The sequence below is a fragment of the Dermacentor variabilis genome, chromosome 6 (genome assembly GCF_050947875.1).
Source record: "Dermacentor variabilis isolate Ectoservices chromosome 6, ASM5094787v1, whole genome shotgun sequence".
NCBI lineage: Eukaryota > Metazoa > Arthropoda > Arachnida > Ixodida > Ixodidae > Dermacentor > Dermacentor variabilis.
In genome coordinates this window covers 35,962,770-36,539,485 of record NC_134573.1, presented here as the reverse complement: position 1 = coordinate 36,539,485, position 576,716 = coordinate 35,962,770, and the positions used below count along the sequence as shown (strand labels likewise).

The window sequence follows — 576,716 nt, the reverse complement described above, 5'->3', positions numbered from 1 at the left end:
AGCGCCACTATACGGCGTCAAATAAAAGCTATTAGAAATAATTAAATAAAATATACAATTTTATGATCAAAATAGTAATTTTGTCTTTCGTGTATTCGCGCTTAGTTACAATGTAGAGGTAATTTTGTAAGCACCAAACAACTAGTTGCGTTTAGTTTTGAGCAAACTAACTTTACGTTTCCATCCACTCTAAACCCCAGCGCCGCTCCTAGGTGCACGTGTGTGGTACCCGGATTTTATTGCGATAGCAAATTTATTGACACTCCAGGCGCATTTTCGCCGTCGCCATCGGCGTCGCGGTGATGTTCCCTATAAAGCCCAAGGCGATAAAAACATGGCGGCGCGTAGTGTGCTGTATTGGGAGTGAAGGCACGCGAGGAAAACCGACCATCGCGGCTCAACCTGGCGCACGCGAAGGAAAAAAGCGAAGAGCAAACGCGCCGTCTTCCGTCGCGCGAGAAGCCGAGGGGGGGAGATGGAAGGGAGGAGGGGCGTTGTGCTCCGGGATCAACCGCGCATTTCGCGACCGGGCGCAAGAGGAAATGACGACCGGTACTTAATGTCCCACGTCATATATGGAGGAATGCGGTGAGGCAGCGCGGAAGATAATGGGTGGGAGGTTGCGTCGATTGATGCTGCTGCCGGACTTGCTCACACCAGCGTTTTGACCGCCAGTGTCCGCGCTCATCTGGTGTGATGTGTTCATGTTTGCTTTTGCGGGCTGACACCATGCTTGTTATTATTTCAGTTAGTAAGCGAATGTTTCTAACTTTATAGGGCGGATAAAGCTACTATGCTTACTTCGTATAGCTGTGTACTAATTTGCTATCGCAATCGATGCTTCGCCTTTTGGGCGTAACTTAAGAGTTTTAACGCCGAAGCTGTTCTTGCCCAGCGTAAAATGGACCTCGTATCACAAAGCTCCACCGACGCCCACCGTCGCAGACACCAATGGGTCGCGAAGCTCCGGGCGAAAAATGGTTCAGTACAAATATTCACCGACATCAAAAAGAGTAAATATGGGATCAGCGATTGAAGTGTTACTATATTTGGAGGGAACAAAGAATGGGAAAGAAAGAAGGCGTTTTCTAATTCAAGCGAAACACAGTTAGATGAATTCGATGAAAATAAAATTTCTGGTTATTTTTTTATATTTGTGACGAGTTAAGAAAATGCAAGTTTATTTACGAGGGTCGTTCAACTCAATCGGGGACTTTTTTTTTCTTTCCCAGTTTAAATGGATGCCTCAGATGGAGGTATTCTAAGCAGTAGAAACTGGCACCTCTGTCCTGCTACTGGTAGACGGCGCTTATTTCCCGCGCTTCTGGATAGACTGTTATTCAACATGGCGGACAACAGTGTGAACGTCTACCTGGAACAGCGTGTTGTGATGAAGTTTTTAGTGAACGAGGTCGTAAAACCTGCTGAAATTTACAGAAAACTTCAGGCTCAGTACGGTGATGTGACACTCAGTCGCAGTAAGACATTTGAATGATGTAAGCTTTTCAAAGATGGCCGTATCTGTATTACTGACCATCGCGATCGTGGTCGATCACAACCCACAATAGTCATTCCTGAGAACATTCAGCGCGAGGAGCAGCTGATCGTGGACAATCGTGGCATAACATGTCGTGAAGTTGCAAGTGTGTGTAATCTGTCGTTAGGAACACTGAACACAGTAATTCATGATCATTTGTTCCGAAAAATCAGTGCACGCTGGGTCCCAAAGCAGCTGTCTGCTTTTGACAAACAGAGAAGAGTTGAAGTCTGTAGAGAACTGAAGGAACGCTATGAAAGGGAACGCCAGGATTTTTTGAATCTCACCATGACATGTGACGAAAGATGGGTTCATCATTTCACCCCAGAATCCAAAAGAGCATCGATGCAGTGGAAGTATACGGGATCACCACTTCACAAGAAATTTCGAACAGCTGCGTCGTCTGGTAAAGTGATGGGAAGTGCATTCTGGGATAAAGAGGGAACCATTCACGTAGATTTTTTTACCCCATTGTGTCACTATCAACACTGAGTATTACTGCCGTGTTCTGCGTGTTGTGCACAAGAGTTTACGGAAGAAATGTCCCGGTTCGATCACAGAGGGTGTGGTCTTTTGCAAGACAATGCACGATCGCACACCGCTCAACGCACATTCCAAACAATCCAGGAACTTCGCTAGCAGATATTACCACACACCCCCTTGAAACAAAGTTATAGTCCTGACTTAGCACCAAGTGATTTCTACCTGTTTCGGGCCCTGAAGGAATTCCTTGGAGGAAAACATTTCAACACTGATGATGAAGTGAAGATTGGTGTCCTACAATGGTTTCATATTAATGATAAATCTTCCTATGCCGAAGCATTTCAGGCGTTTGTATCTTTCTATGCCGAAGCATTTCAGGCATCGGTTAAGTGCTGGGATAAGTGCATAACTGTACCTGAAGGTTATGTGGAAAAATACATCCACTTTGCACACTTTGAAGTTTGTTCTTCTATTTGTTTTTAAAAAAAGTTCCGGATTCAGTTGAACGGCCCTCGTATTTTGTTAATATCATGAATACATTTCTTTTCAGCGCCCATCGTTACACGGGACGTTGACGCCGCTATTACTCGTAATGCAATGCGGCTATTGAAATGTGCAAGGAAGGCGCGCTTGTAAAGTTCACCTGTTGAAATACGCCCCCCTCACATGTTGTGCTTTTTTGCTTGTCGACGTTTGTCTGAATTTGGTGACGCAGGTAGCTTTATCACTTCTTAACCTGTTCAGTCAAAAGTAGTAAGTTATGACAGCCAGATAATTGTTTAGTTGCTTTCGTGCGAATGCGCTGGCCGACGGGCTTGGCGTCCGACGATAGGACGCCAAGCCCACTGTACACTTAAAGCTTTCGTCGGCCTCCAATGAAAGTATGTTCTGTGCAGGGATGCAATATCGGCAACAGTTCGGCTGGCCTTTTCCTTCATCGAATGGCGGGGCATTTGAATATATAGGTCTAAAAGCAGGCCAACATAGCAAATTTCGCGTCTTCAAAAACAAAATGCCATAACTTCTAGCCTCACATTATTTTTTTCTTCAACCAGAAGTGTTTCGTCCACATACAGATTGCGCTAGGCTCCATGAACCGCCGATGAACCGCCATTTTTTGAACGTATGGGTTCCTGTGGGAGCTTCGCTAGCTGGTGTAGTAACCTTGGATACACTGCGCCCAGCGGCTTCGCCACCGCGCGGATATCTGCGCATGTGCCGTGATAACGGGTTGGAATGCGCACGCGCTTGACTTTGAAAAGGATATGAAAGCGTGTGCTCGGCGGCGCTCGGTTAATTAACGCTATTCGGTGGCCTAGGAGAGTTCCTACTACCGAACAAGAGGCTGCCCATCGCGAAGGTAGACTGCGATGCAAGAGACACGACGGGCCTGTCCGACCTAATTGGCCAGAGAGGTTGAAACCAGGAGGTGGCGACTACGCAAATAACCAGAATATGCCAGTCGAGAGAGAGCCAGGAACGCTGCGGAGCATCGACGATTATGCCAAGACCCTGCAGCGCGGGAGGTCGAGTACGAGCGCCGCCGAACTCTCGCTTCAACCGCGGGCGCCAATTCTAGGTTTCAACGTGAGTTTGTCTCGTTGAAGTTTGGACATTCCTGCCAAATGTGCGATCGACTGGGGCTTGACTAGACCCTACCGATGCTAAACACGGTTCGGTCTGTCGAGAAACGTGCACAAGGCATGTGTGTCCTGCGAAGTGGTTTTGGCAGGTAAAACCCCATAATAAAAGAAATGTGTGTCCTGCGAGACATCTTCCCGGAGGGCAGCGACCACGACGAGATGCGGCTGTGTAGGACCTGTCGAGAAACGGTCTTACGCGGGAAGGTGCCGCTGTTCAGCGTGACAAACGGCTTCAAGCATCCACCCAAGTTAGCGGGATTACCGCGTTTGAACGTGGTGGAGGAACAAATGGTACCCCTCAAATACCGTTCATGAACATTGGCATGAATACGGCATTCACGTTGATGACTCTACGTCGCTCTATAAACGGGTAAGCTCGCACTCCCTCGCGCGAATTGGTCGATCATAGGTGCTAATAATTGGTGAAAACTACTTGAAGCCAAGTTTCAATCTAGCAGCGGCCAAGTTTCAATCTAGCAGCAACCAAGTTATAACCTTAGCAGCAGTCAAGGTACAACGTAGCAATAGCCCGAATAGCTCCCTAATCGACCAGCTTCGCTGTTTCAAACCTCGCGCGACCGGGTGTGAGCTGGCCGGATTTTTATACCCTCATTTCTATACAAATGACGTGGCTCTCCCTCCTCTCCATTGGTTGCGCCATCACGTGCGCAAAAACACCAGCAATGGGCCACGCGTTTAGCCAGTCAAATAGCTACGAGACGACGCGTGCAATGAACCAGGGCGCACCAGCTAGAACCGCCATGACGTCGGGGAGGCGTGTTCGTCTCGCACCCCGCAGACCCGGACCCGATTCCCACCCCGACTGTAACCTACGTAATTTTCTTTTCAAATAAATAAATTTCGTTCGTTTACAGAAACTCCCCTAAGAAATTTAGCGCCAATCTGAACATTTCTTAGGAGTTTCGTGCCGTTGGCTGCTTTCGGTACCACCATTTGTTCACACCACCGACGTAAACAGATTTTCGTGTAATTGGGAACATAATGCGTTCTCAATTAAACTACCCGGCATTTCCTCGAGTAGAACGCCGCTTTAGTCGTTACAGCGCAACACAGCATGTCCGAAGGAGCAGTGTCAAGATGCACGATAACGCAGTCTGCAGGGCGGTATCAAATTATAACAATTAAATAACAAATTAGAAGGGAAATATTGCTATATTATACCATAACAAATTAGAAGGGAAGAAGACACCACGCCTTTCACAAACACACTAACAAGCAAAACAACCCGGTGACACCTAAGCACGTATGATTTGGGAATGCGAAACCATTAATGTCCACCTAAACGCCGCTGACCTTTGCTTCAAGTTACGAACCCTTCGGGGGCAAGCGAGCGCGTTGAGGCTCTTCGCCAACGCGTCCTAGATAGCAAAAGGTCGCTTCACTTCAATCCGTGACTCTATACCCCGTTTCATACATCAGGTGCAACGCTGTGGAAGCTACGCAAAAAGTCCGGTCACCATGATTTATCACTCCGCGCGTTCCCGTCTCTGCTTAGCTTGGCGCAAGGAGCCGTTTGCTCACGCGAGCATGCACGTGAGGCTGCCGCGACGGCTAACGAAATGGAACAACGAAACGCAAATTGATTTAAAACAACGTATTATCAGCCGTATGAGAATATGGTTTGTTTGTGTAAATTGTTTCTTTTCTTCATTCAAAACAGCTGATGTAAAGAAAGTTTTCCCAAAAATCAGGTCAAGAAACGCCGAGCTATTTCTAACTGAAAACGCAGCCAGTGCAAAAAGTATCTCTAGTTTGCACAGCGTTGCACCTTATGTATGAAACGGAGTATATGCTACCTTGCCCGACTGTCATGGAATGTAATGGGAACGCTCTCGAGTAGGCCGCGGTGATTTTGACGACATAGCTTTCGTCAAGCCCTGCTTAGCAATGAAAATTTTTATCGACGAAGCATTACCTCATATAGCAGAGCGCACAGGCCAGCACCTCGGAGGCGCTGGTTTAGAGCGTTTTGTTTTGGACTTATGGAGGCGCAGCTGTAACCCAAGCGAGAGCTTGTGCAGACGAGGAACGCAGGGTTAAAGGGATTCACAACCAATTTTTAAGGACCTAGTTTTTTATGGCACAACGCAAAGCTCACCCTCGGTTGTCTTTACATCTGCAGCGGTTACTTCTAATCGTGCATGAACATTTATTAAGAAGAATTTATTGATCAGAGTAGCCTCAAAAAAGTACGAGTCACTCCTCCAGCAACGCTAAGAAGTGAAAGCGATGTTGATAGGACGCCTCGCAAGTTGTGAAAGCCGGCTATCGTTCTGCTGCTTCTGGAGTGGCTGTAACCGCGGTTATTCACCTACATTTGGCCTTTTCAACTGCCTATGAACGCATAATGCTGGTGCAATAAGTTTGCGTTGTCGTACAGACAATTCTTATATTTGTACCGCGTTTTTCCCCCAAGTACACGCCTACGTCATAGCTGGCTGGCCCCCGTTGCCATTGTTCTGTCGATAGACGAGCCAAGCCAACTCGCCGAAAACGAAGGGAAAGGCAGCGCCACTTTTCCGCTCACTACAAACGAAGGCTCATCGGCACATTGTAAGTTAAGAAAAAATTATAATAATAAAAAAGTACTTATAAGTACTTCAATACTTAAAAGAAGAGCAGCAAGCGCCTGCACTAGTGGAAGGTCACGTGGTGGATCTCTTAAACAGCTTCATGTTTTTGCCGCTTGGGGCACCAAACGTACTTTTAGGCGACTTCTAGTGATGAATTAAAATATAAATATACGTTTAGGGAGAAAAAAAACATGGCTCCTTATAGCCACCGGCATAGGGAATCATTTCATCAGCGGGGTGCCACCTCGATTCGCGTTCTGAACAGTTTTCTGTCCCTATAACAAAGTCTGGCGAGTGCGAGGGTGATGTGGTTCACGTGGACGTCATCTGCCCTTGCAAAAGCTGGCCCGTTAACTCACCAGCAGGAGCACACTTTCGCCCGCTCTGCTCCGTCGAGGCGCGCTCATGACTTGGCGTCGCAGCCGTTGGGAATTTAAGCGGTGTCTCTCGCTTGCTCCGACGACAGTACCCGGCTTTTTCGCTCAATGGGCCATCTGACGCATCCCCATAAAAAAAGCTTGTTACAAAGCGGGTCAAGCAGAAAGGAATCCAACAAGAGCGTGCACTCGGCTGATACTGGGAACAGGAGACACGCCACGCCTAGTGTTTTTATCGTCGGTTAGCTGACGTGAGCACCGGGAAAAAGATGTGAAGTGAAGTTAACAGACAATATCTTATATTTTTAATTTTTTCGCGACTAAATCTTTGGGCATATACCTTTGGGTATAAAAGAGGTTATACTATGCGGCTCATTCTTTCAGTTACCTAACGACAAGCCACTGACACGCCAGATGCATGCTCCATATGTCAGACAGACCAACCAAGTGATCGAGGCCGGCTGCACCTGTGAAATTTTGGCCCTTAGGCGTCCAGGTTTCTTTTTTATGTAGCACTGGAGAGGTAATCTGTAGGAGTCCACCTAGCGGACATGTCCATTTTGTCTGCTGTTGAAGTTCTGATTGGCTGGGCTGGTGTGAGCATACGCAGCAGCGAGGTGCCTCAGCCAATCAGCACATCAGCAGCAAACAAAAATGAGATGTCGACAAGGTGGACCCTTATATAATACGTTCCGTGGTCTCACGGGCTCTCATTATATTTTTGCGTTCGTGTTGTACTTCAACAGGGCACTCCTGCGGTATTTGACCAGGCAACGCCGATAAGTTTTGTTTCGCAGTTTGTGCTACATTGGTGGCTATTAGGCTCAGGTCACACTGTGCGAACTGGTTGTTGTGACGCATTTATTGAATGAAAGGTCGGCCGCTGTGGTGCAGTTAGTTGGACATGTACTGAGTCTTACTGGGACATGTTTGCGATGCTTTCTATGACCCCAAAGATTGTTACACCTTATTTCGGTGCTTTTAGCACTTTTTGGGCGCGGTGGCTGCAGCGGCCGCTGTGACACAGCGAAATACAAGTCGGAACGAAAGACAGATCGGCCACTGTGGCACAATTTATTTGGAATTTTCTAAATCTTACAGGACCAAGCTTGTCCCGTTTCTTATGCCCACCGCCACCCTCAACGACATTTATCTTTTTTCGGTACTCTCGCTTGTCGAAAACGCGATGAGCGGTTTCCAAGAGTAATTTAACATGAGTGTGTTGCTTGTGCCGGGAGATGAGTGTGTTGATTGTGCCGCCAGAAATAACGCCGAGGAAGTCGAAAACGAGGAGCATTAGCCTTGAAAATTCTGTCTTCTGAACTACTCAAAAAAGGCTTTACACCCATTCATTTGTTGAGTGCTCGTAGAAGGCACTCTGCGAGGGTGTGCCTGGGACCCTTTGTTGTGTCCACCTTTCTGTGCGAGTATACAGCGTACCATCGCGTCGGCAGAGGCCATGTAGTGTCGAAAACGCGCAGTCACCCGTGTATTTCTGCGTTTAAAGAGTAGGAATTAAGGCCCGGGAATAGAGGAATGCTTGGAAATCAGATGTCTTCGTCACATTTTATGTATGGCATTGTTTGTGAATCGTCAGGTAAAAAGGAGACAGGAATGAAGGCGTAAAACTATATGCTTAGTGCGCCCTCCTTGTCCACAAATAAAGGCTGTGGATGGCTTCTAGTTTTACTGATTGGCATAGCTCACTAAATTTAGCGCGCAGTAAGGAGACCGGCGACTAGTAGTAGTGCGCGAGAAAAACTAAAAAAGAATAGAAGCACGCGGGTTTTCGACAAATATTTCTCGCACATAATCTCAAGGTTACAAGTGAATACTGCCATCAGGTATCAGAAGACATTTAAAAAGTGTAAAAGGGGACCTTTCAGTACAAATACCTAACTTTCGAACACGATCTTTTTGAGACGTAGCAAACCCTGTACAAATAGCTACCTAGACTATAAGATAGCTTAAATGACAAAAATATGTCGTTAGAAAATCTGACATACAGGAAAAGTTCGTTTCGCGATGTGATATACTTCAACAAAACAGATGGGTAAGCTAGTTGGTAGTGCATGTTCATAGTTTTTAGCACAAAGGATGCACGACACGGAGAAGGCGTATTTATTTTTGAATTGTTCTTTTAAGGTTACTGTAATATTGTTCCCACTTACAGTACGCTTTATTTTTAACTGTACTGTTAATATTTCGTTTACTTTCTTTCATTCTACAGTGAAACAAATGATGAGTCACACGTTCATGTATCACGTATATTATGTGTCGTAAGGAGGACATGCTTGCTGTGCTTTGTTGCGTATTGATTTTTGTTGCAAGGTACAGCGCTTTTTGCTCTAACTTGTTTTTCCATTGTAATTTTCCCTTATTTATAATGCAAAGACGTGTGCTTTCGTTTCTGACGCGCTCCAATCAATGTACGAGGGCATGTGGCTCTTTCAAGTTGTCGTTTCTGACATCTTTTCCTGCTTTTTTCCTCTGTCATGTACCCAGTATATGATGCAATAAAAATCATTATGAGACATGTGAAGGGATGTTTCTTGAGGCCAGGAGAATTTCACGCGACGGGAGAGTAAAAATTTTGTCTCTACGTTCATGCGTGGTAAAAATATGTGACACAAAGGATGTCACACCAGTCACGTTCATCTTTCCTGCACCAGCCCGAGCATGCGCAATGCTTTGAGCCTAGTTTGCTCCTGTCGCAGACAAAAATGTCCTTTGAACAGGTATTTTCACAAACGTTTGAAGCTCTCAAGAAAAATAATAATTGGAAGTCACAGCTCCAGTGGAGCGCTACGATATGCAAGTGATTGTTGTTGGAGAGCACAACGGCACCCATCAACTGTGGTAATTTTCTCAAGCAAAACGTACACCGTGGGTTGTGAATATTAAAATTTTATATGACACTGCATCTTTAGAGATGATTTTCACGGACAAGATTACATTGCTACGGTATGTACAATTTTACACATGTACATGACTTGACATAATGCCTGTCTGTTAACTTCTTAGGGTTTTCACCGTGTCTTGACCGGTGACGTCATTGATGGTTTCACCACTTCAGGCGGAGTAAGCCCAATGTTCCTCACTGCTAACATCAATGCACACTTTTTCATGAACCTAGGTACCCTATGCCTGTAATTCGAGAGCGCGACAGGGGCACGACACCGCTCGGCACACCATGCTGATCCACGTATTGTTCCAGGTGCTGCTATGCTGGCCCCTTGTTCTCCCGTGCACATTACCGGACCCGTTACCATTGCCGACGCCACCTTCTGTCAACGCAACTGAACCCGTCGTCACCAACCAACCCTTCTCCGCCACCTTTTCTACTGGAAATCCAGTTCCAGCGCGCACGGAAGTGCCCGTCAGGCAACACCCCGCCTCGCCTACGTCACTTGTCACAGGACCGCACCAAGCACTACTTAACCGGGAATGGAATGGCGCCTGCGTGGGGCACGACACCGCTCGGCACACCATGCTGATCCACGTATCGTTCCAGGTTTGTTACCTCGGCAACTCAAAGGATTTTCGTAGTAGTGACCACTTTCTTATTGCGGTGTCTTGCCCCATTCACGTAAATTGGCGCTATGTGATTTGTTTATGTAGTGACATGATTGCTTTTGAACTGCTTTCCGAGCTTATGCTGTTATTGTCAGGTGATGTCGAGTTGAATCCAGGCCCACTTGCTGCTACCGACCTCACCCCTTTGTTAGAGGCAATTCGAGCAGAAATCGTAGAAATACGAGCATTTCAAGCAAACCAAGACAATATATTATTGTCCCTTCAATCACGCGTAACACTGCTGGAATGCACCAGACAAACACCAGGCAATGATTTTTCAAAATCCCAAACAGCTCAGATCGGCAACGATATTGCAGCCCTAAAAACTGCAAGCATAAAAACTAGTAATAGGATGCGACGAAATAACTTACTATTCTTAGTGTTGTGTGCGCGCGAAACCAAGCACGCGTGTTATCGCGTGCTGTCTGCGCATGCTCTCTGCCCGGCTATCTCTTATCGGGTAGCCCGTGCTGGTTTTAAAAGACCGCTCGCACGGGCCCACCGCGCGCAGTATGTAACCTGTTGGCTGCCTGCCAAGTAACAGGAATAAACGTTCTTTCGACGCTACGTCTACGCCGCCCAGTTCTTGGATGCCAGACATGACATATTGGCGACGAGGATGGGATGACCGCCGTACGGAATTCGCAGTGTGAAGAACCTGGCCTCTGTGTAAAAGCTTCCCGCCACGAAGATTTCCCTGCGGTGAAATTCCTGAAACTGGCATCACGGCAGCCGAAACTTCCAAGTGAGTCATGAGTCACATCGGCCACATTGAACCTTTCGACGAGACCACGAGTGACTGGCGCTCGTACGAGGAAAGGTTGAAAGCCTATCTTTTGGTCAACGATGTTCCAGTAGCAAAGAAGGTTCCTGCGTTCCTGAGTCTCATCGGCGCGAAGACCTACGCGCTGCTCAAGTCGCTGACGGCACCGGACGCACCGTCGTCACGAGAGTTTGACAGTCTCCTGAAACTCCTGAGCGATCACCTGGCACCGCAGTCGTCTGTCATCGCAGAGCGTGCTAAATTTTACAAGCGGTCACAGCGAAGCGGTGAGTCCATTACCGAATTTGTCGCGGAACTTCGAAGGCTGGTGCAGAGTTGCGAATTTGGAAGTTTCTTGGATGAAGCGCTCCGGGACTGTTTCGTTTGCGGCCTGCTCCGCGAGGACATTCAGCGTGTGTTGTTCACGGAAGACAAAAAGCTAACCTTCCAAAAGGCCGTAGATAGAGCTCTTGCCATGGAAACTGCAACGATTAGCGCGGCGTTCACGCATAACAGCGCATCCCCGGCGTACGAAGTGAATAAGGTTCGAGGCGAAAAGCAGTCTGTGATGTCGGCAAGCTGCTTCCGTTGCGGGTCACCCAATCACTCTAGCGAAGCATGCCCTCATATCGGCGATACATGTTACAATTGTAACCGAAAAGGGCATATTCAACGCACCTGCAGGAAAGGAAAGAAAGCTAGGGAGGCAAAGCTCCGGAAACGTGTGAAGATGCTCACGTCCGTCCGAAACGAGTCGTCTGTCTCACTTAAATCATTCAACGCAGACCCATTTACTGTACCCGTGAACGTTGACGGTGTCCTACTGACGATGGAGCTTGACACCGGCGCAGCCGTATCCGTCATATCATGGCGCGAATTCCAGAGGTTGTTTCCACGTAAGCGACTTCAGCCAGCATCGTTAAAGCTGCGCACGTATACTGGGGCCATAGTAAAACCGAAGGGTCTGGCGAAAGTCGTCGTGCGCCACAACGACCAGTGCGTGGAGCTTCCCCTGTACGTCGTGGACTCTACAGGACCGGCACTCCTCGGCAGAGAATGGTTGCAAGATATTCGTTTGGATTGGAAGAACCTAGTTTTTTTTAATCACCTTGGTCTCTCTCGAGAAATATCAAAGCACTGGCAAGAAAAGCTGGAAGCCATGCTAGAAAGCCATTCCGAACTTTTCAAGGATGAGCTAGGTACCATCACGGAAGAGCAGGCCGAGCTTGTCCTTCGCGAAGGGTCACAGCCGAAGTTTGTAAAGGCAAGAAGCGTTCCCTTTGCTCTGCAACGTGCAGTAGAAGCGGAACTTGTGAAATTGGAGAAGCTTGGCATCATAACGCCTGTTGCTACAAGCGAATACGCAACGCCCTTGGTACCGGTAGTGAAGAGGGATGGAAGCCTCCGACTGTGTGGCGATTATAAAACCACCGTCAATCCCTGTCTAGAAGTAGACCGCTACCCGCTACCTCGGATAGATGACCTTCTCGCAGCGCTTGCAGGAGGGGAGGAATTTTCGAAGATTGACCTGAGTAGGGCCTACCAGCAGGTAGTTATGGCGGAAGGCTCCCGGAAACTACTGACGATAAACACGCATAAGGGCTTGTATACTATGAACCGTCTGGCTTTCGGCATTTCGTCCGCCCCAAGCATATTTCAAAGAATTATGGACAACATGCTGAAAGGGTTGGAAGGAGTCAGTTGCTACCTTGACGACATCCTGGTCACAGGCAAGACCAAGCGAGAGCACTTCCGTAACTTGGAAGCCGTCTTGTCAAGATTGCAGGAACGCGGTGTGCGCATCCGGCGCGATAAGTGCTCGTTCTTTCAACGAGAGCTCCGTTATCTGGGCCACGTCATCAACGCCGAGGGTGTTTGCGCATCGCCTGAAAAGGTACTGGCACTACTAAATGCGCCTGCTCCAAAAGACAAGCAGCAACTGCAGTCATTCCTTGGGATGGTCAATTATTACGGCAAGTTTGTTCAGCGTCTCTCGACTTTGGCACAGCCGTTGTACAGGCTGCTAAAGCAAACAACGGAGTGGACGTGGGATGCGTCATGCCAGCTTGCTTTCACGGAGATAAAAGCAGCTATGGCTTCCCCTCCAGTTCTTGCCCATTATGATCCGAAGCGACCGCTTCAACTTGCCTGCGACGCATCTCAGTACGGTATAGGCGCAGTTCTTTCGCAGAAAATGATAAATGGATCAGTTCGACCGGTTGCCTACGCATCCCGCACCTTGTCAAGTGCCGAAAAGAACTACAGTCAGATCGAGAAAGAAGCCCTTGCCCTCGTATTCGGCGTAAAGAAGTTTCACTTCTACGTCTACGGTAGGTTCTTCACGCTTGTGACTGACCATAAACCACTGCAAACAATTCTCGGCCCGAAAACAGGCATTCCCGCGATGGCAGCTGCCCGCATGCAGCGTTGGGCGCTGACGCTGTCAGCCTACAACTATGCTCTTGAATTCAAGAAATCTTCCGATAATGCGGAAGCAGACTGTTTATCGCGCTTGCCGCTCGACAGCAGCGAAAAGCAATCAGAAGAAGAAAGCGAAATTTTTTATTCGCTTCGTTTGGAAACGCTGCCTGTCACAGGCCAAGACATCGCTCGTGAAACGAGGCGTGATCCATTACTAAGCAAGGTACTGAACTTCACAAGTGCTGGCTGGCCGTCGCATGTCGCTGAGAAGGAGTTGAAACATTTCTTCGACAAGCGTTTGGAGCTCACAGTTCATCAAGGGTGTTTAATGTACGGCATGAGAGTAGTTGTGCCTTCAAAACACCGAGCCTTCTTGCTTGAGGAACTTCATCAGGGTCATCCCGGTATCGTAAGATGCAAAGAACTCGCGAGGAGCTACGTCTGGTGGCCTGGTATCGACGCGGACCTTGAGCAACACGTGAAGAAATGTGCAGAGTGTCAACAGCAACGGAACGAACCAGCACCGGCTCCGCTTCATCCATGGTCATGGCCGACTTCGCCGTGGCAAAGAGTTCACTTGGATTTTGCTGGACCCATGAAAGACAAAATGTTCCTTGTTGCTGTGGACGCACACTCAAAATGGCCGGAAGTTTATGTCATGCAGAGGACTACGGCGTACCACACAATTCAGTGTCTCCAAGACCTGTTCTCGCGTTTTGGCGTACCCGAGACCATCGTGACCGACAACGGACCACAGTTCGTTTCCGAAGAATTCAAGAGCTTCGTCAAAGGCTTCGGTGGTCGTCATATCGTGAGTGCAGCGTACCATCCAAGCACGAATGGCCTTGCGGAGAGATTTGTACAGACAATGAAATCTGCGTTGCGGAAAGGACGACCCCAAGACTCCTTGCAGGCAACCTTACAGACGTTCCTGGTGACGTACCGCAACACGCCGCATGCGACTACAAGAGAAACTCCAGCAAACCTTTTCATAGGTAGACGACTGCGCACGAGACTCGACGCAGTCAAGCCTTCTGTCGGGGGAAGAGTGGCTCAGCAACAGCTCTCCGATATGGTGCGACGCAAGGCACGTGAGCGACTTTTCAACATCAATGATGAGGTCCTCGTGAGGAATTACAGAGGTCCTGAGAAATGGGTCCCTGGCACTATCATTCAGCAGTCTGGCCCCGTTTCATACAAGGTTCGCGTTAGAACGAATCATGGGGTGCTCATTTGGCGTCGTCATCAAGACCAGCTACTGCTCAGCATCGACAGCTCAAAGCAGAGCATCACGGAAGATTTTATTCCAGATTTCAGGGATCCTGAGAGCGCCAACGAGCCATTTCCAGCTGCGGCCCCTGCGGCAACGACCGACCCTCCAGGGGAGCGACGCTATCCACAGAGGGACCGGCGACCTCCTGACAGATATCAGCCATAGCATTAGTTGCATTGTATAATGTGGCAAAAGGACTTTGTGCTCATTAGGAGGAAGGAGATGTTGTGTGCGCGCGAAACCAAGCACGCGTGTTATCGCGTGCTGTCTGCGCATGCTCTCTGCCCGGCTATCTCTTATCGGGTAGCCCGTGCTGGTTTTAAAAGACCGCTCGCACGGGCCCACCGCGCGCAGTATGTAACCTGTTGGCTGCCTGCCAAGTAACAGGAATAAACGTTCTTTCGACGCTACGTCTACGCCGCCCAGTTCTTGGATGCCAGACATGACACTTAGGATTAGACGATTGTGTCGGTGAGTCATGGAAGGAGTCCGAAGATAAAATACTGGCATTGTGCGCAGATAATCTAAACATTAAATTAGAACCCAACTCTATTGAGCGAGCGCACCGAATTGGTAAATTTTGCGAATCAAAGAAGCGGCCTATCATTGTAAAATTCACCCATTTTAAGACAAAAGGCAACATCCTCTCTCATGGACGAAAATTAAAAGATACCAGCTATGCCATCAGAGAAGACTTCGAGGCTACCACGCGCGTGTCTAGAGCTCAACTATTACAGTTCGCCCGAACTGAGAAATGTGCATTCAAACTCAGTTTCGATAAACTTCATATCGGTAGTAAGTGTTTTTTCTATGACATCGCATCTTCCAAAGTTGAGGAATGCACACCACCAATGCGTCATGCGTACACGCGAACCATAAATTCTGTAAGTACACCCAAAGTCTTGACCAAATGATGCCTCCAGAATACTAGCTCAAGTCCCACTCCAAAAAGGCTGCCTAAATTTTTGAATTTCAACATAGCATTCACTAACATACGAAGTCTAGTGCCAAAGCGAGATCAGTTACACAGCTATATTAGCGACACAGAATCCGATATCGTCTTGCTAACAGAAACGTGGCTGAGCTCGGACATAGACGATAACGAAGTTTTTCCGTCTACCACTAACTTCACATTATACCGTAACGATAGACAAGGCCGAAGGGGAGGAGGCGTCCTTATCGCTGTTAGAAAGACATTATCATCCTACCTAATATGTCACGATAGTAACCTTGAACTTACATGGGTATGTGTCTATAACAATACGATAAGAACAGTTTTTGGCATTTGTTATAGACCACCTGATAAACAGCAAGCTTTCATTGATTTGCTGTCCCAATCCCTAGCAAACATTAAACACAAGCTGCCGAATGCACCAGTTTTTCTTTTCGGAGATTTTAATTACCCCCAGATTAACTGGAGTAGGCTGTCTGTATCAACAGGGACCTTTTCCACTGAAGCAATGCAGTTTCTTGAAGTAACAGAAGACTTTAACCTCCAGCAGATGATAGCATGCCCCACCAGAGGCGATAACATACTCGACCTACTTCTTACAACTCACCCGGACGACATTTCCGCCATTACCGCGATACCTGGCTTCAGCGATCATTGTCTCCTGCATGTTGTTATTCGTCTTCCACTGAGTAAGAAATCATCTACCCAAAAACTAATCTCTGACTACCGGAGAGGTAACTATGAGGCCATAAACAGTGGACTAGAGTCATTTTGGCAAAACTTTCAGACCACTTTTTAGTCACGCTCAGTGAACTCCAACTGGGAGCTATTTAGAAACACAATGTTAAAGCTAAAAGATAAGTACATACCCACTATTGTCGTAAAATCAGACTATAACAACCCTTGGTTCACTAAACGTGTAAAATCTCTTCTCAAACGTAAAAAACGTCTCTACAGGAAAGCAAATCAAAGTAATAGCACTGCAGCGTGAGAAAGGTATCGCGCATGCGTAAAACTGTATATTCAGGAGGTTAGTCAAGCTAAAGATAAATTTAACAGTCACGATCTACTCTCCATTCTCCAATCAAATCCACATAAATTTTGGCGCATGCTCTCCACTAAAGACAGATCTAACACCATCGAACTCGTTGACCTCGATGGTGAACCTATCCATAATGATGAATGCGCAACCGCCCTAAATAACTACTTTTCTTCTGTATTTACTGCTCCCATTCACGTACCTGACCAGCCCACACTTACTGCTTCAGTGCAAACTATGCCAGACCTAGACATATACGCGGAGGGCATATTTAACCTAATCAATAGCCTTAAACCATCATCTTCCGCTGGCTGTGATGGTATTAGTAGTAAACTTCTGAAGAACACCTCTCATGTGTCAGCACAAATACTCTGCGTACTATTCAAACAATCGCTAGAGACGGGGACCGTTCCAGGTGACTGGAAGAAAGCTAATATCTTGCCCATTTTTAAATCAGGTGACCGCTCAAACCTTACCAATTACCGCCCAATCTCCCTTACAAGCATTTCCTCAAAATTACTTGAACACATTATAGCCTCAAACCTAATGAAATTCCTTGAAAGCAAAAATTTTTTCTACCCATTTCAGCATGGTTTCCGAAAACACTTATCGTGTGATTCCCAACTCGCCGAATTCGCCCACGACATTCTGCTTATCATGGACAGGAACCTCCAGATCGACGCCGTTTTCTTAGATTACTCAAAAGCTTTTGACAAGGTGCCTCACGAGCTCCTACTGCAAAAACTATCTGGACTTTGAATCTGTAATAGCTTACTGAAATGGATTGAACAATTCCTATCCGGGCGCACACAATACACTTCCACAAACAATCACCGCTCACCTCTTACCGATGTGACTTCGGGCGTCCCTCAGGGCGCCTGTCTGTCCCCTTTATTATTTCTAATCTATGTAAACGACTTGCCTACTAGCATACATTGTAAACTACGACTTTTCGCAGACGACTGCGTAGTTTACAACACTGTTAACTCCTCTGACGATGTTCTTTGCCTGCAGCGTGACCTCGATGCCATCTCGTCATGGTGCGAAAAATGGTACATGCCTCTCAACTTATCGAAATGCAAATCTATGTCTTTTACCCGAAAATGCAGTCCTTTTCAGTCCACTTATCGCATTAGCTCTGTCAACATCAGCGCCACTTCATCTTACAAGTACCTGGGTCTTATTTTGACGTCATCACTCTCTTGGATAACACATATCGAAACAATACGCCGCAAAGCTGCGCGCTCACTCGGGTATCTACAAAGAAATCTAAAGAAGGCATCCCCAGAGGTAAAGAAGTTGGCATACTTGACATTTGTCCGTCCACAACTTGAATTTGCTTCTGCTCTCTGGCATCCATCTCAAGATTACCTAGCCGCATCATTGGAATCCGTTCAAAACCGAGCCGCCCGCTTCATCACTTCACATTATTCACGGTACACTAGTGTCACTTCTTTGAAACAAACGATAGGTCTGCCAACACTGAAGTCTCGCCGCATCATATCACGTCTTTGCTTGCTGCACTCTTTTTTTTACAATCCACGCTCAAGGCACCACCTTCTTAAACCACCATTACGAACTTCCTCTCGCATAAGTCACAGCTCTGCCATAGCACGTTTACCCAGCCGCTCATCTGCCATGACCACTTCCTTCTTTCCTGATGCAATCGTTTATTGGAATGCGCTCCCTGACAACTTCGTTACCTGTACTGACCGCAAAAAATTTCGTGAATACCTAACAAATCGCTTTGAATAACTTTCTGTTCCCAGTGTACATCGTTCATGAACCCATCATAAACCTATCGGAATAGTCTACCCTTGTCAACCCTTCCACGTACTCTTTTTCTTTTGTTTCTTTTATTGCTAATGTATTGCCGTGTTACTTCTTTCAATTCGAATTTTTTCTTTGATTGTTTAAAGTCGTACAAAATCAGCGATGTGTTATTTTTCTTTTTTTCGGTGTTTTGCAAGAAACCACTCCTACACGTGTTTGTATTGCCCCCCCTTGTGTAATGCCTTCGGGCCTTCAAGGTGATAATAAATGAAATGAAATGAAATATGTCAAGCGATACGTGATTTCACATTGTTCCATCGGCGCTATCAGTGGGGAGCATTGTCTGGGTATTTGACGACAGCTAGTGTGCCCCAAATGCAGTCCTAGGTTACTTCTTTAGACGCATTACACTTCACTGCTTTCGCAATCGGCCCACGAAAACAGCCGCTTAACCGGCAGGAAAAGTTTGTCTACATTCGACAAGAATGATTCGCGTTAATAGACTCAACGCGGCTCTTTGTATTTAGGACCAAAACATAACTTACAAAAATTTGATCGACACTTATTTTGTGTCGTTCCACTTAAGCTACACAGCTCACCCTATGCATTATTTTTTCAAGGCGTTTCGTACTTTCGCGGGGGACGTGCATCATGCCATTCCAGTTGCAACTCTATACTGCAGTCACTGACATACGCGTGCGGTTTTGGTTGTCTGAGTGGCAGAGCAGGCATGCTACCATGTCGGCTTTCTACAGCAGTACACCGAAACAAGTCCCACAGCCCGTTAACAATTTGCATGTGAAGAACTGAAACGCTGTTTCGTATTTCGTGAGGCCTGCGATTGAATGCATATTCCACATGAGCCGTCATGGCAGGAAAGCGCGCTGGTTAACATTACCAGGTCTAGATAGATATAGATTACAGAAGGCATAGACACATACCCAAAAAAATATGGGAGTGGAGAGTCCCCGCAGTAACTCAGTGGAGTAGCATCGCACGCGTTATGCGCTAGATGTGGGAATGGCTCCCCCCTAAGCAGGCTGTCATGTCGTTCACCTTCATGTTCCTTTTCCTCGTTATTTCTACATATCAATTAAACAAAGGCAGCGATGCTACAATGCGCTTTGTCTACCCGCATTCTCTTACGACTTGAAGTAGTTGAAACTAGCAAGAAATTTTGCCCATCGGTTTCCCTTATTCTCCTTGCACGACCCGCCCTGAGAACCTAATCGCTATGGCTTTGCAAAGCACAAGGTCGTCGAATAAAACCCCGGCCACAGCGGCCGCATTTTTATTGGAGCCAAATGCGAAATGGTCTGCGAACCCTGTACGGGGTACCCGGTAAAGAATCCCATGTAATGAAAATTAATCAGGAGTTCCTCACTACAGGCGTGCCTCATAATTAAATCGCGGTTTCGGAACGTAAAACCCCAGCAATGATTATTTTTCGTATTTTACATTGAGTTGGCGCTTTCAGCAGCGCTGGTATACTGTGAATCTGACGCATTCAGGATAGCGATCTAGGAGAGTTGGTGACTATGGCGAAGGTTGTTTTTATTTATCGCCACAGCTCGCGCAACAGTTTCATTTATGAACATGTTTTTCGCCTCGCAGTACTGCAGCTCTCACTAAGCATCGCTTCCTTCTTATCAACAAACAACGACTGATGCGCCTAATTTCGAACCGCTACGCCTGTAGCGCCTAAACAGCCTACAGCAATATAAGCTTTTAACTGTTAGCGTAATCATGAGAAGCGTTATAGTATATTGGCGCAGAATCTGTTTGACGCCTGGGAAGTCAAAGGCTGAAGATATGCTACGACTGAGAGCGTTGCCTTTCCCCGTGGCTATGCCGTTTACCACGACGCGATCAGCTAAGATTGGCTAAGCTATTGATAACCAGGCCTCTAGCATGGTCACACATTGCTCGCTACCTAATGTGCGGGTTATCAGCACTCATGGCCAAGCACAACAGCTAGCACGTAGGCCAGTGCAAATGGTCATCGCTGCTTTTCGATTTTGTGACATGTATGTCCCAGTAATGTAGGAGATCAACAGCGATACGTATTCGTAATTACGAGTAACTCACGTGGAGGCTGGTAGATCTCCCGCGTCGGTTTGGTCGACCTCGGAGGTAGGCCGACACGACGTGCCAACCTAGCAGCCTCGACACGTTTATCCGCTTCTTCTTCGAGCTGAGCAGAAAAACGTGCACCGAGAGAACATGATGGAAGCATTTTTAACGAAATATAAAACACACAAATTAAGTTTATGCACAGTTATTCGTTTATCGATACCCTGATCTCATTGACAGCGGCTTATACCTAAATGTGTGGGCATAACTATAAGAAGAGATCGACTGTATCACAAAGAACGGACATGGAAATGTGGCCACGTAGGCAGATGGTTTCTTGAGGTAAGACGTTATTTATGATGGCGAACGTAACCTACGGGGTGTTCTAGCTTAATTTAGCAGGAACATAGAAACATGGAGTGGTCATGCTGCTGTCTTCGGCACCAAGCAGAAACGAAGACTGCCAACGTCGCTTCCGTGTTCATATAGTCATTACCCCTCATCCTCCCTGGTGTTCTTGGTAGTTAAGACACAACGGTTAATCTTACAAACTAGGCCGAATGGAGTGGCCCACAGGGACATAAGAGAATTCTCAGTCCGCAGCCAATGTGTCGATGAGGGAACTTGCCTTTGTCAAGGCGACAACTTCTCTCCTGGGGGCCAATCACATTGCAGTATCTCTCTATCCCCCACCCCTTGCGTTTTATGCGGGGGAACGAAGTAGGAAACAGTGCAGTGAAGGCACGATAACTGGGCGTATTCAAAAGGAGGCATTAGTAGTGATAGGCAGGGGATTGTCGCTAAGTTGCATGTTCTGATAAGACTTTGGTGGACAAGAAGTGCGCAAAAGATATTTCCCCCATCTGCATGCTATCTTAGACCAGTTCGCTTAATATGCGCAAACAGCAGGAACTAAGGAGACGTAGGCTTTCGACAGTTAAAAACGAGTTAAACAATGAGCTTTGCTGAAAGCGATCGACTAAATTATACAATGTACCATTATGGTATTCTCACGTTGTAGTGACGATGAAGAAAGCAGCATAACTGGAAATGACGAAAGTAGACATTTATTAGGCGAAATTGTGCTATGCTCAAAGAACGGCGACAGCGGCGAACACAGTCGGCGATCGTCGAAAATCTGATCAGCGGGTCGCGCACGTCGGCTTTTATACATCAGTCGTCGAACGTTCCAGACTAGGCTGGGACCCGCGTGTCTTCCACAAAGTTCTACACAATTTTCGTCACACGGTTAATTCAGATAACACAAGGTTCAGTAAAACAGACAGCGGATAGAACCATCGATAAAGTTCGAGAAACTTTTGATACATGCAGGCGCGTCCTGCGCTTTGCAGTAACGTTTGTTAGGCGCTGAAACGCGGTCGTCAGAGAAACGAGTAGACGTGTCAATACCCCCTCCTAAAGAACATCGACGCGATACTGCAAACAAACGAAAGTAATAAACAAAAATACCCCTAGCAGAGGAACAACAAAATAAGGATGTTCGTCAGCGTTCGTAAAAGGGCTTAAATCGCACCACGTGAACCACTTGAGATCGTGCGCGGCGCTTCAGTAAATGCGAAATACCGTCCGGCACGACCTCATAGTCCAGTGCTCCAATACGTCGGATGACTTTGTAGGGTCGGAAATAGCGTCGCAATAATTTTTCACTTAGTCTTCGTCGGCGTATCGGGGTCCAAACCCAAACACGGTCGCCGCGCTGGTACTAACCGGTGGTTCTGCTGGTTCTTGATCCGGTGGCGGGTGAGCTGTCGAGCTTCTTCGGCGCGCTGGAGATTAGTTGTAACGTCGACATTTTCTTCGTCGGTGATGTGCGGCAGCATGGCATCTCAGAGTCGTAATCTAGTTCCTACCGTAAACCAGCTTGAACGGCGTGATCTGTGTGGTTTCTTGCACCGTCATGTTGTAAGCGAAGGTTACGTATGGCAGGACGGCATCCCAGGTCTTGTGTTCGACGTCGACGTACATTGGTAGCATGTCGGCGAGGCTCTTGTTCAGGCGCTCCGTAAGGCCATTCATTCGTCTGTGGGTGGTAGGCAGTTGTCGTCCTGTGCCTTTAGTGGCTGTACTTCAGAAGAGCTTGGGTGAGCTCCGCTGTAAGGGTCGTTCCTATGTCGGTGATGAGGACTTCTGGGCTGCCATGTCGCAGCAGGATGTTCTCGACAAAGAATTTCGCCACTTCGGCCGTCCTACCTTTCGGCAGAACTTTCATTTCAGAGAAGCGGGTGAGGTAGTCCGTCGCCACGAAGATTAACTTATTTCCGTTTGCTGACGTAGGAAAGGGTCCTAAAAAGTCCATGCCGATCTGCTGAAATAGTCAGCAAGGAGGCTCGATTGGCTGTAGTAATCCCGCTAGCCTTGTCGGTTGTGTCTTGCGTCGCTCACAGTCTCGGCATGTCCTGACATAACGGCCGACGTCGTTGGTCAGGCGCGACCAATAACATTTCCTGTATCAATGATAGTGTCTGGGAGAATCCGAGGTGTCCATCTGTCGGATCGCCATGTAGGGCGAGCAATACTCCTGGGCGCAGCCCTGACGGGACAAGAAGGTAGTTGGCGCGGACTGGTGAGAAGTGCTTCTTTACGAGTAGGTTGTTTTGGAGCGAGAACAAAGACAAACCTCGTTTAAATGCCCTAGGGACAACGACGGTGTGACCTTCAAAATTCGTGCAGAATTTCGTCGATTTGTCTTATAGCTTCAGGTACTCGCGTCGAATCTCGATAAGAGCTTTCGCAAAGTGGTCGAGTGCACTCTTCGGTTATTATGCGAGGCTTTACAACTGGTGTTTGTCGAATCCTCGATGACGCCGAAAAGCAGTTTTTGTACGTCGGATCAGGCATCTGAACTGTTGCTGCTTAATCATGGGGAGATATGGATTTATGTCGGAGTCTGGTTCGGGATCTACGGTCGTTGAAGCAGATGCGGCAGAATCCGAGAGGACAAACGCGTTGCTGGTTTCCATAATTTCCTCGATGTACGCCATCATCATACCTTTGTTGATGTGCTTGAACTCCTGGCCGAAGTTTGTCAGCTTCACTTTCGCTTTCCCTCCGTGAAGTCGAGTGATTCGTCTTGCGACGCAAGTTTCGCGGTTGAGCAGTACACGTTGGTCGCCCTCGATGGCACCTTGAACTCTTACGGGTGTTTCGGTTCCAACAGAAATAACAATGCTGGAACGAGGCGATATGCTAACTTAATCTTCGAGCATACTCATACCATGGTGACTACGACAGCTCTCCGGCGGTATCGCTTGATATTCCGACAGCGTTACCGACTTTTACTCAAGATGGATGATTGCGCCGTCTTGGTTCAGAAAGTCGATGCCGAGAATGACCTCTCGTGAACACTGTTGGATAATAACGGAGGTGGCAGGGCAGGTCCGGTCATAAACCGTAATTCTTGAAGTGCAGATTCCCATCCGCGTTTTTAGATTTCCTCCAGCTGTCCGGATTTGAGAGCTTTCCCATGCAGTCTGAACTTTCCTCAACTGGGCGGCAAGGGGTCCACTCATAACGGCTGGTGTTGGGCTGCTGAGCACGAGGTCGCGGGATCGAATCCCGGCCACGGCGGCCGCATTTCGATGGGGGCGAAATGCGAAAACACCCGTGTGCTTAGATTTAGGTGCACGTTAAAGAACCCCAGGTGGTCAAAATTTCCGGAGTCCTCCACTACGGCGTGCCTCATAATCAGAAAGTGGTTTTGGCACGTAAAACCCCAAATATTATTATATTACTCATAATGGCGTATTCGGCACCTGGGTACACTAAGGCGGTGACTCTCGGCGTCTCGGTAATTCTCGGCGTCAGATAACCGCTGCGTCGCGTTGACTTGTGGCTGGAACGTCGCATCATTAGGTCTTTTGTCGGCGTATTCTTTGCTTCTAGGCTTCGTCGGGATGGCGCCGTCTCGTTAATATATCGTCCTGATCGTTTTTTTTTTGCGTCTTCGTCGACAGCGGAGGATCTTCGTCAGTTCGACTAACAGTAATCCCACCTCTTACTGTTGCTGCTTTTAGTTTTCCGGATATGGTCTCGCAGACGGGCCCGGGCTGCGCCTGTGTATGGTGGGCGATGCGGGGACAGGTAGCGGCCTGGTGTTGCCTGGTGACGGTGAACGGCATGGTCGTCGAGGGCTCCACTGTGTGGCAGCGAGATAGCCGGCGATGTCACGTGGGTGTTCACCTTCCTGCGGGCGCGGTGCTTTGATGGCGAACCCTCGTAGACCTATCTCGCGGTAAGAACATCGGCGGTAGATCATCAGCGGTAGCAGAACTTCTGCCCTTTTTTTCCAGCAGCGCTTGTGAAGGTCCTCAGGAAGTTGCTACGCAACAGGTCCCATGTTATGAGGGTGGGCTTCCCGTTCTCGAATCAAGTCCTCGCGGCATCTATCCAAGAAGAAGTACACATGGCGGAGCTTATCCTGAGAGGACCAGTTGTTGAAGGTTGAGATCCTTTCAAAAGTTTCGAGCCAGGTTTTCGGATCCTCCGACGAAGCTTCACAGAAGCTAGGGGGGCTCCCTAAACTGCTGAAAATACGCTGAGTGACGCTGGGGCTGCAATTGTGGTTGTTCAGCCGGCCACGGTCTTCCTGGTCGTGTCAGCCAAAAAGTGCGTGCTCCGGGGGCAGTCTTTGCAGTGCCCGGCTAGCTCACTGTTCATGGGCGTCGTTGGTGTTGTCTTCGGGTTTCGGGCTTGGATCACGGCTTTGCGGGGGGCGTTCGATACACGAACGAACTAGCACCTCCACCAGATGTCACGTTGTAGTGACGGTGAAGAAAGCAGCATAACTAGAAATGACGAAACTAGCCTTTTATTGGGTGAACCTGTGCCCTCAATAACAGGCTACGCTCAAAGAACGGCGACAGCAGCGAACACCATCGGCGTTCGTCGAAAATCTGATCAGTGGGTCCGGCGCGTCGGCTTTTTATACATCAGTCGTCGAATGTTCCAGATGAATGGTTGGGACCCGCGTGTCTTCCACAAAGTTCAACACCATTCACGTCACTCGGTTAAATCAGATAACTCAAGGTTCGGTGAAAAACAGACAGCGGATGGAATCATCGATAATTTTCGAGGAGCTTCCGATAGATGTAGGAGCGTCCTGCGCTTTGCGATAACATTTTTTACGCGGTGAAAACGCGGTCGCCCGATAGAGATATTCAAGTACACGTGTCAGTATATATGAAAAGAGAGCAACAGGTAAAGGTTCATGTATTGTCGAAAGACTTGTGAAATACAAGACTTTTATCGAATCTAAATAAGGGCAGATTTGTGAAACGATAATAAAATATTCTAGGAGAAAAAAAATTGTGTAGACCTGCTTGGTAAGAAAAAAGTAAAAGAAATGTAGGGTTATGACTAGCTCTATCACTGCAAGTCGAAGACTGGAAAAACATGAAGCGCCGTTCATATTCTTGTCAAGCATAGATTTCTGCGCTCCATTTGAATATCAGTGCCTGTTAATTGGAAGTTGTGTGTATGAGTACATACCAAAAAGTATAACTAATACTTGTACACTTCCATGTAACGTGAACCAGGCATTCCACAAACACAAAACACCAAGTGCGGAGCAATGGGAGAGCTGGCTCACCAGCCGCGAGCTAGAGGCTCAAAGAGCTCTTATAGCGCACGCGTGCGAGGCGGCCCGGCTCAGTGGAGCCCTGGACTAGGGGCCCATCCATGGCTGAAGAGGACCCAAGCTTCAAGAACGAAGACTTCGGCCTCGACCCGCTAAAACCTTAAAAGAGTCAATAAAGTTTTCCATTCCATTCCATTCCATAACTAATACTTGTCTTGATTAGCAAGGCTCAGAGCCAAAAATAATTTTAGTTTTTTGAACAGTCTGCGAAGAATACTGCATTCATTGTGATCATTTTGTCATTTTGTGTGCTCCTGCTTTTGAAAGATTGATTGAAGTTGGATAAAACCGCCTGCATTAATTATTTCTATCTCATGTAATCTTAAGAGTTAGAGGTGGCGTTTCTCACCAGGAATAAATTTCCTTCCAGAAAAAAATATGTTTACCGTACATGAACAAAATCCAGTCCCGGCTGACATAATGTGTCGCATACTCTGGGCGGCAACTTGAAGCATCGTACAAGATGCTTTGTCACCTCTCAGAAGCGTCGACAACAGCGTTGCTATGCACTTTACCTGTTTCAGACGTTGGTACTGGTTGCGCTCGACCTGCTTCAAGAATCCGTGCTGCGTGTTCAGCCCCGGTGAAAGCGTCTGTTGTTTATCGGGGTCCCTCCTGGCTACGAACATGGTTGTCGCTGTCACCGCGTTCCTCTCTGTCTCTCTGAAGAGTCTATCGTGCCGCGTCTGTGACAGCAAAAGCGCACCAACCTGCAGCTACTACTGCTGACAAAGAAGCTGTCACAAATTTATATATTTATTTATTTATTTATTTACTTATTACAGCGAAGCTTTTCGTCCGTCCGTCTGTCGCCACTACGCCGAAAACTCTGCCTGCGCAACCTCTTGCTCATGCGCGAAGGAAAAAAAGAGAAAGAGTCGCGCGAATGGCTGCGCCAGTTGTGGCGTCGTTGCTCTCCGTCACAGCCGAGCGCACGAGCAGAAGTTTCTCTCACGCTCCGAAATTGGTAGGCAGTGCGTCATACGTACTCCTGAGGAGCAGGCAACTTTAGATCAACAACGCCGCGAGTAGAACCGGGACCTAGCTCGTCTACGTCGTGCCGATGCTGCAGCCAGGGCACAAGAACAGGCTCGTGCAGCAGAGCGCAAGCAGCCTACCAAGCCGGCAGCCGACAAGCCGTGGTTTAATGAAACGTCGGGATTAAAACGGTAATAAACACTGGAGCCGGACGTTTTAGCTTCGCTGGTTAACCATCTGTACGGAGTGCTTGGGCAATGATTTTTCTATTAACTCATTTATTTACCTATGTATTTATTTATTTCTCTAAAGGGCAGGTAGGGGCGTTACATACGGGGAAATTATAACAAAAGGAGAATAGATTGTAACTTATTGACAACAACTACCTATCCGCTAACAAATAAGAGAATGCCCGGTACAAGACAATAGATCTACTGAAAACTGCAGTTAACATAAAAATTATTGGCATATACGCGATGACGCAAGCATCACAATATTTCTTATACATAGTACACATAATGTAAAACAATGAAGTGAGAATTACAATAACCTAATAACCTATCAGAGGCCCTGCAGTTGGCAGGCGCTCGGTACCAACTGTTCTGAGCCAAAGAGGGGATCAGCGTTATAAAAACTACAAGAAACAAAACACAACACAACCTTACTAAATCTAAAGAAGTATTAGAAGTATGAAAGAAATAATTGCAATAGCAATACTGTTCATAAGAATGTGCTGCTGAAGTGACTAGCCAATGTATCATGATTTGTAAGACATACAACATCTTCTGAGAGCTCATTCCAGTGTTTGATGGCAACAGGAAGTGGCGAAAGAACTAAGTGGTTAATCCGTGCACATGCCGGCTCCACTTTAGAGGAATGGTGTAGCTGAGGAAAAAACGCAGTGAGACAGCATGATGTAACGGTTGCCGAAGGGTGAACGACTACGATAAAGATTTCGGGAAAGGAAGACAGTAGCACCTGACGCCTGTTATCTGCAAGCGAAGGTGAGTTCAGCAATGGTTTTATCTCGATTACGCTAAATGTTCGATAGTACTTCTTTACAATGAAAACGAGAGTCTTTGTTCTGAGGCGTTGCTAGTTTTCTGATGAGGTGTAATTGATTAGGGTTCCACGGTTTAGATGCGCACTCTATTTTTCCAACATACTCATATAGTGTAAATTAGTAGTTTTGTATCGGTATTAGCAGAGTGTGGGTTGCACTTAATGAACCCGACTGCACGAGATGCTCTGCTAACGGAATCAACTATATGGTGATTCCACGAAATATCACATATTATATTAATTTCTGCTTATATTACACTAGGCGCCGTTTTAATCGGCATGGTATTTAATATGTAACGGCACTGAACTGCGGTGTTTGATGTAGTAAATACCATGGCATTTCTTTTTAAAACATTTATTTATTTTTTCTCAATTTTGCATCATTTGTTCTTTAAGATCCTCCTGAAAACACGTCAACATCTGAGATGTTAGTGACAGGTTTGTCTATCGTGCAGTCGTCCGCACACACTGGGATTGTAGAGCATATGTTAGCATTCTAAGTCCTTCACGTATATTCGAAATAAAATCGGTTCGAATACAGTTCCCTGGTGGCACCCCAGATTTGTCTTGGGCTATGCAATATAGATTTTGATTTACAGAAACTGTCTGGGCGGTGAGTTGCAATGTTTTCGATCCACTAGAGAGTTCTCGTGTTTATATTTAGGTGCGAGTGTTTTTTTTTTTTTCTAATAACTGGATATGTGGAACTTCATTAAACGCTTCCTTTTAGAGGAAAGGGGGGGGGCGAGTTGGTATACATTCATAATGGGAACATCGCAAGCAAGACAACGACGGAGTCAAAGGACACAGGACGAGCGCTGTTTACTGCGTTCACAAAAAACACGGCCCGATGTACAAGAAATATACCGTATTGAAGTGGAAAGCTGGCCGAGTTGGTATACATTCATAATGGGAACATCGCAAGCAAGACAACGACGGAGTCAAAGGACACAGGACGAGCGCTGTTTACTGCGTTCGCAAAAAAACACGGCCAGATGTACAAGAAATATAGTGTATTAAAGCGGAAAGTTGGGCGAGTTGGTATACATTCATAATAGGAACAGCGCGAACAAGACAACGACAGAGTGAAAGGACACAGGACGAGCGCTGTTTACTGCGTTCACAAAAAAAAAAGCACGGCAAGATGTACAAGAAATATACCGCATTAAAGTGGAAAGTTGGCCGAGTTGGCATACATTCACAATGAGAACAGCGCGAACAAGACGACGACGGAGTGAAAGGACACAGGACGAGCGCTGTTTACTGCGTTCACAAAAAAAAAAAGCACGGCAAGATGTACAAGAAATATACCGCATTAAAGTGGAAAGTTGGCCGAGTTGGCATACATTCACAATGAGAACAGCGCGAACAAGACGACGACGGAGTGAAACGACACAGGAGGAGCGCTGTTTACTTCGTTCGAAAAAAAACACGGCCAGATGTACAAGAAATATAGTGTATTAAAGCGGAAAGTTGGGCGAGTTGGTATACATTCATAATAGGAACAGCGCGAACAAGACAACGACAGAGTGAAAGGACACAGGACGAGCGCTGTTTACTGCGTTCACAAAAAAAAAAAAGCACGGCAAGATGTACAAGAAATATACCGCATTAAAGTGGAAAGTTGGCCGAGTTGGCATACATTCACAATGAGAACAGCGCGAACAAGACGACGACGGAGTGAAACGACACAGGAGGAGCGCTGTTTACTTCGTTCGCAAAAAAACACGGCCAGATGTACAAGAAATATAGTGTATTAAAGCGAAAAGTTAGGCGAGTTGGTATACATTCACAATGAGAACAGCGCGAACAAGACGACGACGGAGTGAAACGACACAGGAGGAGCGCTGTTTACTGCGTTCGCAAAAAAACACGGCCAGATGTACAAGAAATATAGTGTATTAAAGCGGAAAGTTGGGCGAGTTGGTATACATTCACAATGAGAACAGCGCGAACAAGACGACGACGGAGTGAAACGACACAGGAGGAGCGCTGTTTACTGCGTTCGCAAAAAAACACGGCCAGATGTACAAGAAATATAGTGTATTAAAGCGGAAAGTTGGGCGAGTTGGTATACATTCACAATGAGAACAGCGCGAACAAGACGACGACGGAGTGAAACGACACAGGAGGAGCGCTGTTTACTGCGTTCGCAAAAAAACACGGCCAGATGTACAAGAAATATAGTGTATTAAAGCGGAAAGTTGGGCGAGTTGGTATACATTCACAATGAGAACAGCGCGAACAAGACGACGACGGAGTGAAACGACACAGGAGGAGCGCTGTTTACTGCGTTCGCAAAAAAACACGGCCAGATGTACAAGAAATATAGTGTATTAAAGCGGAAAGTTGGGCGAGTTGGTATACATTCACAATGAGAACAGCGCGAACAAGACGACGACGGAGTGAAACGACACAGGAGGAGCGCTGTTTACTGCGTTCGCAAAAAAACACGGCCAGATGTACAAGAAATATAGTGTATTAAAGCGGAAAGTTGGGCGAGTTGGTATACATTCACAATGAGAACAGCGCGAACAAGACGACGACGGAGTGAAAGGACACAAGGATTGCGCTGATAACATTGTTCACAAAATACACGGCCCGATGTACAAGAAATACACTGCATTAAAGCGGAAAGTTTTGCGAGTTGGTATACATTCATAATGGGAGCAGCGCGAACAAGACAACGACAGAGCGAAACGACACAGGACGAGCGCTATTTGCTGTATTCGTGCGCGCCTGGCTCGGATGCCAGGCGCGCACGTTCGTCCGGCTCGTCCGGCTCGTCCAAGTTCACGTCCAGTGTCCGGATGCCAGGTAACTTCACGTGCCCAGGTCCCATTCGCCAGGACAGAAGCTCTGCTCACAGCATTGTCGCCAAGGTACCTCGACCAGCTCCGCTCGTGTCGTTCCTAAGCCCTTGCTTCTCGCCACTGGTCCCGGTTGGTCGTTCTGCAGCTTGCAAAACCGACCGGCAAAAGGCAACACCCAACACGAACAAGTGCCCTTTGTCTCCCGTCAAACACCAGACAAGGCCATAATCCAAATAAACCTAACTAAATTGCTATCCCCCTTTTTGCTCCCGCTGCAACAAGAGGCAGGTGTACGATCTAGTACACAAGGCTCAAATAACCATTTTTCAGATGAACAACACACCAAATATCAGGAACAATGAATAATCAGCAATAATAATTACAAATAGAATGGTCCCCTTGAAATCACTTGGACCGAAAACACACTACTGAGGGAGCAAATGAGGTCATTCATTTTTTCCCCCGACCTCCCTGCGAACAGGACAGGTCGTCGCGAAGAAAGAGAAGTTAAGTAACGAGTCGGCCACTGAAAGAAGCGAGGCCTAGAATGCACGACCTAGAGCATCTGCGTTCGCGTTCAACCTTCCCTTCTTATAACGGACAACGAGGCTGTGCTGCTGGAGGGTCATGCTCCATCTCAGCAAACGGTCACTTTTAGAGGACATGCTGCTTAACCAAGTTAGAGGGCAATGGTCCATTTCCACAAAAAACTTTGAACCGGAGACATAACAAGCCAGCTTCTGAACGGCCCACACAACGCAGGCGCACTCTTTCTCAGAGGTACTGTATGCCTCTTCTCTACAACTTAGTTTGCGACTTAAATACAATATTGGTCGTTCATGACCACTAGCGTCTTCTTGGCATAGCACCGCTCCAATGCCGCGATCACTCGCGTCGCATTGAATGATGAAACCTTTCGAAAAGTCTGGTGCCGTCAGAGCGGGCTTATGGCTCAATGCTCGCTTCAGCATTTGGAACGCATCTTCTTTCTTTGAGTCCCACGTCAACTTAACGGGCTCCGACTTCCGAAGGGCTTCGGTTAGCGGGCTGGCAAGGTCAGAGTATTCTCTCACATAGTGTTGGTAATATCCAGCTAAACCTAAAAAGGCCCGTATATCCGTCTTCTTGGTTGGCCGGGGATAGTTCAAAATAGCGGCTACCTTGATGTCGGATGGTCTACGCCGGCCGCGCCCCACCACATGGCCCAAATAAGTCACTTCACCGCAACCTAGGTGACATTTAGCTGGTTTCATAGTAAGACCTGTCTCTTTCAACCGGCTCAACACGACTCGCAAGTGCTCCAGATGTGATTCCCAAGTGTCCGAAAATATGGCAACATCATCGAGGTACGGCAATGCGAACTCGCCTAAACCATGAAGCCCTCTGTCCATCAGGCTAGAGAAACAATACGGCGCGTTTTTGAGGCCGAAGCTCAACATTAGTGGGCGGAATGTTCCAAGCGGGGAAACGAAGGTGGCATAGCGGCTAGCCCGTTCCGTAAGGGTACTTGCCAATAGCCTCGCACGATGTCCAGGGTAGATAAATAATTTTACTTCGACACTGTCTCTACCCTTTCTTCCAGGTTCGGTATCGGATATGTCTGATCTCGGGTTATCGCGTTCAGACGGCCATAATCGACACATGGCCTCGGATCTTTTCCTGGGGCCTGGACTAGTATCAAGGGCGACGTGTAGTCGCTCTCAATTGGTACTATAACCCCCAAGTCACGCATGCGCTGAATCTCCTCAGCCATGATTTTTTTCTGCATGGGCGAACAACGGTACGGTTTCCTGCAGATCGGTTGCTCAGAGGTTAACTCGATGTCATGCTCTCGGACCGTTGTTCTTCCGGGACGGTTCGAAAAAACATCCCTAAACTCTGAAACGATTCCCTTTAAATCCTCCTTTTGGGCGGCACTTAGACGCGCTTCCAACGTCAGCTGTTCCACCATTAGCTCTAAACCACATACCTTCATATCAGCCGTCGTCAGGATTTCGGCCCCTTCCTCATCGTCAGCATTTATCGTCATGCTTATAATCACGTGACGCTGAATGTAGGGTTTCATCAAGTTGCTGTGGTAAATTTTGTTGGGCCGTCTCCCTAATTTAACTTCGTAGTTGGTATCGGAAAGCTTAGTTACCACCTTTGCGGGCCCCTCCCAATTTACCGCGAGCTTGTTTTTTTTTCGACGTTCGCAGCAACATCACTTGGCTACCTTCTTCGAAGGTGCGTTTTTTTGCTGACTTGTCGTGGTATTCCTTTGACAAGGTCTTCGGCGCCTTCATGTGGCTCTGTACAATATCTTTGGTTTTCCCGAGCCTCTGGAGGAGGTCGAGGACGTACGAGACTACATTTGGGTCGTCGGCACTGCCTTCCCAAGACTCTCGCAGCATGCGCAACGGAGTTCTTAGGCTTCGGCCCTATACAAGTTCCGCGGGGCTAAAGCCGGTGCTGTCATGGGGAGCCGATCTCAAGGCGAACATAGCGGCGGGCATGCAGGCCTTCCAGTCACAGTGACTCTCAAAGCACAGGGCTCTCAATATACGCTTCAGCACCGAGTGCATCAGCTCTACTGGGTTAGATTGCGGGTGATGGATGGAACTGTGCACTACTTTAATGCCGCATCTTTCCAAAAAAGTAGATGTTAGGCAGCTGGTGAAGACGCTGCCATTGTCGCACTGAATCTCGGAAGGAAACCCGACGCGTGCGAACATTGAGAGCAGAGCGTCCGCGACCTGGGAGGAATTTAGCACCTTAAGAGGTACTGCCTCGGCGAACTTGGTCGCGACACACAGGGCGGTCAGAAAATACCTACAACCGTTCGTTGATTCTGGCAGAGGGCCTACAATATCGATTACTAGTCGCCGAAAAGGTTCGGATATGACTGGCACCAACTTCATCGGTGCCTTCCACTTGTCAGTGGATTTGCGGATTCTCTGGCAGGTGTCGCAAGAGCGCACGAATCGTTCGACATCCTTCCAACAATACGGCCAATAAAACTCCTGAGCCATTCTAGGCTTGGTCTTTTTTAAGCCAAGATGCCCTGCCCACGCATTTTCGTGCGCGAGTTCCAGTAACTGTCGTCGATATTTTCGGGGAATCAGAAGCTGCTCATATTTGCGACCCTGCTTATCCGTGTAGCGGCGGTACAATAAGCCAGATTCCTCGTAAAATGAAACCCTCTTTCTTTCACTCCCAGTTTGACGCTCTTCATCAGATCGGCTATTGAACAGTCTTCCTTTTGCTCACGAATCAGAGTTTATCTTTCGACTGCAGCCAGCTCCTGCCAGCTGGCGGAAACCGGAGCGAGTGTGGAGCCTGCGTCGCCTAACTGCGGCGTCGTGTCCATATCGCGGCTAGCACTGGACGCGTCACTCCCAGTCCCTTCCAGGACACGCTCGACCAGGCCAGCCTCCGGGCTCTGCCTCTCCCGTGCCTGCTCGCCACTCAAGTTACCTTGGTCAGTCCGTGTGCCGCACCGCTGTTCGCTCACCTACTCAAAGTCAAGTTCCCTCGACAGCTGGCGCACTTTGGATCGCGTGAGGGCCATGTACGCCACGTCGGCAATGAAGGATTTGCCCTGATCCTTCAGCAGCTGCTCCGAGCTATTTGAGAAGAGGTAGGGAAAGTGCTCCGGGAGGGCGTCAGACACAGCGGCTTCTGTGTTAAGTTTCCCAAACTCTCCTTCAATGATAACCGTTGCGATCAGTAAACAGACACTCTCCTCCTCGGCCACTTGCCGTATCCAAGTGCACTCTTCCGTAAAATTATTCGAGGAGACGAAAGACGGGTGGACAACGTCCATAGCTGCTGCAGAGTCCCGAAGTGCTCGGCACTTCTTGCCGTTTACCTTATTATTCCGCATATATGGCTCCAATAGTCGTATGTTTTTGTTAGTTTCCTGTATTGTTGCAAAAGCAATTTTCTCTGGGCAGCTCGCAGCGATGTGTCCTTGCTTTTTGCAATTGTAGCAAGTTAACGGCTTCCGTTTTTCAAAAGAACGCGTCGTATCGTTTCGCGGCTTGGGACCATCGTTAGCATTCTGAGATGCATTCTGTCCTTCGCTTACAGTTTCTTTGGTAAGGGACTCGTCTTTCCGAAACTCGCGACGCGTGTTTTGCTTCCGTTCGTCGGGCTCCCCGGAAAACCCATCTCTCCTATCTGCTTTTTCTACGCGCACTGCCTTGCTGTGGAAGCTGCGGCAGGTGTAATACTCTACCGATAACTCTGCTGCCTTGTTTAGCTTAACCTCATTTAGCCTATCTTGCAGCCAGAGCCTGACATCCTCATCAATGCAACGGTAGAACTGCTCCAACGCGATGCATTCGGCGATTTTGTCGCGGTCATCGTAAACCTCTTTGCCCTTCAGCCATTCCACCAGGTCGGCTATTAGACGAAACGCGAAGTCAACATTCGACTCCCTGCCCTTTTTTGCATACCGGAACCTCTGCCGCAAAGCTTCGGGCGACAATTTGTACTTCCGCAGTAGCGCTTCCATCACATCACTGTAGCTCTCAAACGCCTCTTTCAATAAGCAAGTTATTACCTCTGATGCCTCCCCAGGAAGCAACGCTAACAGATTCTGTGTCCAGAGGGATCGCTCAATGCTATTCCGTTCGCACACGTGCTCAAACTTCTCAAGGTATTTGGCCATATCCTCTCCGACGACAAAGGGTGGAAGTTGATCGCGTATTCTTGGAACGTTAGAAGTGAGACTAGGCGCCGGCGATTTATTTCGGGTCTCCAACTCTTTCATTTTAAGCTCGTGCTCGCGACGTTCCCTCTCTCTCTTTTCCTCCTTGTCCTCCTCGCGACGTTCCTTTTCTGCCTCCACTCCCGACGTTCCTTTTCTTTCATTTCCTCGTCGCGACGTTCCTTTTCTGCCTGCCGCTCCCTACGTTCATTGATATCCGCCCAGGCCACTTCGGCTTCCTCAGCCGTTACATCCCCAGTCCTCATGACCTCAAGGATCGCATTCTTTCTTTTGGTTGAGCCCAACTCAATGCCCAACTCCTCACAAATTTGGAGAAGTTCTTTGACCTTGTACTTCTCCATCGTTCACACTGTCCTCCTGCTGTTTACCCTTTTTGAATATACCTGCCGTACGCTACTATAACGCTACTAGTAAGACATCCGCAAGTATTTCACACACTGCCCTGTTTACCCCCTCAGCATCCCCTGGTTTTCAAAACACTCTCACTAGGCTTGAAACACACAAGGTTAACACAATGCAACACCAAATCCTTCCCTAAGCTACTATAACCTGTGTCAGAGAAAGTCTGGTGTTTGAGGTAAACTTCAGGCACTCACCGCGCCAAGGTAGCCGATGCCGGTCAATCCCGTAGCTGCCATCCACTGTTACGACTTTGAGGTGGTCCCGTAGCGCTCGTCACCCGTTTCGTGACAGAGCGTTGGTAGCGAAGACTCCGAGTCAGGCGCCAGTGAGAATAACGAAAGGGATTTTATACATTATATACAGGTCATTATACAGGACAAGATCGGATCGGCACGGGGGCCGAGAGCTCACAGCAAACGCGACTGTTCCCGCTCGGCGACGTCCGGTGAGACTGCCACGCGTGACACATCTCACTCCACTCGAGAGCGGCACTCGGCTCCCGGTGGGTCGGTGGATCCGGTTTTCCAGGCGGCGGCGTCGGGACTTATAAAGCCTCGAGAAACGATTGTTACTCAAACGGCCCAATACAAAGCCAGCACTCGACGGTCGTCCGAGAGGTCAAACCAGCGACCGCGCTGGCCACCCGCTTCCAAGTTGCCGTGCGCGTTGACCTCCAGGGAAAAGGAAATACGAAGTCGGGCTGTCTAGCACTTTGTTGCACGTTTGGACATGTCGATTGCCGATGCTTCTCTGCAGGACGCCGCTGCCTGACGGCTGAGCATCTTGAATTGTCAAGGGAGAATTAGGGCGCTGTGCTTTTCGGCGCAGCCCCGGGTTTGTCTAAAGGGCGTTTGCAGGAGAAATTCTGCATCTTGTAGATTCAGATTCCGAGTAATGGCACAACAGTATACATTCACAATGAGAACAGCGCGAACAAGACAACGACAGAGCGAAAGGACACAAGACGAGCGCTATTTACTGCATTCACGAAAAAAACACGCCAAGATGTACAAGAAATATACCGTATTAAAGAGGAAAGTTGGCCGAGTTGGTATACATTCACAATGAGAACAGCGCGAACAAGACGACGACGGAGTGAAAGGACACAAGAATTGCGCTGATTACTTTGTTCACAAAATACACGGCCCGATGTACAAGAAATACACTGCATTAAAGCGGAAAGTTTTGCGAGTTGGTATACATTCATAATGGGAACAGCGCGAACAAGACAACGACAGAGCGAAAGGACACAGGACGAGGGCAGTTTACTGCGTTCACAAAAGCACGGCCCGATGTACAAGAAATATATTGTATTAAAGCTTAAAGTTGGGCGACTTGGTATACATTCACAATGGGAACAGCGCGAACAAGGAGACGACGGAATGAAATGACTCAGGACGAGCGCTGACTGCCTGAATCAGCGCTCGTCCTGTGTCCTTTCACTCCGTCGCCGTCTTGTTCCCGCTGTTCCAATTATGCATGCTTTCTTGTAATCTATAAACATGCCATGTACTTTCGATGAATAATGCATGGTGTTATGGAGATCAGTTTTAATTCGAACGACTGTGTTTCTCTGGAATGTCGCTTTAGAAAGCCATGCTTATCATGAAAGAAAAATTTTGCTTCTTTACATGCTTCATAACTGCTCATGCTACGATATGCGCTAGTAGTTTGGAAGCGATGTTTGTTAGCGAAATAGGGCTGTAATTTTAAGATTTTAAAGATCGCCGTATTTTAGTGGGGGATTAACGTGGGTGGTATTCCAGTCGTGTCACAGAAGCTGAGTATCGATAGAGTGCTGGAACAAAGATGCTAAAATTTGGCACATTAGCTTCAGAACTTTTGGTCATGTGCTGTCGGGACCTGGTGAAGAGTTAATAGGTAACCTATATATAGTTGCTTATATGCACTGAGAGGTGATGTCTATATCAGTTATCTGAACACTTAAGGATGTAAAGCGAAGTTTAGAAGAAACGGGCCCTTCAACGGCAAATTCCTCAGTTGACCCTGCAAGGGAAAGAAAAGGTCCGTCCTTATTGGTATACGTGTCTGTGGAGAGTAGCTGAGGCTTATCACCATGTGAAGCTTCTTTTTTTGCTGCTTTGATTGTAGAAATTTCGCTGTTTGAATTACATTTTGACAAACATACGCATCTTCGTGGAACAGTTTCTCATCTCGATCAGATCCCACTCGTCTTGCTTGTGAGCCTAAGCGCATGTTTTAGTTCATGCAGCGTTTGACGTTCGTGGTAAACTATATGTTTTAGTAGGTAAGGTAATTACAACCAACGGAATGTATATGTGATTTAATGATGTAATTTTGTCCCGAATGATTTTCCAGTTTTCATCTATTCCGCTGAGATGGAGTGAACAGAAGTCCGCCGTAAGGGTTTCACTGGCTAACATTGTTTAAGAGTTAAACCTAATTGTTTACGGCAGCCTTCTTATTAAATCAAATTCTGCGTTTTCACGTGCCAAAACTACGACTTGATTATGAGGCGCGCTATAGTGAGAGACTCCGGATGAAGTTTGACCTCCTGGGTTTCTTTGACTCGCACCCGATGCACGGAACGCGGACATTTGCGCATGTCACCCCCATGCGGCCGCCGAGGCCATGATTGGAACTAGCGCCCTCGGGCTTAGTAGCACAACGCCGTAGCCACTTGCCACTACGGTGGGTCAGACTTTTCATGTTCACACAACAGAGAACATAACAAATACGTGGCAAGTACACATCGCTCCTCAAACGAGCGACAGGCTCACCTACTTGACGCTGCAGTTGTACTTCGGGCGCCTCGATTATAAGAACCAAGAGTTTGGCTGGAACACACCGTAGATCCGGGAATACTGTGGGCGCCGAGCTGAAGGACAAGCGCTTTCACTTCTTCCTCGGCGCACGGTCGCCTGCACGCGCTCTCGGCATGCAATACAAATGTTGCTTGGCACATGGGGGTAGTATGGCTAATGCTAAACAGGCGTGGCGTCACTTCAATTCGGCAACAGGTGCTGAAATGCTGTTGTTGCTGTACCATCGGAGTGAAATGCGCGTTGAGAAAGTTCAAGTGCAGTGCTTACACTGGCGCTGCAACTTTCTGCCGCTTCTTAAAGCTCAAGCGCACTACCCACATTTGCGCTGCATGTTTATTTTGAATATGCACGAAGAAGTGCAAGCATTCTGATATTCTTTTTGCGTGTTTCGCGTGTTTATCGCGTCAATGACATCAATTTGGTCGAAGCGTAGAGTAATATAGCAAACGTAATGAGTGGACCCACCCGTAGGTCCCAGGCTGTCCTTGGCCGTCGGCGCACCTAGCGGAATTGGCGAAACGCACCAGCCTCCAAGATGACCGCCTGACGCCACTAAATCTCGGAGGCCATGATTTCATTTTCGTTTTCCTTTTTTTTTTTTTTTTGAAGCGAAGCTCTCTTTGTCTGTTCCTTCGACTTTCGCACTGCTGCTGCTGTTGCCCTTGCAGACCGCGTCGGGGGTGGTTCAGAGCCTGTGTATACACGACAGAAGCATGGCAGAGAGAAAAGGCGACACGAGAAAGAAACTCGTTTGGACCTTTCTATCGCGTCGCATGTGCACAGTACCGAATGTGCACAGTGCCGCTTTTTAACAGCTGTAGTTATCTATGACCCCCGTTAAAGCATGCAGAAACTGCCGAGATCACTTTCTGGTAACGTGCAAAACTAGAGGGAAGTTAAACAGAACGGGAAACAGGACGGTGGTAGGGGGCAGAGAATGCGTAAAACCGACACAGATGCGAAACAAGTGAGTAACAAACTTGCAACGCTTCGCTCACAGTTCCCATACAGGCCTTGGGGGGAAGGGGGGAGATAGGGAGAAGGTGACGTGAGAAAGCATGGAAACGCTACTAATATGGACACGACAGCGATTGCGGGCAAACTCGATAAATTGGTAATTGATAATAGGCGCAGAACGTTTCTGCTGTTTCTGAAAATTAACATCATACAAATTTGTCCGGTGGACGACCTATGGAAGGCGTGCAGAACCACAGCCGCCTTAAAGCGCACCGTAGGGTCTAGGCGACACTATGGAAGTGGTCACACGTCAGATCAACACTTTTCTGCACACCGCGGTAGCTTTGCGGATATGGCGTTGCTCGAGGTCGCGGGTTTGATCCGGACCCCGGTAGCCGCATTTCAGCGGGGGCAAAATGAAAATAAAAACGCTCGTGCATTTATATTTAGGAACACGTTGAATAACACCACGGGGTCAAAATTGTTCCGTAGTCCGTCACTAATTCGTACCTCATAAAATTGTGGTTTTGGCATGTACAATCCCATAATACAATTAAAGTTTTATACTCATGCCACCACGCGACATGCAAGGTGGGGAGATGACAATGCTGAACCCTCTACGAGGTTATTAAGCAAGGCACACAACGATGTCTCAAGCAAACACCTCTCCCTGTATGTTCTGTGTTCTACGCAGGCAAACCGCAGTGGTGCACGCAATGTATTGTTTCACATCAACTCATCACTCTCGTGTTGGACTAATCGTTGAATGAAGCAAACGTTAGCCGTCTACATCGCCACTAATTGTCGCTAATCGAAGCAAACAGCATATAAAGCTTCGCTTACATTGATTCGCACAGTGTGTGGGATCCGCATATCTTTTTGTGTGTGTGACCAGTAACGTTGCATGCATCATCGAGTGATTTCATGCAAGTGCTTGGGCTACTGTTTATATTTGTGAGACGAGCGCACAAAGCTGTTGTTTCACTTTTACTTAAGTTTATTTAAATTCATATTCGTTATGTTTCAAACTGCAAATTAGCGAAACAATTATTGCAACTTATAATGAGGAAGTAGAACTTTATAGTTTATGATATTGTACTTTCAATAATCGACACTAAGAGGACTATCGTAAATAAATCTGTCGTTTTCCTTCAGTATACATCAGCTCGCTGGACAGCAAAAACACGAAAATAGCAGGCAACACTTCGTTGCAGTAAACTCGAGACAAAGTCGCCAGACACACAAAAATGGGAAAAAACTGCGAAGTGCATTTAATGAAGAATACCCGGAAATGTCGTGATGGCAATAAACTTTGCACAAGCATTGCAACACAGACAAAACACGTTGTAAGCATACTGATAATGAAGAAAAAAAGAACTACACAAACAACTCAGCAATTAACTCACTCAAAGTGGGACTGTTTTAGAAGTACTATGTGTTTCTTCAATCAAATCAAATCAAATGGTGTCATATTTAAGTTTCCAAAGAACAGATTCTAGAACAATGCCTGCCATAACGTTGTTGACAAAGCTACAGATTGTTGAACAATTGATGAATTTAAATATACAATGCAAAACATCCTATTTTCTGATCACGACATGTTCAACGAATGTTAATGGAGTTTTAAATTGTTCGATGTCAATAGGGATGTTATAAAGGTTATAGTCTAAATTGTAACTTAAATTAGTAACACAGTGTTATTATTTTTTTGCAGTGGTGTATTGTTTTATTCGCTTCCTATTTTGGAAACACTAGTATACTTTGCAGTGTGTTTCAAAATTTTGCTCTAATTAGATTCGTGGTTTCTGCCTTATTATGTGTATTTGGTTTTGCTAGTATTCATACTTGTGAACTGTGACTTCGGCTGCTCCATCGAGGTAAAGGCCTTAGGGAAGAAGTTTACGCCCTCATTTTCCTTACCTTGCATGCAGAAATTGTATAAAGTTTTGCTCAAATAAAAAACTTGCACCCAAAAAAAGTGATCAATATTGTCACGTGGTGGTGACGTTGAAGAACACAGTAGAACACAATAGCAATACTGTGAAAGACAGAACTAAATTTTATTGGGCGAACCTGTGCCCACAAAAGCAGGCTACACTTATAGCACAACGATAGCGGCGAACACGGTCGGCGATCGTCGAAAATCTGACCAGCGGGTCAAGCGCGTCGGCTTTTATACATCAGTCGTCGAATGTTCCAGAGTAATCGCTGGGGCCCGCGTGCCTTCCACAAAGTTCTACATTATTTGCGTCACGCACACATGCGATCAGATTACACAAGGTCCGGTCAGAGACAGCGGATAGAAGCATCGATAACATTCCAGAAACTTCCGATACATGCAGGCGCGTCCTGCGCTGTGCGATAACAATATTTAGGCGGTAAAACATGTCGCCCGATAAAGACAAGTACACGCATCAATACCACCCTCTTAAAAAGCATCGACCCGATGCTGCACACAAACGAAAGTAATAAAGAAGCACTCGTAGCAAAGAAAACAACAAAATAAGGAAAGTTCGTCAGTGTCCGTAAACGGGTTTAAGACGCACCACGTGGACCACTTCAGATCGTGCGCGGTGCCGCTGTGAATGCGAAATGCCGTCTGGCACGACCTCATTGTCCAGTGCGCCAATACGTCAAATGACCTTGTAGGGTCCGAAATAGCGTCGCAATAGTTTCTCACTCAGTCTTCGTCGACGTATCGGGGTCCATACCCAAACACGGTCGCCGGGCTGGTACTCGACGAAGCGTCCTCAGAGGTTGTAATGTCGGCTGTCAGTACGCTGCTGGTGATCCGTAGGCAGGCGAGCTGTCGGGCTTCTTCGGCGCGCTGGAGATAGGTAGCGACGTCAACAGCAAGTGTAGCCTGTTTTTGTGCGCACAGGTTCGGCCAATTAAGTTAGTTTTGTCTTTCATCGCCGTATTCTTCGCTTCCACACTTCGTCGGGACGGCGGCGTGTCGTTATGCTGTCGAGGTAGTTTCTTCGGCATCTTCGTCGGCGGCGGAGGATCTTCGTCAGTTCGACGAACAGCAACCGCACCTCCATCGGCTGCTGCTTTTAGTTTTCAGGATATGGGCTCGTTGGCCCGCCCCGGGTTGGGCCAGTGTATGGTCGGCGCTGCGGCGACAGGTAGCGGCTTGATGATTGCGAACAAGACGGTCGTCGGGGGCGCGCCAAATGTCCGTCTTCCTCGCGTAGGTGCGCTGGGCGACGGGTGGTTGTGCTGGCGGTGGCGGCGGCGGACGACGGAACTGCGGCGTGACAGGGCCCTGGCGCGGTCGCGAAGGGGGACATTGATGGCGTGCGACGGTGGCGTAGGTCATCGCTTCTGGCTGGGGCTGCGGTAGTTGAGGTTGCACCTTAGGAGCGCCCAGCGATCGCTGAACCTCATCTTTCACGATGTCAGCGATCGATGCTACTTGAGGCTGCGACTAAGGCAAGACCTTGCGCAGTTCTTCGCGCACAGTGGCCCTTATGCTCTCTTGGAGATCAACGGAGCCTAACGCTTGGATGGTGCACTGAGGCGTGAGCACTTGGCGGTTGTATTGCATAGCGCGCATTTCATACGCTTTCTCAAACGTCGCAGCCTCTGTGAGGAACTCAGCTACGGTCTTCAGTGCGTTTCGGATTAGTCCGGCCAAAAGTTCTTGCTTTACGCCTCGCATCAAGAAACGCGCTTTTTTTTTCTCTTGGGACATTTCCGGGTCGGCGTGCCGGAAAAGACGGGACATCTCTTCTGTGAAGATGGCGATGGTCTCATTGGGTACTTGGCCTCGGGTTTCCAGCAGCACTTATGCCCTTTCTTTTCGCACAACGCTCGTGAACCTCCTCAGGAAGTTACTACGGAACAGGTCCCATGTTGCTAGGGTGGACTCCCGGTTCTCGAACCGAGTCCTCGCGGCATCTTCCAAGGAGAAGTACACGTGTCGTAGCTTATCCTCAGAGGTCCAGTTATTGAAGGTTGAGATCCTTTCGAAGGTTTCGAGCCAGGTTTTAGTATCCTCCGACGCAGCTCCACGGAAGCTAGGGGGCTCTCTCTATGGTCCGGGCTTGCCTGGCTATATTGCAGAATGGCTTGGGTGAGCTCTGCTGTAAAAGCCGTTCCTCTGTCGCTGATGAGGACTTCTGGGGCACCATGTCGCCGCAGGAGGTTCTCGACGAAAAATTTCGCCACTTCGGCTGCGCTCCCTTTTGGTAGAGCTTTAGTTTCAGCGAAGCGGGTGAGATAGTCTGTCGCCACGACGATCCACTTATCCGCGGGTGTGCACGTCGGAAACGGCCCCAACAAATCCATCTCATTCTGCTTGAATGGTCGACGAGGACGTTCGATCGGCTGTAGTAACCCTGCTGGCCTTGTCGGTGGTGTCTTGCGTCGTTGACAGTCTCGGCATGTCTTGACGTAACTGGCGACGTCAGCGGTCAGACGCGGCCAGTAATATTTTTGCTGTATCCTCGACAGCATCCAGCAGAATCCGAGGTGCCCAGCGGTTCGATCGTCGTGTATGACGTGCAGTACCTCTGGACGCAGCGCGGACGGTACAACAAGAAGGTAGCTGGCGCAGACTGCTGAGAAGTACTTCTTCACAAGCAGGTTGTTTTGTAGCGTGAACGAAGACAACCCGCGCTTAAATGCCCTGGGGACAAGGTCGGTGCTCCCTTCCAAATTCTCGACGAGGCCTTTTAGCTCCGGGTCTGCTCGCTGCTGTTTTGTGAAGTCTTCCGCGCTTAATATTCCAAGGAAGGCGTCGTCGTCCTCGTCGTCTTGCGGCAGGGGATCAATGGGAGCGTGCGATAAGCAGTCAGCGTCTTCATCTTTGCCATCTTAATACGGCGCAATCATCGACCTGAAGTGAAAGTCGATAACGATGTCGGGAGATGGAGTGATACCGCCGGAGAGCTCTCGTAGTCACCATGCCTTAAGCGTGCTCGAAAGTCAAGTCAGCATGCCGCCTCGCTCCTGCATTGTCATTTCCGTCGGCACCAAAACACCTGCCCACGTAGAAGGCGTCATCAAGGATGACCAACGTCTACTGCTCGACCGTGAAATTTGCGTCGCAAGAGGGATCGCTCGACTGCACGGAGGGAAAGCTGAAGTGTTACTGACAAACTTCAGCCAGGAGTTCAAGCACATCAACAAGGGCACGACGATCGCGTACATCGAGGAAATTCTGGAAACCAGTAACGCGTTTGTCCTCTCGGATTCCGCCGCATCTACCCCGACGACCATGGTTCCCGGACCAGACTGCACCATTAATCTAAGCCTCCCCATGAGTAGGCAAGAACAGCTCAGAAGTCTGCTCCGACGATACAAAGACTGCCTCTCGACGTCATCAAGGATTCGACAGACACCAGTCGCAAAGCATCGCATAATCGAAGAGTGTGCTCGACCACTCCGCCAGAGCCCTTATCGAGTTTCGCCGCTTGAATGTCAAGCTATAAGAAAACAAGTCGACGAAATGCTGCGAGAGGACAACATCCAGCCGTCGAAAAGCCCGTGGGCATCCCCTGTTGTCTTGTTGAAGGAAAAGGACGGAACCTTACGTTTTTGCGTCGATTATCGTCGACTGAACAGGATCACAAGAAGGATGTACGCCCTCTACCACGGATAGACGACGCATTAGATCGGCTCTGCAACGCAAAATACTTCTGGTCGATGGATCTCAAGTCTGGCTACTGGTAAATAGAAGTAGAGGAGAGAGATTGCGAAAAGACCGCCTTCATCACGCCAGACGGCCTCTACGAGTTCAAGGTCATGCCATTCGGACAGTGCTCGGCGCCTGCAACGTTCCAGCGCGCCATGGACACGGTGTTAGCAGGATTAAAGTGGCAGACCTGTCTTGTTTACTTGGATGACGTCGTCGTCTTCGCCGGAAATTTCGACGATCACCTTAGGCTGCTAGCGACAGTACTAGAGGCCATCAAGTCGTCAGGGCTTACTCTGAAGCCGGGAACATGCCGCTTCGCTTACGATGAGCTTCTGTTCCTAGGCCACGTCAACAGCAAGTCTAGAGTTCGCTCCGACCCGCAGAAGACAGCTGCCATCACAAAGTTCTACATTATTCGCGTCGCGCACACATGCGATCAGATTACACAAGGTTCGGTCAGAGACAGCGGATAGAAGCATCGATAACATTCCAGAAACTTCCGATACATGCAGGCGCGTCCTGCGCTGTGCGATAACATTTGCTAGGCGGTAAAACGTGTCGCCCGATACAGACAAACAAGTACACGTGTCAATATGACACTGTTTATTGAACTTCTACGAAGGAGGGTGAATTAGGGTAGAAAAGTTATGTGAATGGTTGCGTGGCTGCATAAACAGTTGGTGACGCAAAAAGATAACCGTCTCTACGTGCAATCTAGTGATTTCCTCATTAAAAGCTGCAAGATATTGGCATCTCAGCCAATCAGGCACTTCAAGTGTACCGAGGGTCTTCACCTGCTCTTTTAGAAGTATTGCAATCGTCCTCTCATACATGGACATTTAAAAAAATTAAATTACGGGGTTTTACGTGCCAAAAACCACTTTCTGATTATGATGCACGCCGTAGTGGAGGACTCCGGAAATTTCGACAACCCGGGGTTCTTTAACGTGCGCCTAAATCTGAGCACACGGTTGTTTTCGCCCCCATCGAAATGCGGCCGCCGTGGCCGGGATTCGATCCCGCGACCTCGTGCTCAGCAGCTCAACACCATAGCCACTGAGCAACCACGGCAGGTTACATGGACATTTGCCCTGAATGATGCCTCTAGGCTGTTGGGTGTTTTTGATGAATAAATATCGGAGATTCCTGCCATAGCCAGAATCACAGAGGCAGACGGAAAGCAATATAGGAAATTTCAGAGCTTTTGAATGTATAGATGCAACGTTCCTTCGTGTAATCCATATTTTTGTGACCTAACACAGCGACTTTCTCTGGCAATAATGCATGCCATCAAAAAAATGGCTGTCGACGAAGGACTGTTATAAATGCTAAGAAACAAGAAAATTTCTACTGTAAGGATTCCATACGCAATTAAAACATGACAACAAATATATTCATCCCAACATAGGACAGCCTACAACGCTCGTACGCACATAACAATGTACATAGGTCGAGACATTTGCGCTTTATTGCCATACTGAGAAGAATGCACGCGCACGGTTTAGAAATCGCTATATTTGTTTTGCGAAACTGGTGCACGATAGTTTTTGCAGAGCCCGCTGCGCGCAACCTTCGTGAATAAATCGACATAATGCACTCTGCACCGAAACCCTTGTGTTAATACGTCGCACTTCTTAACGAATCATTTCATATTTCTTTCTTTCAAACTTCGTCAATATTTCGAACGTGCTTCGCAGCTCGGGCCCTGTGGAGTCACTTTTATTCCTGGAATCACCACTAATTCCTGCGCATGATAAAAAAAGAATGCAAAATGGAATTCGACGTTGCAAATTTGCAGTAGCTCTGTATTGCTTCAAGGCCAACATGCCCCCCTCCGCCACTCGCTCATGCTGCTGAAAGTGACACAACAATATACCAACTGAATAAGTCTTTAACATCGTGCAAAATACCTTCCTCCGGCCTTAGCATGAAAGGACAATGAAGCAGTAGTGTCACACACTGGCGGAAGAAGCCAACAGCTATGCTCGAGACATTGGCAGCGGCAGTGGCATCGAAAGACACCGTCCTTAAAAATCTGCCCTGTATCATTGCAGCAAAGCAGCCGACGTGATCCTGCCGGGCCGGGGTGATATCGCCGATTTGGACACACGTGCAAAAAGCCTGCCTGAAGACACGTCACAGCGTTCACATCGTCGTTGCAACGAGGGGACGCTGCCGTCAACGGATCAACCTTATAAAAGAAGCACGGAAGGAGGCGAGCGACACATTGGCAGCGGCAGTGGCGCCGAAAGACACAGTCCTTAAAAATCTACCATCATTGTACGTTAGTGCTTATTTCCATCCATTAAAAAAATTCCTTTTCGCACTTCCTAGTGCTGCTGCTGCTGCCAAGGTGTATTCTTCGTGCATAACATTGTATCTCGACAGCTTTGATTGTTTTGAACATGGCGGGAAAGGATGCTGGGAAGCAAGTTACAAGCTTGAAAGAACTACGTGACTTAGCTAGAGCACTTGAGACTTTCCGGCGTGATATTAGAGCGGAGACGCGGGAGTTTAAAGAAGGTATTTCAGAGCTGAAGGATGGCGTGTCCTACTGCACTGATATCTGCAATGACGTAAATGATACGGCCGCCGACATAAAAAAACTTGGATGGAAATGCAGCAACTGCTGAAACAAAACGTGGATTTGAAGGCTGAAAATGCAAAGCTAACACAGAGGTGCGAGGAACTCGAGCAATATCAGCGCATAAAAAATCTGGAGGTGAAAGGAGCCCCCGCTGGCTGCAACCGTGACGCAAAAAGATAGGCGAGAGAGTGGGGGAATGTGTCGAAGATGACGACGTTGACACGTGTCACGGGGTTCGCATGCCGAAACTGGGCGCCCAGCATATAATTGGGCGCTTTGTTAGGAGAAGCAAGCGAAAGGCTCTGCTGCCAAAAAGTAGGAAGCAGAGGCTCAACAGCTCGCTGTTTGGTATGGAAGAATGACAACCAATCTTTGAAAATGAGCACTTGACACATAAAGATAAAAACTTGCTGGCGGCTGCGATTCACACAAAGAGAAAGCGCACTGGAAATTTGTATGGACGTCCGGAGGCAGGGTGCTTCCACTAAACAATGACGAATCCCCTGTTATCGACATTGCTGATACGCCAGATTTGGAGCAAATCCACAGCGAGTAGGAATAGTCTTGCCATCTTTCTTTCTTTTTTGTTTGTTCGTTTGTGCTGTTCATATCTCGTATGGCTGAAATTATCGACAACTGCAGATATTATATTGTCTATTAATTTATTAGCGCGTTATCCAAAAAAAAGGGGCTTACCATAATACACATTAATTGCAGAAGCATAAAGGGAAATACAGATGATATAGCAGTATTGCTATCGTCCATATTTTCTGATATTGACATTTTGATCTTTGCTGAAACTTGGATAGCAGATAAAGCACATGCACCACACTTTTGAGGCTACAGTTCAGAATACCTCTGTCGTGATGGAAAAAAAAGGTGGTGGAATAGACATTTATTTCAGGTTTACTTTGTCTAATGAGATCCTTGAACACGTATCAGTTACGACCGCAGACACTGAGTGTCTGAGCATGCGCATTAGCAAATTTTTAATTATTGCCCTTTATCGTCCATCACAGGGGCATAAAAATAAATTGTTATAATTTCTGTAAACATTACTTGAGACCACTACTTCTCCTAATACTCCTTGTGTCGTTATGGGCGACACCAACATAGATTTAATTTAAGGTGAGCCAAATGCGAAAAAGTTAGAACTTGTTTTTTCCACTTACGGTTTAACAAACTACATCACAAAACGAACCCGGATTACTAATCACAAAGCAACGGTACTAAATATATATGCCTCGAATGCAAACCCATGCGAATCCAAAACTGGGATTCTATCCTCTCACTTAAGCGATCCCCTCCCTGTATTTTTTCCTTCATTTGCTCCAGGAAAAAACAGCCAACCAACTAAACGGCTGACAACTGAGCGACTAAACATGACGAAATGAGGGAAACGTTTTTTTTCACATAGTTAAATAAGTTGATTGGCACGATGTCTATTGCAAAGAAAATGTAAACGATCCGTATGATACATTCATAAAGTTGCTTCGCGCTTGCTATCTTGCTGCGTTCCCAGTAAAAATATCTTCTAGAAATAAAAAAAGCAAAGGAAGCCATGGGTTACCTCAGATTTATATTATCGTATCAAAGTAAAAAAAGTAAGTTATATTATGACTTTGTGGGCACGCGGGCACCTGATAAATTCGAGCTGTACAAAATATAGCGGAACGCCCTCACGTCTGATCTGAAAAAAAAAACAAAGGACTAATACTACGAGAAAACGTTTGAAAGAATTTACAACGTCCAAAAAGGATATGGGTCGTGGTGAACTCGCTCACTTTCCGGAAAGCATGTTACTAATGTTTGTGAGGAGCTTACCGTAGATGGAGAAACGCTGCGCGGGGAATTATTGGCTGATGCTATGAATACTCACTTTATTATCGCCGCTTCCTATGTATCTTCATGTGAAACAGAATGAGATTATGGCGCTCTCAATGCAAATACAATCTTTCAATCGATCTACATGCAGCCTACGGACCCGGTAGAAATATCAAATGTAATAAAACAATTAAAGAATAATGTAGCGCCAGAGATCGATGAAATATGACCACCTGAAATAAAATTGGTTGCGCCGTTGATTTGTGGGGTACTTTGTCACATCGTTAATCTTTCTCTGGAAAAAGGCATTTTTCCGAGGCAGTTAAAGACGACGAAACTTACTGCATCTATGAAGGGGGTGACGTAAACAACTTATCAAACTACCGTCCCATATCTATACTTCCCACAATATCAAAAATTTTTGAACCCGTATTTATTAAATACTCCTGGTATTCTTTAAAAAACATCAACTAATAGCCGAAAATCAATATGGTTTTCGAAAGCACAAATCAACTGAGCAGGCCCTAGTAAATATCGAAGACAAAATCATCGAAAATATGGAAAGTAGGGACTATACGCTTGGTCTGTTTCTAGACCGCAGGTAAGTCTTTGACTCTATACAATATTATTTATTACTAAACAAATTATCCAAGTATGGAGTCCGAGGCGTTGCTCTTGATCTTCTCAGAAGCTACTTATCAGGTCGTTTTCAACTTGTTAAGAATAACGGAGCATTTTGAACGGAAATGAGAATAAAACAAGGCGTCCCTCAGGGCTCCATACTTGGGCCAGTATTATTCATCATCTTTATAAATGATATGGTCTCTGTCCCTGGTACCTCTGACGTCATCATGTACGCAGACGACACAAATATATTTTTTTTCCTCCCATAACCGTGCAACAGTTGAACGTCATGCCAATGCATATCTTTTTCATCTATCCAGATGGCTAAAACAGAACAAGCTGACATTAAATGCTTCCAAAACTACATACATGATATTTCGTACTACCAACAAACCATTGTACAGAAACCTAATTCTAAGATTTGAAGAAAGCGTAACTAAACAAGCTGAAAAACAAAAATTTCTCGGGGTATGGTTTCATGACAAACTAAGTTGGACTACGCATATTAATTATCTCATTACAGGGTTAGCACGTACAGGTTGATGTTTGTACAGGCTAACCCACCTTATACCACTCTGGCTAAAGCGAACTCTTTATTATTCTCTTTTCTATTCCAAACTTACATGTGGTTTACTTGTCTGGGGTGCCACCACAAAAACAAATTACAACAAGCTTGTTGTAAGCAGGATATTATGCGGGCTGACGAGTTATACTATTTCAAGCTATTGCCATTATTACACAAATACAAACTCTACACAAAAGATGAAAAAATTCCTACATATTGTCTAAGATTCCAAAAATGACGCACTCCTAAAATACGAACTGAATACGGACGACAGAAAACGGTATATCAGGTAGCTGCTGTATCAAATAAAGTCAAAGAAAAATTGGATTTCAGTACCAGTATAAATATTTTCAAAAATAACATAAAAAATGTAATAATCCTTTCAGAATTAAACTACTCTGAGAAATAATGTTCGCTGTTGTTGTTTATCCACATACTATTTGATTTCTTTTGGTGTGTGTAAACATGCAAAGGTGTGCGATATGCATGTGTTTATACAAACATCTTCGCATGTTGTATGAATATAGTTACATATTAAAAAAACAGGCACGTAAAATGTATGTTCAATGTATATATGTACTTCATACATTATGTATGTAATACAGACATGCATAGACATAGATACTGTTCTTATAAAAATGTAAAATGATTATATAGTGTTTGTTTTTTCGTGTTTTTGTTTATTTGTTTGTGATGAAAGCGTGACTGTTATCTTTGCCTAAAACCGCTTGCAAAGCTGTAAACGGTCAGAGGCCTTTGTCAGGCATTTTAAGCCTTTAGCCTCTGCCTCTCTAGCATGCTCTGTATTAGGTCTGTTGGAAATAAAGCATTCATTCATTCTTTTTACAGATTACGGACGCCACGAGCCCGGCCATGGGGTCTGCGCGGTTTTCGCACTTGCTGGATGATTTCCAGTGTAGCCACGACGCGTAAAAAGTATGACAGTATATTTTTTCGCGAAATATCACTAGAAGTTAGCAGATTTCTTATTTGAATTTTCGAGCTCAGTTTTCGAATTCAAGAAGTGAGCCCTTATATTAATACACTGCTGTAGTATTGTAGCTTCTAAGAAATAGTACAAAAATTACACCGAAATCCTTGCCGATGCTTTGGGAAACCCGAGGATCCAGAAAGCTACAGTCAAGCACGAAGTTAAGAACATCTAAGGCCTCCGGTGGCCTATTCCAAGCCGTGACATAGTAGTTAGTACCTGAAGATGGTTGTTAGTGCCCCCTCTTCCAGAAATTAGAAGACATGAGTCCCTCATAGTTTACGCAAATAAACTTTACTGTGCGTCACTATACATTCTCAATATGACCAGGTATAATGTAAAATGACTAGATGTGTCCTTAAATTCCACAAGCACCTACGCCAACAACACAACATTATATACACACATGTTTACGCTTGTGCCAGCCATCCATTCTCCTTATCAAAGGCTGGTCAATGTCGTAAATGTGACGTGCTGAAGACGGCATCAGGCGTTTCGTGTGCAGCTGGCCACAAATAGTCTCCGTGCGAAGCTTCTTGCGCAGTTTGTTCTGCAGGTTTTTTACAGCAGAAAATTCCCGCTCGATTGCTGCACAAACGCGGAAAGTACACAATCGCAGACCCAAACTCGGTCAATGCAGGAAATGTGACACTTCCATCACAATGTTTCTGAGTAAACACCCCGCCAAGAACTCATTCAACGAGGCATCTTTGCTTGCAGGGATATAATAATTTCTTAATTGTTGTCATTGGGGGTCCAAAGCTTGCAAGGCTTTGCCGGAGACCAAATTCGCGAAGGCTTGTACCATTGGTGCAATAGATGAAGCAGTTTCACTCTTGGACACAGTAAGATCTAGAAGTTCCCAGTTTTAAAACGGACTCTTGAAAGGGGATCCGCGTCAGAATTCGGTCGGCGCTCTCAATATGACAATTAGTGGTAACTCGACATTCTCTGGGTGACATGAATGCAGTTGCTCGCCCGCCCACGTACATGTCATCTAGAAATACAAAGCACTTGTAGGTAGGATCGCTTGCGATCACAATCCATAATTGTCCTCACACAGGCTTCTGCACTCCTCAAGAGCTTGTTAAATTGTAGAGCATTTATTTGCGTTTGTTCAGATTGTGAAAGAGAGGCAGAAGAAAGCCGAGGAAGAATAAAAACAACTTGCTGAGAGGGCCTTCTCGCCTATGCTAGATTCTTTCCAATGGGAGGAGCCGTTCTGTGGAAACCGCTGATGCAAAATATGCCTCTAGGGCGTCATACTGTCCTAGAGAGCGGTCGACTGCAGCAAGCAATGAGAGCCACCCTGTTTGATTGTGATGAAGAAGCTTGTGGAGCTTCAGATCGAGAAGAGCTTGAAGTTTCTTGAACGTGCTCATTTTTTTGGGACTCGAGTTCAAGTAACTATAGACGCCCTGCAGGAGATCTTCAACAACACCTTGACAGTTCGAACAAACGTATGCTGCACACAAATGAAATGAATGACACGTGCACTTAACACTAAACAAGCCGGGAACTTCCTTAAGCACAACCATCAGAGATTGTTTGCTACCCATCACGAGACTTGGCCATCTGCACGAAAGTCCATTGGGTTGTCTTTATAAGCAACAGCTGCTCTCTGAAAGATACCGAGTAAGGGCAATATCAAGGCCACCGGCGCTCACATCCGTCACGGGGATGAGATAAAAAGCGAGCATCAGTCTTTTTCGAAAACCCCTACCCTTGTAACAACACACAAGTGCTTCTTGCAGTTGACGTCCGTTGCCTCGTCAACCATGACTGAAGATGTATTTTCTCGAAGTAGCTTCCACAGCCACGATTTGCTCTTCTCGCCTCTCTCAACCATGGTTATCAGTTGTCTTGTTGTTCTACAGTACTCAAGCTGCTTCGCAATATCGGAGTGCGGGCAATTTTTTCTCGCCAGCTCTTGCTACAGATGGCCAACCAATGTAAGGGGCAGGTTGTTCTCTGCGACAAACAGAGCCATTCTTACTTCAGCTTATTTTACCTGTGAATAAATAGCAATCCTAGGCTTTCATTGCATCAACGTTGGCTGAGACCTAACTTTTCTTGTGTTGTCTTCATATCTTGCAGATTTTAGCTGCCATTCCTACACTGTCTTCTCGGTAATTAGGTTCGCATCGCATGTCTTGCAGTACGCATAACGGTTGATCTTCTTGCTTGGTTGCTGCCAACTTTGAAACACTTTCTCACGCTCTCAATCTTGCATGTAATTTTGCTGGTATTTTCTTTTTAATGGTTTGTGATTGCTCTTCTTTCGATCCTAAGACTATGAACTGGTGTCACTGTCACTTCTCATTCTGCTTAAGCTGCCACTATACCTGTAATGAAAGTATCAACGCACTTAATGAGGGGCAGATAAGTGACACATGTATGGCTGCCAACTGCCACAAGCAATGTCACCACACTCTCAGGCATCTGTGATAGTATGAAGACAGTAAGACAGGTAGACGAGCTAGAACTGAAAACCAAGCTGTTTAACGTGTGCCAAGAAGAAAACGAGAAGAGCGCCCGGCGGCACAGGAAGCGCGTTCGTCGAATTTTCTCAACGGCTGCGCCATTCAACTTGTATGCTGGCGCCACCGCATTCTATAGCAACTAAAAACGATGTCCGTTGCGTAAGCAGTATATTTTCTTATTCATAAACATATTTGCTCTCTTTACGAGTGAAGTACGATAACTGAAAGCTGAGTACGTCATTCATAAACAATACGCGAGCAATATCTGTCCTATGCAGCGTATCGGCGTTTATAATGCGTGCCGCCTGGTTTCCTGCGTCGGCCAAAAATCTGGCACCAAGGTAACCTGAAGAATTTTGATGCTTTACGGGTCCAAACCACGATATGATCAGGGGGCATATCGCAGGGGGGGGGGGGTACTCCGGCCTAATTTCGACAACCTGGGGTTCTTGAACGTGAACCGAATGCACGGTAGACTGGCGTTTTTGAATTTCGCGGCCATCGAAATGCCGCTGCAGCGGCCGGGATTTCTTCTGGAAATCATATCCAGCTTTTCTGGACACGTACAATCTTGCACCGCAAGCAGTCGCCGCGCGAAGCATGGGCGTTTTTAATGGACCGAGGGGGTTTTTTCGCAAACAACTAAAAGTGCATGTAGATTATTGAACAGGTCAGGTGACATGCATGCTATAGAAGACGGTCCACACCAGACACATCCAACGATTATGTCGCGGAAAGTTATAATTTTTTTTACCAGAGCGGTCGATGATTCAGCAAAAGAAGGCTATGGAAACAACATGGATTTGTACTTGATTTTCGAGAAAATACGGCCACTGTGATAAAACTACGGGATATATCGTAATACTCGCTGCAGCATATATAGTTCAGAGCAAGGTCCATCTAAATTCGTCGCGAAGCTAAGAAAGAAACTGTGCCAAAACCTATCGCCAGAGATATCACTTAGTGGTGCACGATTGAAGCGCGACTAGGTGAGGAGGACAAACACTGAAACTAGAAAACCTATTTGAAAAAAATCGAAATTTTTTATCAGAATACTGTCATACGAATAAATATTACGTTTCACATATTTGTGCTGTACTAAAACAACAAATGTTATTCTTTTTCTATTTTACGAATTATTAGTTTGTTCCTCATGACCCCTGGCAACCCGCGATTCTGGCGCAACTTTGGGCAAGACTGTCCAAGCCAGCTATTATGTCGTGTGGTATGGCATTGCTCACTGCAGGCACAAATAAAGTTTGCTCCAATCCAATTCAATTGCTCACTTCAAAGCGGCGGTTTCATCCGAGTATTCCTTGCGTGTTTGTTCAAAGTGTGGCGTACGCTTCACTTCAAATTTTGCGTGACCTAGCACAAGGCACTCATCGGCGAAAAGTGTGAGTGGAGGCTTTTTGTTATCGTGCAAGTTCACGCTGCGGCGGCCCACACGCTGTGTCTCGTCGTGACGATAAATGCGAAACGCTCCTCGAAGACACGTCGCGCTATCTTTGTTCGCTCTCCGTAACACAGGCTCTCAATTTCCGGCGAGCAGGAAAATTAGCAAGTCGAATGTTCTCAAAATGATAATGTGGGGCAATGCTGTGTTGACTGATAACTGTTGGATATGAATACATGGTGTCACGCGGAATAACGAATGATTCTATCAAAAGATTTCGCGTATGTTGGTATACATTGCGACATGTTTCACGCATTGAAACGTGTTTTGTTTGGTTAATGGGTTGCATTACTCTAGACGAATAAAAGTGAAGTTGCTTTTGGGACCTCTGTGGCGCTGCCATTTATTTCCAGCCAGTTCGGACACCTTCCTAAGGAAACTACAGGACCAACTGCTGCCCAAGAGCAGCCATATTATGTTTACATTAAGACATGCGCCTACCCTATAGTTTAATGACACACTGGCGTTTCAGTTGTGGTAAGCTCGCTTCAGCCTAAAAAAAAATAACATCTGGCGTAGCGGTCAAAAGGCTGGAGGGTAGAGAACTTAAAATTCGCGCCAAGCAGCCTAATATGTTGACGTCACTGCCATTTCCGGTTGCGATGTTACTTTATTTTTCATTTTTTGCTTGCTGTTGTCCCCACGAAACGTAGATGACGACCGTTGCAATGAGCCGCCATTTTCCTGACATGCGGGCTTCTATGGAAGCTTCGTTACCAGTTTACATAAACATTGGCTTGGAGACTCATCTTTATACTGATGCCTTTCTCCACTTCCTAGACGTGGCGTAACACCATTCCCAAAAGCAATTTTTAAACGTGGTTGTGAAAGTTCACGTGGTGTCTTCAAAAACTAGAGCGTACTAATACGGAAGCGTTGGAAGCCGTGGCCGAGTAGATTAATCGCTCACGACTATCACCCCGCATCAGATTGGCGGAGGTTCGCTGCCCCTCTCCGTGTTGCTTTTTTTAACACAACGTAGGGCTTAGTTCCAGAGTCTCCCACTAGATGGAGAAAGGCAACGCTCAAGATTCGGTTCCGGTTTTCACTTTTTCAGTGGCGCTCTTCCCATATTATGTTCTATTTTTACTTCCTAAAACGTAGCAATGTGTTGCTCTTCCTTAAGTCATGGGTTTTCTAGTCACAATTTATTCCTTGAACAACATAACTGCACGCATGCGCTTGTCTTTGTGTTACGTAAAAAAAAAACGTTCGTGAATGCACATGCACAGGAATTCTGAACATTGTCCCTTCACCATTCTGTGGAACTTCATGGCAATGCAAAAATGTAACTGAAAGGAGAACATTTTTAGAAAAATTTAATTTAAAATATCGACCGACTATCAACAAGTTTGAACAAGCGCTAAATTTAAAGCGTCAAGCGATTTATCAAAGCTGGTGTTCGAACGGTAATTACAGAGCAAGCGTCATTCAATCTGTCAGCACGCGCAGGTTTTTGAGGCAGCAGGGAGCGAGAGGGGGTGTGCAGGGTGTTCGTTTATGAAAGGGAACACGCGAGCGTATGGCCTGTGCTCTGCGGAGGCTGCTTAGAGCGCCAACAACAGGCAACAAGGCAAGCACGTCCGCTTGTAGCGCCATCTACTGACGTCCAGGATAAGCCGACACGGCTTATAGGCAAGCGGCTGGGGACTGCCTCACACGCCAGGTGGATGCGCAACAGGCGGGTCTTGCAACGCAGCGCCTGCTGCTAGCAAACCGCACTTGGTATGCTAGCACATTGGAAACGTGGAAGGACCAATATATGCCCGCTAGTTAATAGGCACTCCCAGCGTATTTTCTAGCGTAAGCATTCTTCGGCAAGTACCGCAGCAAGATCTGTCCGCCCCGTGAAAAGTGTAATGCCTTGTGTCTGCCCAAAAATGCGTAATGTGCAAAGTTAAGACATTTACTTGGTATGCTGTATTAATAGTGTAAATGTAGATGATTGGTAGCTTTATCAGCGATGAGAAACAACTGAAAGAAAGATTGATTGCAGAGAATAACCACACAGATACATAGGGTCCACAGAAAATCCATGGGGAAGACTATAGTAGGGGTGGGCCAACATAAATTTAGGAGTGGGCCAACTTAAGTTTGGGGCTGGACCACGAACTTGAACTTTGGAGGTGGGCCAACTTGAAATTTGAGGGCGGCAAACTTTAAATTCGGGGGTGGGCCAACTTCAGATTGGGGTGTAGGCCAACATAAGTTTGGGGTAGGCCAATTTAAATTTCTCGGTAGGCCTGTTTAAAATTTGGGTTGGGCCAACTTGAAATTTCGGGGCTGGACCAACCTGAAATTTGTGGGTGGGCCAGCTTAAATTTAGTAGTGGGCCAACTTGAAATTCGAGGGTGGGCCAACTTGAAATTGGGGGGGTCCATATTGAAATTGGGGTGTAGGCCAACAATAATTTGGGGGTTGGCCAATTTAAATTTCTTGGTGGGCCAGCTTAATATATCGGGGTGGGCCAACTTGAAATTTTTGGGGGTGGACGAACTTGAAATTTGGAGAAAGTTGGCGTTTGGCAAACTTGAAATTTGCGCGTGGGCCAATTCAAATTTGGTAGTGTGTCAAGTTGAAGTGTGGGGGTGTGCCATCTTAAATTTCGGGCTAGGCGTATGCACACTTTGACAACTCCAGTAGAAGTTTTGTTTACATTTTTGCAGTACGGAGCCTTGGCTACCCCCTCCCCCCATAGCATAAGTAAACGTCCCCTGGCACGGAGCGGTTTAGGAGAGAAGTGTACTCAAGTGACACCTAAGCTAAGGTAAATAAACGTAATTACTTTGTTATTCATTATTCAGGCTTAGTTATTTCTATAATGGCTACGTTTGTTTCATCACCTAATTAATTAGCCTTAGTTAAATTATGACCACGACGTTTATATCTGTAATTATTAATTTTTTATTAGGTCTAACTAATCTCAAGGCACCCTTAATTCTTGATTATGCTCCGTTAATCTAACCCTAGTAACTTTTGATTACTCTTATAATCTAACCCAAATTGATTTTTATTAGCCTCAGTATTCCCAATTACCCGTTATTAATCACCATTACACTTAATTTTGTCGTAACTGATTGTATTATACTTTATTAACGTTACTTACACTTATACCTCTGAGTACTTAATATATGTAGTCAAAATCATAAATCTTATTAGCTTGCATAGTTATGAGGCATTATCGTATATACCTCCGTAGGACCTCACTTATATCTATGCATGCAGTATATCGTGTCACGAGTTACAGACAGATAAACTGGACGGGCGGACAGGACAATCTTCCGAGGGAAGAAGCCCTAGAATGCTTACGCATTAATATAGGCATTCCAGCAAACCTAATATATAGCGGGCGTATATCGACGCGTCGACGTTTCCAGTGCACTTGCGTATCCAACGCGGTTTGCTAGAGCAGGCGTCGCGCTGCAGGCCCCACTCCTTGCCTAACAGTCATACGAGGAGGAGCGGTAAATTCCAGCTAAATATATTAGGCGCTTGCCTATTCACCATGCCTGGTTACTCTGGCCGCCAACAGATGACGCCACAAGCAGACCTGCTCCTTGCTGCCACTTGCTGGGCACGGACCACGCGCTCGCGTGTTTCCCTTCATAAAGGACTACCCTGTACATGCGTGTGCACGCCTTGAGCGTGCGCGCGTGTTTGTGTCCCCGCTTTTGAATCTGCGTGTTCCCGAGTGTGTGCATGTGCGAGCATACGCGTGTTTGTGTACATTTCCGTGTGCGTGCGTGCGTACATATTAAGGCGAACACCTTATATGCCTCATTAAGCGGAAAATTCGGTGAGCTTCCGGCGCGAAAAATGTGATAGCAAGGAAACCACGTCCTGGACCTGCTGTGGCTCCTTCTACAAAATCCTACGGTGAGCAGCCACGGCGTTGAACGGACGCAGTCGCTGCTCAGTCGGACGGACAGCATCGGTCGGACGCCGTGGCCCAATCCCAAAATTCACTTTGCCCACTCCGAAAATGGACTTGGCCCACCCACAAAATTTGGGTGGCCACCTCCAAAAAAGACTAGGCCCAATACGAAAACTGAGCTGACCTATGTTCAAAACAGACTTGGCCCACTCTCAAAATCGACTTGGACCACCCCAATAATTTGGGTGGCCCATCCACAAAATTTACTTTGCTACATTAGAAAAATGAGTTGACGCACGTTCAAAACCGACCTGATCCACTCACAAAATTCACTGAGCCAACCATCAAAATTCCGGTAGCCCACCCTCAAAATTTAGTTTGCCCAAATCGAGCGCATGAGCAAGTTATCACATAGTCCCATGACTAACTCACAACCTTAATGTGCAAGATCACATGAGCAAGTAATGACGTCTTGTGACAATGTTACGCGACATGGACGTCGAAATAGTACACTCTTAAATATGTTCGCACCTTTTCCGGCTTATCTTGTTGCAGAACGATAATCGTCATCTGCCTTACTTGCACTTCCTTTCTTGAAAACTACGCTCGCTACCTTGCTGTCGAGAATGCCATGTCACGCTGATAATGCAAATGCCCTTCTTGACATAGAAGTACCAGGCTCACAGCGTTAAAGAAATGCGGGCAGGATATAAGACGATTATTGTTGTGGGACAACCCCAATGCTGCAATACATCTTTAAGAGAGTATGGACGTCGATATATTCGACGTACCCAGAATGCTTTGACATTCAATGGACGTAAGGAAACCTAAGTACCTCTATAACTATCTTGCGCGTGTGCGCATGCGTTGGTACAAAGATACAACGTATGTTGCATCTCTCTGTTTGCGTACGTGTGTGCGCACATGAGTATCTGTGTACGTGGGTGTGTGTATACATGTGTGTATGAGGGAGCGAACGATCGCGGATTTGCCTGCTTATACCTGCTCTCGTAGACGAATGGGATGTAGAGTTTATCACACTGAACGAATGACATTGCAGCATTATCTCTTCCAAAAGGCGAAACTGAGAAAAAGAAACGTGCGCACCAGTTGTGCAAGGCTGGAGTCAAAACGGAGCTTGCAATCACCTAGCTTTTCCGTTGCTTGCCTAAGTTTTTTGTAGGTTTTGGGATGTTATGCTAGGTTTCACTAAGTCGTTCGTAGGCTTGGAATGGCCGCCATTGGAATCTGAACCTGGCAACGTTGAACCCTAGAACGATATCTTGTGAGGCGAGTCTAGCAGTGCTATTGGAGGAATTAGAGAGCAGTAAATAGGATATAATAGGGCTCAGTGAAATTACGAGGACGGAAGAAGCATATACAGTGCTAAAAAGCGGGCACGTCCTGTGCTACCGAGGCTTAGCGGAGAGACGAGAACTAGGAGTCGGTTTCCTGATTAATAAGGATATAGCTGGTAACATACAGGAATTCTATAGCGTGAACGAGAGGGTGGCAGGTCTTGTTGTGAAACTTAATAACAGGTACAAATTGAAGGTCGCACAGGTCTACGCCCCTGCATCCAGCCATAATGACCAGGAAGTCGATAGCTTCTATGAAGACGTGGAATCGGCGATGGGTAAAGTCAAAACAAAATACACTATACTGATGAGCGACTTCAATGCCAGGGTAGGCAAGAAACAGGCTGGAGACAAGTCAGTGGGGGAATATGGCTCTAGGAATTGCAGGGGAGAGTTATTAGTACAGTTTGCAGAACAGAATAATATGCGGATAACGAATACCTTCTTCAGCAAGCGGGATAGCCTAAAGTGGACGTGGAGGAGCCCGAATGGCGAGACTAGAAAAGAAATAGGCTTTACACTCTGCGCTGAACTTGGCATCATACAAGATGTGGACGTGCTCAGCAAGGTGCGCTGCAGTGCCCATAGGATGGTAAGAACTCGAATTAGCCTAGACAAGAGGAGGGGACGCCAGCAACTGGTACATAAGAAGCCGATCAATGAGTTAGCGGTAAGACGAAAAATAGGGGAATTCCAGATCAAGTAACAGAACAAGTATTCGGCCTTAACTCATGAAGAGGACCTTAACGTTGAAGATATGAACGAGAATCTTATGGGCATCATTAAGGAGTGTGCAATAGAAGTCGGTGGTAACTCCGTTAGACAGGGTGCCTGTGAGCTATCGCATGAGCCGAAAGATCTGATCAAGAAACGCCTATGTATGAAAGCCTCTAACCGTACAGCTAGAATAGAAATGGCAGAACTTCCGAAGTTAATCAACAAGCGCAAGACACCTGACATAAGGAAGTATAATATGGATAGAATTGAACATGCTCTCAGGAACGAAGGAAGCCTAAAAGCACTAAAGAAGAAACTAGGAATAGGCAGGAATCATATGTATGTGTGAAGAGACAAAGACGGCAATATCATTACTAATATGGACGAGATAGTTCAAGTAGCTGAGGAGTTCTATAGAGATTTATATAGTACCAGTGGCGCCCACGACGATAATGGAAGAAAGAATATTCTAGAGGAATTTGAAATCCCACAAATAACTCCGGAAGAAGTAAAGAAAGCCTTGGGAGCTATGCAAAGGGGGAAGGCAGCTGGGGAAGATCAGGTAAGAGCCGATTTATTGAAGGGTGGTGGGCAGATCGTTCTAGAAAAACTGGCCACCCTATACACGCAATGCCTCATGACTTCGAGCGTACCGGAATCTTGGAAGAACGCTAACATAATCCTAATCCATAAGAAAGGGGACGCCAAAGACTTGAAAAATTATAGACCGATCAGCGCACTGTCCGCTACCTACAAATTATTTACTAAGGTAATCACAAAAAGAATCAGGAACACCTTACACTTCTGTCAACCAAAGGACCATGCAGGATTCCGTAAAGGCTACTTAGCAATAGACCATATTCACACTGTCAATCAGGTGATAGACAAATATGCGGAATATAACCAACCCTTATATATAGCTTTCATTGACTAAGAGAAAGCGTTTTATTCAGTCGAAACCTCAGGAGTCAAGGAGCCATTACGAAATCGAGGTGTAGACGAGCCGTATGTAAAAATACTGAAATATATCTATATCGTCTCCACAGCCACCGTAGTCCTCCATAAAGAAAGCAACAAAATCCCAATAAAGAAAGGCGTCAGGCAGGGAGACACGACCTCTCCATTGCTATTCACAGCGTGTTTACAGGGGCTATTCAGAGACCTGGATTGGGTAGAATTGGGGATAAGAGTTATAGGAGAATACCTTAGTAACTTGCGGTTCGCTGATTATACTGCCTTGCTTAGTAACTGAGGGGACCAACTGCAATGCATGCTCACTCACCTGGAGAGGCAAAGTAGAAGGGTGGGTCTACAAATTAATCTGCAGAAAACTAAAGTAATGTTTAACAGTTTCGGAAGAGAACAGCAGTTTACGATAAGTAGCGAGTCACTGGAAGTGGTAAGGCAATACGTCTACTTAGGGCAGGTAGTAACTGCAGATCCGGATCATGACGCTGAAGTAATCAGAAAAATAAGAATGGGATAGGGTGCATTTGGCAGGCATCCTCAGATCATGAACAGCAGGTTGCCATTATCCCTCAAGAGAAAAGTCTATAACAGAGCTGTGTCTTACCAGTACTCACGTACGGGGCAGAAACCTGGAGGCTTATGAAAAGGGTTCTACTAAAATTGAAGACGACGCAACGAACTATGGAAAGAAGAATTAAAGGCGTAACGTTAAGGTATAAGAAAAGAGAAAATTGGGTGAGGCAACAAACGCGAGTTAATGGCATCTTAGTTGAAATCAATAAAAACAAATGGGGACATGGGCCGGACATGTAATGAGGAGGGAAAATAACCGATGGTCATTAAGGATTACGGACTGGATTCCAAGGGAAGGGAAGCGTAGCAGGCGGCGGCAGAAAGTTAGGTGGGCGGATGATATTAAGAAAATGGCCACAATTAGTACATCACCGGGGTAGTTGGATAATTATGGGGGAGGCCTCTGCCCTGCAGTGGGCGTAACCAGGCTGATGATGATGATGGTAGGCTTTGCTAAGTTGTTTCTAGGTTTTCCGAGGTCGAGGTTATGGCAGTTTTGGCTATGTTCGTGGTCTACAAGATCACGTTGAACCAAGGTAGGTCACGCACGTGACAGCTGTGCCCAAACTCCATGCCCAGAAATTCGCGCTGGGATCGCCCGTTTGCGCCGCCCATGTCTCGGCGGGCTTGATGCAGCAAGTTGTCGAGCAGCCGCAGGCCGGCATCACTTTCTCAGCGAGGTCGAACATTCAGGTGCAGACCCTGGCGTTCCCTAGACTGAAACACAAGATCGTCGACTCGGCGTCCCCTCTTCTCGGCAGCAGCTTAGACGCGCTATTCCGGACCAGCTCGTCGGCACCGCAACGCTTCTCGTTTGGCAGTACGGGGCTCTTCCTTGAAAGCCGCTTCGACGGGCGTCCGGACATTCTCCGGTTTTCTTATGCAGCAGCACGTACGCCTACAGTAGAGGAGGCGAGAGGTTTGTCGCCGCGCCGGCTGTTCCGAGATTTTACCCGCCTGTCACGTCATGAGTACGCCCTGCGCGCTTGGGGCGCGAGGAGGTTACGTGACTCGGTGCTCTCCAAGGTGATTGTTAGGCAGCGCGAGGCGGCGCAAAGGTGCGTTGAGTTTGCTGTTAACGCTTCACGGCGGAACTAACAGCTTAAACAGCTCAGCTGTTAAAAAGTGCCGGAGACATGAAGATCGCCGCTGACTTTCACAATCTGCACGGCTGCGTGAGGAGCTGCCCAACTGTTCACCTTCGTTATCGTCCTTCCCTCGCCGGCAGCTAATTGTCTCGAATGCCAGCGACCCGTTAAACCGGCACCATCATAGGGTCATGCATAACTTCTGCGACGAAGCAAGCTATCGCTGGGGCATGTTCGCTGCTATATTGACGTTAAAACATTGAACTGCTTGCCTTCGAAAAAACAGCGTTAATAAAAAGCGAGAGTGGACTGTAAACCAGCAACATGCTCACGGAGCATAACTATTGATGAAAACATCACAACATCCTAGGTGCGGTAAGCTACCATTTACAGACATGCTTTTCTGTATCAGTTACACTTTCAAAGAGTGTTTGATTGCAAAATATTTGTGCACATAGCTCTTATGCAATCAAGTTTAATCAAGGTTTCCTTGCTCGGCTGCATAATATCGAGGACGGGCTCCAAACTACTCATTTTCTTTAACCACCTAAGATCAATAATTGAACATATAATTAACGTAGCTTCGGTTATTGTGCACACATTGCCTCAACTTCCTCCTTTTCTAGAGGTTACAACAGTATGAACAATCGAATGATGAAATGTCACCAAGATATATGTTTGTTTACTATTGTGATTTGGTGCAGGTAAAAATAGCCGGCAAATTTATGGTGCAGTAGGCTTCTTATGAAGCATGTGTAAACGAAAGATTGGACAGTTTTTCTTGGCGCTGACCAAGTTCATGAACTTAAGCTCAGGTGCTCAAGACTGCACTTCAGCCTTTAGAATGAATTACCCTACGTTATACAAGCAGCATCTGAGCGCTACGGCACATCACAGAATGTGTGCTAGAACGTTGTCTGCGCCCCCGATTACATTTCTGAGTGTTGCTGACGTAAGGATTGGTTTCATGTCATTAGGAAGCAAAAGTTAGGGGATGCTTAAGCATCGTGTTTAAGAGTGTAATACGATAGCGTTTCAAGGTCCCTGACTGCTTCTTTCGCTTACCCGATATACGGCCGGACTCCACTTTTTCAAGAGCCGTTAAACGCCAAGGATCTGCCATACCAGCATACTTTGCCCCGGCTGACCTTCCACATATGCCCCCATGGGTAATGTCCAAAATACCGGTACGTCTATCGATTCCCGGCATTTCTAAAAAATCGCGAATACCTACCGTCGGCCTCAGACATTTAACACTTGAATATATATCGAAAGAATATGACTCCTCGGTGAGCGTGTATACGGACGGATCGGTCTCGTCGTATGCGTCTGGTGCTGCTTTCGTCGTGCCTGCGCATCAAGTCATTCGACGGTTTCGTCTGCATAACAAGACGACTACAACATCTACGGAACTAGCGGCAATCAGAGAGGCCGTTCAATATATTTCGCGACAGCCTCCTCAAATATGAACAGTCTTCAGTGACGCAAAATCGGCTCTTCAACTACTTATAGTGGTGTTGAAAGAAAGCGCTTATAGAGTGTTGGCTCTTCAAACTGCCGAGCTCTAAACTTTAGCGCAAGAAAACGGCCACCACATCACATTTCAGTGGATTCCCAGTCACTGTGGTATACAGGGCAACGAACTGGCCGACGCCGAAGCGAAGAAAGCACTCGAAGAACGGGAGTCACTGCTTTCAATTCCTTTTCCAAGAGCGGACGCCAACTGTCTCCTCTCCAGTGTCATCCGAAAATTGACAGAACAGCACTGGGACAATCCCGATAATCGCCACAGACGACTCCAGAGATTGGACCCTACCATGAATTTTAGGCTACCACCGAAAATTCAACGCAGCTGTGCCAGTCTTCTGCACAGACTAAGGCTGGGGGTAGCGTTTACGCGCGGATACGTGCACCTCATGCGACGCACCGAGTCTCCACACTGTGAGGTGTGCAATGTGACTGAGACTATAGGTCATGTGCTTTGTGACTGCCCTAAGTACTTGGAAGAGCGTGAAGTGTTGGACAACGACCTTACGCGTCTTGACAGCGCACCGTTGTCGGAGGACGTTATTTTAGGCCCTTGGCCAGATGCTCAATCGAGTTTCAAGGCCATCCACGCATTACTGAACTTTTTAAAATTAAGGGCCTGGATTGCATACTTTGAGCATGCCAAATTCCTTGCCATATGTTCTACATCTTCCTTCTATCGTCATCGTCACCCATCATGCACCTCTTTCTTCCCTTTTTCTTTCCCTCTTCCCCTTCCCCCAATGCCGAGTAGTTGGCTAGAGGAATATACCTCAGGCTGACCTCTCAGCATTTCGTATCATTAAACTTCTCTCTCTCTCTCTCTCTCTCCAGGAAACTGCAGCTTATCTAACCGTAATGCTTACCAGGAAACGCTGGTGGCAAATGCTATCTAAGAAGGCAAGCGTTCTGTAGAAACGCGGCCGCTTGCTTGGGGAGAAGAACGACGCTGAGTCTCCTGTATATAACGCAGATCTTGCTGTCTTTCGACTCGGACGATCATCGCTTTTTTTTCGCTGTTCCTTGGCCTTCTACCCGTGTGCGAGAAGAGGCTCTCGCAGCACAAGATGGTTTTCGCCTCGCCCGGAGAGCGCCCGCCGCGCGTTCGCCACCGTCGCTACGCCAGTTTGAGCCTGGTGACACGTGGCCCCGCGTCCCTCTACAAACACCGGTCAAAAGAGGACCTGGAACTCGGCGCCACTCGCATGCTGGGCGAGTGGCTCAGTCAACTGACCACTTCCGTTGATCTGGCTGTGGTCCCCCCCCCTAGCCTGCGGATACCCCATGAGACGCCACGAAGCCGGCAGCCTCCGAGGAAGCCTCGGAGCCCCTCGGCGATGGTTCCCCAGCACATGAGGAGCCCCATGCTTCAATCCTACTCCCTGTCTCTGACGACGAGGACATGGACCTGTCCTGTTCCAGAAAACGCGCTCGCGAAACAGAGAGCGACGACGAGGAGGTGGCCGTGCGTCGCAAGCAGCCGTCGAGCGCTGCCCCTAGCTCGGAGCAGCACGCGGCAGCCAGCGACCTCATGGAGCAAGCCCTTCCGGCAAGGGCGATAGCCACCTCCTTCGCGCCTCCTCCGAGCGAGGACGCACCTGGCACTACCCCCGAAGCGCCGTCTGCTCCCGATGGTGGCGCGTCCCCCGTAGCGTCGTCTGCCAGCAGTCCGGCTGCACACAAGAACGCTGCCGACGCGATGGAGCTGGCAGAGGAGACAACCACCGTTTTGTCGCCGCTGGGCCCCGTGCACCCCGCCGCGCAGTTCTTGAAGGACCCGCCACGCCAGACCGCTCCGCGGATGAAGCCGAAAGGGAAGAAGAACAAGAAGCAGAAGCAGAGAAAGCCTGCTGATGTCTCGCCTTTCTCTCCCGAGGCAACGGACGACTCGCGGCGCCAACCTGCTACCTCGGTCACCCCTAGCGCGCCTGCAGCGGCAGTACAGATGGGGACACCACCTGCCCGTGAGCCAACGCCAGACGGCTTCACTCTGGTGCAGACGAAGGGGGACAGGCGGCGCGCACGGGCCCTGGAGAATGCTGCCCTCCTGGTGGACCCTGCGGTCATCGGCACGGTGCTCTTCCGTCCCGCGGCGCCTGGCGGAGCCTTCCGAGGAGCACCGCGCCTCGCACTTGCCGCGGCGCTCTCTTCGCGGCCCGGTATATCAGCGGTTGGCGTCAACCACACGCGCAACATCGCGGCCGCCGACACTACCACCCAGGAGTGCCTAGAGGGATTGCTCAAGCTCACCGAGCTGCACGCGATCCCTGTGACTTCCCGACTTCCTGCCGAGTGCTCCAAGAGCACCGGCTTCCTGCACGGTGTGACCGGGCTGCCTGCAGACACGGACCTACTGGGAGCCATCGAGTCCAGCATCCCTATGCTGTCGGCAACGATGGACGATAGCATCGTCACGATACGTTTCGCGGGACCGGTCCCCCTGGAGCACGTACGCCTCTGCAAGCTCGGCTTCAGGGTGAGGCCAGCCAGGCCCCACCCAGTACAGTTTTGACAGTGAGGCCGCTTTGGGTACGTCCTGGAGTCCTCTCAGTGGCCGACCTACTGCATCTCCTGTGACAAAAGGCACGCGGCGAACATCTCCTGTCAGGCCGTACGCTGCAGGAACTGCAGGGGTTCCCATACGGCAGACACTCCTGCTTGCCCCAAGTGGCAGGAAGAACGCAAGGTAGCCACAATCATGGCTTCCTCCACCTCACCATTGTCGAGGCGCGCTGTCAGGGCAGCAGTCCGCGAGGAGCAGCGGCCTCAGCACTCCTCACCTCCGGCGAGGTCCTATGCCAGCGCGCTGAAGGGCCCCAGCCCGGCACCCAGGCCTCCGGTACCAGCCCCTCGTGCCTCCTGCCGCCAGGGGACACAGGACACTGCCGCGCCTCCTGCCCAGACTGCCGTGGATCAGCTGGTAGCGAACCTGCTGCTCATCATGGAAGCAGTCAGCACAATGCTGCCAGCTGACCACCCACGCCAACCCATCTGCCTGCAGGCAGTGGCTTGCCACCAGCCAGCCAACCACCATGGCTGATCAGCCAACAGCAAGGAAAAGTAGCCGCCGCCCGAGTGTTTTCCAGTGGAACACGAACTCTCTGCGGCGGCGCACGCAGATCTTTCCCTGCATCTCCTGCAGAGAGACTACGACGTGCTTGCTCTGCAGGAGGTGTACGTGCTGGCCGAGGACCTGTGACTCCCGGGATACGCCGGTTACTCAGGCGCCACCACCTGCACGACACGCGGCTGCACAGACGCGCCGTGCCTGGACGACGCCCACCAGCCCGGCAAGTCACGGACAGCCATCTACGTTCGGTGCAATCTAGCGCACGCTGTGGTTCCAGTGGTCGACGTCGTAGGAGGCCCTCTGGAGTGTTGTGCTGTCACGGTGCGTCTCGGCAGCCAAGACACAACCGTGGCGAGCATATACATACGACCAGGAAAGCCATGGGACTCCTACATCCTTGACCAGCTAGCTTTAAGCCTCGGGAGGAAGGCAGTCCTGTGTGGCGATTTCAACGCCCACCACACAGGCTGGGGAAGTCGCCGCTGCTCCAGCCGAGGCCGCAGCCTCCGCGACGCCATCAGCAGAGCCGGACTGGTGATCTGCAACAGCGGAGGACCCACCTATGTCCGCCGAGGGGCGAACTCAGCCATCGGTTTCTCCCTCACCACAGAACAGTGCTCCTACTCCTGGGACACAACTCCGGACACTTGGGGTTCGGACCACTTCCCCATTGTGATCACCGCTGTACATGGAAGGAAACCAAAAACCAGAACTTTCCACGTCATAGACTGATCTCTGTTTAGGAAGCACTGCAGTGAAGCGGCCGATCGCTGTGACTTTCTAGATGCCATCGCGGAGTGCGCCCAGGCGGCTACCGTTCTCTGCGCTACCGGACACCCCTGCCCCGGATCTCCGCCCACTCAATCTCCGCGCCTCCAGGCGCCACACGGAGCGCAGAGCAATTTGGACAGGGAAGGCAGAGCAATGGACTGAATACAGACGGGTGGATGCTCGCTGTAGAAGACAGGCCCGGCGCAGGAGGAATCAGAGCAGGGTGAGCCTGTGCTCCAGCATCAAGGACCGTTCAAGGGGCCCGCTAGCCTGGCGACTACTCAAGTCACTCACCGGCAAGAGGACAAGCCGTCAACCCGTTGTCACTGTGGCCATCTCGCTAGGAATCAGAGAAGAGGCCCTTGCGGAACTTCTGGCAGACCGGTTCGCCCCTCCCGTGCAACAGAGTGCAGCCATCTTACTGGTCGGACACTCCCTTGTCCGGCTACCCACCTGTCTACACAGCATCCACCCTACTTGGACGTCCAGCCAGGTGGATGCCCTCTGCCAAGAGCCACTTGCCCTGCATGAGCTCCAGGCAGCTCTGAGGCGAGGAAAACGCTGCAGCGCACCGGGAGCAGACGGTGTAACGCCACAGATGCTCCGTAACCTGGGAACCAGCGAGCAACAGCGCCTGCTCGAGTGCTTCAGTGAGATCTGGCAGTCAGGGCAGGTGCCAGTGGCATGGCGCACAGCATTGTGGCACCCATCCTAAAGGCCAGAAAACCGGCTAGGGAACTGTCATCCTATCGACCGGTGTCTCTCACCTCCGCTGCCTGCAAGGTGATGGAGGCCATGGCTCTGGCACGACTGGACTGGGTGGCCCGTGCTCGCGGCTTCCTGGCAGACCAACAGACGGGCTTCCGGCGGCGGCGGTGCACTGCGGACTCCATCGCTGACGTGGTGTCCACCCTGGAGGACGCCAAGGCCGGCGCGGACCTCGTGATTCTCTTGCTGACCGACGTGCAGGGTACAGGGCCTTCGACAGCCTCCGTCACGCAGTTGTCCAGCAGGGCCTGGACCTCCTCGGCATCTGCGGCAAACTGCGGGAGTTCCTCTCGTCGTTCCTGCACAAACGCACCCTCAGGGTACGTGTGGGTCAATCGAAGAGCACCGCCCGTCCAGTCGCTGCAGGCGTGCCACAGGGGTCAGTGGTGAGCCCCTTCCTTTTCAACCTCGCCATGGCACGGTTGCCTGCTGTCCTGCCAATCGACCATCACTTCCCCGTGCAGTCCTCAACATACGCGGACGACATCGCCCTATGGGTGCGGGGACCACCGCAACTCATGCGCAAGGCACGTGCGGCCCTACAGAGAGCCCTGGACACTGCGGCTGCCTACTTGTGCAGCATCGGCCTTACCATCTCGGCCAGGAAGACTGAGGCCTTGCTACTGCACCCCAGTGTATCAGCCCACCGCTCAGCTGGCCGGCTGCGGTTGGAGCGCGTCCAGATCCCATGGAACAAGACAGTCACCTACCTGGGCCTGCGCATTGACCATCGGCTGAACTGGCTACCGGCTACCAAGGCCCTGTGCGCCCAGGCGCTTCGTGTCCGCAAGGCTATCTCACAGCTCCTTGCCCGTGGACAGGGCTGTACCACCAGGTGGGCCTTGCAGCTATTTGAACCTGCAGTCACTTCACGGCTACTGTATGCCCTCCCTCTTGTGGCGCTGTCCCCACCCCGCCTGCGGAAACTGGAGCTGCAGCATCGGTCAGCAATACGGCTCTGTCTTGGCGTTCCCCGAACCTCACAAGTGGCCGCCGCTTTGGCTGAGGCAGGTGACTTGCCCCTGTGATTACTCTCCCTACAACAGAGGCTACGCCACATTGATCGCTTACACCATGCTGCAGATGGTCAAGCACTCCTGATCCGCCTACGCTCCCGGCCAGCATCACTATGGGACGGCTGTGTGACCTCTATAAGGAGGTTATAGGGGACGCGCCTGCAAACGCTGTACAGCCTCGCCCACCACATCGACCACCAATCCCTATATCGACGGAGCTGCCAGGTGTCTCGAAGAACAGTTCCCCAACATGTGCCCTGAAGCAGATGGCAGGCTGTCTCCTCCAAGAGAGACGTGGGGACCACCTTCACATCTTCGTTGATGGATCCGTGATACCGGAGACTGGCTCATCCACAGCAGCCTGCGTTGCAGCGGCCCTACGAAAGGGCAAGCTGTGCTGTCTCCCGGGGCGCGCAAGTTCTACCTCAGCAGAGTTAGCAGGACTCCACCTTGCTGTGGACATACTTGCAGAGGAGCTACCAGTGACCCCGGCAGCCATCTCCTGCGACTCCAAGGCGGCGATGTTCTGCCTGCAGAACCCCGACAGGGCTAGCATTGTGGTAGCGCTGCTCTCTTCAAGACTAACGGCCCTTCAGGACGCCGGATGCTCAGTATCTCTGCATTGGTTACCGGCACACGTGGGGATCCCCGGCAATGAAGACGCGGACACTCTGGCAAAAAGTGCCCACCACTCAAGCGTCAAGGCTTGCAGCGGTGGCGTAGAGGTAGAACACCCGCCTCGCGTGCAAGAGGTCTGTGGTTCGAATCCCGGTGCCGGCAATTTTCCACCGGATTCAAAAAAAAATCCGCGTGTTGATAAAATTGCACAAACAGGCCTGGAGTGTGGCCTGATCCCGGTGACCAGAACCGGTAACGCACTTCCTCACCAGAGCAGGATTGGCCACCCTGGTGCAGTACTTGGCCACAACCTCCTATGAACACAACAATCAAACCCCGGCCCTCAGTCCCCAGCAGCTGCGAAGCAACTGACCACGGCGGCGGTCAGACCTGCGACGCAGCAGAGGGTGCTAAGAATCACTGGCTCCGGACAGGCCGCCATTGGACTATGAACCTGGCAACGTTTAACGCTAGAACGTTATCCAGTGAGGCGAGTCTAGCAGTGCTATTGGAGGAATTAGAGGGCAGTAAATGGAATATAATAGGGCTCAGTGAAGTTAGGAGGCCAAAAGAAGCATATACAGTGCTAAATAGCGGGCACGTCCTGTGCTACCGGGGCTTAGCGCAGAGAAGAGAACTAGGAGTCGGATTCCTGGTTAATAAGAATATAGCTGCTAACATACAGGAATTCTATAGCATTAACGAGAGGGTGGCAGGTCTTGTTGTGAAACTTAATAAGAGGTACAAAATGAAGATTGTACAGGTCTACGCCCCTACATCCAGTAATGATGACCAGGAAGTCGAAAGCTTCTATGAAGACGTGGAATCGGCGATGGGCAGAGTGAAAACTAAATACACTATACCAATGGGCGACTTTAATGCCAAGGTAGGCAAGAAGCAGGCTGGAGACAAGGCAGTGGGTGAATATGGCGTAGGCACTAGGAATAGCAGGGGAGAGTTATTAGTAGAGTTTGCGGAACAGAATAATATGAGGATAATGAATACCTTCTTCCGCAAGCGGGATAGCCGAAAGTGGACGTGGAGGAGCCCGAACGGCGCGACAAGAAATGAAATAGACTTCATACTCTGCGCTAACCCTGGCATCATACAAGATGTGGGCGTGCTCGGCAAGGTGCGCTGCAGTGACCACAGGATGGTAAGAACTCGAATTAGCCTACACCTGAGGAGGGAACGGAAGAAACTGGTACATAAGAAGCCGATCAATGAGTTAGCGGTAAGAGGGAAAATAGAGGAATTCCAGATCAAGCTACAGAACAGGTATTCAGCTTTAACTCAGGAAGAGGACCTTAGTGTTGAAGCAATAAACGACAGTCTTGTGGGCATCATTAAGGAGTGTGCAATGGAAGTCGGTGGTAACTCCGTTAGGCAGGATACCAGCAAACTATCGCAGGAGATGAAAGATCTGATCAAGAAACGCCAATGTATGAAAGCATCTAACCCTACAGCTAGAATAGAACTTGCAGAACTTTCGAAGTTTATCAACAAGCGTAAGACAGCTGACATAAGGAAGTATAATATGGATGGAATTGAACATGCTCCCAGGAACGGAGGAAGCCTAAAAACAGTGAAGAAGAAACTAGGAATTGGCAAGAATCAGATGTATGCGTTAAGAGACAAAGCCGGCAATATCATTACTAATATGGATGAGATAGTTCAAGTGGCTGAGGAGTTCTATAGAGATTTATACAGTACCAGTGGCATCCACGACGATATTGGAAGAGAAAATAGTCTAGAGGAATTCGAAATCCCGACGGTAACGCCGGAAGAAGTAAAGAAAGCCTTAGGAGATATGCAAAGGGGGAAGGCAGCTGGGGAGGATCAGGTAACAGCAGATTTGTTGAAGGATGGTGGGCCGATTTTTCTAGAGAAACTGGCCACTTTGTATACGCAATGCCTCATGACCTCGAGCGTACCGGAATCTTGGAAGAACGCTAACATAATCCTAATCCATAAGAAAGGGGACGCCAAAGACTTGAAAAATTATAGACCGATCAGCTTGCTGTCCGTTGCCTACAAAGTATTTACTAAGGTAGTTGCAAATAGAATCAGGAACACCTTAGACTTCTGTCAACCAAAGGACCAGGCAGGATTCCGTAAAGGCTACTCAACAATAGACCATATTCTCACTATCAATCAAGTGATAGAGAAATGTGCAGAATACAACCAACCCTTATATATAGCTTTCATTGATTACGAGAAAGCGTTTGATTCAGTCGAAACCTCAGCAGTCATGGAGGCATTATGGAATGAGGGTGCAGATGAGCCATATGTAAAAATACTGGAAGATATCTATAGCGGCTCCACAGCCACCGTAGTCCTCCATAAAGCAAGCAACAAAATCCCAATAAAGAAAGGCGTCAGGCAGGGAGATACGATATCTCCAATGCTATTCACAGCGTGTTTACAGGAGGTATTCAGAGACCTGGATTGGGGAGAATTGGGGATAAAAGTTAATGGAGAATACCTTAGTAACTTGTGATTCGCTGATGATATTGCCTTGCTTAGTAACTCAGAGGACCAATTGCAATGCATGCTCACTGACCTGGAGAGGCAAAGCAGAAGAGTGGGTCTAAAAATTAATCTGCAGAAAACTAAAGTAATGCTTAACAGTCTCGGGAGAGAACAGCAATTTACAATAGGCAGCGAGGCACTGGAAGTCGTAAGGGAATACATCTACTTAGGGCAGGTAGTGACGGCGGATCCGGATCATGAGACGGAAATAATCAGAAGAATAAGAATGGGCTGGGGTGCGTTTGGCAGGCATTCCCAAATCATGAACAGCAGGTTGCCATTATCCCTCAAGAGAAAAGTATATAATAGCTGTGTCTTACCAGTACTCACCTACGGGGCAGAAACCTGGAGGCTTACTAAAAGGGTTCTACTCATATTGAGGTCGACACAACGAGCTATGGAAAGAAGAATGATAGGTGTAACGTTAAGGGATAAGGAAAGAGCAGATAGGGTGAGGGAACAAACGCGAGTTAATGACATCTTAGTTGAAATCAAGAAAAAGAAATGGGCATGGGCAGGACATTGAGCAGGACAATGAGGAGGGAAGATAACCGATGGTCATTAAGGGTTACGGACTGGATCCCAAGGGAAGGGAAGCGTAGCAGGGGGCGGCAGAAAGTTAGGTGGGCGGATGAGATTATGAAGTTTGCAGGGACGGCATGGCCACAATTAGTACATGACCGGGGTTGTTGGAGAAGTATGGGAGAGGCCTTTGCCCTGCAGTGGGCGTAACGAGGCTGATGATGATGATGACGATGATGTGGCAGGAACAAATTTACTGTTCTTCAATGGATCAGCGTAGTGGGTACTGGGAGACTGAAGTTGACGAACGGCACCTGCGAAAATCACACGCGACGGTCTCTATGATGTTAAGGTCCTCCCTTTTGGATTGTGTTCCACCCCGGCCGCATTTCAACGCGTTATGGACACAGTTTGATCTGACCTCAGGTGGCACTCATCTTTAGCGCACTTAGACGATGTAGTTGTTTTTTCCACCACGTTTGAACAACAAATCGAGCGACTTGAGGCGGTTCTTCAAGCTATCCGCACCGCCTGCCTGTCTCTGAAGCTCTAAAAATGTCACTTTGGATACGAGGAGCTTAAATTTATAGGTCATATTGTCAGCAGTCCTGTCACCGAGAAAGCCATGGCAGTTGTTCTGTTCCCAATACCAAGACAAAGCACGATGTCCGCCTATATTTAGGGCTTTGTGGGTATTACCGCTGTTTTGTGCCCAATCTTTGTGAGATTGCTGAACTTTTGCAACCACTCATCGGGAACGACGTCACATTTGCTTAGGGCCCGGCACAATCCGACGCATTCTATGCCCTTCAGCTACATCTACAGACACCACCGATCCTTGGTCACTATGACACAGAGGCCGACACAGAAGTACATACTGATGCTAGCAACGTTGGTCTCGGAGCCACACTCGTACAATTTCAAGCTGGGGTTGAACGCGTTATTGCCTATGCCTGCCGAACGTTGTCCGCTGCAGGGGAAAACTACTCAGCAACTGAAAAGGAATGTCTGGTTGTCGTTTGGGCTACCGAGATTTTCCGGCCATACTTGTACAGACGCCCCTTCCGCGTCGTCAGAGGCCACTGCTCTCTCTGGTGGCTGGCGAATGTCAAGGATCCTTCAGGCCGTCTCGCAAGATGGAGCCTTCGCTTGCAGGAATTTGACGTGACAATCGCCTATAAGTCTGGCCAGAAACTCACGGACGCCGATTGTCTCTCCGGCGCCTCCGTCGAACCCACACCTCTAGATACTAACGATTACTGTGGTTTTCTTTGTACTCTTCCGGTCTTTAAACCTAGCTCAACAGGATCGCCAAGATTGCGATCTCCAGCCCTTGGCTGAATATCTTGAAGGAAGCCGCCCACAACTCCCGCGGCAGTTCGCCCGTTATTTGTCTTCTTTCTGCCTACACGGCGACATCCTATACAAGCGGAACTTTCAGCCTACGGGAACCGTTTTCCTCCTCGTTGTTCCCGCTTCTCTCCGCAACGACGTTCTACGTGCGCGCCACAACGAACCTATGTCCGGGCATCTTCGTTTCACGCGTGCTCTGACAAGGATCAAGCTGAAGTGCTACTTGCAAAAACTCCCGAAAACTGTGAAGCAGCATATCAGAAGTTGTCGAGATTTCTAAAGTCGCAAAGTTCCACCACTGAAACTAGCCGGTCCGCTTCAACCTGTACAACCTCCTCGCTCACCTTCTGAACAAGTTCAGATGGGTTTACTCCGTCCATTTCCGAAGTCTTCGGCTGATAACCGCTGGATTGTTGTCGCCACCGAATACCTCACTCAAGACTGCGAAACACCAGCCGTTCAGCAAGCTACCGCTTCAGATGTATCCAACTTCTTTGTCAAAAATATCGTCCTTCGACATGGTTGCCCCGCTTTCGTTATCATAGGCAGTGGTATGGCCTTCACCGCACAGTTGGTCCGGGATATTCTGCAGATGAGTGGGACAATGCACCGTACGGCAACTCCGTATTACACTCAGACTAACTGGTTAACTGAGCGTCTCAACGAAACGAATGCAGATGTGCTTTCTATGTATGTTGCCACGGATCATGAAAAATTGGGACGAACTGCTCCCGTATGTGTCATTCGCGTAAAACACTGCGATTCAACAAACCACCGGGTTTGCTCCTTTTCGTCTAGTCTACGGACGCGACGTCACCGCTATGCTCGACGTGATGCTCCTACCAACTGTGTCTCAACCTACTACACCAGATACAGATGCTTTTGTTCAGCGTGCCAAAGCAGCGCGGCACCTTGCACGGCAACCAATTCTATCTCGACAGTCAAAATCCCCGTCGATACAACATACGCCATAGAGACGTCAGATACAACCCGGAAAATCTCGTGTGGGTTGGAACCCCTATACATCAACGAGGCCACTCAGAATTATTATTGCCCTGAGACTTTCGACCCTGCATAGTTTTGCATCGCCTAAGTCCTGTAAACTATGGAGTTATTCTAGTCGTAACATCGCACCACTCCCGTAGACCACGTTCTTCTGAAATCGTCCAGGTTACCAGGCTGAAGTCCTACCACTCGCACTGACTCCCATTCACAAACTTTGTAGTGCGGCCCTTGTCGTCACGTGCGTTGTCTTTCTCATTTCTTTTATTTAGTCCTTGTGGCATTTAACATCTCCCAAACTTTTTTTTTGCCTACCTTTCGTCTAGTCGCATCGAGAAGTCGTCTCTCTTTTTCTTTCTTGGGGAGGCAGGGGTAATGGCACGCGCTAGTAACGCTAAAAGCCGAGGATGGAGTGGTAAAAGCCGAGGATGTGTGGTAGCTGCTGCAGAAACTAACAGTAAACGGCCATTCGCTTGGAACTGACTGCTTGCCTTTACCTCTCGACACAATATCATAAGCCAACAAACAGTGACACCCCCCGCCGTGGTCCCTTAGTGTCTATGGTGTCGGGCTGCTAAGCACGACGTCGCGGGATCGAATCCCGGCCACGGCGGCCGCATTTCGATGAGGGCGAAATGCGAAAACACCCGTTTACTCAGATTTAGGTTCACATTAAAAACCGCACGTGGTCCAAATTTCCGGCGTCCCCCACAACGGCGTGCGTCATAATCAGATCGTGGTTTTGGCATGTAAAACCAGATAATTTAATATTTTGAAACAATGGGACATCGGAAAAGACAACGGGAGTTACTTGTACTTACTAACTGAATAAAAAAAGATAATTCCGTCAACAATGATGCCTTTAGGTAGCATGTGTGGGTTTATTGGTCAATTTCCTCCACCCGAAAAGATCACGTACTCGTTACACCTGCGGCAGAAAGAATGTTCCACATCCGCCGCCAAGATTTCTGATCGGTGGCGCTTGCTAAGACTGCCAGGGTTAGTTCTGTTAGTAACACATAAGTACCCCAGAAAATGAATGGGAAAAACGGAGCCATGGTAGCTCAACTAGTAGAGCATCAAACGCGTAATGTGAAGGCGTGGGATAGTTCCCACGCCTGCGGCAATTGTTACTGTGTATGCATTCATTTTTAATCACATTAATTTATCATTTATCTTTTCAATTAGTACGGGCAAGTAATTACCCCTGGGTCGTCTTTTGTGTCTTTGAGCTTCTCTTGATATGACTGCTAAAAACCGGGCCCCTCAGTTAACCCCCTTTACTTCTGCCCCAATATATATATATATATATATATATATATATATATATATATATAAATATATATATATATATATATATATATATATATAAATATATATATATATATATATGAGTGTGTGTGTGTTGGAATTGGAGATGTTTTCAAGTAATAATTACCCTTGGAGGGGTTAGCGAAAGAAACCTGGAAAGGCAAGTAGTGTGAGCATCCGGCTAGCAGATGAAGAAACGCTGGTACCTGGGGAGGGTAGAAAAGGAGCATCAAGTTGGAATACTTGTAGACAAGATGCACGCCAATTCCACAGCGAAGTTTTATGTCAACTGGATCCTTTTACCTAGGAATGCTACATTATTTTGGCGCCACCTGCAATCCACTCACGCATGTGGATGACATTTTTTTCCTTGAGTAGACTTCCTCATAGGTCTTAAGTTCGAGTTACCAAGCTCAAGATGAACTAGCGCTGGAAATAACTCGTTAACTGAGCTCAGGAAACTTGTGAACCTGGTCTTGGAGAAGGCTTCCGTGGACACTGCTGGATTACGACGGAAGGGTGTGTTAAAAGGAAACTTATCGTTGGCGCCTTCGGCGAACTAGTTCTTCAACTGATGCGTAGAAAAGACTCTGGATCACGGTATTCGACGGAAGAGGTGTGCCTCGTTTTGAAAGCTCTTGAGATGCAGTAAGAAGAGATTGTAAAACAAAACAAACTGGTGACATCACTTATAAGCTCTCTGAATGTTGAGAAGCCGGTACAAATTTGTAGAAAGAGATGCATTCAACGGTATGTCTTTAGGGCCATAAACCTCGTTTGAATTCTATGAATGTAACGCTGTGAAGAACAACTGGCCCTGTTATGAGGACACCATTACTAACATGCCTAGTTACTTGAGAAGTGTTGCACGCAAGTGGTACGATCTTCACATTATTAAAAAAGCTGACAACCCTTAGCACCAATAGAAGGAAAGATTCTGGATGACGTTCCGAAGGAAGTCATTAGAAAACTGGGACACCGCGCATAATTTGAAGTTCAAGCAGGGATCCCTCGTTCAGCATTTGTTTGAGAAACGTCACCTTCTTAAGCTGGCCGAGCCTATGCTTTCATATTCAGCCATAATAGTTAAGTATTCACGGACTGCACGCTGAAGTCCTGAATCTACAAGTGCCGATAGCATAGAACTATACATATGTTTCTGGAGTGCCTTCTGGACATGCCATCTACTTCCGAAGAGAAAATAACTACTAACTTAAGCAGTTTCTCCAGACGCACAAGTGCAGATTTGATCCACACCAGTGCGGATCCTGTGCCCAGCCGCTTAAAAGGCGACAGGGTAGTGATGAAGGCGTCGGCTGTGCGATTTACACCAGCAATGTGCTTCCCTCGCGGCGGTTTATGACCGCGATAAGCAGACGCAGCGGCAGCACACGTGGCTAAATTTTCTGTTCGTTTGTGAACGGAACGCTTGGGAGCATTGCAATCACGACGCGCTAGCGGGCAGGTCACTTGGTGTTTTTTTGTATTTCGCGGGCAACCGCAGCAAGCTGAAAATCACTAATACTTAATAGACAGAAAAAAAGAAACTGTTTATTCCGACATTTTGCAAACCACTGTGCTGCTTTCTAATTGGATTTTTTTTCTTAGCTTCGGTGCTTGAGAAGTTCGTTAATTATTCTTGAATAATTATATAATTAAGCAAAATTCAATATTATGGCGTGGCACTAGATACAAATATGAGCAACATGCCATTGGTCGCGTCGCCTGAGATTTCATCGGCATATTTTTAAACTCTTGCTCAAGTTAGCTGAAACGCCCTGTTTATATTACATGGACACAAACAAGATAGCAAAATGTGTCTACAACATATTTTCCTGATGATCAAGTACTGAACGTTATGGCCGAGAGCGGGCGTCTGTTTAAAAGCGTCTTCTTCATCGACACTCCTCCAGAGCAATGGTACCTGGCTGCGTAAGCACTTTCACCGTGCTTGTTATGGTGTGGACGAGCGGTAAAGTTTAAAGCGGGTATTCGGCGAGGCGAAGGGAGAGGAAGACTCGAGTGGATCAGTCTTGTAAGTGAAGTGTGTTACGCGTCTTAAGACAAGGTAGGCTCTGGGGTACCGGGAAAGCAATCTTTCAGAGTCAAACACGCCGAGTCGGAGTCCATAGGAGCACAAGGGCACAACGAGTATTGATAACCTCTCGATGGCGGGCGTCATAGTGGTGCACCTGGTTGTCTTGCGATATAGTAAGGCGATGGCAAGCAATATGGCGAGCCTCGTCAGCCCTCGAAACGGCACCGCAGGCGTCAACGCAAAGTCTCCAGCTGCCCTCTTCTTGAAGCGAACTACAGGAGAAGCCCAAAGGTTGCAGAGAGGCTCGATTATATCCTTGGCGAGCATGTTATAGACCTCGTTGGATTTACGTGGCTCTCAGCTAGAGATACTCGGAATACCCGTCGGTGCATTGAAAGGGCATCAACACTGTCTAGGCAAAGCTTAACAGCGCAGCTTTGACCCAGAGGACAGTCACAAATGTCCAAGATATCCCGATAAGAGGAAAGCATATGAAGGAGATTGTCAGAATGATGCAGTGAAAGGTCTGGAGCGATAACGTTTTTAAGGTCGGTAGGAGACAGATCTGGTGAAGAAGAGAGGATATTGGCTGTGTGCGAGCAAGCAACATCAGGTGGAAGGCAAGGCCGAGGTAACGTAGTCGCTGGAGGCAGTTAGCGTAGCGAGGGAAATGCCCTCCGGGAGCACTTGCGAGTGCAGCCCGAAACTCGCCAAAGGAAGATAGTACGATTGTCCCGTAAAGTTAGAACAGTGTGTGGAAATCCCACACTGCGTGAAGAGAACGGCAGTGATGGTAGCGAGCTTGTAGTCACTGTCGGGTGCCGGTGGGGAAGGCGTAACAGCAACACGAGTCACGGTTTGCGGCGGCGAAAGGACGCGCTCAGCAGAACAGAGCCGACTCCTGAGCAGTTCTGGTTGATGAATTACAGTTGGTAGGTCAAGCTGTACAGCACCTGCGGAACAATCGATGAGGGCGGAGTGGGTGGATAAGAAGTGAGGACCGAGGACGGCATAATTGGAACATCGGGCAAGGACGTTGAACAAACAGAAGTTTCGCGTGTGGCAGCGCTGACACGTGCCCTGCAGAGGCCAGTTACGGGAGACCTACGACCATCCGCCACACGTACAGGGCGTGATGGGGCAAGATTCATATGTTTCTTCAACTGCTGACGGAGGTGAGACTACGTAACAAAAACAGGGGCGTCGGTGTCGATCAAAGCTCTAATAAGTAGGCCATCCACTTCAACGTCGTCAAGTCATGACTAGTAGCGAGCATCGACAGAGGACTTCGAGGGCAGAACGCTATAGCAGCGTCGCCTCCTGGAGTGACAGCTGTCAGTTTCCCGAAGAAAAACGCCGGGAGTAGGACGGGAACGGCGTGGCGCAGGTTCACGACACGTTTGGCGTCCTGGTGAGCGCGAGCGGCGTTATTGGGCGGTGCTTGTAGGGTTCTCGGCACATTTCTCTGGTTCCACTCGGGTTGATCATGATGTTACATGCAAGCAGACACAAGAGAAAGACGTATTTGCAATATATTTACGAGGCGATGAAGCTCAGAGTGCCTGCCAGATCCAAAGCACCTTCTTAATGGATGCTCCTCAAGAAGAACGGTACCGAGATAGTATACATATCATGAAAGTAGCAGTTATGCGGATCCGGTATTTGCTACGTTGAGAATGTGCATACGCGCTTAAAAAAGCGATAACTAACATTTCATTTGATATTACGGCCAGAGTCCTGCATGCATCAAGAGTGCAAATATAATCACACGGAGTTAACTTCTTCATTTTCTCTGTGAGGCAGAGGCATATCAGTGGACCTTGTTACAGGAAAAAGAAGAAAAAAAATCTGTAGTGAGCAGCCCGAGTATTCTACATTCACCTACAAAAGGTTCCAAAACCACAAAATTTGGGCGTATATGTAATCAACAGAAACATGCGCACTTTAAGTGGCACCCATGCAAATGCACAAAAAAAGTGGTGTGGAGTCGGGTAGCGCGACATCATCAAATCTGACATGGTCAACGCTGACGTCGGCGGCGTGCCATAAAAAGAAAAACAAACAGACACGACAGTGCCGCTGTCTGTGGGCTATGCGGGAGGACGGTGGCGCGCGCAAGTCTGGTTCATTTGCCTTTTGTGCAGGTTAAGAGTTATTATTACCTTCTTGCCCGGCGTACTCGATACATGGCGTTAGTCGCGCTGCCAAGCCCACAGTGTGGCTTTGTGATATTTTGTGATTGTGCTCGTGTTCGGGAAATCCTGCTACCAGCAGGTAACATCGAAGGAAACCATGGCCCTAACACCTGATTTACTACAAGACAGGCATCTTGCGACATTATGTAAGCGTTGAGGGAAATTCAAGCCGGGCAAGGAACATCACTAAATGAAATTAACTTAATACTTTCCAAATTGTCCCTCCCCCCTCACCCCGAAAATGCTTTTGATGACTTGAAAAGCGACTAGGCGATATCGAGAGTCTTTGTTCATCGATCTTACCTTTTACAAAACAAATTGACGACGCTGAAGTTCTTGCTAAGCAGAACACTGTGCAGGTGAGTGGCTTGGACACGAGAATGAATAAATCTAAAGAGAGAGCTAAGCACTCAAATCTTGAATTTTTTGGTTTGAAGGACAGCGAACCCGAAACATTAGAGCAATGTGAAAAATTAATCTTTGCATTTGGTAGTTCGTTGTAGCCAAGGCACATCGAGCGTGCCTACAGGTTGGTTCCAAACAAACAAAGATAGCCCAATCGTTGTCCGGTTTGCACCCTTTAAAGAGAACGACCACAACTTTGTCACCTAGTGCGCAAATGAAGCGCTCCGACTTCAGTGTGAGCTAAATTTCTTGCCAAACAGCCGGCTTGGAGGCAAAAACACGTAAAATTATGAAAATCAGGAAGAAAACCGCTCAAACTTCGTCATAACAAACTGGTAATTGCGAATGCAAGCTACATTTTCCATCCGATCGAACCTAAAGTCGTTTCACAGTCCCGATAGCTATCGCCTGATGCTCCTGCTCACAGAAGCCTTGTGCATACTGCTTTCTCACTGATACATACCAACATCAGAAGTATCTTTCCAAAGCGTGACTCTAATTCACATATAGCCGAAACAACTGATTCTTACCTAATCATTCTAAGCAAAACTTTGCTTAATTCATTTCTTCCCAATAATGCCTGGTGCGGGTTCTTGTTTTCCCGATTTTGATGCCTGCCGTCGTGACTATGACATTTGATCTTCGACCTTTACTAATAACTCATCCGGTTAACTCCCCTTACATGATGCATTTATCAACTGAAAACCATCACGCTGGTATTCACACTGCATCGAAGTGCATCCTACCTAATCCCGAAAATATAAAGAAAACAATAACAATAAACAATAACAATGAGTTAACTACTCTGCAATAAGTAATTTGCTGTGAGTTTTTCAAGAGTAGTTTCTCACCGACATTGCCCTCCGAAATATTGAAGCTAATTGGCACCTCTTAAAACTAAGCTGGAGTAACCAATCTTAAGATATGTCCTCACCATGACGATCAGCATATGGTCGACCTCCTTGCGATTCAACGCTGCGATGAAATCTGTTAAAAAAATAATAGTTTCGTCCGAAAGGCGAAGCAAGGATTGCGACAGCAAATTACCAGACAGCTATAAGAAGTAAGGATCGTTAAAAGGTAAACAAAAACCCGGGGCACTACGCCGACCAAAGCAACATTTAAAAGAAAAGAAGACGTTTCGGCTCCCACACGGGAGCCTTGCTCACAGGTAAAATAAACAAATGTGTTCGAGCAACTCCCTTAAATAGTCCTGAACTCGTGACGTAGGCAGCGCGCATACACGGACGGCAGGTTGCCATGGCTCCTGTTCAGAGTGTGTGGCCTTGTCTGAATCATGAGCGACTCAAGATAAAGGCATCGAAATATCTCTTTTATCCTGGCAAGGACACGTGCCTTCCCCCAGTCGATTGCGTAGCCGCTTGAAGCGGTATGCTCTTCCAAAGCACTGGATTTCACATTTTCTTTTCTGTCGTCATAATATTGCTGTTTAAAATGCCTTTCAAAGTCTCTAGTTTCGCCAATGTACACGTAGTCGCAATCTGCGCATGGGAGAACGTACACAACACCTGGTATTTTCTCTTTTCGTAATTTGTCCTTAACATTGACGAGTGATTGTCGTAGTTTCCGGTTTGAAATGTGCGCCACTTGAACATTGTATGAATGCAGAATATGGCTTAGAGCTTCACTTATGGACGGGATATACGGTATTCCGGCGCGCTTTTGACTAGAGGCAGCATAATTCCATGTACATAATATACCAGCATAATACCATATATCCCGTCTACAAGTGAAGCTCTATATAGTACGTACGTGAATGTACTAGTCGACACTCTTTCCTCAGATGTTGAGAAAGCATCTGACAAAGTTTCTCACAAATGCGTGTTAGTAAACCTTGGGTGCCTTAACCTCGATTCGTTTCTTTTTGAGTAGATTTGTGACATCCTAACCAACCGCCAGCAAGAAGTTTCTCCCTACCTTCCTGTCATATCAGGCATGCCTTAGGGTATGGCCTTTTGCCCACAATTATTCAGGATATATATCAACGACTTACAAAATAGAGTTACTTCTAACATCAGGCTTTTCGCAGACGACTGCGTCCTTCATCGTCCCATTAACGAGATGTGTGACATTCACTCAATACATTCTCTCCTTCATTGAATAAAATCTTGTTTCACAAGTGGCTCATGTCATTAAACACGAAGAAACCATCATTATTTCTTTTCATTGTGGACAATGTTGCTCACGGCCCATTTATTTAATTAAGAACTCTGAAATTTCATGCGTAAGTATATAATAACAATAATAATAATAATAATAATAATAATAATAATAATAATAATAATAATAATAATAATAATAATAATAATAATAATAATAATAATAATAATAATAATATACACATCAGCCTGTTTTAGGTCCACTGCAGGACGAAGGCCTCTACCTGCGATCTCCAATTAAGTATATATGAGTACTTTAGTGTTAATGTTTCAACAAATTTGCCATGATTGCTTCAAACCATTCATGTTACTAATGAATCTAAGGGCGTGCGTGGTTGTCGGCGTCTTAACCTTTTTTGAGCACCTCTTTCCTTCGGATTTCTCGCCTATGAGACATTATTCATACCGAAACTTGAATACGCATGCGTTGTTTTGGGCCCTGACCAATGTAACCTTAATGAAATGCTAGTATCTGTACTGAACCATGTAGCCCAATTCATTGCTCATGCCACCCAAGTGTTACCGAACTAACATCTAGTGCAAACTTTGAAAGTCCTTCATCGCGCCGCAGCATAACACGTCCGTGCCTATACTACAAGTTGTGCTAGAAGTGTACTGCTGACATCAAGCCAGCCCATGGTCATTCAGAAGGCACCAATTACACACAAGCTCTATACCTGTCATCTGCTGGAACAACGGCGAACCTTTCTTCATTTCTTTTTAAGGATTTAACAAGATTGTAATGGCCTTCTCGCTAATGTAGTGCTGCACTGGCTCAGCACCTATTCCGAGGCAGCGATTGAGAAATTTTATAACACTTACCGCATACGTAATTGCCCTCTCCTCATGTAAAACCACTTCGCTGGGGTACTTGAGGTATTGTAAATAAATGAATGAATGAATGAATGAATGCAATAATTAATTAGTTAATAAATAAATAAATAATTAATAACATTTGGCACAGGATGGAGGGCAGATGCCAGAGGGACATTTCTCTCTCTCGCTATTTCTTTTTTTTGTTGAAGTCACTGAAACTGTTTTAAGACCACGAAGACGGTCATACAGTTATATAACGTCAATGCTCTCCGTCCTACCAACTATATTCCATTGCAATATTCGTATGCGGCATATGCTCAGGAATTTTGTGATTGCGGGCAAACTGCATTCTGGCAAATCGCCGTAGCCTTTGGCGTCGGCCATTTGCTTTCCACGCGGAACCCTCTAGTGAAAGTTTACATCGAGTGACTTTGGGAGCATGTATTGCCGTAGCTGTTGCCAACGCCTTTACGTATATAGTCAAGTTTCAAGTCAAGTCACATTTATTGCAAAAGTCATGTTGGAGTTACATGGTAATAGTATTACAGCTGGAGGTCACAGAGTTTGAAAAAAACTGCCAGGGGCCTCCTATGATTACATAAATACGGTTACTATACAACGCAGCAATCCATGGTCATGTGAAGAATGCGAGTTATAAGTAGGCAAGTTGATTATCTATAACAGCAAAATGGATACATAGCTTATTGATAATGCGAATTATTGAAAAAATAACATGAAACATATTGGAAAACGTATGAAGAATCAGAATGACAGTGAATATTGTACATCAATGAAATGATGTACCCGCCTCCTTAAGTTAGCAATAAACAGGGAAATCTGTCAGTATGTTTTCTTTAAAATACAGCTGATCAAACCGATAGTTAGGCTATTTGCTAATTATAAATTCTAACGATAATAGTGCAGGACCACAAAAACAGATTCATGCTGACTCACAACTGCGTCCAGCTACATCCACGCAGCTGTGCCAAACAATCTGCATGTGTTCGGAAGAGCCAACTGCCGCAGAGAGAAAGCAACAGTAACTCATTGTTTGTCCTCTTGCTCAAGCAGATTATGCGCTAGGTGTAATTTATGCCCAGTAAATACATGAATCAGTAGTGTGAGGTGTCTTACTTTAGGTTGGGACTTCGCAGTTCTTGTAATCTTGCTTGTTTTTATTTTGTTTCCTTTGTGAGCATGAGTGACTTGGTTGTCTTGGCACATGTTTTCAAAACTTTTTGTTCATCACTGCGAATTACGAATTTTAATTTACACATAAAAATCCCTGCTACTAATTTGGTAAGCTTCGAGCTTAATTCTCCCAACTTTTATATGTTTATCTACAAAGTAGTTTTATCGTTCATTGAGGCATATCTACGCAATGCACAGTGGGCACCCAAATTATAAATATCTGTTCTTGCTTTCTACCCTGCTCTGGTGTTTTCTAAACCTAGCATTCGTGCAATGGCATACGCAGCTGCATATGCAGCTATATGCAGTCATGCATATGCAGCTGCAGGCTACGTATTGGATATTTATTTAGGACTGTTTTGCTTGGTTGGCTATTGATTCCAGTTTAATATTATTGAGTACTGTCTGTAAAATTAATGAGGTACTGTGATCCCGTGTGTAAGGAGGACGTCTTGCATAGGAGCCGCGATGTAGTGACCGTCGGGGACTGGTGGGGATGACACGAAGTCAACGTAAGTCAGTGCCGAAGGTAGCAAGCGAACGAAATCAACGGAACTGAGGCGAGTAGGGTGTTGTTCAGCGGGATCCAGAACAGGCAGGTTGAGGCGGAGAGTACTGGTGGAGCAATCGATGAGAGCAGAATGTGCAGAGAGGAAGTCTAAGCCGAGGATGACGTCGTGGGGACAGTGAGCGATCACTGTGAATAGCACGATTGTTGAGCGATCGGCAAGGAGACGCGGGCGGTACACATACCAATTACGGGGGCTGTTCCGCCATCGGCGACACGGACAACAGGCGTCGTGGCGGGCGTGATAATTTTCTTGAGCCGGTTACGAAACTCAGCGCTCATTACGGACAAATGAGCCCCAACGTCTATGAGTGCAGACACAGAAACACCGTCGACTTCCACGTCAAGAAGGTTCAGATGAGTGGGCAACGTCAGTAGAGGATTTGGTGGCGTAGGGAGCAATGCAGCGTCATCTCGAGGCGCTGAATCGTCTAGTTTTCCGGCTGGGAGCGGCGTCCGAAGGAAGTCGGCGAATAGGAGCGACGGGGCTGTGGAGAGCGAGATTGTCGTCGTTGGGGCGAAGGCGAACGAGAATATGAGCGGTTCGGTGCAGGAGAATCAGTGGCGGCGTTATCGGAGCGTGCGGCATAGGGACGAGAAGGGCCACCTGGGGGGCGAGAGTAGGCAGTATAAGTAGGCCGGGTCGGGAAACTCCAGCGACTGCGACAGTGCCGAGAAATGTGCCCGGTTCGATGGCAGTGGGAAAAAAATGGGCTTGTCGTCTGCAGTGCGCCATTCAGATGGGTTGCGGAAACGTGGTGGGTAAGAAGATGCGGGACGGGGCGGAATCGAAGAAGCCGGGCGGGTATCAGGACGATTGGCCGAGCAGATGGTGTGAAGACGCATGTTTTCGAACTCTTGGCGGAGAACTGCCTGGATCAGTGGGACCGTGACTGCAGATGTGTTGGTGGGGCTGGAGTTGAAGGCAGCCGGATAGGCGGCCTCAATCTCACGCCGGACGTTCCTGGTAACATCGGCAGTGTTGTTGGGACGAGGAGCATCGGCACAGGAAGATGTCGCTGGGGTGTTGGGCAGGTGGGCAAACTGCTGGTCAATACGTCGGCTTTTAGCGAGTTCCAGGCGGCGGCACTCTTTTATAACAGCATCCACCGTCGCTACGTTGTTGCAAATGAGCAAGTTGAAGGCGTCATCGGCAATGCCTTTGAGGATGTGGGCAACCTTGTCGGACTCAGTCATGTGGGTGTCAACTTCGCGGCACAGAGCCAAGACGTCCTGAATGTACGTGGCATAGGGCTCTGTTGACGTCTGCACACGGCCGGAAAGCACCTTCTGCGCGGCAAGTTGGTGACCGTAGGGGTTTCCGAACAAGTCTCGAAGCTTTGTCTTAAGTGAATCCCAACTGGTGAGCTCATCTTCGTGCGTGCGATACCAAACTACAGGTGTGCCACCGAGGTAAAATACTACGTTGGCGAGCATAATAGTAGGGTCCCACCGGTTATTGCGGCTGACGTGTTCATACAGGCTGATCCATTCATCGACGTCGTCGCCATCTTTGCCCGAGAATACGTCAGAATCACGGGGAGCGGGGAGAGTGATGTAGGTCGTCGAGGTGGCAGTAGGTGTCGGAGCCGGCGGAGTCAGGTTGTCGTCGCCGGGAGCCATGAAAAAAGGCTCGACGTACCGTCCACTGCGAAGCTCCGTGACGAGGTACAGGGAACGTCCACCTCCACCAGATATGTTACGGAGGAAGACGCAGACGAAAAGCTATGTACAAGTATATTTACAATAAAATACGCTGCGCTTGGCCAAGAGGCAACAGCCCGCGCTAGCTTCTAATCGTCGCCGTCGTCATCTTGCTGATCGGCTCTTCATTGGAAATACTATCCCGTAGCAATAGTGACGCTCTGGAAGAATTTTCTGGAAGACAATAGCAAAGATTGATGAAATATTAACTTATTCTTGCTCACCTGCCATGTGCTTTTGGCAAGTTTATTATGGATTCTTTGTTATCCTATGTTGTATTTTCCGAGTAGTCTTCTTGAGAACAAGTCGTAGGCGTGTATATTAGAGCAAGAGTTGTTGGCACATTTTGAAAAGCGGCTCGACACAGCCATTCAAGAGTGAAACGACTTACATGGATAAGTTATTTTGCTCTATTTGTAAGAGTCCTGCACCACGCACTAAGGGTAACTTGACACACACTGCTGGAGTCATCAGACTCATCTAGAATAGTTACCTGAATCATTCTTGCAGTGGTCATGTGACACTTTATCTTGAGTTATCTGGCTCATCTAGAATAGTTAACGGACTCCCTCAGCAATAGTCTTGTAACCCCTTTGAGAGGGTTAGGAGACTACTAGAACAAATTGTGCATGACTATTGTGTGTGGAGTCACGTAACCACCTTGTATCGAGCACAGATAGTCTCGGGACTCTCTGCCGAAGGAGAGTTCGGGTGTCTCCCACAAAGTGTTTCGTATACGTAGGGAATCCAGACTTCGAAAAGAGTAAGGGATATTTTTTTTTCCTAGTGTGTGTGCTTCGGCTCATGCTTTATTTCGCGGTCATATTTGTTCACACTTGCGCTCTATAACTAATCAGCCAGCATTGTCAGCTGGCGCTCAATGGCACTAATTTATTCACCTTACACTTACTGATACTCAGCCACACTTGCGTTTATTTACACTCGCCTAAACTATGTGACTTTCTACTCTTGTGAAAGTAGCAGAAATAGGTAAAAGGGCACCTGAATGTGTGTCTAGCTGTAATGATAGTACAGCACTTGCAAGTGCTTGAATGCCATCCATATCTGATAAATATTGCAAACACTTGTCTCTTTCAGCACCCCACCCAACTTTTGTGCTGAAAAAATACCGGCTTTTTCTTTGTGTGTTTCATGACAATCATATGATATTTGCGACCTTCATTATTGGCCTGATTTTCACTTACCTGTGCTCTGGTGCGCTCTAGTTGCACTGCAGAGCCAGGTGTTCTGTTTTTTTTGATGACGTTGTTATTACTGTAGACATATCCTGCTTTGATCCAGTATAGAAAAACAATCAGTTAGGTGAGAATAAAAAGAAAGTGCAGAAATTTGTTAATCTTTGTAACAAACGCTCACTAAAAAGGTTTTATTAAGATATACCTTGGGGAAAGTCAATACGTCAAAGCTTAAAATCAACACCACATAACAATTCCTAGACATGAGGGAAATGTTCAACTTGTGATTTTTTTTCTTTTATAGTTTTTAAGCAATGCAGCGCTGCTTTGTGACAACATTATGAAAGGACGCAGGTACTGAAATGCAATGATTTTTCAGTGACATTGTGAATGACATGCGAATATGTCCAACCTTTCAAGCTACAGCTCTGTTTAATCGCTTGATCCTGGCAGGCAGCTACTGGAAATTGACCCTGGCAACCTTTCACACCCGAAATCTGTTTGCGAGGCTAGCTTAACAGGACTATTTGAGGAGCTATGAGACATTCTTTGGGATATCATTGGCCTTAGTGAGACTAGAAGAACCGGTGAGGCTTATACAGTGCTGACAAATGGCCATGTCATCTGCTATAGAGGTCTCCCAGTCAAGAAGCAATAAGTGCTAGAATGCCTAATCCGTAAGGACATAGCGGGCCAGATTAACGAATTCTGTAGCAATAATGTGAGGGTAGCAGTAGTCGTAATGAAACTTAATGAGAGGTTAACATTAATGTAGTACAAGCCGACGCTCCAACATCCAGTCACGATGATGATTAAGTAGATAACTTTTATGAGGATGTTGAATTAGCCGTGAGAAAAGTGCAAACTCATTATACTGTAGTGCGCTACTTCAATGCAAGAGCGGGGGGAAAGGCTGGTGAACAAGCAACTGGTCACTACGGCTTCGATTCTACGAACGCTAGAGGAAAGATTCTGTTAAGATTCGCAGAAAAAAATATGCTGCGACTTATGAACACCTTTTCCAGGAAGTGTACCAACAGAAAGTGGACCTGTAAAAGTTTAATGGTGAAACAAGAAATGAAATTGAATTCGTGCTTTCTGCCAATGCCAGCATATCGCAAGATATATAAGCGTTAGGCAGGGTAAAGTGCTGTGATCATAGGTGAATGAGGGTGTGCATTCACCTCAGTTTGAAGAAAGAAAGGGTAAAATTTGTCAAGAAGAAACAGGCCAACTTAGAGACAGTATGCGTGAAAGCAGACCAATTCAGACTGGTACTTACAAACAAATATGCAGCCTTAGAAGAGAGAGATGAATGTGATATATAGGTAAGGAATCATACGGTGACGAGGCTGGCTTCAGAGGCAGCACTTGAAGTGGGAGGCAAGGCACCAAGGTAACCTGTACGCAAACTCTCCCAAGTAACAAAAGACCCAATAAAGAAACGACGAAGAATGAGACTGTCCAACTCAACAGAATAAAAAAAATCGCGGAACTGTCAAAACTGATCAACAAGGCGAAAATAAGAATATTCGAAATTATAACGCGAAAAAGACTAATGAAGCCGTAAAAAATAGAGGCAGCCTGAAATCAGTGAAAAGGAAACTTGGCATAGGACAAACCAGAGGATATGCACTGAAAGATAAGCAGGGTAATTTCATCAGCAATTTAACAGGTGTAGTAAAAGCAGTGGAAAATTCTGTACTGACCTGTACACTACCCAGAGGTACCAGGATTCCTCCATTCGAAGCAGTAATGAACAGGTTGCAGCAACTCCTCCTATAAGTAACGATGAGGTCAGAAGAACCTTGCAAGACATGAAGCGGGAAAAAGCGGCAGGAGAAGTTGAAATGTCAATCGATTTTTTCAAAGGTGGAGGAGACATAGTGCTTCAAAGCTGGCGGCTCCTGATACGATGTGTCCATTGACATCAAGAGTCCCAGAAAAGCGGAAGAATGCACATATTATAGTAATCCACAAAAACGGAGACGTGAAAGAATTGAAAAATTATAGGCGCATTAGATTGCTTTAAGTATTACATAACACATTCAAAAAGATAATTTGCAATGTGGACATGGCAACTCTGTCGTGACGATGACACTTAATGTGCCGCTCTTCGTGTAGATTACCGCTGGATGGCTTATTCTCGCTTCGGCCTCGGGAACAACGATTTACACAAGCGACGGATGCTGCTGCCATGGCGCTGAAATGGGAGCTGAGGTGCCGCTTCGTTTTGACAACGCTTTCGGTTTCTTTTCTACGCCCAGAACAATCTCAGCTGCTACGCAGGTAGATGACGCCAACAGAGCTAGGACCGCGCAAAGCTACGATGACGTCACTCACCTATAATTGGATCGCCTTGTCGTTCTGTTTAAAAGAACTACCAGCGCCTGCTTTCTTCAGCATGACACGGCGACCCTGTCGTGATGATGCCACCTAATGTGCCGCTCTCCATGCAGGTTGGTGGTCGAAAAACAGGCTTTTCTACCAATTTCTTATGTCTTATTGTGTTGCCGTGTCCACAAATAGTGCTGGATTGTTTGAATGATGTGTTTTCAATGGCAGGCCTGCTACTTATGCTTTCCTCAGATAATTCCGCATAAAAGAAGAAAACCCTGGGCCTCCGCTAGAGGGTATGGTTAAAGAAATGCTTCATAACCAAAACTAAATTTTGTCAATAATTACTGAAATTCAACAAAAGCAGTCATCATTGGAATTAAACATAACCCAAATTCAAAGTAAACTGGTTGATATCGAAAAGAAGTTGCAAAACATGGACCAAACTAAGAACAGGCTTGCCAAAGTAGAACGTTGCGTTAAGACGCTAAATGTGGACGTGGCTGGCTTCAGAAGAGAAACGGAAGACTTGAATGACCGCTCTAGTCTAAATAATCTCGTCATAAGAGGAGTACAAGAGGAGGAAGAATCTAAAACAAATGAGATTTTGATGAAAAAGTTGAAGGAAGATCATGTTTCAATGTGCTGTTTTGAAACATGACCCAGGCATCCTGGTCATTACAGAAAAATGGGGACACACGGATATATGCGATGGGGAAATAACACCTCTCGGGTACACAGTAATAAAATAAGATTGAGGGAGAAGGGGTGGTGGTGTTGCCGTTATGATGAAAACCACAATTAATTCAAGATTCTGCCAGTTGAGAGCGATATTGAAGGAGTCCGGATGAAAACTAACTTAGGCAGTCGTAGAGTTGTCATAGGTGGTGTGTACAGCCCCCCCCCCCCCCCCGCTTGCCCCATAGATGCATTATTGTAACTTAGGAACTTTATGCACTCGAAGCTGCACCAAGGTGATAACATTCAGATCCTACGGGACATTAACTTAACAGGGATTGATTAGCTGTCCCATTCCCCTGGATCGGTAGAAGTCGCCAGTTGTGAGCAGCTACTAGAGCTTGCGTTTTGTTACGAGCTAACACAGGATGTAACGTATTACACACGAGTATGCGGAACAACGACCTCGATTCTTGATTTGGTTTTTATATCGCCACGCTTGTTATCTTTTCTTGTTTGCTATGATGTTGCAGAGGGTCTATCGTACCATAATATGGTTATGTTATCTTTAAAAGTTACTTCAGACATACCTAGTACTGATTCAAAGAAGTTCATTCTAGATTTTCAAGATGCTGATGACGTTGGTGCAATTGACTTCTTAGAACAGTCCCTCGACCAGTTTTAGTACATTACCACTCCGGAGCCAGTACAGACCTATTGTGGGACAGTTTTTCGAACATTGTACGACAGTGTATCGAACGCTTTGTCCCCAAACGCCGCAATATTGTCAGAAAGAAAACTCCTTGGATGACGAGGGAAATTATACATATTGAAAGGAAACTGAAATGGAAACGAAAAGCCCGTCCGCAGAACCCCACCTCGCACTATGAGGAACCCATTCGACATGTAAGTAAACAGTTAAAGCAACCATTAGGGAGAGCAAGGACAGGTTTTATAGCACCACACTTGAGAAATTTCTTGCAGAAGACCCCTGAAAATTTTGGTCCTCCGTTAATCTTAAGGATAAGCGACCACACGTGAATGCGAGCCAAAATAACGATGAACAGGTTGTCAGCTTTAGTGATTTCTTTCTCCTCTATTCTTACGTGAGATAACGGCATGGTTCCGCACATTGTAGATACCTCCGATAGGGCCTCAATAGAGAATATAGTAATTAGTGGAGAAGGAATTCTTAACTTGCTCTTCAACAACAATATAAAGGAATCACCGGACCAGAGGAAGTATCCAAAGAATTCTTGTACAGGTATGTGAAGTGCGTTTCAAAATATCTTGTCATATTTTACTCATCTTTTACTACTTGCCGTTTCCCCAGTCCTTGGAAGCGGGCCGAAATCGTACCCATGCATAAAGGCGGCTCAACAGCAGACATCAACAACTACCGGCCAATTTCCCTTACCAGCGCGTCTTCAATATTACTGGAGCGTATTGTATCGAAATATGTAATTAAATATCTGGATTACCATAAGGTATTATGAAGCCGTCAACATGGGTTCAGAAGGAAACTTCATGACAAATCAACTTATAGAAATAGTACATGACTTCTCCCAAACCATTTTCGTATGGCTAAGATTCTTTCCCCGTCTCAGATGACTTTCAATATACAGCGGGTACGGGAAAGCTCGATCACCCACTGTTCTCACGAGATCTCCGCATGGAATACCCTTTTTCTATAGAAGAACTAGAAGCTGCGCTGGCTTTTTGCAGGCGTTCTTCGGCGCCAGGTCCTGAAGGCATTATATACCATGCCCTGTGTAACCTAGGAGATCAAGCTCGGAAGGCACTTTTGCTCCTGTAGAACAACTTCTGGTAGACGGTTACAGTTCCGCAAGAATGTAAATAACCTCACCTCATTCCACTTCTCAAAGCTGGCAAGTCGCCTTTTGACATTGCTTCATACCGTCCGATCGCACTTGCCAGCTGTGTCACAAAAACAATGGAAGGAATTATTTGAACACATCTGCAATGGTACTTGGCGTACCATAAAATCTACCCAGATGCTATGGCCGGAATCAGGCGTGGCCGTTCGTCAACAGACAACGTTGTTTACTTGGTAACATTTGCGCAACACCAAAAGGCCTGTAGAGGACTATCTGTTGCTCTGTTTCTGGACGTTAAAGGGGCTTATGATAATGTCACCCATGAAGCCATCCTATGCGCGTTAGAAGCGTTTGTACTTGGTGGTAAGGTATATATGTGGGTTGGCAACTACTTACACAGGAGATCATTCTACGTGCACACAAAATATGGCCCGACATCCGAGCATTACGGTAGCCTAGGAGTCCTTCAAGGTGGAGTGCTTAGCTCGACGCTTTTCAATCTGACCCTCAGTGGATTAGTTGACAACCTGCCAAGCACCGTACGCCTTTCCGCCTAGGCGGACGACATCTTCGTTTGGGAATGAGGTGGACACGACTTCAGCTCCGCGCTCAGCTACACAAGGCAGCCTCTATGACATCTTGCTACCTTAGTCAAAAGAGACTTGCAATTTCATGCGGAAAGTGCGCAATGGTTGAATTCACGAGGAAGCCAATGTCTGTTTACGGCATATCTATTAACGGACAACTTCTACCATACAGCAGAAGTCACAGGTTCTTGGGAGTCGTAATTGACAGAGACCTGTCTTGGACTCCGCACGTGAATTACGTTAAAACGCGGCGGACTACTATCTGTCACCTGTTCAGGTTCCTTGCAGGAAAATGTCGGGGAGTATGTATAGACGCTATATTACAGCTGTACATGGCGTTGTTCGTCGGATTCCTGCGGTACAGCCTGCCAGCAATATCGAACACCTGCAAGACTAACCTGCGTACAATTCGGAGCATTCAAGCCTAAGCGCTTAAGATACGTCTTGGCTTACAACGCAATTGACATACAAAATCGTGAAACTTCACCATCATGTCCAAGAAAAAGGTTAGGAGGTTGTTTTGCAATCAGTACCTGGCCATTGTGGAATCAGTGGCAATGGTTCCGCCGATTACGCTGCTCGCACAGCACATCAAGAAGAGCACAGCGTTCCAATTCCGCTTTCGAATACTGTTACATCGTAAGTCGGACACTGCGCTTGACGCAGGCGAGGCAGACACACGCTGACAAGCTGGAAGAATGGACGTTTATTTGCAGTGCACGTCGGAATATAAAGACAGGTTAGGGAAGGAGGGGAAGGGAAGCGAAGTAAGAAAACATAAGATAGGCAACCAGATTGGCACGTGTAGCTGTAGACTTCAGCTGAGAAATGATAAGAAGAACACTGCAGTTATAACATTTCTCCATCAATAATACTGAAGACGCTGCACAGGTCTGCGCTCTCGTGTTGAGCGTCGTAGTTCCGGAGCCACTGTAGGTTCACCGTTTCTCTCTCGTGCGTCCAGGGGTTGGGGTGATGACTGACGCAGTGGTGGTGACGTTTCACGAGTTTCGGCTTTTGCCTTTGGTTCGGAAGTTTCTTCCGGAGTTCTCGAGATGGACGAGCTCTCACTTTCCCTGTGGCCTTGGGTAGCCGTTGGGTCTTTCCTTGTGTGAACTTGATCAACGTGTCGCCGAACGAGGCCCTCAGGCGTTTCCACTGTCACCATCCTAGCTCCCTCTGCTGACTTTACCGTGCCAGTCTTCCACTTATCACCTTTACCAAAGTTACGGACGTAAACATTTGTGTCTGGTGCAAGAGTCCAGTCATCCGATGTTCCCAATCTTCCTGCAACGAAAGGAGGAAAACATGTGTCGAGGCGGGACCGGATTTGGTAGCCAAGAAGTTCCGAAGGAGATTTGCCCGATGCAAGGGGTGTTCTCCGGTAGTTGAAAAGTAGTCTGCAAAGGCAATCTTCTAATCTGCCCTGGTTCATCTTTTTCACCCTATCTTTAACAGTTCGGACAGCTCTCTCTGCTAGGCCATTCGACTGTGGATGAAACGCAGCCGTGCGCAGGTGGGTTATGTTATTGTTGTTCGCAAAATCAGTAAATTCTTGACTAGTGAACTGCGTACCATTATCTGAAACAATGGTGCGAGGGATGCCGAACTTGCTAAAGAAGCTGCGCAGGCAAGTAATAGTCGAAGATGTGGTCGCCTGTTTCATTGGTACGGCCTCAATCCATTTGCTGTGAGCATCTACGAGAACAAGGATCATGTTTCCTTTGATTGGCGCCGCGAAATCTAGATGCACTCTTGACCAGTTCTCCTGGCAGGTCGGCCAGTTAACTGGCGGAGCAGATGCCGGCATTGGTCGATTTTGGATGCAGCTTGTGCACCCCGCTGACAGTTGTTCTATGTCGTGGTCCATTCCTGGCCACCAAAAAGCTGACCCAGCGATTGATTTCATCGCCGATGATCCTTGATGTGCCTCGTGCAACATGTGCAACATTCTATGTTGTGCGTTAACTGGAATGACAACTCTACGGCCCCAATACAGCAAACGGTAGGCCAATGACAGTTCTAGTTTGCGGTCGTAAAAGGGGAGTAAGCTTCATTCTAATGCTTTAGAGCTTGGAGGCCACCCATCTCTTGTGTATTGCACGACCTTTGAAAGTACTGCGTCACCTGCCGTCAGCGCCTGCAGTTCCTCTACCGAGACCACCCCCTCCTGGACAGATGCGAGTGCCAGAACGTAGTCAGCTGGCTCTCCTTCCGTGGTTGGCTCCGAAGTTTCTTGTGGCAGCCTTCTAAGCGCGTCCGCGTTCAGGAGCTGCTTGCCTGGCGAATACTGTAACTTGTAGCGAAATCCTCCCAAATACAGCGCCCAGCGCTGTATGCGAGCAGCAGCCAGTGGCGGAGTGGGCCGATCCAGTCTCAGCAGGCCCAGGAGCGGCTGGTGATCTGTGACAAGGATGAATTCTCGGCCTAGAAGATAATCACGAAACTTCATTACTCCAAATACGAGGGCCAGTGCTTCACGTTCAAGTTGCGAATAATTTTTTTCTGCTTTCGACAATGTCCTTGAACGAAATCCGATTGGCTTGTTGACGTTCCCTTTCGTGTGAAAAAGCACTGCGCCGATACCTTTTTGCGATGCGTCGCACTCTAGTTTCAGCGGTTGTGCAGGGTCGCAGTGAGCCAACACACCTGCTTGCTGCAAACACCGTTTTGCTTTATCGAACGCCGTTTGTTGCTCTTGTTCCCAGAGCCAATGTCTGTTCTTTTCCAGCAGCCGATACAGTGGAGCGAGCAGAGACGATATGTTCGGCAAAAATTTTGCGTAGAAAGTGATCATGCCAAGAAAAGAACGAAGCTCGGCTACATTTTTCGGGCTAGGGGCATCTGTGATAGCTTCGACATTCTTTTTTATTGGGTGTAACCCTTGCTGATCGATTCGATGTCCGAGGTATGTAACGGACACTTGCCGAAACTTGCATTTGTTGAGGCGCAGTTTAACACCATTCTCGCGGAAACGCTGTAGAACGGCTTTGAGCACGTCGTCACTTCCTGCTCTTTCGGACACCAAGACATCGTCCAGATAAGCTTGCGCGCCTGATAAGCCTTGTAGAACTGTTTCCATTCTGCGTTGAAAAATGGCTGGCGCGGAGGCAATGCCGAAAGGTAATCTGTTGTAGCAGAAAAGACCATTATGCGTGTTAATCACGCATAACTTGCGCGATTCCTCATGGAGAGGGACTTGGTTATAAGCGTCACGCAAATCTAGTGTGCTGAAATGTTTTCCACCGCTTAAGGACGCGAACATGTCATTGATTACTGGCAATGGGTACTGCTCCAGCTCACATGCCGAATTTAAAGTTACTTTGAAGTCGCCATAAATCCTAACGGTGCCGTCCTTCTTAAGGACGGGTACAATGGGCGTCGCCCACTCGGAATGCGGCACTGGTGACAAGACGCCTAATGCCACGAGTCTATCAAGCTCTTCAGATACCTTGTCGCGTAGGGCGAAGGGAATAGATCGGGCCTTACAGAACTTGGGCGTGGCTCCCTCCTTCAGCTGTAGGTGTGCCGCGGGTCCTTTGATGAAGCCCAGATCCGAGCTGAAAACATCTGGAAAATCGACAAACACGTCAGCAGTGACCTGCGTGGCGGTAGACGGCTGTGCGCTCAGCGGCTTGGCTGAGAGGCTGAGGACGGGGGAGCCTGCGTCGCTCAGGAGGGAAATTAGGTCTCGACCAAATAAGCTTGGACCGGGGCAATCTAGCACCGCCAATGTGCATTCCACAGTTGTACTGTCGTACGACACCGGCAAGAGGAGCTCTCCAAAAGCTGGCAATTTTCCGAGGTAGCATGATAACTTCATGCGTGAAGGCCGGAGCGAAGGCCAAGTGTTTTTGTGCTGCTCAAATAGCTGTCGGGACACGACGCAGACCGGGGAACCCGTATCGATAAGCATTGACACGTCCACACCTCCCCATGTGAAGGTGCATCGCATTGGGGGTTTCACATGTACCTCCAGCGTCGATTTTAGCGTCCAGATGTGCATGCTATCCTCTATGTCTTCATCTGTCTCCCCTTCCTTAACAGCCAGTACTCTGCCACGAAAACCCCGGGCTCCTTCTCGGGTTCGAGATCTTGCGCTTTCTTCGTTCCGGCTTTTTACTGCTAGGTGACCATGTCGACCGCAGTGATAACAACGAGCATTACTCCAACGGCAGGCATTACTGTTGTGTTTTATGCTGCCACAACGTCCACATTCGGCCAGTACCTCTTTCGTTGAGGCTGACTGCGCCTTAATTTTAAGCACCGCCGACGTGTCTGCGGCCATTTTATTGGCGTCCTTATCTGCAGCTTCCGCCGACAGTGCCATCGTTTCAGCTTCCTCTACGGACAGATCTTTCTTTGTCAGGAGTTGTTTCTGCCGTGCACTCGATCTTATGCCGCACACAATTCTATCCCGTAGCATTCGGTCGAGCATGGTACCGAAATTGCAGTTGTCCGCAATTCGACGAATTTCAGTAATGAATTCTTGGACAGACTCACCATCAAGCTGGCAGCGGTTGAAGAAGCGGAAGCTTTCGGTAATCTCATGGCGCTTGGGATCAAAAAACTAACTCGTCCAAGACTTTCACGACGTCTTCGTACTCCAAAGAATTCGGCTTCTTCGGCGCTACTCGTCCTGCTAATATTTGAATGGTGCGCGTGCTTAGAGCTGCCACCAAAAGCGCCCGTTTCTGTGCCGACTCCTTCACGCCCACTGCCTCAAATTATGCCTCTGCCTTGATACCATAGGCCTTCCAGTTGTCTCTTTCGTCGTCGAAGTCGGGCAGTTGCTGGTGTGCCATCGTCGAGTCGTCGCCTCGTAGCGTAGCTGCCGTCCTGTACTTCAAGGTTTTGCCAGGGGTTTTGCTTTCCGTTTCTCGTCGCCACTGTTACATCGCACGTCGGACACTGCGCTTGACGCGGGCGAGGCAGACACACGCTGACAAGCTGGAAGAATGGGCGTTTATTTGCAGTGCACGTCGGAATATAAAGACAGGTTAGGGAAGGAGGGGAAGGGAAGCGAAGTAAGAAAACATAAGATAGGCAACCAGATTGGCACGTGTAGCTGTAGACTTCAGCTGAGAAATGATAAGAAGAACACTGCAGTTATAACAAATAAAGACGCCGCAAAGCAGCTTCGACACCTGACACGGAGTCTCTCACTGACCGAGAGAAACTCGCCAAACTTACGACTTACACGACTGCGCCAATTAAATCCCTCACTGCAACTCCAACCTCCACTCGAAATTCCTCGACGTGAAGCTACGCTTCAGTGTCGCCTTTGGTTAGGAGTTGCCTTCACAAAGGCATACTCTACATTAATTGGAGGGACCGACAGTGCAGCCTGCGAGGTCTGCGGCACCTAAGAAAATATCGACCATCTGCTGTGACGCTGTCCACGATATGCCCCAGAAAGAGAAGAACTTGCCAACGCTCTGGCCGCTTTCTGTGCAGGTGCTGCTGGAACAGCGCCCCCATCGCTCGTCGGCCCATAAAGTGGTGAAGGCGCTTTTGTGCTTGAGGACGACGGGCTTGTGCGAACATCTGTGATTAATAATGCAATTTCTATAAGACCACACGCGTCAGCGAACTCACCACTAGTTGCTTTCTTTCCTTCCCTCCTCTCTCTCTCCTCGTCATCATTGTTTTCCCCTTTCCGATTCTCCCGGTGTAGGGTAGCCATCCGGACGTTATTCTGGTTAACCTCCCTGCCTTCTGCTTTTCTCTTTCCTCCTCCCTTCAGAGGCATGCTCTGGAGGGCACACTAATAAAGCATGTGACTAGACGGTTTGTAACTGCGAATGATTCGGCCGCATGGCTATTGTATAAGGCCAAGAGTGCAGCCTTTTCAATATGTATTCATTCTTGTTCGCGCAACGAAGTGCCATGCTTTCCAGGTTTCCTAAATATAACACACTGGCGACAAGGACGGGACACTGGTTGGACACACTTCGCCAATGAAGCTATATAAACGGCCTCTCGACCTCCGGCTCTCGACGAAGCTGCGAGCAGCTGGAGCACGCGTCATGTCCGGAGGAGGAGGAGGAAGTAAACTTTATTGCTCTAGAAAGCGTAATTCAGCGGTCAGGCCGGATGCCTTCATCGTCTATTGGTTGATTACGATCTCCGGCCTGGATGGTTGGCGCCCCTATTCCAGGGCACCACTGAGCGTGGCTGCTGATCGGGCATGATCCACCAGCCTCCGTTGGAGGCTAGGGTCGCCGCTGGAGAGCACGCTCTCCCACTGCTCCGCACTCGGATTTTCTATTTTGTGGAATGCCTTATTCGTATTGCACTCCCATGTGATGCGATAAAGTGAGGGTATAGCGCCACACCACGGGCATGTGTACCTGTATTGACTTAGGAACATTTTGCATAGTATATGTAAATTTAGGAAAGTTCCTGTCTGCAGCTTTCCCCAGTAAACTGCCTGTTGTTAAGTGAGTGTATTGTGGGGCGGGGGATATCTGATCCTCGTCCCTCTAGGGTAATTTAGTATGCTAGAGTACGTTGTGATCACTGCCATGAAATCCTCAGGATCTCTGTTTAGGTCCGCTCGGTTTGTATACTCGCGAGCGATCCTATCAACCCTTTGGCTGCCCTCCATCTCAGTACCCTGGTACCCAAAAGATGCTGTGTCTAATGCGTTTATTCTGTTGACCAGCGCGGAGGAAGATTTGGAGCGCTTTTTGACGAATTCTGCCATTAATGTAGTTTCGGCATGCTTCCTTGGAGTCTGTTAGAATTATAAGGGATCTATTTAAGCGGTAGCCCTCCACAGCTGGTAGAGAAACAACCATTTTCTCTCCCTCGGTCACCGTATAATCCCGTGCCGTCGCGAAAGCGATTTCCCTATAGAGCGAGTCTATTACTGCCGCGACGACTCTTTGTTCTGTTTCCCTTCGTTCTCGAGAATATACCGCGGCGTCCGTGTATACGGTGTTCGCCTTGGTTGCTAAGTATTTTTCTACATATTTTGCCCTAGCGTTCCACCTGGCTTTGTGGAAATTCGGGTCCATGTTTCTTGGCAGGGCACCTTGATGGTGCTGCGATACTCATCGGGTAGGTTTGCCGTTATTTGTTCTTCACTTTCAATTTCTTTGTGCCCCAGTTTTTTTAGGAGCTTTCTGCCCGTGCTAGTCTGCTGGAGTCTGAGTAGCTGCGACGATAATTGGGCTTCTTCGAGCTCCTCGAACGTGTCGTGGAGTCCGAGGGCCAGCAGCTTCTCTGTCAGGGTGTTGGCCGGCAGGTGAAGCGCTGTTTTGAATGCTTTCCTTATGAAGGCGTCGGCCTAGTCCCGTTCGCCTTTGTTTGTGTTGTAATATGGGAGGGCGTACGTGATCCGGCTGATTATGAGGCTCTTAACCAACTTGACCGTATCTTCTTCCTTCATGCCGCTTGTTTTTTGCGAGACACGGGTGATCATACGGGCCACCTGAGCCATCGCTTGCTTGAGTAGGTTTATGGTGTGTGTGCAGCGTTGTTTGCTCTGCACCCACATTCCCAGAATCCTGACGGCTTCTTTTTCTGGTACCTTCTGTCCTTCTAGGGCGACGCTTATTTGTTCTTCCGAGTGCTTTCCTCTTCTGACTCTCAGGAGCTAGGACTTCTCCGTCAAGCAGGCGAGGCCTCTTTCCCTAAAGCATTCTTCCACGCATGTTGCTGCGGCTTGTAGTCGTTCTTCTTTTCGGCTGAGCGAGCCTTGGTTAGTCCAGACGGTGATATCGTCGGCATAAATGGCGTAATGTATGCCGTCGATCTCTTCCAGCTTCCGGGCTATCCCAATCATTGCCATGTTGAAAGGGGTCGGTGAGATCACGGATCCCCGCGGGGTTCCTTTGTTAGGCGTGTGGAACTTGTCACTCCGCAGGTCTCGTAACCCCACCGTGGCTGTTCTGTTTGATAGGAACGCTGTCACGTAGCCGTGGATGCTTCGCCCACTGCTGAGATCATCCAGTCCCTTGAGGATGGCCGCGTGGCTGACGTTGTCGAACGCTCCTTTGACATCGAGTGCCATTATTATGTTTTCTCCGTTGTAGGGGATGTTGTTTAGAACCCCCTCTTTAATTTGTAGTGGGATGTCTTGGGTTGATAATTTGGTGCGAAAGCCGAACAAACTGTGGGGATACAGATCTTCGTTTTCCATGTATTGTTGCAGCCTCTTTGTCACGATTCGCTCGTACAACTTGCCAAGGCGCGAAGTGAGTGATATCGGCTGTAGGATTTCTACTAATAGCTTTTTCCCTGGCTTTGGGAACATAACCACTTCCGCATGTTTCCATTCCTCTGGCTGTGTCCCAGCTGCCCAATGTGTGTTCAGGAAGTTCGTCAACTCTGTGACCACCTCATCACTTAGGTTGCGAATTAGTGCGTTCCTAATCTTGTCCGCGGCTGCTGCTGTTTTCCGGGTCGATGCCTTAACTGTTGCGAAAACTTCCTCCCTGGTGATGGGTCTGTCTAGGTCGGGGTTATTTTCGCCTCGGTATCTTTCCGTGTACGCTTCGGGTTTATCTTGCCCGTAGCACTTTACACGGACTTTTTCCTGTAGCTCTTCTTCTGTCATTTCAATTTGACGTACTAGTTTTTGGATTGCCTCGTTACTTGCTGACTTGGTCTTTGTTGGGTCCACTAGAGCCTTGAGGATACGCCAGGTCTTTGCGGTGCAGAGGGTTCTATTCAGCGAGTCGCTAAACTTTTGGCAACTTTGTCGCGTGAGTTGCGCTGCGTATTCCTCTGCCTCCTTGGTAACCTCTGCTATTTTCTTCTTTATATTCTTATGTAGTCGTTATTTCTTCGACCTTTTGGTTAATCGAGCCTTGCCTCCCATAGCCTGACGAGTCGCAAGTCCACCTTCGTTGTTTGCTGTGACCTTTCCACCTCCTGGGTGTATTGTTGTATTGCCTTAAGTTGTTTGCACCATTCCTCTATGGAGGTTACCCCCCCCCCCCCCATGTGCTTGCATGCTTTGCGAAAAGCGTTCCAGTCGGTTATTTTGGCTGCTCCTATCTTGAGCTTAATAGAATAGCAGAGGCTGGAAAACGCCCTACCCTGCTGGTGTCGTCGTTGAGCCACAGTGTCGTCCGTATCTTGCAAGGGCACCAGACCGCAGTCCCCATCAATTTCCTGACGTATGACGACGTTGTAAAATGCCTGGGGGAATATTTCATCTCCTCAGACAAACGAAATAGCAGCAAACTAGGAAGAGCAGGACAGCATGCGGGACTACACTGCGGCAATAAAACTGGCCGCATATTCTAAATTCAAAGCGACGCTGGGCCATATGCTGCGAGAGCGCATCGTTTCCCGGATCCGGGACAACGAAACACGCCGGTACTTACGGGCCCGTAAGAAATTAAACCGCCAAGAAGCCGTAGAATTCGGCTTGTCTGCTGAGAGAGCGAACGAAGACGCTCGTGACATGCCGGGCTCTTATGCAAGGGCTGAGGGCGTCGTCGTCAACGTGGTACACCAGTAGACAATGGAAGACACGGAAGACAATGGAAGAAGAATCACAACCTGTCAAGTCATAGTCTTTCGTGCTACAGATGCAAAGGGGCTCATGGAATGGCATCGCGCCGACATCGCAGTTCTGTCTGCCACCATTGTGGCCAACGTGGAAATATTGAAAGGGCTTGCAAATGGGAGCGCACGGCCGCAGCTCGGGAACGTTCCCTGTCGAAGGAACGGAATGTGAAAGCGAAGAAGAGATGCTGTATTCTGTGGTCGCGCAGTATCCGGACAACAAGAACACTACGCAGCCAATTGAGCACTTCTCAATTTGGGAGGGTCGTGGGCTGCGAGTGGTTGCCTATTCGGAGTCACTGGTAACCGTAATTCTCAAGAGCTTGTATAAGAAGCATCGCAAGTGGCGGTCTGCTTTGTAGAGAACCTGATTGCGCATTTCATGTTTTCTGGGACTGTTGCCGGTCTTTGTCAGACTGGATGTGAAGGTGCAGTTTGGATAATCAACCGTGAGCAGTTCGCTTGTAATGGTGGACCATCAAGGGCCTCTCCTGTGCGGAAGAGACACGATACAGACATTTCGCCGAGCAGCTGTGTCCCTCTTGGAAGGAGAGACGTTGCTGTCCCTAAATGTTGCACACGGCGACCCCCCGTTAAGCGAACTTAACGAATTTTTGGACATTCTTCAGAAGCTTGGGTGCCGTAAGGGACCACCGCGGAAACTGCACCATAAATAAGGGTCCAAACCCCGGTTTTGTAAGGCTCGGACAGTTTTTTATACCGTGAGAACCTAAGTAGCTGCCGCAATCGACTGGCTCGTGGTAGAGAGAGTGCTGTCACCGTTTAGTGTGATTGAATTGGCAACGCTACTAGTACCTGTAGCGAATAAAAACGGTGACATCCGGCTGCGTAGAGATTTTAAGCTGACTGTCAACCAGCAACACGAGTGCAGCAGTACCCACTACCAAAAACTAACAATATTTTTGCAGTGTTGCCAGGAGGGGAGGTATTAAGCACTCTTACTTTGCAAAGTGCATACAACCAGCTTTCCCTATTTGAAGAAGCCAAGAAAATAGTTCTGCTGAATACACACAAAGGCTCCTTCTCGTACGACCGCTTACCATGCGGCATTGCCTTTGCGCCGGCTCTGTTTCAGTGATGCATAGAAGCATTGCGACAGGGCATTACAGAACTGAAAGTTTACCTTGACGACATTATAGTAGCAGAAAAAAGCACACGACGCCACTGTACTAAGGCAAGTGTTCGAACGACTGCGGGCGAATGGTCTCACGCTGAACAGGGAAATGTGCCGGTTCGGGTCACAACCTTCTGCAGGACAATTTGGAGGCAGCGCTAGAAACGCCGCCACCTACATCGGTAAGCCCACAAAAAGAATTCTTGGGACTGGTCACGTGCTAACCAAAATTTCTGCCCAATTTGTCCTGCAGTTTACCTCTGTTATACTGGCTCTTGCTTAAAGGAGTGCCCTGGTGTTGGGGGGCCGCGCAGGCGGCAGGATTCCAAAAAACAAAAAACAAAGCGCGCCATGAGCACTGCAAACTTTCTCGTTCATTACGATTTTCTGAAGCCCCAACGCCATCAGTGCGACGCGTCTGCAGAGGGAATAGGAACAGTTCTGTCTCAACGTAATAATGGAATGAACCAGCCCATTGCGTTACGCTGGAGGGCACTTACGTCAGCGAAGCGCAACCATTCCCAATTAGAGATGGAGGTACTAACGCTCATTTTTGGCGTTGTCAAGTTTCGAGATGAACACTTTGGCGACAGCTTCACCCTTGATACCGATCACAAGTCTCTGATTGGTTTGTTAAGTCTAGCCAAAACAATTCCCCGAATCCACGCTGGGCGCGGCACAAAGTGGCTTATCCATACGACTTGAATACCAAAAAGGGTAGCTAAATGCAAATGCCGAAGCTCTTAGCCGCTTACCTTCGCACTGCGCTATGAGGGCTGTGAAAATGTGCTGGCCGAATATGTCCTGCATGCGCAGGCGCTAGAGGATTTTGCTGCTCTGCGCAGGATGTGTCCGACGACACCAACAAAAACGACTTCCTTCAGCAAGTGAAGGCGTCAATCTTACGAGACTGGCCCAGGCGTCTGGGTTCACTCTTAGCAAATCCGTACGGAGGTACGAATTTGCTGAGAGTGAGGAGGTACTCGTCTGGAGTCACCATGCGGGTTTGCCCGAAGCAGCGCAGGCATTCGTCTTTAAAGAGTTGCACGACGCGCACCCTGGAATAACTTCAATAAATAACTTTGCGCGCTGAATTGTTTGGCGCCCAGGGGTGGACACATATATTGAGAAGCTGGCAAAACGGTGTTCCCAGTGTGTGCAGTGCTTGCCCATGCCCACTGCGCAGCTCGATGTGACCTAAAACGAATAGACGCTGGTACGCTTTACACATGGATTTTGTCGGTCCTGTGGAAGGGCTGATGATATTCGTTCTCGTCAATGTGGAGAATAAATAGATCGTGGTGATGCCCCTGAGGACGGTGACTGCGGTAGCCACTGTAGACACACGTAGGGTCATTTGGCCTACCACAGACTGTCGTGCCCGATAATGATCCGCTATTTGCCAGCGCCGAGACGGCGCTTTTCTTCTCGTAAAATGGCGTGCACCACATAAATACTGCCCCATACTACCCTCAATCAAAAGGTTTGGCGGTACGGGTAGTAGGCACTATCAAAAAGGGGTTAAAGAAAAACCAGAGGGCGACTTTGCAAAGTCGACATGCTACATTTTTTTACTTTACAGGACCACACCGACTCGATAAGAGCAGTCGCCTACGGAACTGCACTTAGGATTCCACCCACGGACTCGCATAAGCACCTACTTTCAAGAGTAGGACAGAACGGGGAAGAATACTACCGTCGACGGTGTCCCAGAGTGCAACAGTTTGGGCCCGGAACGCGGGTGCGGATTCTACAGTACAATCAGCTTGGCCAAATGTGGCTACCGGGAACAGTGACTACAGCAGGAGGCAAGCGTTTGTTCACAGTCGACAAACCAAATGGGGTGCAGCGAAGGCACATGGGTCAAGTACGACCACGCGAATCGTCGAACCAGCCTAACAAGGAACACTGCACGAAAGACAGACCTAACGACTGTCGGCCAGAAGCAGCCTCCATGCTTCACCAACCCTCTCGCCCTCGGCGTATAGCACTATGTACTATCTCGTTATACCGAGCACTCACTGGTGGCGCAAAAGCGCTGGCGGCTCCGAGTACAGCGTTTCTTCTGCTGAGCACTGTACTTGATTACGTTTCTTCAGTTGAACGAAAGAATGAATAACAATAACAATTAATGAAAAAGTGTACTCACAGGTACCCAATTACACACTATATATATATATATATATATATATAGAAACGAGAAGAAAGGGAGTTAACCGAGAGGCCCAATTTTTATTAGTCATATCATAAGAAGCCAACAAACACTGACACCAAGGACAACATAGGGGAAATTACTTTTGCTTAAGAAATGAAATGAAGAAACGATAAATAAATGGAAATTAAGGTGGATGAAAAAACAACTTGCCGCAGGTGGGAACCGAACCCACAACCTTCGCATTTCGCGTGCGATGCTCTACCAATTGAGCTGCCGCGGCGCTGTTTCCCCATCAACTTTCTTGGGTATTTAGTATTTAAGCACAAGTAATTTCCCCTATGTTGTCCTTGGTGTCAATGTTTGTTGGCTTCTGATGATTATGACTATATATATTGCCGACACATCATCTATGCCCAACCACTTTGACGATAAAGACGGCGACCTCGTCTGTGAGAGCGAGGCGCTAAAGCAGAAGTCTGGGCTGAGCGCTGGCCCTAACTCTCTCGAATAAATACCGCTCTCCGCTCTTGTCTCCAGTGAGCCGTGACACTGGTGGAGGTGCTGGGTATCGCATCATCACCTAATGATAGGGACGACTCCTGCGAGTAGCCCTGCGTCCAGCCCTTCAAGACATCATCCACGCGTCGAGACACCTGTGCACCGCGCAAGCCGCCGCCTGCAAGGTCTGTGCCAGGAATTCGGCCTCTTCCAAGGAACTTTGTCAGCCACCTCACCGACTCAGGAAATGGCGCTTGCAAGTCCAACACAGGTGACTATTCAAAACAATCTAGTCCCCACTAGCTTCCATGGTGACACGTATGAAGACGCCGAAGACTGGCTGGACCAGTACGAACGCGTAGCTACTAAAGTCAGTGGCGTCCGGACCAGAAGCTTTCCAATGTGTACTTCGCTCTTGAAGGTAGCGTAAGGACGTGGTTCCAAAACCGCGAGGCACATTGGACAACGTCTGACGAATTTTGCCGTCGGCTAATTGACACATTCGGAAGCACTGATCGCCGCGATAATGCACAACGCCTTCTCGAGTTGCGCATTCAGAAGCCCAACGAAAGTGTTTCTAGGTTTGCCGAGGACATGTCTCGTTTGTTTTGCCGCGCGGATCCCAACAAGCCTGATTCGAAGAAGCTGAGCCATCTCATGCGCGGCGTCAAAGCACAGCTATTCGCTGGTCTTGTGCGTAACCCGCCTATAACAGTAGAAAAGTTCATTAAGGAAGCCGCAGCAAGCAAGCGGGCGCTGCAGCAGCGTTGCCGGCAATACGAACGCCTGACTAACGATGCGCCTGCAGGCGCCGCAGTGCTGACAGTGACAGACGAGACCTCGCTGCGTGAACTAATAAAAGGCATTGTGCGCGAGGATATTGCCAAGCAAACTGCGACACCGAAGGAGTTCACTGTTACTGCGGTCGCTGAAGTTGTCCGCCAAGAAATCCGGCAAGCATTTGCATCACCTGAGCCACTCCCTGAACCGTGTCCCGAGCCACGCTTCGAGCCGCGCGCATAGAGCTACGCAGACGCTGTTCGTCGCCCGCTTTCCACCGGGCCAGTACTGCAGTACCATCTGCGGCCACCCATTGCTACCTGGATACAGAGGGAGCATTTCAGGTGACCCCAGCTTCGCAGGACCGACGTATGGCGCACTGCTTATCGCCGACCATCGTGTTTTCAATGTGGCGAACCAGGGAATATTTGTCATTTTTGCCCTCATCGCCAGGGTGGCACCCAGGAAATGTCACCTGCCACTCCGCGACAGTTTCCAAAGAGACATCGACGCTTCGACGACAGTGTCACTCGGGAACAAGGCAGCTCAGCTAATTTCCGGTCGCGCTCGCCGTCTCGGTTGCGTTATTCTTCGCCGAACCGTCGCAGTTTCGCCGACGTGGTGAGAGGCCGCTCTCCAAGCCCACAGCGGGGAAACTGAAATCGGCGACCTTCGGGGGGAATGTTGCAAGTCGTCGAACCGCCGAAAGTCCCCCAACATTACAGAGAAACGAGCAGAGCAACCCGGAGAAACGGAACGCCGCCGAATTTGTGAGTGCCGACCTACTCTTAACGATTGATGGGCACGACGTGACAGCTATAGTTGATACTGGCGCAGACATGTTGATAATGAGTGAACAGTTGGCAGACCGGCTTAACAAAGTCAAAATGCAATGAACGGGCCCTTATATTCGAAATGCCGGGGGCCAGATAATGACACCTATAGGAAAATGTACTGCACGACTCCAGATAGGAAATACAGCTTTTGTCGCCAGTTTTATTATTTAGAAGAGTGCTGCAGATCCCTCATCCTTGGAATGCACTTCTTGCGTGAGTACGGCGCTGTGGTTAACATACGGGACGGCGAGATAACCTTCCCAACTAGTACAGACAGGAGCCAAGACGAAGAGTGCCAACGTACGTCGTTACGTGTCGCCGACGACGACGTCTGCATACCACCACTATCATGCAGTCTTGTCTCCGTCTGTTCCGGAGAACAATTTAACAAGGACGGTGTAGCCGAACAACTAACTGCACTTTTGTTCCATCAAGGTGTTGCCATCGCTCCCGGTATCGTCAGCCTAATCTGTGGCCGCACAAAGGTACTACTGACAAATTTTACCAATGAACCCCTGCACATCAGCAAAGGCACCGCTGTGGCGTACTTTGATGAAATTGACCACGGGCAACACTGCTTTGCTGTAAAAGAGGAATCGACCACCGATACGATGCCACATGCACCCGTCGTCGATGTTGACCCAGGTTTAGCGGCGCAACAGAAACAAAGTCTCAGGGAACTGCTTGACGATTTTAAGGACTGCTTCTCCACAACCTCCCGAGTACGTCAAACTCCACTGACGAAACACCGCATCATTACGGAGGAAGCAGCAATACCCATCCGACAGCATCCGTATCGCGTGGCTGAGAAAGAGCGCGAAGCAATACAGCAGCAAGTCAAGAAAATGCTAGAAGATGATGTCATCCAGCCCTCGAAAAGCCCTTGGGCATCGCCCGTGGTACTCGTTAAGAAGATGGATGGTAGCCTGCAGTTTTGTATCGATTATCGCAAGCTCAATCGGGTTACAAAAAAAGATGTGTATCCCTTACCACGCATCGACGATTCCCTCGACAGGCTACGGCATGCACGGTACTTCTCATCGATGGACTTAAAAAGTGGATACTGGCAAATAGAGGTCGATTAGCGGGATCGCGAAAAGATGGCTTTTGTAACGCCTGATGGGCTCTATGAATTCAAAGTTCTCCCTTATGGTTTGTGTTCCGCCCCAACGACGTTCCAAAGGCTAATGGATACTGTTCTCTCAGACCTTAAGTGGAAGACTTGCTTAGTCTACCTAGACGATGTCATTGTTTATTCTGCCACATTTGATGAACATCTCAGACGGCTACGGTCGGTTCTTCAAGCCATACGGTCTGCTGGGCTTACCTTAAAACCCGAAAAGTGCCACTTTGGCTATGAAGAACTACAGTTTTTGCGCCACGTAGTAAGTCACACAGGGGTCAGACCTGATCCTAAGAAAATCGGAGCCGTCGAAAAGTTTTCAAGGCCTAGAGACAAAAAGGCAGTGAGACGCTTCCTGGGCCTATACGCATAATACCGGTGATTTATTGCGGGTTTTGCACGCATAGCCTGACCGCTCACCTGCTTAACCAGAGAAGATGTCACGTTTGTGCGGGGCGAGGTGCAGGAGTGGGCATTTAACGAGTTGCCGCACCGCCTACAAACTCCACCTGTTCTTGGCCACTTTGACGTGGATGCGCCGACAATGATCCACACCGATGCCAGCAGCGTAGGTTTAGGCGCCGTCATTGTTCAACGGCAAGACGGTGCATAGCGAGTCATCGCTTACGCGAGTAGAACATTGTCACGTGCCGAGTCGAACTACTCCACCACATAGAAGGGATGCTTGGCTGTAGTATGGGCAGTTACCAAGTTCCGCCCGTACATATACGGCCGCCTATTTCAAGTTATAAGTGACCACCATTCTCTCTGTTGGTTGACCAACATGAAAGATCCATCTGCACGTTTGGCATGCTGGAGCCTACGGCTTCAAGAGTACGACATGGCAGTGGTCAAGAAATCGCCAAGTGTCGCAAATGGGTCGCAAGCCCCAAGGGTAGCGTTGGCCTGGTGGCCTGGGGCACAACTGGAAGCATCCGAAGGTCCTGGCAAAGCATGAGTCGACTGCTAACAGAACAACTTGTTTATTCTAACATCGCAAAAGAGCGGCCGGTCAGGTCGACCGAAGTGGAGAGACGGGAGACCACGCTACTCGACGGAAGAAATCGGAGCCTCCCTCGGCGTCCGGGGCAGCTGCTTTTATACTCTCGGAGTCGAGGGCAAGAAGGAACGGCTCGGGATGGGGCGCACGTGACGGCGGGGCACGGACACGCTGAGAGACACGTTGAGACAAGAAGTGACGCATCCGCCGGGCCGGCGCCGGTCAGACCTCCTCGCTTCACAGTTGGGGAGCTCCTCTCCCCGGCTGCGCGCTTTGACAAGCGTGGGCACCAATATGCACACACACTCACACACACACACGAAAACACGTGGCATTGAAACATGCCTGGACGCGCTTGGCAGGATGCGTAACGGCAGTGCTGAACGGGCCAAAATGTCCGCCGCTTTGAATGAAGCCCCGGCGTCCGTTGCATCCGCGCCGGCTATACCGCGCGTCGTAGGCGAAACGTAACAGAAGGCAGCACTTAGACTCTGACTGCCTTTTCAGGTCGCCGATCGAGTCGTCAGGCGGAGACGATGACGAATCCGCGGGTTTTTTGGGAGTTGTTCATGCGGCCAACATCTCTCAACAACAGCAAGAAGACCAGCAGCTCGCGTCACTTATTAATTTCTTAGAAGCCCGCACCACAAACAAGGCCAGATTGTTCTCAAGGCACGTGTCATCATTCTGCCTACGCAACAGTGTTCTTTTTAGGAGGAAATTCTCTTCAACAGGGAAGAGATATCTGCTAGTCGTCCCTAAACCTCTCCGCAATGAAATTTAGCAGGCCTGTCACGACGAAGCTACCTCAGGTCACTTAGGCTACACAAGAACATTAGCACGGATCAAAGAGAAGTATTACTGCCCACGGCTCGCAGCACAGGTGAAGCAGTACGTTCGAACGTGGCTTGACTGTCAGCGACGAAAAGTGCCACCTACGAAACCTGTCGGATTATTACATCCCGTTCCAGTACCGGAAAGACAGTTTGCACAAATTGGGATGGACCTTTTGAGCCCATTCCCAATATCTGTTGCCGGAAATAAATGGATCATAGTTGCGACAGATTACCTCACGCGATATGCTGAAACCAAGGCGCTTCTTAGCAGCACAGCAGCCGAGGCCGCACAGTTCCTCATCGAAAACGTCGTCCTAAGGCACGGTGCTCCAGCGGTCATCATAACCGACAGCGGAAGCGCGTTCACGGCTGAACTTTTGCGAACTGTACTCACCCTTAGTGGCATGGCATACAGAAGGACGACAGCCTATCACCCGCAAGGCAATGGACTTAGGCAGTGCCTCAACAAGACTTTCGCAGACATGCTGGGCATGTATGTCGATGTGTAACACAAGAACTGGGACCAAATATTACCCTATGTAACGTTTGCTTATAATACGGCCCGGCAAGAAACAACAAGAATGACGCCATTGAGTCTCTTCCAGGGTCGAGAAGTAACTACATTGCTGGATGCTATGCTTCCTCATGATTCCAGCGATTCCGAGACTGACGCCGCAGATTTTACAGAGCGCACCGAAGAAGCAAGACAGCTCGCGCGCGTTCGCATAGCCAGCCAGCAAGACCGTGATGCCCGACGTTACAATCAACACCATCTTCTGTGTCGTCTACCAGCCCGGCCAGAGAGTCTGGGTTTTGGCTCCATTACGCCGCCGAGGGCTCGCGGAGAAACGTCTGCGCCGGTACTTCGGGCCGTACAAGGTTCTACGACGCCTTAGCGACGTCAACTATGAAGTCGTTCCTGACAGCCCATCCTGCTCGAGGCGCCGTCACGGCCTGCTTGAGACTGTGCACGTGGTACGCATTAAACCTTATTTTTCTGATTGACATGGACACTCTGTGGTTTTCTGGACACCAGATGCTACCCACCCAGCGTCGGGACGATGCTTCTTCTGGAGGGGGGCAAATGCTGCGACACCATCTGTGCCCAACCACGTTGACGATAAAGACGACGACCTCGTCTGTGCAAGCGAGGTGCTAGAGAAGAAGTCTGGACTGAGCGCTTGCCCTAACTCTCTCGAACAAATACCGCTCTCCGCTCTTGTCTCCAGTGAGCCGTGAAAATATATTACAAATATAGCAATAGTAACAGCGAACATATCTTCCTTCAATAAAAGTGCGAGTATCAGCTGTAGTAAGAGAGTAGGAGAAAGTTGGGTGATTTGGAAAGTTTAGTAGTGCTGATTTTATTCCACGAGGTATTTGCGCATGTTGGTATTACTTAGGTCCGGGATACTAATTTTCGCGTTGATTTACTCAGCTAAGATGAAGAGTAACTGGTGGTGCAGCGTTTTCCATCCGTAGTTAGTCCGTCTAGTTGGTAAAGCTGAGTGGTGTGTGCGGAGGTGTTGGCATGTGGTTTATAATCAGCCTAACGACGCAAGACTACGAAAGCTGTCCTGGTGCTTTTGAGCTCCATTTCGTACCTAAGCAGTAACCTGTAGTAGACAAGCGACATGTATTCAAAATGTCCAACAGAAAAAGAATTCCTTTCGTTTTGTGTCCTTAAGCTTGTCCACAGATTACCCGAAGTAACCGTTTCTGTAAGACGGATATTTTGCGTAGGTTTGATTTTGTGGTTGTTACCAGCAAAACTATACATTAGTTCAAAAAGGAACCGAAAATAGAGTTATACAAGATTAATTTTACTTCTTTCGGCAAAATACTTCGGAGGTATTCGGAGGCCTACTTCTCGGGATGCTTTTAAGAGGATATCGTTGACGTAGCCGTCTCACTGCATGTAGTAGTAGTTTAAACTTTATTTATGTTATGAGCTTTGGGCGCTGGGTGAATCCTTCAGTGCAGGGCTCCAGTGGTCTCTGCAGTTCACTGTGCTTGATCGAGACGAGCTTTCTGGCTCTATAAATTATCCCTACTGCCTGCCTGTTACTCGGCATTTACGCCGTAAGGGAACAATTGAAATTTGGAGGCCGTAGCTTACATGTGTAGGTGACCGGGCAAGAACTGGCCTCTCTCCGCACCAGCGACACGTATTCCCATACAGCGCAGGGTGTTTCTTACTGAGTATTTGGAGGTGTGTATGTGTTTGTCTGTAGGCGGTGCCATTCCCTGGCGTGCTCTCCCATAAAGTCGGGCTGCGGGCGGCTGTATATTTTTCTCTCTTTGGTTTTCCAGGATGTCATGCGGGTGGACCGGGGGTTCTTCGAATGGCCCGACCGGTGCTCGGATACTTATTCCTTGAGCAGTTCGGACCGCCCTCTCTTTCCCCTCGAGTCCAGAGCACGCCGGGCACCACACTATCGCGTGATGCGATTGTAGGGTGGTGCCTAGCATTCTGTAAATATTGTGTGGGATGCTACCCGTCATGAATTAACGGCATGCTGCCTGGCAGTCTATCAAGACCAATGCGGATTGTTCTTTTACCTCTGCATCTCGAAGGGTCATTGCTATGGCTGCTGCCTCCACTGTGGTGGTCGAAAGGGTCCGAAGTGAGGATCTTAGTGCTCTGAACGGATTGTGGGCCGCTATTGTGAATTTGTCTGTTGCCGCTCTACACGTGTCCGTGTACTATATGAATATCTTCCATATTTGTTTTCTAAAGCCTCTGACCGCGCTTCTGCGTTAGTGGTGTTCCGTGCTCATGTTATTTGCGATTGCTGAAGCTAGAATTTTTCTCTTGTTTCTCTGGGTAACAAAACTGTTTATTCCCCGCCGTACTGCGGTCTCAGAGGTCATCCCCACTTTTTCAGCAGAGACGACCTTCCTTGCTTCAGGACTTCTCTGGGCCATGAACACCACCGGGGCGTGTTCTTCATAGGTGTTGTACTTACCAAGAGCTTCCAATTTTTCGGTACTCGTGGTTTTTGGTAGCCGCAAGGCAACCATATACGCTGCCGTGATGATTGTGGTTACGTTTGTCGCTTCGATCTTATTTAGTTTTTGAAAGGCGAGGATATACATCACCCGGCTTAAAATAAATGCTTGAACGAGTCTGACCGTCTCCACTTCTTTGAAACCTGTTCGTTGTTTAGTGACTCTGTGGGTCTTTCGGGCCACAATTGCTGTGCTTCATTTTAATGTGATCAGCGTGTGCTAAAACCTGCCGTCCTGTTGTATCCACAGGCACAGTATTCTTAATTTTTGTGCCTGCGTAATCGGCTGCCCTATGTCATTTCGAATATTGTTTTTTTTTTGAATTTGTGTGTAGGTGTGTTCGACGCGCCTGCCGGTCTTGCCGTTCTTTTTTTTTTTTGCTTAAAGCAGGCGGCGCTCTATGGAAAATCAATAGCTTTCATTCACTCTTCCTACCATCTGGAGAATTCTCAGTTGTTGACCATCTGTGTTCAGCATGGCACACAAAACATCACTTTCTGCCACATAAATAATTTAAAAATTTGATGATAGCTTCGAACATTGTATCCTTGCATAGGAGCTCAACGACAAAACGACATTCCGTCCTAAAAGGCGGAAGTTGTTTGCAACTTGCAATATAGCAACAGTAACAGTTTACTTATAAAAAGAGAGCGCGTATGTAGTAGCTAACGACGAAGAAACAAATTACAGTACCCGTCTCACGAGATTGTCGACGGTAATGCGCTTATCATTCAAGTAATTTAGTGACCTGGCAACGTTTAACGCGCCAATCCCCTCGAGTGAGGCGAGCTTATCGGGGCTCTATGAGGAATTACGAGGCGTTGCGCGACATATTGTTACGGAAGAATAAAAGAAGAGAAAGGAAAAAGCAGATCGCGAGACGCTTGCTGCTGCGTGTTGTTGCTGGTCATCCATCTTAACTACACTAATTCTGCTTGTGTATATATATTGTAAATACAGTCTGCCTATGCTCGCAACATCCCCGTAACATATTGGTGGGAGGTGCGGAGCTCCTCAGGGGACGTCGCACCACCGTCCTCACCATGAATGGTGGTGAGCACACGGGATCAAAGTCGATGCCGCCTCCAACGTGACCATCGCCAGCTACGTCGCTGTCACTTTCGGCAGTGGTTGTCCAACCTAAGGATCCTGGAACTTTCTGCAGGAACGATGCGCCGAAATCGAGGGGTCGGTGGCTATCAACGAGCGCTTGAGTGAAATCAACATATGGGACCCTACGCTTATGCTAGCTAACCTGTTGTTCTACCTAAGAGGCACGGCAAAGGTGTGGCACGAAAACTATGAAGAAAAGCTAACCAGATGGGGCCAATGCAAAGAGAAGTTGACAGAGTTGTTTCGCAAAGTAGCCGCAAAATTGCCGCAAAGCAGGAACTGGCCTCAAGTGCCGAATCCCCAACGGATTCCTATGTCTCGTACATCCAGGACCTACTGGCGCTTTGTCGTAAAGCAGATCACGACATGACAAAAGCTGAGAAGGTCGGACATGTGCTGAAGGGCATTGATGACGATGCATTTATTCTTCTCATGTACAAAAGCTGCTCTACAGTTGATGCTATTATCAAAGAGTGCCGACAATTCGAGCAGGCCAAAAGACTACGCGTCTTGCAACCATTCGCCACACTTCTCAATACTGCCGCAACGTCGACGTGTGAAAATCAACCCACACAGCGGCATGTGTTGCCATCAGATGACGAGGTGAGAATCGTTCGACGTGAACAGGGGGTGGTGGCGCTCGCAGTTTTCTGTTCGCGTGGCACTGATGCTACCCCCTTTTCAGTTCCCTTCGTACAATGCATCATTCGCCAGCAACTTGAAGACATCGGTTTAAATCATCTCTGTGCTCTCGCCAGCCCCGAGAGCCAACTAACGCCCTTCTCCTATATTCCCTCCACCCCGACTCCTCTCTTCGCGTTATCGCAACCCGACTGAGTGCAGAATTGCGGACGACTAGCCTATATGTTTCACCTGCCGCCGCATTGGTCATTTGACCAGATACTGTCACAACTCGTGGCCCCCAACACCTCGCACGCCGACCAACCTGAGCCGTTTTAGTGGAAATGCCCGCAGTGTTTCGCCCACCGCCGCGTCTAACAGCGCCGACAGCTTTTCTAGGAACACGTGGTACAGTCGCTTCCATCGCCACGCGGAGATTAGTCTCGTAAACCTCAAACGAGTCGCCCATCTTCTCGTTCCCTGCAGCCACGTCGCCTTTCGTCTCCTGTGGCTTTTGGCCACACCCATTCGAAAAACTAAGAAATGCAGCCCTCGGAGGTGGTGCTGCATTGCCTACTTCTACAGCAAATACTCTATCTGTGCCCACAAAGAGAAGCGTAATTGACGATAATATAGACGGCGTACCAGTCCAAGCACTCGTCGACCCTGGAGCCCACGTATCTGTGATGAGTGCTAGCATATTCTAGTAGACGTTTAAAGGAGGTCCTAACTGCAGCAGCTGCCCGAGTGCTTCGTGTGACCGACGGCGGTGTGCTCGTTGTTCTTGGAATGTGTACTGCGTGTTGAAGTATATAGCTGGCCGGCCTGCTTCTGTTCTCTTGGCGGTGATCGACAACTGCCCTCACGACGTTATCCATGGCTTGGACGTTTCATACAATCACTCTGCTCTCATCGACTGCGCATCCGCCGTTCCTCAGTTGGAACTGCCTCAACTCGCCGATGCTCTGAGCACCGCTCCACCACACTAGTGCTCGCTTCACGATGTGCGTCTGTCCCCCGAGGCAGTCATTTACGTCACTTTCACCGCCCAACCACGAGTTCCTGAGGGTGAATATGTGCTTCGCCCCATCGTCGACGGGCTTCTGAACCGCAACCTTACTGTCTCGCTTGTGCTGGTCACGGTTACTACTAAGGACGACGTTCTACCGCTTCTGAATTTCAGCCTCTGCCCTCAAGGGCTTCCAGCCGGCATGTTCTTGGCCAGCGTGTTTAGTCATTCCGAATTTGACACTGTGAGTCTGAATTCCGAGAGTGGTTTAATAACACCAATTGCAACTCACAGCTCTGGTTGTGTAACAGATGACATCGCGAAAATTATTGCCCCTGACCTTACCTCTGCACAGGCCATGGACATACGTCTCCTGCTCGTATCGTATAGTGACATCTTTGATTTCGGCTAGAAGCCTTTAGGCCAAACATCTATTGTTCATCACCGCATAAACACTGGAGACACGAGTCCTGTTCGTTGGTGTCCCTAGTGTATATTGCATATTGAACGTAGAGTCATATCTAATCGAACTTGGACAAAATGCTCCACAAAGGAGTCATCGAACCTTCAGCGAGCCATTACACTTCGCCTGTGTTGTAAAAAAAGATGGTACTGGAAGTTATTGTGTCAATTATCGCCATTTAACAAGATCATGCGAACAGGCGTCTACCCACTACCACGCGTCGATAACGCCTTGGACTGCTTGCACGGAGCCAAATACTCCTCGACCATCGATCTTCGATGCGGCTACTGGCAGATTTCCGTTGATGAAACAGACCGCGAGAAGACCGCCTTCATCACGCCGGATGTTTTATATGAGTTCAAAGTCATGCCCTTTGGCCGATGCTCCTGCGACATTTTAACATATGATGGAGTCTCTTCTGCGAAGCTACAAATGAACCACCTGTCTTTGTTTCCTTGACGACGGTATTGTTCTTTTGAGAGTGAAGCGGTCCTTGCTCGGCGTAAGATCGACCGCGTATCACAAAACTCCACCAACGTCTACCGACGGAGATGCTGCGCGCGGCCGGTCTTGCCGCAACGCCGGGATCGGCGCATGCGCCTTGATAACGGTTAGGAATGCGCGTGCGCTTCACCTTGAATAGGATGTAAAAGCGTGTGCTCGGCGGTGCTCGGTCAAATAATACCATGGGGCAGCCTAGGAAAGTTCGTACTGCCGAAGAAGAGGCTGCGCATCGCGAAGCTAGACTTTCTGGAATGCAGGAGAAACAACGGCAACGACGCGCTGATCCGACCTACTTGGCCAGAAAGGCCGAAGCCAAGAGGTTGCGACTATGCGAAGTCCTAGAATACGCCAGTCTAATTAACCTAAGGATCGCTGCCAAGCATCGGCGATTACGCCAAGACCCTGCAGTGCGGGAGGCCCAGTATGAGCGACGCGGAGCTCTCGCTTCAACCGGCGGTGCGAATACTCGGTTTCAACGTGAATTCCCGTCATTGCTGTTTGGACATTCCTGCTGAGTGTGCGATCAACTGTGGTTTGACCTAAACCTATCGACGCTTAACACAATTCGGTCTGTCGAGAAACGTGCACAGGGCACGAGGGTGCTGCTGGACATCTGCCTGGTGGCCAGCGACCACAACGAGATGGGGTTGTGTAGGACCTGTAGAGAAACGGTCAGGATAATGTCATAGGAACTTGGATGATGTAGCAAAAGCGACAGAATAATTCTATACTAACCTGTACAGTACCCAGAACAGCCAGGATACCTTCATTCGATATAGTGATTGACAAGGCACACACACTACTTCTATAACTAGTGATGACTTTAGAAGCTCCTTGCAAGATATTACCCGAGGGAAAGCGGCACAAGATGGAATAACAGTCCATTAATTCAAAGACGGCTGGCATGTCATTGTTGAAAAGCTTGTGGCCTTTTATACACAATGCCTTACGACTTCAAGTGTGCCACAGAAGTGGAAGAATGCCAACATTATAGAATCCATATGAAGGGGGACGTTTAAAAATTGAAGGATTATAGCGCTAAGAACTGGGTAATATTGCATAAAATATTCACCGACATCATTTACACTGCAGCCAGTGCAACACTTCAATCAACAAAGCGAAGAGGCTAGCTGCAGGCAGGGATGTTCTACAATAGATCCCTTCCTTTTCATCAATCAGGCAACTGAAATATCTGCGGTTTTCCATCAACCACTCTATATGGTTTTCAAAAGATGAAGCGCCAACAGTAACGACACACTAAGAAAGACCAAAGACAGGAGAAGGCATTATTTGCAACTGTTTATAGAAGCCAAAGGCGGCTGATTATATAGCCACGGAAAGAAGGGGAATAAAAAAGAGGGAGCACTCATTATGTGTATGCGCATGCACGTGAACGTTGGGGATGTATATGAAGGGAATAAAAATTATTAAAAATCTAAAACTTATCTGAAAACATGCTTTCATTTGCGTAGATATTCACAGACGAGGTACTGACACTGCCGTCCCCTCTTTTCTCAGTCTGGTTGGCCTCCAACAACCAATGCACCACAGACTCTTTGCTTTTAAGCATGGTTGTTATATCATGAAGCCTTGCCTCACATACCTGCTTGTTCTCATTCCCGCAGGCCTTGCACTGATGCGGCGAGTTTGGGCCATAAGCATTTTCAATGAAAGTTTATGCCCCCGAAGGCGTTCATTAATACATCGGCGAGTTTGGCCGATATATTCTTTGCCACAACTCAGCGGTCTGCGGTATACGACCCCTTCTTCAGACTTCCCAAAAGCTGTGTATGTTTATTAAAACACTCTACCTTTTTATAGTCATCTGATACAATCAGGCGAAACAAAATATCAGGTTTTCAGGGCGCGGAAAAAACACAGGAATTTTGTATTTCACGGCGACTCTTTAAGATTATGCGCCACTTTATGGCAATGCGTCATCACCATTTGTTTAGCTTTCTTTTCAAATGTTCGACCTTCTTCACTGCTTGTTTTCTTTTTTTTCACATTTTTCAATAACACCTCCTAAACTGCGCTCAAAACCACACAAGAAAAGCCAGCCTTCTTCAACTTCAAATTCTGTTCGTCAAATGTTCCTTGCGCCTTACGACAGCATATTTTTTAAGGGCGGATTCGAGGCACAAAGTGGCACTCGCACATTTAACAGCCTTGGAGTGAGTAGACTCATGCGGCAACAATTCCTTGCGGGCAGGGGGTTGGTACACCCCTCTCCCCATGGCTATCTAGTCTAATCAGCCGCCTTTGACTTCAATAAACAGTCGCAAGTAGCGCCTTTTCCTGTCTTTGTTCCTTCTTAGTTTGCTGTCACTCTTGGCGCTTTATCTTTGAAAGCTATGTACCAACTAGCCCCACAACGTGTTTGCTCTATTTGGTATTCATTAATTATGAAAAAGCATTTGATTGAGTAGAGATACAAGTAGTCATAGAGTGGTATAAAGTTTCTAAACAGGGATAAGGTGCCTCAGAACGGCTGGCCAACGCTGCTATAGAAGGACCTATCTTCGTCAAAGGTGGCCTCGTCATCCTCGGAATGTTAGTTTCAAAGGGTTAGTGCAGTGACGTCGCGTGCATTTGTTGTCGGTGGTGGTTGGTTATAGAGGGAGAGACTTCAGAAGTAATGAGCGCTGTCGCCTGACGTCTATGGGCGTCGTTCCCAAGACGAGGGGACAAGAGCGGAAGAGTGGAAAGGCGGGGAGAACAGAAAAGAGACAAAAGGCGAGGGAAAATACGGAGGTGGGACAAGAAGAGGAAAAAAAGGAAGGGAGCATGAGAAGGCGTTGGCGAAGCGAGAGGTTAGGGAGCATTCTAGGGTGTCGTTGGCGGCATGTTTTTGTGGCATTAAAAGAGCCGGTGAGGCGGTCAGTGCACGAGTAACACAAAACACAAACAAAAAATCATGAGTTGAAAGAGCCCCAGTAGCCCAACGTAGGTGTCGTTACGGCGGCGTAAATAAATGGCAATACCCTGTGTGGCTGAGGCCCCGTAAAAGGTGCACTGACGTCTGGGACTTCGGAATGTCTTGGGTAGGGTGTTTCAAATATATATAATAAACAAAGAGAAAAGACGTGGGGGAACCGAACCTGGAATAACAAATAGGAGGGTGACGTGTGCACAAGTGCGCCGGGGCAGGTGTACATGGGAAAAGGGGACTCGTATAGTTGATATAAACGTAAAAACATGAAAGAGTATATTAAATTGAGTGGTAGGCAGTAAGCAAATTTCGAAATGGATGAATAGGTGATGTTAATAATTAAGGTTAGCTGGTGGCATAATGTGTTTTGTGTCTTGGTTGATTATATGAGAATTTCAGATTTAAGTTACCGCTTTTAAAGATTCTAAGTGAGCACGTGCCAAATTAATTCCCGTCGGCTGTAGGCAATTAAACTTGTGTATGAGGTATGATTCCGTATATTCCCTTTCGCGAGGTGAACGGAAATTTGTTTGTAGTATATAGAGCCTTGCTTTGTCAAATATATGACCATGCTCATTAAAGTGGCTGGCTACTGCTCCAGGTAAATTGTGTTTTGTGTCTCCCCGGTGACCGTTGAGTATTATATGAATTTGTTGTCCAATCTTACCTATGTATTGTTTGCTACAAGCGGCACAGTCTAGACAGCAGACTACCTTGCTTAATGTGCATTTGAACAGTTACCTTGTGTGCGTAATTCGACGCTGTACTTTTTACTGTAGTAGTAGATTGAATGTGTGTACATGTAAAGCACTTGAGGCGGCCACAGGAATCAGTTCCCAACTTCGTCTTTGTTCTTAGTTTGGCATACACAAGAATATCTTTGAAATTAGTGTTGCGTCTGTAAGCTACTGTGGGCGGATCGGGAAAAATCTTATTAAATTTCTCGTTGCTGGTGAGAATTGGGCAGTATTTACTGAGGATGTTATTCACGTTTGGGAGTGCATTTGAGAATTTAGTAGCAAGAAGAGGCGTTGTTTTTCTTGTAATCCTCCCGCAGGGCTTGAGGACCTCGGCTAGATGAAGTTTCGTTGCAGCGGTGTAGGCTTTTTGAATGTCACTGTTGGGGTGGTTCCTGTTTGATGGTGTGTCTTTAAGGTGGCCGAGTCTATCTATGTGGTCTTGGTTTTCAACGCAAATGAGACGTAGTCGTGTGGCTTCGCCTTTAAAGATGCCTTGTTTGCAATGTCTGGGATGGTGGCTCGTATATTCTAGGTCGTGTTGTTCATCGAAAGGTTTCCTATACCGCGTTGGCTTTAGCGCCCCATCAATGTATATTGTTGTGTCCAGAAAGTTTATGCGCTCATATGAGGTTTCTGATGTGAATTTTATTGTTGGATGAAAAGAGTTTACAAATGCTACATATTTATCTAGACTGTCTTCACCATGTCCCCATATTATGAATATGTCGTCTATGTATCCTATGTATGTGTGGCGCTTGTCCGTGCAGCGCCACAGCAAATCTGTTTCTAGAATACCCGTAAATATGTTAGCGTAGGTTGGTGCAAAGGGCGTACCCATGCTTGTACCATGGATCTGTAGGTAGGAACTCCCCTCAAATATGAAGTAGTTGTGTGTTAGAACTAATTCAAGGCGAGACAAGTAGACTTCAGTAAAGTGTTGTCGCATTGTGTTTATAGAGCGTTTGTCTTATTGAAGATAAAACACCAGGGATTGAAATGTTGTGTACAGGGCCGTGACGTCTAGTATTTCGAGAATTATGTTGTGAGGTAGTGTGCCTTTAGTATTAATCTTCTCTATAATTCTGAGCAGGTTGGGCGTATCTTGTACAAATGACGGAAGTGCTTTTGGCAAGTCACCAAGGAAGTGCACCAAGGAAGTGCGTAAGGAATGTGGAGATGCTCTCTGTCTGGATGTTGTATTTTGATACTACCGGGCGACTTGGGATAACAGCGGTGAATAGTTCAGTGGATGGAATTTTATGACTTTTTGGAAGGAGATAGAAACGCCCGCCAGTTTTGTTCCTTGGTTTAAGCAATTTGTATTCTGACGGTGTTATCAATTCATCAGCCAAAAGTGATTTCTGCCTGTTGGTAATTGTCACTGTGTAGGATATTGTCGGATCGTTATCTAGCTTACGGAAATGTTCTGGGTTGTTTAGTTGTCTGTAAGGCTCGTGCTTTTATTTTTCTATTGGCCAAATAACTACACTTCCACCCTTACCTGCTTCCTTATTAACAATGTCATTCCGGCAACTAAGATTTGAAACGATATGACTCTCAGACGCAGTTATGTTTTTAGGTCGCTTAGATGCCTTGGATTGACTTATTATTTCTTTACTGACAGTTTTAAGGTATATGTCAAGTTCTATCACTTGTTCTGGTTCGGGAGTCCAAATAGAGTGGGCTTTAAGTGGTGTCGATAAGGCACCTTATCCCTGTTTACAAACTTTATACCACAGTGTGCAGTACTCACGTACGGTGCAGAAACCTGGAGGCTTACGTAAAGGGTTCTACTTAAATTGAGGACGACGCAATGAGCTATGGAGCGAAGAATGATGGGTGTAACGTTAAGGGATAAGAAAAGAGCATATTGGGTGAGAGAACAAACGCGAGTTAATGACACCTTAGTTGAAATCAAGAATAAGAACTGGGCATGGGTAGAACATGTAATGAGGGAAGATAACTGATGGTCATTAAGGGTGACGGACTGGATTCCAAGGGAAGGGAAGCGTAGCATGGGGCGGCAGAAAGTGGGCGGATGAGATTAAGAAGTTTGCAGCGATGACATGGCCACAGTTAGTACATGACCGGGGTAGTTGGAGAAGTATGGGAGAGGCCTCTTCCCTGCAGTGGGAGTAACGAGGCTGATGATGATGATAATGTGCTATTGTACCTGTCAGCCCCTGTCTTGAAGTAGTCATAGAGGCATGGCATGATCACGGGGTGCAGGAGGCATAACCTTAGAACTATCTACAAACATTGCACCACTACCTTGCATCCCACAAGTAAAAATTTCCTATCAAGCAAGGGGTAAGTCAGGCAAGGAGAGACAATCTCTCCAATGGTATTCACTGTATCCTAAGAAGTATTCAATCTATTATACTGGAAAGAGAGGATGCACGGCTAAGGTTTCAGCAGCCGTCGGTTTGTAGATGGTATTGTCCTGTTCAGCAGTACTGGGGTCGAATTACATCAAAGGACTGACGACCTTAACCCTTAATGTGTAAGAGTGTGCTTGCCGATTATTATGCAGAAGACAAGGATAATGTTCAATATTGTGACAACTGAACAAGAATTCAGGATTGAGACAGCCTATAGACCTCGTACGTGAGTGCATTTATACAGAGTGTTCCACATAACTTGAGCCAAAGATTTAAAAATGAAAGGCGCGATGGAAGCGCGTTGAACTAAACGCATACTATTTGCAATAGCCTATAGTAACTCAGACAATCTTTCTTTGCCCCATAACTCAGTAATTTATTAAGTTTAATTACCCAACGTTTTAATTATTGGCTGAGGACCCCAAGTACGAAAAGCACATTGGTAGAGCCCGTTGAGAAGCGACCGATCGAGTTGTTTCCTTTACGATACGCCTCACGTAGCCCTTTTTTTCCGGTATACAAAGGAAGCCTGTGAAATATGAAAAAAGGCACGTGATTGAACGTTTGCGCAGTGGTATTGTGCTGCTCTCAAGGGTGCATTCGGTGAACAAGGTCGGCTGCGTCGTGACAGGTGACGAGAAGACTGCATGGCGTTCTTTACCTCATTGACAGCGCTCGGCCAGCAGCAGGCATTTTCGCCGTCCTCCGACGGCAACCGAACATCTTCGCCGAACGCACGCTTGAGAGCAGCACGATACCACTGTGCAAGCCCTCCGTCACTTCGCTTTTTTCATATTTCGCGGGCTTTGTTCGCAAGCCGGAAGAGGGGACTATGTGAGACGTATCGTAAAGGAAACAACTCGATCGCTGGTTTCTGAAGACCTCTACAAATCTGCGTATCATACTTGGGGTCCTCAGCCAATGTAAAGCAGTCGGGTAAATAAACCTAATTAATTATTGAGTTATGGGGAAAACCAAAAATTATCTTAGTTACTATAGGCTACTGCGAATAATAAGCGTTTGGTTCAATTCGCTTCTGACGGCCTTTCATTTTTAAATTTTTTGCTCATGGTGGGACACCCTGTGTAAGCCAAATACTCCCAGCGCACCCTTATCATGGGACGAAAAGTTACAGAAGAACGAAAATATGTTGGAGTGCATACGGAAGGCGTTACATAATCTTTAATTGGAGCTTACCACAGTTGTTGAAAAACAGTGTGTAATGGTTGCATTCTACCGGTGCTAACAGTTGTGGCGTACATTTGGAGTTTAATAAAGAACCTGTAGAACAAGTTAAGGACCGCGCAAGGAGCAATAGAAGAAAAAAATGCCAGCCAGGCTTAATGTTAGGATACAGGAACAGACTGGTGTGGATCAGAGAGAAAACGGGTACATGCGATATTCTAATTGACATTACGCGAAAAAACTGAGCTGCGCAGGCCATTTAACGCGCACGATAGATAACCAGTGGACTATTAAAGAATAGGAGCCAAGAGAAGGGAAGCGCAGTCGAGGACGGTGGAAACTAGGTGGGGTTATGAAATTAAGAACTTTGCAGGCCTAAGCTCCAAAGAGCTAGTTCTTCACGGGTGTTGTTGCAGATCGCAGGGAGACGCCTTCGTCATGCAGTGAATATGAAATTAAGCTGATGATAATGGTGGTCAATTTAACTACAAACCCTACTGCTAAATTCACCTTTATATAAAGTCTCTTGTGGGAATTCTCAGACTTTGTTATTTTGTCTATATGCGACATACAATGTGTTCGGCATCGGCGTATTTTGGTATGGCACTGCCTTGGCAACATCGCCGATGAGCATAACGGCATGGCGGTCACAAAGTGACAACGATGGAATAGTGAAGAAAGAATTTGTAGATGGAAGGATGAATGCGGTATGATTACGGCAGCACGACAATGTCGACGTAACAGTTTAAAGTAATCACCATGGTATAACGATGACAGCCTGGTAACGACGACACTTGGAGAACAAAATGGGGAGTAGCGTATGACGAGAACCAGACGACGAATCTGGAACAGCGACAACGGCGCGGCTACGAGGCGCAACAATGGAACCATGACAGCGGCTGCCTGAAGATGATGCCATGACGGCATTGGCGTAACAGCGGCAGCAAAATCACGATTGAATGATGACAGTATTATTGCACTAGAGTGATGGAGAAGGATTCACGTCGATAGAACGGTGCAAACAGTATGTTGACAAGAGAATGAAGGCAGCGGGATGATGTTTTTGAAGTTATGACGCTGGGAAAGCTAGAGCGTGATGACCACGGCTTGAATGAGGTGACATCACGACGAAGTTATATTATAACGACGAAGTTATAACAGTGACGATGAAATGTCCACGACGACATGAAGATGACGCTATGACAATGAATGCGTGGTGACGGTGGTAAGAAAACACTATGAGGACAATGGGATGACGATTACTGTGTCACGAAGACTGTATGACTAGAATGACGTGACGACGATGGCCTAAGGGCGACGGAATGTCGAGATCTTGACGAGGAAGCTGAAGTGGTGGCGATAGACTGACCAAAGTGACATCACGGCAATGGCACAGCGATGAACGCCTGAAGCCTGCATGATGACAATGGCCGCCATGAGTTCGTGTCATACGTTATTGGAATGCCCTATCACATGATGTCGTGCCTATAATAAACTACAACACATCTGTACATATGCTTAATAGTTCGCTTAGCGTCGATTATAATTTGTCTGAATTCTTATGTCTACAACCTTCTACTATATTCTGTATACGCGGGTGTCAGTTATTGTCTGCTTCATTGATGTTCCTGTTAATTACTGTTAACCTCTTTCACTTTAACCCCCCTATATTTACTGTAACCCCCCGTATGTAATGCCCGCAAGGGTCTTTAGGGTATGTGAACAAAAAAATGTGAGGATTTCTAAACATGCTGACACTAAATTTCATTAAAATGCAAGCCATATTTTTTCACCGGCGGAACAAACAGGTTTAAATGCCTGCCCTAGTCCTAAATAATGATGAAATTGAGGCCACACTGTTTAAAAACACAAGGAGCTTCTTTAGGAGAAAATTTCACCTGTTGTACGCACGTGAAAACTTTAGTTAAAAGCTTTCGTAAACTTTCCCGACATCGGTAAATAGACTGGTTTATAGTACGGTGTTTTCATTATCCTTAAGTTGCAGTGGTATCGCCTGGGGAACAATAACGCATGCGGAGAAAGGATGCCGTGCAACAGAAAGACATGGGTGACAGGATAACGACCAGGACGAGCGCAACAGCACAGCCGTGGCCTACTGGTAGAGCACTCGCCTAAGCTGCGGGATGTCGCGGGTTCAGTTATCACGGCCGCCGGCCACCCACTAGTTAAAAATGGGCACAAGCGTACTCCTGCCTAACGTTAGGTTTTTCTTCAGGGGTGACGCACTTGAGAAAGGGACATGTGCCCTAAGCTTCCGTCAGATATATCGTGGCCATAAGAAGAAAGAGTTCGGCCGGTGCCCATCCAATCGTTTTCAACTCCCGTAGTTGCCGAGAACCAAGCCAGGAGCGCGCATGTACCTACTTTCACCCGTAGGCAACCGGCGACCGCACTCGACTGCCTCCCACAGCATCGACGGGTGCTCGACCTCGTCACCAATGTTGTGGTGGCCACATTTCGCCCCCCCCCTCCTCCCCACTGTGGGGAAATGGCAGAAAGTCCACCTCGGAAATCTGTGCTCGTTCGTATCGCCGTCGTTTTGCGCTCGCGGGAGCATTTCAGAGGGACCTAAATACCTCATATTTTAAGAACAGGCCCCTGCGTTGTGCAAACAGCGCAGTCAGCGAAAAAAACGCGGTCGGAATTTTCCTTATCAACATTGATAAATATACGCTTATCGAACGATTAAGGTTGCTACAGAGCGGAAGTGCTCAAGTAAACCGCACAATATCCTCTATAGTGAGGCGGACTCAGCAAAATGGAAAAGGTCCTTGTGCGGCAATGTCATTACGCACCGAGCGTGCAACCCTGTTTCTGAAATCTCCTGGCTGCCCCAACTTCTGTAATTTGACGCGCCTGTCATCACTAGGCGCGAGAACTCGCTCGGCGCGAGAAGCGATAAGGGCAGCGCAGGCCGCCGAGCCAGTTCCTCGTCCGAGCACAATCGCCCGTGCGCGTTCCTCTGCAGCTTTCGTTCTTCGATGGAGGTTAAACTTTGCACAACCATGTTGGGAGGTGAGTGTTAGTTTCTTCCTGTTCACTATTCTAAGGATCATACAAAAACGGGCCCACGTTCGGAAATTTTTGCGCACACTACTATTGTTCGTGCCAGGAAATCCTGATGCTGAACATATGAATAGTAAAGGCTGGTAGTCATTGGAATACAGCACATACGCACCAGAGAATTTTGGAGTACGGCCCCTGATGTTCTGCACAGGGCAGACAAGCGCAATTAGGGCTGTCAAGGACCAGGCACCGTCAAAAGTGTTAACTTTTCTACGCAAATACGGAAGTTTGGCAGGCGGCCCGCTTGTAAGCATTCTCAAGAGAAAGGCCTTCCCCCCTTTCTGCCATGGTATTCTAACATGGTCTGCATAAACTGTGCGCCCGAATGGGTATTCCAAATGATGCTAAATTTCCTGTGTGCTCTACCGGCAAAAGTTACGTCGCCGCATCATTATTAGTCAGGTTGAATCTTGTAATAGCAATGTAAAAAGATATAGGAAAAATAGTTTTCTTTGTGCTTTTCCGATGCGTGTAACATTTATCACACTCGTCATTAGACAGTTTTAGAATAGCGTTTGTCACCTTACGTATGTTAAACGTAAACACCTTTGCGGTACGTTACGGTGCGTGTCCTTTCAAGTGCTTTAGTTTACCTTACAGAAACACAAAGGTAAAGATAATGTTATAAAACAAGAAGCCGTTTGCTGCCTCGTGCCAAACGTGTCGAAGCCGTGACGGTCCATTTGCAACCATCATGCTGTCGCTAAGTGGACGCTTCAAGTTAGGCGTACGGGCGGCTGAATCACCGAACGATATCAGAAAATGGACGTGCTATGTGCTCATCACCACCCTTTCAGGTGAGATTAGAGAAAGCAAAAGCTCATTACAATAGCTACTAGCGATCCATACGAGTGAGAGCGAAGCCATCACGAGTGCTGCCCCATGTTCCGCAACGCTATTTCTTAGCGTTGGTTAACATTAAGGGCGTTAAAGTCGCCAAGTAACCTACGTTATCACAGCGCGCGTAAAGCGCAGGAACGTAGTAAGGTTCCGCGCAGGCGCGGTGAGGCCGACGCTATTCGTTTGCGACGTATTGCTTTTACGCTCGGTTGCAAATGCTAAACTGTCTATTTTATCGAGCCAGCTACGTCGGAAGTCTATGTTTCACTGAGCAGTAGTAACATCGGCTACGCATGCTTTTATCAGACCTTTTCAAGTTCCAAGAAAGCCCTGACTTGCTGCTACTAGTTATATTTGTTGTCTGGGAACACCAACCGGGAACATGAGTGAGATGTAGATACGAGTAGCACCTACTGTGTGTTCACCAGTCTATGGTATAGTTTCAAGTAAGATTACTGCTCTTCTCTCTTATCATTTTTTCCGCGGATCTCTAGAGTTTGCTTCCACACAAACCAGACGATTTCATTATATATACGTTGTTTTACAGGAAAATGTGTGAACAAATATGCATATCGACAACGCCGTGGCCTATTTTTCACGACGGTTCGCAAAGAGAAAAAAATTTAGACGCTGTTGATTGGATGGCACGTAATTTGTCCTCTTTCACTTCATGAAGCTTGAGGAAAGATCACAATTATTAGAAAAAATAGCTCCCTCCCCAGTTGTAGTTACACAAAAAGTCTGAGTTTTCGAATTGTGTTGGCACTGAAATTTTCATATCACTCATCTGACGCTTCGTCATCTCCACATGAAAACGGACGTGTAGTAACTTGAAATGCTTCATTGACCAAAAAGACTAGTTCAAGCTGATGTCAAGGAGTGCAGCTGGCAGGAACTATGGCTCTTGTCTGATTATAGAGTCACGCTACGATATTTTTTGTTAAGCCTATATGGCGTTCCAAACCGAATAAAGGATGTTTACGGAGCCCTATACCTGGAATATTCATTCACGGTATAAAAGTCTACGCAGATAGAGCAGCGAATACTCGGCTGGCCATGTATCAGCCTCAGTTTGCAGATTACGGCATCTGTTGGATTTTCCGACTCTGCGTTAACGGTCGCAACAACTCTCGTGCCAACAGACGAACTGTATGTAGTAGGCTAGCACATTAGAGAAGTCGCGGTGCACCGTCGCAATGGTCAGGCCGTACAGTTGACCGGGCAATACTTGTATGCTGACTTTAGGTTTCCATTCCCCAGGCATCAGAAGCCTGATAAACAGAAGAGAATGTACAACACTGACAGTTTACATTGCATTTCGCCTCCGGTGCATGAGGCGTCTTCCATGAATGCCTCCTGGCCAAATGTGTGGTCAACGAAAAGCAAGCGTGGATACAAGTATTTCAAAAGGCGCGAGCCAGCAAGCCGGACTGGATGGAAGGAGATTAGAGGAATTATCAGGGGCTCCATTCCTGACCGCACCAAGGAAGGGCAGAGGTGATTTTGAAGCGTGGGCTCAAGTTGCCGCCCGCCCGAGTACGTCGATATGCAGCATGCTGAAACGAGCGCTACTTTCTGGTGCATGTACCATGCGAAAAGCGCAACACAAGGCGTTCCACTTCCGAGGCGCATGAGCTCACGCTAACACGCAGTCAGATGCATATGCAATGGGTCACACAAACCGAGATCAGATGCTACTCAATTAGGCATAAGGTTTATAAGGATCCTTCAAGCCCTGTTACAACCTGCCTATGTAAGCCTAATGGCAAATAATTGTGCCAAATTTATATGACCTTGTAAAGCACACACAAATCAATGCAGTGAAATCTGTATTGTTTCGTTTACTATAAAAAAGAAATAATTGACGAATTAAAGTTTTTACTTTTAATATACCGCTAATTAAAAAGATATTGCAGCTTGCGACAATGACATAGGTAATATCATTACGTGCAACAGTTACATATCGTCTACTACAAACGGGACTCACTGAAGGCAACCGCACTGTTTCGGAATTGGCGCTGATTGGATAGTTGCTTCGGTGCTGTTGTATTCTGATCGGCTGAAGCACCCAGTGAGGAGACCCCTTTCTGTTGCTACAGTGGCAACAGTCACGTGTGATAAACCTTATCTGTGTAACCTTAACAGCACAACTTGCAACTCTATATCTTGGCAGACTGAGCGAGTGAGCTTTTAGTGAGGGCAACGTTTACCGCCTACTTGAGTCTCTTAGCGCAAAGCAGAAAGAGCACTGTGAAATTGTCGTGAGTAAAAGGTGGCAGCGCTTCCCTTAATGGCAATTCAAAGTGACCTTCCTTTTTTGCGCTACATGTTGTAAAAGGTGGCACTGTGACCGCATACCACTAAATGAATTTTAATTTAATAGAAAGTGTGACAGGGTCTTGCGTCATCTTTTTTTATTCAGATACCCTAAAGGCCCTTATGGGCATTACATAGGGGGGGGGGGGGGGTTAACAACAGGATATGTCAAACACAATTAGGGGGGGGGGAGGCAATATAGAACACCGTGGTAAAGATCACCGAATACAACAAGAAAATATAAAAAGAAAAAAAGGAAAGAGAATTGCATACATGATGAAAACAACAACAACAACAACAACAACACTCCGTACAAAGCATGTAGATACACTTACAATGCGTCAAAGGCATAAAATTCTGCTTTTACCCAACATGCGTAAAACTGCGCTTCAAATTACTAACAAATGAGTCATGATCACGTATAGAAGCAATTTCTTTTGGCAGCTTATTCCAGTGATGAATAGCTAGAAAGAGTGGTGATTGTCGCAGGAGATTCGTACGTGCAAACATGGGACGCACTTTGAAGGGATGGTCGAGGCGGGGAAAAATTTTTTGTGGGGGTTTGATATGGGATGCTGTAAAGGATGACGGGGTATGATACAATCTGTGGAAGTGGGAAAGCAGGGCTAACAGTCGTCGTGTTTCTAGAGACGGTAATTGGAGGGACTCTTTGATAGCCGTGATGCTGGATGTTCTAGAGTATGTTTTAGTGATGAAGCGTGCTGCTTTATTTTGTAAAGATTCCAGCTTGTTTATTAGGTAAGTATGATTTGGATTCCATATTATGGAAGCGTATTCAATCTTTGAGCGAACTAGAGCTGTGTAAGCTAATAATTTAGTTGACTCATTTGCTAAATACAAATTTCGCCTAATGAATCCAAGTGTTTTATTTGCTTTCGAAATTATTTCATCAATGTGATCATTCCATGTAAGGTTAGAAGTTAAATGGACTCCCAAATATTTTAATGTAGACACATTCTCTATGCATATGCTGTTCCTAAAATATGAACTTAAGTGAACGTTACTGGCTCTGCTAAATGTCATTGTTTTAGTTTTAGAAACATTAATTTCCATTTGCCATTGCTCGCACCAAAGTGAAATTTTGTTTAGGTCGGCCTGTAAAATATTAGTGTCTTCAGAGGTGATAATTTGTCTGTAAAGAACGCAGTCATCTGCAAACAATCGAACTGTTGAGGTCAAGTTGTTACTGATGTCATTAATGTAAATTAAGAATAAGATTGGGCCAAGTACGGATCCCTGAGGAACGCCAGATTTAACTTGTGCTAAAGCGGAAAAGTGATCATTTACGGAAACAAATTGGTAGCGATCGGTTAAAAAACTTGAGATCCAATTTATAATTTTACCATGTATGTCAAGCCGGCTAAGTTTCATCATTAAGCGAGAATGGGGAACTTTATCGAATGCTTTCTTGAAGTCAATAAATATGGCATCGATTTTTATGGAATCGTGAACAGCTTGATGAAGATCAGTTATAAGTTCAAAAAGCTGTGTTTCACAAGAGCGTCCTTTCTGAAATCCATGTTGATTGTTAGAAAAGATGTTATGTTCAGATAAATATTTCATAACTGCGGAAGATATGATATGCTCAAGTAATTTACATGGAATACTAGTCAAGGATATAGGTCTATAGTTTGAGGGCATTGATCGGTCACCTGATTTATAAATGGGAGTGATACGACCGACCTTCCAGTCATCTGGTACAATTCCTGTATCTATTGATTGCTGGAAAAGGGCGGCTAATACGGGAGATATTATAGGTTTAGTCATTTTAAGCATCTTTGTGCAGATGCCGTCTGGACCTGGCGCTGAGTTATTCGAAAGTCGATCGATGGCCGATTCTATTCCCTCTGGTGTAATTATGAGATCATTCATAGATGAGTTAATTGAAGGAAACGTAAGGTCAGGTGGAATTGGATTTTCGTTTGTGAATACAGAGCTGAAAAACGAGTTTAATTCAGTCGCAGCTTCAGATGGTGAGAGTAGCTCACCGTTATTAATGATTGGTATAGTGGATTGAGAAGAGTGTTTAGGGTTAATTACTTTCCAAAACGTTTTCGGATTGTTCATTATCATGCTGACGATGTCACCGTTAAAAAACTTGTCTTTAGATGCTTCAATTTCAGCTTTACATTTATTTGATTGGTCTCGGTATCGCTGCCAATCCCCATCCGAGTGGGACAACTTAGCTTTAGAGTAAAGGCGTTTCTTTTCATTTATTGCTCTCTTTACTTGGGAAGTGAACCATGTGCTTTGTGTTGATGACGTTATTCTAATTTTGGGAACGTGCTTTTGTTTCAGTTCAATAAGCTTTCTTCGGATAGCGAGCCAGTTATCATTTGTATTGCGATAAGCCATGGTTTCCAAGAACCACACAGAAAAATATGACAGGTCTGTAAGAATCGCGTCGATGTTTGCACGGGAGCAATCGTAAATAGATTTCGTTGCCTTTTCTGGTTTACTACTTTGTAATTGGTATTCACAGTGTACTACGTTGTGGTCGCTAATACATTCAAGGACGTGAACAAGCATATTTTCCGGTTCGGTTGTGAGAACTAGATCTAGAATAGCGTTTCCACGTGTTGGTTTGCAAACTATTTGATGCAGATCAAATGAACAAAGAACATCGAGAAATTCCTTGCATTCGCTCTTCCTTGCGCAACCTAGGGGCGTACACGTCTGCCAATTTATTGTGGCGTAGTTGAAATCGCCAGCAAGGATTATAGGTGAAGTTGGATACTTGTCTTGGATTAAAGTTAGGGAATGATTAAGACTCTCGATGAATTCAGAAGTAGCATCAGGCGGACGGTAACAGACCCCGACTGCGCAAGTCACAGAGGTACAGACCTGAAGTGAAATCCACAAAATTTCAATATTTGACTGTGTGTCAACAACGCGAGCACATAGATTAGATTTCACGGCAGCTACAACACAGCCTCCCCGTGCGCCCACCCTATCATTTCTAAATATAGTAAAGTTTCTAGAGAGCGACAGCTCGTTGTCCCCAATATCGGGTGTAAGCCAAGTTTCTGTCCCAAGAACAATATCTACAGAACAAGCCTCAATAAATGCACATAGCTGGTCCTGTTTGTGAAACATGCTTCGAAAGTTGCACAGCAGGAGTGACAATGAATCACCTTGATTAGCATGACTGTGTCAATCATTCTGGTTAGTTTCGTCCCCTCGTGCGCCAGCAGTAGGTTGCTCATTCAGCCGACATACTTCGGCTTCATTGCGCGTTGAAAGACAGGTTACTTTGTTTTGTGATGAATCAAAGGTGTAACATTTGTTTCCAAGAAGAAGTTTATCGTAGACCACAGTATATTTTTCGTTAGGCTTACGCACATCGCGAGCGAAATCTCTGAGTCTTCGTCTGAGTCTGAGTCTCTGAGTCAACCAGCCTTCGTAGACGAGACCACGAAGAATTTGTTTGTTAGCCTAGTTACGCAAAACGATAAGTGGCCAGTGATACCCACTTCATTCCTTCTTGCTCAATCCAAGAGACGATACTTATTTAGGCTAGGTTAGGCCCTTTTAAACTTTCCTGGAAGCATTGAGCCTCGCTGAGTCGCTTTCAAATGCCTTTGAGATAGTTTACGATAGGAGAGCACAATATTTTATCCTGCATTGGCAGTGTATGCAAGTAATTTATCAATACCGACGCCAGATGGAACGAGCTAGAGCTGGATCGGGTCTTTATCCTTTGCTTTCTGACAGTAGTGGCGGATATAGTGGAAATTTTCTGCGATGGTAACGCCGGGACAGTTTGTAGAGTAGTCTTATGTTTATTTATAGTCATTTATCATGTGATCTAGGTGTCCGCACCATAATAAAGAAAGAAACATATTCTGGTTGTGTTCCAATACCACATGCACAATCTTGCATAGTAGCCTACTTTTAAGGCACTCAACCCGAAGTACTTCTCCAAAGCATTCGTACTACCTTTGCTGTGGAGCACTACGTGGCCGTTCTACAAACTGTCTCAAGGACAGTTACTGAACCTGATGTTCACCTAAATATTGTATGCTTGAGGCGAAAACATTTTCGCCGAAATAACTCGCGTTGGCGTGTTCTTAATTATATGAACCCAAAAACCAAATTTCACGGCAAAAATAAAACGCAGTAACCGTACGCTTAGTTTTTGAGCAATAAATCCCGAGCTCGCCTAAAGTCATCTATAAAGCCGATTCAGCTTAAGCAAGTGTCCGTCTCGCAAGTGACCTGTTTGGCGAACTATATACCTTGGAGTAAGGTGATGTGAGGCTTATCTTGAATATATTGTTAGGCTTTTCAGTATTCTTTGCGTTCCATCAAAGTACCAAAGTCACGCAATCGTGAAACGTCACTACATCGTTATATTTGTATTTCGCTAGAATAGAAGCTTGGTCTTGTTGGTTTTTCATCCCGGTGTTAAAAGCGCAAAACGTTGACGGCACACGAGACGTGAAGACGGCACCAGAAGCGTTGACTTTCAACAACGTTTATATGAAAGAACCACGGCTTCTTATAAATTTGGCCACACACGTCACAGACACGTCATTGCGCATCATGCAGCATGGATATTTTTGTACTCAAGATAATGATTGTATGTGCAAAATCTCAAGTTCTGTTTTTGTTAGTAACAAGGACGGCGTGCTAACACATCGGTTATGAAGTCTTAAGGCTAAAGACTGAAGGGCATAAACTTAGCGTCGGGCAGGGGAACAGGCATTTAGTTATCCACGTTAGGGAATTGCCTTTCTAAAGCTTGTGCCGCAGAATTCAGACGCTGTGAAGGGCTGAAAAAACACAATGACCAGCTAGTTCGGGAGAGAATTGAGGCAGCCGAAATTGCCAGACTTCGTAACAAGTGTGTCAGCACGCCGTCCTTGTTACGAACGAAAATAAAAAGAACTTGAGTTTTTGCATGTGCAACCATTATCTTGAGTGCAAAAAAGTGCGTGTTTCACATGATGTGCAATGACGTGTTTGTGACACCGGTGGTGGAAGGTGTAAGAAGCCGTGTTTCTTCCAAATAAACGTTGTTGAAAGTCAGCGCTTGTGGTGCCGTCTTCTCGTCTCGTGTCCCGTCTGCGTTTTGCGCCGTTAACACCACGATCCTTAAATTTGTGCCAATAGGTCACTGTCGTGAACAGCAGTGATACACCTGAGCTCGACTTTCTAATGTGACAATAGCAGCAATGCTGCGAGCTAAGAGAAAGTCAAGAAATGGCTTATCTCATTTTCGAAGACATGATTTACGTTCGTCGATCCTATGTGAGATGAAGCAGCCCAATGAACGGATAGACCCGTGCCCTCGTCCTGTCCGGCCGCACTTCGTTGCCATTATCGGCAAATTTTGCCGCCTGCTGGAGAGGAAACTTACAAAGACTGGCGCCGAGGAGCCGTCACTGCCTACCGTCTATGCTCATGTTCTCGTTCAACAGGCGCTGGCGGCAATCTCGAAGCGCGGTCACTTCTTCAGACAGAGTAACCTCCATGCTTTGCTGCGCCTTAATGTAGCACGCACATCATAGGCGTGAGTCCTTGATATTCGCCTTCACGCACAGTAATGTCTCTCCGTCGATACAGCTAAAAGAGAATGATTCTGACAAGGCAGCACAAGCCTGCTTCGCTACTCTTCAGACTGTTGCGCCTTCTACTGCTTAGTTCATTCGGCCACTTGTAAATCACACATAATAAGTTGATCAGTAACATCATTTCTTTGTGAAAGTCGGCAGCTACGAAAGCATCTGAAAGGCCTCGACCTGCTGTGCCACATCTGGTACTGTTGGAAGCGTCTGCGTTTGCCCTAATACAAGTACGCCTCTAATGTACCTTACGACGTAGCTTGTTTCTAATCTTGGAAGCTGCATGTCAGTTGTGAGTAATAATTTATTCCCAACTCTCGCACCTCCTCTCCTATAGCAAGTAAAGGCCACTGAAAAACATGCAGTAAAGTTTTAAAGAAAGTAATGAAGCTTGTAATAGTTATATACCAGCACAATAAAAGATATCTTGTGAAGTGTTAAAAAAAGAAAATTGGAGCCTGTTTTATAAAATTTGAACTTGGTGGTTGTGACAACGAATTTTTTTTAAATACAGTTTGCGTGTCTTTACACCTGCAGGAAATGCTTTGCAAATATGTTTTTGCATTTCCCTGCTAATAATGAAAGCGCTCGTAGAAAGGAAGTTAGAAATTTGTGAGTAGGCCAAATGCTGTGTATCATAAAACATTCAGAATATAGGTTTAGTTAGAAGTATTCTTTCGAGCAACAATGCAGCCAACAAATGGCCGCCTAAGTATTGAAGCGACTGTTGATAGCGATATTACAATTTCCGCAGATTTTAGAGTTAATAGCTTGAAAAACACGCAAGTTATGCAGGTAAGATGTGTTACATATACCGGGTACCAAACAGGTACGGAGTCAACAATATATCCATAGAAATTTTACTTCTGAAGCTCGGCCGCCACCAGTTTGATTTCTGCAATTTTTTCTTTTGCCACATTTTGCTGTGGCCAAACTAGCGTTGATTTGAAGTGCTGAGCGGTATCTCTAGATCCAGGGACAGCGGAGGAGGGAGGGCTGGGTCGGAAGAGGCATGTCGGGTAAATGAGCAAGCATTTTTTAGGTTAACCGAGCGCACGCACCTTTTTTGTGAAATACGTTCAGACTTATTCGCATGATTCACAACTGGACGTGGCATTTAAACACCAAAAAACCTGGAAGAGCCGAGAGTGACAAGAAACGTTGTTGGATCTCTATCATTGAAGTGACACAGCCGTTAAATACAGCTTTTTTGTCAGCCGCACATGACAGTGGCTATTTCAGCAACTGCTTATAGCGAATATTTAAACCACTAGGATTCCGGGATTTATTCGTCTCCGTCGACAGAAAGCTCAACCAGTCAGAGCGAAAGGCGCGCAGCGCGTGCGCTGCTGGGGTCGATGCAGCCTCGCCAGATGGCGCTCGCCTTCGCGCATCCTCGAGGTAAGCAGGCTCGGTGACCATTTTTCACCGCCCCGTGTTAAAGTGGATGCCACTAAATGATCATCATCAGCAGCAGCAGCGGCCTCACCGCCATCCATTCAATGAAAACAGCGATGAGACAGTGTCAATACAGGGCCAGAAAATACCTGGGGTAAAAGAACACAAATATCTTGGTATATGCACAAACAAAAGCAGTAGATATCTGGAAACACGTGAAAAATAACAAAACGCTAGGAGAAATGCGGAAATTATGAAACACACAGTGCTTTGGGAAGATGATAGGTGCGAGGTGCTACGAGGTATGTGAAAATGTGGAATGGTTCCAGTATTTAAATTTGGAAATGCGGTTGTTTGCTTGAAGTCGCGGGTAATATCAGGACTTGATAGAAACGAATGGTCAGTGGGACGCCTCGCATCGGGCGCTTGTGGGAAGACTACAAATGAAGCTGTGCAGGGCAATGAGGGCTGGGCAAGTTTTGAAGTGAGGGAAGATCACCGTAAAATTCATTATGAAGAAAGACTGAGGAATATGGAAGAAAGTAAATGTGCTGGGAGATTGTTCAGATATTTGTACAGAAAAACGTTGATTCACATTTGAGGTAAAGAACTTGGAAGCTTACCAGGAAGTGTGCGACTGGTATGGGGAGAAATATGGCAACAGAAAACGTCAAGAGGAAAGCCAGAGAGGATGAGACAATTTCAAGGGTGGCGACCACGGAAAAACCCGCTTTGTTTATTTGCTTCACAGGAAAAAAGATGAAATCAGGGCCGGGTGCTCTTTAGTTTTCGAGTCGAGATTAGGATGCCTTAGAACACGCGCTTACAAAGCGAGATACAACAAAGAAGTATGTGTTTGCTGAGCTAAGAAAATTGTGGAGGATTATAAAGTGTGAAGATGTCAGCCCAGCGATTGATTTCGGCACCTCTGGCCTCCATGAAGCCATTGGGTTCAACGAGATAAAGGGGAAAGTAAACATGTCCGCAATACAGATTAGTAAGAGGCAATTCGAAGATTGATGGAAGAAAACTAGAGAACCGACAAACAATTGAGGCATAGAAAAACAAACATCCCAATAGGGGTTGAAAAAATTTGGTAATGGGAACTCTTAGTGTGCTTTTTCAAGAGGATAGGCAGGCCATTGAGCAATATAATAACAAGAGCTTGGCGGCGTAACCCATCGTCTCGAAGGGAACGCTCATAGCATCCATCCAACAATCCGCCAAACGGTATGCCTGTTGTCGGATGCGCGGAACATATGAGCTGGCACATCGCACCAAATTTAGCAGGAAGGCTGTGCCGAATCCTCGCCTCCGCGCACTCGCCAACCGGTAGGGCTCCCAAAGCCAATAATTAGGCCGCTTGTCTTTTGGAGCCCACGGCAAAACCACAAATGACATGGTTTGGACCTTGTTCCAAGTCATAGGCTCACAGGGTAAAATTTCTTTTGAACAAAGCCTATGTACTATGGATAAGTATAAATTGAGGGCTGAAGAGCACAAGTATTTGTACTTGAAAAGCGTGGACAGAGAATCAAGGAAGAGGTGAAGAAAACTGGCAACCAAATACATAGTAATTGAAAGTGCAAATAGGTAACCAGGAGTATTAAAAAGAAACAGAGATAATCCAAGCGAGTGAAGTTTAGGGAAAGAGTGAAAACAAAAAAGATGATGTAGGCTTAAAACAATGAAAAGAAATTAGGTGAAAAACTTTTCACGATAACATGAAAGGAAGTGCCGTGCTATTTGTGGCTCGAGCTGGTAGCTTATGAATATGAACATACCAGAGCACATATTCCCCACTGGATGGCGCATGTTTATCATTGTAATCACCATCATTATCATCAGACATCACATTTTCTACAGCACCAATGGATAGGCAATATAGGACACTGTAACGCGTCTGTTTTTAATGTTTTGCTCGCTTTTTCACTGTTATAAATCACTCAAATGTAACTTGGAGATTGCCGGTTGATTTATTGTCGCGTCGTTCTTCCAGAAGCCTCTCGTCCAAACAATAATGATTTTTTCAGTTTGGTGAAGCAAGATAATGTATACCTGATACGGAACAAACTTGTAACAGATTAGGAATACAACCTAAAATATTATACTCTTATGTGGTTTGAAGCCATAACGTTGACGGCCTGCAAAAGACCAACGTTAGCATGCCCACTATCATCTTATGCCTGACGACTTATGAGTATAATCATGTTGCTCAAGTTTGTTGCCTGAATTCTAACATACATCAAATGCACAAAATATCAGCGCACTGTGTGCCAACTTCAAAGCCAGTTTTCCCTGTGTAACGTTGGCGATGTTACAGTTGTTCTCAGATTCATTCTTTACCAGGGCATAAACTGTTGAAAACGCGGAAGACATGCAATCTGTAGTGCAAACTACATTGTGCAGTGAATCTTGTTGGACTTCCTGTATGATACAGGTACGTAGCGTTCGTATTAATGAGTTACTTCTGAATATTTGTTACATGCAGTATGGCAGCCCTCCTCGTTATGAAATAAAAGTGCAAGCTACGTTGGATGATTTGAAGGCAGCGATATGTTTTACTTGCGTGTGGGTCAAGGTCATCGGCAGCGTACTCCCACAACAATCAGCGAATTATGGTTCCATCCAACTGCAGCAAAACCTTCCACAATCAGGTTTTGTATAAATTACTTATATCCTCAGGAAAAAGGAGACAGACGTTCAAAAATTGTTACGTCTACCCACATTTATTAGTTCATATTTTCATAATTGCGATAATGACAGGTATACTTAAGCGCAAGCGTTTGTTCCGTTTGTCTGGGTTAGCAGTGAGAAACACATCTGTTTAACGTTCCGAATGAGACATACTTGTCGCTGTAGCCTTTTACTGTGGCTGCAGTGAAGTGCTAAAATCTTGGCTGGCCTTGCTCGCCCGCTGATTTTGTTACTCTCACTACGAACGTTGTCGTCCAGGCCACCGCCTTATTCTGAACTTGACCATACGCAGAGGGCAAAGAATGCTTTCTCCGCAATTCGAGCCCTTGTGACTGCAGCATTGTGCATTTGAGAGCTGGCCACACTAACCATTGTGCTACCTCCTTATCACGTATTGCTTTGGGGAGGGTCCTAGTTCAGATTTTAAAATACAATTAAACACACAGACCGAGTGTCTGCTGGTTTTTGTTTTACATCGCACAGCAGCAAGAGTGATGTACTTCCCTTTCATCTGCTTGTTCCCACGTCCTGCAGTCGCGCGCGCAGACACCTATTTCTATGTCATTTTCTATCGTGTTCCAGCGCGCAATCATGCTCTGTGATCCGCATGTGTCTGTCTCAGTATTCGTGTAGCGCAAGACTTATACCGCTAGTCAGATGTCCTTGTGTACAGCGCGTAAAATCGTGCGCTGCGCGAAACGAGGCAATCATAACAGCTCGTGTGCGACGCCATCAGCGGAAGTGCGCAGGGCCACAAAACAGCGAGGAGAAAAAAAAAGCGAAGGTGGGGCCCGTGACGTAAGCGTCACGCGATGCTCGACGTCCGGTATGGAAAAACACAGGGAAGGAATTTCGCTTGCGGAGGCAAGACGGGCCAAGTGGAAAGATTGTATCGCTTGGCAAACAAAGGAGGCCGCCTCCTGGAATCATGGGTTCGTGTCACTGAAACATTTCTATCTCGGTTATTTCTACATGGCGATTTGAAATGTTTTTGCCTCCGCACGCTCCCTAGCGGACACGTAACAACTGCCAGCGTATAACCAAAATTTTCTATGGGGCTTGTTGAGGGGCTCTTCAGGGCTGGATTCAGGGTGCATAAATGGGCGTGCATAAAATGTGGTTCGTTCCGCTCTAATGAAGTGCATTGACGTGCAAGTGGGCAAATTGCCCTTGCACGCAATGTGTTTGAAATCGATAGGCGGTTGTCTTCTGCATGAGCTGAATGAACAGATTGATCGAAGCCTTCGTTGCCGTTATCAAATTGACTTGGTAGCCGCTGAAAAATTATTTCATGGGCTTTTTCAGTAAGGTGGTGTATGGACTCGGTGATTTCGAACACCAACTGTTTATGTGGACCGCACCGTAAAGCTGACTGGAAACAGTCCAGTGCCGTGTTCGAGCGGCAGAAAATCGACCATTTGTCTGTTGGTTCATCGTTATTGAAGTGGAGTACGACTCGAAGCGCTGCGAGATCTGCAGCCGTTGACGAGGTTAAGTCAGACGTTTAGCTCAATACTGGTGGCTTTCGCTGGAATGACGACAGCCGCGGTAGAGTTCTTTGGCAGGACGGAGCCGTCGGTGCATATCTTAGTGTAACTCCTATAAAAGGAGTAAGGTAAGCTATTATGGCGCCGACGATGACATATTGGCTTTTTCCGGACGCCCGGCATTGTCAGGTTGATCTGTGGTTGAATGAGGGACCACAGAGGAGCCGAATGCGTTGCGGCAGGTGCGAAGCAAGATGGCATGGCTTCACCATTTGCGGGTTCTGTTTGCCAGAACTAGGCCTGCGGTGTCTTCGCAGGTAGGGAGGCAAGATGGTGGCAAAGACTACGGGCGAAGTTGCTACGGTGCACTCTTAGTGCTTCAACTGTTATGTCGGTCTTGATGAGGTGGTCTCTTGCGATTGCAATAGTTGCCCCCGTTTACGCACTTCGCGAAAGACCTAGAAAAACTGAGTGCCTCAGCCTGAACGCTTTGAATACTACATAGGCTTGCTTTACTTGCGTTTCTCAATGCTGGCAAGCTGTACCGCAAGAAGCCGAGAAAGAGTACCCTATATAGTTGCAGCATAGCGCTTGTGGACATTCCCCAGTTCTTCCCAGCGAAGATCTTGAGGTGAAAGACGTATGTCAACCGCTTTTTCTTGTACAATACATGGAGGCTTCATGAGCTATATCTATCAATCGCCACACCTAAGAATATTTAAGACCGTACAAATGGTATCTGCTCATTGGGGCAAACTACCTGAATTTCCTACGGCCAAAAATGTAATAGAATTTAAACAAGCCAAATCCCAGGGAAGATGAACACGACGATAGGCAAAGAGGGCAAGCAGGCCGAGGTTGCTCTCAGGTATAAATTCGTATACTCAATAGGCTAAAGTGTGAGACTGGCTGAGGGGCTAAAGATAAGAAATCCATGTGTTGCACCTAGTGAAATGTGACGTGAACAGCTTCGAAAACAAAGCTGATGCTCTGGGCAAACACTTTGAATGCGTTTACAGTTCCAGTCGTTATCCCGAGGTATTCCTAAAGCACAAAAAATAGCAGAACGCGAGTATATACAACGCCAATGCAGACAGAACGAATCCTATAACCTGCCTTTTAACATTGCCGAGCTGAGAGCATTCTAGACTATGTCAAAGCTCTGCGCCTAGACATGACAGGATCATGCGCGACAACAACAAACACCTCCACAGTGATAGTCAAATACAGCTACCCGCACGTTTAATGCTATATTGACTGCTGGGATCCTTCATACTGCATGGAAATAGTTCCTTGTCGTGCCGATTCCAAAACGGGGCCATAAACCCCCATTAGTAAGTTATCACCCAATCGCTCTCACAAATTGTATTTAAAAACTTTTTGAAAAATTTATAAACCGCTTACTTCTACCCCTCCTTCAGTCAAACAAAATTATACATACATATCAGCGTGGTTTTAAAGGACGGTCTCCAACCGACCATCTCGTGCGCCTCGTGCACATCGAAGCAAATATTCGCGACGCCTTTGTACACAGACAATCCATCTTATCTGTGTTTCCCGACCAGTCCACGCTGGACATTCGCGGTAGTATGCTAAACAATACGGAAACTGCCTAAACAACAGCAAAGTTCAGGTGAAAATAGGTAGTGCACTATCCCTTCCATTTTTACAGGAAACTGGTGTACTTCAGCGAGGCGTACTCAGCTGCACATTAACGCTGAGACGAACACATTCCGTGCCCTATTATTACCGGCTATTTTTTTTATTTAGTCTACGTGGACAACATACATATAGGTATCAAGTCTTGTAATCTCGCAGTGTGTGACAGGTATGTACAACATGGCTTGAACAAGATGTACAAGTGGGCAGAGAAAACTGATTTAAAATCAACCCCCACAAAAGTTCTTGTGTTCTCTACACGAAAGAGAGGCCTGGTTTCAGATCCTTTTGTAGAGCTGTGTGGACAACAAACACCTGTAACCAAAGAGCACACAATGCTAGGTTATATACTTGACTCCAGGATGACTTTCATTCCACACATAAAATATCCTAAAGCAAAATATCTAAAACAATGAACTTACTGAATATTCTATCCTACACAACATAGGGTAGGGATAGGAAGTATTTAATTATTCTTTAGAAGAGCCTAACATGATTGTGACTGAACTATTGTGCCATCGTGTAAAACTCTGCTGCCCCGAGCGCGTTAAAAATACTAGATCCCGTCAATCATATAGGTATCCGCTTAGCCAGTGGCGCTTTCAGAACAAGCCCTGTGGAACCTTTATGCGTAGAATAAAATGAGTGGTTACTCCATTTGCAGAGAACGTATATAAGCTTCACCTATTCTTTCAAAGTACGCGGGACATCCGTGTTCTACAACCGTTCACCACTTGACGTGTGCAAAACTTTTTCGTAGCTGACCATCTATGAGAATACCTTTCGCACTGCGTGTGAGAAAATCAGCGAAGAAATGGATGTCCCACTTGCCAAACATTGCCCAACGCCTACAGCTAGGGCTTTACCTCCCTCAGAATGGCAAGGAATAGAATGTAATGTATCCTTTGTAGAGACCGCAAAGCACACTCCTCAGCTCGAAATCATAATGCATTTCTGTGAACTTCAATCGAAGTACTATGCCTCTCAATTTTACCCCGACGCGTGAATTCACACGCTGGCTTATCTTACGCTGCTGTTGGTCCCTCTTTTTCTAACTCTGACGTATTGAACACTCTAACAAGTACCTTCACTGCGGAAGCCTGTCCGCTACAATCGGCTGTAACACATCAAAAACAATAAAATTTGAGAAAGCAATAATATTTACCGACTTGTTCAGTCTTGCAAAAACGTTAATGTCTACACATGAGGATAAAAATCTTGTTTTTATTGTACTTTCCTCATTCTTTCGCAACATTTATTTATCTCATAGATATCTACTAATATACTGGGTTCGTGGCCAAAGAGGAATCGACAATAGTTTGCTTGCAGAAGAAATCATCAAATCAAGACTATCGCAAAATAATTATTGTTCTGCTGCTGCTCTGCCACAGATAAAACCGTGTTGAGGGGTAATCTCAGGCCGTGGAGATATATGCATAGGCTAGCGACCGTCAACGCTTTGTTTTTGATAGTGGTGCTCAGTACATCACCGATGACAGTCCGTTGTGCGTGTTTTACGTCAGCGACCAAGATTGTTGATGCCTCTCAGCTCGGCGCCACGTCGTTGTTGCGGAAAAATAAGTTGGGCGTGGCCCAACCGTGGTGGGTGCGCGCACAAGTGTTACATGCATCGCACGGTGCGTGACCTCTGGTTTTGATTGCTAGGCGAACTCGTGATAAACTCGTACATCGCGAAACCCCCTCCGAGTTCAACTCGGGAACATGGCGGCGGCAGCAGCAGCTTGTGCCATTGCATCCAGAGGCGGCAAGCGTCTGTATGACCGTTTGGACCCGTTCGCGTACGTGACCAACGTGGAGTGTCAGCGTCATTTTCGCCTCTCGAAGACGTGAGTGCCCCGGCTCTATGACGAGCTAGGCGAAGACTCTTGTCTGCAGAGACAGCGTGACGGGCTTCATTCGCTCACCGTCGTAGAGCAAGTCCTCTGCGCCCTCCATTTCTACGGGACTGGGAGTTTTCGGGGAAGCGTCGGCGCCGAGCGTTACATTGGACGTCATCAAACTACTCTGAGCCGCTGTGTCAGAGATGTGTATAACGCGCTTATCGACGCGGTAGTGCGTAAGCGGTGGCTGGCTTTCCCGAAGACTGCGGCTGAGCGGGCATATATAAAAGAACGCTTCCTATTTCGCGGGAACATTGCAAACGTAGTCGGGTGTGTCAACCGAACGTACATAGGAATTAAGGCGCATTCATCGTCAGCGTTACTGTGATTACCATTGAAGCAATGTCTAGACGCCATATTGCCAAGTTTGTCACTTCGGGGTAGCTGATTTAAATTTTGTGTTACCGACATTTCACACGCGGCTGCCAATGATACTGGTTTCTTCGCTGGTTGCTGACTTTTTGCCGATTGTTCTACTTGTATGTCAGGGTGCCTTCCAAATGGCTCACTTTCTTGCAAAAGAGTTTAATTAAGTATAAATAGATAAATGGATATCACAAATTGTGCGAAGTACCCTATGAATGCTAATCTCATAAAGAACTTCGGGTTCTTCATTGGTGAAGTTACTTAATATGCATAATGCTGAATTTTGGTCATGCGTCATCTGCCGGCCGCACTATAAAACCGCGAGGTACTGCACAACTCCTTGCAGCGCAAGATGCGGATATTGTGCCAAGCCGGTTGTGCCTGTGCATAGGTGGCGAAATGAAAATGTATTGAGAACCTTAGTGTGCTGGCTTGCATGAAGAAAATACTTCAGAGTGTTTGCTCTGTTCACTGTCGATGCATGTGCCAGAGGTTCGGTGTATCTTCTTTTTTTTTGGGGGGGGGGGGGAGGCAGCGCTATTCTGGATGGACAAATATATTTTCGTATTATAATGGGGCTCCAATTCTTAAGCATTAGAACAATGCACATCCAATGCTCAGCAGAACTCGGTGTGCATGAAGATGTCATGAACCACCAAGACAAAATTACATATCGGGAGAAACGTGCTGCAGATGCCAAAGAAAAGTGGGTCTTTAACCCACTATGATAAAATAAAAATTAGAGCGAATAGACGTTTTGTACAGCTTTAGAGCAATGATTACACAAAACGTGATATGCTCAAACCTGTAAAAACTTGCCGCAATGCCAAAGTAGGATTAGCGACATGCAACATATTTTGACATTGAACATGTCTTGTAACTGCTATTTTTATTGTAAGCCTCACTGTCACGCCTTTCCCTCAGGCACTCCCTTTACTGAAATGTGGCACTGTCTTTCCGTTGGTAGTATGATGATGGTAACGGCAGCATTAAGGCTGGTTAATGCTTGCCCCTTTGATTCCTGTGAGTTTAGCGGTAAAGAATTTGGGACGTGCACACACCTGTGCTGCAATATTTAACGCTTGTGTTGATTTTTTAGAGCCAATTTGCGTTGGGACATTTTCAAGATGTGTGCCATCGTGCCCTAATAACTAGAGCATTGGTGAGGTTGAGGACTGGGTGTATTGGTGTAGAAGCTTGAAGTTGAATTGCACAAAAACTCAACGAGACACAAAGAGAAACTCTGCTGTGTCTGTTAATCTTTGTGTGGCGTGGAATTGTTGCGCGATCCAGCTTGAAATAGGGCATTGGGCTTCTTTGGTGTAGGACCGAGGAAGTCTGAGCTGTTCAACAACATGCCAGTGCCTTGCCACATAATTATGGAAGTCTGAAGTTTTGCAACAAAGCTCTGCTTTCAAATCCACCTGCTTATTAATACAAGCACTGATTGAAAAAAAACTTCATACAAGAATAATGGTTACATGAATGGCCTTGGAGAGTGTAATTTTCATATTGACACTGTTAACATAATAGGTGCCACACCGCACTCAACAATTGTACTGGACAGAGCAGTTTGTTTCTTATGTGAAGCACAAGCTTCCATTACATTCTGTACAGATAACCAAGCTCAGTTTGTTTTGACGTGGCACACAACATTCACTGTAATCTGTTTTTGATTTTAAAGAAGTGCCAAACGCTACCTCTCTTTCAAAGACGTCATGGGAATATTTGGCAAGACCTTTTTACAGCTCCTCCTCAGCCAGCTTTGCTTGGATGCCTTTATAGATTTCTGCTCCTGATCATTGTGTGCTATCAAGTTTCAAAAGTCTATGCAACTGGTGCAAGACATTACGTGATTCTATAGTCGGATACAGCTTTAGGAGGACGCGGAATCTGCACTTCAAAGGCAGCTGCCCATTGGCGCAGGCAGCCTGCACCAATGGGCACGCACTCTAGACTGACGTCGTGCCGCCGGACAAACTAATACCCGCTCATTGGAGAGGGACTATTTCTTTAGACGTGGAGGCAATCCGCTGCTGCGATTTGGTCATCTGGGCAGAGCCTCTCCTGTCTTCTGAAGTTGTATCTGACTGTAGAGAATCCCGCTTTTCATACAGCACAAATGGACAAAGTGTGCAATTATTTGGACTATGACATGAATACATATCAAGTGAGCTATGCAAGGGCTTAAAGGGAAGCTGAAAAGTCTGTCGAATTCAATACGACGCTCATATACGGATGCGGGAACCTTATAAACCATGTAGGTAAAATTTGGTGTTTTTTTTTCAATTAGGAGCGACGTAATCGTCGGTTGAAATTGCGCTGTAGCTCCGCCCCCCCTTGAGTGAGCGAGCGGAGGAGACCGGAAACCGCGGTGTTGTGACGTCAACTCTGCTTCGGTCCTTCGCAGCGTCCGCGACCGTGCCTGACCGCGTTTGTTTCTGCGTGCGTGCCATCGTAATCTGCTTCGATCGACCCTGCATTCCTTTGTTGGTGCGTCTGCGTGTATGTAGAGTGGTAGTCAACGTGCGTGGTAGTCAACGTGAGTGGTAATTAACGTGAGTGGTAGTCAACGTGAGTGGTAGTCAACGTGAGTGGTAGTCAACAGATGAAGGTCACTACACGTACTGCATGAACCGGGAAGCTTTTCACGCGTTTAAACCGTCTTTCTAGATTGCCGACAGCTTTGGACAGCGCACAAATGCCGACGATCACATCCCCGCTTACGTTCCGCGAGGAGGTATGCAGGAACACAACACTACAGTCGTTTGACCGGAAACGAGCTCACTAGATCGGCGAAAGATCGGCGAGATCACTAGATCGCTTTGCAAAAAACATACTCACCAATGAGCATTTCCAACACGAGGAGATCCCGAGACTTTGCTTTCGTTCGCGTCGAAAGCACTGACCGCACCAGCATCGTTTGCTTCTTCGAGAGGCCGGCTCTTCGCAATCGGCTCGTACATGTAGGGAGTAACGCCGAACTCCTCAGAAAAACGCAGTCTCTCTAAATTTTCCATTACCGTCTCAGAAAAACAGCACCAAACTACCTGGCACTGCGCTTCATGTGTAGCGGCAACGGTCGGCAGTGGCAGAGTTGACGTCACGATGCGCACCGACCAATCACAGGCGGAAACGAGACGCTCGAGCTGGGCATGTCCACTGCTGCACTTTTCGTCGAAATAAAATATATTTGCGCTTTCTTTCGCTCAATTTCGATACGATATTCGAATTCGGAGGTTTGAAAACCATTATGTACAGATGTTCACTCATTTTTTCTGGAAAACCTTTCAGCTTCCCTTTAAACTGTGTGAAAATTAGTGCATGCAAATATATGACATTGTTAAAAAATACGTGGTATCGAACATGCATGTAATGGCACGTTTGAATCGGGGAGCGTTGCATTCATATTGACACGCGTACTTATCTTCATCGGGCAACCACGTTTGGCGGCCTAACAAATGTTATCGCGCAGCGCAGGACGCGCCCGCATGTAAAAGAAGTTTCTGCAATGTTATCGATGGTTCCGTACACTGTCTTTCACCGCAACTTGTGTAATCTGATTGCATGTATGCGCGACGCGAATGGTGTAGAACTTTGTGGAAGACACGTGGGCCCCATCGGGTATTCTGGAACATTCGACGACCTATCTATAAAAGTCGACGCGCTTGACCCGCTGATCAGATTTCCGACGATCGCCGACCGTGTTCGCCGCTATCGTTGTGCTATAAGTGTAGCTTCTTTTTGTGGGCACAGGTTTGCCCAATAAAAGCTAGTTTTGTATTCCATCGTATTGCTGCTTTCTTCACCTTCACTAGCACGTGACATCTGGTGGAGGTGCTTTATGCTCATGTACCGTACGCCCCCGACAAGCCGTAATCCGAGCCCGGACCGCAAAGACAACACCAGGGCCACCCCGGAACATCGAGCAAGCCGCCGGCTACAGCAGCTGCCCCAGGAACACGGAATTCTAACAGCGACGACCAAGAAGATCGTCAGAGTAGTTTGCCCAGAGACGACCAAGAAGACAGCCCCAATGGCAGCCGGAGCAGCCCCAATAGTTCTGCAGCAGCCCAGGGAGCCACCGACGTTCCGCGGTTCCACATTTGAGGACCCGGAAAGCTGGCTGGAGTCGTATGAGAGGGTCGCTACATTTAACAGTTGGGACAGCGACGACAAGCTGCGGCATGTCTATTTCGCACTGGAAGACGCCACCGGGACCTGGTTCGAGAATCGAGAAACCACCTTAACGACGTGGGACCTGTTCCGAAGCGGCTTCTTGCAAACGTTTACAAGCGTCGTGCGAAAAGAGTGAGCCCAAGCTCTACTGGAGACCAGAGCGCAGCTGCCGAATGAGACGACTGCGATTTTCACTGAGGAAATGAGCCGTCTTTTCCGGCCCGCCAACCCGGAAATGTCAAAGGAGCAAGAAGTCCGCTTCCTGATGCGGGGCGTCAAGCAAGAACTTTTCGCCGGACTTATCCGTAACCCGCCGAAGACCGTAGCTGAGTTTTCTGCAGAGGCATCGACGATCGAGAAAACTCTGGAGATGCGCACCCGGCAATATAACCGCCGGGGGCTCACGCCGCAGTACGCCATCCAAGGACTGGCTTCCGACGACCTTCAGGAGACCATAAGAGCCATTGTGCGCGAAGAACTGCGCAAGGTCCTGCCTTCGTCGCAGGCCCAAATGGCTTCGATCGCTGACATCGTGAAAGAAGAGGTGCACCGATCGCTTGGAGTTCCCGAGCAGTGGGAGGCCGTGCTGACTAGTTCGGACCCTCGTAACCAGCAGCAACTGGTGCGGCCGGCCCGGGAGACAGCAAGAGCCGCAGGAGCCCTGGACTAAGGGCGCCTCCCGCACAAGCAGAAAGACACCTGCTTGTCCTTTCTTTTTAATAAATGTTTCTCCTCCTCCTCCTCCTCCCGAGCTGCAACCACAATTACCGCAGCCCTTGCCAGAAGCGATGACATACGCCGCCGTCGCACGCCGTCAAGGTCCCCCTCCGAGACCACGCCAGGGCCCTCCAATGACGCAATTCCGCCGTCCGGCGCCGCCGCCGCCAGCACGCCCACCCGTCGCCCAGCGCACCTACGCGAGGAAGACGGACATTTGGCGAGCCCCCGACCGCCGCCCGCTCTGCTATCACTGCGGAGAAGCCGGCAATGTGTATCGCCGATGCCCATACCGGGAGATGGGACTGCGAGGTTTCGCCGTCAACGCTCCGCGCCCGCAGCAAGGTGAACGCCGTCGCGATATTGCCGACTACCTCGCCGCCACTCAGTGGACCTCTCGACGACCATCGCGTTCGCCATCGCCAGGCCGCTACCTCTCGCCGCCGCGCCGACCATACACTGGCCCTGACCGGGGCCGGTCAGCGAGCCCATATACCGAAAACTAAAAGCAGAAACCTATGGAGGTGCGGTTGATGTTCGTCGAACTGACGAAGTAACTCCGCCGCCGACGAAGACGACGAAGAAACCATCTCGACGACCTAATGACGACACGCCGCCGTCCCGACGAAGTCAGGAAACCAAGACTACACCGATGAAAGTCGACTTGACGACGTGACGTTCGAGATTCAGTTCAACACGACGCAGCCGTGTTCCGACGCGAAGACCCAACTGCAACGCCAGAGAAAGAAACACCGACGTCAACTTACTTCTCGATGGCCACGCAGTCAGTGCCTTAGTCGACACAGGGGCCGATTACTTCATAATGAGTGGACACATCGCGCCCAAGAGAAGATTAAGACTGCATGGGAGGGCCCCCAAATTCGGACCACTGGAGGACACCTCATTACGCCTACTGGAATCTGCACGGCAAGAATACCCCTTCATGACCGGACTTACCCTGCCACCTTCGTTATCCTCCAACAGTGTTCACGAGACGTCATTCTCGGCATGGACTTCCTGAACCAACACGGCGCAATCATAGACCTCAAGTCAAAATCGATAACGCTGTCGGAAGATCACGCGATACCGCCGGAGAGCTTTCATAGTCACCACGCCTTGAGTGTTCTCGAAGATCAAGTGAGCATCCCGATTCGCTCGAGCATTGCTATTTCGGTCGGCACCGAAACACCCGCTGATGTAGAAGGCGTCATCGAAGGCGACCAACGTCTACAGCTAGGCCGTGAAATTTGCGTCGCAAGAGGGATCGCTCGACTGCATGGAGGGAAAACTGAAGTGTTGCTGACAAACTTCAGCCAAGAGTTCAAGCACATCAACAAGGGCACGACGATCGCGTAGATCGAGGAAATTCTGGAAACCAGTAATGCGTTTGTCCTCTCGGATTCCGCCGCATCTACCCGGACGACGATGGTTCCCGAACCAGACGGCGACATTAATCCAAGTCTCCCCGTGATTAAGCAACAGCAGCTCAGAAGTCTGCTCCGACGATACAAATGCTGCTTTTCGACGTCATCGAGGATTCGACAAACACCATTCGCCAAGCATCGCATAATTACCGGCGAGTGCGCTCGACCACTCCGCCAGAACCCTTACCGAGTTTCGCCGCGAGAACGTGAAGCTATAAGAGAACAAGCCGACGAAATGCTGCGCAACGACATCATCCAGCCGTCGAAAAGCCCGTGGGCATCCCCTGTTGTCCTGGTAAAAAAAAAGGACGGAACCCTACGTTTCTGCATCGATTATCGTCGTCTGAAGAAGATCACGAAGAAAGACGTATACCCCCTCCCACGAATTGACGACGCATTGGATCGGCTCCGCAACGCTAAATACTTCTCGCCGATGGACCTCAAGCCTGGCTATTGGCAAATAGAAGTCGACGAAAGAGATCGCGAAAACACGGCCTTCATCACCCCAGATGGTGTCTACGAGTTCAAGGTTATGCCATTCGGACTGTGCTCGGCGCCTGCAACGTTCCAGCGCGTCATGGACACGGTGTTAGCAGGATTGAAGTGGCAGACCTGTCGCGTTTATTTGAATGGCGTCGTCGGCTTCGCCTGAAATTTCGGCGATCACCTCCGGCGGCTTGCGACAGTACTGGAGGCCATCAAGTCGTCAGGGCTTACTCTGAATCCGGAAAAATGCCGCTTCGCTTACGATGAGCTTCTGTTCCTAGGCCACGTAATCAGCAAATCTGGTGTCCGTCCAGACCCGCAAAAGACAGCTGCCATCGCACAGTTCCCGCAGCCCATCAACAAGAAGGCAGTGCGTAGATTCCGAGGCATGTGTGCCTACTACAGGCGCTTTGTCAAGGACTTTTCACGCATCGCCGTGCCATTGACACGTCTAACTAAATGTGATGAGTTCAAGTGGGAAACGCCGCAGGCCGACGCACTTGAAGAACTCAAACGACGCATGCAGTCGCCACCGCTACTTGCGCACTTCGACGAGTACACCGATACAGAAATCCATACTGATGCCGGTAGCCTCGGCATCGGTGCCGTTCTAGTCCAGAGGAGAAACGGAGTCGAACAAGTGATAGCTTACGCTAGCCGGTCGCTGTCAAAAGCGGACGGCAACTATTCTACGACCGAAAAGGAATGCCTCGCCATCGTTTGGGCTACAGCTAACTTTCGCCCTTATCTTTATGGCAGGCCATTCAAAGTCGTCAGTGACCATCACGCGTTGTGTTGGCTAGCGAATATAAAGGATCCTTCAGGACGACTGGCCCGGTGGAGCCTCAGACTACAAGAATACGACATCACTGTAACCTGCAAATCCGGACGAAAACACTCCGATGCCGATTGCCTAACACGCGCACCCATTGACCCGCCGCCGCAAGATGACGTGAATGACGACGCCTTCCTTGGAATGATAAGCGCGAAAGACTTCGCTAAACAGCAACGGGCAGACCCGAAGTTAAAAGGCCTCGTCGAATATTTCGGAGGGCACACCGACGTTGTCCCCAGGGCATTTAAGCGCGGATTATCTTCCTTCACGCTTCAAAACAATCCACTCCTGAAGAAGAACTTCTCACCAGTCCGCGCCAAATACCTTCTTGTTGTCCCGTCAGGACTTCGTCAGAAGTATTGCACGCCCTACATGACGATCCGACCGCTGGACACCTGGATTTTCCCGGAAACTATTGAGGATACAAGAGAAGTATTATTGGCCGCGCCTGACCGCCGACGTCCCCGTTATGTCAGAACATGCCGAGACTGTCAGCGACGCAAGACACCGCCGACAAGGCCAGCCGGATTACTACAGCCAATCGAGCCTCCTTGCCAACAATTCCAGCAGATCGGTATGGACTTGCTGGGACCCTTTCCGACGTCAATAACCGGAAATAAGTGGATCGTCGTGGCGACGGACTACCTCACCCGCTTTGCTGAAACTAAAGCACTGCCGAAAAGTAGCGCAGTCGAAGTGGCGAAATTCTTTCTCGAAAACATCCTGCTACGACATGGCGCCCCAGAAGTCTTCATCACCGACAGAGGAACGGCCTTCACAGCGGAGCTCACCCAAGCCATTCTGAAATATAGTCAGACAAGGCACAGGAGAACAACGCCATACCACCCGCAGACGAATGGTCTTACGGAGCGGCTGAATAAGACCGTCGCCGAGATGCTAGCGATGTACGTCGACGTCGAACACGAGACCTGGGATGCCGTCCTGCCGTAAGTAACATTCGCTTATAACACGGCGGTGCAAGAAACAACACAGATCACGCCGTTCAAGCTGGTTTACGGCAGGAACCCGACGACGACGCCCGACGCCATGCTGCCGCACGTAACTCAACAGGAGAATCTTGACGTCGCTACCTATATCCAGCACGCCGAAGAAGCTCGACAGCTCGCCCGCCTACGGATCAAGAACCAGCAGCGTACCGACAGCCGACACTATAACCTCTGACGACGCTTCGTCGAGTACCATCCCGGCGACCGTGTTTGGGTATGGAACCCGATACGCCGACGAGGACTGAATGAGGAACTACTGCGACGCTATTTCGGACCCTACAGGGTCATCCGACGTATTGGCGCAGTGGACTATGAGGTCGTGGTAGACGGCATTTCGCATTCACAGCGGTGCCGCGAACGATCTGAAGTAGTCCACGTGGTGCGCCTTAAACCCTTTTATGGACGCTGACGAACTTCCTTATTTTGTTGTTTTCTTTGCTACGAGTGCTTCTTTTTTTTATTACATTCATTTGTTTGCAGCATTGGGTCGATGCTTTATAAGAGGGGGGTAATGACACGTGTACTTATCTTCATCTGGCAACCAGGTTTGTCCGCCTAACAAATGTTATCGCGCAGCGCAGGACGCGCCTGCATGTAAAAGAGGTTTCTGGAATGTTATCGATGGTTCCGTACACTGTCTTTCACCGCAACTTGTGTAATAGTGTCGAATGGTGTAATAGTGCAGAACTTTGTGGAAGACACGCGGGTCCCATCGGTTAATCTGGAACATTCGACGACTGATCTATAAAAGCCAACGCGCTTGACCCGCTGATCAGATTTCCGACGATCGCCGACCGTGTTCGCCGCTATCGTTGTGCTATAAGTGTAGCTAGTTTCTGTGGGCACAGGTTCGCCCAATAAAACCTAGTTTTGTTTTCCATCGTATTGCTGCTTTCTTCACCGTCACTGCCACGTGACAATATGCACAGTCTATAGGTAATAGAATTTTTAAGCTCCTGCAGTTTCCTGTCTTTTCATTGTGAATTACATGCACCGTTCATCTTGTGGCTAATGAACACGCACTGTATTCTTGCACATAGAACAAACAGAACAATGACGTCTATGCTGCATTAGTGTATTTTTCATTTACATGGTCCAAGAGTAGCGCAGGTTGTCTTACATTTTTGCCCATTTTGAAGAGACACATGTCATAAGTGTCCTAACATGCACAGCACAATCTTTACTGCAATAATTTTATTCATGCTCTTGAATAATAAGCAAGGTAATAAACTGAAAGCTCTTTTATAAGGTGTCTTCTGGGGGCTCTACTGGAGAGCAGTAAGGGCACCGATACTACTGTTGCCGAGCAGCTCTCTGGACCCCTGCCACACTCTCATTAGCGCGTGTCTGGCACTCGCCTACTGCCACCAGGCGGTTGAGCGCCTCCAGTAGCAGAATATTTTGCTGCAAAAAAGTGGATTGTTGGAATGAATCAACCGCATATAAAGCATTATTTACAAAGAAAAATGCTCGTTGCAGTATTGGTATTAAGTGCCCTCAACTGTGGAAGCCTTTAGTGTACTATGCATAAAAAACAATGTGTCGGGACGACGTTTCTTTATTTTTCACAACTAGGGTTATCTTTTTCAGAGCCAATTGCCATGTTGATTAGTGTGACAGCAGCTGAGGTGTCCCCGCACCTTCACGACTCTCTACTGTCAGCATCACAAACCTATTTTTGTTCACAGCAAAACAAATGCCTCTCCTACTATTTGCCGCATCCTAAACTAAACAGGCCTCAGACACTTACATTACGCTTACTACAGACTGGTACTTATCCTTGCCCACAGAGGCTGAACATCTTTTATTTTGAGACATATACAGAGCCTCATTGCCCGGATTGTGGTGCTTTAGCCACGCTCGAACACATGCTCTGGTCTTGCGAAAGAATTGAAGTCCAGGTAGGAGGCTGTACTTCGCAGCCCGGACCTGGATGAACAATTCAGGGCAGTCCAGCAGGCTCACGACGGGGCCATGAGGCTTGGCCTTCCGGTCCCAACGTTGGACCGGCGCGCTTAGTGGTTAATTATCACTACTTGCAGGACCAAATAAAGTTTTCCGTCCATCCATCCCTACAATCCCTTTTTATGCTAGCTGATTGCATCCTACGCATAGAAACATCATATTTTATCCCATTACGCAATTTTCTGCCATCCTCGACTGCAGTTCTCTCTCCTTGACATCCATACTGTCACGCTTATTTAATCACCAGTTATGAATTGGCAACAAGTGATTGAAGACGTGCATGGCATGCCTGGTGATCCCATTTTTCTATTAATTTCAACTAGCATATGAGTTGCCACGGTTTGCTACACCACTGTCTTCCTTCCTCAACGCTATCACCAACAGTTTTTGTTACTTCACTTTCTGCACAGTCCTCGACTTCTCAAGCTTCCTTGTTAAACGCCAGGTTTATGTAGCATATTGCATAACGGGTAGAATGCAATGATTCTAAACTTTTTTTTTCAATGATATGGGTAACGTGGCATTCAAGATTCAGTAATGCCTTCCATGTGGTGTTCAACTCATGAAATTTTTGTATAAGCTACCTGCTTTATAACAGTACCTACTATTGATATTTCACCTGGATAAAGATAGTCTTCCATAGATTCTGTGGCTCAATGCCACTCATGAATTTCTGTTATCTCATCAACTTAGTTAAGGTTACCTTTATATTTTCCAGTTTTTCGCGGGCCCACGTGCATGTAAAAGCAGAACACCCATTGGTTCTAAAGACCTTTCTTAAACTTCTGGACATTCAGTTCGTTACTACGAAAGTGACTTAATCCGTGCACTATAGTTATGCTAAATACGAAACAGTATAAATATACCTATGTGCAGTTTGTCGATGTCTCCTTCACTGTGTTGGTTGCGAAATCCATCGTCGGCACCACTTCCATGTCGCATCGTAGCTATATCGGCTGTGTTCCTTTTGCACACACTATGCAATATTCGTGACGCTCGCAGTAACGCAGAGTGGAGGAACTCAGCACACTCACAGAAGCAGCACCGGACAAGTTGTTTCGTCAGCATTACGCCATGAACAGCAGGCGCGCGTTGCGATCTGTAAAATTGTCGAAGCTATTGGCAGTGTTACGGGGTGCACGGAAAGATTGCTCACGGAGGAACAAACCTATCCAAGAAATAGCGGTCATCGTCGAGCCTGATCACATCGCGCACTGCAAGCTTTTTGTACAAGTTTGTTTACACTGGGCCTCTTCGACGTTTAGCAGCCTTGCTCGCCCGGTGAATGGATGTGATGACGCCGCCACAGCGTTCCCTCGTGGTATAATGTGAAGCGCTCTAAATTACAAATTAGTCTAATACACAATCAGTGTACATCTTCTAAGCTTTAATATGCTTGTAAACGACGTTAATGTAACTAATAATATTGTGCTAAATGCATTGGTTTTATAGCTTGCTTGTGCATGTAATGCACTTAGTGGAACGACAAACAAGTGAATGAAGGCATGGCAATGCACCGACCGTATGATCACGTGAGCCCCAGTTTGTCGACCGCCCAGAATGCAAAGCCCAAGGAATGATAGCCACCCCGAGTGAATCTAGATAAACCAATGAAACTGGTGGCTTGTCGAAAGATAAACTGTGTCTCGGTACCATTTGTGCTTTCATCTTGGGGCGTCGCCAGAACTCGTGAAGGTCCCGAGTTTCGCCAAACTCGGCGCATTCTGCATAGAACCCCTGCACTTTTAAATATTCGCGAAAAACCCGTTCGTTCAAGTTAAATATCGCTTGCTTCACGCCGCGGGGGCTTGGCGCGCTAGTTCGTACCTGTCCGAAAAAGCCGATAGTGACTATAGGAAAGATTGTGCGAGGAAAATTGTTACGGCGTGTACAACTACCTCAATGCCCCGATGTCTCCTTGACCTCATAAGCAAGAGAAACAAAACCCCTAAAGTCAGCACTATGGCAACCATAGGTAAACACACCAGATGCCGACGAGTACAAAGGAGCGGGACTTGCACACCGGCGGCCACCCTCTATGACTGACGTTCACGCTCCATCCCTTTATGTCAACGACGGCCGGCTATCTACGGTCGTCATGACGAAAAAAACTTACATTCAGTGCCTTCTGACGTGCGTCAATACTTCGAACCAGCGTGCGTGTCTCGATCCCTACCTGTGTGCTACAGCTGTGGTGTTCAGGGTCACATCACGCGATTTCGCATGCGCCGCCCGTAACTTCAGCATGAGGCAGTGGCGCCGTCTGTCCAGCCTTTTTACCAGCCTTTCGCAACGCGACGACCTCCAGGCACGCATTCTAAATGTTATTTCCAGCAAAGTCGCTCTTGCAATAACTCACTGCCCTATGATCGAAGTACGCCATCATTAACTCAGAGATCTCACGAGCTCCGCACTTTGTCACCTCGTCGGCAAAACTAGTCGGAGTGGCCAATTATTTTATTTTCTCCTCATTGTATGCTGTACTATGGTCTTTCGCCGTGATTTTGGGCTTTCCATTTTACACAAGTGCTGTGTCATTCCCATCGTGTATTTTTGCTTCTGAACCCCACACTAGCCTCTGGCTATGGGTTCAGTCAGTGTTTTGATAATTTCTATGGTAAGAGTAGCAATAAAACAAAAATTAATGAATGAAAAAAAATAGGATCGACGCCGCTGGACACCAGATAGTACCGTTAGACATGCCCAGCCTGTGCTGATGTGCTGTAGAAGAAAGTGCGTCTCGGGGAGATTCCAATCCAGAGCCCCGCGTCTCTAAGTCATCAAACCTTGAATTAACAACCTGATGGAAGTGCCTCACGTCTGCGATTCCTTGTGATATACGTTTCTGACTCTTAATTGATTCGGCAAGCATTTGAGACACTGGAGACAGATCAACATCCTTGCTATCCGTAGTACCCGCCTCATTGCTAGTGGACGAGCTTCGCAAAAGAGTATCAGCTACCAGCCAACCTTTAGACTTGCTGTGCTTAGGAGGCCCTGGATTCAGTTCCACATCACCGCTCAAGAGGAGACTTCTCACACAATAAATAAGGTCAGAGCACAGGGACACAAAACTAAGCACATACGCAATCGTGTGTGCGAGAAAACAGCAGGAGAAAGCCATTATCCGAACGAATGCACTTGGCATTTTTGAGGTAACCTACCTGCGTAAAAAGCCAAAAGCGGTTCAGCATCCCGCTAGCCTTGCTGTGAACTCACCCACTAAAGAAGGGAGCTGTCGACGACGTTCTTGTGTGTCCTGCCAGGGAAGTCATCATGCCAGACTTGCCGGCAATTGGAGGGGCCAGGATGACGTCGCCGAGGATGATGTCACAAAGACCATCAACTGTCGAGGCGATGAACAGGCCAAGGCTGTCTTCAGCGAAGTAGATAAGGTCGTCTGTGTCCCCATTAGACGAGTTATCCATGCTGTGAAACGTAGTCGAATAAGGGTTGCCGGGGCCATTTGAATTGAGGCGAAGAAACCTGGTCGAGCCAGAGACAGGATCGGCAATTCAGGGCAAAAACTGCGCAAAAAGCAGACAGTGGTTCCGCATTCCGCTAGCGCTGCTGTGAGCTCGACCACTCAATTCTGCAAAGCTTGAGTCACCTCAATTTTGTTATTACACCCTTTCTTCCAGTAACTTCACTCGTGGCAAAAGTGTCTGCTCGTCCTTTTTCTTTTTCTAAAGCAAATCACCAAAACATCAACGGACCAATTCCAAAATGTGGCCATCCGTTATTACCGATCCGCACAACGGCAGTTCCTACAAGGAAAAAGACAACACTTGAGGTCTGCCCAGTCGCGCATCAATTATTGTGGTGGCCCAACCTGGGGTAATGTATCAACCGGTCTAGGACGTCCTCATTCGCTTTGCCTCGTATTTTGCGTACCCCTCGATGTGTCCGATAAGCAGCTTGCCTAATAGAAATTCTCTCTTCCGCAGTTTCTTTGCCACCTTCACCCCCACCCGAATCACTAAAGTAAGCGACTCCCTCTAGTAACCCGCCAACACTTTGCTGAGTTGAATGGCTGGTAGAGATCGGACGTCCAGTGTGGTGTGTACCCCGTACCTCCATTAAACTTGTATTCGATGGGATGTGCTTTTTTACAAAATGATAGATAATAGCTTAGCGCAAACGGCAGGGTGGCCAGGCAAGACCAGCCAGCGAAGAGTTCCTCGCGCGCACTCATCTGCTTACTCATTATTCAGCTCCCCCGTGCAGCGTGACAGTGTCGTTAGCTTACTTCATTACTAAGTTTTTCGTAAAGTTTTCACAAAATAAACATATTGAGTAATTTATATTGAATTTTCTGCACTTATAGCTGCTTCAGAATTGCGATACGCTCCACGTCTAGGCTTAGAAAATATAGCATTTCATCCTCAGGCTTCGAATTTCGCACTTTACGGCAAGTTTTACGTTTTATTTCACAAAGCAGAACTGGGCTTAGCGGCACTATGTTGCTGACGTATTTTATGCTATATAAGCCGCCTTGCTGTGTCATTTCGCTCAAGACAACTATAAAGAGGCTGATTTCACTGATCCCCGTCGCGTCTTTCCTCATTTCGACGACAGATGAAAGTGGCCCCTCAGTTTCCAAGCGCGCACCTGCAATTTCCGGCTCACTCTACTTCGTGACACCTTCACATTGCATCGCCCTCTCACCGTCTCTCATCCAATCGAAGGCTTTCGTATGTAGCTAGAGATATATAAAGAAAGCTATTCTTTTCAAATGTGGTTACGTATGTCGCTTTTTAATTATTGCGTGCGGTCACGCAAATGACGTTTTTAATATTTGCATGGGAGCACGTATTTACCACAATCGTTAAAAAATTATGGGGTTTTACGTGCCAAAACCCCTTTCTGATTATGAGGCACGCCGTAGCGAGGACTCCAGAATTTTTCACCACCTAGAGTTCTTTAACCTGCGCCTAAATCTAAGTACAAGGGTGTGTTCGCATTTGGCCGCCATGGCCGGGATTCGAACCCGTGACTTAGTGCGCAGCAGCCCAACACTATAGTCACTGAGAAACCACGGCGGGTATAACATAATCATTCCCATTTTTCATGATTGTGAAGTCAAATAGGGCGTAAATAATGTAAAGTAGTTGAAGAGGCTAAGAAGCGTTTTAACATGGGCCCGTAACATAGTTATTGCAAATACGTATCACATTATTTCGAAAATATTATCCAATACTGCTTTCAACATACTTGTAACCCGATTGCTTTATCTATTTTTTTCAGCCAGCAAAATGTTGGTTATGACGCTGCTCCTGCTCCCTACAACTTATGCACGTAAGACTCTTACGCATTTTCAAATTTTTTTCGGGTGGTTTCGTTGAAACAAGTAAGACCTCACTTGAGACAAGAAATGTATATGAAAACAACGTGTTTTGCTGACAGTAAAGTTTACACATTGCCTTTCTTTCGGGTGAGGGAAAGGCGAGAAAAATTACGCAGATCCATACATTGTCGAAATCATTCAGGCGGAGCTTTAGGGTAACCTGCTGCCAACACTAATGCATACATACATACATACATACATACATACATACATACATACATACATACATACATGCATGCATGCATGCATGCATGCATACATACATACATACATACATACATACATACATACATACATACATACATACATACATACATACATACATACTGCATACATACATAATATCAACCACGTAAATTTGGCATATGCTTACGTGAGAAGCCTGATGCTCTCCATATCCTTCACCATCTAAAATATTACCTTAGCTTATGCTCCTATGAACATGCAGTGCTATAATTTTGGATGTGCGTACCCAGTTAGCAGACAAGGACACAGGGTGAAAAAGACAAAAAGTAGCTCTTGGTTCTTATTTTTTTATTTCTACTCTATTTTCTTCTACTTCTCTCACAACACATACACCGTAACACCTTCTAGCCCTCCCAAATGTAGTAGCAGCTGCAATTTTTTTGTACATTCACAGCACTCATCACTCATAGAGTGAATAAGACGGAGCGAGAAACTTGCTTGAAGATATAGAGAACCCTAATACACGGAAGACTTCAAAAGACAGCCTCGGTTAGCTTTGAATATAAATTCATATATTTAACCACATACTACATGAGTAAGGTGCATTTGTGGTTTAGTATACATGACGGGAAAAAACAGTAAAGGCAGCTTGACGTGCCCCGTGACTCCTTAAACATAAAAACTAGCAAAGACAGCAGAAAACAACGGTACATAAATATACGTACGTGGCCTTTCCCAACAAACATTTAATGAGACATTTACATATTACAATAAAATAGACGTTTTACAATTGTAAAGATAAACCAATGAATTGGAACAACGCAGTTTTTGATAAAGCACGTAAGTTCTCGATTGTTATTTTCCGCCTATTATGTACATTTGGAAGACAAAAACGAAGTGTTTGAAGTCTATATTTTGGTACGTGGACACGGTATATACTTATTCTCTCTATGTCGAGCCAGTCGATAGGTTGGATAAGGTTTCCAGTCAGCTAGACCACGTATGTACCTGCTGTCTCTACGCATTTCAGATTTAGAAAGCCTAAAGATGGATGATATTTGTAGCAACAATCAACTATTAAGATTTCGAATTTCCTACACAATTTAGAGGGGTGCGCTTTGTGCGAGACACCTGCAATAAACCGTTATGCATGTTATTGAAGTTAAACCAGAGCATTTAAAGATGTTTTTGTATCTGTGGTGCAAATACTATAAAAATAATGTTGATGATAAAGAAAAGGGCACTGTAAATTAAACTTGTTTGAGGTACAGGTAGTCTAGGTTGATATCTACGCAATATGCCTAAATTTCTTGAATGTTATTGACTTATGTGCCCTGCATTATAATCCCATAAGAAGTAATTGTTAAATATACAAAAAAGTCTTTTTACATATGGAGAAACTGATATCGTTACTGTTATTTTACAAATTCTTATATGATTCACATCATTTGGATTTGTCTTGCCAAGTACCGCCTTAGTTTAAGAGAAATTTATGTGTGGGAACTAATTAAGTGTCCACAGACATATTTTCTTTAGTGTTTCATTAGCTGATACAATAAGGTCGTCAATGGTATCACCACACAGAAGAGGGCTTCAGACATCCGCGTAAACAGCATTATCTACTGAGCTTTCAACTTTTACAATATTGATACGGAAAATATCGAATTCAAAACAAGGTAAAGCAGCACCGCACACAAGAAGCCCCGCTGTTGCCTGCCCAAGATTCTCCAGCACCCAATATTGTTCTAAAATAGTTTCGAGCACACTTCACTACAAACAAAATTTTTAAGGAATACATCATTGCTTTTTGATTCATGGGCGTCAATCTAGCTACTGTTTGCGTTTTGTTTTCTTTTTGCTTCTTCACAAAGTGCCCCCTTGCACCACTCCGCCCCCTGAGCTTCCGAATGGCACATTCGTGGAAAATGAAGAGGAGCGTCTGGTCCTCTACAACTGCGACAACGATTTCTGGCTTAGGGGACCCAATAATTTAACATGCATCACCTCTGCCGATGGCGATGATACGTGGGTTCCCGAGCCTTGGCCAGAATGCCTTCGTAAGTATCAGAGCACTGTTCATGTGATCCAGTTCGATAAAGAGATCATTCTTGTTACTAACCCTAAGGTACTCTTGTTAGTTATGATTAGGAGGAGGATGAAAAGGAAGGAAGGAGAGGTAGGGAGATCAACCCGACGCATGTCCGGTTTGCTACCCCACGCAGCGGAAGGGCTTTAATAGAAGAAAAGAAAGGCGAGGGAGGGAAGAAGGCACTATCGGTGTCAGTATATGCGGATGCCCCTAACTTCACGCCTATAATCGGTCACTGAGGCAAATCGCTTTCATGAAACGTAGCAGTGTCCGCATCGCTTTGTAAGCCTGCGACGTATGGGGCCATGGTTCGAAAAGTGTAGTCTCTGAAAATGGTCTGTTATTTAATCGGTTTAACACTCTCTGAATAACGTGCGTTTGTTGTTATAGAGATCAGAAAAACACAGCACGTGTTCAACCGTCTCTTCACAGTTGCACGTCACAGATCGGTGTGTCGGACATTCCAATAAGGAATGAGTAGGCGTTCGTAAAAGCCACCCCTAACCAGAGGCGGCACAGTAAGGTTGCATCATGGCGGGAGAAGTTCGATGAAATCTGCAGCTTCATTGTAGGATCCAACCGGTGGAGACAGCATTTGGAAACAAAAACGGGGCTTTCCACAAACATTCAGTCTTGCTTTGAGCAAGTAAGCGAAGACCCCTCGCAGCATCTGCCCTTGATAAGGGTGTAGGAAGTGTCTGAGTTTCTTTATGGGTTGACCAGGCGGCATAGTCAGCAAGGTCATTTCTGACGATGCCACAGTGCCCCGGAAGCCATTGGAAAATGATGTTATGTCCATTTATGGGGGCTTTATGGAGAAGCTCTCTGGTCTCAAACACCAGTTGGGGATGGGTCTTGCGTTGTAATGCTTACTGAAGACACTGAACACCTGCCTTGGAGTCACAATACAGGACCCACTTTCGAGGTTTCGCTTGTGCGATGCGATTAACAGCGGCACGCAGAGCGGCAAGTTATGTTGCCGTAGGGGTCGTTGTATGGGACACTTTGAAAGTTTTTGTAATTTGTAATGCCCGGATGATAAAAGCGCCTGTGGAGCTGGTGGCTGAGACAGATCCATTGGTGTAAATGTGGGTTCTTTGTTCATATGCCTCGTTCAGTAATGACAATGTGAACTGAAGCAGAGCCACTGTTGAATGACGGGCCTCCTTCGTTATTCCCGGAATCGTGAAGCGTATTGTGGTCGTTGTAGGAACCATAGGGGTAACAGTGGTCTCGCTGCTGGTGTAAAGCCCGACGGAAGGTAGCCTTGATCTGTCACAACAAGTTTAGAAAATGTAGCTTGAGATCTTTGTGCTGGCAAAGCAGCAATATAATGACTGGGAACGCGACGCACATGTCCAATGTGTGCTCTAAGGCTGTCAATCATTATATAGGTTGGAACTAAGCAGTCTCTAGCAATCATCATTGTTGCACGAGTCAAAGCGCATCGTGGTAGTCCAAGACATGTCCGCAGAGCCTGGCCTTGCCAACAATCGAGGGTATGAGTGTTTGTTTTACATGTCTAAGCCAAAACCGCCAAGATGTACCGTAAAAATCCCAGAAACAGTTCTTTCTACAGCTGCAGCATGGACCGTACCGACGTACCCCAGGTTTTTCCGCACAGGAACCTCACTATATGTACAATCAAAATTAATCTCCGCGTCAGACAGATGCAGTGGGGGCTCCATGAAAGGTCCCTGTTAATATATGCATATGTATTAACAGGGACCTATGCTTTACATATATGTAAAGAGAGGTGAGACTTCTGGTATTTGATAGCCTGGCCATTGAAAGAAACAGGGCATGGTGCCATGGGTTGGCGCATAAACGAAATAACCGCGCATTTTTTGATGAACACTCTAAGGCCTTGTTTGCGGAGATACGAACAGGTTAGGGTGGATGCCCGTTGAATTTTCGCGTGCACTTGACGACGGGTCACTGCAGAAGACCGAAGACAAATATCATCTGTGTACATTGATAGGTGAATTGTGTTGAGTAATTCTTCAGGTAGGTCAACGATAGCTAGATTAAAGTGAATAGGGCTCAATACCCCGCCCTGTTAGAAACCACCATTTGTAAAATAGCTGGCAGTGGGCCATCTTCGGTCAGCACAAAGAAGGACTTTCTGGTCAAATAGTCGCGGATCCACAGAAATATTCAGCCACCGATTCCAACAGCCTTCAATCGCTCGAGGATCGCTTCATGTGTAAGATTGTCGTACGCGCCTTTTACATCAAGAAAGAGCACCAGTGATATATGCGTCAGGCATTTTTGTTGTATGAATGTTGTTAGGTCAATAACATTATCTATCGTTGATCTGCCTGGCCGAAAACCTGTCATGAAGTCAGGGTACACATTGTGACGTTCAAGATACCACTTCAGGCATGTAAGAGTCATCTTTTCCATTACTTTCCCTATGAAGCTTGCCAAGGTAATAGGACGATATGACGTCAGGTCGAAAGGCGACTTTCCTTGTTTGAGTAGCAGTACGACCCTACTAATCTTCCATTGCTGACGAACGATGCCTTCATGTCATGAGCGGTTGTAGTAGTTTACCAGCTGTTGCCTGTACTGTTGTCTTGTCCAAGATGGGCAAGAGCTGCATAGGTGATGCTGTCGGGCCCTGGTGAAGAGCGTCGAGAAGCAGCCGAAGATGCGTCCAGTTCTTCCATAGTAAATGGAATTTCCATTTCTTGGATGCGAGACACAGGGAGAGACCAGCGCCTTCGGCGTTGGGGGTGACACACGCGCCAGCGATCCGAGCACAAAAATCATTCACCACCTCAAGTTGCGTCGGGCAGTGGCGTGCCACTAAGGCCATGAAAGGATCTCGCTGTTGTGGAGATGAGTGCAGGCCACGAACAGTCCTCCAGATGTTTGAAAGTGCTTTGCGAGGGTCCCGTGATTGACAAAACGAATTCTCGCGTTGCTTCTGCAATTTGCGCAAATGGCGATTGATTTTCATCTGTGTTCTCCGTGCCATTCTGAGAGCACAAACTGCCTTCGTGTGCCTGTATCTCCTTTCTGCTCGTCGTTGAAGTGCGGTCAGGCTTCCCACTTCTACGTCAAATTCGGAGCGGTTTGCAGTCAACGTTAGGAGACATGAAGCTCCCCTCATTGCCGCTGTGATGGTATCCACTAGGCTGCGGCCAAGGTATTCTCTGCATACATTTTTCATGCGTAGTTCAAATTTAGTCCAGTCAATTCTTCGTACTGCATTCGACCAGGTAGAACTACTTGACCCCTTGATCCGCAAATATGTAGGAATATAGCCACTTCCATGTTTTTTTATGTCTCAAAACCACTGAACTTGTGAACTGAAGCATCCTGTTACCAAAGTCAAATCCAGGCAACTGCCGCACATAAGACCTCGAAGGTATGTAGGACTGCCGTCATTCGTGACACAAAGGTGGGGATCAAAGGCGAACGACATAACATTCGTGCCTCTGGAATTTATTGTCGAGCTACCCTCAGAATATGATGGGTGTTGAAATCGCCCGTTAGAATCCAAGGACCGCTAGTCTGCAACGTTATGTGAGTGCTCAAGATAATGATTAAAACTGGCGCTCCCCCACAGACCTTCGGCTGATGGGCGAAAACCTAATATCATTCACAACAGCCCGCTGCTAATGTCTCCGCAGAGGCCTTCAAGCCTTATATTGTGTTCCACCCATGTCTTCTGGAATCCTCAGAGCAGTTCAGATCTCTAGTTCAGCAATTATGCAGCGGCCGGGAGTCGGTATAGTGATGAGGATAGCAATAGGGGCTTGTTGGTACGGCATATCTCATTTTGCTATAGCGCAAGCTTGACACGGACAACAGAAGGCACACCTGACACACACAGCGCTACTTTCAACAACAGATTTATTTCTGGTTCTCGTCGCTATATATACACCCTCGACCCGTCATACAACACGTGTAAAATTTTTGGAGAAAAAAACAGTAGATATAAACTGGGAGCCACACGTAGGCAGTTTCTTGACTCACATACTCACAGACATACACACGTTCAACGCGAACAAAGATAATTCAGCTCTTTTGAAGATAATAAAATGGAAGGTTTACTGACGCATGGGTCGCCGAATGTTGATATGTGTCCGGCTTCTATTATCAAGCGCGTGATTTCACACCTGCTCCTACTCATGATGACTATTTCTTTAAATCTTGATTTGCACTTGTATCTCTGGCAATGGATGCTAACCGAGGATGCTTAATAAAGCATCCTCGGTTATTCAAACAACGATTTCGATATGATCTTAACATTAGGGTAGCTTGCAATTAACTTCTCTGGTTTTATATATGCCCTGCTCTTTTATTCAGTTAGCCCCTTTTCTTATTGCTTGTCGGCATGAGTAAATTCACGGGGTAACACTGACGAGGAAACCAATATTTACTACCTGTATTTCAAGAGGGACACTGGCTTTCTTAATAACACAGCCCTCTAAATAACTTCGAACGCCACCTTTCATTTAGCTTCTATGTGCGGCACGAGGCAACTATACATAATCCCAGGGACCATAATAATTTTCCTTAAACCTCGTGCAAATGTATTTCGGCTGTACTCATACAACGTTGTATGTGCATATGTTCATGTTCTTCTATTTATTTTAATCTTTGGTTCAAGCCCTTATGTATGCACTGATACTCACGTACAGCTTCTATATTTCCTTTTAATTTGAGCAGATCGTGCCAATTGACACCATGAAGCCACGCACGTACAGTTGTGTTAGAAATGTTAAAGGGTGATAAATTGTGTTGTTATTTATTTAGAATATTGGGAGAGGGAAAGATACAGCTTTTTACCAAAAATATGAGAATTTTGCTGTCACTGGAGTGTTCACCGACAAGCTGCACTGCAAAAAAGGAGGAGACAAACTAAAGAAGACAATAGAAGAAGCTAGGCCTAAAAAAATTTTAGAAAGAGTTATCATGGTTTTTACATTTGAGTGCGAGTTCTCAAGCTAATTCATTGCTCGCTTTTTTCAAGCACGCACATTTGGGTCAGAGTAACAACTAGTTTTTCACGGCAGCCAATTGATTCACTGTTCTCAAATAAAAAAAAATTGCCATCGTGTTGAACTCCTGTAGTCCGTAAAGGCGAAAGCCTGCTGCACACGAGGTGATGCATTAGGTTATACGGTCAAAGTGTTCAGCCTCCTTACGAGGCATAACGAGCCGCGGTGCTAAGTAAACGTATACGGTGTTGTAGGTCGACCTCCCCAACGACGCATGCGAGCTCCTAATACACTACCTAAAGGTTCTTTCGTTCTTTATTTCGCCCTTTCTTCCTTTTCTCCTTTCTTACCTTCGTTCTTTCTTACGTTCCGTCTTCTGTTCTTGCTTTCTTTCCTTTTTTCTTCATCCCCATTCAGCCTTTGCGTCTTTGTTTTCTTAAGTGGGTATGAATTGTCGCTCAGCATGCTGCGTTTTGTTTCACTCGATCGTGCACTTTTTTGTATCACTGGACTGGAAGCCGTTTTTTTCAGGTATGAGCCATTTAAATGACAAAAGGTCACTTAGCCTGGTTGAGCTGACCAGGTCCGCAATATATCTTTTTATGAATCTAGAATTTTCGGCTACGGCTCCTTAATATGTTATGTTTCTTAATACCTCCATATCTACTCTGTACAGAAATCTACGACTGATCCATATTCCATCCTACCACTATATTACTTGCTCTTTTTCCTGCAATATTCTAACTTATCTTGCTTATTTCGACGGCTCAGCATATAATGCTTCTATCTGCTTTAATTCACAGCATTTCTGGAATGTACAAATTTATCTCTGTGATTTTTTCATACCATTCTTGCAAACATCCATGGTCTTCGTTTCTATCCTTCGCATCCAATATACTGCCTCTGTTTCTTTCTTGTGATGACTCTTGGTTCTCTATGTAAATTTGTAATTTCCCTGTAACTCTGCTGATTTCTTCCTCTATTATGTGTCTCTTGTTTTGAGGTACAACTCTTTGTGCTCTTTAGACACCAGTTTATTTTCGCGCATTCTTGTGCGTCTTTATGGACAACCAATTTAGCTCTGCGCTTGTCTAACTTCGATTGAGAACAAATCTATGCGAGCCTGCGCTGTCACATTTGTGGCTTTACCATGACGCCCCCGAAGCCACTTGATCTACGGATCATTGATTAACGTTGATGTCTCATTTAAAACAGGTAATGTTATCTTTGAACGTTAGCCCTAGCACCAATACTACCTTTCCAGATTGCGGGCACGATCTCAATTTTATTGTAGCACCCAAGTGCTCTATTCTTCATTATAGCAACATTTTACTTCCCTTTTTTTCTTAGATAAAATTGGCGGACGCGTCAGCTGGTCTCTCTTTTGATAGTGTATGCACCCTAGTATTTATAGTGTTTTACTGTAGCTATGACTAATTTTTAATAGATACCGCGTCCTTGCGAGTCTCTTCATTACAAGTCATAATTCTCAATATCTACGGGCTGATGTTGAGACCTATATGAGGCACTGCTTTGCCGCATATATTCGCAAGTCTCAGTAAATCGTTTCCATTCTCCATGAGTAAAAAATGATGCATCTCGTTTGCTTAAATGAGCCCAGGGATTTTTGTTGACCCTTTGCCAATTCGGGATATAGGATAAATCGACACCTAACTGTCTGTTTTGCAGTCGTCTTTCCGCTCCCTAACATAAACTGTGAGCAAAAATTGAAAAAATGGGAATTCAGGCTGCAGTCCTCAGTGAATATACACCGCACTAGTTATTTCTTTCTTTGTCGCCTTTCCATACAATTTCTTCTGATTCGATCCTTTGTCGCCCTCAGGAGCTCCAGGAAACCGTTATTTATGCCCGCGTGCTTGAGAATATCCCACATTAATTTCCTGTCTACGGACTCCTACGCTTCCTTATCATCTAGTCATGCTATACATAACGTATATTCCGAGCTACTGAAATCTCTATGCACTGAGTTACTACAAAATAATTATCATCTCATCATCTGCCTGGTCTGCGTCTGTCCTCTAGTTAGCCTACTATATCATCTTTTGCACCCGCTTCGACACCCTTATTTCATGGCTTGGATGGGCTATTCTACCAGGTGTGTCAAGCGAACACTTTCAATTTTTATGAAAAGGCCTGTGGCACATGACATAATTTCAGTCCGTAAGTTGGTGTACTGGGAGAAGCGGATATTGCGTGCACAAAATCTTGAAATGCATAATTGACTAATTGAGAAAAGGTCAGTTATTAAGTTTTTGCCTAATTACCTCATGGCACATCTTGAAATTTACACATTCTAGCCGCAGAGATCGGAAGGCGGATCCTCTTTGATTTAATTCTCAGGATAGCTCCAGTTTCGAGATATTATTTCCTAAACTTTGCAGAGATATGTGTTGGCGTGCAAGTTACTTTTATGCTTCAGTTTAGAAAACGACGTTTTGTTAGGAAAGTAAGCGGTATGACAGTGCATTTTAACGGTTTTCACAGCGCATGCCTCATAAATTGTGTGATCTACGAAATTTTGCACTGAATGTGGCTTGCCATCTCATCCACTAGAATTTTTATATTGCAATACCTGCGGTAACGTTAAAAACCTAATTAGTGTATATTTGTTAGTAGATTATGCTATTAAATTTTTTGTGCAATTATTGTCCGTCTCTTCGAGTAGACCGGCTCATAGACTAAAATTGTCAAAATTCATTTTTCGAAAAAGCCAATTTTCAAAACACTTTAAAGCTGTTCGGTGATACAGCCTGTGCTTATCACTGATATTTGTCTAAAAGCTGGTGTATATCCCGGTGGCGTAGGTGTGTGGGCGTCCTTCGCTTGTGGCCAGCGACCCTAGGCCGCTTGCGTCGCGTCAGGCGAAATGCCCTCTTTGACACGCACCGCGTCTGCTGCTCTACCCGCAGCATAGGAAGAACGACCCGCAACCCGATCTCCTCTTTGAGCGGCTGTCTGTGAGAAGGTAGAAGTCTTTCCTTCGTGGCCGTCGGCAGAACGGCGCCAATGTTTCTTCCCGCAATGAATTGCGGCGCGGCACTGTCGGCGCGACCAACGCGTGGATGCAGCGAGAGCCATTGTGACGTCAGAGCTGCGTTCGCCGCGTCCGCTTTTGGTGGCCGCGTCAGTGTGTGCAACCAGCGCATGCTCTATTTGAAAAAAAAATGACACGCGAGACGATGGTCGGTTTATAAGAGCTTTTGTTCTCGCCAGCGTGACGTAGCGTGTATGCGCACTACATCACCTTTTAGCCCTTGAGAGCAAGCTTCAGCTCAGGCCCAACTGCGAGGCGGCCTATTCGAATGCATGTCAAACGCAAAAACGTTCTTCTGAAGTAAACCGTCGACCGATTTTAATGAAATTTATTGAATTTCAGAGAAAAAGTTGAATTCTAGCGACTGTTGGAAGCGGAATTGCGATTTAGAGACTCAATTTTGTTGAAGGAATTTTCAAAAATGTGGAAGTTTACAAAAAATAGACGCACGAAGTTTATATTTAATAGCTCTGCATCGAGAAAAGATATTGCGGTCCTCTAAACCGCATGCATTAAATCATTCATAGCGGACGAATTCGATATGCCAATTTATACCTTACGTGAATTCGCTACGTTGTATACAACGGTCCTGCAAAAGCTGTATTTCCATAATAATTTTTATTTACATTCATGTGTAACATATCAGCTTTGTGCGCTTTAGATTTCCTATCAGATGCAATTCACAGAATTCTGATATCATGTTTTTCTTGCTGAGTTAGAAAGTTCTAACCCGCCGTGGTTGCTCAGTGGCTATGGTGTTGGGCTGCTGAGCACGAGGTCGCGGGATCGAATCCCGGCCACGGCGGCCGCATTTCGATGGGGGCGAAATGCGAAAACACCCGTGTGCTTAGATTTAGGCGCACGTTAAAGAACCCCAGGTGGTCAAAATTTCCGGAGTCCTCCACTACGGCGTGCCTCATAATCAGAAAGTGGTTTTGGCACGTAAAACCCCAAATATTAAAAAAAAAAATTATTAAATTAGAAAGTTCTAAACATGATAGTTTCGTTTTCTGAAGATTTTCGATGCTGCCAATTTCTCATAAAAAATTCACGATTTCAATACAAAATTCGAAACCAGCACTCACTAGATTTAATTTTTTTCTTTTTAAATGCATTAAACCTCGTCAAATTTAGTGCATTAGTTGCCTAGACCAAATTGAAGGACGCTTAGGCTTCGCCTTCAAGAGTGGAACGCGACAGCGCTCCCGACGACCCGCCAAGGGGTGTAAGACAATGCGCTACGGCGCAACGATCACTTACGAGGCGCCCCGCATCGGACTTCGCACCCACCAAACACGCAGTGAGCGTCGAGCAACGGAGCGTCCGGCCCGGCAACGAAACATGCGCCTGAGCAAGCGGAACGAACCAAAGAACTCGGTGTCTCGGAGGGGCAAACGATCTACGCCAGCCAAACGTCGCGATTGGCACGGACAAGATAGATAGATAGCGATCTAAAGAAAGGAAGGACGCTTGATTCTGCAACCCGTGAGCGAGCACGGCGAAGCGTTGTCAGGGGAGAGGGAGTCTGGGCCGCGACGCGCCTCGCACCGGTCCCCGCACAGCCCCAATGCGCGCGTGGCGTGCCACCTGTCGAGGCAGCACCGTACTTTGAGAGGAAGGTGTCTTCTGTGTTTGCCGCAAGATGGCTCTGCTTTTGCGGAAAGCTCAGAAGAAATGTAGCGGAAACGTACTTCGCTAGGCGTTTAACTGCGACTTCTGTAATTTACATGCTCATAATTAACAATATACACAGCAGTATAGTTTTCTACGGCGCGTTTGTAAGGCAACACCGCATTCACTAGAGGCGTTTTTGTCCCACTTCAGACGATCGAACTCGTGGCTGAGTGGTAGCGTCTCCGCCTGACACTCCGGACACCCTGGTTCGATTCCCACGCAGCTCATCTTGCAAGTTGTTTTTATTTATGTATTGCGTTGCGGTATTTTTCGCTCACGGCCAACACCGCCGACACCGACGACACTGGCTTTTCTCCGACACGAGCTCCTTAATACTGTCGCGTTTGAACTAATTCTCCTTTTACATGTATGTAGATAGCAGCTGCCGATCTAAAGCTTCCTCTTAACTCGTGTGCGCGAGATCGTACTATCCTTATCACTAAGCGCGCACAGCTGGGCTAGTTTGTTGTGAATAGTATTATGAGACATCGTTTCAGGTAACAAAGGAACACGAACGACTAGAGACGCACATTATATCAGCGTTCTTGTTGTCCTTCTCTGCTCATCCGTTTTATTTGTTCGCTGGAATGATATTCGATAACGTTATCCTTATTGCATTTACCTTGGTAGATGAGTTTCATCGTGCTTTCACGCTACCCGATCAAAATTTTCTTTGCATTTCATCGCTTCTTCTATGGTATTAGTCAACTTCGCCTTGCTCTTTGCACCCCAGCTGTTTTATCATCTGTATTGGCATGTTATCTGGTCTTGATACCGTGTTATTAGGCCAATTCCCCTTCTATTCTTCAAGTAATTTTTTTCTACGATATATTTGATTCTCTAGGGCTTCTATGTTGTTGAATCTGGATGTGTCTGGGCTAGACATTTTGTGCTTACAAGAGGTATCACTAGAGGACATATCTTTAGCCACTAAATGTGATTTTAGGCGCCGGCAGCAGCCACCTAAAGCCTGATCTTAGGCATGATAGGGGATCAAACAGCACTATAAACAGTTCTCAATATACAACACGTATTAAGTGGGCTGAACCCAATTCCTTTGTAAGAAATTCACGTAACGTTATCCTTTCTGCAGTCTGAAAGGTGGCAATGGGGCTGTGCAAGCCATAGCATGACAGACTTTTACTCGGCTTTTGTTCCGACGCAAGGCAGAAGAAGCGTATATGTTACCTTGGTTACCAACAACACAACCGAGGTTAACATTACGTCGATTCTACTTAGCTACGAAGCATTCGCATAGTTTTTAAGTTTAACTCAAGTTACGCAGGTCATCTGCTAGGTGTTCGTGAATTTTTTTGCTGGGGCTCGTGTTGCTATTGTTCCCGAAACTTTAGTGCGCCTTTGTCTCTATTTCGCGTTTTATGCACTCAACTCCCTTGTGCATTTATTTTTTTTTTGTCTTGCACGAGCTCACTCACCACGCTTTTTTCTAGGCATTCATTCCATCTAAGGAGCAGCTCTTCTTCGTGTAACCCCAAATTTTTGGCTTCTCATTGAACCCTAGATGGCTGTTTACGTCCTTGTATAGCTTGTTTTGTTTACTTAAACTAAATAAATTATGGGGTTTTACGTGCCGAAACCACTTTCTGATTATGAGGCACGCCGTAGTGGAGGACTCCGGAAATTTTGACCACCTAGAGTTCTTTAACGTGCACCTAAATCTAAGTACAAGGGTGTTTTCGCATTTCGCCCCCATCGAAATGCGGCCGCCGTAGCCAGGATAGCTTTATTTACTTGCTCCGCCGCTTGCGTGGTTTGATCTTTGCACTCGTAGATTGTTTAGCAGCGGTTCTCTTATCTACTGACGCATGACATCTGCCAGTTCCTTGTGTTCCAAGATTGCTGCAGGAAGTGTCTCGATTATCATCTCCTTGCTTTTTGGGATCTTTTCTATTTGCTCTTCATATATATTTTAAGCATTTTTTCGGCTGTTCCTTCTTGCCTTTCGTCCATGAATAAACGAGAAAATGTTATACGTTTATGATCGCTGCACCGGCTATCTATCCCTCGTTAATCTATCGCTTTTGGTGCACAGGTTCGGAAACAGTTTCTGAGAATATGGTGTAGTCGAAACATGACTGTCTCTGTCCGCATTGTCATCTTACTTGTCCTTGAGACTCATTTCTTAAGGTGCTCTTTGTCGCACAGATCCAGTCCTAGAGAACGAAACGCATTCTGGGGCTTTACCTGCCAAAACCACGGTTTGATTACGAGGCTCGTAGGGAGACTCCGGATTAATTTCACCTCCGGGGTATCCCTAACATGCCCCGAATGCACGGGACACGGGCGTTCTTGTATTTCACCCCACTCTAAATGCAGCCACCCCGGCCGGCATTTGATCCTGCGACCTCGTGCTTAGCAGCACAATACCGTAGCCGCTAAGCCACAACGACGGGTCCCTAAAGAACCAGTGTATTCCATACACCCGTCTAGATTGTGGATATGGGCATTCATATCTCCTGCTACTCGCACATTATCTTATTTCTTGCACTCAATCATAACGTTTCTAATACATAAATGGAGTCTCTCTTTTCTTTCATCCCAGCTATCACTGCCTGTCGATATGTAAGCTACTCCTAGCAGCGTCTTTTAATCCAATTTGCATTATTAGGGTACTTCACCAACATTCCAGGGCGCGTCTTTCTTGCAATGACTTTTGACCGTTTGCGGGCCAAATTGCGTCATAGGGTAGTCCATGGCATATTACTCCGAGCAACGCGCTGCTGGTATGATAGAACCTGGTTTGAAATCAATCGTCGGGTCAACTTGGCTCACGGGTATCCGACATTGCAAACTCATTAGTCAACCCATTTCATGTGAGGTTGTGTTACTGACAATGAGTTGTCCGTGGTCTAGTGGGTAGCACATCGGGCAGCTGTGCCGACAGAAAAGGGTTCTAAACCAACCGTTGAAATACCTTGGCTCACCGGGTACGTGGCACTTGGTATGTTGCACTGTTCCATGAATTTCTTCAATGCCAACTTGGAGCACTGCGTATGTGCCACTTAATTCGTGCCACTCTTGAATGAACTTGATGCCAATGTATGTGCGTCAAGTTATTTGCTACTTTTCAATGAATCTCTGCGATGCCAACTTGAATCATTAGGTATCTGCTACTCTTCAGTCGACCTTCTTTACGTCATCTTGGGTCAATAAGTACGTGACAATGGTTATGCACTACTGGTTATGCTCCGTTCTTCAGTCACGACCTTTGATTCAAGCTTAGGCTGCTGGATACGCGCTATTAGGAATCTGCTGCTCATCAATGAACCTATTCGACTCCAACCTGGGCAACTATGGGCCACTAAGTACGGCTCTTCAACGGCACAATTTTTTATCATTTATACCGTGCTAGGTTTTATCGAACCCACACCAAATATAATCAGACGAACTTACCAGAATGTTATAATCACACAAGCGCCAAACAGGAACTTACTGGCTGCGCTACTGAATGACGCAGCGTGTCCGGAGCGAAGCACGAGAAAAGAGCCCGGCTAAATGACAAGTTTCTGCGGTCGCAAATATGGACCGTCGCTACATTGGTTCAAGGCTATTCGCATTATTGTCTACCTTATTTGTGAGATAGCGCAATTTTTTATTGCGCAAGCATTCTAAGGGTGCTTCACGTACTTTCCGGGGGCGAACTATCTACCAATGCTTCTGTTTGCTACTATGTATGTTTCTATCTAACCGCTTTCCCGCCTAGCTAAGTCACTGAGTGCTCTGTGCTCGAATGGGTAGCGCATCAAGCTGCTGTGCTAAGCGAAAAGGGTTGAAAGCCAACCTTCAGACCAACTTGGATCAATTGGCAGGCGACAATTAGTACATACGTTCCACACCTCAACGAACCTGTTTCACGCCTGGCCTTCAATTTGCTGGCCTTCAATTAACCTCTTTGATGCGAACTTGGGTCACTGTGCATTATGCGGGCGCCGCACTTGTATTAGGGTTCTGGAGTGTACAAATATTCAAATTTTCATATACCGAGTCGAATCGGGCCTTATCTGAATGGGCTTTCGCATGGAATAGTTACTGTTTGCAAATCCGCACAGCGATTATTCCCGTTTACGAATTGCTGCGAAGAACGCTGAAGTGGGCAGGAATACCACTGTGGTACACGCTTCATACTTAGCTCAGTTCCAGGGTGGCAATACAATGTATCACTGTACTGATTCAATGCTCAACGCTTTACCCACGACAGCCAGCATAAGATGGATTTTCCTACAATTTGTTTTCCATCCCATGTGCAGTTAGCCAGCCAGACGCTCCTTACGTGTCGCTCTTAGCCTCTCCCACTATATATCTCGGCTAATCACCATGCCTACTCGGCAGCCATTTCTTGACTCAGCCAATCTGTTGTACCTCTCCCATATAATGTTACAAATAACTGGTGGCTTCTTTAATCATCTAAGATGCGTTTGGTCAAGGCGTACACACCAATTGCTTCTTCGTTTACCTGTGTTAGAATTTTCAACTCCTTATCCAACTTTGAACCAACCTGTATGTTTAAGTTCTACAATTTACAGTCTCTATGCCTATTCTTTGGGCGGCCTTTCTCAACTACTTGCGTTTTAATTCTGCTCCTTGCCGATGTATCGCGGCATTCAGTTTCTAATCTACGTTTCCTTGGGCCGGCGGCCCGCCAAAATGAGTTGTTGCGCCTGCCGTGAGTCGAGGTCGACTCGTGGCTCTACACTCGCCCAAATGTATCCCGTCATTCACAAAAGCGCCAGTGTGGCCATAACAGTACATTTCTTGGTTGATTTAAATAATCGTAACATTCGCAGCCTCGGCTAAGGCCGAAGTCTTCGTCTTCATCGTAAGCACTTCCCTTTCAATTGCGCACACCTGCCTTTCAACATCGGGCGTTGTACACACTGAAATCGACCGAGTTTAACACATCGCCCGCCCTTCGACATAACATGGCACTTATGTTGAATTCCAATGGTAGATCCATATCACGTTTTGCTGCTCTGTACTGAGCAATCCTACTCCAATGGTAAAATGGAAGGCTGAGTTGTTTGTTCTAATGACACATTGGGAGTTAAAAATAGTTAAATATGCAATAATAACATTGTCCAACGGCATGATTTTAACACGGCACCTACTGCACGAAATCTTGACCCTGAAGCCATTACACCACAGGCGCACGGACGCACGGAAAAACAGAACTACTGCAATAAGCAGCCATTCTACATGTTCTCACAGTCGTAATGCTTTCGGCATTTACACAAACTATTCATTGCTTTGCAATACATACCAGTGAATGCAGATAAAGTGTAATAAACGAGGCCAGAAGAACATCTGAAGCTACAAGCACGAATATCAGACAAATACATGTGATACCATCATTCCGAAAGTGGCTGTACAATCGCAGCGCCAGCGTTCCCTCTAGTAATTATTGTACGAAATTCAATGCGCCGGCCCACAGTGCAGGCTCTAGAGACTTGCGCCAGCGCGCATGCAGCGTTCCTGGCAGCGTTCGGCGCGCCTGGGTGCAGCCGCTGCGGGAGTAGAACATGCCCTATTTCACAGTCACAGGCAATGAATGCTCACCATAGAGAAACACGTACGCAAAGAGCGGACACTGCCGTAAGGCCCTGCGTCCGGGCTACTCCACTGCCGCCAGCGCCTCGACCGGCTTGCCAGATTTGTCCTCCTAGATGTTAGATGGGTGGTTTAGCTGTGTTTTTGTTTCGGTTTTGATAGCAATACTTTCGATTCTGGCTTACCATTGGCTGCTGAAATGTTCAGCTACGACGTCGTCTATAGTGCAGCACACGAGTTTTACCATTTCATGTTTAAGCATGCCGTACAAATACACGTAATAAAGTAAAGGACCACAACGTTTTTACTGGAAAATCTGCCGAGTTTTTCGACGAACCAGCAAGGCGGAATCAGCTTATGCAGACTGCAATAATAATGCGATCACAGCTCTTTTTATTACAATTCTTTTGACTTTCTTGAGGTGCCTTTCAAAGTTGCACACGATAGGAAGCAGTGGTTCCAGACGAAAAAGTTCATGTTTCCTTGTTTACATAGGGAATTGGGCAGAAAACATACTGGATTACACACTTGATAGAGACTAAGGAACAGACTAGACCCACCGTAGTTACTTTGTGGCGATGGTGTTGGGCTGCTAACCACGATGTCGTGGGAACAAGTCCCGGCCACGGCGGCCGCATTTCAATGGGGGTGAAATGCGAGAACATGTGTGTTTAGAATTTAGGTGCACGTTAAAGAATCCCAGGCTGTTAAAATTTCCGGAGTCCCCCATTTCGACATGCCTCATAAGCAGACCGTGGTTTCGGCATGTTATGCCGCAGAATGAACACAGGCTGCAAGAAGAATGTTTTAATCATGACAGGCAACACGTCACGTAAAAGTGGCACTTGCGAACAGGGCCAGGTACATGCAGCGCACATATGCAGTGAGCTAAAGAAAAACAAACGCTGGCTGCTCAGTAAAAGGTTGCCACGGCTCAGAGTGTACGCTACATCTGCCACGTAAGCTAACCCCGGAATAATAAACGTATCGCTAACAGTGTTCTTACTGCAAGGAACAGCAATGTAATCTCCGCAGAGCAAATGAAACACGTTATGCCGCACAAGCGAGGCAACGCGTGAAAAAGCACGGTGGAGCAGGCGTAACCAGTGGCACATGACCGGCTCAGCATCAACGTCTCTATCGATTACAAAGACTGCGCCGAATAAAACAACACACGATGAAGGGGGACACGAGACAGCACGTAGGCGCACTAACAACTCAACTGTCTCGTGTCCCCCTTCTTCGTGTGTTGTTTTATTCGGCGCCGTCTTTGTAATCATGCTTAACCAACTAGCCCACCAACACATGCTCAGTCTCTATCGAAACGGGATGCGTGGACGTAACCCCGTACACGTATGACAAGCTTTATACTTTCGAGAAGAAACACACATCACTCCGCCGCCCGGCGGTAGGTGAGACCTTTGCTTGCTAGGCCGCAAAACGCCTCGTGTGGCCACTCGTGACCTATAGATGTGTTTCTCTGTGAGCAGACACTGAAACTGCAAGATGAGAGGGCACCGCGTGCTATCTTGGTTAGCCGGCAGCACGATGGCCTACAGTGTGTTGGCACCTAAGAGAATGCGCTGAGTATGCACTGAAACTAGAAGCATTGCATAAGTGGTACTGCCTGGCAAGCGGGCACAGCCTGCAGTTAGTTGCAATCTTGTACTAACTAGAATATCAATATCCTTAATCTTGGCAAGCACGAGCTTGTGCTTGGGATTTTAAAATAATGAATCCTGCCTTGAAGCGACTAGGATTTTCTTTTCCTTGCACGCTTCCTCCTTACACGTAGATTCGGTGCGGCCCACTGCGTGGTCTCCAACACGCCTGGTTGACGGGCATTTATTCGACTGCAGTGGGTGCCATGGTGTCTCTTGGTAGACGGTCCCCGGCTTAAGTCTGACTGTTACCTTTCTCAGCTGGAGGAATTAGTTTATCATTTTCTTTTATTTTTTTTACGCGCAACACTAACTGGTCAGCTTTTGAAATCAGCGGTGTCTGTCTGAAGCCGCGAAGGAAGCGAGCGAGAATGGCGCTGGAGGTGAAGTGTAGAGTGTACTACAGTACGCTTAAGTGGAACGAACGGCAAGGGCCGCGCATGTTTTGCAGTGGGGCACGCCAGGATGAAAAGTATGGCGGTAGCGCTGCTATCGAAGTGGATTGGACGGCATCTAGGTCGCGCCGTTGGAAACTGCTGGTGATACTCCTCTGAAAGGTCATTCGTACTACTTTGCGCGCTGGTATATGCGTTCAGACAGCTCAGAAGATGTTTGCAATTAGATATGACATGTATTTTCGCCTGAGCAATAGACTCCTTTCTTTCTCTTCTTTATTTCATTTCATTTATGTGTAACGCCGCGCGTGCATTGAGGCCGCAGTGTCGGCTTTCATTATACTATGTTATTCTACGGTTTCCCTCTGGTGAATAAATATTTTTTCCTGTTCTCAAAGCGGTATGTATGGGTATTTTGCGCATGTGTGTATTTTTCTCTCGTGTGTATTTTTGCGCATATAGCTTTCATCAGTAGGTCTTGGGCAACGCAGACAGAAAAAAAACAGAACATATGATAGCTTGCTGCTTGCTACTTCAAACAAAGAAAACATATCGGCAACACCCGGCGCCATGTATTGTATTTAGGTAAACATTCTTATAAAAACAAAAACAAAACTGCTGTGCAACATTCATTTCATGTTTCCGTCTTCCTCGCGTAACAGAACGCGGAGTAATTTGCGCGAGTTCTTTTATTGCGGTCAGCACTTGGGCGCTGAAAACAGTTTTCGGTCGCTATTTTAATGCTAATCTTTGGCACGTAGGCCGTATGAAATTTTGTGTCCAGTCCATGCTCAACAACAAAACAATACTCAGTGTCCTTCCACACAGTGAAGAAGGGTGACCAGCGAAGTTGTGTATGTGGGCCCCTAAATGGCAAAGTGAACCGCCGCGCCTGGTTGGCCCGGCATTGCTGTATCTACGGAATCTTTTTCAACACGCGGAAATGATGGCGGGGAAAGTATCTCTTAAAAACTTCGCTGTACGAAGTACAAATAAATAAAAGGAAGCGCTGCGGTAGCTTAATTAGTAACTGCATAGGGGATATGGCGTTGCGCTGCTAAACTCGAGCTTATGGGTTCAAACCAGGTCGAAAAATTCAATGGGAACGACACGGAAAAAACCCTCAGGTACTTCTTTTTCAGTGCAAGTTAAAAAAAAACCGGTGCACGTGGTGACAGCTGAACCTGATAATCAGTTACCAGGAGGCCTGATATCAGGCCTGATATCATATTAGCAGACGTAAAACGCTAAAATATGGTTCATTAGAATAAACCAGAAAAATAAAGGAGATAGCTACGTCCTCTGGCTTTTTTTTTTACGGTTGTAAGGGAAACAAATTATTCTCGAGTCTGACATATAAAAAAACAGGTCACGCTTATCTTGTATTTCATACCTAAATATAATGTCGTTCAAAATTGTACGTCCGCTCAACTAAGCCGCTTCTGTATTATAAACGGCTGCTTTCTGTTATGCGGCCCACTATCATGAAGACAATAACGAAGCATTTAAACGAACGGCATGCCTCGCATAGACGTAGAGATTTTTGTAGATTTGCTTTGTTTGTTGAAGGAGCGTGGTACTACATTGGGCGCACAGTTTTGATGGTTTGCAGTCTTGCAGACATGGTCATATTCTCAAAGGAAATGCTTTCCTTGCTGGAATCAAAGTTGCAAATTTACAGGCTGTCCCAAAACGGAGCATTTATATTGAATGACAGCTAGGAAATTCCTCAGCAGAAGCGATTAGCACGTGTGAGTTAATGCTCTCAGGAACTGGTGCTCCTCTGCGCAACAGCCACGATTATCCAGCAACACAATCAATCGTAATAAGAGTCCTCGCTTCAATCGGCTTTCACCTTCGACATTTCAAAAGTTCTGGTATTCTTTACATTCGAACGCAAACGGCTATTCTTTAGTGAATTCTGAAGACGAATACGTTCCGAGTGACAAATATCATTCCATTAGACTATATCTTTCTACTTCATGTCGCCTGCTGGCACGTTGAAGGAAGTCGCCAGACAAGCCTCAGAGATTACTTTGGCAAAAAATTCCTTGTCTCCCCGATTCAGTCTGAGCACATAGGCAATGTCTTGTCCATAACACCGCTGTTCATATTTTACGCGCTATTCCCGTGCACTGAAATACGCATGCCGAGCATAGAATAATGCGCCAGAAAAACGGTGAAGGCGACGATAACAGTAGCGCCCATGATGTTGTTCTGCCGTCTAGCATGCAGCCGTCTCTCTCTGTATATATATTGTAAATACAATTTCCTATAGCATTTGGCTACTCTAATCCCCGTGGCATTTTGATGGGAGGTGCTGGGAGCTGGCAAAATAGGAGCTGGCATCTCCAGCGCAGACAGCGATGGAGTCATACCTGACTTATATACAGGACGTGCTTGCGGTTTGCCGCAAAGCCGACGACGGCATAACGGAGTCTGAGAAAGTGGGCGATATGTGAAAGGGCATGGCAGATGATGCCTTCAGTCTGCTATTCTGCAAAGACTGCGCAACCGTCGACGGCATCATCCAAGAGTGCAGGAGCTTTGAGGCCGCCAAAAGTCGACGCATTGCCCATCATTTCGCTCGAATTCCGTACACGGCAGCAACGTGGTCGTGCGAAGACATACCTGAGCCGTAAGCGGCGCTCTCCGTACAACACGTGAAGAAGATCATCCAACGTGAACTTGACGCTGCCTCTTGCTTCTACGTGCGGCCATACCTGTGAGTATAGCTCCAAAATGGCGCCACTAGTCCAAGCTGTCGTTCATCAGTAACTATCCAATGCTGTCCTGGACTCTGCGTGCGCCGCAGCTTCTTACCGACTGATGGACCGCCGTCCCTCACTTTCGCACGCCCAAGGCCAAAGGCCGCCGTTCGGTACTCGCAATCAAGCCGAGAGGAGCACTTCTCATGACCGTCCCATAAGTTTCAACTGCCGTCGTAGTGGACACCTGGTCTGTCTTTGTAACAGCCGTTGGTATTGGCATCAGAGAGAGAGAGAGAGAATAATGCAGAGAAAGGCAGGAAGGTTAACCAGAGGTAGTTCTGGTTGGCTACTCTGCGCAGGGGGAAGGGTTAAGGGGGATAAAAAGAGAAACAGAGTGGAAGGGGGAGATAGAAAGAAAGGAAGACAAGCACAAACAAAGCGCGTACACTACAGAGCGGTAGGGGGCGGCATTCTTAGAGTCTGTCGTGAAGCCCCGTAGACCGCAAGAACCTTAATAGCGCGAGTAAGGTCTTCAACGCGGATGTTCTTTGGGAGCATTGGCCTAAAGCTTTTAGTTCTGAAAGTGGGCGATTGTCCAACTGGTCCAGTACTCTGCACATCACTTGTCTCTCAGCACTGTATCGCGGGCAGACACAGATAATGTGTGCGAGCGTCTCGTCGATGTTACATGTGTCGCACGTGGGGCTGTTGACCATTCCTATGAGGAAATCATATGAGTTTGTAAAGGCAAGGCCTAGCCACAGATGGTAGAGCATGGTTTCTTCACGTCGAGGTAATCCAGGTGGGAGGTGCATCCGTATGTCCGGAGACAACAAACGCAACCGACACATGGTGAAAACATTTGAGTCCCGCAGGGGCAAAGTACACTCATGGGACATCAATCGCAGCTCAGCCGCAGCGCCTGTTCGCGAAAGCGGAATGAAGACTCGTTGACCACTTTCATGTGCAGATCGGGCGGCTTCGTCGGCGTGAAATTGGTATCAGGTGCTATATGGTAAGAACCGTCACCCCGACATGGGTAATGGTCAATTTTAGCTCTACAGCGAGCCTCCCCAAACCACCGGCGACGACGCTCCCTCTACGCCGTATTGTCGTTCACCATTCCCACGTGGTCACCAGTCTCGTTCGCCGTTGTCTCGTCGCCAGTCATCACGCTCTAACTTATTCCGCCGCCTTACGTAGCCGATTGAACGAATCTCTAGGGCAAACTAGACGATGCAGCTGCCAGAGGTGATGCTGTATCGACAACTCGCCTGCCAAATCCTCTTACCAAACTACAGTCCAGAAGAAACCTGATAGATGTTAAAATGGATGACACACATGTTGTTGCTCTAGTGGATACTGCGGCTCAGATATCAGTGATGAATTCGGAGCTTCGTCACCGCCTTAAGAAGGTCCTAACACCACCCACAGTATCGTTCGTTCGCGTCGTCGATGGTGGAACGTTTCCCGTGCTAGGGATGTGCTCCACTCGAATACGTATTGCTGACCGATCCACAAGCGTACTACTTGCCATGCTCGAGATATGCTTCCATGAACTGATCCTCGGTATGGATTTTCTGTATGCCCATTCTGCCCTTATTGACAGTGCAACAGCCTTGCTTCAGCAAGACCTACCGTGTTACCATGACGCTCCTGCTAGACGCCAACCGCACTTGTGCTCAGTGGATTGCGTTCGTCTACCCCCTGAAGCCGTCATATGTGTGAACTTGCGGCCTTTTTCTCCCATTCCCGATGGCGATTACATCTTGACCCCGATGGTTGGCGTCTTCGTTGGCGTAACTCTTCCTCACACCCTTATTAGAACTATGGATAATCAAACGTCTCTTCCAATATTTAGCTTGAGGTGGTGCACGCAACATATCGCAGGCGGCATGACTCTAGTCCACATCTATTCTATCGGCGAGTTTCCCGTTTCTGCATTCGTCACCGACACTTCTTTGTCCGCTGCCAGTTCCCCTTACTCGCACAATCTCGTCCACGATGATACTGCCAAGATGATAGCGTCTGATCTCCTTCCTACTCAGACAACCGATATACGGCGCTTATTCAAGTCCTACCGCGACATCTTTGACTTTAATGACCGTTCTGTGGGACAGACAGGTGTGGGCACTCATAAGATCAATACTGTGGACGCTAGCCGAATCAGGCGACGTCCTTATTGCGTGTCCTATGCCGATCGAGAAGTGATACAGCATGAAGTAGACAAGATGCTCACCAAGGACGTCACAGAACCTGCATGCAGTCCATGGGCATCCCTGGTCGTCCTATTGAAGTAGAAAGATGGCAGCTGGCCTTTCTGCATAGACTACCGCCACCTAAACAAAATTACGCGCAAGGACGTCTAACCTCTGTTGCGGATCGATGATGCTCTCGACTGTCTTCACGGCTTTTGCCTACGTCTGTCCTGTCAACCTGAGGTCAGGATACTTTCATATATCCGTCGATGATGAAGACCGTGAAACGACCTTATTTGTTAAGCCCTATCGGCTTTACCAGTTTAAGTTATTGCCCTTTGGACTGTGTTATGCCCACACCACATTTGAAACGATGATCGACTCCCTCCTTCGTGAATAGAAAGGGTCAACGTGGCTCTGTTACCTTGACGATGTCATCGTCTTCTCGCCGACTTTGAAAGCCACCTTAGCTGCTTGTAGGCAGTTCTTCAAATTTTCCGGGAAGGAAGCCTTCAGCTGAACTCTGCCAAATGCCGTTTTGGCCGCCACGCACACACTATGTTTGGCCACCTTGTGAGTGTTGAAGGCGTGCAACCTGACGGAGCAAAAATTCGCGTTGTCAAAGACTTCCCTATGCCACGTTCCACTAAAGACGTCCGATGCTTCTTCGGCTTGTGTTCCTATTATCGACGTTTTCTCAAGAACTTCGCTGATGTCGCGCGTCCACTCACGCAGCTCTTGAAGGAGGAAACGTCACTTTGTTGGGGTGCTGAACAGGCCACTGCGTTTCACACACTCACAACTTTACTTATGTCACCACCCATCTTGGCCCATTTTTACCCGTCAGCCCCCGCTGAACTTCGCGTCGACACCGGTGCATATGGCCCCGGCAGTGATCTCGCCTAGCAGCAACAAGGATGAGACCGCGCCATCGCCTATGCCAGTCGCCTTTTTTGTTCTTCAGAGCGCAAATTTTTGATCACTAAGCGCGAGTGCTTCGCACTATTTTGGCCAGTCGACAAGTTTCGACCACACTTGTTCGGCCGCACCTTTTCGGTCATCACAGACCTCCATGCGCTTTGCTGGTTGTCTTCCCTCAAAGATCCGACTGCATGACTTGGTTGCTGGGCACTGAAACTGCAAGAATACAGCTTTGACCGCAGTCACAAATCGGGGAGACTTCACCAGGGATGCGGACTGCCTATCCCGTCATCCAGGGGATCCCCAAGACTTGTCAGCGCAGGATTCGCACGCCTGTGTCTACGCTATATCTGATTTAACCGACATACGCAGCGAACAGCTCCGCGATGCCCGCTTGCGATCAGTTATCTACCGTCTACGCTCTCATCACTCTTCCCCGTCCTTACAATTATTTGGGCTTCATGACGGAATCCTCTACATACAGAACACCAGCTCCGATGGCCCAGCGCTTCTACAGGTTGTTTCCGAAATACTCCGTTCCACTGTTCCTGAACAGCTTCAAGAAGCCCCAACCTGTGGACATCTCGGAGCAACTTGCACGTACGATTGCGTTCGGCGTCCGTTCTTCTGCCCAGACCTCCACCGCTCTGTGCGCCGACATGTTGCTCATTGTGAATCCTGCCAGAGCCACATGCATCCATCTTTGTCGCCGGCTGGTCATCTTCAGCCCATAGGCATTGCCTGTGTCTCATTCAACCTAAGCAGTAACCACACTATAGCATAGTTTCTCTGCATTTAGTGTATTTGAATAACACTTTCAGGCTACTTAAACATGTCCTCCATGCCACTATATTTGCAGCGTGCTTCACAGACAACTATTCATTGCAATGACAGCCAAGTAGCACTGCTAATGCGCAAGTGCCGCTTATTTTACCTGTTGGAGCCGCCAAAAACTTCTGGCTAAGAAGGCATCTTTTAAATTTGTGAAGAATTTGAGTATGGTGGCACTAGGTACTTAAGATCATATCAACAGTAATGCCAAATTGTAGGCTACTGTAGCAAAAAACCTGCACACACGTTCTACTTGGAAGTCGTTTCTTATGCGAATGGCACGTTGCTAAGTTTAGACACAAAATGTGAATGTGAAAATGCAATGATGAAAGGATATATGGCACTTGCCTATAACTGCGTCGATCCTGGTGTGGTCAAGAGCCTCTTTTGCCCATTGGTACTATTTCCAAAGAGCAAATTGTCCATGAGCTCCTCCTCGGTGAACATATGGTGAAGCGAGGTCCTTGAAAACTTTCCTGGTCCACCATGGCAGGCCAAGGTAAGCTGTGTCAGGATAACCTTCTCAATGTGCACTCCTCCAAACTATGTGAACCTGCATGTTTAAGTAAATGTTAGCAAAGCACTTTAAGCCTTTCAAGCACATTTACACAACCGCCCTACTGCAAATAAATCACAACACTACCTGTTGCAGATCTAGAATGCTGAATTTACTTGACTTCTTACTAGCTTTTTTGCTGTCCGTATGCCACGTGTTTCAGAAAAACAACGCTTTATCCAACACAAACAATAAAAATAATATGTACACGAAAGTGTCCAAAACATCTAGTATTAATTAGTTCGATTAGCATTCTTAGAATACTTCATCATTTCGGGTGTTTGTCTCTATTTCCAAGCAATTGTGTCAATGGGTAGCGCATGGTCTGATGGAAAGAAGTTGGGCCCCTATGTTGAGGGAAGTGGGTTCATTTTCAACCGTCTGAACAGCTTGGGTCACTGGGTATGTGATCCTGGGCATGTGCGACTTTTCAATGAATGTCTTTCACGTCATCTTGGCAAGTGCTGGTGGTTGTGTGGGCAAGCCGCATTAGGAGCTCGATGAGGTACATGACTGTCGATCGTTACTAAGATTACCGCTATACAACAGGGTCGCTTGCTGTGCTCCAGAAGTAATATGCGAGATTCCGCTCTGCTTTCTGAAACGTACATTGGCCACAAAGACAGTATGTGCCAACCACTACCTCATCAAATAATTTAATCGACTCGCCAAGCACAGGCTCCACAAGACTACAAATTGAACTCAGAAGTTTGTCGATAGTCAGCTGATGTCCACATGAGGGACCTTTAGGGAGACTCGGCCATTTCATCGACGTGCGTAGTCGGGCCCTCAGATACTGCGTTATAATTCTGTCTGTCTTCCTAGTGCCACCATTCTAAGAATATTCATCACGTATCAACACTAAACAAAATACGAATAGACACTTATATCAATTGTTTATTATATCTTTATGGAGAATTCTTTCAGAATGAGATTTTGCGGGTAATGAATGATACAGCTTAAAGTAGCACTAAATGAAAATTTAATTATTTAAATTCTGGCGGTTTACGTGCCCAAACGACAATATGATATGCAGGCACGCCATAGTGGGGAACTCCGGATTAAATTTGATCACCACGAGCTGCACGGTGCATGGGTAGTTTTGCATTTTGCCTGCATCAAAATGCGGTTGTTTGATCCTGTGACCTCGTGCTTGCGGCGCTATGCCAACGTACCTAAGCAACCATGGCATGAAAGCAGTAAAGAGAAAAATATTTTCAGATGTATTAGTATATGACCTTCCTACAATTCAAAAGATTCACTCGTACCGTGACAAGAGACTGAGTAAACTGTAAAAGGCGCAAGAGGAAAGATTGGTGGCCACTACTGCCTTGAAATCGCCCCACCAACTTGCTGTGACGTCATGGATTTTGATGGTGTCTGCTCAGATGTAGCATATTTTTTACAAGTAGAGGTGTTTTTATTTTATTTCAAAAAACCCAAATTAAGAAGCCTCAGGACGTTTTACTGAACCAAAACGACCCAAGTTTCGAAAGTTACTTGAAATCCGTGATATGGACCATGAGGTGTCAGCACGAAGATTTTGGGGCAATACTAAAAAAATTTAACTTTGAGCTTTATTTTTCTGATAATCAATCAACTACCAAGAAATTAACAGAAGTAGATATTTGAAGCGATGCTTCTTTATTTAAAATTATTTAGGGTGTCATTAGTGTCCCCTTAACACAAAACAAGGAATGCACTTGGCTGCGTAATTGGATAACATGCATCACGGGTTATCATTAAGGTAGGATTGTCAGTATAGCACAAGACATGCACTGGCTGCTCCAGAGGGGAGTCCTTCCACCTCCCTTCCACTTTCCATTTGCAATTGTTTTATGCAATTTCTGCATCCTAAAGAGACACAATGCTAAGGAGATTCATGCCGCGCTGGCTACAGTATTTGGTGACTGGCATTGCACACCGTCCAGCTCGGCATCAATCTTTTTGAAATTTGGCCCTTGAAGTACAGAAACTCCCGATCACTGCTCGTTCTGCAACCAATTTTCTCAACTTGTGCTGCTGTTTCACTTTGATACCGCTAACAGGGCACTGCTGTATAACATAGGTTATAATACCTTTATTTTGGTAAAACTAGAAAGACGTGTGCTCATGTAGACCACTAGTGTGCGCACTAAGTTTCTGAAGCACCTCTTATACAAGGAAGATAAATTGAAAAAGGCACATTCTACGTTTAATATTTTCACAAGTGACACTGAAATTCACCGCCCGTCCCGGTGCAGTTGCGAAGTATTCAAGCTGAAGTCTTCTACTGGAGGCACTGTACAACAATTGATCACTGGAGGAAATGCTTGTAGTTGCATCAGCAATGTTTTTTTTTCTGCTCCCAGCAATACATTTTCACGGCATCAGTGCTTTTGATCATGGCGACGTTACAAAAAGAATGGCCGAAGAATTCGCCTTTCGCGTTCCAGCTGGGATGGCTCCCCGCTCATTTTGAATCTGAAAAAAATATGTCAGTGTTTTACCTGGCAGCACATCAACACCGCTGCTTGCATCGATGATTCGAAGCGGGAAGCGGACGCGATCTTTCCTATCAAAAGAATGTCGTCGTGGTCAGCAGCCCCGAGGAGGCCAACGCAATTAAATATGTTAGAATCAAGAATATTTTGGTGGCAGGTCGTCTCCAGGAAGTAGCGGCAGACCACACGGTAAAAAATGTACGTGCAAAGGTGTACTACGAGACGTTGCCCGTTGTAATGGGCCAGAGGTGTTGGAGAGCAAAATTATTGATGCAAGAAACCTCCTGGCGCTTGCCGCCAAGAGGATAAAGGACACTGGCACCGTCATAGTTGCCTTTGACGGATACAGGATACCTACTCCGTCAGGTATGACAATGCATTTGAAAATGTACTTTTTATCGTAAGCAGATCGACATCTGCTATGTTTGCGGAAGGCCCGGCCATCGTGCCGACTTATCTCCGACGCCCAGCGAAGCCGTATGCTGAGGATGTGGAACCTCGAACCCAAACGAGGAGCATCAGTGCATGCCTAACTGCAAGTTGTGCGGCGAGTGCCATCTCACGGCAGGGGAGCAATGCAGGCAACGCTTTAAAATCCCATACGTCATTCAACGTCGTCGAGAAGATCAAGCCAGAGCCGAAAGGAGCTGGATGAGAGGCCCTACCCTGGATTACCGCGGGGCTGAGCTCCAGTTTCCGGAGCTCGACCAGCATCGCCCCCAGCAACCAGACCCCGAGGGAGGTCGCCGCCGCTTCCGATCACGGTCTAGGAGTCGCCACCGTTCCAGTAGTTTATCCCGGTGCCATTCCCGTGGTCACCCGAGGGGACTATCTGCTTCCATGGTTCGCTTGAAGTCCACAAGCAGATCCAGGTCCAGATCTAGAGCCAGAGGACATCGTCAGCAGCAGCAGGTCGTCCACAAGGAGGGTCGCTCCAATTGGGCGGACCGGGTCAGTGGAAGACCATCGGTGGTGATATCGAGGTCACTGCCATAGCGTGATGACAGTTTGGAAAAATCACGAGATTAGAGCGCGAGAACGCTGCCATGACAGAGAACATTAATAGGCTAATGATTGAGATAGCAGAGATTAAGGGCACTATGAAATCGCAACCCACCGCTCCCGTCAACGCGGAAATTCTGGAGGTCCCGATGGCCGAGGGTAGCGACGGGTCACGACCCCGAAGAACAGGGTAATAGCTCCTGAATAGGAGAGCGTGTCACGTAAAGCTCAGTCAGAGGTGCGCGAGATGTTAACCGCTCTCAGCGAAAGTATGGAACAGTTAGGTGATAGGTTCACTGAGATGCAAACAAGATGATGACGTTAGAAGCAAACACCAACCAGTGGTCGGCCAAAATGGAATCCTTTCTCGAGTTATTTCTCGGCCCGGTAGCGCCGCCAAACCCACCGATACGTCTTTTTGACCCAGCAGCTAGCAATTTAGCCACGGTTCTAGCCCCACCTAGGATCGGTGTCCAGCTCGTAAACGATGGCTCCGCCCCTTGAGACATCCCAAATTTGGCAGTGGAAATGTAGGAGCTTCTCTAGGAGGAAGGCTCCCATACAGCAATATCTACGCAATTGTGAAAGGAAGCCCCAGGTTACCTTATTACAGGAAACCATCTCGCGTGCCATCTCAATGACTGGGTTTTCCTCGGTTGCCGTGCAGTCGGGGGGAGGGGGTATATACTTTCGATAGTAAGAAACTCACTCATGTAAGACATCATCTCAAAATGGCTGGTACTAATATTGAGTATATGATGGCATAGATCATACCTGGTCGGGTCAACCGAGGCATCATATATGTTCTTACCATTTACAGTAGTCCCAACGATAAAGGGCAACGGTTTAAGACTACCCGCAAGGCCGTAGAACTGGCAGGCTCAAGCCCTCTCATTGTCGCAGGGGACTTTAATGCCCCGCTTCATGTCTGGGGTTATAAATATGGTACCAATAAGGGTAAGCATCTCTGGAAGAATGCCATGGATCTGAATCTGACGCTGATTACTGACGCTAACTTTCCTACCCGAATCGGGACATCCACGTGTAGAGACTCTGCCCCTGATCTCATCTTTGTCAAGAACGTGACTGAGGCCAAAATGAATAACTTGGCTGAGAACCTTGGTAGTGACCATTATATTTGTGAGGCGCAGCTGCCTATCGTGGGTGAAAAACAGCGCGAATTGTCGTACGCGGACTGGGATAAATTCCGCATGTTTCGGGAGGAGCGGCCTGCCTCAGATTCCCGACCTACCATAGAGCAATGGATAGGTGAGGTCCAAGAGGATGTTCGGCGTGCAGCCTCTAAGGTCTGCACCGAACTTCCTGTTGAGAAAATGGACAGCAGGTTAGCCCATCTGCTAGAGGCGCAACAGTCGATTCGGAATAGATGGAAGTGTCAACGACCTAATCATAGGCTGCGCGAAAAGTTATCTGAGATTAACAAGCATATTGAAGAGCATTGTATAGCCCTCTCTAAACAGCAGCGGGACGAGGTTTGCAATGCGATAGACGGCCAAATGCGTAATGGTAAAACTTGGCGCATGCTTAAGCATCTGCTTAACGAAAGCAATACTAAGTCTAATCAGAGGCATGTCATTGGTAAAAACATACAAGAGGCCGCACGAATGACGTCTGTGGATGAGGTAATCCGCACGCTTGCTAACAAATATCTCCCAATGTGCTCAGGGTGGTCTCCTGTGCATCTCAATTACCAGGGCCCGACCAATTCCTACCTGGATGCGGAGTTTGCCATTAAGGAGATTCGTGGGGTTCTACATGGACTCAATGACAGATCGGCACCAGGACCGGATGGCATCTCCAACAAGACATTGCGAAATCTGGATGATAAATCAATCGCAAACCTCAAAGGGGAAATTAATCAAATTTGGAGGGATGAAACCGTCACATTACCTTAGAAGACTGCTTTCGCAGTACTAATCCCAAACCTGGCAAAACACCTAACGTTGGCAACTTGAGGCCCATCTCGCTTACATCCTGTGCTGCTAAGGTACCGGAGCACGCGGTCGTGAATCGACCCACCCGGTTCCTGGAGAATAACATTTAGCTCCCATGGTGTGATAGTGTTCACAGCAGGCCTATCCATACGAGATACCATGAAAGTGATCAAGCATCGAATCATAGACAACAACTGTAGTGACACTCGGGCCGTTTTGGGACTTGATCTTCAGAAGGCCTTCGACAACGTTCTACATTCGCTTATTCTAGCCTCGATATTTCGGCTCAATCCGGGTGACATATTTTACAAATCTGCTGCATCGTTCCTCTAGTATAGGAAGGCTACCCTCTGGGTGGCCGATGTCGAATCAGAACTGCCGTAACTTAGCGAGAGCGGCACCCCAAGGGGTCAATCGTTTCCACCTCTTTATTGAATATAGTGATGGTCGACCTTACAAGAAAGCGTCTCGAGATTGAAGGCATCAAACACACTATCTATGCTGACGGTATACCTATATTGCGCATAGGAGGCAATAATGGTCAGGTTGAGGGAGCCTTACAGGAGGTCATAGATACTATCGAACCCTATATCGAACCCACCGGTCTCAGATGCTTCCCCTTCAAGTCGGAAGTCTTACTGTATAGTCCCAAGAGACGCGGTCCAAGGCGCAAGGGGTGGACATCGTTAGAAGACAGAGACATTAACCTATATACAAGAAACGGTTGCCGCATACCCAGAGTCGATTCAATCAAGGTCTTGGGCATGCTCGTTGAGTCAGGGAGTGCAAATGCCAAGACTATAGGCAAGATAATTGCTAAAACTGAACGTGCCATTCGTTCAGTTCGGAGGGTATCAAATCGGCATCATGGACTCAAGTAGGATGACCTCATTCGTCTGATGCATACCTTCGTTCTGGGACACTTTACATACGATGGAAACGGGCAGAGCGGGATAAATTAAATGCACAGCTTAGCAAGATTACTAAGCGGGTTCTGGGGTTACCCGTGTACACTTGTACAGAGCGCTTAATGCAGATTGGCATAAATAATAATCTTGAAGAGATTGCACAGGTGCAGGAGCGCGCACAGTTAACTCGCCTCACTAAAAGGAAGGCAGGGAAATCCATCTTGCTGGAACTCAGATATCACCCCGGTAGAGTAGCGGAAGAATTCTCTGACGTTCCTCCGTCGATTCGTCAGAACATTATGGTCGCGCCCATACCAGGGAACATGCACCCCGATCATAATTGTGGTAGTAGGAGGGCAAGGGCGGCCAACCTCCTTAGGCCAATGCACAGCTATCAGCAACAGGTTAGCTTTGTGGATGCCGCTTCTTGTAAGGAACGTCGGCGTTCGCCATCGTCACTGTCGATTGTTGGCCAGGAATCACCAATGCCGCATCGGTGCGGACGAGGGACTCCGAAGTTGCTGAACCAATGGCTATTGCACTAGCCCTGCTGGATAGCTGACGGGATGACTTCTATAGTGATTGAAGATCTCCAGTCAGCTCAATTCAAAACGGTAGCGTTTCCAAAGAGGCCCTCAGACTGCTGGGGGGCAAGGCAATCACACACCACTTCATTTATTGGTTTCCCGCTCATCAGCCTTAGATAAAGGGTGCTTCTCCCAACCTCAACTATTCGTCTCACGGGGCAGCGCGTCAACTTGCCCACCACGCTACCCTCGACAAATCGGAAGCCGACTCCCAAGAGAGCAGGGACACGCCCTCCACCTGCAACGAGATCACTTAAAACTACTATCTCAGCCGTAGAACCTACTTTGTTCTTCATCCGCGGCTCAATAGAAACACGCTAATACAGGCTGGGCCGGTCCTCAACGTCGATATTACCTTGGCCGGAGAATATGCCAGGATCGCGGGCATCGGTAGTTGTAGCGTACGTTGTGGTCGGGGTTTCAGGAGTAGAAGTAGACGAGGTGTCGTCACCGGGAGCCATGGTGTAAAGCAGGACGGTGCGGCCGCTGCGGAATTCCGTGACGGGGACGGGGAACGACATCATCCACCAATATGTTACGCGAACGAAGGAATAAGGCTGGAGACTATATACAAAGTATATATACAAGGGGTAGCTGCAGCGCTGGCCAGTTCAGCTGACAGCACGAGAGCCAAAGAGCGTTCGTCGTCTCCGTCGGTTCGCCAGCGTGCATCTCCCACAAGAAACACGCAATATGCATGTATCAATATATATATATATATATATATATATATATCAAGGAAAAGTTCTGTAGGTCCGGTGCATAGATAGTTGAAGAAACGAAGGAGCACACTTACGAAAATTCCATTTTTAATGTTGTAACTTTTCGGCCGTGGCACGGCACGGCCTGGTGTATTCTGACGAAGGCCGTGCCACGGCCGAAACGTTACAACATTAAAAATGGAATTTTCGTAAGTGTGCTCCTTCGTTTCTTCAACTATATATATATATATATATATATATATAGGAGCAAATTTTAGGAACAGTTGAGCAATATGCCAATGCACTCTAACCCGACGCGACAAAATGCCTGTTGCTCACTTTTGATGTAGTCTGTGCTCTTTTTGTATTTTGATTAGATAGATAATTAGTTAGGAATAATTAACCAACTTCTGAAGCAATCAAGCAAGGAAAAATTCCGTATTAGACTGTTGCTGACCGGTGTGCAGAGCGTACGAATAAACAATTTCTATCTTTCTATCTGTTGAGTATTAGTGTTTTTCAGGTTACTGTGGATGCTCGCGAAATACAAAAAAAAGACCACGTGACATGCCCGCTTGCGAGTCGGGATTGCACTTCTCCCAAGCCTTCTACGCACAAAGGAATACAGCCTTTAGCGTGTGAACACCCGTCTGCTTATCGCTATCATAACCGCCGCGAAGGAAGCACATCGCTGACGTAAATAGAGCAGCCAACGTCTTCATCACTGTCTTGTCACCTTTTAAGCGGCAGCGCGCCCTGCTAGGTGGTATGTTTCTTTGGACGCGGACAGTTTTGGACCGCTGTAATCACGGCGCGCAAGAGGGTATGTGACGTGGTATTTTATTTTCTCGCGGGTACCCGCAGTAAGCTGCAAAACACAAATACTTAACAGATAGATAGTTAGAAATTTCCTTATCGGTTGTTGTGCAAAGTGCGCTACAACAATCTGATTGAAAATTTTTTCACCCAACATTGCTGCTTTAGAAGGTGGTTAATTATTCTTGAGTAAGTAGCTAAATATGAAAAATACGAGAATAGCGTGACGCACTACATAAAAAAGTGAGCAACATGCATTTGGTCGCGTCGTCTTTGAGTGCACCGGCATATTTTGAAACTCTGACTAAAGTTAGCTGAAACACCCTGTATAAGAAAGAATGCGCGCAAAAGAGATAAAGTTGTTTCACAAGGAGTGCATCAACTTGTCCTATAAATCCTTGTGGCAATCATACATGCCTCAATCCTGAAGTCTTATATGTACATACGCGCGCGCGTGTGTGTGTGTGCGCGAGGGCTGTTTTACGTAACTTAACATGTCCATTACAAAATTGTAGAACGACATGAAAAACTCCCGATACAGCTTTTAGTTGCTCAATACGTGCCACGTAAAAGTATTTTTCCGAACGTGAAAGAAGCCCGCCAATGCACGCAAAGTGCCTCGAGCGGCCAGTCGCGCGGCAATTTTGCGTGCATTTGCGGGCTACTTTCACAATGGAAAAACACTTTTATGAAGCGCGTGTGGAGCCATCGAAAGCTGTATCGGGAGCTTTTCGTGTCGCTCAGCAATGTTCTCATTGACACTTTTCATCTAATTATATTATTTGAGAAGTCGAATAACTAATTAAGAATGAATATCCAATTAGGCGGAATGAAAAGAAAAATAATTTGAGTATCACCAAGCGGCGGCAAACAAGATTACCTCGGTTCTCTCCAGCTACGTGGTATCCCCATATTGAAAAAATATTAATTATAGGGTTTTACGTGCCAATATCACTATCTGATAATGAGGCGTGCCGTAGTGGGGGACTCCGGAAATTTAAACCTCCTGGTGTTTTTTAACGTGCACCTAAATGCACCTAAATGTGCACGTAAAAAAAAAGACCGCCCGTCTTTCATGTACGCGAGTGTTCTCGCATTCCGCGCCCATTGAAATGCGGATTCCCATATTTTTAAACTCTGGCGAAAGTTCAGAGAGAGTTTTTTCAAGAAGTGCATCAACTTTTCAAATAAGACCTAGCCGTAGCCATAGATGCGGCTGTCATAAGGTATATATATATATATATATATATATATATATATATATATAACTTGAACCACAGACATATGTACTGGATGGACAGGGGGCGCCCAACCAATAACGTGAAGGGGGTACATCCTCTCCCCACTCTCCTAAGTGTGAGAGGGGCCAAAACACGTAATTGGAACTATAGGCGTATCTACATGGTGGGCAGGGGAATCCGTCCCCCTGCCCACTCGGTAGATACGAATATGGTTCAAGTAACGCGAAACAACACCCTGCATATATGAAAGGCTGATTAAGTGATCAATAAAACAAAATATATCTGCAAAAGACGCACACATACACACGTGCGCGTGTTTTTCACATATACTTCGAAATTCAATCTTGCTTAAGCAGGCTCAATATTATTCAACAATAAGGTAATAGCATTTAGTCAACGACTTTATGTTGTGAACACTCAACTATGGCTCAATATTTCAATTCAATTCAATGTTATATCAACAGAATTTAGTCAACGAGTTTTTGTTGTGAACTACGCAACAACTTTAATGTTGAAATATTGCTCTGTGCTTTCATTGATTGTTGGGGTACTGTTGAAAGGCTATTGAGTCAACAATTAGACTATTATATGCGAAAATACTTCAATAGTCATGTTTATAAAGCTAACTTCGCTCGCTGCTGCTGCTGCCGCGATTCTTCACGCCAGCGTTTTAACAGCGAGTGTCGGCGGTCATGGAGTCTGAAGCGTTGATGTTTGCCAGAGCGTGCTGACACCGTGCTAGGTAATTTAGATAGTGAGCGAATGTTTACAACGGGGCGTTCTACTCCGGCAGCTGCTGCGTTGGGGCGGCCGGCGGCCGCGCGAGCGCTGTCTTGAATACGATCTACGATGCAGTGTAGACGTGTAGGCGCAGCGAAGGCTGATAGCGTCGTGTTCGCTATAGCCTCCGTACACTTGCGCGTCACCCGCGTTCACGATCTGAAACGTCGCTGTAATTTTTTGTTTCGCTTTCTGATTCGGCTTGGTTTGTTTGTGAATTGGTGATCCTGATCTGGTGATTCCACTAGGCTCAACATTGACAGCACATTGTCTTATATGTCACTGCAGGTATTACCGTGGTTTTAAACTATGAAGAAGCTATGTCGCGTAATTGTGGAGGGAGTTCACCTAACTGAAGGTCATAACTATGCATTATTGCAGCGAAAGCAAAGTGCCCGGAGATAAGCCTGGAATATGGGGATTACGAGGGTGAATGCTGCGTGCCAGGCAACGAAGTGTTCTTTTACTGCAACGACGAGAAACGATATCGACTCTCAGGTGCTGACAGTGCCATCTGCCAGCCAAACGGAAACTGGAGCTCGCCAATACCCACGTGCGAAGGTTAGTAACCTTAAGAAACATGTTAGCCAGAAGTTGCCTATTTTACAAAGCATTGTTATGAACTCGATGCATCTTCATCTGATAAAATATCCTTGTCTTACGCAAACGATCATGTAAAATTAGGCTTCATGGTTGGAATTTCGGTTTAGCTGTAGAGAATGAACAAAGGGCTTGTAGACTTACTGCATTTTCTTGCCTTTGGAATGATGGAAGCATGCTGCTCTTATGCGCACCCAACGTTTCTTTTCAGCTTGAACTCTGCCTCATCAATTCAAGATTTCTTTTTGCCTAGTTTCGCAACAACCATGCCATTGTTATTGCATGCCCGTTTTGCTCGCGAATGTTTAAATGTGCCTCACTAGGTAGCACGTCGCCTTTTTACACATGATACATAATAAAAGCGCGCCTACCCTAATCAATTGAAAGCTGGTTAGAAGCAAAGTTTTATGGTTTATTACTAGAGGCAGCCAAAGAAGGATGCGTAAAAATGCCTTCTTTGCGATGGGCTCATTTCCTGCCAACGAGACTAGAACACCACGATGCATGGATGCTTCGCACTGCTGTGCAAAAATACATTCATAGTTTGCCCTCTATAGGTCGCGCAGTTCATGCACCGCAGTTAAGGTCACAGATTTCACTTTGATTTTACGCTTTTTGTTCAGCAGGCGCTCAGAAGAATAATCTGAGATTTTGATTTTGCGCGCACTAATCGTAAAGCAAAATATATACTTTAAGTATCCAGCTGTGTAAGCAAGAGTAAACAACAGTGCTTAAAGCGGCCGGCTGTGCGGCAATTTTGCGTGCATTTACGGGCTTCTTTCACGCTCGTAAAGGCACCTTTATGTAATACGTGTTTGAGCAACAGAAAGCTGTATTGGGTGTGTTACATGTCCCTCTACAATTTTCTCGTTGACACTTATAACTATAAAATTCTAGAAGGGGATTATTAAATAGTTAAGACTAATTATCTGATTAGGCGGGATGAAAAAGTAATTTGAGCATTTGCAAGTGACGGCAAACAACATTACATTGGTTCTGTCCAGCTACTTGGCATTCACAGACATTGAAGATCAGGCTAAAGTTAACTGGGATACCCTGCAAATATTTTTCAGAACGGTGAACTGAGCGACTAGCCCTATTTGCTCATGTCAGTGGCTTGTTCCATTTGTGCGCAGACACGTACTGCAAGGACCCTGGCGTGAGTCCAGTCGGTAACCGAGTTTTCTTCCTGGGCCAAGACGTGTACAACAAGGAATGCTGTCCTCCTGAAACCTTGGCAGTTTTTACTTGTCCAAAGAACTACGAACTTGAGGGCGAAATGCGGACTACCTGCGCAAGCAACGGAAATTGGTCACATTCAAGGCCCAAGTGCCGACGTAAGCATGCGGCTAAGCGTAAAACAAGAAGGCGGGCCTTCCTTTGCAGTGACATACGTTTACGTTACAGGTCGCCGTAATGTGCGGTAACGTTTGTTGAGCTAGATGAAAAGCGTATGTCCTGTCAGGCCCAAACAAAGGCGCGAAAATTATCGCCACGCTTTCCACGTCATCTTCCCGTTTTGAATTCATCAGCGCCATATCATCATCAGCCTCGTTTTATTCCCACTGCCAGCCTTGCTGTCTTTGTCAGAGTGTTTCGGGAATAGTCGTATTGTGAATCTTGCAAGGTGGTTATAGAACATCGAAGTATATCAGGGGTAGTTTCACAGGGATTCTGAGAGGCATCGCTATTACATTTATAAAACAAAGTTTTTTCATGAGCATATTCTCATTCTTCTGATAAATATTTTGATGGGAAAGCAATTTTGGTGCATACACAACAATTGAGAACAGATTTTGCGCCAGTGGTTCAATTAAGGTTCTGTTATTTTTTCTCGTGCATATACTTCGCGGTGCTAAAAACCCGGTATAAAGCTACACCGTTTCACAAACGCTGTGTTTCTTGTCTACGAATTTTAGTTTCCTCGTCTAGCTAGCGGCCTGCATGGCAAAAAATAAAGCGATGAAGCCTGCGTATGTATCTAAAATATTATAAAGGTTTTGCACTAATTAGTATGCTAATCGAACACAAGATTGTTCGCGCAACTAATCCAAGGCCATTTTCATTAGGCTGCGCTGACATCTTTCGAATTCAGGCATTTTTGCGAAGCAGTTCTGTGGAAGCCATGGTGCTTCAGAGTGAAAAGACATGTCTTTTGCCGCAATGGAACACACACAAAAGGAAGACACATCAGGACAACACGACCGGCACTTCCAACTGATTTATTTTAGAGCGCAGCTCTTTGGCGTCCGTTCCTGGGTTTCGCGTCGTCGTCGGCGTTGTCGTCGGCCTCGTAACCAGCTCCGCCCCCCTTTCATCCCCCCAGCGCTAGCAGCGACCGACTGATACCGCTGGATGCCGCTGACGCCGCTAGAGAGTCAAGATAACGTGACTGCATAGAACACCGTCGCCGCCATGCAGAAAGAGGAGGAAAGGGTCCCCCCCCCTGTTCTTGTGTGGCGGATAGGGTGCGCTTCAGTTGCCGACGCGCCGGTTATTTCACGTAGGCCCCGGCACGTCGACGAATACGTGACCACCTTCCCACGGCTAGACCTGGTTCTTAGCGCTGCGGAAGCGAGGGTATCATATTGTTTGTGTCGGCATCGGCGGCGTTGTCCCTGAAACCAACTCCGCAGCTGGGGTTGACTCACTATCGGCGTCAGCGGCATCAGTCAGTCGCTGCTATCTCTTCCCTCCTCCCTTTATCGTGTTGTCCGCTTGCTGCGCGCGCTTCTGCCCCCATCGTTTGCCGCTGGGTGTACACGCCGCCCCCCTCCCCCCTCTTCCTGCGAGTCTCCGGTTGTCAAAGCGCCGGCTCGAACTTAATTCCTTTCTTCGCTCCTCCTCCAATGCAACCCCTGTGCGGTGGCAATCAGAGAGCCAGATCGGTGGCGGCGGATCTGTATATGTGCACCGCCCGAGCCGAAATTGCCGCTGCCGTTCGCCCTGTGCGGTGGCAATCAGAGAGCCAGATCGGTGGCGGCTTGACATAAAGACAAACAGCAATTTCCTAACACTTATGCGGGAGAACATCCCGTTCCTCTCGCTCGTAACGCGTCCCACGGCTGTGACAACCTCGCGAGGCACTTGTATAGATCTCGTCTTTGAGAATCAAGCATTGGTGTACCAAGTCGAACATATATCAGTCTATTTCTCCGACCACAAAGCTTCCTTCATGACTTTCAAGAACTGTTAGTGGAGTCTTTGTTAAAGGAATACGTGTGAAAAATAAAAAAAATTCTGTGATAGCGCATACATGTGTTGCTCGATTTCTTTGCCTCAATCTATCGAAAAGGTGAAACAGCTTATTTGCTGCGCTCAAATTTCGCATTAGGAAGTAACGTAATCGTCGGTACGTTTTTTTGGCTGTCACCCAAGAATATATATATACATACACGCATGCGCTGGCTGTTCACAGATCTACGTTACCCAGACCCAGCGATCAAACAACCTAGTTTAACTGAATAACTAGATTGTTTGACCGCTGGGTAACGTAGATCTGTGAACAGCGAGCGCATCTATATATATATATATATATATATATATATATATACATATATATATATATATATATATTCTTGGGTCAAACCCCAAAATACATCTGTTGGAAGTGCCACCCGTGTTGTCTTTATGTGTCTTCCTTTTGTGTGTGTTCACTTGCGGCAAAAAAACATGTCTGTTAGCAAGTACCAACTAGGCCAACATGCAGTTCTGTTGCTTCAGAGTTATTTTGCGTTTTCTGACACGCAGCCGAAGGAGCCTGTGACGATTTTGATGTCATCAACGGTATAGTGCGCGGTAAGCGCTCTGGTGGCGAATTCTACGCACCGGGTGACAGCGTCTTTGTGTCATGCTATCCTGGATTCCGAGTGAACGGTACAGACCAGCTGTACTGTGAAGACGATGGCTACTGGGACGATGACGTGCCCGCCTGCGTTGGTGAGTGCCCGGTTCATCATAGCGCTTCGCACGTTACGTCACCTTTGTCCAGCTGTGTTCCTACTGCTTTGTTCTGCACAGACTGAGATGCGTCTAAAAATACGCTGTATTGTATTGGAGGCAACACTTTAATTGACACCTCAGAAATGGGCTGCTAGAAGCCGTGATAAAAATTATCACTCCCCATTCAGTATCCGTTACACGTGTCCTTATTCTGTTCGAGCCTTGTGAAATACCTCCTGCCGTATTTTTTATTTCGCCCTATTGTTTCGCCCTATGGTTTTTTTACCATTTTTCCACAGAATACAACTGCACAAGGTTTGAGCCCGGACCACACCTTGTAGTAGATGAATTCAAGTACACGAACAATACATCTTTCCCTGAGGGAACTGCAATCAACTTCCACTGCGAGCGAGGTTACGTCCTTGAGGGTGTCTTCAGTACTGTGTGCAAAAATGGCGGCTGGTTCGGACGGATCCCCCAGTGCGAAGGTAAGTTAATGGGTAGATTTGTGGTATAGAAATCAAATGCAAACAGGCTATTCTCGCTTATATGAAACGGAGTATTTCACTCTTCGCCATTGGTTACGAAATTGAACGCTTATTACGCCTTGCATAAGGTGCGATTAACGTTTACCTGCAGGATGTGTGGCACCACTGACGTTTATCTTTGATACTATGGTTCAGAGAAGCTCCTGAATAATACTGCTTTATCAGTCCAGACAGCTGTTGTCGCGCGTGTCTATAATTTTCTCTTGTGTTTTAATATGCTGAAACGGAAATTTAGCAAGGCCTGTGAAGAAAACTGGCTATTCACGCATATCAGCTTGAGCATTGAATTTGAAAGCGACTGGCGTTCTTTGGCTACAAGACCCTTTTCGTGGTTAATGGTTGGACTTTCACCATCGACACGAAAGCGCCGATGCAGTGATATGAGTTCCGAGCCACGTTTGTAAATGTGTGAATTAAAGAAACCATGCCGTGCTAACTACGGGTCCCGCATACTTTTGAGTTCCAGATTTCGCATTTGCAACGGTAACATAATTATGCCGTGAAATTTCATTGAGCAAACAGGTGTGTTGCGTAGCTGGGAACGTAGGCAATGGGCGAAATTTCCAAAGTAGAACTGGCCTCCGTTGTAGGCTTGTCTCTACACAACGCTAGATCAGCTGGAAGCCAATAGGGTTGCCAGCACATGCGGTCGCTCGAGATTTGCCGCGTCTGAATGTTTAGAAGCTATAGTGTAATGCTCCTGAAGAACCGCTCGTGTCAGCGCTCGTGTGAAGCCTTCTTCTGCTTTCAGATATTTTGTGTACTCTAGTTAACTGATACATTGTGAGGTCATATGAGTCAGTCAGAAGGATGCGAACGGGACCCGTCATTCTGAAGATGCAGTATATAGCACAAAAAGCGTAAACGTAACTCTAATCACTAACTACAGCATTCAGTCTACCGCAGCTGTTTAGAGCGGCAGCCTTAGCGAAGGTTTTAGTCAGTTGTCATTGCTTTGAGTACCATGGCACACTTTTAATTCTGGCACAGCTGGATGATGCAGCTTCTTGTGTCCTTCTAGAAGAATAATCATTCAAACGTTTTATTGAGAAGTTGCAGTACAGATGTCTAAGTTTAGGAATTGTAGCGGGTACATACATGCGTAATAATTATGAGGACTGGAATACTGTTTTATCGCATACAAATGAGGACTCTAGAATCTACAAGAAAGACGCAAACAGGGTCCTGTTAGCTCCACGTGTGTGTCTTACAAGATTAGAGACTTACAACATTATTCCAAGATTCCATACTAGCAAGGCCGCACTGCAACTCTAGATGTCTAAGTACTGGCTCAACAGTGTACCGACGTATCACAGCCTTGGGGAAAACGTAAGAAGGCGCCCTTAGATACGTTTATCTAGAATATATGGAGGAAGTGGTTATTTTACCGAAGGAAATCAATCGCGCTCAGACTGTCAGTGCACATGTGAGCGAAATCTTCTGCCGAACAAGAGGGGTTGACATGGCCTCGACTCCGTGCCGTTCGAAGACTGATATTGTCTATCTACAACTTCTGCAAAGCCCGAGGTATGATTGTTTTCAAGGAAGGGTACGCAGTCGTTGCTCAAGTGAGGGCGAAGTGACGAGGAAGAAGGAACACTTCAGCGTATGTTTGGTGTAGCAGTAGGCTAGTGTATGTAAACGACAACACATACGTTGAAATCAGCCATCGGTCTTCGTGTGGTTTGTCACGACGTTGTTGCTTTTACGTTTTTGACAACTTGATTCTCTTCAAAAGGGATTTAAAAACGCAATTGAGGCATCACTGGGATGGCATTCAGTTGAGAGAGAAAACTATTCCTCTCGAAGTGCCATCACCTGGTGCTGCACGAGCTAATATTTAAATTTGAATTGCATTTTTACTTTAATTAACAGCTGTTTGGATACGTGTTTGTACATGTGCTTGGGGAACAGAAAAAGTTGCTTTGTATAAAGACGTTATTTGACAGGGTTAGAATTATTTCATTCTATCGCCTAATACTTCTGCATATCCCTGATACCCACAAAACATTCACCTGCCACATCAATACATTATAGTGTTTGTGGGCCAGATGGCATTCAGTTTTCAGGTTCCTAGAGCATTCGCTATAATTTGTATGACCATTTGCTAAGCTTACAATGTTCATATTTCAAAAGTCCTTGCATCGAGCAATATATGAACTAGTGAGGCAGGACCGCGCTAGGCGTGCGTCCACTGACAGTCGACCAATGGAATAAATACATATCGTTCTACCAGGACCAGATTTGCAGACAAGGAATTCGAATACGTTGGCTGATGTGAGCTTGCCGCTCGCCACCCCACCATCTGCCTAGCAGGAAACCTGTAGTGACAAAGTGATGAGGCGAATAAGGTTGCAATTTACAGAAGTAGGATCCTGGGCGTGCTATGTGTACAAACTTTTGTAGTGTACAGTTTGTGCGAGCTTCAGAATATAATGATAGCAGTTGCTTAATGCACTGAAACTAGAACCACTGTATAGGTGCTACTTTGTGGTAAGTAGGCATAGCACGCAGTTTGTTATAATCTTGTACTGACAAGAAATTCAACATCCTTAATCTTGGCAAGGACTAGCTTGTGGTCGAGTTTGTAAAACAATGAATCATGGCATGAAGTGAATAGGATTTCCTTTTTCTTGCACGCTTCCTCGTTTCACAGAGATTCGGTGCGGCCCACTGCGTGGTCCGCAACATGGCTGGATGACGGGCAATTATTCGACTGCAGTCGGTGCGACGGTTTCTCTTGGCTGCTTCCAAGGTTATAAATTGCTAGGTGCCGATCAACGAACGTGCGGCCTAGACGGGCAGTGGGATGGCGAGCCTGCTCGCTGTGTGCCAAAAGGTGAGTTTGCAAAACGTAGCTAAGGGCTAGCTTTAATAATTGCCTTTCTTTGACGCTTTCGCCCATTTTTGTGGTTATCGGTGCCGGTGGCAGATTGTAGTCGCTTGGAAGTGGCTGGGCAATTAAGAATAATACAAGGACACCGATGGTAAACGCGCCGGCTGTTGGGCAGTAGAATGACGGGATGCGTTCGACACAAAGTTTCTCAATCCTGAAGCTTTATACCGAGTGGTGCTGCGCTCAGTTTATCATACTGCAATAGTTATGCGAGTTAATGGTTTTGTTCCCTAAGGAATGTCACAATGAAATCACAAACGCTACGTAAATACTTTCAGTGCGACATGTATGCGCCTTCTAGCGCATAAATCATTCATTACAGTGAATATCTGTCTAGAAGTTTTGAGCTGCATCTAGAGAGCCATCTGAGACGGGAGCAGAGTCTGCGCTACGCTGCGTTTTTGCGGCGTACTTCGCGTTGATGCGACCTGCTGCACGAGATTCAATTCGCTCGCTGCTGCTGCCCCGTTTCCTCACTGCAGCTTTTTGACAGCGGGTTTCCGCGGTCATCGGGAAAAGGTGTTCATGTTGGCTTGTGCGCGCGTGACACCATGCTTGTTAATTTAGTTAGAGTGCCTATGTTCAAAAGTTTACACCACCGATAAAACTGCTATCCTTAATTCATATAGCTTTCCACTAAGTAGCTACCGAAATCGGTGCTTGCCTTTCGGGCGAAACTGCGACGCTTTTCAATATCGCTGATGCACGTAGACGAGGGAGTTCCTCAAGCTCTGGTAGAATGAAGCAGGACACAACTGAGGTCACATACAATAACACTTTCGTTTATTCTGCTCTGCAGTTGGACAGGCTGTTCACTTCTCACACTAGGTCATAGATATAGTCCACAGTCATATTCCACAGTCCATAGTCCTTCTGACTAAATGGACAACTAAATGAAGAGGAGTGCTTTGGATTACCGATGTGAATCCTGAATAGTTCTTACGCACGACTTGAACGTACTGTTTTATTTTTTATTGGGAGAGCAAGAGACTTGCAGTAGGAAAAAGAGAAATTGGCCAGAGCTGAAATGTCCTTGGCTGCTACGCTATACAGCAGAGCGAGTTGAAGGAACAAAAATGGAAACGGCAAATAATGAAGAAAGACAGAAGGAATGAGTTTATACAAAAATCGCATATTCGTCTCTATGCGCTTCAGTCTTCTTTCATGTTCTACAAGTAGTATAGAACAACACTGGCAGCACTCTTGGCTGCCTATGGGCCCAGAAATGTCTAAGGGCCCAGAAAAGCTAGTTCTGGTAACATTCGCTATTATATACTTGCCAGCGAAAACGAAAGCGTTGGCACACTAACAAGCAGGTAGGGCAGCGTGAAAATTTATGCTGCAGCGTGTCATACACGTCACAGTATGCACAGTTTGGGCTGTTCACATGGCTGATGATATTTCCGCATACATCGACCTAAGACGACAACGCGGATATGACAGTACATGTAAATCGCACTAAATCATATTCTCGCATATAAAAGCTGAACATAAATGGCAATCAGATAAGTGGCATCTCTCTCGCCACTACGTTTAATGATCACTTTATTAGGAACAATGAAAGCAGTTAACCTGCGACATTGTTTAAGTTGAAGCTTGTTGCTAGCCCCTTTTCAATATTTCACTAGCCTGTCTCTGAAAATGACGTTTCCTCTGCTTTCATGTCAATGCGAGATAGTTCCTTGTGTGATATGGAAGGCATGCAAATTAGACCAGTAAAGCGCGTGTTAGATATTATCAGACGGTACCTTACCTATATTTTTTATTTATGTTTGTCCAGTGCAACTTTTTAAATAAGTATGCGAATCGCTAAAGTGAGCGTTTCATTTAAAAAGGGAGACAGAAATCGTATCCAAAATTATAGACCTACGTCCCTATTGCCTATATTTTCTAAGGGCTTCGAAATAATCTTTCATTGCCAATTTAATAATTTTTTCGAGAAAAGCAATACAATATCATCCGCCCAATTCGGCTTCAGAAAGCCTAAATCCACCGAACATGCACTGTTGGAACAAAAGGAATTCCTTTTATCTCAGTTCGAAGAAAGAAGACTTACCCTTGGCGTCTATGTGGATTTTAGCAAAGCATTTGGTAACATTCGCCATACAACATTGCTTGGAAAATTTGATAGCTATGGTATTCCAATCATTGTTCAATACTAATTAAATCTTACCTGGCAAGCAGACAGCAATTTCTTCAGATAGACGTGCATTGCTCCAGTATGAAGCCAATTTCAAAAGAAGTTCCGCAGGGAAGTGTTCTAGGGCCCCTTCTTTTTAACGCCTATATCAGTGATTTAACGAATATTTACCTAAAGACGAAATATGTCATGTATGCTGATGACGCCAGTATATTTGTTTCAGGAACGAGCTGTACAGATATAGAGTATGAAACGAACCTCAAGCTGTCTAACCTGAGGGACTGGTCAATAATGAACCAATCAGAAATATATACAAAAAAGTGTGCTCTTTAGGTCAAAAATAAACCAGTCAATTGAAATGTTACCATTCTGTATGGGGACAACACAATAGATATGGTTACTAGTATGAGAACTCTCGGCATAACGTTTTCGAGTAATATGCTTCGGGACGAACATTGACGCTCTCGCAATCCAGCTGTCCAGATTCATTGGCATGATGTGGAAATGTAAATTGCCGTTGCAATTTAAAGCTAAACTTCTCATTTATAACTCTGTATTTTATTCGCACCTCTCATCATCATCATCATCATCATGGGCCTGGTTACGCCCACTGCAGGGCAGAGGCCTCTCCAATACTTCTCCATACCCCGCTCATGTACTAATTGTGGCCATGTTGTCCCTGCAAACTTCTTAATCTCATCCGCTCACCCAAGTTTTTGCCGTCCCCTGCTACACTTCCCTTCCCTTGGAATTCAGTCCGTAATCCTTAATGACCATCAGTTATCTTCCCTCCGCATTACATGTCCTGCCCATGCCCATTTCTTTTTCTTGATTTCAACGAAGATGTCATTACCTCGCGTTTGTTCCCTCACCCAATCTGCTCTTTTCTTTAATACTTAACGTTAGAACCATCATTCTTCTTTCCATAGCTCGTTGCGTCATCCTCAATTTAAGTAGAAAGCTTTTCGTAAGCCTCCCTGTACGTGAGTACTGGTAAGACATAGCTGTTATACACTTTTTTCTTGAGGGGTAATGGCAACCTGCTGTTCATGATCTCAGAATGCCTGCCAAACGCACCCCAGCCCTTTAATATTCTTCTGGTTTTTTCAGTCTTATGATCCGTATCCGCAGTCACTACCTGCGCTAAGTAGATGTATTCCCTTACCACTTCCAGTGCCTCGGTGCCTATTGTGAACTGCTGTTGTCTTCCGTGACTGTTAAACATTACTGTAGTTTTCTGCGGATGAATTTTTAGACCCACCGTCTGCTTTCCCTCTCCAGGTCAGTGAGCATGCATTTCAATTGGTCTCCTGGGCTACTAAGCAAGGCAATATCATCAGCCAATCGCAAGTTGCTAACGCACTGTCCATCAACTTTTATCCCCCAATTCTTCCCAATCCCCGTCTCTAAACGGTCCTCCTGTAAACACGCTGTGAATAGCATTGGAGAGATCTTATCTCCCTGCCTGACGCCTTTCTTAATTGGGATTTTGTTGTTTTCTTTATGGAGGACTAGGGTGGCTGTGGAGCCGCTATAGATATCTCTCAGTATTGTTACATATGGCTCGTCTACACCTTGATTCTGTAATGTCTGCATGACTGCTGAGGATTCGACTGAATGAAGCGTTTTAACGCGATAGTGTTAAGGAGCTCGTGTCGCAGAAAAGCCGGTGTCGTCGGCGTCGGTGTCGGCGTCGGCGTACGCGGCGTTGGCCGTGAGCGATAAATCACGGCAGGCACTTCATAAATAAAAAGCAACTTCCAAGATGGGCTGGGTGGGAATCGAACCAGGGTCTCCGGAGTGTGAGACGCAGACGTTACCACTGAGCCACGAGTTCGATGGCTTCAAAGCGGTACAAAAGTGCTTCTAGTGAACGCGGTATTGCCTTAGAAACGAGTTGTTTCTCAGGCTCAGGCGTGCGTCGCTTGCTCAGGCGCACATTTCGTTGTCGCGCCGAACGCTGCGTTGCTCGACGCTCACCGCGTCCGATGCGGGGCGCGTAGTCGCTGCGCCGTAGCCCATTGTCTTACACCCCTTGGCGGGTCGACGGGAACGCTGTCGCGTTCCACTCTTGAAGGCGAAGCTTAAGCGTCCTCCAATTTTTCTCGTAATCACTGAAAGCTATATATAAGGGTTGGTTATATTCCGCACATATCTCTATCACCTGATTGATAGCGTGAATATGGTCTATCATTTAGTAGCCTTTACGTGATCCTTCCTGGTCCTTTGGTTGACAGAAATCAAAGGTGTTGCTGATTCTATTTGCGCTAACCTTAGTAAAAACTTTGTAGGCAATGGACAGTAAGCTGATCGGTCCATAGTTTTTCAAGTCTTTGGCGTCCCCTTTCTTATGGATTGGGATTATGTTAGCGGTCATCCAAGATTCCGGTGTGCTCGAGGTCATGAGGCATTGTGTATACAGGGTGGCCAGTTTTTCTAGAACAATCTCCCCACCATCCTTCAACAAATGTGCTGTTACCTGATCCTCCCCAGCTGCATAGCTCCCAAGGCTTTCTTTATTTCTTCCGGCGTTACCTGTGGGATTTCAAGTCCCTATAGGCTATTCTTTCTTCCACTATCGTAGTTTGTGCCACTGGTACTGTATAAATATATATAGAAGTCCTCAGCCACTTGAACTATCTCATCCATATTAGTATTAATATTGACGGCTTTGTCTCTTAACGCATACATCTAATTCTTGCATATTCCTAGTTTCTTCACTGCTTTTAGGCTTCCTCCGTTCCTGAGAGCCTGTTCAATTCTATCCCTTATATACTTCCTTACGTCAGCTGTCTTACGTTTGTTGATTAACTAGGAAAGTTCTGCCAGTTCTATTCTAGCTGTAGGGTTAGAGGCTTTCATACATTGGCGTTTCTTGATCAGACCTTTCGTCTCCTGCGATGCCTTACTGGTATCCTGACTAACGCAGTTACCACTAACTTCTATTGTATACTCCTTAATGATGTCCATAACATTGTCTTTCATTGCTTCAACACCAAAGCCCTCTTCCAGAGTTAAAGCCGAATACCTGTTCTGTAGCTTGATCCGGAATTCCTCTATTTTCCCTCTTACCGGTAACTGAATGATCGGCTTCTTATGTACCAGTTTCTTCCGTTCCCTCCTCACGTCAAGGTTAATTCGAGTTCTTATCATCCAATGACCATTGCTCCACGCCTTGGCGAGCTCGTCCACATCTTGTATGATGCCAGGATTAGTACAGAGTATAAATTCTATTTCATTTCTAGTCTCGCTATTCGGGCTTCTCCACGTCCAGTTTTGCCGATCCCGTTTGCGGAAGAATGTATTCATCCTCCGCATATTATTCTGTTCTGCAAACTCTACTAATAACTCTCCTCTGCTATTCCTGGAACCTAAGTCATATTCCCCCACTGAATTGTCTCCAGCCTGCGTCTTGCCTATTCTGGCATTGAAGTCGCCCATTAGTATAGTGTATTTTGTTTTGGGTTTACACATCGCAGATTCTACATCGTCGTACAAGCTTTCGACTTCTTGGTCACCATGACTGGATGTATGTACGACCTTAAATTCGCACCTGTTCTTAACTTTCACAAGACTCGCCACCCTCTCATTAATGCTATAGAATTCCTGTATGATACCAGCTATATCCTTATGAATCAGGAATCTGATTCCTAGTTCTTTTCGCTCCTCTAAGCCCCAGTAGCACAGGACGTGCCCGCTTTTTAGCACTGTATATGCCTCTTTTCTCCTCCTAACTTCATCATCATCATCATCAGCCTGGTTACGCCCACTGCAGGGCAAAGGCCTCTCCCATGCTTCTCCAACGACCCCGGTCATGTACTAATTGTGGCCATGTTGTCCCTGCAAACTTCTTAATCTCATCCGCCCACCTAACTTTCTGCCGCCCTCTGCTATGCTTCCCTTCCCTTGGAATCCATTCGGTAACTCTTAATGACCATCGGTTATCTTCCCTCCTCATTACGTGTCCTGCCGAGGCCCATTTCTTTTTCTTGATTTCAACTAAGATATCATTAACTCGCGTTTGTTCCCTCACCCAGTCTGCCCTTTTCTTAGCCCTTAACGTTACACCTATCATTCTTCTTTCCATAGCTCGTTGCGTCGTCCTCAATTCAAGTAGAACGTTTTTGTAAGCCTCCAGGTTTCTGCCCCGTATTTGAGTACTGGTAAGATATAGCTGTTATAAACCTTTCTCTTGAGGGTTAATGGCAATGTGCTGTTCATGATCTGAGAATGCCTGCCAAACGCACCCCAGCCCATTCTTATTCTTCTGATTAATTCAGTCTCATGATCCGTATCTGCAGTCGCTACCTGTCCTAAGTAGATATATTCCCTTACCACTTCCAGTGCCTCACTACCTATCGTAAACTGCTGTTCTTTTCCTGAGTCCTAGTATATCCCATTTACTGCCCTCTAATTCCACCGATAACACTGCTAGACTCGCCTCACTAGATAACATTCTCGTGTTAAACGTTGACAGGTTGAGATTCCAATGGCAGCCTGTTCATACCTCTGTTATTGCTTATTGGTATGGGGTGCAACTACTTTTGTTAATTTCCACAAATTACTGGGATTGCAAATGAAGTTTGTTCAGCTGCTCTTTAGCGCCTGATGACTTTGAGCGTACCGCAATCTTGAAAGAACGCCAACATAATCTTAATCCATTACAAAGGGGACGCCGAAAACATCAAAAATTATAGACCGATCAGCTTACTGTCCCTTGCCTACAAGGTATTTACTGAGGTAGTCACATATACATTCAGGAACACCTTAGACATCTGTCAAGCAAGTGTCCAGGCAGGATTTCGCAAAGGCTACTAACAATAGACCATAATCAAACTATCAATCAGGTGATAGAGAAATGTGCGGAATATAGCCAACCCTTATATATAGCTTTCACTGATAACGAGAAAGCATTTGATTCAGTCGAAATCTCAGCACTCATGCAGGCATTGCGGAATCAGGGTGTAGACGAGCCGTATGCAAAATACTGAAAGATGTCTGTAGCGGCTTCACTGCCACCGTTGTCCTCCATAAAGAAAGCAACAAAATCCCAATTATAGAAAAGCGTCAGGCAGGGAGATACAACCTCTCCAATGCTATTCACAGCGTGTTTACAGGAGGTATTCAGAGACCCGGCTTGGGAAGAATTGGGGATAAGAGTTGATGGAGAATACCTTAGTAACTTGCGATTCGCTGAAGAAATTGCCTTGCTTAGTAACTCAGGGAACCAGTTGCAATGCATGCTCAGTGACCTGGAGAGGCAAAGCAGAAGCGTGGGTCTAAAAATTAATCTGTAGAAAACTAGAGTTGTGTTTAAAGGTCTCGGAATAGAACAGTAGTTTACGATACGTAGCGAGGCACTGGAAGTGGTACAGGAATACCTCTACTCAGGGCAGGTAGTGGCAGCGGATTTGGATCATGAGACTGAAATAATCAGAAATATAAGAATCGGCTCGGGTGCGCGTGGCAGGCATTATCAGATCATGAACAGCAGGTTGCCATTATCCCTGAAGAGAAAAGTGTATAACAGCTGTGTCTTAGCATTACTCATATACGTTGCACAAACCTGGAAGCTTACAAAAAGGTTCTACTTAAATTGAGGATGACGCAACGAGCTAAGGAAAGAAGAATGATGGGTGTGACGTTAAAAGGGATAAGAAGAGAGCAGATTGGGTAAGGGAAGAACGGCGAGTCAAAGACCTCTTTGTTGAAATCAAGAAATAGTAATAGGAATGGGCAGCGTATGTAATGAGGAGGGAAGATAGCCGATGGTCATTGAGGGTTAAGGATTGGAGTTCAAGAGAAGGGAAGCGTAGAAGGGGGCGGCAGAATGTTTGGAGAAGGGATGAGATTAAGAAGTTGGCAGGGACAACACGGCCACAATTAGCACATGACTGGGGTAGTTCGAGAAGTATGGGATAGGCCTTTGCCCTGCAGTGCGCGTAGCCTGGCTGATGATGATGAGAACCCCCATACTATATACCTATTTCAGGAAGCCAACATAATTTCTGTGTTAAACTTATACTGGTACATGTTAACAACTGCATTTAAGCAGGAAATAAAACGAATGTGCTCATTTCTACGAAAACATTGTACCTCGAACTCAATGAGAAATTTAACGCTACCCGTCATAAACAAATATGGCGGATGATCACACCCAGAAAAATTTATTTTAGGGAAAAGCAATCGGTCACAATGCAGTGCTTCTAAATAAATACAATAATCTAGGGGTTGATGTAACGCAAATAACGGCCAATTCACTGAGAGCCTTGTATATGCCGGATTGTTAAGTTACTGATTAAGTGTACTTCCTCTCGGTTAGTATGTATGTAATGTATATATATATATATATATATATATATATATATATATATATATATATATATATGTATATATATATATATATATATATTTATATATGGGCATGCATATGAGTGTGCATGCATATAATGGTATATGACTGCATGGGGGTTTATATTGTCACATGGTGGTGACGTTGAAGAACACAGTAGCAAATACTGTGAAAGACAAAACTAGCTTTTATTGGGCGAACCTGTGCCCACATAAGCAAGCTACACTTATAGCACAACGATAGCGACGAACACGGTCGGCGATCGTCGCAAATCTGATCAGCGGGTCAAGTGCGTCGGCTTTTATAGATCGGTCGCCGAATGTTATAGATTAACCGCTGGGACCCGCGTGTCTTCCACAAAGTTCTACACTATTCGCGTCGCGCATAGATGCAATCCGATTACACAAGTTGCGGTGAAAGACAGTGGACAGAACCATCAATAACATTCCAGAAACTTCTTTTACATGCAGGCGCGTCTTGCGCTGTGCGAAAACACTTGTTAGGCGGCGAAACGTGGTCGCCCGATAAAGCTAAGTACATGTGTCATTGCCCCCTCTTATAAAGCATCGCGCCGATGCTACAAACAAACGAAAGTCATAAAAGAAAAGCACTCCTAGCAAAGAGAACAACAAAATAAGAAAGTTCGTCAGCGTCCGTAAAAGGGTTTAAGACGCACCACGTGGACCACTTCAGATCGTGCGCGGCGTCGCTGTGAATGCGAAATACCGTCTGGCATGACCTCATAGTCCAGTGCGCCAATACGTCGGATGACCTTGTAGGGCCCGAAATATCGTCGCAGTAGCTTTTCGCTGAGTTCTCGTAGGCGTATCGGGGTCCACACCCAAACACGGTCACCGGGCTGGTACTCGACGAAGCGTCGTCGGAGGTTGTAGTGTCGGCTGTCGGTCCTCTGCTGGTTCTTGATCCGCAGGCGGGCGAGCTGTCGGGCTTCTTCGGCGCGATGGAGGTAGGTAGCGACGTCAATGTTCTCCTCGTCAGTGACGTGCGGCAGCATGGCGTCGTCGTCGGGTTCCTGCCGTAGACCAGCTTGAACAGCGTGATCTGTGTTGTTTCTTGCACCGACGTGTTGTAAGCGAATGTTACGTACGGCAGGACGGCGTCCAAGGTCTTTTGTTCGACGTCAACGTACATCGCTAGCATGTCGGCGAGGGTCTTATTCAGCCGCTACGTAAGACCATTCGTCTGCGGGTGGTAAGCCGTTGTCCTCCTGTGCTTTGTCTGACTGTATTTCAGAATGGCATGGGTGAGCTCCGCTGTAAAGGCCGTTCCTCTGTCAGTGATGAGGACTTCTGGGGCGCCATGTCGCAGCAGGATGTTTTCGACAAAGAATTTTGCCACTTCGGCTGCGCTACCTTTCGGCAGTGCTTTTGTTTCAGCGAAGCGGGTGAGGTAGTCCGTCGCCACGACGATCCACTTATTTCCGGTTATTGACGTCGGAAAGGGTCCCAGCAAGTCCATTCCGATCTGCTGGAATGGTCGGCAAGGAGGCTCGATTGGTTGTAGTAATCCGGCTGGCCTTGTCGGCGGTGTCTTGCGTCGCTGACATTCTCGGCATGTTCTGACATAACGGGTGACGTCGGCGGTCAGGCGCGGTCAATAATACTTTTCTTGTATCCTCGATAGTGTCCGGGAAAATCCGAGGTGTCCAGCGGTCGGATCGTCATGTAGGGCATGCAATACTTCTGGACGAAGTCCTGACGGGACAACAAGAAGGTAATTGGCGCGGACTGGTGAGAAGTTCTTCTTCACGAGTAGCTTGTTTTGAACCGTGAAGGAAGATTATCCGCGCCTAAATGCCCTGGGGACAACGTCGGTGTGCCCTTCCAAATATTCGACGAGGCCTTTTCGCTCCGGGTCTGGCCGTTGCTGTTCAGCGAAGTCTTCCGCGCTTATAATTTCAAGGAAGGCGTCGTCAGTCTCGTCATCTTGTGGCCGCGGGTCTAGGGGTGCGCGTGATTGGCAATCGGCATCGGAGTGTATTCGTCCGGACTTCTAGTTTACAGTGATGTCGCATTCTTGTAGTCTGAGGCTCCACCACGCCAGTCGTCCTGAAGGATCCTTTATATTCGCTAGCCAACACAACGCGTGATGGTCACTGACGACTTTGAATGGCCTGCCATAAAGATAAGGGCGAAAGTTAGCTGTAGCCCAAACGATGGCGAGACATTCCTTTTCGGTCATAGAATAGTTGCCTTCCGCTTTTGACAGCGACCGGCTAGCGTAAGCTATCACCTGTTCGACTCCGTTTCTTCTCTGGACTAGAACGGCACCGAGGCATAGGCTACTGGCGTCAGTATAGATTTCTGTATCGGCGTACTCATCGAAGTGCGCAAGTACCGGCGGCGAATGCATGCGTCGTTTGAGTTCTTCAAATGCGTCGGCCTGCGGCGTTTCCCACTTGAAGTCAACATCACATTTAGTAAGACGTGTCAAAGGCTCGGCGATGCGTGAAAAGTTCTTGACAAAGCGCCTGTAGTAGGCAAACATGCCAAGGAATCTACGCACTGCCTTCTTGTTGATGGGTTGCGAGAGCTGTGCGATGGCAGCTGTCTTTTGCGGGTCTGGGCGGACACCAGATTTGCTGATTACGTGGCCTAGGAACAGAAACTCATCGTAAGCGAAGCGGCATTTTTCCTTCTTCAGAGTGAGCCGTGACGACTTGATGGCCTCTAGTACTGTCTCAAGCCGCCTGAGGTGATCGTCGAAATTTCCGGACGGGACGACGACGTCATCCAAATAAACGAGACAGGTCTGCCACTTCAATCCTGCTAACACCGTGTCCATGACGCGCTGGAACGCTGCAGGCGCCGAGCACAGTCCGAATGGCATAACCTTGAACTCGTACAGGCCGTCTGGGGTGATGAAGTCCGTCTTTTCGCGATCTCTTTCGTCGACTTCTATTTGCCAATAGCAAGACTTGAGGTCCATCGACGAGAAGTACTTAGCGTTGCAGAGCCGATCCAATGCTTCGTCTATTCGTGGGAGGGGTATACGTCTTTCTTCGTGAACTTGTTCAGACGACGATAATCGACGCAGAAACGTAGGGTTCCGTCCTTTTTCTTTACCAGGACAACAAAGGATGCCCACGGGCTTTTCGACGGCTGGATGATGTCGCTGCGCAGCATTTCGTCGACTTGTTCTCTTATAGGTGCACGTTCTCGCGGCGAAACTCGGTAAGGGCTGTGGCGGAGTGGTCGAGCGCACTCCTCGCTGATTATGCGATGCTTGGCGACTGGTGTTTGTCGAATCCTCGATGACGTCGAAAAGCAGCCTTTGTATCGTCGGAGCAGACTTCTGAGCTGCTGTCGCTTAATCACGGGGAGACTTGGAATAATGTGGTAGTCTGGTTAGGGAACCATAGTCGTCCGGGTAGATGCGGCGGAATCCTAGAGGACAAACGCCTTACTGGTTTCCAGAATTTCCTCGATCTACGCGATCGTCGTGCATTTGTTGATGTGCTTGAACTCTTGGCTGAAGTTTGTCATCAACACTTCAGTTTTCCCTCCATGCAGTCGAGCGATCCGTCTTGCGATGCAAACTTCACGGTCTAGCAGTAGACCTTGGTCGCCTTTGATGACGCCTTCTACGTCAGCGGGTGTTTCGGTGCCGACCGAAATAACAATGCTCGAGCGAGGCGGGATGCTCACGTGATCTTCAAGAACACTCAAGGCGTGGTGACTGCAAAGCTCTCCGGCGGTATCGCTTGATCTTCCGACAGCGTTATCGATTTTGACTTCAGGTCTATGATTGCGCCGTGATGGTTCAGGAAGTCCATGCCGAGAATGACGTCTTGTGAACACTGTTGGAGGATAACGAAGGTGGCAGGGTAAGACCGGTCATGAACGGTTATTCTTGCCGTGCAGATTCCAGTCGGCGTTATGAGGTGTCCTCCAGCGGTACGAATTTGGAGGCCCTCCGATGCAGTCTTAACCTTCTTCAACTGGGCGGCGCTGTGTCCACTCATTACGGAGTAATCGGCCCCTGTGTCGACTAAGGCCTGCGCAGAGTGACTGCGTGGCCGTCGAGAAGTACGTCGAGGTCGGTGGTTCTTTGTCTGGCATTGCAATTGGATCTTGGCGTCGGATCACGGCTGCGTCGTGTTGCACTGAAGCTGGAACGTCGCGTCGTCAAGCCGTCTTTCGTCTGTGTAGTCTTGGCTACCTGACTTCGCCGGGACGGCGGCGTGTCGTCATTAGGTCGTCGAGATGGTTTCTTCGTCGTCTTCGTCGGCGGCGGAGGATCTTCGTCAGTTCGACGAACAGCAACCGCACATCCATCGGTTGCTGCTTTTAGTTTTCCGGACATGGGCTCGCTGACCGGCCCCGGGCTGTGTCAGTGTATGGTCGCCGCTGCGGCGATAGGCAGCGGCCTGGTGATGGCGAACGCGACGGTCGTCGAGAGCTCCACTGAGTAGCGGTGAGGTAGTCGGCGATATCGCCAGGGCGTTCACTTTGCTGCGGGCGCGGAGCGTTGACGGCGAAACCTCGCAGTCCCATTTCCCGGTATGGGCATCGGCGATACACATGGCCGGCTTCTCCGCAGTGATAGCAGTGCGGATGGTGGTCGGGGGCTCGCCAAATGTCCGTCTTCCTCGCGTAGGTGCGCTGGGCGACGGGTGGGCATGCTGGCGGCGGCGGCGGCGGACAACCAAGTGGCGTCGTTGCTGGGCCCTGGCGTGGTCGCGGAGGGGGACCTTGACGGTGTGCGATGGCGGCGTATGTCATCGCTTCTGGCTGGGGCTGCGGTAAATGTGGTTGCAGCTCGTAAACTCCAATCGATCGGTGCACCTCTTCTTTCACGATGTCGGCGATCGAAGCCACTTGGGGCTGCGACGAAGGCAGGACCTTGCGCAGTTCTTCGCGCGCAGTGGCCCTGATGGTCTCCTGAAGGTCGCCGGAATCCAGTCCTTGGGTGGCGTACTGCGGCGTGAGCCCATGGCGGTTATATTGCCGGGTGTGCATCTCCAGAGTTTTCTCGATCGTCGATGCCTCTTCAGAAAACTCAGCTACGGTATTCGGCGGGTTACGAATACGTCCTGCGAAAAGTTCTTGCTTGACGCCCCGCATCAGGAAGCGGACTTTTTTCTCCTCTGAAATTTCCGGGTCGGCGGGCCGGAGAAGACGGGCCATCTCCTCCGTGAATATCGCGATCGTCTCGTTTGGCAGCTGCACTCTGGTTTCTAGTAGTGCTTGGGCTCGCTCTTTTCGCACGACGCTTGTAAAAGTTTGCAAGAAGCCGCTTCGGAACAGGTCCCACGTCGTTAAGGCGGCTTCTCGATTCTCGAACCAGGTCCTGGCGGCGTATTCCAGTGCGAAATAGACATGTCGCAGTTTGTCCTTGCTGTTCCAGTTGTTAAAAGCGGCGACCCTCTCGTATGTCTCAAGCCAGCTTTCCGGGTCCTCGAACGTTGAACCGCGGAACGTCGGAGGCTCTCTGGGCTGCTGCAGCAGCACGCTGGGGGACGCTGGGGCTGCCATTGGGGTTGCCTTGTCCACAATCTTCTTGGTCTTCTCAGGTGGAAGTCCCTGCTCCAGGGGCAGCTGTTGAAGACGGCCGCTTGCTCGATGCTCCGGGACTACGTTGGTGTTCTCCTTGCGGTCCGGGCTTGGATCACGGCTTGTCGAGGGCGTCCGGTACATGAACTAAAAGCACCTACACCAGATGTCACGTGGTGGTGACGTTCAAGAACACAGTAGCAAATACTGTGAAAGACAAAACTAGCTTTTATTGGGCGAACCTGTTCCCACAAGAACAGGCTACACTTATAGCACAACGATAGCGGCGCACATGGTCGGCGATCGTCGAAAATCTGATCAGCGGGTCAAGTGCGTCGGCTTTTATAGATCGGTCGTCGAATGTTCCAGATTAACCCCTGGGACCCGCGTGTCTTCCACAAAGTTCTACACTATTCGCGTCGCGCATAGATGCAATCAGATTACACAAGTTGAGGTGAAAGACAGTGGACAGAACCATCGATAACATTCCAGAAACTTCTTTTACATGCAGGCGTGTCTTGCGCTGTGCGATAACATTGGTTAGGTGGCGAAACGTGGTCGCCCGATAAAGCTAAGTACATGTGTCAATATATATATATATATATATATATATATATATATATATATATATATATATATATATATATATATATATATATATATACGCAGGAAAGAGATGACGAACTTTTCGGAAGACTTCTTTTACTTAACGTTTTCGGCTGGTGGACCAGCCTTCGTCAGAGTACAGTAACGCATGTACAACACATACACAGCTTTAAAGGCACCGTGTCACGAGCAGAGGGCGCGCTATCTACACTGACTAGACCATACACTGCGCATCATAAATCATTATCATTGCGCATTATAAATGATTGTCCATGACACGCATTTTGGAATATACAAAAAATGAAATGCAGATGTGTTCACGATACAATACATACAAACATGACTCTCAAGTAAATGCCAGCGGTTACAATGGTTATGTGTAGTGAAAACAAAATGACTTGCACATGCAGATACAAATTCGTGATGTTTGGCACATGGCATCTCTAAGTGCAACCTCGAATTATCTAAATAAGTAATCTGTTAAGCGTACAACGTCGAGCCACAGCGACGTACGTGAAAAAAGCCACATGTAAAATAAGAGACAGAAAAAAGCGCATAAATCATGTGTGTACACTGTCTGGGAAGTGTATATTTGTGCTCAATGTAAAGTTAGACAGGTTAGTTTTCCTTTGTTTTCATTTATTCCAGACGAGACAGTGTTAAATTTGTGAATCAGGTAAGATTCGCGAAGCTCGCGGTCATGGTTGGTGCGGAATACAGATTCGAGTATTGTTACTTTGAGATTATCAAATGAGTGACCCGGCATGTTAACATGTTTCGAGAGTGGTAGATTTGGCTGGGATTTGGCATGTGACATGTGGTTGTTAAAACGGATCCTGAAAGGTGTTTCAGTCTGGCCTATGTATTGCATGTGGCAAGTGCCGCACTCGAGCAAGTACAATACGTTATATGAATCACAGTTGAAACTGCCTTTAATAGTGAACATGAATTGGCTGGCTGTGCTGGTGGCAGTTAATGTGGGCGCTATATGAGCCCAGACTTTGCAACGTGGTTTATTGCAGCGGCTGCAACCGGTCGGGTTAGAAGTGGCGATTTTTGAAGACGTTAGTATGTAACCTATGTTTTTCGAACGTCTATACACGACACGAGGTGGCTCAGGAAAAATGGCTTTTAACCTGTCGATTTGGGTAAGAATGTTATAGTGTTTGCGGAGTATGCCTGAGACCTTAGGGTTAGATGCGGAATGTGTGAGTATGTGTGAATACTCTGCAAACACACACACACACACACACACACACACACACATATATATATATATATATATATATATATATGTGTGTGTGTGTGTGTGTGTGTGTGTGTGTGTGTGTGTGTGTGTGTGTGTGTGTGTGTGTGTGTGTGTGTGTGTGTTTAGCGGCTGTGTATGAACACGCGTATGTATGTGGATCTGTATACGCGCCTATGTGGATACATGTGGGTATATATATGTATAATGCATATGAGTGTATACGTATGAATTGTTGTTACCGAATATTCTTTAAGGGGGCTGCGGGCCTCGTCATGCTGCCTCTACGGCAGGAGCTTTTACTTGCAGCCTCCTCCATCAAGTAGATGGAAAAAAATAAATAAATAAATAAAGTTAAAGCCGCAATCTGAGTATCAGGAATGACCTATTGAGACTACGTAGAGATTTTGTTAACTTGGGGTTCGTTACCGTGCTTCCAAATCAAGGTACACGAGCCCCTTTATATTTAGCTTGTAGCAGCAGCAACATCGAAGAAGATAAGGAGAACGGCGGCTGGCTAGGGACAGGCCATTGCCTAGGAAGCGGAGCGGGCACGTGGCTCAGATAACGCGCAGCCGCCGCCACGTGATTTATCCGCGGACGAAAGAGCGTCAGCTATGGCCTTCTGCTCAGTAAAAGTATGCTAAACTTTAATGTGGCTCATCGTTATCCTTGAATTTGCACGCCAGAAGCCTCCGCAGCGGAGATATGTAACCGCGACATCGGGCTTAGCAGCGCAACGCTTCCGGGTCTGAATGCCTGGTACTGAGAGTCGAGCTTGTAGTCAAGCCAGATACAAGGAGCTGCCAGCAGTCTCTAGGCAGGTGTATATTATGCATGAAGGCAGTCACGGTAATCCCACATCTTTTGTGGAAATAGGCCCTAAGTCGGTTTTGTGGTGGCGACGCGAGGTGGTGGTTTAGTAGTGTAGGCGATGTGCCGAACTTGTGCTCTGAATACTTCCAATGTAATGTCAGTCGTTAATCGCTGTTGTGAATATGAAATTGTCATATTTTAATTCTCAATTCGATTGTGAACTTGCACCACTTCTTATTAGACGTTAGTGTTTTAGGTAGTAAAAAAAGGTAGATTCAGTCAACACAAACTTTATGCATCACATATTTACATTCAGTGGTACTCACCCTCTCAGAAGGATTATCCCCATATCAAAAGATGCCTATAAGCAAATCCGCTTGCATTTTGCACCGTGAAACTTTCGCTGACGTATCACAGGCTTGATGTAAGGCGATGAGCAAAATGTGAACCAGGTGAATGCAGGAGCCAACGTTTCGACAAGTGGACTTGTCGAAACGTTGGCTCCTGCATTCACCTTGTTCACGTTTTGCTCATCGTCTTGCATTTCCATCTCCCGCATTCCCCGTCTTTTTCCAGGCTTGATGTAAGAATTTTGAGCTGAGTGTCTTTATAAAAACAAATACCACGTCCTCGTAAACTGAGCGGCATGCCGGTTGCCTCTAGCTTCTTGTCTTAATTTTCGCCAAATAATTTTCCATTGTCATTTGAGCGTCAAATACCCGCCGTGGTGGCTCAGTGGCTATGGTGTTGGGCTGCTGAGCACGAGGTCGCGGGATCGAATCCCGGCCACGGCGGCCGCATTTCGATGGGGGCGAAATGCGAAAACACCCGTGTGCTTAGATTTAGGCGCACGTTAAAGAACCCCAGGTGGTCAAAATTTCCGGAGTCCTCCCCTACGGCGTGCCTCATAATCAGAAAGTGGTTTTGGCACGTAAAACCCTAAATATTATAGTTATTATTGCGCGTCAAATGATTTGACCTTCAGTTGGTATGCGCAACTTCCAAGCGCATTACCAAGTAGCAGGCCAAGTCTCACAACTAATTTACCAAGCTAAGGCAACTCTAATCGCTTAAAGCGAATGTACCTCATTACTAATTGTGATCAGGTTCAATCGCCGCAGTAGTGGCACACACCTGTGCATTTCAGAATTGCTATTGTCAGGCTAGTTTGCGTGCTAGCTTGTGCGTGTTTCAAGTTTGTGTGCCACATTCTAGAAAAGCCGCCGTCCTTTTTCTGTATCTCCGAATGTCAGCGCCGCCCAATAGCATACCCGACGGCACATGGACAAAAGGGTCTGTTTCTTTATGCGTTACAGGCGTAGCTTACACAACGTGGCAATGTGTCTTCCTTATACCTCTGACAGCGTATAGCCAGGCGTCCAAAGAATTTCTTTTAATTTTGTATTTTTCTAATGTAAATTCCTATAAAAGCAGGCAAACATTACTTGTACTCATGTTCTCTACCCAGACACACTGTTAATTAAGCAGGCCACTTGGTTAAGCAAAAATGTACTCTGCATCCGCTACGTAATATGAAGACGTGTATCAATGGCTACACAGAGGATGATAGGGAGCAGACTTTATAAAATATCGGAGTTACTGAAAATCTACGCAGTGCATATTACGCTCTGAGTGTGAGACTGACAAACTTCTCAGCCGCGATTCCGTCAATAGTGCACCATTTATGAAGCTGAAAATTGATTTCTGCTTTCTTTATTAATTATTATGTTGCTTTACAGCGATGATACAAGCTGCTGGCAGCAGGATGTGCCTCGACCCTGGCACACCAGATAATGGCGTGAGGTTCGGTCGCAACACCTTCTCGGTCGGAAGCAGAATCAGGTTTGCCTGCAACTCCAATTATCGCATGCGCGGAAACGACACTCTCAGGTGCCTGGAAGGTGGAAAATGGTCGAGCGCTCTTCCGGTATGCATTGGTAAGTGACACATTTTCATCAATCTACTCGCACAGCTTTAAAAAAGCCAGTTTACTAGAATCTCGATAATAAAATATTGATCCCATTGCACACATAAGAAAATATACTCATTCTAAATGCTTAGCTACTGTCACCTATACTCATTAAGAATGCTTCAAGCCTCTACGCACAAGGGCTACGAAGTGCCCTTGTGCGACTAAACATGGGCAGAGAGACATACCAGTACATCAAAGACTTCCTGACGGAACGGACCACCGAAATCTGCGCGGGAGACCTGCAGCTCGAAGAGAAGAAGCTGGGCAGCGTCGGAACTCCGCAGGGCTCGGTGATCTCCCCGCTTCTCTTCAACCTCGTGATGATCGGGGTGGCCAACCGGCTAGAAAGAGTAGCGGGAGTCCGGCACACCATCTACGCCGACGACGTTACGCTATGGGTACCGGGAGGAAGCGACGGACACATCGTGACAACGCTGCAAGAAGCGGTGAGCCACCACGGCTCACATCCTTTGGGACTGTAGTATAAATCCACGTGTAGCCAGTGAGAAGACGACGATCCCGCCGCAGCTAGAGGCCGCAACGAGGACCTATGACCAAGATACACAACTAAAGGCCGTCCAGCAGGTCTCGGCAGCTCTAGAGAGGCAGCGACCTCGCGAAACCGAGGAGAAGGGGGCAGCACCCCCAGGAAGGGGGTGGCGGCCCTCTCGGTTCCGCGGAAGTAGCGAGGAACCAAGACCTCGAGGCGCACAATGCACGAGACTGATGTAGTGGCCGCGTCGCGGTAAAAGCTTGTCCTCCCTGCGTGGAGGGAGCCTAACCGACTCTGCAGGCATATTTACTAAAGTTGTTCTCTCTCACCCGCCGTCGTTGCTCAGTGGCTATGGTGTTGGGCTGCTGAGCACGAGGTCGCGGGATCGAATCCCGGCCACGGCGGCCGCATTTCGATGGGGGCGAAATGCGAAAACACCCGTGTGCTTAGATTTAGGTGCACGTTAAAGAACCCCAGGTGGTCAAAATTTCCGGAGTTCTCCACTACGGCGTGCCTCATAATCAGAAAGTGGTTTTGGCACGTAAAACCCCAAATATTATTATTATTAAAGTTGTTCTCTCTCTCTCTCTCTGAAGTGTTCATTACGTTTCCTGGAATCGAGCATGAACGTCGTTATGGTACTATATCCAGAGAAGCCGCAAATTCATTGTTACTTGACAAGGTATTCTTGCCCTAAAGTAAAATGCGGCAGTATTGGCATGCAGAAATGCACACAGAACCTGGAACCTAACCATAGGTTCCTGCATGAATGCGACGGTAAACTTCAAGAAAATTACATTTTCGGTAAGTTGTTTATCATCATTTAGACTATTCCATTGGATCACTTTATCAAGCAGTGAGAGCAATTAATGTCTCCTTTTTTATCCCCACCTTTATTAATAGATTCACAAAGTACAACGGCACGAAGTGTGTAGCGTAGATCACATGAAACACATCCCCCAACCTTGCGTCGCTGCAGAGCCAGCTGATCCTCTCGGAGGCTCAAATACCGCGTCACCTGTAGGTGTTCCGGCTTCATATCCGTTTTCATATTCTGGCTCCGTTCTTTCTTTCTGTGAAGTTTCTGCGCACGAAATTCCACTTCTGTGCCGTTTGTGTGACTCTTGTACCGGTATACATATCGTAAATTTCGCGCCGAGGCTCTTCAGTAGCTACAATAGACAGTTTTAGTACTGCGTACGTAGCACACTCTACGGCGTTGCGTACGCAAGCTCGCTGCGTTCTGCAAAGTGCGCATGAGCAGAACGCAAGATGAGCAGTACCTGATGCGTACGCGGCCACTGCGCACGCAAGCATCCGATTCTTGCGTACGTACGTAGGGAGCCTTGCGTACTGCTGTCGTCGTTCTCGTTTATCCGGCAGACCGCCAGACAAAAAAGTTTCCCAAAATGGCAGCGTCAAAGGCGACCAGCAGAAGGCTGTACTCTCCGATGGCCTACGATTTGGCTTTGCTGCGTGAAGTGAACGCGCAGAAGCAATTCCCGGATCCTGCACGGTGAGAATGCATAGCAATAATAGGAACTTTGTTTTTGAGAACATCTTCAGTGTGTGCTGTTGTTTGCGCGAAAGGCTCGACCTGCTTTTTGCGCAGTTCGTCGCAAATGACCTTGCCAGCCCCAGAAAGCAAGTACTCCGTTTTTATTTTTCTCCATATGATTCGTGTGTTTGATCCGCATTAAAAGTAGAGTCTCCCAAAGGCCTAAATATCGTTCGACAAAGCGGAAACGCGCCCACACGTCACATCACATTGCGAGATCAACAGCGTTCAACCGACGGCTCCGCGTACGGGCGGACGCGGCCAATGCGCTCCGACGCGCCCGGCGTCAGACGCTCGCCCGCTTACGTAGGTAGGCATTTCGGAGTAAAATAAAAGCCCTAACGCGATACTCGCTCCTACGTTCTGCAAAGCACTTGCGTGCTGTGTGCGTATCGTCATGGCGCAGTACTAAAAACCTGAAACTCGGCTTTCTGTGAGATGAAATATTTTTAATATACTTTGCGTTAAATTGGAAGACATGGATTCTGCCTCGTAATCAACAGAAATATAACAATACCCTAACACAAATATCGAAATAAGAGTCTAGCAAGGGCTACCACATAACGGTAGGCGACGTTCATTTTATAGGGCTGCTGCTTGCGAAAACAGCAATAGGTTGGAAGGCCTTGGCCGGCTAGCTGCCTTTACGCTTAGGCTTCATTTTAGAAGTCGGCATGTGGAGCATACGTCATTGATCTTGGTTTAGCTCGCAATTATGTGCGGAAGTTAATTTCATGAAACATTAAACTTCCATGCCTTCGAAAAGTATCTTGTGCTGAGAGCTTTTTAATGCAGTAAGAACAAGAGCCATAACCACTCTTAACATCATTGAAAAGCATATTCTCACTGTTGACACATATGAAAGGGGCAAAATGTTGTACTCGCGAAGAAAGGAGTGGCCTTATGGGTTACAAATGTGCAAGAGTAGGCAAATTAGGAGCCACTCTTCACGCTAGTGCCGACTCTTCTTGCTGTTGCACTTTCCAGCTGCTACGCATTCCTTAATAACAGTTTGTTCACTTTCAGGAATGTTCAAACTGTCCAGCTTGTCACGAAGGGACTCTTCCGACATTGTAGACATCTTTCCTGAAAGTAGTTAAGCTGGGATATCAAAGAGCCCACTTTCTTCTTCAGACGATCAACAGACCTTCAGAATGCACACTTTGCGCGTCCGAAGGTCATCACATCAACCTTTTGATTGCTGGCAAATCAAAGATATCACAGAGGCCGCTTTTGTTTTACCTTATCTAGTTTACATTTCTCGTGCAGCTATGGTGGTGCAGTTTGAAGGCACTGGCATCGTTGGCATATAGCTGTATCAGTATTGAGCAGTAGGACAAAACTCGATGCTAATATTTAGCCTCTCACCGAATGAGACATCTATTTGGGGGGTATAAGTGACTAGCAGGAGCCACATTGTAGCGGTACTCTTCAACACCCGCAGCAGCTCGCTCAGCGAAACGCATTGCTTGTGCGGCCACTTTCGCAGCACAAGACACGTGAATTTATGAAAGCACAACTGTTTTTTGCCCCGTCGATGTCCAGTTTATGATGTGCCTAAGCTGGAGCTGCTAGAGTGATGAATTCGGTGTTTTTCAAGAGGTCGACCATTCCTGGTTCTACATCTGCCTCGGTGCTGAGCAGTGAGGTGATGGTGCCACAGGAAACTGAGACAATTTCGCCAAAGGGCGGTATCACTGTTGGCGCCTCGAGTATCCAACTATGGTTCCTCGACGGCGGCAGTTTGATGCATCTTCGTCAGTAACACGGCGTTTGTTGGCGGCAAGGAAAACACGGTTCGCAGGAAGTTTTCTTTTCTTCACAGTCTTATCAAGTACCTCGAGCAGCCTGAAAATATTGTTGGGACCACGTCTTTTGCTAAAGCAGTGATAGAAGGCACTCTTCCAGGAACATGTGCTTTGTATAACACTTCCCGTAATTCGGTGACAAATCGCGCACCAAAGTGTTTTTCACAAAGAGAATATGTTGCTTACAACTCACGACCCTTCCATGGGATAGTGAGTCGCCAAACTTTCAAGCGGTCCTCTTCCTTCGGGGCGGCGAATAAATGACGCTTTCTCCCTGCACGGATTCTAACCCGAGTTACAAGCGCGGTACAAAACACTTCTTTCCCATCTCGCATTCATTCCATGTACCACTTACTCCACAATTAGAGTGGCCAGTGTGGTCAACACTAATGAAACACACTCACACACAATCACAACGCAAAATAAAACTGGTAACAGTCGTCACACGTGCTGTCCTGTAAGCGCCGCGGCCACTGCGGACTAGTTCTGCGAAATGGCGGCGAGCAAAATGGATTAGATCGACACGTGAAAGTGGCTAGAAGTAGCTAAAAAATCTAATGTTGAACTAAAAGGAACAATTTTTTTTCCAAACGCTTTTTTAGCCTATTCTAAGTACATAACACCCACATTGGCAGCCGGGTCCTTCCACGCCAACTGCTCCAGACTTTTCACTCGGCCATCTTCAATTTCATGAAAAAAAAATCATGGCTTATTGCGTTACTGTGACAAAGATTAACAAAGCTCGGTTCTGTCGAAAATCTTTTTTCGCACTGTGGCCACTTTGGAACTGTGGCACACGAATAAAAGTGATTGTTTTTAATATATAGTAACTTGAAGTGAATTAGTTTTACATTCCTTTGAATATAGAACACGGAAGGAGATACGAAAACGTAGAAATTCGAATTTTTAATGAAATTTTATGTCGTCCCAGTAGTCATTCCAACTATTTCTGTAGGTTTTCCGGAAGGCGAAGAATCCGATAAAAATGTTTCAGAGATAAAAAACATAACGCGTGTGAGCAAAAAATTTCAAACTTGAGAAAATTTGCTTTTAGAGGCACATTCAGCCGTCAATTCGGAAGTGAGATGGTCCTGTAAAAATATGAAAAATTATAGGTTGCACAGCAACATGCAATCGCATATATTTCTGAAAGTATTAATCAGAACAACTTTTGTTTTAAATGAGAAAATAATTTCGGAATTTGAGTACTTGCATTCAATCCCAGCATTACTCCGTGCTTGCTCTTCACTGCAGTGCACGCTATAGCCGACGTCAAAGAGACACATAAGAAACACTGCACCATGGTCCAAGTGGAAGCTCTTTAAATTTCACTTTTGGAGACTTCGCTGGTGTGTTCATTCACATTTTATCACTTTAAACTCTTGAGTCGCTGAGTACGACGTAAGTCCGGATGCACCATTGAGAGGCATGTTACATGTTAGAGATATGTAATCCCTTTGATGAAATCATCACTAACTGCAGCTGCAGATATCGATGGCTGGTCGGGGCCAATATATAAATACACACTTTTTTCTGTGCTTTCCTGAAGTTCACTGGTTTTCCTTGTGTAAGACTTCCAAGCCTTCGGTCTTCCTTTTCTCTTCAGGGGGCTCTCTCCAATCACCGTAAGTGCCTCATTGATGTCCATCCCTATAACTTCCGGGTGACTGCAATGGTGAGATTGGCCATCACTTCCTTACACTGTCGGTTGAGAAGTTCGAGTTTCCTGCATGCTATAGCTCCGTCGGCTGCAATTCTGGCAGAGCAGCTCTCCCGGAATCAGCCCCAAGGAAGGTAGGCGGTCGGCGGGAGCCGTTGTAATCACCCCGGTACCGCGGCATTTCTTGATACGCTGGGAGAAGGGATATCAGCAAAATTTAGAATTCATTTATGTGTTCCACTTCTTAACGTACACGCGGTATTGATCGGCACATGCTGGTCTGTTATCATGAGACTCCTTAGCCTGCAGGATCAAGACACACCGATCCGTTTCAGACAGGTCTTCCACATTTATGGTTCTCCACCCACTTGTTTGTGTAAGCCGAGTAAGCAAGGAGGAAACTCACAATCTAAAGTCTATTTTTTATCCTCAGAAGCGTAATGTTTTTGATCTCTGAAACATCTTTATCGGCTTCTGCGCCTTTGGACAACATAGAGAAATAGTTAGAATCTCTACTGTGTGATCATAAAATTTCATTAAAAATTTCGAATTTCCTCTTTTTGTACTTTCTTCCTTGTTTTATATTTTAACAAACGTAAGGCAAATTCAGCTCAATTTAATGCGTATGAAAGAGCAATGTATCTTATATTTACGAAAAACCTCTTATAGTCATGCGCAAAAATGTTTATTTCGTACGACTTTTTGGCTTAGACTAGGTTCTGCTACCGCTTGCAAACCTTATATGGCGGCCATGGCGCGAAAAATTTTTTTCACCAAAAACAAGCAGGGATATTGTTTGTTATAGCAACGCCAAAAGTCATGATTCTTTTTAAAAGAAATAGAAGATGTCCGAGCGCCAAGACTAGATAAGTTGGAACGGAATGACCCAGCTGTCTTATCGTTGTTAACAACGGCCCGCTGACATGAAAGTTTTAGCTGTTAGGAATGGCCTGCCGAGGTGGCAACTTGCAAGTTTTGCCAGCCGGTTACGACAGCGGCAGCAAACTTTTCTTGGAACGCCACCGCAAACCTCTAGCCATGGCGTCACTAAGGAGACTGTGTGTGGAGTTTGACGAAGCAGGCTTTGTGCCTGAACCCGCCACCGCGGACCTGATCTGCTATGAGCGGGGGAGTTGCCGTGGTAACGTCTACGGAGAACACTTCCTACGAGCCGTTCAAGAAGGAAGACAATGGACACCGCGGCAGCCGCGCTGAGGGGGTCAGCTCCGAGTTCTACGAAGGCCCTCTGCCCTCTGGGGGGCGGGGGGGGGGGGGGGGGGACCGTGAACCTGTGCGGGTGTGTGTGTGTGAGTGTGTGTGGGAGTGTGGAATCCCTCGCGAAGAGGCGGCTCGTCTCCAGGTCGAACGCTTCCCTCACCTTGGCATCGAGGGAGGACCGAGTGTTTATAAACCGCTATTGTGCGGCTGCTCAGTGCACTTTCTCTCGCAGATATGCTAGACTGCTGAACTGCAGCATCCTGGTGTAGATACTGTAAATAAACCCATATTCCTCGTTCTCGATGAGAAGCAATCCGTCCTTCAACAACTTCCTCAGCGTGGATAAGTTGTATGACGGCATGAGCCAGCTACCTTCTAATTCATGCCCGACTCCAATCTTGACAACTGCTTACGAGCGATGGGATAGAGCCCCCAATCCTGACAACTGGCTGACAGCGGTGAGATAGACTTTGCGACGTGATGCTGTGTCTGCGGTGAGTGCTTGGTTCTTGCTTTGACTCTCTAGGTTTCATTTTGTGGTTGTTCTGTTTAGAACTCTGGGGAAGCTAGATCGTTGGTGGTTAGCTAGGTTCTGTTTTCCTAGGTAGATTTAGCGAGCAGGACCAAGGCAGTAAAACAGCAATATGGAATTAAGGAGACTGCTGAGAGACGAATTGTTGATTGTTGGCGAGGAACTGGGCCTACATGTACGCAAGGAAATGCTAAAATCGGAATTATTGCAGCTGATTTCCGAACAAGGCAGTGAGGAAGAAATCGAAATGGGGTCGGAACTTCTGAAGAAAAGAGAGAAACGGGACAAAGAGAGAGAAGAACGGGATAGAGAAGAACGGGACAAAGAGAGAGAGGAACGCGAGTTAAGAAATATGCAACTTGAACTCGAAAGCAAACGTTTGGAGTTGTCTCAAGGAAGTGAAGGGGCTCTGGGACAATCAAGTGAGACAGAATCATACCGCATGGACAGGCTATTAAAGACATTTGAGGTCGGGACCGACATAGGCTTGTTCCTAAGCAATTTTGAAAGGACTTGCGAGAAGATGAACTTCGGTAAGTGTACATGGCCACAGCGGTTGCTGTCTATGTTGTCGTGTGAGGCGGCGGAAGTAATCGCCAGACTCAGTGCACAGGATGCATATGATTATGCGGACGTTAAGGCTAGTCTCCTGAAGAAATACCGCATTTCAGCCGAAGCTTTTCGGCAAAGCTTCAGAAGCGCAGACAAGAAAGATAGCGAGGGGTATTCGGAGTTTGCATACGGCTTAAAGGCCAACCTAGTCGAGTGGCTGAAAAGCGCGGAAGCGTACGACAGCAGAGACATGATCATTGAATGCATGTGTCTAGAGCAGTTTTACAAAAGCATCCCGCAAGCTGTGAAACTGTGGGTGCAAGACAGAGGGAATATAAACACAGTGGAAAGGGCGGCTGAATTAGCCGAAGAGTACGCAACGCGTGGAAAGTTGAATGTCGAGGACGGAAATTGGGACGGTCGAAATGGACAGCGAAAACCATTTCCGTTCAAAAAGGGTTCGCAGACTAGACGACCGGAGCCTGTAGACGTGGAGGAAAAGCCCTCAAAAAAGAGCGAGGAGAAATCAAACCGGGAAACATTACCAAAAGAGCAGAAAAAAAATTCGAATCTTTCAGACCAATCAGCTGTTATAAATGCCACAAACTGGGACATACAGCTATAAACTGCGGGGATCCTAGCGTAGTTTTCTCCTACGTGGGGGAAAAAAAGGAGAATATGGAATTTTAAGCCCATATTTTTACGACCTGCAAGTTAATGGCAAACTATGCCGGGTGCTAAGAGACAGCGCCGCCACGATGGACATTGTCCATCCGTTTTACATGACGGTAGATGACTTGACCGGAGAAAAGTAGCATGACTCAAACAGGTTGTAGGAGAACACAGCGTGTGTCTGCCCATGGCCAAAGTCAAAATCAGTGGACCATTCGGGGAGCTAGTGACCGAGGCGGCAGTTTCCAAATTTTTGTTACTGCAGTACCCTTACATTTTGACATCGTTCAACTCAGTTACTGCGTGAAAAAGGGCTTAAACTGGGAGAGGGCATGGTACAGGCATTGACCCGAGGCCAAGCTCGTAAAATCGCGTCGCTTTCAGCTGAAAATGCACAAGCTGCTCCAGCAGAAGCAGAAAAAGGGATGACTTCCATACCCGAATCCGAGCTAGGCCCGAGGGACAAGAATACAGTTGAGGAGAGCCTGCCAGCTGACCAGCTCAATGAGAGCGCATCACTAGAGTGTCAAAGTTCAAGCCTGCAGGATTGCGTCAAGCAAGCTGACGCAATCGCAAGCGAGACAGGATCGTTATTATCACCGGCCTCAAAGAACTTTGATCAGCTCTCACTAGTGGATAGAGAGTCACTGGCAGCCGAGCGAAAGAATGGTGAGGCCTTAGCTAAATTATATCACACAGCTAAAGAAGGCATTGTTAGGCGCAACGTGACGATACATGAGAGAGGATGATTGCTGTATCGGCACTACAGAGATCGAAAGGGTAGGATTTTAGATCAGTTAGTCGTACCTACTAAGTACAGGGAGGACCTTTGAGTCTCTGTAATGGAAATGGGTGGTCCGGCCACCTAGGCATTAACAAATCGAAGGAACGATTGCTTATGGAATACTACTGGCCTGGCTGTTTCAAAGACGTAGAAAACTTTGTAAGATCATGCGACGCCTGCCAGTGCTTGGGTTAACCAGGAGAGACATGGAAAGCTCCACTAAAGGTAGTGTCCTTAATAACAGAACCTTTCAGACGACCGTTAGCACCGATGTCACTTTTCTTGGCATACATCTTGACCCTAACCTTACATTTCGCTCTCACTTCCAACATCTCAAGCACAAGACTGCGTTTGGTATACGTGCATTAATTAAAGCTCGCCCTTTTTTTTCTCGTGAGGCTCTGCTAGCTTTGTATTATGCGTTCATTCATAGTCACATTAATTACGGCATTGTTTCATGGGGCAACACGTACGCTTGTCACTTATCATCAATTCAACATATCCAAAATCAGTCAATACGCATTATCACTTCTAGCTCCATGCAATCCAATGCCTCTTTGTTACTTCGCGCGTATAATATCTTGTCTATTAATAATTTGTTCCAGTTTAACATACTCGTCTTACTCCACAAGTTGCTTCATAATAACCTTATGTATCCGTTCATTGCAACAGACCTTTTGCAGAATAAAAATATGACCAGATTTGCAGCTAACAACAATTTCTTGTTGCCCATGGTTCATACCAATTACGGCAAAAAAAAACATCTTCCTTCGCTGCAATTTCTCTTTGGAATGAATTACCATCAACCATAAAATCCTGTACTTCTCTTGCAATTTTTAAAAATCACGTTAAGCATCATTTACTGCGATAACTTAACTACGATCTAGCGGTGTACCTCTGACATTTATCTCATATGTCATTTTTTGTATTTCATCCATGCTTTTTTTCCGACTTTCTGTTATAACGTGCTTTTTCGTGTTTGATTGTAAATGACATCTCTAATGATGAATTTCATCTGTAGATGTTGTTTATAATACGCTAATTTGCTGACTATTGATATCACCATCAATGTTGTTATTATTAACCGAGGGTCCCACTACAGTTCTTTCACTTTGGGACCCTCGTCTGTATATTTCTCATGTAATTACTTCTTTTTTTTGGAACGAATAAATCTGAATCTGAAATCTGAAATCTGACTTGTGATAAACAGGGTAGGGCCTCTACCAAAAACAAAATCGGGTTACGGGTACTTCTTTACCATGCTGTGTCCGGCTACAAAGTTTCCAGAAGCAATCCCTCTGAAAGAGCTCATCTCTACCGAAGTAGTAGACGCGCTTTTGACAGTGTTTGCACGAGTTGGGTTTCCAGCCGAAATTCAGGCGAATCAAGGGTCAGTATTCACCACCACACTGACTTCCACATTCTTGCGAAAGTGCACGGTAAAGTTAATACACAGTTCCGTCTATCATCCTCAGTCAAACAGTGCAGAGAAGTGGCATTCAGTGCTTCAGCGAGTTTTGCGTGCCCTCTGTTACGAGCACAAGGAGGACTGGGAGAACTGTCTGCGGCAACTTTGTTTGCTTTGCGAACAGTTGCACATAAAGCGACAGGGTTCTCGCCAGCAGAACTAGTGTATGGGAGGACACTCCGTTCTCCACTAAGAACGTTACTAGAGATGTGGGAGGAAAGAGAAGAGAGTCCTAGAATGGTTGCATACGTGCTAAATCTGCTGGAACGGCTAAGCGCCACCCAAGAACTAGTCGAAATGAACATGGGAGTAGCTCAAAAGAACGCCAAATTCTATTACGACAAGAATGCGAGGCTTCGTACGTTTAACACCGGAGACCAGGTAATGATCCTCAAACCTTCAAGAAAGAACAAGGTTGAAGTTCTCTGGGACGGGTCCGTTAAAGTGTTGCACAAACTGTCAGATACTAACTATGCTCTGAAAATGCCCGGTCGCCGGAAGGAGGGGAGGATATATCACTGCAATTTGATCAAGCCATATATAGAGCGGAGCGAAGTCGTTAACTATACCATCAAAGAGCAGGATGGCACTAGTACAAAGTTTTAAGAGTATAGGGCAACCTCCAGCTCTGAAATCGGCCTAGAATAAGCAGTAAAACATTCGGTAAGCTCGCACGCTCTTATACCCTAGCAGATAAATGAGCTAAAAGGGGTGTTAGGGGAATATCTCGACAGATTGAATGATCGGCCGGGTAGAAGCGAGCTAATAACGCATGAAATAGAGCTGACATCAACCGAACCCTTAAGATCAAAGCTCTACAGGGTGTCGCCAAGACAGAGAGAGACTATGGAGGCAGAGATACAGCGTATGCTGGAGTTGGGAGTTATTGAGCCGGCTGAGAGTGACTACACGTCACTGCTAAAACTGGTAGAAACCCCTAACAAGGACCCTCGTCAGTGTGTTGACTACAGGAACTTAAATGCCATCACTAGGGATCAGCTGCGCCCGATACCCAACATTGAGGAACGAATTGAAAGGGTTAACGCTGCTAAACACATTTCAACTATAGATCTCGTTAGGGGTACTGGCAAGTTCCCCTTTCAGAAAGTGCCAGCCGCTATCCCGCATTTATCTCACCTGTAGGCACTTTTCGCGCTCTCGCACTCAGCTTCGGGCTAAAGAACGCGCCGTTTAGCTTCTCTACGTTAATGCATATTGTCCTAAAAAACTTCCAGGAGTGTGCCTTGCGATATCTTGATGATGTAGCAATTTTTTCGGACTGCTGGGAGCAACACGTATCGCACCTCCAACAGGTGTTCTCACGGTTGAGGGAAGCCAGCTTAACAACGAAAGCGGAAAAGTGTAGATTTGGTTGTTCGCAGGTTACATATCTGGGCCATGTTGTCGGTCAGGGCACGAGACGGCCGGCTGAGCTGAAAATAGCTACTGTTGGAGAATTTTCTCAGCCGCGCATGAAACAAACCTTCGTTCATTTTTGGGACTTGTGGGGTACTGTCAACGGTCCATTCCGAACTACTCGCAAATGGCAAGTCCATTAACGGACGCCCTCCGAAAGGGAGCACCGAGTAGCGCACACTGGGATAAAGACAAAGAGAAAGCTTTCCAAAGTTTGAAACGCTATTGGTTTCTCGTCCTGTGCTTCGCGCGCCAGACTACACAAAGGAATCCATAGTTCAATGCGACGCAAACGACCGAGGTATGGGCGTGGTACTTAGTCATGTCGGCAACGATAACGAGGAGCATCCTATCCTCTATGCCAGCCGTAAACTAAATTAAGAGAGGAAGCCTACAGCGCTTCAGGGAAGGAATGCGCTTGTTTAGTTTGGCCAACCCAGAAGTTGTCGTGTTACTTGTACGGAGCGAAGTTCATCTTCGAGGCCGACCACTGTCCTCTGACGTGGCTCAATCAAATGTCATAGAAAAATGGCCGTTTGCTCCGATGGAGCGTTACTCTCCAAGAGCACAACTTCTCCGTTAGATATAAGAAGGGAAAGTTGCATAGCAATGCGGATGGTTTGAGCAGGCTAATTTGAATTCTGCGTTTAAGGGTCCCGCCTAGGTTTTAGGGTTACTATAGTTAATTTTGTTAAGCCAAGAAGATCCCCTCTCATTTAGCAGGATTCCCTCCATGATTGCTGAATTTGTCAGCACGAAATTGCTTCAAGGACTGGCATAGCGAAATGCAGCATTTTTTGTTTCTGCACCTATGTTTTCTTTGAAGCCTAGCAGGTTTTAAGTGAGATCCAAGGTACGTCATCTCGGCGCAGAGCCGTGTTGTGGGGTTCGTTTTGTAGTTGGCTGTCCTTGTTGGACGTTTGGGGCGGTCACATCATTACACAAGTGGTCGCTGTGAGCCAAGACGTCACCCCCTGGCAACCAACCGTTCTCTTCCTGCCCAGCGGTTGACAGCGCTGGACAGTCGAGACTTTCCGGGCCATGGAGGCGCTTTAAGAACGGCCCACTGACATGCAAGTTTTAGCTGTTAGAAATGGCCTCCCGATGTGACAACGTGCAGGTTTTGCCAGTGCGACAGCGGCGGCACACTTTTCTTGGAACGCCACCGCAAACCTCTAGCCACGGCGTCACTAAGTCGACTATGTGTGGAGAACAATACGCGCGTCCTCGACTCTCCGTCGCAGGAGCCGAGTTTGACGAAGCAGGCTTCGTGCCTGAAGCCGACACCCCGGACCTGATTTGCTATAGGCAGGAGAATTGCAGCGGGAACGTCTACGGAGACCCCTTCCCATTCGTCGTTCAAGAAGCAAGGAAATGGACACCACGGTGGCAGCGCCGAGGGGGTCAGCTCCTAGTTCTGCGAAGGCTCTCTGCCCCCTGGGAGGGGGGGGAGGGGGGACCGTGAACCTGTGCGGGTGTGTGTGTGTGTGTGTGTAATCCCTCTCGAAGAGGCGGCTCGTCTTCGGGTTGAACGTTTCCCTCACCTTCGGATCGAAGGAGGACCGAGTGTTTATAAACCGCTGCCGTGCGGCTGCTCAGTGCACTTTCTCTCGCAGTCATGCGAGACTGATGAACTGCGATGTTCTGATGTAGATACTGTAAATAAACCCATATTCCTCGTTCTCGATGAGAAGCAGTCTCCAATCTTGACAACTGATTGCGAGCGAAGGGATTGAGCCCCCAATCCTGACATCGTAAAAGGGAAAAACACAGCTCTCAAATCACGTTTTCTTGCGGGCAACTACGCAGAGCACACACGAATGAATAGTGAATGTGCTGCCGAGCAGGTGTTGTTTCAGCAAAGCGTCCAAGCTTGTGCGCTCGTGAAAGACGAGGTGCGAATGCAATGGTGCTATGTAAACGCGTAAGGAAATGAACTACATATGCTTGATGGGCGGACACACAGGTCTATGAAGTCGACGCTGAAATGCTTAGCAGAACGTACGATTGCAAAAAACTTAATGAAACAAAAAATTGCCTCGTCGACACTAACGACTTCTTTATGAAAATAATAAAATATTTTGTTATTGGTGCCCATTCTCTAGCCCTATACTAAGAATTTCTACATTTTATTTTGTTGCCAAGGTTGTAAACGACATTTAGTTATCGCGCTGTGGCATAGTGGATGTACAGTGTTCTGGTTGATACATCAGATCTAGGTATTATACTACTGAAGTACAGCATAACCGAAAGGCGGACATTAGTAAGCTAACCCTATCTTGAGGCTGATGAGCACAAAATTATCACAAAAACACTTGAAAGCCTTTTGGATGGTTATCGTAATAACAAAATAAAGCTTTTGTTGAAGCTATACACACGTAGACATGTGAATGCCAAGAACGCCCGGCAAAAAGGCTCACCAGAATACAGTTGTTAAGAACAGTGAATTAAACAAAACCTAGCAACAGACTTGCTGAAAGGCTGTAAAATACATACTTCACTGGGTGAAGTCATCATTACCAAAATACGGTACAATAGAAAAGCAAAGCAGAGTGTAATCTTCCACACCCAGCAAACAAAACGGTGATCTAGACGAAGGCCGCGCAGTTCATACGGAGTGCAAAACATTTCCGCACACATAATTTGCAACATCACATGACACGTTCAAACAAATCCAACAAAATTGCGCATTTGCAACGAACGGCACAATTTAGAATAGCATTTGATACACATACCGTACAATGGAGAGTTTAGCGTACTTCTAAGCATGCAATCAACCACAATGGCGAACAAAAAAGCATTGCAATTCATAACAGTATCCCATACCTATATCAATGCCCAGTGATACAAATATTGTGTGCGAACTTGAAAAGATCAAAACAGTTATACCGCATTAGCAGAATATATAGAGCAAAATAAACAGAAAACTTACGATGCACTATTATAAATTTAAGCAAACATAGGACGGGCTTGGCCCCTAAATGCCTAATTATACAGCCTTACTAGTAGTACCGGTAAACAGGAAACAGTAGCAGTACATAAAGCCAATCAGTCCTGCAGTACACATTTCTTGCATAATACCTGCAGCTTGCAGAGCATCATCCTTTGCCATTGATTATGATGTAATCGCGCGAATTTCTGCTACCACGCCTCTTGGCAAGGTCAATTCATCATTATCCTCAACCTATTTTTTTGTCCACTGCAGGACGAAGGCCTCTCCCGGTTATCTCCGATTACCCCTGTTTTGCGCCTACCGATTCCAACTAGCGCCCGCCAATTTCCTAATTTCATTTCTCCACCCAGTCTTCTGTCATCCATAGCTGCATCTCCCTTCTCATGGTACCCATTCTATAACTCTAATGGCACAACGGTTATCTAACCTGCTCATTACACGACCTGCCCAGCTCCATTTTTTTCTCTTAATATCAATTAGATTATCGGCTATACCCGTTTGTTCTCTGATTCAAACCGCTCTCTTTCGGTCTCTTAACGTTATGGCTAGAATTCTTCATTCCATCGCTCTTTGCGCGGTCCTTAACTTGGTCTCCAGACTTTTGGTCAATCTCCAAGTCACTACCCAATATGTCAGCACCGGTAAATGCACTGATTTTACACCTTCCTTTTCAATGATAATGGTAAGCTTCCAGTCAGGAGCTAACAATGTCTTCCGTAGGCGATCCAACCCATTTTAACTCTTCTATGAAGCTCCTTGTCATGATCGGGTTTCCCTGTGGTTTTCCTTCACAGACTCTGGAGGCTGGCTGGCGATCCTGAACTCTTGTTCCGTTGCCTGGCTGTTCCTAATTACATGTGTCTTCTGCACGTTAATCTTCAAGCCCACTCTTACACTCTCGCTGTTAAAGTCCTCAATCATTTTTGTAATTCGTCTGCAGTGTTGCTGAATAGAACAATGTCATCGGCAAACCGAAGGTTGCTGAGATATTCGCCGTTGATCCCTACTCCTAAGCCTTCCCAGTTTAATACCTTGAATACTTCTTCCAGGTACGCCGTGAATAGCATGGGAGAGGTTGTTTCTCCCTTTCTTTATAGGTATCTTCCTACTTGTGTAGAATTAAGGTAGTTGTGGAATCTGTGTGGATGTTTTCCAAGGTATTTACGCAAGCGGTCTGCACTCCTTGATTACGTAATATCTCCATGACTGCTGGTATCTCTACTGAATCAAAGGCCTTTTTGTAATCTGCGAAAGCCACGTAGAGAGGCTTATTGAACTTTGCGGATTTCTCGATTACCTGATTAATGACATGGATGTGATACATTGCAGAGTATCCCTTCTTCAAGCAAGCCCTTGGTTGACTAAAGTCCAGTGTCGCCCTTATTCTATTGAAGATAATTCTGGTGAACATTTTATATAATTCTGGGTGTAAGCTAATGGGCCTATATCTTTGCAATTCTCTAACGTCTCCCTTCTGGATTCGTATAATGTTCGCATTCTTCCAGTTTTCGGGGACGCTTGCAGTCAATAGACACTTCTTATATATAAAGCCGCCAGTTTTTCAAGCCAGATGTCTGCGCCATCTTTAATTAAGTCCACCGTTGTTCCATCTTTTCCAGCCGCTCTTTCTCGTTTCATGTCTTGCAGGGCCCTTCTGACCTCATCTCTTATTATAGGAGGAGTTTCTGAATCCTGTTCAGTACTGTTTCTATAGAGGTATCCTGACGACTCTAGGTACTGCACAGGTCCGTATAAAATTATTCCGCTGCTTTTACTATACCTTGGAGATTGCTGATGGTATTACGCTGCTTATGTTTCATTGGATGCATATTGGTTCGTGCTATACCAAGTTTTTTTCACACTGATTTCAGGCCGGGTCCATTTTTTATGGCTTCTTCAGTTTTCTTACGTTATAGTTTCGAATATCACTTATCTTTGCCTTTTTGATCAGTTTTGATCCCGAATTCTCTCGTATCTCCTGAGCTGGACACTTCCATTCTTTGTCGCTTCTTTATTAGGTCCTTTGTTACTCCGGCGAACGTGCCTACTGATTGGCTTGGTGCCTTGCCTCCCACATCAGTGCTGCCTCTGTTAATTCATGACATAATTTTTGTGCCTCTCATGCCTGGGCACATTTAGTGTGTCAATGTCCAACCTATGCTCATGTCATTAGTCATGTCATTGTATTTTGCGACAGTGCTCATGTCGCAAAACCAACTTTCTACTCCAGCGTTAGAGAACGGCAACGACAGCACTGCCGTGGCCAGCGTGGGAAGCTCGGCAAAACGGTTTTCTCCCTGCGCGTCCCTATAGGAACGGACTTGTGTCCAGAAACCATCGCTTGTATTCGTAGAGCGCCATTTTACGTGCCACCAATTCCTCAACTGCGTTTCGCAAGCTGACACGGCTTCATAGGAGAGAAACTGTGCTGCCAATTTCGTAATTAACCCGCCGTGGTTGCTCAGTGGCTATGGTGTTGGACTGCTGAGCACGAGGTCGCGGGATCGAATCCCGGCCACGGCGGCCGCATTTCGATGGCGGCGAAATGCGAAAACACCCGTGTGCTTAGATTTAGGTGCACGTTAAAGAACCCCAGGTGGTCAAAATTTCCGGAGTCCTCCACTACGGCGTGCCTCATAATCAGAAAGTGGTTTTGGCACGTAAAACCCCAAATATTATTATTAATTTCGTAATTAGCTCATGTACTGCTTTCAGTGCGTGCTCTAGAGAGAGGAGCGAAGCATTTTCCAAGCAGTGAATGTTTTCTGGAAGCCGCTGACACGGCCATATCCAGCTTTTCTGGACACGTACCAACTAGCGCCCCAAGCGGCCCCGGCCCGAAGCTAGCGCATTTTCAATGGAACGAGCGGGTTTTTCGCGAATAACAAAAGCTGCAGGCCGATTATTGAAAAAGGCAGGTGACACACGTGTTCTGGAAGACAATCCACACGATCCAAATGCAGTGATCACTCTATGGCACGTAAGAATTTTGTTCCCACAGCGGTTAAAGTTTTAGCAATGGAAGCCTATGGAAACGACGAAAATTTGTGCTCCATTTTTGAGGCAATAACGATGACTGTAATAAAACTATGCCGTCTATCGAAATACGCGGTGCAGCGTATGTAGTCCGGAGACTCAGCTTTCGATTGATGCCTATCTCGACTCTCCACATATGGCGTAAGACTGTTCCCGAAAGCGATTTTTGTAACACTGTCGTGAAAATTCACGTGGTATGTATAAAAACATGCGCGTACCGCCTGGCGAAGCCTCGGTAACCGTGGCCGAGTGGTAGAATAGCGAGCACCTTTAGTCCCGCATCACGGTGGCCGCGGTTCAATTCCCGCTTCGCACTTTTTTTTAAAACCGCATAGCACCTAGTTTTGTAGTCTCTCACTAGATGGCAGAATCACAAAACTCAAGATTTGCTTTCGGTTCTGGTTTTCCAGTGGTGCTCTTGAAATATTATGCTTTCTATTTTTCCTTCATAAAACGTAGCAGTATCGTGTTCATTTCTCAAGTCATCGCTTTTATGAAGATTTCATTCATTGGACATCATAACTAGAAGCTTGCGCATGGCTTTGTGTTATGAAAAAAAAACTTTCGTGCTTTCTAGCGTGGAACCTGGGAGAACAAAATAGCCATTCTTATCGCGTTCTTCTGGAGGGTCCGTTTTCTTCGACTTTCGGCTGTCCTTAATGGCACACACTCCGAGCGAATCACGTCCACCTGTGCCACAATGCCACCCGGTGGCCAGTGCCATTCCTATGCAACATTCGTGTGGAACAAAGGGTCTGCTAGGCTGAGTCGCTGCCCGAACGTTAATTATTTCGAAATATTCATCCAAATAAGAAATGCACCAACTAGGAGAAGATGTGCAGCGTCTGGATTAATAGGTACTGTTAATGTGTTCCCTACAGCCAAGTGGTATCAATCCGTACGTGTGGCTGTAAAAAAACCATTTGAATAAATGTCCCGTGCTCTGTCTGCCCCGGTCGCTCTACAGAGAAGCTAGCTTGGCTAGCCCTCAGCATTTAGGATCAACATATGGTGTCCTTCGTTCGCTGCATTTGCTTTTAATGCGCAGCATTCTTTGGCGAGTACCCCAGCAGTTTGGTAGCAAAATCGTGCAAAATCGTGTCTGTAACGCCAAAAGCTTGACGCATTTCCCATATAAATATATAGGTCTTCATAAAAAGGGTTGGGGTGGCCAACTTAAAATTGGAAGTGGCATCAGCACTAATTTGGGCGTGATACAGAGATGAGTCAAGCTGAATTTGGTAGTGATATGGGAGTGGCCCTACCTAAATTTGGGGTGAAATGGTAGTGAGCCAACCTGAACTTGAGGCTGATAAGGGGGTGGCCCAACCTAAATTTGAGGTGATATAGGGGTGGGTAAGTCTAAGTTTGGGGAAATATGGGGGGTGGGCCAGCCTGGATTTGGGGATGATATGGGGGGTGGGCCACCCTAACCAAGGGCATGATATGGGGCTGGGCCAAGCTGAATCGGGGGGGGGGGCTAACCTAAATTTGGGAGTGATTTGCGGTGGGCCATCCTAAATTTGAGGTGATAGAGGGGTGGGCCAGGCTAGGTTTGGGGCTGATATGGGGGTGGGTCATCCTAAATTTGGAGATAACATGGGGACGGGCTAACCTAACCATGGGAGTGATGTTTGGCTGGGCCAAGCTGAATTGGGGGTGGGTGATGGGTGGACTAACCTATATTGGGAGATGATTTGCGGTGGGCCATCCTAAATTTGAGGTGATCGAGGGGTGGGCCCGCGTTAGTTTGGGGTTGATATGGGGGTGGGTCAACCTCGATTTGCAGGTGGTATTGAAGTGGGCCAATATAAATTTGGTGGTGTTGTGGAGGCGGGCCAATCTGTATTTGGGGGTGATATGGGGTTGGTCCTACCTAAATGTGGGGGCAATCTCGGGGTCGGCCAATGTGAACTTGTGGTCGATATGGGGGTAGGCCAACCTAAATTTAGGGGTGCGTCAACTGGAAATTTGGGGGACGATTTATGGAATTTCGTGGGTGGACCAACTTGAAAATTAGCGGTGGCCCAAATGAAATTGGGGATTGGGCCAACTCCAAGTTTAAGGCTGGGCGAAAAGAAAACGGGCGTGGCCGACTTTAAATTTGGGGGTGGGCCAATATAAATTTGAGGGTGTGCCAACTTGAAATTTGGGCGTGGGCCTATTTAATGTTTGGGGGTGGGCCAATTGAAATTTGGGGGCCTGTTTACGAATAGTTAGACAACACCAGTTGTGTTTCTGCATCTTTTTCATCATCGCAAAGTACGTATATTATTAAGTGTCACTTAATAAGTGTTACTCCTCAAGGTGAGCTACCACTCGAGCCTTCCCAGCCCGCTGGGCTAATAATGTCACAGAAGTACTCTCATCGTGACAACTGCGACGTTCAATGTGCAGATCACAAGAACAAATCGCAGACCGAGCTGACCATTTTCACACCAATGTCATCGCTAACACTACTCGCTCGTGCTAGAGGCAACTCAAGCTTACAACGTTCATAATTCAACTTTCACACGCACGCTAGTCGACATGCCCTGAGTGCACAATTTCGCCAATCATTGGATAGAACCTTGCTGGATGTTTTACTGTCATGTTGCGTCGGTTTTCACGAAGGCCGTCTCCCGAAAGGAGAATACATTTTTGAGACTGACGAGGCAAGCTAGTATATAACTCATACGAAGCAAGTGTATAAATGGTTATAGTGATTTTTCAAAAATGAATATAAGTAAATAAGATTTCAGATGGTATTGTTTCGACCGGGCATGACAACGAGTTTTTCCCGCCTGTCACAGTGCTTTGACCAAAAACCTAATCCTTTTGCTCAAACGTGTTGCCCCAATACTACATGTGCTAAATGTACAAAAGTGCGGTGCGTGATCAGAGCTTCAAAGCCAGTCTATCTTGTGTACGGTTGTTGATATTGTAGTAATGTGGAGTTTTCTTCATTATAAGAGCACAAAAAGAAAAAAAATATTACAGATAGTAGCTAAGTGCAAAGTACATTGGAACATCTGAAACCAGCAATTACTTTTAATTAGCGGGTTGGTCTTCTCCGCTGGTAGATCGCTGTCCGATCACTTCAAAGAATTTTGTTTGTGTGCAACTGCAGCAAAAACGAAGATACTAACATTTCATTGCCAGAACCTTTATGCCCTCCACACACACAAGAAGGACACCAGATAATTGGCAATATCAGTTTAAAAACTGACATTCTTTTGCTAATTTCACTGTAGCGTGGTGCCTGCGGACGGAGTATTTTCTTAGTATCAGTCCAGTGTTAGCAGTGAGAAGCAGTTCGGTCTACCATTCCCATGAGGGCATACTAGCCATTGTAGCGCTTTACTGTAGGACAAGTTAAGTGCTAAAAACTTGGTGTGCCTTGTCCTTTCCGCAGGTCGTCCATCCATTCTGTTATGGTGACGATCAACGTTGTGTCCGTCAGGCCTCCTCCTCATTTTTAGCTTCACCATCGCGAGAGTGGACAGAGAAAGGAAGCTTTCTTCACAATCAGCCACAGCGGGATTCCACCACTCGTAACTGCTGCAATTTGCATTCAGTGGCTGGGCATGCTAACCACATCCTTAGTTTCACAACGACTAGAGTACGCAGAAAAAGTAGAGCTTCGGTCACTATCACTACCACGAACTCATGTCAATGCAGATATAAGTACGTGCAGGGGCTGGGTATGCTAACTTCTCTGCTACCACCTGCTTCCACCACCTTAGATTTTCCAGGCATACCTGCTTCTTGTTTTCATCGCAGACGCATGCAGGATAAACGCGGATAACTAAGAAATCTCAGTGCCCTTCCACTCTGTGAAGAAACATGACCTGCAAAGCTGTGTATGTGGGCCCTTTAATGGCGAACTGCACCTCCACCGTATGTCAGCCCCGCATTGCACTGTATTCGGGATCGGCCCACGTATGGGGAGTGCTTAACACCTGCTTCATCTCCGCCGCGGGTCTCCCCGGCATGGCGTTACATTCGGTATCAGCCCACGTATGGGGAGCGCTAAACGCATGCTCCACCACCACTGCGGGTCGGGCTGGTATTACGCTATCTTCGAGATTTGGCTCTACACGCGGACGCGATAGTGGGGAAAGTAGCCCTTAAGAGGAAGCTTTAGCTGTGGTGGTCCTATCTAAATAAATGTAGAAGGAGAATTCGTTTTTCTCGACAGCCACTGCATATAATTTGAGAAGGTTTGTTGCATTTAAAACAAAAACTTAAAATCTAGTGTCTGTTAGTTTCGAATTCTTGATTTAGGTCATCATTTGTTTATTCAAAATTGTCAAAAATCGCAAATTTTAAGAAAACGAAACCATCAAGTTTACAACTCTCTTTCGGCAATGAAAACTAATATCAAAATTATGTACATTGCATCTAACAGCACATCTAAAGCAGACAAAATTGATATATTACGCATGAATCTCAAAAAATTTAGTAATATGGAAATACAGCTTTTCCACAACCCTTGTTCACAACGTAACGACTTCACGTAAAATATAAATCGGCATATTGGATTTGTCCGCTTTGAATTGTCTAATGGATGCTGCTTACAGAACCGCGATCTCAGTACTTGATATGGAGTTAATAATTTGTAAACTTCGTGCTTGTGTACTTTTCGCAGTTTCGAATTATTGAATATCTTTTGCCTGAATTCAGGCCCTAAATAGAAATTCCGCTTCCGATAGTCATTAGAATTTACCTTTCTCTCCCGAAACCAACAAATTTCATTAAAATTGGTCCAGGGGTTATCTAAGAAAAGCGCTTCGGCGTTTTACATCTATTTGAATAGGCCGAGTCGGAGCTTCCTCTTAACGACTTCGCTGTAAAAAAAAAAGAATAAAAGAAAAAGAAAACGCTGCAGCCATCAATATCGCCGCCTCAGATTTCGTCATGATGGCACCGTCACTATCGGCACGGCTCCGTGAGCAGCTACCAAGCTGTTCACTTTCGTTATCTTCCTTCCCTTGGCGGTCGCGCATTGTCTTGATGCCAGCGACGCGCTTAATTTGCACCATCATTCCGTCCTGCATCGCTTCAGCGACCAAGCAAGCTTTCGGCGGCACACGTACACTGCCGCATTGACACCAAAACATTAAACTGCTTGCCTTCGAGAAAACAGCCCGAATAAATATGGAACGCGACTATAAGGCCACGGAGAACATGTTCGCGGGGCCATACTCTTGATGACAGCATCCCAAAAGGCTAGATGCGGTCAGGTTGACTTTACAGGTTTGGAAGGAATGACTGACGGTCTAGTTGCTTCATTATCACATAAAGAACAGCGCTTGAAGTTGTTAGCACAGTTTGTGTGTGGGTTCCTCCTTTGTGTCCCATCGTGAACTGCTGTTCTTTCTGTGGCTTTACATATGTTCCTTTTCTGCGTCAGTTACGCCTTCCAAGAATGTTTACTTGGAAAATTTTTCTTCGCATGGCTCTTACAGAAGCATGTTTAGTCGAAAGTTTTTCGCTTGGCTGCATATTCTCGAGGACGGGCTCCAAATTGCTTTTTCTTTAGCCGCGTAAGAACCATTACTGAAAATTTAATTAACGTAGCTTTGTTAATTACGCAAACAACTTCCCAACTTACTCCGCATCTAGAGATTACCAATCTGAACACTCGAATGATAAAATGATGTTAACATTGTTTGTATCGTTTCAATAGTTTTGTTTCGTGCTGTTAAAAGCAGCCGGCATATTGATGGTGCTGTAGACTTCTTATAAAGTAAGTGTGAAAGCTTGGACAGGTTATCTTGGCACAAATCAACTTCATGAGCTTAAGCACATGTGCCCAACCTTGCACGACTGCCTTTACAGCCGATTCTCATACATTATACAAAAAGCACCTCAGCGCTACGGTACATCCCACAAGGTGTGCGAGAACATTGTGCGCGCTCCCGATTAGGTTTCTGAGCGTTGGTGGCATCAGGCTCTGTTTTCTGGCATCATAATGAATAAAAACAGCTGCCTGGAGGAAAGCATTGGGTACATTTTCAGTACTTTGAAACATATGGATCAGCACGGATATGTATGTACGTTAGAACTAAAGGTACTGAAATATTAAGATGACGATTTCGCTGGATGTATTTTAGCTGTCTAATGATAAGATCTAAAGAAAAAATACTGTGATTTTGTGACAATTAATGCTGACATGAAATATGAGCTCCGACACAGTACCCGTGGTGGAACTGGCCCCGGGACTACTGGGCTACATTGAACCACGATACGCTAGTTTCATAAATACCAGTAATTGGAAAGTGGTTCGCGCTTGAATTTCCGGTATGTCGGCACCGCTGTGCAGTGTTGGAGGCCCTTCTTAAACCACAAGCACTGTTTTTCAGCTAATATTGAAAGCAACTGTATTCTTTTTTTTTGGGGGGGGGGGGCTTTCTTTAGCGTCTAACCACAGTTCCAAAGTTATCAGTTAGCTCAATATGCGCCTGCATGTGTTTCTAATATCCAGTATGTTATCACGGATTCAATAGCGAAATAGCGTTATCTTATCAGATTGCACGCATGAAGCGAATACTGGCGTACATTCTCCATCACATTTCAGGACCCGAGATTGCGCTGCAATGTACGAGCATTTCAATCTGACGAACTGACGCGTTGATCCGTAGATCGGAATCAGAGGAAGTACTTTGCGCGCAGCCATCGTTGCGCTTTGAGCGTTTTTTTTTTCCAGCGCAAGCTCACCTTATAATGAGTTATATTCGTGACTCACTCTTTTGGAAGTGTTTTGTTCTTGACATCCCTACAATGTGAGAGTATAGAGGCGCTCCATCTTCATTGAGTGAATACTGGGAAACGGACTAGGCCTTTTCTTGCGTCTGCGTTTACACATTTACCGCACCAATTTATTTTTTATAACCTAATTTGGGAGGCTGTAAAGCACAGCAACGTTTTATTAACAGAAGGTTTTAATAACACAGAAAATTTAAATGCTTATTAGTGGACTTTCACCTCATGGTAAGGAATTTCACTAAAGATATCCTTATGATAATTAAAAGCCTATCCTCTTGACAACGTTTAATCTGAGTTCCTCTTTGCAAGCTGATACAGACTTGCAGGTGGTTCGTATCGGGGGCCCTCGACTTATGTCTAACCGTCAAACAAAGAGTTATTCCGATTGTTTCATTTCAGGAAGGCGTGTTACCCTCCTGTCTTTCATTCCCGTTTGCAAACACGCATAAGACGAAAGTGCTGCATGAAGAGCGTCGTTAGTCCAAACCAACCAGCTACCGTAACTCACCTCGCTTATATCGCTGTCATTTAGGCTTATATAAGAAATATATATATTTTAAATCGACGCATCACGAATCCAGAAAGAGCTGTCCGTGACCAGCCCGGCTAGGTTTCTTTCATTTCGTACTTCGTAGTAGCGGCTAATAGTAGCTCACGAAGCAGAGCACTGAGTGTGGATATGGCAGAGAAGGTGTTCTATATACTGTCTCGTCACCCACCGAAAATTGCCCGCCGTACTACTGGCCATTCCTAGAAAATTGTATATGTGACGCCCAGCCATTTGCAACACTGCAACTTTGTTTTGCGATTGGAGAGTCCAGGTGAGAGAAAGGGTGGTTATGGAGATAAAGACACGCTATTTTCTGCAGTAACTTAGGAATGCATGAATGAATGCCTTCATTTATTGAGGAAAAAGAAGAGCAAGCATCAGTGGAAGCACGTCTCAGCAGATTGAGAAAGAAGCGAGGGACAAAGAGGAAAAGCTGGAGCCCGGGTGGCAGGCGAAGTCGTAGTTTAGGGGCGAGAGAATATAAGCAAGAGTTGGTGAAACCAGTTGAATTCCAGAGTAGATGTGTGATGTGGCGAGTAAATAATTGGAGTCACCGCACAGCATCCGTCCTTTGCGGTAGTATAAGCACACGCCGTTCTTGGTTACAAACGTTTACTGAAAACCAATCTTCGCAATTAATTATTCGTCAGCCATACCTCGCCACGTATTTCTTAGTGGCAGGGTCAGTGGATTTCAACTACGCTGTCGCGACAAGTTACGACCATAACGTGACGCTTGCGGTTACGGTTGCCATACTCGTGACTCTTACTATTGCGCGAATACTATAAACATGGGTTTACTGCACAACTTAGTGAACAGACATTTTATAACCGCTTTTCTCACCTTACATACGCTCAACGCAAGCACCATTGCAGCATGTTACGGTGCGCGTCCCTTCAAGGCAGAGACGAAAACAAAAGAACGCGTTAGAAGACAGGGTACCGACTTGGGCCCCATGCCGAACCTATCCAAGCCAACAATATTTATTTTATTTCAATACCCTAAAGGCCCAATGCGGGCGTTACATAGAGGGGGATTCATCAAAGAAAACTTAACAATATACAACGCAGAATATAAACGGCTGAAGACAGGAATAAGCAAGTTAATCAGCCAGGTACAAGTTAATAGGGGGAAAAATGGCTAGAAACAGGTACTCAAAAAATGCACATGTAGCAAATCCCACAAAACAAAACAAAAATCGCACCTTCAGAAGTTACAGAACATGTCATCTAACATTCCACGGAACGTTACGACTCACACGCACACACTGAAAGAAAAAACGAAAAAAAAACGCACATCCTTCTACAGTGGAATTCTCTAAGTATGACCAAAGAGCTGTTTGAAATGATGATGTTCCAGCGATAGCCGCAATGCTAGAAGGAAGCGAATTCCACTCTTCAATAGCCAGGACCAAAGGTGAGTATTTGTATTGTTCTGTCCGAGCGAAAATGGGTTTAGTATTCTTCATGTGATATACACAAGCCCATATGTGCGGCACCGGGAGATGTGAACTTGCGAATGGTGTGTTGCTGTGGTAGAGAGTATGGAAAAAAGATAAACGGCTGAGTTTTCTGCGCATAACCAGAGGCGAGAGATGGAGCGATATTTTCAGTGCTGTTACACTTTGATACCGAGAGTAACGGAAAAGGATGAATTGAGCAGCCTTGTTTCGTATAGATTCGAACAAGTTAACAAGATAGGTATAGTGAGGGTTTCAGATCACGGACGCGTATTCTATCACAGGCCTGATTAGCATGTTGAATGCGTGTAGTTTTGTGTCCTGGTTGGCTTGGTGTAGTCGGCGTTTAAGAAGACCAAGTTTTTTTAAGTCTTTGGTAGTAATCAGTTCAATATGAGTGCTCCAGGATAAATACGAGCTAAAATTTACACCGAGGTATTTTACCGACGCTGAAGTTTCAATGATAGTATTATTGACTGTGTAGGCATTAGGAATCGTCTTAGCAGCGGAAGTAAACTTGAGATGTATAGTTGTGTCTGCGTTAATTACCATCTGCCCTGCCGCACCAATGAGTTAGTTCACCAAGATCAGTCTGGAGAGCAATGATGTTAACAATCATGCCGTCGTTTCTATGCAAAGAGGTTATGCATTTAAACTTCTGGAGGGACAGTCCAATCCGCCACGTACGGGAGCGCGTGAAGCTGCCGGCGGCCATATTCTTAGAGGAAAAGGAGCACAGCTACAGCACGTGGCTGCGGTATACGCGCGACGCAACTGTGCTTGCGGTTCTGCGATGAAAAATAAAATGAGACCCCTTTAGAAAGTATATCAGTCCGGCATTGTGTGTCGCTGTTGTCAAAAAAAATGTCATGGTGGTGAGTGCCTTGTGTTCTGTGTACAATATGTTGCGAGAACTGAAAAACAGTCGTTTCCTGTTTTCTTCGTTCAATAACCTGCCGCGTGCATAGGCACTGCGATGCCCTTTCGTCGATACGTGGTGCCGGGCCGTATTGACAAAACATGACCTTGAAATATAGTATCCTTATGCCAATTCTTAAAAAAAATCACTATTTGCGTAAATGAGCGTTTTTGCTTGAAACCCAGAAATCAAGAAAAATATTCAACGGTAGGTCTCATTTTTGTCCGGCGTTTCAGTTCTAGCTGAAAAGAGTTGGTGAAAGCAAATTTACAATAAAGCTAAGGCGACCCACAGTCTGCACGAAGCCGCAAGCCTACATGCGCTCCAATGATGGTGACCTGCCAAAGTTAAAGTCATGCGTCACTGGCGGCTCAAGCAATCTTTCCTTTTTTTTCGTTTCTGCATCCGTTCTTCCTGCGTCTGCGGCAAAAACGAGAAGTGAGAAGGCACATAAACAGAAATTGGTGGAGGCAGGTGGTAGCGTAATGGTTAGACTGCCCATCTCCCAAATGCAAGATGCTGTATTTGGGAGATGGGCTCGAATCCCGGTGGTTTGTTTGGGAAGACAGCTTTTTGTGCTCTCTGGTGACTGCGACGCTCAGAATTAGGCGGCAGCCTGACGACAACGGTCGCTGTCAACGTAACCGAATAAGCGGGCGTGCAAAGTCACACTTAAAGCCGAAAGTACATTCAGAGGAAATACGCTATGCTCTTGTCGACAAAAAAAAGTGATGAGTAACGAGCGGTGTTGTTGAGCGAAGCTGTAGCCCGATAATGTCACCATAGACAGGACCACGCTCCAATCCCGGTGCTCAATGGAAATATACGTCGACAGCATGTTAACTAGCGTGTTATTGATACTTCATTAAGGTCGTTGCGTGTTTGTGTTGTGTCTAGCAGGAGCGAGTAGTATAGGAGATGACATTGGAGAGAAGGCGGTGAGCGAAGTCCGCGAAAAGTAATTGAGGATAGCCATATTGAACGTCGACGCCGTGTTGAAGAAAGCCTGCGACTTCAGTTGCTCAGCCGACAGAAAGGCTTGAGTGGTAGCATACCGCTGGGCGTATTTGGTAACCACAGCGATAGACACACACTTTGCGGAAGTAAACAGAGAAAAGGGACGTAGTCAGTTGGCCGCCCTTTTTGAGCTCTGGTATAGTTTGAAAAATGAATGTGGCGAAGTATAACGCACCAAATAGTATATGCGAACCCAAATGAATCAGCGTGGTCATACTTGCGCGACATGCCATGGTGACTTGCCACCAGGACATCATGAAATTGCAGCGATGACAGTTTTCATTGTGTACTTGAGAATAAAAACGAGCACATCAGAGACGTCCGAGGGATGTTTCTACGGTATAAGAGCACATCGCTCCCTCCCCCCCCCCTGCCTAAATAACTAAATCACGAATATAAGCTTACGAATAGGGGCATCGTAAGATCGAGCACTAGGGCGCTTGTTGATCTTGTTCAGGATGACGTCAGCGTTTCATTCAGCGTTTATTTCTGAGAAAATGAGTTGGAGTTACGTTTATTTGCATCACAATGGCGGGCGTAATCAGGCAAACATTGACAGCATTTCATTAGAGGGTGCCTGACTACTATGTGGAGATTACGTTTAACAATGACAACAAACACAGAAAGCTTTGCTTACATCGATTAGCACATACGTGGGATCCGGATAATTTTGTGACTATCAATTTAGATGCTTCAGAATGGCGCTCATTAACGCAATATTTCCATCCACAGTGAGCAAAAGTGGCTGTCGTATCCACAGTAGAATTGATTTAAATGTCTTTAATCCCATGGACATTATATCGTTGCCAACTTCCGTGGGATTGGAGTCGTCAAAATGGGATACAGGTGACAGGGAAATCAGGAGCTTGATGAACGGCAAGAAGGCAGAAGCTTGCACAAGACCTCAGGGATATAAAATGACTTTTTGAGCAGCTTGGTCAAGGGGCCACGCAATAGTTTCCACGTCTAATAAAGATCCTCCGAAATATGAACACAGGCCGACAAAAATGCGGGCATTTTGGGAAAGGTGAAACCGCTGGAAATTTCAGGACAGCATTAGTCTAAATATAAAAGATGACATAAAAATAAGAAACCATAACGTTGACAGGGTGGCCAAATTTTGGCACAAATAAATTGACTGTTCAAGCAGTTCAGCTGAAACGCAATGGTGCGAAATAAGGCGAGAATGTCGGTAAGAGTTGAACAAAGGTCGAGTAGGGCCTGTGGCCGACGCCAGCGCTCGGCAGCTGTCAAGCGACTGCACGTATTAACCAGATGCCTGGTCGTCAGTAGTTACAGTATGATTCGGGTCTGAAATATTGGACGCTGACTCCATCACATTGAATACAGTGCTTTCTACGGTGTCACTCTTCGACAGCTGGCACCAATTCTCGCGCAATGAGGATGGGAACAAATTGTCTCACGTGCCGGCTGTCACCTTCCTCGAACTGCCAACTTTCCTTGCCCTCCGTAGTTGCTTAGCTTTTATTGGGTTGGGTTGCTAATCACGAGGTCTCGGGATTGAAATCCCAACCACGGCAGCCGTATTTAAGTGGGTGTGAAATGCGAAAACACCCGTATATTTAGGCTTAGGCGCACGTTAAAAAATCCCAAGTGGTCTAAATTATTTTCGAATCCTCAACTACAGCGCGGCTTATAATGAAATCGTGGTATCGGCAAGTAAAACCTCATACTGTGTTATGTAACATTCGTTAAGGATATCCTGGGCAGTCGCACAACTCCTGAATACAATTAAGTGCCAGGAGTTGTGCGCCAGGTCTTTGAGTATGTGGATAGCCTTTATGGCGCTCGATAGCTGCGAGTCTACGTTACGGCGGAACGGTAACATGGTAGAGAATGTGGAGAACATACACATCCCGCATATATTACTGCACAATAATCTTAAATAGCGTTCTTGCTTCACGCACGTGGATAACCATCATTGGAGACTACTTTGGAAACTAACTGCAAGTATTGTATATGTAATACCCGAAGGTGTACCTGGCCTGGTGGCCAGTAAATGTGACGTAATATTGCGAGCAGCTTCGGCCATAGCATGCTAACGGATGACGACACAGACTGAAGTGACTAGCGCAAGAGTGGACAGGGGACACTAAAGTGGCTAGAAGGACAAGCGCCCAGTTGGAAGTTTGCGCTTATCCTTGTCGCCTCTTTAGTGTCCCGTGTCCACTCTTGCGCTAGTCACTGCAGCATGGAATACCAACTAGCCCGGTCTCACACCCTGCGACGACACAGTGACAGTTTGCTGAATTATTGGGTCGTGAATTTTGTGTCAAGGTGAAAAACCAACATATCCATGTATATGTCTTAATACTTAAGCACATCTAGATGTGCAGCTGCGGCGGTAGCCCATGAGTGCGCATTGCAAAGTCGCTAGTGAAATAATTGTGTGCACCTTAACGAATTCGATAGGTGAAAATCAAAATCCGTCCACGACGGCGTCTCTAGTAAACGCTGTGCGATGTTCGGACGTTAACAATGCGTGCTGACTGACGAAAGGCTGCCACGAAGAGCTTCTGACGCTTGGCCTAGCTTCTTTACTACGTAGAATCAAAAGAAAAAGAAAAAATAGCAAGAAGAAAAAAAAACCGTATCAAAAGCCCAGAATCAACCATTGCTCGTCGCGACTAAACGCTCTTAGGATGACGAGTAATTTCCAGGCGACGAGCGGCTACGCTTTATCAAGAACACTGATAACGCCGGCGGGACAAGCATTGTGGCGAAGTTCAATGCGCAGGGAAAGCTTTTAATTATTTTATTTTTGTTTTGTTGACGTCATCACGCGTCACCGCGGGAAGTTTGAAAAGCTTAAGGTCAGTACGCCACGTGGTGGCACTCACGCGAACTAAACCCTTGTGTCCAGAAAAGCTGGATACGTGGTTGAAAAGTTTCACAATGAAACCCTAGGAGGGAAGGCGCCGCTCATTTTCATCGTCGCGAGGCGAGCATGCGTCTCGGAGAGCTGATTCGAACCTGTTCAGTCGAGGTCTTCGTTGACATTGACCGTTAAAACGGGGTATCGGGAAGTTATCAACGATTGTTTTGCGGCTGTCGACTTCGCAAGGATAATGAGATCTTCGAGCGGTTCCATCGGGTCTTGTTTCTCCGCGTGATAAGATTTGTTGACACGCTGAACTTCCGCTAAAAGACACTCCACCAACAGTACGCAACATTTCTTTTTTTTTTTTTGGGGGGGGGGGGGGGCATTGCACATGTCATAAAGCATGACGGCCGTGTAGCAATTCTCGCTCCGTGCTTCTTTTTTAGAAACTTCCTGGAGTTCGGTCTATTGTGGAGTTCGGTCTATTGGGCTAGTATCCTATTTACTGCCGTGTGTATTCACAACTGACGTGTATCACAAGCTAGCGGTATAGTAAGCGGTGTCTCTCCGTTTATTTCGCGCTAAAAGCTTCAGCATTCAAGTTTCGTTGTGCGGAGTGAGAAAATCATGGCTATATCTGGTAGTGAGAAAATCATGTGTATATAAGTTCTATGTTTCTCGGCAACGTAACCGACGGACTTGAAACTTCAAAATGAAGAGAATGGTACACGTATGTCACCATAACACGATTAGGAAGATCGTTTCTTAGTCCAGTGTAGGCGCCACTATTTACGCCCGTCATGGTGCTTCCATTGCCTACTTCTATGACAACAAGGTTTTTCGGGTTCAAAACCTTAGACCATAAACCTTCTAAACGCGCTGACGCGATGCCTTCAGAATTGCACTGTTGAAGTTCGTGCAGGATAGGCAAAGTCAAACGATCTCGCTGTGTGACTGGGAAAAATACCTGATGACGATGCCGAGCACATTGTTGACATTAATATCAGTCGACTCGGCAATCAGAACGCTTTTTGCTTTGTTCAGCAATATCTTCCAGTAAAGATTTTTCAGAGTGCGGTCTGAGGACTTTCTTTATTAGATTAGTACACCTTGTGCAGTTAATCTTGATCGTACACGCGACTTGCCTATATTGAAAAATTTCCATGCAAGCTTGTGCCAACTTGTCAATCGTGTTCATAGCACAATGTTCAGCCAGAAACAAAGACCAATGGTGCCTTCTGCTTGCTGCACAGGTCTTGGCGTTAGACGTCTCATGACATCACTTATAGCAGGCTGCTCAAGTCCTTTGCATGGCGCACATGCCAGGTGTCTCATAGACGTGGCGAGTTTATCGATGCTCGCTTTGTTCACCTCGATAGAACATTTGGAAAATTTGCAAAAAGCGTTGAAGGAGCCCTCGGATATTGACATGAGCCACTCCTCGTACTTATTCTCCTTAAAAGAGCGGCCTCTGAAGCGCTGTTTGTACATTTTGCTCTTGCTTGCCACGTTCTCTGAGCCTCTAAAAATCCTAAAACAACGCCGCAACTCCCAAATTAGTTTTCGTAGTCGGAGAGATGATAAAGAGGAATTACCAACCACACATAAAAAAAGCCGAGTGTTCGACAAAGCACTGCAACACACGCAAAACAGCATCTGAAGTCAGTGGCCACAGATACAGTCCGATGACCGCAGGATCACGATATGGCCATCGTGATGAGTGGAGCACGGTCGACCCCAGCGCTGGCTCGGCATCGGTACTTAGCGTCGAGACACCGGATGTCGCATGGTAGCGGTTCTGGACCGAGATCCCTCGAAATGAAACAGGGACCGCCACTGGCTGGGCATAAGTTGTGTCGAAACCACGAAGGTCGCATGGTAGCGCTTGCGGCGCTTCTCCAAAACGAAACTAAGGCACGGGTTGGTAACCGGCCGATCATAGCTTCTTACTTATATGGCATGGCGTGTTTGTTTGTTTGTTCGCACCAAAGCATACAGGTGCACAAATATGTAGCATCGGTAGTAAAAGCGCCTTCTCCCTGTCACTCTGGAGCGCGCGTCCCTATTGGTCTGGATTCAAGTGAGGCTCCAGAAAACACGTAGCCTTTCTTCCTTGCCCCAATGCAGCGCATGTGATTGAAGAGGAGAGGGAGAAATTTTCACGAGTAAGGCTGCGCCCTCTCCGGCTGTCACCAGTGGAGGACTTTTCTCGGATATTCTCGTACATTCTATGGCATGAGCGGGTCAGCCTTCGTTCGCGGGGCTATAGCTTCCTAAATAGGTGCAGATTTCTTTGTTACTTATGAAAAATGGTTATTTCACATGAAATCAAGAACTGTTGCAACGAAAACAAAGGACAGTGTACCGGAGAGGAAAAAACAAACGAGGTGCATTAGGTCGAATAAATAAACGCGACATGCCCCTTTGGTTTCTGTTGTAACACAGTACCCACCCATTCATTAAACCTTTGGCATCGATTTCTTTCACATTCCTTCTGTCTGCGCACGAACGGATGTGACAGTGACGCAGCTGATGTAGCTATATTTTGGAGAGTAAGTGAAATGAGTAGAAACAGCAACTCAAGTCCGGGAATGTGGCCTCAGCACGATGCGCTTTTACTACCAATAATGACACCTTTTGTGGGTTTGAATTGATCACATTTGGCTTTCGGCGCTGGCATTCACGGCAGCCTTGGACGCACCGCTTAACAGACTCGGCAAGCTTCGGCCCGTAGTAGGATTTGCGCACTCTATCAAGCGCTCGCGTAAATCCCAAATGGGTTTACGCGAGCGCTTGATAGAGTGCTCGCGTAAACTGATTGATAGAGTGTTATACAATAGAGTGTTATACAAGACGACATGGCGTCTTGTATAACAAGAACTCCTCTGCCACCAACAATGCCTACCTTTTGGTCGTTCCAGCAGACCTCCGTGCCGAAGTTTTGTTCGCCTGTCATGACGAGCCTCGCCTGTCATGACGAGGCTCGTCATGACAGGCGAACAAAACTTCGGCACGGAGGTCTGCTGGAACGACCAAAAGGTAGGCATTGTTGGTGGCAGAGGAGTTCTTGTTATACAAGACGCCATGTCGTAAACAAAAACACGACGATTCTCGAGCTATATGCCGGGCTTTTGATGGGTTTCGTCCTTCCAGATATTCGAATATAGGCCATATTGCGTCGTCTGCGCGCTGCCGTGTGGACGAATCAGTAACGCTTACGGTCCCAAGGAAAGCGCCGTCGTCCTCAATGTGTTGGTCGGTAGTGTCGATATGGGTGCGCGAGAGTGCGACATCGTATTCGTGTATACGGCCCAACTTGTACACGAGGGCCACGTCGTACTCCTGCAGACGTAGACTGCACCGTGCCAGCCGTCCAGAAGGGTCCCACAGATTTGCAAGCCAGCATAACGAGTGATGATCGGTTACCACTTTAAATTAGTGGTCGTAGAGGTGAGGTCGAAATTTGGCCAGCGCCCATATGACGGCAAGACAATAATTCTCCGTGGTGGTATAGGTGGTCTCTGCACGCGATAGCGTAGGCGATCACGCTTTCAATACCTTCCTGCCGTTGTAGAAGCACAGCAACAAGACCAACGTAACTGGCGTCTGTATGAACGTCCGTTTCCGCCTCCTCGTCAAAGTGGGCCAATACTAGTGCTGACACCAGACATTGTCGAAGCTCGGTGAAAGCAGTCTCTTGCGCGGAGGCCCAGACGAACGATACATTGCTCCTCGTGAGGCGAGTGAGCGGTTCCGCCATCTTCGAAAAGATTTCGATGAAACGCCGGTAGTGTGCGCAAAGGCCCAGGAAGCGTCGGGCACCTTTCTTGTCGGTCAGTGTTGGAAACCTGCCTACCGCGGCAGTTTTCACGGGATAGGGGCTAGCGCCTTCCGCGCTGACCAAGTGTCCCAGAAACATCAGCTCCTTGTAGCCGAAGTGACATTTATCGGGATTAAGGTAGAGGTTACCCGATCGGATGACTTCGAGAATTTGCCGCAGTCGTTTCAGGTGTTCGTCAAATGTCGCCGAAAAAGCAACCACGTCGTCGGGGTAGACAAGACAGCTTCGCCACTTCAGACCATCAAGAACGGTGTCCATCATTCGCTGGAAAGTTGCTTGTGCCGAACAGAGTCCGAAAGAAAGTACTTTGAATTCGTAAAGGCCATCTCGAGTGACGAAAGCATTTTCTTTGCGGTCTCGTTCATCTGCCTGAATTTGTCAGTAACCGCTCTTTATATCGAGCAACGAAAATACTTAGCTCGCCTCAACCTGTATAAAGACTCATGGATGCGTGGTCGGGTACACGTCCTTCTTGGTAACATCGTTGACGCTTCGATAAGCAACACAGAAACGAAGCGCCCCGTCTTTTTTCTTGACGAGAACGACCGGGAGCACCACGGACTGTTCGAAGGGTGAATGACACCATCATCTAGCATCTCCTTGAGTTGGGCTTGAAATGCCTCATGTTCTTTCGGCGAGACACGATAGGGCTGTTGTTTCGTGGGGCGTGCGTCGGCGGCAGTCGTTATTCGGTGCTTCGTCATTGGCGTTCGGCCACCTTAGTACACCGAGCGAAGTACGCGCGGAATTCGTTCACGAGTTACTGCAGTGCGCTCTTTTGGTCGTCCATAAGCACAAATTTTACATCGATGTCTCTGAGCAAGCCGTCGTCTGTATCCACTTCAGAAGCAAAGCACTCGACGATGTCCGTTGATGGTTCGGCGTAGGCGACGGCAATGCCACGAAAAATTTGCCGATGCTCAAAGCTAAAGTTGGTAGCGAGGACCACTGTCTGGCTATCACGAAGTTCAACAAGGCTTCGCGCTACGCAAATGCCTTGGGTCAGCAACATAGAAATGTTGCTTTCTACAATGGCTTCACTGTCTTGTAGCTCGTCGGACTTCACCGAAACCATAACACTCGCACGCGGTGGTATCGCGATGCTGTTGTCCGAAACGCGAAGTGCGGTTGTGTGTCCAGTGGCGTCGGTCTGTGTTGTTGCCCTTTGTGTCGAGAAAGTGATAAAGCGCTCGCTGAGGTCAATAATGGCGCCATATTCCCGAACAATGTCCATCCCAAGAATTAAATCTCGGGAACACTCTCGTAGAACCAGACAAGTGGTGAGAAAAGCAGCCCCCCCCCCCCCGAATTTCTATTGTGGCCTTGCATAAGCCAAGCAGTGTGACGAAGTGGCGACCTGCCGTACGAACTGGTGCCCCATTACAGGGCAACGTAACTTTTTTCAGAACGCTCGCCAGTTTGCCACTAAGAATAGAGTAATCGGCGCCGGTATCTACAAGTGCACTCATTTTTCTGCCGTCAGTCAACACAGGTATGTCCAGTGAAATCTTGTTCGGGGGAACTGGTTCTGCCGTCGTCGTGTTTTCGTTGTTGTGCGGTTGGCACGATACGAGGTCTTCAGCGCGTCCAGTATCAGCGGCCCCGCCTCGGTAGGTCGCCGACGTCAGTTTTCCCGGCGTGGACTTGGTGATCTCCATTACGTCGTCCTCGAAGTGATATCACTAGCAAGGAAATATCGCTGCGGCTAGGGTGAGCGTGACTGCCGCTGCGATGTGCCCGGCCTGCGCTGCCCTTCGAGGAATTCTGCCATGTCGGGAGGTCTTTGGCGGAACCTACATCGAGGCGAATTCACAGAAAAACCACGCAGTCCGAGCCATAGGTAAGGGCGCTCCCGATACACACGACCCGCTTCGCCACAGTGGTAGCACAGCGGTCGTCGATCGGGTGCTCACCAAACCTCTGATTTCCTCGCTGGGGTTCGGTGGTCGTCGAAGTACGGTAGTGGAGTTGTCGGAGCGGCTTGTGCTGATTTAAACACGACTGGCGAAGCAATATAAGTAGGTGCGAAAACTTGCGCGGGGCTCAGTAATGTTTCTGCGTAAGTCTGGCGCCGGGACTCCCTTGGCATAGGTAGTGTCACTGCTGGAAAGAGATGCCTATAGTGCCTGCTGTACTCGTTGCGTACGGCTCTGGCAAGGGAGCTGACTGGAGCTGGCGACGTACCGTGGTACTTCTGCAGCTTGTCGGGAACCACTGAGCGAATAAGCTCGCAAAGCAAGGCGTCGTCGCACCCGAAGCCGCCTACCGGCGTATCCTGAGTGCAGGCGACATTTACTTCTCGCCTGTACATGTTCCACCACTGCTGAAGCGTCTTCTCCAGCAGGGTGGCTTCGGTGAGGAACTCCACAATAGTCTTGGGCGTATTCCGAACAAGATCGCCAAAGAGCTCATCGTTTACGCCTCTCATCAGATGACGCACCTTCTCCTCTTCCGATATGCTCGAATTGGCACGCTCAAAAAGACGCGTCATGCCCCCCACGTACATTGTAACGCTCTCGTTGGGCTTTTGAACGCGTGACTGAAGGGCCCACTCCGCTTTTTCTCGGCGATTGGGGCTGGAGTAAGTCTCAGGTAGCTTCCGCTGGAACTCAGACAAATATGACAGGGCACTTTCGCGTTTAATAAACCATGTGCGAGCAGCATCCTGGAGGCTGAGGTAGACGTTCCTGAGTTTGGCGTTGTTGTCCACTCGTTAAACGCAACCACGTGCTCGAACTCCGCCAGCCAGCTTTCCACATCTTCAAATGTGTCGCCATGAAAAGCCGTTGGCCATTGGGGGTTCAGTAGCGTTAGGTAAGTCGGTGTCACCCTTTCCGTAGAAGTCGCGCTTGTCGCAGTCTTCACTTTTGCCTGGAGGTTTCCACATTCTGGGGCGAGGCCTCGGATTCACTGGCTTGTGCGGTGAGCTGGAGTCAACTCCAATCGTAAGCCGAGGTTCTTGCGGCCCATTGGGGTCTCCTGCATAAGTTCAGTGTACCCAGAACCTCCACCAAATTGTCGCGTATACCCTGCTCTAGTATACACACTGAATGAGGATCCAGTCTTTGGAACTTTGCGAAACGTAAGCGTCGACGCGCGAAGCCGAGACGAACCCCGTTCTCCTCCTCTTCAGTCCTCTTGCTGTTCCACACCATGTGGCAATGTTGTACCGCGAGCATTAATTTGATACTCAGAAGCGACGATAAGCCACACCCGTCAGAAGCCGCGCCGCCCCATCGCCTCTATTTTGCTCATGTGTTCTTTCCTTTTCCTCACCTACTTAGCTATGTAGACCCGTTTGCAGATTTCGTTGTATTGCCTCTATCTCTTTTCAGCGCTTTCCTTCTTTCTATGGAGACGAGATATATCTTGGTCTGGTTTGTGTATTCCTGAAAAGCTAGTAGATGACGCTATGTGTCTAATATCACTTTATGGTTCAATTATGGTAGGGTTGTCGTTGAACTACTGGTTCAAGGAAATATAAAAGGGCAAATTTTTGAGGCAGCACAATCTGCGCGCCGAAGCACCGCTCCAGGTCCAGACAAAATAACCAGTAGTATACTCAAAAACCTAGACGGTCCGATTCTTGAGCGTCTGACTGAAGTCATCAATTCTCACTACTGGGAAACTGGAGAACTGCACAAAGAAAAGAAATATGCACTTACCATTCTAATCCCCAAACCCGGTAAAATCCAATCGTTGAATAGCCTACACCCTATAGCTTTGACGTCCTGTTAAGCAAACTATTCGAACGAGTCATTCAACGCCGACTACAAACTCACACTGGAAAATAAACCATTTTTCCTGCACCATGATAGAGACTTCATAGAAAGCCTATCCACTAAGGGCGCCTTCTTGCTATTGAGGGAGGAAGTCTTTGATAACGTAGCACCTGGAAACGAAAACGTAATACTAGTGCTGGATTTGAAAGGCGCATTTGACAATGTATCCCACGAGGCCATTCTGTGGAGGCTGGAGGATATAAATTGGTGTTAACGCGTCTTTGCCTGCATCCACAGCTTTCTCATGGGAAGGACAGCAACCATAGGCCTAGGAAGCATTCGGTAAGAAAATTTTTAGATGCCCAACACAGGAACCCGACAAGATGCAATCATGTCTGCTTTGCGTTTCACTTGAGCAATGTTCGATCTCTGTAGACAACTAGATCCAATACGAGACCTTGGCTGCACCTTTACGCGGCTGATATTACGTTATGGATTCAAAAGGTGCGCTAGGAAACATAGGGGACACTACAACAGGCCGCTGAAGAAATGTCTAACTTTGCGCGCCAGAGTGGTCTGCAATGCGCACCGAAAAAATAAGAATTCCTCCGTATAGCGCCTCCACGTAACAGTGACAAAGAACTAAAGATATTGTAGAGAGTTTCATTGACGGCCGCCGCATACAGGAGTGACCCACGCACAGAATGCTTGGCTTCTGGTTGCAGCACAGTGGGCAGGCCACTCATGCGGCCCGGGCCCTTCGAATGACGACCAACAACATAGCAAAAGTGACACGCCGAAATACGGGGCCTATAATGTAAAACTATTCCAATGTGTTTTTATTGCAATCTCCTGACGTCAAATTTGCCTAACCGCCGACGTAAGCATCCGTCGAAGACCCGCAGGGTTGTCTGAAGAGACCAATCAAACGCTCTCCTCATTCATAGGAGGTCATTTTTGTTTCCTTGATAAACGAATTACATTTCCTACACTGTGCGGCTTCTCTTATCTAATTTTTCCTTTCTACTTTTTTCAGGACTGAAGTTTTGTACAGGCCCAAGCAGGGTGGGTTAAATGGCAAAAAAACAAAACAAAGTTAAAAACATCAAAGTGTGGCGAAAGGCAATAAAGAATCATTCCAGTCGTTACAGTGCGAGGGAAAATTGAAAACTTGAATAAATCTGTTCGCGTGAAATGCGGCGTCAGGGAATTAGGATGATGATGGCTTGTATGCCTCGACGTTGAAAGGGACGGATATGGAGAACGGTTAATAGCTAGATCTTGATTCCAAAGCAAGAAAAGAAATTGCAAATGTAAATTTTTTCTTCGTTGTTGAATACATTGGATACCGTTAATCTGCATTAATTCAGAGGGTGAGTCATACGGGGGAAAATTTGGATAAAGAAACCTTACAGCTTTTCTCTGTACCTTTTTTTTGGCGGTGATATGTTATTTATTAAACGGGTCGCAGACAACGCATGCATATTCAAGTTTCGGTCTAATTAGTGAATTGTAAGCAAGTAATTTTAATCTAGGGGGAGAATTTCTAAGCTTATGTCTTAAAAAGTATAGTTTACGGAATGTGGAAGAGCAGTAGTTATCTATATGTAAATTCCATGATAAAGTATTAGTAAGTGTAAAACTAAAATACTTATATTTAGTCTCTTCCAGCAAAGGTGACGAACCTAGCCTGTAGTTAAAAGAAAGAGGAGCTTTCTTGCGAGAGAAGCGTCCCACGTTTCACACCGTTCAAAAATCTTGGCAAGAGAGGAGTTAAGATGGATTTGGTCGTTAATTGAAGTTATTTCTTGAAAAAGCACACAATCTTGCGCAAACAACCTGATTTGGACATTCGGATCAAGTTCAGTAGTAATGTCATTATGTAGAATAAATATAATAATGGCCCCAGTACACATCCTTGGGGCACGCCAGAACCGACCGGAAGGCAACTTGATTGTTGCTCATTAACTGCTGCAAATTGCTAGCGATAGGGTAAATATTTGTATATCCATATGACTAAAATTTCCGGTAGGCCAATGCGTCTCAGTTTTGGGGAACTCTATCGAAAGCTTTACTGAAGTCAAGAAATATAGTATCAGCCTGACCGTTCTATTCAAGACAAGAAACGAGTGAACGTCAAACTGTCACTAGTTATGTAATTATTGAGTATCCTTTTCTAAACCCGTGCTGGAAATTAGAGAGGACTGCGTGCGAATCTAAAAATTTATTATTCTGGTTGGAAATAATATACTTGGTTAGTTTACAGCATGATGATATAAGTGATATTGGACGGTAATTTTGTAATAATGTGCGGTCACCTGTCTTGTGTATTGGCACAACGCTGGCTATCTTCCAGTCGCTCGGTAATTGTCCATGAAGTAATGAAATACGAAACAGAATAACTAGAAACTTTGCAACAGATTCAGCATATCTCTTCGGAAACAGGTTACGAAGGTTGTCGGGACCACATGATGATTTATTTTTTTAAATTTAGTAACAGAAACTACGCCAGGGTGTGAAATAAATTTACATCACAAGGGTAAAACACTGCGTCATTAGATGGACAAGCACCGGAATTTGAAAACACACTGTGAAAGTAGTTATTGAAGTGGTGCGCAATATACCCGTGAACGGTAACCACAGAACCATCAACCATAATTTTCGACACCGGTTTCTTTGTTTCACCTATATATTTCCAAAACGTTATTGGTTCCTCTACAATAAAATTTGGCAGCACTGTATTCAAATAATGCTCTTTCGAAGAGTGTACTGCGCGTGCAAGACGTTCTTTTAAATCCTTTAAATGACCTAAATGCTTAACAGGGATAGGCGGGCTAGTTGGTGGTCGATATTGGAATGCATCTTGTAACCGCGCAAACAACAAAGGACAAAGAAGGAAACACACAGGACAGGCGCGGAACTTCAACTGAGATTTACTCCGGGAAATCCCACATTTTTACATGTATCATAATCACACTTGGTAATCATCAAACAACCATCACTCGACGTTGGCATGCGGGTGTGAGCGGCATAAATTTGCATGTAAATATTTGAACTCTTTATCGCTCAATGACATTGAAGAGCTGCTTACGCAGCTGCCAGATTTCATTTTTATACAGTAAGCTTCATAGATTTCTCGGCTCAGTTGTGACGCAAACATCTTCAAGACTTTAGTGTCGCGGAACCGAGGCGCGCAATTTCGACAGTGGCGACAATGGTCAGCCAATTTGCCACCCCCCGCCAATCCTTCTACTCGTGCGCGGTGCTCCTGGAGTCTGATGTTTAGACACAGTCACGTCTGCCCTATGTAGCTGTTGCCACAAGACAGGGGTATCTGGTACACTACCCCTATTCTGCATGGGATGAACCTGTCAACATGCTTTACACCACATTCATTTATTTTTTTTTTCTTTCCGTGCACCATGCTGCACATGCCCGCCAGTTTCTTGGGCGCCGTGAAAACCACCGGTATTCACATTTTTCAGCCACCTTTTTGAGACGGTGAGAGATTTGGTGGTAGTACGGGATGGCAACAGGTCTACGGCGTTGCGGCTCTACGCTTGGGCGGAGCTCTGATGGGCCCCACATTTCCTTGTCAAGGCTTTCTAGTACCGAGGTGACCATCCCATACTGAAATCCTGCGCTGTGCAGTATTTGCAACTGTAAGAACACGCTGTGTTGCATTTCATGCTGGCAAGACTTATCAAGAGCAGCACGCAGGCAGATTTTCGCAATTCCCCTTTTTACAAGCTTCGAATGAGCAGACTGGTAGTTTAAAATACCTTAGGTTCCGCGCCTAGGTTCTGCGACACTACAGTCTTGAAGATGTTTGCGTCACAACTGAGCCGAGAAATCTATGAAACTTACTGTATAAAAACGCACTCTGCCAGCTGCGTAAGCAGTTCTTCAGTGTCATTGAGTGATAAAGATTTCAAATATTTACATGCGAATTTATGCCACTCACGCCCGCATGCCAACGTCGAGTGATGGTTGTCTGATGATTAGCAAGTGTGATCATGATACATGTATGAATGTGGGATTTCCAGGAGTAAATCTCAGTTGAAGTTCCACGCCTGTCCTGTGTGTTTCCTTCTTTGTCCTTTGTTGTTTGCGCGGTTACATGATGCATTCCAAGACCTACTTCAAGCGCTGTTTCTTTAACTTTTTTACCTTTCGCTTTAAGTGGATTATTTCACGCATCATCCATGGCGTTTGTCTACGAACAAATTTACGTTTGCTCGGCACAAACTTATCTATACATTAGTGGCACATATCTTTAAAACGGCTCCAAAGTGTGTTCAAATGAGTATCATTAAAATCGATAAGGCATGTTTCCAAATGTTCTATAGTGGATGCATGTGCACGTGAGTAGTCATTGAAAGAACAGTTTCACAGCATTATTAGATTGAGTACAAGCGACAATGAGTAATTGAACACTGACAAGCAGGTGGTCAGAGATGCCTTCCACAACTTCAACAGTGTAATCATGTAATGGGCAAACATACCAAATCCAGTACAGATTTGCTAATTCCTTGCACTCGTGTCGGTTCCTGAACTATTTGAATTAAGGTCATGTGTTAACACCATGATAAGCACACTGTTTAAGTTATTGCTGTTTTGAGGAAGTGATTCAAAACGCTCCGAATCAATGCCTGCCAGGTTTAGGTCACCAATAAGTAGCAGTTTGCTTGTTTGGAACTGAGACACGTGCTCTACCAGTTTGAACAGGTAATCAGCTGATGCATCAGCAGGTATGTAAATGGCAAACATAGTGAAGGTGTGGCCCCAGCATGACATCTTTATGCACAAACATTCAAGGCCGGGAATTTCTTCGAAGAGAACAGCCTGTATGTGGTCTTTAATTAGAACTGCAACGCCACCTCCCCTGAAAGGCCGATCCCTACGAAAAACTTGGTAGCAGTTAGTCAAGACATCCTCGTCGGCTGTTTCAGTCCGCAGCCACGTCTCAGTTATGACGCCAATGTGTGGGTCATGTTCTAGTAAAGAAACCTCAATGGGTTCCGTTTTGTTTACTGCACTACGAGCATTTAGGCTGATTATGCGCAAGTGCTTGTCGCATTCTTTGGAAAGGCGTCAAAGCTCGGCCTGCTGAGAGCGTTGATCGTTGATTTTATTGGCTGATTATAGGCGAGCAGCACACTGAAGTGTATAGGTATTCGATGGGGCCGAGCCAGTGCACTGAAAATCGATAACCGGATGAAGAGGGTTGTGTCGGCGTCTGCGATCGGTCCACTTTCCCAGACTTTGCTTGCGGTGGCTGGTCGAAAATCGCGGCGGCATGCAACAGAAGCATAAAAATGACGGTAAAACGGATCATCAGCAAAGAAGAGTTGGAAGAACGAGGTCGTAAACGTGCCGAAAGTGCTCTAAAACGTTACATGGCCCAGCAAGAAGTTTCATAATACGCAAATATACTTATGCTTTCCGGCTGGTGCGAGTAATCAGTGCCTGAGCGATCGGCGGCAGCCATCTTTTATTCCTTTCGGAACGGGGCAGCCTAGGCTATTCAGAAGAAAATTTACTTTTGTGCAATATATTATAACATCTTCACACCGTAAACGTCACTTTGACGAGGGGAGTATTCGCTGTTTTGTGACGTAGCGGGACGGGCAGGTGAAGTGGGTGCAGCCCAAAAACTTTTGACCAATAGCCGAGGACTAATCGCGAATAGGCGTCGAATCAGGAATAACTATTTTTCTTTTGTTGGGTCAAATCATGCATAATTAGTGTGTACACTTCATATCAGACGGGAAGCTGTCGCGGTTTTCGTGACGTCGCGTGACAGAAAGCTGAAGTGGGGATGGTCTAAAAAAGTTTTTGACGAATCACGGAGGGCTGCTTGCAGAACTGGAATAGAAAAGTTTGAAATGGTTTTCCGTTATATTGCCGACCTATCATAAACAAGGTATGAAAGAGGGAGTTACCATCACGCTTGTGCAAGCCTTAATAATTAGCAGGATTGCCTATAGGCTTCCCTATCCCTCATTAAGCACGATTGAAGAATACCAGGTGGACACAATAATCAGAACAGCTTATAAAATACAACGGCACTAGGCCTTCCCCGAGACACATCAACGGAAAAGTTTTGTTCTGAGCGTTTGCAATACCTACAGTGAATTCGCTGCGGCAACTCTGATCACTCAGTGCGAGAAACTCAGCAGGACTACGCCGGGTCGAGACATACTAAACAGGATTGGCATACCGCCCCACCCGCAGCACGTCGGAAAGGAGCTCGAGGAACATGATCCTTCAGACAGGGATCGCTAATATGTGGCCCCTTTGCCGAGTAACATGCATTCACAGCCTCACGAGGGGAGACGTAGGGCTCGTACAGCGTGGCTAACAGCACCACTTCGTCGTGTGAATAGAGAGGACGTCTACTTTGTTGACGTTGCCCCCTACAGACACGGTGATTAACAGAGGAAACCCCCCGGCCACAAGCACTTCGTCGCTGCGGTGCTCAACGAACACAGCGAAATGGTAAATGCGCTGTTCTTCAGCGTGTCCTCAGCGACAGAACCGGAGACCAGAGTCATCGCGTTGGCCATACACACAGGTCAATGTAGAAGACGTGACAGTTCCATCGCCACGGAATGCGAGGCCGCATGTCGTCTCTCACTACGAGGCAGAATTTCCAAACGCTGTAGCGCTGTAATGCAACATCGCTTCCCCCGCCAACACTAGATCTGGTGCGCGGTACACCAGGGGTTCGAGCGAAATGAGAGGGCAGGCTCCATGGCTCGCGCCTCAACTTTCCGAGCAGCGACACTTGCTCCACCACAAGACTTCCAAAACACTGCTCCTTATCAAAATTATAGCCCTACAATCGCAAGGGATTTGCTCACCCATCAGCATTTTACCCAAGTATACGCTTTTCCCTGTAAACATCTATCAGGAGAGGAAATCATCAGTTGGAGAAAAAGATTACACACCATGTTGCCGATTGGCTATCGAGGTTGCTGCCGCTAGTGCGGAGGAAGTCCTATGCTTTTTCACATTTCCTGAAGCTGGTCAAAACAGCCCTCGCACCTGAAAGCCACAGTTTTCGCAGCACAACCCACGTCAGAGCAGTGTGAGGAGCGACTGTCCAGCTCTGACCTGGCCGACGATCAGTCGCTGATCTACCATGTTAGACGGGCGGCTAAGGCCAGCGGGCCTTTCGACTAGGGCTCCCCTGTGAGAATAATTATATCGCTGAACAAAGTTCGTTTTCTCTCTCTCTTGCCCATCATTCATTGGTCACTGGTTACAGAGAAAACTAGGGTTGACAACCAAATATATCAGTTTACTGAGGTTGCTTTGAGCACTATTGACTAATACATTCCCTAGTAAAAACTTTAGCGCTCTAAATATAACCTTTGGTTTTCATTTGAACTTATAACTCTGAAGCACAAAGATCGCGCGCGCCGTAAATTCAGAAATCCTGTGCCTAATGGCTAAACAGGAGAATTCCGATATTTCGGGCTCTCTGCAAATGCTTTTTTCTTGTATCGGCTCACAAGTTGCGTTTTCATGGTCACACATAAACCTACTTGCTCCCAGAGCAGCGAAGCTGCGGGAAAGGGCGGTTTGATGAGTTGACCTGCACCAGCCCCGGAGCGTGAGTCATTAGAAGCGATTCTGAAAACAGTCAGAGCCGTTTCGCTCCCACGGCGGAGAGAAAGGGCAGGAAAGGGCCTCGCGTGCGCTGCGCCGGCTTCGCTTTCGTTCAGTTCATTTTTCGGGAAACGGATGGGGCGGCCACGCGTTGTGCATTCCCCCGAGAAACTGGCAGCATTCGACGAGCGGCAGCGAAAACTCGCCCGGAGAGGGCACGCTGCCGGCGCGCCGCTCCAGCCGTTACGGCCTAAATATAGTCAGACGTAGCGTGAACGCGAGCACACGTTACGCGACGTTGGCGAGAACGACAGCGTCTACAGTGCGACGGATGGTTCGAGGCATTGGCGCCGCCAACGTAACCCGATGCGGCCAACGGGCTCCGAGGCGCCCGGTGTCTAACGACGCTCTAAGACCCCGCGCCGATAACGCCGGGATATAAACGCGGCTTTAGACCAGCCCTAACCCAGGCAATCCGACAGCAACAAGAAAAAGACTCCGAGCTGAAGGAGCAGGAGGCTAAAGCAATACCGCACTGTCAACTGTGGGTTACTTAACCGTGAGGAAGGTCAGGTGCACGCAGGACAAGCTTCGCTTACCTCATTTTCGGTAGGGGAAGGGTTCGTAACTTTTTCATAATTTGGACGACAATCACATAATTCATTATTGGAATAGAGCGCCTCTGACCAAGCAGGAGAAATTAGGAAGTGTATCCACAAGGGCGCTCTACTAAACTTGAACATTATATTGGCCTGATTGATTTAACGATGTAAAAATCGAAGCAGTACATCGTGAACTGTATTGCTGCCCATTTCTCATCTTTATAAATATATACTCAGGTTTCAGCTCTGCTGTCAGTCGGCAGCACATGACGGCTCCCACGTCTAGTGCTTTGTTGCTGGCTCAAAAGCTCTTCCGGAAATTAAGAGAGGGGAAAGCAGGCCTTAAGCGCTTGCAGCCTTCCCTATACTACGGTCCTGATGACATAACTTCCGTAACTCTAAAAGCTTACGGCAGTATATTAGGCGCAGTATTCAGATCTATATTTGTAACTCGTTGATTACTTCCACTTTCCCTTGCATGTGGAAAACTGCTCGTGTCATTCCTGTATTTAAATCTGGCTGTAAGACCAATGCCTGGAATTATTGGCCGGATATTGTTCTCCGTAATGCGTTTAAAATTTTGGGGCTTGCTCTTCTCAACATAACGTATATTACTGTGAAGAACTATTGATTCCAACTAAGCAGCTATTTTTCTCAGGCCGCTTCTTTATCACAAATGTCGTAAGAATCATTATGCAGATTTTCCACCGCTACTTCGGAAGGAGCAAGTTGACTCCCTTTATTGCGACCTCAGCAAACCTTTCGATGTAGTCCGTCACTAATTGCTTCTGGTGAAGTTTGCGCACTTCGGTGTTGACTCCACAGTTGTCAGCCTCTTGCGCAGTTATGTTCCTATAGATTATGTTGTGTTAACGTCGATGGCCAAACCTACATGTACATTTGTATATGTAGTACATCGCACAAATGTACGTGTACTTTGTACATGGCAACTAGCGGCGTCCCTCAAGAATCAGTGTTTGCACCACTCATTTTAATATTAGTACTTATGACCTCTTTGCTGCTATTCGGGATTATTTTCTCTATATATGTTACTGACATAAATATTTTAAAGGAAAGACATAATGCCCGCGACCGCACAACCAACGGTCTGACCTTTTATTCTTTTTCTGTATGGTTGACATATAATCACCTCTCGTTTAATGCTCCTAAGACAAAAATTATAAGCTTCGCTCCATACAGCAGCATTTATTTTCCATATTTTGTAGATTCTGTAGCAATGTGTAATGTCTGGGAGGGAAGTGATTACGGTGTGTTCTATAACAGAACCTTACACGTTTTCGCTCACACCAAACACTTTGCAATGCTGTTGTCACGGCTTCTCACCCGTTCGCCGTCGGCGCGAAGTCGTTGATGGGGTATACAAGCCGGTTGGTCTTTCTGTACTCATGCGAACACAGCGAATGAGTCAGAGTCGGGAGAGAGAGAAAAAAAATTATTGACTGACAATGACACAAAGATTAAAAGAAACAAAAAAACACAAGCACACTAACACACATGCGCTTAATCTATATCAATGATGAATGGAAAAGAAATACAACAAACAGTTAACAGTAAATATAGAAATTAACACTACACAAAACACACTTAACGGTGGTCAACTAAACAGAGTTCAAAAGAAAGCAGATGATGGCATACGCATGGCCGAGTAGCAGCAGCAAGTTAATAAAGCGTGTAGTCGACGGCAGAGCTTTCCCGAAGAACGCTGGCAAGCCGATCTCGTTGCGGTGGATGCGATTACGCGGCTGGGTTTCCCGGGAGTCTAGGTCTGACGTGTTCCCTCGAGCAGGTTGAGCTAACTTGAGGGGAACTACCGTGAGCTTCGTTGCAGACGTTAGTTTGTCGTCTCCTACGCCAACTAGTAACTCACAGTTCAGACGCGGCTAGGCAGCCCGGGCGATGCTGGAAGGCACTAGCTCCTTTACGCTTTTCAGCAGATTGGAGGCTCAGCTTGTAGACTCTAGAGTGCCCAGCTCGGTCTAAAACCTGCATTTAAATAATTTCTTCTTTCCCTAGTTCCCTGTGTCGGGGAACGGCAGATATTGGTGACGTACCAATAAATTAAGTTCACCGAATTGGACACCGGCTCCTCCCCAGTTCTTGGTCGCGCCCCATTTATTTAGGGGCGAGGGAACGGTTGATTCCTCCCAGCATTTAGAGGTTGCACACTCGTATTGCAGCACGCACGCACACCTTTAAGTCCGGGGCGGGCCTGCATTGTTCCTTCACAAACACAGGAGAAACGATGGCAGCTGGTGAACGGCGCTGTCGGCGCACATACACTGACAGCACTTCGTGGACACAGGCTTGCACAGACACACCACATATTTCGGAGTATTCGCACCTCCGCCATCTTAGTCAGCTTCTCAATGCAGGCGCAGGGCAGAGAATACACAGGGGTTCCTAAAGAAAGCTGTCGGGGCGTCACGGTCGCGCCGACAATAAAAAGCGGATAATCTCTCAAACTGCCTTCGACTTCTTTCGGCCGCTTGCCCGAGTGGCCGGCAATACCCGTCTTGCTCGTCGGTACCTATTACTACGACACTTTTGGCGCCCGTTGGTCGGTGCTTCGCCGAATCGAATAATGCCTCACCGTGACAGCCGGACATGTGCTTTCTGGGCTAAACTCGCAGACTATCAACATAGCTCCATTCACTAGAAAGTTTTGCATGATGAACACAACTTTCGGTCTTCCAGAACTCAGATACGTGTCGGTCGTGTGGAATGTCTTTCTAGGATCGAACGTTATAGGTCCTGTCCAGAAACGTTTTTGACGTGCACATAATCCCCGCTTCGCTAACACCGACACCGGCCCTCGTTCAAGCACTGTTGGATTCAGTGCCCCTACTTCGCTTCGGGTGTAATTGCGCTGACCTGTTTCTTTCCGTGCTGTTTCACGGTATCTTCCCCTCCCATGAACTTCTCGGTTTGACCGACTATCGTTGCTCTTTTCTGAGCTTGACATTGGCGTTTCATAGTGTGACAAATGCTGCAACGTCCTTTTTCTATTGTATTTACCTTGTGTCTCTTTTGTATGTGCACTTTTCATACTGATTCTTTTTATTCTGTTCTTTGTGTTTACATTTCCATGTTGTTTTCTTGATGTTATTGTATGCGCACGCAAGCACTGTGTCCTCATGGTTGTTTCTTGAAACGTTATATGAATGACAGGCAAGTTCATTGATTCTTCAACCGACCAACTGGCCGACCGACCGAGCATTTTTTTCATAGCATTTTTTCACCCAAACGCGAGACTGTCTCCGCAGCATTCGCGGCATGTTAGTTTGGTTCACATCAGTAAGTTATGTGCTTTATGGTAGCACCGATACACAGAGTACGCTGCAGTACTGTGTACATTACCGAGGTCTCTTTTTTATGTGTATATTTCCAATACGGTACGCGTATTTTGCTTCGATTAATGTATGTCATCTCCTCGCAGGCAAGTTCTACTTTGACAAGACCCCGGATGTGCGTGATACGTTCACAGGAAAAACAAATGAAATCAGGGAAAGTTACAACGAGAGTGTTGTGGACCATCGCCTTGCCGAGGGCCGGACACTTTATCTGGACGCTCCGGGGGTTAAGAAATATTATATTTACTTCCTCTTCGACGCTTCCAGCAGCATCGGAGAGAAGAACTTTCGCACGGGAGTCAACCTTGCAAAGGCCATTACGCGAAAGGTATAGGCATTGGCCCATCTTCTATAAGGATTAAGCCAGTAAATTTCTTGTCTAAAGAATCTATACATAAATACCTACAAGAATACTGTTGTAACCCGCCGTGGTTGCTCAGTGGCTATGGTGTTAGGCTGCTGAGCACGAGGTCGCGGGATCGAATCTCGGCCACGGCGGCCGCATTTCGATGGGGGCGAAATGCGAAACCACCCGTGTACTTAGATTTAGGTGCACGTTAAAGAACCCCAGGTGGTCGAAATTTCCGGAGCCCCTCACTACGGCGTGCCTCATAATCAGAAAGTGGTTTTGGCACGTAAAATCCTAGAATTTAATTTTAATACTGTTGTATTACGTGAGACGCGCAAAACAGCTATATTAAGGGTAGGTATAAGAGGTAGAAAAAAGGGTTACGTTATCAGGAACTTAAACATTACAGAGCACGTGGCACAAACAGTCACTGCCCTTCCCCTCTGTGAAGAAGAATGACTAACGAAGCTGTATGTGGGCCCCTTAATGGTGAACTGCACGTCCGCTACGGGTCGGCCCTGCATTGCACTACGTTCGGCATCTGCCCACGCATGAGAAATTGTTGATCTATGCGCGGACGCGATCCGCCTGATCTTAGACATAGACAGCTACGCTGTAGAAAGCGTAATGCGGCTTATTCGAGGACGCGTCACCAGAGCCGCTCTAAATATAGTATAGTGCACAAAACAGGATGAAGGATGTTGTCTGTTCGGTCAGTGAGCCTCGAAGGCGGATCTCGCAACAACTTAGTTTTAGCCAGAACCGGTATTTTAGAGCGCAGCTCTTTGGCGTCCGTTCCTGGGTTTCGCGTCGTCGTCGTCGTCGGCGTCGTCGTCGGCCTCGTAACCAGCTCCGCCCCCCTTTCATCCCCCCAGCGCTAGCAGCGACCGACTGATACCGCTGGATGCCGCTGACGCCGCTAGAGAGTCAAGATAACGTGACTGCATAGAACACCGTCGCCGCCATGCAGAAAGAGGAGGAAAGGGTCCCCCCCCCCTGTTCTTGTGTGGCGGATAGCTGGGGTTGACTCACTATCGCCGTCAGCGGCATCAGTCAGTCGCTGCTATCTCTTCCCTCCTCCCTTTATCGTGTTGTCCGCTTGCTGCGCGCGCTTCTGCCCCCATCGTTTGCCGCTGGGTGTACACGCCGCCCCCCTCCGCTTCCGCTTACTGCTGGTTGCTCTCGACGGCGGCGATGAGCCTCCGCTTCGGCGGCGCGAACTGCAGGGTCTTCTCGGCGGCGGCGATGAGCTTCTGCTTCAGCCTCGCTTACTGCTGGTTGCTCTCGACGGCGGCGATGAGCCTCCGCTTCGGCGGCGCGAACGGCAGGGTCTTCTCGGCGGCGGCGCTTAGCCTCTGCTTCCCCCACGGCTGTGGCAACCTCGCGAGGCACTTGTATAGATCTCGTCTTTGAGAATCAAGCATTGGTGTACCAAGTCGAACATATATCAGTCTATTTCTCCGACCACAAAGCTTCCTTCATGACTGTCAAGAACTGTTAGTGGAGTCTTTGTTAAAGGAATACGTGTGAAAAATAAAAAAAAAATTATGTGATAGCGCATACATGTGTTGCTCGATTTCTTTGCCTCAATCTATCCAAAAGGTGAAACAGCTTATTTGCTGCGCTCAAATTTCGCATTAGGAAGTAACGTAATCGTCGGTAATTTTTTTATTGTTAAAAACAAAAGCTCGCCACGTTGCACGAACGAGGAGTGGCGGGACTGGAGGACGGATTGGTGGGGGGGGAGGGGGGCTTGCTTGCCGCTGCAGGTGACAGTAAAGATATTTCTTTCTTTCTTTTCTGCCGAACCCCTAAGTTTATTCTGAAGCTTGATCACCGAGTCTGAAGAGTTGATGTGATGAATATATAGGGTGTAAAACGAACATGGATGATCGAAGCATAAACCGAGCAGACGCTAATACAATATCGCGCTAAAGTCTTATTTCTCGGAAACACTAAACAGCGCATGGATACGTACATTCTAACTTATCTGCAATCTATTTGAGCCAAGATACCCAGACTACGTGCGAGGCACCGGGTCTCACCATTCTGCCGCATGAATTCACCATTACAGCCCACGCTGCCAGTACTGCAGTTTAGTATTTCGATCAGTTGAAGGAACAATGGTCGCGGGTACTTATGGGCCCGTTCTCCAGATGCATATAAACATTCGTTGGACAGCTTTGCAGCTAACAAGCCTATAGGTCAGGCTCATATCATATTTCGCTCTTCTGCTGCAGGGCCTCTCCTCTACAGCTACATCGGCATTTATTTTTCAATCCAATGCACTCTTCTGTTGCTCGCCGGCTATAGAAAAAATTATCGCTATATCCGAGCGTGGTGGCCACCATCGATATGTTCTTGCAACAGTGCTAATGCTGAAGGCCACTGGCCACAACAGCGACTCTTCACACTCTGCCTATTCAGGAATTCACAGAACGCTTTTAGTGAAGCACAGCAGTTACGGAAACGGTGGGTGTATGTCAACGCAGACCATGATTCTTCGCCGAAACGTCTTCGTGCAGCTGACATATATTTTAGAGCGCAACTCCCGTCGCAGGTGCGAGCGCAGGCGCCGGTGTTGTCCCTCGTAACCAAACGGACGAGCGTCGTGGATGAAAGTGCGCACGCGGCGCGAGAAGGAAAGCGGACGAGTAGAATCCGGCGAAAGTATGAGGCGGACAGCGGAGGAGGCGAAGGCGTGAAAAGAGTAGTGCCGTGGAACAAGCGGACTGCGGTAATCTTGGCTACGAGATGGCGCCAAAGTAGCGCGCATCGTCTGTTTATCTGCGCCGGCTGCCATGGATCGCGCCCACGCAACACCCACGGGCTACCTCCAGCAACCTGCAGACTATCGAGGCAGTCGCGCCACACTTCGCTCCGTTTCTAACGTGCCGCACCAGACAGATTGTCCTCGCCACCCAATATATCCCGAAATGTAAACAAGCGTAGAGCTGCACTCAAAGTTTGTATCAGACAGTATCGTAATCATCGGTGAATTTTTGCCGACCCGATAACTGTGGTGATCCATGAACGGAACCGTGGAGCTAGCGTGAGAGCAGCAGCCCTAGTGACATCCACTTTTCTGTTTTAATAACGGTTCCACAACGCTGAAACCGACACTTGTGGACGCTGTTTTATAACCAGCGGCTTAGCCAAGGCGCTGGCCTGGCCGTGTGATAAATGGCTTTATTCGGGGAGGCCAATACAAGGCGGTGATATTGTAGCGATGTGTCGCGCTCCATTTTATGCCACTTTATCAGCCACAGCTCGTGACCGAGTGAACCCATCGATAAGGCAGGCGAACCGTCACCATAAGCCACTGGCGGATAATGAAGTGCGAATATCGTGAAAATGAATAGCGTAGGTAAAGGGTGCGGGGGAGGGGACAAGGGCATCGCGGCGAAGTCGCAGCGCGGGCCGTACTTATGGCAGCCTTTCTGTCACTACATCATTCCATCAAAATGAGTAATGTATGATCAACGTCATGCCAAGCGCGCCTCAGATTAGCGAATTTGTCGATTCGATTTCACCGGAGAAAATTGGTAACTGAATTACGAGGTGTACGGCATTCTCAGAGACCTTTACATAATACTGTGTATCATGGAGCAGAACTTGTGTCACTTGGACAATAGCAAGCAGTTCTTCCAAAACAGGAGCAAGAAATGGCTTATGCAAAGAGACGCATTTGCAATTGCAGATAAAGCCCGACCGAATTGAAATGAACCGCTGTCCTGTTCACAAGCCAGATAATCAGCCACCGCCGATGTACACAAGTGTGAAAAAGGAGTATGCTGAGGATTTCTTTTGCACCAACACTTTTGCCAACACTTTTTCACCTACATGCATGCTTTGCGCACGGTGTTGTGCCCAAAGCATGCGATAGCTTGAGAATTAGGTGCAAAATTTGTCTCCGATGAACGTAGACTTGATGGAGACTATCTTCGTGTGTAAGCCACTGGCTCTAGTCCAAGTGTGCCGCTGTTGTACCAGTTCTCTCCTCGAAAATAACCCCCTCATTTCAGTTAACGCTAGCTTGCTGGTAATCGTGGGAATGATCCGATAGAAGCTGTTGCTGTATTTCGCTTATCCTGAACGCACTTGCACGAATGTACTCGTGTGTGTATACTGGCTTACAGGGTGCACATCTTTCCTTGTTGTCTCCTGATTGCCCTTCAACCTAATATGTGCTGTTTATGCTCTTTATAACTGTTTAACTACTATATTCTTGTGATTGTCCTTGCTTGCCAACTGTTGTCTGTATATTTTTGCTAATATTAATGTCTCCATACCGCAACGCTTGATTTTTTTCATTCTTAATGTACCTTGTCTCCCCAGTCATTTAAACATGTTTCCCTGTCCAATATTTCACTTATTGCATGGGCGGAAGAACTCATAAGTCCGCTCACTCAAACTCACTCAGAGTCCGATCGACCCATGAATGTGACGTTCATGGCACTTCAGTGGGGCTGTAAGGGAATGGTCGGACGTTATCTTGGGCCGAGAGGGAGTGTGAGTATGACTCAGATAGGCTTAGTATACGTTTTATATGCCTAAACTGAAGTAGGTGTGGCTACGTAAAATATTGGTGAGTCATAGTACTAGTCCGAGTGGGCCCAGCTGAATAAAATGTTGGTGTCTGAGCCCGGGCAAAGCATCAGAAAAATACATACAGCCGGATATTTTTTTTTGTTTTACGGACTTTTAAAAAATTGTCTGCTACCCATAACATAACTCTTATCCTTGAGTTGAATTATTGTTATTTATTTCCAATACTGTGAGCCCTGCCGGGCTGTTACAGGGCGGGAATACAGAGCACAAAGTTTACGCAAAGAACGCAGTCAAGTTTTCTTCAAAAGAGTCAACCATGTTATTGCTCGGAAACACACAAGAATTCAAGTTATTCCACTCAAAAATTGTCTTGCCAATGAAAGAGTGCTTAAAGTCATGAACTCTTAGCACATAAGGCATTATAGCGTAATTATGATTCGTTCGTGGTGAAACCCTTCCAGGAGACTTCAAATACAAACTGGAATTCAGGTTCAGGTTATTGTTGTAGAGTTGATATAAAAACTTAAGGCGTGTGATTTTCATGTGTACAGCCAACGTAGTGAGACCAGCCCTGACGAGCATGGAGTATACCGAGTGAGTTTTGTCGTAATCAGAAAAAATAAACCTAACCTCCACTCGCTGACTGCTCTCTAATTTATCTGTTATGTGTTGTTGATGAGGGTCCCAAATTATACAAGCATACTCTAAATTTGGTCTAACAATGGTAGTGTATGCCCCAAGTTTAATATCTGGTGCAGCATTTCTTAATCTACGCCGTAACAAACCAAGTTTGCGCTGCGCAGATCCACATATGATTTCGACGTGTTCATTGCAGTTGAGGTTACTAGTGATTGTTACGTCAAGGTATTTCAGCTTTGTGGAACTCTTAATTACATTATTATTTGCAGCGTACGAAAACCTCAATGGAGTTTTCTTATTCGTAACTGTCATGCAAATAGATTTATCAAAATTGATTCGCATACGCCATTTTTCACACCAGCTTTAAATTCGACATAAAGCATCATTTAGTCGTTCTTGATTAGTAACACTCTAAATGCGGCAACACTAGAGGCAGTCATCGGCAAACAACCGCACATGACTCATAGGATTAACGTCAGTTGCGATATCATTAATATATAGTAGGAACAAAATTGGACCCAAAACCGACCCCTGAGGTACACCTGATGATCCAGAAAGGAAAGAGGAGAACTCGCCATTTATTTCAACAAACTGTTTTTGGTTGTGTAAGTAAGCATCGATCCACTCAATAATTTTTCAATTTACATTATACCCATAAAGCTTTTCAATTAGCTTGCTATGGCTAACCCTATCAAATGCCTTTGATAAATCCAGAGCGATGACATCAACTTGTTCGCGAATATTAAGGGCCTCTGCAATACTGTGTATTGCGTGACAGTTGACAGACGCCTTCGAAAACCGTGTTGTTTGTTGTAAAAAATGTTATTGTTTTCAATGTATTCTACTAACTGCTTACAAATTATACGCTCTAAGATTTTGCAAGCCGTACAAGTTATGGATATCGGACGGTAGTTCCCAATGTCTAGCCTGTCTCCAGCCTTATAAGCAGGCACAATCCTCGCTAATAACCATTGACTTGGTAATGCACCGTTTATTAATGACAGAGAAAGAATTTTAACCAAGAAGCATGCAATCCATTCACAGTATCGCTTTAAATACTCATTCAGTATTTTGTCAGGACCAGGAGACATTTTTACGTCCAATTTTAGCAACATGTCAACTGTACCTTTTACTTCGAAGACGCGGACATTACAAGCACAAAAAATCGAAACACTCACTTATTCAACTTATTACGAAAAACTCACTAATTAATTCCTAATAAATTACTTTAAGGCACATATTGCAATTAACGAATTGGAGCCGGTCAGCTTGCAAGAAGCAACCACTTGAAATGAATTTTCGTAATTACCTTTCCCATATATTATATCCACATAGATAATATTTCCCAAAGTGTGGGACGAAGTGCAGGCGCGTAACCGATACTTGTGTGCTTCAATGCATAAAAGAACATTTTTTCAAAGAGTAAGTGGAACAACAATAATTTTTTACAGCGAATTTGACGTCGCATGTCTCGAAACTAGCGTCATTCTGGAAATTCATTCTAAGGGGGTGCGCCTTGCAAATTTACCGGCTACAATTCCTTAATTACAACATATGCCGTAAAGCAATAATTAAGGAGATAACTAATGGATTTTATCTAATTCGTTGAGTATGCGTTTCGCTTTTCCGTTTTAATAATGTCCGCCTCTTCGTATATTCGGGCTGAAGGACTAGAATTAGATAACCTGCAACAGGCGATCTTTAAAAAGTCGGCAAACACTACAATAATCACCCTGTAGACTCTGAGCCGGTGTAAGTTCCGTTTAATCTGCCGACCTGCTCACACATAGAAATATCTAGCAATTCCCTATTTACTCGACGTGTTAACAAAAACACACGCCGTATTCCTACGAAGGCTAAACTACATATGCTAAACAATTCGTGAACAGCAAACATTTCACTGCCGCACTAAACACAAAGAACAATACCTAACAGGAATTCGATAATGTTTTACAGTGACGGCAAAGCTACTAATACAAAAATTGTTCCACCTTGTTTGACAAGGTACACTTCTTTTCGCAGAATAATTCAACTTCATGCTCCTTAAATGGTTTTCAAGATAAAAACTTGACAACATGAAAAACAATATTGCTGAGCGGGAATAATAACCGGGTCCTTGGTAAATTCGCAAGATGTGCCCAATTACAACAGATACGTCCACTTTACCGATACAATGCACTTGAGAGGTCCAAAGCAACATTCTCGCAAAAGTGATTGTTACAAATTTAATGACATTCTTATACATTTTTGTGCATGGCTGTAGCGCACACTACGCTACACCTGGCTACATGGCTGAATAGAGCGCAGAGATGTATACGGAATTCTTACGAGTACGAGACGCGAACGTTTAAGTCGTTGCTGTAGTGCAAGCCAGGCGTATCAGCTCAGTATCTTGTGCTCAACGAATCACTTTGTTATAATATATGGTACGCTGGAGTGGAAGGATAAACATATTAAGACAGTGCGCCGTGCGGTGGCGAAGAGGCCCATCATCATCATCGAAACCACTTTGGGAGCGTCGGCAGTGCCCCTCAGAAAAGCGTGGCGCGAGAGTGTGGCCCGTAGCCCCCTGGCGTGAGCAGTGCGCGAGGTTCGGCGTTGGACGAAAAAGAGCTTCCTCGCTGGGCGTCTCGCCCATAGGAACAATCGCCGCCCTCGCCACTGCGCCACACCCGAGTCAACGCTGTCGCCCGCTGAGAGGTTACTGCGCCCCGCTCTTCCGCTGGGCAACTGGCCTGGAGGGCTGACGGTCCTGATCCGGGGCGGTCCAGCGTTCGGCTGAGCGGCCACAGGGCTACCCCGCCAGCTGCTGACGCGACCCGGTGACTGCGGCCGGCCGCCTGAGCCCCGCGAGGCGGTCAGACCCTGCCGTCAGACCCTGCCGTCCCACGCGGCCGTCCGACGCGGCTGTCCAACCCGGCCGTCCGACCCGGCTGTCCGACCCGGCCGGCCGACAGTGCTGTCCGACCCCGCTGGCCGATATCAGTTCCACGAGGTCTGCGACACGGCGACAGGCGCGTCCGCCTGAACTGTTGGCCGATTATAATTGAACGATACGTATATATAGCTGCATGTCGTCTGAGGTATATTAGGAAACTGTCGCGTGTGTGTGCCGTTTATATATGTTGTGTGCGTCAATACAAGTCTGACGTGTGTTTGTGCTTCTGCGTGCTGCTTCTGCCTTTTGCTGGAGTGATCATTCACCCAATAGCATCACAAACTGGCCAGCCTGCCAGGATTCACTCGTAAATACAGTGAAAAGGGGCAGTTTCGCTTGAGCGCAGACACACATTAGTAAACGGCACCATGGATTTAGGGAAAACCACCTCAATAGGACTCCAAATGGGATTGTCAGGCGCAGAACTGCGCAGATGAATTGAGGCCGAACAGGCAAAACAAAGCGACAAGAGAGCTGCGGAGCGAGAGGCAACCAAGGAAGTTGCTGAATTAGCGCGCTTAGCTGACGAGAGGCAGCATGACATCCTCCAGCTAAAGCTGCAGCTTCAGGAAGAAGCTCGGAATGCGCCGACAGCGGATTCTGAAATTTTGACTGCGCCCAGCACCTCCTCGTCATCTCTTAATCCACAGAAGTTACTTCCTTTGTTCGACGAGAAACGCGATGACTTACACGCGTATTTACAGCGATTTGAACGCGTAGCAACAGGGCAGGACTGGCCACGAGAAAAATGGGCTCTTGCTGTGAGCATGTTCCTAATTGGCGAAGCTTTAACTGTGATCGGTCGGATGACTGCCGCCGATTCGTTAGATTACCCGAAGGTAAAGAAAGCTTTACTACAGAGGTTTCAATTCACTGTTCAAGGATCCCAATAGAAGTTTCGGAAAGCACGAGCAGCAGAGCGCGAAACTGGAAGACAGTTAGCAGCAAGAATTTCAGCCTATTTTGACCACTGGATTGAGATGGCTAACGTGCCTAAAACATATGAAGGTCTACGAGAACACATGATCTCTGAACAGTTTCTGCGCTGTTGTGAGCCAAAGCTAGTCGTTTTCTTGAAGGAGCGAGAGTGCAACTTCCTTGACGAACTTGCTAGCTTGACGGATCGCTTTCTTGAAGCGCAGAACTGGACAAACCTAGGAAAGGGTCCCGATAACACAAAGGATTCAAGTGGGAAAAATATAAGCTCCCAGGAAGCCGCAACTTATGTGCTCCCTCTGTCACCGGTTTGGACACTTGGCTCCTGACTGCCGTACCCCACCTAAGCGTATGCTGAAGTGTGAGTTGTGCGACAGAACAGGACATACAGCTGAAAATTGCCGAACTCGGTACGGGGACAACGAACCAAGTTCTGCGTGTGCAATCACCGAATCTCAACCAGTCCGGACTCGTCCAGTGAAAGAATCAAGGCGTCCAGGAAAGAAGACTCGCCGATCAAGTGACAGCGACGACAAGAACCCTAGGACTGCTGTAACTTTCCTCATCGACGGTATGCCAGTGGTTGAAGGCCGGCTGCTGGGAAGAAGTGTTCGTGTATTACGAGACACCGCTTGTAAAACCGCAATTGTCAGACGAGAACTCGTTCCAGAGGTGTATATGACGGGAAGAACGAGCAACGTTGTTCTTCTGGACGGATCAACTAGCTACCTACCTGAAGCTGTCGTACAAATGAACATGCCGTACTTTACAGGCAAATTAACAGTGGCATGTATAGACCAGCCCCTCTACGACATAATTCTGGGAAATCTTCCAGGCGTCAGAGGACAATACGATCCGGACTCTGACTGGAAGCTCCCCGCTGCTGCCAACGCGGAGTCGTCGTCCATAGAAACGAAGCTGACTAAGACGCCTATGAAGCATGAGCATGTATCGAGCGTGGCTGAAGCCAAAGCTGAAGAACAAGGCAAGATTCGTCCCTTGTGCGTTCCGACAATCGCCTTACGTGACCTGACAAAAGGACAACTCATTGAAGAACAGCGGAAAGGCCAGAAGCTGAAACGTATTTTTGCTAAAGTAAGCAAGTCGTTTAACTCGGGAAAGGGTCACAGCTACGAATTCGTCGAAGAAAGAGGATTGTTGTGTCGCCTTTACCACCGGTCCATTGACAGAACCATTAAGCAGGTGGTCATACCAAAAATATTTAGACTTGGCATATTAGAAGTGGCACATGAAAACATCATGGCAGGACATAAAGGTATCCGGAGAACAACCGATCGTGTCCTACAAGAATTTTATTGACCAGATGTACACAGAGACTTAACACGCTTCGTGCAGTCGTGCGACAAGTGCCAAAAGACAACCGCTAAAGGGAAAGTACAGGCCGCTCCACTTCTTCGTCAGTGTGTGCTTGTGTGTGCATGCAAGAATACAAGTTCGTTCCGTCTTGAAGTTTTAGACGCGCCGACACAAGGCCCTCCAAAGTCGAGAAAGCGCCGGGGACCAGGCCAGCGGAAACAAGCCCACTGAGGAGCACCCCAAGCACGTGAGCAACAAAGTGTTGCGTTGGAGTCTCCTATTGGCAGGAGTATTATCTTACTGTTAACTACTCAAAAGGTTGTGACAATGTCGGAGCTGACTGCTTGAGTCGAGTCGCGCGTAATCACCTGTTAATATCTCAAAATGCGATTATACAATGCGACCACTGTGTTTATTTGAAACCGGACAGACCTGTGCATTAGTACTTTAACTGGGCGCAATGCCCTGTGAACAATGTGTCTCGTGCGCTTATATGAACAATCGGACAAACGTACACGACAATTTTCCTTTTTCCTTTCTTTTCATCCCGCGTCCTTGTGTTAGAGTAGTTGCGAACAACTTTCTGGAAAAGGGGCGTATTGTTATAATATACGGCACGCGGGAGTGGAAGCATAAACATATGAAGACAGTGTGCCGTGCGGTGGCGAAGAGGACCATCATCATCATCGACACAACTTTGGGAGCGTCAGACGTGGCGCCTCAAGAAAGCGTGGCGCGAGAGTGTGGGCGGTGGCCCCGTGGCGTGAGCAGTGCGCGAGGTTCGGCGTTGGACGAAAAAGAGCTTCCTCGCTGGGCGTCTGGCCCATAGGAGCTATCGCCGCCCTCGCCACTACGCCAAACCCGAGTCAACGCTGTCGCCCGCTGAGAGGTTACCGCGCCCCGCTCTTCAGCTGGGCAACTGGCCTGGAAGGCTGGCGGTCCTGAACCGGGGCGGTCGAGCGTTCGGGTGAGCGGCCACAGGGCTACCCCGCCAGCTGCTGACGCGACCCGGTGACTGCGGCCGGCCACCTGAGCCCCGCGAGGCGGTCCGACCCGGCCGTCCGACGCGGCCATCCAACCCGGCCGTCCTACCCGGCTGTCCGACCCGGCTGGCCGACACTGCTGTCCGACCCCGCTGGGCGACATCGGTTCCACGAGGTCTCCGACAGGGCGACACGCGCTTCCGCCTGAACTGTAGGCCGATTATATTTGAACGATACGTATATATAGCTGCATGTTGTCTGAGGTATTTTGGGGAACTGTCGCGTGTGTGTGCCGCTTATATATGTTTTGTGCGTCAATACAAGTCTGATCGGTGTTTGTACTTCTGCGTGCTGCTTCTACCTTTTGCTGGAGTAATCCGGCACCCTATGACATCACACACTTAAGCTTGTAAAAGTCCGGCTTCCTCCATGACAATTCAGTAAAAATGATGCTTTCTGGCATTCTGACTAAAATTTCTGCACTTCTTTCTTGTGCTGTAGCACTCGTCGGATGTGTAAGCGTACGCCGGAATAGCAGCGCGGAAAGCAAGACACCGCCGCTGCCGCTCCCGTAAACACAACGCGGCGGCAAACGTCCATTTCGCCACCGACTCTTGAACGGAAAGGGGTGATGTGACCGCGCTGCGACGAAACGTCCACAATATTGCGGTGGCATTTCGAGCTGTAGTCAGAGCGACAAACGTTAATTAAATTAAATTCAGGGGTTTTACGTGCCAAAACCACTTTCTGATTATGAGGCACGCCGTAGTGGAGGACTCCGGAAATTTCGACCACCTGGGGTTCTTTACCGTGAACCTAAATCTAAGTACACGGGTGTTTTCGCATGTCTTCCCCATCGAAATGCGGCTGCCATGGCCGGGATTCGATCACGCGACCTCGTGCTCAGCAGCCTAACACCATAGCCACTAAGCAACCACGACGGGTGAACGACAAACGTAGTGTTTGTTGTTCTGTTCTAGGAAACCGATCGTTGGGTCACTTGAACGATCTGTCCTCTGTCATTGGTGAAATATTACTTTTTACTCCCGCAAATATCGAATGGTCTTGGCGCGCTGCCAACGTGTGGGCTGCAGACGTCGACTTCGACAATCGCGATGGCGGAAAATTAAGCAAACAGTGAAGGAAAGCAATCGCTTTAGAAGACCGACCGCTGAGTATGCAGCGTATGCTTTCAGGCACTTCCCCGACGCCCAAGGTCAGGTTCCGCCGTAGCTACAACGGTCCACATACATTTTGCGGGTAGCTTCATAGCGCTTAAGAAGTGCGTCGCAGCCTCTTACAGCCGTGGCTTCCCAATCCCGCTGCACGTGCCAGACGGGGACCAATTTTCAAGTGCATCCAAAGTCAAATGGGAACTATTGAGTATGAACTGTGAACCTTACCCAAGGACAAGGACATTCAATCTCGACCCCAATCGCAAGCTTTTGGTGCGGCTAGTGCGTCGGTGCGAATATCGTGACGGGCCAGCTGACGACAAAGCCAATAAAATTAAATTACAATAAATTTTGACGTAATAGTACTGCGTAAACCTGCAAGGGGACAAGTAATTATTAAAGGAAAATGAGACATCCACCCAATCGTAGGAATTCGAGGAGCCTGTATGGGTTTCCTTTCTAGCCATGGCTACGATTGGGTGGATCTCTCATTTCCCGTTTATCCAATAAATTTTATTTTATTTTTTGCTAATTTGCACACGACAAGCTAACAGTGGGGACAAGTATACGATGACAACAGGCTTAAAGTACTCGGGTTTGTTCTTTCATTCTTTCGGCCAGGGCCGGCAGTGCACGGAAAACAAGAAAACATGGCAGTGTGACTGCAAATTTTCACCCATAAGAATACCATTCTTGAGACTGGCGCCTGCTGTTGCACAATGTGGTCCGTTGTCATTTTTTTTATATAATACGCCTATACCTGTGTCATTCGCAGCGTGCGATTTACTGAGCCGTCGCTCGCTGACAAGGTGTGCTATTTTGCACATCGTCAGACTCCGCTGTGTTGTACAATTGCGTAATGGCGGCTATTTTAGCCAAGCAGTGATATCAGAGTAGCTCTGCATGCCATTCAGAGGTTAGGAGATGGCGAATTTGACAATATGGTGGAAATAGTCAACGTTCAGAATAGTGCTAAATCTCACGACCTTCTTATTTTTGCGTGCGCTAGGCAAGCAGTACCATTCTTTGCGCTGTTATGGCTCTGACGCGCAAGCACGCCTTAAACTTTCTTTTTCGGCTTTTGTTCTCGGCGCGTACAGCGTACAGACACATAGCCTTCCTGAGTGGCGTTACTCCGCGACGATAACAGCACTAGCGCTCTACATTCAGGCCTAGCCTGGCCGTCTTGCTCAAACCGGTGGCACCCGATGCGCATTCGTGTCGTTTTTCCCGTTCGCGGTCAATATTTTCTCGAGCAGAGGTGGTGGTGCGTAGGCGTTGTGTTTCTGTCTCAGGCAGACAAATTAACACTCTGTCTTCCCCCCTTTCTTGCTTCATGAAACTCTGTTCGCTCGCCAAGGGGAAACGTACTTCTATGCAACATATTTGCTTCTCTGGCGTTGGTCAGCAAACTCACTCACAAGTCGACTCGCTGAGACTCAGACCAACTCGCGAGTTGGCGTCGGGATAATTTTGCTGAGGCAGTAGGACTCTGCTTACTTCGAGTCAGAGCGAGGTCCGCTGAGTAAATTTTGGTGAACTTCAGTCTGAATGTGCACCGCTGAGCAATATATCGGTGGCTGTGAGTACGAGCAAAGACGGCTGAGCGGAATTATGTTGAACCTCAGCCCGAGTGAGCCATAAGTAAAGAAATGTAACTGTGAGCGAATCTGAGAGTTCCGTTTATTATACTGATCTATGCTTTCCTGTCACTGTTTGTTTGCCAGCCAATTCATAGTGAAATAAGCAGTTTACTTCAATGCTCTCATCTCACAAGATCACGCAATCAGTTCACATTCACAATACCCTCTAAATTTTACAGATCGCCTCTCATGCGTCTTATATCTTCTGCGTGACTGCTATTCTATGATATTGGCAGAGTGCAACGAACAGCAAATACCTTTATTTTCTGCGTATTTATTCAGCTCTTTTGATATGCCAGTTAGGGAATCTTTGGTATGGTGGTTCAGGTACATTTGGAAATATTTATACGTGGCCTAATACCAAAGACAAGAGAGGTGAGGTCGACAGGACGTGCGTTAACAATTCATGTATTTACAGTGCAACTACATACGCATTTAAGCCTGTTTTCGAAAGAAGCATGCGTGCCAAGGTACCGTTGTCTCCACGTAATTGTACCCTGGAACAGAACGGTAACGAAGATAATTTACATGTCAGATCGCACGTAGAGCAACTTTCTTACTGTGCTGTAGAATGATTTTCAAGGATGTCTGATGTTGCTGTTTCATGTAACTTTTTTTACGAAGGATGCCCACAGGGCTCACAGCTGATTCCTGCCACGGACAATAATTTCGCGGCAATAACGGGATAAATGTTCCGTCAAAGTTCTGCAATGGCCGAGTTGGGCGTGAAGAGCACTTACTTCTTTTTCAGCCCGCTTGAGGGCAGCAGTGCTGCTGTTCGCAAATGTCAAACCGAGTTTGACTTCTTACTTTCTTAATTCTTATTTCACGGGCTTTCTCAGAATTATACGGAAGAAAGAACCACGGCGCAGATAGCGCAAAGCAAACTATGGATATTGGTACCTTTGAATGTGTTCGGAAATGTAATATTGATATACTTATGATAACTATAGAAAATTACTTATCGTTATTTCTAAATTCAACCTAAGTGGCAGTAACAAATAAAACAATATTAGATGCTGTTTTTTATGGGAATTGTATATAATACTATTGATTATCAAAGCAGGTCGCAAATTTCTTAAATACGCGTGCATGGCCGCTGGCATATCATACGTTTACACGCCTATCCGTATGTGTCCAAAGATGTTTGTAATTATGTATATACGCATGAAAGTACCTACTTAATGGCCTAGTTGAGTAATATGACAATTTGAATAGACAGAGCAGATTTAAAGAATGGAAAGAAGAGAAAGGGTTCATTGAATAGTTAGTACAACAACAATTTGGAAGCAACATATTGGGATAGTAGAGCGACAAATAATTTCCATGGTAAACATTGTCCAACCAGAAGGAAATTGCTTACAATATTAAGAAAATCTGCGTCTGCCACACATAATGCTTTATTGGCAAGTAGAAGTTGAAACACAATAATTACTCCCTGACGAAGTTCACAAAAAGAAGCTTCAAGGAGCCGTTTTATTATTAAGTAAGATTACCGAATAATACAAAGCAGATATTATTAGAATCACTTCTCTTGACACATGACAGGGAAGATCACGTATCTAAATCTTGTGGATATCAAAGTGTAGTTCTGATAGGGCCTGCAAAATTGTAAACTGAGCTAATTCGTGGGCACCTGTCATTAAAAAAAAGAAATACCTGACGCTGAAATGAAGATTACTGGAAAATGCCAATGATGGTTCGTGAAGCCATGATGTATTGATGGATGCCTGGGCTTAGCCGCGGTCATATACGCAAATAATACCACAACAGACAGCACATGCGAAAAGAACGGTTCCACTTGAACTCAGTATGTACAGGATGTTTCAGTGAACACTTTAAAAAAACTTTAAAGGTTGCCTGTGACAGATATGACAATTCTAGTTCATGAGCCGGTCTGCTCAAAGCGGTGGACAATACTTGCACAAAAAATTAAGATGCATTATCTAGGAATTATTAAACTTCACTAATTAAGTTATAAATAATTACATTATGAACCATATTGCAATTTACAAATTATAGCCGTGGAGTTCGCAAGGCGGATCCACTTGGAACGAATTCTCAAGAAGACGCCTGTTGCGAGATATAGATTCCCGAACTTTGCGGAGTTACTTGCAGAGAATTCATTCGGGTAATTGCAGAGAGGTAATTGTTATTTGGGGAGAACTTTGCACTTAATTTGTTAAGAAAACGTCAATGCATGCACTGAAGCACACAAATAACTGGAACGCCAATGCATTTCTCCGCAAAGTTCGGGAATTTATATCTCGAAACAGGTGCGTCTTGTGAATTCGTTCCAAGTGGAGCCTCCTTTCGAGGTCCACTGTTAGAATTTGTAAATTGCAGTATGAGTCATAGGATAAATAGCTTGAAAGTTAATTAGTGAATTCTTGTTAACTAGACAATTTTGCACTTAAATTTCTTTTGCAAGTAGTGTCCGCCGCTTCGAGTAGACCGGCTCATCAACTAGAATTAAACTATCTGCCCCAGGCAACCTATAAATATGTTTGAAAGTGTTTGCTGAAACACTCTGTATATGGCTCTTTTCTTACTGTCAAGAATTTCTAACTCATCATTTCAGCTAACTCTGAATGTCGCTTGGCCAATTCGCGCCCTATCATTTAAAGCTTCTTCTTGGAAAAGACTGCTAAGGCTTCTAACATGTACCGCTCAAAGCTAGTACCTATGTGATTCCAGAGGACGGTGTCTGCAAAGGAACGAATGACCGATGATATACGGACCAGTGGCATGATAGTACTTTCCGCAGCGATGCCAGAACGGTTTAATTCAAGACACAACGATGGTTACCGGGCGTATATGACACCAGCAACTATTCCTGCTGAATATACCGTCTCGATAGCCCACGTATTGAGCATTTTGAGAACAGGAATCTGCATTTGTGTCGAGCTCTGACGTTCCACGAGCAAGACCAATGCGGCATCTAGCGGTGAACTCCCACTGCAGAGAACAGCTCTCAATAGAGAGCAGAAAAGATGGCTTTCAATACCCCCTACCCCCCTTATACTTATTCTGCATCTCACCATTCACCCTCTATCTCACACTAGGAAGTGCAAACTGATGTCCATGGCGGCCAAGCCTATCCAGAAGCCGAAGGACTTCGAAACAGACAGATTACTTCGTTACGGCTCTTGCTACGCTATCATCAATATTTACGAAGCATCGCGACTAAGGATGAGCATGATAACACCTTGAACAAGATCTAAATACAGCGATATGTTATCCCGTGCACGAACTGAAGATAGATGAACTTCAAATTCCTCTTTGCAGTGAATAAATTTAAAATCAATGGGTGGATTTGAGCCAGATAATTTTAATTGGTATTTTTGTGCTCAGAGTTACGTCTTTATTTGCATGGCGTGCTTATTGGACTAATTTCTCCGTTCCGTACGCTGCGCGCAGGTGAACGTAACAAGAGATGGCCATCACGTGGGAGCGATTGTCTTCACTAAAAGTGCCCAACTGGTTATCGACCCCATAGAAGTCCACGACCAGGATACAGTGCTGCGAAGACTGGATGGAATAAATTATGCAGGTGCGCATATCCCGCATGCACGGGTAACGTAAAACATTATAGATGCAGTAAAATACTGTGCCGCATTCTGCACAGAAAAACCTCAATGTAGTGAGTAAACGACTGCTTCTTATTGTAAACCTCTCATCAGCACTGAAAATGTTTTATACTCTAAATACTTCATTTAAAACCCTCTGAGTTGTGTTGTGCCACTGGGCAAATTGTTCAGCGTAGAGTGATGAAATGCATTGCAATTGCACCTCAGCCGGCGCCAGCCTGGTGCAAGCTCTGCTGTGCAGTTGTCACTTTTAGGTTTTTAGCGGACCAAACGGAACGAGAGACAGAGGTACGGCGCGGAGGCAGCGCAGCATACTACTGTCCCTCGTCCCTTTTTGTGCGCTAAAAAACCTAAAAGTTATGGAATACGAACACACCCAAACCTGCGCTCTTTCAAGTTGTCACTTACTTTGGCATTATAAGCCTTTTTGGCATTCCTAACCGCTAATCTGTTATGTCTCTGTGGCCTATGGTATCTGTGTAATGGTTTTGTGGTCTATGGTATTGAAATTTGTCTAGATTTATATGTGTGGTGACTGTTACAAATAAACTTATCGTAATTCCGTAAATAAACGTGCTATACATGCAGTGAAAGAACACTTGCTTTCAAGCCAGAACACACTACTTGTTTCAACACGCCAAGACATAGCGTAGTACAGTAGGATGCTGCTGCTTACTTGAAAACAGGGATATATTAGTATTTCTAACTTTTCGGTGCGTCACTTTTACGCAACTACAGTTTTACAGGCGAGAAAAGTTCGAAAGGAGTGCCATTGGTTTGGCAGCAATTTTGCCGTATGTCTTACGCAAGTCTTTTTGCTCATCCAACAATACGAGCAAAGCAAATTTATCTCAGTTTACTTGTGAGATGTATCCCCCAAAGACAATGAACAAGAAAGAACACGGCGGCGGTGAGACCGACGTGAAATCGGCTATCGTCGAAGCAAAGGCGGCGTTTCCTGGTGTTGGCAACCTCAAAAGATGGCAGTTATGCGGACACGCAAGGGGCGGTCGTCCCGTCGGTGCCACAGCTGCCGTCCTGCTGTCACAATATGGAAGGCTCATGCGCTGCCCACAGCGCGTTTTGAGGGTCAGAACACTTGGCTTAGAATGCATTCATAGACGCGAGAGCAGTGCAGGGCGTTTGGCAGTCAAGGTCTAATGTACCATTGCGGTCTTTTAAATAGGCTTCTCTGCGTTGAAGACGGAACATCGTTACTTCGGCTGATGGTATGAGCGTTGTGCCCGCAAGAACGAGGCTTCCTGTAATGTGACCATGTGCACGCAGTGCTCCGAGCAGAATAGACAATCCAGTCCCTTCGAGTTGATCATCGAGATGTGACACCTGCATAGCTGCTATCGGGGATCCTCATCGCACCAGTTCTGTTAGATATCAGGGCGCCACTTCTGCTGTGCATAAGCAGATGCTTCGTGCGCTGTATCGCTTCAGCATGTAACCCTCGCTTATTATTGAGGCATTTATTATTGAGAATACACATAGACGTTATGACATAGCGTACGCAAAAGGATAGCGTGTTTTCTACAACGCACATGCATTAAAGTATTCATGTCTGAGCCGTAGCTTATGTATGTGTGGCCGACGCTGTTTTCCCAATTTTATCGAGCGATCTATGAGTGTTGACCATGGCAGACTTGTTATAGGCGTGCCCTACGAGACAGCTCGAGATTTCAACGCATGGCAGCGTGTATCAAAGATGTGTCGCCCGCTTCAAAACTATCAACTAATCCGGCAATATTAGGCCGATTCCTTCCCAACTGATGATTCATTTCCTATTTGTCTCAGGATGCGTCAGCAGCATCGCATTAGGGTGATTTAGAACTCTTCCGAACTCCGTCTTCAATTTTTTGCCGCAGTAGGCGCAGCGAGAGAGACTGTATTACCTCTATGTGGTGTCTAAGATTGGATGGTGGGCTCGGTAAAACATGTTCGCTGTCCTATCCCACGTTCGGCATGTTTGGTTGTTATTTGTATATCATGTCTGTGTGTTGTATGACTGGGCTGCTTAAGAGGCTATAATATCTGATTGCGTGCTCAAATTTATTGAGGAAATTTCCCTGACCTGCGGTAAAGCATGTGTAGGCCAAATGGTTCAAGGCGTAAAAATAATTCAATAGAATGAGAAGGCTGTTGTCAAAGCAAACTTATCGGCCAATTTCGAATACCTGCAATTTTAAATGGTCAATGTCGCACAGTATTTCAACGGTAAAATTTGATTATGGCGGGAAGGCCAGGAGTAAAACATATGTTTGTGGCTTGTCCTATTACAGAGATGTTGGGGCCCTTGTTTGTTTGCTATCAATTTGGCCAGCTTTAGAAGTTTTAACTCATGGCAATGTGAAATTCCTAAATGGAAATTTTCACACTGTACGATAACCGCCACCACGGTTTTTTATTTCCTGTGCTGAAAACATACACGGTAACTTAACCCTTGTCTTCTACTGCGTGGGTACTCGTTCGCGGCGGCATGAACGCATGTTTAGCTGCGTATGTCTTTGTTGACTGTACTATCTACTCATGACCGGGCAATGAATGTACCGTCTCTAATGCGCTCTTATTCTGCATTTGCTGTCCTGATGTTCAACATATCAGATAGCCTGCTACGCCTACAATCTGGAAGCGTGTTGGCGTACGGGGCAGCCTTTACGCCCTGCTCCATCATCGCAACAGTGCAACACTAAACTTCTACAGAGTGGCGATGAGTGCACCGACTTGAATGTGTTCCATTTTGGCATAAACTTAACGTGATCCGAGAACTCCGATATCCAAGCATTGGTGGTAAAATTTTGAAAGTGATTGCCGTTATCACCGAGAGAACTTGGCTATACTGCTCTTGTTCGTCACAAAATATATACTGGCTCTCATGCACCCATTCGACACAGCCCCGGTCAAGTTTCTGCTTCTGAACGCGCTGAAATAACAACACAAGTGGAATATACGTTACATCATGGCATCATATATCGCCTGTTCAGTGCTTGGTCGTCTCCATTAGCTCTCGTGACAAAGAAGGATGGCGCTACGCGATTTTGCGTAGATTAACGCCGCCTAAACAGCATTACCAAGCGGGATGTACACCCTGTTCACATCGATGACGTTTTTGATTGCCTTCACGGAGCCAAATTTTTCACCACACTCGACCACTTCTCCGGCTACTGGCAGGTCGGGCTCAACGAGACAGACATAGAGAAGACTGCTTCTGTCACACCGGGCGGCCTGTACTACCTTAACAGCCTTCCTTTTGCGCTGTCTAATGCACCTGCAACGTTCCAACGACTAGCGGACCGGGTCCTTCAACAATTGAAGTGGTCGATGGCGTTAGCCTACTTGGATGTCGTCATCGTTTACGCTCCCACATTTTGCGAACACCAACGGTGTTTGGAGTTCGTCTGGCGCATTTCAGATGATGGTGGCCTACGCACAAAGCATTCAATGTGTTTCTGCGGCTATTCAGAAGTTACCTACTTGGGTCATCCGAAATCATGAAAGGGTCTGACAGATGGAATAGCACACTGTGGTATTATGTTTAGAAACAGGGATAAGGTGCCTCAGAAAGGCTGGCCAACATTTCGATAGGAGGACCTATCTTCGTCAACGGCGACCTCGTCATCCTCGGCATGTTAGTTTTAAAGGGTTAGTAGAGTGATGCCAGGTGTCGTTGCGGTCGATGGTGGCTGATTGTAAAGGGAGAGACTTCAAAGAGAATCAGCGCTGTCGCCTGACGTCTGAAAACATGGTTCCTAAAACGGCGGGACATGAACGGGAGAGTGCTAAGGCGTGAAGAAACGAAACAACAGGAGAAAAAGAAACAAAGGTACCAAGAGGGAAAAGAAGAACAAGAAAAGGAAATTGGGTCATGTTATGAGTGCCTCTAGAATCAGCCCAGGTACTTCAAAGCTACAAGCTTTAGCATGCATTCCGTCGCTTGCAACGGCCAAACAAAATTAAAGCATTTTTGGGGCATTGCTTCCTACATCCGCCGCTTCGTCCCTAGTTTCGCCGCTCGGGCTACACCCCTCAATGAACTTCTGGAGAAAAACCAGGAGTGGCACTGGGGCCCCGACGATGAATCAGCCTTCCAGGATATTAAGCCGGCCCTGACGACTCCACCGACACTCGCACTCTATCAAGAGGGAATGCCTAGTATCGTTCACACTGACGCCAGTGGTCTTGGCCTTGGGGAATTTTTCTACAATTCGACGTCTCCAAATAGAACGAGAAGCCTGTTGCCTAGAGCAGTCGCCGCCTCAGTGAATTAGATACTCGGTACCATGCTTCAGAACTTGAGTGTCTCTCGGTAGTCTGAGCCATTAGGAAGTTGCGGCCTGGCGTCTACAGCAAGCATTTTACTATTGTTACTGACAATGTTGCAGTGCGCTGCCCCGAAACAGAAAGAGACCTAAATGCCAAACTTGCCCAGTGGGCCCTAAACTTCAAGGCTACAGCTTCACGTTCGTTCATCGTAGTGGTTCTTGTCACCAAGACGCCGGCTACTTTCACGCAACCCTGTCATTACTACTCTACGCCGGCATTTGCAGTACTCGATCTCCGAACCGCCTAATCAAAGGCTACCGAAATCTGCGACATCTATGTGGTTATACTAGTGCAGCTAAGTGCCGCCTCGATAGACTCTCATCAAGAGGGTTATAGCGCCGAAAAAACACAACACATAGCAAGCGAGACGGGAAGACGGTGTTGTGTTTTTTCAGCGCTATAACCCTCTTCAGGAAACATGCACCAACTAGCCCCCCAACAAGTATTACTCAGACTCTCATCAGCTTGTACGCTGCGAGATGGCATCCTTTATCACCGTCATACAAGAACTGAATCATACCTACCTGTGGTGCCAGTGGCCATGTGACCATTGCTACTTTTCATTTGTCATGATGTCCCCTCTTCTGGCTACCTTGGGGCGCTATAACTTAGAACGGTTCCAAAGTTTTCTATTCCAATTCTGCAATCAGCCCTCCGCGATTAGTCAAAAACTTTCTTGGACTACCCCACTTCGTCTGTCTGTGACGCGACGTCACGAAAACCGCGATACCTCACCATCTGATATCACGTGTACACACTGATTATGCATGATTGGACCCAACAAAAGAAAATAGTTATTTCTGATTTGATGCCTTTCCCCATTAGACCTCGGCTATTGGTCAAAAGATTTAGCGCTGCACCCACTTCACGTTCCTGTCAAGCGACGTCACAAAACCGCGAAAACTCGCCTCGTCAAAGTAAGGTGTACGCGTTAAATATGTATTAATATGTAGAACAAAACTGAATTCTTTTCTGAATAGCCACAGGTTGCCCCGTTCCGAAATGAATAAAACATAGCCGCCGCCGATCACTCACGCACTGGCTACTCGCTCCTGCCAGAGAACATGGGTTTATTTGCGAACCATAAAACTTTTTACTTGGCCATGTAACGTTTTCGAGCCCTTTTGACACTTTTACGAGCTCGCTCTGCCAACTCTTTTTGCTGAGGATCCGTTTTAGCAGCATTTCTAACCTTTCGTTGCGTGCCGCTGTGATTGTCGACGAGCCACCGCAAGCTAAGTAAGGTAAAGTGGACCAAACGCAGGTGTCGGCACCATCCTCTTCATCGGACTATCCATTTTCAGTGCATTGGCTCGGCCCCATAGAAACCCTCTCCACTTGAGCGTTCTTCTCGCCTCTTGTCATCCAATGAGATAAGACAAGGCGCTCAGTGAAGGCAATATTATTTGTTTTTAGACCAGTCGAAATTGACCTCCTATAAATGAGGAGAGCATTTGATTGGTCCCTTCAGACAGCCCTGCGGGTCACCGCCCGATCCTTGTGTCGTTGGTCACGCAAGCTTGACGTCAGGACAGTGCAATTAAAACATATTGCAATGGTTTTACGTTATAGGGCCCTTGGTCAGCAGAATAATGTGGCTCGCGTTAAGGAACGGTTTGGGCGACCTGGCATGCTGGCCGATGTATACCTGTACGTGTCATCCTTCGCCATTTGTACATCTCCTAAGCTTGTCACAAGCGCCCCACATGCGCAGTTACAAGCAATCGGCCCTTCTAACGAACCCTTTCATATTGTGGGCATTGATCACTTGCGCCCGCTTCCACGCAGCAAACATGGTAACAAATTTCTCATTGTGGCCATGGACTACATGTCTAAGAGAACACAAGGTCGAACCGTCCCTAATTCTGAAGTCGCTCATGTCATGAGCTTTATAACCGAGTCCCTCATATTCAGGCATTGCATGCCGAAGTTGTCGATTTCCGACGGTGGCATGGAAATGGTAGCGCCTGCTTTCAAAACTTTCTTGACTAAACATGGAATGCGATGTGCTGCAGCGTCGCTTCACCATCAAGAAAGAAATGGCAGGTCGAGCGCAGCAACCACACCATAAAATACATATTTTCCTATGTCTGCTCCACACACGACGACTGGCATGACTACGTCGCTGCGGCGCTTTTCACTCTAAACACGTCCAAACTGCAAGTCACTCACGCCATTCTCTCAGTTCTACGGGAAGACGCCAAATTTACTAAAAAAACACCTTCTTGGCTTGGACACACCTCTGCAAAAGCGCCCTTCAAAAGTTGATTCCACCGAGATCCTGCGCCAGGTTCACCTCTGAGCTCGGATAGCAATACCGCCCCATCAAGCGCAGCTCAATACGTCAGAGCTAAGTCCTTCTGGGTCTTTTTAACCGGCCTAATCCATCAGGGTTGGTCGGGCACAGCGTTTATCTCAGCGCTGTGAAAAATTCTTACCTGGTTACCTTAAATTCGTCTATCATACGTTGAAATGCAGCCGGCGCATTACATTACCGAAGCGGCATCAATTTAAACTGATAGAGACCATCGGGAGGTGTAAAAGCAGTCTTTTCATGGTCCATGTCATCAACTGTGTTTTGTCAGCACCAGGAGCGATTGTCTATCGAACAAAAATGTTTGGCAAAACGCAAACAATAGGGGGTGCCATCTATCCATGGTAGCGGATACACATCTATTTTTTGTTATTTTGTTGAGATGGCGATAGTCGGCACAGAAGCCTCAGTGGTCATCCTTCTTTTTTTGATGAACCATGAAAGGCCAATGTCTACAAGGAGGCTCAAAAACATCTCAGGCAAGCATCCGACGACACCCTTTTGTGTAACTTTGCATCGGTCTGGCGTCACTTGTGTGCAACCGCCATTTCAGAACAGAAGTTTGACCCAGTGACTGGTGATCGAGATCTAAAGGTTGGAAGACGCTTAAGCTTGGCCTTCAAGAGTGGAACGCGATAATATTGAAAAATTCCTGACGGCTTCTCATGCTACCCGGCAACTGGAGTGTAGGTAACCATAATGTTTACTAGGAAATGCTGGCCGTGAACGCTATGCACGAAGGATGGCTTTGTGGTACAAACGCGGCCTTTTGCGTGGGCCGCAATGCGGCGGAGGCGAGTGCAAGCTGGAGGTATTGCAAGAAACACGGCGCTCCGCTCCGTGGCCCCCGAGACACTCGCTGGCCAGCACGCGCAAATAGCGAAGCCTCGGCCGGTCTGTGAATTATAGAAACGCTTGAAATAAGGTTTCTTCGAGTTTTCGTGCAACATAATTATGTTTCTCGTATGGTCAAATTATGTTTTGTGAGCTATCATGTCTGCAGATTGTCTGTAAGTTGCAGTTTTCGATTTTTGTAATTTGAGCTCGAGAAATTCAATTAGTTCAGAACATTGCTTGTTTCACATGGAGGGCCTGGGTATACATGGTTCGAAAATCTTTTTGCCGAAGTGACGTCAGACGCCGACAACGGATTTCCTCCGACACGGGATCCTTAACGCTGTCGCGCTAACTGTCCCGTTCCCTGGCGAGAAAGCAAAGAAGTTCGAGCTCATGTTCTACGATGGGAGGTATTCTGTAAGAGTACAGCTAGTGGGCATGACCAATTCGCTGGCTCCAGAAGAAGTGCTGATTGGTTGTGGTGTCTCGCTGCTGCAGACGTGCAACCCAGTCCAGTGAATCAGAACTTCAACAACTGCGTGAAATAGACATGTCCACTTGGTGGACTCTTACAGAATGCCTCCTCAAAAAGTGAGGAGCAATCACTGTCATGACATGTTTTTCTACTTTAGTTGCAGGGCCGAACCAGTTGCAGAATTCCACGCAGTATCACCAGTCAAAGCAGAAATAGGGTAGTTCTAGTCCAGGGCAAGAGTTGCAGGAGACATTTCTTGAGGTAGTACTTGAGGAAAGACGCCGAAATTCACCACAGGTAGACACGTGACATACGCGAACGACCGTTTATGAGATTTCGATGTCCTGCGATATGAGCAACGTAATGTTCAACGACACGTTCTGATCACCGTCGGCGAAAAATGAATTGGGCGAAAGGCAATGCAGTTCACGGCTCAGTGGAATAGGCGAACGCTATTGGTGAAACATAGCCGGCTCGGTGTGGGACCAGGAAGCTCAACGCTGTGCGGTAGGGCGAGTTCCACAACAACCATTGAGCTGTCAATAAGGGCCGAATGTGCCCACAGAAACAAAAGGCCTCAGACGATTTCGTATGGGCACTGCCCGGACAGCTAAAACAAAACATAAGTACGGCCTCCAGTGACAGGGGTGCCACAGGTTCTTGTGACATTCATGTTTGCTCCTGTGTTTGCCATTGCTATTACACGCATACCATCTACATTGACGAGGTTACATCATCATCATCATCATCACTAGCCTAGTCACGCCCACTTCGAGGCAAAGGCTTCTCTCATACTTCTCCAACTGCCCCGGTCATGTACTAATTGTGGCCATGTTGTCCCTGCAAACTTCTTAATCTGATCCGCCCACCTAACATTCTGCCGCCCTCTGCTACGCTTCCCTTCCCTTGGAATCCAGTCCGTAACCGTTAACGACCATAGGTTATCTTCCCTCCTCATTACATGTCCTGCCCATGCCCATTTCTTTTTCTTGATTTCAACCAAGATATCATTACCTCCCGTTTGTTCCCTCACCCAATCTGCTCTTTTCTTATCCCTTAACGTTACACCTATCATTCTTCTTTTCATAGCTCGTTGCGTCGGTCTCAATTTCGGTAGAACCTTTTCGTAAGCGTCCAGGTTTCTGCCCCGTACGTGAGCACTGGTAAGACACAGCTGTTATACACTTTTCTCTTGAGGGATAATGGCAACCTGTTGTTCCTGATCTGAGAATGCCTGCCAGACGCACCCCAGCCCATTCTTATTCTTCTGCTTATTTCAGTCTCATGATCCGGATCCGCTGTAACTACTTGTCCTAAGTAGATGTATTCCCTTACCACTTCCAGTGCCTCGCTACCTATCGTAAGCTGCTGTTCTCTTCCGAGACTGTTAAACATGACTTTCGTTTTCTGCAGATTAATTTTTAGACCCACCCTTCGCCTTTGCCTCTCCAGGTTATTGAGCATGCATCGCAGTTGGTTCCCTGAGTTACTAAGCAAGGCAATATCATCAGCAAATCGCAAGTTACTAAGGTATTCTCCATTAACTCTTATCCCCAATTCTTCCCAATCTACGTCTCTGAATACCTCCTGTGAACACGCTGTGAATAGTATTGGAGAGATCGTGTCTCCCTGCCCGACGCCTGTCCTTGTTGGGATTTTGTTGCTTTCTTTATGTAGGACTACGGAGTTACGATGTTTGGCAAAAAGGAGATTGCAGAGGTGTCGCAGACAAAAGTTGATTAACCAAGGAAAGACGCAGACATAATGTCAAAGCATCCAGCCCAACAGCTTACAGTTCAAGAGGTTGTGATGGCCAGTCCTTCTAAGCAGACGAACCGTGCGTCGAGTCATCATGGCAAGCTCAATTCTCGGAGCTTTTCCCGTTAGTTTTCCTAGGAACGACGGGAGCAGAAAGGAGACGGGAGGCGACGCAGCAAAGCCAAGCGGGAAAGGTGTGGACGCGGCACGGGAAAATCGTTTTGTCGCATGGATATCGATGACGGAGTGGAGTCTTCTTTAATGTTCGCCGGCAGGCGGGTACTACGAGGAGGCCATGGGTTATATTGAAACATCGGCCAAGGCTTCGTGTTCCAAGTAGTAAGACTAGGGCGCGAAATATGTCGCACGCGTCCACAGCAGAACCAGGCGTGTCATCGAAAGTGCGCAATTTTTTGGGGTCTAGATAACGAGGATGAGCGTATAAACTTCGTGCTTGAACGAATACGCCGGGTGAGCAGTCCTTTAACGGGCAATTATGTGACTGAAGTCAGACGTTGGCCTATTCTTGCCGTGGACCGGCACGGATAGCCGTTTTGTTTCGTGAGAATCGCCTGGGGTGCGAACCCAGCGGATATGCAACTTCACTCTACAGCTGGACGTTATGCACAGTACTGTCGCACGCCACACAAACGCATGCAAGACGGAGGCCCTGGGACGTACATATATAGGCCCTGTTAGGATGGCGTGAAGAGTTGTGAGCAATGCGACGGCATTTGACTTTTTTTAAAGCGGCGGCATTAAGCATGCATTGATGTCCTGCGCTGTCACAAAGCTCATAAAGGCAAGGAGAGTAAACGCGTTGTCAACGATTCTTGTGGGGATGTGTGCGACCTTCTACGCTGCCGGCATCTTCTGGTGAAGCTTGTGACAAGGTGCTAGCAATTCATGATTTTATGCCACATAGAATTCAGTGCAAGTATGAACGCGGCAGCCAAGCTCTTTCTGCGCGGCACGCTTCTGGCCAACGAGCTTGCCAAACAAATCCCTCAGTTTTTCTTTGCACACATCTCAGCTGGTGAGTTCCTCCTCGTGGGTATCGAACTGAATGTGTGCAGTTTCCACGAAGTAAAATACTAAGTAAAGTAGCATAACGGCGCATTCCGTTGTTTGCTTACAGTCACCTGTTTGTTATGTTGAAGCCATTCTTCTACACCGGTGATTGTCAGCGGCGATAATACTGCCTGGGTCACGCGGTTGTGCCAGAGTGACGATGGTCACGGGTGCTGGCGTGTCTTAAACATTCTCGCCTTGAGCTAGCACTGCCGATACAGCGTAAGGAGGGGCTACAGCTAAAATCGGTCTTACGTCTTGAAGAGCGCGCAGCCTCCTCCAATATGTTACGTGGAGAAAAGAGCTTTCAAATATACTATTTACAGGCTTCATACAGGCTATATAATATGCTTTCAGAGGTATCCAAAATGGAAGACAATCCTTCGTACTGCCCTCAGCTTCATTTCTGGCAGTACTCTGTGACAATATTTTGGTGCCTGCGTTGGTGAATATTAACGAAAGAAGATATCTTTGAAAATAGCCCATTGCAAACATCTACATATTGAACAGATATTTTTTTGACATTTTATGATCGAAAAAAGTGGATAGAAACTGTGATTCTGACACATGCATTTCTGATAATTTTGCAGCTGGTGGCACTTCAATCAACGCTGCACTAGTGAAGATGCAGATAAATCTGGATACAGTGAAGAGTCAGGGCAGTGAGGAGTCACGACGAATTGCCGCATTTCTCATCACTGATGGTAAGTGTGCTTCGGTCGGCACGCTGCAATAAATTAATGAGACGCTAAAGCTACCCAAATGCTAATTCGGATCACTGCTGTGCTGCATAGAACCATGTTTATCAACTCTGAACTTGTACTTCTTAACGTCACCCTGAGCCAGTGCAGTGAAATCTGTAACAATTTACTCCTAAAAGGCTAGAAAGCAATTTCCGCTACTCTCATTTACACTATACGGGTGCTCGAATGACGTAATTTGTGTACCGAATACGAATGGTAATACTGACTTTCGCAGATTGAATCATACTGCAAATATTTTCGCCTTTTTACGTTCCCCGCAATATGAAATTATGTCCACCCTAAAGAAAGCAATCAGTCTTCGTGCTCTCGTCATGCGCGGAAAATTTACAGTGTTGTAATTTTTCGACACTCTTTATGATACTAACATTGCTTACGCTGGAGCCGAAACTATCCAAACCCTTCAAGTCTCGACACACACAGCTCACTTTGGTAAAGACAGAACAAAAATTGTCCGGGCTAAAGCTTCTCCAAATTTGTCCCTACTTCTATGTATCACAGAACGGTACTCCTTACTTTTATGGTCTCCCTTATCGAATCATAATTTCCACTAGAATTATATTAACCATCTTAATGTATGTCAAAGTTGTGTAACCTACATACGCTTGAACATTTACGTTGAAAGTGCTTCCATGAGCTTGGAACCGTATAATAACCTCTCGCCTCACATCTTCATATATTTTTTTGGTATTACGTGCACTTTTTGTTATTTCAATTCTAACTCCTGCCTTCTTGTGCCGTTTGGCTGACACCGTGGTGGAAGCGATGTGATCGCGGTGTAGGCACGCTGCGGCGTATTGTGTTGAATTCAAGTTTTACAGCGAAGCTGTTAGTGCGACAGAAGGGCAGCGGATTGGGCGAGTTGGTGTTGCATGGTAACAATAAAATTCAAACAGCGCTAAACGAACGGGACCAGAATGAGGAGGAGACAGCGCTGTGTTTGTCTCCTCCTCATTCTGGTCCCGTTCGTTTAGCGCTGTTTGAATTTTAGTGTTAGTACGAGTATGGGCGTTCAAAAAACGAAAAACAAAAAGACGTTAGACAAATTTTTGTAGAAACTGAATCCCTCAAGAAGAATATATTTGGATGATATGTGTATAATTTTGCGGAAATGCAACGAAAGTGTTTTCGGGGTAGGGGGCTGTGTCAACGGACCGCCCCGACCTTGCGTGTTCTTTCCTGGCTTCAGGCTGCACGAAGGAATGACGTGAAAAACGAGCCTTACATTACATTAGCAAGGACGTTAATTGTGGTAACTGCAAGACAGCGACAGCATCTAGAAAGTGGCAAAATACCGAAATGACAATTCGCCATCTTTTCTGATGAAAGCAAATGAAGAATTAAAATAGAAGTAAAGTAGAATTAAAAACGCAAGGAAATGCTTTTTATCTGGCGGTTCTGTACAACTGCTTGTCAAGAGAAATACAATTCCACCCCTCTATACGTGTGCACTCCGTCACGACTATAAGGGCTCGTCGGAACCGTAAACACTTCCTTAACCCGATGTTAGCGAATACAAAGAGCTTTGAATTAGTTTCCTTGCGATGACGCTTGAAGATTAGGACACATTTCCTGCCACTGTTGTCGCGTTGAGAACTTTTGCCGGATAAAGTAAACAATGCTTCTTTCCCATACAACAATATTTGCTGCTTAAAATGTTTGCATAGATATCCTTGATTGTTCTCATGAACATAATTGTTCTGTCATTTACTTCATTGCTTGCTACTGTAGCCTATCTTGTCTCGAAAGAATGATTATTTGCGGTATTTTGATATACCATGAATAAAGGAAAATGTGCTGAAATTGAAAAGCGGCATAAACCGAGCAAATATTTGAGCACAGATGGCTATGGTGATAGGAAACAATGAGGTCGTGTGTATCGTATAGAACAAGCCCCACATTCCTTGCATAATCAAACTCGGTGTCATATATAAAACCAGACGTTTCCTTCTAAAACTGGAACGCACCAGGGGTGTTTCCAAGGCTAGCTTTAAATGTGCCTGCAAAAGCTACATTTAATCCAGTAAATGGAGGCACGGGCTCGACGTCCTTCGAGACATGAGATCCCTAGCTAAATTTTGGCCGAAAAACGACTCAGGCTCATGACGAAAACAAATAGGTGCCCAAGTCCCAAGTGTCTGTAAAGAAATACTGCCGATTTGCCATAGAGAAAAAGAATATAAGAACTAACTGGTAAACAGTGCGGTAACGGCTTGGACAGTTACGAAAAAAGTACGCCATACGGGTAGAAAAACAGAAGCAGCATGCCGATTATGCGCATTCGATAAGCCAGCGACGAGATTACACAAAACAGCAAAGAAGGAAGTCAAACGCGAAACCTTTTCGAATAACTAAAAGGGCAGTTCACCACAGTACTAGTGCACAGCCGGATGTCTGAGACAAGATTTTTGTTGGAGAAAATCTGCAGATGATGACTTTCTATGCGTAGTGTGTGGAAGAAGAGCAAGAACTGTACAGCATATTTTGTTAGCACGTGGGAGTATACATCCCGAGTAATAATCCCATCTTTGGTGCAGAAGAGTACAAGACGGACAATAAAAGGACGTAGATTTTTAGGGCAGTGCGCTTTCATCTACTTCACTGAATTGTTCCAGCCAACACGCGCTCAAAGCGTCGATAATATTCATCAAAAATGTAAACATAAAGAACTCTGCGGCTATAAATATACTGTCCTGTTTCAAAGCCGATGCTCGTGACACCCACGCCACGCAGCTTGCGTTTTCCACTGATTAATAAGAATGCAGCATTATCCGCATCATTTTCTATCACTTCGCAACAATGCAGCTGGAAGGATTGACGCACGTGCAGAGCGTTCCCGTTATAGCGTGCAGTATGCAGGAAAGCTTAGAGGCGCGCGAATGAGAGCCATATCACGTGAACATGAGAACTACTTCGCTACAGGGGACATTGTGTCTATTGTTCTTTTGCTGCCATTTCGAAGTGATACGTTATGTGCGTTGAAAAGCATGGTTCAAGGGTATTATTCTATATGGATAGATGCAAATGAAGTAATAGCAGTCATTTCCGTTTTGCCAACACACAGGAAAGGCAAACATTGGTGGCAGCGCTTCCAAGGAAGCTGAGCTCTTGAAGAGGAAATACCGAGCAGAAATATATTGCATCGGAATCACGGGAAGATTGCAGAAGGACGCGTTGGAGAAACTCGCCTCCGAGCCCATCGACGAACACCTGTTTATTCTGCGTGATTTCGACGCACTCAAGTGGCTTGCCGAGAAGCTCACAAATGGCACCGTTGGTAAGGGTTTGCAGAATTGCCTTCGCTTTACAGCAAGTGTGTTGAAATGCCTGCTTTAACTGAACAGCTAGATCACGTAGTCTTAATGTTCTCTGTGATCGTTTACCCAGCAGCTGCTATTGGATAACACCAATGGCGCCACTTCGGCAGCTAGTAGGGTGGCAGGATCCTTGTGTGGTGACTCAAGTGCCTTGAGGGCACTGCAATATCACCGTATATAAAGTATTCATAGAGAACGCCATTTCCGGTGGCTTTCATTCACCGGCAGGAATGCATTCAGCAGAAGGTAGCGGTGATCCGCCTTCCTATAGTAGTACATATCTAGAGCAAAAGTAATTATATAAATTATGAAACTGCAGGTTTAACAGTTGTCACAGTGAAATGCGTACTGCGCTAAACGATAATGAATAGTCATTTCACTCTACTCGTAAACCCCGCAGCAGCAAGGCGGACGTAAGTCGCCACCGAAATAATATATGTAACAAATGCACTGCTGTATTTTTTTTTATATTTTACAAGTTGTACCACACCACAATCACGCCAGCGAGGACGACGCTGCAGCACTGGCCACACTGACCCATCCTCAAAACTGCAGTGTCGCCTTTGTTTGCGTGACATTAATTGTAAAACAGTTTATTGTGACGTAATGTCCTCGGTTTCCGTGTTTATGCGGATGCTGTAGGTGTTAAAAAGAGAGATTTTGTGGTGAGCTTCTCAGGAAGATTGATACGATGCTATTAGCAAACTACACAGCATGGTCACACAGTCGTTTACTCACGGTTTTGTGAAGACAAGGAGTTCTTTAGGGACTTCGCGCCAACTTTAAAGCTGTGTGATTTGGTGCATGGGCCACATTGGTCTGCTCAAATTAGACGATCGGAGGCCTTTGAGTGCACGCAGGATCACGGTACGGGGAACAAAAGAAAATGCGCGAACTTAGCTTGTAACTATGTACGCGGCCGTAATGTTGCACATTTAGCGCAAGAAAGCAAAGTTAAATTCAGGTGCACTCTTTCTTCATTACGCATGCTTCTAACCGGAGTCGAAAATTGCGGTTTATTCAGTGTGAAATGTGGGCCTTTCCCAGATATAGTGCAGTCTAGAAACAGGGAAATTAAAAATTTAGTATAAAAAAGTTACGCAGTAACTTCCCTGGAGTTGTGTGAATATGCATACAGGTAGTGCCACTTGCTCATCTCCAAGGAGCCCTGTGTCATTATAAATCTTATCAAACTAGATTCGACCAGTATGAGCACTTATCAACTCTTATCGGTCGATATCAACCTTACCAACTAGGGGCGGCCTTTATCGCTTGTTATCAACTTTATTGGGCTCCATCGAACCCTTTTCAACTCTAATCGGTCGTTATCAGCCTTATTGCAATCGATTCGATCCTTATGAATCCATATCGGTCCTCATCAATCTATCAGAATTGCTCCGATAATTATAAACACTTATCGCTCTTTAGCCATATATCCGTCCACGTCGAACCATTACCAACCCTTATGAGACCCATATAGCACCCCAATGCTTGTTATCAAGTCTATGAACAGGTTCCCTGTTTATCTGTCAGTCTGGCGCGACACGAACCGCATGAGCCTTAAAATATCGGTGACATTTCAGTGAGTGAAGGAGCGCCCTAGCGGAAGGTGTATGCCGCAACCACGGAAACGCATCGGTGAAGTGACGTGTTAGCCATTGAAATTTAGAAAAGTGGGCATTTTCATGATCCCGACAATGCTCCAAGTCAGCTCTACATGTTGTCCTAGATTTGACTTTTATTCCACAATCAAAAATTCTTTCACCGAAGCCGTCATAAAAACTGTTCTTCACTGGCATTTCGTTTGTGCGGCAGGTACAGCACATTCATATGGTTCAGGTATATTCATTTGGAAGCGTGGGAATTTAGCCAGAACGCCTTACCCTGTTTGGTTTGCAGACGCATCATGTCTTGTTCCGGCGGAGGTTTTCCAGTGGTCGCATCTGACCATGCAGAAAAGGGTTGCAGCCCACCTGTAGGCAACAAGTTTGTTATTACTACTTTGCCATCACATAAAGCAATGAAACCATGAGTTTCCCTGCATTGCGACGTTGGAGGAAGGCCGTACCGGATCCAGGATATCCGTTCATCCCTAGTATAACAGGGTGCCATCAAAGCGGTCAGTGGCATCGGGCCTTCCCAAATAAATCATGTTTGAATGCTCAGGCCTGTCGTAGGTGTGCGGTCCTTGGGAAACAGACACGCCATGTTGCACTTGTCCTTGCTGCGGTGGCTGGTTCTCCACAGTCTCCTCCTCATCCCTGCACCTCCGGCTCCCCTGCTTCCAGAGCATGGTGGGCAGAGCTGCGCAGGCTGCCACAACTGTGGCTGCTTCGTTAGATTGATACAGGAGAGTGCGGTGCCCTTGAAGGCACAGCAACCATGCCTTCAAGTCGTTAATGCCCTTCTCCACAACATTTCTCATGGCGAGGCATGGGACCAGGCTGCGGCGCCCTTCCGCAGTGTGGGTGCCTGGATGGCCTGGCACATGTTTGAGCAGCCACGGCTCAAGGAGATAGCCCGAGCCTCCTGCGTGTTGTACACATAAATGTGTATTATACTTCACTGTGTGTAACAGGTCTGTTAAATATTATGCTCCGAAAAAGAAGTGAAGAAGCCGAAGTTAGAAACAAGCGAGGAGCCGAGCTCGCGCCTGCATTTTTTGTTGTTGTTTTTACAAGCGTCGAATAAAGACGTTCTCTACTTCGGCTCGGCTTCCTGGTTTTCAACAAATGGTGCCGTGACCAGGATTTCAGATCTACAGTTGAAGACTTCTGACGATGAAGCGAGCTACCTGAAGAGGAGCACCGACCAACGCGATCAACGCGACGACGCTGCGACTAGAAAACCTCCAATTCCCGACGTGACGACATGGAAAGACTACGACGGAAGCGTGCTACCGTTCAAGAGGCGGTCACGAGGATTATCAACGACATGATCACTCATGGTGAGGTGACCGACCATCTTAACCTATTAAATGTAAAAGAAACTATGTTTACGGACCTTGATAACCAAGTAGAAGAGCGTGTTACCGATAACCTTAAGGATGAGGCTACGCGTCGAACACTATCAAGAATCAGTCATCGTCGCGAACTTCCGCACTGAACGCATTTTATCCGATCAGCAAACAGCGACTACGCACGCATCTCACGATGACTTTCAGCAAGCACGTACACACGTTAAGCTACCGAAGCGCGACGTGCCGAAGTTTCATGGTGACGCCATTAAATGTCCAGAATTTTTTAATCAATTTGAGTCTACTGCTCACCAGAAGCGATATACCACAGACGTAGAGAAAATGAAATGTCTTCGGAGCTACTTGAGGGGTAAAGCGGAAGATGTCATCAGCGGCCTGTCGACAAATAACGAGAGCTATACCACAGCTATAGAACTTCTCAAAGAAAGATTCGGTCAGAAGTCACTGATTGTTAACGACCACATGCGCCGTCTTCTAAACCTACGTAAACTTCGTTCTTGCAAAGATTTTGAAGAACTTCAAAGGTTGCATGAAGAAGTGCAGACGCGCGTGAGATCCCTGCACAACCTTGGCTTCGAAGAAAAAGAATATGGAGTGCTTCTGAATATTGCTATAGTGTAATACCTTCTGCAAGAAATGGAACTCCGTTATACTCAGCATATCTTGTCTTCCACAAATACAGCCGTTGCTATTGACAGGCTAAATGAAATGTCTGTTCTAGACTTCTTGAGCCTTGAAGTAAGAAGTCGGGAACAGGGTATAATGATGACTTCTGACAAGAGAGAACAAGCCCCAACCGCACAACGGCAATCTAATGAGCATTTCCAAGGTTCTGCATCAATGTTAACCGCGAAACTTACTCCAAAGAGTTGTGTATTATGCGGATACAAAGATCACCAGGTGGATGTCTGTCAACGGAACTAATGTTAGACGAGAAAAAAGAGAACCTACGCAAATTGGGATGCTGTTTCCGCTGCGCTAGACAATTTCACAAAGCTAAGGAATGCCGAAGCTGGAGGAGACTAAGCTGTGCGAAATGCAAGGAACGACCATGATATGTGACCCAAACCACGATTTGTGACCACGATGTTTGATCCACGATGTGTTATGGACACGATGTATGACGCAAAATGGAAGCAGAATAATACAGAAACGCAGACAACTGTTTCCAGCTCGTCAACAGACTCGCTAAAGTACACAGTTCTACTGCAGGGCGCCCAAGTTTAGGCTCTGGGCACTGGAAGCAAATGCTTTGTAAGAGTGTTGATTGATGGTGGCAGTCAACCCAGCTTCATCACGGCAGAAATGTCTAGGAAGCTGAAAGCCATTGTGTTAGCCGAAGAGCAGCTCCCCATCTCGGGATTTGGAAACGTTTCAGCACCGCAGAAATATTATAGAAGAATACAAGTCATGCTGCATAGCCAGTACGACTCAAGCTCACTTGAAGTAGAGGCTATAGAAGTTCCCAAACTATGCAATGACTTGTAGGCGCTGACAGAGACAAATGTACTTGCAAAGTTAAAAAGTAAGAACTTACACCGCCATCGAAACTATCATAGGTTGGATACTTCCTAGAAGTACCAGAAGTCCACCTAAGTTCCACAAGCAGAAACCGTGAGGAACTTCAACATATGCCTAACGGAAGCCAACGTTTCCCACCGACTGAAGTCTTTCTGTCAAGTAGAACATCTGGGACTGGCTAACGAAGACAGACTTTCGAAAGATGACGAACACGTCGTAAAGAACTTCGTGGAATCAACTATTAGAAACAATGGCCGCTATCAAGTTGAACTGCCGTGGCGCAACAATTCTTCTCAGCTTAAAAATAACCGGTATGTCGCGTTAAAGAGGCTGGATTCCTTGCAGATAACGATACATCGAGAACCACAGTTTCGAGGGAATATGACACTTCCATTAGGAGGTAATGTAACATAGACTTCGCTGAAAAGGTCACAACGGACAGTACGAGTATAGATATCACGTACAGTATGCCACACCGAGCGGTATTGCGACGCGACAGAACTACGACTAACGTACGGGTGGTATTCGACGCCTCTTCTCGTGCTTCTGACTCACCTTCACTCAACGACGTCTTGTCGACAGGGCCGAATTTGAACCCCAACATCCTCGACTTACTGCTGAAGTTTCGCAGCTTCAATAGTGGAATTTCCACCGGCATCGAAAAAGTGTTTCTTCAAGTGTCTCTGGCTGAACAATACCGTGACTCGTTTCGGTACTTCTGGTTTGAAGAAAGGCCTTCCAATATTGATGAACTGCGCATGACAAGGGTTTCTTTTGGCACCTGCAGCAGTCCCTTTCTCCTTGCTGCAACTCTGCGACACCACTTCCAACTGATATAAGATAAACCGAAAGCTGGACAAGATAGCAAAGCTCTACATCTGCTAGGCGTCGTCGACCTGAGATCTGCACTTGAGAAACGAGGACTACCGAAAAGTGGGAGCGAGGAGGAACTCGTTGAGCGACTGAAGCTGCAACTTAAGATAGAGAAACTACACGAGGATTCTGTGAAAGCTGAAGATCTTGTGCCCAACCTTGACCTTCAAGTTGAACTGACCAGGCAGAATGACTTTGTCAGGCAGTACTTGGCAGCCCAACAAAAAACATATGCAAGGCAAACCAAAGAGCGCAGACTGGGCGGGAAGGAAGCCTGGAGCAGTCTTCTAGAACGAGTGGGTGGTGAAGAGTCTGCTGCAGCACCAGTGGTGCTCAGCCCATCTGGATATGAGAAAGACAGCCACCAAGTGTCTTGCGAGCGTCCACGCATAGGTCGTACCTTCCCATCTTCAACAAATCCAGGAGGGGCTGCCAGCCATAGCCCCAATCAAGGAAAATCGTCTGTGGAAGCAAATAATGCAGTGGACCCTTGCAGAAAGAATAGTCTTCGTCAGCAGAGGCAATCTCATCCTAGTCCTACCAAGAAAGGTCGCACAAAGCCAGCAGAAGCAGCGGAGCACAAGCGCAGTTGCCAGCCAGACACGACAAAGAGTGTCATCTCTTGCAACCGTGTAAATATGCGATGTGAACCATTACCTGAAAATGCTGCTGCACTCAATTTGAATGTTTCATCTACTTAAGTGCCTTGTAATGTGCTGTCAAGTGAACTAGCACTTCAATCATCTACCTTGAAGGATTGCCAGACAGACTCAAAAGATACCCAAAGCTCAAGCCATTTGTTAGAAGCACACTGGGCAAGGAGAGAATCGGCAGACAGCTATTTTAGTTAAAAGAAACTTAGCAGCAGTCCTACACGAAGCTGACACAAATAAGATTGATCACGTTCTAATTGAACTAGCACCGAGGAAAAGAAAATATAGAAGCCTATACGTTCTCAACGTATACAGCTCTCCTAAGCAAAAAAAGAATTGTGGCTTTGAACAGCTCATCGAAAGGTCCAAAAACATTGCAGGGAATAGCCCCATAGTCATAGTCGGAGACTAACGCGCAACACACGGCTTGGGGGTACGAGACCTCGCAACAAAAAGGCAGAGAATTATGGGATACTATCTCCAAGCATGAACTAACTCTACTAACAGATCCTCAAATTCCGACTAGAAAGGGAAATAGCGTTTCCAGGGACACCACACCGGACCTTACTCTCATAGGGGGACACATAACCGCACGATGGTGTAACACGGGAGAGGACTTGGGGAGCGACGACAGAATAATAGAGACGGTGGTAGAACACGGCATGCCAACTCCCAAACCCAAGCAGCTCGAAGCGGTAAATTGGAACCTCTTAAGGCAGAAATGTGCCGAAAAAGTGGAGCTCAAGGATGTAAGCAGTTGGAGCAAAGTCCTCTTGGAAGCGGTTGAAGCGGCCACCGAAAAGGTGGAGGCAGACGAAACGCAAGAGGTAGTAGACCGGAAAATGGTCGGATTATGGAGGAAAAAGAGGCAGCTAGAGCAAAAATTGAAAGAGAATAGAAGCGATAGAAACATTAGGAGGGCATTAGCGCACGTGAACGGAGAGATTGAAGAATACGCACTCGAACTCACGACACAAAATTGGAATAGCATATGCGAACAGATGGATCACAAAATTGGTAAATCAAATGCATGGCAACTATTGAGGCACCTACTAGATCCCCAAAGCAGCAAATCAGAGACGCGTAGAAACATGCAGAAACTAGTGTATAAATACGAAGGGAGTAATAGACAATTGTTCGCTGAAGTTAAGGATAGATATCTCAAATGTGGTCCGCAACAAACACTGCCGGACTACAAAGGCGAAGAGAACCCCCTCTTGAACAGCCCCGTCACGGTAGGAGAAGTCAGGGCCGAGCTGAATCGATTCAGAACGAAAACAGCTGCAGGACCGGACAGAATCAGCAATCAGATGTTGAGGAACCTAGACGACAAGTCAATAGTAAACCTAACGAATTTTATGCAAGAATGTTGAGAGAAGGGTAAAATCCCCAAAGAATGGAAGGAGGCTAAATTAGTCCTAATTCCAAAACCGGGGAAAAAGCTCAGTCTCGAAAACCTCAGGCCAATATCCCTCACGTCATGCGTCAGGAAACTAATGGAACACGTGATACAACTTAGAATCAGCAGATACTTGGAAGACCAAGACATATACCCTGACACAATGATAGGCTTCAGAGCACACCTATCTGCGTGCGATGTCATGCTACAGCTTAAAGAGCCAATTATCGACCGCCAAACAAAGGACACGAAAGCCATCGTTGGCTCAGACGTGGCCAAAGCATTTGACAACGTAGACCACAAGGCAATCTTAGAACAATTGAATAGCCTAAACGTAGGGAGACATACCTACGAGTATATAAAGGACTTTCTGACTAACAGAACAGTAACGGTCAGTCTAGGGGGTATCGAGGAGAAAGGGATAGAGCTCAATAATAAGGGGACACCGCAGGGCTCTGTGCTCTCACCCACTCTCTTTAACATAGTAATGATTGGACTCCCGCACAAACTTAAGGACTTACAGGGGCTAGAACATACGATCTATGCGGACGACTTCACCCTATGGATAAATAGAGGCAGTGACGCCCACATAGAAGAAACGCTGCAAAAGGCCATCAATATAATTGAAGAGCACTTAGAAAAAGCCGGACTTAAATGTTCAGCTGCGAAGTCGGAGGCTCTCTTCATCGGTACACAGAAAATGCGAAAGAAAATCACTAACCACGGGATAAAACTCACTGTTAATGGGGACGCGATTCCAAAAGTAAAAGCTATACGAGTGCTAGGCATGCACATTCAGGGCAATGAAAGAAATACGGAAACGATTAGAAAGTTTGAAATGAGCGTAAGCCAAACATGCCGACTCCTCCGAAGAATCGCCAACAAGAAGGCAGGCATGAGGGAGGCTAACCTATTAAGGATAATACAGTCCTTCCCGATCAGCAAGATCATATACGCAACACCGTACTTTAACCTAACAAGGGCCGAGAAAAACAAAATAGAAATCCTCATTAGGAAAGGAGTTAAAACAGCCCTAAACCTGCCACCATGCACATCTACGCAGAGGATACTAAACATGGGCATTTGAACCACCCTAGAAGAGTTGATCGAAGCCACACTAGTCTCCCAGCAACAGAGGCTAATGCAAAGCAGAGGTGGTCTGAGAATTCTAGAGAAACTAGGATACAAAACTAACAACAAAGTAAGAAACACGGGAGCCATCCCGTCACAAACCAGAGACAGGATATGCATGCCACCACTCCCAAAGAATATGCATCCCAGTCACCACCAGGACAAGAGGAAAGACAGGGTTAAAGCGTTACAAAAATCACTAGATAAAAAGCAAGGGGTGTTCTACACGGATGCAGCAGAATATGAAAGCAGACAAGGTTTTGTCTCAGTGACGACACAGGCTAACGGTGAGAACTCATAGAGCTGCAGTACCCCGCAAAACAGAGTGGAGGTTGCAGAGGAGGTGGCCATAGCCCTAGCTTTGACTCAAAAAGGGGTGAAAATCATAGTGTCAGATTCCAAAACAGCTATCAGGAATTATACCACCGGGAGAATCTCCAAAGAGGCGCTCAACATATTGGAGAAAGGACCAATTCCAGAAGAATTAGTGAACCTTATATGGACTCCTGTCCACGAAGGCTTGCCCGGCAACGAGAAAGCGCACGCATTGGCCCGAGAGCTTATATACCGGTACACGAATGCAGCCTCTACAGCCAGGGAGCCCCTACAAAAAGAAGAAGGTATGAACACTTACAGCGAAATTCTCGATTATTATAGAATGGGGAGGAAAGCACTGCCAGTGGCACATAAGAAACTAAGTACGCAAGAAGAGATAACATGGAGGCAACCCCAAGCGGGGGTGATCTGCAACCCCTACATTCTGTAGAGATGGCACGATAGCATTGAGGACATGAATTGCAAACACTGCGGGGCAAAGGAGGACATGATCCACATACTATGGACATGTCCTAGATAAAATAAACCAGATAGGGATAGACAATCCTGGGAGACTTTAATGACCAGCTCGAAGGAAGATGACCGAAGAGAAGTCATCCGCATGGCCCTGGACACCGCTGAGCTCCAAGGAGCATCAGCCAGCTGAAAGGGGAGGAGTAAGCCGAAGAGACAGGAAGACTCTTGACTCCTCGGGGCTCTTTTTGCGGGTGCAAATAAACGTTATTTCTCTCACTCTCTCTCTCTCTCTCGGCTGGGAGCTGTTAAATATTATGCTCCGAAAAAGAAGTGAAGAAGCCGAAGTTAGAAACGAGCGTGGAGCCTAGCGCGCGCCTGCATTTTTTTAGTTGTTTGACAAGCGTCGAATAAAAAAGTCGTTCTTAACTTCGGCTCCGCTTCCTGATTTTCAACAAAGTCTACACCAATCGCACAGCCGCCACGTGTAATGTTAGTGGTAAGGCGTCTTGAGAGTAGCGAGTGCCTCCACACGAGTCTTGGCAGGATCCAGGGAAACGAGGATCGATGTCCACGATGCGCATGTTGGCATCGCACACCTGTAGGGCAGAACGAAAGGGTGAAAATGGTGTAGAATATTGATTTTCGAGCTGCAATCTTACCGTATTTAAGTGGATGATATAAGTTGATGACTCAGGCGAGATAAAAGCAGTTGAAAAAAGACTGATGAATAAGCGATGTAAGAGGGGGACTAAGTGAATTAAGTGTGATGTCTAAGCAAATTAGGGAGGGGGAATACGTACGTCATTTGTCCGTCTTTAATGCATCGGCATTTGATCTTTCGCCTCCAAGTTGTCTTAGGGATAACCAGGGGTCCTGTGAATTTTTTTTCGCGTTCCTCCCAATCACACTATCTGTCTTAAATCATTATTAATCTTCTGCCATACTTGATAAAGAGTGCCAACTAGAAAGCTGCGGAGCAACATGAAATACTTCCGATACAGCGTTTATTGCTAAATACTTGCTACGTAAAGGTGTTTTTCCGAGCGTGAAAGAAGAACCCCACGAATACACGCAACATTGCCGCGCGACTTGCCGCTCGAGGCACGTTGCGTGTATTCGCGCGCTTCCTTCACGCTCGGAAAAACACTTTCATGTAGCGCATATTGAGCAACAGAAAGCTGTATCGGGAGTTTTTCATGTTGCTATACAACTTACTTCTTAACACTTTTCGTCTAAATGTAAAATTTGAGAAGGTCCTTAATTACTTCGAACTAATTATTTAATTAGGATGAACGCAAAAATTATCCGCGTATCTCCAAGCGATGGCAAACAACACTACCATGGTTGGGTTCAGCTACGTGGCATTTGCATACTTTTAAATCTTGGTGCGTGGTAGTTGGGATAGCCTCCATAGCGCCCCGCGTCGTAGCTGTGCCAGTTGGTGGGGAGATCGTTGCGATGCCTCCATACTTGCATATCACGATTTGAAAACAGCTACAGAGCAGCGCTCAAATTTCGCCCTAGGAATTATCCTAGCTGTAGGTGAATTTTTTTTTCGCACATTCTCGCTGCTCTTCAATGGTGACTATTATGACGCGTTGTGTCACGCAGACTATGGCGAATGCGGAATCAGCTACAGCCATAACGTCACAAGCGGCTTCTCTCATGACGACTCAGCGCCCCAAGGACGAATCTTTCAGGGGGATAAAGTGGTGACGGCTTGGCCTTGGATGGTCGAGATGACACTGATAGGCGATGCTGAAAAGGTATGTACATAAGTGGAATCAAAACGCATGCCCTATGCACATGAAGTTATCAGAGTATTACGAACAATTTACTATTTGCGAAGGAATTAGGGTGCTGGTGTATTCACAAAGCGAAATGCTCAATTTCACCCTCCTTAACCTCCACTTTCGCCCCCCTAAGCGCGGAACATTTTTTTCACATAGCTGACATTTTCTAAGAGATATTCCACAACTCTCCGCTTCCAAAACTCTGTAGTGCGTATGTAGCTCCCTCTCATGTCATTTGTATCGGTAAATGAGTGTAAGGACATTTACTGCACGTATATTTTTGAAAGCATTACATGGACCTCCGCATCTATGACACTACTCCTACAGGCGCAATAGCGTCGCCTCTGCATACGATGCATGTGGCCAGTGTATAATGGACGGGTGACAAGGCTGGTATGACCCATCAAACCATGTAATAAATCATGCCAGTTTTAATATGGAACTAGAACTTTGACGGAGGGTGCCAGAGCACCAAAGCTAGCATTTTCGCAAGCGAGTCTTGAGACAAGCTGGATGGTACCGAAGGTTTAGCAGAGTCCTACGGGCAATGAGTCGCTAAAAAATTGAAACTGAAGATAAAATTGTGTTCAGCTGTATAACTGAACTACTCATTTACACTACGAAAAAAGTCGCTCTTACACACCGCATGCATTGAAAGGCAGAAAGCATGCAAAACCGAAAGACGGGTGGCGACACCGCCTTCAAATCCCCACATCAGTTTGTCGTAATGTGAATTCTGATGGCTTCGGCACGGGTCAACCCAGTTTTTCGTCAACATGGACTATGTTGTATTCTACAACAGCCAAAGTCTACATTAAGCATGTTTTTCAGACTGTTAGAATGCCGCCATGGCCCAAACTCTATAAAGTACTTTGAAGTCATGATGTCCCAAAAAAAAACTTTGAGAATGTGGCCTTCATTTTCCTTTCGCTACACGATGCTGTTGAAGCGAAATTCACTAAAGTACTATTTAACAGTTCTTTAAAGCCTGAAATGATTAGTTGTTTCTATTTAGCTAGCCTTCGGGCCGGAAACGTAACTTGAAAGAGCGTAGATTAAGGCGTGTCGGTTTTCCATAACTGCGGTTTTTTAGTGCACGAAAGGGGACGAGAGACAGTGGCAAGACGCGGCCACAGCGCTGGAAATGTATTTTTCCCAAGAGGAACATAAAAGGCAATGATAAATCTTGAGGAAGATCATGCAGGGACAACCGGAGAAGAAAATAACGGTATGCAGACACAAAGAAAAATCCAGAAGTGGAAACAAAACCCCATTGTTGCTAGCCCAGTTACCTTGCTTGGCACAGGTCGGGCTGACTCATTCAGTCCCAGCCGCGGCAGCCGTATTCATGTAAAAGTGATGTGCATAAATGTCCGTGTACATAGATTAGATTTAGGTGCACGTTAAAGGAGCTCACTACGACGCGCCTGCTTATTTAGTCACGGTTTTTCCAAGTAAGACCACAGAAATTCATTTTAATTTAGCTGTGACGTTGCCAAGGCGAGTGCTTGGTGACGTGACACTCAGACATTTTGAGGTAGCACCACAACTCCTGGCGTCTTCGTGTTAGCAGCATTATAAGCAGCGGATTATCTGAGTGTGCTAGTGTACGTGAGATGCAGGGAGAAAGGAGGCCGCATCACGCATGTCTGCGAAATACGCCACACAGGGACAACACCGAAAAATAATTTTGAGAACTGTGAGATTCCTTCCTGTAAGGAGGCTTCAAGTTCCAAGATCTCCGTGCGTCTTGATGCCTCGTCGGCGTTCAAGAAAAGATGCCCTCACAGACTCGGCCTGGTAATTTTGCCTTCATCTTTTCTAGCATTTCTTTATTTGTTACTTTATTTCTCTCCAAAGCTAAATACCACGTTTGGTGATAGCTTAACTAGGCGCGATGACAAATCACATAACAGGCTTCAGTACTAATATAAAAGATTTACGGTTGGTACCTAGCTGTATACAGTTAAGGCAGAATTTCTAAGCCGAAAGAAAATTATAATTCTTGCTTATCTAGGGAATATCCTCGTCAGGTATATCAATATGAATCACATGGCACATTCTCGTCAGATGTCAGTTCTTGCTAGACAGCCGTCGGCCTGTAAACTCTGTGTACATTTTCGCCAGATTATTTGAGATTAGATGGACATTTTTACTAGAGACTCTATTCATTACAGAAAAAATAAATGGTGGAAATATGAATTCACGTTATGACGTTTAGAAACTATGTGAAGAATAATTGAGATCTGTCTCATCTATCAAGAAAAGTTTCATTCATTTTGCTAGCACAAAATTTAGCCATTAGCTACCTAAGAAAGTAGGGGTACAAGCACCTAGCACTGTATAACCATTCTCTGCCTTGTCATATCGATGGCGTAATCGTCTTAAAAGATGGGTGTCTTTCGGAGCAGAATGTTTCCCTTTAGAAACATTTAGAAACCCTCCCAATTCTCATCAGTCCATTTTACTAGAGTCGCGCAGCAGCATTTGTAATGCCACCAAAATCTCTAAAGCTCGTGCAGTGTATCTCTTTGGTAATCTTAAGCTTCCACTTATTGAGTGAGAGCCATTGTGTTCTTGTTGTAACTTCATTTACTTCATTACCTGGATACTTTAACTATTCTCAGGCTACTATTTAGCCCACTCGTAGTCCGAATTTAGGTATCAGACCTTATTCAAATTTTACGTGAAACAATTGGCCACGTAGATTATTTGAATGAGTTAAGTGACCACACCTTAGTACTCCACAAAACAAGAAAGGGGCTGACAGATGGAGTAGCACACTGTGGTATAAAGTTTGTAAACAGGGATAAGGTGCCTGAGAAAGGCTGGCCAACGTTTCGATAGGAGGACCTATCTTCGTCAAAGGCGGCCTCGTCATCCTCGGCGTGTTAATTTTAAAGGGTTAGTGCAGTGACGTCACGTGTGGGTGTTGTCGCTGGCGGCTGGTTTTAAAGAGAGAGATTACCAGAGGAAACAAGCGCTGTCGTCCGACGTCTCTGAGCTTCATTCCCAAGACGAGGGGACCAGAACGTGAAAGTGGGCACGCGGAAACTTTATAACACCTTAGTACAAGTTATTTTTGACCTACGGCTGCCTCTTGCAAGAACGGTATAGAAACAACAGAGAGCTTATTAAAGCCCTCTACAACGCCCTTATCACGGATCTTTAGACATTTTCTTAATAACTTGCTATTACATTCTTTTGATAGTAAGTCGTTGAAGAAAAGCGAATTCCATTCAGAAATCAAATGTGAACAATATCAATATAGTACGTGCTTTTGATAACGGTAGGTAATTATAAAACTAAGTCGTCGTTTACCAAGGCTTTGCGCCGGCTCAGAAATAAAGAGAAGCGTCGTTATAAACACCAAAAAATTCTCGTTCGTGGTATGTTTGGGACAAGTGGGGAGAATGCCTTCAAATGTGCTCTTACGCAGTAGCTGCTCCCACGCAATAGTTGTTTGACAAAACTTAGGAATAAGCCTAAGAAGGACTCGGAATTAATAAGCCCTGATTGTGGCAGTCACTAGATTTCAGGAGCGTGCGAATAACGAATAGAATAAAGTCCACTTGGATTAGTTCTGCGATTGTCACTATTCGTAAATTCGAATATTTTTTAAATACTTTTCCAACATTTCAAGCGGGAACTGCGCCCAAACATACTACATAAAATTCGAGTAAATGAATGGTAAATTTTGAACCGAGAGGCTACGTCGCTTAGGCTACAGCTTATACAGCGATAATTCGCGCTCTCTCAAGAGTCATCTTCATGCGAAGATAATACCTGCTTGCACCTAAGGTTTTGTTTGTGATTTTAATATACAGCGTTAGATAATAAGTAACGACCGCCACTTGCTAACTTTGGATAGGTGAACATCGACTTACAATATTTGTGATAACGGCTGTTTAACATTAAAAGCTATTCGATATTACATTCAAATTGCTTCGCGTACCATTCAATTCTTATTCGATTCGTTCTCAAAGATCATTATTCGCACATCCCTACAGATATCCTCGCACTATAAAAACAAAATTGTCCATATGCTTCAACTCCTCTTATCGTGTGTCTTCAGTATTGATGATGACCTTCTTGCAATACGACATTAAATAATATGCTCCATGTTATTTCTTAAGTATTGGAAATCGTTAAAGTATCTCCTTTTGGTGCTGCCAATATCAGCTCCAGTTTTTAATGTGTTGCAAGCATCAGTATCAAGTATATCTTGTTCCACCTTCTTTAGCTAATCACTTTTACTGGAAAGTTAACCACAGTCTGGAAGATAACGATATGGTGCCAGTCCATAAATATTCAAGTAAAGATTCGCCTGGAAACTCTATCCTCATTTTCATGACATGCACTTGAAGCAAAATGATTGAGCTTATAATACTCCCTCATATTTACACTTATCCGGAGTGTAACAGTAATTTTTTTCTAGTCAGCGTGTGACCTGCAGGTATTTTTTTGTGACACTAAACTTTTTGAATTTACTACTGACCTGCATTGTAGAGGAACAGTACCATAGGAATAGATTGCATATTAAGTTTCTAAGGCCTTTGATTGTGAAGGTCACGGTCGTTTTATTTTAAAACAATCAGCCATAAGACTATATTGGCTTACGATAACACCGCTTGGCAATTTTCTCACGAATCGATAAAAATTTATTGTTTTAAACTGTTCATTATCACTTTCCCTAGGGCGCCACAAAACGGCGTCCTAGATCACTTATTTTTTGTCATCTGACTTTCCTTACAGTATCTGATTTTGTAGAAAAGAACTTCAGTTCTTTGTCACGTCATGAAGCAACATATGTGTATTAATGTAGAAGCCTTACAGCAGGAGGTCCCAAAGTGAAAACTTTCAGTGGGACCTACCATGAGAACGACATCGGTTAATTACTCGGCAGGTGAGTCTGCAACAGCTGCCATTCAAAAAGAGATATTTGCAATAAGCGCAAAAGTAGGCACATATTTAAGTATATCAATAAGAAATAAACATTCATCGCTAAATAAGAAAAATATAAAACAGTAATTGTTTATAGAACTCGCAAGGAAGCGTCTTCGAAATACACACCGATAAATTCTAACAATGAATAAGCAAACAGTCTAAATTTCATCAAATAGTACAAACATTCGCATTGAGCATACCCGCTAGAAATTATGCAAACTAGCGATATGAAAAAAATAGTTTGACAGCTAGTTGCGTTAAATTATTCTTCCACCTGATTTTGAATGATGCCAAGTTATATGGCTTAGCAAGTTTGAGTGAACACAGGCTATGAGTTCCAGAGGCTAATTGCTGAAGGCAGTACTGCCTGCTTGCCATTATCTCTGTGAACTTTTCGCAAACGTAACGTATGTTGTAGAAGAATAAGGTTGCGTTAACATTTGTGAGATTAGCAGGCGGGATGCATTTTCATTTGATTGCATTCAATACGTGCGAATAGTAAGAATTATCAGCATGACTGATATCATGTTAGAGAGAAAGAACACCGACCTTATTGCAAATAGGTGCAACAGGTTCTCTATGAATGAAACTAATTAGCCTAACTGCGTGGTTCTGCAAATGAACAGTTGTGGGCAAATGTGTCCAGTATGTGTTTCTCGAAGATGAACGAGCGTAGTGCGCTACCGACCACGTTCGTGAACGGCAAATATGCGTTTCTGCAAACGAGTGAAGAACAACAAGTTCGGTGACTGAATAAAAGCGCAGTATGTAATCAGCAAAGAATGTGTATGGGGAACCATGAATGGGTCTTAATCAAATCACAAATTTCGATATTGCACGTTTAGGCAATACCGCTGCAATATTTTATCAAAGTTTATTTGTGAATGACTTGCAACTCCAAGAAATGTGACTATCTCAGAAGGATGAATAACACGTGCGTCAGTAGAAGGAAGTAGCGTGATCGCGATAACTTTCTGTCGGGAATAAACTATCATAAATTTAATTTTATATCGATGAAGTGCTAATTTATTATTACGAAACGCACAAACATTTATGGCAATATAACTATCATAAGTTTATTTTATGTGGATGAATTTCTAATTTATCATTACGACACGCATGCACGATTCTCGGAACATGATTACCTAGTTCCTCAATTAGCCTTTCTGTGTTATGTATAGGAGAAAAGTTGTGTTGTCGATCTGCATTTAAAATACATCCATAAAAATTTAGAGAGCTTGGTGAGCGATTATTGAATGTAAAGAAGAGCAGTACACCGAGGAAGCAACCTTGGGGAACGTCTTTGAGTTAGAAAATAAATAAGCAACTGATAGAACCTGCAGCCTTTTTAATATGTAATTATGTGCCAGCGTAAGCACAGGCCCGCGAATGAACTCAGGTATATTTGTGATCCACGGCTGTGGAATTTGCTGAGTTTGAAATTCTTTTATGAGCTACCTGTCCTTGCGGCTGTCATTTGTATTATTTAGGATATGGCTGGGCTAATATCTATATTTGAAACGGAACAGCGCGGTTTTCACGGGGACAAGCAGGGAGAAACGACACGGACGAGCGCTGACTTGCAACTGAAGTTTATTGCTTGGAACGAAAAATGTATAACAGCTCCAACCAAGAGAAGAAACAAAAAAACCATACATATATTCTCAGTCAATCATACACGCTGCACTGAACATGGGCGATAATTGTAATCATCATACCCCCCCCCCCCCCCCTAGCTAAAAGTGCTACTTCTTTGGACGTAATGGATAGGGAGGGGCTACTGACGCATGCCTCTTTTGACAAGGCGATGTGCGCTGCTTCGATGATTTCACGGGTTATGCTATGTTCACACTACGCTCGTAAGGCGCAGATTTTTCGTAACATGCGTAAGCGGAAGCGCAACATGCGTATGCGTCTAGTTCAGACCGTGAACGTAAAGGTACCAACGTGCGCAATTCACGCGAAAATCGTGGGTGAGAGTGTTAAAGGGTCGGCAACATTTACGACTGTGATATTACAACCGTTGCGACACAGCCAATGACCGATAAGCTTTCGGTTTCAACAACCGGTGACGACACTTCCGTCCTCCCGTCTGCAGACAGCTCCGGGCGCGGAAAGTGCCATTCCGCCATTCCGTGCGCACGATTAGGTTGGCTGTGTTCGTGAAAATTTGTGCAGTGCGCCTTGCGAGACTGCTTTCAGTTAATGTGGTTTATCCGCCGAGGAAATCGATGGCCGCAGATGCGTGCTCCAAACTTCGATGAGTGGTCTCACTAGGTTTTCAAGGAAGCGGAACTGCTGGGGCGACATGCGCATAAGGTTATGAAACATCGCAGCGTCACCAACTCGGAGCTTGGCGAAAAGGTTGTGAAAATCGCCGTCCACGGCCCTGTCGAGAAATACTTGCCGCACCCAAACCCTTCTGCGTCGCCTTCGTCGTTTTTGGGTGATTGAATACATGACTATAAGTTAAGTTCGTTTTGAGCGTGAATTTCTTCGATCTCGGCTAGCGCTCGCATGTTGACAGGAGCCATATTGGACGGCTGGTGACGTCGATTCTGCAGCTCTAAATTTGATTGGCCCGTTGTAAAAGCCGTAATTTACGCAGCAGTAAATGTGAACAAAGGTGCCGGCTTAACTGCCGTAACGTTTTTTACAGCCGTTACTTTCGATACGCCGAAAGAGCTGTTACGCGCGTGACGACCGTAGTGTGCACATAGCTTTATTTGGTTACTATGTTTACTTAAAGTTTGTGTTCTAGCGAAGTCAGGGTGGAAGGCCCCGGTGTCGCAGTCTCTACAACGGATGCCCAGATGCCCTTTTGCTGTATTATGCACATTGTTGTTGTGCTCCTTCAGGTGTTCATTAAGGCATCTCCCGATTTGACCGACATAAGGCCTGCCACATGACAACGGAATGGCGTAAACAACTCCCTCTTTACAGGATACGAATTGATTTTCCTGTTTGAGGTAGCACTCTCTTGGAACGATATCATTATTAACCATTTTGCACATCTTCCCAAGCTTATCCGGTGCCGAGAAAACTACTTTGACACATGCTCTGTTAGCTATGTTTCTCATTCTATGGGAGACGTGAAGAATATAAGGCACTACAGTGGTTTCTGCTTTTTCCTTTCCTGTCGTCGAATCTACCCTTTGTTCTTTTCTGTTTTTGCTCAAACTACTGAGGATACTTTCTGACACTGACACTATCTGGTTGGAGCTTCCCCGAACGTCTGTTTTAACGAATATCTATATGTTTTGTGCCGTTATTTATAGAAAACAGTATGCTAAACTGGGTTGTGAAGCCGTGTTAAAGTTAAAAGTTAACCAGTTAGAAGTTAGAACTACAACAAAGTTTTACGTTGTCTGGATGCTGCCCGGCGGACCGTTCGTCACCGGCGGCTGCGGTAACAACAGTTCGATAATGGTCTGGAACAGTCTTTGATTGCTTCAGTAATATGACAGCATAGTTTTTTATAGAACGATTTGTATATAATTTGTATGTACAGTGAATATACTGCATAGATACGTATATTTAATTGCATTACATATTATTTGGGCCTACATACAAATAAATGGAGGCGCCCAAGGTAAAAGCTGCTTGTTGGCAGCTTGAGTAGTCCCAGGACCCCTTTACATATTGGCATACTGGCGACAAAGAAGCTTTTTTTCAGGAAGGTGTTCCTTGTCCTTAATTCCCTATCATAATTTTTATACGGTTCAATTTACAATGGCGACCTCCTCGGCCTTCAACACTATCTTGAGTGTATTGGTTAGGAGTGTTAAACCTGCTTAATGATTTTAAACGCTTAGAAATGCAAACTTGTCACCTTCAGCTGAAAACTTCAGAAGTCTAGTAGAGTATTTGAAACTCATAACTTTTTAGAAGGTACCTCGCACTACAAGAACCTAGGCACCAATCAAAGCCCGAATCTTTAATGGTCTTCATATATAAATTCACTATGTGCTAACGTGTCAAGGTCTTTAGTTTCTCAAAGACGTAATCTACATAATTCTCCCTCTAGTGTGCGTCAACTGGCTTATCTCGTTTCAATTTATGCTCCACTTGAGTTCATCTTCTGAGTTTGATTACCCCATCAATAATATCTTATCAGCACGTTAGAAGCCATTCAGAAACGACAGAGCCGGTTGATTGCGCATAAAACAGATATGCATCCAGGAAAACAGAAACAAAACATGATTTTTCACTTTATCAGGTAATTACTGGTCGTGACATTGATGTTTAATTACTGTAGCACGAATCGATTCACGCCAGTAGGACATCTTCTGTGCACCTTAATCTCACTTTCTGAACTTGCCGTAGACTGCATAACAACTTAAGCTTGGCGTGCATGTACAGTGACATTGACACATTATGTTATTGTTATATATTATGTTCTTTATTATATATGAAGAGTACGGCGTACGTTCAATAATATATTTGACTGACGTTCCGGCTGGTGGACCAGCCTTTCTCAAAGTGGCAAAAGCTGGTCCACCAGCCGAAACATCAGTCAAATATGCTTTGCTTATTGAAAGTACGTCGTACTCTTCTCACTTTAACAAAGGCTGGTCCACCAGCCGAAACGTCAGTCAAGTATGCTGTGCTTATTGAACGTACGTCGTGCTCTTCTTCATTTTACTATCGGGGCCAGCGTGATTTCCGCAGCCATAACTATATATATATATATATATTTATATATATATATATATATATATATATATATATATATATATATATATATATATATATATATATATATATATATATATATATATAGCCACCTGGTGTTTTGAGCCAGCGAACATTCAGCATTGCGTGCCCAGCAAAACGGCTAAGAAGATGACGTGGTCGAAGATCCCGCGCCAGTTGGAGAACCGTCGCTTAGTGCTTGGCATTTTTCGTCTCCGGCTGCTCGTACTGTCACTTACTCTTGTGTTAGCGCGTGACAAACTGGTGGAGGTGCTGGGTAATCTAATCTATGCAACACACCCCTCCGAGCAGCAGGAGCTCCAGCCCCGTACCGGTGGTTGCGCCTGTACACCGCGCCAGCAGGATCCGTGGACAAGCCCCCGAGTTTGGACTCCTCCCGGAGCAAATGGCAGCTCCGACCACGCCAACAGGTATGGAAGGCCCAACGCCGATTCATTGTACGCTACTGAATCCGCAAACGCCAAATCCCTTCCACGGCGCCATACATGAGGATGTTGAAGATTGGCTAATCCACTATGAACGTGTTGCCGCGTTCAACAAGTGGGATGACGCAGAGCAACTGAAAAACGTCTTTCAGCCTTAACGATGGTGCACGTGTTTGGTACGAGAACCGGGCAGATGCCCTAAATTCATGGGCAGAATTAATTTCATGGGCAGACGTATGCGAGCCCTGATCGCCGGGAGCGAGCTGAGCGTGATCACCAGTCCCGTATACAAATGCCGAACGAGGGTGTCGCAATGTATGTCGAGGACATGACGAGTCTCTTTCGACGAGCCGACCCCAGCATCTGGGAAGAAAAGATGGTGTGGTACCTGATGCGCGGAGTGAAAGAGCAGCTGTTCGGCGGTCTCGTGCGCAGTCCTCCCAAGACTGTGTCAGCATTTCTGTCCGAGGCCGTCACCATGGAACAGACGCTTCGGCAGCAGGTACCATGATACGAACGCCAAGTGAACGCTGCCTCACCTACGGGCTTCTTCCAAGCTCTAGGGGGCAACGTCGATTTCTTTCGAGAGCTCATTCGTTCCGTAATCCGCGAAGAATTCCAGAAGCTGTCGGTACCCTCACAGCCGACGCTCAACTCCTTGTCCAGCGTTCTCCGTGACGAAGTCCAGCAAGCGCTAAGAGAACCACCCTTCAACACAGAAGCTCGACCGCTAAGAACTGACAGCTCCCGTGTGTCGTATGCGCAAGCTTTGAGGCAACTTGCCCCACCTCCCTCCCCGCTTTGCACCACGTGACCGGCCATGCTACATCCCGTCCAAGCGGCCTCGTATTACCAGGACCACTGACAGGCCCCAGGGAAATCAGACGTGTGGCGGGCACCTGATCGCCGTCCCCTTTGGCTTCACTGTGGCGAAGCTGGGCACGTCTGCCGACAGTGCTCCTATCGAGAGCTCGGAGTACGCGGATTTTCAGCAAACTCGCCGCGACCTAGGTTCGGCCAGCGTCCTCCTGAAATTGAACAATACGCTGCCCAGCAGTGCGGATCCCCATCAACTCGACACCAGTCACGCTCCCCATCGCCGCAGCGGTTTTCTCCGACTCGCCGTACGCATTCGAGCGTGGTGCAGGGTCGGTCTCCCAGCCCGCGCCGGGAAAACTAACCACAGCGGCCTTCGGAGGCGAGGCCGCTCTGTCTGGACATGCTCAAGGACCCCCACTGACGCGTACGCGGACCGACGATACATCGACGACGACAGTACCTGCTGATTACCGAAAAATAATTTCTTTGGACACTCCTGTACTGCTCGACGGTCGTGAATTGACTGCTTTAGTGGACACTGGAGCGGATTATTCTATAATCAGCAAAAAACTGGCCACCTTTCTGAAGAAAGTGACGACGCCTTGGCATCAAACGCCAGTTCGTACAGCTGGCGGGCACATCGTCACTCCACTCGGCATGTGCACGGCAAGAATACAGATTCGCGGCTCTACGTTTGTTTCCAGCTTGAGCATTCTCCCTCGGTGTTCTCGAGACCTAATCGTCTCCATCGATTTTTTCAGGGAGCACGGAGCTATCATCGACACTCGAGAACGCCTCGTCACTTTCTCGACAAAGAGCGCCGCAGCGACGACCAACACCATCCACCCTCGAGCACCTCTTCGTGTCATCGACGACGCTGTCACGTTACCACCACGTGCAAGTGTCGTGGTTCAGGTGGCATGTGACAGACTCTTACACGGTGAAGCGGTCGCAGAAACCAATCGCTCTCTCCTGCTTTCTCAAGGTGTTTGCGTAGCAAGAAGCCTTGTTGATCTCCATGATGGCCACTGTGAGGTCATTGTCAAGAACTTCATCTACGAACACCGGCACCTTTTCCCCGGTGCAGTCATCGCCTACGCCGACCCGATCGCCGATGTCACTGAGTGTTTTGTTCCCGAGGCAATCGACAATGCTGAACCACCTATAGGCAACGTCGACATTAGTCCAACGCTTCCTGAAGAGAACAAACAACCCCTACGCGAGCTGTGGCTCGAGTTCCACTCTTGCTTTCCACGATCGTCGAAGATACGTCAAACGTCGATTACGAAACACCGTATCATCACCTATGAGGACGTGCCCCCCATACGGCAACAGCCTTATCGTGTTTCCACGACCGAACGACATGCGATTCAAACGCAGGTGAAGGAAATGCTTAAAGACGGCGTAATACAGCCTTCATGCGGTCCCTGGTCATCGCCAGTCGTTCTCGTTGAAAAGAAAGCTGGCACGCTTCGTTTTTGTGTTGACTATCGGAAGCTAAACAAGGTCACAAAGAAATACGTGTACCCGTTTCCTCGTGTCGACGATTCTCTGGATAGACTGAGGCGCGCGAAGTATTTCTCCTCTATCGATCTGAAAAGTGGCTACTGGCAAATTGAAGTAGATAGCGGGACCGCGAGAAAATTGCGTTTGTGACTCCAGACGGCCTTTACGAATTTACACTACTCCATTTCGGCCTCTGTTCCGCGCCAGCCACATTCAGGTGAATTATGGATACAGTTCTCGCTGACCTCAAATGGAAAAGCTGCCTCGTCTATCTCGATGATGTCGTTATCTTTTCGGAGACTTTTGACGAGCACCTTCGACGCCTTCGGAATGTACTCGAAGCCATTCGATCGGCTGACCTTACACTCAAGCCAGACAAATGCCATTTCGGTTACGAGGAACTGAAGTTCCTTGGTCACGTCGTGAGCGCGGCAGGTGTTCGGCCCGATCCCGAGAAGACTGATGCCGTAGCTGCTTTTCCCACTCCAACCGACGAGAAAAGTGTCCGACGGTTTTTGGGCTTGTGTGCCTATTATCGACGCTTCATTGAAAATTTTTCGAAGATTGCAGAGCCGCTGTTTCGCCTTACACGTGACGACGTGCCATTCCTCTGGACTGATGAACAACAGACCGCCTTTGCGGAGTTACAACGTCGATTGTCTTCTCCTCCCGTGCTCGGTCATCTTGATGAGGATGCTGACACAGAAGTACGCACTGACGCCAGCAATATCGGTCTCGGAGCTATCATGGTGCAACGGCAAGACGGAACTGAACGAGTTATCGCCTACGCGAGCCGCACTCTGTCACGGGCAGAGTCCAATGATTCCACCACAGAGAAGCAGTGCCTCGCGGTTATTTGGGCTACTACAAAGTTTAGGCCGTATCTCTACGGGCGGCCATTTAAAGTTGTGACCGATCATCACGCTTTGTGCCGGTTTACCAACCTCCGAGTCCCTTCTGGACGATTGGCACGTTGGAGTCTGCGCCTCCAGGAATTTAACATCACCATCGTATACAAGTCAGGTAGGAAACATGAAGATGCTGACACGCTATCAAGAGCACCTATTGAATCTCAGAATCCTGACAAAGAAGATGACAGCGCCTTCCTGGGAGCCCTCAGCAGACCGGACCTGCTCGCTAAACAACGATCGGACGCTGAGTTAAGGCCCATCATTGATCACTTAGAAGGCGGCATCGCGTCCATTCCTCGCACACTTTCGTGACGGTTGTCGTCATTTTGCCTTCGAGAGGGCATATTATACAAAAGAAACACAGGTGCCGGCGACAAACCACATCTTCTAGTAGTGCCTTAAGGCTTTCGCGACGACATTCTATTAGCCTGCCACGACGAGCCGACATCTGGTCATTTGGGTTACTCAGGGACTCTGGACAGGGTACGGCAACTGTACTACTGGCCTAGACTGACTGCTTGCGTAGAACGCTACGTGAAAGGATGCCGCTAATGCAAGTGCCGAAAGTCACCACCCTTCAAGCCTGCAGGCCTTCTACGACCCATCGACCCTCCGCGTACGCCGTTTGATCAAGTTGGAATGGACCTTCTTGGACCATTTCCCTTGTCTTCCTCCGGCAATAAGTGGGTCATTGTCGCAACTGATTACTTGACGCGTTACGCTGAGACGAAGGCACTGCCACGCGGGACAGCACCTGAAGTTGCCCAGTTTTTTATGCATCACATTATGCTTCGGCATGGCGCACCATCATTCATCATTACTTACCGAGGGACGGCATTTACGGCGAAGCTTCCGGACGACATCTTCAAGTTGAGTTACACGAGTAATCAAAAGACTACTGCATGCACCCTCAGACTAACGGCTTGACAGAAAGACTGAACAAAACACTGGCAGACATGCTCTCTATGTACGGCGAGGTGCAGCACAAAATGTGGGACGAAATCCTGGCGTACGTAACGTTTGCGCACAACACTGCCACACAGGAAACTACACGATTTACGCCGTTTCGCCTAGTTTATGGTCGAGATGTTGAAACTATGCTAGACGCAGAAACGAGATTCCATATGAAGACATCGATCAGCTCGACCAGTTAGCTCCTGACGTCGAGGAGTATATTCAGCGTGCCGAGGAAGCACGTCAATTGGCCCGTGTCCACATCAAACAGCAGCAGTGTACAGATGCCATAAGGTACAATCTTCACCATCGACAAGTTACCTATGAGCCTGGTGACAAAGTTTGGGTTTGGACCCCCATTAGACGGTGAGGCCTCAGCGAGAAACTCCTGAGCAAGTACTTCGGACCATACACAGTACTAAGGCGTGTAAGCGACATGAACTATGAAGTTGTTCGAGACGGAGACCTACCATCGCCCAAGCACCGTTTACCACTCGCAGAGACCGTACATGTCGTCCGCCTGAAGCCGTATTTTGCACGGTGATGTTAAGTCTACTGGTGAAACAAACTTTCCTCTTTTTTTTTGCTGTCGACGCGTCGTCCTCCAAAGGACTGCGAAGTGTTTTTCTTTCTTTTTTTTTTTGTTCCCGACGACAGAACCTATTTTTTTTTTGCCTCGTGTGCATTGCCGTATGTGTGCTAGCGCGTTTCCCCCCCTTTTTTATGTCTTACCTAATGTGCGTACTTTCCGTGTACGTCTTGTGTTTGAGCATCGAGTCGATCCTTCATAGGGAGGGGGAATAACGCCACCTGGTGTTTTGAGCCGGCGAACATTCACCATTGCGTGCCCAGCAAAACGGCTGAGAAGACGACGAGGTCGAAGAACCCGCGCCAGTTGGAGAACTGTCGCTTAGTGCTTGGCATTTTTTGTCTCTGGCTGCTCGTACTGTCACTTACTCTTGTGTTAGCGCGTGACAATATATATATATATATATATATATTGGCACGTGTAGATCTTTAACTTTCTCTGGTGACTGCGTTTCACCGCCTATGTTATCGCACAGCGCAGGACGCGCCTGCAATGTATAGGATGTTTCTGGAATGTTATCGATGGTTCCATCCGTTGTCTCTCACCAAAGCTTGTGTAATCTGATTGCATATATGCGCGACGCGAATGGTGTAGAATTTTGTGGAAGACACGTGGGTCCCAGCAATTACTCTGGGAGATTCGACCACTGATATATAAACCCGACGCGCTTGACCCGCTGCCCAGATTTTCGACGATCGCCGAGTGTGTTCGCAGCTATCAATGTTCTTTGAGTGTAGCCTGCTTTTTAGGGCACAAGCTCGCCCATAAAACGCAAGTTCATTGATCACAGTTCTGCTGCCTTCTTCGCCGTCACTACTACGTGACATCTGGTGGAGGCGCTTTCGCGTTCATGTACCGAACGCCCCCGCAAAGCTACAATCCAAGCCCGAAACCCGAAAATAACACCAACGTCCCCAAAGACCAGCGAGCAAGCCGTAGGCAGCAAGTATTGCGACCGGAATACGGACCTCTTCCCGAGAAGGCCAGAGGGACCAAGCCCAACTCAAAAACACCAATGGCTATTCAAGCGTCACCCATTCTGCTGCAACAACCTCCGGACCCACCATAGATCATCGTATGAATATCCGGAAACTTCACTCGAGACTTATGAAAGAATTCGCGACTTTCAACAACTGGGACTCTGACGACAAGCTGCGGCGTGTATACTTCACCTTAGAAGAAGCCGCCAAGACGTGGTTTGAGAACAGGGAGTCGACCCTGACAACACGCGACCTGTTCCGTAGCACCTTCCTGCGGATCTTTACGGGCGTCGTGCGTAAGGAAAGGGCCGAAGCTATGCTAGAAGCCCGAGTACAAGTACCCAGCGAAAACATAGCGATCCTCACCGAGGACATGACGCACCTGTTCCGCCACGCCGAACCCAAAATGTCCGAGGAGAAAAAGCTTCGTCTACTCATGCGTGGCATCAAGCAAGAATTTTTCGCCGGAATGATAGGAAATCCACCGAAAAGCGTCGAAGAGTCTCTTCACGAGGCCACGAGCATCGAGAATACTCTGGAAAGGCGGAACCGGCAATTCAACCGCCACGCAAGCCCATAAAACTACGCTGAAGTTCAATCATTGGCCACTGACGACTTACGCGAGACCATTAGAGCGGTCTTGCGAGAGGAACTTCAGTGGATGTTCCCAAGAGCCCAGCCTAAGGTTGCGTCGATCGCGGACGTCGTGAGAGAAGAAATCCAGCAGTCACTCGAGCTTCCTGAAGGTCAGCTGAAATCGCCACCGGCTCAGCCTGAAGCGATGAGCTACGCTTCCGTCGCCCGCCGTCAAAATAACACTCCGCGCCCGCGCCAGAGCGCTGTAACGACGGAGTTCCACTGTCCGCCACCGCTGCCAGCTCGCCCACCCGTCGGCCAGCACAGCTACGCGAGCAATACAGACGACTCGATCGCCCCTCACCACCGCCCGCTCTGTTACCACTGCTGAGAAGCGGGTCACGTCTACCAACGATGCCCATAGCGGGAGATGTTACTGCGAGGGTTCGTCGTTAACGCGCCGCGACTACAGATTGCCGAACGACCTCGCGGTATCGCGACTACTTTGCCGCTACTCAATGGAGCCCTCGACGACCGTCCCATTCGCCTTTACCAGGCCGCTACCTGTCGCCACAGCGCCGAACATACACTGACCCAGCCCGGGGCCGGTCTGCGAGCCCATATCCATGAAAACTAAAAGAAGCAACCTATGGAGGGGCGGCTGCTGTTCGTCGAACTGACGAAGATCCTCCGCCGCCAGCGAAGTAGCCGAAGATACCATCTCGACGACATAACAACGACACGCCGCCGTCCCGACGAAGCAAAGAATACGACGACGAAACACGACCTGACGACGCCATATACCAGCCACATGTCAACGCGACGCAGCCGTGATATCACGCCAAGACCTAACTGTAACGGAAGACAAGGAACCACGAACCTCGACGTGCTGCTCGACGGCCACGCAGTCAACGCCTTAGTGGACAAAGGGACCGACTACTCCGTAATCAGTGGACCGATCGCCGCCCAGTTGAAGAAATTTAAAACTGCATGGGAAGGCTCTCAAATTCGGACCGCTGGAGGACACCTCATTGCGCCGGCTGGAATCTGCACGGCAAGAATTACAGTTCATGACCGGACCAAGCCCAGCCACCTTCGTTATTGTCCAACAGTGTTCACGCGACGTCATTCTCGGTATGTACTTCCTGGACCAACACGGCACCATCTCAACCTGAAGCCGAAATCGATAATGCTGTCGGAAGAACAAGCGATACCGCCGGAGAGCTCGCGCAGTCACCACGCCTTGAGTGTGCTCGAAGATGAAGTGAGCATCCCGCCGCGCTCCAGTATTACTATTTCCGTCGGCACCGAAACACCAGCTGACTTAGAAGGCGTCGTTGAAGCCGAACAACATTTACTGCTGGACCGTGAAATTTGCGCCACAAAAGGCATTGCTCGACTCCACGGAGGGAAGGCGGATGCTAACCAAGTTCAGCCAATAGTTCAAGCACGACAATCGCGCACATCAAGGAAATCGTGAAAACCGGCAATGCCTTTGTCCTCTCGGATTCTGCCGCCTCTACCCCGACGACTATATTTCGCGAACCAGACTTAGACATAAATCCAGGTCTCCTCATGAGTAAGCAGACAAAGCGCAGAAATCATCGACGATACAAAGACTGCTTTTCGACATCATCGAGGATTCGACAAAAACCAGTTGCAAATCATCGCATAATAACCGGAGTGTGCTCGACCACTCCGCCAGAGCCCTTACCGAGTTTCGACGCGGGAACAAGAAGCTATTGGGAAACAAGTCGACATAATGCACACGACATTATCTAGCCGTCGAAAAGTCCGTGGTCGTCTCCTATAGCCCTGGTGATGAAAAAGGACGGAACCCTACGTTTCTACGTCAATAATCATTGACTGAAAAGATCACGAAAAAGGACGTATACCCCCTTCCACGGATAGACGACGCATTGGAGCGGCTCTGCAACACTAACTACTTCTCGTCGATGAACCTAAAGTCTGGCTACTGGCAAATAGAAGTCGACGAGAGAGATCGCGAAAAGACAACCTTCATCACGCCAGACGGCCTCTACGATTTCAAGGCTATGCCATTCAGACTTTGCTCCGCATATGCAACGCTTCAGCGCGTCATGGACACAGTGTTAGCCCGATTGAAATGACAGACGTGTGTTGTTTACTTGGATGACGTCGTTGTCTTCACCGGAAATTTCGACGATCACCATAGGCGGCTTGCGACAGTATTAGAGGCCATCCAGTCATCAGGGCTCACTCTGAAGCCGGAAAAGTGCCGCTTCGCTTACGATGAGCTTCTGTCCCTAGGCCACGTCATCAGTAAATCTGGAGTACGCCCCGACCCGCAAAAGACAGCTGCCATCGCAAAGTTCCCGCAGCTCACCGACAAGAAAGCAGTGCGTAGATTCCTTGGCATGTGTGTTTACTACAGGCGCATTGTCAAGAACTTTTCACATCAAACTAATTATGATGTCGAGTTCAAGTGGGAAACGCTACAGGCCCACGCATTTCAAGAACTCAAACGACGCATGCAGTCGCCACTGGTACTGGCGCACTTCGATGAAGACGCCTTACCGAAATCCACACTGCCGCCAGTAGCCTAGGCCTCGGTGCCGTCGTAGTGCAAAGGAAATGCGGACTTGAACGGGCGATATTTCATGCTAGCCGGTCGCTGTCAAAAGCGGAAGGCAATTATTCTACGACTGAAAAGGAATCTCTCGCCATCATTTGGTCTGCAGCGAAATTCTCCCCTTACCTAGATGGCAGGCCATTCAACGTCGTCAGCGACCATAACGCGTTGTGTTGGCTAGTTAACTTAAAGGACCCTTCAGGACGGCTGGCGCGGTAGAGCCTCAGGCTGCGAGAATATGATGTCACGGTAATCTACAAGTCTGGACGAAAACACTCTGACGCCGACTGCCTCTCACGCCCCCCTATCGATCCCCCACCGAAAGACGACCAGGACCACGACGCCTTCCTTGGAATAATAAGCGCGGAAGACTTCACTGAACAGCAACGAGCAGACCCGCAGCTAAAAAGCCTCGTTCAATATTTGGAAGGGAACACCGACGTAGTCCCTAGGGCATTTAAGCGCAGATTGTCTTTGCTCACGCTACAAAACAACCTGCTCGTGAAGCAGAACTTTTCACCAGTCCGCGCCAGCTGCCTTCCTGTTGTTCCGTCAGCGCTGCGTCCGGAAGTATTGCACGCCTTGCATGACGATCCAACCGCTGGGCACCTTGGATTCTCCCGGACGCTATCGAGGATAGAGGAAAGGTATTACTGGCCGCGCGTGATCACCGACGTTTCCCGTTAAGTCAAGACATGCCGTGACTGTCAGCGACGCAAGACACCAGCGACAAGGCCAGCGGGGTTACTAAAGCCAATCGAGCCTCATAGCCGACCATTTCAGCAGATCTGGATGGACTTGTTGGGACCCTTTCCGACGTCGACAGCCGGAAATAGGTGGATAGTCGTGGCGACGGACTACCTTACCCGATTCGCTGAAACTAAAGCTTTGCCGAAAGGCAGTGCAACCGAAGTGGCGATTTGTTTCGTCGAGAACCTACTGCTGCAACATGGTGCCGCAGAAGTCCTCATCACCGACAGAGGAACGGCCTTTACTGCAGAGCTCACCCAAGCAATTCTGCAATACAGCCAGACAAGCCACAGGTGGACAACTGCCTACTACGCGCAGCCGAATGGTCTCACGGAGCGCCTGAACGAAACGCTCGCCGACATGCTAGCAATGTACGTCCACGTCGAGCGCAAGACGTGGGACTCGGTCCTCCCGTGCGTAACCTTTGCTTATAACGCGGCGGTACAAGAAACAACACAGATCACGCCGTTCAAGCTCGTTTATGGCAGCAACCCGACGACGACTCTCGAAGCCATGCTGCCGCACGTGACCGACGAAGAGAATCTTGACGTTGCTACCCATCTCCAGCGCGCCGAAGACGCCCGACAGCTCGCCCGCCTACGAATCTAGAAGCAGCGGCGTACCGACAGCCGACACTACAACCTCCGACTACGCTACGTGCAGTACCAGCCTGCCGCCCGTGTTTGGACCCCAATACGTTGACGAGGACTCAGTGAGAAACTATTGCGACGCTATTTTGGACGCTACAAGATCATAGGACGTGTTGGCTAACTGGAATATGAGGTCGTTACAGACGGTATTTCGAATTCACAGCGGCGCCATGTACTACCTGAAGTGATCCACGTGGTGCGTCTTAAGGCGCCAATACACTTCGACGTGACCCGGCGCGCGCGCGCGCGGTGGTTGCGCTACGTCACGCCAGGTCGGCTACGCCGCGTCAGGCGTAAATCCGTCCCCCTACAGTACAACGCCGCGCCCCTGCCGCAGCTGGAGTAGCGCATGCGCAGAACACCGCGCCGCTCCATGGCGCCTGTCGTGGAACATCGAAACAAATCTTTCGCGCGCTTTCTCTGTCGGTAGCGGCCGCGGACCGGACTGTTGCTCGGCGATGGCACGCATGCAGACACATTCCGCAAGACGAAATTAAGCAGGAGACACACGGTACGATTCGGCGTCCCATCCGACGCGCGGCGCCACATGCTCCGGCATGCGGCATACTACGATACGGGGCACACGGTGCGTGCATCCGAAAGATTGAGCGGCGCGTAAGCTCCGCCCAGATACAGCCCCCCAGCTTCACTTCATATCCACATCGAGAAACACAATACAAACAACTCTGCACAACACTGCTTCGCTTTACGCGAATACTGTCAATAAAATTATGCCCCTGCGAGTGATGGAACACTTCACGACGGCGCGTTGTCTACTGACGGCTCCGCCAACAACCAGTGATAGGGCTGGTAGGCCTAGCTAGGCGGACGCTGCGGCCGACGGCGCTGGCGATCCAACGCGAGCTCGTCAAAGAGCGCTTATTTTTGCCAAAACAACTAACACTTTACATTTAGGTCGCCCGTAATTAAATATAATGGTTTACTCGACGCAGTCGTTGCGAAGGGCAAACGTGCAAGCGAAGCGAGCAGCCTCGTTCAGACGGTCGTTGTGTGCTGTCTGCCAGTGAAATGCCCTCGCGTCACGGCTCCCGATCTTGCCAGTAGCTTGGTGCTACTGTATTAGGCGCTGCTTTGCATAACAGGCACACGTTCGAGATAATTTTACTGAACTAGTAACTATTTCGTGTCGGAAACAAACTGCAGCAGGTAAGGAAAAAAAAAAAGACTGCGAGAAACCGGCCAGCGAGCACCGCCTCCGTGGAGGGAACGTCAGAAAACGTCACATGCCAGCCACGCTGTCATTGGCTGCGGCCAAACGACGGTGCGGTTTTCGGACGCGTCGGACGATGAAAATCCCGCCTGCCCGGTTTGCCGAACTCCGGAAGTCCGATCCGGCGCTTCGGCACGGCAAAACACCTCGATTCCGGCTGCCGTTCCGGTGCGTCGGACGCCGGATCGGACACCGAATCGGACCGTGTGCCGCGTGGTCTGCGTCGCAAGAGGAACAGGTCTCTCTACATAACACAGACACGTAGCCGCTGCCACTCCTTTTCGTCGCTTCAACAGCTTTCAGTTCACGAGCATAGCGGTCCCTCAGCCGCTTCCATAGTTTCAGGCACTCATCGACTGAAACAGGGAAAACAAGACAAACAAACAGGCGCTGAATGAATAGCATATCCGGAGACCTATACACACACGTGCGTAGCATTGACGCTCCTGTTTAGAGGCCAGAGTACATGCGTATCTGCTCCCGCGCGTTGTTTTCCCGCTCCGCATCCCAGTAGTCCATTCCTTTGGTGTCGTAGACACACGGGTGTTGCTGGACGACGTCCAGAAACCTTTCGGTTCTGGAGCCGCACGTTTCATGCGAAGAGGCCATCTCGTTCTGGCTCAGCCTGCCAAGTAGTGAATCTCTACCTCGACGAGAGATGGCGCTAGGCGCTAACTTGCTGGGCGCGGTCGGCGCGAAATGCAGTCGGTTGCATTCGGCGCCGGACGACGTCCGAGCGCGCCGAATGCCGCCGGACTGTAGAGGGTCGTGTTTTCGCCAACGTAACGTCGCCATGACGAGCGCGCGCGCGTTACGTCAGAGTGTATTGGCGCCTTTAGGCCGCTTTACGCATGCTGACCAACTTCCTTAGTTTCTTGTTTCTTTGCTACGGGTGTTATTCTTTTTGTTTTTTGTTTTGCTTTTGTTTGATTACTTTCGTTCGTTTGCAGCATCGGGTCGATGCTTCATAAGAGATGGGTAGTGACACGTGTACATGTTTATCTTTCTCAGGTGACCACGTTTCACCGTTACAAATGTTATCGCACAGCGCAGGACATGCCTCCAATGTGTAGGAACTTTCTGGAATGTTATCGATGGTTCCATCCGCTGTTAGTCACCGAACCTTGTGTAATCTGATTGCATGTGTGCGCGACGCGAATGGTGTAGAACTTTATGGAAGACACGCTAGTACCGGCGATTACTCTGGATCATTCGACCACTTATGTAAGAAAGCCGACGCGCTGGAGCCGCTGATAAGATTTTCGACGATCGCAAAGTGTGTTCGCCGCTATCGTTGGTCTTGCAATGTAACCTACTTTTGAGGGCACCAGTTCGCCCAATAAAACGCCAGTTTCGTCAATCACAGTTTTGCTGTCTTTTTCGCCGTCACTACTACGTGACAATATATGTATGTATGTATGTATGTATGTATGTATATATATATATATATATATATATATATATATATATATATATATATATATTTTTTTTTTTTTTTTTCGCGCCTTAATACTTACACCTCCATGATCTAAATCCTAACCTATCGCATTCGACGTACTCACTGTACCCCTCTCCTATATTTCTTTTCTTTATATGTCCTTCTTATACTTTCTTTTTTTACGTGAAAGGGATAATTTTTCGCTTGTTTTTATTTCAATAGCAATATTTCCTTCAAGTTATTATTCCTATTTTTGTTCGTTGCATTCTTTTGTTTTATTTTATTTGATATTGCTTCTCTATTTCCTCTATAGTGTTTGTGAAGACGTTCGGGGGTTCGATCTCATTTTACTGCGCTAATCATTTTGTGTGTTAGGATGTTAAACCATTTTGACCTTTATGTGTGTATATAGTGTACCGCCCCCAACTTACAAACGCCCCAGGAAGGCTCTGCAATGTACTTAAAAATCAACAATTTCCTGGGAGCATGAAGCAGGTGAAGGAGCTAGGGAAATTGAGTGAAAATTTTTCCACACTAATGACAACTTATGATTTCCACTGAAACTCTTTACAGCAGGCTATGAGTACTAGAAAGATTTGCGCGCTTCATCTGTTCATGAAGTGCTTGTACAGAATATAGTTTGGAGTTTAACGAGAAATTTACCAGTACACATATGTGAGCTTATATACTTTTTTACTCTTCTGTAACAAAACAGTTTATCAATCGCTGTGTCCTAAGTTGAGAAGAAAAGTGGTAGGCGCGTTGTACTGCTGAGCAAATAATGCAACTATGTGGAATTCAATTCTGTTCGCCCTAATGTAAAGACATGTTTGCCTGTCTATCAACATAGCCCCGAAACATGCGTCGCGCATAGATATTCTCTGCCATGTGCGGACTTTAGTGACGAGTCACGCCAATATAATAGATGGCATTGGTGCTGTTCAATACCAGGTTGCCTGTGGAGCAACCATTATAGCCAAGAAATGGCTCCTGACAGCTGCCCACTGCCTGCACGATAATAAAGACAAGACAAAGCTTTACCAGCCTACGGACTTGAGGCTACGTGCAGGTGAGATACCGTTTTACTTTTTATATCAAATTTTACGATGTGAATTGTGATTGAGTACATTTAACTTCGGTGTTCATAATACTATTTATTTGGTATCGCCATATTACGCCTCAGAAATCCTTCTATTTGTCCGCCTCTTACCTACGTCGGCCTTGAGTGGTGCCAACACGGTGAAGGCATATAACAGCTACCGGTTTCCCACGTTCCTCGTGGTTCACTCAGAACTCTGATTCACTCTGCATTTTTTGCATGTTTCACTGCTTCTACAGGTGCTTCGATTTATATGCTCAAGTTGCCTTTCTGAGGCATGCAGCGAGCGCATTAATATAAAAGCTCAGCAATATCCCACCACCATGGGCGGGCGTCCTCACTTTATATATATATACGGCTGCGGCCGTCAAGACCATGAGTGTCCATCTTAGGGAGAGGCGTTATTCTGTAACAGAGTTCGCAAGCGTTGTAGGTGCTGGCCTCACACTCAATCGGTTACCCGCCGTCTTTCATAGGTGAATCAAGGCCGCGTTATACATGTGAAAGCATACCAGCTGCTCTGAAGTTCAGTCGAATGTTTTTGGTATTGATGTTGGCCATTGCTATCAAGTGGCACTTTTTGCTAGGCATGGATAACGGCTGCCCTAAGGATAACCCGACTACCGGAAGTTGCGTCACTCAAAATAGAAGCAGAAGTCCCCCCCTCCAAGTGTTCTCACCAATATGACATCACGTGGAAGCGGCAAAATTTGCGCCACGGCCATCGTTTGAAAAACTGGCGCTGACTCCACTAAAAAGTTCTGTGAAAACATAACTAAATGCCAGCAATGCAGAGGAAACTGTCATGTTATGACAGTTCCCTTTTTTTTCGGCTCTTGTTGCTATAAAACAGCAACAAGAGCCGATCTTATGTTAATGGAGCTTAGCAAATAGGTCCAAAGACTAAAGCTGAGCTAATTAGCGCCAATAATCAAGGCATTAGAAAAAATGAAAACTTCAACTGAGTGACGGGAAAGGGTAATCGCGGATTTATAAAAGCAAAGAAGATAACAGAAGCGCGTGACGACATACTAATTACGCTCAAATCGGTACTGCATACTACAAAAGGAAAATAGAAATCTTAAGGTACTGCTGTGAAAGTGGGTCGAAAAAATGTAATACTAGGAACTGAATAATGGCTTCAGGCAAGTATTACTGGCTTTTAAGCAGAGTGTTGATCCACGAAGGCTTGCATGCTGAACGTTGTGTCGTGACTTCGTGTCTTGTCTGTCGGCTCCTCCTGCAGCACTCCAGTACTTCCAGCTGCCGGGGCTTCCAGTGACCACAGTTCAGCGGCAATATGTTGCGGCCCACCGACCGAGGTGGGCGTGGTCACTTGAAGTGTTGCCGCTGCGTCCCTTGTCCAGCCGGGCAGCTTCAATGAGAGCATGACCGCTGACATGTGGCCCGTTTTTATGATGACGCTGTCATTGGGTTAACATGTGTGCTCTATACGGGCTAAACCGTATTCTCAATAGATGGCAAAGATGTTGATGAAGACACGACTGCTATCTCAAGCTATACTTGCGGACAACATCTTGAGGCAATCAACGGGAAGCTACAGGAGCACACCGCGAGCAAGCAAAGGCGCTGCCTATCGTACATCGTCATCCACGTTACTTTATGCTTTGCAAAAGAACACATTACTGCCTCATTTGCAAGAGCGAAATAACAAAATACGCCATTGAGTGTTAACTGTGACCAATTTTTCTGTTTTTCTCCCCCACGTTCGCGCAAATGCGATGCGGTCGTACGTGCATGCTATGTTGATTGAGTATGTGCTCCAAGTAACCAAAAGTCCTCTCTAACGCTGGCGGAATACATCACGTAGTAATACAGGCTGAGAAGCTCCGTCTGAGTAGGGTTCCCTTGATTGCAACAGAAATTTGTGCACGAGCTTGGTAAAAAACGAGTAAGACGATTCAGGAAAGTGGTGAGGGACATGCACGGCCATATATGGAGAACGGGAAGTGTGTCAAAAATCCTGAGAATGCTAATCGCAATAAAACATTGTCACGAATTTAGGCACTCTACAAATAGACAAAAAGAACGTGTACATCGTGGAAAAACACGTATTACCCAAAAATAAGTAAGCAAAAGAAAACGATACACAAATAGTAGTACAACCAATAGCTCTACATGCACCCGCTAAATCCCTATGCGTGCACCAGCCATGCGCCACAAATCAACACCGTAGTTGCAGTGTCTCAGTTCACAATAGGCTAAAGAACCAAAACTATCCAACCGTGACGACATGGCGATAGCCAGTGCGACGTGTCAAAAGACGCGGCCGTTGTGACTCCGACCGCTTGACCGGCAACTCCCAAGATTGGCTCCGAGGCATCCGTAAACCACGTGGCACAGGGCGTGTCGCAGTCGGTAATGCGGCTGGTCGCTTACGTGACCAGGCAGTTGCCTCTGTGGCACTGGCCAGTGGCAGGTTACGGCTTCACGGTGCTGAACCAAGGTAGTGCAGCACTGCCATAGTACCGGAACCGGGCTCGGGAGTTGGAGCTGTTGCCGGCCAACTCTCAGACGTTGCCCTCCGTCCGTGTTCCCGCTTAATTCCGATGACGTCGCCGGAGCACAGCTGGCGATGCGGCTGCACCAGTCCATGCGCACGTCAGCAATGCCCCGCTCATCTGTCTTCTCCATGCTCTTCTTTTTTTTTTTGCTCTTTCCTTCTGATCCACGTTCCTTCTCTTCAGGTGACTTCTGTTTTTTTCTTATCTCCTTTATATTCATACATTCCTTCTTTTTTTTCAAACAGCGTCTTCATCTTGCTTTCACGAGAAGCATGCGGGTCGCTTGCAACGTATCTTGTAGCCCCCCTTTCTGAGACATTTCTTGTTAAATACAAGCTGCTAATCACTTGTCTTGCAACAAGGTATAAAATATTTGCACCAAATTTAAGACATTACGCGGCAGCATAAAATTATACATCATTTTGTTTCGCTTTACATCCGACATTGTCGCTATAGTTCACACCTACAACAATGGGGGCAGTTAACAGCGTTTACACTACTTTCCTGCAGACAAACCGTAACTACACAATCTACAACAAATTGCATTCAGAATGGACCACCTACTTTCTGTCACCGAAGTACCTCATAAAAATTGCACAACCTAAATTGATATATGATATTAAAGTCTTATCTACACCAGAGTGGACAATATTTAGACATGATTCACAAAATCATTTTACACTCTATATAATGCTTCACACTAGACCATAGTTATCGGAATTTAATATCTGCATTAAAAGTAAGCACTCTTCAAACACTTTCTAACCATGTTCTTGAAGACTGACAACTGCTGCATGTGTTCCCTAAGTGACCTTCCTTTTTATTGTGCCAGTAATTCAGCTCCACCACATTTTTCGCCTACCCTTTTCCTGAACCATATTTAACGAATTTGATTTAACTCCCGCTTCATATTTTTTCCCTTGATCACCATATCTTCTCAGCCACACGCGTCTTGCACCATCTTGCTCTCAACCTCCTGCGCATCTTCTTGCACCTCTTACGCGTTGCACGTCTTGGACGATTACGGTATCTACAGGCGTTGTTCTAGTTCTCGCAGTTGAAATTGCTCTTCCTTAGTCGTTTATTCTTTGGTGAGAGGATTCTGCTTCTATGTACCTGCTGCTCTTCCTCTGAACACCTGTATATATACATCTCGATGCTGAAAAATTATTCTACTTATCTTTGCGCTGTTCTTCGATGTGCTGCAATGAACTGTGTGCAACGCCACCGAGCGGTACCTCGTTCGCGACTTCTTCAGTTTCCCTATAATATGGTCATCCCAACTCTGCTTCAATCTTGTCTTCTCCCATGCGTTTATCATCCCCTAGTGTGCGTTTTCTGTGAAATCTATCTCGCTCGGCGCTGCTACGTATTGTAGGTGGTCCACTTTTGAGCCACTCTTGCAGCAGGTACACCGGCCCGCATGTGGACAGAGAACTTCTTGCTCGCACTTCGTTCTCGTGTTCGCCCTTCTCAATAACGTAGACGCGGGTCTTCCCTTTCTTACAGTTACTCCTGCGGTGGCGCGGTACTGCCACATGCTATGTGAGAACTTCCTTACATATTTTATTAGCAGACATAGTCTAAACTGATGAGTTCTTTCTTTTATGTCCTCATTGCTCGTCTTTTCTGGATCTGCGAGATCGCTGAAACAGTTCTCAATTATAAACCCACTTTGTCCCGAGGTAAAGCCACTTTTGTCTCTTTCACCTTCGTATCGAAAAATCGATCGTAATGTTACTCGTCGTCTTATCCCGGTCATTCTGCAGCAACGCTTCCCTTGTCACGAGCTTCTCTTAAAGACATCATGCCTGCTATCTAATCTGTCAACTCCTTCTGTCGTTTTTATTCTATCATGCTACTCTGCTACGTCGATACGCCTACTGGCTATCTTTATCTCACCCTTACTCACTTTCATTTTCTATGCATGTAATTTTTGTCAAAGCATGTTTATCTCTTTCTCTTGGAGCTGTTCCCTCTCCATATATTCTTTCTGAACTGCAGCACATTCTGTTAATCAAGTGGCATAGATACGTTTCGTTTGATCCTCAATTAGTCTGTCGCCCGTTTATCTCTAACGTTTGACTCACGATAAGTAGCTAATATTCGTCCCAGTCCATCTCAAGGTTACCAAAATCCGTGACAGGGCCGGAAGTAAATCGCGGCACGCTTAACAACTGCCACAAATTTACGCGCTCTTGAAACAGCCAGAAGACAAGGCGTACCTGACAGAAAAACATAACACAAAAATGAGTCAGCAATAAACGATAAAGAAATACTACAACGAATAATTGCGAAATCCATATGCTCGCTACTCATCCACAACAAACCGACACCCGAGCTATGGTGTCCCAGTTCCAATATGCTAAAGAACAAAAACTGTCTAACCGTTGCGGCATGGCGGTAGTCGGTCCTACGTATCACAATACGCGGCCGTTGTAGCTCCGACGTGACGCAGACGTCAGCCTCGGTCGCGGTCGCTTGAGAGGTCTGGCTTCTACAGTGGCGGCAATCCATCCCTGACCGACGTGACACAGGACGTGGTCGATTACATGGCCAGGAGGTTACCTCCGGGGCTTAGTCAAGCGCCGTTAAGCCGTATCCTACGGCTTCACGGGGCTTGATTGAGGCCGTGGAGCCACGACACCGTAGCCGGGGCTTAGAAGCGGGAGCTGTCGCTGGTGAACTCCCAGAAGTACCCCTTCCGGTCCCGGCACTCGATGAATCCCGTTCACATCACCAGAGCTCAGCTGACAATGCGTGTGCACCAGTCCATGCCCTTATCAGCAAAGCCCGCTAATCTGCCTTCTCCTTTCTCTTTCTTTTCGTCTTTCATCACGCTTCAGGTTCCTCCCTTTCATTTGACGTCATTTTTGTCTTCTTTTCTTGTTTACATTCATGCATTCTTTCTTTACGCGAAACGAACGTTGCTCGCTTGTCCCCCATTACAATCATACCATTTAAGATACTTTCAAAAAGAAGTAATGCGGAAGCCTTGCATCGGGGCCGAGATCTACATCATCGAAATTTCGCCGCTTTAGCTCGGTTTGCCCTTTCCAAGTTTATTGCCAATTGATGTATCCTACCCCATCAGACGGCTTTAGAAACGCCTGCGCCAAGATTTCCGATGTATAGTATTCAACGTTTCGACTTGCCTTGTGCCGCTTCGACGCCAAGTGACGATAGGGCAGCCGGCAACGATAACTAATGCGCTTCGGAGTTAGGCAAGGTGAACATTCAGGTTGCATAAAATAAGTATAGCTTACCATTATCGATATTGTGACAGAAAGTATGTCTACTAGATAAGAATATCGCCGAGTATTGCCACGTGTATTAAAATAAAAGTCGTTTTTTGTAATCTTTGGCTTTGCGGCAGATGACTCTCCTTCAGATGTGCGCATACAGTACCAGACAAAAACAATTTTGTTTCATTTCTCAACAGGACTCGTCAACAGAAAGAATTCTTCGTCCGCGAAGGAGCTCGTGGTTGAGGCTATTGTGCGACACGAGGATTATAATGGGTCGACGTTCCACAACGACATTGCCCTCCTGCAGTTAAAAGATGAGATCAAATTCGAACCCAAGATACGGCCCATTTGTCTACCACCTGGAAAAGGTGAGTGATTTAGTTATAATACCGGTGCTTTATGAACTCTCTGAGCAATTGTGTGCAGCGATGCAAAAACAGAACACACATAATGAGCATTAGATATATTACAGTTCCTTTATTGTGCACCTTTTTGGATCGTGCTCGTCACACATAAGCTGTATCACCGCCGTGCTGCAACAAGCATGGGTGGGAAATCCCTTTTTAGACACTGTATTCGTTGTGTCTCGCAAGAAGGGCAATATATCGTGATTTTCGTGAGAAATAATTTAGCGTAGCCCTCTGTAGCGGTTTCAAATTACCTGAGCGACTCCTTGATTCAATCGGTGCGCACGGGTGGCTGACACACTAAAAGATGTTGGTAGACATAAGAGGAATATAGAAAGAAGACGAAGTGGACATGAGAAATGTTTGCCTTCAGAACAAATTTTCTCATCTGCCTATGTTCTGATGAGACTCTTTCAACTGCGCCTGCGGCGAAAGGAAAGCGCTCACTGCACAAAAAAGACACTTATCAGAATCGTCGAATACGGTATGGATGCTTACACTCTCATCTTTGAAATAATTTGAAGCCCAGCTTTCATTCCCTAACAGTACGCACATTGAGAAACACCTATTTGGTGTTTCTTGACGCTGCATGTTGTATAGAACTAAAGAACAACAACTGCACAGATCGCATTGTTTTCTTCTATATTATAAATCTGCCTTGGATATGCATAACATTCATATTTAATTAATGTAAGTTGAGTAATCTGCTGAATTAGTGATGCACATTATGTTGCTACGGTAGTTTCCTTTATCAAATAGTGGATTTGGGAAAATTAGAGCACCCACTGTATCCAACAATATGTACGCCCCTGGAAAGGAGAAAAGACAATTTTGACGAAGCATGTGCTGAGGATTGAGTCCATAGAGACATGCTTTTAAGAACCTGTAGCCTGTGCTTGATACAACAATGCGATTGTAGCAAATAGATGGCAGTCCCTGATTATTTTGGTATCTGCAAGATGGCCTTACTACCGGTGGCAGAGGTACCAAGTCTTACCCAAAACATGTTCCGTCTGACATGATAATGCCAAGAAGGGCGGGAAACACGTATTAATAGAACCGTGCAGCTTGTCTTTTGTTCTCAGGGAACTCGAAGCTGTTCTTCTGGACGCCGATAAATGAATAGTTGACTTTGTCACCTCTGCCGAGTTTGACGTATTCCCGGGGAATGTTCGCGCTCCGCCTCGTCTGACACTTGGCCGTGCACAGTTTTTTTAATATACGGACCTACAAACAGCGCGAAAAATGACGCAGAGAAAGACGAGAAGATTTGAAGTCCAGCATTAGTGATATACGTTTCTTGTACTTTACATTTCCGTTACGTTGTTCATATTACAATTGACCAACGTGCCGAACTTGAGGTACTTGCCATCCTTTTTTAGCCATTAGATACGGAAACTTGTACAAGTCGCTATAACCGATTAAGACAAACCTTTGACCCCCATCGAGGCCTTGGTGTTATTTAACTTTAGCAGTCCTTCGTGAGTCCTGAGAAGGTAAAGTAGCTGTAATAATCAACTTCGGGAAAGCCAAAAAGATGCCGTTAGATCTGAAACTAAATGTATTCTGCTCCGTGCCTGTACAACAAATCGTATATATTTCTGGTCGAACTTATCCCTTTTTGGCCGTGCGGCTCAATAAAAGTGTTCTTGAAGGCTTAAAATTCTTAGAACTCCTTTATGCGCCTTCCGACATGAATTGCAATGCTTTAAAAAAAGATTTCGTAGCAAAACATTCCGAAGAAAACCACAACTATATTTAGAAGTATTACCCGTACTCACGCACTGCACATTCAGGCCACATATAAAAGTCTACACTTCTCAGAATTTAGTTCCGGCAAGGGAATTCGTATGAAACGTAATGATGTCCAGCGGTAAAATTTGTCACATACGCTTAATACGGTCATCATATTTCGGCGATACTATGTTTGCTGATGGCTACTGAGGTTACTTTTAATTTTCTCATGTGTACCCTCATTTAAATATATTCATTTTGCAGAAAACATCTTTAGAGATTCCGACTTCTACAAGCCTGGGAAAGTTGCTTTTGCCGTCGGCTGGGGAGTGCAAGATTCCAAAGCCAAAGCGTCCGCAGAACACTTGATGCAACTGAAAATGACTATTGGTAGTGAGACACACTGCAGGAACAAGACTGGGAACTACCGCCCTGATATAATGATGTGCTCAATTTCCAATGAAGGTAAGTTCTTCCTCGCAACTTCGCATTATTCTTCATGCCTTCTTAAGTTGGCACTGCAATTTTTTCGTTTAGGTTGGAGAACTTTTTCTTCATATCGTTAACAAAATTAGGCCGTCATTGAATACATGTATTATAGATGAGATGGATGGTATGAGCAGCAATGCGCATTGCGAATATTGCTTTAAAAATATATGTTAGCAGCACTTTATTTATATTTGAATGAGTCGGGGATTCAGCGTTTCAGAAATGAGAGCAACAAGCATTTAAAGCTATTTTTCATTCTTGGCATCAAGGACTGAATTTTCAGCGATGATTTTTATGTCTATTTTTATTTGATACAGATAAGTAAATTTTATGGGTGTCAGCCGAACTCTAGACATTACGTAACATTCAAGTCGATTCGAGCAGTTGGGCATTGTTTGACTACAAACAAAGAAGACAATTTGGCGTGAAGAGCGTGCGGCGGGCTCACGCAGCAATGTTGTGCATGCAGCGTTGCTACAATTGTCAATACCTGTAAATACACATTCGCTTGACTATTTCTGGTCCGTATATTTTTGATGGAGGTGTGGGGTAGCCCCAACAGGCCATGGAGCGGTCGTCGCCAACGTATTGACTTTCATGACGGGGGAGGCAACGCCACCGGCAGAAACCCCAGCTGTTGGCCTGGCGTATCCGAAAGATCCAGAGACTTTCTGTGCCACTGATAACGTCGACGTGGAAGATTGGATAACCATGTATGAGCGTGAGTACAAGCAACAGGTGGGATGCAACCGTGATGTTGGCCAACCGGATGTTCTACTTGCAAGGCATGGCGAGGGTGTCGTTTGACAACCACGAAGATGAGCTTACGCACTGGGAAACGTGTAAAAAAAGCTGAAGAAAATGTTTAGCCTTCCATTGTAGCGGAAGAACGCCGCTAGGAAAGTCCTAGCGACTCGCGCAGAAACGTCCGCGGAATCATACATTGCTTAGATTCAGAACGTGCTTCCTCTGTGCTGCAAGGCTGGCAATGACAAGTGCGAGTCGCACAAGGTTTATCATGTCTTGAAGAGCACCGCTAACGATACTTTCAACTTGCTAATGTGTAAGAATTGTGCGACAGTCGGCGACATTGTTAAGGTGTGCCCACGCTTTGAGCAGGCAAGGAGCCGCCGCATTTGCAACGTAGTTCGCCCACTAACAGCACAAAGCTGGAACTTCCTGATGCGAGGACAGCAGAATACAGCGACCATGGACTTCAGAAGACGTGGCACGAATTATTCAGCATGAAATTGAAGCAACGCCACCTGCCACACTTTTTTCATGCTTCAGTGGTTCCGACAGCTTGGCCACATGTTCAAGCAATAGTCCGCGAAGAACTGCAAAATTTCAAAATTTCTTTCTTTTGTTATATTGCAACTTCACACCTGTCTGGTGGGCCTTATCCTTCGCCTAGCCAGCGGTAACATCCACGTTATCGACAGCGGACCAATTGGCTAAGTCCAGATGATCGACCAATCAGCTTTGCTTGCCATCGAATTGGTCACGAATGGTCACTGCCATCGCCACAACCATTTCCACTTCTCATATCAGCGACCAACCAACGAATATTACCGTTCCGGGCTGAGGCCGCGGCGTTTCCGTCTTCTATGTGACCAGCAGCGGCCTAATGCCGACGCAACTGCCACGTGCAAGACCGTCGTTGTGCCGTCACCAGCGCCGTGCGCCCATCGGCCGTCGTCCATATCACCCAGACTCGTCGTCCACCGCACCCAATGAACATCCGGCGCTCTTCCTGGAAAAAGTAGCTGCTGCAACTCCCGGACGTAATTCTACACTGACGACGTGACCTGAAAATCCTCTGCTCACTTTTCGGACCAGACAAAACTCGGTTGATGCTATAGACGACGGCGTAAAAATTCAGTCGCTGATCGGCACTGCTGCGCAACTAAGATTAATGCCCAATTGCGCCGCCACCTGAACAAAGTCCTCACAGCTGCCGCATCAAGAACATACCGCGCCGCCTATTGTGCAACAGCGACCGAGCTCGGAATGGGCGCTGCTCCCCTCAGTATCGCAAGGCACCTTACCTCTGTTTCCTTTGCAGTTTTGGAACAGTGCCCTGCCGATGTCATACAAGGATGAAACTTATCATCTCATTCAGCGCTCTTTTCCTGTGCGTCCAGTGTTATTAAGCTTCAACTGCTGCAGAGAGGCGGCATTCAACAAGAGGCACAACCGCGCTTATGTTCCCTCGATGACAGCCGTGCGCCGCCGCAAACTAACAAGTGTGTTAATATGACCGCGTTTCTGCCTGTGCCGGGACGTCGCCATTCCGCACACCTACCCACCGTGGCAAACAACCGGGCACACTCGCTCTTCTGAACCACTTCGCGCAAGCTATCCCGAGAGGCAAGTCGCTGGCATCTCTTGCCTGCCGATGATTTCGAGATATCCGCATTAAACGCGCAAGATCCACTGTCATCCGCATGCAAGGTCTATCAGGGCACTCCTGCACCAGACTTAGCAAGATGATGGCATCTGACCAATATGAAGATGATATATATATATATATATATATATATATATATATATATATATATATATATATATATATAGCGAGAGAGTGAAAAAGCGTAGAAACCACATGCGTTAGAAGATCCGGCACAAGTTCGGCGATTATGCAGACTAGCACTTATGCCTGCTGAACTATCATTCGTCGTCTGCCCACCCACTGACCTTGTCCACGTGACTAGGCTGAAAGATTACTTCACCGTGATTTCGCCCACATAAACACTACCGCCGTGATGGCGCCTTTCTGACTGGGACGTGATGTCACGAAGCAGTGGGTCAGTGTGTGACTATGAACAAAGAGGACGAATTGGCGGGAAGAGCGTGTGGCTGTTTTGGGCAGCCGCCTTCTGTATGACGCGTTGCTGCAATTCGTAAATATCCTCCACATACAACTAACATTTGCCAATTCCGCCCCGTGGCAATATTGACACGTCTACGTGCACATTTTGTTTATTTATTTATTTATTTATTTGCTTGGTCACAGTACAGTGTAACAGGAAGCGGAGAGAAAAGCGATCCTGTATTTTTTTAAATAGTGGGTCGCTAGGTGCTAGAACTACAGCGTTGTCTGTCAGCCTCAGTATTTTCGTGTGTATTCTTTGTAATTTTGTTAAGTTTGTTTCTGTAGTTTTTTCCTAAACCAAATAGCAGTAGTTGAGATAACAAATAAACAGCGATGTGTACATCAATGACCTCACCTAGTTGGGGATAAGGTACCGGATAGGTTTAATATTCCTTTTATCCGGCTTAATTTTATTTCAATATTATTCTCGTGGTCATCCCATTGCAAAAAAACAGGCGAAATGTACCCCAAGTACGTTTACTGACTGCACTATTTCTATATCTGTGCCTCTAAATACAAGGTTATTCTGGAAATCACTTGTCGACCTTCCGAATGAAAAACTACGGCTTTTATTTTAGTTGCATTTATTTTTAACTTATGGTTACTTGTCCAGTTGTCCAACTTCTGTAAGATGTCATTAGCTTTGCTAGAAAGAATAACATCTGATGCTGAGGTGACAAATATACTCGTGTCATCTGCATAGATAATAAGCTTAACTTCTGGGGAGATACGGACTATGACATTAATATATAAAGTGAACAATAAAGGACCAAGAATGCTCCCCTGGGGTGCACCTGAAATTATCTTCTTCTTATCTGATACGAAATCGTTTATAGAAATAAATTGACGTCTATGCGCCAGATAGCTCTTAAGTAGCACGAGGTGGAGCCCGCGCATGCCATAATGGTTTAATTTTTCAATAAATATGCTCTGGTAAATGTAGTCAAATGCTTGCGTGAAATCCAAAAAAATTCCGACCACTTTATTTTTTCTACTCAAACTGTTGTAGGATATATTCTTTTTGATCCAGTAGGGCGAGTTTTGTAAACTCATGTTTTTGGACGCCACATTGCAATTTTGTCAGGACATATTTGGTGCAAAAATAGGATAAGCGAATAAATATCATTTTTTCGAAACCTTTAGAAAATACGGGGAGAATAGATATGGGTCGATAATTTGCAACGTTATGCTTGTTCCCCTTTTTGTAGATAGCTATTACGCGTGCCATTTGCAATTTGGAAGGAAAAACCGCTGTCGAAATACAGAGGTTGAATATGTGTGTTAGTGCTGGACTGATCTGATCAAAAGCATATCTCACTGCTTTTATTTGCATGCCATCGGCGTCGCAGCTGCGACTGTTTTTAAGCCAAGAAATACTGTACGGGCTTCTGCTTCAATAGTACCTTCTATGAAAAATGCGTTTGTAGTTTCTGGACCCAGAGTTCGGCAAGCAGCGGGTGATCTATCGTTAAAGTATCTGTAAATGAAGCAATCATTACGAACATAGGCCATCTCCTCTCCACTGACCAAGTTCCCATCATGGAGCACCTCCTTAATTTGCTCTGCTCTCGGAGCGCGGCCCATCAAAGAGTTTATTTTATTCCATAAAACATCAGCTCGTTTTGAGCACAAAGTAAATGCTTGTGTGTGATACAGCTCCTTTGGTTTCTTCATTTTTTTACTTAAGGCACTTCGGAACTGCTTGAAAGCAATTAGGTACGCCTCGTCGCGCGTACGGATAAATTTACGAAATAATGTGTCTTTTTTGTCAATTAAACGTAGGGTTTCGCGCGTCATCCAACGATTCCGACAACCTTTATGTTTATACTGTCGTTTATAAGGGAAGTGTTCTTTGTATATACAAATAAAGGATTCTAAGAAAGCGTCATAGGCTGCATTCGCATCATTTGAGTGAAAAAACATCGTCATAATGCAAAGTGCCGATCTCTGAACGGAAGGCATCCAAAGCAGCTGGCGAGACATGCTGATAACTATAAGGAATGTCATTCTGAATTAACGTAGGTAACCTGTTTTTACAGAACAACATATCGCCATGTGATCACTAATATGATACGTAAGAACAACACAGGCCACACACGACAGGTCACATCTTGTGATAAATAAGACTAAGGTGGTATACGAAGACAGGGTAATTCTAGTAGATCTATTTATAATGTTTTCACAAATTGTTCGAAAAAAGACTTTGCGCTTACTCTTGCACAGTTCCTTCTCAAATCATACAGAAATGTCTACGTCATTAAGTGATACACATGGCACAGTTAATTGCTTGTTTTCATTTCGAAGTGCCAGTTTGCCTTCGTTTACGGCGATGTAAGATGCTGCCGCGACGGCGCAAGCGCAAACTCATTGCTGCCAGCTTTCAGGGAGGGTGTGTTGCCCGCTCTCAAGGAGGTTATATAAGACTTCTACAGTGCCAGCCCCCACCTGCGGGAGCGGGCGTAGCAGCCGGCGGCCATTTTGCTGCAGGCAAAAGAGCGCCGCTCCAGCATAGGCGCCCGCGGCATGGGCGCGGCTTTGTTTACGGTTCCGCGACGGAAAATAAAAAGGAAACCCCTTTATAAAGTTTATCAGCATGTATGTGCGCATCACTCTTGTCGATAAAAAAATATTACTCCGTCATTTTTTGCTGCAGGCTTTCAGCAAACTACCGGCGGAACGCTTCACCAGTCACTCTGTCTCGCTTCGGTAACTGATGAACGGTCTCTCCGTGCATATTAAAGTTGTGTGATGTGAGTGCGTAATGAATATTCATCACTGTTTACCGGCTAATTGACAGGAAAGGTACGATAGACCATGTTGTGGGATGCGTCTGGTCAACAGTCTTCGAAGTAGCGCGGCGCAACACGGCGCAATCCGTGTAATGCTTTGGCGCGTTCACAGCTGTCGAGGGAATTTCTGAAGCGATGTTTGTCCACTAACCTTGCTGTATATTACGGAATACAACGGCATTCTCGCCGACTAGGATAAATACGTCATTTGCCCTTTCACTTTATTTTGCGACAGCAGTTCGAAGTAACTATGAATAAAGCCCTTCCGGCATCTGCTTTTTTTTTTGCTTTATTTCCTATTTTTATAGTCATATGTCTTGCCGGTGTAGTAATTTATATAGTAAGCGATTTTCTTATTTTTATGAATGACGGAGAGTCCTCCTCGCGTTGTATTTGTGGCCGCATTATTTCCGTGGGCAACAGTATTTACTGACTATTTAAGTACGCTACATTACCGAGATGGTTTACACAAGGCGCCGCAAATGATGTGTTTAGCATCCTGGACAACTTCATAGTCATATGCTGCAGGCCAGGGCTTGCGTCATGAACTTCACGGCGTACGTTATTCTATATTTCATACGTGCCAAGAAAAATTGGTGCCACTCACCCATCCTATCTATTTTACAACTTAAACATCAGTCAGAAACCTTAGGAACAGCAGAGAACATTTCTAATTCACACCTGAACTTTTACAATGCGTAATAATTCACTATAGAAGCTAAGGTTGTAACTAAGGTACTGCGTTCATTTTTTTTTAAATAATAACATTCTTGAAAGCATTATTGACACTTTTTCTTTGCGCTGCACTCATTTAGTATTATTCGTGATGTGGCGTACCCAGAACCTTAGCACTCTGCAATATTCTTCTAAAAGGGACTCACGCTCTTTTGTTTACGACCAGATTTTACTATAGAATTTTTTGCTGGGCTATTCGGTGCAAATCACTAAACAGGAAACCATCATCATCATCATCATCATCAGCCTGGTTACGCCCACTGCAGGGCAAAGGCCTCTCCCGTACTTCTCCAACAACCCCCGTCATGTACTAATTGTGGCCATGTCCTCCCTGCAAACTTCTTAATCTCATCCGCCCACATAACTTTCTGCCGCCCCCTGCTACGCTTCCCTTCCCTTGGAATCCAGTCCGTAACCCTTAATGACCATCGGCTATCTTCCCTCCTCATTACGTGTCCTGCCCATGCCCCTTTCTTTTTCTTGATTTCAACTAAGATGTCATTAACTCGCGTTTGTTCCCTCACCCAATCTGCTCTTTTCTTATCCCTTAACGTTACACCCATCATTCTTCTTTCCATAGCTCGTTGCGTCTTCCTCAATTTAAGTAGAACCCTTTTCGTAAGCCTCCAGGTTTCTGCCCCGTAGGTGAGTACTGGTAAGACACAGCTATTATACACTTTTCTCTTGAGGGATAAAGGGAACCTGCTGTTCATGATCTGAGATTGCCTGCCAAACGCACCCCGGCACATTCTTATTCTGATTATTTCCGTCTCATGATTCGGATCCGCCGTCACTATCTGCTCAAAGTAGATGTATACCCTTACCACTTCCAGTGCCTCGCTACCTATTGTAAATTGCTGTTCTCTTCCGAGACTGTTAAACATTACTTTAATTTTCTGCAGATTAATCTTTAGACCCACACTTCTGGTTTGCTTCTCCAGGTCAGTGAGCATGCATTGCAATTGGTCCCCTGAGTTACTAAACAAGGCAATATCATCAGCGAATCGCAAGTTACTAAGGTATTCTCTATTAACTTTTATCCCCAATTCTTCCCAATCCAGGTCTCTGAATACCTCCTGTAAACACGCTGTGAATAGCATTGGAGAGATCGTATCTCCCTGCCTGACGCCTTTCTTTATTGGGATTTTGTTGCTTTCTTTATGCAGGCTATGGTGGCTGTGGAACCGCTATAGATATCTTTCAGTATTTTTACATACGGCTCGTCTACATCCTGATATCGTAATGCCTCCATGACTGCTGAGGTTTCGACAGAATCAAACGCTTTCTCGTAATCAATGAAAGCTATATATAAGGGTTCATTATATTCCGCACGTTTCTCTAAAACCTGATTGATAGTGCGAATAAGGTCTAATCTTGAGTAGCCTTTACGGAATCCTGCCTGGTCCTTTGTTTGACAGAAGTCTAAGGTGTTTCTGATTCTGTTTGCGATTACCTTCGTAAATACTTTGTAGGCAACGGACAGTAAGCTTATTGGTCTATAATTCTTCAAGTGTTTGGCGTCCCCTTTCTAATGGATTACGATTATGTTAGCGTTCTTCCAAGATTCCGGTACGCTCGAGGTCATGAGGCATTGCGCATACAGAGTGGCCAGTTTCTCTAGAACAATCTGCCCACCATCCTTCAACAAATATGCTGTTACCTGATCCGCCCCGGCGGACTTCCCCCTTTGCATAGCTCCCAAGGCTTTCTTTACTTCTTTCGGTGTTACCTGTGGGATTTTGAATTCCTCTAGGCTATTCTTTCTTCCATTATCTTCGTGGGTGCCACTGGTACTGTATAAATCTCCATAGAACTCCTCAGCCACTTGAAATATCTCATCAATATTAGTTATGATATCGCCGGCTTTGTCTCTTAACGAATACATCTGATTCTTGCCAATTCCTAGTTTGTTCTTTACTGCTTTTAGGCTTCCTCCGTTCCTGAGAGCATGTTCAATTCTACCCATATTATACTTCCTTATGTCAGCTGTCTTACGCTTGTTGATTAACTTCGAAAGTTCCGCCAGTTCTATGCTAGCTATAGGGTTAGTGGCTTTCATACATTAGCGTTTTTTGATCAGATCTTTCTTCTGCGATAGCTTACTGGTATCCTGTCTAACGTAGATACCACCGACAGCTATTGCACACTCCTTAATGATGCCCACAAGATTGCCGTTCATTGTTTCAACACTAAGGTCTTCTGCCTGAGTTAAAGCCGAATACTTGTGCTGTAGCTTGATCTGGAATTCCTCTATTTTCCCTTTTATCGCTAACTCATTGAGCGGCTTCTTATGTACTGGTTTCTTCCGTTCCTTCCTCAGGTCTAGGCTAATTCGAGTTCTTACCATCCTATGGTCACTGCAGCGCACCTTGCCGAGCACGTCCACATCTTGTATGATGCCAGGGTTAGCGCAGAGTATGAAGTCTATTTCATTTCTAGTCTCGCCGTTCGGGCTCCTCCACGTCCACTTTCGGCTATGCCGCTTGCGGAAGAAGGTATTCATTATCCTCATATTATTCTGTTCCGCAAACTCTACTGATAACTCTCCCCTGCTATTCCTAGTGCCTATGCCATATTCCCCCACTGCCTTGTCTCCAGCCTGCTTCTTGCCTACCTTGGCATTAAGTCGCCTATTAGTATAGTGTATTTAGTTTTCACTCTACCCATCGCCGATTCCACGTCTTCATAGAAGCTTTCGACTTCCTGGTCATCATGACGATGTAGGGGCGTAGACCTGTACAATCTTCATCTTGTATCTCTTATTAAGTTTCACAACAAGACCTGCCACCCTCTCGTTAATGCTATAGAGTTCCTGTATGTTACCAGCTATATTCTTATTAACCAGGAATCCGACTCCTAGTTCTCGTCACTCCGCTAAGCTCTGGTAGCACAGGACGTGCCCGCTTCTTAACACTGCATATGCTCCTTTTGGCCTCCTAACTTCACTGAGCCCTATTATATCCCATTTACTGCCCTCTAATTCCTCCAATAGCACTGCTAGACTCGCCTCACTAAATAACGTTCTAGCGTTAAACGTTGCCAGGTTCATATTCCAATGGCGGCCTGTCCGGAGCCAGTGATGCTTAGCACCCTCTGCTGCGTCGCAGGTCTTACCACCGCCGTGGTCAGTTGCTTTGCAGCTGCTGGGGACTGAGGGCCGGGGTTTGATTTTGTGTTCATAGGAGGTTGTGGCCAAGTACTGCACCAGCGTGGCTAATCCTGCTCTGGTGAGGGAGTGCGTTACCGGTTCTGGTCACCGGGATCAGGTCACACTCCAGGCCTGTTTATGCAATTTTATCAACACGCGATTTTCTTTAAATCCCGTGGAAAATTGCGTGGCACCGGGATTCGAACCATGGACCGCTTGCACGCGAGGCGGGTGTTCTACCTGTACACCACCGCTGCACAGGAAACCAACGAGGCATAAAGACGCATATGCAAGAAAATTGGTCACAACGAGCACTGAACTTATAACTGTTCACTTGTAAATCCAGTGATCGTCCTTTTCACGTGTTGTCCTGTACATTTTTTTCTCTCTCTGGTTTCCTTTATTAAAACGCATTCGTGGCGTGGAGCATACACTGTGTAAACGAAGCAGACAATGTCGTCGTACAAGCATGCACATCGTACGTCTATAGGGACATAACCGCGGACGGCTGCAAGCCAGCGGCGAAATCCCAGCCTGTCCTTCCAACACATAGCCCACACATGCGTTTCTTAAAGGCCGCAGTGAGTGACGTGCCAAACATTTAAAGTACGCAAAAGAAAATTTAATATACACGTATACGTATCTTGCGAGGACCTTCCTATCCGTTGCCAACTGAAGCGTACGCACGTACGACGTATTCGACGAGGAAGCCAATTTTGGTCTCTCAGACATTCGGAGATTTCGGCCGGCTCTTTTGGTCCGATACAGGCAACTTTCTTCTGAATTTTGAAAAATGTTCTGATGTTTAGCGATTCTAGGCTTGCAGCAGAAATCTGCTGCATTCAGTGAATTTGTGTAGTCCATTCGGGCACCTTCATGATGAATACGCTCTGGTTAAGCGATTTTCAGCTTCGTAGACTGGACGTCCCGGACTTGGTAACGCGCCTTAGAGTTGAGCATAGCTTGAGCCAGCGTTCGGGCCCGCACATGCGCAGTGAATCGCCAATGCTGAGTGAGGTGATTAATCAGGCGTAGAAGGTGGCACAACTACCATTCAAGCGACTTTTTTAGTCGAACAAGATGCGAAGAATTCGCACATATACGTCCGGAGTTCGCCTTCAGCGCCTGCGAGGATTAGGCGCCCCATCAGCTCTTTAGGGCTCTACAAATCCTAGTCTAAAACTGTTTTCATAGCGCAGAAAAATTTATATATTTTGTGCGTAATGTACGCTTGTTGATTGCCTCACAATCATTGGCTTTTCAGTCCTTATTGGAAACCCTATGGCGGCAAAGTAAAATTCATTACAGATGGCGTTGAAAAGGTTTGGGAATGCGCCCAATTATTCGTAAACCACTGTTTTTTATGATGTTACGGAAAGGAAGAAGTGTGCGTGTATTTACAGATGGCTTTTAATGGCCGGGCCAACAAGCGTAGAGCGCCGATAGAAAAACTACCCTCTTCCTCGCCGTCTCTCAGGCCACCATTATAGTCCTCTTATTCACACATTACCGACTGTGACATCACCCCCGTCGGAAAAAGCACCTTATTGGTGCGGCTCATCTGTCCGAGAAAGGTAAGGTTTGAGACGGCTGACGTGGATGATGTCAGAGAGAGGTGAAGGCACCGTGGCCTCCAGCGGAGACACTTCGTATGTGACAGGGGTCACCTGGCGAAGGATGCGGTAAGGGCGATTGTATCGCGAGAGGAATTTCTCCTAAATTCCAACACGCCGAGTTGGATACCAGGCTAGCACAAGAGCACCTGGTTCGTAATGCACGTCGTGATGGCGCTGGTCGTAACGGTACTTCTGGCGTGTCTGTGAAGCAGAAAGGCGAATGCGGGCAATCTGGCGTGCTTGGGTCGCTGTGGTTATGACATCCCGAGTGTACTCTGTCGGCGAGTCGAGCGTGGTCGAGAGGAGTGTCTCGAAAGGCAAAGTTGGCTCACGGCCAAAGAGCAGATAGAAGGAGGAATAGCCTGCTGTGCCGCGGCGCGAGGAATTGTAGGCGAACGTGACAAATGGTAGAGCAATGTCCCAGTCGCGATGATCGGAGGAAACATACATTGCTAGCATGTCAGTTAATGTGAGGTTCAGGCGTTCGGTGAGACCGTTAGTTTGAGGATGGTAAGTGGTAGTAAGTTTGTGTTTAGTAGGACATGATCGAAGTAGGTCGTCTATGACTTTGGAAAGAAAGTATCTGCCGCGATCGGTGAGAAGTTGGCGAGGTGCACCGTGGTGTAAGATAACGTCCTGAAGCAAGAAATCAGCGACGTCTGTAGCGCAGCTGGTCGGTAGTGCTCTAGTAATAGCATAGCGAGTTGTATAGTCCGTAGCGACGGCAATACACCTATTTCCGTCATTCGATATAGGGAATGGTCCGAGATCAACGCCAACGCGAAAGAAAGGGTCGGCCGGTATATCCAAAAGCTGCAGCAGTCCGGCAGGAGGCACAGTTGGTCTTTTCCAGCGTTGACACGGCCCACACACGGTAACATAGCACCGAACGGAGCGGTTGAGACGGGACCAGAAAAACCGTCGCCGAATTCGGTCATAGGTCCGCGTAACGCCAACGTGTCTAGCGGTGGGAACGTCATGCAGTTGCTGCAGTACAGTCCGTCGCAGATGAGACGGAATGACGGTTAGGAGCTCGGGCCCGTCGGGGCGGATGTTGCGGCGATACAGGATGCTATTTTGTACTACGAAAATGTGAAGGGCTGGGTCAGACGGATCAGAGAGGAGGCGTTCGATAATGCGACGTAACGACTCATTGCGTCGTTGTTCAGCGCCAATGTGTTGCAAGGCAGAGAGCAAAAGAACGCAGATCGGTGCGACATCCACTAAGCCGTCCGGTACATCGACGGGATGACGAGACAGGCAGTCGGCGTCCTGATCTAGGCGACCCGACTTGTAGACCACAGTGTATCTGTATTCCTGCAGCCATAGGGACTAGCGACTGAGACGTCCGATTGGATCCTTGAGGGAGGAAAGCCAACAAAGGGCGTGGTGGTGGGTTGTAACTGTATATGGCCGACCATATATCATCATCATCATCATCATCAGCCTGGTTGCGCCCACTGCAGGGCAAAGGCCTCTCCCATGCTTCTGCAACAACCCCGGTCATGTACTAATTGTGGTCATGCCGTCCCCGCAAACTTCTTTATCTCATCCGCCCACCTAACTTTCTGCCGCCCCCTGATAGGCTTCCCTTCCCTTGGGATCCAGTCCGTAACCCTTCGTGACCATCGGTTATCTTCCCTCCTCATTACATGTCCTGCCCATGCCCATTTCTTTTTCTTAATTTCAACTAAGATGTCATTAACTCGCGTTTGTTCCCTCACCCAATCTGCTCTTTTCTTATCCCTTAACGTTACACCTATCATTCTTCTTTCCATAGCTCGTTGTGTCGTCCTCAATTTGAGTAGAACCCTTTTCGTAAGCCTCCAGGTTTCTGCTCCGTAGGTGAGTACTGGTAAGACACAGCTATTATATACTTTTCTCTTGAGGGATAATGGCAACCTGCTGTTCATGATTTGGGAATGCCTGCCAAACGCACCCCAGCCCATTCTTATTCATCTGATTATTTCCGTCTCATGATCCGGATCCGCCGTCACTACCTGCCCTAAGTAGATGTATTCCCTTACGACTTCCAGTGCCTCGCTGCCTATTGTAAATTGCTGTTCTCTCCCGAGACTGTTAAGCATTACTTTAGTTTTCTGCAGATTAATTTTTAGACCCACTCTTCTGCTTTGCCTCTCCAGGTCAGTGAGCATGCATTGCAATTGGTCCCCTGAGTTACTAAGCAAGGCAATATCATCAGCGAATCGCAAGTTACTAAGGTATTCTCCATTAACTTTTATCCCCAATTCTTCCCAATCCAGGTCTCTGAATACCTCTTGTAAACACGCTGTGAATAGCATTGGAGATATCGTATCTCCCTGCCTGACGCCTTTCTTTATTGAGATTTTGTTGCTTGCTTTATGGAGGACTACGGTGGCTGTGGAGCCGCTAGAGATATTTTCCAGTATTTTTACATATGGCTCATCTACACCCTGATTCCGTAATGCCTCCATTACTGCTGAGGTTTCCACTGAATCAAACGATTTCTCGTAATCAATGAAAGCTATATATAAGGGTTGGTTATATTCTGCGCATTTCTCTATCACTTGATTGATAATGTGAATATGGTCTATTCTTGAGCAGCCTTTACGGAATACTGCCTGGTCCTTTGGTTGACAGAAGTCTAAGGTGTTCCTGATTCTATTTGCAATTACCTTAGTAAATACTTTGTAGGCAAGGGACAGTAAGCTGATCGGTCTATAATTTTTCAAGTCTTTGGCGTCCCCTTTCTTATGGATTAGGATTATGTTAGCGTTCTTCCAAGATTCCGGTACGCTTGAGGTCATGAGGCATTGCGTGTACAGGGTGGCCAGTTTCTCTAGAACAATCTGTCCACCATCCTTCAACAAATCTGCTGTTACCTGATCCTCCCCAGCTGCCTTCCCCCTTTGCATATCTCCTAAGGCTTTCTTTACTTCTTCCGGCGTTACCTTCGGGATTTCGAATTCCTCTAGACTACTTTCTCTTCCATTATCGCCGTGGGTGCCACTGCTACTGTATAAATCTCTATAGAACTCCTCAGCCACTTGAACTATCTCATCCATATTAGTAATGATATTGCCGGCTTTGTCTCTTAACGCATACATCTGATTCTTGCCAATTCCTAGTTTCTTCTTCACTGTTTTTAGGCTTCCTCCGTTCCTTAGAGCATGTTCGATTCTATCCATATTATACTTCCTTATGTCAGCTCTCTTACGCTTGTTGATTAACTTCGAAAGTTCTGCCAGTTCTATTCTAGCTGTAGGGTTAGATGCTTTCATACATTAGCGCTTCTTGATCAGATATTTCGTCTCCTGCGATAGTTTGCTGGTATCCTGCCTAACGGAGTTACCACCGACTTCCATTGCACACTCCTTAATGATGCCCACAAGATTGTCGTTCGTTGCTTCAACACTAAGGTCCTCTTCCTGAGTTAAAGCTGAATACCTGTTCTGTAGCTTGATCTGGAATTCCTCTATTTTCCCTCTTACCGCTAACTCATTGATCGGCTTCTTATGTACCAGTTTCTTCCGTTTCCTCCTCAGGTCTAGCCTAATTCGAGTTCTTACCATCCTGTGGTCACTGCAGCGCACCTTGCCGAGCACGTCCACATCTTGTATGATGCCAGGGTTAGCGCAGAGTATGAAGTCTATTTCATTTCTAGTCTCGCCGTTCGGGCTCCTCCACGTCCACTTTCGGCTATCCCGCTTGCGGAAGAAGGTATTCATTATCCTCATATTATTCTGTTCCGCAAACTCTACTGATAACTCTCCCCTGCTATTCCTAGGGCCTATGCCATATTGCCCCACTGGCTTGTCTCCAGCCTGCTTCTTGCCTACCTTGGCATTAAAGTCGCCCATTAGTATAGTGTATTTAGTTTTCACCCTACCCATCGCCGAATCCACGTCTTCATAGAAGCCTTCGGCTTCCTGGTCATCATGATTGGATGTAGGGGCGTAGACCTGTACAATCTTCATTTTGTACCTCTTATTAGGTTCACAACAAGACTTGCCACCCTCTCGTTAATGCTATAGAATTCCTGTATGTTACCAGCTATATTCTTATTAACCAGGAATCCGACTCCTAGTTCTCTTCTCTGCGCTAAGCCCCGGTAGCACAGGACGTGCCCGCTATTTAGCACTGTATATGCTTCTTTTGGCCTCCTAACTTCACTGAGCCCTATTATATTCCATTTACTGCCCTCTAATTCCTCCAATAGCACTGCTAGACTCGCCTCACTAGATAACGTTCTAGCGTTAAACGTTGCCAGGTTCATATTCCAATGGCGGCCTGTCCGGAGCCAGTGATTCTTAGCACCCTCTGCTGCGTCGCAGGTCTGACGGCCGCCGTGGTCAGTTGCTTTGCAGCTGCTGTGGACTGAGGGCCGGGGTTTCATTTTGTGTTCATAGGAGGTTGTGGCCAAGTACTGCACCAGGGTGGCCAATCCTGCTCTGGTGAGGGAGTGCGTTACAGGTTCTGGTCACCGAGATCCGGCCACACTCCAGGCCTGTTTGTGCAATTTTATAAACACGCGGATTTTTTTCTTTTTCTTTTTTTTTATCCGGTGAAAAATTGCCGGCACCGGGATTCGAACCACGGACCTCTTGCACGCGAGGCGGGTGTTCTACCTCTACGCCACCGCTGCACCGCCTGTTTTGCCCACCGCCCAAATGAGGGCAAAACACTCACGCTCAGTAATCCAGTAATTGCGCTCTGCGGGAGAGAGGAGGTGGCTGGCGTAGGCGATGACTCGGTCGTGCCCATGTTGGCGTTGAGCTAAAACTGCGCCGTTGCCGTAGCCACTAGCGTCAGTGCGGATTTCCGTCGGAGCGGAGGCGTCAAAATGTGTGACAACAGGCGGTGTGGGGAGCAGCGAGATGAGCTGCGAGAAAGCAGACGCTTGTTCAGAGCCCCAACAGAAAGGAACGTCTTTCTTCAGGAGGTCAGTTAGGGGACGGGCAACATGGGGGGGCCAAATTTTCCACAAACCTGCGGAAGTACGAGGGAAGGCCAATAAAGCTGCGAAAATATTTGGCACAAGTTGGTACAGGGAAATTCTGCGCAGCATGAACTTTAGCGGGGTCGGGACGAATGCCTGACGAATCGATGAGGTGTCCGAGCTTGGTTATTTGGCGGGGACAGAAGTGGCACTTGGACGAGTTCAGCTGCATGCCAGAGGTGCGAAAAATAGAACAGATGAAAGTCTTTCAAGATGAGTCGCAAAAGTTGAAGATAATGCGATGACGTCATCCAAGTAGCACAAACAGATGGACCATTTCAAACCACGCAAGAGCATGTCCATCATCCATTCGAAGGTCGCCGGGGCATTGCACAAGCCAAAAGCATTACGCGGAACTGATATAGGCCGTCTGGTGTGACGAATGCGGTCTTTTCACGGTCCATTTCATCAACGGCAATTTGCCAATATCCAGAGCGAAGGTCTATAGATGAAAAATAAGTGGCACCGTGGAGACAATCCAGAGCATCGTCAACGCGGGGAAGTGGATATACATCTTTCTTGGTGATCGTATTTAGATGACGATAGTCAACGCAGAATCGCCAGCTGTTATCCTTCTTTTTGACGAGAACAATAGGGGACGCCCACGGGCTGGAAGAGTGTTCAATAATTTCCTTTGGCAAGCATCTTGTCAACCTCGCTCTGGATAACGCGTCGCTCAGAAGGCGACACCCGGTATTGGCGTCGGCGAACAGGTGCTGCATCGCCGGTATTTATACGATGCTTCACGACCGTAGTTTGACACAAAGGGCGATCGTTCAGGTCGAAAATGTCGGAGTAGGACTCGAGGAGGCAACGGAGCTCTGCGGCTTGTTGGGTCGAGAGGTCCAGTGCCATCATCTTTGTAAAGTCGTCGGTCGGGGCCGATGTAAACGGCGCAGAGTGAGTCTTTGTCGAAGACGGCGCAACAGATAGAGCGGAAATGGGTCACTCGTGCTTCGGTGACAAGGTGGCAAGAGACATGCCTCGAGGAACTACTTGTGGGCACTATCCGAAATTTAGGATGGGAAGACATGTCTGCTTGTCCGCAACAGAAGCGATGGTGTGTGGGTAGGAGACATTGTGAGGAAGCGGGACTGAAGTCGCGGGAGTAAGGACGTATTCTCCGTCAGGTACAGGTGGGCAGGCTAAGACAGGGATGCAGGTTGCTGCAAGAGATGGCAGGTGCATAAAATCCGCGGAAAAAAGCTGAGTTGGAGCTTGAGCAGGAAGGTCAACGGGAACAGGTAGAGGTAGGTCAAGTTGTACAACGCCGGCGGAACAGTCAATCAGAGCAGAATGGGCGGCCAGAAAGTCGAGTCCGAGGATCACATTGTGAGGGCAACGTTCGAGCACACTAAACAAAACGGACGTGTGGCGACCGGCGACACTGACACGAGCAGTACACATTCCAAGCACAACCGGAGTTCCACCATCGGCGACCTGGAGCAGCCGAGTCGGAGCAGGAGTCAGTACTTTCTTCAAGCGCGTTCGAAGCTCCGCACTCATAATGGAAATTTGGGCTCCAGTGTCGATGAGTGCTGTAACGGGCAAACCATCCACGTCCACGTCCAGAAGGTTCCGATTAGTAGGCAGGGTCAGCAGAGGAATTTCAGGCCGGTGTTCTGGAGCAGCGTCACCTCCAGGAGCTGCCCCAGTTAGTTTCCCGTCGGAGAGCGGCGACGGTAAGCTGGGGATGGCGAGCGACGCAGGTGGGGCGAACGGGAGCGGCGACTATGGGGTGATGGTGATCGGTGGGTCGCGGTGGCTCGAGCGTTGTCAGGTGCGTCTTCAACCTTGGTGCAGAGGGATGGCGGGTGGGGATTCAGTGGGGAGCGGCGGTAGGCGGGAAAGCTTGGTCGAGAGTGGGCTGGCCAGGAGCTTCGACAGTGGCGAGAGATGTCGCCCACACGTCCACAGTAAAAGCAGATGGGTCTATCATCATGGGTGCGCCATTCGGCCGGGTTGCAATAGCCCGAATATGGACCGTATTGGCTCCGGCGAACAGGGGCAGAGGCAGCAGACGAAGCAAAGTCAGGACGGCTGACGGAGCAGATGGACGCAAGACCTACATTGGCAAGTTCTTGGCGAATGACCGACTGAATGAGTGACACAAGCGGCCTGGAATCGTCAAAGCACTGCGTCACAGGCGTGGCAGGTGACGCTGCTTCGATTTCTCGCCGAACGATACGTACGACGTTCTCGGAGGAGGTGGGCTCACGCGGTGGCCAAATGTCTTCGCACGTCGATGAAGCTGCGGTATTGGGTAGCCGCGTAAACTGTTAAACTATGCGGCGACTTTTCGCCTCTTCAAAGCAGCGACATTCGTTAATGATCTTATTGCCGTTGTTACGTTCTTATAAATAAGCAGGTTAAACGCGTCGTCCACGATGCCTTTTAAGACGTGGCTGACCTTGTCTGCCTCTGCCATATTGTTATCTACTTCGCGGCAAAGAGCGAGGACGTCCTGGATATACGCCACGTAAGATTCAATGGACGTCTGTACACGGGTCCCAAGGTCCTTCTTCGCAGCACGTTGGCGGCCGACGGGCTTGCCGAACAAATCTCTAAGCTTCTGCTTCCACTGGTCCCAACTCGTAATCTCTTCTTCGTTTGTTTCGAACCAGACCCGTGCCATTTTCTTGAGGTGGAATATTATATTGGCCAGCATAAGCGTGTTGTCCCACCTGTTGTGTGCGCTGACCCGTTCGTAATTCTGCAACCAGTCATCGACGTCAACGTTGTCGATCCCGGAAAACATGCCAGGGTCGCGAGGCTGGGCCAGGATGACCGTCGGTGGCGACGACGGGGCCGTGGTTGAACTCTCTTCTTCGGATGACATGGTGGCCAGGTTACGTCCGCTGCGGAGCTCCGTCTTGCGCAAATGATTACCCAGCGCCTCCACCAATGATGTTACGGAAAGGAAGAAGCGTGCGTCTATTTACAGATGGCTTTTAATGGCTGGGCCAACAAGCGTAGAGCAGCGATAAACAAACTACCCTCTTCTTCGTCGTCTCTCAGGCCACCATCATAGTCCTCTTCTTCACACATTACCGACTGTGACAATATATTCGGATCCTTCTTAGAAAACACAAATTTTATATAAATTGTTTTGCCTACATTCAATTAGCACACCTTAATTTCTTTATGCCATGTTGTTTTATACGAGAACTTACTAGTACCTTTAGAGTACCTCCAGACAGGATATATGACATAGGATGTTGGAGATACTATGTTTTTCTTGTCATTTTTTGTTATAGGTTCGTTATGGGTCATACTTGGCGCTACTACTTATCTGTGCTTAGGTCAAAATGTAAAACGTCGTCAGTGCCTTCTTGATAATATTTCTTTTGCCATCATTCAAGCAATTTGCTACCTCAGTGCGTGTCCTTTTAATGGTATGTAAGGCGCGACTTTTCGTGGGCGAATCGAATTTGACGGTAAAACATTGCTGAAATATGTTACCCTGTATCATTAACAAAAGTTATGCGGCAGTTCTGCCTGCAAACTGCAAAATGAAAATACAACTAAAGAGAAACTACAAATGCGATCCGCCTCATATTTGTATATATAACTTGAGATACTGCAGCCTTCGATGACGCTCTGGATTCAGTGCTCAAGACAAAACCAAGCACTCACACAAACGCGCGTACGCAAGTACACACACACACACACACACACACACAACATTACAAGCATTGGAAGCAGTAGCAAGCATTAAAATACAAGCAAGATGCATGAAAGTAGGTTACAAGGGCCATTCAATGGCATTCCAAAATTTCATCACGGGTTAAGAATTACCAAAACTATGACAGAAATTTCACCAGCCTCATTTAGTTTTTTAGACCTTAGACTTCCATCAACCAAAGGACCAGGCAGGATTCCGTAAAGGCTACACAACAACAGACCATATTCACACTATCAATCAGGATATAGAGAAATGTGCTGAATATAACCAACCCTTGTATATAGCTTTTATTGATTACGAGAACGCGTTTGATTCATTCGAAACCTCAGAAGTCATGGAGGCATTACGAAATGGGGGTGTAGACGAGCCGTATGTAAAAATACTGAAAGATATCTATAGCCGCTCCACAGCCACCGTAGTCCTCCATAAAGAAAGCAACAAAATCCCAAATGAGAAAGGCATCAGGCAGGGAGATACGATCTCTATAATGCTATTCACAACGTGTTTACAGGAGGTATTCAGAGGCCTGGATTGAGGAGAATTGGGGATAAGAGTTAATGGAGAATACCTTAGTAACCTCAGTAACTCAGGGGACCGACTGCAATGCATGCTCACTGACCTGGAGAGGCAAAGCAGAAGTGTGCATCTAAAAATAATCTCCAGAAAACTAAAGTAATGTTTAAATGTCTCGGAAGAGAACAGCAGTTTATGATAGGTAGGGAGGCACTGGAAGTGCTAAGGGAATAGATCTACTTAAGACAGGTAGTGACTGCGGATCGGCATCATGAGACTGAAATAAGAAGAATATGAATGGGCTGGGGTGCGTTTGGCAGGCATTCTCAGATAATTAACAGCAGGTTGCCGTTATCCCTCAAGAGAAAAGTGTATAACAACTTTGTCTAACCAGTACTCACGTAACAGGCAGAAACCTGAAGACTTACGAAAAGGGTTATACTTAAATTGAGCACGACGCAACGATCTATGGAAAGAAGAATGATACGTGTAACGTTAAGGGATAAGAAGAGAGCAGATTGGGTGAGAGAACAAGCGCAAGTAAATTAAATCTTAGTTGAAATGAAGAAAAAGAAATGGGCATGGGCAGGAGATGTAATGAGGAGGGAAGATAACCCATGGTCATAAGGGTTACGGACTAGATTTTAAGGGAAGGGAAGCGTAGCAGGGGGCGGCAGAAAGTTAGGTGGGCGGATGAGATTAAGAAGTTTGCAGGGACAACATGGCCATAATTAGTAGGTGAGCGGGGTAGTTGGAGAAGTATGGGAGAGGCCTTTGTCCTGCAGTGGGCGTAGCCCGGCTGCTGCTGATGATGATGATTCAGTTTTTTTACTCGTTGGTGCTTTCCTTAAACGAAAAATATTTAAAGGGGCTATGGGACCAAGTTTGCGAGTTTCATTTATGCACGGCAAGTTAAGAGGAAGCGTTAGTTCGGGGGTCCTTGATAAACACATTGGAGAGGAGAAGCTGTTATCTAGGCAAACACTACACTGATGTTAACGAGCTTTGTTACCTTTAAAGTAAAAAAGATTAAATAATTCTAAACGAAATCTAGTTACTGTAGCAAGCATATTTTCTTTATGGGGCTGCCGATTGTTTGGTCAGCATGGGCGATAGCATCACGGGCATAAGCGCTAGTTGATGCAGTGGTGGACGGAAGCACAGTGTCCAGCGGTAGCGTCGGTTCACGGCCATACAAAAGGTAAAAAGGAGAAAAGCCAGCAGTGTCGAGACGGGAAGAGTTGCACGTAAAGGTGATGTAAGGTAGAGCCTGGTCCCAGTCACGGTGGTCGTCTGAAACGTATTTGGATAGCATGCCTATAAGGGTGCACTTCAAACGCTCAGTGAGGCCGTTCGTTTGATGGTGGTAGGAGGTGGTAAATTTGTGCTGTATTGAGCAGGCACGCATGATGTCGTCAATGACTTTGTCTAAGAACGTGCAGCCACGGTCTGTTAGCAATTGACGCGGAGCACCATGTATCAAAATGATATCATGCAGGAGGAAGTCCGCAACATGAGTTGCGCAACTGGTTGCAAGAGCCCGGGTTACGGCGTAGCGGGTCGCGTAGTCCGCCGGGACTGCAACCCACTTCATTCCTGATGTAGATTCAGGAAATGGGCCAAGAAGGTCTAAGCCGACACGATGGAAGGGCTCGGCAGGGATTTCGAGCGGCTGCAGGTAACCAGCGGGGAGCTGGGAAGGCTTCTTGCGTCGTTGACAAAGTTCACAAGCGGCGACGTAACATCGTACGGAACGGGCAAGGCCCGGCCAGAAAAACGGCTACGTAAACGGTCATAGGTTCGAGATACGCCGAGGTGTCCTGCCGTTGGTGCGTGGTGAGGCTCTTCTAGAACGATTGACTGGAGGTGTTTAGGTGTGACAAGTAGGAACTCAGAACCGTCCGGATGAAGGTTACGACGGTACAGAGTACCGTCGCGGAGGACAAAGAGGCGTAGTGTGGCCGGAGAGTGTTCAAAACGGTCGATGAGTGCTCTGATGTAGGCGTCAGGGCATTGCTCTTCGGCGAAATGAAGCAGCTGCGACACAGAAAATACACAAGCAGCACTGGCAATATTAGAGGAGTCAGAGTCGTCAACAGGAAACGCGACAAGCTGTCAGCGTCTTGCTGCAGGCGGACAGACTTGTAGACCACGGAATATGAAAATTCTTGTAGCCTCAAAGCCCATCGACCAAGCCGGCCTGTAGGATCTCTTAGTGATGAGAGGCAGCAGAGAGCATGATGGTCAGTGACTACGGAAAAAGGGCGACCGTAAAGGTAAGGACGGAACTTCGCAACCGCCCAGACTACAGCAAGGCATTCTCGTTCCGTAATGGAATAGTTGCGCTCCGATGGTGTGAGGAGGCGGCTCGCATAAGCAATAACGCGATCCTGGCCATGCTAACGCTGGGCTAAGACGGCGCCTGCGCCATGACCGCTCGCATCTGTACGCAATTCTGTAGGGGCATCAGGGTCGAAGTGGGCGAGAATGGGTGGTGAGGTGAGAAGAGTAACGAGACGAGAGAAGGCGGCGGCTTCTGCAGTACCCCACGAGAATTGAACGCCTTTCTTCAAAAGATTAGTGAGGGGTCTAGCAATCGCCGCAAAATCTTGAATAAAAGGACGAAAGTACGAGCATAGCCCTACAAAACTTCGAACGTCTGCGGCTGTCTTCGGAACCGGAAAGTCTCGGACAGCGCGAGTTTTGTCGGGGTCAGGCTGCACTCCGGCAGCGTCAACGAGGTGGCCCAGAACAGTAATTTGGCGGCGGCCGAAACGACATTTGGACGAGTTAAGTTGCAGCCTCGCCTTTCGAAGCACATCAAGTATAGCTGTGAGACGCTCAAGGTGAGTGTCGAACGTGGGCGAGAAGACGATGACGTCGTCAAGGTAGCAGAGACAAGTGGACCATTTGAAACCTCGGAGCAAGCAGTCCATCATACGCTCGAAGGTGGCAGGGACGTTGCATGATCCAAACGGCATTACTTTAAATTGGTATAGACCATTAGGTGTGGTGAACGTGGTTTTCTCTCTGTCCATATCGTCAACAGCAATCTGCCAGTACCCAGAACGAAGATCAATAGAAGAGAAATAGCTGGAACCGTGGAGGCAGTCAAGGGCGTCGTCTATACGTAGGAGCGGGTAGACGTCCTTCTCAGTAATGGTGTTCCGATGACGGTAGTCTACACAGAAGGGCCACGTGTCATCCTTCTTCTTAACCAACACTGCAGGTGATGCCCAGCGACTCGAAGAAGGCTCAATGATGTTTTTGTCTAACGTTTTGTTGACTTCGCTTTGAAGCACTTGGCGTTCCGACGCAGAAACCCGATACGGTCGTCGGTGAATAGGCGTAGCATCGCCAGTAAGAATCCGATGCTTGACTGCGAGCGTCTGGCCTAAAGGGCGATCGTCGAAGTAAAAAATATCTGTGTAGGACGATGATACTTCATAAAGGTCTACAGCCTGCGCAGAAGGCAGGTGCGTCGCAACCATTTTCTGTATCTTGGGATCGGCGGCCGAGGTTAGCACGATGGGCATGCTAAGCTCGCAAGAAGCATCGGTTGATAAAGTTGCCACGTGATGGTCGCCGAGACAATCAACGTTGGCAAGGCAAATGCCTTGTGGTAGAATTTGCTTTGCCAATCCAAACTTAAAGATAGGTATGAAAGTGCGGTTCGCAGTAATAGTAAGTATACTGTGAGGCACGGTAACGTCATATTGTAGTGGAATGTCGGGCAGAAGAGTGACGAGGTACTCGCCATCAGGTTCTGGTGGGGAAGACAAGAGTTCGATATAGGCTATCGATTTTGGCGGCAGGCGAATAAAGCCGGTGGGGCCTAGGCGGCACTGGGGTGCGTCAGAAGGTTCTGCGAGAATAGGCAACTCAAGGCGAATGGTACTGGCAGACCAGTCAATAAGACCAGAATGCGCGGAGAGAAAATCGAGGCCAAGAAAGGTCGTGGGGGCAATGAGCAATCACGGTGAACAGGACAGGAGTGTGGGGGCCGGCGATGCTAACACGTGCCGTACACATGCCGATGATAGGCACAATACCACCATCCGCAACGCGGACGACGCGTGCCGACGCTGGAGCGAGGAGCTTATTCAGTCGTCGTCGGAAGGCAGCACTCATAATACAAAGATGTGCCCCTGTGTCGATGAGTGCCGTGGCAGGACAGCCATCAACGTCAACGTCAAGAAGGTTTTGGTTCGTGTTAAACGTGAGCAGAGGATTTGAGGGCAGTGTCGACAACGCATCTTCACCTCCAGAAGCTGCAGTGCCTAGTTTTGCGGCTTGGCCCGGAAGGCGATAGGCGGCGAAGAGAAGCGGCGGGGTTGAGGCGAACGTGGCAGGTGGCGTCGAGGTTAGGGCGAACGGCTGTAGAGAAAGTTCGGAGCAGGGGCATAAGCGGCAGTGGGTTCATGGCGGGTGGCATAGGGAACAGAAGGTCCAAAGGTGCGGGAATAAGTGGTGGCGTATGTCCGAGGAGGCGGTGGCCATCGGTTGCGGCAGTGACGAGCGACGTGGCCGATGCGACAGCAGGGGAAGCAGATTGGTCTGTCAGCAGGGGTACGCCAACCGGACGGGTTGCGGCGAGATGTGGCGGAAAAGGACTGTCGGGGACGAGGAGGGCCGGTAGAGAACTGGGTTGAGATGTTGAACACGCGGAGTTCAGACCCATGTTCTCAAATTCCTGTCTGACTAGGGCCTGAATGATGGCAATCGTGGTTGCTGGCGGATCGGGAGGCGTCGTGGAGGAAGCTGGCGAACAGGCGGCCTCTAGCTCGCGGCGAACAATACGGGTGAGGTCGTCACAGTGGTGGCCTGACGCGGTCGACCCTCACATGTCGACGTAGCAGCGGTGTTGGGTAGCCGCGTGATGTGGTGTGTGATACGGCGGCTCGTGGCTTGTTCAAGGCGACGGCATTCTTTAATGATGGCTTCGGTTGTCGAGACGTTGCCGAAAACAAGCAAATTGAAACCATCGTCGGCGATGCCTTTTATGACATGTGATACTTTATCTGATTCAGACATAGCATCGTCGGCTTTGCGGCATAGAGCCAAGACGTCGAAGATGTATGAAACGTACGGCTCTGTAGATGTCTGAACACGAGACGCAAGAGCCTTTCTCGCGGCAACCTTGCGGCCAGTGGGGTCGCCGAACAGTTCCCGTAGCTTTTCTTTGAAAGTGTCCCAACTGCTTAGCTCGTCGTCATGCGTCTGGTACCACACGCATATGGTGCCGCCAAGATAAAAGATGACAGTGGCGAGCATAATCATTGGGTCCCACCTGTTATTAGCACTGGCGTGTTCATAGAACTTGATCCATTCATCAACGTCCTCTCCCTCCAGGCTAGAGAACGCAGCAGGGTCGTGAAATTGGGCAACCGTGACGATTGGAGCAGTCGGACCAGCCGAAGCATTTGCAGAGACGGGCTCGTCACCGGGAGGCATGGTGATAAGCTCGAGTTCTGTGGCGACGACGGGGATCGCTGACCTCCACCAGAATGTTACGTGTAGAAAGACACAGACGAAAGAGGCTATTTACAGGCTATTTACACTGGACTGGAGCCAGAGCGCCAGGCCGACATTCACTTGCGCCAAGGGCACAGACCCACTTCGTCGTCGTTCTCGCAGCGGCTCGTCCCTTGAGCATCGCTCGATAATATCGTAATAATGTAATAATTGTGTCATCTAGCAGTCTGGCAAAACTGGCATGATGAGACAAACTCCTTTTCGCGTGCCCAATGTGGTTTCCCTTGTACGCCTCTGTGGTATGTGCTGTTCTCGTGTGACTAAAAGAATAGCAGACACACCGCAGCGACCACACTGTACTTTCCTGAAAGCGCATGCGAAGCGAGCAGACTCGGGCACGGTGCAACGATGGTTTCGTGGTGTTTGGGAGCAGGAGACAAAGCAGTGGCCCCAATCTTATTGACGTTACACAATCCATCAAAATGGCGGTTGTTGTCGGTAGGGTTAACCAAGGACCACTGACCTCAAATCGAAAATTGGATAAAGGTTCATGGAGAAACATGCCCTTTTCTACACAAAAATGTACTAGCCTTTCTGCTGTCAGTTACCACAATAAACTGTATATAGTCGAACGAGTATCTCATGGCTGCTTTAAGACGAATCTGGTTAGGACAGATAATTAATATGAGAAACGATAATTAAACATTTGCTTTGCCTCCCTGAAAATAAATGTTAAAAATTCCTTTAGGATCCATCTCATCATGAATGTCCACGTAACTGCTGGTTGGCATTGAAGCAGTCCACTCACACACCGTTTTAGCCAACGCTGAAAGGTGTACTGAGCTCGGTTCCTGTCGTGCTCTTTGTGATCAAGATGACATACTGACGTCCCATATGAAATGGGGTGACGACAAATGGCCACCAAGGCTGCTTGATTTAGTCAGGTATACTGTAGTTGGCTTTCATTCGAAGATTTTTGTATACATCAGCATAATCTATTTTTCCGTCAAAACCTATCCATCTACCCTGTATCCCTGCCTGTAGGTGTAATAATTCCGATCGTATAAATTTCTTCCCTCTTCTTTTTCCACCAATACTCTAAATATATCTTGCTTCTCTCGACTGCCGACTGGTTTTCGCTTCAGTCCAATTTAAATGAAAGCGCTTCTAGAAGGTGTACGTCACCTCCGGGTCTCTTTCGGCGAATCTCTTCCCATTTCATTAATATGTGCTAAGTGGTCTGCGGATGCTGAGTAATCCCTCGATCCGCGGAGCGCACACATGCCTTATCCTGCTGCGAGTATTTCCTCTGGCATGCTTTGAACCTTAGATAACCAGATCTAGCCTCAATCAGCAAGGAACTGCCCTAGGTGTTATCGTACATATATTCTCTTCTCGTTTCATTTTTCGTATTCTTCTAATTCCGCATGGTAATTTTTTGTTTTCATTATATGCATTCAAGTCGCTGTCTCTGTGTCCTTCACTTTCTTATGACTTCTGGTTGTCTATATACGCTTTCAATTGCCCTTTACTTGGTTGCGAACTCTCTTGACTTCTTCCTTCATTCTGTGTCGACGCTTTTTTGGTACAGATACATGTGCACTTAAGCCGCCCTTATACTTTGATTCATGTCCTAGGTCTTTTTTCAAAACTAATTTGCTCTCCGCTTCACTGACTTTAAAAGAGACCTAAATCACGTGACGCTGCACTGCCTTATTTTTGGTTTTATGGTGGGCTTCCAACGCCAAACGACCTACCAATTTTTGGGTAATTTGCGACCACTTCAAGGTATCCCATTGGAAGCACAAAATGATATTTGTGAACATTAGCACTCGCACAATTATTCCTTTTTTCAGATCCAACGCACCAAGTCATATTTATCGTGGCCCCAAAGTGCTCTAACTTTCATTATTGCTGCATGCCGCTTGTCCTTCAGTTTCAGATTATCTTGGTTTGCCCTTGTGTAAACATTCACTTTGATAATGCATACGCCGAGGTATTTATATTGTTTTACTATGGATATGACTTCCTGTTGACTTGACACCACGTGATTACTTGTCTCTTCATTAAAGATCATAATTTCCGATTTCTCTGCGCTATACTTTATGCGTAGATTTGTCGCTGCGTTGCCACATACATTCGCAAGTGTCTGTAAATCTATTGGATTGTCTGGAACTCTCCTTCTCTTGCACCACCTGTCCAGTACCCATGTAGATCAACAAAACCCTAATCCACTGTTTTCCATTCGACTTTCTATTCCCTTAAATCAAAGCGTGAACAACGAAGATAGAGGGCATCCTTGGTACAGTCCGTGAAAAATTTGCACCATTTCATCACATCGGCCTGCCCATACAAGTTAACTGGGTTGTCTCCGTGTATTGATGTGTACTCTTTATCTCTCTCTGTTGACCGCTTTTCACCGGCCAACAAATGTTCAAATTTATCGCTCGGCGTAGGACGTGCGTGCATGTATCGGAAGTACCTCGAATGTTATCTGTAGTTCTACCCAATGCCCATTGTTATGGAAGCTTTCTAATGTGACTGTATCATCATCATCATCAGCCTGGTTACGCCCACTGCAGGGCAAAGGCCTCTCCCATACTTCTCCAACAACCCCGGTCATGTACTAATTGTGGCCATGCCGTCCCTGCAAACTTCTTAATCTCATCCGTCCACCTAACTTTCTGCCGCCCCCTGCTACGCTTCCCTTCCCTTGGGATCCAGTCCGTAACCCTTAATGACCATCGGTTATCTTCCCTCCTCATTACATGTCCTGCCCATGCCCATTTCTTTTTCTTGATTTCAACTAAGATGTCATTCACTCGCGTTTGTTCCCTCACCCAATCTGCTCTTTTCTTATCCCTTAACGTTACACCTATCATTCTTCTTTCCATAGCTCGTTGTGTCGTCCTCAATTTGAGTAGAACCCTTCTAGTAAGCCTCCATGCTTGCATGAGGCTTGCACTGTATGCATGAGGCGAAATGTGAGGTCCTTTCTGGAAGCCACGGGTGCACAGGCTATTACGCTGGAACCTTCTACGAGTGTTGTGTAAAACCCAACGGGCTTGAAGCACTGATATAATTTCCATGATCGCCAGCTTTGCACGCCGCAATAGTTGCCTCTAGTGCCACTTATTTTGCTAGGCGCCAGTTTGCGCAATAAAGATTTAATTTAGTAGCTCGCAGTTTTAGCACTGCACCGTTCTTCGTCGTCACAACAACGTGACAATGTATACCATTGTAGCTCCGCGAAATCGTCGTCTATGCGAAAGTAGGGGAACAGCGCAAAATTGACGGAACACAAGACGAAAGAAAGTACGAACATCACGCTGACGTACAACTGTTTTACGTTTTGACACGTGTGCATATATATATATATATACATATATATATATATATATATATATATATATATATATATATATATATATATATATATATATACATATATATATATATATATATATATATGTTGTTCTGAAAACACTGCTGGGCAGTGGGCGTAGTGTTTGTGAAAGAGAAGCCGACTAGAAGCGCTGGCTTCCCTGTTTCGCCACACTATCGACTTGTTTAAGCCTGGCGCTACAACCTAGAACTAGTGCTGTTAGGCAAACACCCCCGTTGAATTTGGTGGAGGTGCTGGGTTTCTCTTCGACATCCTGGAACTCCGCAGTCGGACGCTATTTGAATGGATGAACCAGGACCGTCCCAGGCTGCTGCTCCCGTGCCCCCGGCCATCGTTCGCTCTGGCGTCATCCGGCAGCGCGATCCGGCTATATTTAGTGGCACAGATGACCACGACGTGGAAGGCTGGCTCGCCGAATAAGACCGTGTAAGCGCCTATAACAAGTGGGACGACCGGGCCAAGCTCACAAATGTCGTATTTTACTTGACTGACGTGGCAAACCTATGGTTGCGCAACCATGATGCTGATTTTACCACCTGGTCGGCTTTCACGTCAACTTTGGCAGAGGTCTCCGGCCGGCCCGCCGTTCGCCGGCTGCGCGCTGAGCAGCGCTTACGTGGCTGAGCTCAACGCCAGGACGAGACATTCACCAGTTATATTGAAGACGTGCTCTCGCTCTGCAAGCGCGTAAACTCATCTATGGACGAAGCAGACAAAATCAAGCACATCATAAAAGGCATCGATGACCATGCCTTCCAGATGCTCGTCGTGAAGAGTCCCCGGACGATTGCCGAGGTCATACAGCTTTGTCAGCAGTACGACGAGCTGCGCAAGCAGCGTGCGTCAACACGTGCTGCTCAGCAGGACACCGCGGATCAATCTCCGTTGGATTTCGGCCGCGGCGCTGCCGAGATCTCTGTTTTAATGCCAGAGGTAAAGCGTTTCATCCGTCAGGAAGTCGCATGCCAACTCTCTCTGACAAATAGCGCACCCGAGCGGTCGACGAGCTTGGCTCCTTCGCTTCGTCATGTCATTCACACGCAGGTTCCCGCGGCGCTACCATCTGCCCCTCCTCCGCAGCCTGCAGCTGAACCGCTAACATACGCTGACGTCGTCGCCCGGCCTTACGCTCCTCCGGCTCCTGATGCCTACCGGGCCACCGGCACCTTCCATGTGCCGCCGCCACCTTCCCGTCCAATTGCAGCCCCTTACACGGCCGCTGGAGCCCCTGTCGTCAACCCGTGGCGTACACTTGATAACCGGCCAATATACTATTACTGCTATTTTCCGGGCGGGGGATTCCGGGGGATTCTGCCGCCGTCGAAGCTACAGTTTACATGACAGTGGGGGCGCCTCAAGCTACAGGCCTGCTTGACTTCCGCGTCAGGACCCATCTAACCAACATCCGGACTCGCCCTACAGTCGCACCCCTTCGAGTCAAGCCGGTCGCCTTCCCCAAGTCGCCGATCCATTTCCCCGATTGTTCGCCGAGCCGACCAATCCCAGCCCAAGAGGGAAATTAACAGTCGCAGTTCTAGGGGAAAGAACTGCGCTCACGTCGAACATTTCAAGGCCTCATTCTGCCCCGGCGAACGAAATTGAACTGTCCGTAAACGGCGTCACCGTACACGCACATATCGACATCGGAGCCGTCGTTTCTATTATTAGTGAGAAGCTTTGCCGCAATTTGAACAAAGTGACCATTCCCCTTACCTATTTTTCTTTGCGTACGGCAACTTCGCATCGCATTCAGCCTTCAGCGTCGTGCACAGCCCGGGTCGTCATTCAAACCGTTATGTATGTTATCGAATTTGTCGTCCTATCTCGTTCCTCGTACGGCGATATCCTTGGATGAGATATCCTATCTGTCAATCAAGCTCTTATCGACTGCGCTCGTGCCGAACTTACGTTATTCGTACCGTGCTTTGACTCTGACGACCATTATTCTCCTAAAGTTGTTGACGCCTCCGACATCAATATTGCACCTTTCTCCGCCGCTCTGGTGCCTGTGTCATGTAACTCTGCTGCGAACTCATCTGTTCTGTTTACAACGTCGGCCACTTGTGCGCGCCGACGAAACTTTCTGCTTCTGTTTGCTGTCGTCACTTTTTGCGAAGGCTCTGCTGCCCTTTACATGTGCAATGCGTCTGCCCGTCCATCATCCCTACTCCGCGGCGAGTGCCTGGGTACCTCTGAACCCTACGATTGTGTTCTCCCAGTCACGATGTTTGGTGATACGGCATCACTTCCGATTTGTGCCATCCCTCCACCCGCCGCGACCGATGCCCCTGTAGACGTCTTCGCTCGTGCCGTCGACGCAGAACTCACACCTGCGCAGCCCACAGAAATCATCAAGCTCCTCCAATGTTTTCGTGCCTCATTTGACATTTACCAACGATCCTTGGGCCGAGCTTCCGCAGTCGTTCACCGTATCGACACCGGCCAACAGACACCATTGTGCTAGCATCCGTATCATGTGTCGGCTGCAGAACGCCGTATAATCGACGACATGCTGGAGCGCGGCATCATTCAGCCCTCTAACAGTCCCTGGGTATCTCCGGTTGTCCTCGTTAAAAAAAAAGGTGGCGCCATTCGGTTCTGCGCCGACTATCGCCGCCCTAACAGAATAACGCGCAACTATGTCTATCCTCTGCCGCGCATCGACGATGCCTTGGACAATCTGCAGGGAGCGGAATTCTTTTCCTCCCTGGATCTGCACTCCGGGTACTAGCAAGTGCCGATGGCAGAGGCCGATCGCCAAAAGACAGCCTTTGTAACACCTGATGGGCCGTCGTGCCATTCGGCCTCTGCAACGCGCCTGCCACTTTCGAGCGAAGGATGGACACCGTTCTTCGAGGGCTGAAGTGGAAAACGTGCCTCTGTTATTTAGATGACATTGTGGTTTTTTCCACCGACTTTGCGTCGCACCTCAGCCGCCTTGAGCAAGTTCTTCCCTGCCTATCCACTGCAGGCTTGCAACTAAATCTGAAGAAATGCCACTTCGGCGCTCGCGCGCTTACTATTCTAGGCCATGTAGTCTAATAAGACGGTATCCTCCCGGACCCCATTCAGACACTCCCGGACCACTATATAAAATAGACAGCCAAAAATATACGGCACATGAGACTAACATAACATGATACACGTATCCCTATCTCTACTGAAACTACATCATCAACTGAGCATCAAGGGCATGCTGTATTATGCGCGAGTGAAAAATTTAGTTCTTTTAGGAGAGGGCCAGCGAAGGCGTACTAACACAAGTTTATTTCGGGCGAGTTATTTGCGCTGCTTCAATTATTCTTCTAGTTCCTTTCTCTGCTTTTTGCTATAAAGTTTGTTCCCGAAAAGCTTGGAGCGCAACGACAATCCCTGCAGTGGATACCAAAGCGGCGAATAATCGCTTTATGTACTTTGTTGTTGAAGCGATTAATGGCTACCTAGGTATGAAATTACCCGGCGTGGTTGCTCAATGGCTGTGGTCTTAGGTTGCTGAGCACAAGGTCGCGGGATCGAATCCCTCCCACGGCGGCCGCATTTCGATAGTGGCGAAATGCGGAAACATCCGTGTACTTAGATTAGGTGCACGTTAAAGAAACCTAGGTGGTCGAAATTTCCGGAGTCATCCACTACGGCGTACTTCATATTCAGAAAGTGGTTTTGGCACATAAAACCCCGTAATTTATTTCTTTTCAGGTAAAAAATTGGTTTAGCAATAAATCAACACAGCAATAGCAGGCATTGCCACCTTCGATTTGTGTATGGCGCGTGTGCTGCAGCGGGATTCCGCTCTCGCTCTTGGAGCACCCGACTCCACCTGGTGCCGCTGCCGCAAGACCTGCGCGTGACCTACGACATGCATGGTTCGCCGGTGCTTGCGAATGCTGAAAGAGGCGTCGTGCGGCAGCCCCACTCCTTTCCGCGTGCTCCTTTGTGGACGTACTGCGCCCTCTAGTGGCACAGCCGAGAAGTTTGCGCATGGTGAATGATGACGAGTTCACACGCAGCTGTATCGGCCAATAAACGGAAACGAAGGACGTAGGTGGGTTCCACGAAGATGGGACGCGGGAACACCCACGCGTGGAAAGAAATCGCATTATTGGCTGCGCCAATGAAGAGGCGCTACATGTGCACCCTTGCTCGGAACAAAAGGGTAGATGGTCCTAGCTGAAGGGGAGCGTTTGGGGAGACGGGCGTGAAGATAAAAGGTAGGGGGTGCTTGAGGTCACCGCCACCGCTAATGCCCATGCGCTCCCACGTGTCCCGTCGACCATCTTGGTCACCGAAAATTGGGCGACGCGACACTGCCCAGCCAGTTAAATTGAGTGTCAATGTTTGGCATTAGTGTGCGCCTTCTGAGAATGCCTGTGAAAACGGCAGTAGCTTTACCACCACGTAGCCGGCTACGACCGATGAATGATTTTGTCTGTGGACGACATCGGACCCAATTATGGTGTTCGGATTTCAAGCGAACCAGCCCACAGCTGCACGGCAGAGTTTTCTTAGTAATGGCAGGGCAGCCCACTGTCCCGCAGGGTAGCCGTAGTTTCATGGAAACATCGTCGGCATCTTGCGTGGCGGCCGCTTGCAAGTGAAAAGGCGAGAACATCAAGGGCCGATACTCGCAGCCTAACGTAGGGGAGAGGGAGGTGACACGTGTCTTTGTGAAATCCTATCCCCTGGCGTGTTATAAAGAGTGCCACTATTTCCACCAATTCCGTGAGCGGCACGAATGTGTTTGTGCTATTGGTTACAATGATGTGCACTCGCACGTGTGATTCGCTGGTTTGCGACTCGTTTGTGCAACTTAGGGCTTAAAAAGTCACGTTTCGTTGTGCGGAGAGAGCGGTGTTTGGGGCTTGGGCTCGAACAGACGCCTCGTCACTTGAATAAAGGGTCACTTTATCGAAAGACGGCTCTTTCTTCGCGCTGCCACCGTGCGCTCGAATCATCGAGGGGTGCCGACTTCGAACCTTAAACACCTTCCCTCCTGAACTAGTGTTGAAGCTACGAGTATAGAGGGAAAGGAAATTAACGCTCACATTCAATGAAGTCGAATTACCGCAGCCGTTACTGGAGCCTGCTACACGGCTTTGGAAGAGGCAGCAATGAGCTGAGTAGGGGGAGGTTAAAGCGCTGTCTACACGAGAGGAGACGACGTTTTTGTTGATGTAAGCAACTACGCCAGTACCAAAGATGTACTGGAACTCTGCAGTGCTAGAATCAGAGAAACAATGAGTGACTAGATCATTCATATGCCGCTAGAGTTATAATGTTTTTAGGACACTGCCCAGTACACACATCATCCAGAACTGTTCACACAATATGCAGCTTATAAGGCCCTGAAGACATTCGCGTATTCCATTCAAATACATACGGAAGCTGAAAATTTTCGAGCAACCAACATAAAATGCCAGATCTTGCTTTTGCGGAAGGGATCACAAAGCGTCGGCAAGCGGCAAATGTACAAACGGTCGAACTAGAATGTACATTGTATGGTTTAGTTATGGAACTACAGTGAATATCTGTATTTACATCTGTCTTTTTTTAAATACTGATGCGTTAATAATTTATATACGAATATTAAAGGGGGGGGGCATCAGAAATAGGGAATCTTAGGTTTTGTGTATTAATTCTCATAATACGTACGAGCTTCTTATCAGGCGAACAGAATATTATAGTCTGTTTAGCGCCACCTAAATGGGGGTATACCATAGAGTACGTCTGCTACCAGCATTTGAAAGTTCGGCAGCGCTGTAGAAGCCCGAACTAATGTCACAGTTTTAAGGCCGCCCTAGAAAATGTTAGGTATATCGCATACTATTTTCTTTGAATCGTTGTTTTTAAACGTAACGGTATTTTACTGGCCTCAATGCAGCTTCTAACAACAGAATTATTGCTTTCCAAGGCGACACCTGCAATGGCGACAGCGGTGGACCCTTGATGCAGGGAGTTCATGGCGAAGAAAACATATGGACCCAGGTTTGTACAACCTTCATTGCTTTGGTTTTTGGAGTGCAATAAAGTAGGAAGCCACCATATATATTTTCCAATTCATACAGAACGCGTAACCTAAAGGATTGAACACTTCATATCAAGCTAAATGTGTAAAAAGCACTTTTCCGTGATTTTATTAGCGTGTGGTTTCTAGTTGGCGTTCCTTATAACCAAAATATTGCGGCAGACCCTATCTCACTATGAGTGTATACGGTAATGCGTTAATATAGAATGAATACAGCGACAGAATGTAATTCCGCCCTCAAGACTAGTTATGTATAAGGCCTGTACTGCAGGTGGACTTCTTTTTTGGGCTTCCCTAACCCTTTACTGATGAGTGTTGCCTACGGTCAACATACCAGAAAAAAAGTATGGTAGAGTTTCAGTATTGAGGACCAAGTTTCTGCCTCAATGTCTTCGGCTGCCACTGAATGACAGGCAGCAGGCGTCACTTGTTCGCTTAGAGCAGGAACAATGGACGAGGAAGAAGTTTGGCATGGACTCACTGTCTTTTGAAAGCAAAGCCAAAGGATACAGGCCGATGCAAGATATCCAGCTTTACTGGTGTCACGCGTGTGAGGTAAAGCAAATGAAATTCACCCCTATGCTTGACATATGATCACAGCTTCCCATACAATTTTAAAACGAATCCTTAGGTAGCTTCGGGTGAAGCCCGCTTCCAGTTTTCTTACCTGCAGTATTCCTTGTGTTGCTTAAAAAAATTCAGCAATTTTGTTTCTTTTTATGTTATTCCTATTATTGATATCGCTTGCACAGTTAGACAGAAAATAAACATTTTTGTTGGGTATTTTTATCTCTCGCCCTTATCGTTCAGAAGATTTCTCGTCTTCAGGCGTACCCGTTCAGCACGGTAACGTTGAATAAAGGGGCACATTCTCGCGAACTTCTGCGCCTATGAATTAGGAATAATGTTGCAACGTTTACTCAAGCAACGTTTAATAAAGGGGCATATTCTCACAATTTTGCGTAAATGTAGATAAAAGGTGTTTAGTAACCTTTCCTATAGGTATAGTATGGTCTTTAGCATTTTAATCTTACGTATACGCATGGAGTATTATTGCAAGTCTTCCCCCGCGCGTCATTTTGCGCATGCCCATGAATTTAGGACATTGACTATTCGGCCATCCACCAGACTTCACCGCAATGCACTACTGTAACTCACTGAGCAGCACTGAATAAAAATTCTATTACAAAGGTTGGGCCGAATTTCAACAACCTTCAGTTACTAACGGCACGAGGATAATCTCTTCCGAAAATACAGGCATGTAAGATAACTAGTCATAATTCTTCTGCTTCGTTATAGCAGCGCTTTGGTCAACGTTAAAGCGCTGCTATATCTCAGCAGGAAAATTATGGCTAAGCGCCGTAAAAGCCTATGTTATCGAAAACAAAAATATCCTGTCGATGTAGGTAACGTAAAGTTGTTGAACTTAGACCAATATCTTTACATACCATTAGTTTAAAGCACTGCTCAATGATTTACGATAGTGTACAGCAGTGAAGCTCAGTGGATGGCTGAAGAGGCAATGCACAGAATTTATGGGTATGCGGAGAAGGACGCACGGGTGAAGACATGCAAGACTGTACGCCTACGGTTGCCGCTGCGATCCCGGCGCGTGGCCTCCGAAATGCGTGGCGCACCAGTGCGTACGAACGCTGAGACAAACGCGTGATACTGGAAATGGGCTTCGCTCACGCGCTTCGAAGTAGGGATGCTATGAGCGTCCCCTTTGAAACGGGCTGATGGATTGCGCCACCAAGCCCTTGTTCTTATTTAGCCTAATTTACTACTTATGTTTTTTAAGAAAATACACAAACACGAAGAATTCCCAGCATCACGTTTTTTGAACCATTACTGGAAATTACGTTATTGCATGCCTCCGTTTGTGGTCTCCCTCCTTTGTTTCCACCAAACCTCCAATCGCCTCCAAGCAATCTCTATTCTCGAATTTCTATGATGCGCTGCGCCATCTAGTGGCCCTGCCCTTAAGCCTGCGCGTGGCCTAGGATACGAAAAGCGTGTTGCGCCGGTGCCTGCAAACGACGAGAATTCTTTCCTCGCTTGGGCGCGCACTAAGCGGCACATACTTAATAACCCGAGTTGACCAGAGGCTCAATCATTGAAGAGACTCACATGCCTAGTGAATTTATGGTGCAGCCTGCCAATGCATAGGGTTGCTCCCTTCAAGCTCCCTTGTGACGTAGCTTCGAATCCACTCTGCATTGGAGAAACTTAGGGTACCTCTATCTTCATTGTAGCGTGGTGCATTCCCAGTGTTACATGCGTAATTATCAAAGTTGAGTCAAAGAGTTGAGTCAAAGACGCTCATTGATGAGCGGTACACACATTCTGGCACTTACCCACTGACGCAAAATGGCAGCAAGGAGGTCCATTGGAGACGAGCGCGGACCTAGTGGCACGTATCTAGTACTCCAATTCGACGTCAATGAGCTTTTTCGAACGCACCTGCCCAATCTCGCATCTACAGAGACCCACGTTAGCGTGAAAGAGGTTCACTGAAGAGTGGCACGTGTGTACACAGTCCTAAATGCTCTTTAACGAAAGTTGTTCCGACGGTTTGTTTGAAACCCAGTTCACTCAACACAGCAGCCCGATGGACTACCCAGGTAGCCGAAAAAGCGGTTAGGTGTATGTATGTATGTATGTATGTATGTATGTATGTATTTATGAAGTACGTCTGTCTGTCTGTCTGTCTGTCTGTCTGTCCGTCCGTCCATCCATCCATCTGTCTGTCTGTCTGTCTGTCTGCCTGGCTGTCTGCCTGGCCGTTTTCCCGCCAACATGGTTCACTGCGTAATCCATGGTGCAACGGGTAGAGCGTCGGCCTGCTCTTCTGATTGTACATGGTGCAAAAGCAACATTTGGGTCAACTTGGGTAACGCGTGACATTGCATACGTCAACTTTCAGGACGACGTGCCTCTGAATATGCGCCGCTAATCAAGAAACCTCTTTACCTTCAACTTGTGCACTGGCTAGGCCCAACTTGGTATGTGCGACAATTCAATAAACGTATCCTAGTTAAAAAAGAAATTTCTGTCGCAACAACAGAAGTTTTTGTTGTATGACAAGTTCCTAACGTTTCTCTAGTTGCTACAGAAATTTCTGACGTTATGACAGAAATTCTGATGTCGCAACAGAAATATTCTGTCGTGTAGACCAAGGGTTCTCAAGTCGCAACAGAAACGTTTTGTCGCGACAAAAATAGTTCTGAAGTCGCAACAACTTTCTATCGCGACAGCGATTCCGACGTTACGACAGAAATTCGGACGTCGCAACAGAAACATGCTGTCGCGACGACTAAGAGTACTGAAGTCACAGCGGAAGCGTTCTGTCGCGATAAGAAGAGTTCTCAAGTCGCTACAAGAGCTTTCTATCGTGACAGAGATTCTGCGCTCAAAACTCTCTCTCTCGACAACAGACACTTTCTGCCATGGCGTTACAAATGCACGACTTTGTATCGCAACGAGATCAGTTATGTCGTGGCGACGAACACGTTTCCCAGTGCGGCGCTTTACGATGTTTCCAAGGAGCGCCTGCTGCTTACGCTGTGGGCGCTCCTTGCCTACATTGGCAATGCCAGCTCAAGTCGAGAGTGCTTCGGGCAGGTCGCCATCCGCGCCCACCGTCATCGCGGCACAACCGCCAGACCCAGGAAACTTTTCTGGCAACGATAATACCGACATTCGAGATTGTCTTCAACTTTACGAAATGGTGAGTGCGAGCAATCACTGGGACCACACCGTCATGGTCGATAACCTGATATTTTACCTCCTGGAACGGCACATGTCTGGTTTGAGATGCAGAAAGAGGAACCCAACACCAGGGACTTATGCAAACAAAAGCTCACTCATTTGTTTGGCTAGCCTGTTGGCCGCCAGCGCGCATCATAGAAAGGCCTTGCGTGCAGAGTTCAGACTTGCACTGAGTCATATGTGACCTATATTCAGGACGTGCTTGCGATTTGTCGCAAGGTTGACCAGAATATGCGGAAGCGGAAAAGGTTGCTCATATCCTCAAGGGAAACGCGTACGTCGCGTTTACTCTTCTCATCTTCAAGAACTATTCACCATTGTAGGTCATTTCTGCTGAATGCCGCCGATTTGAAGAACGCAAAAGCCATCGAATTATCCACCGCTTTTCTTGCCTTCAAAATACGGCCGCAACATCTACCTACGAGGACCTCCATATCCCCCTCATGCCGGCTGTATCCGATAATATTGAGCGCATCGCCTGCCGGAGGATTGAAGCTGCTTCTCCTGTTCCTCCCCGGGTTCGCGTCAGAAAAGATTCCCACACAACAATATCCGTTATCCAGACGGCTGTGCGGCAAGAATTGCCTACCCCTGGCTCCAGTCACTTTACCCAGTCAATAAACACGACTACCGCTCACCCGGCGTACCCGAGTTATCACTAGGTTCGTACGCTCGTTTTCGTTATCTAATCCAGGAAGAATGGCACACTTCTAGTGACAGGCATTTCTGCTTCTGCTGTGGGCGCGTTGAACATAATTTCCTCCATTGTCGCGGTTATAAGAATTCTCATCCTCGGACGAGCTTTCGAAATACCAGGCGCCTGACTGGTAGTACCCGCCTACCAACACGCATCGAAGAGGACACCGTTCTAACATCTCCTCCCGGACGATCAAACCATTCCCTTTCGCCACGCCTAACATCTTTCCCGTTGGCCCCTATCTCCTCCCTCTCTGTCTCCTTCTTCTTCCACTACTCCTCGCGCAATTAACGGGCGCAGCTCCGAGAGGTGAGCCTGCCATGTCGACCCGACCCGAAATTCCTCTGCTTAGATTGCCTGGCCATCACAACATGTAGCCACGGTACCCGGACGCCATACTTCTGTTTCGTTTTATGTCGTCGAGTAGTGCCCACACGAAGCCATCTGAGACCTTGTTTTTCTGTCGGGACAATAGGACGTTACTGTCTGCTCTGTTGGTGTTGTGGAACTAACTCTATCGCATGCCGTTGACCTACCTGATCCAACGCCGATTCGACTATGTTCCACCGAATACGTCCACCTACTTCACCGCACCCGCCGTGGTTGCTCAGTGGCTATGGTGTTGGGCTGCTGAGCACGAGGTCGCGGGATCGAATCCCGGCCACGGCGGCCACATTTCGATGGGGGCGAAATGCGAAAACACCCGTGTGCTTAGATTTAGGTGCACGTTAAAGAACCCCAGGTGGTCAAAATTTCCGGAGTCCTCCACTACGGCGTGCCTCATAATCAGGAAGTGGTTTTGGCACGTAAAACCCCAAATATTATTATTATTATTACCTACTTCACCGAGCCGTGACTTATATGGCCGTTTCAGACGATGCAGCTGTCACCGAAGTTGACTGCGTCGTGTCGACCAACGCTACCGTCCTTCTATTACGGAACGTCGCATTCCAACAGGCGGTCGTCCATATAAAATACAATGCCACCTGTCTTACTGTGGTGAATTGTGGCATCTGCGCTCAAAAATGCAACATCAGTGCATATGAACTTGACAAAGGGGATACCAGCAAAACATAAAGGACGCGCACACAACGAAAAGGTGTTAGACACGGACGGCCGCTGGACTTTCAACCATACTTTATTGAAATTTATATTGCCGCACATAACCTCCAACGCATGCGCATCTTCAACTCCTCCCAAGACATGCGCACAGAAAACACCTCGAAGATACATTACCATGTGAAAAACAGCCGACGCATGCGCAAGTTCTACTCCTCCCAAGACCTGTGCATGAATGTGAGTTTTTTATTAATCATATTTTACCTACTCGATAGGTAAGCACGTTCCTTGTTTGTTAAACGCAAGGACGTATCACAGACATAATTTTCTTTCTCATTTCCAATGTGAATAGCTTCTAAGATTTCGCGTTTGTATCTGGTCTTGCCTTTCGCTAAGATGGTCACACCACCGAACAATGCCGCACTTTTTTTGCACCTATTGCAGCCGCGGTAATGAACCGCCAAATGGCTTGCCTGGTCCCCGTTTAAGGATAGGTTATGTTCCTGCAAGCGCTTGTTAACACACCTACCTCATCACACCGCGTCGGGGGGTGGTTGAGAGCGTGCATATAGATGGCAGGCGCGAGTGATAGAGGAAAGGCGATGGGAGAAACTCGTTTTCACCCCATGCGTCGATTGTGCATTGCTGGATTGATGTTATGAGCGTCCCCCGGTTTTAGATCGGGGCGGTGGGTTGCGCCACCAAGCTCTTGCTAACATACTACCTAATGCCCTACCTAGGTTGAAAAGGAAGAAAAAAAAAACCCGAACTCCCACCACCAAATTTTCTGATCCCCTATTGCGAACTTTGCTTTTGTACGTCTCCGTTTTTTTTTGTCGTTTCCCTACTTTTCTTCCACCAATCCACCAACCGCCTCGTACTAACCCCTGTTGCGCACATGTTTACTTTTCCACTGCGCTCGCTGAACCCAAGGGCTTCAAGGAGGCCAGTGGTGCCTAAATCGACAGCTGAGAAGACGTCTTCACATTCTGATGTAACATGCTCCATAGTTTTCCCAGCTTTACCACAGCAAGCGCATGCTTGTTCTTCCTTCTTATATCTCCCTTTATAAGTGCGTGTTCTAAGGCATACCGATCTCGCTTCGAAACGTAATGAGCTTCCCTTTGAGTTATCATAAATTGTTTCTTTACTGATATCGTTTTTTCATCTTAAGTAGTTACTCATGGCTGCTTTCTTTTCCATTGGCGCCACCCATGAGATTATTTCAGCATCTCTGACTGTCCGCTTGACGTTCTCTGTTGCACTACAGGCCGCGTACTTGCTGGTAAGCGTTCTAGTTCTTTTCCTCCGCTGTGAATCAATGTTATCCTGTACAGATACTACAAAATTCTCCCAGCCCATTTATTTTCTTCCACATTGCTCAATCGTTCTCCATACTCAATTTTATTGCGAGCTTCCCTCACTTCAAAACTAGTCCAGCCGATATCACCCTGCACAGATTCATTTGCAGTCTTCCCGTGAGCACCCAATGCGAGGCGTCCCACTGACCTTTGGTTCCCATCGAGTCGTGACTGCACCCCTGGTTTAAAGCCGCATTTCCAAAATAAGCCGCATTTCCGCATTTCCAAACGGCCGCATTTCCAAAATAAGCCCTGGAACAATTATACCTTTCCACATACCTCAGAGCACCTCGTACCTATTGTATCCCCGTAGCGCTATGTGCTTCATTATGGCTGCAATTCTCTTCCCCTTCACTGTTATCGTTTTTTTCCTGTGTTTCCATACATCTATTGCCTTCCTGTATACGTATAACAAGGTACTTATTCAATTTTACGTCAGGTATTTCCTGACCCTATATTTTCACTGTCTGTTCGCTGTTTTTATTGAACACCATAACACCTGATTTTGTAACGCTACAATTCACACCTAACCCATCGCCTTCCTGTCCACAGATATTAGCCAGACGTTGCATATCATTTTGCTTGTTCGCTATCAACGCAACGTCATCCGGATAAAACAAACCTGGAAGCTGCTGCTCTACTACTGTACCCGCCTGTTTGTATGAGAGATTAAACTCGATGTTGCTTCCTGCTAGCAACTTCTCCATTTTCACCATGTACATCATAAACAGCAATGGCGATAAAGGGCACCCATGCCTCCGTCCCTTGTTGATATCAACTTTCTCCTCGCTCCTTATCCCTTCCCATTGAACGCAAACGGTATTTTCTAGGTAAATCTCTCTCATAAGTTGTAGACAATCGTCACCTAAATCTTCTCCTTCCAGAATATTCCACAAAATGTTGCGGTCTACGTTGTCATAGGCACCCGTAATGTCTAAAAAGGCCACATATAACGGTCTGCTTCCCACTTTTGATATTTCAATACACTGAGTAAGAACAAATAAGTTATAATCTAAACGCCTACCTATTCTGAAGCCATTCTGAAGTTCTGCAAAATGCCATTACTCTCTGCCTATGATTGCAGCTTTAATTTGATTGCCTGCATTGTTAGCCTGTGTATTACCGATGTAATGGTCAACGGTCTGTTCTAGTGAATGCTTTCTCCCCCTTACATTTGTACATTTAATTCATTATACTTTGTCACGAGCTGCCTGGTATTCGTCTATCTTTTAGACTTCTTTCCAGTGCTTTCGCCCGAGCTTCCTTACTTTTTGGTCCTAGTTCATTCATCAGCGTAATGGGCACCTCGTCTAGCCATGTGGCTGCTCTCTTCGGAATTTTCTCTTTGGCTCCCTTCCAGTTCAAATTTTTCAGCGCCAGCTCCTCTTCCACCTGGGTCTCTTTCATGCTGTCCTTTTTTTTTGTTCAAATACAACCTCGTCATACAACCTCGTCCATACCCTCTGGAGCTCCCTGGCTGTCGCCACTTTAGCCGATTGACAGCTGTAATTATCCGTGACTCCCCTCAGAAGCATTGCAGAAATTGCAGCGATTCCCTTTCTATTAACGTGCGAGGCCAGAGGGGACGCAGCTAGATCTGTAGAGAGGAGAAGAGACAGTTCCAATAAAGAGATTGGCGGAGGTGACGTGAGAAAGCAAGGAAACCCCACAGCAGTTGCGGGGACAAAGGATAAGCTTAAGGTCCAAGTACGGTACAGTACGTTGCTGCTATTTTGGAAAAAAATAAACGCCATGGAAGTATGTCAAGTGGGCAACTTATGCTGGGTGCGCAGAAGCAGAGCCGCATTAACTAAAGCGCACCGCAGGGTCCTGGAGTCACAACGGAAGCGGTGGACCGTTAAATCAACACTTCTGTGGCCGCCGCGTTAGCTTTGCGGCTATGGCATTGCTAGACGTCGTGGATTTGATCCCTACCGCGGGAGCTGCATTTCGACGCATGCCTCATAATCAGAGCGTGGTTCTGGCATGTACAGCCCCACAATCTAATTCAAGTTTATTACCTCTGCCACAATGCGATGCGCCATGTGAGGCAATGACAACGCTCAAGCCTCTCAGAGGTTATGAAATATGGTGCTCAACAACGCCTGAAGCAAATACCTCTCCTCGTGTGTTCTGTGTACAACGCAGAAAAACAGCAGTTGTGTACGCAATGTAACATTTACCATAAACTCACCAGTATCGTCTTAGCCTAAACGTTGAAGAAATTAAGCTTTAACCATCAAGATCACCGATAATTATCATCAATCAAAGCATCAAGCACGGAAAGCTTCGATTACATTGAATCCCACAGTGCGTGGGACTGCACATCTTTTTCCTATTTTGATAACTTCTTTAATATGTATCTGAACGAGCGCTAACGCTGTTTTCTGGTCACTCAGAATGTATCGCGTGCGCTACAATTAAATGCCCAACATTTGTCAAGGGCGTGGCGCAAGATTTTGTTGCGAATAGCTGTTTATAACACATTTAGTATCGAATGTCAACATCCTTACCTGCAACAAGCCCTCAGTAGCCTAACTAATCCGCGCCGTTCTTACCATTTGAATTCGCGTTGCGTATCAGCTATGACGTACAAAGGCCGACAAAGGGCTCGAATGATCGCTTCTCTGAAGGTTCGAAAGAGTGTTACAAGCTACAGTGTGCCAGCGAGCGTGTTTGCCAATATTTTAACCACGCACAAATGCTCAGAGGTGGGCGCTGGTGCTATTATGATAATTGTGCCTCAAAGTCGACAGAAGTACGTGCGGCCGATTATCGAGTCGGGATTCTGCGTATATAGCAGATGAAATCAGTTTTTGAGTATTCGCTCGCGAAGCGGTAATGCGGTAACATTCAGGCTCAAACAAGTTTATCATTTGTTTCAGGTTAAGTACTCATCACGAATAACATTTCATCGTGCGTTAGCTCGTCCGTTGATGAAGTCACGTGCTTGTCAAGAACCGAGTTGCACTAAGGTGCGTGCATTGAGCACGGTTGCGCTTGCTCGGAAATAAAATTTTCGAGATATCACTTTAGTGAAGGGATGACCGCGCAAAGAATTGTCGCGCTATAATGCGGCCGAAATTGCGCTTAATTAAATAATGCAGTCGTTCATAATCAGGCACCATTTGTTGTCTCGTTACCTGTGGCTCGGAGACATAATGATTGAACAAGCTAATAGTTGAACGAACGACTAAGCGAAAGATGGAGAAACAAGCCGGTGAACGAGCGGAGGACTGCGCGTTTCTTTTCTTTTTTTTTGCGAGTGCTCCATCGGCGCATCTTAACCTACTCACTCTTTAGAGCTGACACGAATTAACACCTAGGTCTCAAAGGCTTACGATGCGGTCCTTCGGCGACGATCGCAGTTTCAGGAGAGCAGGCACACTTTTTCTTTGTATCGCAAATCCAGTAGGGTACCGCCAGTGAAGAACACGAACAAAAGAAGCAAACAAAGCTATTCACTGGAAAGAAGGCTAGTTAATAGCTAAAAATGAAGAGATTTGCTGTCGTAAGATGAGTTTTCACGCTCGATCCTCAAATTTTGTCAAAGAAATGCGCTAGATTCCAAAGCTTTCGCAATCACGGGGTCGCACGCAGCTTCGCCTGCTGCCCGGGAATTCAAGCCTGTTGGCGTACTATAAGATTAGGCGCACCAAATACAACCACGTACTGCTTATCTAAACAAAGTACGCGTCGCGTAGGACTATACTATGAGAGACTCCCAACTACCTCACATAGCCATGTGGAGAATGTTGGTCTGAAGTCATCATCAGCCTGGTTACGCCCACTGCAGGGCAAAGGCCTCTCCCATACTTCTCCAAGATCCCCGGTCATGTACTAATTGTGGCCATGTCGTCCCTGCAAACTTCTTAATCTCATCCCCCCACCTAACTTTCTTCCGTCCCCTGCTACGTTTTCCTTCCCTTGGAATCCAGTCCGTAACCCTTAATGAGCATCGGTTATCTTCCCTCCTCATTACATGTCCTGCCCATGCCCATTTCTTTTTCTTGATTTCAACTAAGATGTCATTAACTCGCGTTTGTTCCCTCACCCAATCTGCTGTTTTCTTATCGCTTAACGTTACACCCATCATTCCTCTTTCCATAGCTCGTTGCGTCGTCCTCAATTTAAGTAGAACCCTTTTCGTAAGCCTCCAGGTTTCTGCCCCGTAGGTGAGTACTGATAAGACACAGCTATTATACGCTTTCCTCTTGAGGGATAATGGCAACCTGCTGTTCATGCTCTGAGAATGCCTGCCAAACAGCACCCCAGCCTATTCTTATTCATCTGATTATTTGCGTCTCATAATCCCGATCCGCCGTCACTACCTGCCCTAAGTAGATTTAATCCCTTACCACTTCCACTGTCTCGCTACCTGTTGCTGTTCTCTTCTGAGGCTGTTAAACATTAGTTTTCTGCAGATTAATTTTTAGACCCACCCTTCGCCTTTGCCTCTCCAGGTTATTGAGCATGCATTGCAATTGGTCCCGTGAGTTACTAAGCAAGGCAATATCATCAGTGAATCGCAAGGTACTAAGGTAATCTCCATTAACTTTTATCCCCAATTCTTCCCAATCCAGGTCTCTGAATACCTCCTGTAAACACGCTGTGAATGGCATCGGAGAGATCGTATCTCCCTGCCTGACGCCCTTGTTTATTGGGATTTTGTTGCTTTCTTTATGGAGGACTACGGTGGCTGTGGAGCCGCTATAGATATCTTTCAGTATTTTTACATACGGCTAGTCTACACCCTGATTCCATAATGCCTTCATGACTGCTGATTTTTCGACAGAATCAAACGATTTCTCATAATCAATGAAAGAGATATATAAGGGTTGGTTATATTCCGCACATTTCTCTATCACTTGATTGATAGTGTGAATATGGTCTATTGTTGAGTAGCCTTTACAAAATCCTACCTGGTCCTTTGCTTGACAGAAGTCTAAGGTGTTCCTGATTCTATTTGCGATTACCTTATTAAATAGTTTGTAGGCAACTCGCAATAAGCTGATCGTTTTATAATATTTCAAGTCTTTGGCGTCCCCTTTCTTATGAATTAGGATTATTTTAGCGTTCTTCCAAGATTCCGGTACGCTCGAGGTGATGAGGCATTGCGTATACAGGGTAGCCAGTTTCTCTAGAACAATCTGCCAATCTGAAGTTCCCCCTCCCAACTGGATGAAAGCATGTCTTTGTTCCCAACCCTAGCACTTGCCGGACGTTATCGAGGAGAGCTTCCTGTCTTTGCTGAAACTATTTTGGCATACAAAGGCCCAGCAGTTTATGGCGACAGAAAATGGCGTGACGCGACGTCGCGCATGCCAGAAAACTTAGTTTAGACCGTTCGCAAACCAAAACAACACAGAAGAGCAACGGCGCCAACATACGGGGGGGGGGGGGGGGGTACAGAGGGGAGGACGACGAAGGCGCTTCTGGGCGTACTCATGCAGAATGGGCTCCGCTGTCTTGTGTTCTTTAGCCTGGCTCCCTTGGCGTTAGGTAGGATGTGATTGCATCCTCACGTTCCACAAGTCAATCGGCATCGACTGACACCGCTCCCACCTCGGTATGTAGAATTTTGATCGCTTTATCGCCTGAAAACCGCCGTAAGGCATGGGCGCTATAACATAAAAATATTCCAAACATTTCTATTCCAATTCTGCAATCAGCCTTCTGTGATTGCTCAAAAACTTTTTTGGGCGACCCCCACTTCAACTGTAGGTCACGCGACGTCACGAAAACCGCGATAGCTCCCTATCTGATATGACGTGTGCACTCTGATTATGCATGATTTGACCGAACAAAAGAAAAATAGTTATTTCTGATTCGAAGCCTTCTCGGCACTAGCCCTCGGCTATTGGTCAAAAGTTTTCGGGCAGCACCCACATCACCTGCCTGCCACGAGACGTCACAAAACTGCAAAAACTCACCGCGTCAGAGTGACATGTAAGCGTCAAAGATGCATTAATATGCCGAACAAAACTGAATTTTCTTCTGAATAACAGCTGGATGCTCCGTTCCGAAAGGAATACAAGATGGCTGCTGTCGATCGCTGATGCACTAGCTACTCGTACCTGTGGGAGAGCATGGGTTTATATGCGTATAACGAAACATATTGCATAGCCGTGTAACGTTTTCGAACACTTTCGGAACGTTTACGACCGCGTTCTGCGAACTCTTCTTTAGTGGGATCCGTTTTAGTGTCATTCTTAAGCTTCCGTTGCATGCCGCCGCGATTGTCGACCAGCCACCGCCAGCTAAGTAAGAGAAAGCGGACCAATCTCAGACGCCGGCGCCACCCTCTTCATCCAGTTATTGATATTCAGTGCAGTGGCTCGGCCCCATCGAATCCCTCTCCACTTGAGCGTGCTCCTCGCCTCCTGTCAGCCAATTACATAAGACAAGCCGCTCAGTGTAGGCAATGTTATTCGTTTTTCAAGCAAGCAAAAGTAACCTCCTATGAACGAGGAGAGCGTTTGATTGGTCTGCTTAGACAACTCTACGGGTGACCGCCCGATGCTTGCTTCAGCGGTTACGCAAATTTGACGTCAGGAAATTGGAATAGAAACATATTGGAATAGTTTTACATTATAGGGCCCCATAGCTCCTGTTTTAAGTGGTCGGGGCTGGACCGGCCCGCGACGCCACGCCAGCATGGAAGTCATCGTGGAGGGGATGGCCATCACCCCCGAAGACCTCGCAGATAAAAGATGGCGCATGCTGCAGCACGACAAACGTACCCAATGCAAGTCAGCGATAAGTTTGCCCCGCGAGAAGGCGAGAACGGCCGGAGTTGTTGTTAGGCCTAACCCGGCGCGACACCCCAAGCACCTGAGGGAGCCTGCTATCCCTTCACACTACTTAAAGTGGTGTTACGAATCCGCGGTGGTTTTAATGTGTCTGGACTACACCCATCGACCGTCATGGAGGCAATGTGTGTTTGCACGGGACTGTCAAAGCAAGCTTGCGGCAAGAAGATGGTACGACTGGACTCCGTCGGCAACTTCGTTGTCGTGGGTACCGAGGATGAGGACCGAGCCGACAGTTACGCGACGCTATCAACGCTAAAGATGGGAAGTCAAACCTATCCGATTAAAGCCTATTTCCCAACTGAAGATCAAGGGAAAGGAGTTATCCGCCAAATTACTCTGCACCATACCCAACAGCACATTCAGGAGAATCTGTCCGAGAGTGGTATATATCCCGACATAGTGCGGTTCCGCTGTCTAGGCGAGTCCGAAACCATCCTGCTAGTTTTCAGGAGACAGGAAGTTCCCCATTACGTCATGTACGGTGGGGCATGGCACCGGTGCAATTTATTCCGCCGCAGAATGCAAGCCTGCTTGATTTGCTACCAGACCGGGCATCGCGAAGACGTCTGTCCGAATCGAGGCAGGACCAAGAAGTGTAGAGTATCCGGAACACCCGACATGACGGACGGGCTCGAGTGCACGCCACGTTACCTGTTGTGCGGCAAGAGCCACGTCAAGGGAAGCCCGGAGTGCCGGAAGGAGTTTCAGACCTTTCATCATACGCCAGCGCCGCGCGCGGCGGGCGGAAGAGCGGCAGGAGCAGCTGCAATCGCCGCCGCCACGGGGCGACCGCCACCGCAGCCGGTCGAGGGAGACGCGCTCGCCGTCAGTCTCCTACGCCGACGGGGGGTCGACCGGCGGCGGCGGCGGCGCCACGGCCGGAAGACGTCGGTCAATGAGCCGCGGTTGGAGCCGGAGCCGCTGCGGCCGGTCCAGGCCGTGGAGCGCCCCGAGGCAGCAGCCGTGGGACCAAGACAACCGTGCAAGCCGCGGCCAGCAGCAGCAAGAACGACAACAACAAGGAGCCCAATCACAGGTGGTATCCCAAAGAAATTGGGCCAGCATATTCGCAGGGAGGGGGAGCGAGATGCATGCCAAAATAGTTACACTTGACACAGTTAAGAGTCTACAGCAAACCATCCAAAACATGCAGACAAAGATCGCACAACAGGATACAAACATTCGCGCCTACGAGAGCGGTCACTTCTTACAACCAATGGACAGAGACCAACACCCTAGCATGGCAACCAGCGCCCTATCAGTTCCTTCACAGACACCGCGCTTATTAGCATACCAAAAACTACAGAATGTGAAGAGTCCGATATGGACTCCCAGGGTCCACCGAACAAACGCAAAGCCAGCCTCATTCACAGGACTCCCACTCCAGTCCCAATTGGGGACGCAGACCTAATGAAAAGCGTAGAGCAACACGTTGAACGCACGGTCAAGGCGGCTATAGACGCCATCCTGCCTGCGATTTTTGAACGCTTCCCGCAGTTAGAGAACCGCATGACGGCACTCAAACAAAACCACAACACGCTAGCCGCACAGGTCGCACAAATCGGACAATACATCCCAAAATTAGCGCCGGTCTAGCGCCCGTCCGGAGCAGACTCTCCCTCACCCCGCGATCGTCCCTGAGGCGGCATCCGTATGCGCAGCGGCGGTCCTCCGCCCTTCCCGCCTGGACCTGGCCGTGCGCGCACTCCCCAACAACCAACATGGTTGTAACGACCAATAACACCTATCTCGTTTGGCTTTAACATTAGCTTGGCATTAACATGGCCAAGTTAATCCACAGGCATAATCAGGACCCGGGGGCATTCCTGGCCGCGATGCGGGACACGTACCTGCGTCGTACCGTGGCTGGCCGAACGCGCACATAGACACAGAACACACGTTCGCTGAGGTGTCGGCAGCCGCCTTCAAGCTGCGGACGAACTCGGCGCCGGGTCCGGGCCGCATGACCAACAAGATCCAGCGCAGCCTGGACGAGGCTGCAATAGAGCAGCTCACCGAGTTGATGAACAAATTCTGAGGACGGGCGTCATCCCGGAAGAGTGCAAGAAGTCCACGATCGTCTTTATACCAAAACCAGGCAAACCACTCAATCCGGACAACCTCAGGCCGATTTCACTCACATCATGCGTCGGCAAACTGATGACGCACTTGGCCCTGAACCGTAGAGAACGGGAACGAGTTCCCCCATTCCATGTTTGGTTTCAGGCCACACCTGTCCAGCCAAGATGTACTCCTTCAGTTAAAAAGGCAGGTGATGCAACTCAAAAGTGCGGCGGACGCTCGCAGGTTCTCGTGCCTCCTGGACACCGATCTGAAAAAGGCCTTCGACAATGTCGTCCATGCAGCGGTGCTCGAGGGCCTGACCCAACGGGGGGTTGGGAACAGAGCACACCGATACGTCCGAAACTTTCTCACCGACCAGAAATACCGGATCAAAGTCGGCGAACATGCAACTGACATTATAGAGCTGGGAAGCCGAGGCACGCTGCAGGGATCAGTCATCTCCCCTTTTCGCTTTAACTCGGGAGGCGCGGGCTTCCGGACCTGTTGTTCTCTATCCCTGGGCTTCACCACAGCCTCTACGCTGACGATGTGGCGCTATGGGCGGCAGCAGATGATCCAGAAACACTTCAAGGGATCATGCAACGCGGGATCGACGTCATACAAGCTTATGCGGAGTCAAGGGGCCTGACGTGCTGAACAGAAAAATCCGAATACCTCCTGATCAATCCCGGCAGAAGTAGCTGTCCCGGGGGAATACCACGTGGGAGGCGCTTCCTTGAACTTAAGGTCCCAGGCCTTACTATCCCGGAACGCCCCAGTATAAAGATATTGGGCCTAGACTTTCAGAACACGTTGCGCTGCGGGCTCATGTTAAACTCCACAGGGCGACCAATTACACACTAGAGCTCATTCGACGGGTGTCTAATCGGCACCACGGCATGAGCGAGGGCTAGCTGCTTCGACTTGTGCAGGCATACATTACCAGCAGAACGATGTACTCGACACCATATGTCAAACTCGCCGCCACGGACTTAGCTAAATTAATAACAATGATCAGAAGAACCACAAAGGCAGCCATAGGCCTTCCGGACCACGCGGCGACCGCAAGGCTAGAGGCCTTAGGCATGCAAAACACGCTCGAGGAGCTCTTAGACGCTCACCACACAGCCCAAGTCCGTCGTCTCTCGCTAACCCCGGCTCTCCTCACAGTCCTCCGGAAGCTCAGTCTCGAGGCCATCCCCGAGGTAATGTAAACAAACGAAGCCGGCGCGACGGCTCACATGATGTCATTAGGCCGATAGCAACGTGGCGTCGGCTTCGGCCAGAATGCGCGAGGAGGAGGCGGCATTCTTCAAAGCGTGGCTCTACTTTACGAAGTTTAAGGAATTTGAGTGCAGGGGCGCCCGCCGTGACCTCTGCCGGAGGCAGAGTTAACCAGGATGGAGCGCGCCTTCCTCCTCCTCATCCGCACCGGCTGCGTTTCACCCGCCGAATGTCAGCATCGCCTCCGCGGTGCATCATCACCTCTCTGCCGACACTGCGGCGCGCTGGAAAAGCTGCAGCACCTCACTATACCAACAGTTGCGCCCTTTGGAGTGTATATTTGCCGCACAACAATAATCGTCGTCTGTCTTGCCGGCATTTCCTTTCTTGAACGCTGCGGGCCGGATACTTCCAAGTCACGAACGGCATGCACGTTATCAGTATGACACAGCCTTCTCGACAAGAAAGTAACGAGTGCAGCATTTTCAAAAAAGGAAATGCGGGAAAGACAGATGACGAATGTTGTTGTGTGGCAAATGTACAGCCCAAAGGGCGTAAACTTTTTTCAGACGGCAGCACGAGAACCCCTCGTCAGCATCTACCGTCAGTATGGCCTCCCTTAATCGGCGGTAGAACACATTCTGCACCCTTCGGGCTGCAACTTCCTTCTCAGGGTGCTGTTCCGTCCGTGTGGCCCCTTTGTGCCCCGTGTCCACTCTTGGGCTAGTCACTCAGCATGGAATACCAACTAGCCCGGTCTCACACCCTGCTTAAGTGTAGATTGGAACAGTTTTGGAGCTCTCAGTCTTGCGAGCAAGGATAATGTCTTTATTTGTTCATATCGTGTATCCAGCAAACATTCCTTCTCGTAACAATAGCCGTACCCAGAAATACTTTGTTCTCAACCATTAAGGCTCATTCACCCATGTACGAGATGAGCCATCGACGCCCATATCGCAGTTCGCTAACCATGCCTTCTATGCCTCCCATCACGCTTTAAACGAGACTTGAATCGCAGCAGTGTGTTATTTTTGCTGGGAATCGTGTAGGGAGACGGTGACAGCTTTTAATGTCGTACGTCTTGCCTCACGAATTGCGGTACCTAAGTTATAAAGTGCGCTTCTGTGAACCTCGCCGTACTGTCCTACGACACCTTGGAGTTCAAAGTTTGTCCTCCGCGAATATTTTTCGGCAAGTATCAGTCGCCCGTTCAACCCTTCAGTCTATTTCTCGCTAGCTACGTACCAGAGTTACGTAACTACTCGCCATATTCATTCTTTTCTTTGTTACATTTTCACAAAAACACCTTACGTGTTTCGCATTCCAAATCTCATTTAATTCATCCTGAATAAGCTTGTAGCGTACTACTACGTACCACAATGGTCCGGTCACAAAAGACGATTACGACACGCCCAGCACGCTAAAGGTACGCGAGCGGTGGAATCAGGTTTCCGCCTGATAGTTCTTCGCAGGAAAACCATTCCTTTTTTCTTTTTCTGCGCAGGTTGGTATCGTAAGCCATGGTAAAAAAATATGTAGCAGCAACAGCTACTCCTTCTACACCGACGTTTCCTACTACGTGGATTGGATCGATCGTCAGATGAAGAGCCCACTTCCAGGTGCGGCTGAAGCAGTACTCAACGCCAGGACTTCACCACCAGCGGAAATTCGCCCATAGATGTTATCGGTCTTTGTGAACTAATAAATAGAACAGCCTGACGCAGAAGGGCTGGATCGATGATGTTTCTGTTTTACGTGCGTCCCTGATTTAAAAATCTCACTTTACGGAAGCAATGTTCACGCTTTCGAATGTGTCTTCCGCACGTGGCCGCTTTTTGAAGCAATGAATATGAAGAAATTGCATTAGGTAATTGCATATGAGTAATATGCAGTGCCTCAGCATCACAGAGACGTCTTTTGCAGTAATGGTCTTGTGTAGAGCTTAATTTGTTTCATGTAATACTGTAATTATCCTAAACAGTAAATGAGTATTCGAACAGCCCTTTTATCCTGGCAGAGTGTTTTTGTTTTGTGGCAACGAATATTAGATAACGGCCTTCAGCGCACCAGATGTGCAGTTTCTTGGCAATTGAATGTAGTTCAATAGCAAATACCTTGCTCTGATTGTTTCCTTTCATATTCTTACGTTGCAGAAGTCACATATAAAGATGTACTTACATTATTTACAACAGAGACAACGATGCATAAGAAAGATAGCTGTCGAGACAAATTCCACCTCCACGCGTCAAATCGTCTTCTTAGTGGCGCCACCCTTGCTTGCGCCGTAACATAACTCGTGCCTGCAAAGGCGCCGTTTCGACGCCCACTATAAGGGAGGTGAACTCGCGGCAACATAAAGCTTCAGCCGCGACACATGCGTAGGATCCGTGGGGACACGCGAGTCCAGCGAAGCGATCACGTAGTTCACCTCACCACGCTGAAGCGTTATCCTGTAGGGAACAGCTTTTCAGACAAGCTCACGCAGCGACATGGTGTCCATAGGAGGACAATGGTGCCAGGAGGAAATCGAACGCCCCGCGGTCGGTTGTAGTACCGGACCCTCTATGCGACCTGTCACTCAGTGTGCCGGAAGCCGGCAATCTGGCGTGCCGTGCGAGCCCGTTGCGAAGACGTCTTGAGCGTATTAAGTGGGAGTGCTCGTCAAGGAAGGAAGCAGTGTGTCAAAGGGCAAAGAAGGGCGACGCCAGAACGGAGGTTAAATGGTGAAAATCCAGCAGTCTTGTGACGAGAGGAATAAACTGCGATGGTCACGAAGGGCAACGTGCTGTGCCAATCACTGGGGTCGTCAGGAACGTACATAGAGAGCATTCCTCTCGGCGTGCGATTGAGCCACTCCATCACTCCGTTTTCCTGCGGGTCGTAGGCAGTGGAAAGCTTCTGCTCCGCAGAACTGGTGTGTGATATGTCTTCAACTACTCCGGAGAAGAAGGTGCGGCCGCGATCAGTGAGGAGCTGCTAGGGTGTGCCGTCATGGAGAATGGCGTCATGTAAAGGAAAATCTGCCGCCTCAATTGCACAGCTCGTGTGCAAAGCCCGCGTGATCGCCTACCGGGTTGCGTAATTATTCACGACAATGACCAACTTATTGCCAGATTTCGAGTAGGAAAAGAGCTGAGAAGATCGAGACCGCGGCGAAAGAATGGTAGTGAGGCCCCATCGATGGGGCGAAGGCGCCAGCACAGCAGGTTTTTTGCGGCGGTGACACATAGCACAGGCTGCAACGTAGTGATGCACAGAGCGCTACAGGCCTGGTCCATAGAAGCGGAGCCATAAGTGGTCGTAGGTACGTGAAACGTTGAGGTGGCCTGCAGTAGGGGCATCATGCAACTGCTCAACGACTGCTGTGAGATAGATGGCCTGGTACAATCAGTAAAAGTGATGATCCTTCACGGGGTAAGCTGGCACGGTAGATAACACGGTCGCGACCACGAATAAGCGCCGCGTGGGCTCCGAAAGTTCAGAATTAAGACGATCAGTGAGAACACGTAAGCACTCGTCGCACCGCTGTTCAGTGCGGATATCGTTCAGGTAAAAAACGGCCAGCATGAAAGTGCTCGTGCCAAGCGCGTTATGTTCGGTGTGGTCGACAGGATGACGGGAGAAGGAGTCGGTGTCGTTGTGTAAACGGCCCGACTTGTGTGAAACAGCAAATGACTACTCTTGCAGCAGTAGCCCAAATGTACCCAATCGTCCAATGGGGTCTTTAAGTGAGGAGTGCCAGCACAAGGCGTAGTGATCGGTAAACAAGGAAAATGCGTGGCCATACAAATAGCGGCAGGATTTCGCAACTGCCCAAACTAACGCCTAGCACTCGCGTTCGATAATTGAAAAATTCCTCTCAAGGGGTGACGGGAGGCGGCTGGTGTATGCAGTTACGTGCTCTGCGTTACGCTGCATGCAATTGAACAAGTACAGCCCCAATTCCATGACTGCAGGCATTCGTGTGAAGTTCAATGGCGTCATATGGATCGTAAGGAGCCAGCAATGGGGGCGTCCTAAGCCTGCGTGCACGGGCGGAGAAGGCTTTGGTTTGAGCAAGACCCTATGTGAAAGCAAAGTCATTCTTAAGTAAGTGAGTGAGTGGACGAGGGGTTTCGGTGAAATTCTTGATGAAATGGCGGAAATACGGGCATAACGCAACAAAGCTTCTTACGTCTGCGGCGGAAGACAGAACAGGAAAATTCTCGAGAGCGCTAATTTTTTCACTGTCAGGTTGAACGCCAGCGGCACTCACGAGATGGCCAAGGACAGTAATTTGACAACGTGCAAAGTGGCGCTTGGATGAGTTCAGTTGCAGGCCTGCGCTTCAGAAATAATAAAGAGTAGCCGATCGACACGTTAGATGACTCGTCAAAGTTGGTGAAAAAACTATGACATCGTCTAAATAACACAGACATGTTGACGATTTATAGCCACGAAGTAAGGAGTCCATACTTCTTTCGAAGGTTGCCGGAGCATTACTAAGGCTGAGTGGCATAACCTTGAATTGGTAGAGGCCGTCAAGGGTTACTAAGGCAGCTTTCTCATGGTCCATGTTACCTACCGAGATTTGCCAGTAGCCTGATCCGACGTCTATCGATGAAAAGTACTTGGCTACCACCAAGCAGTCCAATGCTTTATCAATATGCTGCAAGGGGTACACATCCATGCGTGTGATATTTTTGAGGTGCCTGTAATCAACACAAAAGCGCCAACTGCCGTCCTTGTCATTCACAAGGACAACAGGAGACGCCCACGGACTGTAAGATGGCTCTATATTGCGTTTAGCCAACATATATATCTCTTCGACTTCTCTTTTTATGACTTGTTCAGCATTTGTAACACTGTACGGCTGGCGGGGCATCGGACAAGCGTTTGCAGTGTAAATACGATGGGTCACTACCGATGTTTGGGCTTAGGGGTGGCTGTAAAAGTCGAAAACGTCGCGGTAAGTTTCCTACAGACGGTGGAGCTTGTGCCGGATTAAGATCAGCTGCTATTATCTTGCCAAATTTGTAAGGGTTGGTGAGTTTGAAGTTCCCTGTAGAGGGCGACGGAATTTCGACTTAAGAGCTGATATCTCGCAATCGTTCACAGGCGCGATGTCACCCAAAGACATTACTCCGGGAAGAATTTGAGTTAAGCAGCTAAATTTAAGTAGAGTCAGAGAAGCCTGATAGCCTATAACCGTGAGCAAGGTATGGCGAACGGCCAAATTTCTTTCAAGCAATATGTATACAGTGTGAGATAGTACATAGATGCCATCAGGAACACATGGGAACGACAGTAGAGTAACGTTCGCAGTTGCTTGGGGTGACAGGCTGGTGTCTTCGAGAGAGCATAACCGTGGTTGTGTGCCTGGTGGATCATAGTAGCAGTTCAAGCTGAATTAAACTAGACCTGCAATCAAAGAGGGCCCCCGAATGGGACTACAAAAACTCTAAGCTTAGTATAACGTCCTAAGGTCAGTGTTGCAAAATGGCAAACAAAACAGTCGTTAGGGTCCCCGCGATGCAAATGCGAGCGGTGGACATACGAAGCACCGTAGGCGCTCCTCCGTCGGTAACGCGAAGGATACATGATCCAGCGGGTGTGAAAACTTTTGTCAAGCATCGGCGCAATTGGGCACTTATCGCAGATACGTGCGCACCCGTGTGAGTGAGGGCTGGGACACTGACGCCATCGACTAAAACGTCCGTCAGGTTCTGTTTGGTTGGCAAAGTGATCAGAGGATTTTGCGGTCGAGTCGTCAGAGCAGCGTTTCCTCCGGGAGCTGCATCGCTTAGTTTTCGGGAGGCAGGCGTCAGGGCTGCATCAGGGACCGCGGACGACGAGCCCGCGGCAATGGGGACCATGTTCGACGAGCTGGTGGCGAGCTGGTGGCGAATGGGACTGGTGACGTCGGAATGACGGCGAGGGACCGTACCAATGAGTCGGAGTGTCAGTGTTTGGCCCTTACGGTGCTAATGAAGACTAGTAACAACGCTCGCTCTCTTCGGGACGATAATAACTGGTGAATGGGGTCGCAGAGGAGACAGTACGGTTGTTGCCATGGCGAGGAACGTGATCGATACGCCGGCAGGCAAAATATATTGGTTGATTGTCTGCAGTTCGCCACTCGGCGCAATTTCGGTAGCGAGCGGGAGACCAGGCACCAGTTGATGAACCTGGGTCATGCGACAGCTGTGAAGTGGCAATGGTACATAGAGAAGTAACTCCAAGATTATCGAGTTCCTCGAGTACTATTGCCTGCACAAACGGTGCTGTAGGCAAGTTGTTCGGCTCACTGAGGCGGGAAAGAAAGGCTGCAGGAGCCATGGCTTCAAGTTCTCTGTGCACTATCTGCTTCAGCTCATCTGACGATTATGGTCGCTGCACTTCTAGCCACTCTTCACAAGAGGCTGTTCGCAGCTGTGTTCGGCAGACGTGCGAACGGCGTTGCAATGCGGTGGCTCTTGGCCTGTTAAATGTGTTCACACTCTTTTATGATGTCCTTTATTGCTTCACAGTTTTTGCACCTGAGGAGGTTGAAGCCGTCGTCAGCAATCTACTTCAGTATATGCCGAACCTTGTCTGACACAGCCATCTCGCTGTGGGCCTTACGGTACAGAGCCAGCACGTCCATCATGTAAGAGCCGTATGATTCTGTGGACGTCTGTGCACGGGTCGCCAGTTCTTTCTTAGCGGTGACCTTCCGCAGGGCTGCACGGCCAATGAAGTTTCTCGGCTTCTGTTTGCACGTGTCCCAGTTGTCCCTCGTGGTTGTGATACCCCACCTTCGCCGTTCCTTGTTGGTAGAAGACCAAGTTAGCCAACATAAGTGTCGGATGCCATTTCTTGTGGGCACATATACGCTTATACCTAGCGATGAAGTCTTCCACGTTGAGGTAGTCGGTGCCACCTAGATCGTTCCTTGATTCATAGGCTTTGCCAGCACAGCCGTCAGGTTTGCAGGTGTTGATGTGGGCCACGCCATTTCAGGTCCTGCTTCGTCCATCATGTTTTCCAGTCCGAGGTGACGACCACTGCGAAGCTCCCTTGTTGTTTCTCGTATGTACGCAGCACTTCTCACCAAAATTAAAATTAAATTATGGGGTTTTACGTGCCAAAACCAATTTCTGATTATGAGGCACGCCGTAGTAGATGACTCTGGAAATTTCGACCACCTGGGGTTCTTTAACGTGCACCTAAATCTAAGTACACGGGTGTTTTCGTATTTCGCCCCCATCGAAATGCGGCCGCGTGGCAGGGATTTGATCCCGCGAACCTCGTGTTCAGCAGCCCAACACCATAGCCACTGAGCAACCACGGTGGGTGCACTACATACCAACTTTTGTGTTGCACAAGTCACTTATAAAGATGTATTTACAATATTTACACGACAGGCAACGATGCATAAGCAATGTGGCTGTCGGGACCGATTCCACCTCTCCACGTTAAAGCGTATTCTTCTGACTGGCGCCACTCTTTGTTGCGCCGTAACAATATCTTATCGAATATAGGCCTATCTCATGTCTCCGCACATGTTCGTAAAACTTTTCTTTCGTTAAGGCGAGAGCCTCAAGTGGCTTGTGGCCCATACCCGAAAAAAGCTGCATCTTGCCTAGTAGGATGAAAAATATCATCATCAGGAATGCTTTAAGTCACCCTAAACAATAAAAATGCAATTATTGAATATTATAAAGAAACGAAAGAAATAACGACGTAAAGAAAGAACGAAATAAGGAAAGAAATAAAGAAAGAACGGAAAAAAGAACACAGATACAAAGACCATCTCGGCAATGAATGCCCAAATGACCCGAGTTTGCCCTAGTGACGTTATATAGATGTTATTTTAATCTCACATTGATGCATCTGCCGGTTTGACCAACATATGTTCTTCCGCATGAAAGCGGAATGGCACAGACAACGTTATGAGTGCAGGTTACAAATTGTGTGGCAATGTTGAGCAGAACATGCGTGCCCTTTGTTATTCGCTATAGTAACACGTTAGCATAGCTCTGTAGACGCTCATGGGTAGTGAAAACCACGTCCGCCTTCTATTTCACCGCTATTCTTCTGAGATTATGTGAAATGTAATGAATGTGTGGTACCACCGCAACTTTCTTTTCTCTAGCATTGGCACTGCTTCCATTGAATGGGTTTTTACATTTACTGCTTAAGCCCTCCGCGACGCTGTCACGTTTGTTTCCGGTTGTACGCTATATATTTATCGATGCGTGCGAAAATAAAACCTAGAGTTTAAAGTAAAACGCTGCCTCTGTGTATCTGTTTCTTTCTACGTCCTCGTTCAGTCGAGCCTATACACTCTATCGCAGAAATATCAAATATTGATGTTGACTAGAGTACGTTAGAGCATTAATATAATGCACGACACACTTGAAAGAACATTTGGCACATTTGACGCAATATTTTCATCTATGTGCACGTTATGTGGGATAGAGGTTCCATGCACAACAAAACTGCAGTAAGTTCAGCTGCAGATGTTATCGTATTTCAACTTTATAAAAGGGCGCCGACACCTGAAAATCACGTCTGACGCCCCAGCGCGTTATGCGCCAAAAATGGTTCACCTATATGGCTATCTTAAATGAACGGATCAAAGCAACTAAATAGCAACGGGCACCCTAAAACATTTTTCCACGTGACCTGATCTACTAATTGTGCAAAGCTCAGCCAAGACACCAGCTGTTTATCACCTACAAACTTCGCGTCACAATGAGATGAACACACGCACTTCTATTGGAATCGCGAGCTATTTGTAAGAAATACGGGACGTGAAAGGACAATGACTACTCTGTGCAAATCTACTGTATAAAGAATGTCGGAACAATAATAGCATGGCTGATGTAATGCTCAAGCAACAGCATATGCACGAACAAAAGCACGCCACCCAGGTGAACGACTGGTTCAAGTTAGGCGTATAAGAGTGTTTACATTTTATAAACATTACAAAATCAGCTACTTCGCATAGCGAGGGTTTCTCAGCCGCCGCAACATCCTTGCACCTGATTCTGTGGAGCCATACCGTCCTTCTTCTGGTATTATTGTCACCGCGAGGGATGGAAAAGAACTTTTTTCCGTCCTCCGCACTGTTGCGGCAACCGAAGGCACAGCAGCTCGGCATACTACAGCACGTCACGCTGCAAACATTGCATTCAAATACATAATTCCGGCGTCCTCTCTAGCATCAGGCACATAGCACTTCTAGTTTACAACAACAATGGAACAGAGGCGCATGAAGCACTTTCTGCTTACCTAAATCGTCCAACACCTCGCTCGAAAGCATGGATATTTGTACATTCCGCCGGTACAGTGACCACCGCTGGACCCTTAGCTCGGGGCGCAAAGGCAGAAAGGTCATGTGTCGACAATCGACATATCGCAGGGCGCGACGGCTAGATTAAAACCTTTCGCGACTTTTAAAAGGTAGAGGGGCTTTACGGCCTACTGCCGCATATGTTTGCTTCACAATGGGCTTGTTATGTTTCGCAAGAAGTCTGACCCCTCCGATTGTATAGCTCAATGCACTACCACGTGTGCAGCATGCTTTCGCTTTCACGTGTTGCAAGAATGTAACATGCTACTGAACTTCTTTTTTGTCAACACCCTGCCTGGTACGAGTTTTTAAGTCAACTGTTTTCCTTAGTTCTCCAGCGTTTTGAGATATACTGTATACAGGTAACATCTTTTTCGCTGTTTTATTCAGCCATGTCAACTCTGCTTTAATATGTGTCTTTCATGTATTGCTAATCGCGGTGCTTTCGTACTTGCTATTCGGCGAATGTCACGCCTTTTACCAACGTCTTGGAGCGGCAAAGACGACATAGACCAGAATAAATAGAGAAATAGTCATTTTGTAGAGAATCTCGTCGCGTACACAAAACGCAAGAACTCCTGGCCTCTGTGGCGTTCAGCTGCCTAAAAACATTATAAGTGGGAGCAAATCGTTGTCAGTACGTTGTTGATGTGCAGCGGCGGTCGTATCGATAGCATGAAGGAATCGAGTTTCCTCTTCACTGGATGAAGCAACCAAATCTGTCAATGACGGCGATGGGCAGTCAGCACCGACTTGCCGTTTCCCGGAGTTGCACAGGACCACAATATTCGTTCAGAATGGTTGACGCTACGAATTCTTTCTTTAAAAGAAGATAGGCAGAAGATTAGGCAAATAGAAACAATTGCTAAGTGGCGCAACCCACTGCCCCGATTTTAAGGGCATGCTCATAGCATCAATACGCCAATCCATCCAACGTCAAATTATTGACTGAAAACAAAGATGAAGCACAAACTATCGTGCCTAGTATTCAGGTGTATAAGTCTTGAAGTGCACTTGTAGTTAAGGTATGCTTTCACGTGAGTTAGTATCCACGCTAGTAACCACGTTTCAACAGCTTAGCTAAACTTGTGCTCTTGTTTTCGCATTCGACTGCAAGCACACAAGGCTTTTAGGCAGCCCAATGCATGCATATAGGAACGCACTTATGCAGAAAATGAAGTAGGTCATGGAGTATTAGGAAACAACTAATTTATTCCTCTCGATGCGCGCGGTATAAAGGTGATCACTTAGTTCACCCTCAACGTCGTCGGTGCCTGCTCAGCCGACGCCCCATCCTTCAGAGAGAGTTGCCCTAAAGCTCGTGCCAGGGATTAGGCGATGGAAACGGCGCTTGCCCCCTCTGAACACAAGGCGTTTCGAAGTCGTCTTGGACCAGCGAAAACGAACTGAAACGTCTACAACTATTTAGGATGGCTAGAAAACGTGATGTTCTGCACGTGTTCTGCAAGGAACAGAATACGGTTCGAAGAAATAATATGACAACAGTACGAACGACCACGAAAGACTGTATTGATCAGTCAATGAAAATTGGCATAAGTAATAAGCACTTAAATACCATGGTAAATGAAAATGTCAGCATGAGTGCACGTTGGAATTTCGTTACCTTAGAGAAGATAGTTAAATTTGTAATTAAGCAACGCGACTGACAAGCAGAAACTAATTTCATTGAAGCGCGTCATTCGGTGCAGGTTGTAATTAAATTAAACTTAAGGCTCGCACAATTTAACTGTGATACAACCTCGCATCCACGTACAGTGGGAAAATTAGTAATACATTTGCGCAATTTATAAAAGGTAAGGCAGGTATTCGCCAGATTTTATTCAGTTGCACTGTTGATAAAAAAACAAATCACGGCGCAAGTCGCACTCATCAGAACAAATAGGCGCTACGCATTTTAGACAGTTTGGTTTATCATAAGAGAAAGGAAAGCAAGCTTTGCGAATGTCGCACTAATAGAGTATATGTTTGATTTAGTCACTTTCTTTAGAGAGGCACAGCTTCCCAAACGCAAAAGCGACATCCCGAGTCCACGAATCAGCCAGTTTTGGCCTGACGAAACATCAAAGCACAGTTAACTGTTCGGTAACCTATTACACGTGTCAACACGCTTTGCATCTAGTTCATCGCTTCGCAACGACAGGAAAGAAAGCGAACGCATAGAAAACCACGAGTTGCCTACAACTGTACCTACACATACATACACCCATTTGTATGCAGGCACGACGTACAACACACCTGTACAAAAAACCTTACTGTACAGTAAATCCAAATGTGTCAGCAGCAGTACAGGCAATTCTCTGAAATGCAACACCATTACGCATCCTTTGTTTCGAAGCGCAGCGGTTCTGAAACAACAGGATTTGGCGCTTGCTCGTTCTAGATGCTTGTCGTAGCCAATCTCTCGAAGAAAATGCAAGTACAGTCACCTCTACAGGCACACAAGACGCACATTTGCCGAGCACAGTGGTCGTTTCGGTGGTTTTCCAAAAAGAGGTATGAAATACGAAAAAGCGAGAGCGAAGGTGCACCCGCCAGGTGCTAAATAGTGCCGCGATTGGCAAAAGAAAAGGAGGGTGAGATTGGAACTTTGTACTTTACCCCACGCCCTATGGCCCAGGCGGCATCTCCACGACTCAAACTATCACGTGACCGAAAGCATTCAGGGAAGGCGTTCCTTAAGCTCGCCCTCGCCCCGCCTTTGTGTTTTTTCTCCCAACCTGCCCTTCTAATCTTTCGCCCTTTCACATCTTTCCGGCTATCACATCTTTCCGGTTGTGCGGTCCAGTCGGTTGGCTCAGGTTGGCGCCTGCGTATGTAGGCGGCTTTGTTTAAATTGAGGACGCTCTCAGAGCAAGCCCTCCATTTCGTGTTTACAATGTGTTAACGACCCTTGTTGACCCTTGGAGTACGCAGCCTCGCTTCTTTCGCCCGGAAAGCGTATCCAGCCTCGTCGATGTCTGCGTTTCGACGACAAAAAAGAGTGATTACCTCATGAAAGCCCGTTATTCCTCATACTTGTTACCGAGAAATGTCCTTTGCACGGACATGTCAAATTTTCGCGACCTGCTCGAAAGGTACGCTGTGAGCTTGCCGTGGTGCCTAATATAACGTGAGGTCATGAAATTGTCCTTGATTAGAAGGAGTGCTTTTTTTCCCACATTGTGAGTGGCTATTTCCCGCGTTTTCATGTTTTCTCCGTGATCCTTGACCACTTGCAAGATGCTAACAGACAAAATTTTTTCCTAATTGCAGCCATCCATGGTCTTTACAATCCCTTCGGGAGAGTTAGTGTCCCTAGACCGAACGCGCGTGTGTAACCAATATTACATTAAATATCTGTGGACCCTATTGCCCGATAGCCAGAATGATCGCCAGGAATTCAGCAAGGAATATTGGAGTGTAATCGCCGAGGCAGTGGGCTAAAGATCAGTTGAGCTGATTAGAAAAGACACCAACACCGGCCTACTCTAAATTTTGTGATGCCTCCGTTGACATTATCAAGTGAGACGGAAATTGATTAGGATGATCTTGAAGCAGACCTTCAAGTTTGCGTGGAAGAAGTTTCGCGTGTTTTGGAACAATATATTCAAAGATGAGTTTTACATTGAACGAATTAGATTTTGGAGAAATCAGGTTCGGTAGAGGAACTTGACGATTCGATAACAGCCCTTAAACAAGAACAACTTGTGGCTGTTGGTAACGCCGCCAACCTGTTATGAAAAGTGATTCCGGGGAATTGCTGAAAACGGGTTGTAAATGGGAAGGGCATGCATCACAAAGCTTCAAGAATGTCACGACAGTAAGTTACCTAAATGCGGGTTCAAGCGGAAGAATCCCAAGCTACAGATAAAGCACATTGTTAGCCACAAAACTTGCCATCCCAAGGCACAGGCGTAGCGCTTGCCTTTCGAGTAGTATTGAACGACCCCTCACCAGGCCCGATAGAAAATTTTGGTTATACGCTGTAAGTTGTTGCATATCCTCTAGGGAGCGTTCTGCAGCAAAAACTTTTCAAATCGGCCCATGAATAAGCGAGATGGAAATATTTCAGTGCCGCGAACCCATGACATCACAGGCGGGCTCCACTGCCAAGTAAGACGGTCTCTCTGCTAGCCCCGTCAAGCCTTCGCAAGCGACATTCCTTCCCTAAGTTCTCCCATACCAGAACTCGAGGATCGCATGACACATGCGTCACAGGCCCTGCTTTCATTTTTTCCTCACTTTTTCTTCCTGCGCTACGCAGTTCCACTGACAGCGCCGTCCGCGAGCTGTTGTCTCGTTCGCGTAGCGCACGATGTTGCGTGATGTGCACAAGGAAGCATGACTAGTGGTATAATTCAGAGCTACACGAATACTGAGGCACAACAAGCGGATCACAAAGCGTGATCACGCGCTGGAACACGGCAGAAAATAGCACAGTTTCGGTACCTGAGCACGTGACCGCACGGCAGCGGGAGGAAGCAGACGAAGCGGAAGTACATATGCCTTGCTTCTGTGGAGGTAAAACAAAAAGCACGCAGACATTCCATTTTTGAGTTTTATTATTTCTCTCAACTTCGATTCGTCCATTCAAGCAACAGGTCGCACGGATAACAGATGGCGCTTTGATTAATTCTGGAAGTCACGTGTGACCACGAGCGACGTCACACTGCGGACACGATTACGTAGGCGCAGGGGCACGATTACATCACCGTCCGGATTGGAGCACGGCAGCCGCGAATGAAGAGGGAAACGGCGTTCCAATTGAAATTTCGTATCATTCCACGGCGCGTAGCGACGTGATACTTTGCAGACAGGATTGTTATCGCGCAATATATTCTCTGCGCTTGTCAGCTCAAAATCGCTAGACCTGGTGAGGGGCGCTTTAAAAGTCTTAGTTTGTGTGCTGCTCATCACATCCTGAAAAAAATATGGCAAATTGGAAATTGGGGGCAGACGTAAAGTTTATAAATCATCAGCAGCTTACCTGTAGGCACCCCTGTGTTTTTGTTACTGACCCGGCAACAATGTCAGTGCACGTTGCCCTTTACAGCATTTTATTCGATTTGTTGCTGACAGATTAGCTTAACATCATAAGTTATCCCTAAGTACGTCAAAACGGCAACTTGCGGTATCAGTTTGCGGCGACACACTCCGCGCATATTTCTGCGCGCCCTCCGTCCTCCGTCTTCTTATCATCCGGCCCAGCATAACACAGCTGCACGCTAGACTGCGTGGTCGATAAAACATAGCGCCACCACCACGTCACCCGAGGTATGCGTCACCGACGGTGGCTATAAAAGCAGGCTGCCTGGCTGAGAAAGACCGCTCTCTACCTTCCGCTGCTGGGACGAACGTAGCGTTGGTATGCCCCTCCGCTGCCATCGTTAGTCGAATGAAGTGTCGTTACGTTTCTATGTTGGGATTCGTCCTTCGGCAGACACGACATCCCACATCTGGTGACCGGAACAACGAACAAGACCGCATCGCCAAGGACGAACAAGCCGTCCTTTAACGACAGCTGGAACTTCTCAACAGGCAGCTTCGCACGCAGCGAGAAGTGATCCAGAAGCAAGAGCAACAGCTTCAGGAACGGCCCGACCAACTCAATGGTGCCGTGCAGCAGCATCCTGCCGGCTCCGCCGAGGTCATCAGAACCCCGGCACATGGCATCCCGCAGGCTGCCCCGCACGGCGTCTGGCGTGTCGCTGTCAAGCCTCCGCCGTTTTGGGCCGACTCGCCCGAGGTATGGTTCGCCCAAGTCGAGGCCCAGTTCTCCCTCGCGCACATCACGCAAGACCGGACCGCTACGATTATGTCATCGCCCACCTCGATGCCCGCTACGCCAACAAGGTCCGGAATATCCTTGCCAACCCAACAACGGCCAACCTTTACGAACACCTGAAGACCGAACTCATTCGCCGCCTGTCACTCTCGGAAGACCAGGAGGTGCGACAACTTCTGTGCGCAGAACTTGCCGAGCGCAAGCCTTCGCAGCTCCTCGGCCACATGCATGCTCTCGCGGGCAACATGGAAGTCCACGATTCCTTACTGCAAACTTTTGGCTTCAACGACTTCCACCGCACGTCCAGGAAATTCTGCAGGCTCAGCTTCCGCTACCTCTCGACCATCTTGCCGGAATCGCTGATCGCGTCATCGAGGTCTCTTTGCCGCCGTTGTCGCCGCCGTCCAGGCTGTCGCCGCACAGCTAATCACCATGGAGCTTGCGCGCCGTATCGACGATATCAACGAACAGCTCAGCTCAATTGAACGATACCTGGATCAACATTTGCCGACGCGCCACTCGCGAAGCCGTGGCCAGAAGACTACCCCGCCGCAACAGCCTGGTGACGAAGACCGGTGCTACTACCATCGCCGCTTGGGAGACAGAGCACGACAATGTCGACCACCCTGCTCCGCTAGAAATCAGGGAAATTTGTAATTTGGTCACCGACCAAATTACAAAGTAGCGGTTCCTTGTCGACAGCGGTTCCGACATTTGCTGCTACCCGCGAGCCCATCTTCAAGGTCCCCGTCCTTCTACGTCTTTCGAGCTCAGCGCGGCAAACAGGTCCACAATCAAAACTTGCGGCTCGCTCCGCCTGCACATCCAGTTTAAAAACCTACGGCGTGACCTTCATTGGAATTTTGTCATCGCCGACGTCACCGAGTCAATCATAGGCTCAGACTCTTTGGAGCATTACAACCTCCTTCCGGACTGCCGCGACAACGGGACATTCTGCGCCAGGACAGCGAACGACTACCCACCAGCCAACCATCAAAACACTCAGTGTCGAACATAATTCACCGTACCACGCCATCCTCGCCGAATTTCCCGGTTTGACACGCCCCAACGGGTTGCCACGTGATGTGCAGCACACCACTGTGCACTATATCCGGACCACCCCAGGGCCCCCGGTTTTCTGTCACGCCTGTCGCCTTGCCCCGGACCGCATGCGCATAGCGAAAGCAGAGTTCGAAGCCATGCTCCGGGAGGGAATCGCCCACCCCTCCGACGGCCCATGGGCCTCGCCACTTCACCTCGTCCCTAAGAAGACTGAAGGCTGGAGACCCTGTGGGGACTACCATGCCCTCAACGCCCGCACAATTCCGGACAGGTACCCCGTTCACCATATCCAGGACTTCGCCCATTGCATTTCTGGCTGCCACATTTTCTCCGTGCCAGACTTAGTAATGGTCTACCCGTCAATCCGGACGAAGTCTCGAAAACTGCAATCATTACTCCTTTCGGCTAGTTCGAGTTTCCCTTCATGAGCTTTGGCCTGAGGAACGCTGGAAAAACCTTTCAACGCTTCATCCACGAAGTCGTCCATGGCCTCTACTTCTGCTTCGTCTATCTTGACGACCATATTGGTCTTGTTCTCGCAACACTGATGAACACCACAGGCACCTTCGTCTGCTTTTCCAACGCCTCGATGACCATGGCCTACTCGTAAATGTCCGGAAGAGCAGGCTCGGCGCTTCAGTCGTCAAATTCCTCCGCCATGAGGTTTCATCAGAGAGAACTCGACCCTTACCTCAACGCATCACAATCATGCAAAATTACACTCAACCAACCACCGCTAAAGAACTTCGCCGTTTCCTTGGCATGCTGAACCCTTACAGGCGTTTCTTGCCACATGCAGCCGACTACCAGGCCCCCCTCCATGATGCCTTGGCTGGTCTACGAGGAAACCAACCCATCACGTGGACACCGGCTTTAACGCAACTTTTCGAAAAATGCAAACCTGCTCTCTGCACCGCCACACTTCTCTCGCATCCTGTGCCAGGCGCTCCCTTGGGGTTCTTCACGGACGCCTCTAGGATCGCCGTTGGCGCCCCCCTTATGCAACGCGTGGACAACACCTGGCATCCCTTGGCGTTCTTCTCCAAGAAACTCTCAGCTCTCAAAACGACCCCTTCTGCGGCCAGTGCCACCAACAAAACCACGACCCCCGCCCTGTCGAGTTCACTAGCTTACTACTGAGAACTTCTGGCGATATACAAAGCAGTTCAGCACTTTCGCCACATTCCCCAAGTACAGCATTGCATCATCTATACCGACCATGAACCTCTGACCTACGCCTCCCCTCAATGCCGCGACAAACTCCCGCCGGTCCAGCAGAACCAGCTCCCGTTCATTGCCCAGTTTATCGCCGACATCCAACATGTCAGCGGGAAGGACAACGTGGTCGCCGACGCGCTTTCACCTGTGGCAGCTATTAGCCCTTCGCAGATAACAGCTGATATCCTCGCCGAGGCTCAGACTACGGACGCCGAACTGCAGGAGCTTCTTAACGGCGGGTCCTCACTACAGCTGCAGCAAGTCCCCATACCTGAATCGACAACTACTATCTACTGTGACATATCAACAGCACGAAGCAGGCCTTACGTGCCCCTTTCTCATCGCCGTGGCCTCTTCAACCAGCTACATAATCTCAGCCATCCCGGCATACGCGCCTCTACACACCTCGTGGCCGACCGCAGTGTCTGGCCCTCCATGCAGCGGGATTGCTGCACCTGGGCGTGCTCCTGCATTCAATGCCAGCGCGCTAAAGTCACCAGGCATGTCAGTTCACCACTCGGTGCATTCCCTCAGACCTCTGGTCGGTTTCAACACGCCCACCTTGATATCATAGGGCCCTTGCCTCCAGCTGCACGCTATCGCTACTGCCTCATCGCCATCGAGCGGTACACTCGATGGCGATGAGGACCACCTCCTGAGGACCACCTGGTGGTCCTCGCGGACCACCAGCTACCACCCATGCGCCAACGGGATGATCGAGCGTTTCCACCGACAGTTCCAAGCCGCCATCATGTGCCATCCGGACTCAACCTGGCCTGAAGCCGTCACCCTAGGTCTTCGCGCCACGTTCGAGCCCGACATTCAGGCTACTCCCGCAAGCTCCTCTACGGGGAACCCCTCCATCTCCCAGACGAATTTCTTGCTGCACCGCCATCCACCACCGCGACGTCAGATCCCACCGATTTCATCGCCCGGCCCCGACGCGCCATCACTGCCCTTCGCCCGTCACCTGCACCTCCCCACAGTAAGACCGCCCCCTTCGTGTTCAAGGATCTGGCAACGTGCTCGCACTTTTTTCCGCGACGACATCGTCCGCCGGCCTTTACAGCCACCTTACAGCGGACCCTACCAAGCTCTCCGTCGTGACGACAAAACCTTCACCCTGCGCATTAAAGGGAATCCTTCCGCGTCTCTATCGACCGGCTGAAGCCGGCCTAGACCGATTCCGCCTAAGCATGGAATACCAGTGCCCCCACAGACGTCCATCCACGACCGCCGACATCGCAGCCTGCTTCTGTCACTACACGCAGTGGGCGTCGGGTACGCTGCCCAGATTTTTACAAGCTCTGAGGGCTCTCCACTCCGCGGGCGGATGACGTGGCGACACACTCCGCGCATATTTCTGCGCACCCTCAGTCTTCTTATCATCCGGCCCAGCATAACGCAGCTGCACGCTGGACTGCGTGGTCGGTAAAACATAACGCCACCGCCACGTCACCCGAGGTATACGTCACCGACGGTGGCTATAAAAGCAGGCTGCCTGGCTGAGAAAGACCGCTCTCTACCTTCCGCTACTGGGACGAACGTAGGGTTGGTATGCCCGTCCGCTGCCATCGTTAGTCGAATAAAGAGTCGTTCCGTTTCTATGTTGGGATTCGTCCTTCGGCAGGCACGACATCCCACAAGTTCATTTCGGTAATGAAGAGAAATGAAAGTGGGGGTTTGACGATCGATACACAATTAACGAGCATTTTTGGACGTTAAGCTAAAGAGACAGCCCGTCAGCCAGGACTCGAGTTCAGGAAAATATGATTGCAAAATTTGTCGCAACGTATTGATATCCCGTGATGAGATGTGGAATATCGTCAGCATAGAGATAGCGTTTCACGTCTTGATGAACTGGGATGGAAGATAAAAAATATTAAATAAAACTGGCGACAAAAGTGATTCCTGTGGTGCGCCTCTCGCCTGTTTATATGGGCCCGATGTCACCTATCATTGACACCAAAGAGTTCTCTACCCGAAAGGAACCCTTGTATCCAGGCCGCTAAATAATTCGGAACAGCACAGCTGGCGAGTCTAGAAATTGAAATTACATGATCGACACTGTAATACGTCTTGCAATATCTAAAGTTGACAATGCCGGTACATCTCCTAATAGTCCTGCGAGTCGAAAGCAACTTTCTAAATCAAAGTGAGCTGACCGTAATGACATGTGGGCTTGTTTATCTGTTTCGGGTGAGTGCTCATCACCGTCCAAAGCTGTAAACGCAAGGTGGCGTTTTCGTTCGCGACAGCGCGAGCACGGCGGCCGTGCTCAGGCCGCGCCGCATTTGCCGAGAGTTCCGCCAAGCTCTTTCGCCATGATGCGTAGCGCATGCACAGGGTGCCTCGATGTAGCGTGCCGCCGTGAAGGATGAATGGATGGATGGATGTTATGAGCGTCCCCTTTGGAACGGTGCGGTGGGTTGCGCCACCAAGCTCTTGCAATTATACTGCCTAATGTCCTACCTAGGTTAAACAATAGAAAAAGAAAAAACGCTATGAACTACCACACCCAAGTTTTCTGATCCCCTATTGCGAACTGTGCTTTTGTACGTCTCCGTTTTTTTTTTCGTTTCCCTAATTTGCTTCCACCAATACTCCCATCGCCTCTTACTAATGCCTATTGCGGACATGTTTGCTTTACCACTGCTCCCGCTGAACCCAAGGGCTTCAAGGAGGCCAGTGGTGCCTCAATCGACCGCTGGGTAGATGTCTTCGCATACCAATAAAACATGCTACATAGTTACCCTAGCTTTACCACAGCAACCACATGCTATTTTTCCTTCTTATATCTCGCTCTACAGCTGCGTGTTCTAAGACATCCCGATCTCGCTTCGAAAAGTAAGGAGCTTCCCCTTGAGTTCTCATAAATTGTTTCTTTCCTGATTTGTTGTTCTTTTTTGCTTTTAAATGGTTACTCATGGCAGGTTTATTTTCCATTGCCGCCACCCATGAGAATATTTCAGCCTCTCTGACTTTCCGCTTGACCTTCTTTGTTGGTGTGTTGCCCACCCTACAGGCCGCATACTTGCTGGTAAGCTTCCTCGTTCTTTTCCTCCACTGTGAATCAATGTTTTTCCTTTACAGATACCTGAACACTCTCCCAGCCCATTTACTTTCTTCCATATTCCTCAGCGGTTCTTTATACTCAATTTTACTGCGAGCTTCCCTCACTTGAAAACTAGTCCAGCCTATATCATTGTGCGGGGGGCAGCACAATCTGTTGGCCCTGAGAGAACTAAAGCGTGACGCATAGCGTGATGTGACACTTGCGCTGCGCTCTCACTGGTGGACGCGGGCGGCGCGCGAATGCGATGCCGCGATGTCTTTTCTACTCACAACAGTACCACGCGCCTGCGCGATTTTCGTGGGCGCGTTCGTCGAAACAACGCCCCAGAGTCTCCGCCGCTCGTCAATCGTGCAAAAAATCACGGCATGCGGTTCCACCTTAACAAATGTTATTGCTTAACAATTGTTATTGGCATGTAGCGGAAGTTTCTGGCATGTCATCGATGGTTCTATCCGGTGTCTGTTGTCAGCGAAGATTGTGTAATCCGATTGCATGCATGCGTGACGAGAATGGTGTAGAACTTTCTGGAAGAAACGCGGCCACCAGCGATTACCTTAGCACGTTCGATTGCTCGCGTATAAACGCCGACGCACTTGACCTACAGATCATATTTCGACGACCGCCGACCGTGCTGAGCGCTATCGCTGTGCTTTGAGCGTAACTTGCTTTTGTAAGCACAAGTTCACCCAACAAAAGTTAGTTTATAGTAATTCAGGGATTTGTCGCTGTATCATTCGCCGTCACTACTACGTGACATCCGGTGGAGGTGTTTTGTGTTCATGTACCGGACGACCCCGCAAAGCCGGGACCCCAGCCCGAATGCAGATGACAATACCAACGTCGCGAAAAACCAGTGAGGTAGCCGCAGGCTGCGACTGTCCCCGGTACATGGACTTTGGCCTGAGACGACACGGAAGATAGTCGCCAAGTCAACCACAATGGCAGCCTCAGCGTCCTCCATCGTGCTGCAACAGCCCAGGGAACTACCGACCTTCCGTGGATCATCATTTACAGACCATGATAACTGGCTGTAAACACATGAAAGGAAGCTGCATGGAATTAGTGTGACGCGATTGTGTTGTTTTAATATGTATTATAATGTCATATTGCTCTGCTTTTACTCGTTATGTACGTATTGTAATTCAAAAAGTTATGTTTATTAAACCAGTTCAGTACTAATGGATAATTCTTTCGCATTTTTTTGTGACATACGCAAAAGATGTTAGCATCAGTCCACAGCGAAACTGAGATAATTGTTCTCCCGTACTTGAATCGGGCCCCTTACATTCTTCCTCGTAACCTGATGTATTTAACTTTTGGTTCTAGTGACTTACCTTTTGTCGACTTTTGAATTTACAATCAACAAGCTTGTATATACAATTAATATCGCTCTTTGTGTATTCCTTGGTGTGCTAGGATTTTCTTTGTATTTATGTATTGGAGCTTCAACTAGCCTTCGGCCACAGGTTCGAGAAGTGTTTTTTACTTGTGTCTATTAATATGAAAATAAACATTTCATTCATATGCTCATTCAACAGCTGGAACTCCGACAAGCTCCTTCATGAGTACTTCGCCTTAGAAGGCGCAGCCAGGACCTGATTTTAGAACCAAGAATCAACCTCGACTACATATGGGACCTCTTCCCTGACGGCTTCCTGCAGAAGTTCACGAGCGTCCTGCGCAAGGAGCGAGCCCAAGCTGCATTGGAAACCCGCATGCAACTGCCGAAGGAGAACATCGCGATAATCACGTAGGAGGTGCCTCGCCTCTTCCGACACGCCGATCTAGACATGTCGGAAGGAAAGGAAGTTCGCTTTCTGATGCGTGGTTTGAAGCAAGATATTTTCGCCGGATGGATACGCAACCCGCCCACACCGTTGACGAATTTAATTCCGAGACCACAACTATCGAGAAAACGCTTGATATGCGGGAAAGGCAATATAACCGCCGACCGCTGACCGCAAACTACAACTACGTTCAAGCACTCGGCCGCGAGGAAATGCAGAAGCGATTTTCAAGGTCAGAGCCTCTAGTGGCCTCAATCACCAACATTGTCAAAGAAGAGGTTCAGCGATCGCTTGGAGTTCCTGACGTGCAACCATAATCAACACAGACCCAGCCGAAAACGATGTCCTACGCCACCGTCGCCCGCCGTCAAGGCCACCCCCTGCGATCGCACCAGGGCCCTGTTATGCCGCAATTCCGTCGCACACTGCCGCCGCTGCCAGCACGCGCACCCGTGGCCCAGCGCAGTTACGCGAAGAAGACGTATCTTTGGCGAGCCCCCGACCACCGCCCGCTCTGCTATCACTGCAAAGAAGCGGGCCACATGTACCGCCGATGCCCATACCGCGACTTGGGACTGAGAAGGTTCGTCGTCAACGCGCCGCGTCCACAGCTTGGGGAGCATCCGCGTGATATCGCCGACTACCTCGCCGCAACTCATTGCAGTTCTCGACGACCATACCAGGCCTCGTTCACCCTAACCAGGCCGCTACCTGTCGCTGCAATGCCTACCATACACTGGTCCAGCCTGGGGGCGGTCTGCGAGCCCATGTTTGGAAAACTGAAAGCAGCAACCGATGGAGCTGCGATTACTGTACGTCGAACTGACGAAGATTCTCCGCCGCCGACGAAGACGCCGAAAATTCTGTCTCGACGACATTTCAAAGACATGCCGCCATCCCGACGCAGTCTGGAAGCAAAGAATACGCCGACAAAAGATGGTATGGGGTGACGTCATACGCCACGTACCGCGACGCAGCCGTGACCCGAAGCCAAGACCTTACTGGAACGTAAGACAAAGAACAACCGACCTCGACGTGCTTCTCGACGGCCACGCAGTCACCGCCTTAGTGCACACGGAAGTCGATTACTCCGTCATGCATGGACCGATTGCCGCCCAGTTGGGGAAAGTTAACAGTGCATCGGAAGGCCCGTTAATTCGGACCACTGGAGGACACCTCATCACGCCGACTGGAATCTCCACGGCAAGAATTACCGTCCATGACCCGACTTACCCTGCCACCTTCGTTATCCTGCAACATTCTTCGCAAAACATCATTCTCGGCATGGACTTTCTGGACAAACACGGCGCAATCATCGACCTGAAATCGAAGTCGATAACGCTATCGGACGATCAAGCGATAAAGCCGGCTAGCACTCGTAGTCACCCAGTATGAGTGTGCTCGAAGATCAAGTAACATCCCGCCTCGCACCAGCTTTATTCTTTCTGTCGGTACCGAAGCACCCACAGAGGTGGAAGGTGTCATTGCCGGCGACCAACGTCTACTGCTCGACCGTGAAATTTGCGTCGCAAAAGGTGTCGCTCGACTGCATGGAACTAAACCGGAAGCGATGCTAACGAACTTCAGCCAGGGGTTCAAGCAAATCAAAAAGGACATGACAATCGCGTACATCGAGAAAATTATCGGAACCAGAAATGCGTTTGTCCTCTCAGATTCCGCCGCATTTCACGACTATAGTTCCAGAACCAGACTCCGACATAAATCCAAGACTCCCTATGAGTAAGCCGCAACATCTCAGAAGTATTCTCCGACGATGCGACTGTTTTTCGACGTCATCGCGGATCCGACAAACACCAGTCGCTAAACATCGCATAATAACCGAAGAGTGCGATCGACCACTGCGTGAGAGCCATTATCGAGTTTCGATGCCAGAACGTGAAGCTATAAGACAAGTCGACGAAATGCTGCTGGACGGCATCATTCATGCCGTTGAAAAGCCCGTAGGCCTCTCCTGTTATCTTTGTGAAGAAAGAAGATGAACCCTACGTTTTTGCTTCGATTATCATTGACTGAACAAACTCACTAAGAAGGACGTATACAATCTCCCACGGATAGACGATGCATTGGATCGGCTCTGCAGCGCTAAGTATTTCTTGTCGGTGGATCTCAAGTCTGGCTACTGGCAAGTCAAAGTCAATGAGAGAGACTGCGAAAAGGCAACTTTTCTCATGCCGGACAGCCTCGACAAGTTGCTGGCCATGCCAATTGGGCTGTGCTTCGGCGCCTGCAACTTTCCAGCGCATCATGGTCACGGCGTTAGCAAGATTGAAGTAGCCGACCTACCTTGTTTACTGGTATGACGTCGTCGTCATCGCCTGAAAATTCGACGATCAACTTAGGAAGCTTTCGACAGTACTAGAGACCATCAAGTCATCAGGGAAAAGCCGGAAAAGTGCCGCTTCGCTTACAATGAGCTTCTGTTCCTGTACCACGTCAACAGCAAACCTGGAGTCCGCCCCGACCCGCTGAAGATAGCTGTCATCGCAAAGTTCCAGCAGCCGATCTAGAAAAGGGTAATGCATAGTTTCCTTGGCATGTTTGCCTACTGCAGGCGCTTTGTGAAGGACTTGCCACGCATCGCTGAGCCGCTGACACATCTAACTAAATGTGATGCCGAGTTCAAGTGGGAAACGCAGCAGGCCGACGAATTTCAAGAACTCAAACGACGCATTCAGTCGCCACCGGTACTTGCACACTTCGACTGGGATGCCGACACAGAAATCCACACTGACCCCAGTAGCATAGGCCTCGGTGCCTTCCTATTCAAGAGAAAAAAAAAGGACTTGAACCAGTGATAGCTTACGCTAGGCAGTCGCTGCCAAAACCGGCAGGTAATTATTGTACGACCGAAACCGAATGTCTCGATATCATTTGGGCTAAAGCGAAAGTCCACCCTTACCTATGTGGCAGGACGTTCAAAGTCGTCAGCAACCATCATCACTCACTGTGTTGGCTAGTGAATTTAAGCGACCCTTCAGGTCTCCTGGCGTGACGGAGTCTCAGACTGCAAGGATATGACATCACTGTAATCTACATGTCCGGACGAAAACACTCTGATGCTAATTGCCTCTCACGTGTCCCCATCGACCCGCCCCCGCAAGATGACGATGATGACAACGCCTTCCTTGGAATAATAAGCGCAAAAGTATTCGCTGAACAGCAACAAGCAGACCCTTAGCTAAAGAGCCTCGTCAAGTATTTCGAAGAAAACACCGACCTTGTCCCTAGCGCATTTAAGCGGAGATTATCTTCGTTCTCGCTTCAAAACAACATACTCGTAATGAACTTCTGACCATTCCGCATCAACTACCTTCTTATTGTTCCGTCCGCAAGATAGATTTACTGAAGGCCGGCCATCAAATCATACCTGTGGAATTAGCGTACATACCAAACACTGCAATTGCGACATGATTTGGGCTTTTCAAGTACGTCCGCATGCCGTTCGGGGTGAGAAACATTGCTCATACGTCCCAGAGGTGCATGAATGAATGAATGAATGAATGAATGAATGAATGAATGAATGTTTATTTCATCTTCAGTAAAATTTCAATAAAGATGCAGGGGCAAAATGCGTACAGCGCCTCACAGGGGCGCCTATACCCGCAAAATACGCGTGTATTATACATTTAGTGGTAGTTCATTGGCAGTGAGCGTACACACATGACCTTACATATTTTCACGCATTGTCAACGAGTTAACACAGAAACTGAGAACAGAATTGACAAAACTATTTGGTTACAGTTTGCTTACTAATATAGACGGTGAAATAATAAAATGTTCCCATTTTTTCCCTCTTCCCCTTTCCTTTCCCGGTCCCCAAGCACTAAAGTACAGGTTCTACATGTAATACCACACTACACTAAAGTGCAGCATATGACCGTGAACATGTATGTATGCACGTAAAATAGAAAAAAGGGGAAAGAGGGTTATAATATATTTATGTTGCAATAATCACTCTATCGAACAATTCCTTAACATGGTTTTTGAAGGCGTCTTCAGTCATACTGAAATCAATGTTATCTTCGAGCTCATTTAGGATTGCTAGTGCTTGGTATCAGGCTGTTTGTTTACCATAATTGGTCCTTGTGTTTAGTGTCCATTTTCTTTTTAGTCTCATATGGTAAGGAACTTCATCATTAATGTTTTCGTGTAAATAAAGTGCATTGTTATATATATATATATATGCTGAAGGAGTTTAAAATCATAAACGTCGTTAGCTTTAAGCATTCGGTATTTAAAAAATAATGCTGGTGCGCTTAGTTCATAACATGGTCCCTGATAGTTTTCATAAATGCGCAGTATCTTTTTCTGTAGAATAATGAGCCTGTTGCAGTTAGTTTTTCTTGTGGTACCCCATACAAATCTGCCATACGATAATCTGGAGTAGAACAGTGAAGTATATAAGGTTTCTTTCAGCCAGATAGGTAGTAAGTGTGCAATTTTATACAAGCATCCAACAGATCGGCAGAATTCGGTAGCTAAATTATTAATGTGTACATTCCATGAAAGGAATGTTTGAAAGGAAACTTTTGCTCCTTTACCCTGGTTATCTGTTGTCCTTCAAAACTGAAAACTATTTCCCTACTTAGTGGTTTGTTGAGTACACGAAATATTATGTACTTTGTTTTAGCTATGTTAAGCTGCAGCCTATTTTCCCAGAGCCAGGCCGGGAGGAACGGAAGTAGGTGTTGGCCCTTCTTTCTAAATCTGTTAGATCCGTGGACTTAAAAAAGATGTTAGTATCATCGGCATACATAATAAATTCGGGAGAGTTGGGTATAGTTACAATGTCATTGATGTAAAGAAGAAATAAACATGGACCTCATATTGACCCGTGTGGAACTCCTTGTGTTAACTTTGGCTGTGATGATGGGGTGTCTTTTATTTGCACGATTTGATAGTGGCCACTCAAGAAGTTTTTAACGAGCTCTAGTACAACTCCCCGCGCACCATATCTAGACAGTTTGCGCAGTAGGATATCGAACTTTATTGAGTCAAATGCTTTCTTTAAGTCTAGAAATAAGCCAAGTGTTATCTTTTTACTGTCAATGTTTGTAAGTATGCTATCTTTATTACAGCACAATTCTTCTTTAGTTGATCTGTTCTCTTGAAATCCCGCTATATTGGCTACTAGACAAGATTTTGTGTTTGTCAAAAAAAGAAATCAGCCCTTGGGTAGTCACACTTTCAAAGATTTCTGACAAAATCGGGAGCACCGATCTCGGTCGGTAATTTGATGAATTATTTCTATCGCCTCCTTTAAACATAGCTCTTACTCGTGCTATCTTAAGTTTATGTGGGAAAACACCGGTTGTTAGCGTAAGAATTATAATGTGAGCAATTGTCCCTGAAAGGAGGTGAGATATTTGTTTTAATTCTTTAGAGCCAATTTCGTCAATTCCAGGAGCAACATTACTTTTCAGCAGTCTTGTGGACGCTTAAACTTTGGTAGGAGATGTTGGTTGCATGAATGTTGTTGGCTCTAACATCGGTATAGCTGTAATATTACCCTCACAATCAGTTGCATTAGGCTCTCCATAACATCCTGCATTTATCAAATGGGCATTCATTGAGCTAGCTAGATCCTCACCACAAATAGTTCTATAATTTATAGGCATTTCCTTTATATCACCAGACTGTTTCTTTCTATTTGTTAATGTATTTACCAATTTTGCGGTGTAGCAATTATTATTAGCTTTTCCTAAATCACTGATCAGAGAATTTCGGATTCTTTGTATATACAAAACACTTCAGGATGCCGGCCACTCAGGACTTCGTGGTATAATTTATTCTTATCCTTTATACGTTGATATAGACTTTTGTTTGTCCAAGGCTTTCTGTACTTTTTATTTCTGCACACCACAATTTTCTTGAGTGGAAATGCTTTGTCAAAACAGCTATAGACCATACGAAAAAACATATCATATGCAAAGTCGACATCGCTCTCCTCTAATATAACGCTCCAGTCATTCCCTTGAACAAAGTTAACGAATACCTCGCGTGAGCTATCATTTAAGTTTCGTAGAAAAGATACCTGCTCATCAACCTTTTTTCATATCGAGTAGTCAGTAGAAAGACTGGCAGATGATCCCTAATATCGGAAGAAAAAACACCCGGTTTTATATAATCTGCAATGAGGTTTGTTATGCAGACATCCAATAACGTAGCACTGTGTGTTATGATTGTAGTGCGTATTTCTATGTAAATTGGACAGGCGTACGTTGACAACAGGGTCGTAAATTCTCTAGAGTACGGCTATCAGGATTTCGGGTGAATATTCATGTCGCCGATAATGACAAGTGTGCCCCTATTGAAAGCATTGTCACATAAGAGCGTCTCAAAGAAACGAAGAAAATTTTCGTTTTTTCCTAGGGGTGGCCTGTACACAACTACTGCTAGTATCTTGCCAACGCGTGAAGCTAAACATTCGAAATCATCATTCGTGACGGATAGGTGAGGCAGCTTCTCAGATGTAAGTGTGTCGTTAAAATATAAAGCCAGGCCCCCTCCATTCCTTACGCTACGGCAAAAAATGCTCAGAATGGTACCCAGGTAGACACGGTGCTTTATTTCCGTGAATCCAAGTTTCTGAGAACATTATCACGTCAATTGATACGGTACAGGAGCCAAGAAAGCGGGTAAAGTCCTCAACTTTGTAATTGATGATTCTGCTATTGATGTGCAGAAAGCGAAAATTCCTTCCGGAGAGCGAGACTTTAGAATGAAAAGCATCAATCGTGTAATAATTTATCTCATGTTCTAGCTCGGCCATGACGAAATGAGGGCCAAATATGTTCAGATGTTACGCTCTAAAGTATGCCACTATGGCTGCGCAGCCGCATCAGCACAAATCTTGCTCAGATCTGCCTGTGTGGCGGCACGGATTACAGGGGAGCCTTCATCTTTTCTTGCTAAAATTTTCCCGCCGTTTGTCCAGACAAATTTCCAGCTTGCAGCTTTCTTTTTTTGGATTGCGGCTAAAAGCAGCACCTTATTAGCTTGCGTAAGATTCTCGTTTACGTAAATGGGCGTCTTCGCCTTAATTCCAATCGCTGAACCGTCTATCCTTTGTTTTCTGCACTTATACAAGAACGCATTGCGTTAGCTCCGTCGCACAAAACGAGCAAGTGCTCTGTACACCCTGATGCGAACCACGTACCCAGTCACACCTGTGAAGATCGGCTTCTTTGACAATCTCACCCACGCTTTCCCCAATTTATTTTATTGTGTTCACCGGATCATCTCCCACCAGTGCTCCTTTTATTTCTACATTATTGCGGCGCTGGTATTGTTCCGATTTTGTCACACTTCTGAACGAGCCTTGTGTTCTCTGCTTTCAGTGCGCTATTCTGGTTTACGATGTAATGCATTTCCTTCCTGAGCTGTCTTATGTTATTTGCTATGCCCTTTACGTCATTGCAAATCTCTGTACAGAACGATACGCTGACCTACAGTTCCCTCATATCTGATCTGTAGTCTCGCTTGAAAATGTCAAATCCTCTCACTAATTCCCGGAGGTCAATTATATCCAATGCTTCTGTTTCAAAATCGGCACCGGCGTCTTTTGCATCTCTCTTTGCCATCACAAACACTTTTACAAACATTTTACGCTAAGTTCGGCAGAAGTGCGCAGAAAACAAACACTAAGCTATTTTTGTGAAACAAATGTCTCACCTATAAGGCAAAGCGAAATGCTTAAATGTGTGCGTCTTTCGAAGCACCGCTGCCGAACTGAGCGATAGACACGCTGTTGCAGCTTATATCACTGACGTTTCCCTGGTGGCCTTCTTGGCTATCGTCTCTGCACAGATCGGTCGAGCAGGTCCGCTAGGCACGAAGGCTGGTATCGCGACGACTTTCCGGCAATGGTCACTAGAATCCTCCCTTCCACTGTGCGATTCCACGGAACCACACCTATTTGTCTTGCGATGGCTGTAAGGCAAAGCGAAATTCTTAAACGTGTGCGTCTTTCGAAGCACCGCTGCCGATCTCAGCAAGGTCACCCGGGTACTCCCCTTTGCGTTTGCATACCTCTATGACCTCTTACTACTCATACTATGGGACCCACCTTCGTGGATTTTCTGGCTTCAGTGTTTTAATTACTGCCCTTTCTCAAAGGAAAATGATGGCGATGCATGATGTAGAGGTTGTCACGCCAAGCACAATCAAACAAATTGCTAGTTCAATGATTGCTTATGCCGATCATTTCCTTTGTACTCTACGCCATCGAACGCCTTTTGGGCCTGAGGTTTTCGTTGGGGCGCAGTGTATAACAGATCATGTCAAAACAATGTTTGGTAAAGTCATACTATATATGGGTGACTTGCAGACCTAAGCAAAAATTTGATCCTCGCTTAGGAAAGAGAACTGCAGAGCAAAAATTAACTCCACATATATATTGTATTCTGCATCTACTCGGAGCTATTGTTCAAGAAAACGTAAATTCAGCCCAGTTCTGCATGGAACCAATTGATTATGGGCACTGTCGATGCGAAACTGCTTGAATCATTAGATGTTACCGATTATGAATAACATAAACACCAACCAGTTTGCGACACGGTAAAAAAAATCTAAGAATCTGGAGATGTTTTCGTTACCATAACCTACTTGATGTGAGGGCCACTTGTGAATGCCATTCAGTACGTGTGAAATTCAAATTTAAGACTGAGTTTCGGGTCCCTATTATGACTTTTCGCCCTTAAAGTTGGCGCCATGGTGAAGTTCCATGAAGTAATGCCAGGGCAGAAGTAAATAGAAAAGTAGCTGCTACCAGGCAATAGCTTATGAGGCACAGGTTTTGGGGTATCACTTCACGCAGAAAAAAGTTGGCGCTGTAAACTTCCCAGCTGGCAGGATGGGTCACGTTATAACATAAATTGTGGCGAAATTCCTCACGACCATGCCGCACTGGTTGCCCGAGTACGACGGGGGAAATGGCCTAGACCGATTTGAACAAGTGGCTCACTAGGGATGTCGATCAAATAAACGCACCCAGCAGGAGGCAAGGGAGGCTTTTACTGTCTTCGCAGCGCTGGCATCTGCGAAATCTAGTGGAGAAGAAGCATGTCCAGGCAAGAAGAAGCACAAATTTACTTATTCCTTTATAAAAAAAGAAATAAACGAAGGGAAACTGAAACATGCGCATGCGGATGCGATCCGCAGTGATCGAGGCAGCCAGATGAACAGCGGTTAAGTAATGCTGCAAGTCTTTGGGAACAGTACATAGTAGATGATATTGAATACAATTAGATGCAGTTTACAGACGCTAGGCTGGAGATTGCGACCTTGTAAAAATATTTCTTTTACCTGCTATAAAGAGGCAAATGGGAACGTCGTCCTTCGTTTTCTGAGGTGAGGCGCTTCATGAGAAATAGTGCGAAGGTCGTGATGATGTTTGACTGCGATGTGGAACACAGACGATGATCGACAAAACCTATTCCTGTGCTTCTGCGGTGCCGACAAGGTTCACAGGATGGCGGGGGAGGCAGTCGGTATCCTCGTGCAGGGCTTTTTGGATGTGTGCCAAACGTAAAATGTCGACTTTTTAGCGTTGACCCTAGCTCCCAAGAGGGCACACTTTGTCTTTAAACGAGTAGCACCAGCATCGTGCACTGTCCCCTGTAACGGCTGAAAAAAAACTTACTGAACACGACATGATAGAACTTCGTGATAGCCGGTTTTAGGACACGCCGCTCGCGTTTAGGTACAGAAAGATTTTACGCTTAAGTTCAAAGAAGGCGGTTAGCGTAAGCTATTGCACGATTTCCGTCATTCTGACGTTTGGACAAGACAGTTCGAAAGGTTACCACTTCCGTCTAGGCAAATTGGCAAAAAAATATAAAAGGCTGGATTTATAAGTCAAATATCATGCAAAGAAAATGCGTAAGCTTGTTACAGTTTCCCAACAGAAGGTGACGTACTTTTTCACCGGGTCGCTCCCTAGCTGACGAAGTAAGGCAACGATACCAATGCGTCGGAAATGTGAACGGTGCTCAAGAAATTTTCGGACAACAGCAGACAAACAAGTAGGAGGTAATGTGCTAGAAATGCAAACGTATACTGGGAGCTTGAATCCAGAAGCTTAGTTGTGAAAATTCCAATAGATAGCCTGAACAGTATTTGACGTTAGTAGAGTTTGCTGAGCCAAGGGGTCGCTTGATTCTTCGGAAGGCGTCAAGAATATGTCAGAACTACGGCAGGTGACTATAGCACGTGGGTACAGAACAAAGGCGTCATCTAGTTAACATATGAATGTCGACCAATTCATTGCACATAAAATACAGTTCATCATTCGTGTAACGGGGCATTAACTGGTGCAAAAGCATCTCATAAAGATGGCCGCAGCCGTCTGGCGGTGTTCTCGTGAGCCTTTACTTTGACTGCAATTTCCGGTAGCGATAACGCCAAACTTTTCGATCACATACTAGTTACACCGCAGTAGCAGTCCAGTGAGTCGTTAATGTATAAGCGTCAATAAACTTATTTTTTTATTCTTGTTCCCCTCGCAATAAACAAGGCAAAACCTTCCTATAGTCACTTTTTTAGATAGTACGACCACTGATACCCATGGAAAAGAAAAGAATTCGGCAACATTTTTGCAACTCTCTCACTAACAACTGCAGACGCGATAAGGCCGTCTGTGCATACGAGGCACGTGGGCAGTGCGGAAGGCACGGTTAACAACGGTGGTCTGACCCATGAACCGATGTATGTGAAAAAGCACTCACAAAGTAAGGAATGCAAGAGCAGGCGACAGTGCGGCCTTGGACAAGGCCTCAGATCGGCTTACTGACATCTCGCGTCTACGCGCGAGGTTCAGGAGACCGGGCGTCCGTCATCGAAACGAGCACCTTGGGCCGACGTGTCGCACGAGACCTCGGAATGACTGTTGCCGTCTACGGAGCTGTGCACCATTCGCCTTTTCCTTCCCGGCACTGCTGCGTCCACTTTTCCACTTCGGTCATCACTCTACCAGTGAGTGTTCCACCCCAAAGACTATGAGTCTCACCTCGCTCCAGACTTCAGCCACAACCTCGTGAGACTAGCATTTTTTTCCTCTTTACGAACGGCCTTGTATGCGTTGTTCTATTTTAAGATATCTTCGTGTTTACGTGCCGTCTAATATAATTGTCGTGTGCTTCCTAATCATGCACCGTCTCCTCCATCTTCCTCGCGTCACTCGCCTTGTAACGTGACGACCCCAACCATCAGATATCTGGCGTCCGCGACAGGAGCGCTCTTAAGCTATCGAGAAGAGCTTCGCATTGCATATGCGCGTCTGACGGGTGAGCATGGAGACAGACAAGCTTACGGCAATTGGAAAAGGACTGGTGTTGACTGGCCCGGCACTTGAACAATGGGTAGACGAACGACGCACACGCGGAAGAGAAGCTCATGAAGCACGTCTGGCTGAAGGCAATGCAGCAAAATAATCTGATGCCGAAGCACTAGCTGGATTAAAGGCGGAAAGGGAAGCACTCGAGCTCAAGGTAAAGTTGAGGGAGTCAGATGCGAGAGCGGGTAGCATGATTACTTGGCAGTTCACAGAGAGTATACACGCAGGCGCTACAAGAGCTACCAACCAAAGTCCGCACAAACTACTCCCAGCATTTCACGAAGGACACGACGAGTTGGATGCCTACATTCAAGGCACGTCGCGTCGCTAGGAGCCATGGCTGGCCACAAGAAAAGTGGGCCCTTTAGCTGAGCCTCTGTTTGACAGACGGAGCTCTAAGTGTTGTCGGCATAATTGCACCTGATCATGCCATGGACTATGCAACACTAAGAAAACGCTTTTGGAACACTTCAGGTTCATGTAGGAAGGTTGGCGAAGCCCGATACTTCCGAAACTGGTAGACAGTTTGCCGGTCGTCATTTCGAATATTTTGATCACTGGCCAGTAACGGCCAAGACGGACCGGACAAATGATGCTCTGCGGGACCTGATGTTCCTGAGAAAAGTTCCTGATCACTTGCCATGAGAAACTGGCAGTCTTTTTAAGAGAAAGGAATTGTCAGGGACTTGACAAGCTAGCGGAAGCTACTGATCATCACCAGGAGGCACGAGGGTTGGTCAGCCTTGGCAATGGTAAAAACGAGAGAGAACCTAGCAAGCCACCAGGTCAAGCTCGAACCCCTGAGCGACAAAAACAGAAGGAAAGACCACGCTGATTTCATTGTGGTAAATATGGTCACAGAGCTGCTGATTGCTGGACCAGTACGAAGGGTCCAAATACAAATACATCTTTCTGCGGAAAGTGTTGCCGCCCTGGGCATAAGACATAAGACATAAGACAAAAGCCTGCAGGATCGAGAAAGCTTCGTGTTTGATGCAGCAAGTAGATGTGCCGAAGACATGTAATGAAGAGACGCAGACCTTGTGCCGAATTCCCTGAAGTTCAGAACGCGGGATAACACAAACGCATAAACGAGACGAAAAGCCTATGCCTACTGGCGAAGTTGTACTTGAAGGACATCCCGCTACTGTCTTGCGAGGTACGGCATGCGACTCGATTAGTGTCAAAAGGTCCCTCGTACCAGACAGGAAGCTGACAGGAAAAATTTTCTCAGTCTATCTTCTGGACAGAACATTGTGGAAGCTACTTGAAACAAACGTGGAGATCACGTCACCCTTCTTGAGAGGCAAGGTTCAGATCTTATGCATGCACAATCCTTTATATGATATTGTCATGGCAAATGTGAAAGGTGTGCGGAAGATCACAAATCCTGACAATGAATGGAACAGTCATCTTTATGCATTGAACGCTACGGATGAATGATTTAGAGCAGAAGGTGGAAGCTGTTCTACCAATGCATCCACCTCTGCTGACACTTTATTATCGGCTGCTAGAGCAACCAGGGACAAGTCGGAAGCGGCAGCAACAACCAGACAGACAAGTTCAAGTTCGCATCCGTTACCAGTACCAGTTATGCACCCCATAGACATCAGCCCAATCGACTTGAGAACCAGGCAAAAGGTTGACGGCCGTCTACGTAAATGCTTTGAAGCAGTGGACAAAGAGATGAAGACTAGGTTCGCAAAGTCCAATTGATTGTAAAAGATGGAATTCTTTACCGAAAGTACACACTGCGGTCAAAGAAACAAATGAAACAGCTTGTCTTGCCCAGAAGCCTTCGTGATTTTGTGATGAAAATGGCTGACGAAGGAATCCTTGCAGGACATCAAGGAATAATGCGAACCACAGAACGTGTGTGCTAAGAGTTCTAATGGCCTGCAGTCCAATCAGACATAACGCGATTTGTTAAATCGTGAGATACGTGCCAGAGGACTTTTCGCAAACATTTAATATGTCGAGTACCATTGGGAAACACTGCCGTCATTGATACCGCGTTTAAGAGAGCTGTCATTGATATTGTGGGACCATGATCTCCCATGTCAGAAAAAGGGAATAAGTACGTTCTGACAATGGTCGATATGGGAAAGCGGTATCTGGATGTTACGGCGCTGTCTAGCATCGAAAAAGAAAAAAATCGCTGAGGCGGTCCGGGAGATGTTCTCTCGTGTAGGAGTCCCACATGGGATAATCAGTGACAGAGGCACATGATTCTCGTCAAGCCTGGTTGATGAGCTAAGCCGACTTCTCTGTTTTACGCAGTTGCCAACACTTCCATATCATCCGATGGCAAATGGCCTTGTGGAGAGGTTCAATGGCACCCTTGAGCAAATAATAAGACGAATTTATCAAGAGAGCCAGAAAAACTGGGACCGGTTCTTGGCACCATTTCTTTTTGCTTATAGCGAATTTCCTCAGTTGAAGCCTAGGTTTCGCACCCTTTGACTTGTACGGCCGTTATGTCAGAAGGCCCATGGCGATATTGAAATAAAAATGGGCAGGTCGTCATCTTGATGATGACGCAAAACCCTCATACGATTTGAGCTGCGGAACCGTCTTGACACTTGTCGTTTAGTCAAGGAGGAGCTTCAGAAAGCAAAACTTGTACAGAAGAAGAACTACGACCGAAAGACCAGTCTACGTCATTTAGCTGTTGAAGACAAGGTTCCGCTACTGCTCCCAAAGGACAACAACAAATTGGTTCTTACATGTAAAGGGCCATTCACTGCACTTTAGAGGAGAAATGACGTCGATTGCGTTATTGACCCGGGGAAAAGGACGACGCTATTCTATGTAAATCTACCGAAAAAGTGTGACGAACAGCCACTTATATCACCCCATTACCGGAAGCGCCCGCTACTTGTCAGACTAATGCCACAGAAAATGACCATCTACAATGCGTATCGTTTCAAAGAAAAGAATCGGCGGCCGACGTGATTCTATCGGAATCGCACTCTCCTCAACAGTGCGCTCAAGTCACGGGCCCACTGATCATATACGAGGATGTCTTCACCGATGTTCTCGGCTAGACACACCTCGTCTAGTGTAACCTGAATCTTACCACGAGTGCACCCGTAAACACGCGGCCGTATACAACACCATTTGCTACCGAAAAAGCGGTGTGAAAAGAAATTGGAAAAATGCTACGACGACGCATCATAGAACCATCTGAGTCCGCCTACCAGTCACCTATAGTCGTCGTGAAGCAAAAAGACGGGACGGTGCATATATATATATATATATATATATATATATATATATATATATATATATATATATATATATAGGAAAGACCATGATATGGGTAATATATAGACCTCCTTCTCGCGAGAAAGAAATATTTTGCAATGTTTAGAAGCGTTGCTATTGCACGCCTGTTCTAGCAATGAAGCTGTGATAATCATGGGGGATATAAACATAGACATGAGCTCACATGACACGTGGGCATAGCATCTGAAATCAATTCTAGCTTGCCATGCCTACACAAACCACATTAAGTTACCAACCAGAGTTACAGAGAATAGTGTCACATTGATTGACATCTGTGTTACAAACTTAAATGAAGATGAAGTACTTGCCGGTGTTCTTACAAGTGAAATAAGTGACCATTTACCCCTATTTTCTTTTACCGATTCCACTAACATTCGCGCCACCCGGACAACTTATCATCGTCAAATAATAATTTTTCGTTACAACACGTTCGGGAATTATATGTAGCTATAGGCTGGCAGGCGGTGTGCCATGAAAGTGATGTTAACGCAGCTTTCAACATTTTTCTTTCCAGCATACAAATTTCTTATGAATTGGCTTTCCCGCTACGATATGAACGTAGCAGAAATAAGAAAGTACGAAAACCTTGGATAAACCGTCATTTGTATAATGACATAAAAAGAAAAAATGCGATTTACCACCATTTCATGAAAACACGTGATCAAGAACAGTTGGTGACATTCAAAAAGTTCAGAAATCACCTACAAAGCAAAATGAAGAAAGCTAAACAAGATTACTATCTACGACTGTTTTCTACCATACGTAATGAACCGAAACTGATATGGAACGCAGTGAGTATATAACAAGTAGAAAGTCGAGCATCGCGTCCCAGACAGCATTACTGCACAAAAGTCAAATGACGAGCATGAACGAACATTCGTTCATGTACATCGAGGGGAGGCGAAAGAAGAGTGGTTCATGCAATCGACATCCCGCAGGTGACCAGCTCCATTTTTCTACAACCCACAAATAGCGTAGAGATGCAAAATCTGACACACAAAATGAAGAGCACAACCTCGGCCGGACCCGACGGAATTCAACCGGAGCCGTTCAAATATGTCTCAAGCGAAATAAAATTCGTTCTAGCTTATATTGTTAATTTGTCAATATCTTCAGGAATCTTTCCAGATGCGCTAAAAACCACTTCATCATCATCATCATCATCATCAGCCTAGTTACGCCCACTGCAGGGCAAAGGCCTCTCCCATACTTCTCCAACTACCCCGGTCATGTACTAATTCTGGCCATGTTTTCCCTGCAAACGTCTTAATGTCATCCGCCCACCTAACTTTCTGCCGCCCCCTGCTACACATCCCTTCCCTTGGAATCCAGTCCGTAACCCTTAGTGACCATCGGTTATCTTCCCTCCTCATTACATGTCCGACCCATGCCCATTTCATTTTCTTGATTTCAACTAAGATGTCGTTTACCCGCGTTTGTTGCCTCACCCAATCTGCTCTTTTCTTATCCCTTAACGTTACACCCATCATTCTTCTTTCCATAGCTCGTTGCGTCGTCCTCAATTTCAGCAGAACCCTTTTCGTAAGCCTCCAGGTTTCTGCCCCATATGTGAGTACTGGTAACACACAGCTGCTATACACTTTCCTTTTGAGGGATAGTGGCAACCTGCTGTTCATGATTTGAGAATGCCTGCCAAACGCACCCCAGCCCATTCTTACTCTTCTGGTTATTTCAGTCTCATGATCCGGATCCGTGGTCACTACCTGCCCTAAGTAGATGTATTCCCTTACCACTTCCAGTGCTTCGCTACCTATTGTAAACTGCTGTTCTCTTCCGAGACTGTTAAACAATACTTTAGTTTTCTGCAGATTAATTTTCAGACCCACCCCTCTGCTTTGCCTCTCCAGGTCAGTGAGCATGCATTGCAATTGGTCTCCTGAGTTACTAAGCAAGGCAATATCATCAGCGAATCGCAAGTTGCTAAGGTATTCTCCATCAACTTTTATCCCCAATTCTTCCCCCTCCAGGCCTCTGAATACCTCCTGTAAACATGCTTTGAATAGCATTGGAGATATCGTATCTCCCTGTCTGACGCCTTTCTTTATAGGGATTTTGTTGCTTTCTTTGTGGAGGACTACGGTGGCTGTGGAGCCGCTATAGATATCTTCCAGTATCTTTACATATGGCTCATCTACACCCTGATTCCGTAATGCCTCCATGACTGCTGAGGTTTCGACTGAATCAAACGCTTTCTCGTAATCAATGAAAGCTATATATAAGGGTTGGTTATATTCTGCACATTTCTCTATCACTTGATTGATAGTGTGAATATGGTCTATTGTTGAGTAGCCTTTACGGAATCCTGCCTGGTCCTTTGGTTGACAGAAGTCTAAGCCGTTCCTGATCCTATTTGCGATTACCTTAGTAAATACTTTGTAGGCAACGGACAGTAAGCTGATCGGTCTATAGTTTTTCAAGTCTTTGGCGTCCCCTTTCTTATGGATTAGGATTATGTTAGCGTTCTTCCAAGACTCCGGTACGCTCGAGGTTATGAGGCATTGCGTATACAGGGTGGCCAGTTTCTCTAGAACAATCTGACCACCATCCTTCAACAGATCTGCTGTTACCTGATCCTCCCCAGCTGCCTTCCCCCTTTGCATAGCTCCCAAGGCTTTCTTTACTTCTTCCGGCGTTACCTGTGGGATTTCGAATTCCTCTAGGCTATTCTGTCTTCCGCTATCGTCGTGGGTGCCACTGGTACTGTATAAATCTCTATAGAACTCCTCAGCCACTTGAACTATCTCATCCATATTAGTAACGATATTGCCGGCTTTGTCTCTTAACGCACACATCTGATTCTTGCCTATTCCTAGTTTCTTCTTCACTGTTTTTAGGCTTCCTCCGTTCCTGAGAGCCTGTTCAATTCTATCCATATTATAGTTCTTGATGTCCGCTGTCTTACGCTTGTTGATTAACTTCGAAAGTTCTGCCAGTTCTATTCTAGCTGTAGGGTTAGAGGCTTTCATACATTGGCGTTTCTTGATCAGATCTTTCGTCTCCCGCGATAGCTTACTGATTTCCTGTCTAACGGCGTTACCACCGACTTCTATTGCGCACTCCTTAATGATGCCCATGAGATTGTCGTTCATTGCTTCAATACTAAGGTCCTCTTCCTGAGTTAAAGCCGAATACCTGTTCTGTAGCTTGATCCGGAATTCCTCTAGTTTCCCTCTTCCGCTAACTCATTGATAGGCTTCTTGTGTACCAGTTTCTTCCGTTCCCTCCTCAAGTCTAGGCTAATTCGAGTTCTTACCATCCTATGGTCACTGCAGCGTACCTTGCCGAGCACGTCTGCATCTTGTATGATGCCAGGGTTCGCGCAGAGTATGAAGTCTATTTCATTTCTAGTCTCACCATTCGGGCTCCCCCACGTCCACTTTCGACTAGCCCGCTTGCGGAAAAAGGTTTTTCATTATCCGCATATTATTCTGTTCTGCAAACTCTACTAATAATTCTCCCCTGCTATTCCTAGAGCCTATGCCATATTCCCCCACTGACTTGTCTCCAGCCTGCTTCTTGCCTACCTTGGCATTAAAGTCGCCCATTAGTATAGTGTATTTAGTTTTCACTCTACCCATCGCCGATTCCACGTCTTCATAGAAGCTTTCGACTTCCTGGTCATCATGACTGGATCTAGGGGCGTAGACCTGTACAATCTTCATTTTGTACCTCTTATTAAGTTTCACAACAAGACCTGCCACCCTCTCGTTAATGCTATAGAATTCCTGTATGTTACCAGCTATTTCCTTATTAATCAGGAATCCGACTCCTAGTTCTCGTCTCTCCGCTAAGCCCCGGTAACACAGTACATGCCCGCTTTTTAGCACTGTATATGCTTCTTTTGTCCTCCTAACCTCACTGAGCCCTATTATATCCCATTTACTACCCTCTTATTCCTCCAATAACACTGCTAGACTCGCCTCACTAGATACCGTTCTAACGTTAAACGTTGCCAGGTTCAGATTCCAATGGCGGCCTGTCCGGAGCCAGGTATTCTTAGCACCGTCTGCAGCGTCACAGATCTGACCGCCGCCGTGGTCAGTTGCTTCGCGGCTGCTGGGGACTGAGGGCCGGGGTTTGATTGTTGTATTCATATAGGAGGTTGTGGCCAAGTACTGCACCAGGGTGGCCAATCTTGCTCTGGTGAGAGAGTGCGTTACCGGTTCTGGTCACCGGGATCAGGCCGCACTCCAGGCCTGTTTCTGCAATTTTGTCAACACACGGTTTTTTTTTATTTTCCGGTGGAGAATTGCGCGGCACCGGGATTTGAATCATGGTCCTCTTGCACTGGAGACGGATACTCTACCGTCCCCGCAGGAGTTAAATTAAAAATTGAATTATGGGGTTTTGCGTGACAAAACCACTTTCTGATTTTGCACGTCGTAGTGGAGGACTCCGAAAATTTCGACCACCTGGGGTTCTTTAACGTGCACCTAATTCTAAGTACACGGGTGTTTTCGCATTTCGCCCCCATCGAAATGCGACCGCCGTGGCCGGGGTCCGATCCCGCGACCTCGTGCTCAGCAGTCTAACACCATAACCACTGAGCAACCACGGCGGATCTCGCAGGAGTTGTACGCCTCATTTAACCTACAGTGGTGCCCTATTTGATCAGTCAAGGTGGACCAATCTGAGCTCGGTTATACCGCATGGATGGCACTCGGCTAGAGAACCTGGTATTTATGATATGCACATGCGTGGCCACACATAATTGAGGATACATAATTTTTAGGAGGGTTTTCGTACAGTGATAAAATGAAGGAAAAGACAATAAAAAGACAGAAAAAAAAAGGGGGGGGGAAGGAACATAACATGTGATTTGAACTCGTGATCCTTCAATGTTGCCCGGAAAGGTAGCTCAGTCGGTTGGTTCGTCAAGCCAACGGTTACTTTCAAGCGCCATAGCTCCTGCTCCGAGCCTCATACTTATGTGGAAAGGGACTGATGTTGTCCGCGACGGTGGTTGGAAGGCATAATTTCTTGGAAAAATGGCCGCCAGAGCAGCAGCGTGAACTCGAGCGGCTTTAGAGGCTAGGAAAACTGCCTTAAAATATTTAGACTTGAGGGGAAGCTTCGTTTCCACGGCAATCAGCACTAGGCACGTGGAAAATTCCCTTGAAATAAATCTGGTTTGCGAGACAAATGCTTGTATGTATTGAATCTCTTAAAAGATGAGGGAGGAAATATGCGCTCACCGAGAGGGCATCGTCAGCACGAGACCACCACCAGGCACCTTGCTGAGATGTGGAGAGCTTCGCGGCCGGAACGAAGCCTCCCCTCTCCACCGGCCAAGGGTGGAAAACGCGCTTTCCGATCGCTCAAGGTTGCGCGGACATTGTATAGCTCTAGCGTCTAGGAAAAAACTTAAACAGGTGCGAGGGCGGCACGCATAGCGTGGGAAGCTAGCCGCCGGAATAGCTATCTCAAGTACTGCTGCTGGCGAGGGCGAAATACCTTCGTGTAATTATAATAACCCTAATAGGACTAATAGAGCCAGTTTAAGGGCGGAGAAGAAGGAAGGAGAGGAAAGCAATATTGCAGCGCCGTGGTTTTAAAGCGCAACCGTGGTAGGGAAACGGAAGGCGATATAGGCATGCGTGTCCATGATACGCACACGACAAACTGCCTTACAATATTTAGAATTGATATATATATACACACACAAGAGCCAATATAGGCTGCTCGACACTATCTCGCGCGTTTTTATAGCGAAGTACATCAGAACCGACTCGTCGTTCCACAACAACCATTTCCTGAGTGATCGCCAGATATATGCCGAATAACTTCCTGTCATTCAATAAGAATGTCTCTCTTTCATGCAGCCTACCAATTCGCGCTGTTTCGGTTTAGACAAAACAATTTATCATTCGAGGCGCACTTGCCAAGTTTGCCTCCAATTAAAACTGCCTGCGATGCCTATAGTGCAGCTCTTATCTCGCTCAACATACACAGTTCTATATACGGGCATCCGGTGCAATGCTTTCCGTTGTATCAGCAATTTCAATGTCATGGCCGATCATGTAAGCAAAAGTAGCTGTTTACTATTTACAATATCCGGAATTGATCAAACGTGAAGTTGTCACCGGCATTCTGAGTGGTTGGAAGGCATAATTTCTTTGAAAAATGGCCGCCAGAGGAGCAGCGTGAACTCGAGCGGCTTTATAGACTAGGAAAACTGCCTTAAAATATTTAGACTTGAGGGGAAGCTTCGTTAACAAACTATAACACGGCAATCAGCACTCGTATACGACGAGAGAAATTATTGAGACGTGGGAAATTCCCTTGAAATAAATCTGGTTTGCGAGACAAATGCTTGTATGTATTGAATCTCTTAAAAGATGAGGGGGGAAATATGCGCTCACCGAGAGGGCATCTTCAGCACGAGACCACCGCGAGGCACCTTACTGAGATGTAGAGAGCTTCGCGGCCGGAACGAAATCTCCCCTCTCCGCCGGCCCAGGGTGGAAAACGCGCTTTCCGATCGCTCAAGGTTGCGCGGATATTGTATAGCTCTAGCGTCTAGGAAAAAGCTTAAACAGGTGCGGGGGCGGCACGCATAGCGTGGGAAGCTAGCCGCCGGAATAGCTATCTCAAGTACTGCTGCTGGCGATGGCGAAATACCTTCGTGTAATTATAATAACCCTAATAGGACTTCTTTCAAAGAAAAAAAAAAGAGAAGAAAAAGAAAAGGGAAACGGCTCAGAAGGCTATACTACGAGAGCTATGACTGATACTTTTCTATATATAGGTATTCATCTCATCTATGGGATCGCATGCGCGCGCTGTTGGTTTTAAAGCGCAACCGTGGTAGGGAAACGGAAGGCGATATAGGCATGCGTGTCCATGATACGCACACGACAAACTGCCTTACAATATTTAGAATTGATATATATATACACACACAAAAGCCAATATAGGCTGCTCGACACTATCTCGCGCGTTTTTATAGCGAAGTACATCAGAACCGACTCGTCGTTCCACAACAACCATTTCCTGAGTGATCGCCAGATATATGCCGAATAACTTCCTGTCATTCAATAAGAATGTCTCTCTTTCATGCAGCCTACCAATTCGCGCTGTTTCGGTTTAGACAAAACAATTTATCATTCGAGGCGCACTTGCCAAGTTTGCCTCCAATTAAAACTGCCTGCGATGCCTATAGTGCAGCTCTTATCTCGCTCAACATACACAGTTCTATATACGGGCATCCGGTGCAATGCTTTCCGTTGTATCAGCAATTTCAATGTCATGGCCGATCATGTAAGCAAAAGTAGCTGTTTACTATTTACAATATCCGGAATTGATCAAACGTGAAGTTGTCACCGGCATTCTGAGTGGTTGGAAGGCATAATTTCTTTGAAAAATGGCCGCCAGAGGAGCATCGTGAACTCGAGCGGCTTTATATGGCTAAGCAAAAGCGTTACAGAAGTAATTTGTTTCTTTTAACTCTCATTATTTAAGCAATCTTGATTTAATCTCGGGTTTCATGAACTCAAAGACATCTTTAATGTTTAACTCTTTATTCTCGCTTTAACATGGCATATTTAGTCATTATATCATCTAAACGTAGCGCTATCTTCGCTTACCTCTCAACTTTCTTCACTTATTATATTTGTACTTGTTGATTCTACGCTTCCTCATAGAGGGCGTAGCCGGGGAGGGCATTGTGTTTGTGGGGTTTGCGTGATTGTGGTGAGGCTTGTGGCGGACGCACGGGCTTCGTGGTGGCGACGAAAGCGTGAGTTTCAAGGCATGCATTGAGCTTCCTTCTGTTTGTCAGTTGCTGATTTGTTCAGCGTCTAAATAGTGATTTGCAAGCTATCCTTTCTTGTTCTTCCTTTTTCGTGTGCGCGGGTGTGTTTTCGCGTATAATTCGTTTTTCAGGATAGTCAGAGCATCCTTTTGTGCCACGTGTTTCTACCCATGCAGTGTTGTGGGACGTCGTCCCTATAGCCTTTAAACAGTAGTTTCGAATTGGCAAGACTGAGCTATCAGTAAATTTGGCACCAGGAATATTGCTTTGCTAGCACAGTGAAAGCGTGGCCGCGTATTTCAACACGTGCCAACACGTGTCATACTTCACATATGTGCGCCATTTCTTGCTTCTAAAACATTGGTGATAAATATATTGCAGCATTTTAAAGATTTTGGTTTCTTTGCGTATCGGACTTTGCTAGTAGGCACGTGTCTGAAATCTTCGCTGTTTCCATTAGAAAAAGCCAAGTGCAACTCACGACAACAAAAAAGACGGTAAAGGGTGCAGTGTGCGGGGGGTCCCTGAAGGTAAGCGAGACGAAGGATGAGAATGCAGAGGAAATTGAGTCAATCGGCAGGCACTGTGATGGCTTTGCTAGACTAAAGAAAGTGGAGTATTTCCAGGAGGAGCTTCTGATAGAGGCCAATGAGCTCGAAATTTTGCTAAATATTAAGCGGGATGCACAGAAGGCGGTAGAAAAAAGACTACAAGCAGCCGAGGAAAGGCTGAACAGGGCCGCCATCATAAACGAGAATGGTCGTGGCGATGGAACGCCGTCTCCCGATGGGACAGGACAGTGTGTGTCAACAAAGCACGTAGAAGGCGTGCAACGCAGGGTTGGGGTAGGTGAAAAGAGCTTCACCTACTTTGAGCGACCACAAAGGAAAAGCAGGAACGCAGGGGTCCATGCCCTTTGTGAAGTTCGAATCACATGAAAAAGGGTGACAAAGGGAAGCAGAGACAGGCCTCGACATTAGGCAAGAGTGAAAACGTAGCAATTACCAGCGACACAAACCTGGCCAGGTGCTCAGAGGCATTTTGGAGAGGGTAAAAGGCGACAGAAGAGCGGCAATAGGCACATTCCCGGGGTGGACATTTCGTTTTGTTATGGAGCGAGAAAAAGAAAAGCTCGCGGAAAGTGTCCACGGACGGAACCTTGTTGTAGTAGCAGGCGGGCTAAATGATCTGCTAAACAGAAAAGGGGCAGCACCAGCTCAGCGCTCGGCGAAGCGGGTAGACAACTTTCTAGAGATGTCCCCTCAGGTGCAGGTCGTGATGTGCACAGTGCCGGAGGTGCCTGTACGTGACTGTCACATACAAAGAGCCGGTACATAGACGTACATTACCGGAGCGTATTACAACGTAGACCGCACCATTTTGTGGGATATTATGGAAGGGGAAGGATCAGGCGACGATTTCGTGTATATTTTGAAATAGATTTCCCAAGAAAATACCGTTCGCGTTGAATGAGAATGGATGAGGCGCGAGGTGAAATTCGATATCAACAAGGGACTGAAGAAAGTGTGCCCTTTATCCACGCTGATGTTTGTAAAGGATGGAAAGGATGTTAAAGGGGAGTTTTATCGGGTTTAATATCTCATAAATACAAGCGGGTAAGTAGTACAGCGGCACATGCCAGGTTTATTTTATGCGAACGGCATTGTTTTGCTAGCTAACAAGCAAAGTGATTTCCAACGTCTGGGTGATAGCTGTGGACAGAAAGGCGAGAAATTAGTTGTGAAATTTAGCGTTAAAAATCAGGTGTCATGGAATTCAGTGAAAACAGCAGACAGTGTCAATACAGGGCCAGGGAACACCTCGGATAAAACTACATAAATACCTTTGTATATGGATAAACGAACACAATAGATATATCGAAAGACAGCAAAAAAAATAACAGCAAAGAGGAAGAGGAATACGGCCATAAGTAAACACAGAGCGCCATGGCAATACAATAAGTGCGAGGAGCTCTGTGGTATACTTAAAGGTGTAATAGTTCCAGGACTTACATTTGGAAATGCGGTTGTTTGCTTCAAGTAAGGGTTACAATCAGGGCTTGATGGCAACCAAAGGTCACTACAACGCCTCGTATTAGGCGCTCACGGGAAGTATGCAAATGAAGTTGTGCAGGTTGATATGGGCTGGGCAAGTTGTGAAAGGAGGGGAGCTCACTGCACAATTGATTATGAAGAATGACTGAGGGATATGGGAGAAAGTAAATGACCTAGGAGAGTTTTCAGATATTTGTACAGGAAAAATGTTCATATACAGAGACTAAAAGAACTAGAAAGGTTACCAGCAAGTATACGACCTCTATGGTGAGCAAGATGGCAAAAAATAACGTTATGCGAAAAGTCAAAGAGGCTTAGATAATGTTATGGGTAGCGGCAATGGGAAAGAAGCCTGCTATGTGCAACTACTTAGGAGGAAAAAACGGAACCAGGAAAGAAACAGCTTATGGTAACTCAAAAGGGTAGCATAAATTTGCGAAGCGAGATCAGGATGCCTTAGAACACGCATTTACAAAGCAACATACAAGGAAGAAGCATGCCCTTCCTGAAGTACCAACGTCTTCCTAATGCCATCCAAAACTTTGTCAATCCCCTGGAGTTTGTACGCGCGATCGAAGAAGGATATCCTATCCTATCCTGAGGTAAAGCCAGAGAAACGATGGAGCATGTTCTTGAGGATGTGAAAACTAGTCTTCACATTCTACTGAAGACTAGTCTGAGGACCACTAGCCTCCTTGAAGCACTTATCTTCCGCGAGAGCAGAGGGAAAGTAAACATGTCCACAACAGAGATTAGTTAAAGGCGATTTGAAGATTGGTGGAAGGAAAGTAGGGAAACGAGAAACAACGTAGGCGTAAAAAAACAAAGTTGCTTATAGGGGTTCAGAATGTTTGGTGATGGGAATTCTTGGTCTTCTTCTTTCCTTTTCTTTTCTTTCTTTTTACCATAAGTAGAACATTACACAATATAGTAACAAGCGCTAGGTGGCGCAGCCCGACTCCCCGTTCCAAAGGCGAAGCTCACAGAATCCATCGATCAGTGTGTCACATTATTGGCCTATACCTTGTAATGGTTGAGTGAACTATTCGAGCTTCAGCGTCATTAGTATATTGATGAACAAGGATGAGGAAACGTATTAAACCGCCTTGCATTGAATAATTACGCTCTTAATATTGTTTGTGGCAGCCTCTTTTATTAGAGATTGCCATAAGAATTACTGTACAGACATTACATATTTTTTTATTTTTATCAAGAAAACTTTATTGCATAATTTTTAGAACTTTTATATTTTACTTTTCTTGAAGTAACTTCATTTCTTTTATTATTTTTATCATTGTCACAGTCATAATTATCTTTCTAATCTAAATTAATTTCTGGCCAATTCTTCATAGAGGGTATGAGCCATCTGAAAGAAAAGCAACCAGCCAACAATGCCGCGTACGTTGGTGAAACGCGGCCGTGTTTACACACTTCTCCGGTGAGTCAGTTCTGTCGTGATTCTTCTATGCAAATATCGACAGTGTAGAAAGGTGAGTACCACTTTAAAGATGAAGTTGTTGTAAGTGACTTTTGGACTGACACTCTCATTTTTATAGTCCGATTTCGAGGTTGCAGACTTCTGCTTCCTTGTGCAGTCTTCACCTGACGGAACACAGGTCCAAACTTTGTGGAAAATGGTTAAAGCACCGAAACCGAAGATTGCTTTGTGCGCCCGTCTCCTCGGGGTTTCAGAGTGTAGCTTTGTTGTTAGTTTCACTCCGCCTTTTACTCTGCTTAAAAGGAAAACCTCAAGGCCAAGAAGGCGTTACAGTGAGGTGGGTTACATTATCACGATCAAAGTAAAAGAAAGGTCAAGCGCTTCTAATCGGAGCAGTGCTTTAGGGTTGCAATCTTCTGCCGCAGCACCACGGTTCGGAAGGTCTTCCCAATCTTTGATGGTCCTCGGCATGGACAAATGCAAGTAAATATTAGAGTGACAAAAAGTAAGGGCCACGTTGTTGGGGTCTTCCACGCATGGGGAAAAATACGATGGTCCTGAACTTAATTCACACCGAAAGGTTTGGTGGCGGAATAAAATTCTTTACGAAAAACAAAGTGAGAAATTTTTCTTCGCATTGACCGATTTGGAAGGTCAAAGGAGGATTTCATTAAATTAACACTTGAAGAATGAGTGTTATCCACAAAAATACATTCAGTCGATAGGTTTTTGACAGATTCTAAAACGATAATGAGCTTTGGGCAAGGTCCCATAGCGCAGCAGCGCATTATAGATCCGTGTGAAGTAGTTTTTGGTATAACCGCAGTTTAAGAGCCACAGGGCCATGGTGAATGCTTCGACGAAGGCAGCCCAATGGCGCGATTAGCATAGTTGGTAATGTAGGGTACTGTATATACCACGATAACTTACTGGAACTCCGAATTAGTTATAAGAAGACAAATACTCTACCTCCGTTTACAAAGCTGTCGAAAGAACTAGAAGGGTTGAAGCTGCGGTAAATAGTCATGTGTTTACACTTGTTTGCCTTAAGTCTCATTAGTCATTAGTTATACCAGCGAGGTATTCTTACGAAGAGGAAGCCCGATGCGCAAATGTGTGTACAGCTATTTACATGGGGAAAAGTTAGTCTTGATCGCATAGGCTGGTACAAAGGTCAGACCTCCAGGAGACATTCTACCACTTCCTCTTTGTCTCCCTCTTGCGCACAAGATCCTGTAAAAATGCACCATAACACAAACGCCTGGGATTGGAGCGCCGTCCCGGCGCTAGTTCGAATGATGGCAAACTAGATGAATAGTGCGCTTTTAAACGGGACACGTGGACGACGTCAGTTAGCAGCTGGGACGACGACGTCGTGTCTTCAACATAGGCGATTTCGTAGTTTAAGTCACATAAGCGTCACAATGCGCGGTAGGGCCCGGCATTGACAGCAGTTTTTAGGAAAGGCAGACGGGGCGACATGGAGTGCACATGAGAACGAGACTGCCGGGGGATAACTGAAGGTTCCGGTAGTGACTGTCGTAGCGAGTCCTTTGCGACGCCTAAGACGCTGTAGGCCAATCACAGACAACCTGGCGAGCCGTACGAGTCCGACCAACGACGTCAAGGGGGTGTTCTGTGGTATGTCATGACACCGAACAAGAGGTAGATAGGCGAGAAACTTGTGGAATCATGATGTGATGAAATGTACGCAAATGGCACGTAGGGGGCGAAGTGCTGTCCCAATTGCGATAGTCTGCTGAAACGTACATAGACATCTGTGTGAGGGTTTGATTTGTTAATTCAGTCAGTACGCTCATTGGCGGGAGATATGCGGTTGCGAGTTGGTGTTCGGTGGAGCAGCAACGAAGCATGTCTTCGACATCTTGGGACCGGAAATAGTGGCCACAATCTGTCAGCAGCTATCTTGGCGCGCCATGGTGAAGACTCACGTTTTGAAGTAAAGAGTCCACTACATATGTAGTACAGCTGGTGGGCAGGGCACGTGGAATGACATAGCGTGTCGCATATTCTGTGGCAACTGCTATTCATGTGTCCCCTTTTATGGATGCGCTCCGCAACAATATACTATTCAGATTAGATTCAACAACCGAAATACATAGTGATTATTTCGCTAACAGTTGCGGAGACATAAGTCGACAACGCCATAAAGGAGTTTAGGCTGTTTGGAAATGTGTTAATATAAAGGAGAAGCAACCAAGCTTCTGCGATAGAGCAATAAAGAACCGTAGATTTCACACACATCGATAAAAAGAACAATTGTTACAGTCCCATATTCAGGGAAGGAAGCACTGGATTCGCCTTAACACGTTCTCAGGGCTCCCAGTTTCGACATGACGCAGCATACTGCTTGTAACCGGGGCGCTGGATATACTAATTATATTAAGCAACTAATTTCAGGTAATGATTGATAGGCATGTGATAGCTACTTGACCGCGAATTGAAGGGAGGAAAATTAAGTAATAGCATACACATCCGTTTAAATGCTTTCAGAAACCTCTTCCTAAACAATTAATAAATTGATTGTGTGATTGATTGTGTGTGCTCATTTACACTCAATAACTTGTCAACAATATTTCAATGCAATGTTGTCAATTACATTTCGATTGAGAATGCTCACCAGCGGTATTGTTCTACTACTTGTGTGTAAATTCAATGTGCGTTGTCGAACACATATTGCGTAGTCAAGAGTTTGACGGCAAACCAGCTCTTCAGGTAAAAACCTTGTTAAAAATGAAACAGGTCCCTGATCATGGTAAAAATAAAAAATACCTTTCGGAATCTGCACGGATTCCTTGCTCCCAATGAAATGTCGACTAAGCAGAAAGTTCTTCAGTGGCATTGAGCGCATGGCGCCTACTTCGAGAGTACACGTGGTTTAAAGTGCCAGACGATCTAGTCATTTTGTGATTTGCCGTTTGAATTATTGACTCTAAATTGAGCCTCTTTGTCAAACTGTGTGCGCGATAGGCGCCTTGTCCTAGCTCAGCTCGTGACCCATCTTGTCGGCGTGCTCTGTGAGGGCATTTGTAACTGTGTGGCCTTTGGCAGCACCATTGTTGAGCTGCTAGAGACGCTTGCAGAAATTTCCGCCTTGCCCAATTGGCGCACAGAATCTTGTATACCACGCCAGGAAAATATGTCGGAGGGAAAAGATCCTTCCCGTGCATCAAGTCTCCCTCCAAGCTTGCTTGCTGCGAGATCTGCACACCCCGTTTCCCGTAAACACGTGCTAGGCCTTCGCTCACACCTCGAATATATGGCACAGCAGCGCGCTCCTGTCCCGATTACTCAAGCGTCCACGGCTTGCCTGTCTGTCGATTATTAGGCGCAGAAAGCGCCTGCATGGACCACAAGTTTCTCGAATGTTATAGATAGTTCTATAAGTTGGCTGTTGTCAGCAAAGTCCTTGTAATAGGATTGTATGCGCGACACGAATTGTGTGGTACTTTCGGGAAGTCACGCGGGTACCACCGATTGGGCTAGGACCGTCGACGAGTCATCTATAAAAGCGGACGCGCGTCAACCGCTTATCAGGTTTTCGACGATTGCGAACTTGGCTCGCCGCTATCGTTCTTCCCGCGTGTTACTTGTTTTGCTGGGCACGAGTTCGCCCAATAAAGAAATCAGTTTTGCCACTGTTCCTGAGTGTAACGGTAACGCGTCAGTAATATTAGAAATCACAACAAGCTGCCTTGTGGGCCTCAAGTAGAAACTATATTCCGTTCTATACACAGCAGTCAAAAGGAGCACTATGGAGGCTAGAGAGACTTCTTGCAGTGGCTTCGTTCACACTTGGATATAGTTCGTGTGGTATAGTCTTTCCCTCGGAGAGATCTCATGTTAACTCCTTAATCATGTTGTGGCCTAGTTTGGCTAGATGGCGCACCCCTTTCGGTCACGTGTTTGGCTTCGACCAATGACGTAGAAACATCTGGCAGGGAAGCCTTCGTGCACTACACGGCCGCTGCTTGGCCCAGTTCTTGAATCAAGCGTATTTTTTTAGATACCTATCATCATCCCAGTCCTTTGCGTGGTTTGCTCGAGAGTGGTCGTCTCTCCGCCTCCCTCTCTCGTGTTGGCGTCGCCGGCGCTGGTCGCACGCTGTCCGAACGCCAGGCCTCCCGCCGCCTGCCGCTGCCCACACAGCCAGTTCGACGTTCTTTTTACCGCTGTTGTGCGCAACTTTTTTTATATATGCTCAGTGTTAATGTATACAAGTTTTAACCCTTAGGAAACAAGCACACTGTGGTATACGGCTGCTAATAGGTTCTTTTAGATCATTGTTATTTTTGTTCTTTTCGAGTTTTTTATTGGCATACCGTGGCGAGGAGCTTCATGTGCATGCTCGTTCTAGCGAATGCTGTTGGCGGGCAGCGAAGCATCGACGGAGTGGCGGAGTGATAACGCGTCATGGCCAAACTTCTCGCGCAGCTTCCACAGTGTTGACTTCTGCGTATGGAATGGAGTATAGTTACCTGTGAGCAGAAGAGCGCACGTGACAATTCTCTGCTATTTGTGATGGTGAATGCTCTGTTTACCTGCTGGTATTCTTAAGCGGGACTTTTTTGTCAGCATTTTTTGTAAGGCACCTTAGTTGAACGGAAACCGCATCCATCGCGTCCTAGTTTCCTTACTTATCGCATTGACCTGCTTTGTGGAAGGTTCCGGTGCTTAATAAGGGCTCTTCATAATATGTTGCTAAATAGCTCGCATGTGCATGCTTTCTTCGGTAATTTATTTCGGGCGAGTTACCAGATATTTGTATCCAAATTCTGACGGACGTCCTCAATATATTGCACATTTCTCGTTCATTACGCTGATAACGAAACACTCGCTACAAAAATAAGTAGAAGCCCTGAGGGGGACCTCCCTTTTTCCTTTCCTGCTACCATAATCTCCTGGCGCAGCGTCAAGTGAAGACGTGAGTTAAAGCCGAATGTTGAAGTTCGACTTCGACGCCACGTGGGCCCGTGACCTGGCCTACCACTGGCTGTTGGCGTTGTTTGTGGTCTTCGGCGCGGGACTGGCGCCCCCACTTGCCCTCTGGTTGCAGTTGAACTATTATACTTATTGCGACGACCCCGATTGCTCAGATATAGTCGAGGAACTGCGCCGCTCGCTGGATCTGCAAGCGGATCCGTGCAACAACTTCTACAGGTGAGCACAGAGACAGACGAGACCACAACACACTGTGACTTTTATACTAAATTTATTATTTGTAGTATTGCGCGCCTGCCTTTTCATCAAGCATCTTCCTAGATGAGCCCAACATGGTTTATTATTTGTGAAATGGTCAGATCACGTAACTTTTACGTATTCGTTGTTTAACCGGCATTATTACCAGGATACATCAAAATGCATAATGAACTAATTACCAAAAATGTACTTATTTGTTACTACTACCAACTAGTTCATGAAAATTCTATTGACAGGCATAATAAAGCCACGTGCTCATATCGGCATGCCTGTAAGCGCGGAGCGGAGACCATTCCCTCTCTCAGACTTCCTTTTTTTTTCTTGTTTTTTCTTTGTGCCTGCAGAAGGTTACATGATGCATACCTACGTCTTCTGCCTGCGTGAATAGAATGATTTGTTTGCGCATTATAACTGTGCTCTGTTCACTCTCAGATAACCTGACAGCTGCTACACTTTTCTAAGCTCGTCGCATAACTGTGCTGCAATCACAGGTTTGTGTGTGGCCACTGGGAACTGAACAACCGCCCGTTCGCCGACCAGACATCGCAGCAACGGCATCGCTTCAGGCAAGAGATCGCCGTAGCCATGCTTCGCCGTGGGCCGCGGAGACAAGACCAGAGTGGTGTAGACAAGGCGGCAAGGCTGTACAAGGACTGCAGGTGGTTCCAAACAACACTGACACAACTGCATTGTGTTCTTATAGCGGATGAGTGAATTTGTTTGAAGACTTGTTGGAGGTGTGTGCTTTTCCAAAAGGAGAGTCGCCGCCAGCTTCGTGTTCCTCCCGGGTACACGGAATCAGCTGTTTTCACAGCTAGGATTAGCTCAAGTCGACTTATATCACATTCTGACACAGAACTCAACCATCAGCGCTTTTCAGTCGACCTACAGTCATATCACGACATCACTACGGGCGCCATGAGTTATGATATGCGAAGATTGCAGCAGTTACAGCGCCCACGTTTATTCAGCGCGAAACTGTGGCGACAAAGTCGCTGTAGCTTGGAACAATTCTTTGGTAGTAGCTTTGCTGTCTCGTTTTTTAACGTCCGAAATTAACATCCTCTCCTTGGTGGTTCTCGTCGCCTTGGAACACAGCAGGCTTTGGCCGATAGGAACGCCACTAGAAATGCCGCCCCGTTAGTAAAAAAACAAAAGTACTCTTTGTGCATGCATAAGTGGAAGATACAGGTTCTTTGCATAGGAAGGCTGACAGGCCATGTGCACTTAGATATAACATGTGCACTTATTTTCTAGCCCTGCTTAATGAGTGGAGACGGGAAGTGTGATGTCTCTTGAGGCTCAGAAAGAAAGTGCAGCATTTAGGCATTGTAATTCGCTCTTGTTAGAATCAGATGGTCATACTGGGATTCGGCCATGCTCCCTTGTGCCTCTAGAAAGACTTCGACACGCTCTAATGGGGCAGTACTTCAGAACTGGAATCAATGAGTTTCTGCAGAAGATAGACCTTACCACTCGAATCTTACGAACTTTCAGACTTTCGTGAAGCTGTCACATTTGGGGAACCACTCAAGAGTGACTGTAATAGTGCCTCACACTAAATGCACTTCCTACAATCGAAGCCACTGTTGCAGTATTTTCATCCAGGTCCATGCTTTCTGTCAGTCGTGGCATTGCGCGCCGTATACCAGATATAAAATGATATAGGACCATCCTCGTGAATCAACACGACCAGCAGCTACATGGTTGTTTGGTTTCTTGAAAGGAACTGCGGCAGCTTCTCGCAACGCCTTCAGTTATGCAGCCAGAACCTCTCTGCTTGACTAAATGTATAGCCGCAACAGCCTTTGTTTCGCATCAAAGCACGTGAAGCACATTTGACGCAGTGGACCACACTAGCTGAGGAATCAAGGGTGCAACCCTGCTCACATATTTAGCACATGGGGCACGAGAATTTTCGCTAATGTAGGCCATGTTCTAATCCTTAGTCAAAAGGAGTCTCAGCGCAAAAGCAACCGACACGTAGACTGGATGACTAATCACTGAGCACGGGCCCTTTGCCTATCTTTGTTCTTGTTCTATCCCAATTTGCAGATGCGAGTACCAATTAACATCTGAGCTGAGGCGGACGCTAGAAAGCATAGATTCACGCGAACATCTCCATGAAGTTCTGCGTGCTTCTATTATTATATGTTTCTCTGATTGTCATGTATTAGGCCTTTCCAACCGTTCTTGTTGGCAAACCGCGATTTTTGTGTTGCATTATCTACGGAAACTTCTTGTGCGAGTGTTACAATAGTATTTGTCCTAGTGGAAGTTTTGCCCTTCCAAAGCTTTACCTATTTACAAACACCAGCCATTCGCAATGCATTTGCAGGTACCAAGCGTTCGATGACAGCTGCCAGCTAAATGCAGTGGCTTCAGTGCTGACCGATTTGAATATCACGTGGCCTTTCACAAAAGAACATTCCGATTCTATTTGGAATCTGCCTCTAGCCACTGCGCTCACAAATGCGCACCTTCGCCATGGCCTGGACATTCTTTATACCATGGGCGTGGTATTTCGGGGAGTCAACCACAGACGCAGGATCATACTGCACATCGGCCATCTGCTGCCACTGCCTGAGCCCTTACTCAGTGCCGAGCAGCTGAATCGTGCTGTCGTCAATGTGGCTGCAATGATGGGCTCAATAGGCGCTGACTACAAACATCTAGCAAAGCTTGTGCAGGCGCAGGAGCACAACCTGGCTGCTTTTTTGCAGGAGGAACAGGCAGAAGGCGATGAAAACGATATGGTGACATTTGAAGAGGCACAAATCCGATTTCCCGAGCACAACTGGACACTAATCATGGCGCTTATTAACGACGAAGTGGGCTACGCGCTAACTGCTCAGGACCACCTGTCCATAAACAGCCGCACCTTGGAGGTGGCGAGGACCGTTTTGAAGGAAGGCGCCGCCATGCACGCATTTCTTGGTTGGCGGATAGTGCGCATGCTCGCGCCAATGGGCTGCGGACTTGCAGGGATCAAGATGGCGCAAGCCGCGGGCGGTGATGTGGACATAGTGTCTGATTTACTGGCCAAGGGCACGTTGGACAGGTTGCAAGAGCACATGCCCATGGCAATCGCGGCTCCTTATATTGAACAAAAGCGACCCGGAGAAGCCAGGGAGGACCTCCAGCGGTACATCGCAAGCCTTATGCAGAGCTTCGAAACAAGTTTCCACCACAGCACTTACCTCAGCAAGAACTTCCAGAGGACGGCCGCCAGGTTGATTAGACGCTTCAAACCACACCTGCTCTACCCCGACTACACGCACCTAGAAGTTCAGGTAGACCGTGCATACAGGTATGTGGTTCCACTATTTCTTCTTTTCTACCTTATTTACAAGCTTTATTTTATATATATTTCGGTTCCTAAATTGTTTCGTAACAAAAGCTTCACCTAGTGCGCTTAAAACAATTTCATTCATTCAGTCGAAGAATAATACATGCATTTGTAAATATGTTTCGGAATTGGTATTTGCTGTAAGAAGGAAATTGTTTATGGAGCGGCAAAAATGCAAGATGTACAGCCTGTGAAAGAAAGTTCTGTTGCATTCTTGGCTCACGAAATTACCAAAGCCAACTTACTTCAGCGTACGCATGGACCTGTGAAAAAAGTGGCTTTTTTTTCGGCGATCGCAGTATTGTTTCTCGCACCGCATGTGGTTTTAGAAGAGAGAATTGCGAATTCTGAACCGATATTATTTTAGAATTTGTAATTAGTAATTTGTAATTTCCAGAGACATGAAGAAATGTGTGTTCATATACGCATAGAATATGGGGCAGAAACTTGGAGACTGACAAAGAACTTCAAAAACATGGAACGCGCAAAGAGCGATGGAACGAGGAATGTTAGGTGTAATGTTAAGATACAGGAAGAAACCCGCATGGATCAGAGAGTAAACAGCGGTTAGCCCCGAGAACGACGTAGAGGGGCGCTGCGAGCGCCGCTCGCGTGACGTCAGGGCACGGACTCGCGCCTGTCGTCTGCTGCAGTTCGGGCGGTGTCCAGGCGCCTTCTGCAGTGTTTCCGTTTGTTCGCCCTCGTTCCCAATGCTTGTATACTTATGACGGGCCTCTCAAATATATATATTACGATGTCTTCGTTCGCGAAAATGTAATCAAGGAGCTCATTTCCTAGACGACAATGCATTTCTCGTAGGCAAAGCTATAGTGCCACCCGAGGGAGCTCAGACCCGCCCATTACGGGCTTTTCATGCGCGGATATGCACTACAGTCGTAGCTCACGTGAATAATAAAAGCATAGACGCGAAAGCACACCACCTAAGAAACTAGTTAAGATTCCATACCCACCATGATGCACTATGCGTGTCACAATTAAACGCTGACTATGTATGACTTCTACAACATTTATCTTGATTTTGACCCGCTAAAACGTGTTTGCTCACGACGAATAGTTCACGGCATAATGTCGAATTTTTATATTTCTTCACAGAAACCCTCGACAGTAACACGAGGACTTAACTACCACTACAGTTTAGATTCGGCCAGCACCACTTGCGGTTTTAACTGGTTTTCAAAATTAGGCCGCTCTTCAGCCGTTAAATTTAAGTGGAGGTAACTTGAAGCAAAACTGCTTGAGGTTTACAGCTGTTTGCAGCATACAGAAAGGAATGTACCAATATTTTTTCCCTTTCCGTGCTACACGTTCAACTCACTTGAGCAATTTACTGGTGCTTCTTGCTTGAGAAACAGACATGATGAATCTGTTTGGAGAACTGACGCAGGCTGCTCCTGTCAAATATTTGAATGAAATATGCGTTTTGGGCCGGTTCGCTGCAGCCAAGAAGAAGACGAATGCCCATTCATTAGTAGTGTTGCACATATTGAAGATAACATTGTTCCCCAGTGGAGGTCAAGTGTTCATGTGAGACTTGTGGTGTCTTCTTTAAGAGGTGAGTACGCGAGGTTTTCTTCTATGCACTGACGAAGCAAATAGTTTTCAGTCTGTGTAATTAAACAACGAAACAACGAGACATGTTGAGGCAGAATGTGTTTGCATTTTCCATTTCAACTCAGCCTAAGTTACGCTGTAGTGCCTCGAGTATGCTATAGGCATTGCAATTGGAGCTGTAAAGAGCTACTTCACGGTTTCAATTCGACGTTGTAGTGAAATGCTGGGTTTCGCGAACAATGCGCGCCTCGCCATAACGACAGTCGGTTGCTTCCGTTGCGGGAGGGGTGTGAGGCTCACTGAAGCTACTGAGGCTCACTATGACAGATTTCATCGCTTGCATTTGATTGCTTCTCGATCTTAAACACGAAATTTTCTTTCATGTGATTGTTGTTGTGGTATTCGTGCAGTATATATATACTATACCCGATGCACCGTCGTGTTAACAGCCAATGCGTTTCTGTGTGCCTATTTCAGAGAACGGTGAAAGTAGTACCAAACCTTTTCACACAAAATGCGCGCCTATCTTTTCCATTTAGGCCTTAATACAGTTGCCACATTTGATTAAAACAACTCACCAGAGTGATAAGAATTATGATGAAAACTTCGCTGGGCAGTGTCATTCTAACCCGGATTTATAATGTTGACACCAAATATCAAGGTATTTCTTTCATGTAAAATGTTCAGTCTCTCATACTTAACTAATAAGGGAATGGTAAGTGTTTAGAGGAGCATCATAAATAACTTTGCGCGTTGAACTTGCAGACGTTATTTTTAGGCAAAATTTGTGGACAGGGTGCATATATGCATTGCAAGACCAGTAGACCTCTTCCGCGCTACATAGCCTGCGATATGCAAGTCGCAAATTTTCATGACTCACGTGGTTTCAAAGAAGAAACTGCGGTCCACACATGGCAACAAAAATAATCCGAAATAACCTCCTGTAAGTACGGTTCAAGCCGCCAATACCCCAAGCACGGACCCAGAAAACGAGCGCGCGCGGCAGCCGAGCGAGCCGGAGCGAGCGGCGTCCTGGCCGTGACGTCACTCGCGAGAGGGCGCCAATCCAAATTCTCGCCGCTAATAGCCGACATTCTAATTGACATTAAGAGAAAGAAATCGAGCGCGGCAGGTCATGTAATGCGTAGGTTAGATAACCGGTGGACCATTAGGCTTACAGAATGGGTGCCACAACGAGGAAAGCGCCGTCGGGGACGGCTACGTGGTCTGATGACATTTAGAAATTCGCAGACGCTTGCTGGAATCAGTTGACGCAGGAAAGGGGTGATTGGAGATAGCAGGGAGAGGCCTTCGTCCTGCAGTGGGCATAAATTAGGCTGATGATGAAGCTGAGGATAATTTCTGGTTACAAGACGTTGATAGAGGTGCCTATATTACCAAAAACCACTCGATAATGCTGTTTCTTACCGTGCTTCTAAAGTTGGCTTCTCGTGAAGGCTGAAATAATTTTTCTCTTTTCTTAGTTGAGCTAAAAGGGAAATAACCAGTTCAGTAGGCGATTCTATTGTGTAGGAGTCGGCAAAAACAAACCACGTGCCAGTAGTTAGGAAACAAACAATGTATGAAACAGCTTTCTTATCAGAATATTACTGTAACAAGATAACGTACACATGCTATGTCAGAAGATTTGGCGCTGATGCAATACTGCCATTATTACCAGTGACATAGGGTCTGCTCTTCACTCTTCGTTCTTATAGTGTTCACGGGAGACAAAGCGCACACAGTACATGGGCGCTCAGACAGCAGCTCCCACGTGCCAGGCCATTCTTTCTTGACCATGCTTGATTCCGATGTTAGATAGGTATCGCCTATGACTGAATTCGCCTTGACGCAAGTGGTACAATTCTCTCGAATGCGCTCTCGCCGAGAAAATGTGCCCACCTTCAGGCATACCTCTCTTCCTGGACACCCAGCTAGTGACGCTCTCTTTCGAACTCACTGGCGCAATAATCCCAGAGACACGTAAAAATAGGAAGTAATTAGTGGAGAACAATAGGTATGGTTCTGCTCTGCCGGTAGGTACCCTAGCACACAGTGCACTGGACGCTTTCTTATACAGCAAAGCTGTTAAAGGCTGCTTTCCCCAGGATCGTGTAAATGTGTTAACGCAAAACTATCATCATCACGATTGGGTCTAGCGTCTTCTTTTTCCACGGATGGCTCGTTGGCGCCCCTCGGCGCTACCACGCGAACGCGCTCATGCGAGTGTTCCCGCGTTCTTTGTCCTCATTAATTATTCATTTAAGAAACAGATGGACGTAACCAATTTTACAGCGAAGCTGTTAAAGCTGATTCCTCCAGGATCGTGCCAGTGTGTGCACAAGTCCTGATAGGTGGGCTGATCGTGAAGACAGTGCAATTCAGGGCCCACCCGCGGTGGACGTGAACCAGGCGTTAGGCACCCCCCCATACGTGGGCGGATCCCGAAGATAGTGCAATGCTGGGCCGTCCCCCGGCTGTGGTGAAGCTGGCGTTAAGCACTGCCCATACATGTGCTAATTCCGAAGATAGTGCAATGCCGGGCCGACCCGCGGCGGAGGTGAAGCAGGCGTTAAGCCCTCTACATACGTGGGCCGATTCGGAAGATACTGGAATACCGAGCCGATCCGCGGCGGACGTGAAGTAGGCGCTAAGCTCTCTCTTTATACGGTGGCCTATTTGGAAGACAGTGCAATGGCGGTGCGACCAGCGGGGGAGGGGCAGTTCGCCATTAAGGGGCCCAATACGCGACTTCGCTGGTAATCCCTCTTCACAGAGTGGAAGGGCTCTGAGTTTTTAAATTCCGAATTAAAGGTATTTGGTAAGACCTAGAAATTATTTTCTTACAAGGCGGCTGATGAAGCAACTAAGCCAACGTCTTGTGCAACATCTTATATTTTTAGTGCATCAAGTCTAGCCTGATTCTATGCACCCTGTGGGCGCCAGTAAAATGTTGATGGTGCAATTACGGTAGTGATGTTATTGCTTTTGCCATTCAATCTCGTCGGTGTAGAGTAACAGCTGCATGACCGATACTGATTGGTGTCAAGTGCGACTCCCGCTCACACTTCTCAGGTACCTGCCGGACTTCGAGGGGGACTGCCTCAACATGACAATGACACTTTTGCGAGAAAGCACCCGACACCGACTCCGGCAGCTGGGCAAGGTGGCCGCACTCTACGGCGAAGGCTGGGAGCTGCCGCAGACCGCAATCCGGGCCCTATACTCGCTCGAAGCGGACGCCCTGTTCGTGCCGGTAGGCGTCGCTGCGTCCCCTCTTTACGCAACTGGCGCACCGGCCACGTGGAAGTTAGGAGCGCTGGGCACAGTACTGGGTCAGGAGATTTCCAACAAAATATTCGGGCTCGCCGAATCTCGGCGCCAGTTGGCGAAGCCCGAGGAACACTGCTTCACCAATGCGAGCCTGGCGTTTGCGCATGCCGTGCAGGGTGCTTACAACGCGCTCAGCCTGGCTGTGCGCGATGGCGGCGCGGCCATAAAGAGGCAGCGACTGCGTGGTCTCGAGCGTTTTGGCCAAGCCCAGCTGCTGTTCCTGGCCAGCTGCTTCACGCTGTGCCACGTCGATGGCGATGAAGCTGCCAGGAAGGAGGCCCTCTGCAATGAGGCGATGCGCAACAGCCACAATTTCGCGCAATCGTTCCAGTGCCCGCCAAATTCAGCCATGAACCCTACGGACAAATGCACTCTCTAAATACCGGTAGTGCAGCATAGGCAATACGTTCTATTGTGTTCACTGAATATTTTTGTTCTGCCACTGTCCATTCTTAGCATTTTTGCAGTTAGTTTATTGTTACACGAGTAAATGCTGGAAGCAAGTGTAAGCTGTCCATTACACGCGAGCTAGAATGTTTTGAAATTATAAAGTCTGTATGCATGACGCTTTGTCTTTGACCCGTTGTAGCGGGGGCACAGGTGGGACTAGCAAACGTTTTCTACGGAATTATTATGTCTCACTCCAGAAACTCCAAATTGACAAGCACATCTTCACCAATTGACTTGATATTTTCTCCAACCAATATTGCTACATGTTTATATACTTTAAATGTACTTTAAATCGCATGCTTGAGAGCAGCACAATACCACTGCTTAGGCGCTCCATCACGTAGTTTTCTTCTTATTCCGCGGGCTTTCTTTACAATCCTGAAAAAAGTACTACGTGAGACGTATCGTAAAGGAAACAACTCTATGAGCGGTTTCTGAAGGTGCCCTACAAATCTGCCTATCATACTTGGGGTCCTCAGCCAAAAATTAAAACACTGGATAATTAATCTAGATAATTAGGGAAGGGGAAAACAAAAAATTGAGCTAATATAGGCTATTGCGAATGGTATGCGTTCGGTTCAGTTCGCTTCCAACGCATCTTTCATTATTAAATTCTGCCCTCAAGTTATGTGGGACACGCTATATATGCTTTGAGCATTATATGACTCGTTCATCTTCTTCATCTATATACATCATTTCCAGCGTCATCGCCTTCATCGCGCGGCCTGCTAAATAAACAGTCGAGGTTGAACAGCTGTCTCGCAAGTGGTGGAGGCTGCTCTGGATCCCTTGGTCCTCTGAGACTTCGAGTTTCCCTGGAGCTTCGTTCAGGTCGCCGCGTGCTCCACCTTTGCGCCACCATGCCACAAGACGATCCAACAGGAGCCTCCGTCGTCATCGTCTCCGCCCCACGGTCCGTTCCTTCATGGACCGTCAGCACGCGGCAGTGCGATCCCACCATGTTTGCTGGCCTTCGTAGTGACGACGTTGACGGCTGGCTGGATAATTATGACCACCTGAGCAAGTCCAATGGGTGGGATGATATTCACAAGCTTCTCAACGTCGCATTCTAGCTCACTGATGTTGCCAGGACTTGGTTTCTTAACCACGAGGACACCTTGCCTGACTGAGCGGCATTCATCAAAGACCAGCTTCAACAGATTTTTGGCGCCCCCAACGTCCGCTCTGAGGTCTCCAAGGAAAAGCTTGATGGATGCTTGCAACTTCCCGGGAAAACATACGCCTCTTATATCGAGGACATCCTCGCCCTTTGTCGCCGTGTTGACGGCACCTTGACCGAATGTGATCGTGCTCGTCTTATGCTAAAGGGCACTGCCCACGTCGCGTTCAACGCACTGGCGATCGGGAATCCGAATACCGTTAACGACGTGATCGCGACATGCCACCACCTGGACGCAATGCAGGTCATCCGTTTACAACCTGTCGTCTGTGACACGCCTCCTTCCTCGGATGCGGTCCTGCGTATGCTGATTCGGACTCTCGTACTCGAAGAGCTCCAAGCTTATGGCCTGCTCAGTCCTCCAGTTTGGGAGGGCCAAGCTTGTGGCCTGCTCAGTCCTCCTTTCGGTTCCTGACCTGCGCGACATCATCAAAGAGGAGCTGACCTCCAGGACCTGCGCTGCGAGCTGTGCCCCTTCTTCGCCGTCTGCCTCGCATGCACAGGTTGCGGCTATGCAACCGGTTACAAGTTGTTACAACGGCGTCCATGGTTACAACTTTTATGAGAGAGGCCCATTACTTCCTCCGAGTCCCTACCAGTGCCGGATTTCCCCACGCTCACTTTCGCCGCCTCCCGAAGCGCCTCGCAGCTACCGTCCAGGACGCCGCCGCTCGCCCTCCCCTCTCTGACGCTCGACATCACCCCAGCAACCGGCCACCCGCACTCCTGTCTGCCTATCGAAAGCTGGATTGTACAGTTTTTGGAGGGAAAGCTGCATGGCTGGCACAGACTACAATTCCTCCATCGTGCCTGGCCAATACTTTGTTCGTTGTGTAGAAGGTGCACCAGTTCCAGCATTGATTGATACGGGAGCAGCTATTTCTATTATTCACGCTGACTTACTATACCTTACAATGGAGCTCTTCTACGTGGTGCAAATGATGGTGTGATTCGGCCATCGGCGCAATGCACAGTTCCAGTTTCGATTGGCGGTATACGCCACCATATCCAGTTCGCAGTGTTCACTGCCTGTGCTCACATGCCTATATTAAGGTAGGACTTTCTCTTGTCGGCGTCTGCTTTCATATCCTGCCCTCAACGCCTCGTTAACTTGACAGAGACCGACAATTGCGACGACGTGTCCTAACCGCGCCTATGCTTACGAACTGCTGACGATTGTATGGTGCCAACTGGCCGGGAACAACTTCTTGTAGTTAACTCTGACATCACCAATGGTGACGTTTTAGTTGTACCGTGAGCTCGTTGACTATCCAAAGGGCTTGCTCTGGAACCCAGCTCTGTTCCCTTCACCAACGGCACGGCCACTTTTGCTGTACTTAACACAACCACTGAGCCAGTACTGCTTCCTAAAGGCGTTGTTGTCATGTGCGTCTTAGACACTTAGCCTCTCTCTGTGCTTACCTCGACTACTGCTGCTTCCCAACCACCCACAGCTATGCATGCGATCCTTGCTTCTGTTCTCGATTGTGCCATCAGGACCGAACTAATGCCACAGCAGACGGAGGAGTAACTGACGTTGTTATCCAAGCATAAAGACTCCTTCGACGTACACTCTCCTCTTCCGGGACAGACTTCTGCGACTGCTCATCGCATACACACCGATGGAACTTCCATCCTGCGCCGGTGGTGACGTCACGTTTCTTCCGCGGAATGCCAGATCATCGATACCCACCTTGCCGATATGCTGAAACGAAGCATAATCCGCCCTTCTTCAAGCCCTTGGTCGTCATCTGTCGTTTTGGTGCGTCTAAACGACGGCTCAGTGCCATTTTACGTAGACTACCGTGCCTTGAACAAAATAACGCGCAAAGATGTATATCCAGTGCCCCGAATCGATGATGCGTTATATTCATTACAAGGCGCGGAGTATTTGTCCAGCCTTGATCTACGCTCCGGATACTGGCAGATCCCCATGCGCGAAGCCGACAAGGAAAAAACTGCCTTTTCCACACCCCATGTACTTGACGAATTTAACGTAATGCCTTTCGGCCAGTGTAATGCTCCCGCCACATTTCAGCCAATGATTGACGCCGTATTATGGGGCCTAAAGTGGAAGTTTGCTTATGCAACCATGACGACATCATCATATTTTCGTCGACCTTCCAGCAGCACTTGCAGCACCTCGACTAAGTCCTCACTTGCCTCTCAGCTGCTGGCCTTCAGCTGAATAGAAAAAAGTGCTACTTCGCCAGCAATATCATTAAAGTACTCAGACACCTTGTCAGCAAGGCTGGCCTTCGACCTGACCCCAATAAGATTACCGGTGTCCTCCGCTTCCCCAGGCCTCAACGCGCCAAGGACTTGCGTAGCTTCCTTGGCCAAGCTTCGTATTTCCGGCACTTCATACGTAACATTGCCACCATTGCTGCGCCACTCCATCAACCAAAAATTTCGGCCTTGTCTGCATGGCCACCACATTACGGTCGTTACTGATCACCACGCCTTGTGCTGGTTGGCAACGCTAAAGAATTTAGCGGGATGTCTCGGCCCTGGGATACTTCGTTTACAAGAATAAGAGTTCGACATCACCTACAAGTCTGGAAAGAAACACTAGGATGCCGATGCTCTTTGTCATTGTCGCCTACCACCGTCTTCAAACGATGCTTGCTTACCACCTTCTATGAGCGAACCGCAGGACGAATCTTCTGCATTCCCTTCACTTGCACCTCTCGACCGGCTCCCATCCCGCCATTCTCATACGTTTGCATTTTGCTAGCTTAGTGACTCCTACTGCCACTCACAACATGTAACCATGGCCACATATTCTCAAAAAATGAATTTAGTCCACAAATCAGTGCATGTTCTGTGCGTCGTAGAGAAGGTTCATAAGTTCTTAGCTAGGTTTGAACCGTAAGCACGTGAAATCTCATGCGAAGAGGATGTTGGTACGCTTGCTGGTATAACACATCGTTAATAACGAATTTAGCGAGACCTAAACATAGTCGAAGTGCTTCCCTCTCTAAAAGAAAGAGGTGTCTTATTTTACATCATGCACTTCAGGATGAGAAAACTAATTATGTAGGACTGATTCTAGAATTCGCCTGTGTTTTCATTCAATCAACATTAGTGTGTTACTTCGCATACCAGAACTACAGTTACCGATTCTACGGAGTGTACCTACGGCTCGTGCTCCTTTGGTTGCAATATTTTCCAAGTGAGAACACCAGCTAAGTTTTCCGTCGTATGCTGGTACTTACGGTACTTAAGGTACTTAAATGAATACCTGGACAATGGTTCTCTGATTATTGATCATTGGTCAGATCAGAACATCTTTGATGCTGTTTCTCATGATAACCTTATCCGCAAACTCTTGAGTTACGGCGTTAGTACTAGCCTATTCACGCTTACTAAATATTACCTGTCAACTCGGTTAAATTATGTTCGCTTTGGTGCTGAGTACTCTTTACCTTATGAATCAACTTCTGATGTTACGCAAGGGTCGATCCTAGGCCCATTAATTTTCAATATCTTGGGAATAACCTTGAAGATTGTTTCCGTTATTCGCGCCTCCTTTCATACGCTGATGATATTAAACTTTACCGTGAAATAGAACGAGAGCAGGATTGTGAATTGTTACAGGAAGATGAAAATTGCGTTGCGGAGTGGCGTGCTTTGAACTCTTTGCGCATTAATCGAACTAAGACAATTGTTTCCCTTATTCGCACAATGCGCCCTTTACCATACGAATACTCACTTGACAACATTCCTTTGAAAAGAGAGAGCTGTACGCGCGGCTTAGCGACATTGGGTGACTTCCGGCTAACATTCGAAGAACATGTTTAAAGAATCATTAATGCATCCTGCAGCAAATTAGACCTCATATCAAGGATGACTAAAACGTTTATTAATGGGAACTGTGTTATTCTCTTGTGTTCTTCTTTCCTCTGCTCCAAGTTTAGTTCTGTTGTATGGAACTGTATTAATTTGACCAAAATTGCAAATTGAGTATGTTCAGCGACATTCCATTCGTATTCTGTACAATCGATTTCTCGGACACCGTGTATTTTAAGCCCATTAACGTGTACGGCACATCTTTAATATTAGACCCGTCGAAATGAGGCGAAAATACCGCTATTACGTATTCTTGTATAAACTAGTTCACAACCACTTCTCCTGTCAGCGGTTACTGTCAGCTGTAACGTTCGGCGTGCCTCGCCCTAACCTGCGTAATCCTAGCATTTTCTACGTAAATTCCTCTTGAACCTCTAACGCTGTAACACGCCTTGTAATACAACAAAGTACCTAGCTCGATAATCTTGATATATTCAGCCCTACTACTGACTCGTTATCCGACTTCTGTCTTTGATTAAGTCAATTTTTTTGTTGCACTTTGTAACACTGTTGTTTGAGATATTCTGTCTTGTTTTTCGGTTTTATGTTGTTTGTATAACACAAGTGCACCAATATTAAGGCGTAAAACTGTTTTGGGCACCTTAAGAAAATAAATGAAATGAAATATACCAATGACAACTATATCGGCCCGGAAAGCGGAAAGACAAGAACGGAACTTTTGTTTACGTTTAGTGGCAGATGAATATTACGAAGCCACGTCTCTAGAGTAAAAAAGTATAGTTGCAAATACACATAAAGGGGATTGATGTCGCTTGCTGCCGCGAAAAATGTGCTGTCGTCTGCATAGACATAAACATGCACATTTTCATGCAGTGGAACCGAACTTATCAACATGCTGAACAGCAGAGGAGACAGAACAGCCCCCTCCCCCCGGGCACCCCTTTTGTCTGCTTTAAGTTTGTTAGAGAAAAGCTGTTTTGAGAACAATGAAACGTTCTATTCGAAATTCGAACAAGACCCGCCGACCTGGCTGTCCCTTTTTTTCTTGTTTTCTTCTGCTTTTCTATCTTCCTCTTTCTTTTCACTGCAGAGAACCCCGTCTCCCCTTCCGAAGTCTGTTTGTAAGCAAAACGAAAAAAAGGTAGTCTCTAGTTTCGTGTCCACAACCTTCACGCCTGCAGTGAAAGGCAAAGCGCTTCTCTGGCTGCGTCACCGACGCGATTCAGCGCAGCGCTGGCGTGGCATCGACGTCGCTTTGTCGTTGTTGCAGCCAAACACAATGCGCTTCTTTATGCCCTTTGAACCCTCCGCGTATGTGCTGCGCATGCATCATACGCGTCCAGGGGGACCACACAACCATGCCGGAGGCGCTGACGGAGTTTTTAGACATTGAGTGTTCACTTATTTGTGACTTGTCTCAGTTTGCGTAAGCATTGTTACCACGTAACCCGGTGTCATTATCAATGTTTTGAAACTTCATATGATCAGTGTTAACCTTGATGAGCTCACATTGCTCATTATCAAACTTCTCGGACTACCTCCGACCCTTAACAATCCTTATTGTTATCAATCTTATCAGTGTAGTTCCGTGTCTTAGGAAACCTTATCGGTCGGTATCAATCTTATCGCAATTGATGGGATTCTTATCCACCCTTATTTGCCCTTATCAACCTTATCGCAGAAGGTGCGGCCCTGACTTCACACGCATATTACTTTTTGCATATAATCATGGGGAAACGCGTATCCTACACATTTATGCCCACTACAGCATACCCAAAATTAAGCCATTCGCATCATTACACGCAGCAGCTACACATCGGAAGCACCTCCATTACTGAGATCTAACGGCATTTTATCGTTAATGAAACTAAATAAATACTCACTTGGAATACTCCTTTGTAAATCTGTTAACGGAAAGCTTCCATTCCCTATAATTACTGACAGCCACTATCCACATTCCACGTCTACCAGTTTTGCTTCTATCAACAGATACCAACACTCATTCATCGATTACGACTGGGTGTGGCATATACCCACCGATACCTTCACAAGATTGGACAAGCGCGAGACCCTGAATGTAGCGTCTGTCGCACTCTCGAGACAATAGCTCACGTACTTTGCGTGTGCCCTCAATATGCGGCCGAACGAAGAAAACTCAAATCTACTGTTGACAGCTTGGACTCCCGCCCCTTTTCAGTACAAAAGCTTTTGGGCGCGTGGAGGAGTGTTGACTGTGCCCAACGTGCCATAAAAGCACTTTGGAACTTTTTAAGTGAGACTGGTTTAGACGATCGCCTCTAGAAGCTGTGAGACGCGTAGTCAGTGCGAAATGTGTTTGCGCAATAACTTTTTGTGGCAAGATTACTTTTTGTATGGACAAGATTACTCTTACGTGTATTGCGTCTCCAGTGCGCATCCGCATATTCGACAACGTGTATACAGTATCTCATTGTACCATATCATAATCACCCGCCACCTACCTTTCCCTGTATTTCCCACTTCCCCATTCCCCAGTGAGGAGTAGCAGGCTAGAGACCCGCTCTACAGGCCGACCTCTCTCCTTTCTCTTCATTAAAATGTACTCCTCCTCCCTATCAGAGCCTAGAATTAATTATGGTATATTTACTTCTAATTCTTCAGCCACACTACTTTGGAAATCATTACCGTGTCATACTAAGATGCTCTCTCAATTTTACGCATTCACATCAAACGTTCGTAAATTTTTGCACTCAATATAACAACTTGATCCTTATCATTATAATAATAAGTGCTTTGTGCTATTAAATATGTTACAGCGTTAGCTAGTGACTAACTTAATAGGGCATCTTGCGTGTTTGCAAATAGATGCTTTGTATTTACATGTACTACTCATTTGTAATGGGAGATCCCCTGTACAGTCTATGAGACCTCCCTCTGTATGTATGTACAGTTCCCATTTGTAACTTTGTTATTCTGCACAATAAAGAACTCTCAAACTCGTCAACCTTATCGGACCTGAACACTCGAATGATAAAATGATGTTAACATTGTTTGTATCGTTTCAATAGTTTTGCTTCATGCAGTCAAAGCAGCCGGCATATTGATGGAGCTGTAGACTTCTTATAAAGTAATTGTGAAAGCTTGGACAGGTTATCTTGGCACAAATCACCTTCATGAGCTTAAGCACGTGGCCCAACCTTGCACGTCTGTCTTTACAACCGATTCTCATACATTATACAAGAAGCACTTAGGCGCTACGGTACATCCCACAAGGTGTGCGAGAATATCGTGCGTGCTCCCGATTAGGTTTCTGAGCGTTGGTGGCATCAGGCTCGGTTTCCTAGCATCATAAGGAATAAAAACAGGTTCCTGGAGGAACCTGTGGAGGAACTTTGTAACATATGGATCAGCACGGATATGTACGTTAGAACGAAAAGTACTGAAATATTAAGGTGAGGGTTTCGCTTGATATATTTTAGCTGTCTAATAATAAGATCTAAAGAAAGAATACTGTGATTTTGTGAAAATAATGTTGACATGAAATATGAGCTGCGACACAGTACCCGTGGTAGAACTTGCGCCTGGACTACAGGGCTACATTGAACCACTGTATGTTGGTTTGATAAATAATAGTAATTGCAAAGTGGTTCGCTCTTGAATTTCCTGTATGTCGGTGCCGCTGTGCAGCGTTGGCGGCACTTTTTAAACCACAAGCACTATGTTTCAGCTAATATTGAAAGCAAATGTATTCTTTTTTCTTATGGGGGGAGCGGCTTTTTTTAGCGTCTAATAATAATAATATTTTGGGTTTTACGTGCCAAAACCACTTTCTGATTATTAGGCACGCCGTAGTGGAGGACTCCGGAAATTTGGACCACCTGGGGTTCTTTAACGTGCACCTAAATCTAAGCACATGGGTGTTTTCGCATTTCGCCCCCATCGAAATGCGGCCGCCGTGGCCGGGATGCAATCCCGCGACCTCGTGCTCAGCAGCCGAACACCATAGCCACTGAGCAACCACGGCGGGTCTTTTAGCGTCTAGCCACAGTTCCAAAGTTATCAGTTAGCTCAACATGCGCCTGTGTTTATAATATCCAGTATGTTGTCACGGATTCAATAGCGAAAGAGCGTTATCTTATCAGATTGCGCGCGTGAAGCGAATACTGACGTATATTCTCCATCACATTTGACGACCCGAGATTGCGTGCAATGTACGAGCATTCCAATCTGACGAACCGACGCCTTGATCCGTAGATCGGAATCAGAGGAAGCACTTTGCGCGCAGCCATCGTTATGTTTGAGTGTTATTTTCTTTTCCAGCGCAAGCTCATCTTTTAATGAGTAACATTCATGACTGACTCTTTTGGAAGTGTTTTGCTCTTGGCTTTACTACAACGTGGGAGTATAGAGGTGCTCCATCTTCATCGTGTGAATACTGGGAAACGGACTAGGCAGTTGCTTGCGCCTGCGTTTACACACTTACCGCACCAATTTATTTTTCACAACGTATACTTACGAATTTGGGGGGCTGTAAAGGACAGCAACCTTTCATTAATAGGATGTTTTAATTGCACGGCAAATTTATATGCTTATTAGTCGGCTTTCACCTCATGGTAAAGAATTTCAATAAAGATATACTTATGATAATTATAAGCCTATCCGTTTGACAACGTTTCATCTGAGTTCCCCTTTGCAAGGTCATAGACTTACAGGTGGTTCGTATCGGGGGCCCTCGACATATGTCCAACCGCCAAACAAAGGGTTATTCCAAATGTTTCATTTCAAGAAGGCGTGCTACCCTCCTGTCTTTCATTCCCGCTCGCAAACACGCCAAAGACGAAAGTGCTGCGTGAAGAGCGTCGTTAGTCCAAGACAACGAGCTACCGTAACTCACCTCGCCTAATCGCTGTCATTTCGGCTCAGATAAGAAATATATATATATATATATATATATATATATATATATATATATATATATATATATATATATATATATATATATATATATATATATATATATTAAATCGACGCCTCACGAATCCAAAAAGAGCTGCCCGCGACCAGCCCAGCCAGGTTTCTTTCATTTCGTACTTCGTCGTAGCGGCTAGTAGTAGCTCACGAAGCAGAGGATTGAGTGGGGATATGGCAAAGAAGCTTTTCTATATACTGTCTCATCACCCACCGAAAATTGCCCGCCGTGCTACTGGCCATTCCTAGAAAATTGTATATGTGACGCCCAGCCATTTGCAACACAGCAACTTTGTTTTGCGATGGGAGAGTCCCGGGGAGGGACAGGGTAGTTATGGAGATAAAGACACGCTATTTTCTGCAGTAACTTAGGAATGCATGAATGAATGCCTTCATCTATTGAGAAAAAGGAGGAGCAAGCATCAGTGGGAGCACGTCTCAGCAGATTGGGAAAGAAGCGGGGGACAAAGAGGAATAGCTGGGGCCAGGTGACAGGCGAAGTCGCAGCTTAAGGGCGAGGGAATATAAGCAAGAGTTGGCGACATTAGTTGAATTGCAGTGTAGATGTGTGATGTGCCGAGTAAATGATTGGAGTCACCGCCCGGCATCCGTCCTTTGTAGCAGTATAAGCTCCCGCCGTTCTTGGTAACAAACCTTTCCTGAAAACCAATCTTCGCAATTACTTATTCATCAGCCATGCCTTGCCACGTATTCCTTAGTGGCAGGGTCTGTAGATTACAACTACGGTGTCCCGACAAGTTACGACCATAACGTGACGCTTGCGGTTACGCATGCCATACTCGTGACTCTTACTATACTACTACAATACTAGGCGAATACTATAAACATGGGTTTACTGCACAAGTTAGTGAACAGACATTTTAGAACTGCGTTTTTTGCCATACATACGCTCAACGAAAGCACAATTGCAGCATGTTACGATGCGCGTCTCTTGAAGACAGAGACGCGAACGCAAACATAACGCGTTAGAAGACAGGGTCTTGGGCCTCGTGCCAAACATATCCAAGCCAACAATATGTTAAGAATCATGCCGTCGTTTCTATGCAAAGAGGTTGTATATTTAAACTTCTGGAGTGACAGTCCAATCCGCCAACTACGGGAGCGCGTGAAGCCGCCGGGGGCCACATTGTTAGAGGAAAAGGAGCGCGGCCATAGTACGTGGCTGCGATATAAGGGCGACGCAACCTGTGCTTGAGGTTTTGCGATGAAAAAATATAAATGACACCCTTTAACGAAGTATATCAGTCCGCCACTGTGTGTCGCTGTTGTCAAGAATAAAATGTCATGCTGGTGGGTGCCTCGTGTTCTATGTACAATATGTTGCGTGAACTGAAAAACACTCGTTTCCTGTTTTCTTCATGCAGTAATCTGCCGCGTGCATCGGCACTGTGATGCCCTTTCGTCGATACGTGTTGCCGGCCCGTATTGACACAACGATATGACCTCGAAATATAGTATCCTTATGCCATTTCTTTAAAAAATCACTATTTTTGTAACTGAGGGTTCTTGGTTTAAACCTAGAAAACAAGAAAAAATATTCAACGGTAGGTCTCATTTTTGTCCGGCATTTCAGTTCAAGCTGAAAAGAGTCGGTGAAAGCAAATTTGCAATAAAGCTAAGGCGACCCACAATCTGCATGCAGCCGGAAGCCTACATGCGCTCCAATGAGAATAACCTGCCAAAGTTAAGGTCATGTGTCAGCTGGCGGCTCAAGCAATCCTTACTTTTTTTCGTTTCTGCATCCGTTCTGCCTGCGTCTGCGGCAAAAACGTGAAGTGGGAAGGCAGATAAACAGATATTGGTGGAGGCAGGTGGTAGCGTAATGGTTAGCGTGCACATCTCCCAAATGCAAGATGGTGCATTTGGGAGATGCGTTCGAATCCCGGCGGTTTGTTTGTGAAGACAGCTTTCTGTGCTTTCTGGTGACTGCGAAGCTCAGAATGAGGCGGCAGCCTGACGACAACGGTCACCGTCAACGTAACAGAATAAGCGGGCGTGCAAGGTCACCCCTAAAGCCGCAAGCACATCACAGGAAATACACTATGCTCTTGTCGACAAAAAAAAACGTGATGAGTAACGAGCGGTGTTGTTGAGCGACGCTGTAGACGGATAATGTCACCATAGACAAGACCACGGTCCAATCGCAGTGCTCAGCGGAAATATTCACCGAGAGCGTGTCAATTAGCGTGTAATTGATACTTCATTAAGGTCGTTGCGTGTTTGTGTTGTGTCTGGCGGGAGCGAGTAGTGTAAGAGATGACACTGGAGAGAAGGCGGTGAGAGAAGTCCGCGAAAAGTAATTGAGGATAGCCATATTGAACGTCGACGCCATGTTGAATAATGCCTGCGACTTCAGTTGCTCAGCCGCCAGAAAGGCTTGAGTGGTAGCATACCGCTGGGCGTATTTGGTAACCACAACGATAAACACACACTTTGCGGAAGTAAACAGAGGAAAGGGACGTAGTGATTTGGCTGCCCTTTTCGAGCTCTGGCATAGTTTGAAAAATGAATGCGGCGAAGTATGACGCACAAAACAGTATATGTCAACCCAAATGAATCAGCGTGGTCATACTTGCGCGACCCGCCATGGTGGCCTGCCACCAGGACACCATGAAGTTGCAGCGATAAGAGTTTTCATTGTGTACTTGACAATAAAAACGAGAACATCAGAGACGTCCGAGGGACATTTCTAGGGTTCAAGAGCACATCGCCCCCCCCCCAAAAAAAAGAATCACGAATATAAGCTAACCAATCGGGACATCATAAGATCGAGCACTACGGCGCTTGTTGATCTTGTTTAGCATGACGTCAGCATTTCATTCAGCGTTCATTTCTGAGAAAATGAGCTGAAGTTCCGTTTATTTCAATCACAATGGCAGGCGTAATCAGGCAAACATTGACAGCATTTCATTAGAGAGTGCCTGTCTACTCTCTGGAGATTACGTATGACAATGACAACAAAAACAGAAAGCTTTGCTTACATCGATTAGCACATACATGGGACCTCCATAATTATTTTGCTGTCAATTTAAATGCTTAAGAATGGCGCTCATTAACGCATTATTTCCATTCGTAGTGAGCAAAAGCGGCTGTCGTATCCACAGTAGAATTGATTTAAATGGCTTTAATTCCATGGACATTATATCGCTGCCAACTAGTATCTAGTATTGCTTGTGACACATCCCTTTGTGTGTGGCTTATTAAGCGAAAGCCTTAGGCCTCTGTTTCAAGGTCCCGTTGTGAGCTACAGAAAATATCACGTGACCGAAGGAAGGCGGGAAGCGAACCAAAGCATGTGCAGCCGCGTTTAAGAGATGATTAATGATTACCAAAGTAATGATTGATTAGTGATTGGATTAGGATGAATTCGGGTGCGTTATGGTGGATTAAAGTCGATGAAGGTGCATTAAGGAAAATGAAGGTGAATTAAGGTGAATAAAGAAAGACTGGGTTGGACTAAGGTCGATGAAGGTGGATTAGGGTGGATGAAGGTGGGTTGAGGTGCATTAAGGACTATTATAGTGAATTAGGGTGGATTAAAGTGCATGAACAAGGATAAGGGTGGATTAAGGATTAAGGTGCATTAAGGAGGTGAACTAAGGTGACTGAAGGAGGATTAGGGTGGATTAGGGAGGATTACGATGGACTAAGGTAGATGAATGTGGATTCGGGTGGATTAAGGTGAATTAAGGACGGTTATAGCGGATTAGAGTAGATTAAAGTGAATGAGGAAGCATTCGGATAAATTAAGGAGGATTAAAGTGCATTAAGGAGGCTCAGAGTAGATTACGGTCGATAAAGCTGGATTAGGGTGCATTAAGGAGGTCTTTCGTGAATTATGATGGATTAAAGCGAATGAAGGAGGATTAAGGTCGATGAATTTGGAATCGGTGGATTATTTGCATTAGGAGGATTATGGTAGACTAATCGGTCTTATTATTCAATGAATCCTAATTCACGTTACTCCCCCCTAATCCACCTTATTGCTCCTTCATCCACCTTAATACAATTGATTCCTGCTTAATAGTCCCAATCTACATTAATACACCCTAATCCACCTCTATGAAACCTAATCGCACTCCATGGTCCCTAATCCACCTTAATCTACACTAATCCATCCTAATCGGTCTTAATCCTCGTTTATCAAGCATAATTCACCTTAATCAAGATTATTCGACCCTAATCTTCCTTTATCCACCCTAATTCCCCTAATGCTTGTTCGAGCACCATAATCCACCCTAATCGGTCCTAATAGCCTTTCATCAACCCTTCACCCTTATCTACCATAATCCGCCTTAATCCTCCTCCACCCACCTTAATCTTTTTTCATGCATCTTAATCCTTCTTAACGCACTCTAATCCACCTTAATCTTCTTTAATAGACTCTAATCAACCTTAATTCTCCCTAATAGACCTTATGTCAATCACTACTGATTCATTAATTAATTGGGTGATCATTCTCTTATACAGGGGTGGACATGCTTCGGGTCACCTCCGGCCTTCCTTGGCTCACGTGATACTTCCAGTTTACAACGCGAACTTGAAACATACAGATCTAAGGGCTCTCGCCTTAAAACTTAAAAAAGACTAAATGTTCACTAGCTAACGCTCATCACCTGCGATACCACGGGTATACTTGGCACTAATTTTTTCTGGGCGCAAAGTAGAATCTATAATGCTGCACTTCCGACTGAATAACAACAGTTAACGACGTGCGAGGTGATGGAGCCGCCCCAGAGTATTCAGCATACTGAGGACAACCGCAACAAAAACGTTGGTGAGCAGGCCAGAAGAATGAAAAAAAAATGCAGCATTACGACATGCTAAAACGCCTCACGTCCAAACGTATTCCCCTCCGACTATCACAATTTAATATGAAACCGCCGCAAAAAATAAAAGCAACAAACTCGCATCGGCACAGCAGTCGAATTCGTCAAATGTTTCCGTTCCCGCGAATCTCCTGAAGTGTGTGCTATGCTGACTTTGTTCAACGACACTAATGAACAATGCATCGGCACGATGTAATGCTTTGCCACTAAAGTCATCCGAGAAAACACCTCACTTCCAAACGTATCCCCCTGCGACTATAAAAATTTAATATGCTACCGTCGCAACAAAATAGCAACAAACTCACTTTGGACACGGCTTCTTCGCCTTGCCGGTCACGCATTCTGTCGATTGCGTTGCCAGCTTGGCTAGGGACGAACGGAAGTAACAACTTTCTTCTGCGTTGTACCCAGGCGAAGAGAAATCTCAAGGACCGCAAGTCCTCACATTTCTCTCTCGCGACCACTGCTCATCGCGCATGCGCAGAAAGAGCGGAGAAATACATTTATGATGTGCTCGTCGCCGGATCTGCCCTACTCTGCTTCGGGGGATGGAGGCGACCAGTCGAAGATAGCAATAGGGAACTCATCGGCTCACCACTAGAAGCGGTGAGTGGTAGCGGTCCAGCAAGCAGCCGTTCATTCTTCGTTTTCGACAAGGCGTCTTGGCTCAGTTTTCTAGTTTGCATAGGGGCTGAAGTTACCGTTGTTCCACCCTCGCCCGCACTTTCGAAGAATCGCCGAGCAGCGGGTACGAGTCAAGCTCGCCAACAAGACCAGCACCGTGGCTTGGGTGAACGCGCCCTCACACTGAACATTGGACTCCGGCGTCTTTCCCGGTGGGTTTTCCTCGTAGCGGATGTGGCTTACCCGATTCTTGGTGCAGACTTTCTTTATCGCTTCGACCTGCTTGTGGACATGGACCACAAGTATGTTATCGATGCTACGACACGCCTAATTGTGCGAGGTATAGCGTCCACAGCCGGCACCTGCATTGTTACCGAACTTTCGACCTTTCGCCGAGGCTCGCTACCGGCGTTTGCGCTGCCATGCCCCATACCCGCTAGCGGGTCGTGGCAGAAGCTGTTGTCCGCAGTGCCGCCTTACCGGCCGGGAACCGTTCTGATTTGGAATCCAGCTCCCCTCGATCCGATAGCTACGTTTTATGAGTGGATGGCGATCGTCTACTGGCGGATGTTCACCTCGGCCCACGTGAGAGCGGTGTGCCCGCGCCTCCGAGGTGGCAGGTGCCTGCGGAGTCCGGTTCAGAGCGCGGGCTCGTTTATGCCGCCCTCTCGGCCTCTTTTCACCGCGCCGTCGACTTTCATAAGCAAATCACGGACACAATGTTTGAAAACAATTCAAAGATTACCAATAACTATATATCTCAGATATTGGGGCTCTTGAGACTTATGTTGCAGGAATGTGCTGACTTGAGTGCGGTCGCGGCGCGACAGTGCGGCAGGGCTGATGAGTTGCGGGACCAGCTGGTGCGGGCGTATGCGACTGGTCCTCTGCTTTGCCTGGCCGCTGCTCTTTCGGCAGCCCCTGCGCGGTGTTATGCCACTGTGTCCCGTGTTGGGGGACCGGTGCCGCCTGTGGGAGTGCCAGGCATGCCCGCTCGCCTCTGGCCCGGTGCTTCCAAACATCGATGCCGCCGCCTTGAAGGACGAGTTGCCGAGGCGATAGAATGCCGGCGTCATGTTTTTGTCGCCGCTCGTTCCCAATACTCCCGCACAAGATCTATCTAAACTTCTCAAAACTAACATCGACCCCGCCAAAGAACAGATTGGGTACGCAACTATACGCAAGGCATCCCGCGTGCTTACTGTTCTTTCCAATGATTTTGCGACAGTCCAGACACTCAAAACGTCGATTGAATAAAACACGATTAGGAAAACGACAATGTCGGCACGGCTCGCTGAACGCCGCAAACCGCACGTCAAAATCACCTGAGTCGATACTGATGTCCCAATGTTCATCCACATTGCGCAGATAAACTCGCGTAACTCCATCCTAAACCTCGACCCCTCGACATGCGAGGTGCGAGTTTGATTTCGCGAACGTTGAGGCAAATTTCCTCGTCCTCGCGTCCTCGCGGTGAGCCCCGCCGCTTTCCGAGCGCTTAAGGGTCGCGGGAGCGTCACCGTGGGATGGACGTTCGCCACCGTGGTGGAGAACCTGCACGTCCCTACGTGCACGTTTTGCGCCACGTACGGCCATCCCCGGCTCGTCTGTCCTCTGCGCGAAGAACGAAAACGGGCAGTTTGCACCCTCTGCACGGGACATCTCCGCGAGCAGTGCACCGTGCTCACGGGCGATGCCGCGGTGTGCTGCAGCGAGTGCCGTCGAGCGGGGCGACCCAGCGCGCACCCGACGGGCGACAGAGGGTGCCCTCTTCTGATTGGCAGGATAGCGCGTCCATAGAGTAACATAGTATACGATAACAGCGGACACTCGAGCCGTTTCGCGGCCGAGCTATGCAGCTTCGCCGATTCCGCTATGTGGCCGAGCCTATCAAGAAAAATGCGGCTGAGGCTGCGGCTGCGGCTAGCAGCTTATAGGCGGCACGACCACTGGGCACGACCCAACATGTGCGAAGTCTTGTCAGACGGCTCCGCGGGCTCTTTCTGTAAAACGCACCTGAGCATGGTTGTTGGGTTCTTCCGCCAGCGTCGGCTCCGTCGCCGTTTCATGGTAAGGCCACAGCAAGTTCTTTTGCGCGTTGTGAACGACTTATTCTCTTCGAATTTCCTTATGTCACTGTTAGCCGCATGTACGAGTGACGCCGGCCTTGCAGCCATGAACAGCTGCTGCCCATTCGCTACGCTGACTTTCATTTCGTGTTGTTTTTTTATGCGCAGCAATGAGCGGTGATGCTAGCGAAAACAGCGATGCAGCAGCGTCCAAGCTGCGATGCACGTTCGATACAATGATGAAGTTTTAAAATAAAATAAAATGGTTCGTTAAGAAATGTGGCCTATGATCAAATTTGCAGGGATTTGCAGCCCAGAGCTTCGAGCTAACAGTGTGCTGTTTTTCTAGGCTCCGACTGCCCTGAGGGTGCGCAGCACTGGGTTTAACGGCGTCGGCTGAATCGTTATGGTTCCTGCAGATTGCTGATCAAAGAGACACGTGCCCTACTACCCCGCGCCGTGTATTGAAATCGCCATCTAATCCGGTACAATCAGCAGTTCATCGGTCCTGTTACTGCTCGTCGCCTGCAGCACCCTCTAGTTGGCTGTTCTGTTCTGTAGAAAGGATCGCCTACGCCGACCGAGCGGGATTTGCAGCCCAGAGCTTCGAGCTAACAGTGTGCTATTTTTCTTGGTGAGTGTGTAGTAGTGTGCCTCTTTAAGGACTTTTGAATCGCTAGCTGGCTGCAATTCCCCATTGTGTCCACTGTCATTGACGGACTAGTTATGGGCATTGATTTGTGCACTTACCGCGCCCGCATTGGCTGTTTCGTTCAACCGAGAAGAATTGCGGAGCCATGCAGCCTTGTGTGGCTCCGGTCGTCTTCCTTTGGTAGGCGCTACTTCGTGGGTGGACGCCTAGTACTTTTACTTTTTTCTCTTGTTCATTTACTAATCTGTGCGGGAGATGTTGAGGTTAATCCAGGTTCAGATAAGACTAACCAACTTGTGACATTAATGAAGGAACTTACAGTGTCAAACGAGCGATTTCACAAGGAAGTGACCAATAAACTTCCACACTACTCCACACACACTACTGTGACATATGTCAAAAGGCGACTCTCGAAAATTAAAGAGCGACTTGAGGCTGTTGACAACTTGAGCGAAAGCGTTACGGCTGTCGGTTCCGTTCTTCAAGAATCTAAAGTGCAGTTGAAGAACATAGAGCAGAAACAGATTCAACAAGCAAACATCGTTGTGAATGACTTGAATAATCGAATGAGGCGAAGTAATCTCGTATTCAAGGGTATTCCTGAACAAGCTGCTGAAAAGTGGAGCGATACGGAAAAGCTTATTTCTGAATTTGTCATAGCAAACCTGGGTACCCAAGCAGGTGAAATAGAGCGAGCCCATCGAGTCGGTCAACATAAACCCGATCGCACTCGGCCCATTGTGGTTAAATTTCTGAACTTCAAAGACAAAAGCAATATCTTCAAAAACTCTTTCAAACTAGAAGACCTCGCAACCCCTCGAGTCTGGATCGAGGGAGATTTTTCACCACGAATGCAACTAATCAGAAAAACGCTCCGTGATTTCGCACGCGCCAAATGCCAGCAGAACGAAAAATATAAATTGCAGTTTGATAAGCTTATAATGGGCAACGGAACTTTCACAGTCGACCCTTCAAACAATGAAGTGGTCGCCATTCCTAGACACGAGGCTCCCGCGAATGGCAATTGACGTTTCAATGCAGATGACAAAAAACTGTCTATAATTGTGGCAAATTTCAGAACTATTTTCAGAAAACAAGATCACCTTTGTGCTTTTGTCGAGTCCTGCTCAGCTGACATAATACTAGGAACAGAGACATGGCTGTCTTGCGACGTGTCCGACAATGAATTGTCTCTTTCTAAAAACTTTATTTTGTTTCGAAACAACAGGGTAGTAACACGAGGCGGTGGTGTTATAATTGAAGTAAAAAAAGAATTCCCAGTACGCCTACTTGACACGGGTTCCTGTGTTGAAATTTTGTGGGTCATGCTTCAGATCTCACGTGTAACTTTTGCCGTTGGTGTTTGTTACCGTCCTCCAGATTCGCAGGAAACGTTCATTAAATGCCTTAACGAATCGCTTAGCTTTGTAAGTAACAAATTTCCCGGCTCACCTATTATTCTTGCTGGTGACTTTAACTACCCTGGAATTAACTGGCGGACGGCTACAGCTGAAGGCTGACCAAGGAAAGCAGAATGTAAGGATTTTCTTGACGTGATTTCTTCGTACGGATTAAGCCAAATAGTTTCCTTACCAACACGGGGGGATGCTATCTTGAAGCTTTTGCTGACCACTGAACCTGTCAACGTGTCTGTTCATGTGTTAGATTGCATTAGTGACCACAACGTCCTTCACCGTGAATACGATATAAAACGCAAAACAAGTGTACAGGAAAAGAAAACCATTTATGAGTATGCGCGAGCAAATGTTGAAATGATCACCAGCGAGCTCTCGGCTTTTTGTGTAGAATTCTTGAGCGGGATGCATAATTATTATAGCAATGATAACTGGATGATTGTTTGTAACAAGCTGACTGAACTTAAAGAAAAGTACATACCAAAAATGCAAATAACTCTGTCTACTGGAAGTGCGTGGTTCACCTCTCACGTAAGGCGCTGTATTAATAAAAAAAAGCGCGCTTATTCAAAAGCTAAAAATTCGACATCTGATGATACCTGGAAGTGTTATCGGGAACAATCCAAGTTATGCAAAACAGGAATTGAAGCAGCCAAAGACAAATTTTTCAACCATGATATTTCGAACATGTTAGCCCACAACACACAAAAATTCTGGAAAGTAATAAACCCCAAACCATCATCATCAGGCTTCATTTCCATGAAGAAAGACAGTGAATTCCTTCCATCATCGGAGGTCGCTACTACATTAAATTATTTCTTCTGTTCTGTTTTTACAAGTGAACTTCCCGTTCCCGCTAACATTGTACTCGGTTCTGTTACCTCCATCATGAGTGATATCGTTATCACCCAAAAGGGCATTGAAGCTGCTATTGATCGTCTTTCTAACAGCTCGGCTCCCGGTCCAGACGGAATTTGTCCAAAACTACTAAAAATGACTAAACCAGTGATATCTCGCATTTTCGCCGCTCTTTTTCAACAATCTATTGATTCGGGATGTGTTCCTAACGAATGGAAAATAGCTAAAATAATTCCAATCTTTAAGTCCGCTGACCCGTCATCTGTCTCAAACTACAGACCTATTTCACTGACCAGTATTCCATGTAAACTTTTAGAACACATTATATCATCAGCAATTATGAAATACCTAACCGATCACAATCTCCTCTTCATTAACCAACACGGGTTCCAACGGGGTCGCTCATGTGAGACGCAGTTATTCGACCTATTCTCTGACCTGCACCGTTTATTATTAACCGTTTATTATTAAAACTTCGTCATTTTAACATAAATAGTAGGATTACGAATTGGATTAGAAATTTTTTAACTAACCGGTACAAATTTGTAACTACTAATGAATTTTCTTCTCCGCGATCACTAGTTAAATCCGGAGTGCCGCAGGGATCTGTATTGGGACCGATTTTATTCCTGCTATACGTAAACGACATCAGCAATAATATTAAATCTACAATAAGACTATTTGCAGATGATTGCGTAATTTATAGACGAATAATTAACTCTTTCGACACTGACATTTTGCAATCTGACCTCGCGAATATTACCGACTGGTGTAAACAGTGGCAAATGGAAATAAATGTTTCAAAAACTAAGGCTATAGCCTTCACTAGATCCAGTAACCCTAGGGTTACCCTTTACGTGATTAACGACATTAGTATTGCACATCATCATCATCAGCCTAGTTACGCCCACTGCAGGGCAAAGGCCTCTCCCATACTTCTCCAACTACCCCGGTCATGTACTAATTGTGGCCATGTTGTCCCTGCAAACGTCTTAATGTCATCCGCCCACCTAACTTTCTGCCGCCCCCTGCTACGCATCCCTTCCCTTGGAATCCAGTCCGTAACCCTTAGTGACCATCGGTTATCTTCCCTCCTCATTACATGCCCGGCCCATGTCCATTTCTTTTTCTTGATTTCAACTAAGATGTCGTTTACCCGCGTTTGTTGCCTCACCCAATCTGCTCTTTTCTTATCCCTTAACGTCACACCCATCATTCTTCTTTCCATAGGTCGTTGCGTCGTCCTCAATTTCAGCAGAACCCTTTTCGTAAGTCTCCAGGTTTCTGCCCCATATGTGAGTACTGGTAACACACAGCTGTTATACACTTTCCTTTTGAGGGATAGTGGCAACCTGCTGTTCATGATTTGAGAATGCCTGCCAAACGCACCCCAGCCCATTCTTATTCTTCTGGTTATTTCAGTCTCATGATCCGGATCCGTGGTCACTACCTGCCCTAAGTAGATGTAGTCCCTTACCCCTTCCAGTGCTTCGCTACCTATCGTAAACTGCTGTTCTCTTCCGAGCCTGTTAAACATTACTTTAGTTTTCTGCAGATTAATTTTCAGACCCACCCTTCTGCTTTGCCTCTCCAGGTCAGTGAGCATGCATTGCAATTGGTCTCCTGAGTTACTAAGCAAGGGAATATCATCAGCGAATCGCAAGTTGCTAAGGTATTCTCCATCAACTTTTATCCCCAATTCTTCCCACTCCAGGCCTCTGAATACCTCCTGTAAACATGCTGTGAATAGCATTGGAGATATCGTATCTCCCTGTCTGACGCCTTTCTTTATAGGGATTTTGTTGCTTTCTTTGTGGAGGACTACGGTGGCTGTGGAGCCGCTATAGATATATTCCAGTATCTTTACATATGGCTCATCTACACCCTGATTCCGTAATGCCTCCATGACTGCTGAGGTTTCGACTGAATCAAACGCTTTCTCGTAATCAATGAAAGCTATATATAACGGTTGGTTACATTCTGCACATTTCTCTATCACTTGATTGATAGTGTGAATATGGTCTATTGTTGAGTAGCCTTTACGGAATCCTGCCTGGTCCTTTGGTTGACAGAAGTCTAAGGTGTTCCTGATTCTATTTGCAATTACCTTAGTAAATACTTTGTAGGCAACGGACAGTAAGCTGATCGGTCTATAATTTTTCAAGTCTTTGGCGTCCCCTTTCTTATGGATTAGGATTATGTTAGCGTTCTTCCAAGATTCCGGTACGCTCGAGGTTATGAGGCATTGCGTATACAGGGTGGCCAGTCTCTCTAGAACAATCTGACCACCATCCTTCAACAAATCTGCTGTTACCTGATCCTCCCCGGCTGCCTTCCCCCTTTGCATAGCTCCTAAGGCTTTCTTTACTTCTTCTGGCGTTACCTGTGGGATTTCGAATTCCTCTAGGCTATTCTCTCTTCCACTATCGTCGTGGGTGCCACTGGTACTGTATAAATCTCTATAGAACTCCTCAGCCACTTGAACTATCTCATCCATATTAGTAACGATATTGCCGGCTTTGTCTCTTAACGCACACATCTGATTCTTGCCTATTCCTAGTTTCTTCTTCACTGTTTCTAGGCTTCCTCCGTTCCTGAGAGCCTGTTCAATTCTATCCATATTATAGTTCCTGATGTCCGCTGTCTTACGCTTGTTGATTAACTTAGAAAGTTCTGCCAGTTCTATTCTAGCTGTAGGGTTAGAGGCTTTCATACATTGGCGTTTCTTGATCAGATCTTTCGTCTCCTGCGATAGCTTACTGGTTTCCTGTCTAACGGAGTTACCACCGACTTCTATTGCGCACTCCTTAATGGTTCCCATGAGATAGTCGTTCATTGCTTCAACACTAAGGTCCTCTTCCTGAGTTAAAGCCGAATACCTGTTCTGTAGCTTGATCCGGAATTCCTCTAGTTTCCCTCTTACCGCTAGTTCATTGATTGGCTTCTTGTGTACCAGTTTCTTCCGTTCCCTCCTCAAGTCTTGGCTAATTCGAGTTCTTACCATCCTATGGTCACTGCAGCGTACCTTGCCGAGTACGTCTACATCTTGTATGATGCCAGGGTTCGCGCAGAGTATGAAGTCGATTTCATTTCTAGTCTCACCATTCGGGCTCCTCCACGTCCACTTTCGACTAACCCGCTTGCGGAAAAAGGTGTTCATTATCCGCATATTATTCTGTTCTGCAAACTCTACTAATAATTCTCCTCTGCTATTCCTAGAGCCTATGCCATATTCCCCCACTGACTTGTCTCCTGCCTGCTTTTTGCCTACCCTGGCATTGAAGTCGCCCATCAGTATAGTGTATTTTGTTTTGACTTTACCCATCGCCGATTCCACGTCTTCATAAAAGCTTTCGACTTCCTGGTCATCATGACTGCATGTAGGGGCATAGACTTGTACCACCTTCAATTTGTACCTCTTATTAAGTTTCACAACAAGACCTGCCACCCTCTCGTTAATGCTATAGAATTCCTGTATGTTACCAGCTATTTCCTTATTAATCAGGAATCCGACTCCTAGTTCTCGCCTCTCCGCTAAGCCCCGGTAACACAGTACATGCCCGCTTTTTAGCACTGTATATGCTTCTTTTGTCCTCCTAACCTCACTGAGCCCTATTATATCCCATTTACTACCCTCTAATTCCTCCAATAATACTGCTAGACTCGCCTCACTAGATAGCGTTCTAACGTTAAACGTTGCCAGGTTCAGATTCCAATGGCGGCCTGTCCGGAGCCAGGTATTCTTAGCACCCTCTGCAGCGTTACAGATCTGACCGCCGCCGTGGTCAGTTGCTTCGCGGCTGCTGGGGACTGAGGGCCGGGGTTTGATTGTTGTATTCATATAGGAGGTTGTGGCCAAGTACTGCACCAGGGTGGCCAATCCTGCTCTGGTGAGAGAGTGCGTTACCGGCTCTGGTCACCGGGATCAGGCCGCACTCCAGGCCTGTTTGTGCAATTTCTCAACACACGTTTTTTTTTTCTTTTTTTTTTGTATTTCCCGGAGGAGAATTGCGCGGCACCGGGATTTGAATCACGGTCCTCTTGCACTGGAGACGGATACTCTACCGTCCCCGCAGGAGTTAAATTAAAAATTGAATTATGGTGTTTTGCGTGACAAAAACCACTTTCTGATTATGCACGCCGTAGTGGAGGACTCCGAAAATTTCGACCACCTGGGGTTCTTTAACGTGCACCTAATTCTAAGTACACGGGTGTTTTCGCATTTCGCCCCCATCGAAATGCGGCCGCCGTGGCCGGGGTCCGATCCCGCGACCTCGTGCTCAGCTGTCTAACACCATGACCACTGAGCAACCACGGCGGGTCCCGCAGGAGTTGTACGCCTCATTTAACCTACAGTGGCACCCTATTTGATCAGTCAAGGTGGACCAATCTGAGCTCGGTTATACCGCATGGATGGCACTCGGCTAGAGAACCTGGTATTTATGACCTGCACATGTGTGGCCACACATAATTGAGGATATATAATTTTTTTTAGGAGGGTTTCCGTACAGTGATAAAAGGAAGGAAAATACCTTTAAAAAAAAGGAACATAACATGTGATTTGAACTCGTGATCCTTCAATGTTGCCCGGAAAGGTAGCTCAGTCGGTTGGTTCGTCAAGCCAGCGGTGACTTTCAAGCGCTATAGCTCCTGCTCCGAGACTCATACTTATGTGGAAAGGGGCTGGTGTTGTCCGCGACAGGAAGGCATAATTTCTTGGAAAAATGGCCGCCAGAGGAGCAGCGTGAACTCGAGCGGCTTCAGAGACTAGGAAAACTGCCTTAAAGTATTTAGAATTGAGGGGTAGTTTCGTTAACAAACTATAACACGTCAATCAGCACTCGAATATAATTATAACCCTAATAATAATTGTAAATATTCATCTCATCTATAGTATCTAAAGCGTGCGCTGTTTCTTGCCTCTGCGTGTAGTAGTTAAGAGAGCCAGTTTAAGGGCGGAGAACAGGGAAGAAAAACAAAGCAAACTTGCAGCGCCGTGGTTTTAAGGCGCAACCGTGGTAGAGAAACGGAAAGGCGATATAAGCATGCGTGGCCATGATACGCACACGACAAACTGCCTTACAATATTTAGGCTTGAGGGGAAGCTTCGTTAACAAACTATAACACGGCAATAAGCACTCGAATACGACGAGAGAAATAATTGAGACGTGGAAAATTCCCTTGAAATAAATCTGGTTTACGAGACCAATGCTTGTATGTATTGAATCTCTTAAAAGATGAGGGGGGAAATATGCGCTCACCGAGAGGGCATCGTCCGCACGAGACCACCACCAGGCTCCTTACGGGGATGTTGAGAGCTTCGCGGCCGGAACGAAACCCCCCCTCTCCGCCGGCCAAGCGTGGAAAACGCGCTTTCCGATCGCTCAAGGTTGCGTAGGAATAGTATAGTTCTAGCGTCTAGGAAAAGTTTTAACAGGTGCGAGGACGGCACGCATAGCGTGGGAAGCTAGCCGCCGGAATAGCTATCTTCGAGAGCTATTCTATATTATATTATATTATACTTCGAGAGCTATGACTGATGCTTTTCTATATATATGTATTCATCTCATCTATGCGATCGCATGCGCGTGCTGTTTCTTTGTCTCTGCGTGTAGTAAAGAGAGTCAGTTTAAGGGCGGAGAAGAGGGAAGGAAAGGAAAGCAAACTTGCAGCGCCGTGGTTTTAAAGCGCAACCGTGGTAGAGAAACGGAAAGGCGATATAAGCATGCGTGGCCATGATACGCACACGACAAACTGCCTTACAATATTTAGAATTGAGGGGTAGTTTCGTTAACAAACTATAACACGGCAATCAGCACTCGAATATAATTATAACCCTAATAATAATTGTAAATATTCATCTCATCTATAGTATCTAAAGCGCGCGCTGTCTCTTGCCTCTGCGTGTAGTAGTTAAGAGAGCCAGTTTAAGGGCGGAGAAGAGGGAAGGAAAAGAAAGCAAACTTGCAGCGCCGTGGTTTTAAGGCGCAACCGTGGTAGAGAAACGGAAAGGCGATATAAGCATGCGTGGCCATGATACGCACACGACAAACTGCCTTACAATATTTAGACTTGAGGGGAAGCTTCGTTCCCTACTAAAAAATCCTATTTGTTTTCAAACGGGTTTCATCAAATAGGGTTATGGAACGGGACCCCGTTTGATCCTGTTCAGTCCTGACCTGTTTAAATCCTGTTTATTCCTGTTTAAACCTGACCCGTTTAAATCCTGTTTAAACCTGACCCGTTTAAATCCTGTTTAATCCTGACCCGTTTAAATCCTGTTCAATCCTGACCTGTTTAATCCCGTCCTATCTAACCCAGACCTGTTTGCCCCTGTTCAGACCTATATTTTACTACATTCATACCAGGTCCTTTCAGAATGGATTGATGTTGCTTAATATAATTTACTCTTTAAACCTATTTTGTACACTTGTGTATTTGCGATCAGCATTGAAGAGAAGTAGATCTGCATTATGTTTGCAACAAGAATGCCACTTTCACATGTAGGTTTGCCTGGTACATTGCTTGATACGAAGATGAACACAATTTTCGGCATAAATTGATTAGCACTACCAACACTGATGTGATACATCATGAACAAGTTTTGTATGACCCACGAGTACGTTCTCTATGTATGACCTACAAGAAAATGCACCCTGAAGAAGACTGTACCTCATTTTCCTATTTACTACAAGTATGCAAATGTAATTCTTGCAAGTTTAGTATATGTTCGATCACTTGTACTCGTCCTTTTTGCTGTAATGGTTTGTTGACAAATCCACAGTAAAGCGTAATTTTGGGGTGAAAAATGTCAGGCAAAGTATTGGCATGTACTTGTAAGTGAAAAAGACAAGTATATTTTACGTAGGTATTTCTGTACACCCACTTGAGCTTTCATTAAGCCTGAAGTCCTCCGGCTTAAGTAAAAGCATGTCATAAATGTCCCAAGCACTGTTTATTGGACCTTCTAACGGTATTTCGATGCATCCAGTCTGCCGAGAGAAGACCGCTGGAGTGGGTTGCTTGGGTGAGAGCGAGCAGGGCACCTGAAAAAGTAAAGCCAATAATTTATCTTGACTCATGCAACAGGTTGGCACATAGGCAAATTTGCCTATGTTCCCACAGATAAGAAAGGTTCAGCATTCCGGTCATAGGAGATAATGAATAAATCTTATTGAAAAATATGTGGTTTCATGCAATGCCTATGTTTCAAGGGAACATGGATTACTGTGGGAGAATAAGCTGTCATAATTAGCAGGCGATTGAAGCAAGTGTTATAGGAAAAAGATGGACACATCGTTTGATTTACAATAATTACTAGTATTGAAGCAACAGAATACAAACAAGAAATACCTTTAAAAACAACACCGACAGGTTGAGATAATAAATTATTCAGAAACTAAACCCTTCTGCCAGCAAAATACCGTAGTGTACTGGCTTTGACATTGCGCTGCTCAGGCAGAGGGCATGGGATTGAATCCCGGCCACAATGGCTGCATTTAGATGGCAGAGAAATGCGAAAACCCCTATGTTAGGTCTATTGGGTACATGTTAAAGGAGACTAGGGATCCCGCCAACTTGAAGTTATAAAAACCGGAGTATATTTCGAGATAAGCAAACTCACAAAAGTAGAAGGCCCTGGCCATGCGAAGACCATATAAAGCCTTTTAAGGTAGGTGCCAGCAGCCGCAAAATTTCTTGTAAAAGCGAAATATAGCAGAAGCGTTATTTTTCCGTAGATCACTTTTGCAAGGTATTTTACAATTTGACACCCGACATGTTGGGCATCTACGGGCAACAGCAATTCTTGCACAGATCATAGCAAACACTGTTGCACCTAGGTATACATAGACACATAGGTATAGGTACAGTCACCGACTGATTTTCCGGACTCCGAAAATTCGAACATGATTACTCGGTCTGCTTCACGGCACCACCATTCTCCCCATGGACCATAATGTATAACAACTTCCGAAAGTTCGGACGCCTTGCAACCTCTTGTCTGATTTTTCGGACACTCCTTGAGCCAACTTGATCGAGAGCACCATGCACCGACTCTGACCGTTGCATGGTTCTACTTGCTGAACGCCATTTTTGTTTTGAACGGAGCCACCTTGCTGCCCCACGAAGTGGTGCTACTGCAAATCCCTGCTCATCATCATCGTTTCTGCCTGGTTTGTAGCTACAGCAGTTCCGGTCTCAGCTTAGTATGCCATGTTAAGACAATCCAGCAGCTGATTTGTTTGTTTCTTCGTGCACGACGCTGCGAGTAGGCCAGGTTTTTTGTTTGTGCAACTGATGTCGGCGTGACGATGTTTGACGAAGCAAGATGGGCCAATTCATTTCACTAATATCTAGAATAGCTACCTGTAAGCACCACCTACCTTTCAACAAGATTTGCAAAGCAAAAAACCTCATCCTGAAAAGTCTGCACATGAAGACATCGGTAGCATCATCAGCGTGGGGCCTCAAGATAATTCGGCAAGCCAGGAAATTACTGACAGCATGAGTGCAAGCATGCCAACAGGAAATCAGTGGCTGAATAATGCACCTTCTACCAAATGGTAGACAGTGCATTTTCGCAAAGCCCTAACTACAGCAGATCATTGTTCAGGAGTTCCCGAATGCACAACTCCATGCCATTTTCACGCCGACTCTAGGGAAGCACCTCTGCACAGTTGCAAGAAAAAAAGCTAGATGCCCCAAGAGAAATGAGCTCACTCAAGCCATCGAAGTTATGTTTACCTTGTCTTCCTACAACTACTCGAAACCTAGGACTGCTGTTTTGCACAAGGGAACAAACGTCAACATTGGTGCCTCGCCCAACACAAGTGGTCTGCGCCGTAGAAGGTGCCATCAGTCAGCCCACAGATGAGGCCCACATCAGTGCTGTCAGTGTGCTGTACAAATTGCAGAAGCACAGCCTACAAGCTTGTCTGCCTTAGTGTGATCGCACCAATGAACGAAAACCAACGAATCAAGTTTGTTTCGTGCCGAGAACAGTTGCCTCATGCTGGATTTTCCTACAATTCTTTCTAAGCACAGATAATGCTTGGTTTGTTGTGTAGGCATGTAAATAATGAAAAGGCCTGCATCACTATCTCTGAAAAAAATCATGTAACAAAGCTTGTACAGTACACAGGTGCAGTGTCTATCACATACCATTTCGTACAGCAGAGGCTACATCGGATAAACCGACCAATGTATAAATGACTGGCAGCGTGACGAAGCAAACTTGATGCGCGGGTCAGTTAGCAGTGGTAGTGCACTGCTCTCGGCGCACATGCACCTATGTTTGAAAGCTGCTTGATCGTGACAAAATATAAAGACAAAAGCGCTGGAGAGATATCTGATGCTTTTCTTATATGTATGACGAGGAACCTAGCACTAGCTCCCCATGCAGAGAATTACTAGACAGTGAGACTGCTTCTTATCATTGTAAAACAAGTGTCACGCTCACCATGTGATGCGTCCTTTTCGTTTCCGTGCGAACAGCATGTATTCAGATCTATTCTCCCCCTTTCACCTTTTGCACAATATCACTGTGCGAGCAATAATACTGAACTGTTAGTAGCAGTCTGTCAGGTTGCCTCCTTTCTTTCCTTGTGAATTGTGTGCTAAATAAGGCTTTTTTTGGTGAAAGAGTGCTAGTTTAACGCATAAACTAGCGCCATGGCACTTTGCAATAAAGGAGTTATAATTCTCTAAAAATATGTCCATGCAGAACAGTGCCAAAAGAACACCTTAAAGAAAGAACATGAGTGTATCTATCATAAAGACCAATCCTTGTCTTTTTTCCTTAACATAATTTTCAATACCGATATTGAAGTACAAGCTCACCATATTATATCACCTTGTCAAGGAAGCAAGGCACAATGGTGCCCAACTGTCGCGGGACCAACTTGGATGTGGAGATCAGCGCAGATCAGCAACATAGCATGGTCTGCTTACACTTCTTCTCCAGGTCCAGCCATACCTATAGCAGCTATAAAACAAGTGAGCTTAGAATCACAAGCGAAACAATATAAAAAGTGACACTAAACAAAGCAACTTTCGTTAAGCATAAATAGGATCAAAATGCTGACATTATGCCCATAAGTAACTTCACTTTGAGCAACAAAGCATCCAATTTAAGAAAGATTATATGTATGAGCTATCTATGTGAGAAAGATTAATCGAACGCCCTCTATTTGCCATACTCCTCCCCTTATGCATGGATGTCTCACTGACTGAGTGAGCTGGGCTGATCCCAGGTATAGTGTAATTAAAGGTTGTCACTTGGTGGGCCAATCCCGACACCATTGCATGACTTGTACAATAATTTTAATGTGTATTGTAATGCTGGCCATCCTGCAGGCACTGCAACATTATAGCACCCATAAGTCTAATGGTATTACCTGATAAGGTTAACTAATAAGTGTCCCCAGAAGCATAACTCGGCATGTATACTCGGAGGCCATTATTATTAGAGAAGCAACAGCAGAGGTGAAGCTTTATCCTGTGCCATATGCAAAATGGCCGAGCACGCCCAGCTTTTTGGTTACATTCTCACTTGTGACCACTGCAGCAGGCTGACTGACATGCGTAACCAGCAGTTTGTAGGACCACATTTTCATAACCTGCAATTTTTTTTACATCTGAAGAGATCAGCCTTAAGCTCCATGATGCGCTGCACTCGAGAAGCATTATAAACTGGCAACATTTAAATGCTATGCTGCATGGTTTGTTGCATGCTTTAGGAATTTACTTATTTATTATACACATAGCTCATAGGCTCCAGTTGGAGTATTGCATGAGGTGGCAAGAAAACATCATCATCAGCCTGGTTACGCCCACTGCAGGGCAAAGGCCTCTACCATACTTCTCCAACAAGACCGGTCATGTACTAATTGTCACCATGCCGTCCCTGCAAACTTTTTAAGCTCATCCGCCCACCTAACTTTCTGCCGCCCCCTGCTACGCTTCCCTTCCCTTGGAATCCAGTCCGTAACCCTTAATGACCATCGGTTATCTTCCCTCCTCATTACATGTCCTGCCCATGCCCATTTCTTTTTCTTGATTTCAACTAAGATGTCATTAACTCGCGTTTGTTCCCTCACCCAATCTGCTCTTTTCTTATCCCTTAATGTTACACCTATCATTCTTCTCTCCATAGCTCGTTGCGTCGTCCTCAATTTGAGTAGAACCCTTTTCGTAAGCCTCCAGGTTTCTGCCCCGTAGAAACCTGGAGGCTTACAAATTCTGAACTAACAAGGAGAACATTCAACAAAACAAGTCAGACCAAAGAAGAAAAAATAACATACTCTCATAATGGGACTACGTATCTGGCAGCTAGCTTATAAAAAAGACAATTAGGAATGTTTTACTACTGGTAGCGCTTTAGGGGCAGGAATGTAGAATTCCAAGCTTCATACACTTTTAAGCCACCTTTCGTGGCTTTTTGTTTTGAAGTTCTATTCTCTGTACTATTATAGAAATGAATACCCCCCTCCAAAATAAAACGAAGAAAAACATGTAATGCACAGTAATGTAACACAATAATGTAATGCACAACAGTGAATACTTAGAAAAATGTAATTAAGAACATGGAGTCTATGTGGGCACATATGTTAGAACTCTACATGAAAGCATAATAATAAAGGTGGGCGAAGCATTTATGCTTTTGTCGGGCAACCTGCAGCAAGACATACAGGTAAAAGGATATGCATGCCTCACAACACAGTCCCTAAAAATATCTGTCACAATACAGTGAGTAGGTATATCATGCATATCTACAATAGCCCCTAATTATATTTAACTCAGAGGGGGCTACCTATGTAACTTGATCAAACTGCAGGTGGGCCAAATTCTAAATATACGATTCAAGTAGACAGAAAATGGACGTTATGAAAATGTATCTACAGCAAAAGTGTTGCACATTATTGTTGTACATTATGTCATACCTGCCAACCTGTGAACATAATATTTTGTAAAAATGCTGCAGACACTAAATTCTTTGTTGGGGACATAGCACACATTATTTTAAAGCTTGCTCTCAGCACCCCCATTGTTGCATACACACACACATTATTAATAAAGGGAAAATCACACATCTACCCGCTCGTAGCAATTGCTACAAAAGAAACCCGTACGGATTCCTCGAAAGGAAAGCCTCACATATGAAAAAAAGAAATCGTCCAGGTCTGGGAGTCAAACCCGGGACCACCGCCTTTCCGGGACAGCCGCTTTACAATCTAAGATAACCAGGCGGCTAGCAGATGGCCGGGCGAAGTCGAATTTGTCGACAACATGAAGCAAAGGCAAGGGTCTGACGTAATAGTTCTGCGGAAACGCGCAAGGTGTAGAGAAGTAATTAATAAAGGGGAAAAAAATATTACGTCAAACCCTTGCCTTTGCTTCGTGTTGTCAACTAATTCGACTTCGCCCTGGCATCTGCTAGCCACCTGGTTATCTCAGATGGTAGAGTGGCTGCCTCGGAAAGGCGGTAGTCCCGGGTTCGAGTCCCGGACCAGGACGAATTTTTCTTCAACTGTGCGGCTTTCCTTTTGAGGAACACATACGGGTTTCATTTGTAGCAAATGGTGCGAGCGGGTGGACGTCTGATTTTCCCTTTATTAATTACTTCTCTCCACCTCGTGTGTTTGCGCAGAACTATTACGTCACACACACATTATCAACCATTATTTAACTTGTCGTGCAGCACAAAAAGCAGCAGCGAGCTTGAAACCAGTAACTGACAACATTGTTTTTTTTAGATTACAGAGCTTTACGCTGCTTCAGGAATTTATCTGACCAAACTTCCCAAAAGCAAGTGCCCCTCTGATGTTCTCGTTAGAGATATTGCATTGCTAATAATAAAGCAGTACAAGTACCATTGCAATTAATTTTTTACATGCATTTTAACAATGTCATGCCGTCAATCGCTCAACAGCTTTAAAACATCTTAAACAACACAACTTCGTTGTCTTTCTAAAGTGACATTCATAAAATTGTAAAATGAGCCCACATTTGTAAACCCACGAAAAATTCAGGAGAGTTTCCAAACATGGATGATACTAACAAAATCTGCAGCTCGTGTAAGTGGCAGCAACTGCTTTGCACACACCTTGTCACAGCATGCACATCAGGTACTTTTCCGTGCTGTTGAGGCTGCAGAAGTGCCGCAGGTGCATATGTGGAGGTGCCTCTGGTTCACAAAATCTTGCCATCCCTAAACAATAATAAATGCTCAATTTATTGTAATCCCTGCTGAAACTGTAAACTTGTGATATAAAAAGATCACGTCATATTTTGATAAAAGTCTCATACAACCAGTTACATGAAGCTGCAACTGGTTGTGCAAATATCTGATTGTAACATCACAGGCGGTTAAATAACACGCAAATCGAACTGTAGCAAACATGAATCTACTATGAAAAGGTTCACACAAACGTACAGCTGTATAACGTGAAATGTGAATTGTACTATCAAAAAATTCCGTAGGACATGAAAAGCGTTCCAAAACCTAATTTGTTTATGCGGCGCAACAAAGCACTGCTCCCAAAGGACGATGCGCTCAAAATTACAACAGACCACCTCTATTTCTGGAGAGACAATACAGAAAAGAGAAAGATTTTTCCATTAAAAAGAAGCATTGCTTATGTAATTTCGGCTTCTCTGCAAGATCCGAACCCTTTACAAGTACACGAAAACACACAGGACACTAATACACGTCATCTGACGACACTCTATAAACAGAAGAATTTCCATACAAGCTAAAAATCTGGCCATGCGTCAACGAAGTAATCGGGTGCTATCTCGCGCAGCTGTTAGCTGTGAAGACCGACACATAGACGTACTACTTCTAGAAATGCCTATACCATTTCTCAATGAAAAATTATGTACACAAACAGTAACTTTCTTTCCTTGAATTTTTGTGCCCATTTAGATCAAAGAACCACCCGCGCTAGCGTGCTTCATAGGTGAAAGTAAATAAACCACAGATAGAGCTGTTGGTAACATGAATACGTTTTAGGGCAATTTCCATGGAACTTTTTGCTAAATGTGCACTGCGACATGAAGAACAACCATTTGAAAAGCACATTTATAATTCTTGCTGCTTTACAAATCCGGATTCGGTTGTTGTACGGATCTTGCGATACGTACAACAACGCACACTTCACGAACCATAGACAGGAAGAATGCGCGCAAGCGCCGGACTTACCTTTCTCGGCGTACTCGGAAAACGCTCCTTTTAGTGTCACAGGTGCCGCGGAATCGACTGCACCAACGGTCCTTCCGGCGCACACACTGTTGAATTGCGGATCAACTACAGGACGTAAGAGCACAACTTTCACCAAATTCTTCCGTACAGTGCGATACGATGCGACAGTGCCAGAGGATGAGATCCTTTTCATGAGCCCGGAACAAAGGAAGCGCGAAGGGTCATATCTTCGGCATCGGCGCACCACACGAAGGATACTGCGGGCTACATTACGCGGTCCAAGGGGTTTTGTGATTCTCAATGCATACAAGATGCACCACAATTTTTCTCGGCACAGCGTACACACGATTAAACAACTACATCGGACGGCGTCAATCCACAGCAAGCACTCACATGTAGCGACAAACTGAAGACGGCAAAATAATATCACCTGTAACTTTACCGGCGCTACCTGTGGTGCCATCTGTAGGCCGCCACCGAAAGCGACCGCGCTTTCGGTGATCTCATGGATGGTGACGGCGTTGTATATCGATGTTATGCGAGTCGTACAGCGTCTTGTACGACGTGTTTCAGCAACGTTGCTTTTAATAGAGAGGACAGCAATCTGCGTATACGCCGTATAGACGTCCACTTGAAAAACACAACAGGAAATTTTCAGTCTGTCGTATTTTGGGACGTCGTGACTGTCGTTCTGTTCTCTGTAGTGTGACGTCCTGTAGTCGAAAATTCTGTAGTTCCTGATAAATATTTGATTAAAAATTGACAGAGACCAATTTAAGGATATGTAAAATTATTAATACAAAAAAAAATAAAAAAAATAAAAGTAGACAAAAAACACGCATCCGCTGGGAATCGAACTTCGGATCTACCGGTCCCGAGACAAGCATCTTACCACTGCACCACGCCGAACGTTGTTGCTATTGAATTGTTTAAGCTATGTCAAGAGTGTAAATCGCTGTCTGGGTTGCTGTTTACATTTACATTTTAAAAGCCAAGATGCGCTTTCACTTCACCGCGTCAACTGCCGCATCTCTAGATGAGCAAAAGTGTTGTTACCATCGACAGGTACATCGTGGAGTGCTAGACCATCGATTTTGCTGTATCGATATCCATATTTGATAAGAAATTCAGAAGTAGACAACGGTGACCGGGGACACTGAGGGCTGTTACTGCTAATTCCGACAGTTGTCTCTTGCTCTTTACACTTTTGAGCTCGCATATAATTCGTGTTCAATGCTATATAGCTACATAAACACTCGTGGGTGAGTCTTCATCCCGACAGAATACTGGCTTCTCACGGCAGCGCTGTACCAGATTAATGAGACCCGAGCGAGACAGCTTTTCACGCAACTTTGTGGAACAATCCAAAACTTCTTTTCCGCTTCGCATAAGCTTGTGCAATATTTCTGGGAATTAACTAATGTCTCAGTGTAACCGCACATGTAAGTCCACAGGCTTGTGGGCCCCATCTTACCAAATAAAACAAAGCGGATACGCAGCCATTCCCGCAGATGGTATGATTTTGATCAGCGGCCGATTTTGAGGAGGCCGGTAGGGCGTTGCGGGGGGGGCTGGTGCCGCGTCGTCACGGCACAATTATAACAATTGGCCACGTCGACTTTAATACTGGTGTCGGTGCTATCAGTATTGCCGGCTTCAGAGAAGCACGATTGAATACCGCGCAAGAGAAAAGTACAGTGTACACCACCGATGCGAAGCTGACATGTTAATATAAAGGGCCGCGACCGAAGGTGCTTCTGTTGCGACTTCAGAACTCTTGGCCGTCGCGACCGAATGTTTCTGTTGCGACGTCATAATTGCTGTCGTAACGTCAGTAATGTCTGTCGCAACTACAGAAATGTTAGGAACATCTGTCGTACAACAGAAATTTCTGTGTTTGCAGCAGGAATTCCTGTTGTCTTTTTCAACTGGGCAGGACCGGGAATCGGATTGAAATTCGCAGCTAGCATATCGCAGTTTGGTGTGTGAATGTTCCGAGGTGGTCACGCAATTTCAGTAGAGCTTGATAATGGCCCCAATTCAGCACTAGGGGCTAAATTGTCAGGATGTCGAACAATAAAAAAGTTCCTCCCCAGTTCTATTCAAGCATTAAACTGGTATGCATGATGCCATCCAGTATGGTTGCCACAAAGCTTTAGATTAAACCAGCTTTTGTGACAAACAGGCGACCCTATATGGTGCCACTGCGTCCAGTATAAGCCAGTTTAGTTGCAAACAGGGCCCCTGTTAAGACCCATTTCTGCGTGAACTGGTCATGCCTATACCTGCTTGCATGCCAAACGGGACCCCGTTCAGACCGGTTCGTGTGTAAACTGGTCCAGTTTATACCTGTTTGCATGCCAAACGGGACCCCGTTCAGACCGGTTCGTGTGTAAACTGGTCCAGTTTATACCTGTTTGCATGCCAAACGGGACCCCGTTCAAACCTGTTCATGTGTAAACTGGTCCTGTTTATACCTGTTTGTTGCTAAACAGGTCCCTGTTAGAACCAGTTTAAACCTGTATAACCCAGTTTGAATTTAAATAGGATTTTCCAATAGGGTTAACAAACTATAACACGGCAATGAGCACTCGAATACGACGAGAGAAATAATTGAGACGTGGAAAATTTCCCTTGAAATAAATCTGGTTTGCGAGACCAATGCTTGTATGTATTGAATCTCTTAAAAGATGAGGGGGGAAATATGCGCTCACCGAGAGGGCATCGTCCACACGAGACCACCACCAGACTCCTTACGGGTATGTGGAGAGCTTCGCGGCCGGAACGAAGCCCCCCCTCTCCGCCGGCCAGGCGTGGAAAACGCGCTTTCCGAATGCTCAAGGTTGCGTAGGAATAGTATAGTTCTAGCGTCTAGGAAAAGTTTTAACAGGTGCGAGGACGGCACGCATAGCGTGGGAAGCTAGCCGCCGGAATAGCTATCTTCGAGAGCTATTCTATATTATATTATATTATACTTCGAGAGCTATGACTGATGCTTTTCTATATATATGTATTCATCTCATCTATGCGATCGCATGCGCGTGCTGTTTCTTTGTCTCTGCGTGTAGTAGTTAAGAGAGTCAGTTTAAGGTCGGAGAAGAGGGAAGGAAAGGAAAGCAAACTTGCAGCGCCGTGGTTTTAAAGCGCAACCGTGGTAGAGAAACGGAAAGGCGATATAAGCATGCATGGCCATGATACGCACACGACAAACTGCCTTACAATATTTAGAATTGAGGGGTAGTTTCGTTAACAAACTATAACACGGCAATCTGCACTCGAATATAATTATAACCCTAATAATAATTGTAAATATTCATCTCATCTATAGTATCTAAAGCGCGCGCTGTTTCTTGCCTCTGCGTGTAGTAGTTAAGAGAGCCAGTTTAAGGGCGGAGAAGAGGGAAGGAAAAGAAAGCAAACTTGCAGCGCCGTGGTTTTAAGGCGCAACCGTGGTAGAGAAACGGAAAGGCGATATAAGCATGCGTGGCCATGATACGCACACAACAAACTGCTTTACAATATTTAGACTTGAGGGGAAGCTTCGTTAACAAACTATAACACGGCAATGAGCACTCGAATACGACGAGAGAAATAATTGAGACGTGGAAAATTCCCTTGAAATAAATCTGGTTTGCGAGACCAATGCTTGTATGTATTGAATCTCTTAAAAGATGAGGGGGGAAATATGCGCTCACCGAGAGGGCATCGTCCGCACGAGACCACCACCAGGCTCCTTACGGGGATGTGGAGAGCTTCGCGGCCGGAACGAAGCCCCCGTCTCCGCCGGCCAGGCGTGGAAAACGCGCTTTCCGATCGCTCAAGGTTGCGTAGGAATAGTATAGTTCTAGCGTCTAGGAAAAGTTTTAACAGGTGCGGGGACGGCACGCATAGCGTGGGAAGCTAGCCGCCGGAATAGCTATCTTCGAGAGCTATTCTATATTATATTATACTTCGAGAGCTATGACTGATGCTTTTCTATATATATGTATTCATCTCATCTATGCGATCGCATGCGCGTGCTGTTTCTTTGTCTCTGCGTGTAGTAGTTAAGAGAGTCAGTTTAAGGGCGGAGAAGAGGGAAGGAAAGGAAAGCAAACTTGCAGCGCCGTGGTTTTAAAGCGCAACCGTGGTAGAGAAACGGAAAGGCGATATAAGCATGCGTGGCCATGATACGCACACGACAAACTGCCTTACAATATTTAGAATTGAGGGGTAGTTTCGTTAACAAACTATAACACGGCAATGAGCACTCGAATATAATTATAACCCTATTAATAATTGTAAATATTCATCTCATCTATAGTATCTAAAGCGCGCGCTGTTTCTTGCCTCTGCGTGTAGTAGTTAAGAGAGCCAGTTTAAGGGCGGAGAAGAGGGAAGGAAAAGAAAGCAAACTTGCAGCGCCGTGGTTTTAAGGCGCAACCGTGGTAGAGAAACGGAAAGGCGATATAAGCATGCGTGGTCATGATACGCACACGACAAACTGCCTTACAATATAGTTACGTCCAAGCGCGTCAAAGGGACGCGGGGATCAAGAAGAGCGGAGAAGAGGAGAACGAAGTCTGTGCAGCGGCCATTCCTGTTCTTCGTAGCCTGCCGTTCCTGCCCTCGCACGCCTAAATAAACCCCTTTTCCCCGTGCTTGTAACAAATTGGTGGACGGTGCGGGGTAAACCTCGTAATCACGGAGCCTACGCTGCTACAACTTCGCCGAAGCCGTCGACTTGCCGGACTTCCGCCACCCTCACCTGCCATGCCTGAATACGCCTGCCAGATTCCCGAAGGATCTGACGCGGCTTCAAGGCCAACACCTGGTGTTCCGTGGCAATACTACCGGGTGCCACTCACTTTCGGAGGAAAAGCCGGAGAAGATGTCGACGAGTGGCTCACGAACTACCGAAGGGTGAGCCGGTCTAACGGTTGGAACTCGACCGCACAGTTGTCCAATGTTGTGTTTTCCCTTACCGACACAGCGCTCGTCTGGTATGAGAATCACGAAGACACGCTCACTTCGTGGGAGCTTTTCGTCGAGGAGCTCAGAGCGTGTTTTGGAGACTCTAGCGCAAAAAAGAAACGCGCTGAACAGACGCTTTCGCAAAGAGCTCAGATTCCCGGCGAGACCTGTACAACTTATATCGAAGAAGTGCTGAAATTGTGTAAAATAGTCAACTCTCAGATGTCTGAAGATGACAAAGTGGGACATTTGTTGAAAGGAATAGCCGAAGACGTCTACAATTTTTTGATCGGCAAGGAAAGCTTGGACTCCGTGTCTGACGTCATTCGCCACTGCAGGACCTTTGAGACGTTGAAGATGCGACGGATAATACCGAAGTTTGGTCGCCTGGCTAATGTCACAACGGTGGCGAGTGTAGACCCGAGCTCGTGTGTTGACCTTCCATCCACTATACGGCAGATTGTTCGCGAAGAGTTGCTCCATCAGGAAGAGATGTACCGTTGCACACCCGGCATCACTGGCGCGTTCTCACCACACGAGATGAGAAACACGGCCGTTTCGACCGCATGGCAACCCACGGTTCACTCAGCGACCATGGAGTATAGGTCTACCCCACAAACGAGAGGGACCATGAGCTATCAAGGTCATGACTACGGCCAACACCCACGCCGCACGCAGGCCTCCCGGCGGCCGATGCCTAGCCATGATGAATGTCACCCACCTGCTGTCTATGCAGTCGACAGCAACGTGCGCGACTACATGGAAGAACATCGCAATTCGAGGCATCTGCCGGTGTGTTTCCAATGCGGTGTCGCGGGCCACATAGCGAGGTTTTGCAATCGTCGCGCAACAACGTGGAATGGTCGATCCGGATTTTCAACAAGGCCCACACCTTCTACGAGGACAACTCAACAGCCGTACACCACCTCTTGGTCAGCTGGCGTCCCTCCTGGCAACGATTACTGGCAGAGAAGCTTCAGGAGCCGCTCGCCGGCATCTGACAGGAGTTTGACGCCACCGCCAACTTCTCGTGCACCGCGTTTACGTCAATCGCCATCGCCAGTGCGCCGCTCCTCCTCGCCTTCACAACCGGAAAACTAGCTAGCGCGGCCGATGGGGGTGAGGTCGCTCGACACGTGCTATCGACAGAAATGCCCCCCGCAGTTGCTATGATTAAGAACAAAGTGCATGTACTTGTTGATGGTGTTCCTACAATGGCTTTAGTGGATACCGGAGCAACTGTATCCGTAATGAGTCTCGGGTTTAAAGGTCGGTTGGGGCGTAAAGTTGTGTTTCGGTGGGACCAGGCTGCAACGTTTTGTGGAGTGAGCGGCGAGTCGTTGCGCCCTGTTTGTGTGTGCACTGCTGACGTATCCTTGGCTGGTGGAATTTACGCGACGGAGTTTGTAGTTATTCCCCGATCGACGCACGAAGTGATTTTGGGCATCGACTTTTTGCGACAGTGTGGTGCGACCGTCGATTGTCGCACGGGGGAAGTTTGCGTCGATGGCCATGTTTCGTCCGGGCTCTTAGAGGAGACTTGCCGTCAAGGTGAACTTTGTGTGTCTGCAGATACTGTTGTGCCTGCGTCCACCTCTGTGTGCGTGCCGGTTGTGTGTCGCGGTGGAGTTCCAGACAGCTTTGATGCCTCCGTAGAGCCAATGCATCTCAATTGTATGAAGAAGAACGTTTTTGTCACTCATTGTGTGGTATCCATCGGCAACGGGCGTGCTGGCTTCTGGACGGCCAACTGCTCGGCAGAACCCATCCTGCTTCCAGACGGCTTGAAACTCGCCTACTTTACAGAATACACGTCTTCGTCCGTAGCCGTACTAACAGATCGGCCGTGTGAACCTGCTGACCTTCGCCACGTCTCAGACAAAAAGCTTCTGTCTATGATAAACAAGTCACTCAGCACAAGGGAGCGCCATACCTTGGTGGATACGCTTTCTAAGCATCTGTCAGTGTTTGACTTTGCGCAGCCGGACAAAGCGTTCTCGATCCCCGAGTCACGAACACGCCATACTATCGATACGGGATCTGCGCGCCCGATCAGGCAAAAGCCTTATCGCGTGTCGCCTAACGAGCGGAAGATAATCGGGGAACAAGTGAATGACATGATGAAAAATGGAATAATACAAGAGTCCTCGAGTCCTTGGGCAGCTCCGGTCATACTTGTCAGAAAGAAAGACGGTAACTGGAGATTTTGCGTCGATTATCGAAGATTAAACGCCGTGACTAAGAAGGATGTCTACCCCCTGCCCCGGATTGATGATGCAATTGATTGCCTGCATTCGGCCTCTTCTTTTTCTTCAGTGGACCTGCGCTCAGGATATTGGCCAATCCCGATACACCCGGCAGACAAGGAGAAAACAGCCTTCATAACCCCGGATGGATTATTCGAATTCAATGTGATGCCATTTGGGTTGTGCAACGCTCCAGCAACCTTTGAAAGGTTCATGGACACCATTCTACGTGGGTTAAAGTGGAACATCTGTATGTGCTATCTTGACGACGTTGTTATATTTGGGCGTACATTCAATGAGCACAATACGCGCCTGGATATTGTCCTCGACTGCATCAAAAACGCTGGCCTGGTTCTGCACTCCAAGAAATGTAACTTTGGTGACCGTCAAACACTTGTGCTGGGTCATCTTGTTGACAAAGACGGTATCCGGCCTGATCCCCTCAAGACGGCAGCTGTCGAGGCATTCAGTGCACCGCAGTCAGTGAAGCAACTTCGTAGTTTTCTGGGTCTTTGCTCTTACTTTCGCCGATTTATTCCTGGGTTTGCTGACGTCGCTTATCCTCTGACAAATCTGCTACATAAAGACGCACGGTTTGAGTGGACACCCGAGTGCGATTCTGCATTTCGTCAGCTGAAGTTCCTGTTAACCTCCCGACCTATCCTTCGTCACTTTAATCCTACTGCGCCTACAGAAATCCACACAGATGCTAGTGGCGTTGGTCTGGGTGCCGTCTTGGTCCAACGCTATGACGACCGTCAGCACGTGATTGCTTATGCAAGTCGCTCATTAAGCAAACCTGAACGCAACTACACCCCAGGTAGCACACAAAGTCTTGAAAACGTCGTATTAAGGGATTCAACGTCTGAAAAGGATTTTTGACCAAAATCGACGCATCAAAGACGTTCCAAACAAGATAGCTTAAAAACGAGGGGTGAATACGTTTTGATAACGTTGGAAGCCAGACAGCTTAAAAACGAGGGGTGAATACGTTTTGCAAACGACTCAAAACGCCACGCCACGGCGCGTCAGCCTCTTTAGCGGCTTCTACAATATTCAACAACCCATCAACGCGATCCAACCTTGCGCAAGGTGGCGATACCGTCGTCAAATCATGTGACCAAGGTGGCCACGTGATTCGTGATGCCGGGCAGCCGGGCGAGCCGGGGCATAGTTGCGTCGTCATGGCGTCGTCACGTCACCGCACTCGCATTGCGCTGTGGTGTGTTTGCGGCTTTTCTGAACGTGCTGCCGCTGCCCTTTGCTATGTAAGTGTTGCAGTGTTTTGCTGTCAAGAAAACGATATTCTGTGATCAGTTTGGGTTGTGCGATATGTTTGTGTGGTTTGAATTTGGAAATCAGTAGTGTTTTCAATTGTTATTTGATCAAGGCGGCCACGTTATTCGTGAAGCCGGGCATAGTTACGTTATCGCACTCGCATGGCACTATGGTCTGTTTGCGACTGTTCTGAATGTGCTGCCGCTGCCCTTTGTCATGTAAGTGTTGCAGTGCTTTGCTGTCAAGAAAACGACATTCTGTGACTAGATTGGGTTGTGCGATCTGTTGGAGCCGGCCATAATAACGTTATCGCACTTGCATTGCGCTGTGGTATGATAGCGGCTGTTCTGAATGTGCTGCCGCTGCCCTTTGTCATGTAAGTGTTGCAGGGTTTTGCCGTCAAGAAAACGACGTTCTGTGATTAGTTTGGGTTGTGCGATCTGTTTGTGTAGATTAATTTGGAAATCAGTAGTGTTTTCAATTGGAGGGCGCGGAGTGGAGGGAACTAATCAGCTCTTCAAGTTCACTGTCATGTTATGTGAGGCGCCTTTTCACTGACGCTGTAATTAAGGCGTTAAGGGCAGTATAAGGACGAAAGTTAGAGGGACGAAATCGTGCCTGTGTGTCCCTAGCGTCGGGGTCGGCCGCTATGCGTGATCCTAACAAGAAAGCATTTTGCAGAATGCGAAGAAAGGCGGCAAAATTTCTGTCTGTGCGCACCTTGCCGATCTCCGCAATAGAGCCATCATCGTGGTATTTTAGTCTCCCGTTTAGCAAGAGTGTTGCAGACAAGGGAACTGGTTCAAACAGGCTTTTTTTTAATGATTCACTACTAGTGCGGTATCCCAAAAGGTGAGGTCAAGTGCTCACCCTATTTTCTTCCCTCGCGCTACAGCGCACTGACAGAATTTTGCGTGCACCATACCGTGCTTTTATCGTTTGCGCTTCAGGTTCTCGATTGTGTTTTCGCCCCCTTTACCCACGTGATGGGTATTTCATGGTATTACCGTGTACCACATGTGTCCATATATTGTGTCCAATATATGAAACGGCCAAATTCGATTTTATTTGACGCCTCAAATGGTAGTAATGTATTGAGTCCCTTGTAGCTTTGTGCTTATCAATTTTACTATTTGGCGAATGGATACAGCATGTACGCTGCATAACTCGCTTGTGCATACTGCATACGTGAGTCGAGTATGCCCTTGGTATAAAATAACTTGTATGCTTTAGGTAGTACGATTGTTTGCAGTTTGGGAAATGTGTCGGAATGTACGCTGTGCGCCCTTCGCGCTTTACGGCGGCCTGCCGAGTTCGTGCGGGTGCCATGTGTGCGCATGGAGTTCGCGAAGCGCTCTCGCAGTTTTTTTAATATATATATACATGTGTTCTGTTCGCGCGCTTCGCACAACAGGGTATGTCGCAGTTCTTTGTTCTTGTGCAACACATTTTCCTAGCGTACGTCTGTGCATTATTTGGTACCGGTTTCACACGGGGCTCTTTTAGCCGCTATCCAGTCCGTTACAAATCGAATTTCTCGGTCGGGATGGCTCCTCTGCGCAAGCTACGAGAGTGAGCCAGTCGCATCGATAATTTCGATCCGGATCGGGCTTGATCGCGATCGAGAGTGGTCGTGTGACACCGGTTTTACACATGGCTCCCACATAGGGAACACTTTAAGTTCAATGCTGCTGAGTGAAGAGCAAGTGCATATATATGCCAGTGGTGGTATGTGGGCAAGTCTTTCTGGTGAAGCCAATACTTGTGCATTCAAAACATTTCAATTACCAGCGTAGTGCATCAATGTGTCTACTTCGACAAAATAGAGCACCAGTGCAGATATCTGAACATACCTGTCCAGGGCAGCAAGTGTGTCTAGATTGAAACCACTACCAGCATGTGCGGCAGTTCTATTTCCAGCAGCGGGACTGCACAATAATCAGTAGGGTGCTCTCAAGCTGTTTATCTATGAAGCTCTGCCTGGACTGTGTGCCAAATATTTTTGGACGTGAAAGTGGGGGTGAATTGGTAAACATCAGTGGAACTGTGCCTGGACTTTGTGGCAAATGTTTTTGGATGTGAAAGTGTGAGTGAACTGGCAAAGAATTTGCTCTGGGCTACATGTGTTAAACGTTTTTCTCATTCAGAGTGCTTTTTTTTACTTTAGGAGACTGGAGATGTGCGCAAAGTGGGACATGTCAGTGTGCTAATTATTGTATTTGCTGGCTTGCAAATTATTCGTTGCAACTTTGTTTTTGCCAGAGAGGTACAACTTTGCCTCTTGTAAAGGGCTTTTTAGATAAAACACTTGCTATTTATTATGACCATTGCTTCCTTTGTTACACAAATGCAGCTTCCAGTGCATTCCAGTTTATTTCCATGTTTATGTAAGTTTCTAATATGAGGCTTGCATATTCATTTCTCACGTTCTGGAGTGGCAAGATGCAGCATTACTGTCTCATCGTTCGCTGTACTACAGTAGTGTTCACTTAATTGTTACACTGAATCCCCCGTTTAAGTATTCTGTACTAATTTCACTTGATTGCTTTTTTGTTGTATGGTTATTTTTTTCTCGCCATTACCTTCTTTGATATATCCTAAAGGCAATATTTCCAATTTTGCATTGTTCCCATTTTTTTTTATTTCTGTCACAGGATTGTTTTATGATGGTATGCGGTGGTATTTCTTTTCGTGCTCTTTTCAAGCTTCTAGATGATTGGTAACATTGCTTGGAGGCAGTTACCATCCAATTCATACTCTTGCATTTTTCAGTCTACTTCTTCCATTCGCTCCGATGTCACTTCTGCATAACTCTAGTCCATCTAATAGCACGCGCACTTTACTATGATAAATTAGACACTTTAGTACACTCCAGGTTTTTCTGTTCATTTTTGTATGTGTACTTGGAATTTTGTTTATGTGCTAGTGAATGTTCACTTTCGAGTTCATTACGAATCCTTTCTGCGACTTTTGTCATTGTTGATGTACTTTTATTTCTATTTGCATTTCTCACACAGTTTGTTCGAACCTTGCATAAGCATTACATTTTAATAAAGTGTTCTTGCTTTGTCACAATGTTCTCATTTCATGCACTCTTGGCATGAAGGGCTTGGTCTGGCCACCTGCCAAGACGTGGCCATTTGTTCTTTGCAGGATGTCATTCCCATTGTGGTTGTAAGCATCGTAGCTTACTAAAGGCGGTATTAAGGATTTATTATTCCTAACAGGCTCATTTTCGTGCGACTTGGTAGACGATGCGCCGGCCATGCGGGGAACAGTGCTTGGCACTGCGCCATGGCTCTTACAGTCAACACGGACGCTTCTACTCATCTGGGGCGCGATTGGAGATCGTTGTTCGAAACACCCGATCAGTTTCACCTAACGCGATTGGCCTAGGCCGTGCCAACGGGTGCGGCTGACGACATCTGTGCGGCATAGGCCAGTCGCGTGAGGCGAAACTAAACGCGTGTTTTGAACAACGATGTCTCATCGCGCCCGTCACCCACGAAAATTAGCTTCAGATGATCGTAAACCTTTCAAGACCGCTTCTAGACCAGCTTTTTGATAACGTCCTAAAAACGTTTAGAAATTGGTTACGAATAGTTTTGGCAAAGGGATTACTTGTGTCTTTCCCAATCCTATTTCTAGACCAGCTTTTCGAATACGTCTTGCAGACCTGTTCTAGATCGTCTCAAGAAAGCAATTAAGCCGGACATTAGCAGAGATATTCGACGTTTTCCCGCCGAAGTTCTCTCATTCGTGTCTTCTTTAACCCGTTTTTATCGTCTTGGATAAACGCTACGAAAACGTTACGTATCTCTTTTGTGCTACCTGGGACGGTGACAGAACAAGAATGCCTCGCTGTAATCTTTGCGGTTCAGCGATTTCGCTCGTACTTGTACGGACGCCCATTCCAAGTCGTCACAGACCACCATTCCCTGTGCTGGCTCGTGAACCTTCGCGACCCTTGTGGTCGCCTTGCGCGCTGGGCTTTGAGGTTGCAGGAATATAACTTCACGGTTTCCTACAAGAGTGGCCGAAAACACGCTGACGCAGACTGCCTTTCCCGTATGCCGCTTGCCACGACGGACTGCGACGCAGACGATTTTGATCATCTCGTCGCTCCTGTGACACCCACTTTTCCAGATATCGATGCATTCAAAGCAGAACAACGGACAGACACTAAATTGGAGCCACTCTTTACTTCTGCCCATTCAAGTGCAACAAGCAGCTACTGTGTACGTGACGGGCTCCTGTACAAAAAGAACTACTCAAGCACGGGTGCACGCTTCCTTCTAGTGGTGCCGGAGCGTCTCCGGCCAGCAATCCTTCAGGCTATGCACGATGGCCCTACCTCCGGTCACTTAGGCACTGTGCGCACACTTTATCGCATTCAAGAACGCTTTTACTGGCCCCGGATGCGACATTCGGTTGAGTTTTATGTCGCCAGCTGCATACAGTGCCAACGTCGGAAACGCCCAACCACTGCCCCATCTGGTCTCCTTCAACCTGTGCCGCCTTCCAGCTCACCCTTTCGGCAAGTTGGAATTGATCTGTTAGGCCCTTTTCCAAAGTCATCTAAGGGGAACCGCTGGATAATTGTCTGCGCCGACTATTTCACACGCTATTGCGAGACGGCGGCTATACCATCAGCAACTGCCACCGAAGTGTCGCTTTTCTTACTTCACGCTATTGTTCTACGACATGGACCGCCTGGTGTTATCATAAGCGACCGGGGACGTCAATTCACGGCGGATATCGTGGAAGAGCTTGTGCGTTTATGTAACTCGCACCTCCGGCACTCGACGCCGTATCATCCGCAAACGAACGGCCTCACTGAGCGCACTAATCGAACAATCACCAATATGCTTTCCATGTATGTTGCGTCCGATCACAAGAATTGGGATGAAGTTTTACCGTTTATTACTTACGCCTACAACACCGCCAAGCACGAGACAACCGGCTACAGCCCCTTCTTCCTTCTATATGCTCCGCCGCCCCGGTATACGCTCGACACTGTTCTCCCCTTTTACCACCACGAAAATCCTACGGTCGCCGATACTCTATGCCTCGCTGAAGAGGCTCGGCGACTTGCGCGTCTGCGGACTTTGGCATCACAAGAAAACTCCAAAGCCCGCTACGACGCACGACATCGGCCTGTTACATATCACCCTGGTGATCTCGTTTGGCTTTGGACTCCCACAAGGAAGCGCGGTTTGTGTCAAAAGCTGCTGGCAAACTACGATGGACCGTATGTTGTCATCGACAAAGTCAGCGAAGTGAACTATACTCTCGCGCGCCTCACGAACACTGGTAGACGTTCTGCTAGGACACAAGTCGCGCATGTCGCACGGTTGAAATCATGTACGCCACGACAAGCTAGTTGACTAGCCCAGGGGGCTTTGTCTGCGAGGGGAGGTATGTTACGTCCAAGCGCGTCAAAGGGACGCGGGGATCAAGAAGAGCGGAGAAGAGGAGAACGAAGTCTGTGCAGCGGCCATTCCTGTTCTTCGTAGCCTGCCGTTCCTGCCCTCGCACGCCTAAATAAACCCCTTTTCCCCGTGCTTGTAACAATATTTAGACTTGAGGGGAAGCTTCGTTAACAAACTATAACACGGCAATGAGCACTCGAATACGACGAGAGAAATAATTGAGACGTGGAAAATTCCCTTGAAATAAATCTGGTTTGCGAGACCAATGCTTGTATGTATTGAATCTCTTAAAAGATGAGGGGGGAAATATGCGCTCACCGAGAGGGCATCGTCCGCACGAGACCACCACCAGGCTCCTTACGGGGATGTGGAGAGCTTCGCGGCCGGAACGAAGCCCCCCCTCTCCGCCGGCCAGGCGTGGAAAACGCGCTTTCCGAATGCTCAAGGTTGCGTAGGAATAGTATAGTTCTAACGTCTAGGAAAAGTTTTAACAGGTGCGAGGACGGCACGCATAGCGTGGGAAGCTAGCCGCCGGAATAGCTATCGTCGAGAGCTATTCTATATTATATTATATTATACTTCGAGAGCTATGACTGATGCTTTTCTATATATATGTATTCATCTCATCTATGCGATCGCATGCGCGTGCTGTTTCTTTGTCTCTGCGTGTAGTAGTTAATAGAGTCAGTTTAAGGGCGGAGAAGAGGGAAGGAAAGGAAAGCAAACTTGCAGCGCCGTGGTTTTAAAGCGCAACCGTGGTAGAGAAACGGAAAGGCGATATACGCATGCGTGGCCATGATACGCACACGACAAACTGCCTTACAATATTTAGAATTGAGGGGTAGTTTCGTTAACAAACTATAACACGGCAATCAGCACTCGAATATAATTATAACCCTAATAATAATTGTAAATATTCATCTCATCTATAGTATCTAAAGCGCGCGCTGTTTCTTGCCTCTGCGTGTAGTAGTTAAGAGAGCCAGTTTAAGGGCGGAGAAGAGGGAAGGAAAAGAAAGCAAACTTGCAGCGCCGTGGTTTTAAGGCGCAACCGTGGTAGAGAAACGGAAAGGCGATATAAGCATGCGTGGCCATGATACGTACACGACAAACTGCCTTACAATATTTAGACTTGAGGGGAAGCTTCGTTAACAAACTATAACACGGCAATGAGCACTCGAATACGACGAGAGAAATAATTGAGACGTGGAAAATTCCCTTGAAATAAATCTGGTTTGCGAGACCAATGCTTGTATGTATTGAATGTCTTAAAAGATGAGGGGGGAAATATGCGCTCACCGAGAGGGCATCGTCCGCACGAGACCACCACCAGGCTCCTTACGGGGATGTGGAGAGCTTCGCGGCCGGAACGAAGCCCCCCCTCTCCGCCGGGCAGGCGTGCAAAACGCGCTTTCCGATCGCTCAAGGTTGCGTAGGAATAGTATAGTTCTAGCGTCTAGGAAAAGTTTGAACAGGTGCGGGGACGGCACGCATAGCGTGGGAAGCTAGCCGCCGGAATAGCTATCTTCGAGAGCTATTCTATATTATATTATATTATACTTCGAGAGCTATGACTGATGCTTTTCTATATATATGTATTCATCTCATCTATGCGATCGCATGCGCGTGCTGTTTCTTTGTCTCTGCGTGTAGTAGTTAAGAGAGTCAGTTTAAGGGCGGAGAAGAGGGAAGGAAAGGAAAGCAAACTTGCAGCGCCGTGGTTTTAAAGCGCAACCGTGGTAGAGAAACGGAAAGGCGATATAAGCATGCGTGGCCATGATACGCACACGACAAACTGCCTTACAATATTTAGAATTGAGGGGTAGTTTCGTTAACAAACTATAACACGGCAATCAGCACTCGAATATAATTATAACCCTAATAATAATTGTAAATATTCATCTCATCTATAGTATCTAAAGCGCGCGCTGTTCCTTGCCTCTGCGTGTAGTAGTTAAGAGAGCCAGTTTAAGGGCGGAGAAGAGGGAAGGAAAAGAAAGCAAACTTGCAGCGCCGTGGTTTTAAGGCGCAACCGTGGTAGAGAAACGGAAAGGCGATATAAGCATGCGTGGCCATGATACGCACACGACAAACTGCCTTACAATATTTAGACTTGAGGGGAAGCTTCGTTAACAAACTATAACACGGCAATGAGCACTCGAATACGACGAGAGAAATAATTGAGACGTGGAAAATTCCCTTGAAATAAATCTGGTTTGCGAGACCAATGCTTGTATGTATTGAATCTCTTAAAAGATGAGGGGGGAAATATGCGCTCACCGAGAGGGCATCGTCCGCACGAGACCACCACCAGGCTCCTTACGGGGATGTGGAGAGCTTCGCGGCCGGAACGAAGCCCCCCCTCTCCGCCGGCCAGGCGTGGAAAACGCGCTTTCCGAATGCTCAAGGTTGCGTAGGAATAGTATAGTTCTAGCGTCTAGGAAAAGTTTTAACAGGTGCGAGGACGGCACGCATAGCGTGGGAAGCTAGCCGCCGGAATAGCTATCTTCGAGAGCTATTCTATATTATATTATATTATACTTCGAGAGCTATGACTGATGCTTTTCTATATATATGTATTCATCTCATCTATGCGATCGCATGCGCGTGCTGTTTCTTTGTCTCTGCGTGTAGTAAAGAGAGTCAGTTTAAGGGCGGAGAAGAGGGAAGGAAAGGAAAGCAAACTTGCAGCGCCGTGGTTTTAAAGCGCAACCGTGGTAGAGAAACGGAAAGGCGATATACGCATGTGTGGCCATGATACGCACACGACAAACTGCCTTACAATATTTAGAATTGAGGGGTAGTTTCGTTAACAAACTATAACACGGCAATCAGCACTCGAATATAATTATAACCCTAATAATAATTGTAAATATTCATCTCATCTATAGTATCTAAAGCGCGCGCTGTTTCTTGCCTCTGCGTGTAGTAGTTAAGAGAGCCAGTTTAAGGGCGGAGAAGAGGGAAGGAAAAGAAAGCAAACTTGCAGCGCCGTGGTTTTAAGGCGCAACCGTGGTAGAGAAACGGAAAGGCGATATAAGCATGCGTGGCCATGATACGCACACGACAAACTGCCTTACAATATTTAGACTTGAGGGGAAGCTTCGTTAACAAACTATAACACGGCAATGAGCACTCGAATACGACGAGAGAAATAATTGAGACGTGGAAAATTCCCTTGAAATAAATCTGGTTTGCGAGACCAATGCTTGTATGTATTGAATGTCTTAAAAGATGAGGGGGGAAATATGCGCTCACCGAGAGCGCATCGTCCGCACGAGACCACCACCAGGCTCCTTACGGGGATGTGGAGAGCTTCGCGGCCGGAACGAAGCCCCCCCTCTCCGCCGGGCAGGCGTGGAAAACGCGCTTTCCGATCGCTCAAGGTTCCGTAGGAATAGTATAGTTCTAGCGTCTAGGAAAAGTTTGAACAGGTGCGGGGACGGCACGCATAGCGTGGGAAGCTAGCCGCCGGAATAGCTATCTTCGAGAGCTATTCTATATTATATTATATTATACTTCGAGAGCTATGACTGATGCTTTTCTATATATATGTATTCATCTCATCTATGCGATCGCATGCGCGTGCTGTTTCTTTGTCTCTGCGTGTAGTAGTTAAGAGAGTCAGTTTAAGGGCGGAGAAGAGGGAAGGAAAGGAAAGCAAACTTGCAGCGCCGTGGTTTTAAAGCGCAACCGTGGTAGAGAAACGGAAAGGCGATATAAGCATGCGTGGCCATGATACGCACACGACAAACTGCCTTACAATATTTACAATTGAGGGGTAGTTTCGTTAACAAACTATAACACGGCAATCAGCACTCGAATATAATTATAACCCTAATAATAATTGTAAATATTCATCTCATCTATAGTATCTAAAGCGCGCGCTGTTCCTTGCCTCTGCGTGTAGTAGTTAAGAGAGCCAGTTTAAGGGCGGAGAAGAGGGAAGGAAAAGAAAGCAAACTTGCAGCGCCGTGGTTTTAAGGCGCAACCGTGGTAGAGAAACGGAAAGGCGATATAAGCATGCGTGGCCATGATACGCACACGACAAACTGCCTTACAATATTTAGACTTGAGGGGAAGCTTCGTTAACAAACTATAACACGGCAATGAGCACTCGAATACGACGAGAGAAATAATTGAGACGTGGAAAATTCCCTTGAAATAAATCTGGTTTGCGAGACCAATGCTTGTATGTATTGAATCTCTTAAAAGATGAGGGGGGAAATATGCGCTCACCGAGAGGGCATCGTCCGCACGAGACCACCACCAGGCTCCTTACGGGGATGTGGAGAGCTTCGCGGCCGGAACGAAGCCCCCCCTCTCCGCCGGCCAGGCGTGGAAAACGCGCTTTCGGAATGCTCAAGGTTGCGTAGGAATAGTATAGTTCTAGCGTCTAGGAAAAGTTTTAACAGGTGCGAGGACGGCACGCATAGCGTGGGAAGCTAGCCGCCGGAATAGCTATCTTCAAGAGCTATTCTATATTATATTATATTATACTTCGAGAGCTATGACTGATGCTTTTCTATATATATGTATTCATCTCATCTATGCGATCGCATGCGCGTGCTGTTTCTTTGTCTCTGCGTGTAGTAGTTAAGAGAGTCAGTTTAAGGGCGGAGAAGAGGGAAGGAAAGGAAAGCAAACTTGCAGCGCCGTGGTTTTAAAGCGCAACCGTGGTAGAGAAACGGAAAGGCGATATAAGCATGCGTGGCCATGATACGCACACGACAAACTGCCTTACAATATTTAGAATTGAGGGGTAGTTTCGTTAACAAACTATAACACGGCAATCAGCACTCGAATATAATTATAACCCTAATAATAATTGTAAATATTCATCTCATCTATAGTATCTAAAGCGCGCGCTGTTTCTTGCCTCTGCGTGTAGTAGTTAAGAGAGCCAGTTTAAGGGCGGAGAAGAGGGAAGGAAAAGAAAGCAAACTTGCAGCGCCGTGGTTTTAAGGCGCAACCGTGGTAGAGAAACGGAAAGGCGATATAAGCATGCGTGGCCATGATACGCACACAACAAACTGCCTTACAATATTTAGAATTGAGGGGTAGTTTCGTTAACAAACTATAACACGGCAATGAGCACTCGAATACGACGAGAGAAATAATTGAGACGTGGAAAATTCCCTTGAAATAAATCTGGTTTGCGAGACCAATGCTTGTATGTATTGAATCTCTTAAAAGATGAGGGGGGAAATATGCGCTCACCGAGAGGGCATCGTCCGCACGAGACCACCACCAGGCTCCTTACGGGGATGTGGAGAGCTTCGCGGCCGGAACGAAGCCCCCCCTCTCCGCCGGCCAGGCGTGGAAAACGCGCTTTCCGAATGCTCAAGGTTGCGTAGGAATAGTATAGTTCTAACGTCTAGGAAAAGTTTTAACAGGTGCGAGGACGGCACGCATAGCGTGGGAAGCTAGCCGCCGGAATAGCTATCTTCGAGAGCTATTCTATATTATATTATATTATACTTCGAGAGCTATGACTGATGCTTTTCTATATATATGTATTCATCTCATCTATGCGATCGCATGCGCGTGCTGTTTCTTTGTCTCTGCGTGTAGTAGTTAAGAGAGTCAGTTTAAGGGCGGAGAAGAGGGAAGGAAAGGAAAGCAAACTTGCAGCGCCGTGGTTTTAAAGCGCAACCGTGGTAGAGAAACGGAAAGGCGATATACGCATGCGTGGCCATGATACGCACACGACAAACTGCCTTACAATATTTAGAATTGAGGGGTAGTTTCGTTAACAAACTATAACACGGCAATCAGCACTCGAATATAATTATAACCCTAATAATAATTGTAAATATTCATCTCATCTATAGTATCTAAAGCGCGCGCTGTTTCTTGCCTCTGCGTGTAGTAGTTAAGAGAGCCAGTTTAAGGGCGGAGAAGAGGGAAGGAAAAGAAAGCAAACTTGCAGCGCCGTGGTTTTAAGGCGCAACCGTGGTAGAGAAACGGAAAGGCGATATAAGCATGCGTGGCCATGATACGTACACGACAAACTGCCTTACAATATTTAGACTTGAGGGGAAGCTTCGTTAACAAACTATAACACGGCAATGAGCACTCGAATACGACGAGAGAAATAATTGAGACGTGGAAAATTCCCTTGAAATAAATCTGGTTTGCGAGACCAATGCTTGTATGTATTGAATGTCTTAAAAGATGAGGGGGGAAATATGCGCTCACCGAGAGGGCATCGTCCGCACGAGACCACCACCAGGCTCCTTACGGGGATGTGGAGAGCTTCGCGGCCGGAACGAAGCCCCCCCTCTCCGCCGGGCAGGCGTGCAAAACGCGCTTTCCGATCGCTCAAGGTTGCGTAGGAATAGTATAGTTCTAGCGTCTCGGAAAAGTTTGAACAGGTGCGGGGACGGCACGCATAGCGCGGGAAGCTAGCCGCCGGAATAGCTATCTTCGAGAGCTATTCTATATTATATTATATTATACTTCGAGAGCTATGACTGATGCTTTTCTATATATATGTATTCATCTCATCTATGCGATCGCATGCGCGTGCTGTTTCTTTGTCTCTGCGTGTAGTAGTTAAGAGAGTCAGTTTAAGGGCGGAGAAGAGGGAAGGAAAGGAAAGCAAACTTGCAGCGCCGTGGTTTTAAAGCGCAACCGTGGTAGAGAAACGGAAAGGCGATATAAGCATGCGTGGCCATGATACGCACACGACAAACTGCCTTACAATATTTAGAATTGAGGGGTAGTTTCGTTAACAAACTATAACACGGCAATCAGCACTCGAATATAATTATAACCCTAATAATAATTGTAAATATTCATCTCATCTATAGTATCTAAAGCGCGCGCTGTTCCTTGCCTCTGCGTGTAGTAGTTAAGAGAGCCAGTTTAAGGGCGGAGAAGAGGGAAGGAAAAGAAAGCAAACTTGCAGCGCCGTGGTTTTAAGGCGCAACCGTGGTAGAGAAACGGAAAGGCGATATAAGCATGCGTGGCCATGATACGCACACGACAAACTGCCTTACAATATTTAGACTTGAGGGGAAGCTTCGTTAACAAACTATAACACGGCAATGAGCACTCGAATACGACGAGAGAAATAATTGAGACGTGGAAAATTCCCTTGAAATAAATCTGGTTTGCGAGACCAATGCTTGTATGTATTGAATCTCTTAAAAGATGAGGGGGGAAATATGCGCTCACCGAGAGGGCATCGTCCGCACGAGACCACCACCAGGCTCCTTACGGGGATGTGGAGAGCTTCGCGGCCGGAACGAAGCCCCCCCTCTCCGCCGGCCAGGCGTGGAAAACGCGCTTTCCGAATGCTCAAGGTTGCGTAGGAATAGTATAGTTCTAGCGTCTAGGAAAAGTTTTAACAGGTGCGAGGACGGCACGCATAGCGTGGGAAGCTAGCCGCCGGAATAGCTATCTTCGAGAGCTATTCTATATTATATTATATTAAACTTCGAGAGCTATGACTGATGCTTTTCTATATATATGTATTCATCTCATCTATGCGATCGCATGCGCGTGCTGTTTCTTTGTCTCTGCGTGTAGTAAAGAGAGTCAGTTTAAGGGCGGAGAAGAGGGAAGGAAAGGAAAGCAAACTTGCAGCGCCGTGGTTTTAAAGCGCAACCGTGGTAGAGAAACGGAAAGGCGATATACGCATGCGTGGCCATGATACGCACACGACAAACTGCCTTACAATATTTAGAATTGAGGGGTAGTTTCGTTAACAAACTATAACACGGCAATCAGCACTCGAATATAATTATAACCCTAATAATAATTGTAAATATTCATCTCATCTATAGTATCTAAAGCGCGCGCTGTTTCTTGCCTCTGCGTGTAGTAGTTAAGAGAGCCAGTTTAAGGGCGGAGAAGAGGGAAGGAAAAGAAAGCAAACTTGCAGCGCCGTGGTTTTAAGGCGCAACCGTGGTAGAGAAACGGAAAGGCGATATAAGCATGCGTGGCCATGATACGCACACGACAAACTGCCTTACAATATTTAGACTTGAGGGGAAGCTTCGTTAACAAACTATAACACGGCAATGAGCACTCGAATACGACGAGAGAAATAATTGAGACGTGGAAAATTCCCTTGAAATAAATCTGGTTTGCGAGACCAATGCTTGTATGTATTGAATGTCTTAAAAGGTGAGGGGGGAAATATGCGCTCACCGAGAGCGCATCGTCCGCACGAGACCACCACCAGGCTCCTTACGGGGATGTGGAGAGCTTCGCGGCCGGAACGAAGCCCCCCCTCTCCGCCGGGCAGGCGTGGAAAACGCGCTTTCCGATCGCTCAAGGTTCCGTAGGAATAGTATAGTTCTAGCGTCTAGGAAAAGTTTGAACAGGTGCGGGGACGGCACGCATAGCGTGGGAAGCTAGCCGCCGGAATAGCTATCTTCGAGAGCTATTCTATATTATATTATATTATACTTCGAGAGCTATGACTGATGCTTTTCTATATATATGTATTCATCTCATCTATGCGATCGCATGCGCGTGCTGTTTCTTTGTCTCTGCGTGTAGTAGTTAAGAGAGTCAGTTTAAGGGCGGAGAAGAGGGAAGGAAAGGAAAGCAAACTTGCAGCGCCGTGGTTTTAAAGCGCAACCGTGGTAGAGAAACGGAAAGGCGATATAAGCATGCGTGGCCATGATACGCACACGACAAACTGCCTTACAATATTTACAATTGAGGGGTAGTTTCGTTAACAAACTATAACACGGCAATCAGCACTCGAATATAATTATAACCCTAATAATAATTGTAAATATTCATCTCATCTATAGTATCTAAAGCGCGCGCTGTTCCTTGCCTCTGCGTGTAGTAGTTAAGAGAGCCAGTTTAAGGGCGGAGAAGAGGGAAGGAAAAGAAAGCAAACTTGCAGCGCCGTGGTTTTAAGGCGCAACCGTGGTAGAGAAACGGAAAGGCGATATAAGCATGCGTGGCCATGATACGCACACGACAAACTGCCTTACAATATTTAGACTTGAGGGGAAGCTTCGTTAACAAACTATAACACGGCAATGAGCACTCGAATACGACGAGAGAAATAATTGAGACGTGGAAAATTCCCTTGAAATAAATCTGGTTTGCGAGACCAATGCTTGTATGTATTGAATCCCTTAAAAGATGAGGGGGGAAATATGCGCTCACCGAGAGGGCATCGTCCGCACGAGACCACCACCAGGCTCCTTACGGGGATGTGGAGAGCTTCGCGGCCGGAACGAAGCCCCCCCTCTCCGCCGGCCAGGCGTGGAAAACGCGCTTTCCGAATGCTCAAGGTTGCGTAGGAATAGTATAGTTCTAGCGTCTAGGAAAAGTTTTAACAGGTGCGAGGACGGCACGCATAGCGTGGGAAGCTAGCCGCCGGAATAGCTATCTTCGAGAGCTATTCTATATTATATTATATTATACTTCGAGAGCTATGACTGATGCTTTTCTATATATATGTATTCATCTCATCTATGCGATCGCATGCGCGTGCTGTTTCTTTGTCTCTGCGTGTAGTAGTTAAGAGAGTCAGTTTAAGGGCGGAGAAGAGGGAAGGAAAGGAAAGCAAACTTGCAGCGCCGTGGTTTTAAAGCGCAACCGTGGTAGAGAAACGGAAAGGCGATATAAGCATGCGTGGCCATGATACGCACACGACAAACTGCCTTACAATATTTAGAATTGAGGGGTAGTTTCGTTAACAAACTATAACACGGCAATCAGCACTCGAATATAATTATAACCCTAATAATAATTGTAAATATTCATCTCATCTATAGTATCTAAAGCGCGCGCTGTTTCTTGCCTCTGCGTGTAGTAGTTAAGAGAGCCAGTTTAAGGGCGGAGAAGAGGGAAGGAAAAGAAAGCAAACTTGCAGCGCCGTGGTTTTAAGGCGCAACCGTGGTAGACAAACGGAAAGGCGATATAAGCATGCGTGGCCATGATACGCACACAACAAACTGCCTTACAATATTTAGACTTGAGGGGAAGCTTCGTTAACAAACTATAACACGGCAATGAGCACTCGAATACGACGAGAGAAATAATTGAGACGTGGAAAATTCCCTTCAAATAAATCTGGTTTGCGAGACCAATGCTTGTATGTATTGAATCTCTTAAAAGATGAGGGGGCAAATATGCGCTCACCGAGAGGGCATCGTCCGCACGAGACCACCACCAGGCTCCTTACGGGGATGTGGAGAGCTTCGCGGCCGGAACGAAGCCCCCCCTCTCCGCCGGGCAGGCGTGGAAAACGCGCTTTCCGATCGCTCAAGGTTGCGTAGGAATAGTATAGTTCTAGCGTCTAGGAAAAGTTTTAACAGGTGCGGGGACGGCACGCATAGCGTGGGAAGCTAGCCGCCGGAATAGCTATCTTCGAGAGCTATTCTATATTATATTATATTATACTTCGAGAGCTATGACTGATGCTTTTCTATATATATGTATTCATCTCATCTATGCGATCGCATGCGCGTGCTGTTTCTTTGTCTCTGCGTGTAGTAGTTAAGAGAGTCAGTTTAAGGGCGGAGAAGAGGGAAGGAAAGGAAAGCAAACTTGCAGCGCCGTGGTTTTAAAGCGCAACCGTGGTAGAGAAACGGAAAGGCGATATAAGCACGCGTGGCCATGATACGCACACGACAAACTGCCTTACAATATTTAGAATTGAGGGGTAGTTTCGTTAACGAACTATAACACGGCAATCAGCACTCGAATATAATTATAAACCTAATAATAGTTGTAAATATTCATCTCATCTATAGTATCTAAAGCGCGCGCTGTTTCTTGCCTCTGCGTGTAGTAAAGAGAGCCAGTTTAAGGGCGGAGAAGAGGGAAGGAAAAGAAAGCAAACTTGCAGCGCCGTGGTTTTAAGGCGCAACCGTGGTAGAGAAACGGAAAGGCGATATAAGCATGCGTGGCCGTGATACGCACACGACAAACTGCCTTACAATATTTAGACTTGAGGGGAAGCTTCGTTAACAAACTATAACAGGGCGATGAGCACTCGAATACGACGAGAGAAATAATTGAGACGTGGAAAATTCCCTTGAAATAAATCTGGTTTGCGAGACCAATGCTTGTATGTATTGAATCTCTTAAAAGATGAGGGGGGAAATATGCGCTCACCGAGAGGGCATCGTCCGCACGAGACCACCACCAGGCTCCTTACGGGGATGTGGAGAGCTTCGCGGCCGGAACGAAGCCCCCCCTCTCCGCCGGCCAGGCGTGGAAAACGCGCTTTCCGATCGCTCAAGGTTGCGTAGGAATAGTATAGTTCTAGCGTCTAGGAAAAGTTTTAACAGGTGCGAGGACGGCACGCATAGCGTGGGAAGCTAGCCGCCGGAATAGCTATCTTCGAGAGCTATTCTATATTATATTATATTATACTTCGAGAGCTATGACTGATGCTTTTCTATATATATGTATTCATCTCATCTATGCGATCGCATGCGCGTGCTGTTTCTTTGTCTCTGCGTGTAGTAAAGAGAGTCAGTTTAAGGGCGGAGAAGAGGGAAGGAAAGGAAAGCAAACTTGCAGCGCCGTGGTTTTAAAGCGCAACCGTGGTAGAGAAACGGAAAGGCGATATAAGCATGCGTGGCCATGATACGCACACGACAAACTGCCTTACAATATTTAGAATTGAGGGGTAGTTTCGTTAACAAACTATAACACGGCAATCAGCACTCGAATATAATTATAACCCTAATAATAATTGTAAATATTCATCTCATCTATAGTATCTAAAGCGCGCGCTGTTTCTTGCCTCTGCGTGTAGTAGTTAAGAGAGCCAGTTTAAGGGCGGAGAAGAGGGAAGGAAAAGAAAGCAAACTTGCAGCGCCGTGGTTTTAAGGCGCAACCGTGGTAGAGAAACGGAAAGGCGATATAAGCATGCGTGGCCATGATACGCACACAACAAACTGCCTTACAATATTTAGACTTGAGGGGAAGCTTCGTTAACAAACTATAACACGGCAATGAGCACTCGAATACGACGAGAGAAATAATTGAGACGTGGAAAATTCCCTTGAAATAAATCTGGTTTGCGAGACCAATGCTTGTATGTATTGAATCTCTTAAAAGATGAGGGGGCAAATATGCGCTCACCGAGAGGGCATCGTCCGCACGAGACCACCACCAGGCTCCTTACGGGGATGTGGAGAGCTTCGCGGCCGGAACGAAGCCCCCCCTCTCCGCCGGGCAGGCGTGGAAAACGCGCTTTCCGATCGCTCAAGGTTGCGTAGGAATAGTATAGTTCTAGCGTCTAGGAAAAGTTTTAACAGGTGCGGGGACGGCACGCATAGCGTGGGAAGCTAGCCGCCGGAATAGCTATCTTCGAGAGCTATTCTATATTATATTATATTATACTTCGAGAGCTATGACTGATGCTTTTCTATATATATGTATTCATCTCATCTATGCGATCGCATGCGCGTGCTGTTTCTTTGTCTCTGCGTGCAGTAGTTAAGAGAGTCAGTTTAAGGGCGGAGAAGAGGGAAGGAAAGGAAAGCAAACTTGCAGCGCCGTGGTTTTAAAGCGCAACCGTGGTAGAGAAACGGAAAGGCGATATAAGCATGCGTGGCCATGATACGCACACGACAAACTGCCTTACAATATTTAGAATTGAGGGGTAGTTTCGTTAACAAACTATAACACGGCAATCAGCACTCGAATATAATTATAACCCTAATAATAATTGTAAATATTCATCTCATCTATAGTATCTAAAGCGCGCGCTGTTTCTTGCCTCTGCGTGTAGTAGTTAAGAGAGCCAGTTTAAGGGCGGAGAAGAGGGAAGGAAAAGAAAGCAAACTTGCAGCGACGTGGTTTTAAGGCGCAACCGTGGTAGAGAAACGGAAAGGCGATATAAGCACGCGTGGCCATGATACGCACACAACAAACTGCCTTACAATATTTAGACTTGAGGGGAAGCTTCGTTAACAAACTATAACACGGCAATGAGCACTCGAATACGACGAGAGAAATAATTGAGACGTGGAAAATTCCCTTGAAATAAATCTGGTTTGCGAGACCAATGCTTGTATGTATTGAATCTCTTAAAAGATGAGGGGGCAAATATGCGCTCACCGAGAGGGCATCGTCCGCACGAGACCACCACCAGGCTCCTTACGGGGATGTGGAGAGCTTCGCGGCCGGAACGAAGCCCCCCCTCTCCGCCGGGCAGGCGTGGAAAACGCGCTTTCCGATCGCTCAAGGTTGCGTAGGAATAGTATAGTTCTAGGGTCTAGGAAAAGTTTTAACAGGTGCGGGGACGGCACGCATAGCGTGGGAAGCTAGCCGCCGGAATAGCTATCTTCGAGAGCTATTCTATATTATATTATATTATACTTCGAGAGCTATGACTGATGCTTTTCTATATATATGTATTCATCTCATCTATGCGATCGCATGCGCGTGCTGTTTCTTTGTCTCTACGTGTAGTAGTTAAGAGAGTCAGTTTAAGGGCGGAGAAGAGGGAAGGAAAGGAAAGCAAACTTGCAGCGCCGTGGTTTTAAAGCGCAACCGTGGTAGAGAAACGGAAAGGCGATATAAGCATGCGTGGCCATGATACGCACACGACAAACTGCCTTACAATATTTAGAATTGAGGGGTAGTTTCGTTAACAAACTATAACACGGCAATCAGCACTCGAATATAATTATAACCCTAATAATAATTGTAAATATTCATCTCATCTATAGTATCTAAAGCGCGCGCTGTTTCTTGCCTCTGCGTGTAGTAGTTAAGAGAGCCAGATTAAGGGCGGAGAAGAGGGAAGGAAAAGAAAGCAAACTTGCAGCGCCGTGGTTTTAAGGCGCAACCGTGGTAGAGAAACGGAAAGGCGATATAAGCATGCGTGGCCATGATACGCACACGACAAACTGCCTTACAATATTTAGACTTGAGGGGAAGCTTCGTTAACAAACTATAACACGGCAATGAGCACTCGAATACGACGAGAGAAATAATTGAGACGTGGAAAATTCTTTGAAATAAATCTGGTTTGCGAGACCAATGCTTGTATGTATTGAATCTCTTAAAAGATGAGGGGGGAAATATGCGCTCACCGAGAGGGCATCGTCCGCACGAGACCACCACCAGGCTCCTTACGGGGATGTGGAGAGCTTCGCGGCCGGAACGAAGCCCCCCCTCTCCGCCGGCCAGGCGTGGAAAACGCGCTTTCCGATCGCTCAAGGTTGCGTAGGAATAGTATAGTTCTAGCGTCTAGGAAAAGTTTTAACAGGTGCGAGGACGGCACGCATAGCGTGGGAAGCTAGCCGCCGGAATAGCTATCTTCGAGAGCTATTCTATATTATATTATATTATACTTCGAGAGCTATGACTGATGCTTTTCTATATATATGTATTCATCTCATCTATGCGATCGCATGCGCGTGCTGTTTCTTTGTCTCTGCGTGCAGTAGTTAAGAGAGTCAGTTTAAGGGCGGAGAAGAGGGAAGGAAAGGACAGCAAACTTGCAGCGCCGTGGTTTTAAAGCGCAACCGTGGTAGAGAAACGGAAAGGCGATATAAGCATGCGTGGCCATGATACGCACACGACAAACTGCCTTACAATATTTAGAATTGAGGGGTAGTTTCGTTAACAAACTATAACACGGCAATCAGCACTCGAATATAATTATAACCCTAATAATAATTGTAAATATTCATCTCATCTATAGTATCTAAAGCGCGCGCTGTTTCTTGCCTCTGCGTGTAGTAGTTAAGAGAGCCAGTTTAAGGGCGGAGAAGAGGGAAGGAAAAGAAAGCAAACTTGCAGCGACGTGGTTTTAAGGCGCAACCGTGGTAGAGAAACGGAAAGGCGATATAAGCACGCGTGGCCATGATACGCACACAACAAACTGCCTTACAATATTTAGACTTGAGGGGAAGCTTCGTTAACAAACTATAACACGGCAATGAGCACTCGAATACGACGAGAGAAATAATTGAGACGTGGAAAATTCCCTTGAAATAAATCTGGTTTGCGAGACCAATGCTTGTATGTATTGAATGTCTTAAAAGATGAGGGGGGAAATATGCGCTCACCGAGAGGGCATCGTCCGCACGAGACCACGACCAGGCTCCTTACGGGGATGTGGAGAGCTTCGCGGCCGGAACGAAGCCCCCCCTCTCCGCCGGCCAGGCGTGGAAAACGCGCTTTCCGATCGCTCAAGGTTGCGTAGGAATAGTATAGTTCTAGCGTCTAGGAAAAGTTTTAACAGGTGCGGGGACGGCACGCATAGCGTGGGAAGCTAGCCGCCGGAATAGCTATCTTCGAGAGCTATTCTATATTATATTATATTATACTTCGAGAGCTATGACTGATGCTTTTCTATATATATGTATTCATCTCATCTATGCGATCGCATGCGCGTGCTGTTTCTTTGTCTCTGCGTGTAGTAGTTAAGAGAGTCAGTTTAAGGGCGGAGAAGAGGGAAGGAAAGGAAAGCAAACTTGCAGCGCCGTGGTTTTAAAGCGCAACCGTGGTAGAGAAACGGAAAGGCGATATAAGCATGCGTGGCCATGATACGCACACGACAAACTGCCTTACAATATTTAGAATTGAGGGGTAGTTTCGTTAACAAACTATAACACGGCAATCAGCACTCGAATATAATTATAACCCTAATAATAATTGTAAATATTCATCTCATCTATAGTATCTAAAGCGCGCGCTGTTTCTTGCCTCTGCGTGTAGTAGTTAAGAGAGCCAGTTTAAGGGCGGAGAAGAGGGAAGGAAAAGAAAGCAAACTTGCAGCTCCGTGGTTTTAAGGCGCAACCGTGGTAGAGAAACGGAAAGGCGATATAAGCATGCGTGGCCATGATACGCACACGACAAACTGCCTTACAATATTTAGACTTGAGGGGAAGCTTCGTTAACAAACTATAACACGGCAATGAGCACTCGAATACGACGAGAGAAATAATTGAGACGTGGAAAATTCCCTTGAAATAAATCTGGTTTGCGAGACCAATGCTTGTATGTATTGAATCTCTTAAAAGATGGGGGGGGGAATATGCGCTCACCGAGAGGGCATCGTCCGCACAAGACCACCACCAGGCTCCTTACGGGGATGTGGAGAGCTTCGCGGCCGGAACGAAGCCCCCCCTCTCCGCCGGCCAGGCGTGGAAAACGCGCTTTCCGAATGCTCAAGGTTGCGTAGGAATAGTATAGTTCTAGCGTCTAGGAAAAGTTTTAACAGGTGCGAGGACGGCACGCATAGCGTGGGAAGCTAGCCGCCGGAATAGCTATCTTCGAGAGCTATGCTATATTATATTATATTATACTTCGAGAGCTATGACTGATGCTTTTCTATATATATGTATTCATCTCATCTATGCGATCGCATGCGCGTGCTGTTTCTTTGTCTCTGCGTGCAGTAGTTAAGAGAGTCAGTTTAAGGGCGGAGAAGAGGGAAGGAAAGGAAAGCAAACTTGCAGCGCCGTGGTTTTAAAGCGCAACCGTGGTAGAGAAACGGAAAGGCGATATAAGCATGCGTGGCCATGATACGCACACGACAAACTGCCTTACAATATTTAGAATTGAGGGGTAGTTTCGTTAACAAACTATAACACGGCAATCAGCACTCGAATATAATTATAACCCTAATATTAATTGTAAATATTCATCTCATCTATAGTATCTAAAGCGCGCGCTGTTTCTTGCCTCTGCGTGTAGTAGTTAAGAGAGCCAGTTTAAGGGCGGAGAAGAGGGAAGGAAAAGAAAGCAAACTTGCAGCGCCGTGGTTTTAAGGCGCAACCGTGGTAGAGAAACGGAAAGGCGATATAAGCATGCGTGGCCATGATACGCACACAACAAACTGCCTTACAATATTTAGACTTGAGGGGAAGCTTCGTTAACAAACTATAACACGGCAATGAGCACTCGAATACGACGAGAGAAATAATTGAGACGTGGAAAATTCCCTTGAAATAAATCTGGTTTGCGAGACCAATGCTTGTATGTATTGAATCTCTTAAAAGATGAGGGGGGAAATATGCGCTCACCGAGAGGGCATCGTCCGCACGAGACCACTACCAGGCTCCTTACGGGGATGTGGAGAGCTTCGCGGCCGGAACGAAGCCCCCCCTCTCCGCCGGCCAGGCGTGGAAAACGCGCTTTCCGATCGCTCAAGGTTGCGTAGGAATAGTATAGTTCTAGCGTCTAGGAAAAGTTTTAACAGGTGCGAGGACGGAACGCATAGCGTGGGAAGCTAGCCGCCGGAATAGCTATCTTCGAGAGCTATTCTATATTATATTAATTATACTTCGAGAGCTATGACTGATGCTTTTCTATATATATGTATTCATCTCATCTATGCGATCGCATGCGCGTGCTGTTTCTTTGTCTCTGCGTGTAGTAAAGAGAGTCAGTTTAAGGGCGGAGAAGAGGGAAGGAAAGGAAAGCAAACTTGCAGCGCCGTGGTTTTAAAGCGCAACCGTGGTAGAGAAACGGAAAGGCGATATAAGCATGCGTGACCATGATACGCACACGACAAACTGCCTTACAATATTTAGAATTGAGGGGTAGTTTCGTTAACAAACTATAACACGGCAATCAGCACTCGAATATAATTATAACCCTAATAATAATTGTAAATATTCATCTCATCTATAGTATCTAAAGCGCGCGCTGTTTCTTGCCTCTGCGTGTAGTAGTTAAGAGAGCCAGTTTAAGGGCGGAGAAGAGGGAAGGAAAAGAAAGCAAACTTGCAGCGCCGTAGTTTTAAGGCGCAACCGTGGTAGAGAAACCGAAAGGCGATATAAGCATGCTTGGCCATGATACGCACACAACAAACTGCCTTACAATATTTAGACTTCAGGGGAAGCTTCGTTAACAAACTATAACACGGCAATGAGCACTCGAATACGACGAGAGAAATAACTGAGACGTGGAAAATTCCCTTGAAATAAATCTGGTTTGCGAGACCAATGCTTGTATGTATTGAATCTCTTAAAAGATGAGGGGGGAAATATGCGCTCACCGAGAGGGCATCGTCCGCACGAGACCACCACCAGGCTCCATACGGGGATGTGGAGAGCTTCGCGGCCGGAACGAAGCCCCCCCTCTCCGCCGGGCAGGCGTGGAAAACGCGCTTTCCGATCGCTCAAGGTTGCGTAGGAATAGTATAGTTCTAGCGTCTAGGAAAAGTTTTAACAGGTGCGGGGACGGCACGCATAGCGTGGGAAGCTAGCCGCCGGAATAGCTATCTTCGAGAGCTATTCTATATTATATTATATTATACTTCGAGAGCTATGACTGATGCTTTTCTATATATATGTATTCATCTCATCTATGCGATCGCATGCGCGTGCTGTTTCTTTGTCTCTGCGTGTAGTAGTTAAGAGAGTCAGTTTAAGGGCGGAGAAGAGGGAAGGAAAGGAAAGCAAACTTGCGGCGCCGTGGTTTTAAAGCGCAACCGTGGTAGAGAAACGGAAAGGCGATATAAGCATGCGTGGCCATGATACGCACACGACAAACTGCCTTACAATATTTAGAATTGAGGGGTAGTTTCGTTAACAAACTATAACACGGCAATCAGCACTCGAATATAATTATAACCCTAATAATAATTGTAAATTTTCATCTCATCTATAGTATCTAAAGCGCGCGCTGTTTCTTGCCTCTGCGTGTAGTAGTTAAGAGAGCCAGTTTAAGGGCGGAGAAGAGGGAAGGAAAAGAAAGCAAACTTGCAGCGCCGTGGTTTTAAGGCGCAACCGTGGTAGAGAAACGGAAAGGCGATATAAGCATGCGTGGCCATGATACGCACACAACAAACTGCCTTACAATATTTAGACTTGAGGGGAAGCTTCGTTAACAAACTATAACACGGCAATGAGCACTCGAATACGACGAGAGAAATAATTGAGACGTGGAAAATTCCCTTGAAATAAATCTGGTTTGCGAGACCAATGCTTGTATGTATTGAATCTCTTAAAAGATGAGGGGGGAAATATGCGCTCACCGAGAGGGCATCGTCCGCACGAGACCACCACCAGGCTCCTTACGGGGATGTGGAGAGCTTCGCGGCCGGAACGAAGCCCCCCCTCTCCGCCGGCCAGGCGTGGAAAACGCGCTTTCCGATCGCTCAAGGTTGCGTAGGAATAGTATAGTTCTAGCGTCTAGGAAAAGTTTTAACAGGTGCGGGGACGGAACGCATAGCGTGGGAAGCTAGCCGCCGGAATAGCTATCTTCGAGAGCTATTCTATATTATATTATATTATACTTCGAGAGCTATGACTGATGCTTTTCTATATATATGTATTCATCTCATCTATGCGATCGCATGCGCGTGCTGTTTCTTTGTCTCTGCGTGTAGTAGTTAAGAGAGTCAGTTTAAGGGCGGAGAAGAGGGAAGGAAAGGAAAGCAAACTTGCAGCGCCGTGGTTTTAAAGCGCAACCGTGGTAGAGAAACGGAAAGGCGATATAAGCATGCGTGGCCATGATACGCACACGACAAACTGCCTTACAATATTTAGAATTGAGGGGTAGTTTCGTTAACAAACTATAACACGGCAATCAGCACTCGAATATAATTATAACCCTAATAATAATTGTAAATATTCATCTCATCTATAGTATCTAAAGCGCGCGCTGTTTCTTGCCTCTGCGTGTAGTAGGTAAGAGAGCCAGTTTAAGGGCGGAGAAGAGGGAAGGAAAAGAAAGCAAACTTGCAGCGCCGTGGTTTTAAGGCGCAACCGTGGTAGAGAAACGGAAAGGCGATATAAGCATGCGTGGCCATGATACGCACACAACAAACTGCCTTACAATATTTAGACTTGAGGGGAAGCTTCGTTAACAAACTATAACACGGCAATGAGCACTCGAATACGACGAGAGAAATAATTGAGACGTGGAAAATTCCCTTGAAATAAATCTGGTTTGCGAGACCAATGCTTGTATGTATTGAATCTCTTAAAAGATGAGGGGGGAAATATGCGCTCACCGAGAGGGCATCGTCCGCACGAGTCCACCACCAGGCTCCTTACGGGGATGTGGAGAGCTTCGCGGCCGGAACGAAGCCCCCCCTCTCCGCCGGCCAGGCGTGGAAAACGCGCTTTCCGATCGCTCAAGGTTGCGTAGGAATAGTATAGTTCTAGCGTCTAGGAAAAGTTTTAACAGGTGCGGGGACGGCACGCATAGCGTGGGAAGCTAGCCGCCGGAATAGCTATCTTCGAGAGCTATTCTATATTATATTATATTATACTTCGAGAGCTATGACTGATGCTTTTCTATATATATGTATTCATCTCATCTATGCGATCGCATGCGCGTGCTGTTTCTTTGTCTCTGCGTGTAGTAGTTAAGAGAGTCAGTTTAAGGGCGGAGAAGAGGGAAGGAAAGGAAAGCAAACTTGCGGCGCCGTGGTTTTAAAGCGCAACCGTGGTAGAGAAACGGAAAGGCGATATAAGCATGCGTGGCCATGATACGCACACGACAAACTGCCTTACAATATTTAGAATTGAGGGGTAGTTTCGTTAACAAACTATAACACGGCAATCAGCACTCGAATATAATTATAACCCTAATAATAATTGTAAATTTTCATCTCCTCTATAGTATCTAAAGCGCGCGCTGTTTCTTGCCTCTGCGTGTAGTAGTTAAGAGAGCCAGTTTAAGGGCGGAGAAGAGGGAAGGAAAAGAAAGCAAACTTACAGCGCCGTGGTTTTAAGGCGCAACCGTGGTAGAGAAACGGAAAGGCGATATAAGCATGCGTGGCCATGATACGCACTTAACAAACTGCCTTACAATATTTAGACTTGAGGGGAAGCTTCGTTAACAAACTATAACACGGCAATGAGCACTCGAATACGACGAGAGAAATAATTGAGACGTGGAAAATTCCCTTGAAATAAATCTGGTTTGCGAGACCAATGCTTGTATGTATTGAATCTCTTAAAAGATGAGGGGGGAAATATGCGCTCACCGAGAGGGCATCGTCCGCACGAGACCACCACCAGGCTCCTTACGGGGATGTGGAGAGCTTCGCGGCCGGAACGAAGCCCCCCCTCTCCGCCGGCCAGGCGTGGAAAACGCGCTTTCCGAATGCTCAAGGTTGCGTAGGAATAGTATAGTTCTAGCGTCTAGGAAAAGTTTTAACAGGTGCGAGGACGGCACGCATAGCGTGGGAAGCTAGCCGCCGGAATAGCTATCTTCGAGAGCTATGCTATATTATATTATATTATACTTCGAGAGCTATGACTGATGCTTTTCTATATATATGTATTCATCTCATCTATGCGATCGCATGCGCGTGCTGTTTCTTTGTCTCTGCGTGCAGTAGTTAAGAGAGTCAGTTTAAGGGCGGAGAAGAGGGAAGGAAAGGAAAGCAAACTTGCAGCGCCGTGGTTTTAAAGCGCAACCGTGGTAGAGAAACGGAAAGGCGATATAAGCATGCGTGGCCATGATACGCACACGACAAACTGCCTTACAATATTTAGAATTGAGGGGTAGTTTCGTTAACAAACTATAACACGGCAATCAGCACTCGAATATAATTATAACCCTAATAATAATTGTAAATATTCATCTCATCTATAGTATCTAAAGCGCGCGCTGTTTCTTGCCTCTGCGTGTAGTAGTTAAGAGAGCCAGTTTAAGGGCGGAGAAGAGGGAAGGAAAAGAAAGCAAACTTGCAGCGCCGTGGTTTTAAGGCGCAACCGTGGTAGAGAAACGGAAAGGCGATATAAGCATGCGTGGCCATGATACGCACACGACAAACTGCCTTACAATATTTAGACTTGAGGGGAAGCTTCGTTAACAAACTATAACACGGCAATGAGCACTCGAATACGACGAGAGAAATAATTGAGACGTGGAAAAATTCCCTTGAAATAAATCTGGTTTGCGAGACCAATGCTTGTATGTATTGAATCTCGTAAAAGATGAGGGTGGAAATATGCGCTCACCGAGAGGGCATCGTCCGCACGAGACCACCACCAGGCTCCTTACGGGGATGTGGAGAGCTTCGCGGCCGGAACGAAGCCCCCCCTCTCCGCCGGCCAGGCGTGGAAAACGCGCTTTCCGATCGCTCAAGGTTGCGTAGGAATAGTATAATTCTAGCGTCTAGGAAAAGTTTTAACAGGTGCGAGGACGGCACGCATAGCGTGGGAAGCTAGCCGCCGGAATAGCTATCTTCGAGAGCTATTCTATATTATATTATATTATACTTCGAGAGCTATGACTGATGCTTTTCTATATATATGTATTCATCTCATCTATGCGATCGCATGCGCGTGCTGTTTCTTTGTCTCTGCGTGTAGTAGTTAAGAGAGTCAGTTTAAGGGCGGAGAAGAGGGAAGGAAAGGAAAGCAAACTTGCAGCGCCGTGGTTTTAAAGCGCAACCGTGGTAGAGAAACGGAAAGGCGATATAAGCATGCGTGGCCATGATACGCACACGACAAACTGCCTTACAATATTTAGAATTGAGGGGTAGTTTCGTTAACAAACTATAACACGGCAATCAGCACTCGAATATAATTATAACCCTAATAATAATTGTAAATATTCATCTCATCTATAGTATCTAAAGCGCGCGCTGTTTCTTGCCTCTGCGTGTAGTAGTTAAGAGAGCCAGTTTAAGGGCGGAGAAGAGGGAAGGAAAAGAAAGCAAACTTGCAGCGCCGTGGTTTTAAGGCGCAACCGTGGTAGAGAAACGGAAAGGCGATATAAGCATGCGTGGCCATGATACGCACACGACAAACTGCCTTACAATATTTAGACTTGAGGGGAAGCTTCGTTAACAAACTATAACACGGCAATGAGCACTCGAATACGACGAGAGAAATAATTGAGACGTGGAAAATTCCCTTGAAATAAATCTGGTTTGCGAGACCAATGCTTGTATGTGTAGAATCTCTTAAAAGATGAGGGGGGAAATATGCGCTCACCGAGAGGGCATCGTCCGCACGAGACCACCACCAGGCTCCTTGCACATGCGCAAACAATAAAATATTTGGGAATTCATTTATCTTCAAACGTTTCATGGAATCATCACATCGATGCGATTACTAGCAGCGCTTGTAAAACCCTTCGCTACATTAGGCGTAACCTTTACTCGGCAAACAAGTCCACTAAATTATTAGCCTATACGACACTAGTTCGTTCGAAAATGGAGTACGCGTCTTTTATTTGGAATCCGCATCAATCGTACCTCATAAACAAGCTCGAGTCGGTCCAAAACAGAGCAGCCCGCTTCATCACGAAAAATTACTCTCGAATGTCTAGCATCACTAACATTAAAATGTCTCTAAATCTCCCCTCGCTGGAAAATCGAAGGCTGATAGGACTTCTTTCCCATTTTCACAAGTTATATCACTGCAGGTCGTCTTTCAGCGCACGCCACATCAGGCCCGCCCATCGTATCTTCCCTCGCCTTGATCATTCCTTTAAAGTGCAGCCCGTTCTGGCGCGCACTAACTTCTTGAGACACTCGCCCCTCTTTCTCGCGATATATCATTGGAATATGTTACCACATGAAATCGTATCAGCTCTAAGTCACGATGATTTTCTAGCAAAACTAAAACAGTATTTTAACGTACTAACATAGTATTCTCTTGCTCATTTCTTATAGGCATCACTCTGTTGTTGCGCGCGTTGTATTTTTTTCCCTCACAATATTTTGATGTTCCTTACGCAAATGGTTTTGTTCTGTATTAGCGCAGGGTCACTTGTACTGCATAAACTTTGTTCTGCTTGTGCTGTTCGTTGTTTCATGCAGTATCTGCTGGTATGCGTACGTTTTTATCAAGTATTTTTTCTTGTATAAAGTGACCAAGTTACGTTGATTTTGTGTAACACCCAGTTTAAATCTATGTGTATCTTCACCGTTTAGGACGGGGTCATTGTATTGCTCTTACTGGTTTCTTTTTGTTTGTTTTCCTGTTTTTCCGCTTGTGTTCTTTTTATTGTAGCATGCATTATCTGTGTAAACGCGTATACTGTACATATAACCAATTCATCGTAACACCCCTATGTAATGCCCGCATGGGCCTTTAGGGTACTTGAATAAAAAAAATGCCATTCGGGGCCGAGAGCTTTGTGATACGCGCGGCGACTGCTGAAAAAGTATGGTGCTCTACTTCTGCAAAAGAAATGTAGTTATTTCTAAGTGGTACACATGCAATATTTGCAGTATGGCAATAATGCGCTCTCTCCCTAACTCTGTAGCAGGCTATGTGCGCTCGAGCGTTGTTAGCTGTTCTGCATTGGGCTGAAAATACGTGTCCTCATATTTTAATTGTGTATGAAGTCGTCACCGTAGAAAGTTCCTTGTTTCTTAGGCTTTATAACAGTGCTTCCGTAACAAAAAAAATACGCATTGCATGAACGAACGCAGCATCTCCACTATAAAGCTTTGCAGGCTCCAATATTGCTTATACGAAGGAACGTAGCGTCTACATTCAATAGCTTTGAAGCCTCCAGTATTGCTTGCCTTCTGTCTGTCATTCTACGTATTGCAGGAATCTCCACCATTTCCTCAAAGTACACTGCACAGCCAAAGTACATCACGCATACTCAAGGGCAAATTCCAAGTAACAGAAGACGATTGCAAGGCTTCGAAGTGCAGCAGGTGAAGCCCCCGAACACAAAGTGCTTAATTGCAGCTCTTTAATGACGGACACACTGGCTTACACATTCGAGATGAAGATTTTGGTGCGTGCTCAATTACTTTTGCAGCCATTTTATTTCGGCACGCTACCATTCACATAATTTTGCTGCCCTAATTCACCTTCCTTCGCAGAAGTGCAAGAAAAACGTCATATTTTTCTTTCCCTCTAAAACAATCCCATTTTAAGGAAATTATTTGCTGTCGTGTATTTGCAGTTTTCTTTTTCATTATCTGGATAGTTGCAACACATCTTCTATGTGTTTTGCTTGTGCAAATTTACTGCCATCACGCCATTCATTTTCAACTATTCTCCATTATACCGGTGTCACACGACCACTTGCGATCGCGAACAAGTCCGATCCGGATTGAAATTCTCGACTGATATTGGGGCCATCGCGCAGCCTGTGCAAAAGAACCAGTCGTGACTGAGAAATTCAAATCGGATTGGGCTTGATCGCGTTTAAAAGTGCGCCGTGCGACACCCGTATTACTTGCATTTCGCTGTTTCTTCCCGTTTTCATGTGTCTGCCTCTTACAATCTTGCTGCAATAAATTGTTGTCTGCTATTTTCGTGTTCTTGACTGTGGAGCAAGTTCATTTATATTTCAGGAACACGGCACATTTATTTACAATACACCTTTCGGCGTGGGGTACTAGACGTACAATATCATAAGCGATAAAGTTCTACTTCAATTGTTGGCATGATTGTTGCTCTAAGTTACAGCTTGAAACCGCAAATATGAATTTAAATGAAACTAACATGAGTTAAGCACCTTTGCGTGCTCATCGTCACAACATATAAACAGCGGCACAAGCGCCTGCATGAAATCACGCGATTTAAGCAAAGCTATGGATCACAACAAAAAATATACAAGAAACGAAACTGAAATTGGAGCCTCCGAGTTTCGGCAGCGTACGCGACCATCTTGGAGGCTGCTGCGTTTCGCCGATTCCGCTAGGTGCGGTGAGAGCCAAAGCCGGCCGCAGGCGGCTATGGGAGTGTCCGCTCTGGTCGCCGCATACTATTGGCGTCCTCGATCACCCACACCGGTGCGCACCGGGGCGCCTTAGTGAGCACTTGCATCCTCGATCAACCGCACCGGTGCGCACCGACCATCCTCGACATAGAGTTAGTAGAACAATTCTAGAGGAAAAGCTGGGCCGGAAAAGTGGGAACCTCTAGGGCGCCGCCCTGTTGCTACTGGTGAATGTGGCGAGCGCAATTACTATTGAAAGAGCTGAAAACAAGTACAGGTCACCTTATGCTTTGTCATCTAAAAGCGCATACCTGATGGCTTTATGAAGGTGGTACGTTTACCGAAAGTGATCGCTAAGTCCGTGACTTATGTAAATCACGATGTACGCATTCATGCAATAAATGATGACGCGAATTTCGGCTTCGAATCTGTTTATTTATGCGTAGTAGTTTTGTACAGTTTAGGTTTGTACAGTTTAGGTTTAGATCGCGCGTCGACGTCGGACGCTATGGCACACTCGTGCCTTATGTGCCACCGAAGCCCCAAAGTGCTCTGGCATATACCTTCACATGTAAGTAAACGAATGTATCTCCTAGTTGAGAACATCATGCGAGTAGGCAGTTCTTGTGGTGCATCACAATCGTTTGAGAAGCGTCACAGTAGAGCATTTTTCTACATGCGGAGCGCTGTTTTTATTTGCTGGTTTCCCTTCAGTAGGAAATTGCTGGACAAGCGGACCAGAGCACCGGAATTGTACTGGCGAATCCACAAGCAAGTCATAGAATCTATGTAATTCTTACACTTTCAACAATCATGCTTCTACAAACGCGCCACAGTAGAAAAAGAGCCCGATGCCGAGTATTTCTGTTCCACGAAGCAGTCAAGAGGCGAGTGCCTAATACGGACGAAATCGAGTGCATGAACCCACATATTAATAGCGTAAGCGTTTTAATAACTGTGCAATATTTTCAACCCTTCCTTGCATGCCATTTCATGTGGAATATCTTTTCTGGTCACAAATTTGTGCAGCGAATCTGTTTGCATGATTTACTCCGGGCCTGTGGGACCCTTCACTCGCACTTGATGCTGAGTCTTTTACATTTATCCATAAACTGCAGATATGCACATCAGATACCTGCGAGCATTTTCAAAATTCAATTATTTTAGACAACAGGCACATATGCAATACTGACATAATCTCAAATACCACTAAGCAGCTGGGAGACATTTTTGTTGACCATACTCGCAGGTAAAATAAGTAGATCATGTGGACAGCACCAGCTCATTTTCCTTAAATCAGTGTGTACAAGGGGTATGCAAAAATACTTCTTTTTCTCGCGCACCGATTATATTGCTGTACAAGCAAGAGAACCCACCACGTTATTGTAACGTATCTTGTACATCACACTAATATGTGCTTTAATTTACCAAGTGAGATGAGTTACTTTTATGGCTCATTCAGTCATATCACACTGCAAGCTGCATTCATCAATCTTCAGTTGAATTTTGCTAATGTTTAATGAAACATGTTTCCCTTTTATGCAGATATGCAATGGCAAGCCCTTCCGTGTGTTCCAAAGGTAAAATTTAAGCTTTAAATTAAAGAATACATTTCTAGTCAGAAACAAGCAAAAATGGTTAATGCAGAGTATTAGAAGCTCAACGTACAGAAATTATGAGAAGTGTCGAATGATTTTAAGGAAAGAGTCGTATTTGAAAATGCAAGACTCTTTAGTGGAGGTCAAGCAAGTCAATATAGGTAGAATACTGTCCAAAATTATGCGAGTGACGGGATGTCAAACAATGGGCCAGGAAATGCGTTGTTTGTGTGCAAAACAAAAGCTGATTGCCATTACATAAGTCACTTTAGCATCATGAGGCTGCTGCTTGATAAATTCAGAAATAAACCGAAAAACAAGACACGCAAAAATAAAAAAAAAACACTTTAATGATGCTCTCTTCACGCGGGGATAAATAAAAACAAACACATCACATCTAATCTGGACATATCAGACGCCTTGTGAAACACTAAAGGAACAATACAGCTTCGAGCTATGGCAGTTGCCGCATAGATGTGGGGTGCCTTGCACTAATAGTGATAGTTACCACAGCATTTAGAAATTCAAAGCATTCATGCAGACAAGGATGATTCTTTATATTTTTGGCTACCACTTCAAATGCCTCCACCAAGTGTTACAACGCTGCACGCGGCCATACTAAGGATCTCACAGCATCACCTGCAGGTAAAAAGCAGAAGCAGTCAAAGTGCTGGTGTGTACTGGACACTAAGTTTGAAAACTTTTAGGCAAGAAGAGTGCAAGAAGCAGACATAACAACTGCATTTATTTCCATAATTCCCCATTTGAATGGCCTTTTCTCTTTGCTTAGACAATGCCAACGCCTAGCCACAGCAGCTCTCTCATACAGACTCTGTAAACCAAGAGGCTGTGGAGGCAAATGCAGGTAAGAGGCAAGAAGCAATAGCCCTGGTATCGACATTCATCGAATTTATTTCTTTTTCTTTCGTTCAGGCAGCCACCACACCTCGAACAGCCACCTTGACTGTGGGTGTGTCACCCTAGTCGCCAAGGAAACATTTCAGGGAAAGCGACAGGCAATGTGAACAGCCACTTCTTCATGTAAACGATACTCTTTCTCTCGGATGATTCCTACGCCTCGCCACGCCAACACACTTGTGCACAAAGATGCCGCGGAGGCATGTGCAGGTCAGAGGCAAGAAGCAGTGGCACTGGTGTCGACATTCATCCAATTTCTTTTTCTTACACAGAGGCAGCCAGCACACCTCGAACAGTCACCTTGACTGCGCGTGTGTCAGTAGATTACTGTTGTACATATGCTCATAATAAACTTCAGTAAACTTGAACTTGATAATAAACTTGAAGACAAATGGGACATTGATGCATTGTTTTTTTGAACATTTATTGTACACATACAATATATGTTATACTTTGCAGTGCTACAGAGCGTATTTTGAAGCTTCCCCCTATATTTTGCACCTTTAATTACGTATGTCTTGTGTGGCCCTCAATGCAGTTCATGTTGTAGCAGCTGCTTTGTCTGTGTATCGCACATTCGCTTAAGCTTGTGATATCCACATACTTCTCTCACATATACAAAATAAAGTTCTATGTAGTCCTCAGTGTTACATCAAAAAATGTAAGTAAACAATCCGATCGTGGAATTGTGTTTATTACAGCGATTCCTATGACAGTTACTGACAAGTTGACAACTTGAACTGGTAAATCCGTTCATAGCCTCCTCTATTTTTCAAAAATAAAGGAGGCTATGGATCCGTCAGGAATTGTATGTTAACATAACAAAAGGGGGGGGGGGTATGTGTGTGTGTTCGTAGTGGGGGGTATAGGATTATGGCGGTACGATAAAATGTACCCACCCCGTCCTCTAGACCCATTCGGTTAAGGTACCGTAACGAAGCGTATTATGCATAAAGTTCATACAACCAACTCCGATATTACTACACACGCCAGGCGACGCGGGCTACATTTGTCATGACGCATTCGCGACTGCGCCGGATGCCCTCCATATTGTTCTCGTTAATCGTGCTCACTGCACCGAGGCAAAAGAAACATCATGGGCGCAGGTGCCTTTAAAGTATCTCGACCTTGCGAGGCACTGCTGCGCGTACCAGGGGAACTGTCCGTGCGAACACTCCCTGACACACACCTCGGTGGCCCTAACTACGTACCGTTCTGCTTCGAGCTTTGATCCCCCCACTGTCCCTTGGGTGCCCTGGAGTTCCTGCGCCGCCTGCTTTATTATAATCTCAGGTGCTCTCCTGAGACTTCCGTTTGTCGGTTACATGTGCCCTACAGCTGGATCAGTACTTATAAAAATAAAAAAAAAACGATCTATCATCGCGACGGTAGATCGCGAAAGTGGCTTTTGCAACATACCGCGCCCGTGCGAAGAGAATTACGGAACGCCAACGAGGAATCTGACCACAGCTTCGAGCTCGTAACCTCGTCGAGTGACACTCCTGCAACATGCGTGACCGCTGAAAACCGAAAACCGCCGGAAACTTCAACAGGATCATGCCTCGGTTGCATAACTGCCACCTGTACGGCCAACATGGACCACATTCGCACCGTCCCGCAACATAGAATAAAGAACCATCTTATAACGCCCAAACACACGGCTGCACGCACACATCACGACACTACAAGCGAGACGCCATGCTGCTACGCTGCTACTGTTGCCGGATTAAAACTGACTACTGTCACCAAGTCTAGCAAGCATCTCAGGAGCTGGCAACCTCGGCGCGTAGCAACATGGCGGCGCTCTTGCGGTTCCCGATTTCAATGCATGGTGGCTTGTCCTCTAGAGTTAGTATAGTAACTCTATGATCCTCGATCACCGGAAGCGCACCCAGCTGGAGCGGTTTTCCGTTGCCCCGTCTCTCACCGAAAAATTGGAGGACGCTTAAAGGGACCCTGAAACGCTTTTGACGATTTTCTACAAACGTATTGAGTCGTTAGAGTAGGTCCTTCAGATCATTAATTGGCACATCTAAGTGCTCCGCGTAAAGCGTGTAATTTATTATAAGGTTTCAAATATGCACATCGCTGCCGATCGCAGCGCACTGCTCGGCGGAATTTTAAGCCGCCCCTACCCATATGACCGAAATCACCCATACGACGTCAGTGGGGCGAGCTATCCGATTGGCTGACACGGGCGCGTGATCGATAATTTTTCCAACTTTATGGTAAACAAATGATCTTCGTAATAGTTGGAATGTTAGTTAATTTGTTTTTATGAAAAGAAAGTAACATAAAGAGAATGCACAAGAATAATTTTTCAGTACACTTAAGCACTTCCGGCACACAGCATGTGTCGTCTGCTTGTGTTACAACGTACTCCATTTTGAAGAGAGCTCCGCGGTCAGAGTCGTCCTCAGTCTTTTCGCGAGCACTATGATTCGACTTTGTTGCCTTGTGGACTGCAAACGTAGCGACTGGAAATATGTCAAGCTGCGACATCGTGTCCCTCTGCAAGGCAGCGTACGAGCGAAGTGGCTGTAGCGCATCGGACTGCCGCTATCCGATCGGCGCCAGGATTTGCGCGTTTGTGGCCGTCACTTTACACCGGAAGATTACTAACGCAATAGACCTCAGACTCTGCCCAGGCGGCGCTGCGGAAAAACCCGTCACCAGCGCCCCCATCGCAGCCTTGGCGCTAACTGAGTAGTGCAAGGAGAGCTGTCCGCAAGCGAAGGTGCATAGGCCACAGTGGACTTTCATTTGTGTTGAGGCACGGTTTCCTAAACATCAAGGACCTGGAAAGCTTCTTCCGCCATCCACGCTTCGGAAAGGAAGCTCAGCAAGGCGAAGTACGTGTACAATATAAAATAAAGTCAAGTGTTATTTCGGCGTGCTGCAAATCGCAAGTACAGAGAGCATCAGGTTTGTTTATAGGCATATCAGCATAAAAATCTAAGCATTTCAAATTGGTTTATATTGAATATGTCTTGAACACAACACTTAAGTATCTCTTATATTTTTATGCATCTTATCGTAATGTTTTTTCTCGCAATTATTTACAGAGAGCAAATGCTTCCATAGCCTTTTCAGGGCAGCAAACAGAAAATGTTTTCCAAGGCAGCAAGCAGCGTGCGACCATAACGAAAGTAAGCTTCCTATGGTGCCTACGCGCTGCATCTTTCTTTCTCGCAGGAGCTACAGCATCGCTCAATACCTTAATTTGAACTTTTCGCAGACGCTTCGAGCAACAAGCGCGTACAAATAAATGTAAATAAACGCGACATTTTTTTTTCTTTGCACACGTGCGTTACTTCGCAATTACTCATCCAGTGCTCCTACAGCAACTTTATTGCTCACATTTGAAAAAACGCAGTCGAGCAGGCTCAGCACGTGGCGAAGCGTGCTTGTTGTATCGGCGCAGAACATACAAAATACCGAAAGTAGAAATGAGCTCGCGATTACAACGATGCTCTAGAGCAGGATCTCGAATTTATAAACGAACCAAAATGTTTGGTTAAGCTGACCTGCCAAATCTCTCCGTTCCACTTGTTGAGTCAAGCGGAGGCGGACATCTGTTAAAACTGTTCTGTGGTTAAGAGGTGGAGATATCGATGGCACATAAGCAGGATGGTTCGCAACGTTGCTTTTTCTGTTACGAACAAAGTGGCGGCTGCAGATTCTTGAGTTTTGTTTACCACGGTCCTCCGTCAGGGCTACGCAACACAATTACAGAACAAAATTGTCGCACTTTCTCGTGCAAGCCGCTGTGTTGCGAGGAATGCAAGTAATCCGATTACACAACAGGTTGAACGGCGCGTATCCAGCGCTCTCGCCTTTCCCCTTCATACTATCGCGATGGAAATCGGTAAAACTGAACGTTGTTATTCCGTCCTTCACGTTCATGGCAATTTACAACACAACAGTAGCGTCGATTGCGGCGTTTATTCGTAGCGCGCGGAGCTATCGCGGTTGCCGTCGTTTCCGCCATCAGTCTGAAGAGTGAGCCAGCAACCGTTTTATGGCAATTCGGCGGCGCGCCCGACTAGCGTAGAAATTCATAGCTCTCTGTCTGGGTGTTATATGCGCAGAACACTCGCAATATGGACCAAAATCGAGTTAAATCGTTGTTTCGCAGTCGCTAGCTGCATAGGCACCTTAGCAAGGGAGTCGGACTTCGCACTACCCATTTACTGCCTCTTCGCAACGGCAGGTGGCGCTACGCGTCTTGCAAAACTCCAGAGTCTGACGTCCATAGCGTTTCCCGAGTCCGGTATTAGGGAAAACGCAAGCGCAAGGGGACAGAGTCTGGCCGCTTGACTTTGCCGTAACGGGATGAGCCATGAGATGAGCAGAAGGGCAAATGCGATTGGTCTGCACGGTGCAGCCACCTGGTGGCACAGAGCTCAACCATACACAGTAGCAGCAACGAAGTGTATTCTTCTTTGCTGCTGGTGTGTATTTTTCGCAGGAGTGTAATCATGAACACGTTGTTTTTATAAATGTTTAAAATGTTTTACACTTGGTTAGAGCAATATTAGCGCTTTGTTTGGCTGGTTAAACGCTGCACCAACAAGTGTATGGACCGTGCTGACCGATCAGGCCGCTCACGTAAGTCTACGCTAAAGTTCCTTCAACAGCTTGAGTTTATGCCTACAGTCATTTGCCGAAATGACCAGCTTGCCTGTGGTTACCGGAATACAAGACACGTTCGGCGCTACGACAGAATGCTCGCAACGCACGCTGCTTCGATAGCTCTCGCTTGGGGTCGACGGCCAAGCGGCTAGCGGAGCGGTCTCACGCGTGCGGGGGCGGGCTCCAAAACAACCGGAAGTGGACGATGTGACGTCGCATCGTGACGCTGAACCAGTGAAGGCGGAGCTTAGCCCCACTCGCTCGGCGAACGAGTTGAGGAGGAGAAGCATGGCTAGGGAGGAGGGTAGCTTCTAATCGCTTGTAGCTCCATTAATACGTAACGCTTCACTTAAATTGTGGTGCGCATGTTGTACTTAAGCTGTACCCTACGCGTCTACAAAATTTGTCCGAACCGTTTCAGGGGCCCTTTAAGCTTCGCCTTCAAGAGTGGAACGCGACAGCGTTCCCGTCGACCCGCCAAGGGGTGTAAGACAATGGGCTACGGCGCAGCGACTACGCGCCCCGCATCGGACGCGGTGAGCATCGAGCAACGCAGCGTTCGGCGCGACAACGAAATGTGCGCCTGAGCAAGCGACGCACGCCTGAGCCTTAGAAACAGCTCGTTTCTAAGGCAACACCGCGTTCACTAGAGGCGCTTTTGTACCGCTTTGAAGCATCGAACTCGTGGCTCAGTGGTCATTCCACTTCCGGCGTTCAAGCGAAACGGTCGCGGGATGGCTTGCTCCCATGGAGCGGTTTCGGCGGCCCAGGCAGGCCGCGGTAACAGGTTTTTTTGCTTCTACTGCCGAAGATTATCAGGTTATTCTGCCCAATCTGCCATCCGGACGCATCGTCGCGAACACCGTCTTCATGCACGGCGACCCAAGAGCTCGGCCCTACCGTGTCGAAGACTACCGGGACACTTTGGCCAATCTAGGTGTGCTCTCCGACGTTTTGGCGTTGGGGGCGTATCAGTTGAACCACGTGTGGGCTGTAACAATGGCGAGTGCTGACGCTGCTCAGAAATTGCTCACCGCTGCCAACGTGAAGGTAAAGGATCGCCGATGTTTGCTCATCGATCCAAACAACCGGGAGGTTCGCTTAAAGCTGCACTGGTTGCTGCACGGCGTGACCGACGAAGACATTCGTGTGGCCCTGACACCCTACGGGAAAGTGTTGGAGGTGACGCGGGAGCAGTGGCGTGTGCAAGGCGTCACTGAAAAGGGCTCGACGACTCGCTCAGTTGGGCTGCAATTGCATGGCGACGTCAAAGTCGACGACATTCCACACCAGCTCAAGATAGCCGGAGAGCTGACTCTCGTCGTTGTTCCAGGCCGCGCTCCGCTCTGCCTGCGCTGCAAGAGCACCGGGCACATACGTCGGGACTGCAAAGTGCCTCGCTGCAGTCGTTGTCGCCGCTTCGGCCATGAGGACGCGGATTGCCCAAAGACGTATGACAGCGTGACCGGACCATTCCAGGCAAACGATGCATTGGACCACCTTATGGATGAGGCAGACTCCGAGGAAACAGCAGGAGTGTGTCGAAACCCGACTACCCTAGTCGGTACCCCGAACACTCCACAGGACGCCCTCCTTGAAGCTCCAAGTAAGCCCGAAGCCGGGATTCTGCATGAAGCCGTGGAGGACCGGAGTAAGAAAGCTGCTCCAAGTAGTACCGGCCACACTTTTTCCGGCGGAGCTGTAGAGATTACTCCCGAGGAAATGCCGATGACAGGCATCGATAGCGACAGTGCCAGTGCGACCGCAAAGCGGCCCCACGAAGCAGGGGAAAAGGAGAAGGGGCCCAGCGCTGTCGCAACGGACGAGCCGCCTGCGAAAACGACTCCCGCGCGGCGTCTTTCCCATCGGCTTGGACCGCTAGGTGGCGTCGACTAGAGCGGTCAGCACAGGATAGGCCTCCATCTCTTTTCGCCTTTTGAGAGTGATCTTTTGCTGTGACCTGCATTTCGAGGACTTCGCGAGGTTCGGCAAGCTGTGGGGACACTGTGGATACCAAACTTTCCGGTGAGCACCTCGCCAAACCTTTGTAACGGGCCAAAACGTGTGTGAAGTGTGAACGCTAACGGCGGTGGTGAGGCGGCGGCCGCTGGTACGCGGAACGCGTCGGCGACGCGGCCGTGACAGATGGCGACGCTTACGCCGACTCCAGCTACGGAAACGCCGAGAACGCCGACGACAACGTTTAACGAGGCAATAGGCCCCGAGAAAACACCCAACGCGCAACTCACCTCCTCGGATGTGGACCGAGATGAGATGGAGTACCAAGAAACCGTTAATGAGGATTGCATCGTACTCCAGAGTACCGAAGGAACTGGCGGACCCCGTGGACGCCAAGAAGACGACGGAGATTGGCAAACGGTTTTGACCGTGCGCCAAAAGAAGGCGCTCGCACGAGCGGGCAAAAAGGCCGCTTTTTCCGAGGGTGGCTACGAATCATCGGGCCCATCGTCCAAGCCCCCGGTACAACCAGCGAATAGAAAGAAATCCAAGACAAGGCGGCTTCCACCACTGCCTAAGGACGACTTTAAGGTGATCGTGCGCCCTCACCAAGGTCTCCCTATCAGGGAACTCACGGCGCCCCAGATCGCAGAAGCAGTTATAAACGCCTGCCAAGGAAAAGTGAATGGAAACCAGTTCCTGCTGAGACTGAAATCAGGATCAAACATTTTTATTATCTCAACCCCTACCGAAGACGTGGCGGATATTGCAAGAAGAATTACAGGCCTTACCTTAAACGGTCGACTGCACGCAGTGAGTGCGTACGCAGCAGTAGGCGAAGACACAAAGAAAGGAGTGATACATGGCATCGCTTCTCACAGAAGCCCTGAAACCCTTCTAGCCAACCTACGTCTTCGTACGCAAGGCGTCGATATACTAAGAGCTAGGATGTTGGGAGAAACGAAAACAGCGGTAATTACCTTCTTTGGCCCGATCATACCGCGATACGTCTATTATATGGGAGAGGAGCTTCCCTGCTTCCCATACAAGAATACCATACAATTCTGCAAGACTTGCAAGCAAACGGGTCACAGAACGGACGTCTGCCCGAACCCCCACCTGCCGGTATGTCACAACTGCGGCACTCGGGAGCCACAACCAGACCACGACTGCAACCCTGCTTGCGCCACCTGCGGAGAAAAGCATCTCACGGGATCAAAGGAGTGCAAACGTCGTTTCAAGCTGCCACCACAGCGACCGCAGCCAAAATCATGAAACCGGATGGCCGGCAAAACGCCGCGCAAGACGATCAAATCATCCCCACCAAAACGGAGATGGCCTGACACAGACAATACGGACGATGACGACTGGCCTCCACTGCGGACTCAAGGGGACATTCCAATGTCGCAACCCCAAATTCGAAAATCAAGATCACAAGAACGACAGAAGAATCGAGACCAAGGGCTATCTGACCACTCCGGCTCCAGACACCACCGAATGTCCTCCAGATCCCCTACCCCATCCAGGACTTCAGTGGCAATGGGAGACTCGACCCAACATAAGGTGAGCTGGGCGGGGATGGCACGAAGAGGGGCTCCAATAACCGCCAACCCTGAGTACCAAAGAATCCTTTCTGAAAATCGTCAGCTTAAACAAACAGTAGAAGAACTTAAAATCGAGATGGCAACGCTGAAGGCATAGTTTCAGAATACCGAAATTGGGCAAGCTAAACCAGCACAAGGGGATAAACCTGCCGCCCAACAAACAACAATTAGCAACATTGAAAGAATGATGAATCAGGTAGTAGAACAAATTCAGGCTCTGCAAACGTTTCAACAGCAGTTATTTGCTGAGGTGCAGAACCACAAAGTTTATGTGGACGAACAAATGTTTAAACTGCAGCAAACATCACGCAAAAGAGCCAGCAGTAACCCCGGAACACCGACGGCGAGAAAGGTGAAAAACGGGGCTGTTTCCGACTCGACGGATACCGAAATCATAGCTAACCATGGCCAGTAAAACAACCCGAACCACGGACACCGCTGAGATATGGCAATGGAACTGCCGCTCTTTTCAGAAAAGAGCGGCAGCGCTACAAGCTTATCTAGACGCCGCCATTATTCAACCGGACGTCATCTGTCTTCAGGAAGTTGGAAAGGGAGTAGTTAAGCTTAGAGACTACTACACCTTTCAAAATCCCATGTATCCTAGAGTGGCGACGCTGGTGCACAAGAATATCGCGGCCAGTGAACACTATTATCCCCAATGCTCAACGGAGCACCAATTGATCGAATTACACACTACAAAAAGGAGTAAAACCAAAATGTTTATTGGCAACGTGTACAGCCCCCCGAAAGAACGGCAGACTGCGTTTCCCGAGATGCTTGAATGGGCACTTGGACATCTGGAAAAAAAAGACAGGTTTATTTTAGTCGGGGATTTTAATGCTCCCCACACCCGTTGGGGTTATAGGACAAATACAAAAAAGGGCAGGAACCTAGTAGAAGCAGTAGAGAAATATCACATGCAACTAGAGACCTTACCCCTCGCCCCCACGAGACTTGGAAAAAGCGTCTGCGGAGACACGTACCCAGACCTCACCTTTACATTTAACGTAAAAGAGGGACACTGGAGGAACCTGGATGAAAACCTGGGAAGTGACCATTATATTATTAGTTACTCCATTACGACTCCCAAATTAGAAAAGCCTTTCAGAAACGCGAAACTTACAGACTGGACTGGATATAGACATTACCCGATTCCTCAGCATCCAATAGATACAATAGAAGAATGGGTAGACGAAATGATGCAGGCATACCAAACTAACACAAAGCACGTCGCGCTAAGCGAAAAAACACCGGTAGTGGATCCCCACCTCGTCCATATGTGGGAAGGCAGGCGAAGTCTTACTAAACGATGGAAGAGACAGCGCTTAAACAGATAGCTCAGAGCTAGAATAGAACAACTGACAGAACAAGCAAATGAGTATGCTAGGCAACTACAAGCGAACAACTGGATACAATTTTGTGACTCGTTACGAGGAACGCTCTCAACAACCAAGACATGGGCAATTTTACGGAGTATGCTTGATCCATACAATACAAAAACAGTCACTGGTAGAGCATTACGCACATTGGTAGGAGAATTTAAGGGGGATGACGCATCCTTGACCCAAACCCTGGCAGACATGCATCGGGAGAGGAGGAGATAACATCGTTAAGAGAGAGTACAAAGGCATGGCCAATCCCAAGCTTGATGCACCCAAAACGAAACAAAAAGTATATGCCGCCGCTCTAGCATTAAAACGTAACTCAGCCCCAGGCGAGGACGGCATCACGAATGCTATGTTAAGAAATATGAGTGATCAGCAACTGGAACGCCTAACCCGGTACTTCAATGAGAAAATCTGGGAAACGGGAGAGCTTCCTAATCAATGGAAAGAAGCGACCATCATCTTAATACCTAAACCGGGGAAAGCAAGAACATTGCAGAATCTCTGGCCAGTATCTCTAACCTCCTGCTTAGGCAAACTTTTCGAAAAGGTCCTTCATATCAGGCCTACCAGCTATATCGAAGGGCATGAACTTCTCTCGCACAACATGTACGGCTTCAGACAACATCTTTCTACACAAGACATATTCGTGAGGCTACGAGATGACGTGCTGCAAAATGTCCCTACAGGGGGAGAGAACATCATAGCAGCGCTTGACTTAAAAAGCGCTTTTGATACGATCTCCCACACCATCATACTTGAAGAGCTCGAAAGAATGGGCTGTGGAATCAAGATCCACAATCACATCCGCTCTTTTCTTACTAAACGTAAAGCCACAATAGGTATGGAAAATATTCGATCTTCCAAACTCCCAATGCCTAACAGAGGCACACGACAGGGTGCCATCCTCTCACCACTTCTATTTAATGTCGCGATGAACCGCTTGGCACGACAACTAGAGAAAATTAACGACCTCAACTTCGCGTTTTATGCAGACGACATCCCGTTATGGGCCTGCAAAGGCTCGTTAGGGCAAAAAGAACAAACTATCCAGGAGGCTATCGACTCGGTGAAGGACTTCGCAGAACAAAACGGTATGCAATGCGCTCCAGAAAAATCTGAGTTTATCCGGATCCACGGGCGTAACTACAGAAACAAACCGAGCATCCACCTAACTATGGGTGACCAGACGTTACCAGACAGAAATATGATCAGAATACTAGGACTATGGTTACAAAGCAACAAAAGAGCCACTCACACCATTGCGACTCTAAAGTCAAGCACGAGGAGCATCGCTAGACTAATAAGCAGAATTACAAAGAAAGGTAAAGGGCTCCACGAAAACGAAACCATAACACTAGTCCAGGCTTTTATTCTTAGCAAGATAACATACGGACTACCATATCAAGAGCTAACCCCGTCGAAAATCAAAGAAATCGACCTACTAATACGTGGCGCGTATAAGGCAGCGCTTGGGCTTCCTAAGAATGCGGCAAACGAGAGGGTGCAAGCTCTAGGCATATACAACACATTTGAAGAGTTAAGAGCAGCCGTTCTGATGACACAAAGAGAACGACTATGCCTGACAAGCACAAGTAGAAACGTTCTGTCGCGTTTAGGCTACCCAATGCGACCGCAGTACTCCAAGGAACAAACGACCGCAATGCCGGATCCAATACCCGAGCGCATAGTGGTCTCCCCAATCCCACGCAACATGAACAAAACTTATCACTCAGCGAGAGGACAAGCGAGAGCTAAACATATTCAGAAAACCTTCGGCAGTAATCAAGACGTAATGTATACTGATGCAGCTAGATTTAGCAAAGGATATGTAATAGTGGCAGTTCAACCCACACGCCACGGAACGCTTCACACATCAGCCTCGATACGCACTAGGTGCACTGCAACAGCGGAAGCAGCGGCGATTGCTCTCGCTATCGCATACAAGGAAAAGCAAAACAGCTCAGCTTTAATAATGTCCGACTCACAAGTTGCATGCAGAATGTATCTACAAGGCAACATACCACAAGTCGCCCTTAATATCATAGGCGACGCATTGAAAAAAGATCATGCAATTTTATGGTGTCCTGGCCACGAGGGTATTTCGGGAAACGAACAGGCACACACTCTAGCTCGAGGCTTTACTAACCGAGCTGGAGATACGCACGACGATGAAAAAGACGATCGCTTACTGGTCCGCGATATACTGGAGCACCAGCGAAGAACACGGCAACAGTACGCTCCACCACACAAACTACGCAATGTAGAGGAGGCGCAGAAATATAGAAGAATACAGACGGATACCTACCCACATTTGGGTAGATACCATAAAATAAGCCCAACCTTGTACACTAACTCTTGCCCGTGGTGCGGGTCATGGCCTTCATTGCCTCACGTAACATGGGAGTGCGCCAAAAGACCTCATGCCATTAATTCACCTTTGGTACTCACCTTGCTAAGGGAGCCCTGGGAGGCCATCCTCGCTCTTGCTGACCTCGAGGCCCAGAACGGCCTCTTGGACCAAGCTGGGCGGGTCGCGATGGCCACTGGAGTCTTGGAATAGGGAACCACCCTGCATCGCTCCCTTCCGCCACTTTTTTTTTTGCCTCATCAATAAATGTTTATTCCTCCTCCTCCTCCTCCTCCTCCTCCCATCGGCTTCGGCCGAACACTTCGACGGAGCGCAAGACGGCGGAAACGCCGCCTTTGCCTCCCTGAGGACTGCACCGTGTCAAGGCACCCAGGAAAAAAGCGCAGTAGTGAGGTGAGCGTCATGCCCCCGGGTTTTCACCGCCTCGCAATGATGTCTATGGATAGGTCATTTCGTGTGGCCACTTTAAACGTACGTGGGCTTGCCTCAAGGAGGAAGCAAAGTCAACTCTATCGACTAGTTAGCGAACATGACCTGGACATTCTAGCAGTACAGGAGACGAAAGTTGAGGGCGATGATGAAACCGGGGGCATGGTGCGTCAATTCTTAGCTCGATACTGTGTTATAGTGAGCCATGCTGTGGGAACTTTTCCGGGTGTGCTTTGTTCATCCGACATAGTCTTGGAGCAAAAGTAGAAGCTGTGACGTCATGCCCGTCAGGTCGGCTCATTGTCTGCGATTTTTTATTATCGTCATTGGAATGGCGTGTTATTTGTTTGTACGCGCCGACTGTCGCTGAGGAAAGACGCAGATTTTTCGATCAGCTAAAACAGTATACCCAGTGTAATAGGCTCCTCATTATTGCCGGTGATTTTAACTGTGTTCTTTCAGCCCGTGATAAAACTAGCGCCCGACCGTACAAGGACGCAAGTACCATTGCCCTAAGCGATATGATAAGGGACGATGGTTTGGAAGACGTGGCTGAATGTCTCGGTGGTGGGAGGACTACGCCGTACACCCACTTTCAGGCAGCCAGCCACGCCCGTCTTGACAGAGTGTATGTGAGCCTTGATTTGATACCCCTTTGTAAGGAGTACCATGTGAGCGCACTTTCATTCAGTGATTACTGTTTGGTCAGCTTTTTAGTAGCAAGCACGAAAGAAAAGAAAAAGGGCTTCGAGTGGCAACTATGGAAATTTAATTCGAAATTACTAAGCGACGAAATGTTTACAGCGGATGTAACGAAGCAAGTTGAAGAAATGAATGCTGTTGATAACACGACATCTGGTGAAAAATGGGAGAACTTCAAGCAGGCGGTTAAAATCAAGGCTTTAGAGCGTGCGAGCGCTATATGTAGAGAAAAAGGAGCAGAAGAAAAACAGATGCGCAGGAATTTAGAAAAATTGATTAGTGAGGAATGTAGGATGCCCGGCATGTTCATGGACGATATTCGCGCACTGAAACATAAAATAGAACAGTTCGATATCGAAAGATACCGCGGTGCTTTGGTGCGGGCAAGGGCCGAAAGGCTGATAATGGGAGAAGTACCGTCGAAAAGAGCGTTAGGCTCAGAAAAGTGGCATGCGCACCGCAATCAGATAGCGGAAATCGAATATTGCGGAAAAGTTAGCGACGCAGCAGATGATATCGAGCGTGCTTTTTTCGAGCACTACAGTGGTTTATTCACTTACTGCGCAGTCGACATTGATCGTTTTAAAAAGGACTTTTTGTCGTTGATGCCAAGGCTAGATGAAAGTACGAAAGAAATATTGGAGGAACCAATTTCGGAAGAGGAAGTGAAAAGTGCTATTGAAAGTATACATCCGGGGAAGTCCCCTGGCCCTGATGGTCTAACCTCAGCCTTTTATAAATATTTCAAAGGGGCGATCTCACCAGCCTTAGCGTATGTATATAACGAAGCATTCCAGCTCAAAGTACTACCCCCGTCCTTCTCATCTTCCCACACTATTCTTATACCCAAGTCAGAAGATCGCGTTGCATTGCGAAGAGTAACTTCTTACCGCCCAATTTGTCTCACTAACGGAGACTATAAGATAATGATGAAAATCTTAGCAAAGGGGTTGCAGACTGTCATTGCGAAGCTTGTGGGGCCGCATCAAACGTGTGGCATTAAAGGCCGAACTATCTTCTCAAATATACACGTAGCACGCAGTATCCTCGAATGTTGCGATGCCAAGGGTGCACGAGTGGCAATGCTGCAAATTGATCTCGAGAAAGCGTTTGACCGGGTGCCTCATGACATTCTTTTGTGCATTCTAGATTATGTGAATTTGGGTAGAATAATTAGAGATGGGGTTGCCATGGCGTACCGGGACTGCTCGACGCGGCTTATTGTCAACAAGGTGGTGGGAGCGCGAATCCAAGTTAAGCGTTCGGTGCGTCAGGGCTGCCCTCTCTCGCCGCTGTTGTTTTGCTTGTATATTGAGTCTTTTTGTTTGAGTGTCATGGAGAATGACTGTGTCCGCGGGTTTAAACTGCACGAGGTTGAAGTCCGCCTGTTGGCTTATGCAGACGATATTGCTGTGTTTTTCACTGATTCGGACAGTATAACGCAGGCTGTCAAATGCGTTAAATGTTTTTGTGCTGTAAGCGGCAGCGCGGTAAACAGGGGTAAGTGCCTGGGATTCTGGCACGGGGATTGGCGTGGGGCCCCAGACACTTTTGCCAACATGAGTTTCGTTACGACTCCGGTGAAATACTTGGGTGTTCCCCTTCAGTTCTACAAAGACAGTGAGCCGTACTGGAGGAGTGAAGTGGCTAACCTTCGGGACAGGGTAAACAAATGGAATGGCTGGAATTGGTCTATGTTTTCCAGAGCCACAATTTGCAACATATTTTTAGTGAGCAAACTTTGGTATATCCTCCAAGTCTTGCATTGCTCAAGGGTAAACATCCAAAAAATTCACCGGGTGTTCGCAGTGTTTGTATGGGCATCGTCTTGGGAGAGATCAAGTCGCACCAATTTGTTTCTTCGAGTTCGAAATGGAGGACTAGGTCTGTCATATTTGTTTTTGAGACAGGTAGTCAATCGCTTTTTTCTCTTCAGGGGCGCAAAAAACCCGTTTTTATACACTGTCTGCCAACTCCGCCTGGGCAAACACTTGCCCGAAATGGTTGTCTCAGCGGGAAGTTTGCCAGGGGGTGTTTATGGTTTTCTACGTGAAGTTGTGGTTTCATGCAGGTTTTTGTCAGCGCGTTTTTCACTTCAATATTTGAGTGACGTCAACCGGAAAAAACTGTACGAGGACCTGTGTGATGTTGTTCTTCCCGTGCCTTTATATCGGTCTCTCTACAGAGCACAATGTTCTGAAGCGTGTTAAGGCGATGCTAGTACCGTCAGGCGCTAAGACGTTTTTTTTTTTTAAATTGCACTCAGGAACGCTGACCGTCAAACCGTGGCTGGCTGAAAGAGGTTTCTTTGTACCTTGAGGCACTCATTATACAATTTGCAAGCAGGAGGAGACAATTGAACATGTTTTTCTGCATTGTTGCGATGCCGTTTTCCTCTGGGATGTGCTCCAGCGCACAATCAAAAAAGATTTTCCCCTAGATGCGTATGGGATTCGCTACTTGCCAATAGAAAGTGATGATGGTACCCCATTCGATGTGATCATGCTTATTGCCCTGCATAGCATTTGGAAATGCAGACTGCCGGTAAGGAACACCGATCTCGATGCAAGAGCGGCTCGCCAGTATTTCAAAGAAAGCATACGGAACTTTGTAGTGGAACAAAGTTGCTGGAGTGCATCCCACAGTGGTTGCCACGTGTGGAATTATTATTGGCGATAAAGGAATTTTAGCACAAGCGCAGCCGCACAAGTTCTGCGGTCGTTTTTAACATTTTGTGAGTGTGCCTTTTGATTATTTGTGAATGTGTATTTTTTTATCCGGGCCAATGACCGGCAACAAAGAAAAAAAAACTCGTGGCTCAGTGGTAACGTCTCCGTCTCACACTCCGGAGACCCTGGTTCGATTCCCACTCAGCCCATCTTGCAAGTTGTTTTTTATTCATGAAGTGCCTGCTGGGATTTATCGCTCACGGCCAACAACGACGACACGGGCTTTTCTGCGACACGAGCTCCTTAACGCTGTCGCGTTAGAAAATCGACGGTGCGCCGGGGTGCATTCCCAGCAAACACTGCGGGACGCGCGCGCACACTGCCGACTGCAGAACCGCGGACGCTCTTGCCCGATAGCTGCGGTTGCAACGGAGTTGGCGGAGTTAGCTAGTGGAGATATCGGCAATGAGAAAGGAAGCGCTGCTAATTGCCGCAATCGATTAGCTTTTTTCAAGTTCGTCTGACAGCGAAGACGGCATGCTGATCGACCTCGTCCAAAAACAATGTGGTCAAGAGCGGCCGAAGGTGGACAGGTTCGTTGAACGGGTCGTCAGGATTAATTTTGAAATCCATTGGTGTTTGGTTGCAACCAAGCATGTCGGACCACGCAGTTTTACAATGTTCGAGCGGTTGCCGCAAATGCTCAGCACCTGCAAACAATAAAATGTGGGCACGCGTGTGTTCGTGCACGTTTTGCGCGCCAGGGGCAAAGTAGCGCTGCATGCAAGCACCTTGCACGAGGTGCAGTTCTCTCCTAGATGTTGACCCTCCACAGTGCGCCACCACGGCGGTGCAAAACGCACCATTCTGGTTTCGGGGCAACCCTGGGCCAAGGTGACCGAGGACGCTATATGTTACCAGGCCCCGCACACTTTCAAGTTCAACATATGGCCACAGAGGGCGAAAACTCAATCGAGGCGCGTTTCAGCGTAAGCGCGCAAGTGGAGCTACTGTAATTTGGTCGCATACCTTAAGTTGTGCTTTCTGTGCTAGGGGCGCTGAACATGCTGAATTTTTTACTTTACACAAACCATTGACATAAACAATCGAGGTGTCTAAGGATGTTTCTTTACCTCAGGCAAATAGGCAGTTGATTTTTTAAAATTTGATTGTTGAAGCTGCTTTTTAGTCATAGCGTCAAGGTTTTTGTACTTGATTAACCACCGACAGCCTATTGGTATCGATGTGTTTCCTGGCCGTTGGCGTTCGAATACTACGGCGGTAAAACATTTTCGAAAAGCATGCTGGTTTCATCTGCGAGTCATTACATAGACTTTCTATAAAGAGGTCTACTCTTGCCAAAAGATAGTGCCTCATTTTGTTTAGACGTTGATTATCATAATGAATGCGGCGGATGTTGAGGCAGTAAGCTTGAAGGTACGTTTTTATGCCGTTGATCTCCATAACACCGTAAGTACGCAAACCGATGTCACAGGACACCCGATGCATCATTGCGTGTTCTCCGTCATCGCTTGTTTGCTGTACGCCTACTAATTCTTCATTTCTTCTTCAATTGTTGTATCCTCCTTTTGTCCTTGTTCTCTTGTGCTTCACTTATAGTATGTCGTTCCGTCAACTGTAACGCGCATTTGCAAAACCAGTACATGTTTGATAAGACGCATTGGTTATCATAACATATGGTTCAGATACAGATACCTGTATGCGGACTTGCACGACGTTGATACGGAGATTAGGATAATTAGTAGTGCAGAGGCACATGGTAGCACAGTTTGCACAAAGGAGCCAACCACGGCCGAGACATTCGATCCGGATCGGGCTTGATCGTGATCGAAAGTGCGCCGTATGACACCCATAAAGAAGAGACAGCTGACGGCGGTAAGCTGTTGCGTTATTTCCGCCAAACTACCCGGCCTGGTAGTGCTGTAAAGATGCTGTATAAAAGTGACAAGCGGTGACAGGGAAATTATTATTCCTGTAGTCCCTGGGCTTCTCCCGTCGTACTTGTCAAAAAGAAGGATGGAACGTGGCGTTTTTGTGTAGATTATCGCCACCTGAACAAAATCACAAAAAAGGACGTGTACCCTTTGCCACGTATTGATGACGCTCTAGACTGCCTGTACGGTGCCACTTATTTTTCTTCTATCGACTTACGGTCCGGATACTGGCAGATATCCGTCGACGACATGGACAGAGAGAAGACTGCTTTTGTTACCCCTGACGGCCTTTATCAGTTCAAGGTGATGCCTTTCGGTCTCTGTAACGCGCCCGCCACCTTCGAACGAATGATGGACTCTTTGCTTCAGGGGTTCAAGTGGTCCACCTGTTTGTGCTATCTGGACGACGTCATCGTTTACTCACCCACATTTGACACGCATCTAGACCGCCTTTCAGCGATTCTTGACGTGTTCCGCCGCGCCGGTCTCCAGTTGAACTCGTCAAAATGTCACTTCGCTCGCCGCCAAATCACCGTCCTTGGACACCTCGTGGACGCCAGAGGCGTGCGACCTGACCCGGACAAGATTCGCGCCGTTACGAACTTTCCTGTTCCGAAGTCTACCAAGGACGTTCGTAGTTTCGTAGGGCTGTGCTCTTATTTCCGACGCTTTGTGAAGGATTTTGCGACCATCGCCCGTCCCCTTACCGACCTCTTGAAGAAAGACGCCCTCTTTTCTTGGGGACCTGCCCATGCCGCATCTTTTTCGCAGCTCACTACTCTCCTTACCACGCCTCCAATTCTGGCCCATTTTGACCCGTCTGCTTCAACGGAAGTTCGAACTGATGCCAGTGGTCACGGCATAGGAGCAGTATTAGCACAACACCAGCGTGGACATGATCGCGTTATAGCCTATGCCAGCCGACTTCTCTCACCCGCCGAGCGCAATTATTCAATCACAGAGCGCGAGTGCCTCGCTCTTGTGTGGGCTGTTGCCAAGTTTCGCCCATACTTGTACGGACGCCCCTTCTGTGTCATCACTGATCACCACGCGCTCTGCTGGCTATCCTCGCTCAAGGACCCCACGGGACGACTCGCTCGCTGGGCGTTACGCCTGCAAGAATATACCTTCTCCGTGGTATACAAGACGGGACGCTTGCACCAGGATGCCGATTGTTTGTCCCGCTACCCCGTCGACGACCCGGCTGATGCGGACACCATCACTTGCGTTTTCTCTGTGTCCAATTTGCTCGAAATCGGCAATGAGCAACGCCGCGATCCTTCCTTACGAGCCCTCATCGACCATCTGGAGTCAACGCCTGGCGACGCCTCTCTCCGGATGTTTCTCCTTAAGGAAGGGACACTATACCGCCGCAATCTCGATCCACACGGCCGTGACCTTCTGCTCGTAATTCCATCCCACTTGCGGTCGACTGTCCTCCAACAACTTCACGACGCTCCCGTGGCTGGACACTTGGGCGTCTCGCGCACATACGACCGTGTACGCCGTCGCTTCTTTTGGCCGGGTCTCGCTCGCTCCGTGCGGCGCTACGTTGCCGCTTGTGAGCCCTGTCAGCGCCGGAAGAAGCCCTCCACACCTCCAGCTGGATGTCTTCAGCCGATCGACATCCCACCGGAACCCTTTTTCCGTGTTGGTCTAGACCTTCTTGGACCGTTCCCTCTCTCGGGCTCCGGAAATAAATGGGTCGCCGTCGCTACTGATTATGCTACGCGGTACGCAATCACCAGAGCCCTCCCGACAAGTTGTGCTACTGACGTTGCTGACTTTCTGCTCTATGACATCATTTTAGTGCACGGTGCCCCGCGCCAATTACTCACTGACCGTGGCCGCAGCTTTCTGTCGGCAGTCGTCGAGGACATCCTCCGCTCCTGCTCGACTAAGCACAAGTTCAGCACGTCCTACCACCCACAGACCAACGGCCTCACGGAGCGCCTCAACCGGACCATCACCGACATGCTATCCAAGTACGTCGCGACCGACCACCACGACTGGGATCTTCACTTACCATATGTGACGTTCGCGTATAATTCATCGCGTCACGACACCGCCGGCTATTCACCATTCTATCTCCTATATGGCCGAGAACCCGCGTTGCCCTTGGACACATTGTTGCCCTCGGCCACACGTTCAACCACTGAATACGCCCGCGACGCGATCGCACACGCCGACCACGCGCGCCAGCTCGCCCGCACCCGTCTCGAGGCCTCACAGGAGCACCAGAGACGCCGCTATGATTGCCACCATCGCGACGTACAATTTACTCCGGGTTCTCTGGTGCTTCTCTGGTCCCCCATTCGACGTGTGGGCCTTTCCGAAAAGCTGCTGTCCCGCTACACTGGCCCATACCGTGTGGTGCGACAAGTGACCGATGTCACGTATGAAGTCATCCCCGCCAGCCTCTCAGCGTCATCGTCGGCTGCAAGTGACATCGTTCACGTGGCGAGACTAAAGCCATATCACGCACCTTTCGCCGCGGATGTGTAGATTAAGCACCGGGACGGCGCTTCTACTGCCGGGGGTGATGCTACGGAACAGCCGCCACAGTGTGGCTGCACTGAGGAGAAGGAAGACGACGTGGCCACCGCTTGATATAGCGTCGCCATCATTGCCACCGCTTGTCTACGTGTAAATATATTGTAGACTCGTACGTCAGCTACACGTAACAATACTTAGCAGCCTACCGTACAGTCGCGATCAACTTGAAGGTGATCGCGCCAGCATCGACCAAGCAGCATAGCGGCCGATTTCGGAACTGCGAAGATAAAAATTGCGCTGCCTTCTCCCCTATTATCCTCTTCCAGGCTGCAATCATCACCCCCAAAACCAACTCGCCACATTTTTGTGCTTGTTTCCCTTTCATGGCAATGATCTCTGTGCGTCGCTTCCCCAGGCATATCTTGACTAACAATGACGCCTCTGTGCAAAAGCTCATAACGCAATCGAAATGAATTCGCAGGTTATGCCGTGAACGGTGACGGGAGTGACAGCTTTTCAGGGAGCCCCAAAAGAGAGAGTGGGGGAGCTATCCGATGTTTCGCTCTCGACCGACGGTGATGACGTAACGTGGCGCTGCTCCTAGTTGTGGTCGCCGCTCGAGCGATCACCTTCAAATTGATCGCGACTGTACGTTTTGTAGCTTAGGTCTTTCTTGTGCGTTTGTGCTACCCTTATAAATGAGCCATTTCTTGACTATGTTCTAGACTATGTAACTGCGTTTGTTTGTGTTGATGCGTACACGTGTGCTTTTTGTTGTACTTGTAAAATGCAAATAAAATATTTTCAAGCTTACTCAATCTTTGGTGTCATGTGCGTTTATTCCAGTCGAGGCCGTCGTGCCACCTGGAAACCGCCTTCGGTCAGTAGCCCTACACGAAATGCAACAGCTGGAGTGCGGCGGCTCAACTCGGGGTAACGGCGGCGTAATAAACGAAAAACCGCTCGGGATGCCCTCAAAAGTCAGTTCAGAGTGTGCCTTAACTCGATGACTCAGCGCTACATATATTTATATATGTAGGCGCTACGTTTGCCACACAGCAACCAAAGTGGCGGGAGCACAATCGAGGCGCAGCAGCCAGTAACCCAGTAAAGCGGCCGTATACGCCACACTGTGCAAAACCCCGTTTCCTGTAGTACAGCGCCATCTTTGGTCGCATACTTTAGTTCACGGCGCCACCGCTACGCTTATTTCTGTTGCACTGTGGAAGGTACAGTTTCCCTTATCTAAGTTTGTATAGTTGTTCTGTGATGTTACTCTATGGCGCGGCTGCGTGTGCGCACGGACTACGGATAGTCTCCGTCCCACCGTCGCTCTGTCGCAGCGCGGTGGCTCCGGTCCGTCCGCGGCGGTCAGCGGCTTTTGCGTGCGCGAGAGACCGTCGCGGGCGGGTGCGGGGCCGCCGCGCTTTCATCACCGACTTAAGCACGTCGTATCACCTCTCACCAGCCTAACCTTTTCTCCGTTCCGCCCTGTTTCCTGGCACTTCATGCACGTGTAACGCGCTTATTTCCTTCTATGCGTACCTCTGTGTAGGCCCTGTCTACACTTTTCCGCGTCCTTTTTTCTTTCACCTCACCATTTCTTCCAACGCATGCAGTGCCAGACAGTTGCAGGGGCACGGCCAAATAGTGCGGTTGGCCGGTTCCCGGCGGACTACTCCTGCTCGTCTACGCTACCCTCCTCTACTACTTTATTTCCGCTGCTGGTGGCGTTTTCGCGTGCGAGGTTTTGGTCCCTCCGACAGCGCTACGTGTTGCGCCGGCGGTGTGCAGGCAAAATTCTCGGCGTAAGAAATCAGCTCATCAGCCATGGCCAGCGAAACGCCAATCAAATTCATCCAGGCGAATCTCGCCTGCGCACGCGTTGCCACCAAGTTGCTCGCGGAGTGTATGATAGCGGGCGAATTCAGTTTCGCGCTGGGGTCTGACCCACATACGCGCGACGATCACATCCCGAATTTGCCCCGCTCCATCGTTACATTTCATGTTTCGGAGCACCCGCGCGTCGTCTTGCTGGCGCCGGCCGCTGACTTTGGCCTCTTTCCTGTCCACGTGTCCCAGTTGATCATCGCACTCCGCTGCGAACGTGCCGGACGGGCGTTCGTGATGTGGCAGTCTATGCGCCACCGCATGGTCCGCTCGGTCCATTTTTGGATGAATTGAGTGAAGTATTCTCCCGGCACTTCACCCAAACCTTCGTCTGAGGTGGCGATTTCGATGCCAAGCATGCCTGGGGGGGGGGGGGGGGGGCCGATGTCAGCGATGTTCGGGGATCGCAACTAATGCAATTCGCTTGCGCGAATGAATTACACATTCTCAATTATTCCGATACGCACGCAACTTTCAAGACTCCTCATGCTCGATCGTGGATCGACGTTTCGCTCGTATCCTGTCCCTTAACAGAGAGGAGAGATCGTTGTTCCGTATCCGAGGAGGAGACGTTGTCGGATGACAGATATATAGAATTCACCCTTTTCGCTGCAACGTCGGCCCCGGTACGTCGTCTTACGAATTTTGCGCATGGACAAATGTTAGAGTGCCTCCGGGACCATCACTGGTTCCACGGCGTTTCCCGCTGTCACTAGTCATCACCTGTCATGCTCGAAATGGTGCTAACAGGTTTCTGCTCTCTATATAGCACCTCATGCAGACGTCACCTTAGAAGGGTCAAACAAGGTCCGTCCACGCTGTCTTGGTGGTCGCCTCAATTGCAGGACGAGCGCGTCACGGTGCGCGCGATGAGACGTCGGTTCCAGCGCGCGCGTGATTCCACCATGCGCGAGATCTTTCGCGGCCAGTATGCCGCCGCCTATGCGGTTTACAAGCGCAATATCCGGCAAGCGAACGCTGCGGCAGATCGGGCGATATGCCGGGACATCACGGCACTAACACTATTTGGCGCACCTTTCAGGATTGCCTTTGAAAACTACCATCCGTGTTAACTCTTCCTCCGCTAGAGGGTCCAGACAGCATTTGCACCTCGTCCGTCTTAGACTCTGCGGCCCTTTAATAAACAACACATGTAGCCGCGGATGACCCTACAGCTGACAGCGACTGCCATCATCGCATTCGGGTAGGGCGGTGTCCCTATTCGGAGGTGCGGGCTGACTACCATTTTATAGAGACAGAGATTGAGCGCGTGGCCTACCGGGGGCATCCGCAGTCGGCGCCAGGGTTGGATGGGCTCAGCGCCATGTTCGTGCGAAATTTGTACCGGTTACAACCACGTTTCTTTTTCGACGTCTTTAATCCTGCCCTTCGTTTGGTCCACTTTCCGTCCCTGTGGAAGGTCGGTCGAATCACTTTCATTCCCAAATCCAGTCGTCCCCCTCACCTACCTTCTGTAATCAACTCTCTCTTTAGCAAGATATTAGAACGCCTTCTAAATTCCCGGCTCTATTGTTTTTTCTTAGATTCACACAACTTACTCCACGCCCATCAATTCGGCATTACGCATGCGCGGAGCGCCCCTCTGGCCCTCTATACGCTCAAAGCGTGCTCAAAGCAGCTGAGACACCAACGCTATTGATTTCTCTCGACTTCACCGGCGCGTTCGACAGCGTGTGGCACGATTCTGTCTTGTTTCTTCTGCGGCAGCATCGCTGCCCTGAGAATCTTTATAACTTCCTCCAATCCTTCCTGAAGGACCACCGAGTCCTGTTTCGTGCAGCCGCGGGAAGTCCACTGGAAGTCCCCAGAGATCGCCAACTAGCCCCTTGCTATGGAATTTAGTGATGTATTCCCTGCTAGACCTCCCACTTCCACAAGGGGTTCACTCCCAGGCATATGCTGACGACACAATTACACTCGTTTCCGGTTCGTCGTGCTTGCAATTGCAGGCTCTCGCAGAATCCGTACTCACCTTGGTTTGCAATTGGGCCCGACAAAGCAAGGTCAAAATTAGTCATCAAAAGTATTATTTCGTCTCCTTCAACAATATGCACATTGGCACTTCTAAACGGCGTCTATCCATTCGTTTGGACGGCGCTTACCTAAACCCCAAAGACCATAATAAAATTATCGGCGTGGTCTTTCACGATAAACTCAATTTGCATGGCCATGTTGACTTTATTAAGACCAACGCCAACGTATTGGTAGCGGGATCTCTCAAGTTTGTACGCACACACTTCTTGCTGCGTCCCGTGATTATACGGCATCTGTATACACAGGTTCTGCTTTCTGGGACTGTATACGCGTCTCTGTTGTGGTGGCCGGCTTTTCCATCGTCGTACTTGACCAGCCGAGTGTTATCTGTCCAGCGCTCCATCCTCGTAGCTTTGACCGGCGCGTGTTTCACCACGTGCACCACGGCATTACATATACTTGCGAACTGTCCACCCTTGAATGTGGAGTTTGATAGATTGGTGGCGGCATTCTCCATCTTCACACTCCTCCAAATAACTCATTATGGCCAGGACACCTTCCACCTGACCTCCATAGCGCGTCCCTTTGACCAGTGGTCGCATCACCCGCGCACAGCTTGTTGCTTTTTATTCACGCGCTCGACGCCCGCCCAGGCTCCGATGCTTTCCCCCTTGCCGGCCTACCATCTGTACACCCGCCGTGGTTGCTCAGTGGCTATGGTGTTGGGCTGTTGAGCACGAGGTCGCGGGATCGAATCCCGGCCACGGCGGCCGCATTTCTATGGGGGCGAAAACACCCGTGCCCATAGATTTAGGTGCACGTTAAAGAACCCTAGGGGGTCCAAATTTCCGGAGTCCCCCACTACGGCGTGCCTCATAATCAGAAAGTAGTTTTGGCACGTAAAACCCCATAATTTAATTCTTACCATCTGTAAACCGACGGCACCTACACTGGCGTCACGGCGGATGGGGCGTGTGTGGCATTCGACCTGCGGGGCCGCCTCCTCGTAGTGCGCTAGTTTAGGGTCCAGAACGCCAGCAGCGCGTACAGCGCAGAGTCCATCGCTTTTGCGGTAGCTCTGTATTTTATTCTTCACTTGCGCGGAGCTGTTCTGGTACACCTATACACAGATTGTCTGTCCATTTTGACGGCAATTTCGCGTATTCGTGTACGGGATGAACCCACCTGGAAGTTCCAGCAAGTACTGCGCTCGCGGCAAAACTTGCGGGCCAAACGATCTTCTTTTCCACGTCCCTGGCCACCGGGGCGTGGTGGGCAAGGAAACGGCAGATGCGGCCGCGTCATCAGCGGCGACCGCCGGTCTCGTTCGCTCCTGCCTCGCTTCCATACGGTCGGTCAGGACTAGATTATGTAACACCTCACTTCCTCAATGGTGCTCCTACTGGCAGCGCGAGGGCAAAGATACCGGCGCCTACAACTGGGTCCGTAGTGTATATGTCATCCCGTCCTAATTCCCCCCGAACCGTCTGTTAACTCCTTTTTCACGGGCGTGGACATTTTCCTTACCATCTTCATCGTTTACATCTCAGCGTCTCCGATGGTTGCGCGTGTGGGGCTCCCGACGTCGATGAGACAGATTACCTCCCCACCTGCACGCGTACCACGCACGCTGCGTCGCGGTTACAAGTGCTCGTGCACCTCGATTCTTTTTATCCGGATGTATATCCCGCATAGATAAAGTCAAAACGATTTTGCGCCCTGCTCCTGCAACTTGTACACATCATCACGCTTTCCGTTCCTTCCTCTTCCCCCGCAAAGGGGCCTGCATCAGCAGGCGTTTGGTGTGTTGCGACACCACGTACCCGAACACACGAGAGTTTGACCCTCCCGCGTGCAGCCGTGCGCGGCTTAGCCGTGTCTGAGGAAAGGGACATCGTGGGGGTTGAGCCGAGGCCGGCTGTTCGGACCTTTAAGGCCCCCCCGGCGGAGGCGACACACCTCTTTGGCCTCTGCTTCACATAGGCGGCACCTCCAGACTGACCCACCCGGAAGAAATCGGCAGTCGCCTTTTCCTGTCCTCCTCTCCAATCTTCGCCTTTCTCTCCCACTTTTCCATCTTTACTGTCTTCTCCTCACTTCTCCTCATTTCCTAGTTTCCCGGCAGCAAGCGTTAACCGTGTGTGGCTAGCCAGCCTTGGTTATGCTGTATTTGATTATAGCAGCGATGTACGGCTGGCGTTGGCAGGGTTTCTCTTGCAGAAACTTCTGTTACGTCCCTTTGTTGGGCTCCATGGTGGGTGGTTGGCGTCGCGGCCGGAAACCCAACTATACTTATGGAAAATCCTTTTCCTAAACTACCTGATAGCCCTCAAAAACGAAGGTGCACCGAAGATGTCTTTCAGTTTTTCGGACAAGTCTACAATTTCCCTCCATTCCACGTAATTCACTCAGAAAAACCAGACAAACTAGTGCGAACCATTTCACCGTTCCTTATGTCCAAGTCTTTCACTGAAGTTTTTGGTACAGGATATAAGGGGTCGAGAATGCCAAGCGGTGATCTCCTTTTGGAGCCCAAGATCAAAATCAGTATGAGAAACTTTTGAAATTTGTGCCATCTGGGGAGACCCAAGTAACAGTAACCGCACCGCACTATAAACACCACCCGCGGCGTTGTCTCGGACGACGTCCTGCTAGAGCTCACTGAAGCTGAACTCTTGGGGGGCTTCAGTGAACAGAATGTCATAAATGTTAAAGAAATTAGGATGAGGCGAGATAGTAAAGAGATCAAGACGAAGCAGCTGATACTCACCTTCGGCTCAAGTGTCCTTCCCGAATCCATCGAGGCCGGTTATATCAAACTTCTTGTTAGGCCATACGTGTCCAATCCTCTTACATGCTTTAAGTGCCAAAGGTTCGGCCACAGTTCACAGAACTGTCGAGGCCGGCTGACATGTGCCAAGTGCAGTAACAATGAACATTCCTCTGAAATCTTCCAGAACACTCCACATTCTGTCAATTGTGATGGCGTGCATGCCGCATACTCGCGCTCCTGCCCATCTCGGAAAAGAGAAAAAGGAATTGTGAAAGTCAAAGTCAAAGACAACATATCTTTCAAGGAGGCACGCAGGCGGGCGTCATACCTGTCTAAGAGCCGCTTTGACGATGTGATGCATCAGGGGGCAGCGTCACAACGGCGTCCGGCGGCTGTCCGACCCACAAGCAGTGAGTCGGCAGTTACGCCATCTGCCCCCGTGGCGGTTGCAGCTAGCGCTGCTACATCAACCCAGCAGAAGGGACCATCGACCCCGAAGGTGGGCGCAGCCTAGGCGGCCCAAACCTCCCCGGCCCCTTCCAGCACTGGCAACAGCCGGCGCAGCCAAATCCCTCAGGGAACCTCATCCACCTCCGGGCTGGTGGGTGTAGGGGCCTTGCCTTTCGAGGCGGGACTCTCTCGGAAAAGTTCTCGCTCGGAAGAGTGCGTGTCCGGCGCCTCACAAGAGGCAATGGAGAATACACCTATCCTCACGGCGCACCAAGTGCCTAAGGGGCGGCGAGGCTACCTCGAACGCTCCAAAAAGGGCAAAATACCCGTTACAGGGCCTGGAAAGAGCTCCATATTCTAAGGCATCATTTCCGTTTCCGTACACACAGCACCAATTTACTTTAAATATGGATACACAAATCATTCAATGGAATGTCAGAGGTCTTCTTAGAAACCTTGATAATGTGCAGGAATTTATCCACAAACACTATCCAAAAGTGCTGTGTTTACAGGAAACACAATTAAAATCAAAATGCACAAACTTTCTTCGACAGTATGTTACTTTTAGCAAAGATCGCGATGATACTATCGCATCATCGGGCGGTGTTGCCATTGTAATGCAAAAAAGCACATCGTGCAAACGTTTACAGCTACGAATGGCCCTTGAAGCAGTGGCGGTTCGAGTTGTTCTCCTAAAGAAACTTATCACTGTTTGCACGCTTTACATACCCCCCTCCCCATTACAAACTGAATAAACATGAATTTCAGTCCTTTATAGATGAATTGCCAGAAACTTATGTTGTTCTTGGCGCTTTCAATGCGCACAGCTGCCTGTGAGGTGACTCTCGTATAAACGCGCGCGGTCGTCTTGTTGAACAGTTCCCTTTCTCTTCTGGTGTGTGCCTTCTCAATAAGAAGGAACCCACATATTACTGTATTGCCAACAGAACATTTTCTTCAATTGACCTCAGCATAGTTTCCCCGTCTACACTGCCTG

At 47.0% G+C, this 576,716-nt stretch overlaps 3 protein-coding genes and 1 long non-coding RNA gene across 4 annotated transcripts; 2 read left to right on the top strand and 2 right to left on the bottom strand.

Moving 5' to 3' along the window:
* Positions 1-96,356: 96,356 nt before the first annotated feature.
* LOC142586094 (uncharacterized) lies at positions 96,357-101,674 on the bottom strand. The gene is made up of 5 exons (XM_075697353.1): positions 101,617-101,674; positions 100,359-100,946; positions 99,146-99,272; positions 97,854-98,152; positions 96,357-96,382 (listed from the first exon to the last, which is right to left on the bottom strand). Exons 1-5 carry the CDS (start codon positions 101,672-101,674, stop codon positions 96,357-96,359), a joined length of 1,098 nt encoding a protein of 365 aa, XP_075553468.1.
* Positions 101,675-131,618: 29,944 nt separating this feature from the next.
* LOC142584733 (complement C2-like) lies at positions 131,619-411,477 on the top strand. Its single transcript, XM_075694959.1, has 19 exons — positions 131,619-131,753; positions 165,917-165,967; positions 168,074-168,259; positions 203,668-203,847; positions 205,023-205,223; positions 207,637-207,825; positions 208,128-208,316; positions 211,033-211,215; positions 229,688-229,885; positions 280,847-281,088; positions 298,712-298,844; positions 310,256-310,369; positions 313,491-313,703; positions 324,701-324,855; positions 348,937-349,054; positions 355,052-355,225; positions 357,263-357,463; positions 392,619-392,692; positions 411,228-411,477. The coding sequence occupies exons 1-19, from the start codon at positions 131,720-131,722 to the stop codon at positions 411,399-411,401; spliced, it is 3,009 nt and encodes a 1,002-aa protein (XP_075551074.1). The 5' UTR covers positions 131,619-131,719; the 3' UTR covers positions 411,402-411,477.
* A 51,363-nt stretch (positions 411,478-462,840) lies between these two features.
* LOC142586093 (neprilysin-2-like) lies at positions 462,841-471,733 on the top strand. The gene is made up of 4 exons (XM_075697352.1): positions 462,841-463,061; positions 463,592-463,759; positions 465,439-466,410; positions 471,097-471,733. Exons 1-4 carry the CDS (start codon positions 462,841-462,843, stop codon positions 471,731-471,733), a joined length of 1,998 nt encoding a protein of 665 aa, XP_075553467.1.
* Positions 471,734-499,148: 27,415 nt separating this feature from the next.
* On the bottom strand, positions 499,149-506,815 carry LOC142584732 (uncharacterized). Its single transcript, XR_012828920.1, has 4 exons — positions 506,416-506,815; positions 505,318-505,422; positions 502,053-502,197; positions 499,149-499,258 (listed from the first exon to the last, which is right to left on the bottom strand). It is a non-coding gene; the product is annotated as an uncharacterized LOC142584732 (long non-coding RNA).
* Positions 506,816-576,716: the final 69,901 nt, after the last annotated feature.

Bases quoted from the DNA above. Each gene is read 5' to 3' on its own strand.
- LOC142586093 (XM_075697352.1), top strand. From the start codon at position 462,841: ATGTTGAAGTTCGACTTCGACGCCACGTGGGCCCGTGACCTGGCCTAC. The intron at 463,062-463,591 runs GTGAGCACAGAG...CTGCAATCACAG, and splicing joins CCGTGCAACAACTTCTACAG to GTTTGTGTGTGGCCACTGGG. The intron at 463,760-465,438 runs GTGGTTCCAAAC...ATGCATTTGCAG, and splicing joins AGGCTGTACAAGGACTGCAG to GTACCAAGCGTTCGATGACA.
- LOC142584733 (XM_075694959.1), top strand. From the start codon at position 131,720: ATGGAGGTTAAACTTTGCACAACCATGTTGGGAG. The intron at 203,848-205,022 runs GTTAGTAACCTT...ATTTGTGCGCAG, and splicing joins GCCAATACCCACGTGCGAAG to ACACGTACTGCAAGGACCCT. The intron at 357,464-392,618 runs GTAAGTTCTTCC...TTGCTTTCCAAG, and splicing joins GTGCTCAATTTCCAATGAAG to GCGACACCTGCAATGGCGAC.
- LOC142586094 (XM_075697353.1), bottom strand. From the start codon at position 101,674: ATGGCACACCAGCAACTGCCCGACTTCGACGACGAAAGAGACAACTGG. The intron at 100,947-101,616 runs GTATCAAGGCAG...GAACCCGAGAAG, and splicing joins AGACAACTGGAAGGCCTATG to GAGCCCGGGGTTTTCGTGGC. The intron at 98,153-99,145 runs GCAGCTCCTGAA...CGTTGCAGGAAG, and splicing joins TTACAGTATTCGCCAGGCAA to ATTGGGAACATCGGATGACT.